The sequence below is a fragment of the Felis catus genome, chromosome C2, assembly GCF_018350175.1.
Source record: "Felis catus isolate Fca126 chromosome C2, F.catus_Fca126_mat1.0, whole genome shotgun sequence".
Lineage (NCBI taxonomy): Eukaryota > Metazoa > Chordata > Mammalia > Carnivora > Felidae > Felis > Felis catus.
This window is the reverse complement of record NC_058376.1, coordinates 41402180-41978895: the sequence shown is the minus strand read 5'-3', so window position 1 is coordinate 41978895 and position 576716 is coordinate 41402180. Positions and strand designations below refer to the sequence as shown.

The following is a 576716-nucleotide window of genomic DNA, read 5'->3' as shown; positions in this document are numbered from 1 at the left end:
TCCTTATAAACAGTGTATATTTCTACACATGTCTCCAATATATTTTTTCTTATATATACACCAGTCAGATGGGGTAAAGATCATGCTTTTTCTTACTTTAATTTGCATTATCCTGATGACTAGCAAGATTGGATCTCTTCCATTTATTGATTGAATTTTTTTCCCACAAAATGCTTTTAGCCTTGTTTATGTTATCTTTTGCCATAAATATATTTTATATTAGATAGACACAGATTTTTAATTTATTGCTTTTGCTTTTGTCTTGTTTAAGAGGATGACTTAAATACCAAAGTTATTAACATATTCCATATTTTCTAAAAACAATATATTTAGGAACTTATTTAGAGTTTCTCTAACTTTGGGAAGTAGGGATTAATTTTTTTTCCCCAAATGAAAAAGTTTTCTGGGGAAGTTTATTAAATAGTCCATTCTTCCAACATTTGTTTGAAATATACCTACTCCATTTATGTTTCATCAGTGTGTTCTCCTCTTCTGGAACCAGAGCTATGCTTTTAAATCTCCACTGTTTTGAATTTTGGTCACTGCTGTAACCTGTTGGCTATGTTTCTCTGGAGAAGCCTGAAAAATATAATTACATTTATAGGTCTTTTCTTTAAATATATATTTTTCCTGTTTGTTGCAAGTTTGTCTTGGCAAACAGCATATTATGAATTATTTTTCAGCTTATTCTTGACTGTCTTTTCATAGAGAAATTTCAAGTAAATTTTTATTTACATCAATTACAGTTATTGACTTGTATTAACCTATAGTCCCTCTGTTATTTTTTCTATTATTATATTTATTTTTAAATTTTTTTTTAAATGTTTACTTGTTTTTGACAGAGAGAGAGAGACAGAGCATGAACAGGGGAGGGGCAGAGAGAGAGGGAGACACAGAATCCGAAACAGGCTCCAGGCTCTGAGCTGTCAGCACAGAGCCCGACGCGGGGCTCGAACTCATAGACCGCGAGATCATGACCTGAGCCGAAGTCAGACACCCAACTGACTGAGCCATCCAGGCGCCCCTCTATTATTATGTTTCAAGTTCCCTACCTTTCTTACCCTTTGTTATTGTCATAAATGTTTTTTGCTTCGTTTATTTTATTCTACTGTTGTAAAGTTATGCCTCTACTTCTATACTAATTGTTCCTCTTATACTTTAATCTTCCCCATTTAAAGCTGCTTTTGGAACAGATTACAGAGTTATTACCACCTGTTATCCTCCCAATGAATAAGAAATAAAGCCTGTTTTAACTTATATCTCTTCTCTGCCAACCATGCCAGCTTAACTTGTTGACGTCAGTGGAATTTGTGTATTAGACAATGTACTACATGCATTCACACCACTTTCTATTCCCTAAAATTATTTTCTGGCTTATTTTTACTTTACGTATAAAAAATGAGCCCCAAAAGCTCCTAATGAGAAATTATACCTACTGTATGTTGAAAAATGATAGAGTGAGAAACACATTTTTGGATTTCTCACACATATGCACACACACACACACACACACACTTAATCTTGATTTCTTAGAAAACAGAGTCAGAGGCAAAAACTAACAGATTAATGTTGCATTGGGGATATAATGCTTACAAGTATGAGTCAAAGATAAAGAAAAGTGAAGCAAGGAAGGTAGAAGAACAAACACAAGATGGTGCATTTCAGAGCTGGCCACAGCTTTGCTTTAAAATACATTTTGTTGCTCAGTTACATGGGACATCTCCAAGAAGGCCACATGGAAACCCTTATATCTGGAAACAGTCAACTAGGGGAGGAGAGGGAGCAATTTATTTGCTGAATCTTTCCTGCCTTCCTTATGTCCTTGGTCAAAACCTCCCCCTTAGGGCATCAATACCCCATATGCCTGTTTGGTTTAACCTGGCCAATTCTCTAGGAAATCACCAGTGAAATCCAAGCTTCCTTGGGCATAATCCAACCACTGTGCAAGCACGGGGATCTCTTCTTGTCAGTTGGCACCAAACAAAGGGTCCTTCAGTCTGTGGTGTTGATAACAGTGGTGGGTCTCAGAGCTTCACAGCTCTGGGAACAGCATGGACCTTCTGCTAGAGCTACTCTGGCCAAGAAGCAAGGCAAGTGGCCAGGGTCCTGGGGAGACATGGTTGAATAGATCTAGAGTGGCAGATAAACTAGGTTCAGCATACATTCACAAAAGTTTCTGAACCAGAACAAGAGGAAAATATTAGCAAAGACAGTGAAAAAAGGATGGAACATTTATCCACCTTCATACATAAATCCAGAATAAAGAAACTGAGTTAATCAGAAAGAAAACTTGGTATTTATTGCCGACAATCACTAGAATTTTCCATCTCGTCCAACAGTGACTATCTTTTAAAATTTATTCAAGCAATACAAAATGTAAGAACTAAAATGAAAAGAATAAAGGAATGGGTGAAGGTATTATATACCCTATGATTCTTAACTACCAATGGAAAATAAATTCACAGGAAATAGAAGTAGATTCTGAAAGTAATGGATGCTCTCAGTAAGGGTAAGATGTCTGGAATATTCCAGAAAAAAAAAAAAAAAGAAAGCGAAAACCAGATTGTTTAAGTGGCTATCTATCATGGCTGAAAAGAGAGCAGAAGAATTTTGAATAGACATGCCATAAATGAATGTCAAACTGCCCTCACAAATGGAGTTACTTGTTATGCAGAACAGTAACTTAATATAAGGTGAAGGTCTAAAAGGGAAAAAGCTATAAACATTCACACACACAGTGAAGAGAACTATAGAAATTTCCTACTCCTACCTTTTTTGCAAATAGAAGACTTAATAACTTCCTGTACGACGTTGAGAAAGAGGAGTGGGGGGCGCCTGGGTGGCTCAGTCGGTTAAGCGTCTGACTTCGGCTCTGGTCATGATCTCGCGGTTCGTGAGTTCAAGCCCCGCGTTGGGCTCTGTGCTGACAGCTCAGAGCCTGGAGCCTGTTTCAGATTCTGTGTCTCCTTCTCTCTCTCTGACCCTCCCCTGTTCATGCTCTGTCTCTCTCTGTCTCAAAAATAAATAAACGTTAAAATTTTTTTTTTTTTTAAAAGAGAAAAAGAGGAGGGGAAAATCTACTTTAGAATATTTCAACATAATTGAAAGGGAGCATTACCCTGAAAACCCGTATGAAAATATATTTCAGACGATAGTTTTTAACTAAGAAACTTTATTTTTTAGAGCAGTCTTAGGTTCACAACAATGCTGAGTGAAAAGCACAGAGTTTTCACGTACCCCATGTTCCCACCCATGCACTATGTGTGGACATAAGTTTTCAGGAAATACCAAGGAGTGTGATTGCTGAATCAAATGGAAAAAGGACACTTAATTTTGTAAGAAACTGCCAAACTATCATCCAAAGTGGCTGAACCATTGTGCATTCCCAGCAGCAATGAATGAGAGTTCCTGTTGCTCCACACCCTCATCAGCATTTGACATTGTCTGTGTTCTTGATTTTGGCCATATATATATAATTTTTAATATTTATTTATTTACTTTGAGAGAGAAAGAGAGAGTGTGAGCACACCTGAGAGAGGGGGGAGAGAGAGAGGGGGAGAAAGAATCCCAAGCAGGCCCTATGCTGTCAGCACAGAGCCCAATGCAGGGCTTGAACTTGTGAACCATGAGATCATGACCTGAGCCTAAATCAGGGGTCAGATGCTTAACCAACTGAGCCACTCAGATGCCCCAATTGGCCATTTCTAATAGGCGTGTCATGATATCTCATAGTTGTTTTAATTTTCATTTCTCTAATGTCATGTGATATGGAGTATCTTTGCATATGCTTGCTATCTGTATATCTTATTTAGTGGTGTGTCTATTCATCATTAAGTTATTTTTTAATTGGGTTGTTTGTTATCTTATTGTCGAGTTTAAAGAGTTCTTTACATATATCGGATATAGTCCTTCATCAGATGTACCTTTGCAAATATTGACTCCAAGTCTGTGGCTTGTCTCCCCACATTGTCTTTTGGCCAGCAAAAGTATTTAATTTTAATGAGGTCCTACTAAACAATGCTTTTTATAATAAAAAAAATTTAGAAGACTTGTCACCAAAATAATGAAAAACTACTGTGTTGAAGTAAAACAGAAGCAGTGTTTGACCATAAGAAGAAAGAACAGATTAAAAAATGAATATAATGAGTTGACTGAAAGGAGTCAATTAATCACCAATACCCTCCTTCTGGAGGAAAATACAGAACCAGACTAGTCTTAGACTTCTACACGTCTTTTCTGAATCATTCAATTTTAGAAAACAAGATTTTGAAAGTGAAAAGATTTATAAACATTACCCATTTTAGTTCTATTCCTTGTTTTCGCTGAATACTCCAATTTCTTTCAATTACTGAAGCACACACAAAAGATCAATACACTAAATTCAGACTTGAGTTTTCTTCTCTATGGAGATTAGCCTTACCATTTCTATTTAGTACTTTCATAGGTATATAGATGCTTTTCACACAGAATAAACTGCTCACGAAGTAAGAATTTGCTACAAAGGCACAAAGCTTAACCATGAGCATTTTAGGAACTGTTTTGTATTTAAATTTTTGACTTAGAATAATGTGATTCGCTTGCCTTTTGTACTATTTTGGGAGGTTCACTTTCCATTATAAATTAGAGGACATCAAAAAAGTTTTGTCAACAAACTTCTGGATTGCATAACTACCCCCCTGCCCCCCGCCCAACCTTCAACTTCACTTTGGCTTAAGGCTACTTTAAAGAGAGAAAAGTAAACCATTAGAAAAGCAGGAAATCTCCAAACATTGGTTTTAATTTCTTATAAAAAATATGTTGCTGATTAAAGAATTCAATTCACACTAATGAGAACCTGATCTGTACCAGAACCAATCTCTCCATCTTTACTATGTCAAAAGTACAAAGTGGGCCATAGGCTAAAAATAGTGAAATAGAGCTTTGGGACAGTTCAACAATGTGCACTTTATTTGCAAGTCAGGCTAGCACAGGTAAACAAAGCTGATATGTACCTTAACATGGCAGTAATAAAGATAAAGCCCAGTACAAATGTTGGTTATGTTTGTTACAGTCATTCACTAGAGAATAACTTCCAATATAATATCTGAATATTTTGAATGAAGCTAACAAGCAAAAATGTCGACTTCACTGTTATGTATTTGCCCACTTTGTACGATTATAGAGCAAGCAAAGGAATGTATACTCTGGAAGCTACGAAAGCTTGTATGTGAACTTCCCTCGGAAGAAGACATGCGTTTTCCGTAAACATCCATCAACCTAACATTTTACCAGCTTAACTCTAGTGCAATACGATTCATACTTCTTCTGTGTATCCCATTAGAATGAGATTGTAAGGCCCGTTTTCCTTTTAATAACATTTTTTTTCTCTCAAATATATTCATATTGTCTTTGGGGATTTCTGGGACAAAGGAAGAATCATATGTTCATCCTGATTTTCTATCTCATTAGATGCATGCTTCATAATGCAGCCCTTTATTTGGGGGGTAAACCATAAGACAGTCAGCCAATTAGATTTGCGTACTAGGAAGTAAAGGAAAGTGGCAAATATGTACGAGTAACCTGGAAATTCATGGCATAGAATGGTGTAAATAGAATCAAATTGTGTATACGTTTGCTTTCCAAGCCAGGAAATTCAGTGTTATGCCAGATGAGAATATGTGTTTATATCCCCAAAGTCCTGTGCTAAGAGAGAAATGGAACCGTGCCTGTTTCATTAAGCTATCAGAAAAGAAATATCTGGGAAGAGTTTCAGTGCCAGTATGGAATTCTTTGGTGATACAGATTTTTTAATCAGGTAAGAAGTAATTCCTCAAACTGCAGCTCACACCTAGAAAAATTAAGGACAAGTTCCTTTTTATTCCTTAGCAGGTTTCTCTGTAAAAGAAAAGGAAGAATGGCTCTTGTCATTCAATAAAGTAGTAATTCTCATGATATATGATCCTTTTCGTTATCACCATTCCCCTGAGGCTAAATCTGCATAGGTTCATTAACTAAAAAGTCTTTGTTTAATGTTCTTTATTTTAGGTCTCACAGTCAAATCATTATTTCCCGTATTGTAATGTGTTTGAAAGTCACAGCTATCCATGAAACGTACAACAGTTCCGGTATAAAATTAAAAGTACAGTATAGGATAATCCCATATTGTTAGAATCAATTATAAGATGTGTTAAATTTGATGCCTGACTTGTGAGTTTCTTAATTCTTCCCCTCCTTTTCACGTTGAAGCAATTGCAGCCATTGGGGCTCCCCTCTGGCTCAGTCTGTTAAGCGTGGACTTCGGCTCAGGCCCTAATCTCGCAGTTTGCAGGCTGCGTGGGGCTCTGTGCTGAGAGCTCAGAGCCTGGAGCCTGCTTTGGATTCTGTGTCTCCCTCTCTCTCTGCCCCTCCCCTGCTCACGCTCTGTCTCTCTCAATAAATAAATAAACATTAATTTTTTTTTTAATTGAAATAACTGCAGCCCATTTTATTGTTTTAGTAATTCATGACAGAGGGGAGCCATGGTAGCACAAAGGGAGATATTCCTTCACCTCTACCTCCGCCAGCCTAACCACGGAACTGTGTTTGCTCAAGCCGTTGCAAATAGAAAAGCTTTATCTCACAATGATGGGGTTACTGTATTACCACCCTGTCAACACACGTCTTTGTCTTCCCTACCAAACAGATAATCAAGTCGTAGGACTTTCCTATACAGAAATTTCTGTAGCCACCGGTGGAAGAGTCTAAGGCTTTCTAATTACAATCAGCTAGAAATGGTTAATACATACTTTATAAGTAGATATCCATTTGAAAACTAACGCTATACATTACAGTGTGAAACTCGTAAATAGTTTTTATTAAAAAATAACTAGAGACACCTGGGTGGCTCAGTTGGTTAAGTGTCCAACTTTTGATTTTGGCTCAGGTCACAATTTCACTGTTCATGAATTTGAGCCCTGCATTGGGCTCCATGGTGACAGCATGGACCCTGCTTGGGATTCTCTCTTTCCCTCTCTCTCTGCCTCTGTCCCCCGCCCCCCCCAATAAATAAATAAACTTTAAAACATTATTTTAAAAAACCACTAAATATTCAAGTTTTAATTTTGTCACCTATACTTTCACAGTATTAGCTTTTTTTTGTGATATCGACTTCTCATTTTGTGCTTTTCTGGAACAAATACACACTAATAGCAAATATATTTAGAATTTTATGACAAATTCTTGTGAAAAAATTGGTTCAAGGTAAAAAGAAAGAAGGAAGCATTCCATTAACTTATATTGTATGTTCCTTTAACCAAATGTCTGTGTTCTGTAAAGTCTACTTTTAATTTAATATTGAGCAATGGGCCAGTGATAACTTGCAAAGCTATTTTAGTATTAGATATAGACAGAGGTCAGATAGGTTAATTCTGTTTTAATCCTCAAAAAATGAAGTCAGATAATTATACTGATGATACTATTTTCATTTTTACACCCAATAAGTTATTGGATAAATTATTTTATTTCTTATTTAAAAAATTCTCAAGTATTTTATATTAGTAACTATGCATTTGCATAGCATAAATGTACATACTTTTTATTTAAAATTATTCCCTATATTGATTTGCATAAGGTTTCTTTAGAAAGAACTTTGTTATTATCATTATTTATTGGAGAATAACGTAAGTGTTATGTTACAGAAAGTACTTTTGATCACAGAATGTGTCAAATAATTTTATTTGCCTATAGTAAATTCTTCAGGATGAGAATCTCAGAAAAAGTCAGTAAACGCTTGATATCTTCCAACTGAAGCAGAAATAGCTTCAGCTATACTCTTCCCAACATATTTCGTGAATATAAACATGATTGATATTTAAACCAGAAGAGGGTGATCATTTTGTAATTTAGATAAGAACACGTCTCTTTATGATGACTGGAGACAATTGTGAAAATTCCTTTTCCACCACCCCTCCAAAAGAGAAAAAAATTGATGATGCCTCTTGCATAATGACCATTGAAAGAAAATGCTTATTGGTACGCCATAATAATTTTTATTATAGAACTTACCCAGGGAGAAGTTCTACCTAACATGGACAACTTTCTATATTTATCCGTCATAATGATAATAATATCAATAATAATTATATAAATAATAGTCATTATTTCTTGAATTCTTACAGCGTGCTAAGTATTTAAGTGCTTAATGTGCATTGTCTCAACTAATACTGAGAATAACCCTATAAACTAGGTACTGCTAACATTTCTTCACCAGTGAGGGGAAACTGGACCTTAGAAATTAAACATTTTATCTAGACCACCCTGATGGGATGCCTCATTGCCAGGACTCGGATCCAAATGGCTCTGTCTCAACATCTGCTTGCCCTTTACCAGTATCATTTTTTTCTTTTTCCCAAAGATAACTTCATATTTCCAGAAGTGAAGATTAGCCAAATCTAAAGATAGTTTTGTTAGATTAATATTCTAATATGCATATTTATCTCTACTAATGTTCTTTCCCACAGAAATTTTATGAGTGACTGTAATTTAGCTGAGTTGAAGATGACATTCCGTTTCCTGGGTTTTAGACACCATCCCGGTCTGGAGTCTCTGTGGCATGCACACCAGATTTGGTAGTTTTAGTAAATAGTGAAAGAATCTTGTAGCTGTTGTGGAATGTTGGTCCTAGCCCAGGGACATAAAAATGGAAACTTCAAGTTGGAATTTTATAGAGTCCTGTGAGAATGAACTCAAACTTACTCATGGTGAGGGTTTGGGATTATTCAAACTCTCACGATAAACTGAAAATACTCCTAGGAGGTCAGGGAATGGAAAAGAAAATTGGGGTCTTGAAAGAAGCAAACAAGCCAAAACCAAACACAAAAACGAGTTTGCTAGAGTGAGTGGAACTGAACAACGGGGTTCAGCTTTGAAGGGATTCGTGGAACCAGGTGAACTAGGAGGCTGGGTTTCACACTCCATCAGAATCATCTGAGATGTTTAAGAATGTAGATTATTGGGCTTTGCTGCCAGTTACTCTAATTCAGTAAAAATGAAGAGAAACAGAAAATCTATATCTTTTAAACATCTCGTGAAGTCATTCTGATTCACAACCACGTTTAGGAACCACTGGCATAAATGAAATAAGTGTGTCATAAAGTGTGCAGGAACTCTGTTATGATAAATCCCTTTGAAAGATCTTCTCCTGGGAGACATACGAAGTTTCACCTAGATGAACAGTCTAGAAGAGGTCTGCAGCTACAGAGAGGTAGCCGATGGCCCCAAGGACTTTGCAGCAGTGGGGCTGGAAAAATCAACAGTATCAGTGGCCCAGAAAAACCATGAAGGCAATGCCAGAAAGCTGTCTCCATCCAGGCGATGAGGGACCCTTACCATCTTGTTTATTAATTATGCTTAATATCTAGAATCACATTTTACTTATAGGAGATGCTCAATCAGTAATTGTTACATAAATGGGTAAATAACACTGGGGCCAAGGACTCAGAATGTTGCAAGCATCACAAAGTATCAAGTGATAACCAAACAACCTTTATTAATCTACACATACCTGTTTCTCCAGATACCTAGATGATTGATGAAGGAGACACCAAGGAAGAAAATTGGATTTTTTTGTTTGTTAATCATGCAAAAGAAAACTTAGCGCTTTGAGATTTGTAACACAATGCATTTAAAATATCATACATTTATATTCACAGATGTGACAAGGGGACAGCTAGAGTTCAAATACAACTTTTTGATATGTATTTCTTTCTCTCTTTGAGATCTGGTCTAAACCACCTGGCAGATGGGAACTCTAGACAATTGTAGTTAATGGCTAGACCTGTCTTCACCTACTTGGTTAATTCAGCTTAAACCTGAGATTATTAAAATTCATATGTTTCTGAAATATGGCCTCAATCGAATGGTTCCTTGGAGAAATATATTTTGCCAGTGTAACCACAGAGGCCAAAATTCCTGGTAGGCACTTCATATTACCTGCTACAACAAGGATGGAACAGCTGCTCTATCTCCATTCGTCTTTAGGAACTCAAACTAACGGGAAATAAACTAAAAGAAGCTCCAATCTAACTCATACTTGCATATATAAGAATTAAGTATAATCCACTACCTTAGGCAACACAAGGACATTCTCACTCCTACTCTGTGGAAAAGTACATCATTTCATTCATTTCAAACCAAGTTAAGATCTGGTTATTGTTTCCCCACTAGTCTGTAATTGAATTTTTGTAGTAGAAGTGTGCAAATTATTCACTTTGATATTGAACTTCCTACTACTTTTAAACATATGCCTTAGGCATAGACATTTTAAAGTTCCTCTAATCACCAGAGCACATAGAACTTAAATTACTTATTAATTAATGCAAAGATATAGACCTCATAGGTTTTTTTTTCTTCACTTTTCATCTGTAAAATTAGATGTGACTGCTCTTACAATACCTTGTTGTAATTAGCACCAAACATCACACTGTCTAAACGTAACAGATCTGCAATTGACAGATTTTCTGATCTGAGTAAAAAAAAAAAAAAAAAAAAAATGTTTTGTTGCAAATGTAAAAATAAAATATAAATTTCTTCTATAAAATTTAAAAATATTTGTGTATATCAATCACTGTCTTTAATTCTCATCTTCCAGATATTAGTCATATTGTACAAGATATTTTTACCCAGTGAAACTCAGTAATACCAGACAGAAACTCCATGAGGCTAGTCCCATTTTTTCAACATATCACAGAGGTGAAGAAATTTTTAGCTCTACCTAAAAAGATTTAACTGTCATATTTCTGAAAGTGAGACAGGTATTGGATTCAGATATTCAAAGTACGAAATCCATTGCCAAGCACTTAAACTTACCATCTAAAAGAAAATTTTTAACTTTTCTCTTGAGTTAATGCACTGATTACTTTAACAAAAATAACTTAGTCCAAAAGATGATGATCCTTTGTTGATTTGGGTGATGTTCCTCATTTGTTTTAATATCTAGAATTTAATCATTCAGATTTAAAAGTTTTGAGTGTAATATTTTCCTTATAACACCAATTGTTAGGATTAATTCATAGATTTAACATGAAAATAGCTATAAATATAAAATCACACTTTCAGAATGTTATAAAAGTTTGTATGAAAGGAATAGTTTTTTTCAATTAATAATGTGGGATTGTCTCATATGGAAAAAAAAAAAAGTGAAATTAGATCTCTCCCTCACATTAGTCATGAAACTGCAAAAATAAATTCCAGAATGATGAAAGCCTTCAATGTAAAAGCCGAAACTATTAGAATGAAATATTTAATATACCTATGGATACTCTAAAATGTTACTAAAATACCATTAGCCCAGCAAGTTCATAAGCTTCTCTGTGTGGCATGATTTGATTAATTCTGATTAAATTTAGTGAAATCTTTAACAACATTGCAATTTAAAAAAATTAATTTAGAGGAACTCGTAAAGTCAGGGAGGGAGAAGAGTACTGAGCAAGAGGTAGTCTTCTTTTAAATTATCTGCTATGGTCAAAGGAAGGCATCGTCAGGTGTGAACAAGGAAAATAAAGCAAAAAAAAAAAAAAAAGACACACTTCAAACTGATTCTTTCCTTAATGTCACGTGCAGAACTGACAGACATGATTCCAAGCGGCTGTTAACCTGCAAGTCAAAAGGATATTCTACTATTTTGAGGGGATCTGTTTCATGATAATGTGAGATATTAAAACGATATAATCTTAACCAGTGGAATTTGAAGGTAGAAATCACGTTTGGGAGTCTAGACACAAAATATTCACAGGCTAGATGCCGGAAACAAAGCCAGTGTGGACACGGGTTCCCTTGTGGTGTGAGTTGACAGGTACTACCCAGCTCTCCTTGCTCAACGTTGATTCCCCATTGACATGACCGTCAGTTGAGAGAAAATGTTATTGGCATGAAAGTTGGAGCTGTGGGAAAAGAAGCATCAAAATACAGAGACAAAAGCCATGAGTGGCTGAAAGATTGGTGTTAAGACAGGTTCTGAAACCATATTTTGTTTTTTCACCTTTTATTTTAAAGTCACCTAGGAAAAGAAGAAAAACAATTAATATACTGAAGAGAAAGTAAGCCCACAATATCAATCATGAAATTTATGGAGAATGCTGAAATCTATGGGAATCTTCCTTCACTTTACTACCAAATACATTGAGTTTTCCTTTCCAGGCAAGTAAGCAAGTGAAACTTGGACTTTTCCCCCCTGAGGACTGAGCAGCCTGAACAGGAGTTTCAGGGATCTCTGCAGGGACCTAAGGACCATTGGAGGTAAGGTCAACATCAGTGCCTTGTAAGTGTGTCGGGTTTCTTTGACCTGTAAGTGGCGAAGCAGGACCTAAAGGAGCAAATCTTCTCTCACCCTGAAACTGGGCAAGTACAAGCAATGAGGCTTCCTCAAGGCCCCTTATTAGTGATGTGGCAACCTACCTTTTTCTGGGTCACCGCACACACCCACCATTTGTAACATGGCACATACTTGTTGGAGTACCAACAGCCAGGTTTAGTGACATGACAAGGAAAATTGACATCCCTTCGGAAGAGTTCAGACCCTGAAGAAAAATGTTCAGTCCAAACAAACAGAATACATGTTCAGCAAATAGAGATGGGGTTGGGGTGAGGGGTGAGAGATAAAAATCTCAGTAAGGAAAATATATGAGTTCTTAGGAAACTGAGGTGAAGTCTGAAGAGGACATTTAAAAAAATATTTATTCATTTTAGAGAGAGAGAGAGAGAACAGGGGTGGGGAGTACAGGGAGAGAAGGGGACAGAGGATTCAAAGCGGGTTCTGCACGCACAACAGCAAGCCCCATGTGGGGCTCGAACTCACAAACCATGAGATCATGACCTGAGACAAAGTTGGACGCTCAACTGATTGAGACACCCAGGTGCCCCCGAAGAGGACTTCTTAAGCTAAACAAACAACAAAGCAGTTTCCTAACAATAAACCATTAACTCTATTGAAGAAAAGAATAGTAAATATTCAAACCCAAATTAGTGGTTGGAAAATGAAATGTAAGAAATAATTCAGGTCCAAGAACAAACGTGCAAAATCATGAGCAAAAGATCAGAGGCTGGAGAATACATTCAAGTGGAATTGTGTGAAAATAGAAACTTTATAAAGTAAATAGCAAACTGATGATGGAAAGACAAGAATTTAGCAATTAGAAGAAAATTTTCCTGAACTGAAGAATAACTAAACACATGCCACAGAAAAAATTCACCAACTGAAGGTCACACTGATAAGCAAAAACACACAAAACCAGGCATTTCCTAATAAAACCTCTGAACTCTAAAAACCAAGAAAAAAAAAATCTTGTAAATTCAAGGAGGAAGAACAAGGCGCCTGCAAAGAAAAAAGGATTATGTTACCATTACACTTATCTGCACCCTTGAATCTAGAAGAAAGTAGAATAGCATCTACACAATGCTGAGCTAAGAAGACATGAACACAAAAATAGTGTGCACAACTAAATTATCATTTGGCAAGTTTATTTCATGATAATCAGAAATTCAGAGTTTGTTACCCATGGTCATCTTCTGAGGAAAAGAGTCAAGAAAAGCCTGTGTCATTGAGAGTTCTTATTGCCAATAAAAGAATATATTCTGAATTCATAAGCAGAAAAATAACTTGCTAAAGGGCTTTAGATGGGTCCCAGAATTTCCAGAAAGTCCAGATTGTCAGGATTAAATACTGACTGTATCTCAGAATACCCTAGAAGAAGATAACAGGATAAGTCCCATTCACCATCCTGTAAATTGTATCTAGAAATGAATAGAAACACTTCAATGAAAAGATACAATAGCTAGTGAGAAAGGTTGCCCCTGAGAAGAAAAGAGAGAATGGGAATAAAATGTGAAAGTGAATGGGTGTATTTTACTCTATAAACTGGATATTGTTGGAATATTTTATAATCAAAATATTATCACATATTGTATTATAACAATGTAGAATAGATTAGAATTTTCTATTCATGATTTCAAAAAGAAAAAAGAAAAAAAGAAAAACCACTGCAAAATACTTGTTTTGCCTTTTGGGAGATTAACAGCGTTTAGCTCAATCAAAGAATGGAATTCTAAGCAAGGCAACTTGCTCTAATAAAGCACGATGCCACCATGTAGATTTGATTAGTGCGAATTAACAGAATGTCCATTTAGAGACAAGAAATTAAATGTGATGTGGGCCTAACTTGACTCTTTTCTACTCAGTCAGACCTAAGTAAGGGACTGACATTGTCTTAATGAAAAATGCATCCACTAGTATGCCAAGGTCATCACAACTTAATTGCCTCAGATTTCAATCAGTGATTTATCAAATATGAATATCCTTTGGGTATAGGTGTATAAAAACCTGAGCTCTATGCATAAACTGTACTTATGATTTGTATAGCAAAATATATCACCAGTAACCTTTTAAACACACGTATACCTGTGAAGGCAGGAACCAAAATGCATGCTCATTTGCAGAACTGATAGAGATAGTAAATAAAAAAATAGCAGAGAAGTGAACACGTTATATTTTAGAATTAATCCAATGATTTGTCAGTTCTTAGTTTTGCTAATCATTCAGTTAGGATGTTCTTAAATGTATAAAGTGATTTTTTTAAAGCAATTTTTAAAAAAGCCTTTACAATTCTATAAAATGACAATATCAGCTTTCTTGATTGGTGGAGAGAGTAAGTACCCTTAGAAGAGAACTGTTTTATCCAGGAAAGAGTTGTTGGAATGACCCCTACATATTTACAGATATAAATATAAACAAAATAGGAAAAAATTATATCTGGGGAATTATGAAATAAGTTGTCTGTGCCTTCAAATCTCTCCCAAAGCTGCTTGAAATACAGAGCTTATATGTAGGCAGAAAGTGGACATATTTGAATTGGAACAAAAACATCTGAACAGAAAGGAACTGAGGCCATAACCATTTTTTTTTTGAAGTTTAATATTTTTAACACTTCTCTGACGGAATGCTGCTGACCTAACTAATGTTGATTAGAAGAAAATTTATTTAAAAATTCACCAGGAGATTGTTTTGTTGCTAATTCAGCCTCAGCATTGGGGCTGATGTTTAAATTTTTTTTCTAATGTTTATTTATTTATGAGAGACAGACACAGAGCATGAGTAGGGGAGGGGCAGAGAGAGAGTGAGACACAGAATCCGAAGCAGGCTCGAGGCTCTGAGCTGTCAGCACAGAGCATGACATGGTGCTCGAACCCACAAAGAGTGAGATTGTGGCCTGAGCCAAGTCAGAGACTTAACTGACTGAGCCACCCAGGCACCCTAAAATGGAAGGTTTAGTTCCAGAAAATACATGGCTAGAGCTGGCAATCTTTTCTAGAATTAATGTCATTGGTATATGAGTATGAGCTGTGTCTTTGAGAGTGATCTGACTAAGCTCTAACATTGAAACCCAATACCATGATTGATGGAGGGAACTGGTTCACCAAGATGGGACTCTTGCTATGAATAGATATTCATTAGAATATGCGGGAATAATGTCTAATAGCAACCACATATAATAAGACCAAAGCACAAGTACCAGTTTCTGGTCAGCTTGGGTTGCCATAACAAAATACCATAGATGGACTGGCTTAAACAACAGAAATTTATTTTCTCACAGTTCTAGTGGCTGGAAATATGAGGTCAAGGTGACAGTATGGTTGGATTTTGGTGGGAGCCCTCTTCCTGGCTTGCAGCTGGCTACTTTCTTGCAGATGGCTGCCTTCTTTCTGTGTCCTCACATGGCAGAGAAAGAGAGACTACAGGGTACTAATTCCATTAGGAAGGCTCCACCCTCATCTAAACCTTTATCTCCCAAAGGTTCCATCTCCAAATACCATCATATTGAGAGTTGTTACCTCAACATATGAATTTGGGACATAATTCAGTCCCAGGAACTTGGCAAATTTTGCTTGTTTTTCAATAAGAATGTCCCCTATATTGAGTAGTGGTTTAATGGAATGATGGGTTACTAGAGAGATTTTAATCTTTCAGCTAATCACAAGAGTGAGTTTTCTAGAAATTAATTGGAATTAGAAGAAGTATAAACAACCCTGTGGCATTTCTAGAATGGCTGTATGATGAGTTCCATGGACCCCATCCCAGCAAAACAACAATAAACGGACATAAATTATAAAACAACCAACCGTTAAAGTCTTTGGAGTTTTTCCCAAGAGCAAACGGTGCATGAAGAGACTTTATGCAAGAAAACGAATGCATTAAATAGTATGTCTGTAGCATTTTAGAAAGGACTTGCTCCCTCCCTCCCATTCCTCAGCTCAGCATGACAAAAGCTCTATTCCAGGTGTGTGTTGCCAAGAAGTTGGGGCTCCCTTTCCTCTTAGCTCCTAGGCAAGGGCTAAGGCCTTGCCACAGAAGGGGCAGGCTCTCAGAATTTCTCATCCCCCCACCAGCTCCACGTTGCAGAAGCTACTTTCAGGAGAGTACAGCCAAGAGGTTAGGTCTCCTTTCCTACCCCAGCCACAAATTTGTAGTACAGAATCTGTAACCTGGGCATACCAGGCCACGATTGATGGGAGCCGCATTACTTTCACCCCAGTTCCCTCCTAGGATAAAGTTTCCACGTGACAGAAAGCAAGCCAATTTTTTGTCGATGGACAATTTGGGTATGGGAACAAATGAAACTTCTATTGTGTTTAACCACTGAGATTTTATAAATTGTTATAACAACATACCTTATCCTAGCCTGACAGCTACAGCCAGTGTTACACGAATTGTCAATACAAGAAAGTGGATTTTTAAAATTTAGTTGTAGTCCGTTGGGGATGTAGTCTAAGCATGTTTAAGTAATTGTATATTTCAAATTTAATACGGGGCGTTTTATTTATTTTTAAAAGTTCTTTATTAAAATTTTCATTTTTGCTTGTATAAAAAATGGCAAGACACACGGAAATCCTCTTCTAACCAGTGACTTCGGTATCTATGTGGCTCCCATGTCAAGGAGAGAGATGATAGACTTACACTGCCTCATAAATGCTTTGGTTAAGAAGTAACAAACAGGGGTGGGAGGGAGGGAAGGGTGGGTGATGGGTATTGAAGAGGGCACCTTTTGGGATGAGCACTGGGTGTTGTATGGAAACCAATTTGACAATAAATTTCATATATTGAAGAAAATTTAAAAAAAAGTAACAAACAAATTTTGCTAATGGCCATTTTAACAATAAATAACTTGCAACACCATTTGTTGCTTTAAATTATGATACTGGAGGTAAACTAGTCAGTAAACCTGTAGGCAACATGTGGCACACTTTTACTGGGAAACTTGAAAAGAATATAATAAAAAGTTGTGGTTAAGATACAAGAAAAACACCAGGCTTCATTTCTACCTCTAATAACAAAGGTGCAGGGGGATAAGACAGTTTCTTTTCTTTTTAATTTTTTAACGTTTGTTTATTTTTGAGAGGGACAGAGATAGAGTGTCAGCTGAGGAGGGGCAGAGAAAGAGGGAGACATAGAATCCGAGGCAGGCTCCAGGCTCTGAGTTGTCAGCACAGGGCGCGAGGAAGGACTCAAACTCATGAACCGTGAGATCATGATCTGAGCTGAAGTCAGCCACTTAACCAACTGAGCCACCCAGGCGCCCCAAGGGATGAGACAGTTTCTATAAACTAGGGAGAAAACTCCCGGGAGTGTCGTTAAAAAGGTGCTCTTAAGATTAATTGTGAATTGAAGCCAGGCCACAGCAACATGACAGGGAAAGAACTGGGGTAATAAACACGCTGAAAGCCCTCTCTTCCCTTTTTCAAATGTCCCACCATTGTCATCCATTGACAGAATCCAAATAGAAGGCCAAGGTTAAGGGAAATTTTTGTGATGGTCTATATGGGTCACCCTCTCAGGATGAAGAGTTGAGTACAGAAGGACGGGCATGGATCTGGAGAAGCACAGAGAAAAATTATAGTTAATGAAGCTCTTGTTACTCAAATTTCACTGTCACAGTGGTTGTAGGAGAGGGAGAAGAAGAAATCGACTCTGATGGTGACTCTCAATCTTTAGCTTGAGTCAGAATCAGCTAGAGGATTAAAACCAGATTGCTGGTTTTAATAGCTTCTTCCAGAGCTCATATCTTCAATCCGGCCCAAGATTGTGTATTTCTGTGCTATTGGGACCACACTATGAGAAACACTAAACTATAGAATCACAGTAGCCAACTTTTGAACCCTTGCTGCTTTTTAGTAGCTTGGAACCATGACTAATCTCCCAACTGTCCTGATGTTCAGAAACTTACCTATTCATATATTAAAACTCCTCAATTATTGAATAATGTATCATTTTTTAAGAATAGAATCTCTGTGTTTATCTTGAATGACTTTGAAATTGCATGAGAAAATCCCCAATATGTTGTTTAGTACTTGGTAAATATGAATAGACAGTGCTTGCTTTTATTCTAATGTATTTTAAGTAATTTATTACAGTAATTAAACCATAAATAATTAAAGGCCAATGGATATGTATAGAGAGCTATAATATGTAATATTCTAAAGTAATGATAAGTATATAATTTTATTAATCTTGATTAAATGATTTGCATATATAATTCTTATATAAGGCAGCAAATGAGTACATAATAGCTATATGATATTTTGTGCTTATTGACTCTGTATGAATATGCTGCAGCCTTATTTTAATCATCTCTTAATAAATGACTCATGCTTTACTGGAAGGCAAATGTTAAATGAAATTAATAGAAGTTTGCTCTATGTAATAGGCAATAATGGATCACCTTTTGTAATAAGCTAGTGAGGTTTCATTTATACTGTACCCTCTGGGAAATTAGATGTTCAGGATAAGTAAAACTTTCCAGATAATTAATGCTTAATCTCTGAAAGAAAATATTTACTCATCATTGCCTTGTAAAACACTCCGAGACAAATAGTTTTGTACCTTTTAATTTTTGTATTTCGATTTTTCAAAATGATTAAGTCGCATCGCACACACTGGTGCCGTACCATGCTCTAATACCATGATACATGCAGGAGCCTTTGAGACAAAGTAAGCAGCCTTCCCCTGATTCATTTCCCATAGCTTATTTTGCAATTCTACCTCCTTTGTGCAGTAACAGAGCAGAGTCTGGAATATGCAATGCTGTTTTAACTCAGAGTGGCCCCAGCTTCTTTGTGTCTTCATGTTTGCAGTTCTTCTTGTCTGCAATCCTTTTTAAAGTCCTGAGGTTGCTTTTTGCAGTAGTTAATAGGTGCCCATTCACCCATCACTTACTCCTCTCCATAGGTTCTAGTATGTACTCTCCAACCAGAGAATACCTGGAAACCAAGAGCTTGTTTTATTTTATTTATTTTTAAGTTTATTTATTTTGAGAGAGAGGGAGAGACAGTGTGAGCAGGGAGAGGTCGAGAGAGAGGGAGACAGAGAATCCCAAGCAGGCTCCGCGCTGTCAGCGCAAAGCCCGATGTGGGGCTTGAACCCACAAACTGTGAGATCATGACCTGAGCCGAAATCAAGAGTCAGATGCTTAACTGATGGAGTCACCCCGGCACCTCAATGTTTTTTAGAATTCTTTAAGGTATGTGAGCTTCTCTCCATCTTACCCATGATGACAAAGTTAAGAACTGAAGACACCCTGAGATTCAAGCTTGGACATGTTGACTTTAGAGCCTACACTTTTACAATTAAAACATGCTGCTTCATAAGATAATTTTAATGTGATTATTAGGACAAAGGACCTAGATGGAATCTCGCTGCCTCTTTCTATCTATCCGACATAAGAAACCTACCTGGTTTAAGCTGATGAACGTTAGGGAGTTGGATTTAAAACTGGCTGCTGGTGGAAAATATGGCCATTGTGAGGCAAGTAGAAGTCTGATACACCTTATAAACTTTCAATATTATGAACAAGGCCAAACCTTATGATTTTTTGACTATTCTGTTCTTATCCCCAGAGATCAAGAAGAAGCTGAAGGCTTAAGCAAATATTTTGGTTACAAGCTTAGGGACAAATACTTGGGTTTAATACCGCTGTAATGAATGTAACTCGGGCTTCCTCTATAGACATTTCTTTATTATAAATAAAGATAATTCAGTGTTCATAGTAAAGGTAAGTAGACAGTATCCGCTACTTTGTGGAAAAGGAACAAATTCCAGTTTAGTTTGGTTTCCTGGAAAAATCTTTATTGGTTTATTTATTTTGAGAGAGACAGACAGTGCAAGTAGGGCAGGGGCAAAGAGAGAGAAAGACAGAGAATCCCAAGCAGGCTCTGCACGGTCAGTACGAAGCCCAGTGTCGGACTTGAACTCACAAACCATGAGATCATGACCTGAGCTGAAATCAAGAGGTGGAGGCTTGCTTAATTGACAGAGCCACCCACACGTCCCAGAAAAATATTTAATTTTAAGTCATTGCCATAAATTAATTTCAATAGGACAGTATTATGGGTTGAGTTGTGCCCCCCACAAGAAGACAGGTTGAAGTCTTAACTGCCAATACCTCAGAATGTGACGTTATTTGTAAATAAGGTTGTTGTGATTATAATGAGCTGTAATTAGTTAAGAGGAGGTCATAACGAACTCTGGTGGGCCCCTGTCAAATATGACTGGTGTCCTTATAAGGAGATTGGCATGTGAAGACAGACACACAGGGAGAATGCCATGTGAAGATGGAGACAGAGACCGGATGATGAATCGATAAGCCAAGGAATGCCAAAGATTCCCGGTTCTCAAGAGAGGACTGGAGAGAGGCGTGGCACGGACTTTTCCAGAAACTTCAGAAGGAACTGACCATGCTGACCATTGATTTTGGACTTCTAGCCTCCAGGGCCACGAGAGAGTACATTTTTGTTTTTTCAAGCCACGTAGTGGTGCCTTGTTATGGTAGCCCTAGGAAACTAATAAAGGGAGATTTTCTGCATTTTATTAACTTCTCTTTAAAATTTTACAACTATTAAGTACAACCGTGCTCCAAGAGGGTGCTAGAATTTATGTAATCCTCAGGTATGCACACTTGGCCAGGCCTGAACGTCTCCGTAAGTTATCAAAATGTAATCTTTAGCTAATACACCAGGCTGTTTAGTAGCTGAAATACAATAGTCATCAGTAAAGAAAATGTGCTAGTTTAGACATTTTTCAAGTACTTTCCCTAAGTCAAATTATGAGTATTACCCTACAATACCAAAATTAGCTTAGTCCCATTTTACCAAGGTAAAAATGAGAGCATCGCTGAGTTTTCTAATATTACAAAACCAGTAACTGCAGGGTTTGATTTAAATTCCTTCTTCTTACCACAGTATATTTGTTAACATCACCTTGCTCACTAAATTTGAAACAGAACGTCTGAGTACTAAATGTAACTTCATGTATTACTGGCAGAATGCGGAAATAGCGTGTTATAAAGTAATAGAGCATCGCTTCTCAACCATGAAAAGGAAAACCAGATTAAAATAATAGAACATGAGACTTGGGAAATTAGGTTGAAGTTGGACACTTGTTAGTTTGTTTACAATGTTTACTCTAAAAATAGGTCTTTACTTGAAATTCTAAACTGTTTGAAAACAAACAGTAAATGAAAACAAAAAGGCAGCATACAGATTGAGAGAAAATATTTTCAAACCATATATCTGATGAGGTTAATATCCAAAATATAGAAGGAGCTGAAACAACTCAACATAAAAAAAAAAAAAAAAAAAGACCCTGATTAAATAATGGACAAAGGGCCTGAAAACAGATTTTCGAAAGAAGACAAACAAGGAGCGTCTGGATGGCTCAGTCAGTTGCGCGTCCGACTTTGATTTAGGTCATAATCTTGCGGTTCATGGGTTCAAGCCCTGCGTTGGACTCTGTACTGACAGCTCAGAGCCTGGAGCCTGCTTCGGATTCTGTGTCTCCCTCTCTCTCTCCGCCCCTCCACCACTCTCACTCTGTCACTCTCTCAAAAATAAATAAATAAACATTAAGCAAATTAAATAAAAAAGAAGACAAACAAATGGTGAACAGGTATAAAAATAAGTACTCAATATCCTAAATTATCACAGAAATGCCACAGTGAAATATCACATCATGCCTGTTAGAATGTTATTTAAAAAAAAAAAAAAGTAAAAAAGATAACAAGTGTTGGCAAGGTTGTGGAGAAAAGAAAACACTTGTACAAAGTTGGTGGGAATGTAAACTGGTACAGCCATGGTGGAAAGGGTATAGAGGTTACTCAAAAAACTAAAAATAAAATCGCCATATGATTCAGCAATCCCTCTTCTGGTACATACCAAAAGGAAGTGAAATTAGTAGCTCAAAGAGATATGTGTGTTCTTATGTTCATTGCAGTATTGTTCATAACAGTCTATATATTGAAACAACCAAGTGCCTGTTGACAGATGAATGGATAAAGAAAATGTGATACATATAATGTAATATTATTGAGCCTTAAAAAAGGAGATCTTGTCGTTTGCAGCAACATGAATGAACCTGGAAGACATTATGCTAAGTGAAATAAACCAGACAAGAAGGAAAAAAGAAAAACAACCACATGCTCTCGCTTATATGTGGAATTTAAAAAAGTTGAATACATAGAAGCAGAGGGTAGAATGGTGTTTACCAGGGATGTGGAAATGGAGCTAAGGGGAGATATAATTTGAAGGGTGAAAAGTTGCAGTTACATAGAACAAATAAATCTAGGGAGATAGTTTCCAGCAAGGTGACTGTAATTAATAATACTGTACTGAAATCTGCTAAGAGAGTAGATTTTGGGTGCTCTCATTACGCACACAAAAATCGTAACTATGTGAGAGGAAGATGTTAATTGGCTTGACTGTAGAAAATTGTTTCACAAGTGTATGTATATACCAAATCATCATGGTATACACCCTAAATTTACATAATTTGTATCTAAAAATAAAATTTAAAGGACGCAAATTAGCTCATAAAGTCCACAATCAAAATATTGCTACGTAAGCCAGCTATAGAAGAATTAACTTGAAGGGGATATTGATATTTGGAGCCTCTGTAACAAATCTTTAACACCATTTCTGAACATTGAAACCTGGGACATTCCCTCTACTTTTGTGCTCTCAAAGGCAGACGGCATGCTGTCACACCCCAACATGAGGTACGAAGATATACCACCTCCTACTTGCCTTTCCTGGCTGTCCATATCTTGTTTATATGATAGGGTCTCCGTTTCAAGCCATCTCTTGCCAACCTCTTCCACTTGACCTATCATCGTACTGTCCCATTTCCTTGTACCCATATCTGAGTTACTCCTCATTGCTGGAGGTAACTCATAAAACTTTATAGTTCTGGAGTATAAAACAGCAGTTAAAATCTACACTAGGATCAAATAACAGCTCTGCCACTTATTAGCTTATAATGTTGGCCCATTCACTTCTTTATTTTTGAATTCTTCTTCCATGAAATGAGGACAGTAACAATGCTAACTCCATGGAGTTGCAGTGACAATTAAAGGAATTAATATAGCAAAGTGCCTAAACAATGCTCAGTCCATATTAATGACCTATGAATGTTATCTATTACTATTACTATCGATACAATAAAAATGTATTGTTTTAATTGGTCTGTTTTCAGTGCAAACTGTCAATCCCATTATAATTCATAAGTCAGCCTTCTCTATTCTTAGAAAGACTAAATACATATGTCTAGCATTCCACAAAGTCTTTGACCTCATCATTTCCCTTTTGTCCTTCTCTTCAACAGATGGTCTTGCCTCCTATTATTATAATTGATCTGAAAGGCTGTACCTCAAATTCCTGCCACCAAATTTATGAATAGACCTGTGTTTCCATCCATTTTTATATATTCCTTCTCTTACAATACCAAAAGTGTCCAGCATATTATTTGAAGTTTATTGTTCAAATTTTTCAACCTGTGATGTGGATTCTATCCTCTCTTGTCTCTTTATAGATTTCACTGTATGACTCAGTTTCTCTGTCTCTCTCTTTTACTTATATTTTCAATGTATCCTTCACTAGTGACTCTTGCCCATCAGTATTTAAACATATGAAAACCAAATCAAACAAAAGCAATTAAAAACAGTCAAAAATCTCTTCTCATTACCATCTTCTTTAATGATCAAACTTTTCTTTCCATCACAGGAAATTTCTTGAAAAAGTTGTCTACTCTCCCTCCTATGATTCTTGTCTTCTACTCACTCAAAATCTATGGAAGTCTCACTTCTAGAAGGGAGTTTAATGCAGTAGTAAAAGTTGAATATTCTGTAGCAGAAAGCCTGGTTCAAAATCTCTCTTTGTTCTCAGTATCTGTGACATATTTACTTATTTCTTTGTGCCTCAATTGTTTTATCTATTAAATGAAAATATAATAGTGCCTATTTCATATGCTTGTTTGAGAGTCAAATGAAAGTCAAATGAAATAATATATATAAAGTTTCATACAGATTCCTGAAATATATTGTTTTTCATAAAAGTCAATTATTATTGCTCATATGCCCTCACCTTCCAAACAGTGGGTATTGTCAAAGTAACTAAACAGCTTTTTTTGTTTGTTTTTTGTTTTTGGCTGAATGTAATAGAAACTTCCCAGCCCTTAGCATCTGAACAGGATTGTTCTTTGCAGCATTCTTGCCCTTGACAACAGTGATTTCAACACTACTTTAAGGATATTTTTCCCAAAAATTCTCATGTTTACTCCTTCTAAGTGAATTTTTGAGATTTTTTTTTCATCTGCCTATAACTTAACTTTCAGAATTGATCAGGTTTTGCCCAAGATCACTGTTCCTTCTATGCTATACACAGAGAATTTGTTGGTAATTTTTGGTGAGTAGTTTAACTAAACCCTCCTGTTTGACTATTTCATACCTTCTTTTCTACCCTCAAGTCTCCAAAACTTTCCCCATTCTCATGAATAAATGATGATCTGACTTTTATTTTACTAAGAAAGTACAAGCAATCTGGAAAGAGATTTCACCGGCTCCCATGACCACACCCACCCTCATTATAGTCCATATCCCCTTGTATTACAACAAATGAACTGTGTACTCTTAGGCAAGTCCAACCTGTTAATCTGTGCTCTGAATGCCATCTCCTATCACTTATTTCAAGACATTGCCCCATCATTTCTTCTCCTTCTTTCCTGCACTAATTATTATTTTTTCTTTCTTTAAACTTTAATCAACATACAAAAGTGCTGAGTTTTTATCTTAAACCAAAAAGTTTTCTTTACTCCACTTCACTACCATTTTCCACTTCTACCATATTTCCAGGCTTCTTTCTATAGCAAATCTGTTAAAATGAGCATTTTCCAACTTGTTTCTCCTCAGTTTGTCTTGAATCCACTCTTACCACATTTTTACCTCCACAACCACTCTTAAATTACGGTGATCTTCCCTTAACCATGGTTTCACTTTCTGTGGTTCCACTTTCTGTGGTTTCTCCTGACATAATAGTAGAAGGTCACTAGTAGCCTTAACACCACATCACAATGTCTGTGTCATTCACCTCATTTCATCTCATCACTCAGGACTTTTATCATCTCATATCATCACAAGAAGAAGGGTGAATATAGCTTGATAAAATATTTTGAGAGAGAAAGACCACATTTACATAACTTATATTACAGCATATTCTTATAATTGTACTATTTTATTACTAGCTATGGTTGTTAAAATCTTACTGTGCCTTATTCATAAGTTAAACTTTATCACAGGCATGTATGTATAGGAAAAAATAGAGTACATATGGGGTTCTGTACTATCTGAGATTTCAGGAATTTACTGGCAGTCTTAGAACACACCCCGTGTAGGTAAGGGAGGACCTTACCTACACCATGTTTTACCACCATGTTTTAAAGCTTATGGTCAACACTCCTTCTTCCTATTGACTCCTCAGGCAGCATTTTTTCCCAATTAATCACTTTCTTCCCAAATCTGTTTTTCTATTGGCTTAGTTTCCTGGTGTTTCTACAAAATCTGATCTTGCCTTCCCAGTGTCATTTGTTGATTTTTCTCATCTCTGTTCTCTCTAAACCTCAGAGTATTCTGAGATCAGTCTTTGCATAGACATCTACTCTTTTACATCTATAGTCACTCTGTGAGTGATGTCATCTGATTGTGGTGCTTTAAGCCTCAAATCAATGCTGACAATGCCTGTGTCTATATAGTAATATGTCTTCAGTCCAGAATTCTCTTCCCATCTTTTTGGGGGAAGGCTCTTGACTGTGTTCAAAAAAAAAGAAGAAGAATGGAATATTAAGTTGTTTTAGGCTACATGTATTGATATGTGTAAAAGTACTTGGAATTCAGGATATAAAACGTTAGCTCCAGCCCCTAGGATGGGCCTCAATGGTTTGATTTTTTTGGATAAGGAAATTCTGGACTCAATAATGGCCTAGAGTCAATGAGGTTAAGATGTCAGAACTTCCCTGGCATATAATACAGAGAAAGGGGTACAAAAGCTTAGGAAATGGGAATATTGGAGTAAATGTATTGTGTTTGTCTTAGTCACCCATCCCTAACAATATGAACATTTTATTAACTGACCTGGTGAAGAGGAATTAGACAGCTCCCTATATGCTTAAATGAGATAGGTGTACACCCGAGTGCAGGCAGTAAGCCCTGTGAAGTTTCAGAGGCTCCCACAATAATGATTTCCTTTAGTGTTTGCGGAATGTTGGGGCCATTACTTTAAAGTGAGAGACAACTTAGTACATCTTATATTGCCATTTAGGAAGAAAGAAGCCAAATTTGAATGTTTTGCAGTTTCATTAAATTTTAGATGATCTGCTCTGTCTCATTTACTGGGAAATCCATAATGCTATCAGTTCTGAGTGGAACCTGGAGAAAGAGAAGACTCGTTAGCATACCCAGTCAGAAATGTAAGCTGCTCTGCCACCTGGTCCTAATGACACAGCATAAATAATCATGAAGGAAATCCATGTGGCAGACGGAGATGGTAGATGGAGCCTCTGGCAAGCCCCAAGTTTCTAACAAGAGCAGAGCCCCTACCTCTCCCTTCAACTATAGTCTGTGCCTATCTTAGCCATGAAATCATCATGTTGGATATTAACAAAGGCATTTCGTTGTGGAATGAATGGAAATGGTACATGTGACTCCACACTGTCAAAGGTCTAGATTGCACGAGTAATTAGCATAAACACATGGCTCAAATTCACAAATACCTACTCTTATAGCTTCGCCACTTCTTACTTAATCCACACTCAGAAGCTCATGGGAGGTTCCTTATAACCAGTTTGCTGGAAGGGAAAGAGGAATAGACATGCTTTACACATGGTTATGCACAGTAGCATGTACCATTAGAAAGTACAGTTGTTTGCATTACAGCCTCGCTTGGGGAGCTGTAGAAGACAACAGTGAAGAGAAATCTTTTCTTAATAAAATGCCAAGCAGTTATTAATGCATGTATAAATAAAACAAATATGTATATATTTTTAAAGGAAGATTATGTATGGATCTATATTGGTTCTAAGATAGTGGTTAACTCTTGTCTTGCTGGAATCAAAGAAGAAATTGGAATATTTATGACAAGAAGGATCAGGAAAGCTATGGATGGACATCACAGAATGAGCAAAAAGGGAAAGAAATCATGTACCAAATAGATACCTTCTAGAAGTACCTACTTCAGAGACTCCATAATCAGGTGGACAAGATGGGTCATCCTACGGATATCAATCAAACTTGTTGTCCAAATATTCCACTGTATCCTCAATGGGCCATACACAAAGAAGATACGTAGGGATATGGGCTAGGCCTGGGCTCAAAACACATAGACTCTCCCTCATTAAGGCTGGTCTGCCTACCACCTGCCCAACCTTTCAATAGATATTATACTTAGATTATTTTTGACCCCTTCCTTCAGATGCAAGGCAGTGATTTGTCTTCATGAGAATATATGTACATATTCCAAATATGAACTTGCCTTCCCTGTCTGAAATACTTCTGCCAGAACATCCATTAGTGGACTTTACATAATGTTTTATTTATGGCCTTGTTATCATACACATCATTGCCTATATACAAAGAACTCATTTTATGGTGAAAGAAATGTAACGGTGGACCCATGTGGGAGGGATTCATTGGTTTATCGTGAACTCTTCACCCAGACAAGAAAAATTTGATAGAATAGTGTTATGGCCTATTGAATACACAGTTCCACCCCACAGTTACAATGTAATATCAATGATTTCAATTGATACTCATACATACTCTGTATGTATGAGTAGTGTATGATTTTAACTCTCTTCAGTTAGAATGTATAAATCTGGCAACCAAGCTGAAGGTAAGTCTCTTTTATTGATATATTTAGTAATCCATTTTTGAACATTTGCTACTTACCCCTGCAGTCTGGTGCTGGGTGAGTTTGAAGGTACTAGTGGCCAAAGGAGGTGTGCTTTTACTAAGGGACATGATCATGACTCTGTTAATTAGGTAGCTGAGACTACACCCTGGCCTTTTGGGGCTCCTGGTGATGGTGAAACAAATATAAAGAATAAGTAAGGTCAGTCCAATGGTCACAGTGATTATCTCCAAGTATGATGGGAACCATGGTCTGCTAGTCCACCACAGGGGCAAAGGAAGACTCGTCCAAAAGAGTCACTGAAGTACCTCTTATTAATCCTGTATCCAGTTATAATCATCAATGGAACACTGACTGCTTCAACCCAATAAAGACAGGTCCAGTGAGGGCTTGGATCCTATAATAATAAATATTTGGATTATTCTGCCAAGTAGAGCTGCTGTCAAAGGGCAGGAAGAGATGGTCTCAGAGAGTAAGAACATAGAATGGCTGGAGAAAGAAGAAAGGTCTAATGATCAGTTTTCAGCCTAGTGACCAGGCACACAACTGGGCACTGTGATGGTTCCAACTTAAGTTAACCATGCGCTGCTACCTTTTCTGAAAAGTAAAGGTGATGGCTAATGTTATAATAATGGTTCCATGGGGATCAAAAGTGAATTGAAATTATCTTTTAATGAGATAATTGAGGTCTTTCTGGGCTGAGAATTTTTTCCTTCCAGCAAATATCTGGAATAAATAAAAATTGGCAAGGGGAGTAGAATATGGTTTACAGTTTCCACTTGCTCTCCTCCACTTTCAGGTCCAGTTTCTACAAGTTTGCTACCTACTGTGTATTGTTAAAGTCGAGTCCTTTCAGGTCGGCCATCTCCCCCCCCCCCCCCCATTTGTGGCTTTTAGCTGGATTTGGCCAATGCAGACACCAATAGCTAATACTGGAAGGTTGGTGGAGAGAGAAGTTAGGTTGCATTTCTGATAAATGCAACATGATGGTTGATTCTGTTTACACGTAGAGTTCCTACTGTGTGATTCTAGGTCTGACTGGGACCTCATTTTTTCCTCTTCCTTTTTTAGGTATGTGGCTGCTAAAGATAAGCACAGTTTTAAGTACCTGGGTACCCCAACGTCCCCCTTTTTTTCCCCTTAACACTGAGAGTATATTTTAGAAGCTTAATCATTGGATTAACTTCAAAATCCTAGATGACTATGTCTTCTGTTTTCAGTAGACTGTGACTAACATAGCTAGTTTCCTCAGAGAAGGAAGAACAAAGTTCTTTGGCTTACAAAGGAGTTCAGGGAAATTTGGGGCTTAATGGTCCTGAGGCTTACTTGGGTACATACACTGAGATAAACCCACCCCAATTATTATAGCCCAACTCCTTCTCCACTAATACCCTTACTTTTATATAACAGATTTGGTACAATTATGTGTTCATCTTAGATTTCAGGCCTGATGAACACCAATGTTTTCCCCAAAGCTTCAAGAGGTGGAAGATTCTCTTAAATTCCAGATTTGAAGCTCTCTCCTTGCTCCTGTGCTTTGAGTAGAGGCTTCAAAGCTCTGACATTTTTTTTTTTCTTATAAGCTTTCTTGGGTCAGCAGAAGTGATGACTCTACCTTGCAGTCTGAGTGATGCAAGCATCATTATTGCCGTGGAGGATGGTCAAGTGAAGCAACTCATTGATTTCCTAAAGCCTTGTTTTTGACTAGCACTTCATTCTAAGCAACCACAGGCAATAATTTACATAATCATAATCCTCTTATATATCACTGATTCACAATATCCCGCTTAATCAGGTGAGCCTTTCATCTCAGAAACTCATCTTGAGGATTTCAATCTTGGGACTATCTCTGGTCTCAAGAAGTATATTGGTTAATTCAAACAAGTTATGAAAATGCTAATGTGGATATTTAAGTCAATATAGTCAATTCAGGAAACCAGTCACAGAGACAATAAAAGAGCCAGTAAACCAGTAGGGATCCATGAAAGAGAACCCAAGGTGAGAAACAACAGGAATCTTCTACCGCTGCTAGGCTGGAAGGACAAGCAAAGAAAGTATAGTTTCCAGAGCCAACGAATCTAGATCGTCACTGGAACATGGAACCAAATGAGGCCAGTCTTGCAGAAGCAGCTGTGTTAGAGATGCTGTCTGGCCCTGCTTGTCCTTTTCTTTGGCCAAATTCAGCCAAAGGTCACTTCACACAGGAGCCAAGAAAATGTAGCCTAGATAGGTCAGTGTTTTTTGATACTAAGCAGAGCAGGGAGAAAGAGAGGAATGTATTTGAAGTCAAATAAGCCAAGAGGGGGCAGAATGTTCATAAGCTATACTGAATTCAAGTTCACTTGAGAATGACTTAAGGGTTCACTTCCTAACATTTGTCCGACTACTATCGGCCTAGGTCTTAGCTTAAATATTTGACTCGCTTTTTCCTTCGTGATGTAATGTCACTTTTATTCCGTATGGGTTTGTAGAAAGTAAAGACAGTAATCTTAGCCAACTCATGTGAATATAAGATTTGTTACTTTTAATCAGGCAGAAAAACTGTTGAAACAGGAAAATATATGCCACTCAACCAAAGAAAAATTCCTACCAAAGTGTATACACTAAGGTTCTCCACAAATATTTCCACTTCTGTTTCAATCCTTGAGAGTCCAAATTCCAACCTTAAATTTTCAGTCAAAAGTGAGAATTTAGGGGCGCCTGGGTGGCTCAGTTGGTTGAGCGTCCGACTTCAGGCTCAGGTCATGATCTTGGGGTTTGTGAGTTCGAGCCCTGCGTCAGGCTCTGTGCTGACAGCTCAGAGCCTGTATCCTGCTTTGCATTCTGTGTTTCCCTCTCTCTCTCTGCCTCTCCCCTATTCATGCTCTGTCTCTCAATAATAAATAAACGTTAAAAAGAATAAAAAAAGAGAGAGAGAATTTAGAGCTCATCCTCTGTTGGGTGCATGACATGTGGTCATAAATGACTGTGGGTCATTTTTTAGGTACCTATAAAACATCCAGAAGCCTAACACTCAAAGTGGCCACAACTCAGTCCAAATATGCAATGTTCTTTCAATCACTATCTAACAAAGAATAGATCACTTGAGTAATCTATTTAGATGAAAACCTCAGAGTTCCTGTCATAGTGGCCTTTGTTTGGCAGGGGGGTGGGTGGGGGGGGGGGGGAGGTAAGCACCACCAGAAACTGAGAATGAAATTACTCTTGTCATCAAAAGGGCGAGGTATCTGTCTTTTATCTGTTGTTAAAACAACTTCCTGTTATCTTTGTTGACTAATAATCAAGGTCTGTTTTTCTGATCAACAAGACATCCTTATGTCAGAACTCTGAATGTGATCTTGCTACCTATGAATCAAAATGTCAGATGTCAAAGTTGGGGTATGTTTTTCTTTAAGCTGATAGACTGTTATATGTGGCCATTGATAAGAACGGAATTTGAGTGTTTCTGCTCAGCCTTGGCGACATCCTGCTGATGGTTATCTGAAGCTGCAAATTGAACTTACTTTGTGTGAATGTATATGACATTTGCCTTCTCTTTCCAAGAAAAAACAACAGCAACAACCCTATATTGTAACTGATGAATATTCACAAGTAGCAATTCCACAGCCTTCCTGAAATACATCCCAGTGATATGAGGGAATTCTTATTCTAAGGCTGGATTTCTCCTGCATTGTCTTCCATAAGATGAAAGTTACCACTCACTGTTTTCTCATGACATTCTTTTACAAGCCAAAAGTCAGTTTTTGTTATCATTTTCTTCTTTTATCTCTGTAATTTCAATTCTACTTTTAGTTAAATATATCTTCTATTGCTTATATGTTAAGTAATACATTACTTGTATATTATTTATGTATTAAGTATTATATTACTTGCAATTACTAAATTACTATAACTATTACTTATATACCAAGAACTATAATGTTCTTATATAGATTCTTCATATTTATAACTTCTGTTTTTTATACGTCTATCTGCATTTGTAAATTTAAAATCTAACATGTTCCTTCTTTTTGCTTACTTCTCTTTTGTTCACGGTACTTTGCTCACACCTTTAACTATAAATAACCTCACATTCCGCTTACATATACCTACTTTCCCACCACTCTCAGTGGGCGAGGATAAGAATTTCCTATCAGCATTTTGGTTCAGAGTGCCTCCCACAGTCCAGCACAGAGAAGGACTCAACAACTATTTAATTCAACGGATGAATGACCATAAAAATAAATGTGTTTTCATATATGGCAGCATTTAGTTGCTAGAAAGAAAATGCCAACATCTCTATCTAATCCATATTTAGATCCATATTTAGTAATTAGTCTGCAGCTGGACTAATTTTCAACTAAAAATAGGATGGCAATCTTCTTATAATAAATTAGAAAATCCCCTCTTGCATTTATGTAAGTCTAACTTTAATGTGTTATGAGATTCACATAAACAGAGAACACGTTTATTTTGTAACCATTATTTCATCAGTGCTCGAAACGTAGATGTTTTGTAAGTATTTGTGGAATTATTTAATATATGGATTAATAAATATGTTTAAAAATGATGCCTATACCTTTTGTACAGATGCAATGACAGACAGAGGAAATAGAACAACAGATATGGTAGGCAAAAAAAAAAAATAACTAAAATGCATTTAAAATTTTTTCTTAAAGATTATAATAATGAAGATAATAGTTAATTCTTTTTAAGCATTTGTTGTGGGTCAGAGACAATAATAAAAACTTCATATGGATTATATATTTACCTCTCCGCCCCCCCCTCCCCAAATCTCTAGGGTAGAGAATCTCTATTTTTTAGATAAGTACTATAAAACAGAAAGAGAGAGGAACCACCCAAAATCTTAGATCTCATAACTAGCCTTGTCTGTCAGTGTTTCAATCTACTTAATTTGACTGCACTGACCATAATCTTCTACCGTTATGCTATGTTAACTCCCAAAGCACAAAATGAACTTAATATTTTGAGTGTTTGCTAACGTACTATAGGTAAAACACAGACACGTGTACTTGTGTTAATGACGCGAGTCAAGTTAAAGACATCCTTTCCTTTTATTTGATATACATCTATTGTGATCTGAAATAAGGTGTGTATTCCACTCTTCAGGAACACCTTCTGCACGAAAGCAGTATGCACTTCCAACAGACCTGCTACAGGTATGGTACACATTTTATAGATTCAGCCAAAACTGGGGTACAAAATGGATCCTCTCTTCGAAACTGGCCCGTAGTTTTAAAGATTTGTTTTTGTACTTTCTTTCCTGAGGAAAGCTATGGAGTTGTTTTGTGACTTTCATTTTCCATAAAGAGTCACAGTTCCATTTCAGCTCACAGGTATACTTTATAATGTAAAATTATTAAAAATCATTAATACACATAATAGGTACAGATTTTAAGGGGATTTGACTTCAATAGGTTATTAACTTGACAAGTGTCATTTACTATTTCCTCCAAAAATACTGTTAGTGTAAGAGTTACGGTATTTTTGAAATTATATGTAGCTATATTGATAGCATCAATCTATAACAGACTATAGATCATAGTTTGAAACTGCCTCAATGAGAACAATAAATTTACCAACTGTCCCAGATGTTTAATCTAATGTTTATTTGTTCGTTCAGTTGTGGATGTTAAGTTATATATTTGATCCTTTTTTCTTCTGTTTTCCGTTTATTGGAGAAAACGACAGAATGTTCTAAAATGCTTAATTGGCAGATTTTAACCTGAACCTGTTTGTTGCCTTAGGAAAAGTACATGTCTTCTCCTAAATTACAGGAAGAAACCATGCTTCCTATTAACCCAGAAAAGTATTACAGCACCAAGTATATGGGGAAAGGGGTAAAATTTAGGAATATTTCTTAAAATGCACAGAAATCATAGCAGAAGAAAGTAGGTCTCCACATTCTTAGCAGAATTTTTGCTTGTAAATCCAAAAGAGGTGCGCTGTGTTTTGAAAGACAGGTTCGCCACATTTACTGTAGCATTTATAGAAGGAGCTCCTCCAAAGCTTCCCCTTCTGGCTTACTGATGAGTGGAATTGTTTGTGTCTCAACTGGGACTATAATTGGCACTTACTCTCCTGTCAGCCTTTCAGAGTATTGGCGTGTCTTTTCAGGAAGTTCTTAAGCACAGGAAGAGCTAAATGAGGGCAGGAGGATCTTCCGAATAGGGGAGATCGCCCATCAGGTACCAACTCATTCACATTCCCAACACTTATTTGAATAGCATTTGTACCTCCTGCACAATAGAATTGTAGAAGTTTTAACGATGTTTTTGCATATTTGCTTCCTGTTTCACCTCTAGCTGTTGGAGTCAACTTGCAACATTTTTTTTAAAGCAACTTTTTCTGCCTAGAAATCCACCTAAATGTAAAAACGAGTAAGTTTTCTTACCCACGCATAAACTACAGTTATGAATCATGTTAGTGATATAATAACCTAGGGTTGTAATCTAACTGTAATTTCTTGGGTAGTAATACCATTTTAGAGAAAAAATATTTTTTTTCCTCAAAACAAACTCTAACAATGTATAATAATACCCAAATTGCTTACTGAACATAATTCTAATATTCATTTCATATGTTAATATTATTCCCATTTTATTGATAGGGAAATTGAAACTCAAGTGAACTGAACAATATTTTCTTTTTCTTTTTTTTGAAATTTTTTGGGGGCCCCTGGGTGGCGCAGTCGGTTAAGCATCCGACTTCAGCCAGGTCACGATCTCACGGTCCGTGAGTTCGAGCCCCACGTCAGGCTCTGGGCTGGGCTGATGGCTCAGAGCCTGGAGCCTGTTTCCGATGCTGTGTCTCCCTCTCTCTCTGCCCCTCCCCCGTTCATGCTCTGTTTCTCTCTGTCCCAAAAATAAATAAAAAACGTTGAAAAAAAAAAAAGAAATTTTTTGAATGTTTATTCATTTTTGTGGGAGTCAGAGAGAAAGAACGTGAGCAGGGGGGAAAGGCAGAGAGAGAGGGAGACAGAATCTGAAGGAGGCTCCAGGATCTGAGCTGTCATCACAGAGCCTGATGCGGGGTTCTGACCCACGAACCTCAAGATCATGACCTAGGCTGACGTTGGATGCTTAACTGACTCAGCCACCCAGGCGCCCCATTGAATAATATTTTCAATAACTTGTATCTAGAAAGGGATTAGGTAGGGTTTAAATCTAGGTCACTTTGGCTCAAAAATGTAATGTTACAGCTCGCATCCTGTTTTATGAGTGAGAATATATTTCCCCGATGTTGGTGTTGGTCAACTGAAATGAAATATATTCCAAAAAGAAATTTTTGAATTTTTAAAAAGATATTCTGGTACACAGGACTTTTTAGAGCAGTGAGAATATTCTATACGATATTATAATGATGGGTAGACGGCATTACTCATCTGTCCAAACCCATAGAACGTACAACACTAAGAGTGAACCGTAAGGAAAAACTATGGATTTGGGATGATTATGAATGTCAGTGTAGGTACATCCTTCGTAAAAATGTATCATTCTGGTGAATAATGTTGATAATAGGGAGGTTATGCATGTGTGGAGGCAGAAAGCATATAGGACATCTCTGTACCTTCTCAATTTTGTTGTAAACCTACAGCTACAAAAACAAAAAACAAACAAACAAAAAAACTTCTCTCCCTCCCTCTCTCTGTATGTGTGTGTGTGTGTATACACACATATATACACATATATATACATATATATATAGTTGTTACATATATATGTGTGTGTGTAAATATATATACATAGTTGTTCTGAGTATTCCATTTTAATCCATTAATTACATAAAGCAATTACATCCCCTCTTTCTTGATTTTACTTATTTGAGTTTTCTCTCTTTTTTATTTTTCATCAGTCAAGTTTTGACATCGTGTTGATGTATTTCAAAGAAGCAACATTCGGCTCATTGATTTATTTTTCTTTTCTGTTTTCTATTTCATTGGTTTCTACTCTGAAATTTATTATTTCCTTCCTTTCCTTAATTTTCTGGTTTTCTAAGGTAGAAGTTTACATTAGGATTTAAAATCTTTTTTGTTGGTGGTTTTTAATCTAATTCTGTTGTGATCAAAACATACTTTGTATGATTTTGATTCTTTCCACATTATTGAGAATTGTTCTATGGCCTAGCATATATTCTATCCTGAAGAATATCCCATGTACACTTGAGAAGAATGAATGCTTTCTGAAAGCATTAAAGATTATAGACTGAGGAGGTTGGAGGTAGATTACAGAAAGTCTTTGTGGTTTATTTAATTTTTTGCAGAGGTGATATTAATTGAATTATATTTTAGGATAATAATTATTGGTGTAGAATGGTGAAGGAGATTAGGGGCTCATATATGTAATGGTTTTAAGAAGGTGTCCTTGTCATGGTTGATCTGTTTTCAACTCAACATAACTGCCACCTCTTAAAGAATACATTGCATGGAGAAGCTAGCACATGCATTTACCAGAATCATCTTTTATATGTAGTTCCAGATTTTGGTGATGAGAGGACCCTGCACATGATTTGAATGGCAGAAGAAAAGGGGATGCTATTTTCCTCAAGAATAGGAAGATGTGAAATTCACAGCAAGTTACTAAGAAGCTCCTGATAACCTTTTTCAGTTCTCTGCTGTGTAATGAAATAGTATGAGCTCTTTAGACATTCTTGAGAATGTGGCAGCTTTCTTTCAAGCTTTTGAGACTTGCTTTTGTGCGGTAGGCTGCAATATACAGTATTTTCTTCCCTAACCTTCAGTGGCCGGAACCCTGCTTTTGGCATTGGCTTCCTGTATCTTTATTCCACAAACATTTCCCGTAATCATGTATGGCCCTAGTAATGCATTAAACCTTTGTACTCAAAATATACTGAGTTGCTTCTCTTTTTCCTAACTTAATGCTGATTGATGCAGTTTGGTGCAGTAAGTCTAAGGTAATAGAATCTATAGGATGAGACTCTGAAACTTGCCTATAAACTTATTGGATTTTAATTTGGTAATAGCTTCACTGCCAGTGAAAAACGGAAATTGAAACACTACTAGTCCTTAGAATACCATTGTGAAACAATGAATTAAGTCATCACAGGTAATCAAATACCTGAAGAAGGTAGACTTTGGGAAACTATGGAATGAACAACATGAAGAAAGAAATGTATTGAACAACATGAAGAAAGAAAATAGACTTCTTGTTTTTAATTTCCAATTCAAGGCCAAACCTCTGAAATAATTTCTTATTTGTTATAATCTCAGGGCCAGTATTTGTGAAACTCAAACTCAAAAGTCTGACCTTCTTGAGGATAGCTAAATTATTTTAAAAATAAACCAATTTACAGTCTCATCAGTTCTTTATTGTTAAAAATGACAACATTGAGGGGAACCTGGGTGGTTTAGTCGGTTAAGCATACGACTTGGGCTCAGGTCATGATCTCACAGTTTCACAAGTTTGAGCCCCGTGTCGAACTCTGTGCTGACAGCTCAGTGTCTGGAGCCTTCTTCGGATTCTGTCTCCCTCTCTCTCTGTCCCTCCCCAGCTCACACTCTGTCTGTCTCTCCCTATCAAAAATTAATTAAAAAAATTAGAACATTGATTTAGAATAAGTAGAACCTCGAGAATAGGAATGGGATGTTTGTGTATATGTTGATAAATATGAGTACCTTCCAGGCTGTTACGGTTGATTGTGTCTACCCTGGATTCATGTGGAAGCTCTAATTCCCAGTAATTAAGAATGTGACTTTCTTTGGAAATAGGTTTTTTGCAGGTGTAATTCATTAAAATTAGTTCATTATGATGGCGTTATCCAACCTGACTGGTGTCTGTATAAATAAGGAACCTTTAGACAGATGCAGACTTGCACATACAGAGAAGGACGTATGAGCATGAAGCAGAAATTAGAGTGATGCATCTACAGGCCAAGAAATGCCAAAGATTTTCAGGAAACCACCATAAACCAAAATACAGGCATGGAACAGATTCACCCTCACAGCCTTTGGAAGGGACCAACACTGTTGACACCTTGATCTTGACTTCCTACCTTCCAAAACTGGGAGACAATAAATTTATGTGTTTTAACTCACCCAGTTTATAGTAATTTGTTACAGCAACTCTCACAAACTAATAAAAATGCTATGCTCCAGTAAGCTTACTTTGGCTGAAGTAGCAGTCTTGCTTCTCTGGTTGAGGATTTTTTAGCTTTCTATTTGTTTTTTAAATGTTGGGGCGCCTGGGTGGCGCAGTCGGTTAAGCGTCCGACTTCAGCCAGGTCACGATCTTGCAGTCTGTGAGTTCAAGCCCTGCGTCAGGCTCTGGGCTGATGGCTCAGAGCCTGGAGCCTGTTTCCGATTCTGTGTCTCCCTCTCTCTCTCTGCCCCTCCCCCGTTCATGCTCTGTCTCTCTCTGTCCCAAAAATAAATAAACGTTGAAAAAAAAATGTTTATTTATTATTTATTTTGAGAGAGAGAGAGAGAGTGAGAGAGAGAAAGAGAGAGAGAGAGATGGAATGGAGGAGGGGCAGAGAGAGAAGGAGAGAAAGAATCCCAGGCAGGCCCTGTGCTGCCAGCACAGAGCTTGATCCCATGAACCATGAGATCATGACCTGAGATGAAATCAAGAGTTGGACGCTTAACTGACTGAGCCACCCAGGCAACCCAATTTTAGCTTTCTCCTCATAGAATTGAGGGAAATACCTTCATTCAAAAATATCTTTTTAGGCCAAGAATTACAGTAGAAGATACCACCATTGAAATTAGCATCCTGAATCCAATGGGGATAATAACAGCTCAGAGAAAGAAAGAACAAGCTTCTGTAATTCCCCCATCAGAAACAAGATCAGAATTGTTATTGTAAGGAGTAGCAAGAATGCAATAATAGTGAAAATGGTTTTCCTCATGGAAACATTTGTGGTAATTTGTTGATTATTGTGACTAGGACTGATATATGTGAATCTACTAAAGTCTTGCCTTACTGACTCAACAATGATCCTGAAAGGCAATTGTAGAAGTGATCTTCTCAGCAAAATTTCAAACATTACATTTATGTGTTCAACATTTGCATGTTCACTTTGCCTAGAAGGAGAAATGGCCAGAGATGCAGATCTATGTTATTTCATGGAAACTGGCTAGTAGTTTGGCTAGATGGTAAGAGATTTGAAAGAAAAAAACACTGGGAGACAAGAAGTCCTAGGGAAGAAATATTTGGATGGAAGTTTCATAAGAGCACAAATTGACTGGATACTTACCAAAGCATACTTTGATGCTTTAAACCAAGCTTTCTAATGTACACTTTCCCAACATTTAGCAACAATTTACCTGTCTTTAACGCACATTTCACTGACTTCCACTCTACCAGTTTTTGCAGCAATGATCTAAATCCGTACTAAACAATTTACATTTTGATTGCATAGAGTGGCTTCTTTTTTCCTGACCATGTTCTGAACGATACAATGATTATGGCCTGAATCAGAGAAATAGGTATGAAAAAATATGGATTTTTACTTTACGTAAACTCTATAGTCTGTTTCATTAGCGGCTTAGAATATGGATAGTATCTGATGAATTGCAAATTAATTATGTTGTCCATTTGAGAAGTATACTTTCATTGTTTGAATGACATTCATAGGACTTATGAAAAAAATCTCTGAAGTTTTCCAAGAAGAGAATGCCATCACCCACATAATTGTTTTTGGAGAAGGTATTTCTGTGTATCAATCTGAAGTCTTTCTTTCTATTAGCAAGATCAATGTTAGATTTTCCTTTGCTTTTTAAAGTTGGTGCCATAACATTTTTTTTCCAAAATTGTTACTAAAGTTGTATTTTATTTTAATAATTTATTTTTTGCACAGCCCCTCATCAACTACTGTAAACTTAAACTTAGGAGATTTAGGCATAAAATTAATTCAATTTTTAGCATATTCCGGGAATCAGCAACGTGAAGTAGGAAAATATCTGCATTTTCTCAATTACCATCACTGTTGCTTGCTATTAAAATATGCTTTTTATTAAATGTATTATAATGTAATTGTTACTATGCAATGCAAACTAATACTTTTAACTGTGTTTAGCATCAATACGAATTTCGAAATCAGATCACAGCTTTGAAAGTTAATCACAACTTAAGTTGCTTAGGTGTAATATCCAACAAATATTCAAAACAAATATAAAAGAAGGGAATAAAGACCTCAGGATAAAAAAAGCATTCGACATTAATATACTTCAAGTAGACTGCTTTGCAGGACTGCATGACCAAACTCATTTACAATTTGTTTTAGAATAGTGAGTCATAAAATGAAATAGAGCAGAAAAAATTGCAGAATATGAGAGAAAGAGAATGAAGGTAGCAGGGGAAAAACTTAACCTTGGAATTGTCTCAGCATTAGTTTTAAAAGTCTATTTCATTTTCAAAAATATTGTATTATAATATCAATAAAATTTTTATTGGTTGGTTTTTGTCAGTATGTCATAGATTATAGACAGAATCTTGTCCAGGGGATGGGACCATTAGTTTATTTACATATCATAAGCCATAAGAAAGAAATTTAATGTACTAAACTTGTTATATAAATCAGTAAATCACTAACAATTTTTAGAGGAAAATGGAAGATTATAGTAACGATCATTTCAACAAGTTCATTAGAAACCCTCCACAACACAAGAAACATCAAGAGACATGGTCTTATTAATGACTATGACACAATAATCTAATTTAAAATAATTGAATTATTAGGGTCAATTGACGACTGTGTGATTTTGTGTGATAAACTATACTCCATACATCAAAGTCAATTAGTCACTAAGTCATTCATAACGCCTTTCAAACAAATGACTATATTGATTCACATTAAAAGAATTTAACTGGAAATCAAAGATACCAGATGCAGTAAAGCTTAGTGATGATTTACAACTTCTAATGTAATCAGAAACTAGCTTTTTTAAGACATAATTGTTGCTACTAAATATAAGCTGTTTAGAGAGAAATGAGTAATAAATAATAGATATAGATACAGATGATACAGATACAGATACAGATATAGATACGGATATGGATACAGATACAGATATAGATACGGATATGGATACAGATACATAGATATAGATATAGATATAGATATAGATATAGATATAGATATAGATATAGATACAGATCTATCTTCTGGGTGTTGTACAAGATGCTAATCACTGCCATGTTTAAAAACAATTGTAAATAAACCTTGAAGACATTCTGCCTAGTGAAATAAGCTAGTCACAAAAGGAAAATACTGTATGATTGCACTTCTTTGAGGTACCTACAGTAGTCTAAGTAACAGAGACAGAAAATAGAGTGGTGGGTGCCAGGGGCCAGAGGATGGAGGGATGAGGGAGTTATTACTTAATGGAGACACAGCTTCACTTTTGAAACATGAGGAAAGTTCTGGAGGTGGAGGGAGGTGAGGATGGCACAGAATGTCAATGTACTTAATGCCGTTGAACTATACACTTCAACTGTCCAAAACAGTAAATTTTATGTTGTATATATCTTATCACAATTTTAAATAAATACGATCCCTACTTTCAAAAACATGTGTGATTTGTTCAGGAAACATAGTAAGAAGAGTGCAACAATGAATTGTGATGTCAGTCATGATATAAGACGGTGCCTGTCATAGTTCAAAAAATTGATACTGGGTGGCTCAGTTGGTTAAGCGCCCAACTGGCTCAAGTCATGATCTCTTGATTCCTGAGTTTGAGCCCTGAGTCAGGCTCTGCGCTGACAGTGTGGTGCCTGCTTCAGATTCTGTCTCCCTCTCTGCCCCTCCCCTGCTCATGTTTTCTCTCGCCTGCTCTCTCTCTTTCTCAAATAGTAAACATTAAAAAAAAAGAAACAGAATCTTGAGATCCAGAGATTATTCTGGATCATCTGCTGAGCCACATTCTGAATGTCGGCCTGCCCTGTTGGATCTGGGGCATTTGAAAGCTCTATTTAGTTAGTTTCCAATATGGTGAAAAGGCATGGCGATCTACGGTAGTGTGTAGTTCCTTTGGTCATGTTATCATGGTATGAAAAGTTTAGGAAGCATTGTTGCTAAGTTCTTGGAGTTTAGAGAAAGAGAGATCACTATGGATTGTAATAGATTTGTGAAAGTAAATAAGTAAAAAGAGAAAAGAGGTCACGGATTCTGAGTATAGTTTTCATAGGCATTGTAGTCGTACAAATTTCGGGGGGAAACACGTCAGAAAATATAAGGTATGTGCAGGAAATAATGAGTAACTCAGCTTGGTTTTAGCAAAAAATGTTACTATAAGGGAATAGTGGAAGATTTATAAAGTGAGTTGAGAAAAGCTTTGGGAATGACAGGTGGGAGAATAGATAAAAGAGAGGCATTGGAGATTTAATCTCTAGCTTTTGAGTTTTATTTCCTTTATAAATAATCAGATAATGCGTAAAATCGTATTTACCAATTAATGCTGCTTCTCTTAGCTTTATTATTAACAGGAATGAAAAATATTTTGATTTTTTAAATGACATCTTTCACTAAAAATTATAAGAATATAAGCAAAACACAGGAATGATTTTTTTAATGTATGCGTATAGCTTCAACATGTGTAAATCTTTGACAGTTGAAGGAAATATTCCATCTCTGACACCTAAATAAGGAAAGAAAACTGTGTGTATATTTGAGCTATTACTTTGTAATATAACCAGGTCCTCTATAATAATGTGTATCTCTATAATATAATTGCAGATAGTGGAGAGAAAAAAAATCTTAGAGCAGAGACCTGGCACAGTATGTGTTTTTTCTTCATTGAACAGTTTTTGTGATTTCTTCTGTAATTGTTACACTTTGCTGGAATCTCAACTTAACAAAATGGATGGTGACTAAGATGAGACAGCTTCTTTGCTAACCTGACTCAGTTTTAATCACAATTTGTTAGCAATATATTGCAATTTTGAAAATCTCTACCTTCTTCCGAGACCACCCTGATTTGATAATTGGAGGTCCGTGTACCTTATTATTGTATGTCATTCAAGTGTCATGATTGGAGTAGCCTCTGAGTTATATGAAAAATGTTAAGTCTCAAGACATCGTGTATGATTTATGGTGATTGTTTTCTTCTCAATTTAACTAGATTCTCTCGGGAACTGAAAAAGGATCAGTCATCAAATTACCCTCAGGCCTCTGAAACAGAAGCAGGAGAATTGCGAGTCCCTTGTAACTGGCAAAGGCTACTTCCTCCCTCGTGAAGATATTTCAAAACTGGTCCTGGCAAAGTAAATATTTCTAAATGTCCTTGAATTTTGTAGGGTTCACCTACTTCAGTCATGAATCTAAATAATAAAATTAGTAATGTAGGAGGCTTAGGCAAGTGGATTCACAGTGCAATTATCTCTTTCATGGTTGCTATCATGTTTATTTTCTCTGAAAATGGTATTGATCATTTGAAAACATATTCGTACCTGTTAAGAATTTTTTCTTTTTTCTTTTTTGTCTTTGTTAGCTCTCAATAATCTCTCCTTTGCCCTAGAAATGTGCTGAACTTAATTAGGTACTAACCAATTTAGTCACAATGAATTGAGAATTCACAGAAGGTACAATAACACAAGGCACTGCTGTAAGAAATGTAAAAAGAAGTTATACTGTCCCTGGTATTTTGAAATGAATAGTTTGAAAAAGGTGTGTGAGTGAATACACACACATGCACACACACACGTATGTATATATATAATATTTTCAATGACCTTTGGGTAATTGTTTTTACAGTGACACTAACTGACCTTGGAATATTACTATACTTACTCATTTAGTCATTGCTAAATTTCAGTATTAAATCTGACATACTTTGATAGGTTTTTCCACATGACATTATTTTTACCTTCCACATAGGAGTCTCATATTGCATAATTATCTATTAATATGTCTTCCTATATAAAATGAATTCGCCGAAGCCTTATTCCTCTGCCTTATTCACCTTTTAATCTGTAAGACATAATACAATATCCTTTTTATGTTGAATATTAAGTGGATATTAAATGAGTGAGTGAATGAATGAATGAATGAATGAGCAAGGAACTGTAGACTACCAATTCATGCATACTTATGGAAATTTGGACTTTGAAAGCACCATAAATATATGCTAAGTCAAATACAAAATTATTATTTCTTAAAAAATTATTGTGTACTTAGGAAATCCAAGGGATTTTCATAGGTCACTAGGAACAATAATAGTCTTCAATAATATGGCTAGGAATAAAAAGTAATACATAAAAAACAATAGTTTTCAATTTGTTTTTTTTAATTTTTTTAAAAAAAATTTAACACTTATTTATTATTGAGAGACAGAGAGACAGAGCATGAACAGGGGAGGGGCAGAGAGAGAGGGAGATACAGAATCTGAGGCAGGCTCCAGGCTCTGAGCTGTCCGCACAGAGACCCATGCGGGGCTCAAACCCACAAACCGCGAGATCATGACCTGAGCCGAAGTCGGATGCTTAACCGACTGAGCCACACATGCGCCCTAACAGTTTTCAATTTGTAAAGCAACAATTAGAAATCCCAGTTATATTAGTAACAGAAATGATAGTACTGAGTAGTAAATGTATCAAAAATTGTTCAAGAGTTTGTTGAAGGAAATAAATGAGTATACAATGAAAAGATCTAGTATAACATTTTAATGATTTTCCAAGCATAAAACATGCTTGAGTGGGATGCTTCAATATTCAAGAAATAGCAGCTCTCTACATTAATGATGACAATCATTAACACTGTACGCCAAAATATCTTTGTTTCTTTTTTCTCCTGGACGTATAATAGAACTGACTTTCTACTTTCTTGAAGTTGAAGATGATCATGTGACTTGCTTTGGCCAATAAAAAATGACAAGTCACATAAGTCACTTTCAGGAAGGAGCTAAGTGCCAGTGCATGATTTAACATGTTTCTGTTACCATATTTTTCCATCAGATTTATGGTAGCAAATTTTTAGATGAAGCTTCTGTTAACCTGGGTTGCTGAGTAGCTGTTATGAGAACTACCTGCTGCCCTGCTGAATTGTTACGAACGAATGGTAGGTCCAAGAGATACAAATTTATTGTGTTTCTCCAGTGAAATTCGGTGATTGCCTCAGAAATTTGGAAATATATTAAACTATGGGATATCAATCTACAACAGAGATCAAGCCTTCTTCTGTATAAGTCCAGATATTTAATACTTTTGGTTTTGTGGTTTATATAATTTTTTAAGTTTATTTATTTATTTAGAGAGAAAGAGAGAGAGAGAGAGCAGATGAGCAAGGGAGGGACAGAGAGAGAGAAAGAGAGAGAATCCCAAGCAGATTCTGCACTGTCAATACAGAGCCCCATGCGGGGCTGGATCTCATGAACTGAGAGATCACTACCTGAGCCGAAACCAAGAGTCAGACTCTTAACTGACTGAGCCACCCAGGTGCCCCGATGGCTTATACAGTTTTAATCACACCTACTTACCTCTTCTGCTATAGTACAACTGCAACTGTGGATAGCACCTACATGAATAACAATGTCTGTATCCCAATCAAATTTTCTTAAAAAAAAAACAAGGGAAGGGCCAGATTTGTCCTATTGGTTGGAATTTACTGAAACCTAGTCTAAAACTTCAATATAATGCAAAGAATTCACAATTAGATTTATTATTAATCCAAGTTGATCCTAGAGTCATATGGAAAAAGAAAATGCAATCACAGCTATAAGAATCTGAAAATTAAAAGTAATTGGGCAAAGCTAGCTCAAACAATTATTAAATATATCTGAAATGCCATGATAGATACTCACCCATGAATGGATACACCAACATAAATAAGAGAATATGTTGGGGAATAAGTGTCACTGCATATCAATGAAGAAAAGAAAGATGGATTAACTGAAATTATAACAATGGAGCACCAATCTAAGAAATATTTAGATCTGACTCCTTATAACACAAAAAAAAATTCTTATGTACTAATGTTTAAATCCTCTGAAAAATGAACCCAAATGCACTCAAAGAAAACATAGGAGGATGTTTTATACAATTACGATGTGGAAGTAGAATTCTTATTACGATATCAATTCCAGATATCATGAAAAATAATCGATAAATTTAACTTAATAAAAATCTAAATAAATGGTGTAAACAGAATCAAAAGACAGGGAAATTTTGGAAACATTTTTTGCAACAATTATCATAGCTCTATTCTTATTTACTTAACATATTAAATGCTCCTATGAATTAATATGGAAAAGATCAAGAACTCATTAACAAAATGGTATAGATCTTGAAAACAGAAGTGACTGGAAAAAAATACAAATGGATTTTTGAGATGTCCAACTTCATGTATGTTAAGAGAAATGAAACAAAAAATACCGTTTTTAAAAAATTTTTAATGTTTATTTATTTTTGAGAGAGACAGAGACAGAATGCGAGGGGGTTGGGGCAGAGACAAAGGGAGGCACAGAATCTGAAGCAAGCTTCAGGCTCTGAGCTGTCAGCACAGAGCCTGACATGGGCTCGAACTCACGAGCTGTGAGATCATGACCTGAGCCGAAGTTTGGACGCTCAGCTGACTGAGCCACCCAGGCGCCCCAAGAAATACTGTTTTGTGAAAGTTTAAATTGTACAGTTTTGTGTGGGGGACAATGTAAATATCTGTGTGAGACAAATTCTGTCGTAATTTAAAATGCAATTTCTTTTGTACTTGGAAATTTTATGTTCAGGAATTTTTCCTATAGATTTTCTAATATATTTAGATATAAGTAAAAGATCTTTATTTTTACATTTATCACAGAGCAAGAATGAAGACGCCCATATGATTATAATAGGTTACTAGTCCAACACATCAGTGTTCATGTATTAAAGGAAACTCTATGTAGCTATTATGAGGACCAAGTGTCTTAAGCACTAATATGGAATTGTCTGTAAGGGGAAAGAGAATTTTCGAAAAGTCTGTAGAGCATACTACCAATTATGTAAAATACTTGCATACAGATAGAATATCTCTGGTGCAATAGTGGTTCTTTTGGTGGACTTTATAAACTAAAGATGTGTTTAGGGTCTAGAACAAGACAAATCAAAATGAAATCTTTGCTAGATGAATAAAGAGACCATGTAATCCAGGTATGGCAGTGATCATTTCCATACTTCTACTTCCATAAGTTAAACCTCCTATCCTATAAAGTGAATATCAACAAGTTTGATCTTCTTTCTTCAAGATCTTGGATATTCTTAGGCATTTTGTAGAATTTTGGATCTCTTTATTACTTTTACATCAAGATGATTCTGTATAGGAGTCTATCCAAGATGTACTTGATTCCTCTCTCATCTACTTTAGTTGAACTGTCCAGGAAACTACTAGGTAAACCAGACTGTCATTCTCCCCTGAGCCATTCTTACTATATTAATGTCTATCAATATAATCATGCCAGGTTACCATGTAAACGTATGTTTTACTTTTTTTTTTTTTTAAATGCAATTCTAAGAAAGACATTTTATGGTAGTTTCAATAAAGGTTGAAATGGTAGCTAAGTCAGTCATTCCCCTACATTAATTAGAAAGGAGAGAGTGTTCAAGACTTAATCTTTCACAGGATGGGGTGCCCAATGGGCACCAACTCTGCACTTGGAAAATGATTTTCCTCTCTCGAAAGGAAAATAGTGACCTATTGTGCCTCTAACTCAAGCAATGTCTCAAGCTTTAGTTAACACTTATAGACATGTTCTTTTGTTCAGTTTTTACAGGTTTCTAATTGGAGATGTTGCTAGAAAAGATCTATCTATCTGTATATATGCATCTATGGGTGGGTATATATATATATATATATATATATATATATATATATATATCTCCTCATATCATTTGGAAACATTGCCCCAAATAATAATAGTCTTACATGAAACATTATTTAAAAAGATTTTTTTTTTCAACGTTTATTTATTTTTCGGACAGAGAGAGACAGAGCATGAACGGGGGAGGGGCAGAGAGAGAGGGAGACACAGAATCGGAAACAGGCTCCAGGCTCTGAGCCATCAGCCCAGAGCCCGACGCGAGGCTCGAACTCCCGGACCGCGAGATCGTGACCTGGCTGAAGTCGGACGCTTAACCGACTGCGCCACCCAGGCGCCCCTAAAAAGATTTTTTTAATGTTTACTTATTTTTGAAGGAGAGAGAGACAGAGCATGAATGGGGGAAGAGCAGAGAGAGAGGGAGACACAGAATCCAAAGCAGGCTCCAGGCTCTGAGCTGTCAGCACAGAGCCTGAGGTGGGGCTCGAACTCATGAACCATGAAATCATGACTTGAGCTGAAATCAGACACTCAACCGACTGAGCCACCCAGGCGTCCCCCCCCTTTTTAAATTTTTTTCTTTTAATGTGAAATATTATTTCTTAACCTGGCTGCATTATGAGAAAATCCAGGTAGGCTTTCAGTGTTTTCGTTTAGTTTTTTTGTTTGTTTGTTTGTTTCTACCCAAAGAGACTGGAACCAATTTCTATAGTGCAGTTTCAATTAAATTATTGTAACATTGAGTTTCACGCAGAACGGAGATAGATTGGGTTACTGATGTCATATTTTGTAGAATAGATGGAATGAGTTCATAATGATTCTAGTTGCTGATTTTTCCCTCCCTCTTTCCTGTTTTCTTTTATTTTTTTAATTCTAGGGAGTCTCTGATGAATTTTTACAGAAAGAGTGGAAGTGGACTTACCGAGCACATACACAGCTCAATAGGTTCACCAGATAGATTATAACAGGAGAAATGTGAGATATTTCAGTCAATATGTAATATTGAGGTAGGAATGTTTTAAATGACTGCTTTTGGGGTTTGGTAATGAGAGAAATATATGAAGTCAAAATGTAAGTTGTGACAAGGAAGACTGGAAGGGCTTTAATCAATGAAGAAGGATATTCTTACTGCCGACTCTGATGACTAAGCGATGTCATGCTATAAAAAAATGTGAAAATGTCACAAAAGTTGTTAAAACGACAGAAGCATTGCCAGAGCTTTGAGCCATCCATAGTGAACAGGAATAAATAGGGAGCAACCCTATATCTTAGGTATTTGGGGATTGAACACAAAAAGCAGCAATAACTGTTGCCTTTATGGATGAGATGAATTAAAAAGAAATCTATTTTTATTTTAAGGTGTGTATGTGGACTGAATAATGAACCCAAACCCAAGGTTTAGACAAGTTGTTCTTGAGAGCGGGAATTCTAAAAAATACTGTTAAGTGGCTGAGGTGACACATAGAGATGTAGAGAGGGTTTGAGGGGGAGGGAAACAATTAAAGATTAGCATGGAAGACTGGTGGGTGAACCATTTGTGACAATTGTTACTCACAAACTTAAGTGTACGGCCGTCTAGAGCCATTTGCCGGGAAATCAGCCATAAGACATAGCCATAGTTAGCTTTCGTGACAGCTACACTGAGCAACATTCCCATCTAAATTTAGTCCTGGAATTTTGATGCAACTTCCCCTTCTCCAGGTGGTAATCTCTGGAAGCTGATTGTAACTCTCATTCCTTTCTTATTAGGAAGGGGCATTTCCTATCATCTGTACACTTTATGCCTCAAAGTTCTGGATGCCTTATTTTTGCTACTTGGTCCGCCATTGCCACTGAGTTCACTTGACTCTTGATTATCAGCATCTGTGTGCTAAAAGGAAACTTTTTTTTTTTTTTTTTTATGTGCAAACAAGTTATGGTCCTTAAGTGACTTTACCTAGGTTGACTTTTTCTATGTAGTCTCCTCCTGGAGAATTATACTTCCCTGTCTAGGAGGTTAGACCAAGTCCCTCAAGGGCAATGCTATATGCTAGTAGTGAAGCTGTCTTAGCCTTTGCTATCAAAATAGAGCAAGGTTTCTTCATCTCTAACCCAGAAGGAGATGTATGGCATATGAAAATTCCTTTCCAAGAACTTAATGAATCTTTAAATCTGAGCCTGTTTTACTACTACTACTTTTCCTTGAAAGATTTCTTCCAAAAAACCTTCATCAGAGAGCCTAGAGACTAGCATATAAATAGAATCAATATACAGATAGTCTCAGATTCCTGGCAAGGGACATAAGTGAAGCGTCTATGTGATTTTAGTGCATTTAATAGAGGGATCAGGGTAAAATAGTAGTATTAATTTTTTTTGGATGCTAGATATCCATGCTTAATATTGACTTTGAAGATGACATTACAATTTAGAAATGGTCTGTCACGGAATTCTGCTTCTCTCAAATAGACATGGAAATAATGAGTAAATGTTTATTATAATATTTGTAGCTATGTGGTACCTGTTATTGCCATCTAAAACACTCTGTGATAATAGGCAAAGCCATGGATTTAGAAATTTGACATATTTTCCATTATGTCCCGATGCCTGTAATTAACTAGTCGTCTTGCTGTTGATCCTATTTCAATAGACTTCAAGTCACATAAAATATTCAAAAGAGTTGGATTAAGCACTTACTATCAATTAAAAAATATTATCTGTGCATGTTTAATATGGAAGAGAAAACAAATAATATATCTTGATATTCATTTCAGTTTTAGCTTTATATTTCTTATCAGACTTTGAAAACTGCTGAGAGGCATGCAGCACTTGTATTTTTCCATTTCCCCAAAACAGGCCTTTATCATTTCTCTAAGTGAATGCTATCTTGACTTTAGCCACTAAATCTTTGCTCCACTGAAACAAAAACAAAACGGCAGAGCTTGATATAACATGCCTCTCCTGCTGAGTCCCCATCGGTCCAGGTGTTAAAAATTGGACACTTTTTTTTTTAATGCCCTTGATATATGAAAACAAAACCAGAAGGAAGCTTGTTGAGGAAACTGTGTTTTAAACAGTAGTAGCTCAATCTGTTGATTTACAGGCTACTGATTTACAAGCTGTGAATGAATTGAAGCCTTCAGCAACAGGAAGCTGTGCCATTGGGAAACCCTAGAGCTCCAGCTGGAGCCGGGGGACCTGCTTGACTGCGAAGAGGAAAACTCACTCCAGGAGCCCCCTGTAATCAGAGTTGTTAACCAGAAGGAAATGTCTTCAGTGCTCTTACATGGCTTTTAATCAGATACTGACAGAGTGCCTTTGATCAACACATTTGCACCATGAGGTTAACTAGAGGGTTCAGTGTGTCCACATAGATTTCACAGTCAGCTCCAAATGTACACAACCAACAGAGAGACTATTCAAACCTGATCTTGTTGCTGGCTCCCTCTCTGTCCTCTCAACCTCCAGGGTCGGCTGTGAGGATTAATGAAACTGCATTTTTCAAGCATCTTGCCATCTCTGAACTAGAACCAAGGGTGAAGCATGAGGCATTGTTGCAGAGGCCGGCGTGTTACTTCTTTGATATCTCCACACGTCTTAATTGAAACCTTAGACAGTGGCACCAGCCTGCTGCCCTGTGTTAGGCCTTTAAGAACACAGTAGTGGAGAGAAAGGAACCTCAGGGAGGAATTATCTCAAAGACAGAGATCACTGGTGAGTGAAATGGCCCCGGCTGAGTTATTTTTCATTTGCCAGCTTGGTTGGTATCCAGAATCCGTGACTTGAAATGAAACGACTCTGTAGTCACAGAGCAGAGAAACAAAGTTGGCACAGAGGTACCAGAGAAAACAGCTTACAAGGTGCATCCCAAAGATGCTGAAGAGGGAATTAGATATTTCTCTGTCACTTTAATTGCCTGTGAAGGATTCCATGTATTTTGTGTTAGCAGACAAGATGGATTAACCCCTTCTCATTGTAGGGAAAAAGAAACTGCTGGGTCTGCACTGATCTTGATGTGGGGAGCAATGGATAAGGTGATATTATCTTTGAGTATGGATTCTAGCAGCAGTCACAGGGTGAAAGTTTATTTCTGCATTTTTACATATTCATTATAGATAAAACATGAACGTAAATAATCATGCAATTGTGCAAAACTAAAGGCTGCAGTTAGGTTTAAAATAGTCAGAAATAAGAGTCATGAAAAACAACAACAACAGAGTTTTCTTTCATTTAGCTGTTGACATAGGATTGGCAATATGTATCCAAGCACTACCAAGAAAAAGGTAATTGTTAGAAAGACATCAGGGTTTTTTTTTTTATGTTTTTATTTTATTTTTGAGAATGAGACAGAGTGCGAGGAGGGGCGGGGGTGAAGAGGGAGAGGGAGACACAGGATCTGAAGCAGGCTCCAGGCTCTGAGCTGTTGGCACAGAGCCTGCTGCAGGGTTTGAACTCACAGACCATGAGATCATGACCTGAGCTGAAGTGGGACGCTTAACCAACTGAGCCACCCAGGCATCCCAGACATCAGTATTTTTTAATATTAGGTATTCATATCTATAATTTTAAATAGTAAATATAAATTTCAAAATCCAACTGCATTTATGGTGCTTAAATCACTTGGTTTTTATTTTTTAAACAGCCAGGAAATTGAAGACTCATCCCTTTCATGCTCTAGTTACTGACCTGTAAAAGAAAATATGGAAAAAATCATTGAGGCAAAATAAGAGATAAGTGGTTATGGTTAGTTTTTGGTATATTACCTTGAAACTTACAAAGTCATTAAACTTTAGTGGAGAATTTTTCTTACCTTCTTTCAGATTAGCTAATACTATTCCAATTTGGGGGAGCAATTAATATCTTTACCTCCCATGTATCAATCTTTACTTTCAGGTGGAGTCACAGTCCATTTATTTTTTGTAAATCTATATGGTATAATTTTCACAAGTTAAATATAATTTTAGTAAATAAATGTTAAAGCTTTTTGTCTGTAGAATTCACTTATTTTTCACTTAGGCCCAATTTAATGAGGAATCAATTTAAAAAATAATATGCAAATTTTTTTTCTAATTTTTCAATTGTGATGTTTTAATGAATTTTAGCAAAGTTGTTACAGCACTAGTATAATTGCAAATAGGCACATTTCAAAGTCTTGCACAAAGAGATCACTGGGTGCCCTTTGAATGAAATACTGGGAATTTCCTAACTGACCTTATGGAATTATTTGAGTCTACAGGGGTATCCACCTGTAATAGATAGAAGTTAACTCGAAGAAAACTGAAGTAATGTGTTTCCTGGGATTATGTTACATAGCCGTGTAAATGATTTTTGCTCTTGGCAATGCAAATGAATTTGTATGGAAATCTCTAGAATTCTTATTTTGGATTGATTTTAATAGTTTGCTGTTTCTCTGACTACTTTGTGGATTAAATAAAATCTTTGAAGACTCTTCATTTCTTATTAATATGATAGTCACAATTTAACCTGCCTGAAAATTATACTTTGTTAGAGACATGAGGCAGAAAAAGGAGCTCTTTTCATTAAAGTAAACGCTAGCTTATTTTAGTTTTCCATTAGAATAACATTATTGCAAAAATTCGTGTTAGATCTGCTTGCTAAAAATATCATTTTAGTGTGTGAAATGCTAGAATATACATTAGGGAGGAAGGCTTTTGTTTCATTTGTTAGTCTTTCTGGAGAACCTATAGCAGCATCGTGTGCATTCAGTATTTCTTGTTCCACATGGAGCAGAATGGGAAGAATGGAAACAAAGACTGAAAACAAATCTCTCAGAAAGGACAATATGTAAATGCCAAAGGAAAAATGGAAGTCTTATTCTTCCCTCCTCACATAAAAATTGATTTTAAATAATGCCAAATTCCATATTATAGGGTATCCCCAAAAGGGTGGGAATAGAACTTTTAAAGTTATTATCTGACATCACAAGGGAGAGTTGGTATTTGTTTTTGTTTTCTTTTTTCTAGTTTTTAAGAAACCAACATGAAAAACTGACTAATTGGGAAATACAACTGCATTGAGGTCTGTCAGTAGAATTGGGACCAATGAGTGTGATGTCTTTCTTGGTCTTATGGTTGGGCTTTTATTCTAACATAAAAATTTATCAGAATAAAAGGTTCTCCGTAATTAATGTTTTGCAACAGAATTATATAATTTTTCCCTTTCGTGCAACCTGTGGAAAATAAGTGTGAATAAGAAGGTTATTTTATGCTGCTCCATTTTGCAAATGTTAGGTCAATTCTTGACTGGTTTTAAGGAATTCTATCATGATATGCCTTGTGTAGTTTTTTTTTTCTTTTTTTTTCTTTCTTTTTTTTCGGTTTATTTATTTTTGAGATAGATGGAGAGACAGAGACAGAGCATAAGCAGGGGAGGGGCCAAGAGAGAGGGAGACACAATCCAAAGCTGGCTCCAGGCTCTGAGTTGTCAGCACAGAGACTGATGCAGGGCTTGAATTCACAAACCATGTGATCATGACCTGACCCTAAGTCACACACTTAACTGACTGAGCCACCCAGGTACCCCTGACTCGTGTCATTTTTAATGTTTCTTCTGTTTGGGTTTTATGAAATTCCTGGAATTGTAGGTTTAAAGTCTTACCAAATTTGGAAAAGTTTTAGCCATTTTTTTCAAATATTTCTCCTCCTTATAGGACTTTAAATCCAATGTAATAGGCTTCTTTAATTTGTCCCCATAGCTCATTGATATTTTTTACATTATTCTTCAGTCTTTTTATGTTTTATTAAGTAGGTTTTATCACTATGTCTTTAATTTCACTAATATTTTGCTCTGTAGCATTTAATCTGTTCTTGATATCATTCAGTGCATTTTTCATCTGAGACATTATATTTTTTATCTCCAGCAGTTTGATTTGGCTCATTTTAAATATTAACATGATCATGTTTTCTTTAATTTCTTGACCATATGCTATATATTTACAGTAGCTATTTTAATGTCTGTCTGATAGTTCTAGCATCTCTATAATCCTAAGTTTATTCCTTTTTTTTTTTTAGTTTTTTTTTTCAACGTTTATTTATTTTTGGGACAGAGAGAGACAGAGCATGAACGGGGGAGGGGCAGAGAGAGAGAGGGAGACACAGAATCGGAAACAGGCTCCAGGCTCTGAGCCATCAGCCCAGAGCCTGACACGGGGCTCGAACTCACGGACCGCGAGATCGTGACCTGGCTGAAGTCGGACGCTTAACCGACTGCACCACCCAGGCGCCCCTATTCCTTTTTTTAAGACTATTTATTTATTTTGAGAGAGACAGAGACAGTGCAAGTGGCAGAGGGTCAGAGAGAGAGGGAGAGAGAGAATCCCGAGCAGGCTCCACACTACCAGCATAGAGCCTAAAACAGGTCTCACACCCACGAACCGGGAGGTCATGACTTGAGCCAAAACCAAGAGTCAGATGCTTAACCAACTGAACCCTCAGGTGCCCCTTAAGTTCATTTCTATTGACTGAATTTGTGGTATGAGTTGAACTCTTCTTTTTGTGTAATTTTTAAAAATTTTATTTATTTATTTTTGAGAGAGAAGGAGAGGGAGAGAGAGAGTGCGCACGAGAGGGGGAGGGGCAGAGAGAGAGGTGAGAGAGAATCCTAAACAGCTCTGCACTGTCAGAGCAGAGCCTGATGCCAGGCTCAAACTCACACACCATGAGATCATGACCTGAGCCAAAATCAAGACTTGGCACTTAACTGACTGAGCCACACTTGTGCCCCTGAGTTGTACCCCTCTGATTCTCTGCATCACTGGTAATTTTTTATTGGATTCCAGATGTCGTCAAATTTCATTTGTACATACTAGATTTTTTATCTTTGTTTTAAGACATTTTTTAAACATTGTTTTAAACATTTTTTTTATCTTTGTTTTAAGACGTACTTAATTTACCCAGCTACATAAAGCTGGTTATGTAAGCTGTTTTAGGCAAGATCAGTAGGATCTTTAGTCTGGGCTATTTTGGCTCTAGTACAAAGGCAATGAGCTTCTGAGTATTCAACTTGATGTCCCTCTTCTTGAAAACATGATCTATTACCAGCTCTGTGTGACCTCAGTAGTTATTGTCTCCTTCTTTCTGCAGTCTTATGTAGTTTTCTCACATGTTGGCCAGTTGATTCAAGAAAAATCGGTTCCATATCTCCAGCGTTCTCTGTGTGCAACTCTCTTTCTACTCTACTCCACTTGTTGGAATGTTTTGTCTCCTCAAATGTCAACTCCGTTTCTGCTAGTTGAGCAAACATAGGGCATATTTGTCTTCCTTCGAAGCGGCTTCCCTGTGCTGCCCTGTTGTCTAATATTTGAAAACCATTGCTTCATATATATTGTCCAGGTGTTTAATTATATAAAACTGGAGAATAAGTTTGACTCCTCTTACTCTATTATGGCTGGAAGCACAAGTCTATTCTGTGGTTCAATAAATGATTAAAAACATAGCTCAGGCTTAGGGCTATTTTTTAACATCTTGAAATTTTCATGATTATCAATTATATAATTATCAGGACTATGATACTAAAAATTCCACTCTATGCCAGGCAAGAATGAAGAAGTAAACAGGTAGCCCCCAGGGACCTGAAGCAGGCTGTAATATATATGTAACCCCATGTCATGAACTGAGCTGTTTGCTCTCTGAGAAGAGAACACAGTAATCCTCGGGATATGTGTGCTGGAAAGAGGCTGTAAATAAAATCTCACTTCTATAATGCAGCTATCGTTGGACTCTGAGATCTTAGTTTTAGGAAAGAAGTCTCATTCTTATTGCCCATTGAGAGCAGAGTGGAAAACACTGGACAATCTTCATAATAATAGAGTATTCAGAATAAAGGCATCTAACACTATTCTAGTAATGGTAAGTACATAGTCCTTTTGAGGAAACATATTGTTAAGTCATTGGTAGATTTGAACTCTAAGAAAATGGTTTTCCAATGGATATAATTCAAAAGAAAGAAAGAAGAAGGAAAGAAAGAAAGAAAGAAAGAGAAAAGAAGAGAAAGGAAGAAAGAACAAAAGAAGGAAAGGAAAGGAGAAAGGAAAAAGGGAAAGGAAAAGGAACAGGAAAAGGAAAGAAAAGAAAAGAAAAAGCAATACCAAAACAAAACAAAACAAAACCCACAAAACTCCCTGATTTCTCCATTAAGAGTAGTAAATTAGGGCAGAAAGGAGCTGGTTTTTAGAAGAGCGCTAGGGAAAATATGGTCGGTGAATGGGAGGAATTGGTGTTTTGTTTTTCCTTTTATGTTTAAAAGAAGTTTATGAAAAAGCGATAGGTAACAGAGTTTGCACTATTTCAAGTGCTGATGAAATGGAGCACTGTGAACATTTGTGCAGGTTGTACAGTGCACAATTTTAGTTGTGCCTTTCCCTTATAGCCCACAACCTTGACCAGCAGCAGTGACGTCACTTCAGGGAGTGTGTTAGAAATATGGAATTTGAGATCCCACTGCAGACCTACAGGCTCAGAATCTGCATTTTAATAAGATCCCAGGTGGTTTGTACACTCATTAAATTTGAGAAGTGTATACGTGCATAATGTCTTGGAGTTGGGAAGTACACAGCTTGCCGAGCAGGATAGATCCGTCTGTGGGAACCAAGGTTGTTAAAGGGTCTTCTCCTGACAAGCAAGGTGACTTGAAGAACTGGGTTGAGGCCTCTGGGTCACCAGCAATAGGTTTTTTTTATATAATATACAGAAACCCTGAAGAATGTACTATTCTCCCTTATTTCTTTCCCTGTCTTTCCCCCAATATTCTTGCACAGAACTCTCCACTTCTGACACTCCTGGCCACCAAACGAGTGGGGTTTTTCTCCCACACCAAGCAATTCTCCATGATACCTGTTCAGGGTCTCCCACTTTAACTCAATTCTGACACTACCTGGAGATAATGTCAGGTCCCTCAGGTTAAAGGCTCAGTGCCACAAGGCTGCTTTACCCCACTTCAGATGCCAATCATGAGTAAAAGTTCCCCAGGTACCCACAAGTTCTGTCTGACGGCCTACAGATCAGAGGTTCCCACAATCCCCTCTACAGGTGTGATTAATTTGTTAGAGTAGCTCACAGAACTCAGGAAAACACTTAATTTACATTTACCAGTTTATTACTGGATATGGTAAAAGTTACAGGTGAATAGCCAGATGAAGAGATAACAGGTCTGGGAGGGCCCTGAAATGCAGAAGCTTCTGTCCCCATGGAGTTGGGGTGTGTCTTCCTCTTTGTACATGGATGTGCCCACCCACCTGAAAGCTCTCTGAACTATTGGGATTTTTTATGTAGGCTTCATCACATAGGCATGATAGGTCATTAACTCCATTTACAGCCCTTCTTTCTTCTCAAGGAACGGTGCTGGGGTGGGGGGGAGGGGAACTAGGGCTGGGAATTCTAAGCTTCTAAACATAGCTTGATCTTTCCCGTAAACGGCCATCATCCAGGAGCCATCCAGAGTCATGTAACCAGAGTGAAAAACACTCTGTTCACCTAAGAAATGACAAGGGTTTCAGAACCCCTGTGGCAGAAACCAAGGGCAGTGTATATGTTTTCTGTCATCCTACTGCTCTCCTCTGCATTCCATCAGCCAACCTGGGCTTCAAGGCATCAGCCACAGCACTGAGGGAAAAATTGCTGTAGCTTTCTCACGTTAATCAGAGGATATGATGTGTACTCACTCCCTCCCAACTATTTGTACCCTATAAGCCACAGTATGGAGCCCTGGCTTAGCTTCATCAGAGCACTCAGTGAGAGTGTCCTGATAATTCTCAAGAAAGAATATCTGTCAAAGGAATATGCAAGTGGTGTTTGTATACACAGATGCTCTTCATATCTTTTCTTTTTTAAGTCTCATGTTCTGAAATAATTATATTGTGGGCAGTTGGCCAATTTCAGCATAGATAAAAACTAGATTACATACATTAATCGCTAGCTGCACTGAGAGGGGGGAGCATTCCCTCTTAACACATTTTCCCCATCTATCTTGTTAACCCCCAGCAGTTCCTGGGGAAGAGTCCTGTGTGCCTCACACCCCTTCCAAGCTGCCAGGTTGCTAAGGGGTCAGTTAGGACAACAAGCCAAGACGAAGGCAATAACCAAGATTTCGTTAATTTACTAAGACAGTGTTAGTGCTAGGCAACATATGTACCAGCTCTGTAATGCTCCATTTTTTTCCCCCCACAGAACGAGCGCCAGACCTGGGTCAAGCGCATCAGCACAGAGACGGAGAGTCTTCTCACTGCTGACATCTCTGGACAAAATGACCCTGTCATTCTGTGAGCCAACGGGGCTAGAGAGAGGAAGAGGAGAAGATACCAGCAGTAGAGAGAAGTTGTGAGCAAAGTGTCTTAGGTCCTCCCAAGAAGGAGGTCTCCAAAGGGAGGCACTGGGGGTAGAGGGGTCCAGTGTGCATGTAAGCATGAGTCCCTGACTGCAACTGACTCCAGAAAACTGCAGTCCACCGGTCATGCACCAGGCCTTGTGTGGGGAGGGTGGCTTCCCCCCCACCCTGAGGCCCGCCAGACAAAGCCTTGTAATTGCCTACGGTCAGGAGCAAAAGATCACAAGGAGGATTTGGGCCGGGAGCTGGACTCCTCACATGCAGCCTGAAGACATCTGATGCAAAGATACATACTTGAGACAGAGAGTTCTGGCATACCTACCTAAGGCTGAATGCATAGGGGTTCACCCGTGGGGTTTCGTAAGGACGGAGGGTGCTGCTACAGACATCTCCAGACTAGACAGGATCCTAAGAAGCAAGAGTTAAATGTATTAACTGAAGAGTTTTCAGCCTAAAAAAGAATATAAAGCATTCGTTTCTCAGTGGACACGGAGACCTTGAGCAATGCCACTCACCATTTTCAAGTGTCTGCTGACCTGAGGCTATTAGTTTTGTTTTTGTTTTATTTTGTTAATTTTGTTCTTTGTTTGAAGCACCATCGATAAAGTTCTGATAATACAGATATTGAGGTCAGTCTATCAGCTCGTTTGGAGGAGACATTTTTCCACGTCTTTAAGTGGCAGTTTGGGATAAGGGTGATCTCCTTCAAAGTAATATTTTTTGTGCTATTAGTTTTAGCCGTTTTAGATTATATTTTGCTGATTCTATTACAGAAATGCCTGTAGCAAGACCCCAGGACTCGATTTCTTTTCTACACTTACAGGATAGACATTCTCTCTTCCTATTGGATACTGTTTCCCTAAATTGCAGTATGTATTCCCAATACCAGGTGCTCTTTCCCTTCACTCTAACTCTGCCTTGGGCCATAGCTGCCTTTGCCAGCAGGCAGGTCCCACCTTGAAATCCTGAGCCCAGCTTCTCACTAGGCTATCATCTTCTGCCTGAGTCCCAGGCAAGAGGAAACAGCAGTGTGGACTTTCTGGTCCAGGGAGCACCTCTGAGTCCCCAGGACTCTTCTTGGAGATATTAAGTGAAAATAACTGGTGTTGTGAGTTCTTTTAGTCAGGAAGTGGGGCCTTAGGGATATTTACTCTGACTTTAAAGCTCTCTCCTTACCTTGAGTCATGTGTTTTTTTATATCCTCGTGTCATGGAACAGTTTATTCTGGTTATATTTGGAAACATTCAAAACTGATTAGATTTTCCTGAAGCGGTGGCTAAGAATTCATATGGTGCATATGAATACCAAACAAATTATAATTTTTAAAAATGGAATCAAACAATTGTGAAACAATGGGCAAGACTCTCAGCAATCTGATGAATATAATATGGACTTTCAAGAATCAGCACTGGTTTGCAAATATCATTATACCAGGATGAGAATAAGCCTTTAAGTTTTCATTAGAATGTTATAAAGCCCTGGAACATACAGCAAGGTCAGTAAATAGCTGAACATACTAATTATCTGCAGTATTTAGATGACTAAAGAGAAAAGGATGAATGTCTTTTAAGAGCCATTTCAAATCTCATTATGTAAAACTAGAGAAACTTTTCCTAGAGAATTAAAGACATGATGGTATCATTCTCTAGGTTCCCATGTCATCAGTTTATCCCCAGGGCACCAGGTCTGAGAACTGAGTTACAAACTTGGGAAAAACTATGAAAGTCTCTCTACCCGTGATTAAGAAGATGATTTATAAGAAATTGGGAATATTTTCTAAGGAAGATATATCTACACTTGGGAAATTTTTTTTTTAAAAAAAGGAAAGTTTGGCTATAGGCTAAGGAAAATTTCTCAAATTTTATCACAGTGACAGCTATCAAAGGCCAAGATGTGCCAATGGCTGACAAAATCTATTAAAGTTTATTCGTGTTTTCAAAGTAAAAAATTGTTTAGCACAGTATCCCACATATCCAGACAGAGCTAATAATGTTTGTCTGCTAGCATGGCTAATCACTGACAGTTGTTATGATAGTTAAGACTACAGATTTTGCTCTGGGTACTTAGCAGGTAAGAATTTAGATTCCAGAAATGTGAATCAAGCACATTTTTGAGGAGCAAAATGTAGTTGCTACTCCTTAGATTGAAACTGATATAAGAAATAAGTGAAATTTGTGTATAAAGATATATAAAGTAGTTTAAATTAATATATTCATGCCAGTTGCATTATATATCTCATATCAGGGAGAGGAAAGTATGCAAGAAGACAAATATTCATATGGGGATCTCCTCATGGAAGCACCCCTAATTTCTAACATGATTCTTTTCTGTTTGCATTTATGCCATGAGGACACTTATCCAAATCTAAGTCAGTTGGTCTCAAGTAACACCCAGAAAGTCTTCAGTAGAACAGTTAGGACTGGTTGCTGATTCAGGCCCTATGGAATAGTACAGGGAGAGCAAATTAAGAGGCCTAAGACCAGTAGAGCCTAGGCTCTCTAAATCATGTCTCTACTGCAATAAACCCACTGGGGTGAGTTTTAAAGTGCATCTATTTGCTTTCTTTCTAATGGATGGAAATATAGATTTCTTGAAACAGAACAATCTAAACCCATAATAAAAATGAAATGTTTGTCTCTGATTGTCTGAATATAGGCACACTTGTGGTGCCTCCACACTCTTTCCTGGTGCTGAACTGACCCAGTCATAAATGAAGCCAAGATTCTGGTTTCATAAAAGGGGCTTTGAGATGACTGTGGTTAGTGTGATGAGAAATTAGGATAGTGATGAAGACTTTTTCTAGTTTTAAGTTGCAGGGAAAAAGGCAAGGAGGTGACTTATATTTTTTATTCCAAATATAAATTCTACATATCCAATTTATGTTAAGACAGGAACTCATTTGCTACCTGAATAGTGGTAAATCCTAAGTGTGTCAGGCTTTGGGCTAGGAAATTTAGAAGAAACAGAAATTGATTTCTCCTTCATGAACTTTCAATTTGATAAGGGAAGTAAGACATATATGTATATATAGGAAAGATGATAGTGATAGATGAAAGTATTATAAACACAGAAAATTGTCAAAGTTGAATTCCAACAGAGGAACCAACAAAACTCTAAAACTAATAAAATATGTTGTGTGGATGGAAAAAAAACAATCTAGTTTCCTACATAATTGGGAAAACTTTAGGTGCAGATTTTATATGTGTGTGTAGGACTTTTTTGAGCCATTAATATGGTAATGTATGTGGCAAATTTACAAAAAGTATACAAAGTTCAATTTTGTATACCTTGAATTTGTTCTCCTACATAGACTCTGAGGGAATATGTCTAGAATACCGATGAAAATATGAGACCAGGGCTCACTGAGATTTGAACTGCATACACAGATTATGGTTCAACCCCAAAGAGGTGTTAGTTGTCACCATGAATGTGGAAAGGAGAACATGAAAGAGCCAGGTAAGATAGAGATCAAGTGTATTTGGAGAGTAAGGCAAGGAGCATAAACCTAAGAAGTCAGATACAGGGAGAGAACTCACGAAGCCAAAGAGAATAAATCTGTAATGGGTGGCATCCATGTTTGGATGACACAAAAATCAAGGGGAGGAAGGACTCAGACAAGGTTGCTGAACTTGGAAATTGGGTGACACTGATTTAAAAGAAGTTTTGGCTAACTGTTGAAGACAACACACAGTGATAAATCACATAATGACTAGGGAGAAATAAAAACTAAGCATAAACTAGTTTTCAAGTTATTAATACTTGAAGAAGGACAGGTTATTTGATGGCACCTTGAAGATAGCAAACAAGATGTGCAGAAAATAGGTTTAACTGTGGAAAGGTTAACTTTTGTCTCTAAGGAAGAAAGGTTTAATGAAGAGGGAAAATACCAAGGCAAATAATTAATCGTGAAGGATGATCCTGAAGGAGTGGGTAATGGTAAAAAATGAACTGGTTTCCTTTGAAGAAGATAATGTAAACTTCTTTTTAAATTTTTTTTTTTTTATTTTTCCACAGGGGAGGAAACCTGATAGAACATATCTTGCCTGACAGTTTCTCTTCTTCTGAATGGTGTGTTCTCATCTCACTGGCATCTGGTTTTATAGGTTTTGTAGCATTTATGCTTACCTTTGAAGCACAGATATGCTTTTATCCTATCTACAGAAGTAATTTCCTTTAGAATACTACAAAATCATTCTGAGCACTTTGATTTGGCTGATTGTGGCACTCCTTTCTTTAAGAGGTAATTCAATTCTGGAATTTAGCCTTCTGGAAAAATAGTTCCACTTGTACTTACTTTCTGATGAAGACATTAATCCAGACAGCATGTCATTTACCTTAAATGAATAACATCCCTTCATAAATGGAATTTTCCCTCAAATTCATTAAAAGTGGATAATTGCTTTGTCTTCGTTCCTTTTTCATGTATATATTGAAAAGTAATAAAGGGGTGGGGAATGCATGGACTGACAAATGATATAGATTAACAAGAAATCAGTAAGAACCAAACTTTATGTGTATTTTTAAAATCCACCTTACTTTGAATAAAAAAATTCTTAAAATAGATGTATAGAATATAATACCAAACAGCATGCTAACTAACGACCAGTCATCAATAATCATCTCAAATTGATTATGCATGCACATGCAAGGCCATAGGAATTTTTAAAATTTAATATGCCTGCTATTATTGTTGAAGATATCTGGAAGCCCTATTTGATAGTTAAATTATAAAAACAGTGTTGTAATAATTGAGTTAAAAAGTTTCAGAGTATGTTCTCCTAAGTCAATTAAGGAAAATCATTGCTTTGTCTTTATTCCAAGTTGTTGGCCTAATATTCCCAGTATGAGCTTGGTTCTAGATATTTCATTTCCTACAAGAATTGGAACATAGTCTACTCTTGTGCCCTGACACATCAGAAGACAATGGTGTCTTAGTTTACCATTGTTTGCCTATCCACTGAAAAATTGCATTACTCTATACTGTACCATTTGTCTGAATAGATTCCTAAAGTTGACGAGGGCCAATTCTTATAATCCTTTTCCATTACTTATGCTAATGAAAATATACTACCAGGTGGCTCCATCTCCTAACATTTATCCAGCTTTAATTGCATGCACTGGAGTAATCCCCAACATCCTCCAACTGCTAGAAATTCTGTAACGACTAAACAACTAATCCCCCAAAGAGGCCTACTGTTCAAATTTTAATACTTAAAAAAAATCCATGTAATTTGAAAGAAGAAAAAAAAACTAAAACAGCTTATGATTGAGAAATATTTTAAGCTAATTTTTATAACAAACTGCTTCAAAAGTACTGATACACAGTGCAGCTTTGCTGGAAGAACTTTAGTACTAAAAGTGCCTCATATAAATTGGTTAGTCCAGGGTTAGAAGGAGGCAGAGAGTGGAGAGGAGATGCTTCAGAGCAGCAGCCCCAAGAAATTAAAGATGCTAATGTAGAAAGAAGGGAAAAATACCCCCAAAACCACCAAAACAGAAACACACACACACACACACACACACACACACACACACCATGTATTACATAAAGAAAATGATATGAACAATTAGGCAAACGTACTTAATGCATACTTGACCCAGTATCCTGAAAGCATAGACTACAGACCACTGATATTTAAAAATTCAGATTTCTGGGGCGCCTGGGTGGCGCAGTCGGTTGAGCGTCCGACTTCAGCCAGGTCACGATCTTGCTGTCCGGGAGTTTGAGCCCCGCATCAGGCTCTGGGCTGATGGCTCAGAGCCTGGAGCCTGTTTCCGATTCTGTGTCTCCCTCTCTCTCTCTCTGCCCCTCGCCCATTCATGCTCTGTCTCTCTCTGTCCCAAAAATAAATAAACGTTGAAAAAAAAATTTAAAAATTCAGATTTCTTAGCAGACAGGCCAGGAATCTGTATTTTTACAAGATCTGTATGTGATCATCTGCGTGTGATTATTCTGTACACTAAAGTTACAGGACCAAATGTTAGAGTATAGAAGAGGAATAAAAATAAATCCAATGATACAGATTACAAAATACATATTTTCTTTGTGATACACTAATGTCAAAAAAAGGATGAGTGAAATAATAAACAAAGACCAACATTCCAAGGTCATAGCTTCCTATAATTAAGCAAGGTCATTATGGTAAAAATGGTGATCTAAGAGACAATGTTTCTCTTTCTAAATAAATGTTTCTTAAATGTTTTTCTTTTCAAATAAAAGGATTACAATATACAAAATTTGAGTATTGAAATACTGCCTAAAGTAAAGCGGATTCATGATTATTGAGTAAAGTCCAAATGTACACACATAGATGCATAGGAAGGTACGTTGATAGGTACACACAGAGAAAAGAAAGAAAAAAGTCCCGTTTTTTTCAAATACAATAATAAAGGGAAAAAACACAAAACTGTACAGGACAAGAAAAGGAACTCATTAAAAAAGCCAATTGGGTTTAAAAGGTTTCTATTTTTAAGAAGTTTTCTATTTTTTAGGAACCCCAGAACTTTTCTGGTGAAGGTTAAATATGTATTCTTCATAAAGACCAAATCTCTTCCTGTGTACTAACCTCATCATCTGACAGATGTCTGATATTATAACATTGTTGTCATTGTGCATGTTTACATATAATTCAAGAACCAAAACATAAATAAACAAATGGGACCACTGTGTAAGCCTTGGTACAAGAGTGATTCTGTGCTCTGGCCTAGAGATTGGAAACAGATGTAAACATTTGTAATTATGCATGTTTCAAGCTGCCTTTCATGCACAAAAACAGTTGTAGAAATTGTGGGTGGAGCTGGCTGAACACAAACATTACTTGTCTTTCTGAAGTGTCGAAGGAGAGATTAGAATAAATGTAAGCACATTAATCATGAAATGAAATTGTTAGAAAGGCCACTTACTTGTGAACTTCTGATGTCACTCAAAAATCAAAGTTTTGAAAGTTGCTTCAGTTATTTTTGTACGTTTATGAACTAATATAACATAAGATGGGAAGGAACATTACGGAGGGCATTTGCTCTTTCCCACTGCCACTTTTCAGCCATTCCAGGCAAATGATACTCGGGCTTTCTTTCCTGACATATAGGTATAGCACTGGAACAAAATACTAACCCACGCCCCATAATAACAGTCATTAACATGCATGTTAAATGCCAACATCCATTTTCCCTTTTTACCTCTGCAATTAGACTCCAGTTTTTAGCTGATTGTAGTACTCCTTACTACACAACCACGTTTCCCATCCTCTCTTGTAGCTAAATGTGACAAAAACCTCTGGACAATTTCATGTAAGTGAACATACGTCAGACTTCCCGGAAGTCTCCTTAAATGACCTTCCTCCCTTCTTCACGCATGCACAAAAGTGCCTTCGAAAACGGGACACACAGGTTGAAGATGATGGAGTCTATACAAAAAATGGGAACCAGTGAGTCAAAGCACTGAGTGAGAACAGTGAAGCTGCCATACCAACTTTGATTGCCTACCACCAGAAAACCCTTAAGTGATAGAGCAATACGCTTCTATCTTATTTAAACCACTGATTACTTATTGTTTACGTGCTTGTTTATTCTCAGCTGAACCAAATTCCATACCCAGTCCAGATTAAATTCAACCAATCTGTATAATATGTTTACCATTGGCCAGGGGCTGCTCTATTTGAGGCTATGATGATGAATACGAATGGACATGTTTAGCTAACAGTCTGGTGCAAGGGTCAGCAAACTAAAACCCATGGGGCAAATCTCCCCAATGGGTAAATAAAATTTTATTGAAATAGTCATTTTTATTCTCTATTGCTGCTTTCACACTACAATTACAGAATTGAGTAACTGCAACGGAAACCTCATGACACAAAACCTGCAATAATTACTGTCTGGTACTTTACGGAAAAAATTTGACAACTCTAATCTAAGGGGAATCTAAGACAAACAAACGGATGCTTAGAATAATGTGTGGTATATATGATAGGAAGGGTCCTGGGCACAATATAAAGGGCAGTGAATAATATGGACATGAGAGACCAGAACATATTTCCCAGAGATGGTGGTGTTGAAGATGAACTCAGGAGGATAAGTAGATGTGGACCAGGTAAGTGACTCAGTGAGAGCATTCTAAGTTGAGGGAACTGTACAAGTTCAAAACCCAAAAGTGACAAATGCTGTCAGGTAAAATAAATATTGTGGGGTGCCTGGTGGCTAAGTTGGTTAAGCATCGGACTCTCGGTTTCAGCGTAAGTCATGATCTTACAGTTCTTGGAACGGAGCCCTGCGTCGGGCTTTGTGCTGACAGCACAGAACCTGCTTCGGATTTTCTCTCTCCCTCTCTCTCTGCCCTTCCCCCATTCTCCCCCCCAGTAATAAATAAATTTTTAAAAAGATGAATATTGAAAAGCACCCCATGAGGAATGGAAGAACAACACCAAACTTAGAAGTGGCTACAGAGAAAGCTAAGAAGGATCCAGGATTCAGCTCCGTAGAGCTCAGAAAAATCATCATGATTTACTTCTTAGTGAACTTTGCCAGGTATTTGCTTCTTAAACTTCATTGTCTCTAATTTTAATTCAAACCAGAGATAGAATTTATTTTAGGAATGCAGTTAAATTAGATGCAAAGTGTATGAGAGTGTGTCAGGGAGAGAGCTAGCAGGTGCAGAGCTTGCCCTTGAACCAACCTTGCCCACTAGGCCTGGGTGCCAAAAGTAAGGATGAATAAGAAGCCTTTGAGTTACTTGGTGAATTGCACATCCTGAGATCCACCATTTAGAGACTCTAATTCAATGATCTGGGGTTGGGCTCCGAAATTGGGAATTTACACAAGTGAAAAAGGAAATTTCAATGAAATTGATCCAGAAGCAGTTCTGCAAAATTCTGCTTTAGGGCAGACCTCTACATCAGAACATTCTGGAACACTTGAAAAAGTTAGAGACCTGGGTGTATCTTGATCTAGCGAATATAAATCTGAGGGTGGTGCACTTAAACCAATGTATTAACAAGCTTTCCAGTGGATTCTGTTATGCAATAAAGTTTCTAAAAAACGTTTCTCTATTCCTGGTCCTGTTGCACAAATCCATTGGCACGTATGACAGTCACTGCCCACAGGAAGAGAAGCAAGGAGGAGTGTCTCTAAACCAGCGGAGCAATGATGTGAACATGTAGCAACTGCCAGCTCATGACTCTTGACTCCGTTTCCTGCTTTTTCCCGTTGTATGTTTCTTGGATCTCTCACCCTGCTCCCCAGCCATTTCTTGACTTCACAGCTTCACATACAGAGAAAAATAGTCAATATGTTCATAGAGGCTGTGAACAGAGTCACTGTTTTATTCAGGAGCAACTTTCTTTGCTGCAATTTCTGGAGTCACAGACATGCCTATAGTCGGTCAGAAGAAATTCCCAGGCTTAAACCAAAATATTCTGGCTCTAAGTCTACAGTTTAAGTATCGATGCATATTTAACACAGTAAACAAGATAACCTGTTAAGAAGTGACTCAGAGTAGCTGTAGAACACACACACACACACACACACACACACACACACGCATGCATGGACACACACACATTTTTAAGACAGCTATTTTGAAATAAAAGTCTCTTTTTAAAAATTTATTCCCAATACTGCAGTCTCCCTAGTTATCTATGAAGAATAGATGAGGTTCTAGCAAATCTCAGCTAATCCTCTTCACAAATGAGACTTGCTCTAAATTACATCCTGAAAACGAACAGGCTATTGTCAAGTCACATCGGACATGGTGTGAGGTCTGTATACACTCACTAGTCTTGTCTTCTAATCGTCCCAATGAATAAGCCAAGTTTTTCTCGCGGTTAGCTCATTTTTCAATCCAGAAAAGAGAAACTGTCTTAGATATTTCAAGCAGAGAGAAGAGCTCATAAAAAGAGGTGATTTTAAAGGTATTGGAAGGGCTGGAAGAGCACACGTGAGAAATGAGCTTTTACCAAAGCAGCTATGAGGCCCCTAGCCGCCAAAATGCAGGGGCCAACACCGGCTGCTACTGGCAGTTTCCTTGCAGCCACGGCAAGAACCAGAAACAAACTACTTTTCACCTTCATCTTGCCTTCTAATCTCTAGCCAGTTCATCCCTTTGGCAGAACCTGAATGGAAACCAGCTGACAAGCGAGTCTGGGAGAGAAATTTTCCAGTTCTAGTGTCTTGTGCTAGAAAGACGAGTAAGGAAGGGCAGATACGAAGCTTGGCGCCAACAGAAAATTGATGGCAGAACCCCGTGCATCAAAAAGTTTAAAACAACCTTATACCTCATCTACTGACGAGAATAAAGATGTAAGAGAACATATAGCATTTGTAGGAAATAGGAATGCATCTAAAGAGCTTTAAATCTTCTGTTCTTGCACAGAATAGCTAAATACTCTACATTATTATACGTTCCATCAAAATATGGTTAAAGGATTCCATGAACACAATTAAGGCAATCATGACCTAAAATTTTTAAAGAAGTAATAAAAATCAGGGGCGCCTGAGGCGCTCAGTCAGTTAAGAGTCCAACTCTTGATTTCACTCACGTGAGACTTGGTGTTGGGTGTGGTGCCTACTTGGGATTCTCTCTCTCCCTCCCTCCCTCTCTGCCCCTCCCCCACTTTTGCACACACTTTCTCTCTATCAAAATAAATAAACATTTAAAAACTAGTAAAAATCAATATTAATTTTAAAAATTCCCTAATTGTTTTTAGTTAAATAAAAAATTTACAAAGAATGAATATATATAGTGTGGATATATGTATATATAACATGTAACATATGTATAAATGTGTATATATGTAAATAAAATATGAATATATACTTATCATTATGACTACATTCAAATATCTTCCTGTATGGATATCATATCTTATATATGATACATATAATACTTATACTATAATACTTCTATATAATAATATACTTATATATAATAAAAAGTACATCTGCAGAAAGAGATATGAATTTAGTAATAATTTGAAATTGCGGCTTCAGCTAAATACTTTTGCATTTACTGGCACAAAGGCAGACATATTTTTAGAATATAGAAGTATAGAATTCTGGGTATCCATTTCCTAAGTTGATTTGCACAATGTACAAAATTTGAAAGTACTTAAAATCAAGCTTACATGAACATGAAGGAGACATTTTGCAGTCACGTTTTGAAATGAGAAATCTCCTTCAAAGAGAGTATACATTTCTTAATCTCCAGTTACACTGACCTACGAGATTTCCTATTCCTATTTACTATGCAGCTTCGATTTGCAGTTTAGCAGTAACTTTGAATGACTTACTTGGACTCTGTTTGGTACATGAGGAAACACTCGGTCAGGAGGTAATTTTTGAGTCATCATTTTATACAGTTCCTGTCACATCTTAAAGTAGCACATAGCTGACTCTTATCAGCCATTTTCAAAAATAGCCATAAGTAGAAGTACAGCCTACTAAATATTATGTACATCTCAGTTAAATCTGGCTAATGCTCCCTTTTTTGTATCAGGTAATGCAGGTATTAGGTCCTATAAGTGAAAATGTCCTAAGAAACTTTTCTTTCCAATATACCACATACTTACACACTCAAAATAAATAAAAACAGGAAGATTGTGGGCAAATGCTTGACAAACATACATTCAGATAATTTCCCCTTCTAGATTACAGAAATAGGAGAAACTGTGTATTGAACTCTACCCATAGCCTTTGATAAAATAAACAAGGAAAAATAACAAGGAAAAATATACTAGAGATATCTAACTCTCATGATAACATAGATGATGTTTATTATGCATTTGTTTCAGACCCCAAACCTACTTTAGCAAACATTTTGGTTCTTTCAAAAGACTAATCATAGAGGGTTAAGAAGGTATGTGGGAACTTTCTATACTTTCTTATCAATTTTCCTGTAAACCAAATATATATGGTAGAGTTTGGGTGTGAACAAAGAGAAAGAGAAAACACATATATTACTGGTGACAGAAGGTACCATAAATTAGTGATTTTCAAATATGAAGCATTATCAGAATTACTTGGAGGGCATATGGAATAAATCACTGGGTCCAGCTTCCATAGTTTCTGGACACTATTTTATAAAGTTATATCGATACAACAAGAAGTTCAGACTCTTTCAATAATTATCAATGCTTTATTTAATTTTTAAATATTATTTGCTGTACTATAGGGAAGGTTACATAAAGCCATTATTTTGTAAACATATTTAGGATTTTACATATTTAGGATTTTACACATTTAGGATTGTAGTCAATTTAAATATCTAAGAAATGTGGTTTATTTCCTCTGGGACTTTTTATTTGCTAATTGGGAAAGTAGTATTGAAACGTTTCAAGAGGATACCCTAGTAGTGTTTAATAAGTTAATTATTATATGGGGTATAATACAAGTGATAGCTCCATGCCCAAACACACAAGCATTCAGTCATCTAAAACATTCAGAATTTTCACAATCATTTTGGAAAACACTCACAGTTCTATTCTTTTTCTCACTTCATACATTGACCCAACAAAAGAAAACCGAGTATAAATTCCAGCTTCATGCAAAAGAGATATCAGGCTGATCAAAACCTCTATTAGTTTGGCACACTGTCATCTACATAGAATTACCCGATTCTGCCAATCCTCTTGCCCCAATTTCTCAGGTTCACAAGAATGGATGACTCCTGTGTTATGTCCTCTTATTTCCCAGGGCAACTGATCTCTTCTCTATCTGCGCAGTCATCTTAAAGCCAAGGTTTATATTCTTTTTGAGGCAGCAATGAGACAATCTAGAGTTTTAGTGCATATTAACGACCAAATGTGCCCTGCTATGTGGCTTAATACAACAAACTTTTATATTTTTCTAGCTTTATTAAAGAATAATAAACAAACAAAATTGTGTATATTTATGTTGTACATTGTGATTTGAGTGTGTGTGTGTGTGTGTGTGATGCTTTGATATGCATTGCATTGAGAAATGATTACCACACCAAGCTAATGAACATATCCACGATCTCACATATTTTGTGTACGGGTCTGGTGAGAACATTTAAGATCTACTCTTAGCAGATTTCAAGTATACAACATAGTAATATTAACTATAGACAGCATACTGTATATTAGAGCGCCAGATATTATTCATCCTGCTTATCTTAAACTTTGTATCCTTTACCAACATCTCCCTGTTTCCACCACCCTCCAGCCCAAGGCAACCACCATTCTACTCTGTGCTTCTATGAGTTTGACTTTTTTAGATTTCACATATAAGTGAGATAATGCTGCATTTGCCTTTCTGTTTCTAGCTTATTTCGTTTAGCTCAATGTCCTCCAGTTCATCTATGACAGTTTTCCTTCTTTTTGTTTGTTTGTGTGTTTGTTTGTTTTATAAATTTTCTGTTAATCCATTGATGGACACTGAGGTTGACTATATATCTTAACTATTGTGAATAATGCTGCAAGGAACAATGGAGTCCAGATATCCTTTGAGATACTGATTTCATTTCCTTTTAGGTATATAACCAGAAATGGAATTGCTGAATCACACAGTAGATCTGTTTTTAGTTTTTTGAGGAAGCTCCACACTCTTTTCCACCATGGCTGTACCGATTTACATATCCACCAACAGTGTACAAGTGTTTTCTTTTTCCACATCTTTCCGAACATTTACCTTTTATCTTTTTGACAATAGCCATTCTAACAGGTGTGACGTAATATTTTATAATGCTTTTTATTTGCATTGCCCTGATGATTAGTCATGTTGAGCATTCTTTCATGTACCTGTTACCCCTTTGTATGTCCTTTTTTTTTTTTTTTGAAATGTCTATTCAGGTCCCGTACCAATTGTTTAATGAGTTATTTATTTTCTTGTTACTATGTTTGAGTTTCTTATATATTTTGGATATTAACTCCTTATCAGATGTATTGTTTGCAAGTATTTTCTCCCATTTTGCAGATTGTCTCTTCATTCTGTTGATTGTTTCCTTTGCTGGGCAGAAGCTTTTTAGTTTGATGCAATGCTTTTGCTTTGTTGATGCTTTACTTTTGCTTTTATTGCTTATACTTTGGGGACCACATCCAAAAATTTATTGCCCAGACCCATGTCAAGAAGCTTTTTCCCTATGTTTAATTCTAGTAGTTTTACAGTTTCAGGTCTTATGTTTAAGTTGTTAATCCATTTTGAGTTGATTTTTGTATAAGGTGTGAGAAAAGGGTCCAATTTCATTCCTTTGCATATGGATATCAAGTTTTCTTATCACCATTTCTCGAAGAAATTGTATTTTCTCATTGTACATACTGGCCACCTTTGTCAAAGATTAATTGACTGTAAGCGCATAGATTTATTTCTGGACTCTCTATTTTGTTCCATTGGTTTATATGCCTGTTTTGGTGCCGGCACCACTGTTATTTTGATTACTACAGCTTTGTAGTGTATTTTGAAATCAGATAGTGTGATGCCTCCAGCAGTCTTCTTTTTGCTTAAGATTGCTTTACCTACTTGGGGTCTTTTGTGGTTCAATTTGAATTTTAAGATTTTAAAAATATTTTTATGAAAAACACAATTGGATATTTGATAGGGTTTGCACTGAATCTATAGACTGCTTTGGTTAACATATATTACTTTTCATGAGTCCATGGGAAGTGGCTAATGTGGTCCAGACTCTGATTTTCTTTGGGGTGACTCACCTGTCTGTGTTCAGCTAGTTGGTCTCTGCTGAGCACCTCTGTCGTCCTCCATTTGGTCTTCGTCAACTTATAAATAGTTATTCTGGATGTGTTGTCGTGATGGTGCATATTTTCCTGAAACAGTGGAAATGCTTCAATCTTCTTGAACTCTAGGCGTGTGTCTGTCATATCGATACTTCCATCATACTCTATTGGCCAAAGAGAGTCACAGGGTTAGCCCAGATTCAGGGAGGGCGAAACAGAGTCCACTTCTCGACTGAAGAAGTAGTAAAGTTACAATGCAAAAGTATGCCTTGAGGGAGAAGTGGTGAATTCAGCCATCTCTTGCAGTCAGTTTATTACAGTATTTTCCTCCAATCCAGACAATTCTGACAATTCCAGAATAAGTCATTAAGTGAATCCTGAAATAGATGAGACATATCTGAATTTCAAGATGACATTAAACTAGATAATTTCTGTGATATGTGTGGAGAAGACAACAGTATGTAGCTGTGGGTAGAAGCAATGGTTAGACAGATTTGTAATAAAATAAATGGCCTTATCCAAACATATTGCCAACTGAAGAGACCTTTCCAGTGGTATAACATAAGGCTTTCTTCTCGATCAGGTTACATGCAACACATCACCATTTATAAATGACTTGTATAAAAGCATGGTTATCCAAATAGAAAATGACATGAATCTGGAAGGAATAGATAATATTCTGGATGACAGTATTTGTGTCCAAAAAGACCTTGACAGGGTGAAATAAGGATCAAATTTAATGTGTAAATTTTAATGTAGATAAATTTAAGGCACAGCAATAAAATTGAACTCTCAAAATGTCCAATTACACACTGGTTTAGCTGGATAAGCATCTTAAGGGCTTTAGGTAACAGCTGCTTCAATAATAATCAACAGTGTATGCAATTTACATAAAACATCTGTGAATATAGGTCACATTAGTATATGAACTCTGTACGTTCTAGAATAGAGTATTAATCTTCTTTTCCCCCAAACCTCAATACTTACTGTGACTTCACTCTACAACTAAGCTTTTGAATACAATAGTGATAATTAGTTTTAGCACTATTTTTGAACCTGAGTTTCAGTTAACTTTTCAGGGCCATTTGAAAATCAAGTCCTTTGGGCATCTAAATTCTCATTAATTAGTAAAAGAGCACTAAAACTTGGTAATATTCCAAGTCAAATAGCAGATATTGTGAGTATCACAGCTTCTGATTATAATATAATAAAGTTATAAATGAATAGCAGAATTTAGTCATACTCTGAGAAATGAAAAAAAAGAAAAACATGATATCTAGGTTTTGTGCTATTAACAGAAATTAAATTTTAAAATGTACAATGACTCATGAACTTAAAAATGATTGCAATTATATTTTACATAAAAATTGATGATATATGGTCAAGCATAGACTCAGAGGGAAATATATAAAAGTATTATTTTTAATTTAAAAGAAAGGGATAGACGTCTGGCTTCAGCTTAAGATATGGAAAGCTGGAAATAATGTAACTCCCACCCTAAAAAAGGGAAGACAGTTATTATAATTTATAAAATCATTACTTTTCCTGAATTCATAGGATCAATGAAATTTTAAGGCAAACCGCTTTACAGACTTACAAAAACTGGCGAAGCAATAGGGTCATCGAGAAATTATCCTCAACCCTTTAGTGAGAAACATTTCATACCCTGATACACAAGGACACAAGGCACACCTAACATTGAGGCTGGGGGGCAACGAAAAGCCCCTGGCCATCTTCAAAATGTAGCAAGCACCAAGTGGCACGCGATAGCAGTCAATTGCTTAAGGAAGGACAGGAATATAGGCAAATCTGCTGTGATGCACACTAACAAAGAGAAAACCTAAAGCTGAGAGTGAAGGCAGCTTTGAGGAAAACTTTCTGGCCAAGCACACAAGTAAGAGAAATTCTAGAGGATTCCGAAGCCAATGGTAACCTGAAAGTAACCATACAACAAGAAAACTCAAACCCAGCTCAACTCTAAATCAGATTGACTCAACTCTAAAACTGACAGCCGAGATGAGGTCCAGTATGTTTTACCATAGTGAATGTTCCATATGCATTGAAAATTAACATGTGTTCTGGATATGAAACGTTGACTAGGGCAAGTCTTATTCTAGGCTTAAAATAACTAAACCTCTACAAAGTAAAACAATATAAATCAAACCAAATAAGCTCACTAGCTAAAGTGGAATTAAATTATACATCAATAATCATGATATCTGAAGCATCCTCAAATATTTGTAAATAAAAGAGCACACTCCTATTTATTCCATGGGCTAATGAACAAGTATGAAGAGAAAACTGAACATCATTTGTACTGAATGACAATAAAACACTATATATCAAAATTGTGATGTTCTAGTAAAGAAATACATAAAGGAAAATTTATGGCAATGACACATATTAGGAAAGAAAAAGTGTCTTAAGTCAATGATTTATAATCTGATTTTAAGAAACAAATATAAGAGTCAATTAATGCAAAATGAGCAGAGGAAATGAGATGATTATCATAAGAGCAGAAATAAATCAATTTTAAAATAAACAATAAGACATGAATGAACTCAAAAGATGGTTCTTTGAAAAGATCAATAAAATCGATAAACATTTAGCCTGACTATCTCTCTGAGAAAAAAGGAGAGAAGAAACAAATTACCAACATCAGTAATGAAAGAGGAGACAACATTATAAGACCTAAGAATATTAAAACTGTAAGAAACTATTATAAAATGATTTTATGGTTTTAAACACAACTTAAGTGAAAATAAATTTTAGTTCTTCAAAAAACAAATGTCCAAAATTCATTCATTATGAAGTAACCTGAATGATCCTGTAACTGTTTGTAAATTATCTTTAGTTTAAAAACCTTTCCACACTTTTATCCTGGTTTGATGTGAGTTTGGTGTAAGAAGTTAGGGTAATTACATCCTAACAAGTAGTAGAAAGCTAAACCAACTGGGAAATTGACAACTTTTCTTGGGTCCATAAGATAAGAAGGACACTGGGTGAATAAACCACTGCCCCAAGATTGGAGAGACAGACAGGCACATACAGGGATTCAAAAGTGGAAGCTACCTTGGGAACGAGTCCTGAAGTAGGAAAACTTGAAATTGATGAATTGCTAATGTATTTGTATAGATAACTCTGACAGGAGGCCCAGTCATGAGGGACCCCATAATCCTCGTGATATTGACCTCCAGGAGCCTAACCACATTTCCACAGTAAGTACCAGAGAAAAATCTCCTCCTTCATCTGGCAGAATGGAGAAAAAAAATACCCTTTTGAAATACATCAGAGCACTCAGTTCTTCTTAACAAGGCCTGTTCTCAGAAGAAACCAGTTAGTCAGAGCTTAATCTGCTGAGATATTATCCGAGTCTAACTAACCTGGTATAAGGGAAATATCAAACTCCAGTTAGTTCTAGCTTTCCATATGGGAGAGGGGAAATGCCCAACTCCAGCCTATTGTAGCCATCTTGTTCCACCTAGGGGGAGGAAAAAAAAAAAGTCTTGAGAAACACTTGTGATGCTCACAGTTTGGAGACAGAGGCTCACTAAAAGACTGAGACATAATCATAGGACTATAGAGCAGTCACCCCTCCCCTCCCCCCCCCCATATCTCACCACCACATGACTAAAGACCTATTTACAGCAGTTTCTTTTATCGTGTACATCATATACAGCTATCAAGAAAAAAATTACAAGGCATACTAAAGGGCAAAAACCAGACATGGGAGGGATGTTGGAATTATCAAACCAGGAATTTAAAACAACTATGATTAATATGGTAAGGACTGTAATGGATAAAGTAGACAGCATGCAAGAACAGATGGGCAGTGTAGGCACAGAGAGGGATACCCTAAGAAAGAACAGCAACAACAACAACAATACTAGAGATCAAAAACACTATAACAGAAATGACAAATGTCTTTGATGGCTTATTAGTAGACTGGACAAGACTGAGGAAAGAATCTCTGAGCTAGAAAATAGATCAAGAGAATCTGCACAAAAACCTTTACATGTATGTTTATAACAGCTTTATTCATAATTGCCATTGTCTTGGACGTAACTAAAATGTCCTTTAGTAGTTGGCTGGATTAATATACTATGAAATATTATTCAGGGCTAAAAAGAAATGAGCTCTCAGATCATGAAAAAAATATGAGGGAATCTTAAGCGCATGTTACTAAATGAAAGAAGGCAATTTGAAAAGATTACATGGTGTATGATTCCAACTAGGTGAAATTCTGAAAAAGGCAAAACTATGGAGACAATAAAAAGGTGAGTGCTTACCAGGGAATCAGGAGGGGGAAGGGATAAATAGACAGAGCTTAGAGTATGTTTAGGGCAATAACGCTACTCTGTATGATACTGTAATGGTGGATATGTGTCATTATACATTTGTCCAAGCCCATAGGATGTATAGCACTAAGAGTGAACCCTAATATAAACTATGGATGGCTACAATGTATCGATGTAAGTTCTTTAATTCTAACAAATGTACCACTCTCAGGGGGATGTTGATAATGAGAGAGACTATACATGTGGGTGGTAAGAGTCTGTATTGGCAATCTCTGTACCTTCTTATGAATTTTATTGTCAACATAAAACTTCTCTTAAAAAAAGTTTGTTTTTCTTTTTCTTTTACAACAGGTGTTGGTGAGGATGTGGAAAAAAGAAGAAAGGGGAACACTCTTACACTGTTGGTGGGAATGCACACTGGTGCAGCCACTCTGGAAAATAGTACAGAGGTTCTTCAAGAAGTTAAAAATAGAACTACCCTAGGATCCAGAAATTGCACTGCTAGATATTTACCCAAAGGATACGAAAATACTGATTCGAAGGGATACAAGCAACCTGATGTTTATAGCCACATTATCAACAATAGCCAAATTATGGAAAGATCCCAAATGTCCATCAACCAATGAACAAAGAAGAGGTGGTTTATATATACAATGGAATATAACTCAGTCATTAAAAAAAAAATAATGAAATCTTGCCATTTGCAACAACATGGATGGAGCTAGTCCAGTCAGAAAAAGACAAATACCATATGATTTCATTCATATGTGGAATTTCATAAACAAAACAAGTGAACTTAGGGGGAAAAGAGAGGCAAAAAGGAAACAGACTCTTGACTGTAGAGAAAAAACTGAGGGTTACTGGAGGGGAGGTGGGCAGATGGATGGGTTAAATGGGTGCTGAGGATTAAGGAGGGCACTTGTGATGAGTACTGGATATTGTAAGTAATGAATCACTAACTGCTACACCTGAAACTAATATTACACCATATGTTAATTAACTGGAATTTAAATAAAACTTAAAGGAAAAAAAGTTGTTTTTTTTTTTTAATATTCCCCAAAGAAAATTTTAAGATCAAATGTCTTTACAGGTAAATTTTATCAAATATTTAAGAGGGAAATAAAATTCTGGAAAAAATTTATCGAAAGCAGAGGAAGAGATTTTTCCCAACTTATTTTATTTTTTTTAAATTTTTAATTAAAAATATTTTTTTCATGTTTATTTGTGAGAGAGACAGAGCACAAGCGGGGGAGAGGCAGAGAGAGAGAGGGAGACAGGGAATCCGAAGCAGACTCCAGGATCTGAGCCGGAACTCGAGAATCCATGAACTGTGAGATCATAACCTGAGCTTAAGTCAGAAGCTTTACCACCCAGGCACCCCTCCTGACCCATTTTATAAGGGTAGTGTCATCCTGATAACAAAAGCAGGCAAAGACACTGCAAAACAAAGCAAGACAAAACAAAACAAAGCAAAACAAACTATAGAACACAATTTCTCATTAATATTGATATAAACCTCCTCAATTAAATACCAACGAATAGAATCTAGCAATATGTCAAAAGTATAATAGACTATAACCAATTGGAGTTCATTCTAGACATGCAAATCTAGTTTAATATTCAATTCTCCATTAGTGTAGTTCACCACATCAACAGACTAAAGAAGAAAAAACAATCATCTCAAAAGATACAGAAAAACATTTGGCAAAGTTCAATAGCCATAAATGATGAAATAATTTAGCAAACTAGGAATAGAGGTGTGCTTTTATAAACTGGTAAGTGCTTAAAGCAAATGGTTAAATACTTTCCTTTAATATCAGGAACAAGGCAAAGATATTCACTCTCACTGCTTCTATTCAATACCATACTCAATATCCTACTCAGTGCAATAAGGTAAGAAAGTCAGAAGTCATTCCATTTAGAATGAACTACAACTGTCTCTATTCACAGAGTCGATTATTGCCTATATAGAAAATCCCAAAGCATATATAAAGCAGAAAGACATAGAAACAAGGAGCAAGAAACAAAAAGAGAAGGAAAATATGTAATTATTTAATGCATTATTTCATTAAGAAAAAAATCTAAGAATACCAGTTGTAGACACATAAAACAAATTTGAAATATATATTAGAAAATTTATAGACAATAATTTATTTATAATTTGACAGCTAGTTTAGTATATAGATTAATATGTATTTTTAAGGGGCGCCTGGGTGGCGCAGTCGGTTAAGCGTCCGACTTCAGCCAGGTCACGATCTCGCGGTCCGTGGGTTCGAGCCCCGCGTCAGGCTCTGGGCTGATGGCTCAGAGCCTGGAGCCTGTTTCCGATTCTGTGTCTCCCTCTCTCTCTGCCCCTCCCCCGTTCATGCTCTGTCTCTCTCTGTCCCAAAAATAAATAAAAACGTTGGAAAAAAAATTAAAAAAAATATGTATTTTTAAAAGTAGACATAGCATAGGCAAATCAAAAAACTAAAGCAAACAAATACATTTTGGAAAAGGTTGTACGAAAATGAAACAAATTTATTCAATAAAAATTAAACAGAAAATACCAACAAAGTTAATGATTTCTTTGTCAAGTAAAACTCTCAAAATTAGATGTGCAAAAATTTAAAATAATGAGAGATAGTGTGTCAAGAAAAATCAGAGATCTACTAAATACATCTTGAGCCCAGGTAGTTTACTAGTAATTAACCCCTGGCTTCCAAATGAGAGAAAAATCGTTCTTCAATATTCATTGTTTTTCAACACAGAAAGTAGAAATAGTAAACTAAAAGAAAAATCCAAAACTTACCTCTTTTTATAGAAGTCTAAAATCTAGGGGCGCCTGGGTGGCTCAGTCGGTTGAGCGTCAGGCTTCAGCTCAGGTCACGATCTCGCGGTCCGTGAGTTCCAGCCCCGCGTCAGGCTCTGGGCTGATGGCTCAGAGCCTGGAGCCTGTTTCCGATTCTGTGTCTCCCTCTCTCTCTGCCCCTCCCCCGTTCATGCTCTGTCTCTCTCTGTCTCAAAAATAAATAAATGTTAAAAAAAATTTAAAAAAAAAAGAAGTCTAAAATCTAAACATTTTAAATATTAAGCTAGAATTAAGAGTAATTAAATAATTGGAAACCACCTACTTTGGAGGGCAGTCCTTTTTTATCTTCCTGATCTTATTATTTTGTATTCATTCTATTTCTTCAAAAATATGCTACACCCACACACACACACACACACACACACACACACACACACACACAATTACAGACTATAACCCAGGACTGATCATTCTTATTAGTCCAGTTCACGAGATACAGTGATGGGTGGGATTTAAGCAAGAACTATATGAGTTCTTTCCCTATCTGTTATAAAGGCTTTGGATAGAGAAGTCCTGTTTCCACTGGGTTGCTTGGATGGGAAGATGTAATGCTCATCATGTCCATAGCCATCATGGAGTAAGTGATTATTGACAACTGAATGAAACCAGCACACATAGAGAAGTAAAGCCAAATGGTAGAAAGAGAGAGACTTGATGAGCTTCTACAACCAGCTTCATGCAACTCTAGGCAAGTAATGGGTTCCAACTGGTTCTTGGTTTTGCTCAAGCTAGTATAAGATTTACTTTGGTGATTTTTCATTTGTAAATGTAACTTTACAACCTACATATCAGCAATAAGGAAATATTTATAAACCCCTGAATGTAACTTGACATTTATATTAAAATTTACATTTAATATGCATTTATGTTTTTATTAAATTAAAACATTAAAATATGAATAGAGCTTGTGTGGTGTCATCATGGGATTTTTTTTACATATTTCTCTACTTTTCTGTTGTTTTAAATTTGAATGTGTTTGTTTATATGTTAAAATTTAAGAAGACATAAAATCATGCATAGAATACACATCCCATAACTTTTGGAACAACACATTGAATTTACTTTTTTTAAATGTTTATTCATTTCTGAGAGAGAGACCATGAGCGGGTGAGAGGCAAAGAGATGGGGAAGGGTAAATGGAGAAATCAAGGCAGGCTCCACACCATCAGTAGTGAACCTAATAGACCAAGACCTGAGCTGAAGTCTGACACCTAACCAACTCACCCAGGCAGCCCCATTTAATTTAATTTTTAAATGCATCAACATCTACATGAATTCAGAGGGCACTTTATGTTTTTTTTTTTTTAAAGGCTAGTCAAGGCAGTAGGGAGAAGAGTGGAAAGAGTAGAACAAAAAATTCAATCTGTAACTGACTGAAAAATCAATCGAGATAACACAGTACCTTTGAACCAGCCCAGACTGTACTTTATCATATTTTGTGTGTGTGTAAAATTGCTGTTCAGTTACAACTTAAAAAAAAAAAAACATTATACTAACTCCTTTCCTAATGCACTCTGGGTTTCACTCTCTCGTATATGATAACTCAGTGGGTCGTGGTTTAAGCTCCCCCACCATTAATTATTGACATATTTTCTTTCATCTCATTTACTCTATTATCAGGAATATGGCTGCTAGGTTTATATGATCTATCATGATTTTCGATTCTTAGTTTAAAGCACATATAATTCAAAGTTTTCAGTTAATTTATTTCTAAAAACTGTCCTCCAGTGTGGTACTAAATGGCCAAGTGGGACAAATATCTTTGTAAAAAAATGGTTTTTTTTTTTTTTTTTTTTTTTTTTTTTTTTGCTGAAGTTCATTTTGACATGAGCATCTTAGCTACTAAATATCCTTCCAAACGTTAGAAAGTTGCTGCCGTTCTAAATTCTCTCAGTATTTCCAATCTGCTGTCAGGCAGGGAAGCCATGCTTTTTTTTTTTTTTTCTGTCATGATCTTATTTAATTTTAAACATCTTCAAAGTGCTCAAATATGAACTCATGAGCATCTTCTCACTATGTGTATAATTTAATTTATAAATCTTTTAGTCATCAGTTTAGTTTACTTAGGGTCTTAAGTATTTTCTAAAATTTCCTAAATGAAAGATTAAAAAATATATTGTAATATTGATAAATTGTTCCCAGTAGAGAGTCATACAAAATGGAGATGAACTAAAAGTTACCAATCTTATCCTCAAAAAATGGCCGCTTTCATGCTGTTTCTAAATAATCTTTCTGCGGTATATCTTCATTTGTACTTGTAATAGATACATACAATTAAATTTTTATGCTTTTTGAGTCATTTGTATACCCTTTTAATCCATCTTAACTATCATACCAGTTTTTAATTATAAATAAGATTTTTGTTTTTTCTGAGGGGGGGGCAAGTGAGCGAGGGGCAGAGAGAGCGAGAGAAGAGAGGTTCACCCAAAGTGGAGCGGTGCTCACCTGAAGCGGGAGTCATAATTAAGACATTTTATTTTTTATTTATTTATTTATTTTTTGGGGGGGTTTTCAACAATTTAATTCAATTCTGACACTATTGAGAGTTAGCACAGACCGTACAGATTACAGGCTCAGTTCCACAAGACCACTTCTCACTTTAGAGGGGAGTCTAAGTCCCAGGCCTCCTGTACTCTTTTTTTTTTTTTTTTTTTTTAGCATTTAAAATTTTTTAAAGTTTGTTTTGTTTTTTTTGTTTTTTTTTATATGAAATTTATTGACAAATTAGTTTCCATACAACACCCAGTGCTCATCCCAAAAGGTGCCCTCCTCAATACCCATCACCCACCCTCTCCTCCCTCCCACCCCCCATCGACCCTCAGTTTGTTCTCAGTTTTTAAGAGTCTCTTATGCTTTGGCTCTCTCCCACTCTAACCTGTTTTTTTTTTTTTTTCCTTCCCCTCCCCCATGCGTTCCTGTTAATTTCTCAGGGTCCACATAAGAGTGAAACCATATGGTATCTGTCTTTCCCTGTATGGCTTATTTCACTTAGCATCACACTCTCCAGTTCCATCCACGTTGCTACAAAAGGCCATATTTCATTTTTTCTCATTGCCACGTAATATTCCATTGTGTATATAAACCACAATTTCTTTATTCATTCATCAGTTGATGGACATTTAGGCTCTTTCCATAATTTGGCTATTGTTGAGAGTGCTGCTACGAACATTGGGGTACAAGTGGCCCTATGCATCAGTACTCCTGTATCCCTTGGATAAATTCCTAGCAGTGCTATTGCTGGGTCATAGGGTAGGTCTATTTTTAATTTTCTGAGGAACCTCCACACTGCTTTCCAGAGCGGCTGCACCAATTTGCATTCCCACCAACAGTGCAAGAGGGTTCCCAGTTCTCCACATCCTCGCCAGCATCTAGAGTCTCCTGATTTGTTCATTTTGGCCACTCTGACTGGCGTGAGGTGATACCTGAGTGTGGTTTTGATTTGTATTTCCCTGATGAGGAGCGACGCTGAACATCTTTTCATGTGCCTGTTGGCCATCCGGATGTCTTCTTTAGAGAAGTGTCTATTCATGTTTTCTGCCCATTTCTTCACTGGGTTATTTGTTTTTCGGGTGTGGAGTTTGGTGAGCTCTTTATAGATTTTGGATACTAGCCCTTTGTCCGATATGTCATTTGCGAATATCGTTTCCCATTCCGTTGGTTGCCTTTTAGTTTTGTTGGTTGTTTCCTTTGCTGTGCAGAAGCTTTTTATCTTCATAAGGTCCCAGTAATTCACTTTTGCTTTTAATTCCCTTGCCTTTGGGGCATAATTAAGACATTTTAAAACAACTTTTTTTGTGGGTCGCTTGGGTGGTTCAGTCTGTTACGCATCTGGCTCTTGATTTTGGCTCAGGTTATGATCTCACAGTTGGTGGAAATCCAGCCCCAGTCCAGCTCTGTGCAGGCAGCACGGAGCCTGCTTGGGATTCTTTCTCTCTTCCTCTCTTTCTGCCCCTCCCCAGCTCATGCTTGCTTTCTCTCTCTCTCTCTCTCTCTCTCTCTCTCTCTCTCTCACAAACTTAAAAATATAAAAATAAAAATAAATTAAACAATCCCTTTGTATAATGCCTTAACTTCATTTTAAGCAATATGGAATACAAGCCAATTTATTCAAATAGAGAAAAACTTCTGTTTAATGCACTTTTCATGCATAACAGTTGGTATCAAAAGATCAATTTGCTATGGAAACTTTCAACGTATTGTAAGTTACACCATTATTTCTGTCAAGCCAGATTAATGTCTTAGCTATAAATTTAGCACCTTTATCAGCCTATAATTATTTCAGAAAAAAAATAGACCTATTTAGTCAAATCCACATGAGGAATTTTATGGATTTGAATTTTTTTCTCTAAAGCCACCAGTTTCAAGTGCACCCACAGTTCCGCCCCTCCATGGTTCAGGGAAGAATTGGTGCCATCGTGAAAACAAACTGCTTTCAATATCCTCGTTCAAAGATGTTAAGAATTCTATCCTATAATCCTTCTATCCCTGCCCTTCTCCTTACATAACTTTTACATAAGCTAATATTTGGCACCTCGATTTCTCAGAAGAGAGTTTTAAACATGTCTGCCCTCCTAATTAGTGCACGACCAGCCTCCTGTTCTCCTGCCCAGTGTGCAGCTGACAAGAAGCAGAACAATTTGACAGCAATGTGTGTGGTGGTCAATGGTTCCATGGAAAATGAGAGGAGAGGGGAGCTGAGCCTGTGCTGTCTAGTGTGTGATTTTACATCAGCCAGTTCTTCTTAATAAAGGGAAACGTAAACCACAAATTGGAGGCAGCAAACATAGTGACCAAGAATGTGATTTTTTATAAAAAGCGCTATTGTCATTATCTCGCTGTTTGGCTTCTTCAGAAGGACCACACAAGTTTCACAGAAAGACTATTGTGAGAATCAATCGCCAATTGTGTGCAGTGCAGTGCATATATCATGCAAGGGTTTGGGTTAGACCACTTTTCGTTTTTTCCCTAGTTGAAAAAGTGTGCTAAATTGGTCTGATGAAGATTAAGTCTCATTCAACTTGATGCTGCTTTTCTCATGTCTTCTTGTAAATGCCCGGACGGCTCTAAATTTATAGTAAAATGGGAAGGAGAACATTTTCACTGTTAATTCAAATGAAAATTTCTGCAAGAAATTATGGGTATGAAAATGGTTAATAAAATTTAAACAGGTATATTCAATATTATTAGGCGGTTATAGGTAGTCAACACCTTATCTTATTGGATATTATTGGATGGCACCATGTTTACTGATTCTGTATTATTTTAATCTTTTTTCCCTTCTGTGCTCAAATATACAGACATACAGTTGCGTCTTTTAGGTGTTTGTGGCAGGGGTGGGGGGAGGCTTTTAGTGTTTTCCAAGAAAAGCAATGATACTTAGGAATTTAAGCACAATTAAAATATTTTTTTGTACCTAAGGAAATATTTCCTCATTGGTACTAGTTATTATTTAGAATTGCACCTTAATGTTACACTGTAGAAACTTTCAATAAAATATTTTATTTCTTAAGGATACTTATGGTTAATATTTGGTTGTTACTTTCATAGGTATACTTCTACATAGGTTATAGGATGAATTTTTGTGTCTATAAAACATGTCTTACTTTCTATTAGTGTTTAATCAGGAACTATATACATATATAATGTTCACATTGTGCTTAATAAAATCTAAATTTATTCTTAATGTCTTGCTGGACTGGTCCAATGTCTACAGAGTCGTTTCATACTTATGGATAAGGTCCTATAATCAAAACTTGAACTTCATCCCCTACAACTTATACTTGGAAATTATTAATTTAGGTTAAGTATCTTCTAGAAGAAGGAACATTATAAGTCATTACTAAATTCTTAGATTTATTCTGAGAGCAGATTTTGATGGTGGTAAAAATGGAGAGTATAAAGATACTGACCCCTACCCCCATTGATGGGGCAAGTAAATGGTACACCCAAATGGACTGTAACACACTCAAGTTTAAAGAAATAGAACTAAATTAGAATCTGTTTGCAGTCATCAATAGAGGTAATGATGCTTTTTTATGGAATATGAATTAGAGAGGGAGAAAAGAAGCAGGAAATCAAGGACATCAAAACCCATAGTAAAATAACTGTTTCAAATTTAACTTTTTTGTCTTTCAACATAGGCAGTTTTAAATAATAGCCTTGCTGATTTTCATGGCAAAAAATTACAAAACAGATGATAATGCCAGTCTGATAAAAATATTCTCTTGTAACATTTCTGCTCTTAAGATCAAGTTTTCTTTTTGTTGTTAACTCCAATCAAATACAGCCAGACTTTTTGTTTTTACTGAATATTTTAGTCTTCTAAATAGCATTAAAAATCCAATCTTTCTCTAAGTTACTTAGTGAGTTAAAATGCAGATCTGTTAGTCTTATTTAAAATGGAATTTAACGTAACATGAATATATTTTCACCATGTCAAATCAACTCAGTCTGTAAGAGCAAACTAAATCAACTGAAAGGAAGGTTCTTTTGAATCTTGTTTATACTTCCAATTGAGTGATAAAGCTCTCAGATTAAACAAAAATGTTTGCAAACATTTCCAAGATAGAAAAGAGATTTTAAACTTAATTGTAGTACTGTAAATCCCCAATAGAAGAGGATATGTTGAAAAGAGCTCTTAAATCTAATTAAGCTAGTTAAATGTTCATACAGTTTTATTAACCATTAACTTAAAAAAAATGACTGCCTAAACACAATAAACTAGGAAAGTGGGCTTCAAGTCTTCTCTCTTAAAATGCTTGATAGTCACTCATGTGTAGTGTGTAATCACATTGTTTCTTCCTTCACTATAATTTTTTCAGAAATATTTAAAGTCTGCTTGTTATATGATTTAACATAGCATGATCTTCCCCTGACCACTCCAGCACTCAATGTTATCACCATGTTATTATTCCTTTCACATGTATCATAAACTTCCTTATTTTGTTAATTATATTCTAGTAGATTATGCTTTAACTATTGAATTGTACTGAGGGTCCGTTAAGGCTAGAAATAATGCTGTGCTCTCTCTCTCCATAACACATGCACGTTTTCACCGGTATGGTTGATATTGAAAAACGCTTGTTATTGAAGATACTGGAGAGGATAATTAGCAAAGTTGAGAGTTTAAGGAGGTTTACACGTAGAACAAATCATCACCAATGGGTCTGTTGAAAAGCCGGGTGTAACCTTGATAGAAAAATGTCTAGAACTAAATACAGAACACTTACCAAGTTGTTTACTATTAGATGTGAATGAGTTATCTGTTCCAAAGACTTATATTTTCGTGATGATAAAAATATTTAATGATACATGTTTTCTTTAAACATTATCTTAATAAGTACATTCTGCAATAAACTGGAAGAGTATGTACTCTAAGTAACTTTATAGAGTACAGTGGATGTCATAAGCCAAACTATAAAAGAAGAAATCAAGTGTAGATGGGTGCCTATAAAATGGGACCAGTTGTATATACAAATAAATTAATTTCTAAACAAAATCTGACTCTGCATAAATCTTGCAAATCAAGGAAATCACTTCTCTCTGAACTGAAGAAAGGATACTTGTTTTAGAAAAGTGATCATACTGGCACATTTATGATAAACAAGAGATGTACTCTGTGTTATTGTAGTTGTGGTAGAGAAAAAAATGTAGGGGTGTGCTGCAGACAAAGAATCGGTGGGAAAGTATAGTGAAATTAAGCAAACACCTTCTTGAAAATTATAAGGATAATCGTCTCATTAGAAAAGTTAAAGCCAATAGTGGTTTGGTTTTGTCTGTGATGTTTGATAAAATGCTGCTCAATGGCTACAAGTTCTGGAAGCATTGAAACTCTAAGAAAAACCTATGGTGAGTTCAAATAAAATGCGTTACCACAGAATTCTCATCTCATGAGATGTTCCCTGAAAGAGGGATTTCTCTGTCCAGTTCACTGAGGAAAGCTTATTATATTTGCCCATCATGGAAAGAACAGTACATTAGCATGTAAAAATCTGTGGATTATAGCAGAAAAATACAAATCCATGCATTCATGCATGCATACAAACACAGCCATGGTTAACTTTATTCAACTCCAAATGAAACCTTTTTGCATCCTAACACCCGTGAGAGTGTCAGGACTGGTGTTCCATTAGGAACCTTGGAAGAGTTTTCTTCTGAAATGGGGGAAACATCCTGATTAATTGTAGTAGTATTTGATGGCAATGCAAGATTACCAGGTGCATATTTATTGTAGTGAAATGTTTATGATTTTCAAACCTCTTTCCTTGGACCGGTGTTATCTTTGAAATTATAATGGCATGGCAATGTAAACTAATATTTATGTTTAATAGATTTAACAGAAGGCAATTAGTGATTTCAAAAACTTTCTATTTTACATGGGGATATATGGCAATTCTTTGGAATACCACAGATATTCAATTTGAGGAATAGAAATTGCAAGTATCACTTGCCACAGGATAGGAATAGTCATGATAAAAGGTATATGGAGGGATTAGGATATCCTAGGCAGTGAGAAGTTCCTCTTAACCAACAACTGAGATTCCAATTTTTTTCTGTTAGTGGCAGAATTACTATAGATTTAAGTTGATAGATGTCAGACTCCAAAAGATATGTAAATTTTAAGCTTATTACCCTATATGGAAAACAGTAATCTCTAGGACAGAAGCCTTTTAAATGTCAGTGTAAAAAGTGTCATGAAATGTAGTAGAATTTCCATAAACAGAGGAGAGAGAAAAGAGGTAATTTCGAAGAATAATACTGGGTAATGCTCAGAATGTGATTGCCATAAATTAGCTAACAAAGAATCTAAACTTTTTTAAAAAATCTGTGAACTGATAGAAGATGTGCTTTCTTTCCTTTCACTCATAGAAGAAATAGAGCTTAAATCTGTACAGTGTAGTCAACAGAACATCTTTGTAGCATTTTTTAGATGTTCACTAATCCCCTTCCTCCTTTCCTGCTATTGCTATAGCTCTGACTTAAAGATGGGAAGGTGGAAGTAGAAAGAAATCAACTCTTTCATGGACACTTATTGCCAAAGCATCACTGTTGTTCTGAAAATCTGTTTCTGTCCCATTGGAAGCTACGGACTGGCAGGCTAGGAAGGTGATCAGATCACCATTAGCCATGGAAGGAGTGATCTGTGATAGGGATAAGGAAGAGACACAGACACTGGGGACTGAAATGCAGAGCACTTATATCATAGGACTCTAAAGCTGAAAATAGAAGTCTGTGCAAAACTTAGGGAAAGAATAGTCTTCAGAGAGTCAGAGAACCATCAGTGAAAGCAGCCTGTTGATAGGTGAACAAAGGAAGCCTTTGTGCGAACACTGGCTAATTAAGTCTTGCAATTACCGAAACAGCTTTCTTTTGTGCGAAGGAGAGAGACATATAAGAGTGATGTACAAGTTCAGATTGAAAATACTTATTCATATTCTTTGCAAGGAGGGCCATTTGCCTATTAAACAAAGCCAATGTCACCCATTTCCCGCTTTGAGTAGACATGGGGAGAGCGGGAAGAGACGGGCTTCTAAAGTAGGTGAAATTGTTGGCCATGAAAAGTGCCTTTGACTCACAGTTTCAATAGAGTTAACCTTTATTAAATATAGAACCCCTATCAAAATAGCTATAAGCTGAGAGAATTGCTTCCAATACATACTCTTTTTCTTAGTAGTCATAGAAAAAACAAAGCTTGATAAGCTCTTGCGGCTGAAGTATTCTTCTCCCATATGGGAGTTATTATTTCCAGTTCAGTGTGTCTCAAAGTGGGGGTCAGGTCTCCCAGAGGCCATAGGGGTCTGAGAGGGTTAACACAGAACAGAACTGCAGAACTCTGAAGTGATCACTGTTGATGATGGTGGTGAACTCTGAGCTATGTAAACCAGATGAAAAGGCCTCTACTGACTAGCCCTAGCCTTCACTTGTCTCCCAGCAAATGTTCAAATATACTCCGTCTCCAAGAGGGGGCTCCAGACTGCTATTTGAGGGCAGTAGCAACAGGGGAAAAACTCACAAAAATCAGGATATGCTTGTTTTTCTGCGTGGGAAGCATGGAGACAGCATGAGAACCCGAAGCAAGTAGAGCAAAGAGGAAAGACAGAAACTGAGAGCAGTTTCACATTCGTGAAGGAAGTTTGCAAATCTCTTTGGCGACAAACCAAAACTTGAGGTGCTTCGAATATTCTGGCCCCAGAAAATGTGGACTACTATTCCTTTATTTTCTTGAGAAGTTTTTATCCAACTATTTTCTAATGATTCCTCTTGTCCATAATCCTTTCTGTTGGTTCTAGAAATCTACCCAGGAACATTATATTTCAGAAGTGTAACTTCATCTGAGGAATGTCTCAGGAATCCACGGATTAAGTAATGGGGGGTTGGTTCTTAACCACCTAATTACTGTCTGTTTTCTGAGCTCTTTCTCATGCTTTTTTTAAAATTTTTTTTAACGTTTATTTATTTTTGAGACAGAGAGAGACAGAGCATGAACGGGGGAGGGGCAGAGAGAGAGGGAGACACAGAATCTGAAGCAGGCTCCAGGCTCTGAGCCATCAGCCCAGAGCCCGACGCGGGGCTCGAACTCACGGACCGTGAGATCGTGACCTGAGCTGAAGTCGGACGCTTAACCGACTGAGCCACCCAGGCGCCCCTCTCATGCTCTTATAATCAGTGACAAATGAGTAAACTGAGAGGTGGGATAGAAATGTTTATGATCACCAGAATCAGCCCTTTCATCGTTTACCATCTTTCGTCATAAAACAGCAAAGAGACCCCTTCTTTTTCCAGCCTGTTGACACCTACAGTGATTACTCCCAGGAAGGTAACTCTCTGAGGCAATATTTCATTTCTCCTTAATTGCACAAGTACCAGCTTACACGGTGTCAGAACTGATGAGCAGTGACACCCTCCTGTCAGCCGGGTAATTTGTTGGCAGAAAAATACCAGTCACTTTAGTTCTCATCCTTCAAAATTTCTCATGCAAATGAGGCACAGTAATTAGTGCTGACCCTCTACTATCACTAGTTGTCAATCAGCTGTGAAACCTACTCCAGGACTATCCACCTATCCTGTGCCAAAATGGGCATATGAAGCAGCCTGGAAGCAGTGGGTGGTGTAAGGGGGGATTACTCTAAAAATTAGCCTCCTGATAGAATACAGTGATGGACACATCCAGGACAACGAGCTATAAATGTTAAAAAGCCTTCCTCTCAATATATGTTCCAGGACACACCCATGTCGGTATCATTATGATGCCTGATCCAAATTCAGATTCTGAAGCCACATTCAGTCCTGTGAAACAAAAATGCCTACGTAGGAACTCCCTGAAAATAAATTTTCCACAGGCTCCCTCCCCAATTTCAACACCAAAGTTTGGGATGACTGGTTTCAAGTTAGCATGCACACATTCACAACCATAGGCTAGAGCACACACTTTCCCACCATTAAATTCAAGAAACGTTGTTACATCTTATTTGTGTGAGATGTTATTCTACTTATAAACATGTGAACAAGATATGGCATCTGCCCTCAAAGTTTTGAAGTCTATCAACCTAAAGACGTATTCAACGGAGAACGATAGAATGGCAACTATAAATAAGTCTTTTTAAGAGTGAAATACCTGTCAGGCACTGAGAAAATGCCATAAATCTGAATGTGTCTGTTGCTTTGCCCCATCTGTGCCATGATGTACTCTTAAGGCTATGTATCTTTAATATTTAGCAGTTGTTTACAAGCAAAACTGTAGCACAGATTTTATAGGATACGGCTTTAAGTTTAGAATCAGCTAATAAAATGCTTAATCTCTGGCAATCTGGAAAAAGCATGTACTTAGAAAGCATGTACGTTGTTGTTTTCAGATATATAAAAATATATATGAACTATCTGGAACTTAGCTTATCTAGAAATCTGTAACTTCTAAAATCTTTGTGTTTCTTTAGCAATATATAATAGGTGATTTATCATGATCTTTTATTTCTGTATGAAGTCAAAGATCATATTAAAGACTATTGAGATTTCCTTATCCAGGAAAAAAAAGATTATCAGTAGATAAGAAATTGTTAGTCAAAGATAGACTAAGTATTCCCAAATATTCAAAAAGTGAATGAATTAAGCCTACCTGAAATTCAGAGGTGCTTATATAGTTTATGGGAGAGTTTATTTTACAAGAAGATAACACATGGACACCTTCATTTATTGTATTTCTTTTTTGTATTTCTTTTTTGAGGAATTAAAATTTTAATTTTGTTGGATAAATACTCCTCACTTTCAAGGTCATCTAGGTCATAATAAATATTCAAAGAAGTCTACTTATTTTGACAAAAAAATGTTACTTAATGTCTTTTGAACCGTAAAAGTATAAGGTCTGGACATTTCCCACTGTGCTGGCTATTCCTCTTGGATAAGGTCTGACAACTAAAGAGCCATTTGCTTGGTGTGGAGACAAAGTTCCAAATCTGGAAATGCTGACTCAGCTGGGCAGGAGGTGGTAAGATTAATGGACACCAACCTGTAGGGAAAAGCAGTCTGATTGCTAAAGGCCTTGGTGGGAGAAATATTCCCCCAGTGAAAGTGAGAACACACACTCCGCCCTTCCATTCACCCCATGGTCGGACATCCTGTTGCATATGTGTGAGTCCCAAGCAGTAGGACTATTGGAAATTTATATCTCTATTCAATATTGGTGGAATAAAACCAACTCATCACACATTTTATCATAAACTTAAACTTCTGAAATACTTTTTCAGGAAGCCAATTTTACTTTCATCAATTACATATGCATTCTAATCGAAATAACAAGCATAATTGAAACAATCTATCAAACTGCACATGAAATCAAGATATACTCGATAGCATTAAGTACAGTTTATACGCTGCAAGATACTAAGGAAAGTGTGAATAGATACGCGATGGAAACAGATAGCAATAGATTAAAAGAAAATAAATGATATACCACCCAACTATTGTTGGATTCTTTAGTGTTTACGTATAGTTGCACAGTGTGAGAGAACGGTAAAATGTTTTCTGTGTCAGTCAAAATATGTTCCATTTTTAACACAAGTGTTTTTATTGCAGCCAGAAAAAAACCCCAAGTTTTGCAACTTGATATTTACTGTTTGTCCGGGATGTTTGACACTCTAACATATCCCGTTAATAGACTCCCAAAGAGTGACAGTAATAGAACAGCACTAAAGTGATCCAAACCGTGTTTAGCCAACAGACAATTTGTCAGTATGGGTTGTTCAATTTCAAGGCTTGCTTTAATTCACTTGGTGAGTCAAAAATACTAGAGTTTTTTCAGATACCAAATACAATTTATTTATTCTGTAAATATTTATTGAGTATTTGCTATGCACCAGGTGCTATTTCTAGCCACCCGGATATAGTAATAAATAAATGACTCATCAAGTATGGAATAGTGCTAATGTCAAGTGGAAAAAAATGGAGAGTTACACAATTCAAGGTCAACTTAGATGCAATCTAGACTGAATATCATCATTCTCTATTCTTTTGGAAGAAGATTACATTTTTTTTCTTTTACCTGGCTGCGTTTTTGCTTTTGTTCATTTCATTTGTAAATTCAATGTTCCATGGATAATATAATGGAGAATAGAGAGGAATAAACCAGAAGATCTAGAAATTTGGTTTCATCTTTCACACTAATTAACCTTCTGACCTTAAATAAATTAGATAAATTTTTCTGAGCCTCAGTTTCCTGAGATAATTTATAAAATTTTGCACAAGAGATAAAATGAAGCTTCACTTATGGAGGATGTACTGTAAACTGTATGAAGATAAAACAGTTACAGACTGTTCTGTAAGTTTGCATATTAACTTTATCAGTGTTACATTAAGGAGAAATGCTTCAGTTACAATTTACAGACAGCAATCATCACTGTGTGTACATCAGACAATTTCTCTGCACTTGACTTTTCATTTCTTATTTGTTCTGATCTACTTTTCTAAGTAGGGGGTAAATATTGGTTGTAAAGGAAAAAGGAAACCAATAAATACATTTTTTCAGCTAAAAAGTTATACTGAAAATACGTACATATGTATAGTAACTTAAAATACCTAAAGGGCCTCATGTTTTACAATCCTGTTGTAAAGTCTCCCTTTTATGCTGTCTCAAAGGAGCAAGTCAAGAATGCAGCGGTAGGGTTCCCGTGGTGAAATTTAGTAGAGTTATGGCTAATGGTGAAATGAACAATTTATGTCTTGAAGAGTAAGAAAACTGAGATTTTCTCCATTTCCATTAAATAGCTTTATTTTTAATCCTCCTGTTTGATACACACGCGTGCGCGCACATACACACACTTACACACACAATATCTGCTCCATCTACCTGAATCAATTTGAGAAAGAGTTGAGTAACCCGATGATTTCCTTTTTAATTCTTGCGTTGTGGGAGTGGTTATCATCTCACCAAAAAAGAGAGAAAGGATCAATTTATTCCACCTGGAAAAATGTTAAAAAGCTCCTGTTTAGTAAATAATTAAATGGAGCTATAAATAGCATTGTTGCTTTCTATACCTTTAAACTAACACTAAGCATGTCCTTCCTCTAAAAAAAATTGTTAGCTGTTTGAAATACATCTCCTGGTTAACACTTTACACTTTAATCTCTAAACCATTATTTTCTTCCTGGCTCAGCAGGAAATTCTGCATGTCATTAAATCAGTAACCCCTTATGTTTATGACTAGCAATAACTCCAAAAGCCAGACTTATGTGTGGAGTAAAACTTGTCTAATTAGCATCAGTCTACACATTAGCATATGTTGATAACAGCCTTTCATAGGTTATATTATTTCGGCATTTGTGATGGATAACAGAATCTAGAATAATTCTTCATTATTATTTTGTCTTCTTGCTATAACTTCGTAAGCTTTTGTCTTATCTTTTTTTTCTCTTTTAATATCTTTCCTGAATTACTCTCAGCATCATGACCTTTAGGTGCCTCGTTCTTGCTTCCTGAAGAGGGATCACAGTCAGTAATCAGTTTGAATATGTTAACAGCTTTATATCATCAGACCTCTTATCTCTCTACTTTACAATTCTGTCTGTTGCTTTAGATCTGCTTCAAGATCCATAATTCATTGTTCAAGATACCAGAAACTGAGTGAGAATTGTATGAAATCCAACTATTGTAGGTACAGGCAAATAGGTAAAAGAAAAAAAAATGGAAAAAGGAAAGAAAGATTGCAGAAGAAATGAACTATTCCTATTAAAATGATCTAACAGATAAATAAGGTCAACTCAACTTAAATTTTACAAGGATATTTCCTGGAATTAAATTCTGAAAAATTCTATTCTGCTATTTTGGTAACAAAAATTAAATATTGGGCTTTTATTACCACAATAAGGTGGTAAGTGTGTGGAAAAGTATCTCTTTTTGTGCAATTGAAAGTAACTTTCACTTATTTTTTCCAAATACCAAGCTGTGTAAATATTTTTCAGTAGCTCTCTCAGATGATAAGATAATGTAGCATGCAGGTGAATTTATTTGTAATCTCTTGATTAAGAAAATAATTTTAAACTAATATACAAATAAAATATTTGTACTTTATTGTTAGTTGCATGGGTAATTTTGAATTTGATTTGAAAAATGATAATTGGCATGGGAAATCTGTCATATCCAGAATTCTCTTACATATTTTTGATTATGTATTCCATAACAATTTTCATCATAACTTAAAATGTTTTTGATTTTAACTCATTTACAACATATATTTTATTCCCCTTTGTATTTACACACTTTAATATTTTTCATGACTTTTTTTCACATTGCATGAAGTTTAGTCGAGTATCTAAAATGGAGTTAATAAAATAGTTCGGTCACTGATTCGCTTTGTGACTTTCACCATCACTATTGTGCGATATACCATACAATAGTTATTCATTCCCTTGAAACTTCTGGCTGGAGAAGACGAAAACTAATATTGTTTAACGAGACAAAAATATACATACATTTTCCTAAATAATGGTAAGTGACAGTGTTAAAATTCATAATACATCATTCAAAAGTTTAATTTTAAATAATCGCCCAAGTGAATTTTGATTAGAAACATTAGTATGGTTTGAAAACAAATCTAATATCCTAAATTATATATTCATCAAATATCAGGGTAAAAAAGGACAGAAAACCTTCAATTTACTATTTACCACTTTCTGTGTTGGACAAGGTTCTGATTCCAGTAGGTTTGCCCCTTCGTGATGCTTAGAAGCTCCTTCCTGAAGCCTCCAAATCCCTCCAACAATATATATTTTCCCTAGATGTATTCTCTTCCTTGGGTACGCTTCCTTAGCTGTTAAGTGAAAATTACAACATACTTTTAAATCAGTTGTTTTGCTTGCCTATTCTTTAAGTTTCAGGAAGTCGTGACCTTACATAGGTGAGCGGTTACAGTGCAAAGAATAATCGCACAGCCTAGATATGTCAATAAGTCCAACTTAGGTAATGAGTTGCATAGATAATGTGTGGTTCTGAATTGTTTTGTTTTGTTCAGTGTCTATTTCTGTTTGTTTCTGAACCAAATGTTTTTCTGAAATAATGAGAAATTTATTTTAGTTCTGTGCTGTTTCTACTCTGAAAGCTAAGTAGGGACCCATATGAATTTCTCTTCTATCACACAACTCTCAAAAACACCCCATTCTTGGTATACTTCCATGTAATAACTTCATGACTTAATTCTATTATGTTGTTTCAGACTTCTCCCAAGTGCCTTAGTTGAAATTAACCAGTGATCTTCTCATGTAAATTGCAAAGCTATTTTTTTATCATTACCCCTATTTTTTCCAAACTATGTGACACTTTGAACATCTTCTCGTTGAAATTATTTTCTTGATTTCACGGTCACTGGAAGGTTCTACTTCTATTCTTACTCTCTATGTATTGCTTCTGTTTCCTTAGTTCTTCTTCAGTGATTGTGGAAATTGTTCCACATAACTCATATTTTTTATCTCTGCTCTTCATTATTTTTTTTCCCTGGGAGGTTTCATATCTTCTGATGACTTCAACTATAGACTCCAGTAAAATGATTTCTAAGTTTACCAAACTCCTCTGGTTCAGCCCTATAATAATGTTGTTTTCAATGGAATGTGTGATCATTGTCTCAAACTCCCATTGTTGGTTAAAAACATCAAAATTCTCATAGACTTGGTTCTCCCCCAAACAACTTTATTTTCTCCTAGATGAGCTTTCATTTTCCAAGTTTTCACACTTGCATTCTTGCAATCCTTCCTGACACTTCTTTTCCAATCTACTTAATTATTGCATTCAGTAAATTCTTCCACTTCATGTTGCTTTCATTTTCCCTTCCTTTCCATTCCCATTGATATTAACACCTTCCAGTCATTCTTATATGGCTAGTTTAACAATCCCCTCAGATATCTTTTTGCCCCCTTAAATCCACCCGGCACACACTACTGCTAGAAGAAACCTCCTGAAGCATGCGTTTTGCTCGAGTCACTTTTCGCAAAAAGTTTGTCAAAGGTTTCACCATTCCTGTAGGTAAAATAAAACTAAATGTATTCATCTTTGTAAATTTGTTTCTCTTCAACCTCATTTCTTTCTACTAAAATTATGTACAACTGTAGTCAAGAAAATTGTTCTAACTCTATTTTTTAGCCTAAATATATATTATTTCAAAAATCTATACTTTTTTACTTACAGAAAAGATCTAAGATTCACTCATTTGTATCTGACCATGATATTTGCATATTCATATTTATGCTCTTTGCCACAGGAGTAATACGTATGTTCCCTTTTCATTTTTTTGCATATTCTAGCCTCAAGGGCCAATTTGATTTTTTTTTTTACTTCCTGTAAAATCCAGCAAAAATGTCTAGTCTTCATTCATCTTAATTCCCTGGATGTATAAGAAGAAAGATATTTTTGTAATTAACTACTAATTAATATTGATCATTGTCTCCCTCTCTCCTCCTCCTCCCCACCACCTTTCCCTCCTCTTCCTTCTCTTCCTTCTTCCTCTTCTTCTTCTTCTTCTTCTTCTTCTTCTTCTTCTTCTTCTTCCTCCTTCTCTCCTTCGTCTTCTTCCTCCTCCCCTCCTCCTCTTCCTGCTTTTTCTGCCTCTTCTACTTCTCCTTTTTCTTCTTGTAAGCATTGAGTTTCCAAGTGGACCTTAAGCATCTTGGAGGCAGAAAATCAGTCATATATGCTTTGTCACATCAACTACTTAAAATACTCTACGTTGTTAAAGAAAAAAAAAATAAAAAAGAAATGCTCATACCAGTTCATTCAATAAATATTTTTAACAAATTCCTCTTTAAATACCATAATCTAAATCAAAGTAAAACTCAAAAAAACTGGTAATATTTGTATTTTTTTGTTTTTAATGTTTGCCTGTTAAGTTTATTAGTTGCTTATAACGTCTCATTTTTTTGAACTTCGCTATACCTTATACTGAATGTGTCTGACCTAGGCCTTGGAACCAAGACTTTAAGCAATTTTGTTCTGAATTCTACACCTTAGAACGATGCTTTTAAGTAGTTATAGGATATGCTCCTTTTTTTGTAAATTTGACTAAGGCTAGGTATGAGATATAAATAATTTGTACACAACATCTACAGAAATATAAGGAAAGGAAAAAGTAACTTAAAATACATGTTAATGGGAAGCTTATCACCACAATGCAGATTAACAAAATATATAATCTACAATTAAAATAAATCTAATTTTTATCAGTGAACCTTGCATTTATAATGATTTCCATCATAATTTTAAAGAAAATTTATTTTAGATTATGTTTTTATCCAGTCATAATTAAAGCAAACCAAAATTTAAAACTTAGTTTTAAATCATTTAAAATGTTTAATGATGCATTGTGATCAATATTAAAAAGCATATATTTGTGATAAATTAAAGTTTGAAGTTTTACTTACACTGTATTACAACTATTAGTTGAAACTCTGTGTAAAGGCTCTTTGGAATAAAGCAAGTAAGCAAACAAACAAACAAACCCATGTTTTGTAAGGATTTTATTTGAATTTCAGGCTAATTAAGAATAAAATTGCAATATAAGCTGCTTTTAAAAAAACTGGACCTAACAGTAATTCTCTCTTCAGACTGTCACTTTATGTTTAACTTTTGTTTAAAGCACATCATGATGTTCTGAATCTATGCATTAGATCAAAGCTGAGCTCTTTCAAAATAAATCAGCTAATTTCAACATCAAATGTGTTTCTAGGATGAAAGTTAAACTCCCAGTTTTAAGCTATCAAGGAACACTTAAATACTATGTTTCTAATCAGCATAATATCATAGAATTCTTGCTATGGAGTGGACCTTAGAGATATCTATTTCAACCCCCTCACTTTACATGGAAGTAGTATTCACAGAGATTATAATGCAGCTTACCTAAATTCTCACAGCATTTATGGTAAAAGATAAGAGGCTGATAATCAGGTGTTTTGGTTCCTAGTTTAATTCCTTTTCCATCATAATTTTTTTGGGGGTGGACAGCAAGAATACCTTCTATACCCCAACTGGAGTAAAATGGAAGCCTCTTTGAGAGTTCCTTGCACTAAACATTTTACTAAGTTTGTGATTTTTTTTAGGAGGTAAGTATTAAAGCATGAAAAAGTTTCCTTTTTCAGAAGAGAAGAAAATAATCCGAATAGTTAGTAATTCCCTGCTGTGAATCTCATTTCTGTTTGTCTTCTCTTTTAAAGAATGTACTTTATATATATAAACCAGCGATCCAATTCACATATCTTAAGTGTACGTGAGCTCGTCAATGCAATGGAAACTAAACACATGCATAGGAATGAAATTTATCTCAACATTTTTTTTTAAAAGCACAGAAGGATAAGCTAGTCATCTCTTTTTCATTTCCTGTGTGATATTATGCAAACTGAGATAAAGTTAGGATTTTATGATATAAAGAGGAGGTCTCAACTGATGTCACGATATAAAGAGGAGGTCTCAATTATCTCAATTAATGTCACATGGTACATTTATGAAAGGTCACTATAGTGTAAAAGTGCAAAGAAATCCAACGGCTGAATATATATCAGAACAGTAGACGTGGAGCTCTAAGTGAAGGTAAATGATACTAACTTCAAAATTAATGATTCAAAATTAATCTGTAAATACAGACAAGTATCTTTAAAAAGCACAATTTAGGTCTCTTAGTTTAATATTATGGCATTTTCTGAGACCAGCATATAGAAGAAGTCGAGTGAAGATTTGAAAAATTAGGACTATGATGTTAATCAACACGAATAGAAGAAAAATACAGTGCAAAACACTGACATTGCTGACCAAGCTAATTTTAGATATAAAAATGAAAAATTAAAAAAAAAATACTAATGTCTCATTTCCAGCAGTGTATTTAAAGAAAACTACCGTTACTTTATGCTTTACTTCTCTAGGGTTACAGAGAGATCTACATGAATCCTGAGAAGGAATACAAGGAGATTACAGGCCAAGTTGATTTCAGTGGCTCCTTTTTCAAAGAAGATATTAACTTTATAAAGACTGTTTTAAATTTTATATTAAAAAGAGTATTCTTTGCTAGGCTTTTAATTGAAATGAATTTTTTAAAAAATTTTTTAACGTTTATTTATTTTTGAGACAGAGAGAGACAGAGCATGAATGGGGGAGGGTCAGAGAGAGGGAGACACAGAATCTGAAACAGGCTCCAGGCTCTGAGCTGTCAGCGCAGAGCCCGACGCGGGGCTCAAATTCACGGACTGTGAGATCATGACCTGAGCAGAAGTCGGCCGCTTAACCAACTGAGCCACCCAGGCGCCCCTGAAATGAATTTTTTAAAAAAACAAAGATTCTGAAGTGACTAGCGTGATTTAGCTTGGGTAGCTCAAAGCTAAATAAGACATTAAAAATTATGTTTAAAGCTATCAATATTTATAAAAGTATGGGTAAATAATTCCCTATTATCCCTCAGCTTATGTCTCAAGGATATGCAGTCATTAAAGATTATCATGTACTTCACGATGGTCAAATGATAAAATAAATTGCTTGTGAAAACTGGAATCTCTTCTGTAGAGGTCCCAACGTTCTTGTAAGTCTGGGATAAAACCAGTGTGAGGACTGACTGATTGTGGAACAGTGTATGCTATAAATTCATGGACATCTCTAACCATTTTTCATACACTCTTTCATTTTAAAAAATCAACTGGAAAACACACCCTGAACCGCTGTGAAGGTCCTGTCACACAGCCTCTCCAAGCAATTTTATGTGACCCTCCTTCTATGGTTGGTGGGGATGAACCAGATATCCAATTCCATACCCTTTTAAAAAGGGAGACATGTGCTTTAGGTCTAAGGAGGATTAAAGTTAAATGCTCCGGTCATCACCTAGGAGACATTATTTGTACAACCATTTTATGTTTTCCAAAGATAACCTGATCATTGTTTTACTTGGCTAATTCTTCTATTACATTCTTCAAATCTCAACATAAATCCCTTACTATGTTAAAATACAATAAAATGCATGTTTGTTCGCGAAGAGCGTAAAGCTGAAGTCAATTGCAAAATGGCAACATGATAATTAAACCAACTTTCAGTGAAGAAATAGGCAAAGCAAACTTAATGTTAACACTATTTTTAAGTTGAAGATTAAAAGCCCATCCAAGCTGGTCATCCTTTCCCAAATGGGATTTTGATCAAGCCCAGTGATATTTCCCTTTCTACTTGAGTGCAGCTGTAAACAGGTCTCCAAATCTAGGGAAAAGCCTGATTCCATGTACCCACCCACACAGTTTTGTAAACATTCAGGATTCTACATGTGGTATCACTCAGTTATTAAATGGAAGCCTGTTCTTTCATTGTACCCCTGTCACTGTGTGGATTTCTCCAGTTCAATGTAATGCATCATCCTGGATTAGACAACAGCAAACTCTTCTGTTTTGAACTGCAAAAATATAACAGATGAAAGAATTTACTAAAATAAGAATTTGAGGGCTTGAAAAGCCTCTTTCACAACATCCTCTGGGATACATCAACAAATGGCAGCATGTAGCACAGCTTTTGGTAGACATCCACATTTCCTTTTCAGAGGCAGTCTTGCACTAGGAACAGCTGTGGGGTGGAAGAAACAAGCACACACACACACACACACACACACACGCATGCACACACACAAACTGACCCTTACATAATTTTACTTAGCCAATGATCTTACAGGAGAAAATAAATTTTGTTGGTGTATGACTTCCACTAAACTCTACAAGATTGCCTGTGCCTCTTTTAAGTGATAGAAGCTTGTGATGTTATGAAAGCATATTTCTAAACTTGGGGCGTTTTAATCAAATATCATTTCACCCTCAAACACACATGGCAATATTATGTATTGCTCTCGGTATTCACTCTTCATCTTACATTTTGGCAAAACAAAACTCTGCTACTGAGAACTTACTTCATATGCCTCTGAGGTAATTCCCTAGATAACGAGAATGTCACTTGAGTTTCAGCGCTCAAATCTGACATTTATTTTATTTATTTTTTTTTTTAATTTTTTTTTTCAACGTTTATTTATTTTTGGGACAGAGAGAGACAGAGCATGAACGGGGGAGGGGCAGAGAGAGAGGGAGACACAGAATCAGAAACAGGCTCCAGGCTCTGAGCCATCAGCCCAGAGCCCGACGCGGGGCTCGAACTCACGGACCGCGAGATCATGACCTGGCTGAAGTCGGACGCTTAACCGACTGCGCCACCCAGGCGCCCCGCAAATCTGACATTTAAAACTCCCCAAAGACAGGTCTGAATAGTTTTATCCAGTGCTTCTCGGACCTGATGTTCTAGCACTAGAGACTCAGGAAATATTTATTTCTGATAGGAATGGGTGAAGGTGGTATCCTATAAGATGTTTAGAGAACGCTGTAACTGATACTGTTTTCACACTTTCGTGCCTGAGAAATGTTCTTTCTTCTACATGTGCACCGGGGAAAATTTATATTTAACAGAGTGTAAAGATTTTTGAAAGGTTAATTTTGTTTTGAAACAAAGTGATAAATATCTCATCCTGCACAGTTGTATTCAAAGATGACTGGAATCACTTAATGTCTCCTGATGTAAGATAAAAATGATATGTGGAAGCATCCTATTATCCATGAACGGCTTCGAGTCCATACATCAACAGGTTCTGATGTGACTGATTTGTGTCCAGCTTGATGCTACTTGAAAATAAACTTTCAGCTCCTGCCTGCACACACCTATTCCCTGTTAGAACCATCAATCAGGCCTTTGCTAGCAGAAGTTCAGGAAGTTGCTGAATGTATATTGTTGATTTCCACAATAAGGTACCAAAAAGAGTGGATGCAGACAAAACTGAGATAATTGTTATATAGGGAAGAAGTACTAAATATTTTTGAAAGATTCTACATATGGTACCACTCAGTTATTAGATGCTTTATCTTTTCCTGTCATGATGATAAATTTTCCTTAGTCCTGAGTAATACACTATCTCTTCTATTAGATAAATGAAAGACTCTGCTCAGTATTTCTCTAAGAGGTCACTAGCCAGCTGTCCCCCCGTTGCCTGAAGATATACATTAAAAAATGAGATATATGTGGCCTCACTGAAAAACAAACACCGGCCTTTTCTTTGTGCCGTGTGTGATTCTCGATAAAATACCCTCTAGGAAAACATCTTCACCACCAGCTCTGATAATGTAGATATAAATTAGCATTCTCCCAACTTTCCTTCTTTTAAGTAGTTTTATGTCTGTCACTGACCATGCTCTTGGTGGAGACTGTTTGAAGACGTTCACATGTAATTTTGCCAAACGCGGTGACAAAATTAGACATAGTTCAATTTTATAAGTACCACCTGTCATTAATATTTATTTATTGATTGATTGCCACAAGGAGACTTAATATGGCATTTACACTGCAGGCCTCAAGATGACTGGCTGGTCTGGCTGCAACAACCTAGAGAAACATGCAGAAATATTTAAGAATCTATTAGCAGGAAGCTGTCAAGAAAGAGTCGGGCAACCTCATTGCTTCAGTTCGTGGTAACAAGATTTTAAAGAGAGGTCAGGCTAGGGTCAAAAGTCATAGGGGAAGGTAGAGTCTTTAGAAAAGAATTTGTGTTTATGAAGACGCTTTTCCCTCACATTGATTCTGATATATGCCACTGTTTTCAATTTTATATGTCATATCTTGCATTTCCATTTCTTGTCAAAAATCATGATTCTAAACATACGAGTGTGTGTTGGCAATCAGTGAACCAGCACTGAGCGGCTGTACTTAAACATCGGTCAGAAACCCTCTGATTCCTTTCCTCCTTGTCTCACACCCCGCGATCCAACACCGTTCCTCCAGGAGACCCAGGTGGCCGCAACAGCTGCAGGTCTAATCAAGGAGCAGGAAAAGACACCACTACCTGCTGATGGCTCCAGAGGAGACATTGCTAATCCCCTTTCTGCCATCCTGGAAGTGAAAGTGAGGTCAGTTTTGACCCAAACAGTCTTGCCCCCTACTTCTCCTTTTTCCTTTCCTCCAGGCCTTTGGGATGCCAGAGTATTTACCATTCACATATTTAGTGATTTCAAACTACGTAAGTCAGCAAACAGACATTGGATCGATACGGGAGCTATGTAGAGAAAGGTAAGCAAGTCAAAATTTCACTGACATAGGAATATCCTATTTCATAGTTTATAACAGTGCATGTAACACTTCAAACTCACAAAGAAACTTCATCCTGGCATAGTTACTATGTCAGTTCTGCCGAATGACGATTTCTATCCCAAAGCCTTTGCAAGCACTTCTGTTTTGGGGCTAGTTTACCCTAAGTGGCCTTGGGCATTACTGCAGGATAAAGCGACTCACTCCAAAGAAACTGAGTATCTCTCTATTTGAAGACAGTTCTTTTCAATTATTTTAAATAATTTTGCCTTTTCATCAAATGAAAACTTAATGTTTGATTTTGGTTGTATGCAAACAACAAAGTTTTATACTTTCCTAGTATGAACTTATGAAGTGTCTCATTAGAGCAACCAAGTCTGAGATAATCCATATTTTCCCCAGACAAGTTCATTTTGTATTATATAAAGAATATAAAGGGGCACATTTAACACTGAATTGATTTAGGTATGATGAAATAAAAAATGTGTTGTATACCAATTGAATCCTAGAAATATTAAGCATTTAATTCTCTCCTCATTGATTAAGCTACTTCTAAGAAATCTTAACTTCCTTTCTACTTGGATGTAATTAAAGGAAAAATAGTCAAAAATTTGCTACTGAATCAATAGCTCTCCTGAAAAGGCATATACAGCAGCTTAGAAAAGGAGACAACAGTTTGCACACACAGTAATAGGTAACAAGCCTCTTGATAATCAGAGAGCCTTATGTATTTTGCTGCAAAATTTCCAAACTTAAAAAGTTGCAAAGAACAAGGGCGCGTGGGTGGCTCAGTCTGTTAAGCGTCCAACATCAGCTCAGGTCATGATCTTGCAGTTCGTGGGTTCGAGCCCTGCGTTGGGGTCTGTGCTGACAGCTCTGGGCCTGGAGCCTGCTTCAGGATTCTGTGTCTCCCTCTCTCTCTGCCCCTGCCCTGCTTACCCTTTCTCTCTCTCTCTCTCTCTCTCTCTCTCTCTCTCTCAAAAATAAACAATTTTTTAATTGCAAAGAACAAATTTAAAAACCCATTTCAGCCTTTGACCATCATGTCAGTACAAAATGTTGTGTTGTGATTCAGTGGAATACAGGCTAGCATTTCCCAACATGTGTTCTGCAAAACAGATACCTAGTTAAAAGCATTCTGTGGTCAGATGAACTTGAATGATGTAGAACAAGCCCGGTTAAACAGATGTTTTGGTGCTGTACTTTCTAGAGGCTTTAACAGAGAAAAGCATGGGGATTCACCAATAGGAGGCATAGAGCATAAACATTATCCATACTTAATTAGTCACAATACCGCTACGGCTTTTTCCAAAGCAGACCACTTTGTGTAAACCTGAATGTCCCCCCAACCCAGGAATGCTTTGTGTTTTCCTTTAAATGCACATAATTTGTAGGAATGAATTTTAGCAATATGTATGCATCGTGATCCTCAGAAATATATCAGTTGTAACTCAAATTGGTGTGGTAACTGCCATCTTTTTTTTTTTTTTTTTTTGCCCTAAGAAAAAATAGTGAAACCACAAACTGGCATCATAAAACCACCTACTTACAATCAGCAGAGCTATATCACAAGGAGAGTTCAATTTTTCTTTTTTACATAGAGACTTTCCACCTAATAATCTTGATTTCATTTCTAACACACGTAGATTCCAAAATTTTCTAGATGTCACAGAAAAATATTAGACAAAACATATAATCTGTAGAACTCTTATCACAAACAGTGTTTGTGGTCAGTTCTGTTTTTAATTCAACAGGAAATTGTGCCATATATTTGCTGTGTTGTAGAAATAGTGGGCACAAAGACGTTTGCAGATTTATGTGTAATTTGAAATTTTTTTCATCAGTTACATTTCTAAACTCCCCTTATTTGTTCATGCCAAATAAAAGCAGCCAACAATCCCTTTTGATGCTTTGCAACAAAAAAAATGTTTATAAATACACACATAATTCATTGTGACATCAATTTTAGTAATTGTTAATTCTAGACAATGATGTTCTTTTTCAGGGAGGACAATGAAGCCATCTAAAAAATGTTTCATTTTGAAACCAGTGAATGTAATTTAAAAGGGGCACGTTTTAGATTCCATAACTGTTACGCAATTAAAGAAACAATGGAAGAAGACAGTGATTCAATGGGTAGCTTTGGAACTCCTTCTCATTATTTAAAAAAAAAATTTAAGATAGCAAAAGACATCCATTTATTCCTGAAGAATTCTGAAAATGGACAAAGGTCAGACAAGGATTCCGGAACTAAAGAGCCCTTATAAAAATCCAAAATTATGAGCAGCTGGTTCTATCCAACTCCTGTGAAGTAGAGTGCTCTGGTTCAAGAGTTTTCTTGTCATGCAATCATACGACGGAAACATTAAGATTGCAGATGGAAAGTGGTGACACACTGTAATTTCATACAGATCATGATGGTTTGGTGACATAAGAATTACTAGACCATGAGGCCTGGGGTCCATGAAATGGATTAAAGCTTTATTGCTCTTTGGAGTTCTGACAATGACAAATGCTCTCTCTGATGTTGGGATTATCTTGTCTAAACTTTTGTTTCCTTAGTTTCAAGTTTCACTTTTTCCTTAACCATCTTTTAAGATCGCAAATAACTTCCGTTTTTTCATTGTTACTGGAAGGCGTTTAGAAACACCCTCTAGTTTTATGCCTCCTTCTCTGGCATCACATCCAGGCATATGGCCATTTTTCAATTTCCAATATCCTGATAAGGGTTTTGATTGATACACTTAATGATACGGTCACATGATCTAACTCCAAATTCCTATTAAAAAAAGAAAAGAATGAAGATAATAAGAAACTTTGACAAGAAAATTCAGATACAAAGTATTATGAATATTATTTATTAATACACTTATCCTACTTCTAGCATCAATTAACCAACAGATTTTTGACAACAGACTTAAATAAGACAAGTAAATATATCATATATGTCTTTTTTACCATGACACACACACACACACACACACACAGAGTTTCACAAGTAGGGTTTCTGATTTAAGTTGGAAATAAAGACTAAGTAAATTTTGGAAAACATTTTGCAAAGGCATTCATTTTTCTTTATTAAAGCAGAAAATATAACTGATAGAAAAAAAGCGGTGTTTCTTTTTACTACAAACCTGATGGCACTTTTCTCTCCTGTTGCCATTCTGTCTTTGTCATTATCATGCATTGTGAAAACACTACTTCTGGTGAAGTTAAGTGGGTGAAATCTCTAATATGAAAGGAGTTATATACTACACCAATTCAGCAAAATCTGATAGCATTAACATTCAGTGTTTCTCTAGTACCTGATAAAAAGTGTGTGAAAGTCTTACAGATGGAACAGCATTAGGATTTTACATATTGCTAAAATTTCCAGTAAACCAGATTGGAAATTTTGTTCTAAAAGCATTACTTCCCAACAGAGTTTCAGACTGCATTTAAATGTATTGTAATTGCAGTTACTTTTTAAAAAAAAATTGAATAAGTAAATAGCGGAGGAGTGATCTAGTTAAACTAACTTTATTAATTTTTCTGTCTTACACACACACACACACACACACACACACACACACCAAGAGGACATTCTAGGTACCAAATAGAAGTGTATCATTTGGCACAGCAAAGCAGCATGCACTTTGCTTTCGGGAAGACAGAGAAAGAAGTCAGCAAAAACGGCTCCTTTTTCAGATGTAATGTAAATTTCAAAAGTTTTAAACTAGAAATTTCCTGTGATTTAAGATATATCATGATGGAAGATTTATAAGAACAAGTGAAACCTTTATGGAAATTTTTTTTTATCATTTCTTATTCTTTCATTTAATCCCAGGCAATTAGCATGGTTTTTGGTTCATGATCTTTAATAAACCATTTCAATTATTGGCCAGCTGATTACAAACAACTGGAACTTTGTGTGCTGAGCATTGTTTTAAATCTTTTTTTTTTTTTTTGCAGTTTTTAATTAAACTCCTGTTACTTAACATACAGTATAATATTAGTTTCAGGTGACAATACAGTGATTCACACTTCCATACAACACCCAGTGCTCATCACAAGTGCCCTGCTCAATCCCCATCACCTATTTCACCCCTCCCCCCACCCACCTCGCCTCTGGTAACCGTCAGCTTGTTGTCTATAGGTAAGAGTCTGTTTCTCAGTTTGCCTCCCTCTCTCCTTTTTCCTCTTTGCTCATTTGTTTTGTTTCTTAAGTTCCACATATGAGTGAACTCATACAGCATTTGTCTTTCTCTGACTCGTTTTACTTTGCATGATACCTTCTAGCTCCATCCATGCCCTTGCAAATGGCAAGATTTCATTCTTTTTGATGGCTAAGCAATATTCCGTTCTCTCTATATACTATTTCTTTATCCATTCATCAGTCCATGGACACTTGGCTTGCTTCCATAGTTTGGCTATTGTAGTTAATCTTCCTATAAACACCAGAGTACATATATCCATTTGAATTAGTATTTTTGTATTATTTGAGTAAATACCCAGTAGTGCAATTGCTAGGTCATAGGGTAGTTCTACTCTTAATTTTTTGAGGAACCTCCCTACTGTTTTCCAGAGTGGCTGTACAAATCTGCATTCCCACTAAGGGTGCACAAGGGTTTCCCTTTCTTCACATCCTTGCCAACACCTCTTGTTTCTTGTGTTGTTGATTAGTAACCATTCTGACAGGTGTGATATCTCATTATAGCTCATTATAGTTTTATATATCTCAGTATATCTCATCATAGTTTTGATTTGTATTTCCCTGATGACCAGTGAAATTGAATGGTAACCATTAAACAATAACAGAAAGAACATCCAACAAATGAATGAATTTATAATATCAAAATATTTTAATTTTTATCTAAGAAACTAAAATAGTAAATTTAGAATTAGACAGACATGCTTTTAAATATCAGTTGTCACTAGCTGTACCCTGAGGCAAATGCCTGATCTTTTATAAGGTCTAGTATCCACATCTATAAGATGAGGAAAATAATATCTACATCATAATTATGGTAAAAGATTAAAAGAAATATTTTCTATGGAGTGCTCCTCCTCATAATCAATCAATAAAACATTAGTCCCTTTCCCTTGTATCAGAAGACTTAAAATCAAAATTGATAAAATATTCATTCTTTAAAATTTGAGAACTTCAATATTGGCAATCACATTGCATGGCATTGTTTCTGCAGTGTAATATTAGGAAAATGGGACCTCCAGAGGTTTAAAAAAGAAAGTAAAAATGTCCCTCACGCCGACACCTCCAAGTGTTTCTTCTCTAAAGATTGCTAATGGCTTTTTTGGGCAAGCTGACAGAGTTGGGGTTGGTACCCTGAAAGTTCTTAGTCAAAAGGCATCTTCCACATTTCAAAATGCCACCTGAAATATACTTTTCATACTAAAAAGGAAGCTGAGACTTGTGAAAAAATTTTTGACAAAACTATATATATTTTAGACTATATTAGTTATCGCTAATTTTTTGACATTTCTACAAAAGGAAAATGCACAGAGATAGAAAGCAGATCACTGCTTGTCTGGGGCTGGGATTGGGAGTGAGGAAATGCAAAAGGGGGCAAGGGAAATTTCTGGGGTGTTCTAAAACTGGATAGTGGTTATGGTAGCACAATTGTAAACACTGTAAAAAAGCTATTTATTTTAATAGATGAATTTATGTAACTTATATTTCAATAATATGTTTTAAAAAAGTTACAATACAGCATTATATTTGCATTGTGGGAACATCAATTTCTTCACACCATTGACTGGCACAAAAATGTACCAATGTTTGCACATACCCTATTTAAGAAATTATACCCTTGAAAACAAAATGCATTTTTATTGTCCTTATATCTTCCTCTCAAACTCTCAGTAATAAAAAATAGACTCCTCCCCCCAGGGTAGAGACTACATCTTGTTTATCTCAGTATCTTTCATCTATCACACAGTTTTTGGTATATCTATTGATATTCAATAATATTTCTGTTGAATAAATATCATGCATGGTCAGGAGTAAATACAGGCACTAAGAACTTAAATAAATATCAATATTTCCATTTCACTAGTCAATATGCTTTCACCGAGACTGCTTAAAAAAATTTATCTCTGTGATTTAAATTATTTGGAAACATATTTGAATACTGCATTTAGCAACAAATGAGACTAGTGTGAATTTACCCATAAGAAAAAAAAATACTAAAATTTACAATGTAATTTACATTAGTCTAGTTTTTTCTTTTTCATTGTTCGGAAGTTTTCATTAAGTTTATCTTTCATCAAACAAGAAAATGAGTGTTTGACAAATAACAAAGTTAAAATCAGCAGCTATATAAAAAGTAATTGCTTTAAAACTTATGCATATTTTGTATCTGTTTCCTAGTGCTTATGAGAGTTTCAATGCCATATCACTGTGCTTCCTATCTATTTAGTGTTACTCTACTCATTTAAAAGTGATTAAAAAATAATCTTAGTTAAACACTTATCACATATGCTTGCTTATAACTAAATTATGATGAACATTCTTAAGTAGGAAGAATTAGAATTTCAGTATGGAATTATCTAGTAACATTTTGTGTTGTTAACTTATGAGGCCTGTGGACATTTCAGATAGGTTCATTAAGAATACTTCTCTGCACAGCACCTGAGTAGCTCAGTTGGTTAGGCGTCTGACTCCTGATTTCTGCTCGGGTCAGGATCTCATGGTTCGTGAGTTCAAGCCCCACATCAGGCTCTGCACTGACAGTGTTGAGTCTGCTTGGAATTCTTGTTCTCCCTCTCTCTCTGCCCCTCCCCTGCTCTCTCTCTCTTTCTCTCTCAGAAAATAAAATAAAATAATAATATTTCTCAGGGGGCACCTGGGGATTCAGTCACTTAAGCATCTTACTCCTGGTTTCAGCTCAGGTCATGATCTCATCCACTGGTGAGTTCAGCCCCACATCAAGCCCTGCATTTACAATGTAGAACCTGCTTGGGATTCTCTGTCTCCCTCTATCTCTGTCCCTCCTCCACTCACACAGTCTCTGTCTCACTCTAAATAAATAAATAAATTTAAAAAAAAAAGAATATTTCTCAGAAAAATCTAGAAGAATTTAATCTGAATCATATTACTTAAAATATATGGAAGCATAGCACATATAGTTTGAGGCATCTAAACTATACTCAAAACAAGTAATTGAATGGAAAAATACATTTCATTTAGAAATTGTAGACTATCTTTATAGTATTGGAAACCTGCAACTTGGGATATTGTAGGTCCTGTCTAGCACATGGCTGACACTCAGTAAATATTAAATAAAGAAGAAAGGAAGAAAGAGGAGAGGAGAAGAAAAGCAAGACAGAAGAAAAGAGAGAAAGATAAAATATAGCCTTTTCCATGTGGCTTTTTAGTAATGAAAACCGTGGAATCCCCAGTAAAGCTGTGTATGGCCAACTTCATGATAAAAAACATGCTGTTAGCTGTATCATTAAAAGATGCAAAGATCCCCTGAAGGCAAATGTAGGGGCTGAGACAGATGTCCTCAATCATAAGAGTTCATACAAAAACATGCTCCATATGGTTTAGAACACAAGATGTATGGCTCAACTGACCCAAGAACAAGAAGAATACACAGCAAGCCGTGGAGAAGAGGAAACAATACAAGATCAGCACCATGTTAATTATAGTGTTGAGAGTATAACAGCTAATACGAGAATACCAATTAACAATGGCTCATCTGCACGTACAGGACTGAGTTTTTTTATTTTTAAGTAGTGTTTTATTGTCATGTAGGTTTCAATTGCTGCATACACATAAAACTAAAGTGAAGAGGAGACTTTATCAAACCATATCTTTTGATGTATATGCCCATATCCTTACTAAGGGTAGAAAACACTGTTAAAATTGGTTTTAAAACTAAAAGAAGAAATTGCATCCAGACTTTTAGGAAATTGTCTGTCTCCTGCACATGTATAAGTATCAGGTCAATGTGCTTTAGCTTTGTTACAAGATCAACTCCAGAGATCTGCATCTAGTACTTTAATCTAATGCTTCCTGAAATAAGCAGTTACTGTTAGGAAACCCAATAAAAGTGCTTGTTGCCCACAATTTAATAAAGAGATTTCCACCGTGGGTAAACAAATACAATCAAAAAGCTACACAGGCTAAAATCACTCATAAGAGCCATATTTTCTTCTTTAACAACCACATTGAATCAAATAGTGGGCCAACGTTTTTCCACGCATTTACTATGTAGGATCAAATAGTTCTTTTAATCAAAATACAAATTTGCTGAGTGAATCAGATCTTCTAAGAGCTTCACATTTTTCTTTTAATTGTTAAAAGGCTTTGGAAACATCTTCAATCATTTCAGACTAAATGTAATAATTTACGTGTCCTACATAGCAGGAAACTATGCTCACAAGGTAGCCAATTACCACACTTAATATCTACTCACTTGAAACAACATTCCCAGCCCTCTAAATATATGTAGTCTTCTGTAAACTAGGAATATATGGCTTATAATTTAAAACCAGGAAATAGAAATTAAGTTTTTTTTTTATTATTTAAGTTGGACTGAAAAATAGCTTCCATAGAAAGTCAAAATATTCTGTTTCACTAATCTTTCTATGTTATGTAAACTTTATTATTACTTATTTCAAATGTCAAAAACGAAGTCATTTTATTAACAATGAGAAATAGGAGGTTTGTTTTATATTTTGAAAGAAATTGTTGATTAGTTTTAACATAAAAAATTATCATTGGAGTTGGCCAAATGTCTGACAATGGGTCCCAAAGGGTTTTTCAAAATTTACCTTTTAAGCTCACTTCTTTGACATCTCAATTTTGATGAACATCAATCCTCAAACCAGACCTTTCACTGGACCTTGATAATTAAGTAAAGAGAGAAGAACTTACCTATTTGAGTGGGGTAAGTTTACTTGAGGAAAACATTTTACCTATAATATTCCACTTTATCCTTCCAACTCTATTAGCTTGATATAATTATTTTAATACACATGGTAAAAAAAAAAAAACAACCCTTAGTCTCTAGAATTCAGTCAGCATTGAATTCAACTCATAAAAAGAGCTAAAGGTCTTGAACTCAGGTCTGTTTAACAGTAAATCCTGATTTCTTTCCACTGCAGTACATTGTAACAAGCATAACAGGAAGCACTCATAGTGATATATAATATCTGATGATATTCATGTTTATTCACTTATCCATTCAAAATGGTCACTTTTTAAAAGCCCTTCAGTGTTCAAAACACCTGAGGCATACAAATAAAAAATTGTTAGAGCCAATTCTCCAGAAGTATACAGTATCATGGCTAAGGGTGTTTCAGAAAGTAGAAAACTAAGAAAAATGCAGTTCACTCAGTGAATGTGAGTTTAATGACCAAAGCATGGAACGTAGGAGGAGCAACTTACAGCATCTGAACTCTTGTGGGAGTCAGAAAGGACTAACATTTTTTCCAGCTTCAACATGAATTTCAACTTACATCTTCACTATATTCCTCACTTCTCTACTTCACCAACATATCCAAGGCCCAAATAAATGCCCGACACCGAGTAGGTATCCCAAAACAAGCACACAAACAAAAATCCTGTTATTTGTTGTGATTGCAATAATGCGTGGGCTTTTGGCTTATTGTAGTAGTACCAGAAAACTCATTCAATTTCATGCTTTTGTTTCTATTGCCCCATTCGTTCAGTGATCCGCAACCAAATAAACAAACCATAAATGTGTGCCTATAAATTCAGTGGTGGCTTTAACAAAATTTAAAGCCACTGGGGCCCAGTGGCTCAGTCGGGTAACTGTCCAACTCTTGATTTCAGCTCAGGGCACAAACTCACAGTCCTGGCATCAAGCCTTGCATTGGGCTCCATGCTGAGCATGGAGAGAGCTTGAGATTCTCTTCCTTTGTCCCTCTCCCCAGCTCGCACTCTCTCTCTCTCTCTCTCTCTCTAATATATATATATATAAATATATATATATTATTTAAGTGTTTAAATGAGAAAAAAAAGCCACTGATGCTTTTATCAGTATGAAAAGTATGGGGGCACTTGGGTGACTTGGTTAACCATCCAACTTCGGCTCAGGTCATGAGCTCACGGTTCATGAGTTTAAGCCCCATGTGGGGCTTTGTGCTGACAGCTCAGAGGCTGGAGCCCGCTTCGGATTCTGTGTCTCCACGGATTCTGTCTCTCTGCCCCTCCCCCGCTCGTACTCTGTTTCTCTCTCAAAAATAAATAAAACATCAAAAAATTTAATTTAAAAAAAGGTGTAAAAAGTACAAACATCAAGTGAAGATGCTGTTTTTTGGAAAAAGGAAGAATAAACAGAATTTCTCCCACATGTCAAATAATCCAGAATATTACAACCAGCCAAAGGATTCTATGCCATTTTCAATTAACTCCTTAAATCCTGGAGACCAGTTCAAAAACCTCTGCTCAGTGGCATAGGCAATAATCTTAATTCCTATAGAAAAATATGACAATTTAAAAATTATTATAAGTGGTAAAAGTATACATATATATATACAGGTGTATGCATTTTTTCTCACCTAAAATCAATGTATGTAACAAAGCCATGTTTTATTTTTCCATGTATAGCACTATAAGTTTATATATAATAATTTTTTAAATTTTACTGTTGAAATACAGTTGACATACAACATTATATTAGCTTCAAGCGTACAACATTGTGATTCAACAACTCAATACATCATATAATGTTCACCATAAGTGTTATTACCATTTGTCACCATACAAAGTTATTACAATATTATTGACTATATTCCCTATACTTAATTTTTCATCCTAGTGATTTATTTATTCTATAACTTGAAGTCTGTACCACTAAATCCCTTCACCCATCTCCACACTCCTACTTTATGGCAACCACCAATTTGTTATGAGTCTGTTTGTGTTTTTTGTTTGTTCATTTGTTTTATTTCTTAGATTCCACATACACATGAAATCCTATGGTATTTGTCTCTCTCTGTTTGACTTACTTCACTTGGCAAAATGCCCTCTGGTTCCATTCATGCTGTCACAAATGGTAAGATCTTTGTCTTTTTTATGGCTGAGTAATATTCCATTGTGAATATATACCACATCTTCTTTATCCACTTGTCTATTGATAGACAACTTGAGCTGCTTTCATATCTTGGATAAAAAAAATAATGGTACAATAAAAATAGTGTATATATCTTTTTATATTAGCATTTTAATTTGGGGGGGGGGGAAATGCCCACTAGTGGAATTACTGGATCATATGGTATTTCTATGCTTAATTTTTGGGGAAACTTCATGCTGTTTTGGACAGTGGCTGTACCAATTTACTTTCCTACAACAATGCATGAGGCTTTCCTTTTCTCTACATTCTCACCAAAGCTTGTTATTTCTTGTCTTTTTAATATTAGTCATTCTGACTGGTGTGAGGTAATATCTCATTGTGGTTTTGATTTCCATTTCCCTGATGATTAGTAATGAATAACTTTTCATGTGTCTATTGGCCATCTGTATGTCTTTCTCAGAAAAATGTCTATTCAGGTCCTCTGAATATTTTTAATAAGATTATTGTTTGTTTTTTGTTTTGTTTGTTTGTTTGGTTTTTTTGGTTTTTAACTGTATGAGTTCTTTACAGAATTTGGTTATTAACCCCTTATTAGATATATTATTTACAAATGTCCCTTCCATTCAGTAAGTTACCTTTTTATTTGTTAATGTTTCCTTTTACTGTGCAAAAGCTTTTTATCTCAGTGTCATCCTCATAGTTTATTTTTGCTTTTGTTTCCCCTTCCTGAAGAGACATCAAATATAAGAAATTTATAATCCTCAAGGTTAGTCACATATCACAGAATGTTAGAACAGGAGAGACCTATAAAAAATATCTAGACCGGGGGCGCCTGGGTGGCGCAGTCGGTTAAGCGTTCGACTTCAGCCAGGTCACAATCTCGCGGTCCGTGAGTTCGAGCCCCGCGTCAGGCTCTGGGCTGATGGCTCAGAGCCTGGAGCCTGTTTCCGATTCTGTGTCTCCCTCTCTCTCTGCCCCTCCCCCGTTCATGCTCTGTCTCTCTCTGTCCCAAAAATAAACAAACGTTGAAAAAAAAATTAAAAAAAATATCTAGACCAGTTCTCATTTGGTACAGGTGGAAAAAGCCAACTCATTTGTTCATCTATACATTGTCAAAATGTATATGTATGTTCAGAATTACACTTGTTTATTATAATAATTTGAGCAACTACTAAGAAAATTATATAAAATGTTATACTCAAAGACATTAAAAATAAATCAAAAGGTTATACTAAAGAAAATGTTAAGTTACTCACAGGAAAGCAAGAAAAGAGAAAGAAAGGAATGAGAAATGGAGGGAGAAAGCACAGAAAACAAATAGTAAGTTGACATATCTAAGCCACAGTGTAATTACTTTACAATAAGTCATCTAAGTACACAAGAAAAAAGATAGCGATTGGCAAAATAGTTGCAAAATCAAGACCAAACTATAGTCTATAAAAATTTCACTTCAAACAAAATGATATAGGTATGTTAATAATAAAATGATGAAAGAAAATATATCATGAAAACATTAATTTTTAAAAGCAAGATTAGCTATTTTTATATCTGATTAAATAGACTTCAGAGCAAAAAAAAAAAAAAAAAAAGAGAAGGGTTAAAGAAAAGTAACGCATAACAAAAGGATCAGTCCACCAGGAGAGTGATCCTCAATGTGTATGCAGCAATAACTGAGTTTCCCGATTACAAAGACTAAAAATGAATAGAGTTCAGAGAAGAAATAGGCAAATCCACAATTAAAGTTGGGGACTTCAACCCCCCCTCCCCCGAGTGTGTTTAAAAGTAATAGGGAAAAAGTGAGCAAAACTATAGAATAATTAAAAAATACTATTAGGGTGCCTTAGTGGCTCAGTCCGTTGAGCATCAGACTCCTGATTTTGGCTCAGATCATGATCCCAAGGTTGAGGAATCAAGCCCTGTGTGGGGCTCCATGCTGAGCATGGAGCCTGCTTAAGATTCTCTCTCTTTCTCCCTCTGCTCCTCTCTCCCACTTGAGTGCTATCTTTAAAATAAAAAAAATAATAATAAAATAAATAAATAAATAAATGCTATTAACCAACAAGATCTAATAAATATTGATAAAAATCTTCCAACAAATGACAACATTAAAATGCATTCTATTAAAGTGCCCATGGAACATTCACCAAGAGAGACCTTATCTTCTGTCATGAAACAAACCCAGACAAATTGAAAGCATACAGTGGATGTTCTTCAATCATTCTAGAACCAAACTAGAAATCAATGACAGAAAGACCACAGGAAAATCTATAAACATTTGAATATTAAACAACACACTTTTAAGTAATACATGGTTGGGGCGCCTGGGTGGCTCGGTTGGTTGGGTGGCTGACTTTGGCTCAGGTCATGATCTTGCAGCTTGTGAGTTTGAGTCCCGTGTCAGGCTCTGTGCTGACAGCTCAGAGCCTGGAGCCTGCTTCAGATTCTGTGTTTCCCTCTCTCTCTGCCCCTCCCCCACTCACACTCTCTGTCTCTCTCTCTCTCTCTCTCTCTCAAAAGTAAATAAACTTTAAAAAATATTTAAGTAATCCATGGTTAAAAAGAATAAGTCTAAAAGGAAATAAAACGTTCATAGAACTAAATGAAAATTAATACAAAAAATATCAGTATTAATGAAATGTGCCTGAAGTAGTGATAAGAGAAAAATAATATAATACTGTATTTTTATTTTCAAAGAGAGAAAAGACTTAAAAATCAATAATCTGCCAAGAAACTAGAAAAAGAAGAACAGCAACAACAAAACCCTAAGCAGTGGAGAAGAAAAGAAATAATAAAGATAAGAGAAAATACCGATGAAAATCAGAACAGGACAACAATAAAATCAGTGAAGCATAAAAATGGTTCTTCAAAACAAAAACAAAAACACGTTAAACTTCTTGAAAGACTAATAAAACTGAAAATAGCAAAGATGTAAATCACAAATATTAGTAAGACCCCAAAGACAACAAGCAAATACTAAAACTACACTTGTAAATTTGACAACTGATTAGAACATACATTTCTCAAAGACTACAAATTACCGAAATGCAACCAAAATGAAATAAATAAACCAAATAGTCCCAAACTCACTAAATACATTGAATTCATAATTTAAAATCCCCTGAGAAATAAATCTCCAGGCCTAGATATTTTCACTGGCATATTCTATAATTACTTAAAGAATTTTATACAATCTCTTCTAGAAAATAAAAGAGAAAGGGATAATCTTCAACATTTTTTATGAAACCTGATACCAAAAGAGAAAAAAATAAAAAAGTAATGAAATAAAAGAAAGATTAAAAACTACATCTACATATCTCTCATGAACTTAGATGCAAAATTCTGAACAATTATTAAGTTGAATCCAGCATCGCATTAAATATTTATACACCATGAGCAAGAGAGATTTGTTTCAGGTAAACCAAGGCTGGTTTAATATTCCAAATCAATCAGTATAATCACCGTATCTTCAAGCTAAAGAAGAAAATCATGATCATTCCAATTGAGACAGAAAAAAAAAAAAAACATTTGAAAAATTCTAACCCCTGTTCATTAAAAAACTCAGAAAACTAAAAAGAGTTCCTCAACTTCATAAAAAGATTCTACCAAAAACTAATAGCAAACATCTACTTAATGGTAAAAGACTGAATGCTTGCTTTCTAAGACTGAAACCCAGGCAAAGATGCTTGCTTACCACTCTCATTCAACACAGTACTGGAAGTTGTTGCCAGAGCAATGAAAAAAGAAAAATTAAAAACATACATATTGGAGAGGAAGATATAAAATTGTTATAGTTTTTGGATGGCATGATTGTCTACATAGAAAAATCCTAAACAATCTACAAAAACCTAAAACGTAAAACTAGTGAGTGAGTTCGGTGGGGAAGCAGGATATAAAATAAACACAAAAAAAATAATCATTTTCTAGGAACCAACAATGAGTATGTGGCAACTGGAATCAAGACTGCAATATCATTTACAATGTGCCCAAGAAAATGAAGTACTTAGGTATAGGTGAAACAAAGCTTGTACAGGATCTCTACGATGAAATTACAAAATGCTGATGAAGGACATCGAAGAAAACTTAGATAAATGCATTGCTCTGTAGAAATCAGGGCTTGGGGGAACCAGCATGTGAAACTAATGACACTCTGGCTTCAGCTATTGCTATGGGGGGCCAAACCACCCACTGTGTCTCATCCAGAAACCTCCTGCCTTCCACCAGCATTCACGAAAGTGTGATAGGCTAACTTGTTGGCTTATAAATAGGATAAAATCTCAGACTTTTCACAATTCTTGATATCTATCTTCTCCCTGTCCCCTGGGATGCCTGTACTTGGAAGTAGCCACCATAGTATGAGGAAGCCCAAGCCACAAATACAAGCCATATGTGAGTGCCTCAGCCAATAGCCCAGTTATGTCCTTAATGACAGCCAAGATTAATAATGGCATGAGAATGAATGAAACTTCAGATGATTCCAAACCATAGGATTTTTTTGAATGTTTATTTATTTTTGAAGGAGAGAGAGACTTACCATAAGCGGGGAGGGGCATAGAGAGAGGGGGGAGACACAGAATTCGAAGCAGGCTCCAGGTTCTGAGCTGTCAGCACAGAGCCCGACATGGGGCTGAAATGCATGAACTGCAAGATCATGACCTGAGCTGAAGTCGGAGGCTTAATCGACTGAGCCACCCAGGCACCCCCTAAACCATAGGTTTTGAGTTTGCCATCTGAACCGTAGAAAACATGGAGTAGAGATAAGCTCTCTATACTATGTCATGTCTGAACTTCTGACCCACAGAAAATATGAGATTAGTGACTTTAGGTGATAATGTTTTAAGCCACTAAGTGATGTTACATAATAATAGTCACTAGAACACTCATTAAAAAGAAACACTTTTAAAAAAGTATTTCTTGACCTCTTTCATGTGCATGTTTTAGAAGGAAAGCATTTCTCAAAAAAATTTTAGTTTTAATCTTGGCCTTGCCATTTACTAATTCTTTAAATTTTAGTAAGTCATTTACTATACATGCATTCCCTTCCTTCAGCAGGAAAAGATACTAAGAATTTCTTTTGTTACCTGTAGTGATACTGAATTAAAATTATTTATCTTTTAATAAATAATTATAAGTGTATTCTATGGACCAGTCATGAACCACGTTATGTGTTAGATTAGACTTGCATTTACCAAATTCTCTCTCTCTCAATTTTTAAGAGAAACATGAATCTAAGTGGAATTAGATTGTATATTATTCACTGGATTCATAGCATATTGGTTGAAAAGGTAATATTATTTGTTTTCTAACAACACATTTAAAATTCATTCAACAAATACTTATTGTGTGTCTACTTACCTACTGTGTGCCAGGCATTGTGTTAGGCATTTGATAATTGATCCATTCCTATTAGACTAAAATTTATAGCAGTGTCATGCTAGAAACTTCCATGATGAAATGATGCTTCCAATGAAACTGTAGCCAATCAAACACAGAAAAAAATCCTGTTTGCAAAAGTCTTTGAAAATTTAAATATTGAATAATTTAATCTATTTGATTCTGCAAGCACATACTGACCATTCATGTATTGAAAGGATTTTATTACCCTGAGATATTGTAACACGATTTCAATATTCCATGGGGTATGAAATTTATATATGCACATACACACACACACACACACACATATATACAGAAATCTCTAGAGTCAGAAACATAAAGCAATTGAGTATTAGGGGATCTTCAGCCCAAGATAAATAATAATATTGGCAAATTGAGCATTGTCTAAAGGAGAGTATCCAAATTGGTTTTGACTAGAGTCTTTTTCCATTTTTGTGCTGCTGAGTTGCTGATATGAAATATGTATTTATTATATGAAGCATACCTATGGCAGTTAAATTCAGATAGTGTTATCTATAACAATTTGTATTGGCTTCCTCCCAAGGCTTTTGATTTGCCATGTATGAGAATAAATGAGAACCATATGAAAGTCAATAAGTTCTTGATAGTACATGACATTCTGTGTTCTCTCATCCTTGATTTTAGCAAACATTCCAAGGTTTTGGCTTCCATCATTGAGGGTGATAGGCTTTAAAAATATAAGGGCTTTTTTCTTGGCTTCAGATAAGAATCCCAAACTTAACACACTTCCATAAATCATTGGTGTGGAAATCTGTCAAAAAATAGCACAACAGTACTACTTTTTCCTTGTGGTATTTGGTGTTTCCAAATTAGATTATTTGTTGAATGTTCAAGGGAGTATGTTTGCTTGAAGGGTTCACCATATGTCAGACAAATCTCATGCTCTTGAAATGGAGTTCACAGAAATGAAATCAAGGGTTACTGTTTGTTCCTTCCTCGGCCATGGTAGTAAGAATCAAAGGTTTCTGTAAAAAAGTGTCTCTACTAGCAGGGTTACTGAATAACATGCACATTGAAAAGCAACAAAATGGAGACTATCTGAGATCTTAGATCAGAATGCTTTTTATCATCATTCTTCAGATTTTATCCTCATTAGTACTATAATTCTCACAGAGTGTGGTCATTCAGTGCACAGGTCCTGGAGTTGATTTTGACTTAAAGTTCTTCCACTAGCTAGCTATATGATGTAATGTGATTATTAACCCCCTGTAAGCTTCAAACTATAAAATGGATAACAGGGGCCCCTGGGTGGCTCAGTCGGTTAAGCGTCTGACTCTTGGTTTTGGCTCAGGTCATGATCTCACGGTTCGTGGGTTTCAGCCCCACACTGGGCTCCACACTGACATGGTACCTGCTTGGGATTCTCTCTTTCTGCTCCTCCCCAGTTCGCACTCATGCTCTCTCTCTCTCTCAAAATAAATAAATAAATAAAATTAAAAAAATAGATATTCTCATTTCATAAATCTCAATGTTCATAAGGAAAATTAAATTAAATGATTCATAGTAAGCACTTGGCACATAGTAAACGTTCAATTGAAAGTACTTATGATTTGGAACAGGTGAATATAATACATACATGTATATGCACATATATGTAATAGAAATTATCCAGCAATTTTTAGATTTGTATTAGGTTTTAGATTATTAGGTATTTAGGATTTGTATTTTGTATTTTATTTAGTATTTGTAATACTTTTACTATTTCTAAGCCAACTGGAAACTTATCTTTCTTCAAAGAAGGACGATGATAGCCCACCTAGTGGGAAAATCTGATTTAATTAAGACTACTCTCCATCAGCTTGTAACTGGGTTTCCCAAAGAATTTCAGGGTGAGGACTTCTGTAAACCACCAAAATCTTTATTTTATGGTGTATTTAATTCTACCACTTATTTTCCCAAATTGTGTCTAGATCCCTTGGGTCCATAGAATGTGTATCCCAGTTGCCCCATAAGAAAGTGGTTTTTAGTAGGCATGTTGACGTTATTTGTACATAGTAAGAGAGTATAAAGGATCAGAAACGCTTTGGCATTTACCTTGTTAAATTTTTATAGCTAAGCTCTGGTTCAAGGGTCTCCTTAAAAGACTTAACTGCACTAAGAAAAATGAGAGCTTTGAGACCAATGAAAGGAGTCCACAAAATTCTATGAAAATGAACCAGTCTTAGCAGAAATCAGTATGTTCAATGATCCAAGATACACAACCAGGACATTAACCAGTTTCATTGATCTGAAGGAAATTTACACTTTTATCTACAAGGACAAAGAAGTCAGGGACATGACCCTTTATATTATTATTGAAAATTGTTTTAATATATTAAGTCAACTCAGATAATTTTGAATGCTTATTATATAACAGGCATTGCAATAGAAGAGGTTTAAATCACGATTTACAAGGCACAGTTCCTGGAAAAGTGTCCTCAGCCACAAGTAGGGATGGGACCTAAAGGAAAGGCAATTTATTTATTTATTTTTAATGTTTATTTATTTATTTTTTTGACAGAGAGAGAGACAGAACATGAGCAGGGGAGGGGCAGAGAGAGAGGGAGACACAGAATCGGAAGCAGGCTCCAGGCTCTGAGCTGTCAGCACAGAGCCCTACACGGGCTCGAACTCTCGCACCACAAGATCATGACGAGAGCCGAAGTCGGACGCTCAACTGACTGACCCTTCAGGTACCCCAAGAAGAGGCAATTTCAATAAAAGTTGATGTGTTATGTAGGATCAATCACAGGGTTCCTTTGCTACACACACAGAAAAGAAATTTAACACAGTGCTGGGGACATAAGGAGAGGAATAAAAAGAAAATTGGCTAAGTGATTCTAAACAAAAGAACAGAAGTTTAAAAGCCCTGATGCTTAAAAAGGAAAAAAAGTGGCATATTCAGAGAACTATGAGTGGTTCAGTGCAGCTGTGTATGGTGTGGACAGATGAGAATGTGGAGAGAAGCAGGGTTTTATTCAAGGCAGATCTTATGTACCAATATTAGAGTCTATATCTTAGAAATGATAAGGAGGCAGCTGCGAGCTAAGTTCAGCCCTTGGGTATATCTTCTTCATTATGAGATGGGATATCATACTGGAAATACATAAGAGTTTCTCACAAAAACTCAGATTAGGCATTCTTTTAAAAGATCAGACATTTACATTGGATCCATGTTGTCTTGTCCCTGAGAAATTGTTTTTGGACGAACAGAGGGTGCTTTTATCGAGTCATCATACTCTTCACTTGTTTCGCATATTTATATGAACTGCCCAGCCCCTGAAGCATTTGTTTTGCAAGCGGAACTGCATAATTAAATTTGTGCTAATGTATCAGTCTGACTGATATTGGAGATATCAGTATCACAGACAGGTGCATTATGCAGGAGATTTCTTTGGTAATCAAAACAAGTAAGGAGGTTACCAACAGAAGGTGTGGTGGGACCTAGAGGAAAGAATAGAAGTTAACATTCCTAACATGACTGCTTAGGGGATCCAAGATGGGATAAAGGGAAGGGTGAAGGGTGACATCTTAATTTTCAGGTTAACCAACTTGAGCATCATTGTCTCAGTTGAGACTCGTCAAGAAACAGACACCAAGAGGAAATTAGACCTTCCAGAAATCTTTCGGTGGGGGCGCCAGAGAAAAGATCCCAGAAGAGAGCAAGAGAAGGCATAGGGAGCGTTCAGACTGGAATTCATGTCTGAGGCCTATGGAAAGAGAGAGCTGAGGAAAAGAGCCATAGGGAGCTCAGACCATGGTGTAGCCATGAGAAAACCTCTTCCAGGATGAGATGAGCTTGAGATGGTTACAGGAGGCCATCCCTAGGGAAGAAATAGCCTTGCTCTAGTATTTCTGCCATGCCCCGTGGCTTGGTGCTGTGCTGGGGTTTTTGAAATAAAATAGCTCCAGGCTATCAGCTAATTGTTCTCTTTCTAATAAGTTCTGTCTTGTAAGAAGATCTGAATAGTGCAGGCCCAGAGCGGACACACGGACCATTAATAGAAGTATTGGGTTTAAGCAGAGAGAGAAGAGTTAAACATGGTTGCCTGTAGAGAATACGAAATGGGTGAAGTTAGCAAGAAACCGATGTTTTTTTAACAGCCTTTTAGAACTGCCTGCCTCTCACATATTATACATGTAAGTAAAAAGGACTTGTGGCAGCAACTGTTCTATAGACTCTAAAACCTTTTACTTTTCTTTTTTTTTTTTAATTTTTTTTCAACATTTATTTATTTTTTGGGACGGAGAGAGACAGAGCATGAACGGGGGGAGGGGCAGAGAGAGAGGGAGACACAGAATCAGAAACAGGCTCCAGGCTCTGAGCCATCAGCCCAGAGCCCGATGCGGGGCTCGAACTCCCGGACCGCGAGATCGTGACCTGGCTGAAGTCGGACGCTTAACCGACTGCGCCACCCAGGCGCCTCTAAAACCTTTTACTTTTCTATTTAGGCACACTACTTCCTGCACATTCGCTTGCAGTCAAATACAGCAATACAACTTCTAGTCAATGGAAGGGGAGGAGAAGTGACAGGCGCCCCTGAAAGCTGGGCTTGTAAAATCCACCACAGTCAAGACTCCCTTCCATTTTAGGGGCCATGAGCACAAGATTCTAAGGCCTTACATTGCACAAGATGAAGAGGGCACGGGATCTGAATCACTGCTACCAAGGCCACCCGACAAACAGCTTTCTCGGGTAATTCTGCATTTAAAACATTGTTTTTTTGGGGCGCCTGGGTGGCTCAGTCGGTTAAGCGTCCAACTTCGGCTCAGGTCACGATATCGCGGTCCGTGAGTTTGAGCCCTGCTTCAGGCTCTGTGCTGACAGCTCAGAGCCTGGAGCCTGTTTCAGATTCTGTGTCTCCCTCTCTCTCTGACCCTCCCCCGTTCATGCTCTCTCTCTGTCTCAAAAATAAATAAACGTTAAAAAAAAAAACATTGTTATTTTGCTATTTTGAGCTGATGGGATGTGGAGATTTACCTACTTTAGCAGTTGGCATGAACTTAAGAAAGGTGGCCCAAGACAAAGTTATATGTATGTACACCATACATAAAGATCTATAGATCTTGGCATCGTCTCAGAGACACATTTTACCTTTGAATTCTTTTTTCTAAAGCTTCAGACTCACATTTTCAGGACCTATTAACTTATTAAGGTTTGGCTAACACCATAAATTTAGCAAACTCATAAAGTTAAACTAACTTTTCCTTACTCCCTACTTCTAATGGTGCCATCATTTCCATAGCCACTTAGGACCTAACGTTTTATGGTTCACTTTGATTCTTAACCTTTTGAATAATTCTTATATCAAACTGATAAATTCTGCTAATTCTCCTTTATGTCTTTGTACGCATTTCATTCTTCATATTCTATTGCCACCATTGCAGAGTAGCTTCATGCCTACAGAACCAAAGTAGATTTCTAATATCATACAGTCTACTATAGCTTCACCCCAAATCATTTTTGTAAATTGCCACTGTCACTCCCCCCCCCCCCCCGGGAGCATTCTTGGGCTGACAATAGCAATTATATTAGGGAAAGAACACAAAATAGGAAGGTTCCAGCTTTGAAATATCTATTAGTCTACTCACTAGAATTATCTTGGGAAGGTGACTTGTACATTCTGAGTCTTTATTCCCTCATATATTAAAAGTGAGCAATCTGTAGCCCCAGGATTGTTGCAAAGATTGAATGAGTTAGCTTGTAAATAGTGGTAATAACAAAATACCTATTTCATGGTACTGCTTAGTACATGTTTATTGAATGAATAAATATATTCCTCTTTACCTCTTCCCCTTTACTTAGCTAATATGCTGCTACAAGTTACTCTCTACTCAACATGATCAAATGCTTTTTCTCCTTCAAGGTAAGCTTCCATCTGAGCTGTTTTGTGACCTCTCCCTATTGACTTTACTTACCTCTATGGAATTCCTGATGGCTGATCGTGCCTTATATTGTTAGTTAGCTTTCTTGGTTTTCATGTACAATCATTTTCTTTAGGTAGATTGCACATGACTAGGGACCTACTTTATAAAAAGTATCAGGTGTTTCTTAGAGTGCTATTTGTAGTTGTGTGCGTTTGCTTGCTTTTCATTTTTGTTTTGGCTTGTGCAGAATTCTTTCCTTCTTTTTCTCATTAACGATATTCTGACTTTCTTTTAGACATAAACCATTTTGACACCTCTAATCCTGTAGATCATCAGTTCCACTTGACCCCACCCACTGTCTCCAAGGGCACGCACATGACTAAGTAAGTACTTGCCAATTTCAGTAATTCACTCTCCTGCCCAAAGTGACTCACATAGGGCTTGTGAGCCAAGCAAAGCATGAGGGGCAATTATTATCCCAAAGTAATTACAATGTAGAATTATATGAACTAGAGCAGTATTTTAAACGATACAGTTTGCAAACTAACCCAGTTGGGAGAAAAATAGGGTCAAGTGAAGAAGACAAAGAATAAAAGACTTACTCCTGGATCCTACTGTATAGAAATTTATCTCCAGTCTTTTCAGCCACATGGGCTCAAAGTTCTTTTTTTTTTTTCTTAAGCTAATTTGTATTTTGTCACTTATAATCAAAAGAGAACTGTCTCATACAGTTGTGCTTTTTAACTATGAAGATAATATTTACTGCTCATTTTTGTAGCTTGTAAATAAGGAGATTTAGACAAAAAAGTGGACTATACAACACGAACACTCCTCACTAATGGAGAAAAAAGAAACAGAAGCACATTCTTTGTGACTATATAAATTTCATTATGTTGCTGTTTAAAGAAGCACGTATTTTATAATATTTAAAAAAGCTTCAAAGACCACTTCTGTATTCCAATCTGTAAAAAATATTTTCATTATGTTTATTATAAAAATATAAATGTTTCCACTACAAATCATTTTACATTAGTAAGAGGCCATCTACATTGTACGATATAAACTAAAGGAGTAATTTGTGAAAACACAAATTTAAAGTAAATACATATTGCCAATCATATCATATTTATACATGGCTTAATTGATACTTAGCACAGCATAAACTGGGCAAGTTACTAGAAATAAATAATAAATGTAAATCAAATTTAAGATACAGAACAGATAATATGGTACATAACATTGTGAAGGGATGTGGTTTCATGTTTATTGAAAGACAACGCAGTTCCTGTACAAAGAGATGGCCATCAACATTCTAGTACCTCTACTCCACAGTTAAGAATCGTACACTGTTATGTTTACATATGTACAGGGTAAAAATTATGTAAAGTAAATTTATAAGAGGTAAGATAGAAAAATCATGGAAAAAACGAAGAGCGATATACTGTGGGTATAACCTCTACTTTCAAATGGAAACCACAGCCAAAATAAGTGAAATAGATTCAACAATTCTCAACTTCTATTAATTCATGAAATGCACAGATTTTGAGGATGCTCAGAATGGTACCTAAGAAAGTAAATTCTAGTATGGGAAAAGATGATATTGAAGCCAGATTTAGGTCTTAATGAATATTCCACGACACAAACAAAACGTTTGATTAAAGAAGAATGTTTTTTAGCTGCTTCTAGCGGGCTTAAGTGAAATTTGTAATTAATTTCATAATCGCATATATCTTTTTAAAAAGTTCATGCTCTTATATATCCAATACAGAATCCTAGTAGGGTGATTTGACTATAAGGGATATTGCAGAAATCTAAGAAATAATTTCATACATGAAGGAACACAACCTAAGCCTTATTACACTAAATTTACAACAGATTAGCACTTGTGGATTTTGATCTGTGACTGTAAGCTATATAGTGTTCCATTTTGCATAAGAACATACGGGTTGCAGCTTTGATTTATTCATTCTATTCTTGTGACATATACACTTCTTATTTCTTATTCCCATTACATGAGCATATCAGCATTAGAAAGAATATAGATACAGCTAAAATGCTGCTTCACAATATATTAGTGGCTAGATCTCCACCAGGTACATCGTTTCAAATATTACCGAGTACACTTATATTTGGCCCGTGTGGAGTAGTAAATCTAAGTTCTTCCAAGGAGAGATCTCTCTCCTGCCGACAGATTTTGAGTCATCTGCTAGATAACCAGCTATTTTTGAAAATTTTATGCTCAATAAAGGCAAAGGAGTTCAATGCTTCTAAGTTAGACATCAAAATTACAACAGGTGCATATCAGTGGAAGACTTTTAAAGATACTAATACCTGCTATTGATGATCTCCATGTTTAATTAAATTAACTAAACCCCAGTGATGCAGATGAGTAGTTTCGTTTTCATTATTCCCTACAAATAGCTCAACAAGTTTAAGCAAAGATATTAAGTGACATTTCAAAGCCAGTCAGTAAGTGATTTTTTGACTCATGCATTGGCCTGTAGGCTTTGTTGCCAATTAATGCAGCAATCTACATAGGATTCGAATTCTCTCCAGTGTAGCTATTCTCTATGCAGGAGCTCTAGCGTAGCCTGTTTACTAATGGAGGGAGTTGATGGTCTGTCCTCTAAGCACCAGAGCAGGGCAGGTGTGTCATTGAGAATCCATTACATATAAGCCAGTATATCACACTAAATTAGGAGCATACAGTTTGTAATCAATGGAGAGACAACAATGGATAAGATAATTCAAGCTGAGAGATTTGGGTAGTGTATGAAGGGGTTTGGTTTCTTTCATCAATCAATACAGAGATATAGGTACATATGAGCAGATGGTTCAGAAAATCTAGAAAGAAACCCATCATTCCCCATGTCTAGTTTACCATGTTTCCTACTGCTGACAACTTGAGACAACATTTGGCACTTGGCTGTAACAAATCCAAATCAAATCATCAAAGCATAAATAGAAAACAATAAAAACAATTCAAAAGAAAATAAATACGTACTTTTCTTAAAAATTAAGACACATTTTTACATGATAATACTTAAGGAAGCTAACAATTAAAAATATGTAGTACTTAAAACAACTACAAACTTCACTTCTATATGCTCTTAACAGATAAAAGAGAATAATACAGTGAAAAAGGTAGTATATATGGCCAGATAGTTTGAGGTATAAATTCCTCTATTTTGCTTGTTTTTAAAGAAACAAAATACCTGTTACAGACTTCTTCTGTGTATAAAAATATCACAAGTCTTTTCTTTTGTGGCTATTAGTAAACAGAGCCACTGTGTTCATTTTGTTATTACACTTGTTTTGCTTTTATGATAATCAGTTTATGGTCAATGGCTCTATGCTAGTTCTTCATCATTCCACGCTGAAGAATTTTAATTTAACCCACCAACTAATATAAAAAAGCAATTACAAAACAAAGTACACCCCCCCCTCCCATCCACTAAATGACAGGGGAAAATAAAGAGTTTTTCGATTCTGTTTTAAGGCATTTGTATTCATATCTGAGTGTCTTATTGGGCTTGGAACAGCATCTCCAGCATGATCATCTGTCTGTAGAACGATGCTACATCTTCCACAGCCACCACTTCCTTCCAGAAATAACACTTTACACTGGAACTGGACCACTTTTTGATTGTGTTTCTAGAGCTTTAATGCTACTGATGATTTTCTTCTGTGGACCAACCACAGTGACACCAACTTTTTTCATATCACTGTAAAAAAAAAAGAAGAACATGCCTGGTGAGAATCCTGGTTTCCTGGATAATATATGAGCAGAGGATTTTTAGTCAGCAAAGCTTGCACAATAATGTAGCTCAGTGCTTTGAACCTAATTTTCTGATTTTTGCATCATCCACGTATTGTATCCTGACCAGTCCACCTATGTTCTTATGGAAGAATAGATGGTGTGGTGGGTTGACTAGTGTCCCTTCAAAATTTCTGTCCATCTGGAACCTTACCATGTGACCTTACTTGGAAATGGGAAACTTTGCAGATATAATCAAGACAACGGATCAAGATGAGATCATTCTAGATTATAATGAGCTTTAAATCCAATGAGACTACCTTGGAATTTCACTTAGGGGGAAAAAAGACCTAGCTAAGCATGTGGAAATGATTAATTAAATAACCTTGATTCAAATAATTTGTCTACATATTCACCTCTTTCAGGTCTTGACTCAAGCACACCCCTCTCAGAAGACCCTCTCTGACCTTCTTGTTTAGTATTATAAAACCTCTTGAACCCATATCTGCATTTCCTATTTTCTTTTCTTGTTTTATTTTCTTCCAAAGCATTTATCACCATGCAGCATAATACCTTTCTTTCTGACTTATTTATATTCTCTATCTTGTCCCACAAGTAGGTGAATTCCATATGAACGGGGATTCTTACTCATTTTGTACTCTGCTTATTAACCACACCCTGAACAATGGCTATTAATAGTAGGGGCTCAATATGTACTTAATAAAGAATGAACCAATACTCTAGAATATGTTTATCCAGGGAAGATGACAGAGGAGTAAAGTATCACTTAGCAAGAAGCACCGAGAATGGCATGAAGAAAAAGTATGCGGGCAAATATGTGCACGCACGTGTACACACACACACACACACACACACACACACACAGAAGGGGCTCCTTTATACTGAACATAAAGGAAAGAATGAAAAATTGGGAGTTCAATCCTACAAAAATGGACCAATTGATTTCTTAAGAAATGAGTTCCCAAGCAACAAAGGTGTGCAAGCAGACACTAGGTACCATTTTAGAAGCAATTTACATGCTCTTAACACATCTGTTACATAAAATTCACCAAGACTGTGTTGCATTCCTATCACCTTGGCTGGGAATGAAATCCTGGTGGCCTGCTGGTTACCTCCCTGCTGCCATTCAAGGGGCTGGTAAATTCTCAATGTACAACTTGTATCTTGCCTGAGTCCTCTTTGATTTTACTCCAGCAGCCTTACTTCATGAGGAAGGCTAGTGGGGCGATATGGCTGCTCCTCTGTGTAACTGTGGATAATGAATCTCTCACTTAGAGTAACGTAGGTTATTTACATACATTGATCCCTGCTTCTGAGGTGTATTGTACAAGATTTATCCCCACTTATCCTTTAGAGCCAGAAAACAGGGCAGATATAAATATATGTGTACAAATCAATAGATCCTCACTCTGGATTTCTTCTCTCATTCTTCTTCTAATTCTATATTATACTTTTTATAACTTACCAGTTTTTTTCTCTGACTTCCTTTTCTCTTCCTTAAAAAAAACTTAGAAACACAAAATGATAATCATGGAAAGCAAGAAAACAATGTTTCCAGTGAGAGAGTAAAACATGCTATGATGTCTGGTCCAGACCTTTTTTATAGAACTGAAGCACCCATACCCCAGTAAGCTAGAAAAAATAAGATGAAGAGTGTTCACAGATCGCTTTGGGACAGCTCTGAAGGGCCAGCCCAGCTCTGGGAGACTCTTGTTCCAATAAAAAGGGCCAAGTTTTCTCCTATAGCTCAATGCCCCCCTCATCACTTTTTAAAATACATATATATCCCAAATGCACTCCTCAAGAAATCTTGTGCATAAAACTGTTTCAGATTCTGTGCCTGAAACCCGACATAAGTAAACAGATACATAATTTTGTATATATTCATTGCAAAGGATTACATTAGAAAAGATAAAGTACAGGCGCCTGAGTGGCTCAGTCCGTTAAGTGTCCAGCTCTTGATTTTGGCTCAGGTCATAATCTCATGGTTCCTGAGTTTGAGCCCCACGTTGGGTTCTGCGCTGACAGTGCACAGCATGCTTGGGATGCTCTCTCTCTGCCCCTCCCTGCCCCCAGGCATACTCTCTCACTCTCTCTCAAAAAAAAAAAAAAAAAAGATAATTATCTCTTTAGGTTATGCCTTAGCTGGGGTTTTATGTCCCCTCCATCCTCTCTACCCCTTCCAAAATGTCTTCTACCCAGCACCCTGCCATGTCCAAAATAGTTGTAAACATCCAGCTGCTGTAATCTAAATAACATTCCATGTGCTTATCTCATTTTGACTATCCTATTCAGAAGAGCAATGGAAAAGTTCAAGTCTAAAGAGCAGCTCAAGATTGAGAACAGAAGTTAATAAGTGATCTAGCACTTCAAAGGCAAAGGCTAGGTGATGGCACTGTGAAAATGGCATCCAAGGGTGCAGGGCAATGGCATGTAGCAATTAATCTGCCTAATATTCATTCTCCATACTCAATTCTCTCTCAGTTTCTACAGTCCCTCTTGCCCTCTTTCATCCCCTTTTCACATTAACCTTCCTAAATCCAACTTAGGCTATGAAATAGTATGTTTTTAAAAAATGTGATTTGTACTGAACAAAACAGCACATTTTCTGGATTTCACTTGAAAATTAGATGACTTGATTAGTAAATGAAGTCCCTACACTAACTGAAATAGATGATTATTTATTTGGATATGAAGCTTTATTGACTTTTGTCCTATGAGTTGAGAGTCTGGATAGAAGAACAAAAAGTGAAAATCTTTTTTTAGGTATTTTGTCTTATTTCAGGAGAGCCTCTAGAGTTGTTTGGGCAAGAGAATAATTTCTGAATTGAGTCTGGATGGCACACACACACACACAAAAGATTGAAAGGAAGAAAATTTAAACAAAAAAGCCCAAGGCTACAAAAGGTAGGATGAATTATTGAGTTATTTTACAGCACTTCAGTAAGAATGTTGCCTCATTAGATTTCCCCAAATTGTGTATTATATATACATTATATATGCATTATCTATACATTATATATGTATATATGTATATATATTATATATACATTATATATGTATTATATATACATATATAGTGTATTATATATACATTATATATGTATTATATATACATATATAGTGTATTATATATACATTATATATGTATTATATATACATATATATGTGTATTATATATACATTATATATGTGTGTGTGTATATATATATATATATATATATATATATATATGTTAATTTTATGTTGTCCCTGAACTGAGGATAAAGGACAGGAGAAAGAACATTGTGGGGACTGAAATACAGAAAGATGTGAAACCGTCTGGCTCAGTGTGAAGGACACACCTAAAAGAGTCGAGTCTCCCAGGAAAAGTCAGCTTTCAACTTCAATGTACGTTCATGGGTTGTTGACATAATAATAATAACAATAATAATTAAGTGAAAATATTCTCACCGAACAAAAAGAGCTTACCGTCCAACAATGCAGTGTTGAGACAAATACATTCTTAAGTCGGAAGTGTAACAAATGCTCCCACTTCATACTCTTAAGCAAATAGCCTTCTTACCACATTCACAGCTTATGACATCTGACTATATTTAAACTGTGAGCTAGCAGTTGATCATATTGACAACATTCTGCTAATCCACTTCTGTAGAGGTTTCATTATCTAGAAGCTCTGGGTGTTGATGTTTGATGGAGAATAAACATTTGTGGACCTTTGCCTTTGAAAATCTGGCAGTGGTCCAAAATGGTCAACTTTGTGTTTGTTCTTTGTTAGGCTTCTGTGCTCTAAAGCAGGTGTCTTGTACAGTGTAACCTGAATTGTTTATATTATTAAAATTAGAATTTATAAAAATATTGAAAGACATGAATATATCCTGGGACTGTGTCTGATCAAAATAACTACCACAGAACCTCAAAGAATATTGCTGATCGGGTCCGAAGTCCATTTAATAAACATTGCATTCCACTTCATACAGAAGTACCAACACATGTCAGGTACACGAGAGTGACTTTATTTTCCAGGAACAAATTCTCTTCTTAATAGTAACGTACCCTTCCTAAAAGTACTTTTGTGAACTTTTGGGTTTCTGATTGGGATCTATGTCATAAATGCTAAGCTTTACCTATTTGTTAGGCACTTGTATCTCGATTAATTATACTGCATGCTCCTTTTTTTTTTAATTTTTTTTAACGTTTATTTATTTTTGAGATAGGGAGAGACAGAGCATGAACGGGGGAGGGTCAGAGAGAGGGAGACACAGAATCTGAAACAGGCTTCATGCTCTGAGCTGTCAGCACAGAGCCCGACGCGGGGCTCGAACTCACGGACCGCGAGATCATGACCTGAGCCAAAGTCGGCCGCTTAACCGACTGAGCCACCCAGGCGCCCCTGCATGCTCCTTTTTGACATCTAATCTGTTCCTCTCCACAGTGACTTTGTTTAGATGACTGACAGGATGACAATGAAAGTCTTTAAATATTCAACATCTAAATATTAAAATATTGGATGGAGAGGATAAGACTTTAAAGAAACTTGAGGGCACTACAGAGTTTATTTAATGTAACAAAGATTAAGGTAGGAGACTCTAACACAAAGATGGGCCTGGTCTCCAAACAGACCCTGCACACTACACAATTATGGATAATTAAAAAAAAAATTAACGTTTATTCATTTTTTGATAGACAGAGCATGAGTGGGGGAGGGGCAGACAGAGAGGGAGACACAGAATCCGAAGCAGGCTCCAGGCTCTGAACTGACAGCACAGAGCCTGACGCGGGGCTTGAACTCACGGACCGTGAGATCATGACCTGAGCTGAAGTCGGACACTTAACCGACTGAGCCACCCAGGCGCCCCCAATTATGGATAATTTTAATGTATATGCCTGACAGGAAACCTCTTTCTTTGGAACAGTCCTCTATCTTATCCTCAGAAACGGGTCCCTAGAGCTAAGTTCATGTTACCTTGTCCCGGGTCTTTTGATCATGGCACATGGCATATGATTTTTGAAGAGCCAATCTACAAGCAAGTGGGACTAGCTCACCAGAATTTCTCGCCTGAGGACTGAGTCAAAAGACAGTTGGACCTTGGTCAGTTGAGGGACACACCAAGATTGTATGACCTAGGTCTGAGAAAACCATGTCTGGCCATGTGCGTAGACATGCAAAACAAAAAAAAAAGTCACTGGGCATAAAAAAGAAAAGTATGATGTGGTTACATTAGGAAGTATATTAAATCGGCTCTCATTCACAGAGAGATGGAGAATATGGCTTCTCGTTCTTCATTTTCCAGTTCCCAATTACTATACCCTGGGAATGGGGACTAATTTCATTGATTATTCACTGGATTCACCTGATTCTTTATAAACTTCCTTTATCGTTATGGCCATGTGTTCATATCAAAGGATTCCTATTAGCAAAAATCCCTGTCGAGGAAATACAGCACATTATACTTGGTTATTTTTGACATTTACACACAAAACCATAAATTAACACTCATTAATGCATGCTAATTATGCATATCCTGTGTTTCCAAACTTCCTATAAGCCTTTTAAGGAAAACAATAATATTATGTCTTAAACTTATTTATAACTTCATTTTCTAGCATGATATCCTTCACAGGGTAGACAATAATAGATGATGATATACAATTATTTAGTAGATGTGAAAACTACCTTTAGATTGTAGTGTGTTTTCCTGTATACCAGCTTATCCACTTAGTTCCTAATTTTCCATTTCCATAGAGGTTACGCTTTGTTATCAATAATAGAAAATCACAAATGCAGGAATGCAGTTAACCAGAATGCTATGTTTACTTATGTCCTAAATTAGGAACTTGGGTCATTGGGCTGGGAGTAGGGAACAGGTCTATATCTGTTGGTCTATCTGAAGGAGGTCATAGTTCAATGGAAATACCTATTGTGGGGAGCTACGGTGAGGAAAGAAGACAGATCAAGATACATAATTCTAGAAGTTGGCATTGACAAAGAGACCCGGGACTCAGCTTAGTGGTTATAGAAGACAGTAAGAACCTCAGAGTTTCAGCTAATATTTATAATTCATTAATCCGAAACACGTATGTCCACTAGAAAGTTCAGAATCATTCGGTCTTAAAAACTTTCTCTTACTCTGTGGAAATCTTGGCTATGGTGTCACAAGAACTGTACTCCACGCCTGTGAAGATTTCCTTGCACTGTGCTGTCCGGACACCATTAAGCCAGTCACCTGTTGTGCGGAAGGTAGTGATGTCGACATTGCTTTGGTCCAGAAGAAGGTTTGATGGCCTGCAAGAAAAGAAAACACCAAAGGAAGAGAGATCAGGAATCAGCAGAGTTGCTGCGTGTCAAAATTTGACACCAACATCAGCAGGAACTTCCAGACTTCATGTGGTGTTCCTGTTTATTTGTGGAATTTATCTGCCATGAAGGCTTCATCTGTTCAAGCTGGCAGCTTGCAAGAATACTGTGTAATCATCTTGTCTCAGTGCTTCCCTTTTCCACTCATGCCTGCTTTGCAAATCATTGAAACTATGCCAGTGGAATGCATAAATATATCCATACATACTTGGATAATTTATTTTCTTTAGCTATTAGCAAAGATGGTGGTAATTCAGGATACAGTTATAGGAGACCTGACACACTGAATACTTTGCTTTATAGATGTTCATTTGTAGACATTGTATTGGTTGCTTTCTAAAGGACAGTTGAGCAACCTAGATTACACTTACAGCAGGACATGAAGTCAGCACAGATGAAAATAATGTCATACATGTCATTAACAATAAAAATCACAAAAAGAATAGAAAAAATAGCTGAGTAACAATAAATGAAATTCTCACATCTATTGACAATATTAAATGGACTTCATGACATATAGAGAAAGATGAAAGAGAGAAAAATATCGGTACTGGTACTGTGACTGTGATTTATACTGCACAATACAGTCATCATTAAGGGGAAACGTTCAGAATTGTTTTATATAATGACAGGTCTGACCATACATCTGTGACCAAATGCAAGATCTGGTGAATCTAAGGAACAGCAGGGACATAAAAGAAACAGAGGAGACCATATTTTCATTCTGGGAGAGCCAAAAGCAGCAGCCTATTGGTAAAATGCCCTTTGGGTGTTTTTTTTCAGATCACAATGACCTGTTAATTGTCCTTTGACTCATAAGACCGGGACCAGATAGACAATTGACTTTCTTTATTTTCTTCTCTTAAGGGAAGGAGCTTGAGCAAAAAGCACTAATGAAGGCCTTTGTTTTGAGATGAATAATAACAACAACAGCAGCAATGATTACATTGAACATTTATGAACACTTCTAATGTACTGGGGTCTATGCTCCGCGTAGTACACAGATAGGAAGGACTGTGATTCTTACAACAGGTACCAATGCTATGTCCCTATAATAGAAGTGGAAACTGAAACCAGAAGAGATTAATTCACACATCTGAGTTTCCTCAGGCAGAAGAGCCAGAGCTGGGATTTAGACACCAATTATTTTATTCCAAAGCCCACACTCTTGGCCACTATGCTATACCATTTAGGTGGAACTTAGTTCATATTGTTTTCTTTTAAGTTATTTATTTAAATTTACATTTATTTATTTAAATTTATGTGTATCTGAATTTATTTAAGTTCCATGATGTGGGCTCTTTAACTTTTATATTCCATAAAGTGTAGTGGTCCAGTGCACAGACACTGGAACCATAAGGCTTGGGTTGAATCCTGGTTATAGCACATACTATCTGTGTGATCTTCAGTGATTTCTTATCTTGTCTGCTTTCTCACCTGTAAAATGGGAATGATGATCACAAGAGATTTCACACAACTGAAGATTAATGAATTTTAAAAAAGATTGCTTATGCAAGGAATACTCAGAGATGTGGACATATAATATGCTATCGGTTAGCTATTTGTTACTCTGACATAAGGTAACACATCTTGTCAAATGGTTGAAGGTTTTAAAACTTCAAAAGAAAATAACACAATAAGTCCCAGTTTATAAAAGCTGCTGGAAGTGTGGTATTCTTGTTAATGATCTTTCTGAGCAATTAAAAGTTTAGTCATGTATAATCTTATGAGCATAAGAGGGCAACAACCTTGTAAAGCAGGTATAATTGGGGGCCTCATTTGAATAGCCAATAACTTTTACAACCTCACAATCATTCTATAACCAATGCTTGCAAATGGATATGCTATTCTGATTTCTGTAGTTTCTGTTTTCATTACTGCAGTAAAATATATTATTAACATTGAAACCGTGTGTCGTAACCTAATCTTTAACTTATAATTGAGAAGGTGCATTTAGATTTGTACTTTTTTAGAGTTACCATGCAGAATCTTTCATGTTTTATGATACTGCAGTTGAATTTGATCAGCATTGAGCTCCTAAAACTTTTTAAAATTATTATTTAAAAAATCTCCAATATTAGGATTTGTTAACTAAACTTTGCATTTTCTTAAATGTTAAAAATTAATGCTTTGCCTGAATGAAATCTGTTTTTTGAAGTTCTTAAATTCAATATTTAGAATTATCAGAGGACATCAAAACAAATGAAAACTATACTACCATGGATTTGTCCTTGTTTTAGAAACAAATTTAGCTGTCTAAAGTACCAATTCAATAATATTTTTAGAATTAGCATGAAATAACAAAGTGAACCATCTTGATGAAATTAAACTGCATAGTGTTTTATCAATGAATACTAACCATTGATTATCATCTAGGAAATGTGGTAAAGCTCATATTCTCCTGAGAAAATCTTTCTGTAGAGCAAATCTACAATATGCCAACTCTACCCACATTTAAAAGCAATTTTTAATTAGGAGATTTCTATTACTATTGATAATATTTCTCCAACTCACTCCCTGATACATAGGAAACAAGTTAACATTCTCAAATCTGAACAAATTTGTACCATGTCCTAACCCTGCATGCTGTTGGTGGAGACACATGAAAAAATGTAAATGGACTATCCATCTGGATTTTGATGGGGATATATGGAATGTGTTTGATAAAAATAAGTTTTTAACTAATTTTTTTATTTGATAAAAGTGAAATATTAAGGAAATTTTAATACTGAGTTGAAGAAAAAGCTGGCAACATGACAGTTTCGTTCTGTCTATATTTTCATCTTGTGTGGAAAATATAGATCGATAGCTACTTTCCTTTTTCTCATGATCATTTGTAGAGAGGGAGATAGCTGAAAATGGAGGACTTTTGCGACCTTCTTTCCATGAGACTAAACTCAACTATTTCAATCGTCTTTACCTCAAGTATTTAATTTATAAATTAAAAATTAAACTTAAAGAGAATGTAACATATTTATACATTACGGTTTAATTTTAACTAATAATCAGAGGTTATCTTAAAAAAAGGAAAAAAAGATGGGGTGCCTGGGTGGCTCAGTCGGTTAAGCGGCTGACTTCGGCTCAGGTCATGATCTCATGGTCCGTGAGTTCGAGCTCCGTGTCAGGCTCTGTGCTGACAGCTCAGAGCCTGGAGCCTGCTTCTGTTTCTGTGTCTCCCTCTTTCTCTGCCCCTCCCCCATCTGCGCTCTGTCTCTCTCTGCCTTTCAAAAATGAATAAATGTTAAAAAAAAATAAAAAAAATAAAAAAAGGAAAAAAAGAAACAAAAATTAGAAATGATTTTTAAAAATCATTGATTTCTTCAAGGAATACCTAGAAAACTACAAAATGTAACATTTTATAAATTATTCTCTCCTGGGGCATATGTATAAATAGTTCTCTATGATTCTTTAAATTATTCAACAGAAAAAAAGGTTTATTTTAATAATTATAAATTTCTTGCCTTTGTTTTTTTTTCCCTAGGATTTTGAGGAATCACAGATACATATATACAGGCTAGATTCCAAAATTTACACGATATTTTTGGGTTGTTTTAGCATGACGCTCATGGGTAAAATAGCCCTTGTCACTAGCCAGCATTAGATGTAACATTGGACCCTCTGGGTAAGCCACTGAATTAGTAAACAAAATTGATAGGAATAACATTAAATCAGGTGTAAGAAATTTTGATAAGAAAAATGAAGTCATACGCAGAAGACAATGATATATTAAACCATCTATAGGCATATGTGCACATGCACACAGGCACACACCACAGCTTGGATTTCTACAGTAGCTGTAGCATAGACTCTAATGTCGACTCTTGTCGACTCTTGGTCCCATGAACAGCAATACTCCTTTATTTATGGGTTTGTGGGTATGAAGAATCAAACCCCAGGACATTTATTCAGAATATTTATGAACTGTGCCTAATAGCAAAATGCATAGTTTTTTTCTTCTTAGTTCAAAATGGTTTGTATTTTTAAACTCAACACTATAGCCAGACTCAACAAGAGTTTAGAGAAAATTAGTATAAACAAATTGAAATAGAACAGGACGTGCAGATTAGGGATTAGAGTGACCCCAACTGAGTTTTTCTGTTTATTACTTGGATCAAAGTACAATGAAGACAAAGAATGGCCTAATTTTAATGCCAGTGACCTCAGAATAACCAGCCCTGCAAAGTATCATTTTTCCACTTCCAGGATTTCTCTTGGGAATTCAAATAAAAATTGGTTCCTTTCCTCCTCTGAGAGGACATCTGGAGAGTTTATCAATGGATAGGAATTTGTCTCTCACTGTGAAGAGCCTGTGATGTCTCTTCATGCGCACCAAGGGAATGTGGGCTTTTTGAGCAGCTGCAGGCATTGGGTTTTTTTTTTTTTTTTTTTAGACCCAGCCCCAGACTTGGGTCTGAAGGGGAAATTTATAGGCTGGGTGATGTGCACCGTGAGCTCACACTTTTACTAGACAAATTAGATAGGTTTCAATCCATGCAGCTGTAAACGATGTCCTGCAGAGTTCCACCTGATCTTTTACAGCTTTTCATAAATCAGTACCTACTGGCCGCAGACCGCAGTCATTAAAAAGAAATCATGGAAATTACATGTTTGCTCAGGGGAAGCAAAAAATAACTTTCCTCCCCTTCTCTCTCCCTCCTTGTATTTAGGTTTGTGAATTATTCTTTTATGGGTTTTCATACTGTTGCATTAAAGACGTATACATATATTTTCTTCTGATTAACTCCTATTTTACCTGCAAAAGGTTTCATACCAATTAGCACCTGATATTGGGTATCCAATGTCAATAAACAACTGTCACTCCCAAGAATATATTCTCATAATGATGTTACTTCAATATTGCTTTAGAATTCCAAACCACTAGGATTGAACGTTATGTTTTTATAACATGAAAAGACTCCTTTTGGTATACAAAGGACTTTATCTTTCATGAATAAAAACAGTAATGAATACACATTCCCTGAATAAGTAAGTGGATGCCAACTGAGTTTAGAAGTAAATATCAATAACACTGGAGATGTATGTTATACCACTGTAATTATCTACTTATTGTCTGTTGTTCTGAACAGTTTCAGGAAATATATTTACTCAAGAATAGTTTCTTAAAGGCAGAATATTAATTATTTCTATCTTTATTATTGTCTGAAATTAGTAATCTAATTTTCCAATATCTTTTATAATTTATTGTTAATTTTTTAAATTTGAAATGGTGCCTTCTCATCATATTTCAGGGGGAAAATCTTTTATTTACCAATTTTTAAAAATGTGGATTTATTACAATCTTGATCTTTTTATATCTAACATTAAAAATTCCAGATAAAGTTTAAGCAAATTTAATTTGTCATCAGTAACTAAGAATCCTTTTTGAGTATATAGAGTTCCCAACAGGGGAGTAGGATATACACGACACATTAAGGTGAAGTACAGTTGCTGTGTTTATTTTAATTATCTTTAGGCCTTAAGGATAAGAATCTTAGCAGTTATAGCTATTACAGCTGGTTTAATTCCTCCCAGTGGCAAAATTACCTACTTTGATTTTTAAGATTAAAAAAAAATCACCTGGGTATTTGGCATATTTGCTTCCCTCTAAAAAGTTCTGTATAATATTTGATTAGTGAGGAAAGTCACCCTGTCAGTTTCAGAATTGGAGGTCAAAGTCACATTGAGAAATAGACTGTTTTTTTGGTTGTTAGACTTCTTTTACAGGATGCAGTAGTTGTCAAAATACTTACTCTCAAAAAGAATTATATTTTGTTCTCTTAGAGATTCATACTAATTTAGTGCCATTAACAGGGAAAAATTACTAGTATTGCTCCATTTATCTTGCAAGTTAATAAATATGAGTCCCTTTAAAGATAGTGATCGATGCAATGGAACAATATAGTTAAATCATTTCAATAAGTTAACTAAGTACAGCTGGATCTCCAGAACTTCATTGTGCGATCTGAAGAGAAACCAGAGTATCCAGAACTTCATTGTAAATTACTATTAAATATATTGTTTAAGATCTTATGCCATGAGGGGTGCCTGGGTGGCTCAGTCGGTTAAGCGTCCGACTTAGGCTCGGGTCATGGTCTCACAGTTTGTGAGTTCGAGCCCCGCACTGGGCTCTGTGCTGACAGCTCAGAGCCTGGAGCCTGCTTCAGATTCTGTGTCTCATTCTCTCTCTGTCCCTCCCCCATGTGTGCTCTATCTCTGTCTCTCAAAAATAAATAAAAATGTAAACAAACAAACAAAAAGATCTTATGCCATGAATTTGGTTACCTTCACTTTAGACCTCCATTCTAAAAATATGGAATGTATTTAATTCTTTATAACAAAAATGTGTTTTCCATAAATTTATAATACTATTAAATAATATAACTGCCTGGAGTATGAAAATTCTGTGAATTTAAAAATAATTGATCTATTTCATTTTATATACAAAAATATCCAAAAATTAAAGAGGCCATCTTATTGCCTGAATGGAAGTGAATTAATTCATCTCTCATTTCTCTCTATTGTTAATCTTCTTTATTTTTAATTTAGCTATATTCATAGAAATAATTTATTTAAATTCAGGAGCTATATCTTATATACAATGTAAAGGCAATTGAATATTTGTATAATATAAAAATGTGTATCATGAAATTAATTTAAATAGTATAAAACTAATCCTTCAAAATAGTCTCTTTTAAAAAATGAATTTTGTATATTTCTCCTATCTGTATAACTAAATTACATGTTAGGAAGTAAGAGAAAATTTATCACTGTAAGACCATTTTCAATTTATTTTTATAGAACTGTTTTCTATCAAGAACTTTTTAACAAAATTATTTAAATCCAAGTTAGTTAACATATAGTATAATAATGGTTTCAGGAGTAGAATTTAGCGATTCATCACTTACGTGTAACACCTAGATCTTATCCCAACAAGTATCCTTCTTAATGCCCATCACCCATTTAGCCTGTTCCCCCACCCAACACCCTTCCAGCAACCCTCGGTTTGTTCTCTGTATTTAAGATTCTCTTATAGTTCGCATCCCTCTTTGTTTTTATCTTATTTTTCCTTCCATTCCCCTATGTTCATCTGTTTTGTTTCTTAAATTCCACATGTGAGTGAAATCATATGATATTTTTCTGACTTATTTTGCTTAGCATTATACATCCTAGTTCCATCCACATTGTTGCAAATGGGAAGATTTCATTCTTTTTTATTGCTGAGTAATATTCCATCGTATATATATACCACATCTCCTTTATCTATTTGTCAGTCAGTGGACATTTGGGCTCTTTCCATAATTTGGCTATTGTTGATAGCACTGCTATAAACATTGGGGTGCATGTGCCACTTCAAATCAGGATTTTTGTATCCTTTGGATAAATACCTAGTAGCACAATTGCTGGGTCATAGGGTATCTCCATTTTAAACTTTTTGAGGAACCTCCATACTGTTTTCCAGAGTGGCTGCACCAGTTTTCATTCCCACCAGCAGTGCAAAAGGGTTCCTCTTGCTCTGCATCCTCGCCCACATCTGTCGTTGCCTAAGTTGTTGATTTTAGCCATTCTGACAGGTGTGAGGTGGTATCTCATTGTGGTTTTGATTTGTATTTCTCTCATGATGAGTCATGGTGAACACCTTTTTATCTGTCTGTTAGCCATCTGGATGTCTTCTTTAGAAAAGTGTCTGTTCATGTCTTCTGCCCATTTCTTCACTGGATTATTTGTTTTTGGGTGTTGAGTTTGATGAGTTCTTTATAGATTTTGAATAGTAACCCCTTATTTAATATGCCATTTGCAAATATTTTCTTTCATTCCATCTGTTGTCTTTTGGTTTTGTTGATTGTTTCCTTTGGTGTGCAGAAACTTTTTATCTTGATGAAGTCCCAGTAGTTCATTTTTGCTGTTGTTTTCCTTGCCTCCATAGACATGTCTAGTAAGAAGTTGCTGTGGGTCAGGTCAAAGAGATTGTTGCCTGTTTTCTCCTCTAGGCTTTTGATGGTTTTCTATCTTGCATTTAGGTTTTTCATTCATTTTGAGTTCATTTTTGTGGATGGTTGTAAGAAAGTGGTCCATGTTCATTCTTCTGCATGTCGCTGTCCAGTTTTCCCAACACCATTTGCTGCCTTTATTCCATTGGATATTCTTTCCCGCTTTGTCAAAGATGAGTTGGCCATACGTTTATGGGTCCATTTCTGGGTTCTCTATTCTGTTCCATTGATCTGAGTGTCTTTTTTGTGCCAGTACCATACTGTCTTGATGATTACAGCTTTCTAATACAGCTTGTCAAAAACTTATTTAAGAAAGATTTCTTCAATTCTTAAAATGGGAGGGAGTTTTATTTTTACCATTTTCTACATGTGCATTACATTTATATTTTTTTCTAAATTTCTCAAAAACACTGTCTTCACCCTGCTTATTCATTATTTAATTATAACTAAACCTCTTAAAATTTTGTATCTCATTTGTCACTCTAAAATAATCAAAATATTCCTCTAAAAAGAAACCAATGTTATGCTCACTGCTTAACTGAATGGCTTTTTTTCTTCAGTTTTATTTTTGTTTGCTCACTCTTCAGCAGCTTTTGACAACACACTTCATTCTATCCACTTTTGGAAAATTCCTTGAGCTGTGGATTCCATAATGGTCTAAGTCACATTTGTAATTCTATTCCTTGTTTCTACTAACCATTTCATATTCTTCTGCTCTGTGATTGGTACTGTTCCCCATAGCTTAAAGAGACCATTTTCTTTCTCTCTGGGTAGAAGTTTATGCAGTGACTTACTGTTTTGAGATAGTTTTGAATGTTTCATACTGTTTTTCTTTTAGGATTGCCATCCAATGGCATTAATTGGCTCCACAATCCCCTCATAAGGTGCCTGAAATCCCCATGAGCTACCATCGCATCCTATTACATAGGATGGAAGCATATACCCATTTCAATTATCTTCTTGGTTCTTGCACACATTTTAGTTAGTAACTTCTGGACTAAATGACTGAGGCATTTTAGAAGTTTCAGAAAGATTCCTAGATAATAGGGCACCCCAGAGGCAGAAAGGAGAAGCTCAAAAGTTCAATCTGGAAGATTGGGAGGAGGGATGACTCATTGGCGACCTGTATGAACCAACATTCCTGGAGTGTTCAGAGATTAAAATCTCTATTTGGAGGTTAAAATCTCTTGATAATCCAAGGGCACCTGGGTGGCTCAGTTGGTTAAGTGTCTGGCTCTTGATTTCGGCTCAGGTCCTGATCTCATGGTGTGTCAGTTCGAGTCCTGCAACCGGCTCCGTATTGATGGTGCAGAGACTGCTTGGGGTTCTTTCTCTCCACCCCTCCTCTCTTCCTTGCGTTCTCTTTCTCTCTCTCTCAAAATAAATAAACTTAAAAAATATAAAAAAATCTCTTCAAAATCCATGAGATATGAGAACTTTAACTAGAAATTAAAATTTTAGAAAAAAATAAGTATATTTATGGTAAAACCCAGCATTCCTAGATTGACATTTGTACTATTAAGCAAGTTTCTATGAGTTTTTTTTTTCTTTATAGAGAGAAGGTTCTAAATTGATTATCCAGTTTTAATGGCTCCCCAGTTTGAGATATAAACTTCTAGTTTCTTGCAGGACTTGGTCTCATTGTTCCAAAATGCTCATCTGCCTTGCAGACCTGTTCTTCCTAATGCCCTTCCTATGCTGTCAGCGAAAGCACTGTTCTTATCATCCTCCATGTTCAAAACCTAGAAGTATTTTCCGATACTTTCCCTGTCACTCTGCACATCTCATTGGCCACCATGTCCTATAATACTTCAGGAAATTTTTTTGAATTCACATCTTTTCTTTTTATTTCCTCTGCTCTACTCTAGAGGAAGTCCTTTCTTAGACTACTGAAATCAATCACCTTCAAAATCCTTATTATGAACCTCTTCACCTCCAGTTCTTAGGTATAGCTGCCAGAGAATTATTCCATAGGCACAGAACTACATATCCTTTAAGTATCTTCAATGGCTCGTCTTTTCCTCAAAGACAAAAGTCCAGTTTTTTTTTTTTTTTTGAGACAGACACACAGACAGACAATTTCAATTCCAAGCGGGCTCCACGCTCAGTGTGGAGCCTGATTAGAGTTTGATCTCACGGACCATGAGATCATGACCTGAGCTGAAATCAAGTCACCCGACTAAGCCACTGAGGCGCCCCCAAAGCCCAGATTTCTAATGACATTAAATCTTCCATTATATGATGAAATAATCGATCAGGCTCTTTCTTCATACTATATTCCAGCAGAATTGTATTATGCAATAAAATTTGGAAGGATCCTAAGTTTTTGTGTGTCTTTCTTTTTTGCACAGTGTTCCCCTAGTATTAACGCTGTTATGTGCTCACAGAAATTTCATCCACCATTCAGAAGGTACTTCTTCTCTGCAACTGATCACCACAGGGCATAGTACAATGCCTTGCACAAAGTAACTGCTAAAGAAACATCTGTGGTTTCATAGTGATGTACTGTCTAAACTTCAAATTCATGTATGTCTCCTCCAATTATACTACTTTTAGGAAAAGAAATCAATTACTAGAAGACAAACATGGCATAAAATTTAATATAACTTCCCTTCTCTCCTTACCACCGTTTCCAACATCCAAGTAAGTTTTTAGTAGGCACACCTTGTCCATGGGCTCATATACCTTTCCACTTCCAGCAGTGATAGTCACCAAGAAACTCTTAGACTCTCTGGGAATGATTCTGTTATGAATCATCAACTCTACTGAAGGCTCAGAAGTGAAATGATGCATTATAGAAGGATTTCTCTAATAATATATGAAATAAAGTTTGCCACAAAACTAACTCGACTCAGGATGACTCTGGAAAACATCATCTCTATAGGAATGATAGAATAATGTTATTTTCCCATAGGACTTTCTAGGCATAACTCTGTACATTGATCTAGAGAAGTCATTCAGAAACCTGAAGTCTTGGTGTCATTCACAAACTCAGATTGTGATGGGCTCCTAGTGTGTTTGGAGGAGGATGTTTTTGAGGTTGAGGTGGCAGAAAGACATGATATTTTGCTGAGAAGAAAATTTTAAGCTTTTAGTATTATGACTAACAACTGCAGAAACCTACATAATGAATAGAAAAAAAAACCCTAGAATATTCTCTAAAAATCGTGTATCTATTGAAATGGACATTTATTATTTTAGAAAATGTATACTCATGTACTTAATAGATATTATTGAATTCCCAGTACCAACCCGCTACTGGTAATACAAGAGAAGCATGGCATCGAATCTCACAGGGCTTAGGATTATCGGAGAAATAGATACTTAAAAGGAGAAAACACACAACTGAGTTAAAACTGTGATGGCACTCTGTATAAAAAATAATGGTGTGGGCCTTTACAGGATGTTGCCAGAGAATGCCTCAATCAATACAAGTTGCAGAAGAGGGAGGAAGGGACGAAACTGAGAATCTAACATAAGGAGAACAGCATGTGCTACTGTCTTCATACCTGAAATGCCTTGGCCTTCTGAAGGAACTTGACGCTGGCCACTGAGGCTAGAGTGCTGTTTAAGTGGAAGTGGCACAGAGATTGGAAGCTTGCAATGCCCCTCTCTTCACACTTTTCGCCCTCCCTCCACAAAGCAGCCATATAAATCAAATCACGCTGCTTCTCTGCTTTAAATGCCTTAATGGATTCCTCATGTTTTTCAAAAAAATTCCAAAGTCCTCATATGGCCTGGGTAGCCTCAAGTGCTCTGGCTTCTGTTTGCTTTCTCAGACTCATGACAGACTCTTCCTTCCCCTACTGCTCTTCAGTTATGTTGTCCTTCTGCCACTTTCTAGAACCCTCCAAACTCATTTGCAGTTGCTTTTTCCTATGCCAAGAATACTTTTTTTTAAGAATGTGTGTGTGTGTGTGTGTGTGTGTGTGCGCGCGGAGGGGGGGTAGGGCTCTTTAGACAGCCGGCTCTTTTTCTTTCTTTAGGTCTTAGCTCAAATGTCTCTCCACAGAGGGTTCTTGCCCAATCACCCTTTTACTATCTATCACAACTATCTATTTATTTCCTTCCTATAATCTGTGCTTGTCTGTTGTCTATTGTACATCCTCTGTAATTTAAGCTCTGGCAAGGTAGGGACCATTTTTGCCTTCTCCAGCATTCTCCAGAGTCTACACGTCTAGCACATAGTATACTAGCATACAATAAACAGTTGTTGAAATATGAAGAAAGTAACCTTTGAATAAAAGAAATGACATCGGAAAAGCAGGGCTATTTACGTTGTCAACAAGAGTCTAGATTTTTATCCAGTTCAAAATTGGTTATAAAAAGGTGACTGAAATTAAATCACGTATTTTTTTAAGTTTATTGATTAATTTTGAGAGAGAGATAGAGAGACAGAGAGAGAGAGAGAGAGAGACAGCACGAGCAGGAGAGAGATAGAGAGAGACAGGAGACACAGAATTCCAAGCAGACTCCACAGTGTCAGTGCAGAGCCCAATGTGGGGCTCAAACTCACAAACCATGAGATCATGACCTGAGCCAAAAGCAAGAGTCACCTACTGAGCCATGCAGGCACCCCAAATTCCATGTATTTTGATAAGAAAATTCAGAAGGCTATGTGCAAAGATGAATGAAAGATGAATGAATGAAAGAATGAAAGTAAGAATGAATGAAAGAATGAAAACAGGGCGACAAGTCAGGAGACCACTGCAGTGTCTCAGCCAGAGGGGTAAACAGTCATAGCAGACGGGGTTTGCAGTGGAAAGGGAGAGGGATGGATCATGCTGATCCAGTGACCTTCTAGATCAAAGTGTGGAGGGCAAGAAAGAGGTGCGAAGAATTAGTCTAATCCTGACTGGGCAAATGAATAGGTGCTGGTATATTAAACTAAATTAGGAAAGTGGTGGAAGGACGAGGCTACCAGGAGAAAATAAAAACATAAAATTTCAGAATATTAAGTTTGAGATGACTGCGAAACTTATTTGAGAAGTTTGGCCATGAAGGCTCGCAGACAAATAAGGAAGGAGTTGGCAGAGATGTGAGGCCGGCAGAGGTAATGTTGGCAAACAGCATTTCCTAAGTTGCCTTTATGACAACAATCACCTGAAGTTTTTATCAAGCATCCAAATTCCATTCCCCATTCCTAGACATTCTGGATCAGTAGTTGGGCGAGACCTAGAAAGCTGAATGTTTAATTAGCTCCTCCCAGTGATTCTTCTTGCCAGGGAAATTTGAGAAACAATGTAATAGAACATATTTCTATAACAATGGTTCTGCCAACAAAAGGACCTGGGTATGCAAGGGAGAAGGAGAGGGAGAAAGAGGGGAGAGCAAGGGACAGAAAGGAAGGATTTGCCTCTGACAAATAGAGGGACACTTCCTCTCTTCCTCTCTTGTAATTAGAGAAAGAGAGGGGGAGAAAAAGATAAGACGCATGGGTGCGGGCACCAGTAATTTTTTGTTTTGCTGCTGGAATTTCCCAGTTGATGGCTTGCATTTTCTTGATGAAGTATGTAGCAAGGGCATCACCGAAAAATTATAGGGGGAAGGGAATGAGTTTAATCAGTTATGATAAAGGATGAAATAATCACTGTCAAAGTGGGAAAGCAAGTTTTCTGAAGGAAAAATAAATATTTTCTTGACATTGTTGCATGGCAACTTGTTTGTTACTAATAAATTTACAATGATGTAATCCACCCACTTGTGTGTTTTAATGGCAATAAGTAAACCTATAAACATAATTTCTAAGACTTTTATATTTAAGTGAATCGAGATGTATGACACTTACTAGAAAAATATTTTCACGAAAATTACATGTTTTCTGACAAAATACACAGAATTTATTCAAGTATTAAAGAATATATATTAGGAGAGGGGCACCTGAGTGGCTAAGTTAGTTAAGCAAAGCCTGATTGGGATTCTCTCTCCTTCTTTCTCTCTGCCCTGCTCACGCTTGCTCTTTCTCAAAATACATAAACATTTAAAAAATAATATATATTAGAAGAAATAATATTAGGAGAAATAATATTAAATTTCAATAAGAATGGAAAAATGCACTTAAGAAGTATGCTAAAATTTGGATACCCTGGCATACTACAATATGATATTAACACCATTTTTCCATGCAGAAGTGGAGTTAAATATCCCTTGATCCTATTAGATGGGTCGGTTTTTATATTGATAATACCATCCTATGGAAATGGTCTGAATGTTTTCTTTATGATATGGAAATAATTGAAAAATGTGGAGTTTTTTTTTCTCTCTAGGATTGATATTGAGTAAGGATAAAAAGAAATGGCTTCGGGGTACAAAACAAGGACCCTATGGCTCAGGGAAGGATGGGTTTGTTATACTGTTGGTTGTCAAACTGTCAGTTGGATATCCAAAAGAGTCTGTACAGTTTCTCTCTGTGAAAATTGGGATAGAGATTCATTCTTACAGGATAAATTATGAGTAGTTTTTCCTACAAGAATATGTCATCAAGTTCAATCTAGTGACCCCTAAATGCTATTTTCAACAAATAATCTATAAATTTTAGATACTGATATTAAGACTTTGGTTCAGATTCCCCTTATTCATTTTATCCAAATATAGTGCAAAAGCTGGATCATGTATGTTCAAAAGAATGGTTCCTTTTAATGTCAAAAAAATCATATACGCAATTATAAAGTGCAACAGCAAATGCTCTATCAGTTTGAAAGTCATAATTCTTGGTGGTTATCAATAAAGACAGCAAAAAAGAAAGAAATTCTTACCAGTAAGGCAGTATTTTATATCTTTTATACATGAGTCACAGTAAATCATCACTATGTAGCATTTATACGTGTCACTTAATACTGTGGATTTCTAGGCACACGAAGTGTAGTTCTTTTACTAAAACCATATAACCGTCCTATAAGAGCACATATCATTAGAATGTAAAAGAATTGTTCTTCTCTTATATGTACAATGAGAATATAAATCATTAAACATGACAGTTAGCTTTGCCTTTAGTTTCACTAGGAAGTACTAAATATATTAACACTTCTTTGTTCTCGTGGCCCCTGGAAAAATTCATCTCTTCTTCCCTATTTCTTTAATTGCACTTTTTAAGATACATTTTCACTTCCATTTCCCAACATCATGAGGAGAACTGAGTGATTCTTAACTAGGCGGGAGATGCATAAAACCTAATGGATGTCATGCATTCTGGGTTGCATTATGGCTATCACGTACTGACATTTGTGTTGAAGTCTGGGGACACCAACACTTTCGTTCTCAGTTTTCTTCTCTACGATGTCTAACAAAGCTGTTGGCACATGGTATGGGTTAAACAAACTTTGTTTAATTACACGGTGGGGGAAACTGCATTCTGCTCGCCGGTGCAATATTTTAGAAGCATTTTTATATTTGAGGCTTTATTTTAAATGAGGAATGAATCAGGACTTCACTAGGATTTACCACCACTCAAGATTTCATTTTTTTTTCCTTTAAAATAATTTTGTTTAAACAGTAGAGAGTGAAAAGGAGCTATGTGTCTGGGGTTCCTATTTTCCAAAGACTTAAACATAAGCCTGAATGTAGACTAATTCCTAGTCAAGATGGACGTTAGAAATATCTCTGAATCTTATCATCATGGATAATTCCTCTTGGAAGATTTTTTTTTTTAAGAAAGAAAAAAAAAGGCACTTTTCTCCATTACTCGGGAATACAAGTTTCAAAGAATGCAATGAGGGAGGTGGGAGGAAAAAAACATTAATACACTGGAGATAGAAAATACATCAATTTCAGAGTGAGTGCAGAATGTAAAATCTAAGTGTCACCTTGCTGCTGCACTGGTGATGATCTTCAGGCTGCCCGGGTTCCGGATAAGCTTGTCCAGAATGCTGACAATCTGCTCAAACTTGGGTCTGTTGTTTCTGTCTTTCTGCCAGCAGTCCAGCATCAGCTGGTACAATGCAGCTGGGCAGTCCATGGGGGGCGGCAGCCGATAGCCTTCATCCACAGCTTTGATCACCTGTGTGAGAAGCAGTTTCCAGGGACTTAAGAGCTGAGACTCCTTTCATTTTCCATGGGCAGGGCACACCAAGATGAATATTTTAAAGTTAAGTGAGAAAGTTCTGATCTTAAGTTGCTGGAAAGGATAACAGCTTATCAAATAAGTAAGAGATTATTCATAACTGGAAATGTTATACACAGGAAGATCGACAGAGAAAGCGAATTTAGGAAAGAAGCATTTGTAAAGATACTTTGCAGAATAAAATCAAAAGAAACATTCTATGATATAGGAAACTCAGAGTTACAAAGAAACTATTACTTGGTAATACAGATGTACGTGGAATATTGTTCATATATGAATGAGTGCAGAGAAAGTCTACAGATTTCAGTTGGACTTAATTCAAACGGTACCTTTCAAGTCATAGTAAATTCCTTACATAAAATCCTATGTGCTGAACCATGAAGTAACTATTAATTCATTTGTACTTTTAAATCACCCAAAACAGTGATTTTTCAAACTTACTGTGTATCAGAATAATCTGGAGGACTTATTAATACAAAGATGGCTCTCCTCTGATTCGTCAGTCTCGAGGAAGGCCTGAGAATTTGCATTACTGCAAATTCCCAGGCCATGCTAGAGGTGGTAGTCCAGAGACCTCACTTTGAGATCCTCTAATATAGAGAAGATTGGGAAAATAGAGATGTGGAAGAGCCCGATTTTCCCAGCACTGTCACAGAAAACAGCTTGACTAGAGAAGTACAGAAAGGTTTTTATATCCAAATACAGTAAAAGCAGTTTTGTATGTAGTGAGTAGGAAATGACTAAAAGCATCTCAGCTTTCCATCTTAGGAATCTGTAAGATCCAGCTCATAGTCTCCGGCTAAGCATAAAGAAAAATCTCTGAGTGCTGATCCCATGTCAATAGCATCCTTTTACGAAGCATTTGCAAAGCATCACTTACAAAAACACAAATCCTTTTGAAAAATCACATCACAGTTACCACAGAAAGTTAAAGATCATTTTTCCATCCAGACACTTCAGGGTGTGTAACTAAATTCGTGTGCAAGTTTAATACATGAAGAGAAACAACATACTGCAGATTGGCTGTTTTGTCTGACTTTGGGAAATACTGTGTTTAAGGAAACAAAATGTTGGCACAGATCATTAATTAAACCTACGAAGGGTGGCAGTAATGTGGTTTATTAATATTACATAGAAGCACTTTTGTAGCAAAAATACTTCAAACAGTCCCTTATACGTATTGGTTATCTTTGCGGTCACTTATTTCCTTACATTCTTGCGACAAATGTCTTCATTTTCTCTCATTTCTAAACCCCTGCTTAAGGGAAACATGTAAAGTTGTAAAAGCAACTCAATTAATATCCTTGCAAGACCTGGAAACTATTTCATTTCTTCTAAGTATTCTGTTTCAATGTCACAAACTGGGAGCCACCTGGTTTCATTATGCTCCACTTCCTTGCACAGCTTGATCTCTTAATCTGAACCCATAATTCATTGACTACAAATACTTACATCCTGATTGGACATCTCCCAGTATGGTCTCTCTCCATAGGACATCACCTCCCAGAGAACAATCCCGTAACTCCACACATCGCTGGCTGACGTGAACTTGCGGTAAGCTATAGCTTCTGGTGATGTCCATCGGATCGGGATCTTGCCTCCCTTTTAATATAAAATCATGTACAGGCACGATCAATGCATAAACTAGCTAACATATAATATAAAACCCGACTGCAGTTGAGTGCTTCTCTTCTGAAGTGGAATATGGGTTTCTGCTGAGATACCTTGATATTCTATTTAAAAATTTTTTTTAATGTTTATTTATTTTGGGGAAAGAGAGACAGAGCATGAGCAGAGGAGGGGCAGAGAGAGAGAGAGAGAGAGAGAGAGAGACAGACAGAATCTGAAACAGGCTCCAGGTTCTGAGCTGTCAGCACAGAACCAGATGTGGGCTCGAACTCGGGAACAGCAAGATCACGACCTAGGCCAAAGACTGACATTCAACCAAGTGAGCCGCCCAGCTGCCCCTTGATATTCTATTTTAATATTAAGCAGAAATGAGTGGCATACCATGTACTGAACTGTTTACTTCCAATCATCAAGGAAAGGCAAACATTTAAAAACTGCTCAACTACTGCTGGTTTATATCAACTATGGCACATTAACTACTCATGTGCAACACAGTGACCCAAAGTAGATGTGCTAAAGACTATCTTAGAATTGAATGAGGTATCCTGAGTCAACCTTTATTGATTTAGCATAGATTTATGCTTGACCAAGCAATCTTAGTTCAGAATACAAGTTAATACTTGTAAAGAACTTATACCATTCCTCGACACAAAAGTTCTCGTTGACATTTGTTTACTAAATAAATTCAAAATAAAATTATACTTCTAAAAAACTCTCTTCGGTACCCAGTGCTTCACTGCATCATTAATGGCTGAAGTACCTTCCATGTCCTAGGTAGACACCATATGAACCAGATAGATATAATGACTATATTCCCAGAACTTATAGTCTGGAGGAGAATATTGCTTCTCTGAGTTATGGGAGGTATGAAGGTATGACTCCCATGGAATTTGCTCTCAGTTTAATAAATACGTTTAATAAAAATGTGTTGAGTAGCAACCATATGGGAAGTATTATGCTAGTCACTCCGGGTGAGACAAAAATAAATAACACACTAGCCCTTCTGTTGGGAAAATATCAGGCAAATAGGAATGATAATTAGTTGTTTTGAATAACGAAATGCAGAAAGAAATAAGTATCTAGTACTTTGTTTTCCAACTTTACTATGTATATGAATCATCTGGAGCTTGTGCCCATGGAAATTCTGATTCAGTAGCTGCAGAGTGTAGCCATGGTCTGCGTGTCTAAAAAGCTCCAGGTGATGCTGACCACGCCGGTCATGGACCTCGCAGTGAGTTAGGAACAGTAGCAGAGACAGCTGTGATGCAGAACAAGGGCCTGAGATGCTCACTAGAGAGACTGAGGAGGTCACATATGGATTGAGCCTTACAGGATGTACAAGTTTTTCATACAAGTAGTAGCTTTGTCCTATATGTTACCATACATAAAATTCTTGTACCCAAACTATAATTTGAAATCCTTTGCCTATGAACAGCTAAATAGATCATAAAGCTGAAGATAATGAGCATGAGCCCCATGAGCCTGTACTCAGTGCAGAGAGCAATGGTCTTGCTTAGACATTATCTTGGCAAATGTGCCGGGTAGACATTCAACAAGTGCTCACTGACTTGAATTGAATTACCTTTCTCCTAAATACGTGCCATTCTGTTTTTTCTTGGGAAGCTTTTTTCCCTGTCTGCCTTCTGCACCTAGTAAACTTAGTTGAACATCCTGGTCAAATGTAAACTCATTGGTGGAACATTTGGAAATGTTCCAGGCCAAGTTGGTCACTCCATGTTCTGTGATCCTTCTACCTTTTAATTATCTCGTGTAGACTGGGATGTTCAGAGGAGTTATAGGCTTGCTTCCTTTATCTCTGCATTCCCGTAGTTTAAAACAGGAGTCCGACTTTCAAGCTCTCCTGTTTACAACCTTGTTTCCTGGAGGTGTGTGTGTATTTGTTGAGAGAGAGGACTATGTTATGGGCTTAGAGTGGTAGATTTTACTGAAGATATTTAATGATTTTGAGCATTTACAGCCTATTTTTAGAAAATACATTGAGCCTAGTTTTTCAGAAAATGTATAAATACTAAGAATGAACCTGTGAATAGCATAATAACAGCTTTAAAAAATCATACTATTTATTTATGTCTTCCTTCCAAGCATGCTATTTAACAATGCTGTTATTTCCATAATAATAGTAAATATAAGAATTACTGAACAACAAGTTTTTACAGTCTCTACAAAATTATGAAAATATCTCCCAGGGTATTGCATGGATTAAAAATTTTAGAGTCTGAAGAATGCTTTAAAGATTTTCATTTGGCTCCATAGATAATATGCATCTTCTACCAACTGTTTCAATATTAGTATTGCAGGTACTCTACCAGCCTAAAACCTAAATTTATCACTGATAACTTAATAACCATTATTGTTTCTTAATATGAATATTACACTATTCCTTTGTAGGATGAATAAATACAATTTTTAAACATAAAAATTAATGCATGGCTGAGACTCATTCGCTGACTGAAAGTAAATGACCTATTTAACTGCGAGGTATGTCTATTTATGAGCTTACTCCAAAGACATCTTAGCAAAACAAAATTAAGAAATCAAAAATAAAATAGCCATGCATGTCTAAAATTTAGAGCACTGGGAGAAAAGAAAATTTCAAGTGTTAGATCGACAGCAAATGAGAATAACATTTTAACAGGAATAAAAGTCATACCATTCATTGCATTCTGTTTGTGATATCTCAAAGTTCAACATTCTAGGTCTTGTGGCAGATGGCTAGTCTGTTGCATATTGCATATTTTTTTTTCACAAATGGCAATGTGTTCTACATTGCCCCATGCAACTTGCAGTCCAGTATGGATAGGAGAGATTATCAAGTACTTGAGAGGGATATTTGATCTTCGTTCCCATTTTTTACACATTCTTTACACATGTTAGGTAATTTCACAACAAGCTCTCTCTACAGTAGCACTACTGATACTGCAGACCAAATTATTTGTTGTGGGGGCTGTCTTGTGCATTGAAAGATGTTTAGTAGCATCCCTGGCCTTTACCCACTAGATAACATTAGCATCCCTCCAATTGTTACAGCCAAAAATGCCTCAAGACAATGCCAAATATCCCCTAGGAGGAAAATTATCCTCACTTGAAAACTACTGGTTTAGATGGTATGTGACAAGCTTTAATTAGCAAGGGAAAATCATTCAGATGAGGTCCAGGATTTATCTGGGATTTTATATAGACTAAATGGAATTATCTTTTTCTTTTTTTAACACCGTTCCTGTACTTTCCATGGATATTTTTATTTATGTTCTTGTCAAATAAGGGTCAAGTTCAACAGAGCTAATCTTCTTATACTTGGGTTTTGGTAAATATAACAGTATCTCTTTGAGATATTTCCCTCTGTTTTTAATTATTTTTATGTTTTTAATATTTTTGTTACTTCATTTTCTCCTTTCTTTTTACCTTTCTTCCATTCTTTTATTCAAAAATAGGATAACTTCCTATTGATAGTGAAACTTTTCTTTATTAAATGGAGGTATGTATGACCAAAGAGTTTAGTAAAAAATAAGTTTTTACTTCAAGAGCAAACACTATCTGTGGCTACAAAAGCATAAATGTCATTGACATAGACACTGGATGCCAGTCTTTGAGGGCCCAATTCGGTTCTGAAACATGGATGAAAGAAGAACCCATACATTTTAATACAGTCGAACTTCCCGATAAGGCTGTCTGCCTTCAAGTTAAATATCTGTAGATCTGAGACTATCAAAATAAAATAAAATGAATCTATAAGAATTGAGTAAATTTTTTACAAGTCGCCCATCGTAGAGTTTATTCATACTTTTTCTCTTGACTGATCACAAAAGTTCCTCTCCACACCCACCTACTCCCCACCTCAACAAATTCAAGCTCATATTGTTTGACATTTTTTTTTTCTTTTTCAGGTCCAGAAATTGCTTTCTCCATTACATATGTTGGGGTGTATTTTGAAATTTTAGATGCATTTCGAATAACTGCCAAACACATCCTGCAGTGGGCTATCCAAAAATATGGATTCAGTGAGACAAAAAGTCCTCTTTGCCATACTTCTTTCCTGCCACAGTAAAACTATTCCAGTACAACTGTCCTTAATGAGCTAAAACTGTGAAATCAGTTGACAATTTCAAGTTTGGTTGGTAAAAAGCTACTGGGCATTCAGAGTACTGTAAAGCACAGCTTATTACCATAAAGATAATTTATGACGATGTGTTCTTTTACAATATATAAATACGTTGTAAAATGATCACATTTACTTAAGGTGCTGTCTATGTCTACATGTAAGCTTCCCAGATTTTTATGTATTTGAGAAAGGCCTGCAATTGCCTGGGGCAAGCTCAGAATCACAGTGCGTGGAGTGTGTCTAAAGCCTCAATTGCAGAGGGAACTCTATAAAAGAATTAGAAGCTAATGCTTGTTTCCCATATTTAGAAGCCCACACCTAGGGCCAGTTTCTCCCAGTGAGATGTCTCATCCTGTATAACTCAGTAATTGGGGGTGCAGGGGAATTTATAGTCATTGTTCCATTTGCATTTTTAAGTTGAGCAGAAATCAAGAGTCTTAGTTTCCAGCTTAATTTTAGCATACTGTTTAATTTTAGCCAAGTTTCTTAACTTCTCTGTTCAGCTATCTTGTCATTCATATCTTGTCATAGGATCGTGGGGGATATCTCTAACAGCTGTGCTGACCTATGAACAACTTTCTTAGATCTACTCCTTCAACTTTCAAATTTCTGTCTTAAACCTACATGTGTATCAAGGATGCTGACATTTGCAATGTTAATTATTTTGGACTCTTAAAGATGAACCTAAGCTTTGGCTACTACATACTTATTGGGTGTCATATCTGGATTGAATTCTATAGAATTCTTACAGAAAATTTAAAAGAGAAGAATAAAATGGTGCAAGTGAAGACACTAGGAATTTTCTGGAAAGAGGAATTACATAATTGCTACACTCAAATCCAGGATTAGTTGAAGGAGTCTGAAACCTTGTTCACTTTGTCCAGAAATAGCAGTTAGAGTAAACCTAGTCTCAAAAGATCCTGCAATTCAGTTCTCTAAGCTTAATGAATTTAGACAGTTCAAATGAGACATTTGGCTAAGAGCCTGAATTTTTCAGGCGCTCAACTAAAGTCAGCTCTTTCACTATGGGTTAGGGGGCTTCAAGTCTTGATTTCTAAGAAAAGGAGTATAATTGCTGAACTCTCTGGACATTAAGGCATAATATCTCATATCTGCCCCAATTTTTCTTTAATTATATACACAAATCTCTCCCTGCTGATTTAGTAAATGCTTTGCGGATCCACAGTTCACATTGCCTGCTGGTGAGCTCTGTCAGGTCATACTTAGAGTGACAAAGGACTTTGGAGAGTTTATCTTAGTAAACCCTAAGTAATTGAGTGTTTAACCTGGAGGCAAATATTGGCTTCTCAGGTTAAAAGTGGAACCATAGAGATAAATCATTTGACTCTAGGATTTAGCATCTATGTATTGTCAGGGCCTAAACTTCACTCACTGTAGACAACACTAGACAACAAGGTGAAGGGCAAGCTGGGAAGACTCCCAGGGGAAGCATCTGTTCTAATCCCCAGTAGTTCAAATCTAAAAGCCATTGAGAGAATTGTTTCAGCAGATGTTGATTGCCACAAGAGATCAGAGACAGATGATCTCTTAGGTAGCAAAGCCTATCCCTTGAACTTTTGAAATGTTTCAACATTATGTGAAATGTTTAAGAATTTCTTAAAAAATTGGAAAATCTTCACCTTGAAATCTAAGTTACTCTATGGCTACCCAGGTAATGCAATACAAATAAGTAATTTTTCTGTTATTTTCAAATTAGTTCCTCTGATATATAATGTCTGTCTTCAACAAAAACAATGCCAAAATTTATGGATAAGGTTAAAAATGTTTCAGAGTTCAGTGAGGTTTTAAATGCTAAACTTTGTGGTTTATACATACTTAACCTTAATTTTGTTTAAAGAAATTCATTTAAAAGTGTGTGTTTTTAGCACTCAGAATGCAATTTTCCAAAGAGGCAATGCTATAAGTAAATAAGTCAGAAAGATCTATTCAGTGTACAAGAATATTATATAATTGCAATAAAAATAATAGAAATATTAGATTCATTCTAGTAATTAACCAAAAAAGTGCAAAATTGAGTAAGTTTAATACTGATGATTGAAAAATAAGGAAAGATGAAATGATAGGTTGAGAACCTCATAATATCCAGAGAACCTCATAATATCCAAAAGACAATTCTGACTAGACATCAAGGCAATGATTCCCTTAAAGGTCTATGTTTAGTAAATACCTGCCTGAAATATAGGGGGATTCCAGAGCAGTGGTCAGCAAATGAAAAAGAAAAACAAAATCACAGGAGTGTATTTTAACCCTGACATATAGAATTATCATTGAAAAGGGGTGATAGGGCAGAAATGAATTGAATTATTAGTCATTCCAGACATCAAGAAGTAAGACTGACTTAGGACATCAAGACTGCTGTACTTCCTGTCCCCCCGACTCCCCCCCCCCAAAAAAAAAGAAGAAAAAAAAAAGAAAAGAAAAAGAAAATAAAAAAAAAGACCGCTGTATTTTCCAATACCAAAGGAATCTGGGGCTGGTCAATGGCTTTGGGGAACCTGGGAAAAGCTTCAGGCAATGTGTCATCACATATTTTAAAATGTGGAATATTCACAGTGAACTGGAAATAATTTCAGAAAGCGAGTTTTGCTAAGCTTCCAGGGCTCACCAACATTACGAACTAGACCAGTCACTATTAGCCTGATGTTTAGTCTGAGTTAAATCATTAATCTGACTACTTAATTTGTCTTCTTGCAAAGTGAGCCTGTTGGACTTAGAACAATGATTAAAATTAATTTATTAAATTGAAAACATAGTTAAAACAAAGTAAATCTGGTTAATTAACCTTGATATTTATATTATTTGTTCCTTCACTCTCTCCAATTCACTGCTCTAATGTCATTTTCTCAGGGAAACTCTCTTGATCTTTCTTTTTTTGTTGTTGGTTTTTTGTTGTTGTTGTTGTTGTTGTTGTTGTTGTTGTTGTTTTTCTTTTTTTTTTGATCTTTCTAACTAAAATAACACACTCGGCCACTACCCACATTCTCCATGTTACTTCTATGCCTTGCTGTAACTTTATTTGTTTGTTTATTACCTGAATTCCCACACTAGAATGTAAACTCATGAGGTCATAGCTTTGTTTTATTTACTGCTGGGTCCTTTTGCCCTAGAACAGTATCTGGTATATGGTAGGTACTCAAATATGGAATGAATGAATGAATGAATGAATGATGCATTTTAGAGAAAATTGTTAGTGCTAGAGATGGTGTGTAATATATTACATACAACCTTCTCACTACTATGTTCCACTCCAAAATTATAGCTATGATTTTTCTCCACATAAATCTAGATAAATTGTTTTCATGTGTTAAAATATTTGTGGTATCTAACTCTCTGAATTGGGTGACTAGAAAGTACCAGATCTCTCATTAAATTTTGATACAACATTGACAATTGAGATTACTAAATTTTCTAGCCTTTCTTGATTTTTGAATATGTGGCTTTATTTTGTGAAGCTACACGAGGCATGCTCATACTGATTCTCAGAGAGTAGGGAATAAAGTCATGACTGACATTATTTATTTTGGTTCAAAGCTTAAAACACATTATTATATGAAGGCCACTGATTAGATATTTATGTATTTTTTTTCATTCTTAGCTGAATGACATATGACATATACTGCTTATCAAAAGAATATAATTTTATTTCTGCATCACACTGGTTTTTGGTATGCATAGTTTTTAGTCCTTGACTACAGAATCAAGGTTCATATTTTCTATTATTTATGTCCTTAGAATGGAGGTATCCTGAACAGGAGCATTTAACTACTTAGCTTTTAACTACTTGCATTAGCCACTTAAAAAAAAAAATTCTTATCTTACAAATGAAATTAGGTAAAATAAAGCTATCATAGAATACATTGGATATCAAGTAGGCAAAATTACACAGGAAAAAAATCAAATAGGTTATTATGTAAAATAAGATTTCTGTCTTTTATTTGCTTAACACACAATGCCTGTGACAACTTTTTATTTGGTTTTATCTTCCAGAAATTAAATAGTTGCTAATGGGCTATAGGGCAATGTAACAAAAGGCAGAAGCTTATTATCCAATATAAAAATCTAACTGCTTAGGACTCAGTATGCATTTTCAGGACAGAAATAAAAAGAAAAAAAAATGAAAAATAAAGGTTATAACCAAAACCAAATCATCTGGCTTTCTCAAATTTCTCAAATCTGTTTAGGTAATTATATCCTTAAAATGAAATTGGGGGCTCAAGAATTGGAATTCACGTTATATAATATACCATATAAATTAGATAAAAGCCTATAATTTCTCTAACTTGATCCTGTTAAACAGCAAATTGAGCACCATTATGGCAGAATTTTGGACCCCATCTATTTGAACGTATGAATACAGGAATATTCATATACACAGATGCGTGCATGCACATAAAAAATGGTAACCATTCAAAATGAAATTTCATAAGGAAAAAGACTAGAAAATTATTTAGTGGTAAACAGTTCTCACCCATAATTCCATGGTTCTGTTAAAATGAAATAAAGTAAGCTGGTAATTCAGTGCAAAAAAATATAGGAAATGTGCCATAATTGTGCTTTGAATTCATATGATGGGAAACCAAAGAGAGGAATTCATTTCTTGTATGTTTTTCTCAACAACGAAAACTCTCTAACAGTATAAATCTGCAGAGCTAAATGCTCCATCCCAAATGAAATACAAGGCCTTTCAAGATGATTTGCAGCCCTTGGTATGCAGCTGCTTTTATGCTTTCAAGGCCTTTCTTCAAAACATGCTATAATATAATATAATACAATATGCCAAGGTGTTATATCATTTAATAAATACTAAGACATTTAGTTTTTAGAGTGTTTTTTCCTGACATGGTATCTATAACGTGGTTCTCAAAGTGTCATCCAAGCATTTCTAGGTGCCCCCCAAGAGCTTTTCAAAGGGTCTGCAAGACTGAACTATTTTCATAATAACACTAAAATACTATACATTTTTCACTCTCAAATCTCATGTGTATGGTGGAATTTTACAAAGGTTACAAAATGCATAATAACGTTGTATGACAGAAATTGTTAATGTTTGGAGTTTTTGCATAACTTAGTAGTGAGAAATGAGGAGAAATAGCCATAAGCGAGCATTGAAAAAACTTCTGCTTTCCTACTCAATACCCTTATAAAAAAGAGAAGACATAAAAAAAGTGTGTATTATGATCTTATCTGACCCTCTCCTCCCAAGGAATTCTGTTGGGACATAAGGAAGGAAAACTTGTGATAGACTTAAGATAGTATCAGAAGCAGCACGGGAAAATGTCTGATAAATTGTTTCAAGGTTTAAGGCTAAGCATTTCCTCAAGTCCTAGGTGGTTCCCTCCAGTTAAAAAAAAATAAATGCATAATTAGTGGACATAAATTCTGTTCCACTCTTCTACTTTGCCTGTGGACCACAAAGATGCTTTTAAAATGAGAGCAGCAGACATCTTATATTCATTCAGTGGCACTGAATCAAATGCCAGTGCAATTACCCTCTACCTAAAGGCAGTAACTTTTAGAAGAGCAATCTGGGAAAAGGCTTCGTGCACTGAGGCATTGAATACTAATTTTTGAATCCAAGCGACACTAGATGAAATGTGTTACGTGTGACTAAAGTAATGTGACTGGCTTTTTAAACCAGATTCACCAGAATGTGTTTGCCCAAAAAGAACGCCTTGACACACTGTTTTCAATGATGAGCTTGTTTTTCTGAAGGAACCATAATCACGGGACGCTTAATCAAATAAAGAAAGTGGATGTCTACGCTGAAAAATACTGTTTTTGGTTAAAAAAAGAACCAGACTTTATTGTACAACAAATGTGCTGCTTTTCTTATTTACTAACTCTAAGCTTATTGAGACCAGAGATTTTTATCTCAGGCAAGTATGTTTCCTCAAATACTACATGCTTAAATAATTTGGAATGATGCTATTGTTCACAATCTAATTTTAAAGATAATTTCAAAGGAGGAATTCCCAAAACATTTTGTGTAATAGCAGTGTTCCCACAGTAATACAAATTCCCAAGAATGAGTATGGCAGCACTTATTTAATTGTTTCAGTGTTTGTTTAAAAAACAAAATAGTAGTCCTATTACTTTAAACCATACCTCATATTTGGGGGTAAATTATAAAATCATTGTGCCAAACAAGGATTATTACAAGAGATTAAATTAAAGATTTCTAAATTATTCTAGAAATGTAGATGCAAATTATAGTTTTCTCAGAAGAAGTCAGGACCATCATAGATATTTTGAGTTCTGGGAAAATATAAGGATGAATATTAAATAAATTAAATGAATATTAAATTCTAAACAGCTATTTATTGGTAGTTAATGAGCCCATTTAGTTGATTTTTAAGAATCTTCTGAGAATAAAAAATGCAAAGGTCCTTTTGCACTTTTATTTCACAAGTGATAACGAAGAATTTTGACACAGTAATACCTTTTTTTCTATTAGTGTCAAGAAATGATCTTCTGTACCCCTTAGTCCTGACAAAGTAACAATCAGTACAAATGAAGCTCTGAAAGTTAACCCAATATATTCTCTAGACAGCAGATGATCCAGATTTGGAAGAATCTTCCAAGTTCCTACAAGAACAAACATTCCTTAGAGTGTCCTAGAAATCACGACTAATACTGAAAACAAGAATGTTCTAGTTTAAAAATGGGATATGGCACTGAGATTAAAACCTGACTGAATGTCAGGTTTGAATATTTCAAATTTTTTTTTCAACGTTTATTTATTTTTGGGACAGAGAGAGACAGAGCATGAACGGGCGAGGGGCAGAGAGAGAGGGAGACACAGAATCGGAAACAGGCTCCAGGCTCTGAGCCATCAGCCCAGAGCCCGACAAGGGGCTCGAACTCACGGACCGCGAGATCGTGTCCTGGCTGAAGTCAGACGCTTAACCGACTGCGCCACCCAGGCGCCCCCAGAAATCTAATATTTCAAATAAAGGCTTTTTAATCAAATATTTTTACTAAAACTGGAAATATTTCTTGTATTGGGTGATTGTTGTAACAACAAGGACAATACCAGCAAGAAGGATACCTTCCACGGAACGTGTTAAAAGCTCATATAGTAGCAGAAGGTTACGAAGGATATCTTTAGTAGCAGTGAGTAGAATAAAAAAAATCCTCAAAATTATAAATATATTATCATATATTGCATATGCTGTCTCCTGAGAACTTATAATCATAATTTATTGTCATAAAAATGATGCTTTGTTGTAGAATGCTGGGTGACTAATTTTTCTTGAAATCAGAGAAGGAACAAAGGAAAACTAAAAAAAAGCACTCGATAGTGCTGATGCATATTTACCCATGTTTTGTAATTTTTTCTTTTTTCAGACTTTTGTTTTCAGAGTCACTGTCATAAATTTAACTAGCTGCTAGATATACAATTTTATTTTATTTCTCTTGCTTTTAACCTAGTGAACTGTATGCCTAAGAACAGCAACATTTTTGTGCAGGACACATTTTAACAAATACTTAGATGTATGAACAGAGTGAATCCGCTAGAGGGTAGTTGAAAATGGGAAATGCTAACAAAAGTGTAGTGGAGAAAGCCATCGGGGGAGTTTCAACTCTTATATCAACTCATCGAGGAGTATCTCTGGGACACCGTGCTTCTGAATTTCTGGTTCTCCCACTGTGGCTTTATCACTTTGTAGATGAAACTCAGTCTGGCAAATCGGGCTCTTTCTTAGAATGTGAGACAGATGCCACGTGACACACTTGGTGGTTGATAATGGAATCATTAAAATTGATGATTTCAGAAACACATGAGTTTCTTTTTTTAAAAATTAGTAATGATTAGAAACCGGAAGAAAATAACAGAAGTTGACTTTTTAAAAACTGCCCATTTTCTTGGCTGGTGAGAGTACAGGGAAAGAGCCTCCTTTATATGTTGCTGCTAGGAGTGAAATTCCATAACAAACTATTTGGAAAACAATTGTGCAATTCATACATGAAAATCCACACATATTTGTACACATTTTGACTCGACAATTGTAATTCTGAAATTTTATCCTGAGGAAATAATCATGACCAGACATGAACCATTTATCAGGATTACATCAAAGTATTAAGAATAGCAAAACTTTGGAATGCTGCTCAATTAATAGTGCATTGGATAAATAAATAATGTACATGATTAAAATGGAGTACAATACATTATTTAATGATATTATAAAAAGTTAATCATCTAGAAAAATCCACATTTTATATTTTAAGTTAAAACAGGCAGATTACATAACAACATTGAGTGTGTGTATAAAGAAAATACTGGGTTGACAAATGGAAATCACTTTATATATAAGTATATATATATATATATATATATACATATATATAAATATAATATGATCCCATTTTTGTAACTATATACATAATTGGTAATTATTTACATATGAAAATGTGTAGAAAATATTTTGAAAGGAAAAAAATAAAATGTTAAAATTGGTTACCTCTGGTAATATCATTAGTGATCATTATATCTTTATTTTCTAAAATTGTCTGTCATGAAAAAAACTCTATAAAGGAATGTCTTTTCAAAGAAATCTGCCAATAAATATATGAAAAAATAATCAGATGCATTTGAATCAAGTTAAATACGAATTAAAACAATTAGGTATAATTTTTTCAAAATTAATAAATACCAAAAATGATGATATATAGTTTTATCAGGATATAGTTAAGTATGCTTTTAAAACAGGCACAAAATTTTGACACAGAAAATCCACTTTTAGGAGTATATCATAGGAAAATTATCAGACTCATACAATTATGAATACAGATGGATCAGTTATACATTTGTATAAAATATTGAAAGGCTACCCTTTGGTAAAGTACAAAATCCATTCATGATAAAAACCCTCTGCAAAGTAGGTCTAGAGAGAACATACCTCAACATAATAAAGGCCATATATGAAAAACCAACAGGGAGCATCATATTCAATGTTGAAAAACTGAGAGCTATTCCCTTAAGGTCAGGATGAAGACAAGGATATCCACTCTCACCACTTTTACTCAACATAGTACTGGTAGTTCTAGTCACGGCAATTAGACACAATAAAGAAATAAAAGGAATCTAAATAAGGAAGAAGTAAAACTCTCACTATTTGCAGATGACATGATACTATATACCGAAAACCCTAGATACTTCACAAATAACTACTAGAACTGGCATCTGAATTCAGGAAAGTTACAGTATGCAAAATCAGTAACAGAAATCTGTTGTATTCCTATGCACCAGTAATGAACCAGCAGAAAGAGAAATTAAGAAAACAATCCTCTTTACAATAACACCAAGACCCATAAAATATGTAGGAAAATAAGCTTAACCAGAGAGGGGAAAGACCTGTCCTCTGAAAACTATAAAACACTGATGAAAGAAATTCAAGATGATGCAAAGAAACGGAAAGACATTCCATGCTCATGGGTTGGAAGAACAAATACTGTTAAAATGTCTGTACTACCCAAAGCAATCTATACATTCAATGCAATCTCTATCAAAATACCAACAACACTTTTCACAGAACTAGAACAAACAATCCTAAAATTTATATGGAACCTGAAAGACCCCGAATGGCCAAAGCAATCTTGAAAAAAACAAAACATTTGGAGGCATCACAAAAATGGTATGGTACTGGTATAAAGATAGACACACAGATCAATGGAATAGAACAGAAAACCCAGAAATAAACCCACAATCATATGGTCAATTAAATTTTGACAAAGGAGTCATGAATGAATATACAATAGGAAATGACAGTCTCTTCAACAAATGGTGCTGGGAAAACTGGGCAGCAACATGCAAAAGAATGAAACTGGACAATTTTGTTTCACCATACACAAAAACAAACTCAAAATGGATTAAAGACCTAAATGTGAGACCTGCAACCATAAAAATCCTTGAAGAGAGCACAGGCAGTAATCTCTCTGACATCGGCATTAGCAACTTTTTTCCTTTGATCTATCTCCTGAGACAAGAGAAATAAAAGCAAAAATGAACTGTTGGGACTTCATGAAAATGAAAAGCATCTTCACAGTGAAGGAAACAATAAAAAAATAAACTAAAAGTCAACCTACTGAATAGGAGAGGATATTTGCAAAGGACATATCCCATAAGGGTTTAGTGTTCAAAATATATAACGAACTTATATAAGTTAACACAAAATAACAAATAATCCAATTAAAATGGGCAGAAGACATGAACAGACATTTCTTCAAAAAACACATCCAGATGGCCAACAGACACATGGAAAGATGCTCAACATCACTCATCACAGGGAAATGCAAATCAAAACTACAGTGAGATATCACCCCACACCTGTCAGAATGGCTAAAATCAAAAACACAAGAAACAACAGGTGTTGGCGAGAATGTGGAGAAAAAGGAACACTCATGCACTACTGGTGGGAATGCAAAAATAGTATGGAGTTTCCTCAAAAAACAAAAATAGAACTACCCTATGATCCAGTAATCACATCACTGTGTATAACCCAAAAAATACAAAACACTAATTCAAAGGGATACATGCACCCCTATATTTATTGCAGCATTATTTATAATAGTCAAACCATGGAAGCAGCCCAAATGTCCATAGATAGATAGGGAATGGATAAAGATGCGGTGTGTGTGTGTGTGTGTGTGTGTGTGTGTGTATACACACACACACACACACACACACACACACAATGGAATATTATTTAGCCATAAAATAAATGAAAGCTTGTCATTTGCACCAACAGGGATAGAATTAGAGAGTATAATGTTAAGTGAAATCAGTCAGAGAAGGATAAATACCATATGATCTCACTCATATGTGAAATTTAAGGAACAAAACCAACAAGCAAAGAAAAAAAAAAAAAGAGAGAGAGAGACAAACCAAGAAACAGACTCTTAACTTCGAGAACAAATTGATGGTTTCCCAGAGGGGAGGTGGGTAGGGGGATGGGGATTAAAGAGTACACTTATCATGATAAAATAGTAATAGTAATAGTAATAATAATAATAATAATAATAATAATAACAATAATAATAATTAACAAAGAAAGAAAAGATAGATATAATACCAATTTGCTCAATAATTAGGGGTTGATTTTTTAAATGGCAAACCAGGTAATAGAATATATCAAACTTACTGACAATGAAATACATTCAAGAGATATACTGCTAAGAGAAAAAAAGGCTATACAGTGATGTTATAAATAATCCTATACATAATCCTAATCTAATTACATATTCATTCATAGGTATGTATAATAGGTATGTAGAAAAAAATCTGGAAGAATTAACTGACAAAGTTACAAGTGTTCTCTATGGGTGGCAGAATTATGGATGACTTTATTCCTTTTTATTGCTTTGTTTTGAAATTTTTATAGTGTGAGCATGTGTTACTTATATAAACATGAATTTTAGAATGCTTTAAAATTGTATCAAATTGGACAGAGGTATGCCACCTTATAAACAGTGGCCATCTATTTTCTCAGAATAAGTAAGAGTATTTTAATGTTAAAGGATATGTTTCCTTTGGGGGAAGATATAATTGACAGCATGGAGAGAGGTGATTTCTATTTATTTGCAAATCAACATAGCACAAGGTGGGAAACAAAGATAAAAAGGAAAAAAGAAAAGAAAAAAAGTTACTCACTCGTGTTGTATAAGCAGCTTCTGGGTCATCTTCTAGAACACGTGAAAGTCCAAAATCAGAAACCTTACACACCAAATTACTGTTGATCAAAATGTTACGAGCAGCAAGGTCTCGGTGAACATAACCCATATCTGAGAGGTACTTCATGCCAGATGCTATCCCTCGAAGCATCCCCACTAGCTGGATGACCGTAAACTGGGCATCGTGTTTCTGAGAAGTATTTCAAATATACAATTAAGATGTGTTGCTCTTTCTTAAAGATAAATCTTGGTTACAATCTCACACACTGAATTGTAAGAAGACTGATTATATACATTTTAGTTCCAAGCACCCCAGCCTCACAAGCTATGTGAATAAACAGAAATAAGGCTAAAACAAAATAGCATAGTAGCTGCATCACTGAATAGTTCATAACAAGAAGGACCCTAAATATTCTTTGACTTCAGGTTCAAAACCATAGCTTTCATGGTCTTTATGTGACATACAAACTCCTCAGAAATTTTAACCTCAGGAACAACAAAATGAAATGAGTCTTGGGGCTATTTTAGTTTTACATATTTGTTTGATTGAGTGTTCATTCTTCCTTCTAGTTTTCCAGATATTTTATTAATTGCTTCAAATAAGGTAGATGTTAAATTTTTAAATCATCATAATTCTTTCAGAATTGGTCAAAGATATTTACTGAGTATTTGTTTTTCTACTCAATCTTCAGTTATAGTTCATAAAATGGAAAACAACAAAACACAAGTCAGAGTCCTGTATTTAGAAAAACTTCCAATTTACTTTGATTAAAATAGAAATACAAGGGGAACTGGGCTTAAGCATCCTACTCTTGATTTCATCTCAGGTCATGATCTCACAGTTGGTAGGGTCGGGCTCTGCACCGACAGCATGGAGCCTCTTCGAGATTCTTTGTCTACCTTTCTCTCTGCCCCTCCCCAGCTCGCTCACTCTCTCTCTCTCTCTCTCTCTCAAAAATGAATAAATAAACTTAAAAAAACAGAAATACATGATTTATATGATAGATAAGTAAACAAATACACATACATACATATGTAAATATGTGCATAAATGCATGTATAGATAAGTAGCTATAAAATTCCATGTTTAGTTATATATACACAATAACATTTTAAAAGAATATGTATTATAATGGTTTCTATGACCTGATTTGAAGAATATTTGTTTTTGAAATGCTTGTGAAAATAATCGCTGATAAAACTGTGTTTGCCTTGGAGTGCCTGGGTAGCTCAGTAGTTTAAACGGCCAACTCTTGATTTTGGCTGAGGTCATGATCTCACCGTTAGTGAGTTTGAGCCCCACATTGGGCACTGTACTGACAGTGTGGAGTCCGTTTAGGATTCTCTCCCCACCTCCCCGCTTTTACCCCATGTGCACACGCATTCTCTCTTTCTCTCTCTCTCAAAAATAAATAAACATTAAAAAATTGTTTGCCTCGTGAATATTAAAATAAGGAATGCAATTTCTCATTTATAGAAAATTTAGAATTCTCTTCTATGATAATGAATCATCCTATTCTATCTATCTAATATCTATCTATCTATCTATCTATCTATCTATCGTCTATCTCTCTCTCTCCCCATCTCTATTCTATAGAGCTGAATTCCTTTTTTAATTTTATTTAAAAACACTTTTTAAGTTTATTTATTTCTTTTTGAGAAATAGCATGGGCAGGGGAGGGGCAGAGAGAGAGAGAGAGAGGGAGGGAGAGAGAGAGAGAATGAGAGAGGATCCCAAGCAGGCTCTGCACTATCAACACAGAGCCTGATGAGGGGATCAAACTCACTAACTGAGACATCATGACCTCAGCCAAAACCAAGAGTCAGACGCTTAACCGACTGAGCCACTCAGGCACCCTACTATAGTGCTGAAAGCATATTGAGGACAGAGTATATGTCTTTTTTAATCCCTGCAGTCACTGGTGATTGGCAGTGCCTTGTTTTCCATAATTTTTTTGCATTTCTTTGAACAAATTTTTACTGAAGTAACTTAAAAAAAAGTTTCTAAGTTTAAATATTTAAAAAATAGATATGGATGCACATCTATTACCAAAATGTGCCTCTGGTGCTTGCTTCAGCAGCACATATACCAAAATGGTATCTCTGAATTAAGACTGCTTTGGCATTGTAACACTTGCTCATTTTCTGAGACCAAAGCTCTATGTGAGCGAGACATGTTCTTCCGATAGCAGTCTGAGGTTATTTTAAGTGAAGACAAGAGAATATTTGTCTTATATCAGGGTTATTTGTGTCTTACTAAAAAGTCTTTTTTTAATTTTTATTTTAGCCAGTGTGAATCTTGGCAGTACAAAAAGCTGAAGCAGATTGCATAGATTTGTTTTACAAATATAAGCCATTAACCTTGGACACTGCAAGATAAAGATGCAATTTTAGTCTTCCTCTTACTATTTAGACCCCCCAAATTTCAGTTCCACTTTAAACTTTGCTATCTAATTGCTGGCAAGATATGAGAGGTTGCCTCTAACATCTTTAGCATTCATTCCACATTTATGCATATGTGTATATAGATAGATAGGGATAAGAGATATATGAATATATATAAAATCTTCTACTTACACGTAAGAAACTGTCCAAGGAACCATTCTCCATGTATTCTGTGACAATCATAACTGGTTTACCTGGATATATGATAAATAACAAACAAATATCATGTGATGAATATATATAGAATACACTATGATACACCTGATGAATTAAAAAATGTAAACTATCTCCCCAGTTTTAACAAAGAAACATTTTTCAATAGAAAATAAAACTAAAAAAAAAAAAGGAAGAAGATTGGTTTTCAGAACAAGGGCCTATAACCTATGATATCTAAATTGGCTTATTTGGCATGGCTCTTTGTGAACCTAATATATACCCCTTTTATTCCCTTTAACTGCATCTCAGCTGATCTACAAAATCAAGTATTTCTGCTTTCCAGCCCAAGATAGAGCCAGGATTTCCACAATCATTTGTATTTTCTACAGATATTTATAGAACTATGGACTAGGTGCTCCTTTTTATGCTGGTTAGAGCAAGTAAATCAAAGTCCCCATCTTCATGGATCCTACATATGATTTTCATAAAACAATTAAGACTAATAATTATAACTTTTAAAATCTGTATAATTAACGTATTAAAAATTATAAAATCCATGTTTAAACGGAAAATAAAATTAAAATTGTTGTTGGCAGTAACTTATAATAACCATTTTAGAAATATGTGGACTTAAATGCCATTATACCTTTTAATGAGCATTTAAATGTATTTATATGGTCTTATTGTATGCACTTTGCTGGTTTAATTGTTTTATATATGATAACTTATTATCATTTCCATTTTACACATGAGAAAACTGAGATAGAGGGTAATTAACTTACCCAATGTCATACAACTAATAAGTAATAAAATCAAAAGTAGTGACCTGAACAGAGTATGCTGTTACTTTTGGAAATTTATGCTGTGGGAAACATTTAAAATATACAGAAGTGTTAGATACAAAAGTGCTAAGTATATTTATATAGAGATTCACAAATAGAATATATGTTAAGCCATGGGTAATAATTTAATACGATCGCTGTGTGTTAATTCTATGGATTATTTTGAATTAAAATGAGAACTCTGAAGCCTAGCATTTTACATTATTGTTACACTTTAATATCATGTGAACAAAGCTGAAAATATACTCTATATACGTTATGATAACAACTTGGAAAATAAGTAACGTAAAATGAACTTTTCAAAAAAAAAAGAAATATGGAAGATGGATATTTTTTTATATATGGGAAACACTAGTAAATTTTTTGCATAGTTAGCATTACATATATACATATATATATTACATACATACATTATATCACGTCATCTTCACATCATCCTATGCTTTAGTAACATATATTATTCCCATTTTATGATGCCCTCAACCAAAAGCATAGTGGATTTAAGAAACTAGCTGAGGTTACATAATTAGCTAGTTCTCTAGCAAATCCTTAACATGGCTGTCTCTGATTTCAAAGCCTACACTGTTACTACAATATAATTCTCTTCCTTTATTTTTGCTGTAATATTGTTTTAAATATAATTCCATTCTATTACAAAAAGAAGGCAAATTACTTGTCTTCCATGTCAGGAGAACCTGAATCAAGTCTTGAGTGAGCACTGCTGAAAGACTTTGAGCAAATTGCTCTTTAACAAATATCGATGCATCCCTAATACAGAGTACACTTTTAAGCTTTCCTCATATGTTCTTTCTATATCATGAAAGTTAGTTTGCCATTCTGGTGATAGAAAATAACATTCTTTGCTTGCTTTCTCCTTTCATAGGTAAAAACTCTTAACTCACACTAGTTATGAATTATGGCTTGGTATCATGCAGGTTATACTTGTTATATTTAGCATTTGAATGCATCCCAAGCTATATGTCTTATTTAATGAGAGGTAAAATATATTTAAATTCTATAATTTTCAGATAATTTTTATATATGTAACAATCAATTGATATACCAATCTATCCTCCATTAAGATACTGATTTAGTTATATATTTTGGGTAACACATCATATATATCTTGTTAATCTGGTAAATGTCTGAAAAGCCATTTATCCGAAGGCTTAAGCCTCCATAACTTGCTTCTTCAAAATTCTAATTAAGCACGGATTTGACAATATTCAAGACAAAAAGGAAGATTCAACATTTCCTTGGAAACTTCTATCTCTCTTGAACTGATAAATCCACTGCCTGAAGACTGATCCCAGAGACTGACCCGAAATTAAAAGAATGGATGAACAAACAAATAAATGAACGAAGGAATGAATGAAATCTTTCATAGGCATGTTCTCCATAAATCACTATAATCACTATAATTTTCTATGTTCTTGCCTTAATACAATTCTGTGAAGAATAATATGCCTGCAAAATTCAATGCATACATTAAGTGTAGTCATAGATAGTTTGCCTCATACAGCCAACTGTCAATTACAGTGGCCAGTTACTGTGTTTTTGTACTACCTAGACCTTTGCTTATCACTCGTTTCCTTCTGGCTCCCAGCCCTATGACCATTTCATTTCTTGTTAGCATGTCTAGTGGAATGTTTGGCAAGGGAAATAAAAGTAGCTGAAAAATCAAACCAGTCAATTAAGCCAAAGCCCCATGACCATTCAGAAATCAGATCAGGCTGCATTTAGCTCTAAACTTTAGGTATTTGTAAACACATCAGTTAAGATGGGCAAGTCTGAAAATGTGCTTTACATTAAGTTCAAAGATGCAGCAAACCCAAACGTACAGACAAAGAATAAACAAAATCACAAATATTCTACCTTGGAAAGCCTTAATTTTTAACTTTTTTTTTCTTTTTTTTTAAGTGTCTAAGTGTCTATTCTGCCTTAGTTTCACTTGTGCTTTTGATTATATAAATAGGGTTAAAGGAAAAGAAACTCTCCATTACAGTGGTGAGAACTAGTTCTAACATGTATTAAATACAGCTGGAAATCATAAAATATCAGCTCGTCTGTACATGGATGCAATGTATTTCTATCCAAGTTTGCATGCTCTTCCATATGTATTTTCAAGAGCTTGTATCATTCGCTGCCCTCCGAGATCCTAAAATGCATCTGAGTATCCATACTAAACTCACCAAAATTATTGCGGGATAACTGGCTGAAGTGAAACTCCAATAAAAATGAGCAAAGCAAATTGTGCAGAGGAATTTTGCTTTTGTTCCTCAATTGATTCTTGAGTGTAGATAAAATTATGACCTTTTATAATTAAAGGGTTACAGGAAACAAATCAGTCTGTTACAGTCAGTTGGTTCATTTCCTCAACTATCCCCAGTGGCTCAGATATATTACTAATCATGAACCACTGTTTGATGACAGAAGAAATGTGATTTTGAAAACTAAGATTTCCATGTTCAGCACCATGTATTCCAACCACAACTTACTAATCACATTTTCTATAAAAAGAAGAGCCGGAAAATGTAATAAATATACAGCCATACATGAGATTTTTATTTCAACTATCAAATAAATATTGGCTTTAGATTAAAATGTTTTCATTAAAACATAAAAAGTATTTATCAATGATTGAAATATTAAAAATTACTGGAGTGCCTGACTGGCTCAGTGAGTAGAGCATGCGACTCTTGACCTTGAGGTTGTAAATTCAAGATCCACATTGGATGTAGAGATTACTTAAAAAAATAAAATTAAAAATAATTATTGAAATTTAATTCATTTTCAAAAGAAATATTAATTCCTATTACCGGTAATTGTATCTCACATACTCTATGTCTCATTTTCAAAAGACTTAAACATACTCTAAACACAGGAGTATGGTTTATAAAATCAAAACTTTGACCTTAGCAGCCTGCACTCATTGTTAGTATCATGGAGCTAGAATGAAGGAGGAAGCCAGAAAGCATACACAGGAGAAGGAAAAATAAAAAAAAATTAAAAAACTGACAAATACACCTCATTATTCCCAGGAAAAAAGACTAGAATCACTTTTGATTAGAAAGAAAATGTTTCGGTTTTAGATTTTCACGTACTATGTCTGACTGAGAGAGATATTGAGATGACCTAGAGTGTTTTTCTGTGGTTTCCCATTATCACATAAAACTACAGGGTAATCTTTTCCAAATTCAATTTTAATCAAGACATTATTCATTTCCAAAATGACCCCTATTACATCCACTGGTCTAGGAGGTAATGAGGGCAGGAACCAACTCCATGTTGGTTATGTTCTAAAACTAGCACCTAGCAGAGTGCCAGTTAAAATTGATAATCTCGGGGCACCTGAGTGGCTCAGTTGGTTAAGCGATTGACTTCGGCTCAGGTCATGATCTCACGGTTTGTGAGTTCTAGCCCCACGTGGGGCTCTGTGCTGACAGCTAAGAGCCTGGAGCCTGCTTCAGATTCTGTGTCTCCCTCTCTCTCTGCCTCTTCCCCCACTTGCACTCTGTCTCTCTCTTTCTCAAAAATAAATAAACATTTTAAAAAATTGATCATCTCATGTCTATCATTTCAGGGTGTCTAAGGACAATCTCTTTGTGAAAAATTAGGCTAAGAAACACTTTCTCCCAAGTCTTCCTAAACAACCATGCTCCATCAATCTCAGTATGCTGAATGCTTTACATTCAACTGACTTTATGTTTTTAAAATTTATTTTTGCTTAATTTGAAACAAAATTTAATACTTTCAAAGACAGGAACAGATAAAAGTACAGCATAGGTAACGTGGTCAATAATATGCCGTACATTTAAAACAAATATATCATTGTACATCAACTGTACTTAAATTAAAAAAGACAAGAGCAATATTTCTACTCTCCCTTTGAATACAAAGCTTATTTGCATAAGTACAACAATAATTAATAAATATAGTACTCTGTGCTCAGTCTGATTTTATAAGGGCAGCTTAGCATTTCCCTTTTCAGGCTTTCTACCTTTTATTTATTTTCTTGTTTAACTACAGAAATTAAGGCCTTAGGTATATTAATGAATTAAAGTGGTAATAGTAGCATTCTCACTTCTACTTTAAAATAAATGTGTTTATGTTTTACTACTAAATATGATGTTTGTAGGCTTGTTTGTTTTTGTTTTGGGGTTTTTACATTTATGAAACATACATATTTTCTATGTAGGATGTGCTAAGAAAACTTTTTAAACTAAGGTGTTTATTTTCTGCATCCATTGAGATTGGCTTTTTCTTTTTTTTATTTTTATTTTTTTATTTATTTTTAAATTTTTTTTTCAACGTTTATTTATTTTTGGGACAGAGAGAGACAGAGCATGAACGGGGGAGGGGCAGAGAGAGAGGGAGACACAGAATCGGAAACAGGCTCCAGGCTCCGAGCCATCAGCCCAGAGCCTGACGCGGGGGCTCGAACTCCCGGACCGCGAGATCGTGACCTGGCTGAAGTCGGACGCTTAACCGACTGCGCCACCCAGGCGCCCCAAGAGATTGGCTTTTTCTTTTCTATTAATGTGAATTTCCAGAATGATTAAATAGTAAACCAACTTTGCCTTCTTGGAATAAACTAAACTTGAGAATTATATAGTATCTTTTATGATACATTGTTAGCTATGGCTTTACAATTACTCGAATGTTACTGATTTTTTGTTCATGAATTACAGTTGTTTTCCTCTCTGAAAATATTATTCTATGCTTTGGTATCAAGATATCATTAACCTCATGAAATAAGGGTGTTTTTTTTTCTCACTTTCTGCAAGAATTTGTGTATGGCTAGAATTACTCAGACAGTTATTAAGTAAGTATATAATTATAGCTCTTCTTTAGGAGAGTTATTGTAGATTTAAACTAGTGCTCTTTAAAAGTCAGTCTTTGGGAACATGTGTCATGCTCTAACAAATGTCGTTAAGTTGCATTTAACCTTTCAAAAATATCATAAGTTCATACTATTTAAATGGGGAAAATAGACAACAACATATTTTTTTGTAATTCAAATGTGGCCAATATAACCAAAAGATATAAATGGGCAATGTTGGAAAAATAAAGAAAGTTCTTAAGCATGTAAAAATAGCATTCCCTGTCTTATGTTTTTCTCCAATATATTCAGCAAAGATTTTCCTAATTTTGTTGCTGTGGACACTAAGACAGAGAGGCTGCCAACTCCTTTCTCAGATTAGTCATGAACGCATGAGAACTTGGGTTACCAGAGTTTGTTTTAACAAACTACTTCTACAAATTATTAATAAAATAAATATAACACATATATGGACTATATTAAATACTACAGGGAGTTAGTACCCTTAAGGTAAGTACAGAAGAAAACCCTTAGAGAGAAGCAAACAGGACAAAGCAAGAATTTGGCATTGTCACCACAGAATGATGTCTTATTTCAGCGATATTTTTTTTTATCATATATGCAGGAGATAGAAAAGAACAAACAAATGACTAAGCTTTTGGTGGAAGGTTGATGCTCATACCAGCATAGAAATGTTTTAATTATGAGAAATTGTCCTAATGTTCTGCTCACTGTATTCCTTAATGATGCAAAGTTATAGTTAAATTGAATTATTATTTTTTTTAATTTTCAGAAAATAATCCCTCTCCAAATACAAAAACACATCAACCTTATCTAGTATAATTCCTTTTATTTCACTGGATGAATAGTGGCCGATGGAGGTCTTCTTGGAGTATCAACATCATTTGACTAATGGTGTGATGGCAGAAATATCAAACATTTGCTAAAAACAAGTTCCATCTTTTTGAACTCCAGCTAAAATTGATAACACATGTTAGTACCAAGTTCTGAGCAGAGACTGTGCCCCCAGCTTTCTGCTACTTTGAAGATCAGAGACTCTCTCACCTTCTCTTGTTTAAGACCATCAGGCTCAAAACGTATCATTAAAATTGTTTATGGCTCAATTCAAATAAATGAAAATATAATGATTGAATAAAAGGCTTTCTCTAAAAGACTTGAAAATGATACATTATAACAGACCTAGTGTTTCAAGCATATAATTAATAGCAGTAGTTTAAAAAATTATCATTGAGCAAAAAAGGGAATTGTTTCAAGAATTTTTTTTTCTACACAGCCAAGATTAACTGATAAAATCTCAAGCTTACCAGAAGTGGTAATTTAGATTTTCATGGCTCTATTTCACTTAACAATGTATTCCTACATAATCTTATTTGATCTTTAAAGTATCTGGAAATAGTGAAGTAGAACTGCTCTTCCAAATTACAGGTGAAGAAAATGAGTCCCTGTGACTGGTTTGATTTGCCAACGGTCTCACAACCAGTTGGGTTGAGTCAAAACTAAAACTCTGAACCTCTGATTCTTTTTTTAAAGTTTGTTTGTTTGTTTGTTTGTTTGTTTAGAGAGCACACACACAATCAGGGGAGGGGGAGAGAAAGAATCCCAAGCAGGCTCCATGCTGTCAGCACAGACTGTTGGTTGAGTATCTGAATCTTGGTTTCAGCTCAGGTCAGGCCCGAAACCAAGAGTCAGATGCTCAACCAACTGAGATACCCAGGTGCCCCTGATCCTCTGATTCTTAATCCAGATACTGATATAATTGTTTTTTTTTCCTTAAAACACAGGTTTGTTTATTAAATTATAAGCTTTACATCACTCTTGGGGTGTGTGTGTGTGTGTGTGTGTGTGTGTGTGTATGTGTCTAAACTTTGCAATTGGATTGTTTTAATAGTCATATATTCTCAGGGAACAAAGAAAATAACAGGAGTGGATGAATAACTTCTGGTGATAAAATTGCCTTATTTATATGTTAAATGCAACATATTAACTTTATTCTAAGGCACTGCTGTTTCCTCTCCGATGTTATAGGGTACCAGACTTAGAGGTTTTAAATATGCCACTAAAAGAGTTCAAAATCTAATTCTAGGTCTGCTACCCTATTATGTTCACACTATATGAGATGACTGGGATCTGTATAGTCAGATTTGGCAGCCTCTTACATGCTTATATGACCAGGGAGATATATCAAATTTAGAACTTTCACCCTAAGAATAGGCAGTTGTAATCCATATTAGAATGTTACAGAATCAGACTTGAATAAGGTATTTAATGGATAATACCCGTGGTTTTTAAAGTCTTTTTTTCCTCAATGCAACTTTTTTTTTTTTTTTTGCATTTTGGTCTTGGGGATTGTTTTATGATTCTCTTTGTCAGCTGACCATAGTTCATATTTGATTATTTCATTTTTATATTTCAAGAAATCCTGCCATAATAATTATGGTTTAATATTGCTCATCATTCAGTAAATGAATTGATAGGTAACATCTAGTCAAATGTAACAAATTAGTTTCAATAATACATAACACTGGAAATCAAAAAATCAATTTACATTTGATAAAATATAAGACCCTATCAATGAATGTAAATTTAAACCTAATATTTAGTTTGTCATTTTTATCTCATTTTTTTCTTAGGTGTAGGTGTTGAAGTTAGGTGATAATTCTGCCCATGCTAAAATATAACGATTTTTTCCATCACTCTCTGAGCGTACATGCAATTACACAACTGCACTTCATGCATTCAATTTAAAGAACAAACACTGAAGAAAGACCTATAGGAAGAAGATGTTGCTCTGTTCCTCATTCAATCAATCAATCAATCAATCAATCAATCAGTGTCTTTATTCCTTGACATTGGTAAATTAAGTATCCAGCATGATCCAGGTTCTATTTTAGTCACTGATTATAAGTAACGTAGATTCTTGCCCTTTATGAGTGTTTACATTTTGTTTTAGATGTTAAGGGTTATTAATGATCTACAGAAAAATGTTGAAGCTTGAGGGAGTCTTTGGTATGATCAAATTATTAGGGAAAATAAAAAAAAATCAAGATATAAAAGAATAAGTAGAAGACAAGATGAAAATTAGAAACCCATTTTTGTTCACGGTTGGGAACAGGTGAAACCAACAGACCAAGTTTCCAATGCCATCTCTAGCACTTTCTAATTAGACAAGCGACTTGCTCTTTGTAGTTACTGTTTGTTCAAATGTAAAATGGAATTATTGTATCTAACTCACAGGGTAGTAGTGAGAATGAAATGATGTCCATAGTACACTTTCGGGCACATAATAGTGAATGCATAAAGAAAACCTTATGAAAACTGGGTTAAAAGAAAAATGGTTACATAAGTACAAATGCATTTTCTCCTTAGTGGGGCTCAAGATCTGGACAACCAGTCGGTGAGGATGCTATAAAGGAGACTAAATGGCTAATTGACTATTAAAACATTAAGTTGTATGGTCTGGCCCTAGAGGAACAAAGGATCCCAATCCTTACGACTACGTGTTTTTATCATTACTTAAAAAAAATTAAAACAAGGTCTTCATCAGAAAATATTTCAGTGTTATTACTAGTATGGCCTAATTTTTAGGAGCATGAAGGGAAAAAATGCTTCTTACAACACTTAATGTGGGCTTACAGTTTATGGTTAAATTCTACATTGCTCAGTTCTTAATCCCATTTATTATATTACAAACTCTAAAGGAAACCAAAGTACATTTCAATTATGCCATGCTCTTGTGAGAAAGGAACTGCCTTTTTAGTCACACTAAGATGAGAATAGGTATTAGTCCCATTTGGAAAGTGCTCCATGTAATGTTAAAGAAAAATATCATTGTGAAAAATTTAATGTGTAATGTCTGTTGGTAACCATAGAATATGTAAATGTGGTGCCAATGAATTATCCCCTAAAGGATGCCAAATTTCCTGCCATATGTTGTCTTTCGCTCTAAGTAGTTTGCTGCCAATTTAGCTTATTCTTCATCCTGTGCTCCAAAATCTCGAGGAAAAAAAAATCCTAGAGCATTCTCAAGAGGTTTTCATTGGTATTGGAGCCAAAAATCACATATCTGCCTCACGGGATTCCTTTTGAGTCTGGCTGGAGAAACTATCATGGAAATAAGTTCAGATCTCTATCATGGGCTGTGAGCCAGAGTTTCCCCAGACCAGTCAAAAATCCATCTGGGACTCTAGATTAGAATTATTTGAAATCCACAGAGAACCAGGAAAAGGCCTTGGGTCTAATGTGATCCCACTCTTTACAGCTCAAAAGTATTCCCCAAACCCCCATAATTTCCCTAAAGCCAGGGGGGTAAAGATTTGGAAGTTTAACTAAAACTGGTGAACAGTAAAAGAAAAAGCAGCTAGCTGGGAGTTCCACAATTCCTGTCAAAACTGAGTCATCGTTTTGCCTTGCTAGTCCACGTAACAGAGACTTCTCCACAATTCACTTAACTGCCTTTTCATCAATGTGTCTTAATGTGGTCCTTTCTTTTTAGCTCTTAATTTTTTTTTCAATTTTTAAGGATGTAGAGTAGTACTTTCAATATAATACTAAAGGCCTTTGCTTTCTTGTTGAAGAAAGACATGGCAACCCCAAATAGTCTCTGTGAGGACTGACATAGCTATGAGAAAAATGTCAAAATTCTGAAATGATTGAGTTAGAGTTTAAATAACCTCTGCTCAACATAGGCAGAAGTCAATCTTTTGGCTTGACTTACTTTTAGTAACAACTCCCTCCAATCGAATGATGTTGGGATGGTCAAATTGTCCCATAATGCTTGCTTCTCCCAGGAAGTCTCTCCTCTGCTTTTCTGTGTAGCCCACTTTCAGGGTCTTGATGGCTACTGAAATTTCTTTTTTTGAAGGGAGTTTTAAGCGACCGCTGCACACCTCTCCAAATTCACCTGTTAGTATAACAAAACGACAACAAAAGGTAAGGAGTTATATAATAAAAATATTATCAACAGATAATAATAGATTTTCAGATATTATTAGCAGATAATAAGAGATAATAAACTGTTCCCTGTCAGTAATTCCATTCAAAGTATTTACACCTTTGACCTGCAAGATATACACTTAGATCTCCAAGTTAATTTAGAACATGGTAATTGGAGACTCCCTAAGAAACCCCAGAACATCCAGAACCTAGTAGGAAATGGACCTTGTGAGTAGCCTCATACATTTTGAAGTACCACACTGTGAACAATATAATATGAAAAAGCAGGAGGAAAGTAGGAAGGCTATATCTAACAGGGTTTTAGCTCCTTGTTCTCATAGCCACCATCTCCTCAGGTTAATCAACAGACCAACATAGATATTATTGGTTGAGCAATGGATTAAATTTCAGATGTTTCTAGTCATTCTGTTATTAATAAGAGGACCAATTTAGTTATATACTCAGACTCTCTGAAAATGAGAACAGAAGCATCTGCTACCAATTCATTTTATTGGAGTATTGGCATGTTGCATTATTGACATACGAGTTGTAAAGTTCTCTGAGCTTCTGGAAGGAAGAAGATGAATATACTATTTTCAAAAAAAAGGTAGCATATTTTTTCTACAGAATCACTGTAAATATTTTCAAAGTCTTCAATGAAAAATCTTGTTTTAAATGTACAATTAATCCAGAATCTACTGAATTTGGAATGTTGGTGACATTTAAATAGTCTAATCCTACCAGTATAAAATTGCCTAGAACTAGTTTGGGCACTATCTTCATATATATTGTTATTGAGAAGATTTACCCATAACTCTTTCATCCTATTTTGAACTTCCTGAGAGCAGAGGCCCTTTACATTCATTTCTCTGTCCCACTGCTTGTCATGGTAATTGCCACAAAGTAGTACCACGCATAGAATGCTCCTTGTTCAGAGAGGAATTCCTAATATTGTGCAGATTACTAGATCTGATTTGTACAACACTTTAAAAAATGTTTTTTAATACCAAATGAGAGATTTTTCTGAAAAGGATTAATTGCATAACTCATTGTTAGGCTGTCTGTGGAATGGCAGAGGATTCTTGGTCCAACCTTCTCACTGTGAGTTTTTGTACAAGCTCCATGCCCCATGGCTCAGCCAGAGAGAAGCTGTCAAGAAGTGAGATGCTTCTTCTCTATATTTTGTTCAAGCAAGTGGTTCAACCCACAAAAGCAGCAGGTTGTCCTATTGATTTACCAGCTGCATTACTACAAATGACTTGCTTCTCTCCAGGAAGCTCTAAACTTCCCCAGACTTGACCCCTTTCTCAGGAATCCACTTTTGTCACTGTTTCAAAACCATGACTTATGCTGTAACTTGTCAAAGTCACATAAGGTCCAAAAGCAGTTATTTATACATTTTAAAAATAAATACCCATCAGTTGGCAACACTATGACCGATACTGAAAAACACAGAGTTATAATGCTAAACAAGGCAGGTCTAATTTCTTCCCTTTGAAGGAATACAGAGAAGATAGCAATATCTGTGGCTAGAGTGTTCTTTAGGATTATAGGGAGAATCAGGGGTAGAGCTTGAGAACATTGATTGATCTTTTGAAATCCAAGGAAGAATATGTCATTATAGAGTGTGACTATTAGGAGAATTGTAATGCAAAGTAAATCATTGTTAGAATCTATAAGCAATACTAAGACTTCCTTTCCTTATACTGGGCTATTGGAACATTGCCAGAGAGCTCCAGTTCATGCTGCATAAACATTAACTTTGAGCAAACCATAAGAAAGCATCCATAAATACATTTCTATTTTCTGAAAGAAAGTTCTGCCGTTATCATGAGTCAATATGCTGCAATGGACCATGTATTAAATTTTGATGTTATCACCACTTATTCAATGTGACAAGTCACTTGTCAGTAGATTGCAGGACAGATAATACAGTGCTGTAGGACACAGAATGGATTCTAGGGCCTAATTGCCTCTGTCACTTACTGTGATTTTGAACTGGCATCTTTTTAAAAAATATTTATTTATTTATTTTGAGAGAGAGAGCGTGCATATGTGGGGGGGAGGGGCAGAGAGAGGGAGGGAGAGAGAGAATCCCAAGCAGGCTCCAGGCTCATGAACCTTCACATCATGACCTGAACTGAAATCAACAGTTGGATGCTCAACTGACTGAGCCAATCAGGTGCCCCTTGAACCAATGTCTTAACCTCTCTGTACCTTTCTCTCCTTATCTATAACATGGGAACACCAATTGCATCTAACTCATGAGGGTTTTTTTGTAATTAAATGAATTAATGTACGTAAAGATGCATAGTGTAATCTATGTGTTAGCCACTATTTTCTTCTTTGAGTTCAGACCCACCTTAAGAAGGATAAACTATCTATCTACTGCTAAAGAGTTAGATCACATTGAAGAGTGAATACAAAAATGCTTTTTAAAATGTCAAGTTCTGTATTAATGTTAAGAAGAGATGGTTGTGATGATGATGGTGATAACAAGGTTAATGTCATGCTGGACAAGTATTTGTAAAGGGCAGCATTTTGTAAAAGTCCTTCACTGGAGAGATCAGAGGAAGAGTTCAAATTTCAAGTGGGTCAATTAGCGTTCCTTTCCTTCTCAAGGAAATATCTGACATATGTAAATGTATATCTACCTTCAAAATTCAGAAAATGTTTCAGTAATGCTAATTTTTAAACCCCCCCAAACTCTGAAATGTGATTATTTCATCCAATAAATACTAGAAATGGTCACCAAGATGTTATACTAAACATAGAAATGTTAAACATTAATTCATTTATCTTCCTAATCAACAACTGTGTTGGAAAAATTAACAAATTTGGGCAAATGCAATGCCCGATCTTTCCACCTAGCCAAATTTTACATGGTCTTATTCAATTTGCTCTGAACCTATAAGAAAACACACACACACACACACACACAAACACAAAAAACAAAAACCTTAGATCCTGTCATTTCTAAGTAAAAGCATAACTATAAGATCACTTGGAAAGCACTGCTTGATTGTTCAATCCAATAACTGCAGTAGTTTTCATTTGTCCTTTGAAATAAAGTATGTTTTATGGGACTGGGTACACTATATTCTGATTTAAGATGCACAACACAAAATTGTTCAAAATAAAATTTCCTACACTCATTTCATCTAAAATAGAAGAAAAAATCTACTTGTGTTTAAGTAGAATGATACTCTTCCCTCGCTTCACATTCCATTCTCCTACTCTTTTAATAAAAGAAGCATAATGAAAATACATATTGAACAATTTTGATGTGTCAACTAAGCACTGGTCATAAATTATCCCAATTAATCCTCACAAAAATGTTAGAAGAAGGCACTAGTGTAATTATCAGTGTCTAATATGGAGTTTGAAATTGGAAAAAAAAAAAGATTCAAATTTTGGTTTCCCAACGAATAACCATGTGCCTATAGGCCATTCAGATTTTTAGATCTTGTTTTCTCATCTAGAGAAATGGAGACAATAACTATCTAAAGTTAAATACCATGTGAATGCCTAGCATAGAAAAGGAGTTAAGTATATTCTACTTTCAGAAATTTTCAGTATTTAATCCTGAAATACTGGTTGGATTGAAGAATAAAACTGGGAATTTTAGTCATTGTGCATTCCATTATTAAAAAATTTACTACTTTGAGAAAGTTAATTTGTGGCTTAATTTTAATTTTGTTATTTAAATTTGTTATTTGTTATTTGGTATCATTCTTCTGATTATCCAATGTATAAATGAGAGTTTCTGTTATTCCTGTTTTCCTGTATGAAACCTCTGACAGAAAATTAGAGAATTAGCCCACACAAATAGGGTCTTTCTTCATATTTGACTGTGAAAGTTCTGTCATTGACCACAAGATTCAGCCTTTTAACAATGGAATATAACTGCTAATCAATGTAGTATAATTATTAATTTTTTATGCACATTACTTTAAAAATTTTTAAAGGATATAGGAAATGAGTAAGTGTATAAATGCAAGAAGTCTTGCTATGAATAGGTTGTTATTGGAGTAGTTGTGGAAATGGGTAGTATTATACTATACTATCCATTATACTATTAGACAATTTCAGCTACTTTTGTAGATATTTTATATTTTGCAAAAGAAAATGTTAAGAAAAATTGATAGCTTTCAAAATCTTGATTTCATATTCTACCCTTGAAAGGCTAATCAAGACAGACTAGAATTGGATGCATACAATATTATACTGAAATCTTCCAGGAGAAGAATAATCGACCTTGAAGATATACTTGTTTGCAAACAAAACAGGCATAGTTTTATTGTCCTTAGGAAAAGGAAAATAAGGAAAATGAGGATATTGGCTGCAAAATCCTGAAAATGGAGCACATTTTTTACAAATATGTTTGAAGAAAGAAATGAACAAAGTTGATCTGTCCTGATCTTTCATGAGCATCAGGGACTGATTGTTCAATGATTCAGTGTAAGTAGCCTTTCCTTTTGTTTTATTTATCAGATACCATTTTGTAAGGTTTATTTGAGAGAGAGAGAGAGAGAGAGAGAGAGAGAGAGCGAGCAGGGGAGGGGCAGAGAAAGAGGGAGGCACAGAATCTGAAGCAGGCTCCAGTCTCTGAGCTGTCAGCACAGAGCTCAACGCAGGGCTTGAACTCACAAACTGTGAGATCATGATCTGAGCCAAAGTAGGACACTCGACCTACTGAGCCACGCAGACGGCCCTCAGATACCATTTTTAATGAGTGCATCTTGTCTCACACCACTGTGTTCTAGCGTTATCAGTAACATCTCTCTAGATAAGCTTTTACTAGTGGAAAGGGTCCCAAAGTTCAAGGTCCCCATGTGTCTGTCTGGCCTCTAGACACTGGCTGAGCATAAATGAGTTTCTCCTTCTCATATCGTTTGATTGTGCAAAGTCTTTGTGCTACGTATGCTCCTGAGGTTTCCATGCTGGAGAACAGTGCACTCTTGTGGGACAATAGTAACACCAGAGCTACAAGAACCATGTGCACTACAGAGCAGTTTACAAAGCAGAAGTGTACAAATGAAAGACAGTAATCGATATTTATTTGTGTTCACTGGATTAGCACAGATATATGATGAATGTGTGTATTCTTAAGTCTTAATTGTGGAAAAAGAAGCGCATGCTTTATTTTCCTTTTATGAATTACTAGTTTCATATTAGAATATCACCTGCACAGGTGAGTTTTAGCAGGCTGAAATACTAATAAAGTTAGAGGAGAAGATTTACTAAATTATCATTTCATTTAGATAATATGAATTACTCAGATTTTCCTGCTTGAATAATAAATACTGCTACCTTTCTAAATACTGCTTTGATGTATAGAAAGACAGAGAAAATTATATGCACATTTGTGTAAAGAAGCATCCGTCATAAATATAGTACTTGAAGGAAACATGATCTGATGCTACTCACTATTCAATGAGCTGGTTTCTCAGTCTTTCTATTTCCCACATCAACATAACTACTTTGCATTTGTTTTTAAAATAATATTGAAGAACGAGATGGTGGAGCAGAACTATTGTACAAGATTGTTTATTTTCACTTTTGAGTAGTAGTTTTAATCAAATGCACACTGAATGGCAGTGGATGTCCCTGTGTTTATGTGTAAATGTAAAAATAGTGTTATTTTATAAGTATCTGTAACTTTTATTGGAAAAAGGCAACTGCTATTCACAGTCACTCCAGAGCTGTTTGTTAATGGGATTATAATTGAGTCCGTTAATGATTAGATTGAAGATATATCTATATGAAAACAAACTTCGACAAAAATTTAAACTATATAAAGTTATAGGCAAGTATTAAAATGGAGCACTTCATGTTATTTAAACTATCCACTCAAAATAGTTTTGAGGAAGTTTGTGTAAAATGCGTCATTGATGATTTTACTTTGTGTCGCCTTTTTACTGTAATTCCAAAGAGGATTCTAAAATGGCCTGTTTTACAAACTCAAAATTTTCACTTAGTGAGCTTGTTTAAAGTAAGATGCACTTTTATCCTGTTATCCCTGTTTAGTCAAATAGGCTTTGTGACACATGATCGGCATAGTCAGGGGAAGACTGAGCTATTGAGGCTGCCGCCTCTGAAATTCAATAAATAAAAAGCTGGCCATGGTCTGTGAGTCTGCAAGTCTGGCACCTTTGAAATCATTACATTCCATTAAATACTCCTTCATTTATTTATTGCCTGCCTTTGATGTTGAAATCAGAAAAATGTCCCTTTTCACAGCAGTATAACTTAGGCTTGAGAAATTGCACATTCTTAGGCAGCATTCTTATTCATAGTTGCAAACTTGTAATTAACATGTAGATAGAGAGTGGGGTTACTGTGGTGGTTACCTGCTCCAACAACTTTGTCAATGGATATGTTGGTGGCATCCAGTTCCTTAGCAAACTCATGAACCGCTTGGGTAGGGTCTTCGTATGTGTGTGGGTCAACATAAGTCCTGAGACCTGGAAGTTTTACTGTTTAAGGGAAGGAAGAAAGGCATTATTGTAAAAACTGATTTATAAAAACTTTACTGAGAAAATTTTATAACCATATTATTAGTGAAAAAATATCCCTATTACCATAAAGTGAACCAACTATTAGTTTATTCTGCAATTGGCAGAGAGGTTGGACTATGCATTGAACAATTTAAGAAACACAATTCCCCATAATGAAACAAAGAGGAACCACAATGAACTTTCTCAGCAAAAACACTACAAGGAAAATGAACATTCAAAAAGGAGAATCTCAAGGAGAAGATCGAGTAGATCCAGTAATTATACCATCAGCCGTAGTAAGTGCACACTATGACACATTTATGATTCTACAAATAGTGCCGTAAACAAGTATTTATGAAAATGCCACATCTGACAATAAATCAAAGTTTGGGAAATATTTTCAAAAGGCAGTACGGTGACTAAAATTATAGATAAATTAATTAAAGGATATAAAACGGCATGCCTTTTGTCTGACACTATTCTGCTCTTAGTAACATTCACAATCAAACTCATCCCTTGTAATTATAGATATACTTAAACCTGTGAGGATATGCATATATGATATGGGTATTATATGAATATACTAACATAATATAAAATTACTGAAATCTTACTGTGTAGCTTTTCAGCATAAAGGCAATATAAATTCTCTATATTTTAATAATGGTGCCAAAAAGCTAAATCCCAAACATAAATTACACTTGTAGCCTATTAAATATAAACCTCCTTCGTAATATGTATATTTATTTAATAATTCTGAAGGTGAAAAATTTTTGTGATGTTCTATAATTAAAATAGCATGGATAAAAGATACAGGAGAATCATTTTGGATTTGATTTAATATTAATGAGATTTCCATTATTTGGAAAATAAGTCATATTAGAAATAATTTGCAATGTTTAATAAGCTAAATTTCTCTACAGTAAAACTAATTTTTTAAGTAAGCTTTATGCCCAATGTGGGGCTTAAACTCATGACCCGGAGAGATCAAGGGTCATGTATTCTACCAACTGAGTCAACCAGTCACCCTTAAAACTAAATTTTTATGAAAGGGAACTTAGGATCTATGAAAGTACATAAACATGATCTAACACTAAAAGATACAGTATATGTATTTATATGATAGATTTTTGTTTTTAATTTTGGTAATTTTTTAAAAATTGGTAAAAAAAATTTTTTTAGCAAGGGGCAGGAATGCTTAATAGTGATTGTTTTTTCCTTTATGACCCTATATTATTGAAGGATATTTTTTATCCTAAAGTAACAAGTAAAATCAGATGTTATCTTTTACAGTATCCCTTTATAATGAAAGCATCTTAATGGCAAATTGCAACTGAATATTCAGTGATGACCAAAGAGGTCTCTGACTCATTTTGTAGTTTGCATGAAATGGATGTAGAGACTGATGACAGCAATTATTCCAGAGAGCCTTCAGCACGATGGACAGTAGGCCAACGGGTCCAGCATTTCATGGTTTGGGCTGAGAAATGATCAGTTCATTGACATACAGGACATCTTCATGAATTCCCTGGTTACACCACATAATAAGTTATGTTCCTGCAAAGTATCCATAAAGGTTTCAAGAGATGAAATAGAGGCATAAGAATAAATAGATTATAAAAAATAAGTGGTGGTTGGGAAGTAAAAATTCAATTTTCCTCAGTTACTTCTCCAGATGATTTTTGAGACTCTAGAATAGAAATGGGAGGGTCAGGAAGCAAATGGAGAAGAAAGGCTAAAGCTCCTCCTACTTGGCCTGTGTTGACATTGGCACTGCATGCAATACAACAGCCTCTCCATCCTGAGGCCAAGTGCAGATTATCGAGAAGACACCAATTTGAAGGTTACCTCCACAGAACTGGGGAAATGACAAGTCCTTTGCTCTTGCTTTCGGTAAACTGTGAGTAGAGCAGCTTTTGAAGTAAGAACTTTTGAAGCTTTTCTATTCTGAACAGCTCAGCAAAAAGAATTAGCTAGGTGTCAGAGAACGAAAGCTCTTGAATACTTGTTATTCAAGTGCTCGGCACAAGTGCCTGTTATGGTGTTAATGCTCAATAAATGATAGAGATTACGGACATTGTATGTATTTTGATGTTAAGAATGTTTATTCAAATTATTAATATGATTGAGGTTTCTGGAGACAGGATTTGGGCCAGAAATGTCCATTCCTTTTGAGCTCCCAGATCAGTTTGCAAGCTTCTGCCATTATTGTAAACATCATTGCTTCCTATAAAAACACATGGCAGAGTCACTCTTTAGTTCAGTGGTCTATTATAATTTATTATTTCACTAAAACTATTTCTAATATTATCAGTACTAAAACACTTTACCCTTAAAATAAGCAAACAGATTAAGGAAAGCTATGATACTTTTCTTGCTTAAGAGCAAGGAAAACAGCAAAAGTAACTGTAGACTTACTAAAATATGTTAGGGAATAAAGTTCTGCCAGAATCTTTTTGTATAATAAGTTTAGTTACATTTTAATAAAAGCTCACATCAAAGGGAGACTGGGATATATGATCATCCAGTTTTGATTTATCTCTAGTAATTGTACAGTAAAGGACCAGAAGATAAGGAAATTTAGTATTCCTTTTCAAGTAAAAAAAAATAAGGTAAAAATTGGGGCACCTGGGTGGCTCAGTCAGTTCAGTGTCCGACTTTGGCCCAGGTCGTGATCTCATGGCTCCTGAGTTCAAGCCCTGCATCGGGCTCTGTGCTGACAGCTCAGAGCCTGGAGCCTGCTTCAGATTCTGTGTCTCCCTCTCTTTCTGCCCTCCCCCCACTCTCTCAAAAATAAATAAACATTAACAAAATTTTTAAGTAAGGTAAAAATTATTTTTAAAAAAATGAAAATTTTTCTTGTAAACAATTACAAATGTGTTAACCTTGCTGAACTTAAGGAAATCAATTTGGAAGCAATTGACTAGTATCAGAATTTACAAAGACCATTATAAAGTGAGTTGTCAGAAACAATGTCTAACATTTTAAATAAATACTAGCTTTAAACAGCCTTGAATTGTGCTTTAGAGTGGCCCTTCTATACCTGTCAGCCCTAGAGAGTATATGTATCACTAAATAATCTGAAAATTCAGTCGCCTTTCCCTACTAAAATCGAATTCATTGCAATTAAATAAAATCATATAAATTGCTTTTCTATCCACATGAAATTTGGGAAACAATACAAATATAAACACACACATCCCCAAGTTAAATGGCCTGTTCACTGTGGGAGCTTTGGCTGCTGACTTTTAACTGCTGACCCCAGAAGTGCCAGGAATCAGGTGATGCAGGATACAAGGCACATAATCCCTTCACACCAATAATTAAGGGCAACATACAGAGTAACTGGGCTGTGTCAAGAAAACCAGATAATAAACACATGCACACGTGTTAAGCTGTACTACTTTACAGCTCGTTCTGTGCAAACACAATAATTTACATTTCCATTTTACCAGCATGAGTTGCCCTACGGATAGCAAAAAATAAAAAGGCCTAGCCAGAGAGGGCAAGGGGACAGGATCTTAGGAGGTGAAACACATTTCTTTCCTTTTGAAGCAATATTATAGGATTTGTAACAAGACTGGAGGGAATAGTTCATAGCTAGAGCTTTTTAAAGTAATACCAAATAAATGGTCTGAAATAAACCAGCTGTAGCACTAAGACGCAGAAAGTTTATGACATGCATATAAGTTATTTTATGCCCTTACAGCTAGGATAAAATGCATTTCTTTTTTGTTTGTCTATCATAAAGACATTGTACATTTGAAGAAAATTAAAGTTTCAACCAACTCCACTAGAAAAACCAAGAGCTAAAACAGATCGGAGTGATAGAGAAATGTGCTTACCATCGAGACACGGAAATTTATCATTGTTCCAAATTCATGAGATTTACAATTCCGATATTAAAAGACCCAAATCAGTACTGTTTTACTCTAAAGACAATATTTACATTGACTATCCAACTCAAATTAGGAACAGTTTAATCCACAGGAATGTGACTGCTCTAATTTATGCACGGCAGCTGTGACTCAGTGTTTCTGGGGGGGGCCATGAAAAAAGCTACATAAGCCTCCTGCAATTTGTTCATTCATTCTCTTAAAGTAATCTAAAATGATGAGGTGTTGCCATGAGGAAGGTAGCGCTTTGGCTTTTGTGAATTATTCTGTGATGACTACAATGAGAAGGATAGAACAAACCATGCCCTTTGTAAACTCTGTCACTGTGTCCAGCTCACATCAGTTTACATTGTGGAACACATTCTCTTTTTCTTTTTTTGCAAGCTACTGTGTGCCTCCTGCATGTTAGCAACAGGTAATCAAGCTGTGACTTGAGTTATAAGGGGAGCTATAGTTTTTAGATGCAAAGCCAATGACGGATATGAAGTACCATGCTGAACTGAAAATAATTTTACAAGGCAATAGCGAATCAAAGAAAGTGATGCTTACAAGACTACGTCAGTCATATTGAGACGATCTGAGAGCACGAAAGTATGAGTTTAGTCTGCACTAATTTCCATAAGAACATGCTATTCCCTTTGAGTCCACTGATTAGTAATTGCCACATCGTTTGGAAAATCAAAATGCCTGGGATGATTTGTTTTGCCAGAAGAAGAAAAAAAAAGTCAGTCCTCTTATTAGATATAAACACTTTGCTTCCCAAAAGAGTATTTCCTTTAGAAAATATTAAAAGGAGACGAAATTGCTTGGTATTAACATACGAGGGAAAAGTGCTGGCTTTCCGACCAGTTAGGTATCGTGTAACTCCAAAATAAACAGTTTATTTTAAAGGCTCTCTCCTGGTTGGTTGACAAAATAGTCTACGGCGTTTCACATAAACAGAGGTTGTTTATATTTATTTGGGAGTTCGGAAAGGGACAAGGTTCCTATTTAGATTTTAGCGAAGGACGAGAAATAAGGAAATGGAAGATACGCTTTGCCTTTCAGCTACGCAGAGCTGACTAGAGTACATACTCCCCATCATGTACATTATTTGGCTATAAACCATAGGTTATCCTTCACTTTAGCTGAAGGATGCTGAAATGTGACCATGCAAAAATTACTTCATGCAGAGCCATGAATTTCCTTCCCCATTTTAAATTAATTTAATCTGCTCAATTCTTCCCTAAAACTCCTTTTGCATTCTCTGCTTTGTGGGGAAGTTATCCAATTATGTATCAATAAGGCTAAAACTAGAACGGCAAAACCAAAGCACCAAAACAGCTTAGGAACTTACAATGTCCATTCCCAAAATGAAGTCTTTTTTCATCAGCACCATGTTTTGACTTGTTATAGCCACAGAACCTGGAGGGAAGTCAGGGGAAGAGAACATGGAAAGAAAATATATGAAAGCAATTATCTATGCTCAGAATGTGCAAAGCACACACACACAAAAAAAATAAGGCATTTTCCTCAAACAATTAAATGCTTTAGTGAAAGTTTAATGACTTCATATTTTCTAAATCCTTTATAGAAAGCCTCTTTCTCTGGGGACTCTGGAAAGCTGCCTAATGAGGAGATATGCAGAGTTGCTTCCCCACTGTGCAGACCCCTTCAGTTCAGTTTTTATAATGGCCTTAGAAAGTGTTTATAGTATTTTTTTTTTAACAACTGCTGTTAGAATGAATGAAGGGTAAAGTCTCCATTGTCGGCGATTAGTGCTGTGCTGCCTTACCAGTGTTCTGGGTGAGAAAGTGGCAGGGAAATCTGGGGTGTATTTCAAGAGTGAGAGAACAATTGGAAAAAGAGAGTAAAAACCGCAAACGAGGTCAAAAGGGAGAAGCGGTATGAGGTTGAAAAGTGGGGCAGGAATTTCATGGAAAAAAAAAAAGAAAATCAAAACTAAAGATGGAGAAACAAAAGAAAGGGAAGGGAAGAAAGAATAGATACAAGCAGAGACATTCTTAGTTGTTAAAATACTTCATTGACCACAGTCTTCAGATTGTAGCCGCAATTCAGGGGAGCGAGCAGAGCAATAATGAGTGGCTGTAAAAGAGACCACAAACTCACCTCCCTATCAAAACGTAGGTGACCACTGTGAGGAGAATAATGGCCACTGCCGCTGAAATGGCAATCATTACCACTTGGCTGTTTTCACCGGAGATGGAGAAAGCTGGGGGGTGGAAGAGAAAAAGAAGAAAAGGCCAGGCATTAACACACCATAACTAACATCGGCATGGAAAAGCTGATAAACTCAGTCACAGTTACTCTGCTTTAACCTAAAATGTGGCTTCCTGCTTCATACAGTGTAAACAGAATTCCCCACGTTAGTGTAAAAACAGAGAGTGCCTATAAGGGTGCTTGAAATTTCCAATTAATAAGATAAGATACTCCCTTTCAATGGCATCAATCAAAGGCTACTTGAGTGCAGGACTTTGAGAAACACCGTGGACTGGTTTTCTGTAGGCTTACTGCAAAGAAACTCATTGGATACACCAGAAGTTATCAGAGGAACATAGTGAACAGGTCAGATTTCCCTGAATGAAATTATAAAAGATTCCTAATTTTTTTTTAATGTTGATTTATTTCTGAGAGAGAGAAGACAGAGCACACGCGGGGGAGGGGCAGAGAGAGAGGGAGATACAGAATCCGAAGCAGGCTCCAGGCTCCGAGCTGTCAGCACAAAGCCCAGCATAGGGCTCAAAGTGACAAAAGTTGAGATCAGACCTGAGCTGAAGTCGGATGCTTAACCCACTAGGCCACCCAGGTGCCCTAAAAGCTTTCTAAACAAGCTTAATTATCTTGCAATATCTAGAGTTATTCAAATGGGTTTTTTTTGTTTTTTCGTTTTTTTTTTTTTTTTTTTTTTTAACACATACCACCAAAAAATTGCTCTCCTACCTTTGTGAATGTCTCATCACTCACTCACCTAAAAATAGTCCGGGAGTCAAACCTGGCCTGCTACCAGTTTTTGTCTACCTCAGGAGATTAGAATGGTTTCACATTCGCTTCATGGTTGTAAAAAGTCAAAAGAAGATTTTTGACACGTAGAAATTACGTACAATTCAAAATTTGGTGTCCATAAGTAAAGCCGTATTGGAGCACAGCCATATTCATTTGCGTATTATCCATGGCTGCTTTTGTGCTACAATAGCCAAGTTGAGTAGGAGCACAGAGGCTGTCTACACACACAGCCTAAAATATTTATTATCTAGCCCTTTACAGAAAAAGTCTACTGACCCTTGAGCTAGACCAGTGCTTGTCTAACTTCAATGTTCATTCAAACCACTTGGGAATCTTTTGGAAAAGAAGTTTCTGATTCAGTCAGAATCAGAGTGGGGACTGAAACTGTGCTTTTCTTTTTTTAAATTTATTTTATTTTATGTTAGAGGGGTGTAGGGGAGAGGGCGGAGAGACAGAGAGAGAGAGACAGAGAGAGAGAACCTTAAGCAGGCTCTAGACTCAACACGGAACTTGGTGCGGGGCTCGACATGGGGTTCAATCCCATGGCGCTGGGATCATGATCTGAGCCAAAATCAAGAGTTGGACACTGAGCCACCCAGGTGCCCTGAGACTGTGCTTTCCTTATGAGCTTCCAGTGATGCTGATGCTGGCTGATTCCAGACCATGTTTCGAGTAGCAAGGATAGAGAACACAAATACGAAATCATCTTGTCTTCTCCCTCACCTCATCATTCACTATCCAATTAATCACCAAACTGTTTTAAGTGTTTTTTAGTTCATGTCTTCATTTCTCTTCTGGATTACAATTAGAAAATCCTAATTGGTCTTTATTTGCATGTCTTCCCTATCTTTTATCTGGCCAGTAGAATATTCCTTCTAAACCATCAATTTGATCATGCTGTTGTCATGCATAAAAGTTTTGCAGGGCTCTCCATCACTTTTTTTTTTAATTTTTTTAACGTTTATTTATTTTTGAGACAGAGAGAGACAGAGCATGAACAGGGGAGGGGCAGAGAGAGAGGGAGACACAGAATCTGAAACAGGCTCCAGGCTCTGAGCTGTCAGCACAGAGCCCGACGCGGGGCTCGAACTCACGGACCGTGAGATTATGACCTGAGCCAAAGTCAGACGCTTAACCGACCAAGCCACCCAGGCACCCCTCTCCGTCACTTTTAAGGTAAAATGCAAATTCTGTAGCAGAGCAGGTAAAGCCATTGAAGATCCTGTTCCTTGCCTACACCTCCAGCCTCATCTGCTAACAAACGCCATAAGCATCCTAATCCCTAGACTCTAAAATACACACAGCTTCCGGAACAAGGCCTTTCACATGCTCGTATTTTAACATATATTGCCCTTGTAGTAAATGCTGATTGAACAAATGAATGAGCGATATATCTAAAGAGCTTAGAAGAGAGAGTGTGATTATTTGAATACTATCACCTCTCCAGACGCCATTATCAAATGTTCAGCCTGATCAAAATCTAAGTTTGGAAGGATTTCTTGAAAATAATGCAGTTTTAGGGAGAGCTAAATGATGCAAATAAAGAGACATGGCAGATGGGCTGTAAGAAGTTTTCTAAGCATCTGAAAATAAGAGCTCCAAGTGTGGTAGGATGGCATCCTCATAATATAAACTGCTGCAAGCTCTTTATTCTTTACTACCAGCAAACTGTTTACACCACTGTGGCAGGCACGGGAGTGCCTGCTCGCATATTCCCGCTGCCAAATTTGCAGCGGGCAGACAGCCTCCAGCTGCTGCACCTTCAGGACCCACCGCAGCCTTCATGCACGGGCCACCCTCCCCTCCATGACTAAACACTACAAGGGGACTGGAGCCAGGCCCTCCCTGCTCAGTGCAGGACTCCTCTAAGGCAGTCTTCACTCTGGGGCTCCCCACCCCTTGCGGGACCCCCAGGGGAGACCCGCAGAGCTGCGCTGCTGGCTGAAGCTCCTCCTCCTCCTCCACTCTTCTCTTTCCCTCCACCTCTTCACAGACGGTGACAGACATCCCAGCAAGAAGTGCAGCCTGACAGCTTCTGTTCTTCCCGCCTCTTTCCTCTCTCTGCATTTTCCCCTATAAAGCTCATAGAAGTCCATCTTGACATCTCTCTCCCAGAACCCTTGGACGGATACATACCTATCCATTGGATACAGATCTGTGATTAGTTTGTAAAGTAACTTAACCTAGTGATTCAATAATGCTCTGTAAACCTATAATAATAACTCTATCTCATGCTTTCTATGTTGTACGTACATCGTAGTAACTTCTAAAGGGCAGCAAGGTTTGCATTCTCTGTGAAGTTTAGCCAGGAGATGAGATAAATGTCAATGAAACTGGGAGAGGAAGCATGATAGAAGGAAGAGGAATTCTCTGTTTCTTTTTCTGTCACAGACAGAATTAAATTAGGACATCTCTGCAATGTCCTCTAGCTCTAAATATCTATGAATCCTGGGGACTACCTAAGGCACATAATCAAAATGGGTCATTTTTGTTAGTGAAATTAGCAAACATTTATAATGAGGGATTTTGAATAAATGCATTATAGAGTTGTCTAAAAATGTTACGTGGAACACTTTTAAAAATTGCTATCTATTACATGTCTTAGAAACTCATTTTGAATATGTTTTCCCACAAGCAAACTGCTTCCCCTATTTCTGGCCACTTCCCATTTAGAACATCCTGCACATACAGCCGACCTTCTCTCCCTAAAGCAGACTGGTTAGGAGCTCAGTCTCGTGAAACAGAATGCTTGGATTTGCACTTACTTTGCTGTGTGACACAAGATCACTGTTGCAAGGATTAAATGGGTTAATACAAGCAAAACACTTAAAATAGTTCCAAGCACTGAGTAAGTGCTTAATAAATGTTATATATTTTTATTATTTCATTTCTCCGGTAAAAAACTGGCAAAAAGTGCTGTGGATTCAGTTTCTGCCCAGTGAGGGTTTCCAGACAGTTGACTTGTCTGCTTTCCCAAGCACGTCAGTTTCATTCTGTTTGTACTTCGTGCTTTGGAGATGCCACCTTGACTCTAGGGAAGCCCCTTTACTCCTATGAACTCTACAATTTCAGCATAATATCTTTTTTTTTTTAATGTACAACTGCAGCACTAGATTAGTACTCCAAAATTTGGAGATTCTAGGTTCACTGACTCTACTTCCTAGTTATGCAACCCGAGAAAAAACACACATAAACTCTGTCCTAAACTATGTATAAAGGAAATAATAGTACCGGAATAACTTATGGAACAGGATCAAATAAAATGCTTATGAAAGTGCTTAATGGGTCCCTGGATGGGTCAGTGGGTTAATCGTCCAAGACTTGATTTTGGCTCAGGTCATGATTTCAGGGTTCCTGTCAGTGCAAGCCTGCTTGGGATTCTCTCTCTCTCTCTCTCTCTCTCTCTCTCTCTCTCTCTCTCTCTCCCCCTCCCCTGCTCACTCTTTCTCTCTCTCAAAAAGACAAAAACAAAAAAAAAACTTAACAAAAAAGAAAGAAAATGCTTAATATATTATCACATAAATACATAGGTTCTCGAATCAGACCTGTCATTTACCAATTGTGTGATTTTGGAAAGCTTACTTAAACCTCTCTATGCCTCAGTCTCTCTGTCTGTGAAATGAAGATGATAATAACTATAAAAAATAAGACATTTGGGGGCCCCTGGGTGACTTAGTTGGTTAAGCATCCGACTTCTGCTCAGGTCATGATCTCGTCGTTTGTGAGTTTGAGCCCCGTGTCGGGCCCTGTGCTGATAGCTCAGAGCCTGGAGCCTGCTTGGGATTCTGTGTCTCTGTCTCTCTCTCTCTTCCCCTCCCCACTAACACTCTGTCTCAAAAATAAACATTAAAAAAATTAAAAAAAAAGATAATTACAAAAAATATTATCTAAACCCCAGGTAAAAACCCACTTTGTTCTACTAAGAAATATCTATATGTGTTATGAAAGATAACTTCTATTATAATTTTTAAAAATAAAAACTAGAAAAAAATTAGAATAAACAGCAAAATGTTAAAGAAATACAAACATCAGTCATATATATATATATATTAAATATCAATATATAACAAATAAGACTCTTAAGTTCTTAGAACGAATTTTTATGGATACATCATTCTGATTAAAAAAACAGAGAGTTGATTTTGTCTTTTTTTCCCCCTAAGACAAAAGATACTTTTTTTTCTCATCCATATTTAAAGTCTGGAAGAATTCTATGGTGAAAAAGAGTAAACTGAGTTTTCAAAATATCAAACCGTACCACTCAAAGATTTTTATAATGAGGAACATGATGTTAAAAAGCTCATCTTTTCCTTCTTATTCTCTTTTCATCTGCTGTATCCATCAGTGGAAGTATTGCAAATATAAAACTTATTTGGCAAAACCCCCAAACCCTGTAGTTTTCAAATGGAATATTTCTTAAACCTCAGACACGGAAGCCTCATTAGGGGTTCGTGCAGAATGCCGTCACGGCAGTATCTGTAGTAAATCTGGAATCACATTAGTATATTGGGATTTGTTGTTCCCTTTGAAAATTTACATATCACCTAGAGTTAAGTGCTGATTAAAAACAGAAAATATGTTTATCTAATGGTGATCTGACCCTCCTGCCCCTCGAGATACCTAATTTCTACCACAGGATATAATGAACATGTGTTTTTTCGCTTTCTGGGATTTGTGATCTTTCTTGGTAAAGCAAATGTAGGTTTTGTTGTTCTTAACTTAAATAACCATTTAAAAGTTTGAAAAAAAATTCAATTTGTAATCATTTCAGAACAAGAAACTTGTTTGCGGGGCGCCTCACTGGCTCAGCCGGTGGAGCCCACGACTCTTGATCTCGGGGTTGTGATTTCCAGCCCCACTTTGGGTGTAGAGATTACTTACAAATAAAATCTTTAAAAAAAGGCAACTTTTTTGCATTACTTAAATGTTACAAAAAGATTGAGAACTACCAATGTTAAATTGCAATTAAACTCTGTTATGATGTCATCTAAAATTTTAAATTTGTTTTAAACCTGTTCAGGATGCACTTTCATGATATTTTATAACGTTCTGGTTTCTAATGTTCTCGGAGAGCCATTTCTCTTTGGAGTCCCAGAGGGAAGGCTACCCGTGGACGAGTCCTGCCTTAGGCAGAAGAGGCTGACTCCTGTGCCCTTGCGGTGTTTAGTCATGGAGGAGAGCGTGGCCCCTGCAGGAGGCCTGCGGTGGGTCCTGGCAGGTGCAGCAGAGGAAGGCTGTCTGCAGCTGCTGACTTGGTGGCAGGGACATCCGAGCAGGCACTCCCAAGACCGCCCCACAGGTGAAAACACGTGTATCCATCGCAGGAGAATTAGCAGAGGTTTTGAAGTATATATAGATTAGTGTTTTGGGGGATGGCAGCTCGCCTTCGAGTTAGAAGAATTACCGCGTTTTAGCGTGAGCTGATAATTTCTAAGAACACTAGATTCTCAACACCTTGCGGAAGGTACAGCTGGTTACGGTAAGTGGCGTTTCCAATCAGCTGACAAAAGGTGTGCCATAAAATAGCATAACTGTTTGATACAGTAACTATTATTTAACTTAAACTGTTTTTTATAATTTGTGTTTATCTTTTAATGTTTCTATTAGGTATGGATTGTGGGCATAATAAAAATATTACCGTACCAAAACCAATGTGCTTTTAGATCGCAGACAAAATATTTAGACAGGAAATACACATGCCAGGAGAAATGCCAAATCAGAACAGTCAAAAGAGATTACTGGGTTTCTCTCCGGTACTGTGCTGGCCATTGTCAGACCCTCCCTGGATGATTTTTTCTAAAAGGAGTTCATCTTTGATTGTCTTTCTAGGCTAGTTTACAACTGTGAATTTAAGTTGCAGGAAACTGAGTGATGTATACAATTTTTCCCATTACAATTAAAATAAAACGTTCACTAGAGATAGAACTGGTTTATGTACAGTAGAAAAGATGACTCCAATCATTACATTTATTGTCCTATAGGATATTAATCAGTCTGGGACAAATTAATAAATTTAAGTATTCCTGATTGCCTGTAATATATACGCACACAAATATGTATTTATATATGCATATTTATCTGTTCTTCAAATTTTCCTTTAAACAAGTTTAATCTAAAAAACAAATAAACCAGTTTAATCTTTTTTAGAATATAATAAACAGAAATAAATATATAATAGTCTCCTCATTAACTAATACACTAAATAAAATCCTTAGCTTGAAGTTGAACTTGTGTTCACTCCATATTAGTACTATGGCCATGATATTTATTAGCTTTTTGAAAATCATATTTTAGCAGAGGGTTTTTCTAATATGAAGCAAATGCATTTGAAGAAAAGAGAAATGCTACTGGGAAAATGTTTGCCAATTTTAGACCAGTCTATGCCAAATTTGGTGTCAGACACACAAGATTATCCAAATTGTTTGTGAATGTGAATGAGGTGATAAATCAGGTTTTAGAAAATCCTTAATCTCCAAGTGATACAAGATTGAATATGTTAAGGATTAAAACAATATTAAAATCCTCATGGATCAGCAAGTTTCTTTTCCTAGTTCACTGAATCATGCAATGAACCTGGAACATCTGGATGAACAGGTACTGGGAGTATGTTACCATATTAAATGGCGTTCCTCAAAGCAATTTATGGCCAACAGAAGACCAGTAGCATTCCAGGCCTTAGAATATGTTTGATTTGTAAAAAAGAAAAAAAAAAACCCACACAGATGCACACCCACACTACAGACCCAACGCTATATAAATGGCTAAATATTTCAAGCAGCACACTTTCAATGTGTCTAAATGTCAACATATTATCTAAATTTAGATAGGGAGAAAAAGAGTGAATTATCAGACAACTTTGCAACAGCCCTCCCCCCTACACCCTATACTGAAATAATACATACAGTCCGGGCTAGTTTCAAATTCAAACTTGCGACTGTTGGTCCCATAGCCAGCTGCAGTTCGGGCTCGGATTTGGAATACGTAAGTAGTGTCAGGCTTGAGGCTACTGATGGTAACATTCGTGCCTCTTGCCCTCAGAATGGTATAACTTGTCTCTTGCTCCTGCTTTGAGGTAAGAAAAATCATGTTACAATCAAATCTTCATAAGTCTATTGGATGGTAAAAAGGTGAGCCACCCAAAACCAGTTCTTTCAGATTTTAACATAGGACATATAAAAGAGGTGACAATTATTTCACTCTCTGAATACAATAGAGGCATTTTGAAGCTAACAATATATACAGAATTTCCTAATTTGGATAAAATGATTTGCGCCTTGCACACAAAGCAGGAAAAGTTAGTTTTCATTCTTACTGGTTAGTGAACATGCAAAGTGATATGCTTTCTTCACAGCCAAGCCTGAATGAAAGCTTCAATCTGATTTCAAAAATAAACTTACAAAGAGGAACATATCCTTTTGAATTAAACCTAATAGGGATGCCCTACTGATTCTCAGAAAGATATCAATTATAAAATATTAAACTTTAAAAAGGCCCAGGTTTTACATATGGCGCTACATTAAATTTCTCAGCATCACTTATATGTGCACTGTATTTAATCTAAGTCACTGTGGTTTAGCAGAGACAAATATCTTCAGATCAAAGCCTAGAGACATTTCCCCAAAGGATCTTCTCCAGGAGACTTACATTGTATGTTAGGAAATTCACAGTGCAAAGTAACAGTAAAGTCTTTGTGTCAAGCCTTGTGTACAAAACTCGGATTTTCAGAGAATTGTGTTTTTCCCCTAAGGCACATTAACGTATACTGAGCACTTTATGGGTAACCTGATTTTGAACAATGATGGAATGCCCTGCACCTGTGCCGGGGCCCGGAGTGGATATCCTCAACCAAAATAACAGAATTTACCGGAAAAAAAGTTGTACATTATGCACATTTTTTAGTTAATGATGCTGGTTATGTATTGAATCACATTTGAGTTGGTATATTAAATAATAAAGAGGATCAAATATATTTATTTTACAGAAAGAATTAATTCATTTTTTAAAAAATTGAGCTTATGCCTGGAACTTGAATCTGTTCATCATCATTAGTGAAGTAAACAGTCAGGAAAACTAGACCTTAAAAAAAAAAAAAAAGAAAAAGTAAAAGAAAGCTAGACCTTACAGAATTTAAATCTAGTGAAACATTCAAAACATTTCTAAGCATCATTATATATATGTATATGCATATGTATATGTGTGTATATATACATATGTATATATATGTATACGTATATGTGTATATACATGTGTCCGTATATGTGTATATGTATTTGAGGATAATTTTTAAATTTATGATTTAAGATAAAAGATATTTAAGATAAAAATAAGTATTTATATAAATGTATATATTAAAGATAATATTGCAAGTAAGTTTGCATCAAATGTTTAAATGTTTAAGGATTAAAAAGTAGATTCAGCCATTTTTTCCTGCGCTGGTTAATATTGTTTTAATATAAGGATGTGCATTGTGCTTTGTTGTAGAATCTGACAATTTCAGAATTTTGTGTATGTTTGTCAAGATATGAACATAGATTAACTGTATTTTTGAATTAGCTCTAAATGTCTAAGGTTGGGTGTTTTCTGGTTTTGCTATCTAATCTGAACTGAGGCATATCATTAATTTTTTTTTATTTTGTTGCATTGTCTATAAAACATGGATTCTTATATTTGCCCAATCTATCTTGTCACACTTTTAAAAACAGAAGATCTCGATCAGATGAGTATTTCACAGCGTCACAGCGGAGCACCAAAAGCTAGGATGTAAGTTATTTACACTATGACTTTAGCACAGTGAAGTTTATTAGGCCTCTTGTTTTCTTTTAATGAGAGAGACATTCCTTTCCCTGCATGTGGCCGTATGGAAAAAAATGGCATCGTACTTGTTTGTGAAATACATTACCCTCAATAAAGAGAATAACTACACAATGTAGATAAATGTTTATGCATTACTTTTTTTTGCACAACTGTTTATACCACTAATTCTCTAATGATCCATACTCAGGTAGAGCAAGGTTTCTAATAGAGGGAAACATACTAACGGAGGAGTCATGGCTGCCTGGAATCAAAACAGATACCTGTTTATTAGCAGTGAGCTTGTGAGGAATTCAAATAATGCCATGGACTCTGTTTTCTTATTTGTGGATGAACCTATTTGCCCACTTTCGTAGGATTATCAGACAGGTCAAAATTAAATAATGTATGCAGAATTGTTCTATGAAGTGCTCTACGAATGCACAATTTGTTTTTAATTCACCTTGAAATACTTTGTAAACTGCACACAAATATGTTTCGTTCACATTGGTAGCTATAAAGCCACCCACCTCTGATAAGATTTGAATACATCTTGCTTTTAAACCTCACCATAATTTATAACCAAAGAAAAATAAGTGCCATTTAGAGTGATGAAATACTATATCCTAAATTCTACTTATAAATAATCATGTACCTATTTTTATAATTGTATTACTGAATCACAATTTTATGATGTGGACCAGACTCATCCATCTATGCCCACCTTCTAAATTACCTAGTACGACATCAAGACAGCTTTTCATTGTCAGTTCAATTATACAATGGTTTTGTTATTAGTTCAATGTTCAACAGTTCAGTATCTGTACTGAATGAAATTCATGTGAATGTGAAGGTCAGGAAACGATGCCTAGGCAATAAACTAAGGAACAGTCCATCAAGAGATGAAGGAATCACTGTGAAATAGCTGATAGAACAGGGTCTCTCAATGTAGAAGGAAAAATGTCATTTCGAATGCCATAACTAGATGGCTTCAGTTTGGTACTGACATCTTTGCTGTGGCTTATTGCTATAGAATGGGGGATATTTGGCACAGTGATTTCAAAACCCCACTCTACTTATAAATCAAAGGTATCAGAGGACCCAAGTTCCAAACAGAGCTCTACCATTTCTTAGCAATGCCACTGGTTTCTTTGCAAGTGCACAACTCATAAGAAGGTAACCTCTTTCCCTACACAGCCCAACCCTTTGACGTCATCTCCCCACCTTTTCATAGTATTTGACCTCGTAGTCCAATATGATCCCATTAGGGTGTTCAGGCTCCTGCCAGGATAAAGAGATGCTGTTTCTGGATGTTCGATCCTTCTTAATCGTCATGACAGGTGATGGAGCTGTAAAGAAAATGGGAGGGGATGGGGGAGGACACAAATCAATCCAATTGGGAAGGGCGGTAAGGAAGAGCAGAACGAGAAGGGAACAAGCAAATGCAAGCTATCATTGCTCTAATCTTTGGCAAGAAAGCACTATCTCCATTTCAAAGGCTCTGGAGTATTAATCTGGCCCCATATCAAGCCTCAGCAGCTGGATTATAGCCTTGGTACATACAGGCCTATGGAAAATGAGCTGAGATTTTCAGCTGCTGGTGGACTAGTGGCAAGTGAGCAGATGTTTTCAATCTGCTACTATAATGTAAGCAATGAAATATATTTGATATATTAAAAAAGAACAAAAAAATCAGGGCTACCTATTTGTTATAATGTTGCAAAGTTATTAATGCCAGATTCTTCAGCTCATTGATAACATTTTCATATGCAACTCTTTAAGAGGACTGGAATCCATTACGCACCAGGAGTCCCTTGGTATCTATAGATAATAATAATATTTACTGTATTGTAAAATACACAGGGTTTAGAACATATTATAGTAGGTCTTGACTTCTAACCAAATCTCTCATGAATAAAAATATCAGGAAACAACAATCTTCTGCTGTTACATTTTTATTTCTTAAAATATATATATTTAATAAAAATACCAAAGAACTGAATACACTTCGTGTCACAAATCTTGGGACATATTTTGAGGTGTCTTATTGGGTGTTGACTCTGTATTTGTTATGTTTTGCTATGCATTATCTAAAGTACAGAATATGAGTAAAAATCATCTGTTTGGATCAGATACCATACGGTTACCTTCATTTCTAACGAAAGATTAAATATATTTTAAGTGATATCCTCCTTAAGTCCTTCCATTAAAAAAAATGCGTACTATCCCTCAGTGCACTTCTGGTTTCAGATCTCAACCTTGGTACACTGGCCAACTGAAATATCTCACTGTGGGGTTCAGCAGCATTCTGCCCTAATAGAATGCGGCAAAAGAAATTGCAAACATGAAACAATACAAAAATCAAGAATTATCAAGTACATTAACTGTTGAATTGTTTTCACTGCTAAAGGACCTATTTTCTTACAGATTTTTCTCAATCAAGAAGCATTAGAACGCTGTGTATTTGTATTCCCCAAAATAGCCAGCATTGGAAGATTCCTATTTGTGGATTTGATGTTTCTGTGATTGTCCCATGCTGATGTTTGCATCTAACCTCTTAAATTGTTCCTGTCTGTAAATGCCTTTCATTTGTATTCCTTACTTAAAATAGAGCTTTTGCTAAGCTTGCCTCGTGACACTGTATTAGAAAGGGTAAATCTAAATGAAAAATCCGCTTCAATAAATTCCCCATTCTCCTATTTCTATTATTTGTAAGATCTTCTGAACTCTTTTGTAATTAAAGCTTCATTCATTTAATGGCCTGGGAATGATAATTTAATCTTTTGCCAAGGAAAAATGTAGCTGTTGCTTTTCTGATGGGAAAGTAAATATATTTTCTTATCCATATTTTGTTCCCATTAGCAATTAACATCCTTTCATGTAACTTAACATCATTTACCTTTCATATTCAATTTTTGTCTATTCAATATTATTGTTTTATTTCTTGGATTGGCCTCACAGCACCCTCACCCCTCCAACCTGTACTGGTTTGCTGCTCTTGAATTGATTCTTAGCAAAGGGTAATTTATTTTGGTTATATTTCATTAAAATTTTATAAATGTATTCAATGTTTCTAAATACATCATTCAGTTATAAATAAACAAAAATATGTTAATTTTTGAGAATTATTTTCTTTTACTTTAACCTTTATATTTAAAACAAAACAAAACAACAATTCATTAATTGTTAATAGAAAAGTTGTAGCCCTAATGTCCTGGGAAATAAATATTGTTTTGTACAAAATGAAGAAATTCCACTCATTTTTGTTCTGAAATAAATCCATTAATGGAATAACTTTTAATATATACTTACAGAGCATTTCAAAGATTCTTGATGTTGGAACACTTTCTTAGTAAACCCATGGAGACCCTACATTCATTCATTCCATATCACCATGAAACTGGTTTATTTTTCCTAACAATTAAAATACAGTTTTCAGAGAAGTTTTGAAAATTACCATGCATGGCATCTCTCCTTAAAAAAACAAAAACAAAACAACACAAAACGAAAACAAAACAAAAACAAAAAATGAGAGAGAAAATAATTCATTTCAAAGAACAATCGTGAGGAAGGCTGTATTAACTTTTTAATGAAAGCTTTGCAGGCTGCTTGGGATCTGCCCAACGCTTACTGCTTCTGCACTGAGCAAGACTTTGTAACTGCTGAAATTCTTCAAAGATCTTTGAGCAAGCTGCAGGGCCCTGTTCGACTGTAATAAATAGTCTTTTGTAATTCCACACTTACTTAAGTAGAGGCAATTGCTCGGAGCTTGTGCCTTCTCTAAGTTAAATGAACCTCTTCTGATTGCTGCTTTTAGGCCCCTGTTAAGTCATTTGTTCTGCTCTTTTAGTGCACGCCTCTTGTGTTGGCTACATTTCAGCAGTGTCAGCCCTGTGCACCAGCTGGGATCCTGTCACATTTAGGTAATGCTCATCAATATTTTAATATTCATAAATTATTAACAGAAATTGTTTTTCTCTCTCCTAATAAATAATTTTAAGACATAATAAAACATACTGCAGGAAGAGATGAATTCCGTGGGCATTACACTGTATCAGTGCTCTTTAAAAGATTTTCTAGAACACTCCGAATTCATGTCTTGAAGTATAATTTATCCACACTTCCTTAAGTGCTCACAGAATTTGTAATATTAATGAGAAACAGTGATATGGATTACATCTCTTTAAGTTAGTTTCCAGGTATTAAAGGGTGATTTGTTCAAAGTGCTAGTTTCCAAAATCCATACAAATCCTTTACATTTATTATTATATTTTGTATTTAAGAGAACACGGTATTGCATATGTATCATAAAATAGATTTGATTTTTTGGTCTTCATTTCCTTTTTTTTTTAACTTTGATTTGAAAGAATGGCAGGAAATAGTTACATGGAATGAAAAAAAAAATCTAGGGGAGCCTGGGTGACTCAATCCGTTGTCTTAGTCTTGATTTCAGCTCAGGACATGATCTCACAGTTCCTGAGACTGAGCTCCACATCAGGTTCTGTGCTGACAGCACAGAGCCTGCTAGAAATTCTCTCTCTCCCTCCTTCTCTGCCCTTTGCGTGCTGGTGCACGTTTGAGAGTTTACTCTCTCTCCCTTTCTCTCTCAAAATAAATAAATAAATTAAAAAAAATATATATATATATGTATGTATATCTATCTATCTATCTATCTATCTATCTATCTATCTATCTATGTATATATATATATATAGATATATATATCCTAAAACTAGAAAAATGCTCTCACCTAGAGTGAGAAGTTACATAGGAGAAGGAGACACAGCTTTTTCCCAGCAAAATGTGGGTCCTATAAGCTAAAACAGCAATTACTGGTCAACACCCCAATAGCCCAAGATTAAGAGTTTTAATCTGGTGCCTCTTTTATATATACTAAATGACACATTACTAAAATGACTATCTTATTAAGAGAAAGAAGTTGATGACAAAATAGGCTGCTATGAAACTGGTCCAGGCTTTTATGCAGATTAGTAAATGCAGAGTTATACAGGGAAAAAAATATGAAAAAGGGGTAACAGGAAAAATTAAAACAGTAAGAAGAAAATAATTTTTAGTAAGTTAATGACCCTCTTTCAAATAATGTCTTGGTGTATAAAATACATTTTGGTTATACTGGTATTTGAGAGGGAACAATTATTTGATCTTCGCTTTTGCTGTTCTGGGTATAACCGGATATACATGCCCTCTGCAAAATGAAGAATGGAGACATGATACACTTATACAGTGAAATGTATTATATTTTAACTGAAATGTTTCCTAAAAGAATACACATACAAGAAAAAAGGGTTGGGAGGGAAAGAGAGGCTCAGGAATCACACAGTTAATCATCTTCCACGAAGCCTTCCTATACTTACATTACACCACTGAAAAATTATGACCCTTCAAGGTACTACAAAATTCTGTGGTGTCACAGCTGACTTGCTCAAGGCTCTTTCAATTAATTCCTCTTTAAAAATTGTCTTTGGTTGGGGCATCTGGGTGGCTCAGTCGGTTAAAGGGCTGACTTCGCTTAGGTCATGATCTCGCGGTTCGTGGGTTCGAGCCCCGTGTTGGGCTGTGTGCTGACAGATCAGAGCCTGGAGCCTGCTTCGGATTCTGTGTCTCCCTCTCTCTCTCTGCCCCTCCCCCGCTCACACTCATGCTCTGTCTCTTTCTCTCTCAAAAATAAGTAAACACTGAAAAAAAAATTAAAAATTTTCTTTGGTCATTACATAGACCTATACCGATATTTTCACCTTATGTTATCTTGTAATATGTGTTTTGTAAAATCTGCTATCAAATGGTTTCAATTTCTATTCTGGGGAGACATCACTTCCTGGGAACCAAGGATTGAATGTACACTGGGTGTTTACTTGACTAGTTCCAGACCACTGCAATTGGTAGCCTCTTGAATCAGAAACATGTAATGGGTAGTCCAGAGGACAGTGACATAAGAGAAGTATAACCCTCAATAGTTGATAATTGAACCCGTTATTTATTTATAAAGGAAAGGCAATATTTTCTCTCATTGCCAGTGTAACCTGAGCCCCTGACTGCATCTAATGAAATAATCAAAAAAACAAATTTCAATGAAGAAGCAGAAAATGTGGGCTAAAGAGGTTTCCAGGTAAAGAGATTGGCTTAGAGATGGGGCTTGTATGGTTTACAATTTGTATTTGAATTACACATGATATACTTATACGCCAAATCTACTGACAGACATGGAAGAGATTCATTATTTTAGCTGTGGTATATTCAAGCTACGTTTACTCTTATTCTGCAGCTAAAATATGACCCATCCTTAGAATCAGGAAGTCAAAACTTCAAAATTCAACTCCTAAAGGATCTGGTTTGGTGTGTTTGTTTTTATTGGGACTTTCCTCCTTCTGGGTTTGGGAATTTCTAATGAACCTCTGAGGTATCTGTGGTTTAGAGATTGGACCAGTTAAAGTAATAACAAAGAGGGCTCAGTATTTCTTTTCTAAGTGAGCCAAAGCTTTTTAAAATTATCTCCATGGGAAAATATTATGCAGTAAATGGTTGAAAGATTTTTACTTTGAATCAGACATGCCTTTCAAAGCATTACTCCCTTATATTTTTGTACCATTCATTACAATGCCCACTTAAGAACATTTCCTTCTTGGTTTTGAGGAAGTGAACCCTTCTATTAAATCCAGAAACACTCTTGGGTTTGAATTAGCATAATCATTCATAGTTTAATGTTCTCCATCTCACCACCCCAATCCTGATTTCCTCAACCTGTTGCTGTCCGGAATTTCCTGTTTGGGTCTCAGGACTCACTATCTTTACAGACTAACCAGTTTGAATTTCAGAGTTAAACTTCTTTATATATTCTCCCTCACCAACAACCCTGCAAGCCAACAGCTTCAAAATCTGAAAGCTGACGGCTTTTCTTTATTCAATTCTACTTTTCCATCCCTGTTTCAGTTCAAACTCTTGTCATTTTTCACCTGCATTGGATTCTATAGTTTTCATCTCAATTTTTCCAGAAATGCAACTTTCTCACCTTTTGATGACTTATCATTTTATAAAGTAAATGAAACATTAACCCTGCCCTCTTTCAAAATTTCATAATTTCAAATCAGTCTTTTCTAAGCTTATTAACTAAATATAAGAAATGAAATAAAGGCCTAAGAATCTAGTTTTAAGAAGTTTGTATTAGAAAACTCTTAAGATCTCACATTTGGGAAATTCTGAACTACAATGAGAGATATCAATTGAAATTCATTACATAATTATTTAAGATTCTTCATAAGACGGCAACACCCATACCAGCTTTATTATTATTGCTCTCCTTTCAAACTAAAACTCTGAAGATGATTCCTTCGGTCATCTGTCCACAGTGTGCTGCTACATTAGCTGTCTGGAACACTCAATCTTTTCCTTTTCCATGTGAAAACGCTCTTGTATTTATAATCCTTAGAAATCCATGGCTAATAGAATTCTCCCATGAAGCCCTTCCTGAGTCCCTTAGGCGATATTAAGCAGCTTCTTCCTCTGTTCTGATGTACAGAATAGTTGTTCATTCTCATATTGTTCAGCATTGTTCAGCCTACTGCATTAGGTTGTAATTGCATAATTTGCTTACCAATGTGTCTTCGCACTACATTATAAGCCCCTCAGCGTCTTCAGTGCCTAATGTCATGACAACCTTGTATAAAACTAGCTATGCAGTTTGGTTAGTTTTGCAGTAAACTATACAATATATTTTGTGGTTATTTCCTTTCAAAGATAAATTCCATTTAGCTCTTGATGTTAAAATTCAAACCAAAATAAAAACCATAATATGTTTAGCAGAGATACCCTTATCTATAAAATTATGTCATTAATTGTCTATAGTAAAGAGAAAAAGTAATTTCTTCGGTTTAAATTCTGACATCATCTACTAGGGATAGCATCAGAATCCATTGGTTAAGGGCTCAGTCCCACAAGATTGTCACCCATTTAGATACCAATTGCAAGTAGTAGGTTCCCAGATTACGCAAAATTTCGGTTTGACTTGGCTACAAATCAAAGGTTCCCATGACCTCCTCCTACCCTTTGATTTATTTGCTAAAATGGCTCACAGCCCTCAGGAAAATACTTACATTTATCAATCCATTAAATAATACAAAGAGATATCCAAGACAAGGTCAGGGAGGGTCCCAAGCACAGGAACTTCTCTCCTGGTGGGGTTCGGGTGTGTCACCTCCTGGTGCATGGATGCGCTTATAGACCTGGAAGCTCTCCACACCCCATACTATTGGGATTTTTACAGAGGCTTTGTCATGTAGACATGATCAAGCTTAACTCCATGTTTAGCCCTTCTCCCTTCTCAAGAGCAAGGGTGGCAGGGCTCAAGATTCCAGGCTTCTAATCATGGCTTGGTCTTTCCACTGACCAGTCCTCATCCAGGAGCCATCCAGAAAACTCACCCAGAGTCACCTCATTAGAACAACAGACGTGCCTCTGACCCGGGAAATTACAAGAGATTAAGGAGTCCTGTGTCGGCAACTGATGTCAAAGACCAAGTACTAGAACAAAAAATGCTCCTATTGCTCTATCACTTAGAAAATTACAAGAGTTTGGGGAACCTGGGTGGCTCAGTTGGTTGAGTGTCTGACTCTTTGTTTTGGCTCAGGTCATGATCTCACTGTTCATGAGATTGAGCCCCATATCTGATTCTGTGCTAACAGTGGGGAGCCTGCTTGGGATTCTCTTTTTCTCTCCCTCTCTCTCTGCTCCTCCCCTGTTTGTAGTCTCTCTTTCTCTCTCTCTCTCAAAATAAAGAAATATTACATTAAAAAAAAAGAAATTAGAAGAGTTTTAGGAGCTCTGTGCCAGGAACTGGGGACAGAGACCAATATATATTTTCTGTTATCTCACATATGTGATATGGCTTTGAAAATATATGGAAGGTAGACCACGGGTTTCTAAAAATAATGTTGCAATATGAAAGAGGTTAATATTGATAAGTAGCTCTTTTAAAAACTCTTATTGTTCACTTGGAGTTGATTAACGTCTAAAATAAAGAATCATGTAGGTAGGAAATAACAGAAATTAGAGCGAATAAAAGTTTTTTCTTAACTATTTGTCTTTGAAAAGTGCAGCATACTAGCAAACTTATCATAAAAATACTGAGATTCCTGAAGAGGTTCTATATATCTACAACATCATTACATTTTAGACAAAAATAAAATATGTTCCTTAGATTTGCTGAGATTTTCTACAATATTCTTTTCTCTTTAGGTCTTTTGGAGGGCCATGCATACTTTCAAAGTTTCTACAGTTTCAAATTCTAGTGAGCCCTATCCAAAGACATCATGCTTTGATATACAAGGCAATGATACTGATAGTTGGTTCTTCATCTAAACATTTGTGTGTGTGTATATGTGTGTGTATTTGTTTGTGTGCGTTTTAACCTAATGTTCTTTCTTACACAGATGATATAGTGTTCCTGGAAGGTCTAGTTGTGTTTCACTCTTTATGTGAGACAAATGAAATTCACCTAAATCTGGGTGTTCTTCTTTTTCTTCATAAATTACATGAAACATAAAGTACTTTCAAAATCCTAGATAGGCATTTGGCTATGCACACATTATTTTGAAATACACAATGTTCTTTATTTCTGAAAATATTTGTTTTACAATTTTAGCTATTTTCCTAGGCCTAAACTTAGAAAAATGTATTACAGAGATAATATAAGCAATCTACATGGAAGGGATAGAATATTCCCTCCCAGACAGCCAAAAGTTGTTTGAGGAATTCCTCATTTCATATCTCAATATCTTAAAGTTTCTCAATATCTAAAATTTCCAGAAGCTATATCTTGATTTTGTGAGTCTTAATATCTAAATCCTGATTATTTGTTAAAAGTTGTCCTTTAGGTGTTTTCCTAGTTATATATTTACAAAAGTTGCTTTGATGGGATTTTAATATCCCAAGTTCCCAACCAATGTAGATTACTTTCAACAATATCCCCTGCATGTTGTCCTAATTGAGTGGTGTCCACAAAATAAAGACAATAGAGTACAAGCTTCAAAATTCAAGTCAGTAATCAAAGTAAATAACTAAATATGAACTCTTGGGCAAAATCAGATAATATCTCATACAACTTTTTAGTTCAGGCAAGGCCATTTTAGTATAGACTGATTAGAGCAAATAGACTGGCTAATGGAAATATGGTGGTGGGAAAAGGATTATGGTGCAAAGTCAAGCCCAGGTGAATGAAGAACCAAGTTTAGATTATAACTAAGCTAACCACATTGTGGGTTTTTGCTTGTTTGTTTCTTTTAAAGGGCTGCTGAGGTAATAGGTCTGTTCTGACTCACAGTCACTCAGGGGTACAGCTGCTATATTGCAGCACAGGACAGATGGAACTGCTCTGGACCTTGGTGGCACCCTCTGTCGAGCCTGTGACACAGAGCTTGCTGCTTTCTAATTTACTGCAGGAGTGGAGAGGTAACAACTTAAATACACTGTGAGTACAGGAGGGGACTGACATTTATGCTGGTTCCACTTTACACATAATGGTAAGAAATATAATCAAAAAGATTACCCTCTTGAGCTATTTGGTTTATGTGCTCAATCAAGACAGAAACGGGGAGAAAAATTTATGTTATATAATTTTCATATATCATATAGTTTTATAGTTTATAGTTTTATATTTATTTATAGTTTTTATATTTATTTATAATTTTATATGTATCATCATAATACACTAAATATATACTAGAGGTATAGTAAACAAGACAAAATATATACTGGCCTTAAATAAATTAAACTTTTTTGTTGGCAAACTAACTGTAGACAGACAGAAAAGTCACTGATAGAAATACACTATATTTTGAGTGAGGTAGAAATCTTTGTCAAAAGTCATTGAATTTTACACTTATAATTAATATGATTCGCTATATATAAATGTTGCTTCAATTTAAAAAGAGGCAAAAATAGAATTTTTTACTCAGATCTTACGATGTCACTGTATTAACCATCTCTTCTTATTTTCTGTGTTCCTGATGCTCTGGCATCTGAAGCCTTGCTGACTGGGATAGACTGCCTCTCCCAAGGCCAGCCAATTCCGAGGAATAGCAAAGACTAACCAAGGAGGGTGTTTTTCATATGCAAACTAATAAATCCAGAGCCTTCTCTATCTAGATTTATACCCCAGGAGGCAATATGTCTCTGCCATAATCATCCCAGGGCCAGGTACCAGACAGCTAGGGAGTCCCTATACCTCAAAGTCCACTGAAATTGTTCAAACTAGCCAATCCTGGGTCTACTTATCTTGCCTCGCCTTTCCCACAGAAACCACAATAAAGGCTCTTGCCCATGCTTTCCGCCTGCTCCTTCCCCCTCCTGACCGACCCAGCCATTTCTCTGTGTGACCCTCTATGGTGTGGCATTCTCTCCTTCCCCTGAGAAGTGTGAGGAACAAACTATCTACTTCATAACAATCATCTCCTACCTGATCTGTCGGTCTCACTATACCTGAATAATAATAAACACGATATTTTCAGAAAATTATAGTAGTGGAATATTGTCTAGAAGTTATTTGAAGCAAGTAAAAGACCTCTTCTTGACAGCACTATGAGCTATCTAAGGAAATACCTGGCACGCACACCGTCTTGTTGTAATTTTGTTTTTGTGTCACTCCAACAAATCCAGAGATTTCCATGATGCACTGTCTTTGATGTCCAACCAACTAAGGTTTAAAACCAGCCTACAGTAGTTTAAATAGTACAGAGTTTTAACATTTTATGCTATTTAAGGAAGAGATCCTTCTGTACTTAGAGGCTTGCTATCTGCTGGGCTCCTGGGTCTCTGCTTATCAGCTCCATGGTTTTAGCCACATCACATCGTTAGACACTAGACACTAAATCATAAGCTAATGCTCTTACCTGGACCTACTCCTACGTGGCATACTTGAGGCCCAAGGTAAACCCTTTTATTCTGTTTACTGGATCCCTCATTTATACAAGTAAGAAAAGAAAAGAAAAAGGAGAACATGATCCCTAGTTGTGTCAGTCCAGAATTCTTCAAGGGTTCACTTTTAAACCCTTGTTGTGTAGGGTCAGTTGGGGTCTCTGTCACAAGTAATAAATAGCTAACTTTAATTGAGGCACCAATATTTGAAACACACACATACACACACACACACACACACACACACACACACGCATGCATTCATGAATTTGCTGAATTCAAGCATGGCCCTATAATAACTTACTTTCACTCACAAACATTCTTGGGTGAGTGAGAAATTGATTTACTCCTGAAGGAATGACAACTGTCCTTATAAGTATCACATGCATGAGTGAGCAACCATTATTTCTCACTGTTGTATGAATCATGAATTTTTATAGTGCATTATCCCTCCATAAATGTACACCATAGAAGTATATGTTATATCTAGATATTATCGATTCTGTGTGTGGAAGCAGAAAAAAATGTTGAGAAATTCTGCTTGGTGTATGGCTTATGAAGGCCGGGCCCCTATGGCTTGTATATGTCCAGCGATTCTACCCTGAGTGCAGCAGAGACTAACTGAAGCAGGGAGGGAAGTCCTCTTTAGGAATTATGGAGCTTGATCTCTTCCTTTAGGGAGGTAAAAGCCCAAACCTCCCATACCAGAAAATCTGCAAAGGCTGGTCCAACATTCAAAATCAGATTTTCAAAATTAATTCAGACCTATCCAATTTACTTACATACAGAAATACTCATTGGATTGAAAAAAAAAGGGGGGGAGGGACCAAGGGAGTATTCCAGGAAGGAAGATTTTTGGTGAGTAACTATATAGAATATTTGATTACCATAAAATCATCTTCCTGAGCAGCCCTACTATTTTTTTAATGTTTATTTTTGAGAGAGAGGAAGAGAGTGCAGGTGGAGAGGGACAGAGAGAGATCTGAAGCAGAGGATCTGAAGTAGGCTCAGGGCTGACAGCAGAGAGCCAGATGAGGGGTTCCATCTCACCAACCATGAGATCATGACCTGAATCAAAGTTGGATGCTTGCTTAACTGACTGAGCTACCCAGGTGCCCCTGAGCAGACCTACTTCTATATTACCTTGATGCTAGTGACTTATTTATGATATATTTATACTGTTGAAGAAAAAACAGTCTTTATTTGTTAATTTGAAAGAAATCACCTGAAAATTTTTAAGTAAAATAGGAAAGAGTCAAATGCATTTGACAATTACATGAATCCTCATATGCACTCCACATCTCTTCAAATTATGCATCCCAAACCCATTATCTAATTTCAATTAAAATTTAACAAATTAAGTAGTAAAAAAGAGGTTGTGTTTATTAATTTTTTGTAGTCTAGCTGTCTGAAGGATGCAGGTGGGAAGTATGCTAATTCGGGTACGTTTGCATATTTATACAAACAAAATCCACACCAGCAGAGACTTACAGATTTCTAAAAGCAATCATGCCTGAAAAATTTCTATTTGGCTGTAACATTTGCATTGTTCATGCTTGCATTTAGTAATACTTCCCAAACTCTTTTTGTCCTAAATTCCCTTTCTCTACCTCATATCACTTGATTAAGAAATGCAAACATTTAATTGCAATAAATAACATTTTATTCCCCACAAACAGATTCTAAAAAAATATAAGCAGAAAACAAAGGGGAAATTGCAGAGGCAGACTACCTGCTGCTTAATTTCCATGATGCCTGTGGTTTGACCTCTTTAGCTCCAGGAACAAGACTAATTTATCTAAAGAATTTTTGTCAAATACCTTTTGAGCTAGCATGAGTTTTGGAAGAATTCTAATTCTCAAGTCCATCCAAATAAGGAAAATGCATCAATACATATTTTTGCAATTATGTAAACTCCACATGAATGACCTTAGAATTTTAAGGACTACAGCAAATTAATTTTCACATGCAACATAAAAATTGTAGCTTATTCGAAAAAAAAGAGATTTAAGTTGTTCCATTTTTGGATTGCATAAGTAAAGCTAAAAAGAAAATTATGTGGATACCAAAATAGTAATACTTGTTAAGTATTTGGCTTTCGTTTTAATGTGTGTAGTTAGTTTCCTGCATTTCCAATTCCCAATAGCTAACAGTCTTTAGTCTACACAGAGCAAGAGTTCTTAGACAGAGCTGTGTAAACTTCAGTTTGCACAGGAAGACAGTATATTTTACCTAAAGTGTGGAAAAATTCTAAACATTCATTCCCAAGCTTGTGAACTAAACTCAAGTCACTTTGTGTTGTTTTATTTGTGAAAAACTAAATTCAACATAAAGACTCTTAAATTAGAATTTCTATTAAAAAAAAAGCTTCAAAGGCAGTGATAATTTCATCATTTACTTATTAGGGGGTTAAAAGTATCCTAAAACTGATGTATGGCAATGGTTGCATCAGTCAGAAGAGTTTCTAAATATTATTGAATTGTACACTTGAATTATTGAATTGTACACTTGGGCAAATTTCATGAGACATAAAACACACTCCAATAAAGTTACATATATATAAAAGAATAGGCATATATATATATGTATATATATGTACATATATACATATATATGAATAATAGTAGTATACATCGTTACTGATATTGAGAAGTGGTTACACTAATTGTATGGCTTTGGATAATTTTAAACATTTTTCTACTGTGTTCCAAATATTATTTTTTTCTAATTTTCAGGCTTGTTTGTTGAAAAAAAAAAAAGGACACATCTGTGTGAAACCATTATATAGGCATTATTACTTGTTACAGACTTGGTCTGTCAGATTCCTTCTGGAATTGAAAAAACAATAAGCCAAGAATCATTACTATTCACATTGCTCAGTCTGTGGTTTAACTTTAGAAACATGCTTTTCAAGTTAAATTTCCTTCAAAATGCACCTAGCTAGAAAAAAATAAGGGAAAAATGCTAGAGGCAAAGCAAACTTGAGGTTTGGGATGTCTGGCAGTCCATTCTCCAAACACAACTGGGTTTTTCTATCCCAGTTACAATCTAGGGGGCTCACAGTTGGTTTTCATACATGCATTTATGGATCTATGTATCTATCTTACTTTCCTGGATGGTTAACGTGTGGTACTTTCATTTTTTTGTTAACCTTGGGAATAAATGACTGTCAATTTGATTTGAGGCTATAATGGTTTGGTTTAATACTCTGAAAGGGGGTCCTGAAACAAGAGTTCTGTAGGACCAGATATTGGGTCCTACACAATGTATAAAATTTGCAAATGAGTACATGTGGAATGAATATTCCACTACGTTTGTGTTCCATGCTAAGCATCCAAATGCATAGCCAATTACACATAATCAATATAATGCCCGTGTTCTTCTCATTTATGAATTAGAAAAAAAATGTATACAAACACATCGGCAAGTTTTTTTGGTAATTCACCACGAGCTTCTGGTGAAATGGTGGATCATGAAATCAGACCAGACCAGAAAAAAATCAACCCAAAGAAAACAAGCTTGAACAACAGCAAACCTATGTCTTTGTTCTAAAACCTGTATCAATTAAGCTTTGTAATAAGAGATGTGACAAAAACTACAGACGCAAAAGGCAAATTTAGAGAAAAATTTTCCAACACATTCCATGAAGTCAGCAGGGTTTCACAAGAAAACAATCAAGCGATTGTAGGAAGAAAACATGCAACCAAAGAATTTATTCAGTTAACATCTATAATTCAACAAAATAACATATGTTCAAAGTCACTTTTTGAAGATAAATTAAAAGGTCCTTATGGACTACAAATTGCTAACTACCAATGTTCATTTAAGGAAAACACAAGTAATATTGATGACTAACTATCCCAAGAGTGCCAGCTGCAAAACTAGCTTCTGAATACTTAGTGTTGACTTTGCTGGTATCTTTGAAACCTTAAATCAACACATGTTTAATCCAAATGTAGGTGCAAGATACGTAATATAGAGGAAACTTTATATTTTTAATTATCAAAATGAATATAAAATTATAAAAAACTATGATGAGTCCAAATATTTTATGAGATTTGAACACAAATTCTTTAAACTATATGAATCATCAGAAATCCAACGCCAGTGAAAAATTATGGACCCATAGTTGATATTTACAAAAAGAACACTGATGAAATATAAAATCTGAATGCAATAATCTTTTTTTAAAATTTTTTTTAACATTTATTTACTTTTGAGGGACAGAGAGAGACAGAGCACAAGTCGGGGGCAGGGGGGCAGAGATAGAGAGGGAGACACAGAATCCAAAGACGGTCCCAGGCTCTGAGCTGTCAGCATAGAGCTTGATGCGGGATTTGAACCCACAAACCGTGAGATCATGACCTGAGCTGATATCAGACACTTAACCAACTGAGCCACCTAGGCACCCCATTGAACGCAATAATCTTAAAAGTTCTACACAGAAACACATATTTATACACTACGTAATATATTTAAAATATATAACATATCAACTATCACAAATATATACGTACCATTTATATAGGTATCTTATCTGCAGTTTTGCTTTCCATGGTTTCAGTTACCTGTGGTCACCCAGTCCAGTGACAGATGATCCTCCTGACTTATCATTAGAACGTCAGTAATATCCTAATGCTATGTCACAACACCTATGTCATTTACCTCACTTCCTCTCATGACATAGGCATTTTATCATCTCACATCATCATCATAAGAAGGGTGAGTACAGGAGCTCCTGGGTGTCTCAGTCAGTAGGTCATGATTTCCTGGTTTGCAAGTGTGAGCCCCATGTCAGGCTCTGAGCTGACAGCATGGAGCCTGCTTGGGATTTTCTCTATCTGCCCCAGCCTTGATATCAATCTCTCTCTCTTTCAAAATAAATAAACTTAAAAACAAACAAAAAGAGTGGGGAGTATAGTACAAAAAGGAATTTTGAGGGAGAGAAAGATAGGAAAAGACACATTCACATATTTTTTATTATGTTATAATTGTTCAATTTTATTTTTAGTTATTGTTAATCTCTTACTGTGCCTAATAATAAATTAAACTTTAGCACAGGTATGTATGCATTGGAAAAAATAGTATACATAGGGTTTGTTATTGTCTGTGGCTTCAGGCATCCCCTGGGGGTTTGGAATGTATCTCCCACAGATAAAGGGGCATTATTGTATACATTTACATGTATATCAACATATATATGTATATCATGTATATATACATATACATTTATATGTATATGTGGATATACATGTATATCATGTATATATACATTTCCTATGTAATGCTTAATTGCTGATTAATTTTTTATGTTAAACTCACACATTCTTTTATTTAATTCTAAAAGCTATTAAAAAAATGAGAATTATTTTTTCTGATTCCACAAAAAGGAAACCTTAAATTAAAAATATTAAGAAACAAGGGGCGCCTAGGTGGCTCAGTCAGTTAAGCATCTGGCTTTGGTTCAGGTCATGAGCTTGTGGTTTGTGACTTCAAGCCCCACATTAGGCTCTGTGCTGACAGCTCAGACATTAGGAATTTTTAGCTTGCTTCAGATTCTGTGTCTCCCTCTCTCTCTGCCCCTCCTCCATTCACGCTCTTTCTCTCTCTCTAAAATAAATAAACAACAACAAAAAACTATTAAGAAACTCAGCTAAAACAACAGTTAGCAAATGGTGGTACTCCCCTTATTTTCACATACTTCTCTAATTTGAATCCCTCCATTCATACCTACCAATATCCTTTGCAATATAAATAATGAGATAATTTCTGTTTCTATTTTACAGAAGAGAAAAAAAATGGTCATTTTTTTAAAGAAAAACAGTTAATAACTACCATTAACCCCATATTCTTCTTTCCTACTACTCTGAATAATACTAAAGAAGTATTGTAGTCCTCTGGAAAGACACTTAAGACAATATAATTTGTATTTCATTTAATAAAGCAATAATCCTAACTAGTCTTAAAGCTCTCCTTATTATTGTTCTGAGGCACTTCCTAAATTAATAATGTAAAGAATATCTCTTTAAATGTTCCCTTTTGTGTATCTTTGATTAATTCCTTAGTAAAAAATATCAAGTAAATACCATAAAATTATTTCTTTCCCAGAGAATTTGTGTATCTGTTACATGCCAGGCACTGTGGAAGGTACAATGGTTTAAACAATGTAAAAAGCAGATGGAGCCTGCCTTTATAGAGATTGAAAACACTCTCATCACTAGAGTTGGATTTCTTTACAAATTACTGATACCCCATGTTCCCTTAAATGCATATGGAACTTATTTACCTCAGTTAAACACTAGCTGGTTTGAAGTACTCCAACCCAACCGGGATACCTAATGTGTATTTTGTTGGTGTCCGAATAATATCCCTTTGGAATTTACAAACGTAGGGTAACTTTTCTATTTCAAGCTGCCAGCACTTACTCTACTTGGGAGGGCTTCCTCTGAGCATCAGAGTCAGTTCTGCCAAACACTTCAGGCTGGAAGTTCTAAGAATTAGTACTCCTTCAATTACATCTCATCCTTGGAACAGCTTTCAGTCAAGGACTGACAGGGAGTTAATGTGTAAATACCCAAGCTTTCTCTTCATTTGGAAGGGATAACTCTAAAGCAAATGTGCTACACCAGCTCTTAAGGCTCAGCAGTAGACTTAATTTCTGGTTTCCTAAAGGGTAACCTGACCAATACCTCACCTTCTGGTGGTTTCCTTCATTCCCTGTTTCATTTTAATACTCCCCTGTGTCTCCTGGGATAATCTCCCCAATAAAAAACTTGAATTCAAATTCTATCTCAACATCAACTGGAAAAATACAAACTAAGACACCTTGAGTCTATGAAGATTATCTGGGATACTGATGACAGCCAAGTCTGTCTAGAGCTCTATTTAGATTTTCAAGACACTTAAGCAATTTATGTCTGCTCTAGTTAATAGCCAACTCTGTCATTAGGAATTTTTAGTCTCCACTGGGTCTGAGCTTAGGAAAACCAAACACAAAAAAACATAGCAAGTTTACAATTACACAGAGCTAACACGCACGTGCATATATTCCTACTACAGCATTATCAATGTCTCCAACTCACTCTTGATGTTGTAAATCGTAATACAGATGATAATATTAGGAATTGAGTAACATGACTAGGGTTGTTATAGTGGGATGAGACTGTTTGTGATACTATATGGAAGATTAGTAGCATCACTTGTGTTCAGTGAGGTCTCTCTGTCTACTCTAAGTAGGGGTGACTCTTCTGACACAAATGGTTACTTTTTAATAATTTTTATCTGGTTCTCCTATGCTCAGAATGCAGCATCCTCAGGTTAGAGAAGCAGAGGTGTTTCATTACTTGGCCATTCTTGGGGATTCCCAAGCAAATACCAAAATGTATCATGACAATGGGCCCTCAACAAGAAGCAGACATCCCAATGCATACCAGACCCATAGAATTTTTTTAAGTGGAAAACAGAGAACAGAGTTCCACTGATCTGTTGAAACTTGCCTTCCTATTCTCTGATGACATTGCTGGAATATCTCATACTTTTCTGTTATTTTCAACTATTACTACCCAATATATCCCAGTATACCATGGCAATTTTCTGGGTTTGAGAGATAATGGTTGGCACTTTTATTCCTTCTTCCTCTCTTCTGGTCTTGTGGTGCTGTGAAGAGGTTATGCATAAATGAAAAAGCTCACACTTACTGTGCACCCAACTGCACTGTATTTGTTGAGTTCCACTGTTTTCTTGGCTGATATCTGCTTTTAGAATTGTGTGCTGGCTATCTGTAGCTACTCATGACCTTTTTCAGAAGATTTTGTAGGTCTCCATACTGTGTGGGCCCATTTTGAGCCATTTAAAACATCTCCAAGATATATTTGGCCCCGACTTTTAAATTTTTCTTTTCAATGTGGTATACTTACTGCATTTTTGTACTATTTTGTGATCTTAGTTGCCAATTCCCAAGCAATAAAAAAATAACTACACATTTTAGCTTTTAGTTTGGAAACTCATTTTTAACAGATTCTTCTATTATCTTAATAACCTCTTGATATTTATTATATATAGTACTATATATAGTACCTATATCATAATAATTGGACCAAATGACTCCATCTTATCTTAGAGTAAAACTCTTGTACCTAGGATGAATAAAGCCGTGTAATTACACCTTCATCATACTACAGCTCTCAACGTTTTACAGAGTGAAATTTAATTCTGTTTTGGGGTCACATGTTATAGAAGCTCACAAATAAAAGGCTGGAATTGGATTGAAAGTGAGCTAAAATAGATCTCTGAATAAATCCTTCTTGTCAATTCACATGGTGAGTGAAAATTAGAGTCCAGTAAGAATCAGAAAAGAAGGCAGATAAGCAAGTCGCTTCTGGGAGAGATTCCTTCATAGCAAGGTGATGACATCTTGGTATCCTACTGTCTAACAGACTTCACCGAAAGAGACACCTGTCATGTAGGAATTGAAATGAGTGGGCTTACCCAGAGATCTTCTGTTTCTTGCTTCCTCCATTCCCACATTGCCATTTCATAACAATTACTCCCAAAGTATTGTTTTACGAGGGAAGGCAGATGTTAGAAAGAGATGTGAAATACATATAGGCTTATGTAGACAGCCTACATGAAATGAGGAAGAAACTATATGCTTGTAGTAAGTTTTTATCTTGCCTAAGAATCAGTTTAAAAAGTAGTTTTGAAGAAGTTATAAATGAACACTACAATTTCTTTAAAAGCAAACATCAAAGGAGATGAGAAAAAAGCCCAATTTATGTCTTAGAAGGTCAATATTTACATAGTACTCGTCTGTAAGTCTTTATTCTTGCAAAGATTTGAAATTAATAAAAATTCATTTCAAGAAAAAATATGAATATTATACAGCATGGATTCTACTTGTGCCAAACTAATCAAATTAGAAAGATACAAGAATAAAAACAAGACAAACAAGTAAAATAAAACAGGAACCGACTCATAAATACAGAGAAATACTGATACTTGCCAGAGAGGAGGGGGGTGGGGAGATGGGTGAAAAGGTGAGGGGGATTAAGAGTTACAAACTTATAGTGAGAAAATAAATAAGACGCGGGGACACAGAACACAGCACAGGGAATACAGTCAATAATATTAATATAATAATAATAACTTTGTGTGGTGACAGATGGTAACTAGACTTACCAAAGTGAGTATTTCATAATGTACATAAATGTCAATCACTACGTCGTACACCTGAAACTAATATAACATTGTATGTTAACTATACTTCAATGAAAAAAAAAAAAGAATTGAAACCACCTTGATGGAGTAAAAGGACTACAAAAACAAAGTGATAAAATATTTGGGAGGACCACATATTTTCTTAATCAAGATACATCTGTTTGATCAAATCACTTTTTTCATGCAGCAGTTCTATACAGATACACCCTGGGTTCTTTTTGTGGTTTAAACTGATTTTCTGAATACTTCCCTTTAAAATATATTGCCAGTGCAAAGTGAGATAACATACCTTTTGGTAAGAGTCAGATGTTAAGTTTTTCTATTTGTTTTATTTATGATTTAAGGTAACTGTCTCATTCATCAAGAATAATGCAAACCACAGTCTTCAGGAGACAGAGACTAAGCCGTTCAAATGAATGACTATAAAGTGAATAGCTTGTGTGCCAAAGGATGATTCATTTGATTTAAAACACATTTGTAGAACACATTTTGGAACTGCGCACACTTGCTAATTTTTTCTTTCATGATCTCCCTTCTCTTCCGTAGGTTGGCAACCAAACCCAACATTTAGACGGTGCCAGCTTTGAAGAAGTGGCTAGGAGCACACCTAGAAATGGCACACAGGCCAATGAAGCAGCTTTTTGCATTAGAAGAAAATAAGAAGTCTGCGCTCGGTATTCACAAAAGCCACTCCATGGTTTGGGTTTTTTCTTATTTTAAAAATATGTTTGGGAATACAGAAGCCTGAGCTGAAGCATGGGGGCGACCAGGAACTGCCAGAAATAGTTGATGTGCTCCATCATACTATAGAGCCATTCAAGTCCAAAACTATACCTGAGGCCTCTTCAAGCTTTAGGTCATAACCTGTGAAACTGAGAGTTGTCTTAGGGTCTTCTCCTGATATATCCTGTTATCTTATCTGCAGAGTCCACAGGGGTTGACTGATTCTAAACACTTCACATGGATCAGTCTTTCATTCCAAGGCAGTCAAATGTCAATCCCAATTTGATTTGAATTTCTCAAGCCAGGTTGATCATTAGTTATGAAGAAATTTGCAGTAACATTTTCTTCTCTGCTTCTCTGTGCCGTAAGGTTCTAAATTTTTGGAACTGAGCAAAGCTTTCAGATAATTTCCTAAGCTAAAAGTGAATCACAGAGAATTGCCTTGTAGAAACAATGGACTTGATACTATAAAGCCCAGTAACTCTTTAAATGCTGATTTTTTAGAAACTATGTTTCTTTTCAGCATGAGTGATCAAAGTTGACCAGGATACAGAAAATTTCTATGAAAGAAATTATTTCCAGTCTTAAAATTTGCCACTTGTTTTTCTCATCTTTTCATCTTTTTTCATATTACTGTGTTTTAGGTATTCTTAAAACAACTTTTTTAACATTTATTCATTTTTGAGAGACGGAGAGAGACAGAGCATGAGCGGGGGAGGGGCAGAGAGAAGAGACACGGAATCTGAAGCAGGCCCTAGGCTCTGAGCTGTCAGTACAGAGCCTGACATGGGTCTCGAACTCGCTGCTCAAACTCACCACTCGAACTCACAAATGGTGAGATCATGACCTGAGCCGAAGTCAGACGCTTAACCCCCTGAGCCACCCAAGCGCCTCATGCTTTATGTATTAAGTAGAGGGACATAAAAGATAGCAAAGTTCCCCATCAACAAGTTTCCCCTAGTAATTCTGAATGTGTGGCTGCATAATACTAAACTAGAGAAGACAATGACTAACAGTACTAAGGAAACTCCATACACCTTGATAAGGAATACTACGATATTAGCCCATTCTTCCTTAGTAGATATAGTAGCAGTGGACCTAGAACAAAGTTTCCTGTATAATGAATACAAGAAAAAGAAAGATAGTTAAGTTTATGTTCATTAAATGACTAGAGAAGCTAATCTTCCAGGGAAATTTAAGATATGAGAGCAAAGAGAAGGCCGTTCTATTTAAATGTGCGTAAGGAAGTGTCACCTGGGTGGCTCAGTCTGTTAAGCGTCTCTTGATTTCACCTCAGGTCATGATCTCACGGTTTGTGAGTTCGAGCCTCGCATCAGGCTCCGTGCCGACAACTTCCTTTGAAATACTGGGGAAATGATAGTTTCTACTTTATAGGAAATTCTTTCAATAAAAATGGTATTAACTGATATGAAGAACAGGATTAGCAGAGAGCCTGCCACACAGCATGTCTTTTAACATTTGCAATCCAGCTTCTGTCCCCAAATTTCATTCTAAATTGTCACAGATGATGTTATACTTCCCCAACTACCTACCAACTGTAGTAGCTTTTGTATTCTGATCTAATTCTGTGAAACCTCTAGTACTTAAATCCTGTGTGCATCCCTTCCTCCATCTTAGATCTCTTTCACTTAAAAAGTATCAAGAAGTGCCTATTTGGATAAGGACCAAGGGAGCCTCTGAAGAAGACAAATGTGGGCCATGCCTGGATCATGCCCTCAGGATCTTAGAGTACAGTAGGGAAGATTAAATGCATATAAAATATCATTCTAATGAAAATTAGAATAGAAGAACACCAGAAGAGATACTGCTAACTCCTAATGTAGTGCTCTCGAAGGTCAGATGAAAGCACAATGACTTCCAGCTGAGAAAAAATTAGAGAAAAAAAATAATGGAGGTGCTGGCATTTAATCTGGGCATGTCAGAATGGAAGACATTTGGACACATAAATATTTAAAAAGTGTATCTCAGGTGAAGGTCACCAAATTTGCCAAACTTCCTGGAGAACAAGAAAGTTTTAATTTCACTTTATAATAAGGAGATGATGGTCGGAGATTTGCATAAATTTCCCCACTTGTGAAATGTCTTCATTTCAGGCTAAGAGGTTTCGTTCTGTTTCTGTTTTTGTTTTCTGTGAATGATAGGGAGCTATGAGAGCTTTTCGAGAAGGTAAGTTTTGACATGATCAAAACGTTACTCATTAAGATTAGTCTTGTCATGATTTCATCATAGTTCAATAGATATGGACAAGATGAGGTACCTGCCTTTGAGGACTCACAGCACTGGGCATAAGCAGGTGACAGAGCTGTGAACAGATTCCTGTGGGAGAATGGGAGGAGCTTGCTAACTACCATTGGGAAGTACTACCCATTACTTCTGGTGGAAGGTGACTCATGGACTAATTTTTGAGAGATGAGAAATGAACAGGTATGGAAGGAAATAGCAGAATTTCCTGTAAGTGAAAATAGCTCAAATGGTTTGAATGGCATGACACAGTAGAGAGTTTATGAAGAGTGCAAGAAATTGTATTCATAGAGCATAAAGTGGAAAGGCATTAAAAGTCAAGTAAGCAAGGAGCGGGTCACGGAGAGCTTTGCAAGCCCTACTAAAGCACTCAGATTTAAAGTATTCTGCAAAACAAATGAAACGGAGGAGCGACTCCAAACCAGTGGTTATTGTCATAGGCCGGATGAGAGATCATGATGACAACTTGAATTAAGAGACACCCGTGAAGACAGAAAGGATGTCACAGAAACAGGAGAGAGCTTGTGCTGGTCGATCAACGGGCGTGACTATATATCCATTTGATAGACATTTAATATCCACTCTGCTTCAGGCATTGAGGAAATATATCAGCAATACATCCATGTACAAAAGTGCACAAAAATCCCCTGCCCTCGTAAAACTTAGATTTCTTGAGGAGGACTAAGAAAGGGACAAAAAAAATATGAATTCATAAATAACTTTGCATATGATTATTTCCTAGATGAAATCTGACCTTTGATTCTAAAGTCAGCTATTTCTCCTATGCTTAGTAACTACTGGTTGCTGTTCCCAAGATCTTATTTCGGGCCTACCTATATAGTTTTTAATTCTACACTCTATATACTCTTTTTTTCTCTTCAACTCTCATGACTCCCAACTGCACAACTCATATTTAAGTTCTTCCCCAAGAATCAGACTGTCAGCTGCTTGCTTGTATGACCATTTGGACGAACCACCTGCATTTTGCCTTGTTGTCAATTTTAAAATGTTCCATTGGGCATCTGGGTTACTCAGTTGGTTGAACATCCTATTCTTGATTTCCACTCAGGTCATGATCCCTGGGTTGTGGGATCGAGCCCCAAGTCGGGTCCTGCGCTGAGCATGGAGCCTGTTGAAGATTCTTTCTCTCTTGGGGCACCTGGTGATTCAGTCAGTTAAGTGCCTGACTCTTGATTTTGGCTCAGGTCATGATCTCACGGTTTGTGCAGAGCCTGCTTGGGATACTGTCTCTCTCCCTCTCTCTCTGCCCCCCACCCACCAGCTTGCATGGTTTCTCTTTCCCAAAATAAACAAATAAACTTAAAAAAAAATAAAAGATTCTCTCTCTCTCTCTCTCTCTCTCTGCCCCTCTCCTCCACTCACGCTATCTCTCAAATTTAAAAAAAAAGTAATAATAAAATGCTCTAATTATCTTATGCAATCTTCCTCTTTCCTTATCTTAATCAATGGCTTCATCATGCTTTATTTCATACTTGTTTCTATTATTTTCATGTTGGAGTACCTGCAACTCCCCCATGCTCCTTAATTCACATCTAGTTAATTGGTACATTCTGATTTTTACCTCTGAAAGGTCATCTCTCTACTTTCTTCAGGTTTAGTTCAGACCTTACTGTCCCCCATTTCGGTTGCTGTTAGTTTATTAACTGGTCTCCCTTGCCACTTTATTTATATCCCTAAATCACAGGTCAGATCATATCACTCTTCTACAGAAAAACCTTCATTCCTTTCCGTTAATCCTTTCCCAAATCATCTATAACATACACAGCATCACTAGATATTAAAAAAAAAATTCCTGTGCATGCTTGACATGCAAGAAATATATATCAAATACATATACAAATATATTTGTAAATATTCCCCTAAAGTGAAGAGCACAAATTCTTGTTTTTTTTTTTCTTTTTTTCTTCCGAATGCATTATACAGAACAGAGAATTAAAGAGCAGTGGTGCAGCAAGACTAGCATGCACTTCCAAGTCTGGCAGGACCCTAGTGGCACAGAAAGTCACCTAAGGCTATCGCCCTGTAGGAATTCAGGAAGTCAGAGTACAAAGGAAAGCCAAGATATACTGTATCTGCTCTTGTGTCCATAGCCCCTTTACTTCACTTAAATTCTATATCCTTGACTACGTCTGTTTGGAAATACTGGTGAATTAGTGTATGTCTGCTTCAGTCCAACTGAATACCCCTGGAAGAGTGTAGACCTCAAACCACCTTTCCAGTCCACATCCCCCACTCAGGGTTCCCCTTTCCTGTGCTTCACTTGAATGGATTTGCCGGAAGAGACAATTACCTCCCTGGCCTCTCATCTTTAATGCTCTTGTTCCCTTTCGCACCTATTAAATCCTTGTTTATCTTTCACTGTCCACTTCAAAACCCCCCTCTTCGATAAAATCTCTCTCAATTTCCAAACTGGAAATAATCAACCCTTTTCTCTATTCTGATATATTCCAAACGCACAAACTATATTTAGTTGGTTAAATGTTTAAGTAATTATATATTCTGGGAAGGGAGCAAGCATGTATCAATTATCATTATATTCCCCACAATACATAGCACAATGTTGATTGCACAGCAATATTCAATAAACACCTCTGGAATTCAACTGAATAATAAAACATTTCATTGCTATAACAGTGCAATCACTTCACAAACCAAATGTTAAGAAAAACTTTAAAAACAGCAAAGACTGACCAAAATGCAGAAGAAAAAAATAACACAACCCTAGTTAATGCATACTTTGGGGGAGGGTCTGTATATTACACTGATTGACTCAGCATTACTCTACAAGAATTTGGAAGGAAACCAAATACAAGTGGATGTTAAAATCCTTCAGAATTAAGTGGATTCAGAAAATATCAATAAAATAATGGCAATCTTTAAAATCTGCATGAATTTTAGAAAAATAAGCATTGTCTTTTGAAGCCAGTATAATATTAATATACATAAATCTAGTTTTTAATGGAGGTTTCCCATCTTCCATTTCTACAAATTCAATATGCATGGCCTCAGGCCAGGCAGTTCATCTAAACTCAAACAGTGTAAAGACATCAAATGTGAGAGGGCTGCAGATTTTCTGCCTGTCTTGAAACCCTGCAACTGGGAAAGACTCTTCTCCCAACAACTTCCAAGCGCTCGCTGACAGGTTTGGTGATAGAGTGTTTTATTTTTTTTTTAATTTTTTTTCAACGTTTATTTATTTTTGGGACAGAGAGAGACAGAGCATGAACGGGGGAGGGGCAGAGAGAGAGGGAGACACAGAATCGGAAACAGGCTCCAGGCTCTGAGCCATCAGCCCAGAGCCTGACGCGGGGCTCGAACTCACAGACTGCGAGATTGTGACCTGGCTGAAGTCGGACGCTTAACCGACTGCGCCACCCAGGCGCCCCTAGAGTGTTTTAAATGTACACAAACTGTATGTTTTAACTATATGTGTTAGGGATCCTTACTTTTATTTTCAGAGACTTTAAACCTGTAGGATTGGCTTGAAGTGGGTATCTATTGGTGTGTGGAAAAGCTTCTGAGTGATTTGTTAAAGCGATTCCATGTTTAAGAGTCACTGAGCTGAGGGCTGTCATAGCACCACCCAAAGATGATGCACAGACTCTCTGAGTGGTGCTATTGGCAGTTCCAACACTGCCCTAGATTTAGGTACACCCCTCAAAAGCAGAAGAGGGGACAAAGTGTGGTAAAGACAGTCTCATCAAATCTCATGCTGTTTCCAAAATTCTATCCAAAGAGGTACATTTGAAAGTGACCTCCAAAAGTATGTTGGCATGAAAATGTTTACCAGCAAAAAACATTTATAAATAATGTGCTTTCCACCAATGACATTGCTATTGATAAGTGGTCACTGAAAGGAGCTCTTGAAACTCAATATATTTGTGATAGGATGAGGTGAGAGGATATTTTCTGACGCAGTAGACACTGTATTCCAAGGAAAGCCCAAGAAAAGCCTCCCAAAGAAGAATCAAGACTCACAGAAAGAGAACATCAACATGGTCAGTGGGTGAAATCCAAAGATTATTATTGTTTGTGGAACAAATCCTGGCCTTTCCCATAAGCATATGGTCTAGAAATTCATTCAAAAGAGAGACTGCAATCACATACATACACAGACACACAGACACAGACACAGACACGGACACACACACACACACACACACACACTATTGCCATAGAAATTATAATGGTTAATGTTATATGTCAACTTGGTTAAGCCATAAGTCAAAGACAAGTCTAGATGTCACCGTGAAGGTGTTAATCTCAGATGAGATTAACATTTAAATCACTTTGAGTGAAGCAGACTGCACTCCTTTATGTGGCTGGGTCTCGTGTATTCACTTGAAGGCCTTAAGAGGAAAAGACTGAAGTATTTCCCATGAAAAAGGGAATTCTGCCTCCAGAATGCCTTCAAACTCAGCTGCAATACCAACTCTTCCCTGAGTCTCCAGCCTGCCTGGCTGCCCTGTAGATTTTGGAACTGCCATCCTCCACAGTCACATGAACCAGTTCCTTAAAATAAGTCTCTCTCTTTCTTACACACACACACACACACACACACACACTAATATGATTCAATAAATGCTCTCCTAAAAATACTTATAAAATCAAAATCTATGTCAAAAAAAGGAAAGACAGGTACACAGCTTTAAGATAAATTGATAGAATTATTTTCTTTGGTGCCTTAGGCAACCATCTTATAAATCTCTTCACAATTTGGGCTGGTACAAATCCTCTTTATTAAAATTCTAGGAGGAAAATGGAGATAGAATGGGCCAGGCTAAAATCTTAACTTGAGTCAACAAATATAACCCTGACTAATAGGAACATTTCCTTTTAACTGTGAACAGATACAAAACTTCATTCATCTGGTGTATTTTTGGTTCTCATTGTGTCGGTGATTCCTCTTTACAGGACTAGGGCTGATGACTCAAGCTGCTCTGACATTTCTCCCACGTTGCGTGCATCCTGCCACCTGTCAGTCTGGTGCTTTTCACTGACACTCAATCACATATGTTATGCGCTTTCCCCTTGGCCCCGCTTCCCAACACCCCAACACAAGAACATGCTCTTTATACAATGTACAAGGAAAATGTCTTTCCACTCTGCTTTCTGCATTGCTCATTATAGTGGTCTTATGAAGCTTTCTGGCTGTAGCCTTTGAGAAATACATACATACATACATACATACATACATACGAAAAACAAAAACAAAAAAATAAAAAAAAACATGTATTCTGGGGGCGCCTGGGTGGCTCAGTCAGTTAAGCATCTGATTCTTGGTTTCGGCTCAGGTCTTGATCTCACAGTTCGTGGGTTCCAGCCCTGCATCGGGCCCTGTGCTGACAGTGCTGAGCCTGCTTGGGATTCTCTCTCTCCCTCTCTCTCTGCCCCTCCCTTACACACTCTCTCTCTCTCAAAATAAATACATAAACATTAAAAAAAAACCCACTGTAGTCTCTGTGCAGGTGACTTCAGCTGGGCTGAGAGGCCCTAGAAAGAAATATCAACAATAAAAGCAGCTGCCTGGCACCAACTGCAGGAGAAAGGCAGCTGCTTTCTGTACGTCTAGTAGAGCAAAGCTTACTCCTGGGCAGCAGTTGCCACCCTTTCAATAACTATGCAGGCTAATCTCCCACCATCCCAATGGTTATTTGGAGAACAAAAGGAAAATGATTGAGTTTCTCCCCGAGTCACAGACATGCATAATGAATTTCCTTCGTTAGATGGTTCCTTCCTTAAGACGGGAGACATATACGTCCCAGAAAGAAACGAACGCACGCTTGGTTAATAGCAGCTAGTTCCACTTTGAAAAGATGAGATGGACCATGATACTTATTTTTGCAAGAAATAATGGTGGTTATTATTTCTGGTGTGGGGTCATCTCACATAGCTGTTGATGAGGTTTCAAACTTCAGTATTATATTTTCATTGCACAAGTCTTTTTTAGTTCCTTCATATTGTGATCAGGTCCTTGGGGAGGGAAGGGGTGGTCCTCACTCTTCCATGCTTTCATTTGGAATATATTTAAGACATAATGCTAGCTGTTGCTAACTACATATGTACCATGTGTTAAATATGTATAGAAATCTTACTTTGCCTACAGCACTGGTGTAGGTCATCATTCTATGATAGACTAAGTTACCTCCCGCTGGAAGAAGTAACAAAGAGAGAATTATTAAGCCATGATCACAGGCAACTCTCATATGGTCCCCACACTGCTGGTTTTGTGAAATTCAAGTTATTATCACCTCTGCAGGCTAAAGGAATAGCAAGGAATGGGCAGAGAGGAGAGTGACACAGACTCTGTGGAGTTAAGCGCTCAAAAAATGCTCATCTTACCTCTAGGAATCTTTAAAGGGGGAATTTCATTAAAGTAAAAGCAACCTTTGAGTGTTCCCTAGACTAAACTGTGAAACATTTTTGAAAAGCAGAAAATCCTTATTTATGGCAGGAATGTTTGAAATTCAAAAGATAAATGCCATTCGGAATGCAAGCATGTTCTAGGTATCCAATATGTAATGGGACACAGCTGTAATAACAGCCACTGAACCAGGGGCCTCTCTATATCATGTCATTAGTTGACTTGTTATAAGCCGGTCTTCTGGCCCTTTTTATAAGGGCCACTGGGGTAAAAAATAAATATATCATGTACTGAACATCTGTGGTTCTGTCACAAAGCACCACTCATATCAACTTTCAAGCTCATATCTTGGGCTACACATGACACCCTTCTAAAAATGGATCTCAACAAAATGTAGAGATAGGAACTTACAGGTCTCTATTTCCAAAGGACAAAGGAAACAAGAAGGCCTGAGCTATGCCTTGGGCAAAACTAATGCATCTTTTTTTCTTATTATTTTAGTGTATTCTTTGGGGTTCAAAACCATATGTGCACTTTAGGTAAGATTCTGAAGATGAATATTTTATATGTGAGATGTTAAGTGAGGAAAGAAATGCCAGGTATCCAATCTCTTGACTTAGTAAGTCATCAAAATCATGAGTCAGCACTTAAGAACATGCAATTATTAGTAGCAATTCCCATCTGAGCCTTTTTTTTTTTCTTTTTAAATAAACCTATCTGGTCATATGAGAAATTCTCTCATCTTTTTATGATGAAATAAAAAATAATGCCTGTCCCCTTTAAAAGGAAACAGGGAAATACTTGAAATAAAATAAATAAATAAATTTATTTCAAGTAAATAAAATACTTGAAATAACCAGGAAATTATATCAGCAATAAAATATTTCAGAAAAAATGTAAACACCATTAATCTATATAATAAAATAATTAATGATATTAAACATTAGTATAGTTTTCAGGCCTATTTTTGTAGAGAAGTTATAGGTGGAAGGAAGAAATCCAGTCTGAAAGCATTTTAAACGATCTGAAATTATTATGGATATGATGGAACTACCATGGTAGCAATGAACATGGTAAGAAGTGGTCAGATTCTCGACATATTTTGAAGGCATATGTTTTTTTTGAAAATGCTGATGGATCAGATATAAGCTGTGAGAGGAAGAAAGGAGTCAAGGATGACTCCAATAGCTCTGATCTAAATAACCTGGAGGGAAAGAGTTGGCCTTACCTGAAATGGGGAGGCCTGAGGGTTACCAATTCCATATTAGCAACTGGAGCAAGGTTGTATCGGTGGGAAGCAGAGTGTTATTCAAAGTGTTGCAACTTTACCCGTAGTAGTTTGTGAAAGGATCTTAGGAGTTATATGGACAGACTTTTATCTAATTAGTAATACATTTTTGGCAAGTGATATTAGTTTTCTGTTTACAGAAGTGAAGTTCTCTTTCAAAGACGTTTTCAGGACACAAAAACCGAGCCTTGATTTAAGTACACTGTTAAGTTGTAAGAGTCCTGGTGACATGTGGTTGAACCAAATTCCTGAAAGTAGTAGCTTGTTTACTAAAAACTGGGAAAACCACTGCATTGGAAAGACTTGGGTTCAAATTCTTCTCAGCTTGGAAAGACTTGGGTTCAAATTCTCCTCAGCTACTTAAATTAGATAGATGGGGCTAGTTAACTAAAGTCGTGGAACAGTTTTTTTTTTTCTTCTACCGATAAAAGTAACGATGCTCAAATTATAGAGTTGTGTTAAGGCTTCAGTGAAAAATATCTAGTAGAGTGTTTAGCAAATTTCTAGCACTACACACTTGGTTGTGTCTTTACATAACACATATTCTGCTTTTTGTGTCCATTCAACTGTTCCTTAGGCTACTACAACTTGAAGATACACACAAATTTGTACAAAATATCTAATGCCCATCAGTCCATCTAAATAAGAAATAGCTACTAATAGCAGACAAATGTTTATTATCTGAATATAATAAATTTTAAAAGTTCATCCAGTATTCTAAAAATTATAGCAAATGGTGATATAAATACCAATGTTACATGTGAAATTGCATAGATCTTAGAATCTTTTTAAGCACTTCCCAAGAAGACAAACTCTTATCTCCCAACAAAGTGTATATGCAGGTTGACCTGGATAAAGAATGATGGGTAACTCTTTTATCTAATTCCTTTGATAGATTTCTCTTTTTGAAACCCATTTCAATAGGTTTTTACTTGTAATAGAGAGAGTGGGAAATATCTTTTAACTTTCGCGAATAGGCAATATTTGTAAACATGGACATCATAATAAATATTAGAAGACAGAGTAGAAAACCTGGCATGTTATTATGTCATCAGTGCTAAATTATGGCTGTGTATCTTTAGAAAAATTACAATTCATGTCTATAATATTATTAACATTTCTAAAATTGGGGCATTTTCTTAATTGCTGAGATAAAGAGTGTCTTCCATAATAATTACTATCCATGATTTTAGTACATTCTAGTTTCATCTACTTTATGTGGCAACTCTTTAAAAATTTGTATATTTAACAAAATAGAATGCTTCATTCCATATTAATAATAGAAAGTTTGGCTGATCAGAAGAGTGAACAGACAGACTGATAAACAAAGAAATACTGATGTGGAGAGTTTCACCAGATAGATCTAAGTATCTGGTCTCATCCCACTTATAAGTTCACATGTTTTTACTAAGTGCTTTATACAACCCAGACACATTCAACTGGGGTACCATTAAATTTCACAGGTAACTATTATTTAATTTGCACATAATTTTCCTTTTTGTGAAAATCTTTGGGATAGTTTTTAGCATTATATCACAAAACACATCATAAAAAGGAAGTTTTTAAAGTATCTCCTTTAATAATAATAAAGAAAAGATGAAGGGATATACATCGTTCGGCATTATCTGTGAGTGCAAGAGATAAATCTGTTTCATTGGGTTGCTTCACTGGGCTGCTGATGCTTGTTGAAGTCTCCTGGCAGCTGGCCTTGCCTGAATTTTCTTGGCCAAAGCAATCAATTTCATGCTGGTTTCTTAAAACCTTTAAGATCTCCTACTAAACTGAGAGCTCCTTGAAAATAGTAGCCACATCTTAATCATCATTTTATCCACAGTGCACCCAGCATAGTACCTGGCTCATACTAAGTGCTCAGTCATTGGTTAGGCGATAGAAAAAAGCAATTAATCAAGCATGTTATTTACTGGCAAAGAAAACCAGGAGTTAAAAGTTATTTTGATCTTCAAGAGTGCATTTGTTACTCATGCTCCAAAAATTCATTCAAGATATTAACTACCACGTATTGGTCACTTATAAGTAGCAAGAACTATACATGGTATTACAGCCATTGGTTCTCATCTTTGCCACATCTCAATGTAGAGATAATCCTTATTTAATAGATAGGAGAGTTAAGAACAAAACTATCCAAGTTCAAGTAATTTAGTAGAAAAGAGACTTTCTCTTTTAAAATCCATTAGACTTTATAAACTTTTTATAATTGCACTCTTTCTGAACTTCATAGTCTTCTTGAGATATGTATATAAACACACATACATACACATACAAATAGTAAGTTGTAAACCTAGCTTTTAATCTAGCTGTTTCATATTGGAACTTTAATAAGGACATCTATCTTCTATCTGCAATAATAAGAATTTATGAAAATATCTTAGAATGGAAGAATATCTCAAGGAATACTGATGAGATTCATTTTTTAAACTATTCAGAAATAAAAATTTCAAACTAAATCAAGTTCTTTTACCATATCAATTCATATCAACAAAGAACTATGTTATGTTCTAAAATTTAGTTTTTTACTGGGAGTTAATGCTATATGAGGCAATGTATTTCAGATGTCAACTATGAAAGACCTTTTTGAAAGCATTTTAAATAGAGGGGAAAAAAGTAAGCCTTACTAAATGACACAGAAATAGAGAATCTCTTTCCCTGGCATGTTGGAAATCTGCATGAATAGCCATAATATGCATTCCTTATACACACAATTATCCTCCATAGATGGAAAAAGATGGATAAACACTGCTCAAAATCTAAATTCAAATGACAAGATGAAACAAGCACATAAAAGAAAATGTGCTGAAACACTTTTCTTTAATATCTATAGTGAGCACAATTTTTTGGCATTTAAAATTTTCTCTTGGAAATATAATAAACTTACTGAAATGTCCCTTAAGGAAACAGCTAATATTCTAATGATTATAAGTAAAAGATGAGCATTTCCTAAGTAATTTACTTTTTTTCCCTTTAATGGATTTGCCATTACTATCAGCAAAACAGATGAATAAGTAATAGATCTGGAGAAGCCACAAAGGTTGTAGAAGTCACATAACTTCTCAAGGTCAAAGTTCCTGATGTATACTTCATTTTTCTTGCTAGCTGGTATTGATGAACCATGGAGAACTGCCTTCGGATTTTATTCTTTTTTTTTTAAGTTTATTTATTTATTTGTTGTGAGAAAGAGAAAGAGAGTATGAGCAGGGGAGGGATAAGAAGAGAGGAGGAGAGAGAGGATCCCAAGCAGGCTCCACACTGTCAGTGTGGAACCTGATGCGGGGCTTGATCCCATGAATGCAAGACCATGACCTGAGCCAAAATCAACAGTCAAATGCTTAACTGACTGAGCCAACAGGTGCCCCTGCCTTCAAATTTTATTCCTTGAAGACAGTTTCTCAAGCCTCCCTATGGCCTTTTTTTTTCCTTTTTTGAGTATGGGTGACCCAATGCTACAGTAGTTTCAGGTGTACAACATAGTGATTCAACTTCTCTGTATGTTATAGTATGCTCACCACAAATATAGCTACCTTCTGCCACCATACAGTGCTATTCAAATATCATTGACCATATTCCTTATGCTGTGCCTTTTACTCCATGACTTATTCATTCCATAACTGGGAAGGTGAATTGACCATTTCCCCTCAACTATTTTGTTCATCCTCCCATACTCTTCCCTCTGGAAACCATTGTTTGTTTTTTGTATTTATGGCTCTGATTTTCTTTTTGTTTATTTGTTTATTGATCTGCTTTTCACATTCCACATACCAGTGAGATCATATGGAATTTGTCCATCTCAGTCTTACTTATGGTATGCTAATTAATTATAAAATGTTTGTTTTGCATCACAACATTGTCCTTGGTTGCAAGTTTATGATTTTAACTATACAGAATTATTGTTAAAATATTCTTTTGTCAGTAAAAGGACTCAAATGAAATCACAAATGAGAGGGGAGAAACAACAACCAACACCACAGAAATATAAGCAATTATGAGACTATTATGAAAAACTATATGCCAACAAATTGGACAACCTAGAAGAAATAGATAAATTCCTAGAATCATATAAACTACCAAAACTGAAACAAGAAGAAATACAAAATTTAAATAGACTGATTACCAACAAATAAATTGACTCAGTAATCAAAAAACTCTCAACAAACTAAAGCCCAGGGCCAGATGGCTTCACGGGTGAATTCTAACAAACATTTGAAGAAGAGTTAATGCTTATTCTCAAAGTATTCCAAAGAAAACTTCCAAATTCATTCTCTGAGGCCAGCATTACCCTGATACCAAATCCAGATAAAGACACAACAAAAAAAGAGAACAGGCCGGTATCTCTGAAAAACACACATGCAGAAATCCTCAGCAATACATTAGCAAAACAAATCCAACAATACATTGAAAAAATAGTTCACCATGAGAAAATGGGATTTACTCCTGGGTTGCAAAGGTGGTTCCATATTCGCAAATCAAGCAACATGATACATCACATCAATAAGGGAAAGGATAAGAACCATATGAGCATTTCAATAAATGCAGAAAAAGCATTAGACAAGGTACAACATTCTTTCATGATAAAATCCCTCAACAAAGTATGTTTAAAGGGAATATACCTCCACATAATAAGGCTATATATGAAAATCTCATAGCTAACATCATTCTTAATGGGGAAAAACGGAGAGCTTTTTCCCGAAGGTCAGGAACAAGACAAAGATGTTCACTCTCACCACTTTTATTCAACACAGTACTGGAAGTCTGAGCCACAGAAATCAGACAACAAAAGAAAATAAAAGGTGTCCAAATCAGTAAGGAAGAAGTAAAAGCAGATAGCATGATATTATATACAGAAAACACAAAAGACTCCATCAAAATCTGTTGGAACTTGGGTGCCTGAGTGGCTCTGGGGGTTGAGCATTTGACTTCATCTCAGGTCATGATCTCGCAGCTCGTGGGTTTGAACCCTGAATTGGGCTCTGTGCTAACAACTCAGAGCCTGAAGACTGCTTCAGATTCTGGGTCTCCCTGTCTCTCTCTGTCCCTTCCCTGCTCACGCTCTGTCTCTCTCTCTCAAAAAATAAATAAGCACTTAAAAAAATTGCTAGAACTGCTAATGAGTTTAGTAAATTGGCAGAATACAAAATTAGTGTACAGAAATCTTTTGCATTATTATGCACCAGTCATGAAGCAGCAGAAAGAGAAATTAAGATCATAGTCCCATTTACAATTCCACCAAAAATAATAAGATACCTAGGAATGAACCGAACCAAAGAAGGGAAAGACCTGTACTGTGAAAACTATAAAATTATAGTTTTATAAAACTATAAAACTATAAAACAAGATGATGCAAAGAAATTCAAAGACATTCCATGCTCATGGATTGGAAGAACAAATATTGTTAAAATGTCTACACTACCCAAAGCAATCTACACATTTAATGAAATCCCTATCAAAATATCAACAGCATTTTTCACAGAACTAGAGCAAACAATCCTAAAATTTGTAGGGAACCACAAAAGACCCTTAGCCAAAGTGATCTTGAAAAAGAAAAGTGAAGTTGGAGGCATCACAACTCTGGTCTTTAAGTTATATTACAAAGCTATAGTGACCAAAATAGTATGGTACTGGCATAAAAATAGACACACAGATCAATAGAACAGAATGGAAAACCCAGAAATAAATCCACACCTATATGGTCAATTAACCTTCGACAAAGCGAGAAAGAGTATTCAATGAGAAATGAGAATATTCAACGAGAAAAAGCCTCTTCGACAAATGGTGTTGTGAAAACTGGACAGCAACATGCAAAAGAATGTAACCAGACTTCTTTTTTACATCATACACAAAAATAAATTCTAAATGGATTAAAGACCTAAATGTGAGACCTGAAACCATAAAAATCTTAGAAGAGAGCACATGCAGTAATCTCTCTGACACTGGCCCCAGCAACATTTTTTTCTACTTATGTCTCCTAAGGCAAAGGAAACAAAAGCAAAAATAAACTATTGGGACTATATTAAAATAGAAAGCTTCTGCACAGCAGAAGGAAACTAAAAGGGAACCTACTGAATGGGAGGAGATATTTTTGCCAATGACATATCTGATAAAGGGTTAGTATCCAAAATATATATAGAAATTATAAAACTCAACACCCAAAAACCAAATAATCCAATTAAAAAAACGGGCAGAACACGAACAGACATTTCTCCAAGGAAGACATCCAGATGGTCAATAAACACATGGAAAGATGCTCATCATCACTTACCATCAGGGAAATGCAAATAAAAACTACAATGTGATATCACCTCACAACTGTCAGAATGGTTAAAATCAAAAACACCAGAAAAAACAGGTGTTGGCAAGGATGTGGAAAAAAAAGAAAGCCTCTTGCACTGTTGGTGGGAATGCACAGTGGTGCAGTCACTCTGGAAAACAGTATGAAGACACCTCAAAAAGTTAAAAATAGAACTACCTTATGGTCCAGTAATTGCACTACTGGGTATTTACCCAAAGAACAGAAAAACACCAATTCAAAGGGATATATGCACCCCTAGGTTTATTGTAGGATTATCTATAATAGCCAAACTATGGAAGCAGTCCAAGTGTCCACTGGCTGATGGATGGATAGAGAATCCATTCATCATATGCAATGGAATATTAGTCAACCATAGAAAATAATGAAATCTTGCCATTTGCAAGGAAATGGATAGAGCTAGACAGTATTATGCTAAGTGAAGTAAGTCAGTCAGAGAAAGACAAATAGCATATGATGTCACTCATGTGGAATTTAGAAAACAAAAGAAATGAGCAAAGGGAAAAAGAGAGAAAAAAACAAACAAACAAGAAACAGACTCTTAACTATAGAGCATAAGTCAATGGTTGCCGAAAGGGTGGTGGATGGGGGATGGGTTAAATAGGTGATGGGGATTAATGAGAGCACTTGTGATGAGGACCTGGTGATGTATTGAAGTGTTGAATCACTATATTGTACACCCGAAACTAATGTAACACTGAATATTAACTATATGGAATTAAAATAATTAAAATAATTCTTATATCTCTGTCCATTTCTATAATACTTACAGACACCCTTTGCTTGACTCTCATTTTATTATTATTATCTATCCCTTTATCCTAACCGAAGTCTCAGCAGAATAGACAAATATACCCAAATGCCTTTTTGATATTTCCATTAGATCTTCTCATGGGCACACCTCAGTGTTGACTCAAAGCCAATATATACACGTGTGTGTGCGTGTGTGTGTGTGTGTGAGAGAGAGAGAGAGAGATGAATGAAGCAAGAATGGCTATTTATATTGAGAATTGTTACACATCACACATATGAATTATAATTTTGAAAGAATCGGGACCTAAACCAATCACATCAAAGTAGAGTATTTCAGAGCTTAACCTCATGTTAAATGTTTAGATCTAGTTCCTCGACAAAATTGTGACCAGAGACAGATCATCTTTCTCTTGATTTGTTATAATTATTTTTTTGTAATGAAATAAAAATAAGTACCAGTAAGGATACAAATTGTCAAGATGTTTTTTTAATCTTGCTTTTAAAGTTTATTTCTTCATTTTGAGAAAGAGAAAGAGAGAAAGAGCACAAGCAGGGGAGGGGAAGAGAGAGAGAGGGAGAGAGAGAATCCTAAGTAGGCTCCCCAGTATCAGCACAGAGCTCAACATGGAACTTGAGCTCATGAACTGTGAGATCATGACCTGAGCTGAAATCAAGAGTTGGATGCTTGACCGACGGAGCCACCCAAGTGCCCCAAATAAAGGTGTTTAAATTGGTATCGGTTAATAGTAAGTATAATATTTCAAAGCTACTTTAGAAATGTAGCGGTTTTTTATTGTTTGGTTTTAACAAGAAAGATTTGGATAAATAGCTTTCTAATAAGGCAATTCAGATTTTTAGTTCTTATCAGTATTGCTCATCATATGAAATTTTGATTTCAAAAGAAAAAAATCATATGATATTTATGCAAGCCCATCAGTCAAGATTTTATAATAATATAATAGTCTTTATACAGTTTCTTCAGTATTACTTATATTTTGGGCAAAGCGATAGAAAAAATAATATCCTAACTGTTAAGGGCAGGAACTGTGGAACTATGTAAGCACAAAGAAGACATTTAACTTTGAGTTATAGATAAATGAGATAATTACGTAATAGACTATAGTGCAGTGTTAATCATAGTAAGAGGATTTAGATCAGCAATTACTCATGAAACAGGGTAGAAAATTGAGCTTCTCATGTTTTGGCCTTGGCATTCTTTGTCCCACTATGAATGTTATAGAATTCAAGGCCCCGGCACATGGGATGCCATAGTTCATAGTTCTTTTTTTTTTTTTAATGTTTATTTTACTTTTGACAGAGAAAGAGAGACAGAGGGGGGAGGGACAGAGAGAGAGGGAGACAGATCTGAAGCAGGCTCCAGGCTCTAAGCTGTCAGCACAGAGCCCCACGCGGGGCTCGAACTCGAGAGCTGTGAGATCATGACATGAGCCGAAGTCGGACACCCAACCGACGGAGCCACCCAGGTGTCCCCATAGTCCTTTTAATTTGGATATTTACCCTGACAATTTTATGTCAGATGGCAGTAAGGTCCCTTTAGCAAGGGGTGCCTTTTTTTCTATTTGGATGATGGTGCTATATTAGGATTATAAAGTCAAAAGTATGGACCATGTCAGTAATTCACACTGAGAAATATTTTTATAGATACTGAAATATAATTAAAGGTTTATTATGGAAAAAACGGTATATTATGAAAAAGTCTGGGCAGTGTTTGTAAAATTTTTGCTTCAGAGAACAAAGCATCTTTTCCTTTTAGATGTGTGTATCTATTCAATTTCTCAATGATTTTACACATACTGCAATTATTCCCTAAGGGCCTTCTATATCTAATTTAACCCTTAAAGGGCAGAGAATGTTTAAAAATTAAATTATTGTGTATACTGTGGTTTGAGATGAAACATATTCTTACTTTGTTTGGGCAAAATAATAATAAAGATTTCTGTTGAATAGGCATTTTTTTTGTTTTTGTTTTTGCTCTTAAAAGATGCAGTGAAGACGGCACAAGTTAGCATTAAATGGCTATTTCTTTCTTAGAATTCACATGCTTTAGTTAACACCATATTTCCTGCTCCAGCTGCTTGATGATATCCCTGTTCTTGAGAACACCCATTGGGAGAAGCCAGCAAGAAAGAAGTAACTATAATCTTCCAGGCACTTGTCTGCTCTATTAATTGTAGTCGTGTTAAGGATCAGAAATGAAGATGGGACGTAATTTAATTTAGATCCTGGAAGCCCCCAAACTGTCTTCATCCACAGTTTCTCCACACAGTTGTGGCTGTAAGCTCACATCAAAGTTCTAAATAACAATGTATGGTGATGCTTTTGTTCGGTTTATTGCTCAGGCTGCAGATATGTAATCTGCCTCTGTACCAGGATGTGATGGCTGAAAGGCATCATTAATGTGGTAAACGATGTGGAATGCTTCAGGCACAGTATGACACATCACTGCAGAGTGATAGTCCCAGATGCACAGGTATCTGCCTCCATTTCAAATCAGAAAGAAAGAAGCTAAATTACCACACAGGCAAAATGCACCAGGAAAATTATAATGTGTATATTCACTCATAATCTCTGAGCCTGACTCAGACCTCACTTGTTTGTTGAGAGGAATAAAAGGTTAAGATTTCCATTCTCAGGGTTTATTAATCATACAGGTGAAATAAGGAAGGGAGGACTCATCATAGTGCATTCCTAGAATTGTATCCCCACTCTTTTTGTGGTTGATTTTCAATATGTTTTATGATTCCAATTCATGACACCGATGCTACAAAACATCTTCTTCCATGTTCTGGAAGAACTAATGTAGACTCTTCTGGTACCTAGTTTACTTCGATGGTACGTAATTACACAACAGCATACATCTCTTCAGAGACTGCAGCAATATGTGTCCATATTTTAATAGCAGGTGCAGCTCTGTACTTTTCTACCTTTACACTGAAACATTCATTTCTTCAGATATGCTAAAGTCTGACCGGCTATCTTTGACATGAGGTGTTCCACTATCATATCCATATATGCTGTTTTTAGATTCAAACAGAACAACAAGGTGTATAGAGTAAATGTATTTCAAAATCAGGAATATAGAAGATTTAGAAATTCCTGTTTTATCAATGTAAAAATTTAGAGAGAGACAGAGAGAGAGACAGAGAGAGAGCCAGCAGAGAGAAAAAGAAGACACAGAATCCGAAGCAGGCTTCAGGTTCTGAGCTGTCAGCACAGAGTACAACACGGAGTTCGAACCCATAAACGAGATCATGACCTGAGCTGAAGTTGGATGCTCAATTGACTGAGCCACCCAGGCATCCCTACAATTCATTTTTCAAAAGGATGTATTTTGAGGGCACCTGGGTGGCTCAGTCTATTAAGCGTCTGACTTCGGCTCGGGTTCTGATCTCACGGTTCGTGAGTTCAAGTCCCGAATCTGGTTCTGTGCTGATGGCTCAGAGCCTGGAGCCTGCTTTGGATTCTGTGTCTCCCTCTCTTTCTGCCCCTCTCCCACTCCCACTCTTGTCTCACTCTCTCTCAAAAATAAATAAACGTTAAAATTAAAAAAAAACATTTAAAAAAGAATGTATTTTTTATTTAAGCTATATTAAAGATATCTATTTCTACTAATGGACATCATTACTTCATTCTGTGAAATAGCAGGCCACTAAACCATTGGCCATAAAGCTTCTAAAATCTTTATAGGACATGAGTTGATAGTGTATACTTAAAGGTACATTTAATGATTTATTAATATTATACTAGTAATGAAGTTCTGAATTGTGGTACACGCATTGCAAAAGAGAAGTAAAACAAGACAGATTATACTTGGATTTCTAGGCCAATCCCTTCATATGATGGACAGCGATTTTTGACCAGAAGAAATGAAGGAATTTGTCTGTGATCACCAGAGTAAGTGGATGACAGAAGTGATTCTGTCCCAGGCTGAGGACAGAAATCTTTTCATTACATTGGATAGTCTCTAAGGTGTCATCCTTCTCTGCAGAAATGAGTGGTCCTTCAATGGGACATCTATATAAAACTAAGTTCTTCTTCTTTTCAATAATGTTATTTAGTTGTCATTTTTTTTTAATGGGACAGCAACTGTGAAACTGTCAGACTAATATCAAACACCTAGAAAGTCCTACAGATGAGGATTGGCTTCCCCTCCCTTTGTATTTTTTTATCAGACTTAATTCACAGAAAAATATTAATTTATTCATTATTATAAATATGAGCTATTTTATAAATAGAAACTTAAAAAGAACATGAGTTTGTTTTTGCTATAGGGGTTTTAGTGCGACAACTGACAAAAGTTGACTAGTATCTGAGATAACAGTAGGTAGTAATGTGAATGTCTACATTTTGAAAAATGTGTTGAGGTTATGTAAGAAGATGCAGTGCTTTTAGGAAATCATACGCTAAAGTAGGTAGGAGCAAAGGGGCACATCCTATGCAATTCACTTCCAAGAAGTTCAGAAGTAGGGGCACCTGGGTGGCTCAGTCGATTGAGCATCCAACTTCGCCTCAGGTTATGACCCTGTGGCTCGTGGGTTCGAGCCCCATGTCAGGCTCTGTGCTGACAGCTCAGAGCCTCGAGCCTGCTTCAGGTTCTGTGTCTCCCTGTCTCTCTGTCCCTCGCCCATGTATAACTCTCTCTCTCTTTCTCTCAAAATAAATAAACATTAAAAAATTAAAAAAAAGAGAAGAAATAAATAGAAATAAATAATAGAAATACAGAGAAATAAATAATAGAAATAAGTAATATCTATACAGAAAAGGAGATGGGGGAGAGAACGATAAAACAAACATGGCAAAATGTTAACTTTTAAGGAATCTGGATAAAGGTGTACACACATAATGTATACTACAATACTATTTTGTGACATCTGTAATATTTTCATACACATGAACAAATCATATCTTATGATAGAAACTGTACACATACATGTACATATGTGTACACACACATACACATACATGCAGAATTTTAGCAGGGTAAACTGAAAGAGGAGGGAATCTGCTGTTCACTCTAGGTAAAGTACTGGGTCGGGATAATGTTCATAGGAAAAAAGAAGTTTAGATGGAACTAGAAAAAAATATTTAGACTGTGCAGGCCTGTATAAAAGAAAAAATCAAGATTGAGGAGATACTGAAAAGGAAATAACTAGAGCAATACCCAGAGAATGGAGGGGCACCTCTTTCAACTGACACAAATTGAGAGAAACATGACGGCATTTACCTAAGTGTCAAACTAAAATTGTTCTGGGACTGATGATACTTCAATGCCAACAATCTGGCAATCAGGAATCCAAGTAGAAAGAGGCCAAAACCCCTGAATCTTAATTTTTTTTGGGGGGAGGGTAAATTTATGGCTCAAAAGTTTAAAAATAATAATTGCAGATAACATTAATACTCATATAAATCCAATGATGCTACTTATTTTACTCTTTTGTTATAATTAAGTCATTCATATGCTAAAAATTTTATTTATTTAAAAAATTGTTTTAACATTTTTTATTTTTTTTAAACATTTTTTAATGCTTATTTATTTTTGAGAGAGAGAAACATAGAGTGAGTGGGGGAGGAACAGAGAGAGAGAGAGAGAGAGAGAGAGAGAATCCGAAGTAGGTTCCAGGCTCTGAGCTGTCAGCACAGAGCCTGACACAGGGCTCAAACTCACAAACCGTGACATCATGACTGGAGCAGAAGTTGGACACTTAACCAAATGAGCCACTCAGGCGCCCCTAACATTTATTTTTTAGAGACAGAGAGAGACAGAGTGTGAGCAGGGGAGGAGGAGAGAGAGGGAGACACAGAATCTGAAGCAGCCTCCAGGCTCTAAGCTGTTTGTTAGCACAGTTTGATGCGGGGCTCCAACTCTGAACTGTGAGACCATGACCTGAGCTGAAGTTGGATGCTCGACCGACTGAGTCACTCAGGTGCCTCTAAGAATTGCTTTATTAACTTATTCCCTGCTCTTTTTTTTTAAGCTTGGTCATTTATTTTGAGAGGGTGAGGGGGGAGAGAATCCTAAGCAGGCTCTGTGCTGTCAACATGGAGCCCAATGCGAGGCTTGAACTCATGAATGGTAGGATTATGACCTGAGCTGAAATCAAGAGTCTGATGCTTAACTGACTGAGCCACCCAGGTGCCACCCACCCCACCATCCTTTTCAATATTACCTCTTAAAACACAAATCTAGTGAAGTTACTCTGCCACTCAAAATGGGTATCTTTCTCCAACATCCTATTATCTAACACTCAGGTTGGTTGGCTTTCCTTTACTATCCAACCCGATTTCTTGTTACCCCTGAACAAGATCAATTTCCTCCTCTCAACCTAGCCTTGTTGTTCCTCAGGGAGCTCAGCTCCAATACTATGCTATAAGTATTTCTTTTTCTTTATATCTATCTGGTTTATTTCTATTTTTCATCTATTTGTATCTATTTGTATCTATTATCCATCTGACTCTTCTCCAAAGGTTTCCCTAAAATCCTTAACTGTGACATCTTAACTCATTTCATTGTTTAGTGTCTTAAGTAAATTTTTTTATTTCATATATATTGTTTTTTAATTCTATACTTAGATGGTAAATTCCTGCATGGCTCGGGCATATATGACATGCACATAAAAGAGACATTCAAATGTATTTGTTGATCCATTAACACTTTTTATATACATCTCAGTGGATTTTACTTCCTACTCTTTTTTATCTTAGAATCTCAACATAATTAAAAGATGACTATTAAAATTAATCACATCACTTATTTATAAATGTTATAACCAGGAATGTAAAAAATTAACACTGAGTATAGAGAAAAAGGCATGAGGATTCAAAACAATTGAAAGGAAAAATCAAGAGTACGTGACAACTTCTTAAATGTAGAAAATGAAGCAAAGATGTTTCTAAATGTTAGATTAGAATCTGGCAAACTGGGGAAATGATGGTTGTCTTAGTAGAGAGGGGGAAAAAATAAGGAAAGAAAGCTATTTGAGAGAGAATGTGTTTTAATTTTTGAATTATGGAAATTTCCATTAAAAATCACTTATTCATTCAGTAGACACTTGAGTGATTACAAGGTGTTAGAAGGCCTTGCTGTCTTTGTTCTATGTCCAAAAAAATATAAATGTGAACATGAGACAAGGTCTATGGTCTTGTGAAGTTTATATTCTTCCTAACAATTTAACATAGAGACACAAAGAGGAAATTATTCCTGATTTCCAGGAAGTGACTTGCTATCGAATGAGGGCAGATATCAAACCATGAATGAAAGAACAAAAGGAGAGGTATGGATTACTCTGTGAAAAAAAGTCGAATCTTAGATTGAAAATCAGGAAAAAAATAGGATGAAACCTTGATGAGTCAAACCATTCATAATGCACACACACACACTTTTGTGTGTGTTGTTATTGCTGCTGCTGTTATTTGATTATTTGTAACTTCCTCTAAGATGAAGGAACACCTATACAACACAAAAGGCAAGGGAAAAAAGCCAGGAGAGGGAATGCTGAAGATGCTAGAAGGGGAGGACATTTGCTTGAGAGCACATTCTATTAAGACTCGGGAATCAGTGGGAGTTAGCAAGTACAGAGGGGGAGGCAGGAATTAGATTTAAAGAAACTGTGGAGGGGGTGGGTAGAGAGTAGCATTTTTCTTTTCCCTCTCAACCTTGAAGGTCTTGATAAGTGAGGACAGTGTAAGAGGAAAAACACACTCTGATATGCCTCCTCTAATCTCAATACTTAACTCACAGAACACTTTGCTTCTGGTTACCAAATGTGTGGGGATTTCCCCACACCAAGCAATTCTGACCCATAAGCTGGGTATCCTACAAGGAATTCAGTTCTGATACTATCTACCTGGAATTAGCATTGAGCCCAGAGTTAGGGGCCCAGCCCCACAAGGCCCCCCTGCCCTCTTTTTAGCTGCTGATCACAAGTTCAAGTTGTTATCTATAATGCTGTCCCACCAGCTGAAATCAGAGATTCCCACTACCTCCTTCTTGGGTCCAATTAGTTTGCTACAGTAGCCCATAGAACTCAGGAAAACATTTTGCTTACTAGATGACCAGCTTATTATAAAAAGATACAACCCGAGGGCGCCTGGGTGGCTCAGTTGGTTGAGCGGCTGACTTCGGCTCAGGTGATGATCTTGCGACTGGTGAGTTCGAGCCCCGCATCGGGCTCTGTGCTGACAGCTCAGAGCCTGGACCCTGCTTCAGATTCTGGGTCTCCCTCTCTCTCTCTCTCTCTCTCTGCCCTCTCCCGCTCAAGCTGCCTCTCTCTGTCTCTCAAAAATAAATAAACATTAAAAAAAAATTAAAAAAAAAGATACAACCCGAGAACAGCCAGATGGAAGAGATGTACAGGGCAAGGTATCCGGGAAGAGGCACAGAGCTCCCACCCTCTCTTCAGGCACGCAACGTACCAGCACCTCTCTGTGTTCACAAACCCCAAAGCTTTCTGAACCCCATCCTTTGGGCTTTTAAGGAGACTTCATTATGTAGGCAAGATTGATTAAATCATCACCAGCCTCCTCTCCCTACTCCTGGGCTTGGGGCTGGGGGATAAGGGAGCTGAAAGTTTCAACTTTCTAATCACGGGGTTTGGTTCCCCCAGCAACCAGCCCCCATCCTTAGGGTTTTCCAAAAGTTGATTCATTAACATAAACACAGGTGTGGTTGAGTGGGGGTTGTTATGAATTACAAAATAGACCTTTATTACTCTTATCACTTAGGAAATTCCAAGGGTTTTAGGAGACATGCACCCTGAACTGGAACCAAAACCAAATATATTATTTCTTATTATAAATCACAATATCACAGAGGGAAAATCATCTGTGGAGAATGAGGGCATGAAGGATGAAGCTAGGTCTGCGGAAGAGTAGAGACGATAAGGAAGATCTCTTGCAGAACGCCCCTAAGTAACCCCGTGATAGATGGCGGAGAAGCAAGAACCAAGTTTACTAGGGATGGCATAAGTTAGAGTCAATGTTCCAGCAAAGCCCCTCTCTGTCTCCAAGGCAGCATTTATTTTTGTAGCTACATGGCATGAATCATAGGATGACAGAAAGAATATGAGGATAGAAGTTGGAAATGGCATTGGAGTTGGGAGACATAAATGAAAGTTTGATCTCTTTGATGAAATGTTAGAAAAGCCTCTGGGATCTCAGTTTCTCCAGCTATAAAATGGGGGTGGGGTGGACCTCAAAACTGAAAGCCCCTAAGGTCTCTATTAGTGCTCCCTATTTTAGTCTGGGATCATTACATGCTATAGAATAGTGAAAAGGGGGCAGATTCTATGATGGAGGTTGAGAATAAGCAGACTGATGTTTCACTAGTGGAATGATTGTTTCCAGAAGTGAAAGGTAAATACACTCATGCAAGTACAAAAACAGGAAGTAACAATTTACACTAAGTTACAACTTTACAGATTTTTGCTTTGCAATTTGCAGTTCTTTCTGGATATGTTTGACTGATAGATTCACAGATAGATACAATCTTTATGGAGAGACCATGATTTTGATCGCACTGGCATACCTTGGGAAAGTATTGAACTAACATCCGAATTTACAACATAATCCCCTACAATTTAGAAGGTGCCTTATCACGTGGTCATCACACGGCTTTCACAATGCAATCAAGAGAAAAATCAACAAACTCAATCTCACAAACGAAATTCAAAGGGACACGTTTCACCTTCTCCCTTTATATCCTTGTCAAAGATAGAGAGACTAGGAGGAATTTAAACACCATGGCATCATATCTGTCACAGCCATATCTTTTTAGTAGGTAGAGAGCTCATTTTTCAAGGCTACCAGTCCATTAACCTTCACAAGAACAAAAATAAAGCAAAACAAAGAAACACTCCCTGGAGAAATGGCATCGCTCCTAATCTTGCTTATATATCTTACTGTGGGGATTTGAAGATGGAACAAAGACCTCTAGCACCCCAGGCACACAAAACGATACAGATGCCCTGAAATAAATATATAAATGCCTGTGGTGCATCGTGTAGACAAATTTGTGATTATTTTTTTAAATGATAGTGGGGTTAGAGAGAGTAACTGATATCATCCCTGCTGAATCTGTCTTACCCTGTGATTTGTAACTGGGAGGGCCGAAGCGTCAACCCCATTTATTTTTTAATGTCTTGGCCTGTTCTTGTTTGCCCTTACCTAGATTCATTCAGTGTGTATATCTGGAACTATTAGTTTCCTGATAAATGCATTGTCAGAAAGCCAGAGGCCAATGATAACATAGGAAAGAAGGCGCTCTTGCTTGTTTTTATACATTTTTGTTTGACTTGGGAGATAATTATAACCCAGATTGATGCTCCTATTTTAAACAAGGTAGTAAATCAGCATGAAATATAGGATTGGGGAAAGCCATTTGCCACATAATTATAATTTCTTAAAATTCCCGTGTTCACTGAATATGAGAAGCTATAATCATGCAATATATAGCAATGGCATTACTCATCTTTTTCTCTCATGGAAGACAGTTACATAAACTGAAGTTACGAATTTTTAAATATTATTAGTTACGAAGTTTAAATACCATTAACTGAAGCAAAGCAAAAGCATATGTTGTTTGGTCTGAGACCTAGCTTCCAGTGGGGGAAAAAACACAGATTCAGTAAGCAAGATTTAAAAAATGATTCAGCACACTTCCCTTAAAAGTCCTGTCTTTTCCACAGATAAAGTTTATATATCACCATGAGACAATGTAAAAGTGTAAGACTTTCATCAATATAGGAGACCAGAAGCAAAGTAGGACCAAAAGAGGGATTTGGAATCAGAAAGAGACAGGTGAACGTGGACTCCGGCAGGGGTTATACACAAAATACCTATCAATGACATAATAGGGATAAGGACCCCTCAAGAAGGAGGCGTTCCAGTGCAAAGCCCTGAAGACCCCCCTCTTACGCCAGCATTTATCTTTCGGCTGCTAGATTATGGGCAAGGATTATGGAGCTAAGATACTGGGTTTTGGGGGCTACCCAGGATACCTGAGAAATGAACCGATACAGATGTATCTGCCTAACTCCCTTGCAGAAGTAGTTGGAACTACTCTGAACTAGTATAACCAGCAAAGTCATACTGGTGCATACTTACTGAACATTAGCCCTGGGTAACATCTCTTAACTGTGTGCCTTTAGTAGTTTAAGGATCTTCCTGAGCCAACCACGTGAGAGAAACAAAAGTGGTGTTTTTAGCTGTTTTTTTTTTTTTTTTTTTTTTTTTTTTTTTTTTTTTTTTTTTTTTGGCTGCTGTTCTAAGACCGCTTTCAGCTAAAGAGAGAATTCAGACCTCTCTCTTTCTTTCCCTTTCCCTATGGCATCCAGTACACCTTCCACTCAGGGCGAAGGGCGAGTCCCAGAAGACAGCAGAGGGGCTTCGGCAGTTTAAGCCAAATGCGGCTAAGAGGCAGAGTCGCCTCTCAATCCTGACTTCTGGCTCAGGGGTGAGCCCATCTGGGAGCTGACAAGAGAAACTGGTCCTTGTTGAAGCATTCTCAGGGCGCATCATGTCTCTTCCTTTTCTCCCGTTTTGGCTCCGTTATTTATTTGTGCATAAAGGATGCAATGATATTTCTGTCTTGAACTGCTTGGAATGTAGTATCCCTAATTATGATACCCCACAGCAACAATTATATACAATAAACACCTATCAGCTTAACTTCGCACAGCCTTTGTTGGCTACAAAAGAAAACTCTTATTCATTCATCACAGTTATCAATAATGGAAACATTGTGATCACCTTATTTCAAAGGGGCATCACTGATATGTCCTTTGCGTATACTGTGTAGAGTAACCCTTCCACATGTTTCAGAGAATCACAACTAAAGTCTCATCAGTAATTCTGGACACTACACTGTTGAAAAAAAAAAAAGCCATACTAAAAAAATCGTAAGAATTATCAGAGAATGAGAAAACACATAGAAGATTTAAGGGGTGATTAAAATAACAAGATTTACTAACAGTGAAGAAAAGAGAAATATTGTGGATGTAAGATCAAGAAAGGTGAGAAGTTTGCTTGTTGTTTCATTTTTCCATTCCATATTAAAGGGCCTTTGCTTACAACCTGCCAATATAGTGTTTTGTTTTAACTGGGGAAAGACTGTCAGCAGGAAATATAGAAGATATAAAAGTAATTTATATTTGCAAACATTTTTAGGTCAGTGATTCCAACTGTTCTCTACTAAGACCTCTTTTCACCATGCTTCTCCACAAATTCCCTACTTTGAATTTTTAAATACAAATTATATCTATCAAATAAAATGGATTTATTTTCTTATTTTTAATTAATCAGAATTATCTGTATCTGAGCTATAATACTTAGAGCTTCAGAGGAACATAAAGCAACAGAATAACTATATAAAAATATGATATAATTATAACTAAGGTAAAGATATTTTGTAGTTTTAGGTATCCTATATAACCTTCTGCAAACTAAGGTTCAGTGTCTGTTAAGTTCTTTGGAATATCAAAGTGTTTCAAGGAGCCCCACAAGAACCATATGCAGAGCCGCGGTTATTTAAATATTCCAAATTGAAAAACAAGGGATTAAACTAGTTTAAAATCATCTAATAAATATGACTTATTCCTACTTGAAGAATTAAATTGAGGTATTGAACGTAGCATAACTGCTTAAACGTGACAGAAGAGAACATTCTGGGACTCTTTCAAACCTTTGCCTTCCCCACTCTTTTTTGCACACTCTGTCAAAATCATGACTTGGCTCTGAGATGGTGGGAGCAGAAAGCATCGAGCACGTACTCACCAGCCTGGTTGGTTGTGATGCTGACTGCAGCGAACTGTCTTGGTGGTGAGCTCAGCTCTGACACCCCGTTAATGGCATCGATCTCAAAGGTGTAGTTAGTATGTGCCAGGAGGTCTGTCACTGTCACTGTGGTGTTGGTGAGTCCGAACTGTCGAGGGAGGAAGCGGACATTTGGGCTGCATGGCTCACACTGTTTTACATTCCACCCACATTTTTTACATATGATGTTGAAGGTAACATCTTTCCGGCCTCCTGTGTCCAGGGGCCAACTCCAGTCCAGGATGACCGAGGTCTCGTTTATGTTAGAGATAACATTTCTTGGTGCAGATGGAGGTCCTGCAAAGTAGTTCAACAAAGATTAATGAGCCTCACTTCTGTTTTCTACTACAAGGGAAATAGATAATTTACAATGGAACCGAAAGAGGTAAATAACCATCTTGTCTCTATTATATACTTTTAATTCGTCCTTAGAGGATCCATGAGATTATAGACACATGGCTTCAAGAGCACTATCGTCCCCAAGCCATGGGCGGGGGAGTTTTGACTCAAAGTTGAAGATACATTCACAAAGTCCAATGAGGGAATTTACTACTAAATTCAATGCCCTTGTGAATAGTTATGAAAACTTTACTATTAGTTTTATAAATCTTAGTCCTTTTTCCCTATGACCTATGACCTACAAGTAACGTGAGGGAATAGAAATGTAAAAACACAAATCCCATGACTATAACCTCCCCTATTCTGTCAAATGTAATACAGGATCTAAACCAAAATACAGAAAACTTTCTTTCTTTCTGGGGGTCCTGTTGCAGGAAGTGCTTTAAAAACTAATTCATTTTGCATGATAAATGTTGCATTTGTGGTGAGCCAGCATGGAGAGTGAAGCAGAGAAAGCTTTCAATTTGCACACGGATAACGGATAACGGAAGGAAATGGGCCAAATGCGTTAAAAAAAGAAGAAAGAAGCACAATAACCAGAAGGAAAAAAAAAAACACAAAATAAAAGAAACATGGAGGCATGGGTTGCAGCAAAACTACTCACGGGTACAAGCCATGGATGGAGGGTCTTTGTCTGCTCGGAAGTACTTATTCTCACACCTGCAGTTCACCGAACCATCTTCGTGGGTAGAACTGTGCGGTGGGCACTTGGCACATTTCACATTACCATCCGAAGCCTTGTAGAAACCTGGTCGGCAAGCTACAAACAAAATCACTCTTTTAAGATTCGGTGATAATTTTGAAAGCGTATTTTTCAAAACACGTAAAACAGATTTCAGAATGTTAGGGGAAGAATTCATTAGGAATAAAAAAAAAATCCATCTTTTTTTTCCTTCCAGAATTTACAGAAGCAAATAATGTGACCCAGTGTAGTTTCTCCACATATATACATTTGAATTCGCACCAAATGTTAAAGGGAAAAAAAAAAAAACCCTGAAGATTTAGATTATTTTGGCACTAGAGTGTGATGAAATTTCCAGCTCATGTTTTCACAGCTTTGCTTGGCATTGAACTATTTGTGGAGAAAAATACAGCAAAGCCATGTCATCATGTAGCCATTCCCTTTTAAAACATGATGCAATGTGTACATTATCTGCGTGCAGTTAGCACTACATTACACACTCACTCCCTCTAATTGATTTCTGTGTGTACGGCTCCCTCCCCACAAATTGTAAGCAACTGAAAGGAAGAAATCATGGCTTCCTTGTTTTAAGATTCTTGATGCATCGGTTCTCATGAGCTATTTTTTTTTTCCTGCCTTGACAGTGTCGTTCCAGTGCTGTAACTTCTACAGCCGTGGCCTACGCTGAAGGTTTTTAAAAATTTCCTTGTCTGTCTTTCAGAAACATAGTGACGTATAATTTCTATTTAAACTGATCTACTTGTAAATAATTACTAGATTAAAGCTTTCTAAATAACTGTTTTCCTCTTCTTTCTTTCCGGCCATCTCTGAATGACATGTTTTGTTGGGCTCCATGAACCGGTCATGAAATATTGATTTCAGATGCCCATTTAGTATTCTTTATATATTTATTGCTTTTACAGAAATATGCCTCTACTGTATTGCTTTTGTTTAATCTGATGTAAAATTCAAAATGCTGTAATGGTTTATGTGATCTATTTTCAGAATTACATGGAGAACTGAAATCATAGTGAAAATCTTAGCAAGAAGTCTCTTGACATTGCTTTGAGGATTAAAATCAGAGTCCAGGGGTACTTGGGTGGCTCAGTAGGTTAAGTGGCCGACTTTGGCTCAGGCCATGATCTCATGGTTTGTGAGTTTGAGCCCCGGTTGGGCCCTGTGCTGACAGCTCAGAGCCTGGAGCCTGCTTTGGATTCTGTGTTTCCCTCTCTCTCCGCCCCTCCCCTGCTTGCACTCTTTCTCTCTCTCAAAAATAAATAAAAATTAAAAAAAAAAATTAAAAATAAATAAATAAATAAAATCAGGGTCCACATTTTTTAGGTTTCCTACAGAGTATCTCCGGAAGTCAATGATTTCTTAAATCTCTAAAACTCAATTTCAATGCTACGTTGAGATGTGATGGTTTAAAGCACTTATGTGTAAAATATGCCCTGTAGGTGATCTGAATCCCAGAATTTTCCTATGTCAGCTTCATATTGTGAATAACAGGTTATTTGCATTCAAGTAAAGCCTGTGTGAACAAATCTTAACTTTTATAATCATTAAATGCATTTTGAAAGGTAACACTTTATATCCATAACAGTGTATCTTCCTACTGAATGTTTCTTAAGAAATACACTGTCAAGGGAAATATACTATCAAGATAAACAATTAAAATAACTTAAAATGATAGCAATCATTAATCTCGTCTTGCTGTTTTATAGTTTCTATCAAGAATGGCCACTCTAGGACTATCTTACATTAAATGGAACAACTTTTGGTGCCACATTGAGAGCCACTCAGATAAATTCTATTGCCCTGACCAAACATGGAGTAGGCTCATAAACTTTTGATCATTCTACCTAAGCATTGGTTAGAAACTTCCACTCATATCTCATGTCATATCGCCTCTAGGGGAAATGATATAAAGTATAAACAAACTAAGCACTTAACTTCTGGTTTCAATTTAGCTCACTGAGTGCCTTTAAGTTTGCAAGATGGCAATGCTCAAGTGTTTAAAAGATTGAGTTGCACTGTTCCAGTGTATTTTGTGTTTTGGTTGTTTGTAAGGTTTACCCCAAATATAGGATTGGGGAAACCATATGGTAAACCATACGGTTTTTATGGTTTTTACAACATTTAGCATAAAGGTATTCACTAAACAATCACTTTTTGTCAATATTATAAATGGCTATACTCTGTGATATTTAAAGAAAAGGCAAGTCATATAATCATTTCTTAGCTACAGCACAGGACTTCTAATAATAACTTGAAAGTAGCTACAGTCAATAAACCTTTAAGTTAAGAATGTGACACAAACTAGTAACTAGACTTTATCTAAATGATTAAATAACCTTAGATATAATAATAGTAAAAGATAGGTAGACACACATACATTCTGCTTAATAAATATCTGTTAATCATTTACTCTACTTCAGGCTTTTTGTTAGCCTTGAAGATACAAATGTCCCTAGTTCTGTCCACCTTAAAAGGGCCCTTGCAATTGAAATTGAAAGTGGGCACCAGACATTTGACACAGGCCCCAAGGAGCAAACATTCCATTTTGATTGAGCTGTTGGAGGAAATACAGAGAAGGAATTTCACTTGAGAAAGATCATGAAAAGATAGCAAAAGGCCTGTAAACACACAAATAGATCAACAGGAAAAGCAAGCGGTTAAGTAGAGGAACTTGATGGGTACTGTTGGTTGCATACTAAACACCTAAATCTGCTTTCTGCTTGCTCACAGAATTTTGATTTTGTTCACAATCACACTCTGCCAAGTCCTCCCTTACACAGACGTAATTGCAAATAGTTATGGATAACCAGAGTGATAGCCCAAAGATGGGCACACAGAAAAAGTAGCATCTCCAAGATAACAAAGAATTCGTGGTATAATCTGAAAGAGAAGGGGCACGTGGGTGGCTCAGTGGGTTAAGCATCTGACTCTTGGTTTTGGCTCAGTTTATAATCTCACTGTTGGGAGACTGAGCCCTGTGTTGGGTTCCATGCTGAGTGTGGAGCCTGATTGGGATTCGCCCTCTCTCTCCCTATCTCTCTGCCCCCTCCTGCTCACCCCCCCCCAAAATAAATAAACATTTAATAACATGTAAGAGATTTTTTGGCTTTTAATTTTATATAGATTGCTTATTGAAAGCAAATTATTCTCTAGAACCATGAATGATTTTTCTAAAATTCTAAGCTGCTGCTATGACACTGAAGAATTGTCATCTAAAACTTATTTAATTAAATGAATGCCAAGTCTTTTGTCATCTACTCCTAGTAAGAAACTATTTCAGAAAGGGTAATGTTTTCTCGCCTTTCTCTAGGATTTTCTATTTGACGTCTAACATTATTACGGGAAGATGGGTAAGTGTGTTTTTGCTTGAAGAACCGAGTCTGCCAACCTCAGGAACAGCACGGCCCGCTACCTATAGGAGACATACAAGGACATTTTTCCTTCTTGCTACAAGCAGGATCTTTAAATCTTTTACCAAAATTGTTCAAAAAATTTGAGAGTATGACTGAATAATTTATATCCACTAGTAAAATTACACTGTTAGGGAACACTCTCTTTAAATGCATATGGAGAAATTCTTTACATAAAGTACTTACTTTTGAATTTTTCCCAGTAAATAATCTCCTTTCCTTGAAGTTGATTTGTGCTTAAATACCTATCTATCTATTGTACTTTGTTCGTCTTTCAAAAAAATCCTCCTGAATGAATGTGAAATTTTACCTCTAAGGGGCATAAATACTTGTATTTTAGTATCTTGCTTTGAGTGGTAAAAGCAATGACTGAAATTTCAAAGAACTTCCTTTATCCTTGAATGTAAAACTAGTGATAAAGCAATCTGCACATTTCTTTCACTTAAGTATTATTTCAGAGACTGAAAGGTTCAGCATATAAAAAATCAGGTAAAGGAATAGAAAGTAATGTTTCTCTCTTACTCATGGGAAATCTTAGTCAACTTACTATAGAATATCAAGGAAAAACAAAACAGGCAAAAAGAGTAGTGATTCAGATATATACAGTTTTAAGGTTTTTTTTTTAAATGTTTATTCATTTTTGAGAGAGAGAGAGAGGGACAGAGTGTGAGTGGGGTGGTGATGGGGGGGGGGTGGACAGAGAGAGGGAGACAGAGAATCCAAAGCAGGCTCAGGCTCTGAGCTGTCAGCACAGAGCCTGAGACGGGCTGGAACTCACAAGCCGTGAGATCATGACCTGAGCTGAAGTCAGATGCTTAACTGACTGAACCACCCAGGTGCTCTTCAGTTTTAAAATAATAATAATAATAATAATAATAATAATAATAATATGCTAAATAGTTAAGATCTTCCCTGGTGCAAGCCAGCTACTAAAGCAATACTTAAGTAAGATAGGTATACACATATTCAAAACCTGCTGCCAAAATGACAGAATTCTGATTTACAGATTTCTTCAGGTAACCTCGGTTATAATTTTATCAGTGTTTGACTGATAAGAACACTGGTAAAATTATTTACAGATTTCAGTCTCGGGGTGGGCAAACCAAGGAGTACCTCAACAGTTTAACACTGTTTGAGGCAAACTGCCGCCCTTGTTCTTGTGTTCCCATAAATGTTTTATTCCCTTCCTGTAATGAAGATTTTCGAAGTAGTTAAGTGTGGCAGGAACTCTCGTCTTTGACTTTGTGTTGGTAAATAAAAGGAGGATGATCCATGAATATAAATTAATAGCCATTAAAAGCCAGAGGTATCACTTCCTCAAACCTGACTGGATATCACCATGGATTTACTAAATAATGAGACTTGTTCAGATAGTGTTTGGGTTTTGTGTATCGATCGATATTCCTCTAACACACATGTGCTAATCTCCAAAATGACCAAGACACTTGATTGTGTCTGCTCCTACAGTGATAGAAGTTATAATCTTAGCTTTAAAAAGCTCAATTCTATATGGCACGGTTATTTTAGAAATGGATCTCCTCCCTTGAAAGTGTAATTGCTAAGACAATTTTCAATACACTTTAGTGTTATCTTCACCAAGAAATTCTTTAGTTTCTCTTCTTTTTAACCCAACACATTAAGTTGTTTTCAGCATCTTATAGGAAGAGCTCTGGACTAGGTAGTAGGAAATGCAAGTTTTGATGTAATCTTTTCTCCTAAATAGGTGTTATCTCAAAGTCACTGTCCAGGTGTATTCAAATTTTAATGAGGTCTTTGGGAAAGTGACTTCCTGTTCTAGAAATAAGTCTGAAGTTCCATTTTTGTAGTTACTATGTGTTCCTAGGTTAGACTCTGAGCAATCCAGAGACAGTTACTTCCTATTCATTTTTTTTTTAATTTTTTTTCAACGTTTTTATTTATTTTTGGGACGGAGAGAGACAGTACTTCCTATTCATTTTGTATGCCCAGCGTCCAGCTCAATGTCTAGCACCTAGCAGTTGATAAGATGCGTTTTTGAAGTGAATGAGACCTTGCAATCAGTGATCCTCTCTATGCTTCTAATTTTTCATTTATTGGATGCTGGACATTGGCTAGCTTACCTCTAACAACTCTTCAGGTTGACACTCTGAACGGTTAATACTTTGTGTCCCAAAATTAGTAGGATTCTTACAACTTTCTAAGTAGAAAGACAAAATAAATACTGTATATCAAAGTATCTTCACTTTCATCACTGCTTTAAGGATTAAAATTAGCCACTGAAATTATAAAACCACATAGGGTAACAAGACAAAGGAGGTTCTCTTCTAACTTCGAAGAAATATACTTGAAAAAGAAATGACAGGTTTTTGCTCTTTTCAGTGTTTTTTCTGTGTCAGAGCAGAATGTATTCAAAGGATGTACTGATTTCATGATTGAATGCATTGAAAAATAAATTGACCACCAGATAATTCCCTGTTTTATAGTTTCAGCTTCACCAATAGCACAGTAAGTCTATATTTGATTTTATGTACATTTCAGATAGAGTAGGATGTTTAGAAGTTGGGGAATCTTATGGCAATGCATACAAATATTGATATTAATTATTCTCTTTAATTTTGTAAGATGATGAGTTTTCTTTTTCTTTTTTAATGACAAGGGAAATGAGCACACTATTGAAAACACAATTCAAGAGAATACATTTCTCTTCTGTTAATCTGCAGTGAGGTTTTACTTGTCTTTTCCTTGCTAGTCTAGATTTTAGTTCCCTTATTTTAAGTGCTGAGTTACTGAGAATAAACCCCAAAACTTTTTGAAAAACCCCAAGATAGGCCACAGTGGAACAAAAATGAGAAAGCCCCTGCCAAATGTTAATTTGCTATTGAGAAACACTAAAAATGTGAATAATATAATAGAAGGAAGCCAAAATAATACCAACTTGTAGTGAATGAGTTAAAAATATTTTGGGAATCTGCTGATTCCATATTTATGAAGAAGTAACAATAAAAGAGGAACTAAATATTGCAGGTCAATAGGGGGGTAAAATAACAAACTATCAGCTTTGGAAAATAACAAAGAAAAAGTATGAAATAGAGAGTATTATGTGCACTGTGTATACAATAAATAATAATTACAAAAAAAGCTTCGAGAAAGAATCTTGGCCTTATTCCCAAATTACATAGCACACTTTCCTCTAAGTCCTAATTGATGGGTTTGAGCCAGGCTGATACTGAGAATGGGTCAAGTTACCATAGTGAAAGGAAAACCAATGCACTTAGTAAACCATGGTGGCTACTGTTGAAAGAAAGTAGACAGCCTTTCAATTGCAAAGTGAATTTTGTCTCCAGTTGACTAATGTGGTTGACTTTTAAGAGAAAACATGGTCCTAATTAAGGGTTAAAAGGCTCATTTCAATTTGAATTAACTTTAAATTAAAAAATAAAGCTGTTGGTAAATAGGTCCCTTTTAGTATTCAGACTTTAGCTCCATATACACAGGGCTATATTATCAATTCCCAGCCATAAACACAAACTAATGACCAGAACCAGCACTGACTAAACAGATGATTTCCTGGCCTTGCAATTCCAGGCCTGACAGGGTCTATTTGCCGGTACAAGGTCAAAGCAACTGTTTATTCCCAAAATGAGCTGCACTCCACAATCTTACAGGAACTCTATTCTTTGCCATTTGAATAGAGGTACAATGCTTTGAGGCAAGGCCCAGGCATTTCAATACACTGGAAGTGGCAACGTTCAGTCATTAAACCCTGCCTGCAATGTGCAGCATTTACAAAGTGATCAAGTGTTTCCTTCTTCTGTTCCTTCCACTGTTCAATAAAAAAGGCCTAAGGCAAAATGCCACCATACCATTAAACACAACAGAATCAATCACAATCTAGTGTGGCTCAAAGATAGCCGAGTAACAAGACTTTATTGTGTTTGTTGTTGTTCCATCAGATTTAGCAAGACAGGTGCCAGTAAAACTGAAATATGTCCAATAATACGCTCACCACAAAGAGAATACTAAAACAGCCCCAGATCCTAAGGATGTTGTTGTGTTCTGCCGGCTTTTCAGTTGCCCTCCACCTTCAAGGAAGAGCTGTGTTTCCTAAGAGTTGCACTAGCTAAGTTTTCTATCCTTAATTATCAAAGGCCAGAGAACAAGTCCCATTAACTAAGTTTACAAATTCACAGGAAGATGTATGTAACGAATAGGTAAATACTAAAAAAGGGGGAGAAGGGGGGATATGAAAGACAAAATCATGTTTATGGCCCTAAAATGAATAGGGCCCAAATCTATACTCAGGTATACTGAGAGACAGCCTGTTCTTTCGGAACAGTGCCAGAAGTGTTCTTCAGACCTGAAGAGCAGTGGGATGTCTAAGAAAACTATTTCTAGGAAGGGGTTTTGGAGGAGGTAAGTCACCTGTATGTTTCAGTAGGCCCTACAACAGATTAGGATCTTCCAGGCTGCACTGGAACCGTAGCTAGAGCATGGAGAAGTCACCACTCCAATATTTACCATTATATACAAATTTTAGGAAAAATAAATACATGAAATAATTTTAGGAAAATAGAATTTCCAAAATAGATTTGAAATCACCCAGAGTAGGAGTTTGAGACACAAGTCATGAGCTTTAGGCTCACGTCAGGAAAGTAAGAAACTATGCATACTACATGTGTGGCTTGGATTTATACATCAAAAGCACACTCTCACTCAAAAATGCACACACACATGTACACACACACACTCTCACCACGGTTTTTACTAGTTCTTGTTTCTATTCTACCGCTCAGTTCCCTTTTTATTCTCTTTTCTTTAAAAAAATGCAACATGGGAGAAATTATTGTCGACTATGAATGTTGGTAGCTTCACTAATGTGAATTTCACATTTCAAAAAAAAATTTTAATGGTTACTTTTTGAGAGAGACAGAGAGAGAGAGAGAGAGTACAAGCTGGGGAGGGGCAGAGAGAGAGAGGGAGACTCAGAATCTGAAGCAGGCTTCAGTCTCTGCGCTGTCAGCTCAGAGTCCTACGCAGGACTCGAAGTCACTAACCATGAGATCATGACCTGAGCTGAAGTCGGACGCTTAACTGACTGAGCCACCCAGGCACCCCAGTGAATTTCACATTTTTTATCTCAAGTAACTATATCTCATTTAGGAACATTTATACAGAAAACAATACAATTTTTTTAAATCCTGAATTTATTTTTTTTTCAACGTTTATTTATTTTTGGGACAGAGAGAGACAGAGCATGAACAGGGGAGGGGCAGAGAGAGAGGGAGACACAGAATCGGAAACAGGCTCCAGGCTCTGAGCCATCAGCCCAGAGCCTGACGCGGGGCTCGAACTCACGGACCGCGAGATCGTGACCTGGCTGAAGTCGGACGCTTAACCGACTGCGCCACCCAGGCGCCCCTAAATCCTGAATTTAAAGGGAACCTATAAAAAGTAGAAAACTCAGAGGAAAAACAAAACAAAATAAAATTCTGTGAATGCTGTAAGACATGATGCAAAAATATTTGCCCTCTTAGTTATATCATTAACTATATACTCTCCAAAAGAGATCACCATATAGAATTTTGAGAAATGGTGACATCATTATATTGTATCAGAGGTCCTTTAGACTTGCTTTACTTTTTAGGTTATTTTAAAATAATGTCCTTTTTTTTTCCTGAGGAAACACCTCTGCAACTTTCAAATTTATACTTCAACACATCTTATAATCTATCAGCTTTCCATTCCATTTTTATTTTGTGAAATTTATTAAAATGACTGACAATATTGTGGTCAAGTAATGGATTTATGGGGCGCCTGGATGGCTCAGTTGGTTAAGCCTCTGACTCTTGATTTTGGCTCAGATCATGATCTCATGGTTAATGAGATCGAATCCCGCATTGAGCACTGCACTGACAGAGTGGAGCTTGTTTGGGATTCTATCTCTGCTTCTCTCTCTGCCCCTCCCTTGCTCACTCTCTGTCTCTCAAAATAAATAAATAAACTTTAAAAACAAGTGAGGGATTTAAAATAAACCAGTAATGTGTCATTTATATGTTAAGTATTCAGTTTATGATCACAAAATATTATCAACTAGAAGTGTGCAATTTAAAAGTATTCAATATTTGCTTTGAATTCAATATTTACAAATGGCTAATATTTGTAAGGTAACATAGAAGAAAAAATGAATTCGTGTAATTCTAGGGTTCTTCATTTCATTTTTATGTTTAAAGTAAATATTTGTTCCAAGATAAAAACAGATTTCTACTGAGCATATTCTGAAATTTCATTCCCTAGCTGGGTAAGAATGGATTTCTCAAGAAAACATGAAAAGTAAATAGATGACCATAAACAGATGCCCATGGGATCAACAACACTATTAGACAAGTAAGTGTTTCATAAAAATTTCAACCAATCATCTATTTTGAAACTGTTTAGGAAAGACATGAATGTACATAACTGTATAGGACAGCATGTCTATATATTTGAATTTTGCATAAAATTAATTCCATCCTATTCAAGAAAAAAATACTTTTTGCATAAGAATACGAAGTTTTCAAAGAAAAAAAGGGCACTATAAGGTTTGACATATGTACATCTATTCTAATATGTATGTCAAAAATACAAAATCTCTCTCCCTACTCCCTAATTAAGGTAGAAATAAACTTCTCAAAATATAGGGAAGAATCTCATAGGCAGGAGACAGAGCAATAGATAACAGCATTTAATGGCATTATGAAAATAAAAAGAATAGGCTTGAATTCCTTAAAGTGGTTACTTTTGGGGGCACCTGGGTGGCTCAGCCAGTTAAGTGTCTGAAATTGGCTCAGGTCATGATCTCACGCTCTGTGAGCTGGAGCCCCATATGGAGCTCTGTGCTGATGGCTCAGAGCCTGGAGCCTGCTTCAGATTCTGTGTCTCCCTCTCTCTCTGCCCTCCCCTGCTCATGCTCTGTCTGTCTCTCTCTCAAAAGTGAACAAAAATTAAAAAAAAAAATGAAAGTGGTTAATTTCTAAATATAGGCACAACCCTTTTTTTTCAGCTTTGTTAACACTATATTATCCTAGAACTTTACATGCAACTTGGGAGATAGATGCATTGAATAAAAAGGATAAGAAGATTAAATTAACTTACATTCATCTAAGAGGAAGAGAGAATAAAAGGGCAGAGAGAATGGGAGAAAGAAAAGAAAATATTACAGAGGAAATATTAAACCACATTACTTATAGCTGGCAAACATGTATCACCTTTCTAGTACAAATAACTCAGACATATTAGAAGTCTGGGACATAAGGATGAATGAAGAACAAAAGTGGGAGGATGTCTGCCATTTTCATTCACTCTATTTGATCATTTTACATAGTTTCAGATTTGGTCACCTATGCTTAGAGTTGCCACCCTTGAAGTGAGTGGGTAGCGGGGAGATAAAGAGAGAAAGAGAAGGCGGGGGGAGAGGAGGAAGGAGAAAGGGGTCCGCATGCAGGAGTGTGTATGTGTGTGTGTGCTTGTAATTAAAACCACTGACAAGATTTTGCAAGTATTTCTTCAATCCAGAGATCAATATATTCCACCTACTCTTTGGAGTTACCATTTAAAAGTGTGTTGATTGACTTGAGAATTCATTTAGGATAATTGTCTTCTTATATTGTGCAAATTTAGGGGTTTTGGTTTCGGACATGAGGATAGAGAGGTGAAGGATTGGACAAGGGATGGGACATTAAGTCACATCTTAACCCAGCAGGCTTTGAAAACTCAGGCGTACATTACATTGTATGTAAATGATGAATCACTAAACTACGTCTGAAACTAACTTTACACTGTATGTTAACTAACTGGAATTTAAATAAAGATTGGGGAAAAAAGAAAAAGACAAAAGAAAGAAAATCGATGCAGATTGCATTATCAGTTTGCAGCACCTACCCCAGATCTATCTACTTGAAGAGTTCGCACCTCTGAGTAATATAACAAATGCCTTACCGAAAATCTCCATGTCTAGCACTGCACTTGTATTTCACCTCTGTGCTTACAGTGATCATGTGAGACACTATTATCTATTTTTCCTGAGGAGATGACTGAGGCTTAATGATATTAGTGCACTGACTGTTCATCCCATTAAGTGTTGTAAGCAGAAACGAAATCTAAGGCTGAGGATTTCCTAGACACAGATACTTAGGTGTTTTGTATCCGCTGACTTCTCGTTCTGTAAAATGGAAAAGTGGTATCTGATGGAGGATTGGCAGTAAATCCAGCACTCTAAAATTAACAAAAAAAAAGTTACATAGTTTGACTATAAAGATAGTAGACAGATTTTACTGGGCACGCAGTGAATTGCTTACTTCATTTTACTGCAGTAATTGTCGATAGTAGTTTCCTTCAACAATAATCTCAAGCCTATGTCTAGCCAGGTGAATGGCTCTGATGGAAGACAGTTCTGGTCACCGGGACGAGGAAATGCTTCACTGTTGTAGGTCTATTAGAAAGCTATTTGTGAGTGGGATGCCTTTGCAGAGGAGTCTGCCTGCTCACCATAGAATAAATTTTCTACTTTCTCTATGTTACCAGCTGAAACAAGGAGCTTTATTGTGTAGGGGGAAAAAGGCAAACCCTTAAATAGTTTCCAATAAAAAATTAAAAGGGCTAATGCAATTCCACTTTATTGCTTTAGTCTCCTGGACATTAAGAACTCTCAAGCAGCCGAGGAAAGTAAAATATTCAACCTTGTCTATTACACAGTGGAGAGGTAATTTTCACTAAAATATAACCTAGTATTTGGAATTCTGCACAGTGTATACTGAAGAGCAAATGCTCAGAATACCAACAAGAGTGGAAAAGTGAGCACTTTTCCCAAGACTTTGGGGTAGATTTGATGCACTTTGGATGCCTAGCAAAGTCTTCTGCACTGCCCCCAATCTGTACTTGTCACTCTGATTACACATTAAGCCCAACTAACTAACAACAGATTTAGAAACCAATAAAATTTTCATTAATTAGGACTAGAAAACAGTACACTGAAAATGCCTGCACATAATTTGTAACAGCTGGATCCATACCATTTTCCTTCTAAGGAAATCTTAGTTTCATAATACTTTCAGTTTGATATATAGTAGGGAGCTACACCTAGAACAAAAAATAAATTTTTGTGACTAAAAGAAATTCAGTTCATGTTCAGTAATGTCTGAAGTCACCCAAGGTCATCCAGTCACCAAGTCACCAAGTCATCCAGCACCCATTCTGACCTGCCTTCACATTTCACAATCTGCATTCTTACTGGCCAGAGAAATTCCTACTATCTGAAATCCTTCTTCCCAAACTGTGTTCAACTCAGTTGATAATTGATATGCCTTGTAACAGCAATGTAGTACCAGAACCACATACAAACTAAATACTGAAGATATAATCATGCTTTCATAAAACGTATGTATCAATAACATTCTGCTCTTTAAAACTCAATTCCTATGATATTATTACTGTGGTGAGATAAGATAATAAACACTTCATGGATCCCCCCCTCCACTTTTATCCCTTACGACCTACTAGAATGCTTGGCTCACAAAAAGCAGCCAATACATTTTGAGAGAAGAATGAAAGCTGTATTCATCTCTCCATAGTAATGTCCCATTATAGTATTTCCCATGCACAATTACTAGGTTTAACAAATCATAAACATCTTAGTGGAATAAATTTCCCTCTAAAGAATCACTCTCATGCTATGAACAAATTATAAAGCTTTATGATGAAAATAAATGGAAGAAGGACAATTTTTTAAAAAAAATTATGTGTTCCATTAGGTATTAAATGCAGAACTATATAATATATGTAATATACACTTAACTTATAATTATGTATATGATTAATAGTAATTGTAAGTTGTATTTAACTTTATTTTTTTTAAATTTTTTTTTCTCTTTTTTTTTTTTCAACGTTTATTTATTTTTGGGACAGAGAGAGACAGAGCATGAACGGGGGAGGGGCAGAGAGAGAGGGAGACACAGAATCGGAAACAGGCTCCAGGCTCTGAGCCATCAGCCTAGAGCCTGACGTGGGGCTCAAACTCCCGGACCACGAGATCGTGACCTGGCTGAAGTCGGACGCTTAACCGACTGTGCCACCCAGGCGCCCCTTTTTTAATTTTTTTAACGTTTATTTATTTTTGAGACAGAGAGAGACAGAGCATGAATGGGGGAGGGTCAGAGAGAGGGAGACACAGAATCCGAAACAGGCTCCAGGCTCTGAGCTGTCAGCACAGAGCCCAACGCGGGGCTCGAACCCACGGACTGAGAGATCATGACCTGAGCCGAAGTCGGCCGCTTAACCGACTGAGCCACCCAGGCGCCCCTGTAAGTTGTATTTTAAAGCTAGAAATAAAGGAAACTCTCAATTTCTTCCTCTTTTAATTTTTTGTTTTTGGGAGAGAGAGAGAAAGTGGGGGACAAGGGCAGAGAGAGAGGGAAGGAAGCCCAACCAGGCTTCACTCCCAGCCCAGAGCCCAACATGGGGCTTGATCTCACCACTGTGAGGTCATGACCTGAGCCCAAATCAAGATGCTCAACTGACTGAGCCACCCAAGTACCCCTGTCTCGGTTTCTTCTAAACACATCTTTTAAAAAAATTCTTGAATTATGTTTAAACAAATATCCCTAGGATAAGAGAAAACATGAGGTATATTTCCTAAAGAAACTTTTTTTTCCCTAAATGAACATATTTAGTTTAGAACAAAAAGGAGTAAGAGGACTTCCAATTGAATAATAATTATTATTATGATATGGATACCATCTGACCTTAAAAGTAAGGACTATCGTTTTCCATGATACATACAAAACATTACAAGATTTATATGATATATAAAAGACAGAAGCAAAAAATGGACGACAGATCATTTTGGGGTGAAATCCTTGAGGCAAGAGTTTTGAGAGTTTCAACGTGAAAGAAAAAAAGTAAAGCTGAAACAGAGTCTCAAATTAGTCTGGGGAGGCATGCAGACAAATTAGGCCATGCAGTGCTGTGAAGGTTATATTAAGGGCTTGTTTTTATATAGTAAGTTTTGTGGGAAGTCATTGAAAGGTTTCATGCATGAGGTATACCATAATCAGATTTACATTTCAAAGAGATCATTCTTGTTCCTAGGGGCAAATGCATTGAACTGAGTCAAAAATGGAGTACACAGGGGATCACTAAAATAGCCCAAATTAGAGATGTTATGACATAGATAGAGAAATAGTTATCATCATAGAAAGAACTGTATTCATTTGAGATATATTATCTAGAAAATATTGATAGATCTTGGAGATAGAATTGATGAAGATTATAAGGTAGAAGAAACCTTAAGAACTGGCATCTGAGTTTCTTGTTCAAGTTGTTGGGTGTTCTTCCTATTTTCTGAGTTAGGGAATGAATGAATTTTTGGGTAAGTACACACAATTTAAGTTTGCATATGTTACAATGAGTTAGCCAAGTAAGCATTTGCTGTACTAAACTGTGTAGCATTTACCATATTTGTACTGTAAAGAAACTGATTCCAGGGCACCTGGGTGGCTCAGTCAGTTGAACATCTGACTTTTGATTTCAGCTCAGGTCATGATCCCAGGGTTGTGGGATTGAGCTCCATGTTGGACTCTACACTGCACGTGAAGTATGCTTAAGATTATCTCTCTCTCTCTTTCAAAAAAAAATTAAAAAAAGAAGAAAGTGAAGATGGAATAAAAAATTTAAAAAATAAACTGACTCCAATATTCTCATGTTAAGCAAAATGCCAAATTAAGTTTTCTCTGTTACAGGCTAAACAAAAGCCTGTCAACAGATGAAATTAGTTATCAAAAATATGGGTTTCCAAAAAAATATATATATGGGCTTCCAGAGAAGACAACATGATCAAGCAATGTATATAGTTTTTTTTTCTTTTAATGTAAAAAGATTACAATAAAATACTGGTAAAGAAAGGTTCCATGTCAGAGACACATTAGAAAAACTGTCTTTACTGAGTTGGGTGTTTCTTCTCGGAATAGAATATTGATTTTGATTTGTACATGAACCAGATACTTGGACTCCAAAATAGAAAACCTGTGTTCTGTGGACTCCAACATTTGCCTGATTTTACCATTATACACTATTTATCCCAAAGCAAAAATGGAGAAAAATTATGAGCATATCAACAAAAATATATCATGACCAAGGAACCAACAGTTTAAATTGCAACATCCATTGCTGGAAAATGAATAGGAGATATTTAAAAAAAACATTTGTTTAATGTTCATTTATTTTGAGAGACAGAGACAGAGTGCAAGTGGGGGAGGGGAAGAGAGAGGGAGACACAGAATCCTAAGCAGGCTCCAGGCTCTGAGCTGTCAGCATGAGCTGGACGCGGGGCTCAAACTCAGGAGATCATGAGATCACGAGCTGAGTCAAAGCGGGACGCTTACCTGACTGAGCCACCTAGGCACCCCTAATAGGAGATACGTTTTTGATGTGCATATTGTAATTGTGAGGAACATAGTTTCAGGCAGCTCAGGTTCAAATCTTGACTCTATCACTTGCTACCTATATAACTGAACAAGTTACAAAGCCTCTTCATATCAGTTTCTCTGTATCTATAAAATGGGGACAGTAAAAGTATCCTACCAGGATTTTATAAGAATTAAACGAGAGTATAGCAAGTTTCAAGTACATATTAGACATTAGTAAATATTAATATATATTTATATACATATTTAAACATTCATGATGTACCCAAACATTTCTAAAATCTATGACATAAATCAACAGATTTCTCAGTGTATTTGAACAACATTAAACCACACTTGCCTTTTCCTAATTTTCTACTTTTGAGATATATTAGGCATCTGTTTCTCCTTAAAATATTATTGCAATATCCTTCTCCATTAAAACTGTATTTTTTAAGAGGGTTCACAAAAATAGTTCACAAAAGAGCATCCTCTTGTCCAAGTACATTACTGATAGTTATTCAGCTAGCCCTTTGCTCTACCCAATATTTCCAACTACCACTTTGTGACACTGGAGATTTCCACAGATATCTTGTATCTATGCAACTTATATTTAACATAGACAAACCAGAGCAATGTTTTGCCCTTGGTTCTTTGTGGATATGTCAGTCCATCTCATTACATGCTACTAATAACTTTATCCTCCTTTGAAATCTTTGTATTTACTGGTGGAAGGACCAACACAGAATGGGTCCCCCCAGAGGAAACTGAGATGATTACCTCCAATTTGTAGCTCAAAGCCTTTTTGCTTCTTTATTCAGATGCATTTTTCCCACCCCCAATACTGGCAGTTTTATTTTTATTTTTATTTTTTTGGCTGCCATATGCACTAGCAAACACACACTTGGCTGACTTCCCTCCACATCTTGTCCTCACTTCTTGAAGGATCTTTCTTTTACTGAGCTCCAAAATTAATCTGACTTTGAAATTCATTCGTTTTCCTGAGTCTTATTTCTCCATAAGTACAGGCTCTTGCTAAGGTGATACTGAGCTTTGTAACTTTCAGCCACTTGTCCAAATCTGTATCATGTTGGCACTGACCAATGTCTCCCCTGTCCGATAGCTTTTCTGACAGTTAATGAGAAGTAAAAGGCTAGAGCTATTAGTCCAAATCCTAGGGGACAGGTGTCCAGATTACAAAAACCACATTCACATATGGCAATAATTGGCAGCTCTTTTAGGTGATCACAGACTTATTTCTAAAGACCCAATGGATACTTGAATAATTCCTTGGTGCCAAATAGGAAACTCTCCTGAATAAGATAAGTATGTACTGTTTTTTTTTTTTTGTACAGTTATTGCTTGTTTTCTTTTTTTTTCCCAATAGACTTTTCCAGTAAAGGAGATTCATTTAAATAGTTCATGCCAAAATTTATATAATTCTACCAAAATTATAGACTTAAGTCTATGGCAATTGAAACCTTAGAGATAGAATACTTCAGTCTCACATTGGATAAGGTATTATAGATTTAAGAAGCCGATATGTTTATACATCTAAATAGAAGCAGCAGCTCAGCTTTGTAAACGATATCCTTTCAAGAATCTTACTACCGTTTACAGAATGGTCTTTTAACTCATCTTTCTCATTCTTTTGATTTTTAAAAAGTAGCGCAACATGAAGTCTACTTATGTAAAAACATTTATTAATTCAATATTTAAAGATTCCATTTTATATACAGTAATTTATTTATACTTCAAAGCCTGCTCCTTTGTCCAAACTGGTTTTCAAGGCTCTATTGTACTCCCTTCTGTTTATCTCTAACCTTTCTGTTTAATCACACTTGGTAATAAATTAAACATTTCACAGACTCACAAGCAATCAACAAATAAGTAGGATATTCTGGCACTTCTAAAGGAAGAGCAGACATTGAAAGGAACCGCTGAATTAATAAAGTGGTTTCAGAACACTCCTCAGAGCAGAAACCATTTTCACTTATTTTAATATTTAAATATTTTAACGTACCATCATTTTAGTTTGAAGTATAAGTGCAGCTTCCATGTTCAAATCTATCCTTTGATGCAGGAGGAACAGCAGCCTCTGAATGAGAGGCAATAGACCTGTGTTCTAGTCCTGACTGGACCTATCCAGCTAGGTGCTATCTTATGTTGAGCGAACTTGTCCCAGAGCCCAGCCTCAGAAGGTTGTAGACAAGACCTTGATACCAAGTCTTCCTTGAGCTTACCTGTTGCTTCCATTATGCTCACAGCCTAGAACTTTGAGCAACTAGCAAATTTTTCCTAAGTCAGTTTAACCTGGGATGCATATGGTTTTGATAACATTTTACTCTACATGCATGTTACCATTCTGAACTCTGGGAACAGTCTAACATGACAAACTACTGGTAGGAATTTCCTCATGGAGAAACAGAAAAAAAACAAAACAAAACAAAAAAAAACCCAGCTCTCCCGAATTTATATTATCCATCATTCTTTCCTCTAACAATTACTATGGGTACAGGATTGACTTTTTAATAGCTAGTAGGACGGTGATTCTATTTTAGGAATTCCTTTTTAATTTTACTTTACAGAGAAATTTATAGCATTTATTCATAGAGATTCATCATCACATGAATAAAGTATCTTTTTAGTCAATAGTAACATGTTTACACATTCCATTGATGATTTTTCAGAAGTTGTAAAAGACTTGAAGATACTTTTTGTGATGTTGTATCTCTATATTCATTGTTGGTAACCTAAAACTAATTTTTGGTAATTTAGATCTTAAATAAACATATAATTAAGTTTAAACAAGGATTAAAAACCCTTGCCATGTAGCTCCATGGCTTAAAAGAAATCACAGGATTCTTTTATTTAAAATCCCATATCCCAGAATAAATAGAGTTCCTCATCTATTTAGCATTGGTCTCCCAGGATTAGAAGATGACACAAGATGGTTCCATGATTACATCGGAAAATATGTTTCCCCTAAAGCAAAGATAATATCCCTGTAGTCACCTTTAGTTTCTTATCTCAAGTTACTCTTTCATTTGCTGAATTTCTATTCCTCTGTGTCAACGATAACTTGAAAATTAAACACCTTTGGGACACTAGGGAATAGCATGAGATGAACACTATTCTGACCACAGCTGGAGGCCACAGAAATGCTGCTGCACCAGATGAAGTGAAAGGCTAGGGCGTCGTGGGAGGATAACAGCAGGGAGTTGGCACTTGCATCTGGTTTCCCCCCTTATTTTCTATTTGAATTCTAGGTACGTGCACGTATGCCTGTCATTCTTCTAGGTACAGTACTACTAATAAGACATGTAGTATAGCAATGCAAATAAAACAATACGTTACCCTTCTTAGAATTATGCAAAATTTTCAATGTTAGAAATTTCTAGTGATTAGAATTCTGAATATTTGGAACATAGCCATTGCTTAAGTACATACATTTTTTTATATTAACAAAAATCTTATTTATAAATATTTTATATGCATATCATGTACACCATTATTTTAGAAATAAACCTAAGAGTATTTTATTTTTCATATTTTATTTTGAGAGCGAGTGAGAGAGAGAGAGAGAGAGAGAGAGAGAGAAAGAGAGAGCACAAGCAGAGGAGGAACAGAGAGACAGAATCCCAAGCAGGCTCTGCACTGACAGAAACCCTGAGATCATGACCTGAGCTGAAATGAAGACTCGGACACTTAACTGACTGAGCCACCCAAGCGTCCAAACGCGATTTCAAGTTTGTTTCTACAGATATTTATAGGCAGCATATTAAGAGCAATCTGTTACCCCATGAGCCTCTACTGACAACCTGCTTATCTTTATAGGGAATTCACATGGTTGTTTAGCATTAAAAGAGAGAGAAGCTATTTCAACATTTCATGGCATCATTTTGTGCAATCTGAGGCCTCCATTTTCACAAAGGATCAGCCTGTCTCCTGACAGGACAAGTCTGGGGGCAAGGCCTCTCCTCTGGCCAGAGTTCTGATGGGCGGCACCACTGTGCTTAGCCTCTTCCAGTTTTACTTTTTTCATGATCCTGACTGGTTTACTAACTATGTGGTTTTTTTTCTGCTGGCAATTTTAACACCTGAGTATGCTTCAATCTCAGTATGTTATGTTCTCATTATCTCTCTGTGGGGCTCTCAGCCCTATTACATTGGAAATTCATTGAGAGGAGGAATTATGTCCCATATAGCTTTGTGTATTAGATATCCTAACACTGCTTGATACAAAGTTGGTAGTTCATACATATTGAGACAAATTAACTCTAATACAGACACACATATGTGTACGCGTATGTGTGTGTGTGCATTTTGGGTGGCCAGCACACATATCATGTCACAGTATGGGCTCCCCTCCTGATCCCTCTCCTGCCCCCACTTCCACTCTCAGTCTCTCTAACCAAAGCTCTTAGAGTCTACAGGGAAAAAAATAATTGAAGAAAGAGAGAAATTACACTTAGGAATAGAAATTTATAAAACTGCCAACATTTTGTTTTTTGCTTGTTTTTATTTTATTTTATTTTATTTTATTTTATTTTATTTTATTTTATTATTTTATATTTTATTTTATTTTAATTCCAGTAGAGTTAACACATAGTGTAATACATAAGTTTCAGGTCTAAATTACAGGGATTCAACATTTCCATACATCACCTGGTGTTCATCATGACAACACTCCTCAATCCCCATAACCAATTTCCCCTATCCCCCCACCCCCACCCCCTACACCTCCCCTCTGGTAACCATCAGTTTGTTCTCTATTGTTGAGTCTGTTCCTTGGCTTCTCTCTCTCTCTCTCTCTCTCATTTTCCCTTTGCTTGCTTGGAAAACTGCCTACTTTTTGGAACCTGGAAAGAGGAAATGATACTGGGAAGGAAACATAGGGAGCGATGAATGGGATACATGAGTATTAGGGTCAATAATTTCAACAAAAGCATGGGCAGGAATAAAATATTCTGAATGAAATATGAAAAGTGTGAGAACTGAGGAAGAATGGATTGAGCTATCAGACCTTTAACCTGAGGAACAGTGACATTTGTTATTTCCTTGTGGAGGGGTGTGTGTGTGTGTGTGTGTGTGTGTGTGTGTAATTCTGATTCCACAAAACTGTTTAAATTAACTTGTGCTTCATAACTCTGTCATTCTCCAGTTGTGTCATTTTTGCATCTTCACACATTGTAAGTACATACAGCTTGGCATCTCCATAACTAAAAGTTCTACAATTAGGTTTTTGATGCATGTAAGCTCTTGTTTGGAGATACAATGCAATTAACCATAGGAACGAACAACATATCCTTTCTTTATCAAGCTAGCCTGCCATTTCATCATGTATGTGCAAAGTCAGAGATTTTATCTGATCATTTTGTGCAAAGGAATGAGGGCCTGGATGCATGGAGGGATTTTTAGTAAAAGTCAAATTACTCAACTGAAATAGTCTGAAACAGAAGGGGTTTGAAAAGAAGCCAAGATAACCAAGTTATACAAACTGTCATCATATCCCAGCCCTCCCCCATAACAAAAACATCCAATCAAAGGATGGGGAAATTGCTTAGAAAAGAAATATTTTTAATAGATGTTAATAATGTACAATATTATACCTTAACATCTCATTTCAAGGAGAGAAGAGTAAGTTTCCATTTCACTCCAGAAAACATGGTTTCCATTCATCAACAGTATAGCTTTCTAAAATATCTCCTCAAGTTATTATGGTGTTCTATAACCAAGCCTGATTGTAAAATATGATGTTACAAAAAATCAATAATAAAATATTCATATGATCCAAGATTTTCCCAAATTGAATCTGACTGGGTCATGGCAGTATGCTGATGTCTGGAATGCAAGTAATATACTATATTATTGATGCCTGTCAAATAACGGAAATTGTTACAAATTAATTCATCCCTAACCTAATTAACCCCGTGTGCAATATTATATGCATTCCAGACAAGTACTGTTTTGCTCTGGCCATAAAACTAGGAAGGACAATATTTCAACCTATAAAATCGCCTTTTAAGCCACTTAGAAACCTCAAAGAGTATTGCTTATGTAGAAGTGATGCAAAAGAATGCATTACCTCATCTGTTTGAATTATTTTTGGTCTGATACAAAATGTTCTTTTTTTAACTGTAAAAATAATCTAAGGAAAATGTCTAGTCTGTCTTACATATTGAGTAGATAGAATACATTCATATTAATAGTTTGCACTATTAGAAATAAAAGCTGTGTCATTTTTGTAGGGGAAATGTGGAAGCCTTAACATTCTCTTGATATTCTAATGCAAAAATTGTTTTCTATCCAGAATATCTCATAGTTCTGACCTTACAGGTCAATGTATATCAAGATATATTTTATCATGATATATACTTAGGACTGGTTTTTTTGAAACTAGTAGGCAAGTTGTTACTTTTTAAGAAAATTTTGTTATTTTTCTTCAACTATCTCTTTACACACATCCTTTCCCACCCTCATTTGTCAGTAACGCCCTGCTCTTCGGCAAAACAGAGCCTGATTCAAATATACCTAGATGTGAAATTTTCCTGTGCTCCAAATCTGTCGTGGCTCTACAACGCATTAATATTTATCAGTTCTTTCTTTTCTTCTCTGCTAGTTGAAAACACTGTATGCTATACCTCCTAGCTTTCCTAACTGATTATTAAACAGTAAACAAAGAAAAAAAAGGCAACCCCAAAGAAAAAAATCTAATTGTGGTGATGTTTTAAATTATTTCAATCTTTCTGTTCCCATAGTTTTGTATCACATTGCAAAATTTTCTTATAATTACTGCCCCCAATTTTTAGTTTTATAATTTTCCTAATTTAGGAATAATGTCATATTTGGATAAGTTGATTTTAAAAAGGGAGAGAGGGTGGCCTTGAATAGCAGTAGAAAGTGCATGCAGATGGTGGAGAATTTCTGAGAGAATCAGGGCTTGGCTGCCTTCTGAGTGATCGCTTCGAAGTTATCCCTCCACAGGTGCATACTGAATACAGATTGTCTGCCTCAGAGAGTTGTGAACACTGGAAAGACCATTCGTGAAGTGTTAACATAGAGCAGGAGCTCCTAGAAAGGAACTTTTATTATTATTTTACCGTTATACTTCACAACCGGTACTTACAGACAATGTTAGCGTTTTTCAATTCTTAGCATTTCAGTCAGGGCATTGTTTTAACATATGTAACTATAAAGTGTGCCCCAAATCTATGGATGTGGTTCATTTTCTGTAAGAGCACATTAGGCACTCTTAAGGTGAAAGCTGTAGCATATTTTTAAAGAGACTATTTCTGCCTGCAAACCCTAAAACGGTGAGAAAAAAAGTGCTTTGCGGTTAATCTCTATTTTAAGATTTTATATATATCATATATATATATATATATGATATATATGATATATGTATATCATATGTATATATATGTATATATGTATATATATCTGTGTATGTATCTACACGCATATGTCTATACCGAGAGAGAGACCCATGTATTGTGGCCACATGTTGTCAAAATGCATTAGTGAAATATCATATCTGATCACAAGTAATGTGAAATGATGCCCCACTGATTAGAACGTCATTGATGCTGTGGCCTGTTGTTCTTGACACCACAGAAGAGGATCAAAGCATCTTTCACGGTGATAAAGTTGGCAATATGGACGGGAAATAATGCCAGAGAGACTGATTAAGTGTTAACACTCCCACCTGGTGCCATGAAAATAGGACAAAACATCCATAATTCAGGATGATTTTCTCCTCCTGTGTTTATTTTTGTGCCAAGCTATAGGGTTTGAAAGAGTTAATACTGACAAACACTTTCTTCCTCACAATGCTCTCCAGTAAGGAGTAGGTTATAAGAGGGCTTCTCTTTCAGTGTGCATCCTTTCAAGGAATACTTTTTATATTTATATTAAGAATCAGAAAGGTATTTCCAGTGGGTGCAGAAATATGACTCATCCATTTTCCCTGCTTCTATATCTGGGTTGACAGATACCCAACTCAAGCTGTCTTTTGACTGACAAACACCTCAGTGGGCACGTTTTTCTTACGATAATGTTTACAGATAATTCAGGGAACCTGTATCCCAGATTTGTATTCTTAAGGAATAATGTCAACTAGAATATGAAGTTCTAAAATGAGAATAAATCTTTATCTGAGACCATGCTTCATCCACCATAATTAAATGTGCTAGCACCGGCCATCTTAGTTTGAGTCTCACTCGCTTCTTTCCGTGAAGCTATCTGTGAGGCAAAGCCAGTGCAAGGCCTGAAGAGAAGGACCTCGGCCTGAACTGCTAAAGCTTACATGGTTAAGAAGATAACACTGCCTCCTGTTTTGTTTGTTTGTTTGTTTGTTTAGAAAATTCTCTTCCCAGGTTTTAAGCATCCTGAATCAAAAGATAGCAATATTCATCCAACCTTAGGGAAGCGTCTCCTAAAACAAGATTTAATGTCACTGCCAAAACAGATCAATGGTAACACATTTGTGTGAGTGACTATTATCCACAAGACAAAAAAGCTTTTATTAATTCCTGGAGGTCCACTGAATTGTTCTTGTTCACTGGATTCTCAACTATGGTTCTTGTTCCAAATGTCTCATTACATAGTATGAGTGACATAATCAAAGCATGCTCCCCAACACTGTCCTTCTCAAGTCCATTTTCCTGTTGGCATACATGCCTATGATAAGATGGTACATTTTAACAAACATAAAATAAAATAAGTTTTGTACACACGTTCACATGTTTCACACACACACACACACACACACACACACACACACACACAATTTTTTGTTCAAATATAAACATCAGGGAGTAATTTGCTAGATGGACCCAAATGATGTGATGATGTAACAGGTATTTCTATTACTAATTTGTAGATTTTAGTCAGGCTTTATGGTCCATTTGAAGGCACTGTGTTTATAGTTTGCAGGCTGCCATCTAGGTGCCAGATAGCTGAATGCATCTTACATTACCGATGAGGTCATCGTTGAGTAGCATGCTGAGAACAGCAAGACTATCACCGGGCTCTGGAAATGAGGCACAGTCATGAAAATGTGTGTCTTTATTTGTATCCTTTCATAATTTATTTCCACGAGCTTTCACCCTATAGTCAGTGTGCTTTGGATCTTTGATAAGCACATTATAAACTGCTTTGCATTGCATCACATTGATCCACGCTATATTAGAGTTCTCCTATTGTTTGAACCAAGTATCTTATTCATCCCCATGTAATGCTCATGGCCCGTTAGTTTATAGAAAAATTTAGTCCTATGCTTTAAGTGTCACAAAACAAAACAAAACAACACACAAAATGTAGGTTAGAAACAACTTTAAAAATTAGAAAAGAAGCTTTTTATGGAGGATCAAAAAATTGATTTGACCTTGTGCTGATAATCTCATGGTGAAATTAGTGACATAATTTGACCAAATTTGAAATTTGACTACATAATCTGTGGCAAAAAAAAATTGACCTCTCAGGACATATTTAACTCATATGTAATAATTCTGTAACAGTAGATCCCTCAAACATAACCAAATGGAGAAAGGCAGGTTGAAGGGCTTAGTAAAATGTAAAGCAATATAAAATGCTAATGCTAATGCTTAGAGTATGTGTTTGTCTCTCTCTGTGTGTACAATATCAAATTAATATTATAATTATTTCAATTCTAAGTTTGCACCATAGAATCACAAAAATTGTGGAATTCTTACAAGAATAGTTTGCTTTACAAAAATTATATACTTCCCATGATAAGACATGTTATTTTATCTTACTGATGGCAACTCTGAACAAAAACATGTGGTATTTAGAAGCTGGAATAACAAAGATAACAGAGTGCAAGTCTCGTAACTTTTACTTTTTTTCCCTTCTGGTACTAATCACTAATATACTGTCTCTTTTCTTAAGTTATTTAGAAGTCACATCAGTGGTTAAACATTCGTCTTATATTTGATTATAAGACGTATATAATACATATGATGACAACAGCAGGAGGAGGGGAAAGCTATGCTCATAAAAATTTCCTATATTTTACCAGAGGCAATTTACTATCAACTTGAAGTAGATTTTGATAAGTTAGAGATGTAGAAATCATTAAAAACCACCAAAAAAAGTAACACAAAGAAGTGTGATTTAAAAGTGAAGAGAGGAATCAAAATGATGCGTAAATGAATTGTTGTATCAAAATCATGGTATACCAGAACCAGAAAAGATTAAAGGAGAAACAGAAGGGGAAAGAAAAAGCACTCAGAGAAACAGAAAAGAAGTAGCAAACGGCACACCTAGAGCCAAACATATTAACTTTTACACTAAACATGAAAGAATGAAACACTCCACACATATGGCAGAGTCAGTGAAACTGGGTCAAAGAAGCAAGATTCGATTATATACTATCTATAAAACATACACTTTAAATTCAAAATCAAAAATAAGTTAGAAGTGAAAAGATAGAAGAAGATACAGCATGCAAATAATAGCATGAGAGAACTGGAGTAGCTATATGAACATCAGACAAAACAAACTTAAAGGAAATCAATGTTATTAGAAATAAGGAGAGACATAAAACAACATCAACACGGTGGGAAGAAAATACACTTATAAATGTACCTGGATCTAAAAATATAACAGAGAAACAAAACACATATAGGTAAAATTTAAAGGAGAAACGTAAATTTAGAAATGAATACTTAAAACTGTTTTTATTCACAGACCACATGATTGTTTATACAGAAAACCCTAAGGACTCTATAAAAACAAGTTATTGTGGGGGCACCTGGGTGGCTCAGTCAGTTAAGCGTCCAGCTTCAGCTCAGGTCGTGATCTCACGGTTCATGAGTTCGAGCTCTGCCTAGGGCTCTGCATTGACAGCTCAGAGACTGAAGCCTGCTTCGGATTCTGTGTCTCCCTCTCCCTCTAACCCTCCGTCTCTCTCTGCCCCTCCCCTGCTCCCGCTCTTTCTCTCAAAAATAAATAAAACATTAAAAAAATTTAAAAACAAGTTATTGTGTAACTGTGAATGAACTTTCACATTTTAGGTTGTCTCTAAAATACACCATCTCCAATTTCTTAGTTTTCTTAGGATTTGTGAGACTTATTAATAAATAGACACATTGAGCATTATTATAAGCCTTATTGTAAGTCCTTCAGCAAAGAGTTTACATGGTGATTTTTTCTTAGAGTCTCAATTTAGATACTTTAATAGGTTCAAAATACAGAGCCATATGGTGTATTTGTTTATTGCGGGCTTGACTGAGAAGTAAAGAAATTCAGACAATTACTTTTAACGCCCATATATGATTATTAAGTCTGGTAAAGTACAGAGGTGATTGAAAGAGATATTTTTAACTGAGTCTGAGTTTTATAAAATCATACATATCTTCTAAGTGGTCATAAATCAGTTCTCATTACAGGTACCTAAAGCAATTAAAAAGTCACAAAAATTACACTTTTAGGGTTACAGTGTTTAATGTTTTTCAAGTTAAATTTCTACAACTAGCAAGATAACATATGAGTTACCAGGACTCAGATGATGTTCTAGGGAATACAGGGAATATTTACTTGGAGATCCCAACTGCACTGCAAGCTAAACGATGGTCAGCGTTTCCTGTTTGTGTACTTTCTTCACTTCCACCTTTGCCCAAGCCATCTGGTTTTTCATGGACCTCCACTGGTGTGGCCAGTGACGGAATGGTCTCCTGACAGTGCAATCAGAGAAACTTCCATAGACACACTGGCCCCGCCATCTTTGCCAGAAATCACATTACCCAGGTCCCTAACACTTCTCTCCTGATCCTTTGGTTCACCATGTTTTTTTTTAACAGAGGATCAAAGTGAGGACCTGCACTGGTGTAGCCTTGTGTGTTACCTGCAGGTTGATGGACGTGGAATCTATACTCGCCTTTGGTCAGTTTTTTTTCTGCACGAAATGGACAACAGGCCCATTTTTTTTCTGCACGAAATGGACAGTGTCCTCCACACAGCCCTGGCCTTTCAGCACGCACACAGCCTTCATCTCTATGACTTGGCAGGGCAGCGGAGCACGCCACATAAGATGCTGACACCACATTACATGTTGATTTTGTTGTTACCACAGGTCAGAAATATATGTGACCAAAGGCCTGAAACAAGTAAACCAAAAAAACCTTTGTGGAGGAATTGGCTGACCACAGGAAGTGAGGTGCCAAGACTGTGAAAAGCCACACAGATTTCACACCTCCACTTCTATAACTTTAATTGTCCTTTAATTTACTTTAAGGATTTTCTTTTCATTTTTCGTGTCTCTTTGTCCCTCTTTTTCTCCACAAAATTATGCCTAAGTTGTACCATCCCCAAAGCCACTCTTCACTATTCTTGCCAATTCCACATCTGACAACAAGTCCCAGAATATTTTCAGACATTACATGGAAAATGTTCTAAGTTGCACTGCCAGCGATGAAGTGTTGAAAATACAAGCGCCTGTGCCAAGGAAGAATACTCTGAGGTCAAAGAACCTTTTGGAAGTATTAATAAAGTAGATAATAAACAATTCCAGAGTTGGCATTTGGTGAAGAAAGACAATCCATATTCACTAAATCAGAACAATAAACATGAATTTTAAGAGACACTTAATGGCTTGGACCATGATTCTCCTAAATCCATCGGGTCTTTTGGCTAGCACTAAAGAGAACATTGAACTTGAGCACATCTGAAAATTCTGAAAATGCCTTGACTCAATTATGATTATGATTTGTTTCTTTCCAGCCTAAGTGAATGATACACATGGAAACAAAATGCAGAATTTTAAAATCTGTCTCTGTTACTCAAATCCCAATATCACCTTTTGTTCCATTTTGGACACCAATGTTTGCATGGTTTCACTTAGATTGTTGGTTGACACAGTAAAATGTCAAAAGTAAGAACAAAGAAAAGGTAATATTCACCATAAAGTCCATTTCTCCAAAATGTCAGCACTCCTTTGTCAAGGTTAATAGTTAGGGGAACAAAGGAAAATGTGTTGAAGTTAAATTCTTTCATTTTATATTTTTTTCTCTTTGCAATCCCGAATCTGAAATACATTTTCTTTTTCCTTTTCTTTCTTTCCTTTTTTTTTCTATATCGGGAGGATCATTATGTATTTTCTCATTAAAAGAAAAAAAAAGCGAGAAACTATTAAATAACAGGAATGATCATTCATAGAATACTTACTATTTGTCAGGTATCTTCCTGACATTTTATTTAATTTTCACTATAATCCTTTATATCAGTATCATTATGAGCTCCATGATAAAGGGGATAAAACCAAGTATAGATAAGTGAAATAACTAGCCAGGAAATGGATAAGAATCCAGGCGTTTTGTTTTAAAGACTGTGCTGCTAATCTCTATGCTTATAAAACAAAACAAACAAAACAATTACAGGCTAAGATATCTCCAAAACACTAAAATTTGCTTTTTTACTATGTTGATACTTAATATATTTATTAACACATCAGCAGTCCAACTAGATTATCTAGGTCTTATATTCAAACAGCTAACAAGTCTTAACAGTGATGCATTGCTGGGAGATTTATTTTATTTACTGATTTCCAGGAGTTCATTATTAATTAATAGGTGTTTTACTTAGCAGAATGTGTTCCTGCCTTTTGGAGAGGTGAATAAGTAAGGTTTTTGGATATTGCAGTAAGATCCAGAATATGAAAAAAATGCAAAAAAAAAAAAAGGTAGTTTATATCAAGAAATGGAGGAACTAAAATAATTTAAGCTAAACTACATCTCCCCAAAGTGTTTTTAAGTTAAATTATTTATCAATAAAATTATACAGCTTAGAAACACTATTGAACACTAAGACTTTTTTATGAAAGCATTTCATAATTTTCCCAAAGCAGTCTGACATTATTCTGTGCATTTATAGAGATAATTGTGAGAGTCTCTTCAATTTTTACTTTTTCTTTAAAGTTATTATATTCTATATTTTTCCTACCCCTTAAAATTAGTGCCCTCATGATCTAATATGCTTTTCTACTTACTTGTCCTTTACTTTTATAGATCTGCTATATATATAAAGAACCCTGGTTTGAACTGCTCAACGGGTTGTACAGATATCAGCTCATTAAAAACTCTACTGTGAGACAGTCTGTGGACATTTTAGAAATTGTGCCACTTTCTACTTAGAACAGAGAATTTAAGGCTTGTGAAGATCACCCTGTGGGTTTTCCATCAGAGATGTGACTTGCTATAAGAATCTTCATTCTGAAGTAATGAGTCCAGTTTTGCTGAGCTTTATTTAATACACAAGATGTGGAACTTATAGTGACAAAAACCACGGGATTTGAGAGTGATATGAAACAGAATATTTGTGTGTATGGAGGTATTTTACTGTGTAGAAAGAAGACAGGAAGGATGGACCCAAATATCTCTCAAGGCCTGTAAGTTTGTATTCAGTTACTTACTAAAAACATTTAGAAGTTTGACTTAAATTCCTGTTGACACGGGAAACCCAGGCTTGGCACTAAAACTGAAAGTGTTCTTATTTGAAGGCTATCAAATAAATGAATTAAAATAACACTAACAGTAAAGACTAAGCTACAGGATTAGTGCTCTGAATATGAGCAATAGGTTATTAAAGGCCCAGACAGATGTGGGGCTCTGTGTGTGTGCATGTGTGTGTGTGTGTGTGTGTGTGTGTGTGTGTGTGTGTACACGTGCAGGGCAGGAGGCCGGAAATGTGTGGCGCTCTTCACCAAAAAACCTCATGACTTTGAGAGTCTAACACTAACAATTAATACTTCTCTCTCTCATACTCCCTCCACCTGCATGTGATTCTCACAACGTCACCCATGTTAGATATTACCAATTATGATTGCTCATATTCATTAGCCTCTCCTCCAATGGTTTATAGATGAGCTCAAGACGCTCCTTTTCTGACCAAAACAAACAAAAGAATATCCTCTCATAGTCCCCTTCTCCATGCTGAAGTAACTATTAATTTTGTTTCCAAAACAATTATGGAAAGAGTATCCTCTCCTGTTTCTACTTTCTTATGCCCATTAACTCTCCAACTTTTACCAATTTAATGGGAACAATTGGGATAAAAGGCAAGACCAATCCTTCAATTGTTAAACCTCAAGGGGCTTCTTCTTTACTTTCTTGCAGTCTACAATGTTGAGACATCTTTTTTTTTACTAATGTCTCAAAAATTTCTAAGAATTTTCTCAAATATTTTACTGTCTTTTTACTCTTCAACTTCTCAAATATTTCTAAGAATTTTTCTGTTTGCCTCCTAAATATAGTGATTAGGGACCGGTGATCATTCATATGAAAAGGTATTCAAAAAAAGATTGAATATCTTCCTTACCCCATTGCCTTTGCCACTTAATCTGTTTTACATATGCATTCAACATTAACCTTCTTTGTTTAAAAGTGTTTATTTATTTTGAGGTATATAGAGAGAACGCATATGCACAGGGGAGGGGCGGAGACAGAGGGAGACAGAGAATCCTAAGCAGGCTCCACACTCTCAGCACAGAACCTAATGCGGGGCTCGATGCCACAAACCATGAGATCATGACCTGAGCTGAAATCAAGAATCAGATACTTAACTGACTGAGCCATCCAGGCACCCCACAATATTAAACTTCTTAATTAACTATTATTATTGACACAGAATTACTGAGTTGCATTCAGATCATTATGCCCAGCTCCTTTTACACAAACCTCTTCACCTCTCTGCAAATCTCAATACCTCACTCTCACCACCTGCAGCCAACTATGACCAAGGTGTGCTTCATAATGTTTGCTGAGTTGAACGTCACTTCTCAGCTCAAAATCTATAGTTGCAAATTACTGGCAAAGTTCAAACATCACTCCTTAACTACAGTCGATAAATAACTGGTTCCCTTCTCACTTATTCCTACCTGTTTTCTACTATTTCAGTTAGGACTTTTAGTTTAACCTTCACTTAAACATTCTCAGTTGCTTCCTGCATCAGGGCTCCACATTTTCTCCATTGCGTGTCCCTCCCTCTACTCCAGGTCATAGCAAGCTTCCTCTATTAAGCTTCTGTTTACTTCTCATGTTTGATGACCCTAGTTAGCACTGATGCCCTTACTCAAACTTCTTTTGCTCTTTCTTTTTTTGTAGTATATATCCATCACTAAGTCTCTCTCTATATATGTATATACACACGTACACATATACAGTGTATGTGTGTATATATATTTATGTATATGTATATACATATACATATGGAATGTTGTATTTACAAACTGTACCATGTACTTTACCTTTACTTATATGTAGTTTTGTTATCTAATACTTTTCACGTGTAGGTCTTTTTCTTTACCGTTGTGCAGTTAGATCTTGGATAAAAATGATTTAACGCTATATTATCCTTCTTAATACATTTCACACAGTTTAACTCAAGACCAAACATATAATGCATACTCAAAAAATACTTGATGGTTGCTTAATTGGGGCTAATAATATTTAAGAATTACCAAGACTTCATTGGATGATTCAGGCAATCGATGTTTTTAATGATTACATTCTATGGAGTCACTCTTAAATTCCAATAACTGCTAGATGCTATAGTCCATCACAATATTTAAATTTCTAATACTTTATTTGGTGGTTTTGTTTTCTTTGGTCATCATTAGTTTGTTTTGTTTTGTTTTGTTTTGTTTTGTTTTGTGTGTGTGTGCTAAGACTCTGCACTTGAAAACCCCAAGGCTACCCCAAAACTGGTCAAGAATGTTCCCCTTCTAGAAACATTCAAGATAATTTTAGGATTTTTTTTTGTTTTTCCATGATTATGCTAGATGATGATGATTATGATGATGATGATGATGGAGATGATGATGGTGATTTTAGTGTCTCTAGGTTTAAACAATCTCAGGTACAATGTAAATGTAAAGAAGACACTTTAAAAATCTATGCATCAGGAAAACTGAAATTCATCAAACTTCCTGACACCTACGAAAATGTAGTCACTTACACTAGTGCACAGACGTTAACACAAAATATAATGTCAAACTACTGTTCTTTAAATTTGAAGTTACAAATATAGGTCTAATGTTTTGAAATGTGAGAGGAACAAACAAATACCTTAATATGAGAATTTTTCAAATTTGAAGTTTTCTTTATTCCTAACCAAAGAGGCCCTTGAAAGTGCTTCATCGAGAAAGGATTGGATCGAATTGAAGAGGACAAATTTCCCAGTTGGCAAGTATCACCTGACAAGTATGGACAACACAGATCTCTACTCTCGGCTTTCAGCCTAGCCAAACCACAGCATAGTCAGGACCAAACAGACGCAAACCCACGGGGCTTTTCTGAGGATTACTCACAATTTGCTATGAATGAATGGCTAGACTGAGCTTAGGTGAACCAACCTGGAAAAGCCAGTCTGATAATCTATCAGACCTGAATTTTATAACATTAATTTTACTGCCATTATACAGCCCATATCTTTGTTTCCCAGAGGTCTAACCCAAAATTCCACTATAATTTGTCATTTAGAACTTTAATATGGTCACTTAAGTACTTTCTGGAATACTTTGTTAAGATGGTTGAAGTAGGAAAATTAAATTTTCTGAAAGCCAGCGCTAACATGAAGACTATGGTAACCACAAATATTCATGGTGTCATCTAACAACCTCAACTTCTGCTTTCATGATAATTTCAGTAGAGTTAATTGTCAGGAGGTGACTTAAATACTCTGCCTAGAGTCCAATGGATATGATAAAATAAAATAAAATAAAAATAATACAGTAATTGAGAAAAACGTGTTTGAACACTTCAGTTAGAATTTTGGCTTCGCCGTTTATAAATTCTGTCACCTTAAACAGATGACGTAACCTCTTTGTGCCTCCAGTTTTCACCTGTATAATGGGGACCAAACCACTACCTCTCTCATACTATGATTATTGAGATTAATCACTATTAACTGTAGAATGCTTAGAATATCTCCTAAAACAGAGTAAGTACATAAAGAATACTGGTGACGATGAGGGTGATGGTGAGGACAATGACAAGGACTATTGTACAGCTACATCTGCCAAGGTACCAAATGACTGTGGCAGTAATAACTCCACATCATAGTAGTCTCTTATTTTTGCATCCATGGTTCCCCTTTTAGGAAATATAGCTTTCCATGAAAAATTACCTTTGTTCTACATGGTATTTAACTTGGTACTTTACTGCTAATTTGTTAGAATAACAAAAGCAAGTTGTTTTCACAAAGGTTTATTCTCTGCACTGTAAAATAGAGTGAACCAATCTGATTGAACATACATTGTGAGGAGAAAGGAGGCAAATCCAGGAAAGCACAGATATGAAGGTGGGAGCAGCCAAAGAGTTGATATGATCAGGATGGAAAACGGTGCAAACACTAAGGTCAGTAAAGACACATTACAGTTTCCCATCTAACAGTTAAGAATCCCAAATATATAGTAGAATGAGTGAATTTCAAAAGTAAACAGATATTAAAGAGTAGGTTTCAGAAATGTGAAGTGGCCTATTCATGTTACACAATGAGAAAGTAGTAACACTGGGAAATATTTATTTATGATTTGCTAAATATCAATCTAATATTCTTTCCTCTGCCTTATATGATGGGTTCAAAAAGGAATGGCCTGTACTTACAAACTTTAAAATTATTTACAAATTTTCACAGAATAAAACTAGAATTACAACATGTCAACTTTATCCTCTATTAATAGGTGGTATAATCTGTCATTCAAAGTAATACTTTTCTTAGCCTTTACTTCTTCTTTTAAACTATAGCAATGTTCATGTGCTGTGCTAAACAGCTCATTATGTTGAAAATTATAAAATCACAGAGAGGACTAAAATAGATATTCAGAATGGGAAGATGATTAACACAGTAAGAAAAAAAGATAATAAAACAAAAAAAAGGTGTGAGAAAATGGGAAGTATTGCAAGTATATATGGGATATGGAATAGTTCTTAAACTAAAAATGATTCCTGGGGCACGTGGGTGGCTCCTTCGGTTAAGCATCTGACTTCAGCTCAGATCATGATCTCACAAGAGTTTGAGCCTCCTGTCCCACTCTGCTGACAGCTCAGAGGCTGGAACCTGTTGCAGATTCTGTGTCTCCCTCTCACTCTGTGCCTCTCCTGCTCACGTTCTTTCTCTCCCTCAAAAAAATTGAACATTAAAAAAAACTTAAATACAAAAAGTAAAATAAATAAAAATGATTCCTGATGCAAAAGAGAGGGATGCTCCATATTAAACTTGTTAAGCAATGCAGTTTTAAATAGTCAGAAATGAAATTTTCATTTTTTAAATTTCCTTTAAAAATTTTTAATGTTTGTTTATTTTTGAGAGACACAGAGAGACAGAGTGTGAGAGGACGAGGGGCAGAGAGAAAAGGAGACACGGAATCCAGAGCAGGCTCCAGGCTCTGAGCTGTCAGCACAGCACAGAGCCTGATGCAGGGCTCAAACACACTAACTGTGACCTGAGCCGAAGTCAGACACTGAACTGACTGAGACAGCCAGGCACCCTGAGAAATGAAATTTTCAAAAAGTTTTAAACATGCGACTAGAGAAGATCAACCTCAAAGTAGGATGTTCATTAACCTAATGACACTTTTGGAAACACTTACAGTTATAAATTCATCAAATATTTATTGAGTGGTAACAGTGTTCCATGAACTTTTCAAGGTGCTTAAGATTCATCAGGAAACAAAACAAATAACCCTGCCCTCTCGGAGTTGACATTGTATTGTGCACTGAACAGCAGGGAAGGAAAGGGGAGAGAGAGAAAGGAAACAGACAATAAGTCAGGAATATAATGAATATGTATATTATGCTTTCTGTTAGATACAACAGTAATTAAAATGAAAAAAAATAATATGGGAAGTTAAGAAAGTTAAGAAGCGTGTGAGAGGAATATTTTAAATAGAGCAGTCAGCTTGTCATGGATGTGAGCAAATACTTCATGGAGGTAAGGACGTTTCTACGTTTCTCATGCAGATACCTAGAAAAACTTTTCCTGGACTAAAACCAGCCAGGACAAGGGCCTTAGGATGAGGATATAGTTCAGGAACTTTAAGGAGTCCAATGTGTGCAGTGTGGTGGAACTGATGGGGGAGATGAGTCCCAAAAGTCAAATTATGTGTGGAATTCAAAGCCAGTGTAAGAATTCTGGTTTCTATCTTAAATAAATGGGGAATCCATGGACGGTACGGGGCAGAGGGGAAAATGAACTGGCCAATTTGAAAACATCCTCGTGTCTGTCTTAAGAATAGATGGTAGAAGGGTAACAGGGGCTAAAATCAGACCTCAAAAATACAGCCCACACTGGACTAGACAGGAAGTGGGGAGTTTGTCACTAACAGGCTAAGTCTGGTGAAGTGCTGGTGATGAAAATTTTATCAAAAGCCACGGCTTGATCCAAAGATCCAACCACCTTTACATTTACATCCAAGTGAGTAGCAAAGCAGGGTGTATGGTTACTACAGGAACTGGAAGTTGTCTTAGTTGTGAGTTTCAACAGATTGTCAGTGTAAAAGAAAATAAAGGTGTTCAACGGTTTGAAACTAGGCACAGAGAAGAAAAGCAGTTCTGCGTCAGCTCTCATTTAGTGAAATACATAAAGAGACAGCAAGTTCGAACTCCCCTTGGTGACTTTAGACAAAAAAGCACAGAGTTACACAAAGGCCTATCTGAACTATTTGCGAGTGGCAAAAGTTTTCTGCACTAAACTTTTTGTTTTTCTTCCTGGTGTAAGAAGTCTATTTTTTTTTCAGACCATAAAAAAATAGTTGGCTTTATTTTTAGTCTCCTGAATATATTACAGAGACTAATAAAAACAACACGAGATGGTTATCTGTTTGAAATGTTCCCAAATAATCAAAATATCTCTCACGTATCATTTTTTTTCAACGTTTATTTATTTTTGGGACAGAGAGAGACAGAGCATGAACGGGCGAGGGGCAGAGAGAGAGGGAGACACAGAATCGGAAACAGGCTCCAGGCTCCGAGCCATCAGCCCAGAGCCTGACGCGGGGCTCGAACTCACGGACCGCGAGATCGTGACCTGGCTGAAGTCGGACGCTTAACTGACTGCGCCACCCAGGCGCCCCACAAGTATCATTTTTAATGTGGACTAACTTGCTCCTTCACATTTTTGTAAAGGAACTGATATTTATAGACATATGTATACGAGTAATAAGAATGCATGACAACCAGTTCCAATGTAATAAATTATCCCCTCCTTATCTCTCTCCTGCCCTGGCTTTCTTCCTTCCTTTCACCTTTCCTTTCTTCCTTTTCCTTTCCTTGCTTTCTTTCTTCCCCTTTTCCAGATATTAAGGTTTATTTTAAGATCATCCTTTTGAATTAAAGAGAAAATATTTTTAAAAACTGGCACGGGAAAGAAGCTTTTGAAGACAACAGTGAACAGAGACAGAAAAGAGCAACAATAGGTATCACGAATGGAAAAAACAGAGATAAAACATGTGCAGGGTAAACACCATCAGTCAACATTATTTTAAAAGTCAAGATACAGTTTGAAAAAAAGGAAGGGGAAAAGAATAAGTTCAAATGCTACTTTACATAATCCTGTCATAAACACTGTTATTGGACCATACGATATTGTTTTTGAAACTCTAATGTCCTTTAGAACGAGAGACCTATATAGAAGAGCAATAATAAGGAGCTATACTTTAGGAGAGGATTAAGCAAGTAGGGAACCACTATGGCTCTAAATTCAGAGAACATAAAGACATTCTGAAGATTTGCAGATATCTTAAAACATGTGGGGAGAAGGATATTAGAAAAATAAGCAGCCATGATATACACATGAAATGAATCCCATATGGTATTCTTCATTCCCACACAACGTCTTTCACCACTTTGCTTCTGACTGCAATTCTCTAATCATTCCCACCTACTCAGTGCCTTATTCTCAACTTGTACTGAGTTAGCATAGAGTCAAACTCCTCAAATGGATATGGAATAAAAGGCTTTTGTACCTCCCACAAAGCAAGCTAAACGTTAGGATCCCTTTTGTTCCATTATATCAACTAGAATAAAGAGAGGCTTTTATAAAGTAGATAAAAAGATGATCAATAGCAGGCAAAGGAATTAGAAGGAGGAAAAATCATGTCATCGTATAGAAGGATTTTATTCAGCACTACAATTTAAAATTATGTGACAGCATGAATATGATTGACTTTAGAGTAAGGACTAAATAGATTGCTCTTTTAATTACAGATGACGCAACTTTGGGGATTTTATAGGTTGGAAAATAAAATGAAAAAGCTGAGGCAATGGCATTCCCTAACATGACATGTGTTTTATGTATTTATTTGTTTGTTTGTTTGTTTGTTTAAATCGTCCAGACAAGATTCTTTCATTGGTGTAAGTAAAGTTTTTCTAAAGTGGCAAAGTAGTCAGAGTTTTGAATACACCCAAAGTTAAAAAGATCAATGTTCACAAAACAGCCACATCACATTTTGTTTCAGTTCCTTACACGCCCGATGTGTTCTAATACATCATACACTTACTCTTACAGAGCTTATCAACACCAATATAGTATCCTAGATTAACAATCCAGGGTATGTTCTGTTATGTTGAGCTTCTTAGGAAAAAAAAATATATCCTCATTCATGGAAATTTGTGGAAAAGATTATAATTTCAACTCTAAATAAGTATCCTGTGGTATTTTACACTTAACTCTCAATTTACATAATTTATATTTACTGAAATGCATTAGGATTTACATGACTGTAACTATTCCTTGAATATAGTTGCTGAATCCATAACAAACACCCACAAGCATGGGGAGATGAAAATATTTAAATATGTAAATCATATTTAACCGAGTATCCCATGACTCGGTTTAATTAATATGAAACCCAATTTTATTACTGAGAGTGACATTTATTAATCCCTTGTGTGTGGTAATGTGCTAGTCTTTGTTCAAAGTAAGCTCAATAAAATCTCTTTTAAGACTGAAGATATGTTTTATTACTAAAAGTGACATTATCAAATGTTTCTATCAAAAATATCTCACAATATATCACTCCAAATAATCGTGGCAGCTTAAAAGTGGAAAATTGAGAAGACTGAACATTTACCCTACAATGCAGCTGAAACTCAAAACATTTTTGAAAACTCTTTTTTGACATTGCCACAAGAGACATTTTATGAGCCACATGAGAAATTTTTCCTAAGTGTTTTAAATCCGTGATTCATTTTCTTCTCTTTTCTTTTTATCCCTAAATGGCCTTTCTTATTTGGTAATTCATTTTACCCACCAGGTTTGACTCTGGATAATTCTTAACAACTATGAAAATTCAGCTTAGACAAGAAGTTCAATTTATCTGGGGGTGGGGGGGAGGAATCAAAATGTGTTGCTATTGCATTTATTTAAAGAATGGGTCATAGGTTCTGAAGGTATGACTTGGTACCTTCACAGAAGGATCAGACACACTACTTTATAAACAGGTCTCACATATAACTTACAAGTGAAGGAGCAGAAAGATACTCAGAAGTCTCTGGAGAACAGGTATGGCAGTGTGGTAAGAAGACTTAGGCTCTACGTTTTGAGACATTTCACTTTTAAGGAATTGGCTTTGCCACACAGGATTTCCTTTATTAAAATAAATGGCAGACGCTATATTGACTCAGTATATCTTAGGACAGAGCAGTGCGACATTGCGGCTAAAAACCTGAGCTCTGAAGTCAGACAGGGAAGGTTGAAATCTGGCTCCAAATCTTATTACCTGAGTGACACAGGGCAAACTTCAGACAACGGAGATAATTGTTGAAAGTATTAAATGAGATCATCTAAACAGAACTGTTTAGCATGGTGTCTGGACACACAGTATGTATTAAGTATTTCAGTCCTACCATTTTCTCTTTGCTTCTTAGCTTGTATCCCTGAGTATGCAGTTTTGTCAGTACATCTAACTTTACATATATTGATAACATAAAATGAGTTCCAAGAATAGTTTATATTGATGTTCCTTTTACCGCTTCTATTACAGAAAAATAAGTGAGTTGGAATAAATACTACCTTCCTGATAGAAAGAATATCATCCAATGGGGGAAAGACAAGACATCTTGGTCTTGAGACTTTAATAGTTCTTGTCAATTAGAAGATTTACCGAGTAGCTACACAATAAACAAAATGAAGTAATCACAATTATCCAAGGCATAAATCTATTGTGGTTCAAGTCCTGGTAAATACTAGCACTACTGTTTTAAATTCTTTCTTTGTTGGGCTTAGGGGAAAACATAATGTGACAACAAAAATAAAATAATCTTATGTCCAAAAGAAAAACTGATGTAAGTGATACAGAAACCTGTAGTTATTTCGGTTGTCATACCTTCTCAGAATGTCGGTAGGCAAAACTAGGAGAGTAGTTGCTACATAGTGCTATCAGAATTGTTATTTAAGGCTAGATATTTCGCAAATCAATTATATTTTACCGTTTGGCATACAGTGTTAGCCAGACTCCTGCACAAAATATTTTCTTTAAAGCTATGCCTACACCATTTTAATGGTTATTACTGATAATAAGAAACCAGGTTCTAGAGCTGGATATATTGAGATTCAAATCCTGACCCTGCCACTTCTTGCTATCACCTTGAGCATAAGTCTCAGATCAATATCCTCATTTGTAAATTGCAGACACTCATAAAGCTTATAACAATGCTGTGATGATTGAATGAGATGGTCCAGGTACAGAATTTTGCATAGTGCCTGCACATATTGTACATTTAATAAGTATTTCTATTTATTATTATTTTATTCAACTATGATTACTTTTCTTTGGTTCATTTTAGTTTTAGCTTTCCACACTAAGCTCTGCTGATGTTTCACTTTCTGTTGATAGTTTCATTATGCTCTTTTATCTAAATGTCAGTTATCTTAGAAATTTTCCTCTTTTTCTTTCCTGCATACAATCATCAATCACCAACTACTGCCAATTTATATGTAATCCTTTTCCTGTTGTTTCTTTTCATCCATACAACCAACCTATTAATTTTGTTTAGATAAGTATAAGTTTCTTACTATTTTCTCTAATATTTGTTTCCCTGTCACTTCATCCTGATTATTCTTGTTCAAAATGTGAGCATCCTATTATAATCTTGTTCCACAATTTTAATTGTTTATTGCTGCCTTTATACAAAATAACAAACTCAAAGTTTCTAAAAACTAGAATTTATATACTTTTTCAAACATATTATCATCTTTTACTACCCTCTTACTTAAAATTATCTCTTCTTTAATCATTTATCACAACACACTTCTATAGGCGGTGTTTACCTACATGGAAAGACTTTCTCCAAATGAATATACCAGCCTCAGAAAATTTACCAACACTATACTTTGTCTATGTAGGAGTCTCTAAATGCATAATCTTCAGCAAATTCTTACAATGTTGAACTCTTGTGTTTACAAACCAGTTAGTGGCTAATTATATATTGTTTAAATTTGTTCTATAATATTTAACTGACCTACACCCCATACTTTTTATTCATTTTAAGCATCTGTAGCAGACATTATTTTATAAGCTTTTATGCCTTTCTCAATACCTCTGATACTTAATTTTAAAATACAAATAACTATTTTAAGAGACTAATACCTAACAAAACTCAATCCTTAACTCCTGACCAAGATAGAATACCAGGGACTGGATTTACCATATTAGAAGAAAAAACAAAACAAGGAACAAAAAAAAATATGAAAGAGTAGTTTTTAAATCACTGAATATCAGGGAACAAAAACAGTGATCCTCAAGAAAAGGCAAATAGATCGGATGAACACTACAATGTAACATCTTACTGCCTTCAGATTTCCCAGGCTACAACACAAGGAGGAGGAAGCAGGACAGAACAGCTCAGGAAACTCCCTGATTTCAGGAGGTGAAGCTGAAATTCCAGGGAAACCAGACAGACCAGAGTTCTCAGGAAAGAATACCAGAGAGGAGACAACTGCATAGACAGAGATGAAGGGCATCTGTGAAAGATGCTTCTTCAGCTTCCAGCAGAGTACTGAGCAGCCCATGTGTGAGAAAACCCTCTTGAGGCCAGGGACAGAACTACGCAAAAGGATTGGAGGCTTCGTGGTTGGTGCTCCCACAAGACTCGGAGAAATGCTTGCTCCCACCAGCCAAATTGAAAAACCTCAAGATTCATGGAACATTAGGTACAGTACATAGAAGTGTCTTGCGTCAATCGGGAGGAATACTCAACTGCTGGTGTAATACTGCTCTGATTCCACATAACAAATCTTAAAAGCAAAATTTACAAGGATCATACTATTTCTCAATAACTTAACTGTGTCCCGTAAAAAAAGTTCAAGAATAACTACAGGGATACAAAAATACTTCCCACTCAAGAAGGTGAAAATCACAATGATTGGCACCTCCCTCCAAAAAAAATTACAAGCGTGTAGAAAAATACAACTCATATTGAAGAGGAAAATCGATCAACCAAAATCAACCCAGAATTTTAACATAGATGTTAAAATTAGTAGGTATGGACATCAGCAGTGTTATTAAAACTATATTCCATATATTCAAAAAGTTAAATACACAAGGAAGGATATAAAAAGGATCCAAATAAATTTCTAAAGATAAATATTACAGCAGCCCAGCCGGCTCAGTCTATAGAGGATGTGAGATTTTTTCTCAGGGTTGTGCTCGAGCCCTATGTTGGGTGTCGAAATTACATTAAAAAATTATAACATCTTATATAAAAACTACACTAAACTGGATTGGTAGCAGCACAAATGTTACAATGAAAAAGATTCATGAGCTTGAAGGCATGGCAATAGAAACTACCTAAAAATGAAGAATACAAAGAAAAACAATTTAAAAAGTGAAGAGCATCCATGAACTTAAGGCCTACTTTAATTGGCCTGATATATGTGTAACTGGAGCTCCCAATGGGGGAATATTGAAAAAAATAATCATTGAATTTTTTCCAAACTTTGATGAAAACTAAAAACCCACAGATCTAAGATTAATAAATCCCACTCCCAAGACAAAGAAAACTTCACCAAGGCACTTCATAAACAAATTGTTCCAAACCATAATGGAGCCAATCTGAAAAGCAATCACAGATGTGACACCTCACATAAAAGGAAATAACTATCACAATATATTTCTCATCATAGAATAAGAATGGTGGAAAAACATCTTTAAAATATTGAAAGAAAAAAATAGAATATTAAAATTCTATTCTCAGCAAAGTATCTTTCAAAACAGAAGGGTAGATAAACTTTTTCAGTCAACCAAAGGTGAAGGATTTATCACCAGCAAACTTAAACAACAGGAAATGTTGACGGGAATCATTCAGGAAGAAAATGATACTAGATAGGAATATAGATTTACATAAAGAACTAAAGATAACAGCATTAGTAACTACACTGGTAATTATACAAGAGTTGTAAATATTTTAATTTTTCGAAAATACAATTGGATTTTTTAAGTTTATTTATTTAATTTTGAGAGAGTGTGTGTGCATGCACATGCATGCAAACAAATGAAAGGGGCAGAGTGAGAGGGAGAGAGAGAGAATTCCAGGCAGGATCTGCACTTATAGTGCAGACACGTTACTCAAATTCACAAACCATGAGATCATGACCTGAGCCAAAATCAAGAGTTGGATGCTTAACCAACTGAGCCTCCCGGGTGCCCCTATAACTGGATTTTTAAACTAAAATATGAACAATGTATTATTAGATTTACAGTCTATGTATAAAGGTAAAATAATGCTTAAAGCCTAGGGGGGTAGAAAAGGAAGTATACTACTACAAGATTGTCATACTATACACGAAATTGCATAATATCATTTAAAGGTAGGCTATGATAAGCTAAAAATATACATAATAACCCTCCCAAAACACTAAAAAAGAACCAAAAATAAAAGAGTGAGAATTTGATTAACTAACAAAGGAAATAAAATAGAATCATAAAAATATACTTGTTTAACCCAAAGGAACAAAAACAAGAAAACAAAGAAAAAAGGAACAGAGAACAAAGCAAGGTAATGACTTAAACCTATCAATAATCACAGTAAGAATAGTCTAAACAGCCCAATAAAAGGCAGAAATTGTTAAGTTAGATTTAAAAGCAAGACAAAACTGTATGCTCAATATAGACACATATAGGTTAAAAGTAAAAGGATGGAAGAGATATAATATTCTAACACTGGAAAAAAGAAAGCTGAATGATTATATTAAGTCAGACAGATGGGATTTCAGAATAAAGAATATTGATAGGATAAAATTCATCTCAAAGTGATAAAGCTGTGAATTAATCAGGAAGACACAATCACATACATGCTTATTTATACACATGAAGACAGAGTTGCATGAAGAAAAAAAATAAAGAACTGCAAGGAAAAACAGACAAATACATATTAGTGGGTGGAGATTTCAATACCTATCTCTCAATAACTGGCAGAACAAGTTTGGAGAAAATCAGTAAAGGTAGAAAAGACTTGGCCAACACAGTCAACCAACTTGAACTAATTGACAATAGAACACTCCACTCATATTACATACCTTCCTTATGGTCACACAAAACATTTATAAGATAGATCATGTTTGGGGGCATAAAACAAGCCTAAATAAGTTTTAAAAGATTTAAGTGACACAAATTTTTTTGAGACCAAAACTGAATTAAGTTCATAATCAGTAACAGAAAGACTTCTGAACAAAATACCCAAATACTGGAAATTAAATAATAGCACTGTAATAAAACTTAGTTCAAAGAGGAAATACAAATGTTAATTAGAAAGCATTTTAAACTGAATGAAAATGAAAATATAACATATTAGGATTTAGACAGTGCCAATAAAGCAGTACTTAGAGATAATTTATAACACAAAGTATCGATATTAAAAAAGAAAAGTCTTAAATCAATGACCTCAGCCTACCCATGGAAATACAACAAAATACGAATAAGAATGGGAAGAAGAAGAAAAGGAAGAAGAAGAAGAAGAAGAAGAAGAAGAAGAAGAAGAAGAAGAAGAAGAAGGGCAGATTAAATTAGAAATAAGCTGAGGAAAGAAAATAAGATCACAACATAATTTGATAAAATAGAAAACAAAGGGATGGAGAATATCAATGGAATCAAAAGATAGATCTTTGAGAAGATCGTTGAAATTGAAAATGGAAGAATAAAGGAAAAATCACAAATTACAGATATCAGGAATAAGAGAAATGACATTACTACAGATTATATAGTATAGAAATATAACGGTAAGTGGCTATTGTGAAAAATTTTATTCCAATAAATTTGACAATTTAGATGACATTGAAAATTTCCCTGAGAGATAAAGTTCACTCAAAAAAGAAGAGATAACCTAAATAGTCATATATCTATTAAATAATTCAGATCTGAAAAGAACAAAGTTAGAGAACTAACACTTGTGATTTCAAGACTTAATTCAAGATGTTGTGTTGTTGGTGTTAAGATAGGCAAATAGGTCAAAAGAACAGAAAGGAATTCAGCAGTACACTCGCAAATACAGTGACAAATGATTCTCTAGAAAGGTAAAAGGCAATTTAGTGGAGAAAGTATAGATGTTTTGAGACAATCAGACAGCCATTTGCAAAAAAAAAAAAGAACTTCAATCCAAAATTTGTATCACATTCAAAAATAAATTCAAATGAATCATAGACCTACTGAAAAAAATATACATAAAACTTCTAGAAGTAAGCACAAAAGAAAATCATTGTGACCTTGTGTTAGGAACAAGTTGGCAATCTACGGTCAGTCCATAGGCCAAATTTGACCCCCTACCTATGTTTCTATGTCGTGTGATCTAAGAATATTTTTTAACGAATTTAAATGATTGAATACACTTTAAAAAGAAGAATAGTATTTCATAACACATAAAATATGTAAAATTCAAATACAACCACATCCATTCATTTATACTTTTTTTGTGGCAGCTTTCACACCACAAGCACAGAAATGGTTAGTGAGGCAGAAGCTGTGTGGATAAAAAGCCCAAACCATTTACATCTGGCCCTTTAAGGAAAAAAAAAAATGCCAACTCCTATGATAGGCAAAGATTTCTTAGCTGTGACAGCAAAAGCACAATTGATAAAATAATAAATTGATAAATGGGACTTAATCAAAATTTAAAACTCATCTCTTCAAAAGACACTATGAAGAGAATGAGAAGCATTAAACCACAGACTGAGAGAAAATATCTGTAAGTCAAATACCTGATGAAAGAATTGTGTTGAGTATATACAAAGAACTCAGGTCCTCTATGGTGTAATCCCCAATCCCCCCAAAAGGATAAAATATTTAAACACACACTTCACAGAAGAATATATATAGATGGGAAATAAGCACATGAAAAGATGCTCAACATCTTTACCTTAATGGAAATGCAAATCAAAACTACAACAAGATAACAAATATGCACCTATGACAAAAGACTGACCATACCAAGGGTTGACAAGGATGTGAACTGGAATTCTCATCTACTCCTACCAGAAACAGAATACGTTTCAAGCACTTTGGAAAACATTCTGGCACCTTCTTAAAAGCTTAAATACCACATGATGCAGCCAGTCCCCTTTTTGGTATTCATCCAAAAGAAACAAGTCCTTAAAAAAGTCTCGTGCACAAATCTGTAGTCAGTTCAGAGATTTTTGAAATTTGGAATAAATTTCAGCAACCATGTGTAAAAGGGAGAGAGCAAGATTAGAAAGAATTAAGCTAAATATGGAGACTTTGTAGAAACTTCGGTAATACATTTGAAAAACGAAATATTGTGTTCATAAATAGCTTCTGAAAGCAGGGCATTTTAGGGAATGTGGCAATATGTGTTAGAATTCTAAGTTTCATGTAAAGCTAAAGTAAATTAATTCTTGTAAGTGCCTTCCTGAACCTCCTCTACCTTCCCAATAAAATAATCCTTTATTCATTATTAAAGGGATTTCTGAAAATAATTGTTTTTCTACTGCCTTTTTTCAAACCATAGAAATAATTAGGCTTAGTAGCCCATTGAGTCCAAAATCTTATTGGCACTAGAACGTGAGAGTTTGTTAACTCAATATTAATTTGATTGCCAGATAATTTACATTCATCTCTGTTCCCCAGGCATTGGGGGTACCATACATTCAGATTAATCCTCTTTTAAAAGTAGATTGAGGATCATACTTTATCAGAAGTTCATTGAGGAAGCAGATCTTTTCATTTATCCTGGCCAGCTGGCACATGTCCCATAAACCAGGCCAAACTTCTAGCCTCACAGGGTGGAAAGTTCTGATCTTTTAAGTGACAGAGTCATAAAATGGAGCAAATGATCCTTACACGTAATCTCATGCAACATCACACTTGAAGGTCCTCAGCGATTTGGTAATAATTCTTCAGTCTTAAGTACCTACAATTGACCATAAGTTATCTTATATCTGCCTTCTTCTATTGATTTTATTACTCAAGACTCTTGTAAATAACTATCATCTCTTCTCATCTTTTTATTATTGTGGAAGATTGGCCTAAATCAAGTGTTAATTTATAAAACTGATGCAAATGTTCACTCTCTCATGTGCATGCTCTCTCTCTCTCTGACATGATTTTTAGAGAATATTGTTAAATAAAAAACTGAAACTTTTTTGCAAACTTCTTTTCCTCCATAATGCAAACTAAGAATGAAAATATGCACAGTTGAATTGTGCGTCACTTATAGTTATTTCTTAGATATATAATCTTACCTATAAAATCCTGAAATCAAAGTACACAAGGACGGGGAGGTAAGTCCAGGCCAGCTCTCACATTATATAAATGATGGTACGAGGGATGGAAGAGGTTCAGTGACTCACTCATGACCATAGCATGCGAAAATGCTTAAGCGGGATATGGATCTGTCTTCACTCATTAATTAATTAGACAGTGCTAGTGATGAGCCCTACATTATGCTAACCACAAATCAGGTTTAGAGAAAAAGACACAGGGGCGCCTGGGTGGCTCAGTTGGTTAAGTGTCCGACTCTTGATTTTGGCTCAGGTCATTATCTCCTGGTTTGTGGGTTCGAGCCTTCCATCAGGCTCTGCACTGGCAGTGTGGAGCTTGCTTGGGATTCTCTCTCTGTCCCTCTCTCTGCCCCTCCCCTGCTCTTACATGCTCTCTCTCTCTCAAAATATATAAATAAACTTAAAAAAAAAAAGAAAAAGAAAAAGGCACAAAGCCAGCCATCCTAGCAAGGAGAGTATGGTAGGGAAGAAACCTAGTCACACACCATTCAACTCAGTGGAATCTTGTTATCCATAGGTCTTTCCTCAAATCTGCCGTTAAAGATACATTACAAACAAAATACCCATAACATTACATCAACATATAGGGATCTGAATTTAACTTATTTCAGTTATAAAATACACCTAATAACTCTAAAAAAAAAGAATAGAAGTTACTTGCAAATCCTTTTATCAAGGAATGACTGCTACTAGTTTTCCCTTGACCTCTACATCTAACAGTAACAGTGAAAACAAATTCATCATGCCGTGTTAAAACTAAAATGGACAGGTAGATGTGTGTCTCCGTGTCATCCCCTTGCATGAATACATGCACAAAAACTCCCATTGTTAAACTCTCACTGGGAAGAATTCAGAAAATTAGATAAAGTTGTAACTTCTGACATGAGGTTCTATAAATAAAACATTTAAATATATATTAATATATGTCTATATACTATATATCTACATATCTATATACCTATGCATACTATATATTTATACACCATATATATCTCAGACAAATTCAACAAACTAAAAATTGGTTCAGATTCTCAAATAAACTTGCCTGGCACAGTCCGTCTGCTCTAGGATCCCACTATAAAGGATGGATAACTTTAACATACAACATATAATATTTCTCCTTTATCATAGAACACCCTCAGGAGTAAATTGTGAAATCATTAATTTTTAGTACCAACTTTAATCCCAAATTTAGCCATCTATAAGGCAACTTGATTAGCAGTCTCAGCTGTCACTGGGAACAAAGAATAGAAGGCAGAACCAAGCATCAGTTTCTCTCTACCAACCCACACCCCACACTAAAGAAGTTCCGATACACAAAAGTTAAGGTCTATACACCTCTGTGCCCCCTGATGATAGGCGGCTAGATACCACGTACTAGCTCTGTGACAAGGAGCATGTCAACTCACTTTTCTGTTTCAGTTCCTTAGCAGGTAATACAGAGGTAATAATACGAGTTACCTCATGGAGTTATTCTGATGACTACAGAGGCTAATATATGCAAAAGCCTTGTCCTTCACATAGTAGGTGGTATATTACTATTTCCTGTTACTCTAACGACTGTCATCTCGTAATTAATACATTCATTCGTAAAACTTTGCCATCAACTAAGGTGAATATATCTTCAGAACATTTAAGAGAAAGAAGTATTCCCATCAATTTTAGATTAAATAAAAATGCTTTACATTTGAGGTTTAAAATTTAATTATTCTGAAAATTTTCTAAGCCACGTCTCGCTTTTCTGTAACACTGAGGAAAGGCAATATCATTTATGTAATGATTATGATGCTTTTGAGTTTAATATAACTAGTAATGTCCAAGGTTTACATAAACAATATTTATTATCATACTAATTATATGGACCCTTGGTTGGGTTTGTCACCTGAGAACATTGCTAGGTTATAGTCACCATTTGCCATTAGCACAGAAGGATTGACTCAAGTCTGTATTCACAATGGTTCTAAAATAACCCACAGTAATGGGACAGTGAAGTCTATAACACTTTTCATCACATAATAGTTACTGTGCTTGTCCACACACAGGCACTTTAAAATAGATATGCCATATACTCTGTATCCACTCAAGGATTCGAGATAAAGTCTATGAAAGTGGCTATAAATGTCAACATTATACAGCATCATAGTCCTATATTTGTGTCAGGAAGGCGTATTGCCAGTTTAAGGCTGTAATCATTCATGTCTTACCAAGTAATGGTATGACACATCCATTTAGAAAGATGTTCTGCTCTCAGAGAGTATTATATTAAAAAGACAAATGCATATATACCCTAGCCTGAATATACAACTTTGACTATGTATGTAAGAAATTGCTTTTTACCACGGTAACTATTATAGATAAACATTGAACAAATTTTTTATAAAAAATGGTATTCTTTTGTAGCCCTTGGTAAGTCATCTTTTGTTAGGAAGCATGCACATCTTAGGTTATTTTTTCCTTTAAAAAATAAATTCTGGTGTGTTTTCTTATCAGGTAGTCATATCTCTATGGAACTGGAATAGTAATCTGAGTTATATTACCATATTTAGATATATATTTAGTTGTCAGAAAAAAAAGGGAAAATAAACGATTTGGTGTATTTTTCTTCAATTTTTAAGAAAAAATCAAAGTCAATGTTCTACCTAGGGAGAACCTTGAGTGAGGAGAAGAAATGGCTGAGGCAGGATTCAAGATAATTGATTCCAATTTGGGTCAGAATCAACCTTGTAATCTTTGGAATCTCCTATTTCTCTATCCGTAAATAAGGGTGTTGACCTCAGTGGTCTTTATGAAAATGTTCTATTTCTAAAAAACTTTTAATGCTGAACTAAATACGTTTGTTCGCTTTTCTTTAACTCCTTTCTTTTGTCCTTAGGGTTTTGGCAGGGATGTTTAATAAACTTGTTTATCTATAAAGTATATATTCCCAGAATGTTATAGTTATTCCAGATAGTTACAGTTCTCTCTTCTATTTAGCTGACATCACACCCTCCTTTAATTGGGTCAGCCCTCAAGCAGCAACCAACCTTATAAATGTCACTCTTACTGACCTTACTATTATCACTCCCTTCTATTGCAAAGCATCAATATAATGATAAAAGGGCTTTTTTTTTTTTTTTTTTTTTTTTTTTTTTTTTTTACCGTTGAGAGCCTGGTTTCCTTGGTTTAGAATTTTAATTTTCTTACCACACTTCATATAACCTTTGGCTAGGTATTTACGACGGTCACGCCTCAGTTTTCTTATCAGTAAAATGAGGATAACAATAGCCCTTGCCCTCCAGGACTGTTCTGCACTTTAAAAGGCTTTATTACATATAAAGAGTGGGAACTGTGCCTGGAACTCAATAAATGTTAGTTACTGTTTTTCTGTTAATTGTTCTGCAACTATGTTTTCTTTTTTCCTGTTAAAAACCAAGCATAAATTAAAAAGTTCTTCCTTTCAAAAAATAAATATTTTTTAGAGGGTTCCCCATGAATCAGGTTTGCTCAATAAAGTAGATCATCTGCCTGCTCTTACAGAGCTTACACTCCAGTGTGCGCAACAAGATGTTATCAAGTAAAATTCATTTTTATTCAGTTTTAATAAGAGAGTGCCTGGGTGGCTCAGTAGGTGGAGCGTCCGGCTCTTGATTTCGGCTCTGGTTATGATCTCACAGTTTATGAGATCCAGCCCCATGTCAGGCTCTGTACTGACAACACAGATCCTGCTTGGGACTCTCGAATGTGCGCTCATGCTCTCGATCTCTCTCTGTTTCTCCCTCTCTGTCTCTGTCTCTGTCTCTGTCTCTCTCTCTCTCTCTCTCAAAATATACAAATAAAAAAAAAACCCAAATATGACATTTTCAGGTATAGATAAGAGTCACTAAGAAAACAAGAACATGTGACAGAGATTAAGAGGGTCAGCAGAGTGGAGTGAGAAAAAAGGAACTTTTACTTGCTCATATGCATAATCTCTTAATATTGGACTGAATCAAGGCTCAGTTCTTGCACATTACCTCTGCTTTGTTCAGACACCCTTCCTTCAATTACCTCACTGAAGCCCAGGGCTTAAATATGACCCCCCAAAATACCATATAATTTGATGAGCTTCCTCAAACCTGCTACACTGGCAGTCACCTGTTTGAGTAAATGACATTTTCCCTTGCTAAGACCAGACACCCTGGAGACATCCTGACAACTTGTTTTTCTGTCATCTTAGTTCCAAAGCAGCAGCAAATTCTTTCAACTCAAAAATATAGCCCGTACTGTACCAGTTCTCACCACCTACACTGCTGCCACCATGTTCCAAGACTCCGTGATCGCTTGATCGTATTATTAGAAACCTAACTGGTCGCTCTGTGTTTACTTCTGCCCACACACAGCTAAATTCCAACACAACAGCCAGAGTGAACATAAATTGGATGATGTGCCTCTTCTGTTCAAAGGCTTCAATGGCTCTGATTCACTCAGAATAAAAGCAGAAGTAGACCATGGATACAAGGCTTTACTCATACTTACCTAGGTTACTTTTCTTACAGCCCTCCACACCCTCCCTACTCTGCACCTGGTGAACTGGCCTCCTGTTTCCTCCCTTACGGCCTTTGCCCTTCTGTGAATGTCTGGCATGTTCTTCCGCTATCAACATGGTTGCTTCCTCAGTTCCTTCAGGGCTTCATCTAAATGTCACCTTCCGGGTGAGACCCTCCTTAATGTTTCTTGCATTTTGGAGAGAGAGAGAGAACGAGCAGGGGAGACACAGACAGAATCTGAAGCAGGCTCCAGGCTCCGAGCTGCCAGCACAGACCCCAACACGGGGCTCGAACCCACGAACTGTGAGATCATGATCTGAGCTAAAGTCAGACAGTCAACTGACTGAGCCACCCGGGCGCCCCACCTTCAAACACATTTATTTATTTTATTGTACTATTTCTTCTCCCTTAGGGTATGTAGTTCATAAAGGCAGAGATTTATTTCTATGTCATTCCATTGGTGTATTGGAATTGCAGGGGCAATGGTCTAACATATCAATGTTCTTCCAAAATTTATGGAATGAATGAATGAATGATTTAAAGAAAGAATAAATGAATGTAGTGTCCAGGAAGGCTTCTCTGAGGAGCAACATTTGTTCTGAGCCTTAAGTATCAAGAGTCAGACAACTAGCAGACAGTCTGGAGGCAGATAATATTCTAAGCAGATGAAACAACCTTAACAATTGTCAATGATTGACTGAACAGAGAGAGAAGAGACAGGAAATGACCTACAGTTTTAAATGATTATTCTACTTCTCTGTTAAAAATAAATAAATAAAACACGAAAAGCAATGTTTAAAGTAAAGTGAGGGAGGAAAAGAGAGGTAGGAGCTAAGTTCTGAGAAAGAGGGAGTGGACAGTTCATTTCAGGCATTCTGAACCATGGTGAGAAGTTGAATTTCACTTTAGATGCAGAAGGAAGCAGTGTTAAAGATGACCAAAGGTTTGGGTTGAGGGAGTGACAATCCAGCGTCACTGTTGTTTCTAAAAGATCATCTGGCTAGCAAGGAATAAGAAACTATTTTTTTACTTGAAGAAAGTAATCAGGGGAAATCACATTATCAAGATTTTTACATCAATAACATGAAAATTATCTGTAAGATTAAGCCCCTAAGTTTTCATATTTGAGAAGAAGTGGATGCTGGGAAAAAATTTCACTGAAATCACATTTTTTCAATATAATATAAATATTCCTTTAGATTCAGTTTATCAGTGGTCTCATTACTGTTACTAGGAATGGTTAATTTTTTGGAAGGTTTCACATTGTTAACAGTTCCATTCACTTTCCCTGAATCTTAAAAAAAAAACTCACCAAAATATGTAGTTTATTACAGATAATGACTATGGATTTTTAAAAGCGAAAATAGGTATTATATAATTCGAATTATAACCCTGTAACAACAACACTTGGGCTTTGGATACAAATTGACTTAATTTATTTTTAGAATTATTTTGATATCTAGCATTATTCATTGTTACATATGTGGGTATGAAATTCTTCATATATATTATTTAAATCAATATGTTAATAAAATAACTGTAACAAAAATTATCATAAATTTAATATGAATACATTAAACTAATAATAAATTAAATGGTAATAACATTTGTTAATAAAATTTTAGCATTTTATACTTTGTCAGTACAAACGCATACATTTGTGTTTACAAATGTCTTGTATTTATGTTATCATATCACTAAGATACATGACAAAAAAGCTTAAGTCAACAATGATATATGGATAGAAAAGTCCAATGAAGTTCCTAGGATTTTTCTCAATGCAAATCTTACCATTGTGGAGCTGCCATTTTAATTAAAAAAATAACTAAAAATAAACATATTCCATTTGTTCCATTATGATTATTTTCTTTGTTCAATTCTAGTTCTTATTTATGTAAAGGGAAGGAAGAATTTTCAAGTTTGCAGGAGCAGTTAAGTGTCAAATATGTGTGTATAGAATATAAATTGTCTTTTTGTTTCACCATGCTGTACAAGACTTATATGTAAAGTGTCAGAATACAGAAAAAAAGGATAGAAATGTGTGCTATTTTTGAGCTCTTTTGTCACTCAGTTATCTTGCTTCCGCTCTGCTCTTATTAAGCTCTTATTTCTGCATATGCAAAATGTCTTCACTGACAAACACCCGTTGGGGCACTGGAGCCACTCACTGACATCATCAATGATTTTTAAGTCATTGGTAGAGTTAAGAGTAGAAATTATACATTCTCCTAACAATGCCAGTTTACATGTTGCCAGACCCTCATTTCTACTTATATGTAAGAATTAATTTAAACTGATTCCAAATTTCAGAAACACTTTTCTTAATTTTAGTGTGTTGTGAAGTGTATATTTACATAAAAAGGCCCTGATATTTTCGGACTCCTTGTGTATTCTTCTATCTGAAAAAAAGCACAGACGTTGCCTGCAAAGTAAAAATAAAATGGTCCCCCCCCCACCCACCCCCCCCCCCACTCCAGTATTATTACTGGTATGCACCTGGAGAAGATGAGTGGAAACATAGAAGCACATATGGACCATTTTGTTACTCTGTCATATTTAGACAACCATCCCCCATTGAATAAATTTCAGTAACAATGCAAAATAATGCTTTCCCTCTGCTTTAGGAAGCTGCCTACATAGAATTTCATGAAGATTCAGGTAAACAAGGGCTTGAACCTTCAGAAATGCTGATAACTACTCACCAGTTTAAACATTTTTTTTTTGCTATTGATTTTACTTTGCTACAATAAATTCTATTACCCATAATGACTAGTTAAGACTTGTTCATGCCTTGTTACTGCATCTGAAAGCAAACTCCATACACTTGCATTCCAAACATAGTTATTTGTATTGATTGGATCTACAATTCTTTTGCATGCTATTCCTGTATCAAGTACAGAAACAGCCAACTGTTAAACCAATATTATACAAAGATAATACAACTTAAATTCCAAGAAATAAAGGTAAAATTTTTCAATGGCTTCTAGAATTTATGTGTAAGTTAACATGATAAAAAGAATCAGCATGGCTCATAGTAATTTATATTGCTGTCTTTAAAAAGTCATGACAGATTCAGCTGGGTCTAGAGAATTGTTTTTCTCTATAGAGAAAAGACAATATATTGGCTGCCCATGGTGGGTATTGTAATAACACACTTCATTTTCCAGCTGTATTCACTTGTTACATTTAAATCCTAGTATTAGCACTTATAATTGATATGGTTCTTTCAAAAATTCAATAGAGTAAATAAAAACATGGGAGAAAGCATGGTATTTATTAAATAAAATTATGATGTTCCATAAAGGTAATGATCTATCAATTCCCATGAGTATGGATAAATGGAGCATCGCTTTCCCATTGTATAGGAAGGGAACGGGGTAGGAAAGACAAACAAGAAAGAAGGCAGAAGAAACCCTGGCATGAAAGGTACACTGCAGATGACCTATGCTTTTTACAAATCAACTCCCAAGAAAATGTGCTTATGACTTATGATTAACCAATAAGAATAGTAGATAATTTCCATACTAGAGGATAAATATCAATGTTCACTGCTATTTCCTCAACACTTATTAGAGTGTCTGGCATGTAGTAGGTGTTCAGTAAATTTTTATAGGGTATCAGCTTAAACTTCACTTCTCATTGAACTTTGAAAAGACGTTATTATAACAATCATCACAATTCTGATTAAATCATTATTTGGATTACATATATGTTTTTTTCTCAAAGATTTAAAATGCCAGAGAAGCCAATATAATGTGTATATTTACTCACCATTATGTGTTGCCCCAGATGTATGTCTAGTCTACAGTAAATATTCACTAAACCTGTGTTGAGTGAAAGACTGTGTAAGTGGACCTTCACAGGCATGTGAACGCCATGGTGGATATTTAGTAAATAGCATCTATTATTTATCTATTTTCATGAACTAATCTTATAAATAAAATATACAAGTCTAAACACAAGGATATGGGTGTTCCCACTTCTGGGAAAATAATTCAAAATCCACCTTTTTCATAGTTTGATAGCAATACTGAGGACAGTAGTCATATGCTTTATATGGTACATATGATTGTGTCATACTTATCACTAAGCAGCATGCCCTTCATATATTTCATAGCTGTATACAAAGGCAAGACATGCACAAATACAATGCAGATGCCTTCATGCACCAAAGTCATGTCTTACAACTGTGCTGATGTTTTGCTTGATTCCACTGAAATCCAATTACACCATGCTTGGCCCTCTGAAACACAAGCATCCCCTGCAGAATAGTTCACTCGGTACTGGGAGATGAGAATTTTAACACTGCTACTCAGCTTTGATTTGTGTATGCTGCACAACAGAATAAACATGGTGACAGTGCCTCCCCTTTTCCATCTCCACTCTGGTTTTTCTTTTTAGTCCTCTAGAGTCATTTTATTGATTGCCATTAACTCAGAGATACTGTCTTTATACCAGAATCACAGAATTGTAGGAAGACCCATCTTTAACCATTCATTCTTTAAGTCCTTGTTTAAAAAGCCATCTAGTTTCCTACCTGAAGTAGCAGTATTTCCTATAAAACAGTATTCAAAAGTCATTGTGAAACTAGAGCATTGCTAAATAAATCCATTCATATTTTCAGGAAGTAAATGCCATTACATCAATTCTATATCTAGCAGTTTTGATGTAATATTGTATTCTGTGCTTCCCTACACACGCGTGCATAGACACACACACACACACACACACACACACACACGGGGCACATAACAAGGGATGTTGAAACACTGTAGTCATTAATTATATATATATTTTCTCAATTTATGAGTTTATGTAATGAATAAAAGACAGTTCACATCTTAGTATGATAAAAGAACATTGTCAGATACTAATGGTTTAACAATGTTTAAAAAGATCATTTCTTCTTATTGAAGTAACTACCTCTTTTTGTATCATATTTAGTCTAAGATGGGCTTTTCCCAATGCAGTCCATGATAATATTGGGTTCAAATATTATTTATTCTTATTTTTCTTTTCTTTGATGATCATTGGCTACTGAGCAAAGAGGACTATAACCAAGAATTAATGAGAAGACACAGTAGTCAAATGTAAAACATAGCTGCCCTACCCTCTTTAGGACTGTACTATTATATTATAAGTATTATAAGATTCATTATTGTGACAGATGGTCTATGAAAGAAGATTTAGTTGTTGAAAAAAAAAAGGAAAGGAAAGGAAAAAAGTCAATTAATAAAAATCTAAAAATCAGCTTACACACTAGTTCACTTCATTGGCTTTAAAAAAAAGTAATTTCTTTGAAATTTTAGTAGCATTGATTTTGAACATTTATTAATACACATCTAAGTCAGTAACCAAAGACAGTTACACATTAAAAAAAGAAAATATAAAAATTAATTAGCCATGGGCAGCATGAGGTATATGAATATAACATTCAATAACTATAAATATTTAAGTGTAGAGTAAGTGCTTGTTACTGACAGTTTCTCCAACTCTTTCTAGAATGGTAAACAGAGTGTGTAAATTTCATTAATAAGAAAAGACTCTTTCTTTAAAACTCATATATTTTCTCCTACCTGAATGAGGTTTTGTGAGTGTGTGCACATGCTAATAAAAAAAGAAAAGAAAAAAAAAACTCTAAGAAAACAGAGTGTAGTTTCTTTGCCATAGCTATTTACTTGTGAAAACAATTTTAAATTTAAAATAAAAGACTACTCCCAGAACTTAAATGCTACATAGTCTGCTATTTAAAAACCTAGGAAAAACCCCACCATGTACACATTTGGTTCAAATTTTCCACAGTTTAAACTACCACCAAGCAAGTCAAATGCATATTTAAGAATCCTCAAGTTAAGGACGCAGTGGTAAACACACTTAAATATGAGCTCTGTTGCACCCCTCCCCCAGCATTAGGCACTTAAAGTAATGAAATCTATCCTCTTTTTAGAAGCTAATTTGCACTCATTTTAGAGCATTTCTTCTGGGAAATTAAGGCAAATCTCTGGGGCAACAGGCCTACTCATCAGGAATGCTCTACCCAAGAAGCTGGTAATTCATACATACAAATCTTTAATAAGATTTATCAAAATCTGAAAATAGAGCTATCCCTTTCACTTTATTCTTAATTTGTGTACTCGTGGCTGTGGGTTATCGAGAAAGGGAGGGGAGAAGGAATCACAAAAATAGGGCTTTGCACATGAAGTCCACAAGATCACAAAGTAGAGGAAGCCCACAAGCCTTCTGGAATGTCCTCCTGCTGGGCGTACACATGGCATTCCACTCAGCCCATGAAACACGGGATTGTTTAGCAATGGCAGATACTGAGAGCAAAGGGAGGGCTGTGTTGCAAACGTTTTCATTCAATGAAGTTGGTAAACTAATCATGTTTCCATGACTCTTCCTGACGGGTTGATTTCCCACCTGATAGAGCCAAGCTTCTTGGGCTCTAACCACCTACAGGGCAGAGGCCTGCTTCTAGCTACGCTAGTGGCAAGATGCAGGCCGCCAGCATGCCACTGAGGCTGAGCAAACTTGATACCCTGTCTGAATAACGTCCCAATATGCCTGGGATTAAGCATAAATCTTTTAAAATGAAAAGTAAAGCAGGAAATATATATAACATACTAGCCTTTGGGGTAAAACTCCTCCAACAGAAAAGTATTTTGACTCTATTTTAAAGGACTGCTGGGGAATTATACATGTTTTAGAAAGGCATCTTGTAAAAAAAAAAAGTATAAACCCATCATAAAGCTTGTAAAAGCAAAGATCTTTGTCAAAAAAATAAAATCTATTTGAGACAACCTCATGAACCTTTTTGGAAAGGCAGCTGTAGCTAACCTCTTGATTGCAGTGTGAGAAGTAAGAGTGTTAAACACCCCACTGAAACTATATTCGCCATTCAAGGAGAGTCTTATGGAGAATCATTGTGTAAAAGATTTTTTTTTAAAAAGTGACAAAAGAATAAATGGTTTAAATTGCATTAGCTAACACATAGGGAATTTTCATAAGTGAGAAAATGAGTAGTTTCTGAAAAATAAAATTTCAGTAAATGTTTGGAGAGAATGTGACAAAACTCTAGAGCATCATATTATGACAACAAATAGAATACATCGAAATCACTTTCCCATTAAATCGGTAGCTTAGAGTTTGAACTAAAAACCTATGAAATAAAAGTTCTCCAGAGTGCCATTCCTATAGGAACATCCTCCAGCAACATATCTTGAAATGCGTAACCCACAATACTTTATTTAAAGGCATCCTGTTTTCACAAGCCTAGAACAACTTTACTACTGTCACCTAGTTCTCAACTAATGTGCCGATTTATTTTTGTCTTGTCCTTTAGAGTTCTATGCCCGTTGAGATTTAAAATGTTTTCAAATGTCAATCTAGTCATCTACTATGACCACATAAAAAAGAACTGTCAATATATGAAATATCCATCATAGTGTTGGCTAGAAATATATTCAAAAGTTAGCTTTTGTACAGTTACGTTATGCATGGATTTTAGATACCATTACTTCATGAAATGTGCCTATAATCACACTTTAAATTTAGAATCAGATTATGTACTTACTATTACTTTTGTTATTATTATTATTATTATTACCACCACATCAATCATTATTTGCATGAAGGCAAGAGAGTCATCCATTTGGAGAAAAAAAAAATGGCACTTTTCAGAGAAAATGTAAGCCTTGATATGAGACTATTCCCTCGACCTGAAAATCAGTGATACAGCGGCAAACAGAGAGATCGCCTGGCTTCTGAAGTTCTGATACTCCACATGCATTTAGCTTGTTTCTTGGGGAGGCGGGGAATAGAATAGGTAATGCTATTTCATATGGATATCCATGCAATTAATCATGAGCTTTACAAGATGACATCTTAAAAGGGATCTACGTGTTGAAAACAGTTAACCTGATCCTTAATATCGCTTTGGAAAGTATGAAAGTTGCTATGATCTACTTAAGTTAAGACTGCAGCTGGATAGCTTCAAAACAGACTAACTTTCAGATATCCTTTTTAATACATAATGTGTCCTTTAGTGCTATAGAAAAATACATCATTTCCTGTGTTCTGTGGGAATCTAGACTTCCTGAGAGGCCTATTCAGATTAGAATCATAAATCTTTCCCCTGAATATAGAAAGTCTGGTAAAACTTTCTCTCTCAGTCAAACCTATTTCATATTCTCTTCCCCAAATAACATCTAAGAAGTAAGAGAGGGACTGTTATCAATCTCTGCTGCTTTTGACTCCCGTGTTTTTAATTTATATGCACATTTTAAATCGCCATATTAAAAATAAAAGAGAACAAGTTATCTCACAATACTGTATTATCAGAACTTTAATTAGGAGCACTGTGGAGAAATTTGCAAAACCATTCTCTTCACAGCCAGGCATCCATTTAAACATTCCTTCCTACTCAATCAAAACGTATTCAGTTTAAAGAATTTGCTAGTGACAGGTTCAATCAATAATTTAAGCAACTTGGCAGAAGCATCCTCACTCTGTACAGCACATTGCTCTATAGACATCCTATCTGAGACGGAGGGGATTAAGAGAAGGTGTTAGGAGCCTTTTCATACTATCACTCATTCTGTACAAGATTGACCTACTTTTATGTATGGCATTCTGTGACATTGATAAATCAATCAGAATATGTTCTGGAGTATAAATTGCCTATGTACAATCTGTGAGCAGGGACACTTATAGAAGATGCATATCCTTGAGAGCATCTATTTTAAAAATGCAGGCTTCCATTTTTGTGATTTCCTGAGAGTGCACTCTTGCCTTGCGGCCTCTTGGAGGGTTTTTCTGTCTGTTTTTGCTCCCCAGTCCTATGCTCACTGACTGCTACTCATCCCATGGGTTCCAACCCAGACATCACCTTCTGCAGCCTTCCAAAACTTGGTCAAGTCTATCTGCTGAATAGGTAATGCATTGCATTACACTGTATTCCTTTTAACTGAAGGAAATGTTTGCTTTACTCATTATTAATAGTACAAGTTCTCAGCAAAGTTTATTGCTGTCTGTACCCCCACAATATTTATTTAATGAATAAAAGAAACTGAGACTTTTTCCATGATACACAGAATAGTTAAACCAAATAGTAAGAGCTCCACATAAAATCACACAAAGTATAAATTACACCCTGCCAGCTATCAATTGTGGAACAGACTAAAGGATTTTAACATATTCTGAGAAAATTCAAGATGGAGGAGCATGATGAGAATGAGTATATCTGTCAATGAGTTACATGCATTTGAAAAGCATTTTTGATTGTAATATCTCATTTGAACTTCTCAGCATCCAAGAGATACAAGAATTCAACTCTTGCTTTTTTTTTAAATAATGATAATGATGGGTTTTTTAAAGTTTATTTATTTTTGAGAGGTGGGGAGGGCAGAGAGAGAGTGGGAGAGAGAGAATCCCAAGCAGGCTCCGTGCTGTCAGCACAGAGCCTAACACAGGGCTCAATCCCACAAACCCTGAGATTGTGACCTGAGATGAAATCAAATCAGACACTTAACCAACTGAGCCACCCAGGCTCAACACTCACTCTTTACACATGAGGGCTTGGTCCACTCATACGTTAAGAACTTTATTAGTACAGGGATGTCTGGGTGGCTCAGTCAGTTAAACGTCTATCTGACTCCCGACTTTGGCTCAGGTCATGATCTCAGGGTTTGTGAGATCAAGCCCTGCGTATGACAGCACAGAGCTTGCTTGGGATTCTCTTTCTCTCCTCCTCTCTCTGCCCCTCCCCCGCCTGCACACGCACACATTCTCTCTCTCTCAAAAGAAATTAACTTAAATAAATAACTTTATTAGTACAACTACAAATTCACATCTTCCTAATTGTAGACTGTGACAATTTAGGAAAAGAATAGTTGCAGGTAGAAATCTAGTTTCCTCTATCATTAGGATGCTTCACCTTAGAAAATCACAGTTCCTGCCAATGGGTCTTTCTTTTTTCTGTCATGTCTTCTTGAATTTAAGAACTATCAGTGGTTTTGAAGAAAACAAATCTCCAGGGAAAGGAGCCTATAGAATTGGCATTGTTCCCTCAAGGACTGTCTCATTCATAGCTTATGCAATAGTTGGAGTTTGGGGTTGATATGTATGTGAAACCAGGTATGGTGGAAAACATATGGACTTCGGAGTTGCTCAGACTTGATCTTCAATGTTAATGAAAGTACCTACTAGCTGTTCCATCCTGAACCAGTCACAGCCACTACAAACTTTAGTTTTATCATTGGTAAAATTCTGAAAGTATTGCTGTCTACCAAACATAATGTTAGGAGAATTGGAAAAATATACATGTGAAGTGCCTGACATACATATCAAGTTATGGAATGGGAGCATGAAATCCAATTGATACATGTGTACAGGAAAGATGAATACCCTCATTTCATGATTATATTGGAAGAAGTAGCTAGGCACAGATTAAATATTAGTTTCAGTTTTTAAATTTTCCTGTTAATAGGGTTTTTCCCCTTCCCTGGTTACTATCCTAAATCAATGTTAGTCTTCAAAAGTCCAAAAAACCAAGAAGTACAAGGCAGGCATTCAATTCACTATATCAAAATGATACTCTATCAACCATACTGATTTTTACCTCTAGATAAGTCATTTTAATTCTGACACAAGTGACATCTCTTTCAGAAATGTGTTTCTGTCCTCTATTAATTCACAGAAATCTATGGCACTCAGATTAAGATATCATTCCTTAATCATTAGAAAATGTTACAATTTAATACAGATCATTAGACAAAGATTCTGATGATTTTACCTAAATGGTGTGCCTAACTTTTCTCCTCTCTAAATACCTAAATATTGAGTATCTGCAATATTTATAAAGCACTAAAGAATGCTAAAATAAAAAAAAATGGTTGAGCACTAGAGTGACAAAAATGGAATGATTTATTTTCTTAAGCTTTCAAAAGATAAATAATTTTAAAGCATGTCATAAAGGGCAGAAAACCAACTATTTTGAGGCTTGGACAAAGTGGGAACGAACAAATGGGAAATAACAAACAAAGTTGATCCTCATTATTGGTGAATTCTGTATTTGTGAATTCGCCTATTCACTAAAATTTATCTGTGACTCCAAAGTCAATACCATGGCTCTTTCTTGGTCACTTGAAGATATGCACAGAATAGTAGAAAATTTTTGGCCCAATATGCACATTTAAAAACAAGGAGAAATTTTGCGTTTTTGATTCAGATCTCATTCTGTAAACAAAAGGCCTTTTTGCAGCCTATTTAGTGCCACATTTTTCACACTTTTTATATATTTTGTTAATGACGTCAATGTTTAAAATGGCCCCAAAGCATAGTGTTAAATGTTGTCTAGTGTTCCCAAATGCAAGTAGGCTCCAATGCACCTTACAGAAAAATACACGTGTTAGAAAATCTTCCCTCAGGTACGAGTTAAAGTACTGTTAGCTTGAAGTTTACTGTTAATGAATCAACAGTATACATTGAACAACGTATCATTAAACAGAAACACACATAAAACAAGGTTATGTATTGACCAGTTGCTGAACATGTGACCAGCTGCTCTCGGGAAGTACACTTGCATTTCCCTAGGAGGAACAATTCAGTATTCTGGTGACTATAGAATATAACTTCCCAAAAAATGAGAAGCAACTATGTCTGCTACAATTATTTTACTCTTAGCATATATTTGCCATTCTAATTTCCACTTGAATAGCATTCACTCACATGTATTATATTAAAAGCCCTCTTCTAAAGTTAGATTAAAAAAAAAGCTGATGGAAGTGAAAAAAAAGAAGTTGGCTACTATTCTATGAATATAAAATTTTATCTAAGATATTTGCAGTGAAAGATATAAAATGAACAGAAGAAATGTAGAAATGAACAGCAAAGAGAAAACTACATTCCCACAGCCTTCTAAGGTTCCTTTATGACTTGATCTCACTTGGACCTCCCTGTTAACTATTTACAAACATTTCTATTTTCAGTTAACACATCAGCAAAGTGAGACTTGGAAAGACAAAGCAAAATCTTTAAGAGAACATGGGTAGAGCTAAGAGTGGAGTAAGAAAATCTTTTGGCTCATAGCACTTACAGAAATTACTTGAATAAGCTGAAAATATATCTTCCAATGATAAATCTATTTCTGGCCTAATAAACCCCTTCCATAGATAAAAACATTCATTTCCATTAATAAACACATACCAAATTGATGAAGATTATTATTTTGTAAAGAATATTAAAGCCAGAATTTATTTTAAGCAAGAGATGTGTGATTTATTAAGCCTTTTATATTGACTGTCAGAGAATATTAATTCATTAAATATGTCCCAGATTTACAGGTTTACTTTAAAAACTCTATTACCAGGGTGTGAAAAGTAATTCCTTTCATTCACCTGATAATATTCCAACATCCCATGTGCTCCATGGTTATTTTTAAACATGATGGATTATGAATATAAACAAAGAGAAAAAGAGTAAATATAAATATGGATCAAGTACCAGGATCAGCTACACTAAGTAGGAATGATTTTAAGGTATTTAACAAGCAATTCTGACATACATCTAGAAGACTGAGAAATATGATTCCATTTATTTCAAGTACACATGGATACTTAAAAATCCGGCACAGAATAAGCCTATTTTCTACTTCCTAACAAGTATCAGTGGATTAAAATTCTTTGACACTTGTAAAAGTTCAAAGACACTGCATTATTTGTAAAATATAGTGTTTTAGTTTAAATGCTGGTATAATTTTATGGCAGTCTGTCAATATAACCACAGATGTGTGGCATAGGACTAAATTCTATGACGTATTAAGAAATTTTTATTTAAATCTAAGTAAAAATTATAATTAGAAATTTTATTTTTATTTTTTAAGATTATGGCCAAAAATTGGTAATGGTACTGATGTAATAGTAAATAGAAACTGACTTGTTTGACAGCATTTTCTTTCCTTATATTTCTGGTCGTTTCTTCTTCCTTCTTTTCTTTTCTTTTCTTTTTTTTTTTTCTTGATCCTCTTCCTCCTCTTCCTTGAATATAAATCAAGATCTAAAGTATCTTAGAGGTGGGCCAATTGGGTTGCTCAGTCATTTAAGCATCTGATCCTTGATCTCAGCTCAGGTCCTGATCTCAAGTTCATGGGATCAAGTCCCGCGTAGGGCTCAGCACTGACAGTGCGGAGCCAGTTTGGGATCCTCTTTCTCTGCCCCTTCCCTGTTCATGCTTTCTCTCTCTCTCTCTCTCTCTCAAACTAAATAAATAATCCTTAAAAATAATAATAATAAAATATCTTAGAGGTGATCAGGTCCAACGACACTGAAGACCAAAGAAACCCAAGTGACCAAAGAATGTCACTTAGCTTCCCCATGAAAAATCTGAACTTTTGGAATTTTAACCCTAGAAAAGTAAAATTTTACTATGCACATTATTCAAAAATATATCCAACTTCACTGTATCCTTCAGAAAAATAAACTTATTTTGGATTTTTAAAAACAGTATCCTAGATTGCTATTTCTAAGGGCTCTCCTTATTGTTGTTTGTTTCTTTTCTTAACTTGTGTCTTGCAGGAGATACAAAAGGTGATAGAGTGACTTTGGAAAATGCTCCTTCCTCAATATTATTGGGTTTCATGGTCCCTGGCCAATAAAAAACAAACAGATTTTTCTTGTCTCAGTGCTGAAGCGGAGAATATAATAATGTCAATATGGAGATAATATGTGGTGAGAAAAATCTATATTTTGTGTACACAAAAGTTACAACTTTGTAAAAGGGAGGGCATTAATCTTTTCATATTAATTTTCCTTCTTGTTTTTTTAAAGCATTATTGCTGCAACTTGAGAAATATTTGGTGAAGGAGCATAGTTTTTTGTTTGCTTGTTTTTTTCTTAAATCTAAGCACATTTTTTTTATCAGAAAGAAATGGGAGAAGAACAATGACATACAAGGGAAATTTTGTAGGGAATAATGTTTGAAAGTTGACATTGAATTTATTCAGAAAGTTATAACCGTGAGGCACAGACAAAATCTGATAAAGTACAAATCCATAAGTATAACTTTTATTAACTTCCACTAAAAGGAAAGACATTGAAAAGAGGGGCACACATTTAAAATGGTTACGGTAGACTGAATTCATACTCGAGCTACAAAATTCAACACACTATCGTGTCTCTTATAGAAATAAGACAGTAGTGAAGGTCAGGTTCGCTGTACATCAGGAGAAGCTGTCCACATGGCTAACACTGTTAGTCATAAAGAACAGGTGGACCAACAGCTGGCCAAAGACAGACAGGCACAAACGAGAAGGCAGTGGACAGGAGTCCTGTCAAAAGGACGGTGGAAAAGGATTCCAGAGTCTAAGGTCAAAGGCAAACCAATAACTCTGTCTTCTCCAAGTCAAATAATGACTAGCAAGGATAATGATTAATAATAGTACTAACAGCAACAATAATAATGACAATATGAGATCTCACATTAATAACCGTTTACTGTTGAATACTATGAAGAATGATTTAATATACAATATTAATGGATCCTTATATAATATTTAATTCCAGTCCCATGGATAATAAAACTGAGTTGCAATCGGCACTCACAGAAGATATGCTGGCTGTCTGAGGTCTTCTCTATACACACTTTTAGTGCTCCTGACACCCTCGTCAAAGAGGTACCATTATTATCACTCACAATCTAAAGCTGCCTCAACTCAGGCACTGAGAAACCAGTGATGTGAAATCCCATAGCTCATAACTGAGAATCTTGTCATTCAAAGCCAGGCAGTTTATCTCTAGAATCTATGTTCTAAACCAGTGGTTCTCAGACTACAGCACGCATCATATTCACCTGTTTAACACATATTGCTGGGCCCTATACACAGTTTCTAATTCAGATGGTCTTTAAAAAATTTTTTTAATGTTTATTTATTTTTGAGAGACAGAGACAGAGTGTGAGTGGGGGAGGGGCAGAGAGAGAGAGAGAAAGACACAGACTGAAGAGGCTCCAGGCTCTGAGCTGTCAGCACAGAGCCCGACGCGGGGCTCGAACTCACAAGCCATGAGATCATAACCCGAGCCGAAGTTGGATGCTCAACCAACTGAGCCACCCAGGCGCCCCTCTAATTCAGTTGGTCTTGAGTGGGACCAGAGAATTTACATTTCTTTCTTTTTTAATTTTTTAAAAAATTTTATTTGAAGTATACTTGACTTACAGTATCATATTTACACTTATGCTCCCCAGTGGTGCTGATGCTGCTGGTCTGGGGTCCACATTTTTAGAACTACTTCTCTAAACTCCTTCTTGGTTGTGGGAAGGTCATTTAAATTCTCTGTACCTCATTCTCTGTAAAATATATAAAATAAATCTTCCTCATGGGATTGTTGTGAATATTAAATAGTTATCACATTAAACTGCATCTCGCATACAATAAACGCTAAATACATAAAAAAGACATTATTGGACAGTAGTGTTACAAAATAATATTTGAATTAGATTGTGACGTTTTAAAGAGTTGGACACTAGAAACAGTCATGCCATGAAACTATCATTTTTTCAATTCTAAGTAATATAGGTTTATCCTGCGTCCCTGTATACAAGATACAAAAAACCTTGCTTTGACCTCAAGTTTTTCTTTTTTTTTCCCTAACTTGTAAATAAGAAAAATTATATCATTTACCACAACACAGGAAGGTTGAAAAGAATAACTTGTAAAATTATTTTATAGCACTTTGTGAAAATAATGGAGTATATAAAAGCTAATAATAAATTTCACCTTCCTCAAAGAACACTGTAAATTTTCAATCTCAGCTGATTTACTGCTATAGCTAAAGTGCTAAAGTTATAGACGAAAATTTTTTTCTTGAAAAGTCAGCACAGTTAGGCCTTCTCTTTTAATGTGTCATCAATATAATTTATAATTGTCTAATTGTCTGCTATCTTGAAAATACATTCAATTTCCTCACTTTCAAGCATATAGATTATGTAATAAGATTTGGCGGCTTAAAAATAATAAAAAAAAACAGAGACATGCTAAACCACACATGTTAAAAAATCAAATTTGGAGATTTTAGAAAGTCGAAATATCCCTTTAAAGTTTTGAGAATGCAGTGAACTTGGAGATGGGTGATCCTTTCTTATTATTTCTTCCTAAGCAGTGAAGATTAGCCACATGAACAGACATATCTTTCAGCAGCAACAGCATTAGGAAACATGTGTTTTCAGAAAGAAGAAAGTTAATCTAATGGGGGCAGTTTTAAATTGGTGTGGCCTCATAGACTAGGTGTCAGAAGTTGTGAATTTTAATCCCTCTTGAGAGGGTGTTTGAACACCACCCCATGTTACTGACTTGTGTGGCCTTGGGCAAGTGACTTGTTTCTTTTGGCATTTAAGTGCATCCTAGGAAAAATGGACAAGGTTACATTAGCCTACCACAAATAATTAACTTCATAATTTTTCTGAACTACATCAGCAAGCACATCCTAGCTATTAGGAACTTCATTATCATAAACATTTGGCAGAAACTTTGTTGGAGGCCGATGCGAAATGAGACCAGTAACAGAGAGAGCTTCCAACCAGTTAAAATTACCAACAAAATATACTTGTAGCCTAATGGAATCACACTGTTTTAAAATAAAATCCTATCAGTTTGTCTGTTGTCCTTTTCTCAAACTTAAACTCAGGATCATCTCAGAAACTGTTAGCATTGTAGCCATTATAGTATAAAATTTTAAGTCTGTGCTTGGTTCCCATTTACTCTCAGCTTTTAATTATTATTATTTATTTTGACGTTTTCAAAAACATTAATTAAAATGTAAGTCAAAGCTCAAGTAGAAATCAAACAATGATTGATTCTGTGTTGTGTGAACATACCAGGACAGCCTTCATGAACTTATTTTTAAAAACTTTATTGACTAAAAAGCAGTATCTCCTTATGAAGTCTTTTCTTTTAATATACCTTCCTCCAACATGAAGGACTTTTAATGCTTCATTTAGAAACATCCTTTCTTTGCTCGTCTGCTTCCTGGCTAGCAGGGAGAACAGCAGGGCTGTGACTTGCATGTGTCAGTCAGTGGTGCCCAAGCCTTTCCTTTGAAATGAGAACAGGATTCCAGACTGAATAAATCAACTTTCTCCCTCTCTGCCCGAGAGAGTAACATCTGAATTAGCCACAGTGTAAAATAACCAAGGATAATTAATTATATGCTTTGAGTCAACCCTCATTCACTTCCAATTCAAGTACACAGACATCTTCTTTTAATGGAGTTACAAAGAAAATTACAATGATGCTCATCGTCTTAAATTGCTTGAAGGTTTTGCCATTATCTACTATAACTTTTACAAAAATAACATTTCGTAAAATAAGCTAACTTCATGCACTGCCCTGTTTAGTTACCACTCACCTTCTGCTCCGTGTGTTATTCCATTTGATTCCTACCTATGTCTTAGAAAGAATCTGATTTCTCTTCATCCTGTTTGCTTATACACTGCAAATATCCTTACATTCTCTGACAAAAAAACAAACCCAGGCAGAAGATGAGAAGAAATGGTAGGAGACATTACAGAGTTTCATTTTTTTAATGAAATGCTGTTTTGAAGCATTTAAAACGGTTTAAAATGCCTTCCAAAGGTCTTAGCCCTTTCAAGGCTACGTAAGTAAACCTCTCTTTCTGAAGAAAAATGTGTTAGAACATATTAAAGCAAGTTTTGAAAATATGATTTATATTTGGTAAATATATATTTGAAATATTATTTCATATGTGGTAAATGACCAAATTTTTTCATTGTTAAATTTTCTTCTAGTCTACTCCTGTTTTTGAGTTTATTTATTTTTAATGATGTACCTTTTAATAAAACCAATTTCTTTTACAAGTATAACAGTGATAGAACAATAATTATAGCAATCAGGAGAGAACACATAAAATATAAAGAAATCTAAAGTGTAAAAAAACATAAAGAGAACATTTGAGTCACTCATAATGACTGAATATGTTAATTGCTTAAGAAAAGTTATATCCTCATGATTGGAAGAAAATTAAGAGAATTTTATAAATATTTACATGTAAAAATTGAGAGTCTTTTATCAAAATCTATAAAAGTAATTGAAGTTCATTGATTTATACGTTATGCTACAATTGAATTTAAATCCTCAACTGAATATCAGCACACCTAAAACATGAAACAAAAATCTTTAACATTGTGCTAATATGGAGATATATTCAGATTATACTAGATGTGAACTAAGCTGGCTTCAACAAAGCAACATTTTCCAATGAACATTAGGATTATATGATGCAGCAATTAGGAGTAGCTCCAAGGAGCCAGTTGACCTGGGTTCAAATCCCATCTGTTTCACTTCGTAACTGTGACCTAGGACCAGTGATTTAAACTCTAGGTTTAGTTGACTCTTCTGTAAAGTGGTATTACTAATAAAGTCGATTTCATAGTTTTTTGGATATTAAATGAGTCCACACTTTATATTGTTTTCAGTGTTGTTAAATGACCTTAGAGTGCCTTTCTTTGTAGCACTGTGCACGTCTGGAGAATGTACCTTTAATACATTGGGATTAAAGGTATCCAAGAGATGGGGCCGAGGGCGAACCTAGGAATTTAAGTGTGTTTAGGTATCTTCTGCCAGTGTTCATCATATTAGAAAATTCTGAATCAAACCATAAAAGACTCTTAAATACAGAGAACAAACTGAGGGTTGATAGGGGTGGGGTGGGGGTGACGAGGTAGGCTAAATGGATGACGGGTACTGGGGAGGGCACTTGTTGAGATGAGTACTGTGTGTCATATGTAAGAAATGAATCACTGGGTTCCACTCCTGAAGCTAAGACTACACTGTATGTTAACTAACTTGGGGAAAAAATGATAATAATAATAATAAAATAAAGAAGATGTGACACAGAGAGAAATATTACTCAGCCACTAAAAAGAATGAGCTCTTGCCAACTGCCACAACATGGATGACCTAGAGAGTAGTATGCTGAGTGAAGTAAGTCAGCCATAGAAGACAAATACCATATGATTCACTTATAGGTAGAATCTAAAAACAAAACAAACAAGCAAACAAAAAAATGAGAAACAGAATCATACAGAGAACAAACTGGTGGTTGCCAGAGCAGTGGAAGACGACCAAAATAGGTGAAAGGGAGTAAGAGGTACAAACTTCCAGCTATGAAGTAAATAATTCACAGGGATGAAAAGCATAGCATAGGGAATATAGTAATACTGGAATAATGTTTTCTGGTGACATCTGAGGACTATACTTACTGTGGTGAGCACAGAGTAATGTATGGAATTACTGAATCACTGTGTTATACACCTGAAACTAATATAATATTGTATGTCAACGATGCTTCAATAAAATAATAAATGAGAAGAAATAATAAAACATATGCCACAGGGAAAAAAAGAAAAAAGAAAATTCCTGAGTCACAACAACTTCCCAAACTTCCATCTCAAATCCTGAATCCTGAGGTAGACACAAGAAACAAAACTGCCTGGTATATATCCTGGTACGTATCCTTACAGTAATTTCTTCCTGCTACCACATTCACCTCAGGCAGAAGAACTCTGACATGGAGAAGAGGGGTGCAAGAAACAGGTTACCCAGTTGTCCAATGAGTCCTCACTCTTAGGACCTGACTTTTAGAGTGTGGTAGGTCTCATAACGTCCACATGACCAAAGCAGCAAATATTACTTAATTCCTGACCTCTGCAGTTCTTTCTACTATACTTTCCCCTAAATAATAATTTCAGCAAATGAAGGGATATATCAAGAAACCAGATGCTATTTCTTGAAAAGCAAGGGCACCATTTTACCTAACTGACCCTAAATGAGAACAGGAATTGATTATATAATAAAAGCCATATCACATTTTACTTGATACATTCCCCAAAATGTATTTTATGAGATAATGGTGCATCAAGGATGCTTACAAAAATTACTAAAATAAAAGTCTTCAGAGGGGTATTTTCTTCAGAAAATAAAATATCTTTTCTGTAGAACACTCAGAGTTGTTACCTGAGTAACATTGATGTGCTTAATGAAAGTGAACGTGTGAGGGAGAATACTGAATGCAGTATTTCCCAAAAGTATTTGGCCTGGGATTCCCCATTTTTTTCCAACTGTAACTCTGAAGGATTAATGTTCTCTACAATACCTGTTTTGGGAAATTTAGCCTTAGATAAAAAGTTACTTAAAAACAAAGAGAATTTTGTTACACTTTTTCATTTATGACAATTATAATTTTGGAGATGCACCTACTCTAAGAATATTATAATACTAACAAAAATTAAGATAAAGCAAAGAACAGTCTCCTTATTAATGCTGAAAAAAATTTAAATTTTAATCAATTTCTAAAAGATATTTTAATAATTTAGAATTCCTCAGTTCCATCCAAATCTTGAAATTATCAAAAGCCTAAGAGTTGGTTTCCATTCAATCAGTATTCTTAATGACTCTTTGGAATTTTAACATGGAATGAGGCAGTTTGTTCATGACATTATCTTAACTCCCAAGGTGGGAAAGTCATGTTGTCTTCTTTGAAGATAGAATTCCAATTCTGCTTTTTTTTTTTTAACATTTTATTTATTTTTGAGAGAGACAGAGTGTGAGCAGGGGAGGGCTAGACAGAGAGGGAGACACAGAATCTGAAGCAGGCTCCAGGCTCTGCGCTGTCAGCACAGAGCCCGACGTGGGGCTCGAACCCACAAACCAAGAGATCATGACCTGAGCCGAAGTCACACGCTTAACCGATGGAGCCACCCAGGCGCCCCCCAATTCTGCTTTTATTCATTAATTCAATAAGTATTTCTTGAGATCTTAGTATGCCACAAATGGATATATGCATTAGGGATCTAACAGCAAAAAGACTTATATTGGTTTTGCTCTCATCATTTTTATCCGACTTGGAGACACAAACATTAATAAATTTTTTCAGAAATCACTTAATTGTAATAAGTACTGGTAAGCAAAGGTGCATGTGACGATGAATTTTATGTGTCAACTTGAATGGACCAAGGGATGTCAGACATCTGGTTAAACATCGTTTCTGGGGGTGTTTGTGGGGGTATTTCCAGAAGAGATAAATGAACCTTTGGATTGGGGGACTAAGTAAGGCAGAGAGCCCTCCCCAGTGTGGGTGGGCATCATCCAACCCGCTGAGGGCCCCATAAGAGCCAAATGAATTCCCTCTATCTTCCTGGATGCTTGAACTGAGAGATGGATCTTCTCTTGTTCTTGGACTAGATCTTACACAGCTGGCTCACCTGGTTTTCAGGCCTCTGGACTCAGACTGGAATTTATCCCACCAGCTTTCCTGGGTCTCCAGTTTATAAATGACAGATTGTGGGACTTCTCAGCTCAAGTCATGATCTCACAGTCCGTGAGTTCGAGCCCCATGTCGAGCTCTGTGCTGACAGCTCGGAGCCTGGAGCCTGCTTCAGATTCTGTGTCTCCCTCTCTCTGACCCTCCCCTGTTCATGCTCTGTCTCTCTCTGTCTCAAAAATAAATAAACATTAAAATAAATAAATAAATAAATAAATAAATAAATAAATAAATACAGGCATAAACTAGAAGATTTAAGCAATGAATATGTCTCTTAAATTGGTTTTGCTTCTCCAGAGAACCCTCACTAATACAGTGCAGATAAGTGTTAATATGGACATTTATGAGAAGGAGATCTCATCTACTTAAGAAATTTAAGTGGGGCGCCTGGGTGGCACAGTCGGTTAAGCGTCCGACTTCAGCCAGGTCACGATCTCGCGGTCCGTGAGTTCGAGCCCCGCATCGGGCTCTGGGCTGATGGCTCAGAGCCTGGAGCATGTTTCCAATTCTGTGTCTCCCTCTCTCTCTGCCCCTCGCCCGTTCATGCTCTGTCTCTCTCTGTCCCAAAAATAAATAAACGTTGAAAAAAAAATTAAAAAAAAATAAATTAATTAAAAAAAAGAAATTTAAGTAATAAATAAACCACGACTAAAAGATAAGTAGGATTTCATTGAGAAAGGGATAGGGTTGATGTGGAATTGATGAGGAAGGGAACATAAAACAGGGCTGACATCTGTGGGCATAGAGAATGGTGTATCAAGCCACAAAGGTGTATTTTCAGGCCTTGAAACATAATGGAATTTTCTCTGCTGGGATTCAAACTTGCTTGGGACAGATGACCCCTTTATTCCTTCCATCTTCTCCCTATGAGAATGAGAATGTCTATTCTATGCCAGTCCCACCATTGTATTTTGGAAACAGATGACTTATTTTTTAGTTTCACAGGTACACAGATGAAGAAGATTTTGCTTCTAGATACATCATATCCAGAATCTCACTCATATTTGGTTTAAATGAAATGTTAAATTTCTGGAGTCTATGATATTTAAATGAGGTTTCAACTTAGAACGGATGCTAGAATGAACTAAGATTTTTGAGAACACTGGAATGGGGTGAATGTATTTTGCATGTGGGATGGATGTAAATTTGGGGGCCACAGGAAAGACCATTGAGTCCCCCAAAATTAGTAGCATCCCCTTCCATTAGTATTAATACATACTGGAACTTCAGAATGTAACCTTCTTTGGAAATAGGGTCTAGGCAGATGTAATTAGTTAAGATGAGGGATTGTCTTAATATTGGATAAGGTGGGCCCAATCTAATGAGTGATGTCCTTAAAACCTGCCTACGAGAAGAAACACTCACAGGGAAGAAGGCCAGGTGAAGACCAAGGCAGAAATTGGCAGTGACACAGCTATAAGCTAAGGAATGCGAAAAATTGCAAGCAAATGCCTGAAGCTAGGAAGAGGCAATTAAAGAGTCTTCCCTAGAATTTTCAGAGGGAGCAGGGCCCTGCCAATACATTGATTTCACACTGCTAGTCTCAAGAACTGGTGAGAGAATATTTTCTGTTGTTTTAAGTTGCCCAATTTGTAGTTACAGCAGCTCTAGGAATTAATTCAGCTTCTCACCAGGTAAATACCCAGAGATATTTTTGTTTGTATCAGTCACTATACATACTGATCACAGAGGTCTGAGAAGAGTCAGAGTTGATCTTACTAGTTAGGTAGGCTAAGTAGATATAAATATGACAATTTCTTCTGAGGCTAGTTATAATACTACTTGAGTTCTTTCCAGTGGAAAACTAAAATTGTAACTTTGTAACACTGCATATTTTATGTTTTACCTCTGGATAAAGGTATTCAATAAGGTAAACAAATAATATCAATAGTGATATTAAAGACAATACTATAATATATCTATTATACTATAGCTAAAATAATGCTATCTATAATATTAAATATTATAGACAATGTTATAATAAATGTGTGTCTATGTATATGTCAGTGTCTGTATGTTTGAAAGTTAGAGGTCATACAACTCTCTAAATAACAACTTAAAAATATAAAATGACTGAAAATGATTTTCAAGGAACAATGTAAATATAATATACCAGAGTTATGAATAAATCAATACCTTATGCCTGTAGGTTAAATAATTATTTCCTGGGTGTATAAATTTTCTCAAATAGCATGTGTAAATTAATTTTGTCAAACATCCATTTATTTAAAAAAATATTTATTTTTATCATTATCATATACAAATCCTGGGCTACGCACATGCAGGTTAGTGGGAAAGAAATGATCCACACAATTTAAAACTACATATAAAATAATAATTCTATGTAGGCAGTGGTCATGCAGCAGAACAAATAGCTGTATTTTCAATCCAGTGGTCAGGACACAGCTCTCTGTGCAGATTACTTTTAACTGAATGTTGAAGTATTAAAAGGAGCAGCACATACAAAAAAAAACAAAGCAAGAGGCAGCATTATGATAGAAAACACTGCACGTGTAAACATAGCCTAAGCGATGAATTACATTTCTAAACACATCAAGGGGAAAGAGGATGCAAATGCTAAAATAATAAAATCAAATAATTCTAAAATGATGAAATGTAAAGCCATCATTAGCAGAGTTTCACACAGGAGTGTCCTTATAGCCTTTTGAAGACTGAGTCTGAAAACAAACACCATAACTGGCTTCATGTGCTAGCTCATCATCCACTAGCAAACCTTACTGGAAATTAAATGGCATGTTGAGAAGAAGAGCACACTCAACCAGCAAGCCGATGTCCTTTGTTGGAGTAAAACTCCACAGAAAGAAATGTGTAAAGAATGGATGACAGCAGGACACGTAAGCAGCTGCTATGTACTCAGCAACAGAAGGACAGCCTCAAAGATTTCAGTGGAATTGCTGTGGAGGCCCATAGAGTCCTAACAGGGAACAATGGGAAACAGCAGCCCTTCCTAAATCAGCCCGGTGTGGAAGTCAGCACAGAGGGAGATTTTGACTGCGTGCAAAACAAAAGGGCAAAGAAAAAAGTAATATTATATTCTGTCAATAGTGCCTGCAGCAGCAATCTGAAAGATGTTATTTCCTTGTTTCTTGGAGCTTTAAGTCAATCTTATACATACAAAGTGATCAGAAACAGTATTTTCTAAGTCCACATAGAAAACAGAATTTTATTAATTCCAGTACAGAACTTCCTCAACTTATGATTGAGTTACATCCCAATTAACCCATTATCAGTTGAAAATATCATATAAGTCTAAATGCATTTAATACACCTAAACTACAAACCATCGTAGTACCATGCCTCAAACATGCTCAGAACACTTACACTAGCCTCTAACTGGGCAAGAATTATCTAACACAAAGCCTACTTTATAATGAAGTGTTGAACATGTTATACAATTCATTGAATACTGTACTGAAAATGAAAAGCACAGTGGTTGTATGGGCACAGAATTCCTGTCAGTGTATCAGAGGTTCACCCTCATGAACCAGTTAACCGAGAGCTGGCTTTACTGCTACCACTGTCCAACATCATGAAAGAGTATCGTACTATATCGCTACCCTAGAAATAGATAAAAATTCAAACCTTGAAGTACAGTTTCTACTAAATGTATATCAGTGTAACCATCATGAAGCTAAAGAATTGTAAGTTGAATCATCGTAAGTCAGGGACCTTCTGCACTTGAAATCCAAGATTTGCTTAAGTACCTATTATGCCCCAAGAATTTTTCTAGCTACTTGGCATCATTGATAAAACAAATATATCTGTTTCAACTTTCATTCTAGTCAGACAGACAGACAATAAACCTAATGGTTAAAATTATTACGTTGACATAAAGTGATAATTACCCTGGAAAAAATAAGTGGAATAAAGGGGATTAGGAAGTTCTTTGCAGCAGTTGCATATAGTAGTATTAAAGGCCACTATACTTGATATTTATTCAACATTTGGAGGTTAGCCAAGGTAGTATGTGAAGCAACTGCTAGGGCAAAAGCCAGGGACAGACAGGCCTACAAGCAACAAAAAGGTGGCCATGGCAGCAGAAGAGTCGGTGACCTTGAGAAGAGGAAGGGAGAAAGGTGAAAGTGGTAACTGGTACCAGTTATGGATATTTTCAGACTTCCTCCCATAGGATAGATTGATTTGCTCTGGATATCCCTACTATTTTACCAATGAATTTCTATAAAAGCAGAAAAATAGTAGAACAACAAAATCATGGGTCAACATTTGCTATTAGATTTTTGTTTGGGTGCTCAGCAAGACTCTGGGCTTGAATGTCATGCATTGACAAGAAGCTCACATTGAATATATCTAAGAATATACTTAGAGGATTAGATCATGAGTTTTATTTATGGTAGCGATGGATAAAGTTTTTCTGTAAAGAGTCAGATAGTAAATATCTTAGGCTTTATTAGCCACATTGTAGTATGAAAGCAGCCATGAAAAATATGAAAATAAATTGATGGGTCTCTGTGCTTCAATGAAATTGTATTTATAAAAACAGGTGGCAGCCAGAATTGAGCCTGCTGACCATAGTTTGCCATGCCGTAATGTAAGCAAAGTCTCAATAAAACAGAACAACTAAGGGCAGACATCTCACTTTTGTGGCTCTAGTATAAAAGACATGGGTGAAGCAAGAATATCAAAATGTCAAATGTTAAAAAAAATATTGTTGATAATGAAATCTATAATCATATATGTGATGATATGCTACCATATATTTCTTTCTTAATATAAAGTATACCCAAACCTAATTTAAAAGGCATAGGCTATATATAAGAATTTCCTAATATCTGAATATTTCATAAAAGTTCTTTTAGATAAACATTTGCTATGTAATGGAATTCTTTGTTAAATTTATGATCTAGACATTCTTTTATAGCTTAATTGTTTGAATCATTTGAATCACAGAAAGCATTTCTTCCCCATAATAATGACATTAGAAGATTATAAGGCAAGTTCACGATTATGTTTCTCTAATTATGTATTTGAACTACTAAACAACTCTACTGGGTTTGAAGAACTGGTTTAAGTAAATTTCTCTGGGAAAATGTCTTGTAAATATAAATTATAAAAATAAAATAGTGACAACTCTCCCCTTTCCTATCATCATCTTGGTACCCCATGCCGTATTAATAGTTCAGGCAATAAAACAATCCAGTTCAACTCAAGTTACTGACTGAAGTTTAAAAACATGCTTTCCCTTGGGGTGCCTGGGTAGCTCAGTCAGTTAAGCATCTGACTTTTGATTTCAGGTCAGGTCATGATCTCACAGGTGGGACTGAGCCCCACATTGAGCTCTGAGCAGACAGCATGGAACCTGCTTGGGATTCCCTCTCTCCCTCTCTCTCTCTCTGTCCCTGCCCCCCCCCCAAATAAATAAACGTAAAAAAATGCTTTCCCTACAGTAAAACCTCAATTTTAGTGCAGAATTGAGATCTCTTATCAGTTCTGCTGGGTTTTGAAACCTCCAGCTCTACTGGCCGTTAACAAGTAAGGGACATTTTAAAACGGATATTCACACTTTGAAAGATGGTCTAAGAATATTAAATGCTGACAATACATTAGTCTTTCAAAAAGTTTTGCTTTACTTAAACAGAGTTGATGCTATTTAAACAGGAAATTTTAAACTGAGCAAAAAATTTCAGGATTCACTATACATACAATTGTAAATAAATTTATCAATTATATAGCCTCTCTTATTATTTAGAGTGAATGTAGCAAGGAAATAATATTAACCACAAAAATAAATACATAAAATTATTCTCTATTTGATCAGTGCAGAGAAGAGTGATTTCAGCAAATATTATCTGGTGACACTGACTTTTTAATAAGCAAAACAAATTCCAAGGTATGTTTCCAAAACTTTTGAGTAAGAGCTTAAAGGACTTCACACTGTTATTAAGTCCAGGGTCTAAATGTGAATTAAAGAGATTACTTTTGTGTGGAGAGACATGAATTCAAAAGATTAAAAGAAAAGTTGAAAATATTGTTTGTCATTTTCTAGTGTCATTCTCCATCAAATTGTAAGGATCAACTTGCAAAGCAAATGGCTATAATTCATATTATTTATAAGCACTCTAATTAAGAAGGTTGAACATTCTTTTGTTTTATGGGATATTTCCCCCACTCAAATTTCTAGTATATTTAGAATATGGAAAAGAAACAGGTATTTCAACTCTACAGTGTAAGACCATGAGTTGCCCATATCATGTGCTTTTGCTACTGCAAAAAGAAAAAGAAAAAAAAAAGAAAGAAAGAAGTTCATCCTATTTTCGTCTACTTCAAATAAACTCACTACAAACTATAATTTCAAATCTGGTTTTCTTGAACATTTTATAAGTTACTTTATTTGAATTTATTGATCAACATACAAGGTTTTGTAAGAATTAGAATTTTGGAGAAGTTAGTAGTCTTTTAGCTACGAAATACCATCAAGCAAACAGAAGGAAAACAAATAGAATTATACCTTTTAAAAATAATTTTCCAAAAGAAACATATTTAGCAATAGCAACTGAATTATTGTCAAATCTTATTTTCTTAGTATTGAGTATATTTTTACCCACAAACTTCCCTATTAATTGACTAAATTTGGTGTTTAAACCAAATTCATGAAATGAAGTTGGTGTCTTAGAGTATTTAGACACCTACGCAACTCCCTAAATTGTTCCTATTTATCTAAAATAATAATTTAAAGTTTACATTTTTGCAAGAAATTGACAATTGATATCCAACTTCCTTTGTGAGTATAGCTTTCTAATAAACACATGCATACACTTCACAGTTTAAGCTATAATTCTTATCTACACAGAAACTAAGAGAAGAGAGGAGTGTTCTAACAATTAAAGGCTGCCCTAAGCCAGGCATACTTTTGAGAACTTTTATTTTAAAAGAAAGTGTAAATTTGAGTTGGGGAGAAGGGCATGGTATGGGTGTGAATTGTATGTAGCTTTCAATTTTGTAAATCCTTTCTTTTCAAAGAAAACCTCCAGAGTCTCTCAAATATTAAGTGTATTATATCTGTCTCAGTCATGTACTTGAGGGATTTAATCCCTAAAGTGAGGTATAGTTAGTCAGTGGAAAAAAGAAAAAAGGAATAAAACACTATAGCATATAATTTACAGTTATTAACAGGGAAAACTTTGCTTTTTTTTTTTTTAATGTAAACCTATAACTCCTGCTGGGATCAGAAGTATCATTTGCAGGACTCTTTTAACCAGTGTTTCATCTCTCCACTTGTCAATGCATAAATCTTTTTCTATTGCTTGGGATAACTAAATGACATCTGGCAATGGGGAATGACTAAGTTGGGGGTGGGGAGAAGTCAACTAAGTTTAAATGTCTTCTGTAAACTATTTTGATGTTTTATATTATCACCTTAACTGAATAGATAGATAGATAGATAGATATAGATATAGATATTTATGTATATGGATATATATATATATATATATATCCATAAGTATATCCTACAAACTACATTGTACCTGCTATTGACATCTATTAAGGTAAAAGCATGGCAAACGAACAATATTTGTAAAATATGAGTAGACCAAAAGTTCAATGTTACCTAGTTATGAGGGACTATGAAAAAATATCCATTTGTTTTTAATACTGAAGGAGCAGCTGGCAAACATGATGTGAATTTTTTTTAATCAAATATATTTTGCATCTCTATTCCACTTGAGGGTTTTCTTTTTTAACACAAATAACCAAAAATATAAAATGTTCTCTCTTGCTCTGGAATTTAGTCTAGCATATATATGTTTAAATATGGTCCAAACCAGTCCTGGAATTCAACATTTCTAAAAGAATTCAATGAAACATTAATTATCATTGTTCTTGGCAAGCATATGTGGAAATTTGGAAATGGTGTACTATATGAGAAATATATGGGATTGCATTTACTCTGCAAATATTTCATATTTCTTTTTAAAAGAACTGTTCCTCTAGCTATGGCATATTTTTGCTCTATAATTTATTATTCCTGAATAGAAGGTCTATAGAAACTAAGACTCAAAGTATAATCTCTGATTTTCTTTCCCCTAGGTTGCCTATACCATAATTATTTTTATACATATCCATATACTCCATTTCAGAAGACAAAACAAAACGCTGTCATTAATAATGAACATAGGTAATATATTTAAATGGAGATAACCTAAGATACTTGGACTGACACAATGTCCCAATATATTTTTCTATTAAATAGAAAAAATGGCTAAAATGTTAATCAATTTGAATTTTTTTCATCCACATACAACAATATGATGGAATAAAGCAAGGCGTGTCAATGGACTAATTTACTCTGTATAAGACAAATTGACAAAAAGGTAAATTGTTATTAAAATAAAAATGGTATTTGAGTATTATTGTGAATTATATTTGATTGTTTAATATATTTATCTTTATAATTACGGGAGAGTTGAAAGAGCATGGGCTCAGTAATCAGATTGATTTGTGTTTAAATCAGAGTTGTACCCTTTGCTGATTATATTACCTTGGAGAAATTATTTAATGTCTCTGAATTATGGTTCTAACTCTATTAATTAGATTTATATCACCTACCTTCAGGGCTGAGATATTATGAAAAACATATCTAACACATAATCTGCCTTCATAAATTTCAGTCACCTTTCTCATATATCATTTTTAATGTTTATATATGATAAACTAATTTGGCCTAGAATTGTTACTGTGATTGAAACATTTATCACTTTCTATAGGTTATTAGTCTCCCTCTTTGAAAAAATAACCATAATCTATTTGGAAAGTAAAAACAACATGCTGAAAAGAAGTGCATTCCTACAAGTTCTGATTCAACAGGGTTTGTTTTTATCTTTTCTTGTTTTTCCTGTTTGTGAAAAATAAAAACAAACAAACAAAAAAACCCCAATAGTTTGACAAGACTATGCAAGGGAAATTCAGTATGCCCCAGCAGTTTGACAGTCAAGTTTATTTTTAAAACTAAGAAAGTTGATTGATTTATCCCAAACCAAAGTTATGGATATTGAACTTCTGAAGACCTTGAAGTTTTCAAGAGCAAAATCATTATACATGACTATTTATATCTAACTGCTTAGAGCTAAGGCTGAGCTTTTTGTTTCATTGTCCCAAACAACTAATTTTACATCCAATGTTTCTCATAATTCCATGAAAGATTGTTGCTAATATTTGCTAACTGCAGCCTCATGAGAAGGGCTGTCGAGCTTACTTGGAGGAACATGAGTCATCCTTGTTGTCAAATTTGTAGTCTCATAGAAAGATATCACTAAGCATTCACCGGGAAAATTTTTACCATTATATTCAGTTGAGGCTTCACATAGAAGTGGTAATAGAGACAAACACTGCGGGGGAAAATGGTAGTATTTTTATACCCAGAAGTCATCCTAAGAAAGAAGGTAACAGAAAAAAAGCCTGAGAAACAGGCAATGATGAGATGGTTTTGCACCTTTTAAGCAAATTCTGATGTAGTTAGTACATCCAGCTTGTTGAACTCACGGGAACCTCCAGCTTCATTTAAGTATTAGGTCAGTACTGGGGCACCTGGGTGGCTCAGTCAGGCATCTGACTCTTAATTTCGGGTCAGGTCATGATCTCACTGTTCCTGAGATCAAGTCCTGCGTTGGGCTATGAACTGACAACAGCGGGTCTGCTTGAGATTCTCTCTCTCCTTCTCTCTCTCTGCCCCTTCCCTGCTTGCTCGCACTCTCTCTCAAAATAAATGAATAAACTTAAAAAAAAAGTATTAGGTCAATTAGGTCAGTACAGGATATTTGTAGCAGCAATACGAACAGAAGGTAACTGAGACTAGAGTTTTGAATACCTGCTTGAGGAATTTGGTATTCTCTGAAAAACTCTGAGGACTTAAGGAAGCAGACTAGAAGAACACATTAGGGAAATTAATTTTGCAGTTCTTCATAGGGTAAGGGTGGGTAGACATGAGGCACAAAAACAAAACAGAACAAAACAACCAAGACCAATGAAAACCAAACAAAAACCAAAACAACAATTAGTAATACCTTGGTAATACACGTGAGAATTACTGGAGCCCTAAAACAGTGTGGAAAATATGCATATTGACCAATAAATACAAAGGGAAGAATCAACAGAGCAAATGTGAGGGTGGTTAAGTCAGGAAAGTTTCTATGGTTCTAGGCAAGGAAGAAAGGAGCATTTGTTAATGGAGAATAGTAGCTCAGGGGAGCTGATTTTGTAGGGAAGATGATGGCTTCGGTTTTGGATAATAGTAATCAACTTTCTTAGTTTTGAAATGAAATTGACTGTATTCAGAAATATAATACTAGAAATATGGAGCTTCAACTAAAAGACATTAAAAACTGGAAATTGTTGGTAATATTGGACAGTTAAGAATGGACTATAATGAACAATGTTGATTGCAATACCAGCACTCATCCTCATCTTTTCTGAAACAACCTTAAGTATCCATAATCCATCCTCCAACCCCCCCCCCCCCTTGTGAACACAGCCTTTAGAGGAAGCTGACTGCACCACAGTTTCAGGGATGGAGGAGTGATTGTTTCAGGACGGTCAATGGCTAAGCAATGAGCACGTGACTTGATTCTACTCAGTAAGACACGATATAACGTCTGCTGAGAGAAGTCTGGAAAAGAAAAAAATATATCCCCTCTTTTAAGAGAAAACCTAGGAATAAAATCTCTTTTCTGGATATAATGCCTGGAATTGCCACAACCAAATTACTACCAGCCCCCAGTGATGAAACTGCAGGGATTATGGCAGACCAAAGAAAGACGCCGAGTTCATTATGATATTTTTGATTTCTAATAACAATACATCCTGAAACACATCCTACCTCTGCACTTCCTACCAAGTAAAGTTAGATACATTTTCCTGATTTGTTTCTGCTGGTTCAACTAGGGGTATCTATTATTCTACCAAAATGCAATTCCCACTACTGAAGATACTTTAAAGATTTTCCATGTCAAAGGGCCGAAGGGAAATAAAAATGGGAAAAAATAGTGACAATGGAAGTTCATGTTTTAAATGGGGAAAAACAGTCATGTAGATCCTTATTGTGGAGATTAGAATACGACCAAGGGTGATAAATAATAGAACTGTAGAAAGGCAGACTTTCTAGAATGAGTCTGGTGAACAACAGAGCATTTGCTTCAGAGAGATCAGGGAAGATGAGGATTGAGAATGAAGGTCATTAATTTGGAGCCTGGAAATTTCACGTTGTGAACTCCACGAACATCATTTCCACACAGTACCCACACACACAAAACCGGGGCAAGGATTTTATGATGAAAAAGTACAGACAATATATGTTGCAATTAATTCTGGAAATGATTAGATTTCCTTATTAGTTTAGATTAAGGAAAGGAAATAAATAGGGTAAAACTTGAGAAGATATATTGAGGAAGTATTTTTGTTTCTGTTTTGTTTTAATTAGGAAGGCATAGGTGTGCTCAAGTAAAAAGGTGTGATTTAAAGCCAGGCACCATAAACAATTGGCACCTGACATAAAAGAACTGAAAATTACTTCAAGCATCTATGTTCCCCAAGGCTCCTTACATTAGCACAGTCTTTACTTTCAGTCTCTGTGGGCAACCTCATCCACTCTCTTGGTTTTTAGCTGTACCTGTTATTGATGAATTTCACAAATCATGTCTTTAGCAATGACACTTAGACTCAAATTTCAAGTTGGCTTAATAGTTATACCTGGATGTCCCACAATGCCTCTGAGTACAAACTGCCCCAAACTGAACTCATTACTTTTTTCACAGCCCTGTGTTTTCCCCACATGTCTTATTTCCTATCAGAAAATTGGGTCACCTCGATTTCTCTCTCCCTTAGGTAACCTATTTCCATGAATTTCATATCCTATGTACTTTTGGGGTCTGTTACTTTCTTCAGCTTTACAAAACTGGTCCAGGAAGAGGCCATCACTACTTCTTGAATTGACAACTATAATAGCCTCTACGTTTATATCTCAAACGCCATCACCAAGATCTATCTATGTCAATTGTTTGTTTTAAGACATTCAAAACTAAACCTTCACACACATACCAAAGAGCACCTCCCTAGACACACACTGACAAAAAGTTTCTAGGATGATATGTTAGATACTATATTACCTGTCTCCTACCTGATCTCAGATAATTCAGATAATACTTTCCATCTCTGCCGGCACCCTTGTGTTTCAGCAATACCAAAATGTTTGCCACCTTGCTTATATCTGACTTATCTCTTACCCTCAGAACTTTGTCATGATATTTTGTCTGATTTCAGATTCATTTACCCATTTCACCTTTACTGTGTCTAATGATCTCGTAATAATTCTTCAAATTCCACCTTAAATTTATTTGCTCTTTAAAGTTATCTTCTATCCCCACAGGTTGGGGTGAATCTGTAGCAATTTTAGAGTAGGATGTCTGTTCATCTCTATAGCCTTGAAAAAATTTTCTTGACTTCTTCCTATTGTTTATCTCCTAAACAGGGAGCAGTTTGGGCAAAATAACCAGACTTGGTTACATCTGCAATTATCCTCAGTATCTAGAAAAGTACTGGTGCAGATGTTCAACAGATACTATTGAATGGCGCTGAATATTTTTATTGTACACATATATAAAGAGTCATGTAGATCCATATTGTGGAGATTAGAAAAGGACCAAGGGTAATAAATCACAGAGCTGTAGAAAGGCAGACTTTCTAGAATGAGTCTGGTGAATAATTGAGCACTTGCTTCAGAGAGATCAGGAAAGATGAGAATTGAGAAAGAAGGTCATTAATTTGGAGCCTGGAAGTTTCATGTTGTGAAATCTAAGAACATCATTTCCACACGGTACCACAAACAAAAAAATGGGGCAAGGGTTTTATGAAAAAGTACAGACTATACATACATATATATATATATATATATATATATATATATATATACACATATACATATGCAAATATAACAAATATATAGTATTTGTTGACTTGGTATATATTTGGTAATGTGTGTGTGTGTGTGTGTGTGTGTGTGTGTGTGTGTGTGTGTGTATAAACAAAACTAACATTACTTTCTGATGATTTCAAAGGTAATAAGGGGCAAAATGAATAAATCATTAAAACGTTAGCAGTGAATTTTGAAAAAGCCCAGAATGCTTCTTACTACAACTCATATTTAGCTTTCTTAGATGTTATTCAAATTTCTGTCATAGAAAAGTGATTGAAAGTATGTCCACTGTGTCATAGAAAGTGCAGGATGGCAACTGTCATGCCGTATATTCACACATAAAATAATTGAGCTGCCATAGCCCATGGAAATGATGGCAACTTTATTGTGTCCCTTGCAAGCTCTTTGATGCAACCTAGCAGGAGAGTCAAAGAATTCAGCCAGCAGGGGGCCCGATCTATTCAATAGAGGATCATGGTATAGACAGCTATGTCCTATATCACATTAAAGCAATGTGGGAGCCATCAAAATGTTACTCCATCTTCTAAAAAAAAAAAAAGTTTCATTAGAAAATATAAAATTTCAACTTCATACCTTATTTTTTTTCTAAACATTAAAACATAATTACTTCATAATAGGAGCTGAGATGTAAAAGTTTATTTTATAGTTTGCTGAGAAGACTTCTGTAAGCTTTTGAGTATCTAAAACACTATTTATCTCATTATAAAATAAAATATAAACTTCAAAAGTTTGCATTGAAAGTTTTTACTGGGGCTTTTAGCTCAGTTTGATGTTTCTCAGCCATGTTAAAATATTCAGAATAACGTGGTCTAAAACACAGAAGATGACTTAAGTGTAACAACCCACATGATGTGTGAACATTATGTCAGTGTCTTAGAGGGTGTCCATTTAAAGAGTCAGTATTTCTATAGTTTAAATTGAGCATTCCAGTCACCCAACATGAGAGAAAAGTAGAGAGGGGCTGGGATTCTAGCCTACTCTTTCAGTAAAAGCCCTTTTCCAGTATCCAACTGTGGGTCTAATTTATTCTCCTGAGATTCCCCATTCTAGTATTTCTAAATGATCTTGCATATTGCAGGGTTTTAGGTAACCTTATTATACTCTTACTTTTACATCACAGGCAAGGAATTAGAAAAGCTGTCCTTGTACAATTTGACCCACTTCCCTAAAGACTTTTTAACCTTAAGCAAAATCCACTTAACCAGCCAAAGCTAGTACTCTGCTAACAGTAGCTGCCAGCTGGACAGCCAGTTCCAAGATGTACGCAGGCATCCACATTGACTCCAGCCGATCCTGAGACATCAGATTTAATTCACACTTCAGCAAAGGTGTTATAGATTAGTCTTGTCCATTATGGTAGGATTTTTCACAATTGTGAGAGTCAGCTAGATTTTTATATTTGTTCTATCTCACCAGAACAATCAACATAAAGAACCTTACATTTTTTTTCTTTCCCATTTCATTTCACTATTCTTCAAGATAAAAATAACCTTTTGACAATGTATAAACATTATTCTTTAATATTTATAATAGCAAGCACTTTATTTACAAGATACATAAAGCCCTTTTATAAGTTTTTATTATATAATGGATATGAAAATAGCACAATGCTATTTTTAAGATTATTAACTATGAAATTCTTTAAAATATAAACAAAACACTGATATATATAATGCTTTTCTACTGTGTTTCCTTCAAATACTGTTCAGTTAATTATATGCCTAGATACTCTAGAATGCATTAATATAACAGTTTTGAATTCATCTCCTAAGATAAGGACATAAAGGATGTATGAATTTTTAATGTAACTTCAAGCTAAAAAAAAAAAAAAGACCAAACGTGTACTAATTATTACCAAGTTTGGCATTATCTCTGCTATTTATCTTTAAAAAACAATGAAATGAAGGTGAATTAAGACCATTACAGACACTGCTTTTCTGGTTTGGTTATTATTTTTTTTAATGTTTCTTCAAATATCCAACCATGTTTACCCTTCTGCAATTCTCTTTAATAATTCAGACTGACCTGAATGACAGCCAGTGATGGGAGCATAACAGTTCATCTGGAGGGTTAACTACAATTGAACTTTGCCCAAAACAATCTGCTCACTGCATTTGCAGAAGAACAAGTGTCACTTCATTTCCAAAACAAATGCTTAGCACAATAGCAAGAGTTTGGAAAAATTAAAAAGCCAATACCTCCAACAGGATCATTCAACTGTGCACTATGCAGTCGATGAAATGTTCTCATGATACGACAGCCACTAATGAAGCTGCATATCAACATCACTATTACGGGTATTGGCACCATGGTGAATAAAATCATATGTCAACATAAGAAATAAATAAGAAGAAAGAAAACATCAAAAATTTGTCTTTATATTTTCTATTCTACTGCTTTTCTCATATTCATATTTGTGGAAACACTACTATACAAACTTTACAGTCACGAAATTATTACCTTTGTAAATAGAAAGAATGAAAAAAATAATATAAACATATTTGTTTCAAGAATTAAAGGATGGTGTAAAATATTTTGAAAGTTCTCATCTTCCTTTTACTAGAAAAAAATAATTCAAATATATTGGATATATAGAAACAGATGATTCATGTTATAAATTAACCCATACCATTTTTAAAATCACTCTATTTAAACTTTAAAATATTAGCATGTATTCCATTTTGATTAAAGTTTTAACACATAAGCAAAGTAAACACAAAATTATCAAAGTTATATTCTTTCAGATTTCCTTAAAGAGGACTTTCCAGTCCTGTTCAATTGACTTAACTGAACCATTTTAATTTTGGTTAAAATCTCTCATTATGGGAAAACTTCTCCCATTTTTTTTCAGAATTATTGTGTGTCAATAATGCAGCATATATTTGCAATAAGTCTTGTATTGCAAAAATATAAAAGGAGATGTGATGGGAAATTTCTATGTTTTCAAATGTAAAATAATTCCTAAGACCCAAATCCCAGCACTGTTGGTGAAATGTAAGTACAAGCACTGTTAGAGGTAGTATGAAAGAAAATATTAAAGGGAGAGGCTTTGTACTCTCATACTTTACTAAATAAAATGGATAAAAGGAAATGAAAACACAAATAATGAGATAAATGAACCTGGGGATTGAGATAATATCACCTAATATCTGTCCAATGACTTGGAGAAACTCACCTAATCCAAGTGTTTTAAATTATTTTACATTATGGAAAATATGAATTATAAGGGAAATACATATTTTATTGCAGTGACAATTGAAATGGTTCTCACGTTGAACTTTATAGTAATCCTTGTTATTTTATTGAAAACATTAATATCAATGTGTGATCCTAACAAAGTTATTATTATTTTTAACAGGAATAGTCCATGGATTTTAGCCTGTGGCGGGAATGGCTGTCTCAGTAGAATTACAGTTCTTGACTTGAAACTGCTTTAAAAATCATCAGCTCATATTGCAGCATTTGTAGCAATTAGATAAATACATTCCTCTTTAGACTTTGAGTAGGATTCCCAACTCTGCCAACTGTGCATTTCCTTTCATATCTTCATTGATTAGAAAGCACCTTAAAAGAATCAACCTAGGTTTGAAATCATCATTTTATTGCTCTAAAGGACAATTTAATCTTGTTTTCTGATAGTGAAGTATAATTTTATTTACCGCCCCATCAATATGATCCTGAGACTTGAGATTTATAATTCTGTTTGATGGTCCATTAGTTTATCTCGGGATGGGGTGGGGGGAGGAAACCTACTCAATAATTATAGGACATACTTAGTTTTTGTTGTTGAGATATATTTTCTCTTACACTTCTGTTTAAAAAAAACTCAAAATAAAATATATTATTATATTCTATAGTTACTTATATTCCAAGAAATAATGAACTATTTAGATGAGAAATAAAGAATATGCATTACATTCTTTTAAAACAATGTAGAGGGTGTTAAAAAGTGACTGATAAGCCACCTAAGTTTCTTCATTTTTATGTTTTTTTTTAAAGTTTAGTTATTTATTTTGATGGGGGTGGGGGAAGGACAGAGGGAAGGAGAGAGAGAATCCTATGCAGGCTCTGTGCTGTCAGCACAGAGCCTAATACAGGGCTCAATCTCAGGAACTGTGAGATCATGACCTGAGCTGAGATCAAAGGTCAGATGCTTAACCAAATGAGCCACCCAGGTACGCTGTTTCTTCATTTTCAAAATGAAGAAAATGATAATACTTGGCAAAAGAGGGTCATTATTAGGATTAAATGTATTAATATATATAAAAATGGTGGAATAAATCCCTGGCACAAAGTAAGAACTCAATAAATACTAGATAATAATAATGGTAGTGGTGTTAATTAGCTGGCAGTAATAGTTAGTAGTAGAGATATCCTAGTAATTGGTGGATATAATAAAAATAGTTGTGACAGTATTGCTAAAATACATGAAAATCACCACCACCATAGTACATTTTAGCTGAATGCACTGGGTTAGTGGCAAATGGCAATCAATTTTCAATTAGCTAACGTTTAACTACAGGAGGTCAATAGTGACTGGCTGATTCACTGATTAGTATGTGGTATGAAAATTCCCACCAGATACATGGAGGTAATTGGGTTTGAGTGAAATAGTTAATCGCCTTTTTCTAATTCTCCCTGAGGAAAAACATGAAGAAATCAAGTAAGACAAACATTAAAAATCACATTATTATCCAGGGACTACTTTTGTTTGCTTTTGTTTTTTAATGTTCAGACTAGATACTGGACAGCTCCAAATTAACAAAATAGTGATCCTGTAGCCAGGAAGATATGAGGTACATAATATATTCTTCAAGAAAATAAAGATTTTTTAAAGGAAAAAAATACGTTTTTTTTGGAAGAGAAATTTTTTTGTTTGATTTTGCTTGTTATCTGCATGTTTAGTTTTCCACTGTGCTGCTTTAATCACTTTTTATTCAGCATTTCAATTTTAAAGTTCTGCTCTTAAAACCTGCTCCATCGCGATTATTGAAACTAATTGCCTCAAATCAGCTTGTCAATCTTTATAACTTAAATTAGTGCTCCTTTGTGTTGGTTTTATTTTCAACCAATTGCCATTAATTACTATTGCTTTGCTATTATTTTTCTACCATTTATCATATACATAATTATATAATTATCCATTTATTATACCATTTATCAGATATATAATTACATAGGTGAAATGTGAATATTTTATTTATTTCCTTACTCTATTCTCAATTTAAACAAAACTGTCTCATAAATGAGCATGTTCTATTCTTATAATTAGGAAAAACAATTCCTAATACGTTTGTTTTATAGTAGAAATAAAAATATTTTATGCTAGGTACTTTACAAAACAGAGTCACATAAAAAGAGATCATTTTATTAATGTGTTGTAAAATGTTTCTTATTCAGTAGCGAATTTCACTCTTTAAAAGGATACAAATATATTACATTTCCAACATGCATGAATAGTTGTATGATAGTAGATATATTTCAAAAAAATGGAAGTTATGGGTTTTTTTTTTCTAGAAATCTTAATTGCATTAATTATGCATTCTCCCAATAAAACAGTCAATGAAGCAAACATTGTAGTTACTGGAAGCCTTACAGAAATCTGCTCAGGAAGTTGTTTCCCACAAAAAAAAAAAAAAAAAAAGAAAAAAGAAAAAAAAAAGAAAAGAAAAACAGAAAATCACAGCCTGAGATCATCTCACTGCTTCTACTCAGAGATTCTCTAGTAATGCCATCCAAATATGTATTATTTCAACCATCTGACCTGCTTTCATCCCAGAAGTAGAATCTTGGGAAGAGCAGCCTCTGCTTTGGCCCCACCGGGGTTAGATGCCAAACTCTTGACCCTTCCTCTTGAATGTGCTCAGTTGTCAGTTTTGCCTACCACAGCTGTTGGATATTCCAGAGGATCAGATGGCCAGAATAGGTCTGGAAGAGACCTATTAGCATCTCAATACAGCCGCTCCAGTCCCCTTTATTACCAATTCACTCAAATTAATTAATTTTTAATTTTGCACTACCTCAACTATTATAAATCAAGTCAGCCAGTGAGACAGAAAAGCACACTGAAACATGAAACTGTCTGTGATTTAAGTCACAGAGGCTCAACCTATGCAATCTGTCACTTTGAAGATCAGAAAAAAAGGAAAATTATCCAGTGCAGAGATTATTGAAAAATATTTTTTGATGAATTACACTCCTTTCAAAAGGTCACAAAAGAGAGAAGTGTGATAAATGTCTGTGATGTATTTAGATCCTAAAACCCAAGTTATAGATTCAGAAAGACTAGTTGATTTTAAAAAAATATTCCTGTGAATTCCCATTTCTTTTATTTGAACCTAACATTTTATTATCAGATTAAAATGTATACTGTACAAATAATGACTTTGTGTTTTAAAATTGACAGTGCCTGTAACTATAATAATCCTAAATTGCAATAATTAATATTATTGTTGTTATTGTTATTGTTATTTTGTTGGCTTGGCTTTAATTTTCTTAAAGTAGCATCCTCTAAAAGAGTGAATGGTTTGGACTGGATAATCATCTGAATTATAAACTGATATTTTGAAATGCAGAAAGCAATGAAATCATTGGCAAAATATCCCTCTGTGTTCCTTTATCTTCAATTTACTTGAATTGGTCTCAGGAATAAAACTCATAGTAAGAAAGCATTTACTTTGAACAGTACAATCCTCTTTGAGTGAGGACTGATTGCTTTTGATATTCCATAGTGCAATGTACACAGTTATAGATATATCATATGGAGCTTTCTTTTTGACTTTGAGCTACAAAGCAGAAAGACCAAAGATTAAAGGTGTTCAATCATTCCACCATACTGTGTAACTTCTTACATCATATTCCTGAGCAAGGAAATGTGGCCAAATCTAAAATGTATTTATACCATGCTGGGTAGGATTTTTTTTAACCTAATATAAACCTAGCTGTTTGAAACAGAATACAATTGGTTTCTGTTTCTGAGAATAATAAAGGGTAGATTCATGGCTACCAAATAACTCCTAGAAAGTTTTCTTTCCCTCTCAAATATAATCAAGTCCATGGTGTGGTTTTTACAAACATTTATGAAGTCATTTAATTTTAAATATTTGCAACTATTTTACAAGTACTTGGCATTTAAAGTTGTGGAAATGAAATAAGTAATTTGTTGAGGTTAACAATGCAGTAAAGGAAGAAAGATCAACTCATATTTTAGACCACCATTTCACAAAATTTCCTGGGCAATTTTTTGGGTCTGCTTCCCCAAACCTATACTGGTTATAGATAAATTGCCACAAATAACAACTACCCACATTTAAACAAACAGTTAAAATGAAATACTTCCCCAAACTGAGGGTTGTTAAATTCAAGAATGGATTTCTTATATTAGAATTGTGGTCAAAGAATACTTTCATGATTCTGGGACTGGCTTAATTTTGGTTCTGACTGAAGGCAGAAGATATTAAATATAATATTGAGATCTTTAAAATGCAATTATCAATTCAAAATTGGGTTCACACATACTTCAACAAGATTCATACTACTAGCATAACGAAAAATTTTCTAGTTTCCCAATTCTCTATTGTTTTTATTGAGATTGTAACACAAATTCTGAGTGTTGGTTCTTTGGCAGAGAATGTTGGACCAACTGCCAAATTAAATAGAAACTGACCCACATTTCCACCTGGCTACCCCATGTTGTGTAATTATCTCCCTTTAAAAATATAATTTTCTTCTTAATACTTAAGAAAATCCTTGAAGGGCAAACACCAGTTATTTAAAGAATATACTGAATGTTATCATTGTCATTCCCTCAGGTATCTCTGAAGAACCCTATGCTGACTGTGTGATGTTAGTATGCTAAGAGATAGTTGGTCTTTTCTCCTAATGAAGGGTTTTAAATCCAAAAATTAACATCTTTATTCTAACATAATCTTAGAACCTACAAAATTCATCATGATTTACTACAACAGGTCAAAATTATTCTTGTGTGCAAGCACTAACCATCCATCACCAAATAATTTTCCATACAAGTTCACTGTATTCATAGGCAAAAAAAGCTTAGGGAAAAAAAGGTCAACAAAAAATGAGATTTTTGTGACAATTATGGATATCATCTTGCTTATTTATTTTGATTTTAACTGAGTTCTTGGAACTAAATTAATAAATCTTGGTTTATGAAAACCTTTTTAATTGGCTTATATACGGCCATTATTTATGTATTTGTTTCCTTACTTGTTAACTCATTTGTCCACGCATTCATTCATTTATTCATTTTATGATTTGAATGTAGTACTATAATAAGTATAGGTCAATCATCCAGAATAGGAATTTGATGATAATTACACACCTCTCACCATATTATTTCCCCAGTTCTCTTGTCTCCCTTCACTTTGTGCAATCATTACCATGAGTTGCACTTTCACGATCATCTTGATTCCATACGTATATCTTAATTTCATAAATATTTGTAACACTTTAAAAAATCCAGTTCTCTTTAACTTTCCAAAAAAGAGTACCATGCTAGATACAACTACAAGAACTTACCTGTCACCTAATATTATATTGCTAAGATTCATACACAGTTTCGTATCATTATTTTTCCTTAATTTGATGTATAATATTCCATCGTGCACATGTACTACAGTTCATTCATCCACTTTCTTTTTAGTGATATTTAGACTATTTCCAAGCCTGATACAGTTTGAACAGTGCTTTATGAATATATATCTTGCTGAACATAAGAGTTTTTTCTTGAGTACATATCTAGGAAAATGGCTTTGTTTGTTTCTTGTGATAATACTTAAACTGTTTTCCGAAGTGGTTAAAACATTTGAATTCCCATAAGTTATATTAACTTTACACTAGAAGCTGTGAAAGCACATCTTCTCTAACACTAGAAATATCTAATTTAAATATATATATTTATTTATATTTTCAACTAAATGGTTAAAAAATGGTAATACACTGCTTTCTTGATTTGTGTTTTTTTCATCATTAATGATATCGAACATTTCTTCCAATGTTTATTGAACATATATGCTTCCTTTTGGGGGGAAATTTCAGTTTATGACTTTCACTAATTTTTTATTGTTTATTTATTATTAATACACAGAAATTCTTTACTTATTACTAATACATATATTTTTCACCTCTGTGATGAGAATTAATCCTCTCAGTTTGAAACTTGTTTTACTTTCTTAAAATGTATTTTGAAAAACTGAATTTCTTAATTTTAATATAAATGAAAATTTAATGTTAAGAATTTAGGAAGATTTCAAAAAGAAAAAATGATAAATTATAAAAATATATTCAAGAAATTTCAATAAATGTACAAATATACCATGTTCATGAATAGAATAATATATTGAAAATATACCAATTTTCCCTAAATTGGTATTTTAGAAATTCCAATAAAAAAACCTCAACAGGAATTTTCATAGCATTTAACACATTAAATGTGTATAAAAGAATAAAGGACAAGAATTGTGAGTAATAAATATGAAGGGCAAAAATAAGAGATTTGCCTTTTCAGGTATCAGGACTTAACACAAAACTCTAGTAATTAAGAAACAAATACTGACACAGGGGTAAATATATTTGTGTAAAATATATTGGATTTGAGGCTTAAATCTCCATATTGCCATTGAAAGTCATTTTGAGTGTCAAATGTTGTCCAAGAAAAAAAAGAGTGCACTTTTCATGAATATTTTTCCATTCTACAAAGGTATCATTGAGTGCTAGGAAAACATTTATCTTGAAAACAACTCAGCCAAGGCACACCCAAACACTACAGATTGCTGAAAAGCCTCATCATCTTCTAACTCAAGTATACTACTGAAATTCATCTCTTGAAGTAACTAATAGTCTCTTACAAAGAAAGAAAGTGTCAAGTTTTATTGGTCCATATGTGTCAAATCATAACCAACCAAAATTACCTTACTTAGTTACAAAGATGACAGAAAATAAACAATTAAATATAAATGAAATCCAGTCATACAGACTGAACTGTGGCCTATTACTGTGTAGTTTAAATAGTTACTTTTTTCTACATGTTTTTGTAGAGCTCTAAAGATTTTGATTAGAATACATGAAAATAGCTGTCACATGGAAAATTGATGACATCAAAATTTAATGTAAGTTTTGGTAGAAATCAAATTCTCTTTTCTACTGATGCTAAGATTTTATAAAATTACCTCATTAATGTTACTTTTATTCTATTTTTATTCCTGTTTATATAGCAGCATCATTACTCTGAAACTATATTTAAATTGATCTTTCACTTCATACCAATTTCAAGTTGCATTTTTTCTTTTTTGGCATAATTTATTGAATTCTTACCCCGTACTCTTTGCCTTTTATTTATCTAAGACGTGAAACTCTTAAAACCACAACCATGGAGCGAATCACTCAGATTTGTGCCATCTTCTCAGAAGCTTCCTTCCACTGTTCTATCTTCCAACTAAACCTCACTTCAATTGCAAGCCCCCATGTGTCATACTTTTTCTGCCTGTGCAAAAGATAAGTGAATAGAAAAATCTCTGTCTCTTTAATCCCAGCAACAGTAACTTATATAATTCATAAGCATTAGCTGCATGGGCTTGGGAAAAAACAGATACGTCTACCTAAAAAGAAAATAAAGTGAAATATAAGTTCCTCTCATTGACCATGTTTAAAACTGGTAAATCATCATTATAAAGAACTACAAAAATGTCAACATTCCCCAGAGTTTCTCCATAAAAAAAAAATGTATAAAAACAAAAATGATTTCACTAATAAAGTCTTAAAGATTAACGGGACATTGAAACCCTGGCACAAATTACCAACTATTTTTCCATGCTTGTCTATTTTAACTCATAAATCATGTATCGCACAGAGGGGCAAGCTAGGCTCGGACTAGCTAACTCCATGGCCCACTTATTCTATAGGCACCTCCTGAAGGATTGGGAAACATTCCTCTCAAGGTTCTCTCCACCAGGGCATTTCTTTGGACCAGAGAATGGGTATCTCACATTCCAGTCATGATTTTAAATAAACATGAATCTCAAATGCAGTCCAGTCCTCACCACTTTATTTTGTTTTATGGCATATTCATGTGATTACATATGACTTCAGGCTGAAAGGAAGGTACCTGATACAATGCCTCAGCGATACGTGCATCCTTTTTAAATATCAGTGACAAAATGAGCATTGGAAAACTAAAAATAAATGAATTATTATTCTTATTATTCCTACCCGAAGCAACCTCAGGCAATGTTAACATCTTTGCAGGATGGAGAATGTAATTCAAAGTCTATAAGAGAAAAATTCCCTGTAGTTAACTCTTTGCCTTTTCCAGCTGACAAACTCTAAAATGCATTCATTTATCTTAGTTATGCCTTCCACTGTTTCCCTCAGACAGAGGTAGCACTACACTCTAATCTCTGGTTAGAAACAGCACAAGACCTGTAGCCAACTCTAATTGAGGAACCAGTATAATTTTCACTCTCCCCTTGCAGTCTTCAAACCAAGTGCAATTCAGCACATGAGAAAAAATAACAGCCGGTACAAAGTTCTTAGGGTCTGGCCCAGCAGGGGAAGTTGAAGCAAAAAGTCATGTCAACAACAATAACAATGAAAACATTTTTAAAAGCTTTGATCTTATGAATAGCCTCAGTACCAAAGGCAAGGCCTGCTGTTCATGCCTTAACAACAGGGCCAAAAGAGCAGACAACCTCATTTACACATGCTAGTTCAATGCCAAAGGCAGAAAAGTGGGGAAGACAATGGAGGTCTTTGGGCAAGCATTGCAGTTAAGTGGATAGCATTGTTATTGCATCTATTACACTAAAAAAAAAAAAAAAATGCTACCACTAAAGAACTTCCACTGTCTTATTTTAGTATTTTCTGTTTTCTAAGTAGTTCATCTTCCTACTTGATAAAGTGAACAATGCATGATGAATATCCAGGGCATTTGTTTTTCTGCTTTTAGATCTTAATCTTTTTAAGTGTCACTGTATTTATATAAGGTAAATATTTAGATATGAGATACCTGTGGTCTTTCATACATATATTTTACTAATATTTAACTATATTTTACTAAACTTGAAACTTGACCGTCTTTAAATATAAAATGGGGATTCATTTGCCCCCACCCTGAAAATGCCAGTTTCCTTATACATACTGACTTCAGGTACAGGGATAAAAAAGAACTGACAGCTATGATTCAGTCACATTGAAAGTTCATTCCGTCTACTATTTGTGTACTTTTAATACTAAAAATGACCTGAGTCAATGATAGGCAAACAGCTAAGTCTCTTCCAGCCTGGAGTATAGGACTTAAAAAAATCACATTCATTTTGAGACTGTGTTTAGAATTAATTACAGATCACTTCAATTTCTTCTTGGTTACTTGAATATTTTCAAGCTGAAGAGACCATTTTGTGTAATACACTGTAATATTAATTGTCTTTCATTCTGTAATCTGGCATAAAACTGCGAAACGACTTGTGTGACTAAATTACATTATTAAAAATGTTATCTCTCCTCACTAATACTTAAAATTTCCCCTTAACATAAAATTTAAATGTACCTCCAAAAGAAGGTACATTTGTATTTTTTTTAATTAAACTTGTCAATATCAAGCATTCCGTTCTGCTCTTTAGAATTATTTGAAGGCTCAGACACCTTTCCGTTTCCAACATAAATTTGTATTTCAAGCCTTTCACCAATCTGGTGTGCTGCACCCAATCTGGCCCATCTGCCCAGACACACTTGTCAAACTAGCACTTTTACCAGGATGGCCCCCTGATTGTCCCAGCAGCCAAGCTTTCTCAAATCTATCAACATGGCCAGAAATGGGTCTTCCTTGCGTGACCACCAAACTTGTGCTTTCTATTTTATAATTATTTTTTTTCAACGTTTTTTATTTATTTTTGGGACAGAGAGAGACAGAGCATGAATGGGGGATGGGCAGAGAGAGGGAGACACAGAATCCGAAACAGGCTCCAGGCTCCGAGCCATCAACCCAGAGCCCGACGCGGGGCTCGAACTCACGGACCGCGAGATCGTGACCTGGCTGAAGTCGGACGCTTAACCGACTGCGCCACCCAGGCGCCCCAAATTTGTGCTTTCTATTTTAAAAACACGTATGTTTGAGTTAAACTTCATTAAGGAAGTAGTTTTATAAGTAGAAGTAGATATTTATCATTCTAGTCTCTAAAGTCTTACTACACTGTGGTCCATGAAGCAGTGTTGTCCAAATCATCTGAAACCTGGTTAGAAATGCAGAATCTCAGCCCCACACTAGACCTACAGACTCAGAGTCTGCATTTTAAACGTCTCCAGGTAGTCCATATGCAAATTAACATTTAAGAAGCCCTATTCTGTACTGCCAAAAATAGAAACAAACAGGAGCAACTCCAACACAAGCAAGCAAGCAAACAATTAGTAGCTAGAAATGAGGGAAGGGAAAGGAAGAAAAAAGTAAATGTCAAACCAACTGCATTCCTTCTAAGTTAGGGGTTTAATAGAAAACACAGGGAGAGCCTGTGTGGCTCAGGCAGTTGAGCATTCAACTTTGGCTCAGGTCATGATCTTTCAGTCTGTGGGTTCGAGCCCCGTGTCGGGCTCTGTGCTGACAGTTCAGAGCCCAGAGTCTGCTTTGGGTTCTGTGTTTCCCTCTCTGCCCCTCCCCTTCTTGTACTCTGTCTGTCTCTCTAAAATAAATAAACATTAGGAAAGTTTTTTTTAATAATAAAAAAAAAGAAAACACATTGGTTTTACCTAAAGTCTGGGCTGTATTCATTTAAGTACATATATACTTGAGAGGTATTCATACAATATAGAAAGTATTTCAACATATGATGATATGCTCCAAATATTATAATTTGTTAAGAGTTTGTTCTGATAGACGTTGTTAGTCTTTTGTACCATAAATAATTTACTAATGTCACAAAATGCAAGAAATGGCAGGTAAATATTTTGTACAATAAAATGACACTAAAATAGTTATTCTTTAGGGGACACCTGTGTCAATAAACTTAACCTATTCATCTTAGTGCAAGTCATTAAGAAACAGCTTCTTAAGGTTGTTCTAAGGGAACTGACTATCCAGATAAATCCTGGAAAGGCATGCTGCGGGGGGGGGGGGGATACCTGAGTTCAGATACAAAGGTAAACAAGACCTTGCCCTAACTCAAGGGGCACACAAAAAAAGTGCTCAGTATCACTTGTTAGGAGGATCACTAGAGCACAGAGGAGGCAGCATTTGCCTAGGGAGTTCAGGGGGTAGGAAAAAAGTTAAAGAACCAAATGAAGAACCTGCTAGAAAGGCTTGGAGGAGCTTCCAAGGCAGACAGAGGGGTTCTAGTGTTGACTACAGTCAATCTAAAGGGGCTATCTAATTTAAAGAGAAACTGAGACAAGGAAGACTGTGGCCCTGCAGAGCACACCAAAGCCTAGGTGACTTTGATGATCACCTCTTTCCACATGGGCATTTCTGCCTACTATTGGTTATAAAGGTAAAGTCCATAGATATGGACTACCCTACCCTCAAAAGCGTAGTCCATCCTGCCCTCAAAGGGCTGGCCCTTTAAGAATAAATTAGCCTATACACACTGTGTGTTAGCCAATTTGACAATAAATTCTATTAAAAAAATAAATAAATTAGCAATTCCAGTGGAATCTGAAAGAACTTTGCATGAAGTCCCATGGGGGAAGAGTGAGTCTTTGCTAGACCTTGGAGGACTCGAGGGAACCCAGAAGGAAGTGAGCTTAGAGGTGAAAGCAGAATGTTGAGGACACCCCGTGGTTGAAAAGAGAGAGAAAGAGAGAGATGTTTGGGGCAGGTTCTAATTAAGACAGCAGAAAGAAGTGGTCACTTATTGGTTAATGTCATCAAGAGGATGTGGTCCCCAAACCCCAGATCCAGAAAGTGCCAGTTCTGTAATAATTTTTACATTCAGAGAAAGTATATTTACCTTCAGGTAAATTGCCTTTAAAATAAGTGCAGGCATGCCAAATATGTGTTCCATATTTAAAACTTTTGTCTCATGATATTTCCTTTTTTTCCTCGAGTTTACTTTTAATTCTCAGATGCCACGTTCCCAAATGTTTTCCCAGATAGCACCATGTTTGTTTTTTAAATATTTTTAATGTTTGTTTATTTTTCAGAGAGACAAAGACAGAGAGTGAGTGGGGGAAGGGCAGAAGAGAGGGAGACACAGAATCTGAAGCAGGCTCAGGCTCTGAGCTGTCAGCACAGAGCCTGACACAGGGCATGAACCTATGAAACATGAGATCATGACCTGAGTTCAAGTCAGACACTTAACTGGCTGAACCACCCAGGCACCCCTGCAGATTATTTTTCTTAATTTTTTGTTTCCTCCTTGAAAAAAAAAAAGAAAGAAAGAAAAGAAAAGAAAAGAAAAGAAAAGAAAAGAAAAGAAAAGAAAAGAAAAGAAAAGAAAAGAAAAAGGGAAAAGAAAAAGGGAAAGGAAAGGAAAGGAAAGGAAAGGAAAGGAAAGGAAAGGAAAGGAAAGAAGGAATTACATGATTATGTGTTCTCATATATTTCTTTTCTTAGGTAAATTCAATCGTTAGAAATATGATTGGGGGATGGTGCCTGGGTGGTTCAGTCGGTTAAGTGTCCGACTTCAGCTCAGGTCATGATCTCGTGGTTCATGAGTTCGAGCACCACATCCGGCTCTGAGCCTGGAACCTGCTTTGGATTCTGTGTCTCCCTCTCTCTTTGCCTCTCCCCCGCTTGCACTCTGTCTCTCTATGTCTCTCAAAAATAAATAAACATTATTTTTTTTTAAAAAAAGAAAGAAATATGGGGGGGGGGGGGAAGATGTGTACCAAATAAGATTTCTTTTAGTGTTTAATGAATTGTTTTCATTTAGAATCAACCTAATATGATAGAAAGGATATTACAGAAGCATAGATACTTAGCCATGGAGAAAGCCAGTGATGAGGGCCACTGTGCTTGTGCTTTAAAACAAAGTCCAGAGCCTGGAACATAAACCTTTTGTAGGAACAAATTTAGATTCAGTGGTATGTATGTGGGGGTGGCTGTATATGTGTGTGCGTCCATGTTAGGGCAGTGGAACCCCACCAGTGGAATCTAGCCATATTGTAATATCTGAAGAAAGATAAAACCAGATGAAAAGATGATTGGTATACCTAAAATAGTGTCTTGATCAAATAACCTCCCTTGAGGTGATCAAAATCATCTAGTGTAATGCTTAAATTCAGTGTTAGCTTCATTCTACTTTTCTCTTTCATTCTACTAAAACGTCTTCAACACCTAACCCCACATACAAAACTTGAAGAAATTTAAAAATCTTTGGCCTAAGCCATCCAGCCCTAACATCCAGCCCTCTGTATATACCTATAACATTCCAACAAAACTATAAAATTCAGGCAAAGTGAAATGTTCTGTTGTTCAGGGATGGAAATGATAATTCTAGGTGAAAACTTTTCCTATCTTCAAACCTTACACTGCCTTAAGAGGCCATTTTCACTCATTAAAATTTTAGCTTCAATGTTACATCCTTTACAAAACCTTTCTCTTCTCTAAAGACACTACTAGTCCACTGCTGTTAACTGGATGAGTGACCTTGGTAATAGACTTAATTCCTCTGGATTTCCATCTCTTCATTACAAATGTAAAAGTGGTTGGCCTAGATCTATGAATTTCTAACTTTAATTACTCACATGCTCCCTAAAATAATATTTTAAAACCTATATACTGACTCATATATTTTCAGTTGGCATTATAATGTTTCCTCGTGAATGTAAATAATTGGAAATGATGTAATTTCCAGCATATTGTAAATACTGACATTTGAAAATAAAGCTGTTATACCACTCTTTTAAATACACCCAATGGAAAAAATTTAAAAAAGGGCAGGGGGCACCTGGGTGGTTCAGTCGGTTAAGCATCTGACTTCAGCTCAGGTCATGATCTCATAGTCCATGAGTTCGAGTCCCATGTTAGGCTCTGTGCTGACAGCTCGGAGCCTGAAGCCTGCTTTGGATTCTGTGTCTCCCTCTCTCTGACCCTTCCCCAGCTCTCTCTCTCTCTCTCTCTCTCTCTCTCTCTCTCTCTCAAAAATAAATAAACATTAAAATAATTTTTTAAATACACCCAATGGAACCTAAATACTATAGTGATTTGATACTCACTATCATGTAAAGTAAACAATTGACAATTTATTAGGTCTTCCTTAATTGTGAATGACAACGGAGAACTGAAAGCCACTCGATCTGAAATAGAATTCGATACACACACATTTTCACATTTTCAACACGAAGTCTTGAATTCCCATTTAACACTTACATCCAAAGAACAATGTGCCTTAATAAGATTCCAGAATCAACACGAGAAGAATACTTTTCTTTAGAAAAGAATTCAAAGAGCAACTGTGAAAAGGTAGTGTGAAGAGAACTTGAGAATTTGGGCTTAAACACAAATTCTCACACAGGTCAATATCAGTACGTATGACTGAGTATGTGAAAACTAATTTCCTTAAAACCATATGCACATGACCCTCTTGGCTATTCTCCGTGAATACTCATGTACCTCAGCTTGGAAATTAATGTAAGTACTTACATCCTTCCTTGTGTGTATTTATAGAGTGCTCAGGTGTTGCATCCTACACAGTACTTTGCCTAACACCTTGAATTTAGTACTCAACTAATATATATTTATCTAAAATTCATAATTTGTAACACCAAATTTAGGCTATATGATAGTGTATCTAATTATACATTCACAAAATCTGTATTTAAATGAACATGGCTTTGTTATTATGTTTTTCAATATTTATTCCCAAACATGTTAAACTGTCTGATAAGAGTACTATAGTACAATGAGCTCATGGATATACTATATTTATTAACACCAGGAAGGAAATTAATCTACCAAAACTACATTCGCAGGCTTACCATTTGCACTTTCTACAACTTTCTTCCAATGAACACTATATCTCAGTCATGTTTTCATCTTCCATATTTTTATTTCTTTATAGATTTCTGTGTACCACTTAACCACACATTACCAATTATACTTACCCTGTCCATGAATATGCACCAAAGGGTGAAAACTGTTTCCAGCAGAAACTTTTTTTTTAAGTGAATCTAAGCAGGCATTTTATCTGGGGACCATGTGTCTAACAAAGCAGGCATTTCTAACTAAGTATACCAAAGTCGGTGTTACAGCAAATTTACTTTGCAATGTTATCACATATGCCAAACATAATATTGAACTACCAACAAAATGACTGTTATGCACAATACACTATAATTAACCTTGTAAATTCACTGTATTTACAGCCTTAACATGTATGTACTTTGGTGAAAGGAACCACAGTGCTGAAAGCAAATGTGAAATTTGCTAAATAAATTTTTAGAAGCTTAAGTCATTTGACCTTTCCAGTTTAAACAATCTAATATAGGAGTTAGTCATTCTTGGATATGGGACATTACAAACAAACTGCCCAAAATAATAGTCATCATGTTCTGGGATATCCTTACTCTGAATTATTACAATAAATTTCCCTGAAGAGTTTAAATGAATAAAATAATAATACTCAGTCTCCTGAAATCACAGGTAAAGCTATGAATCAATCATCCCTCCAGTATCTGAGAACACACAAATAGGACTTACAAGTTGTTCCTGGAAGGGTACATAGCACTTGAGGAATTTTGCTCCAAGTTCCAGGGTTTAAATTTATATCATGACTTATAAGATGTTTTCCTTAGCATACTGAATACTGACTTAAATATTCAATCTTCAGTGATATGTAAGTTCCTTACTTCAATTTAATATTTATTCAAGAAACACACAGGAAATAAATTATGATTGATAAATGAGAAATCAGACCTGGAAGTGATCCCTTGGGCTTCTATCTTCAATATCTAAGCAAGACTACCTCCGAAGTCTGAGGTGAATTTCCAGAATTTCCAAGAGAGCAACTATTACTTATTTATCAAAGGGAATTTGAAACAATTCACTCAGAAAATGATTGAGCATTTAGTAGCCACGATTAGGATCTCAACGTGAGAACTTCTATTTAAAAAAATAGTAGAACTGAAAACACTTAGGAATAGTAATAATTTAGAAGTACTACATATATGAATACACATACTATTTATAACAGATACCAATTACATATTTGACTATTTGACTGAAGATTTACATATAAAATGCAATGAGTACCGAGTATCAGGTCTTCATGGAATTCTCTTTTTAAACATTTTCATGTCTTTCTCTCTTTCTCTCTGCCTTATCATTTGTCCTCTGCTTTCTTACTGTTAAAAAAAGAGACAAATGGAGTCCCAAATGAGTCCCAAAATGAGCCCCAAATGGAGTCACTCATGCTAAACCCCATGTCAGCACACCAAGACTTAATATCTAATCTAATCGAAATTTCAAATGTCTCCCAGGAATGTAATCTTAAACCAGTAAATCTAGAATTTTCTGGTCAGCAGTAGGGAGGTAATCTGCCTACAGACCCCTTCTGTCCCCCAAAGGAAGGTGACCTTGCTTGAAACAATACACTCTTTTCCTTGTCTCACCCCCTTTCTGCCTATAAAAGTCTTCCATTTTGCACAGCTCTTTGGAGCACCTCTCTAGTTGCCAGAGGAGATGCTGCTCAATGCACGAATCATTGGATAAAGCCAATTTGATCTTCAAATTGCTCAGGTAAATTTTGTTTTTTAACACTACCTATACATACACACATTACCACATTTATTCCCACACCTCCCTTTCTTACAAGCTTACACAATGGAATGCATCTGAGGGATTTAAGTGTGATTAAAGTCTCAGTAATCATGCTTGAGCTTCAAACTTTACGATATTTGCAAAGTAGCTAATTATTTGGCACTGAATAAGAACTGGTGTTCTACACGATAAAGAAAAAAACACTGTCACAGGAATGTAATTCAGAATGTATAAATAATTCAGATGGTATAACATGCCTTGTTTTAAAAGAAACAACCCTGAACCATGTTAGACAGACCATCAAAACCAATTACAGAACCAAGTAAAGTTATTTGATTCTGAAAAACTATCCAATCATGGATTGGTCTAAGTTCTAAATATATAAGAAGTGAAGATCTCTATTTTGAGCACAGAAATATTGTAGGAGACAAACTGTGTACTGTTCAGTTAAATTTTATTTTGTTTGTTTTGGCCTTTTCTTTAATATATAGCAAACTCTGGCTCTCTGGATTCCTGGAACTTGGAGAAAAGCAAACAAACAAACAAACAAAAATCTTTCTGGATAGCTGACTTTTCCCTGTAACTAAGGCTTTATCCTTGTTATAAAAGCTAACACTTACTAAGTACTTACTCTGTGCCAGAGTCTGTGTTGAATACTTCATATCATCCTCCTAACAACACTACCAAGGAAATACTTTTGTTATCTCTTGTCATCTCCAATTTACATGTGAGGAAATGGACCCAGATTAGCTAAATCCTTTGCCCATAGTCACATAATGAATACGAGGTAGAACCAAGATAAAATCCAGACCTTCTGATTTATACCATTTATACCAATAAAAGCATTGATACTCCTAATCATTGTCTTCTGTGAAAGAGACACTGTAAAATGTGTAACCAATTAATTCGTTACCAGAGTGAAGAGAATACAATTTAAACATTTATTGATACTTCAAGGTCACAACCATGAATATTTCTACTTGCTCTATAGACTTTGCACTCCTGAGATCCACTCAGATTTACTCAGCCATGGAAGGCTGTGGCCTGCTGTGATCCCAGGAAGAAGTAACTTGACCACGTGTGTATATTATCATAGCCCTTCCGGCTCTGGTCCTATTCCCAGGCTGTCAGTTGTGATGTTTACTATATTTATGATCTTTTCCCCTTTTTCAACATTTGGATTTTCATCTGCTATCGGCTTTGAAACTGAATTACTCAGCAAGTTATAACTATGTGTCTAAAGTAAGGTAGATTCTGATTGGGGCCTCAGTGTTGTAAGAATAAAGAACAGCACTACACAAAATTGTGTCAAACCTACAAGACCTATTTTGCCATCCTGTTTAACAGTGAGCAAGGGTATTTTCTTTAAAATTATTTGGGGAAAAATGTATCTTAGAAAATATCCTAGGCTGTCATGGTCTAATTTTATGAACTTCCATCTGTTTAAAGAAGATGATATATTGGGGCACCTGGGTGGCTCAGTTGGTTGAGCATCCGACTTCGGCTCAGGTCATGATCTCATGGTTTGTGGGTCCGATACCCTCACTGGGCTCTGTGCTGGCAGTTCAGAGCCTGGAGCCTGCTTCGGATTCTGTGTCTCCCTCTCTTTCTGTCCCTCCCTCGCTTATGATCTGTTTCTCTCGCGCGCTCTCTCTCTCTCTCTCTCAATAAAGAAAAAAATTTAAAAACATTTTAAAAACAACAAAAAAAATAAAGATGATAATATTAAACTAAAAGAAATATAGAAATAAGTGAGTGATTGAGATGTATAAAATCTTACAGTTGGTAGAACATGTAAAAGTTCCATCTAGTTTGCTTTCAAATCCAGTGTAGTTTGAGAAAACTGTTTGAATATACCAAAAGCTTCAGAGGAAGTATAAAGGGCACTCAGAGATTCATAGGATATATTTCCTGAGTTTCTCAGGCATAGAATCTACTAGATTATAAAGACATTTTTTTCTTATCATTACAATCATCTAAGCAGCAACATATAATCATGTCCCCATAACTGAGTAGCAAATGAGTAACAGCAAATAAAATGTAATTACTAAGTTACAACCCTTCAAATCTTTACATCTTAAGATAGTTATTCCACAGGATGGATCATTTCAGCTGTGGATAATTTAACAATTTTCAAATGCCTTTTCATCCTTTACTTGTATTTTTAAAAAGGAATCCATTGCCTTTTCAATTTATTTATTTATTTTTATTTTGCTTTAAATTGGGAAAGTAATGCCACAAATCACAGAAATCTTTTTATTGTGCATGAGAAATTGGATTTCATTTTCATTGTCTACTTTCAATATTTTAAAGAGTATTTAGACTGTCTGGATTTTATAAGTGTGGCTGTATCCTTAATATAAACTAATGGCTATTTCTAGTACACTTCCTTCTTCAGAAATTAAGGCAATTACTTCCCTGTCACTTCTCCTCTGGAGACTTTCTTCCAAAAAAAAAAACTGAAAAAACAAAAAGGAAGTTAAAAAATATTTAACGATAAACTGGTGTGAGGCAAACAAAGTGTTAACTAATATAGCAGAATTCGTGTTATCATTTTATTGTTAAATTACCTATTTCAAGTCATCCGCCTTGAAAGTGACAAAACTTTGTCCAGTCAGCCAATATGGTTGACCAGCCAAATATTTACATTATGTCTGTTTTATAAAGCTTATTTACGGAAAACGATTTGTGCAGGAAGAGGGAGTGATTTATTTTCTAAAATAAAAAAGGTGAGGGTATAACAAATACCTAGGTATGTGTGTTCCTATATCTGTCATACGTGCCTTCATTCAAGAAAGTTACCCACGTTTTACTACTGCTTCATTTTTTCCTGTTATATAATGATATAGTACATAATTTAATAAAGAAGCAAAAATATTAGTAAGAAAAGGAGCCGTGAATATTCACACAAAAATATGTATTTATTAAACACAGATTTTGAACTAGGCTCAGAAAAGATTCATATAAGAGCAAAAAGCACAGCTGCTAATTTTAGAAAGGTTACAATCTACAACAATAACAAAGTTTTTTATTCACCTAAAAAATTAGTATCCATATTTTAGTATCAGATTTGTTATCAACATTTTATTGCTATATTTTTTTATTGCTACATTTTTTATTCTCTCATAACTCTCTTAAAAATATTCTAGATCTAGGTCTATACACACAAATGTATACACATACATATAGTATTATATGAAATAAATGATTTAATGATTTTAACAAGATTCAAGTGTATAAAATCAAGCAAGCCCATCATCTTATGCTAAGGAATCTTACTGGATTTAGATGTGTATCAAGTCATGTAAAACAAATATAATCCCACAACTGTGCCGAGTAAATCTCAGGTTTACAACTGGACTAAGCTAGTACAGAAACTATCCTCTATGAATAGAGCTGACAATTCCTCTGCAGTGCTGACCCTTGTCTGGAGTTTACAGCATGAGCTTGGCTACTCGCCAATATGAACAATGTTTAAATTTTTTTATGGCAGCTCAATGAGCTTTCAAACGTTCATCTGCTTTCCTTACTGTGCTTAATAAAAGGCAAGCCAATGTATTTTCTCATTTCCTTTTCATCACTAATAAGAGCAACCATCAACGTTATGAAGGATATAGTCTGCTTTTACTTCTAGCTTTCTTTCCCCGGTAGCTTTGCACTGAAGCATTAATGGAACGCCATTATCCTACCCATCACCATTACAACAGATCTGGATATAAAGCAGCATATATCGTGTCACTAAACCATAACAACTAGGTACAGTAAAAGCCCTTGGGAATTATTTATGTACTTGAACATCAACATTTTAAAGGAGTTTTACTGTATTAATGAAATAGTTACTTTATGTAAGCCTTTATAGTCTAGAAAGTTTAAAAGATTAAGACATTCCTGAGAGCAACACAAAACTTTGTAATCAATGACACCAATAACATTTTCAAAGAAAGTTTCACATATGATCCTTATATAAAACAACCTGATTAATAGTAGGAATACTATTAATATTAATAGTAGGAATACTATAGGAATAGTAGGAATACTATTAATATTAATAGTAGGAATCAATCAATAGTAGGAATCATGTACATTTTAAGCCATATCTATTTACCTAAAAGATTTATTATTTAAATTTTTAAAGTTAGACATTCTATATTTATTAACTTATTTTGTGTGCTGCTTCATTCTAAAAGCAATTAAAAAGAAATATAAGAATGTATGCAGCAGCCCAACATCATCTACAGTTCAGTATGATATTCTAATCCATACTTCACTCATTTTAATTTCTTTTAGAAAGATGTTTAAGTACATTTATAAGGACACATATTATAGTGACTAAACATGTATATATGCTAAGTATACAGTGCTAACGTATGTGTATACATGGATATATATATATGTGTGTATATATATATATATTATATATATACTATGTATCCATATATGCATCTCTATATGTGCCTATAATATATGTACATGTCACATATGTCTATAGGCACAAACACCACATATATAACACATATATATACCTGCATATATATTTACATGTATGCGTGTACACACACATACACACACACACGCACACACACACACACACGTATCTCCGTGTTTATGAGATTTGAAAACATCCAGTATGTGTAGTAGATATGTCAGCCATCTCCAAAATTCATTTCCAATCTGCCACTTGGAGATCTGTCAAACTAATAATGAAGCATATTGTGCAAACATACACACTGGGCACATAGCGAGTGTTTTCTGAGTCCTGGTTCCCCACTCGCCATCATCTCCCATCAATCATGTCCTAAGAAACAGCAGGGGCAATGGAAATAGAAGCAGAGGTAATTAGAGGTGTGACTCAGTTCCACATGCACGGAAAATAAAGGCCACAGATACCCTGTTAAAACATTTTTACATTATAGTCTTAATTCTATATTGAGAAAAAGAGGAAAGGATTATGTTAATGAATGTGAAGTTCTTGCCTCTTTAAGTAACTAATGACAACCTTTTTCCCAACTCTAAAAACCAAATTCTCTAGGGGTGCCTGGACGGCGCGGTTGGTTAAGGGTCCAACTCTTGATCTCAGTGTAGGCTGTGAGTTCCTGAGATTAAGACCCACATCAGGCTCTGTCCTGACCTAAGCCTGCTTGGGATTCTCCCTCTCTCTCTCTCTCTCTCTCTCTCTCTGCCCCCCCCCCCGTCTCTCACACACTCTCTCTCTCCCTCTCTCTCTCTCTCAAAATAAATAAAATGAAAAAAATAAAATAAAATAAAAAACAAATTCTCTAGCCACATCCTTGGCTGCAAGAATTTGCTTATTTACACATTATTGTGACTTGTAAAAGTATCGGCAAAAGAAAAATGTTAGCTTATTATATTATGAGAAGGACTGGGTTTCAGAATTAGATCTCAGTTTATAACCTGGCATTGTGACACAGGGCAAATTAGTAAATTATCTTAGCCCTACCCTGGTAAATATGGCTAATAATATTTACCCTGTAAGGCTTTTGTTGAGGACCAAATGGTATATTAATCACTGAGTACATACTTGGCAATCAATAAATGGCAATTCAAACGTATTTACCTCTTATCCTTGAGACAGGATATGTACAATTCAGGATGCAGCAGATTACTATTAAATATTTTTTAAAAGATGAAGAACAGAACACAAAGGGAATATACAGGGAAAAAATAAAATTGTGAAACAAGTGTTGGTGAGGATGTGGAGAAAAAGGAACCCTTTTGCCCTAGTGGTGGAAATGCAAACCGGTGCAGCCACCATGGAAAAGACTATGGAGGTTCCTCAAAAAGCTAAAAATAGAACTACCCTATGATACCAAATACCCTTTGGGTATTCACCCAAAGAATGTGAAAACACGAATTCAAAAAATATATGCAGCCCTGTGTTTATTGCAGCATTATTTACAAGGGCCAAACTGAGGAAGCAGCCCAAGTGTCCATCGACAGATGAATGAAGAAGTGATATACATATTGTATATACGATATGGAATATTATTCAACCATAAAAAATAATGAAAGCTTGCCATTTGCAACAACATGGACGAAGCTAGGTATATTATGCTAAGTGAAATAAGTTAGAGAAAGACACATACAATATGATTTCATTCACATGGGGAACTCAAGAAACAAAACGAGCAAAGGGGAAAAAAGAGAGGCAAACCAAGAGACACACTCTTGACTATAGAGAACTGATGTTTACCAGAGGAGAGATGCTTGGGAGACTGGGTGAAATAGGTGATGGGGATTAAGGAGTGCACCTGTCATGATGAGCACTGGGTGTTGTATAGGAAGTGTTGAATCACTATATTGTACACCTGAAACTAATATTACACTGTATGTCAAATATACTGGAATTTAAAATTAAAACAAAACAAAACAAAACAAACCTGCCCTCTGTTCCGCAGTCAAATTCCTAAACATCCTTTTTTTATTTTATTCTTGCCTAAACAGATTTCTCCTTTCACATGAAACAAAATGTGAGTTTAGTATCAAAAAAGAATGTTGCCGGGGCATAACTATTTGTAGGATGTAGGAAGACATAACTCTGTGCTCTCTTATAGAGAATGCACACAAGATACCATGACCGTGGCATGAATCAATTTCCAAAAGTGAAAACAAGGCAGTAGCCTGAGGAACACAGCACTTCTGGCATGGGAGCCAGAAAGAAATGTTTGTGATGGGTTTCAGATATTTCTGAGGAAACAGAATGGAAAGTATTGCATAGCATCCTCAAAAGCATCCTTACAGTAACTACAACCCTGAGTCTCACAGGTTATTTCTACAAACACAGGCTAGGCTGGTGAGCCTCTGGTTCCTTACTCCCCCTGGCCCTCTTCGCTAGGAAGGCCCAGGGAACACTGGTCACACGCAAGTGCTCTCCACTCAAATTCCGTTCTCATTTCTTACCAGCTACAACCTCTAATCTCCTCCCATGGGAAATGAGGGCAAGACAGCACCTTCCTCAGAGGCAGTTGAGAGGATTAAATAAAGCACTAGGCTCAGATATTCGCCAGAGGACAGGAACGGCTGATATTGAGGTGCTGCTCTCGTATCAAAGAGGAACAGTCCTAGAACTAGAACCAAGGAACTTTTTATACCAAGACTATTAATACAATATGTGCACTAAATAACCGCACCTACCTGTCATCTTTGCATTAGTAACACATTACAGAAAAAAGAGAACCAAATGTCAGATTTGATGTCATGTCAGCACATCAGAGTAGCCTAAAAGGGGACTAACTCCATAGCAGCTGTCTGAACCCTTTGCTCAAGGAAACACCCTCAATCTCTTTGTCTTTGATATCTCTTTTACTACTCTGTTCACATTCTCAGTTCGTGCACTACCAAATTCCAGCCACTGAACGTCAGTCACTTTTTCCAGCTCTGTGCAAGTAACATTCTTCCACTGGTTTTAAATGTCCACCTTCATGTGAATATTCCTGAAGTCGTTATTCTTTCTCTCACATAAAGGATCTAAGCTTTGTTTTTCTTTGCAGAAGTATCACTTTCTAATGATCTAAGTAGTTAGTAGGATTTCATATGCCTTTAGTAGGATTTCATATGCCTTTAACAGTTTTATAAATTTCTAAATAAATTCCAAGTGAATCCCAGAAAGGATAAGGCCCGAGGTACCATCATGAGATGCTTGGGCCTGGGTTTCAATTTAGGCTCTACTAATATGTAATTTGACCTTTTTCCTATTTAGGCTCTGCTAACATGTAATTTGACCTTTTAGCCTTAACTTATATTTATGTAAAAGAGGGGTTATTCTAGACCAGGGTCTCTCAACCTTGACATGGTTTGCTTGGATAATTTATTGTTATAGAGGCTTCCCTGTGCATTATACGATATTTAGCAGAAACTCTGGCCTCTAAACACTAGATGCCAGTAGCAATCCCCTCCCCAAGCTGTGACAACCAAAAATACCTTCTTCAGACATTTTCAAATGTTCCTTAGAGGCAAAATCACCTGGGGGAAGAAATCAGTCTACACTTTGAAACTCTATGGGTGGCACACAGAAAGAATCTGTATTAGCATTTGATTCCTTGATGTCTCCACTAAAATCTAACTTTCTTGAGGGCAGGGACATTTTCTGTTGCGTTTTGTGTGATATTTCCAGTGGATACTTGGTATCGTAGGTATTCTTTAAGCTTTGTTTGATGAAAATGGATAATGATGGAATATTTAACTCCATAGAGATTGAATCCTCTCCATTTATTACCTCTTAGCACCACATTGTTATGAATCTCTAAGCAATATTCATCTTTCATCCTTACTCCATTTCTTTTCCCTTATGAACTTATGGATATTGTGCTTGCTTCCTTTTAGCATAAATTCAGTTCAGGTACTCTTTAGAATCCAAGATGTTTGGGAGCAAGAAATGTAGTGTCCTTCCCCCCAAGTTCAGCACATTAATCAATCCAATTCTGGATGCCATAAAACCTTTACACATGTTGACTGATAGACTGAAATATTCCACCTTCAATATAGCAGCATGAGATAGACAGCAAATGGATCCAAATCTCTGAAATATACATTTTCTTCTCTAATAACTACCAGAGAAGTAAAAAGGTTCCTTTCCAACCATTTATATATACAGATTCTATTCTGAGTTTCACAAAACTTTACATGCTCTTTATGCATTAATTCAAGAATGGTATTCTCTCATCCCATAGCATATGCTTTCTCTTTTCTTGTTGAAAGTGAGTCTTCATGTCAAAAAGCAGCAGCCGTTCTCAATTACAGCATCCACTTTTAACCTTTTGTGGCTTTGTAGCTGACCACTGAACAGAGAATTCAGAAATATTTTACATGGAGGGTCTTTCACTATTAGAAGCCATCCTTACTTCTTATTTTAATTGTGTTTTTTATAATACAAAAAGTCTGCGACCGCTCATACAGTGGGTATGATTTTCACGATCTCGACTCACCCTTGGAATCTCCGGGTCTCCTCTCACAGAACAAATTTTTGGCTAGAAGTCCACACTGTGGTAGTGTTTCTAAAGGACAATCAAACACATCTCAGAGGACTATCGGGATAATGGTAAATAACATGACCAAAGTTTACATTACTTTTTTTCTCCTATCCTGGATTCTGATCCCTAAAAGAGACATCCATAAGTGATTACAGTTATCTGCCAACAGGATGTTTTGTCCGCTTTCTGGACGATGAGAAGCTACAAGAACGGAGCATACATGCAGTCTCTCTAGTCATATGATTCTTTCCAAATGGCTCTTCTTACTTTAGGAGCACTTTCATCAAATATCATCAAAACTTAAACTTCTCTCCCCAATTGCTTTCTATTAAAGTTTACTGCCAGCTGTCAGAGCTGTAATGTAAACCCTTATTAGCTCTTATAAGTTCTACTCTGGAACTAATAAGGGATTGTCAAAACTCCAAACAGACAGAAGTGGGGGGAGAAATCACAGGAAAGAAGGTGGAAAGTGCACAACGAATCTGTACTTGCAAACCAAACGCTGTGAAACTATTACCGAAGCCTTTCACAGAATCTACGTATCTCAAGAGGGAGAAAAAGATCTACTTCTCAGTTTATTTCGCATAAGGTTGGATTTCCCTTCCTTTGATAGGAGCTGACTAAAAATAATGAAACAATATGGAAAAGTTAATGAAATATCAATTATCTCTCTTTAGAATCATAACATGTATTCTGAAAAACAATTATATCGCATTCTTCAAATTTTACAATCTAGAAGCTTTGATAATATCTGAATAGCTGGAAAGAAAAGCACGTTGAAAAATTAAAGATGGATATTCTTGACAAAAGCTATAGATTATGTATCAGCTTTAAAATATTTGTTTTATATAAGGGCATGCAGGAAATCAGAACTGAGGAAGACTGTCTATATAAATCCCAAAGTAGTCTAAGTTAAAGAACTGAAATTTCAAGACTTCCTTCAAACTTAACTACTTGATTGTAAATTATGATGCCAGATCCATGAGCTATTTGACAAGGTGACATTTATTAAGCTGCCAAGTAACTATAATTTTCATATGTTCAAAATATCTAATATCCCATCTCTCACAGAGAAATGGACTTAGATGTGTATTTTCCTTTGAAAATTCTAATCACTTTTCAGAGGGGTTTACATTTACTAGATACTTAGTGTTACACAAAACAATGTTCTGATCTTCCTTTGAAAATGAGACTGAAAGTGCAATGACAGAAACAACTTCTTTCAAGTAAAATTAGAGCTATTTTATTCTCTGCAACTTAAATTATTTTTCCCCATGTCTTAAGTTCCCATAGTAAATATTGTATTGGGAAGCTCAATCCATATTTTTCCACAGATAGGCTCCCAAACAATTTCAGTGGGAAAATTATTTGTGTGGCCCAAAGAGTATCTATTTGGCATATAGGTGTTGCCTAAATTATTATTTCCACCTTTGAGACACTGGACCAGGCAAAGTATCTGAAAGTTCACAGATTTTAGCATACTTTAAAAAAAATCGTAAAAGCTAATACCCTACAGCTATTTGACAAGGGATGATGTGAACTAGGTTAAAACCTTGGGAAAATATCTTCATACTGACCCGCAAAATGGCCTTCCAGGTCAAGACAAAAAGTAGTAAAAGACCTACTTACAAAAGAAATGTCTTACTATTTTTTCCTCTTTGAATAATGGGATTGGCAAGATTATACAACTCAATTTAACCCATACAAGGTAAAGTAATTCATATTTTACTAACACACTGTAATTCTCATTTAGTTATAAACCTGTGTTATAATGTTACCAACATTTATAAAACCGCCCATGTTTTTTGTCTTTTATGGTGATTCATTGCTGATCATCTAACTTGTACTTATTAATTAGGAGGTATTTCAATAGTTACACATGAATTCATTCTGCTCCTTAAGTTTAACAACAGTCATATCTCTCCTAAATATGTTTGCAATTAAATTGTCTCTGACTGCTCAAAATAATCTGATTTGTAGTTTGTACAGAACAAAGAACTCACATTTCTTTTTAGTATCTTAAATATGCAAATCCAGGGTTTAAATTTATACTGTTTGTTTTTATACAGATTCAAAAATGAACTACAATACTTAAATAACTCACAAGCCAAATACACTCCCTTAGTTCTCCTCTCTTTTTCGTATTTTAAAAAACTTTTTACTTAATTACTGTTTAGATGGTACATTGACATAATTTGATTGAAGGTTTCCAGTAATATCATATAGTAATTCATGTAAGCATATTTGGCATTTACTTCATACAATTTATGCTGTTTTCTTCACTGCCTTTTTTACTATTTGGGTGATTCTTAAATGTACATAATAAATATTTAAAATAAATCAAAGAGATATAGTTAGTTGTATACAGAGTCAAGTAAAATGGTTGGACAAATATTTTTGCTCAGTTGATTATTTTTTTTGACTTGTGATTTCTTCAAGGCAAGAGTATTATTTATTGTTATAACCTCCCCAATTACCTAAGCTAGTCTTTTATATGGTGAATATTAGGGTGTAACACAGTGAAAAACTTCTGGGCTTAACATTTTTAAAATGTAGAATTTTTATTTTATTTTGCTATTGTTGTTTGTTTCCTAAACTATATTATCTTAAATCAGTTAAAATCTAAAAGCCTTTCTGGGTCCACAATTAATAAAAATGTCCATCTCTAATTTTAAGGCTGCTTTTGAATAATCAGCAAAAAAAAAACATGCTAGAAAGAATAAGAGAGTGAGTCAAACACTAGATGGGAAAAATCAAGAGTGACTGATGTTCAGAAGAAGAGAAATAAAAGCTAACAATATGAGACTAGAGGAAATAACACCTGTGAGTAAATAGGCTAGAAACTTAATGAAACTTAAAATGAAGTCTCCTTGGAAAAGGAAAACCCTATTTGGAAGAAGGTAGACAACCAATGAATAAATAATGAATAGGCAGATATATAAATTCATTAAAGACTTTTTCTCTCCCGCCAGATGTCTCTAAGGTCTAAGGTTTAAGGTAAGAGAGAGGCTGTTTGAACGGATGGGTTCGTCACATCTGTTTTAACACAGATGAAACAAGAAAGTAAGAAAGATCACACATTCCAATGACGTCGATGACTAATCATAGCAAGGATGTTCATATACCTTTAACCCACCGCTAGGCACTCTACAATGGGCCAAGTATATATTCATTGGTAATTCTAAAGAGTAGGTATTATCATTCCCCTTTTATGGATGAAGAAACTGAGGCTCAAATCGTTTAGCTGCACACTTGATAAGCAGCATTCTGGGGCTCTTGATCCAAGCACTCAGACATTTGTCAGTGACAAGAGTATTTTGCTAAATAAAACAATTAAGTTCAAACTGAAGTTTGAGGGCAAACTTGGAGGGTTTTTCTGCATCGTGTTAATGCTACCATAACTTACTATATAAATTGGTGAGAAGACACAGAAACTTGTATAAATCAAGGGTTTTATAGCCATTATAAAACTGTCACAATGTATCTGTCTTTCACTTGAAAGTTATTTACATTATTACTTATTAGTGGCATATTTCTTTTATTAAAATAAATTCATTGGTTTGAAGAGTCATGGGTATGCAACTGCTAAGAGCAAAGTGGTGATAGAGGGTTGTCATTTTAAACTCAGGGAAAACAAGTAAATTTTTCATAATTCAAGGTAAGAAACCTGGTAATTTCAGTGCAGTAATTAAAGGAGGAGGCATCTAAGTACTAGGTGTGTAAAACAAAAACCATTTCAGCATTTTCCTAAATGCTGAAAATTTTCCTAAATGCAAAAAAAATTGCTTTATTATAGGTATGTGAGGCAATTGATTTTCAAAAGTCAGAAAAACAATATTCATCATAAATTCATAAAAGAGAAAGGTATTCTCTCAACTACCATATAAAATATTACCTTATCTCATCTGTTCATTAATTAGTTTAATGATAGTCAGGTGGATCTAGTCTTAGCTTGTTGCAACTGTGTGCGACCTAAATGTCAAATGTGCTCATTTCGAATTAGATGAAAGTTGTGTCTGAAAGACCTAATAGATTCAAAGACAGCATAAAGTACGTTCTCTCCAGAGCTTACTTTCTAAGCATGCACAGTTGGAATGGTTCATTCAGTAAGTATTCTTTCAATAAGTATCTCATGGAGAATTATACTCTGCTAGTTCAAGGCATGATACTCCTCAAAAAAGAACAAGACGTGGCCCCTTCCCTCAAAGAACTTTCAGTCTAAAAACAACTGGAAAGAAATGCTTCTGAATTCATTAAAATGTATGCACTCATTGCAGTTCCAGGAGGTGCAAACAGACTCAGTAGTAAGTGCTAAGAAACTTCAACAGAGATTTTCAATTTTCTCTACCTCCTCTGTCAGAGTAAGCAGAATCTCCAAACCATTTTGTTATTGAAACCCTGACAGGTTCTTTAAAACTTTCTGAATTGACAGAGAAATGAATGGAGAGTAAGAACTGATATCGTAAGTCCTAAGTGAAACAAACATAATTATGGACAATCATCAAAAAGTCTAGATGTCTTCATACATCATATCAAACACACTTTTCTATTAAGCTGCTAATGTACAAAAACAAGGAATAAAGTTTGCATTCCACAATGAATGCACAGAGATAAAACACAGAGCAACAGATTCTTTGGTGACATTAATAAGGTATTTGGTACATTAAATCTAAACAAAGTTTGTAGGAGCAGGAATATTTATAGTAACCTCCTGGTATCTGCCTCAAATGTAATTAATTGACTATATAAAAAGCCATTAGCATTCTCATTTTTTTTCTCTCCAAACTAAATCAAAGCAGATAGCATAATTTATTATCCAGTATTAAAAGAAATAATAATAAAGTTCACAAGGTTTCTTGGCATTCATGCAAAATTTCTTCACATCTCCAATCCTTTTTTTTTTTTTAACATTTATTCATTTTTGAGAGACAGAGAGAGAAACAATGTGAGCGGGGGAGGGGCAGAGGGAGCAGGAGGCACAGAATTTGAAGCAAGCTCCAGGCTCTGAGCTATCAGCACAGAGCCCGATGCAGGGCTGGAACCCACGAACCATGAGATCCTGACCTGAGCCGAAGTTGGATGCTTAACCGACTGAGCCACGCCAGTGCCCCTTTCCCATCTCCAATCTTAAAAAGTTAAAAGAATTATGGTGGGATGTAAGAAGTAAAAGTGATTTCTCCAGTGAAAGAAATCAAGTTTATTTTGATTGTCAGTGATTGAAAGCCCAAAGAGCAGATGATTTAGGTTTGTAATTTTAATTTTTAATGTTATCATCTTAAAAGAGCTTTATTGACATCCTGTAAAAACAACTCAACCTGCAATTTGACCACATCCAGCAAGTTTACCCAGGTAGCAGAAACATGGCCCAAATGCTTAAGCCACAAACAGTAAATTAAAAGAGATACCAGGATTTCCTCCTCTATCATTAAATTGAGAGAGAACTTATTTAAACTAAAGCCATATTTTAAAATTATGTATTAGAAAAACTAACAGAAAACCAAGTCTAATACATGATTTCTTACTTTTCTTATTAATCAGTACATTACTTTTTATCAGATGAAGCATGTGTGGGTTGTTTTTTTTGTTTTTTTTTAATGTGCATTTCTATTTTACCAAATTTATCACAAGCACTCTCTACCCTCCTGAAACTGCCTTTTTCTGTATTTCCAGTTTGCATGGCATGCAATTCCTGAATGACTCTTTAGTTACCAATATCTCTTTCATCCCTCTCTTATTTTCTTCCTCTAACCAGTCCTTGAAAGAGAACGGTGTACCACTTTCTATTCTTAGCTTTCCCGTGTTCATTTTTGGCACAGAAAAGGAAGAGCAGCAACATGAAGCATCTAATTGTAGAACATTTTAATTTCCTATCACTTATATCCTCCCACACCAATACCCCCTTCCTCATTAACACTAATAACTTATTTTTAGTTTAAACTATTATTAACTTAGCTCTGTTTAATAATTCAGTTAAAAAATCTATGTTTTTTAAGAGCAAAGACCTAATATTTTAAACACATTCTCTCTCCCTCTCTCTCTCTCTCTCTCACACACACACACACACACACACACACACACACACACACACACAATACACATAGATTTTTGACCTATGAATCAAACTAATTTAGCAGAGATAATGTTTATCTTTGTTTTCCTAGTGTCTGGCATAGACTTTTGTACATACTACAAAACTCGGTCATTGTTGAATAATTGTATAAATGGTGAAAAGATATTTTCCACTACTTTTTCTCATTTCAGGAAAAATATACTGTTGTGAAAAGTATATACAAGAAAAGTGTAATGCAATGGTTAGGGTTCTTGTCCTGTACAAAGATAACTCTGGTTTTAATTATAGTTCTGAAACTGATGGATGAGCTTTTTGACAATAAAATGTTTTTATCAATACATTTTTCCTATTTTCAAATGGACATTGCCCTATTTTCAGTATGCTTAACCAAACTTTAACTGTTCCAATTATCCATTTATACTGGAATAAATGGTTCAGAATATTTCATTACTAAGGTCAGAAAATGATCTGGTTATGAAATTTAGATCTTCTATAAAGCCTTCCTGTGGAACAAACACAGAACACAAAACTCTAATGGGAGAGATTTCTACATATTTTGAGATTTTGAGATAATGATTCAATAAACAAATTATAAACTTTACCTTCTAGAATATGTAAGCTCCGTAAGGTAGTTAGCCTCTTCTTCTTACTCCAAAAGTTTCCAATCCCAACAGTGACGATCCAAATCTCTCAATAAAGACTTCTCATTATTAATGAATAAATTCCACTATTAATATTGAAATACTCAAAATTAATCTCTCCTTCCCCTACATGGCCAAAGTTCCTTGTACTCCTGGTAGAAGACTGATTGGTCTGTCTTGCATTAAAATTATTCATTTATGTATTTGTCTTTCATAGTAGATGGTGAGCTCCTGCAAGGTACATACAATTCATCTATGTTTCCCCGTGTCTGGCACATTATTACTTTGTACTAATGGACGGTCAAAAACACGTATTGAATTAAATTTGGCAGACTTTTTTTGTATATCTAAGATGCTTGGTGATCCATATATCCAGATTTTATTAGATATCACCCAGGCTAAGCTTAGTCCTCCCAAAATATGACAGTTTGGCTATTTGGCTAGTAACTCTTCCAAACAATCTAGAAACAGAAAGATGTGGGAAATGAACTGAAATAGATCAACCATAAATTAACAGATTCTTAGTTACTTCATGCCAACTCACTGCGGTCCTCCTCCTCCTTCCATTTACAGTACTCTTAACTCCTGTAGAATCTGTGTCTTCATGGGGTTTCTTGGTCTCTGTCACCACTGGACTAAACCACAGGGAAGCTGTGTGGATTGAGTTTGAAACTGCAACCTTGAATGAGACGGCCTGGTTTCAGATCTCATCCAGCACTTATTAAATACACGAAGGCAAGATATTTAACCTGTGAATGCTTTGTTCTCATTTTTTTGAATGGAGATAATAATAATATGTACCTATAGGTTATTTGGGGGATAAATAAAGACAGCTCATGGATATGAGTTGGCATATAAGCACACTGTCTAGCATCTGGTAAATAATGAATGAATGTTGAAAAAATGTTTTTGAGTTCTGATACAGTGCTTTGAATGAATTTGGCATCCATTAAATATTCCTTTAAATAAAGTGAAGGACTCTTGTTTTCTTTTGTGTTAGGCAATTGAAATTCCATGGTCGCTGATCGCTGTGTTAGAAAATTATCCTGAGATTTTTAAAATCTAGCTGTATATGTATTCCAAGTAGTGGGTATGTCAAGCTATTGTCCCATCCTTTTTTTTTTTTTAAAGAGTGACACAATATTTTTTTTGGAAAAAAACAAAATGAAAGTGATCACATGAAATGTACGAAGTTTGTCTAGCTATCTTTTTATCTGTTTCCTTTCTGGGGATTACCATTCTTCTGTGTGCCTGAATATAAGCAGTGCTGATAGAATGTTGACCTGTGAGAGTCACAGCAAGCTATTTGGATCAGTCCTCAAGCTTTACTACAAAGTCAACCAAAAAAAAATTAAAAATTAAAAGAAAGGAAACCGTAACAGGCACAGGAAACACCAGCACCGTCACTGACAACAGCAGCAAAATTACAGGCTTTGCACCAGATACGGAACCAATATGGTGGAGTACTGGATTTTTTTAAGATGTAGTACAGTAATGCCCAAACTAATATATTTAAATAAACATTTGCTAAATATGTAAATCAGAACAAAGTAGATTACCTCGATGCATTGTTTAATAACCTGAATACACAAAAATGTTGCGATTAAAAAAGAAAGGAAGCCAAAACTCACCTGTAAACATTAGCAAAAGTCAAGATATGACCCTAGGACCACACTCCACCTGTAAACTGCATCACTAAAAAACCATCCCCCCTTTTAAATTACAATCACATCTCACTTCATGGGCCATCTCTAATTCTATTATAATTATTTTTACTGATTTATCTTCATGATCTTTGTCTTGAAATAATGTGCTATTAATGCATATGTATCTCATTCCGAAACTAGTATTTTCAAATGCTGAGAAAGTCTGATGACATAGCATTACTATATCGAAAAGATGCTGTTGATATCCTTCAACATAATAAACTACAAGAATCAAAGATATAGAACTTTGACATAAATGTTACCTCTAGGCGTAATCTTGACATAGAATGCAATTTAATAGCATAGTAGTTACTTTAAAAAAGTAGTTCAGTAAATTAAAATGAGGTTAAAATAGCAATTTTGAATTCATTGTGAAATTTTTTTTAAATTTTTTTAATGTTTATTTTTGAGAGAGACAGAGACAGAATGCAAGTCGGTTAGGGGCAGAGAGAGAGGGAGACACAGAATCCGAAGCAGGCTCCAGGCTCTGAGCTGTCAGCACAGAGCCCGACGTGGGACTCGAACTCACGAGCTGTGAGATGGTGACCTGAGCTGAAGTCGGACACTCAACCGACTGAGCCACCCAGACACCCCTCATTGTAGATTTTCTAAATACAAGTTAATTTGACTTTTTTTATGTGCTACTAGTTTGTCCTCAAGACAGCATGTAACGTAAGTTAATTATTTGTATGCTTTATTTATTTGTATTAATACTTTTATATGATTCTATTTACCTCATTGATACTTATTTTTCAATTCCTTGTAACTTTCAATATGATTACAAAAACACGAAAATTATTTTAAATCCAAAGATCTAATGATTAGGTTTCTTCCTCAATGTCATATTTTATGACATAGTTCTGCATAAATTGATGCATATTGATTTCTCTGAGAAGGCGACACACCTATTCCTGTGCTGGTGTGGATATCAGAGACTGGTTCAGTAGAGACCAAATTAGAAACAATGGACAATTTTTTTTAATTCCTCCTGAGCTAGGCCTTTATTATTTTATTTAAAATAATTCTCACCAATATCATATATCACAAAGAATACCACAGTGACAAAATATGATTCAAAGTGGATTATAAAGGCTGTTGAGACTTCTCTCCACTCATGTATATAAGCAGGTAGTAACTACTATGTTGTGTCAATTTTAGAACTTTCAAAACCATGCTTGGTAACAATATTTCTGTTGGTGCCTGTCAAGGATCTAAACAACATGGAAAAGTATGAGACTACAGTATAGCCTTTGCTCTCACTACTTTTTTTTTTCTTCTATAGACCTAGTCTATAGTCAAAAGCAAAGTGATATGTTCTGTTCACATTGTTAGAAAGGTTAATTTATGTATAAAGTATATTCATTTCTTCCGCATGTTTGAGATTTAGAATGGCTACAAATTCAATTCATGTGCAGAGTATAACAGCAAACAAAGGTATTAAAAGACTAGGTTCCAAAGACTAAGTAAGTATTTAAGTTCTCCTATGTATTTATACATGTTTTAATAATAATGTCACTGTGTTCCTAAACACTAAACTTTGCCTAACGCTAAATTAACAAATCTTTGGATTAAATGGAAATTTTCATCTGATATGTCATATCTTATGTGAAAAAAAGGCTATCTTTTAATTTTACTTCTATGAAAATAGAGTTTTAATAAAAATCAATTTGATGGCAGAGCTCAGGTTCTCTGCTACTATATGAAGACTCGAATATGCATTGCAATTGCACATTACATTGCAGGTACATTGCATTGCACCTAAGCATTGGTACAGATATTTTCCTGGGCAGTCTAAAGGGCCAAATCATGAAGCAGAGATTTCTTTTAAAATTACCCCTCAATACATCAAACACTATGGTATCCACCCTGGATTTTTAAATAAAATAATCTCTATTAAAGCACTAACACATTGTAAGTGAACGTGTATTTGATGAACAGATACCACTGGAGAATACATTTTATAACAATGAAGTATGTACCACTGTGAGGCAGAAAACTAACAATGTAGTATCTTATTCTGTTAGAATTAGATTACCTGACTGCCCATGATGTTTCTTCCCTCTACATAAAAGAGACAGTTTTGGGTTTCTTTGTTTGTTTGTTTGTTTTTCCAGTTGATCTGGAGTTATACTACCATGGTCATTAAACAGCAGAGAACACTTAAAAATAGCATATGTAACATCTCCAGTGTGGTTCAGGCCAGCACCACATAGTCAAACACGTGAATATCTCTATAACAAACTGTGGATCAACACATCAAGTGAGATAAATTTGGTCTATAAATAGACTCTGTTCAGTTTGAGGCGTGTTGTTTGAGGCATGTTTTACTGCCAAGTGAGTTCAGGCTGCGTTCATTTCTTTCTATGACTCAATGACAATAAACCCACAGGTGAGTAATACAACTCAAAGGAAAATAGAAAGACTCTTACCTTGGCACATAAAACCTCTTTCTTCATAGCCAGCATTGCACGAGCACTTGCCAATGGGTACAAGCCATTCACCTTCTGTACTGCAGTACATCCTGGGAGGATCTTCCTCCTTAGAATTGTTAACACAAGAACCTCTAACCTCCACCAGGGATTGGGAATCCATGGGTACCGTGTCTGGAAACATGGCCAGATTCTTCACCGTGAATGGGCACTTTTTGAAGTACACTCTCACAGACACCAAGGCGACACAAGCACCGACATCTTGAAATGCCAAATAAAATCCCTTTTTGTTGACGGGACCTACTTCTCTAATTTCAGTGTTGAGTTTAAGAATACGGTCTCCAAGATCCATTTGGGTGAAACTTTCATCAGCTGCAATAGTGTCAATCTTTGTAAACTGGTGTTCTCGAAATTTGACCCCATGATCATCATCAGACTCCATGTAGTACAAGTTGAAAGTCTCTTTGCAAGTTCCCAAAACCAGTGGAATGCTATTGCAATCCCGTAGAGTGAACTTGAGCTCCACATAGATCTTCTGAGCTGAGTTCCTGGGGACCCAGTTTGTCCTCAGCCAATTATTTTGACTGTGATCCATGACATTGCACACCTGGTAAGTCCTGATGGGTGTGTAATGTTCATCAACACCACTGATCTCTTCCCACTGAAGAATCAAAGGAGAAAAAAATGAGAAATAATGAAATAAGCATAATGAATAATAATGCATACAAGATCAGGGTGTTAATGGCATCTCAGAAAATACAAAATATTTAAAGAGAAACTTCAGTGTTACTCATTAAAGATCATGTTATGGAACAACTCCATAACTTTCTTATTTGTAAGTTTATTATTTGCAAGTTTCTATATTCATCGACACTAAGTAATTTAAAATTTTGACTAACACATTTGGATTGTATTGTGGTTTGTCAAATAGTCAGGAAAAAAATGCCTGGCAATTGATTAAAACCAGTCAAAGATTCCAGTATCAAAAACCTCAAATCAACTATGTCAAATAACACTATGAAATGGTTTTATTGTACCTATATTTTTATTGTGTTTTTTTTTTTGGTTTGTTATTTAAAAAGAGAATGAAAAATACCACGGCCTACAACAAATTTTTATTCATCTTTTTCCAATTTGGTCCAGAATTTTGTAAAATCAGTATCTAGGCATAACAAGGTGAATCTGGATGATGTCATGACCACTTATCTCCATACATGACATTTTTTTAATATAACCATTTCAAGGAATAGATGTTGGGTGAACCATGAAAGAAAATCTGAAGTAAAAATACAAACACGCCTCCCCCTGCCAACAAAATAAAAAACTAATAGTTATACACGGAAAGCAGAAGACGTAAATGTAGCCAACATTTCAATTCTTAATATGTTTTACTCCCACTGAATTTTACACAAGCAAGAAATAGGTGGCTATTTGGGTTTTCACTGTTATAGCAGTTAAGGTTATCCTAACATAACATGTATTCCCTGTAAAAACACTTAAATAGTTTCAGGACTTTGTAGGACAGTGAAGCACTGCTTTCTGTTATCCTTGCGACAGATTTGGGGAAGCTTTTAAGTTAGCATCACGTTGTGGTACTTACGGTTCTGCAACTATTATACCATCTGTTTCTAACTATTACACCTGTGTCTACACTTTCTTTTTGCCATGCCCAATTTTGTCTCGTGCTACAGGAAAATACATCTTTTGCCATGTCATACTTGAATTCAAAGCCTTCTCTGGCTGACCATTATTTATACAAATAACTTCACACTCTTTAGTTTGATACTGGCATTCTTCCAAAAACTGATCCCAAAATACATTGATATTTTTCTAAAAGTTTGAATTGAGACTAGTGAATTACATGTTTCACTTATGCACATACTATGCTCTCGTCACTGTAAACCTTTTTACTGTTGTCAAAAGCCATGTTAGATTTTCTCTTGTTTATGGTATAACCCCAACCTGACTGTGCTGTTTTCTCCTTGATGCCTTCCATAATCCTGTCATTCTTAAGAAACATTCTGTGCTATATAATCTTTATTAAATACCTAATGCATTTACAAATTTAATCCAGGAGGCATGCTAAGATTAGTTTTGGTTTCCTATGCATTCGCTACGCTTTGGACCTCTTCATATACTCCGTAATATGCGGGACACAACTTCATATTTTGAGAGATGTATAAAAATTATTATTTTCTTATAATATATGAAGGAAATCACTCAAAGGAGTGCAAACATAAAGTCCTTATTAGAAAATATATTTTAATTTTATAAATAAACAAAATTCTCATGAAACTCGTTATAAATGCGTTCCACTTTTTTTCCTCCACTGAGGGAGTTAATTGTTTTCATCACAAATGACAAGTTTTCAATACTTAGACGGACAGCATTTAAGATGTACGAACACTTTTGTAATTATACATCTTAAAAACACGTAAGAGGGGCGCCTGGGTGGCGCAGTCGGTTAAGCGTCCGACTTCAGCCAGGTCACGATCTCGCGGTCCGTGAGTTCGAGCCCCGCGTCGGGCTCTGGGCTGATGGCTCAGAGCCTGGAGCCTGTTTAGGATTCTGTGTCTCCCTCTCTCTCTGCCCCTCCCCTGTTCATGCTCTGTCTCTCTCTGTCCCAAAAATAAATAAACGTTGAAAAAAAAAATTAAAAAAAAAACACGTAAGAGTTCCAATCCACAAATTCCAGTCACAAAATTAGATACAATATTAATTTATTGAATTGATGGTAACCACAAGCAAGAAATACAACATTTATTTGGTCTTTGAAACACGTTAAGAAAAAAAATAAATTATTTACATTAGGATGTTTGAATTATCAAATCCAATATGTAGACCTCACTAATGTAATAAACAGGTTAAAAACTTCTTACTCTCCCCTGCTCTTCTACCAACCTAAAAACAAAATAAAAGCAAATAGCAAAAAGCACTCTTCACGTTAATAACTTTGATTCCAGAGTTTGGAATACAAGAGAAGTGCTCCTTTTCCAGAAGCAAAATGGGCTTGACCCCACTGTCACACCAAAGTCCATGAAAGGAAGAAATTTAGAATGTTTTAGAAAACCCTATAACGAACATACAAGCTATAGTTACATATTAATATAAGAAAAGAAACACCCTCACTGTACTTTTTTTTTTTAACGTTTATTTATTTTTGAGACAGAGAGAGACAGAGCATGAACGGGGGAGGGTCAGAGAGAGGGAGACACAGAATCTGAAACAGGCTCCAGGCTCTGAGCTGTCAGCACAGAGCCCGACGCGGGGCTCGAACTCACGGACCACGAGATCATGACCTGAGCCGAAGTCGGCCGCTTAACCGACTGAGCCACCCAGGCGCCCCTCATTGTACTTTAAATAATCATCAATATACCATTTTCAAACATCCACTCTATGACTGTATTATACAGGAACTGTTTAAGAAAAAAGGTGTACCTAAGCATCTAAGTTCTGAGGATTGTACTCTGAATTGCCTGTAAGAGTAAAGTCACAGTTAAAGCAAAATTCATATATATGTTTAATATCAGAAAAATAAAAAAGTGAACAGAGTTGGAACTCCAAAAAACCCTGATGTGAAAGGTCAGCACTATGTGTAATCTTGTCTATTATTGTTACCGTGGTTCTACGATGACACTGTAAAGAACTATGACATTGTACAGAACTAGCAAAAACTCCAGAGAGTAAGGCCTTTATTTGCACACTTGAGAGAAAATTAGATCATGGATATCATTATTTAAAAATAAATCAAGTGACTTAAAATTTTTAGATCAAGGGTTTTTTTTGTTTTGTTTTGTTTTTGTTTTGTTTTGTTTTTTTTCTTATCAGAATAGATAGGAGTGTGTACTTCAACCGATGAATCAGTTGCAAATTAATCCTGCTATGGACAGTATTTTACTAAACATCAAACAGAGGTTAAGATTAGAGATTTTCATAATTTGAAGTAAAATATGATTTTAATTATAGAGATATCCCCGTAGTTTAACATTTTTCCTCTCAATGCTAATTTGGCAGGCTATCACAAGTCCTTGAATGCTGAGGTATAAATTGCAAGAAGATAATACAAACAGCACCAGCATGCTTTGCACATAAAAGGCTGCATAGAGCAATTATCACTTCATTAATTTGTAATCAAGACCAAATTGCCTGTAAGTGATGGTGGCTTGCCCTCTCAGTCCACTGGCAAAAAGAGCAAGTCCCAAACCCTGGCATTTGCTGAGGACTAAAGACAGTAGAAATAAAATCCCTAAATGAGCATTTTTCTCAACAGCAGCAGCAACAACAGAAATCACTAATTAAAGCTGTGGTTGTAATGTTTACACTTCATAAACTTAAAGAATGCTCATGTTTAACCTTTCTTCCTATTCCAAGAACTAAAGTACAATGTTCATAATTTATTAGAAATACTATATTGCCATAGTCATTGTCGCAAGGAAAACCTGGGAAAATAAAATGGGTGCCATATAGAACTAACTGGTGACATACAGAATTGTGCAGTACAAAGAAAAGATCTTTCCCTTCATTTTCCTGATTAAAACAAACAAAAAACTCTGCAAGGGGTTTTCAGCAGTAACGTCTTCAGCAGAAGGGAATACAGAACTAGAAAGAATTCCATTTTTTTTCTAATGGTCAAATTCTCCAAAATCAACAATTTTGATATTTAGCCTCTTTCCCAGATTGTTACTCTGAGATTTTATTATTAGACCACAAAGGCCAGAGCTGAGTTCCTTGTGGTTTTATTTTTATTTTTCCAAATTATTTTCACTATTAGAAAATCATGTATCCAGACATCATCTCCCTAAAAAAGTCATTCTGAAACCTATTCCCAGGGTATAAACACGGTGAACCTCCCCATTATAAAAACATAGAGTAGGATACAAAGGAGACTATTTATATTTTTCTGGATATAACAGTTCCTTGTCACTGAGTGAAACATGTATTTTGGGAGGAAAACATATATTTTTAATAATTTATCAGTATTTAACCTAATAACTATCATTCTGATAAGTCTCAATGATAGTAATTAAGGATTTATACTCATTGATATTAATTACTCTCTTGGACACATTTTTAACTACTTGCTAATAGGAAGTAAGGAGGAAAATGTTTACATTTTCTAATAGAGGAGAACTTGCAATATGTTTAGTGCATAGGCTGACATAATTTGGGAAACATTTAAAAAGTAAGAAAAAGAACTTTCATGATTTACCTTATAAGATTTAAAACCAGTTTCTTAGAAATTTGCAGATGACAATAAAAAAAATGATCACCGATAGTCTTAGTTTACAATATTACATTTGCATTTCAATGGTTAATAAGAAACACATAATTCTGCACTTTACTAAATGCTAATGATGACTAATCTTGCACTCAAAAATTGCATTAGATATTAAGTTGATTCATGCTATTCTTTCTCCACTCCTATTTCTTGATCCCATGTTTTATTCCCCTCTGTACACATGCACAGCCATTTCAAAATTCAGTGTTCATCCTAGAAATACTTGAACATTTACCACGCATCAGCATTTTACACATGGAAATGCATAATCACTTACAGTAAGAACGTCACTGTCAATTGTCAGGCACAGCTATATCTATAAAAATCATATCTCCATTTATTAATAAATAGTTTTTAGCCCATTCTGGTCTGAAGAGCATGCACACAGATGCCTATTTCTAATACCATTCTGTAACAAGATAGAGTAACATAAAAGAGTTGAAACAAGTAAGGAATAGAATTGTTTGGTTTTTAATTTGTCTCACTGTTGATGTTGATTTTTGGTCAAATCAGAGAATTACCTTTGTAACCAGGGAATGAAAAGAGAGATGGGAACTTGATGTTGAAAACAAACATCAGATAACAAGGTATGGGTTAGAGTCTAAGAATAGAAATGCCCCAAAAGGGCAGGCCTGGGATGGTATGACTGGTAATCTTAATAATAATGACTACTATCCACTCCCCTACCCACCCTTAACTCCTAAGTATTCTACAAAAATTTGATAATCATCAAATTAGAATTGCCTTACTTAAGGGGGGAACAACATCCTAGTTAGGGTAAAGCACACCAAAAAGAGGTAAAAACTAGGAAAGGAGTGAAAGGCCAGACAATATTAATAAGGAAAGCCAACAAAAGATTTCAGAGAGTGAGACAAAGAGTGAGGATGACCTGAGAGCCCTGTTTAGAATTCTCAGGAATACTGAACGTGCCATGGTACTTTCTGTAGCTACAATAAGCCGCAGGCTGCTAAAGACGGTGTCTTCGGGAGTGGGGCTCCTGGGGTCTGCTATCCGTACCTACCTTGGAGCCTCTGTCTTTACTTTAGCCACTCCCTCACACACAAATGGTTCCATCTTCATGCTCAGTGTTTCTCCGTTCCTTAAACCTCTAGACTGAGACAAGAACTAGAGTGGCCACGGATTCACCATCTTGATTTGAGTCGTTTTCCTCCCTGGTGGGGTTCAGTGGTACACTGTGCTGAGACCTCAGGGCTGTTGCCACAGCTTTGCACCTGTGGACAAGTGTGCCATATTTCTGACCACACAGTCTGTCTAATTCCCTACATCGATGGTTCTTATTTCTGGTAACGTTAGCCAGGGAGCCTTTTAAAAATACTGCTTCAGGGTTTCTGTCCAAACTAATTATTTGTTTTTAAATTGTCCAGGCAATTCTAATGTATCCCTAAGGTTGAGAACCAATGTTATACATCCTTTGCCAACAGGATTATTAACCTCGGATGTCTACTTGACTTGGCTGCATACTCCAATACCAGCTTCCAAGATTTATGAATCTCCTCAGAAACTCTGTCTAAAGTTTCTAGATAGCACTGCCCCGTCTCTGTAGAATGGACTTTTGCTCAGCCCTCATCCCATCTGTTTTACGATTTTAGATTTGCCAAGTCCCAGACATGCCTTAAAGAAGCTCACCTGAATAACCTCATCTTCTACCTCCCACAAAGACTGGTAAGATTCTATTCTAACGAGCAAAGTAAATCTAATCATAGTGTTCTATTTCACATCTGGTGGTAAATGCAAAGCGTGTGCATTACAAAAAGATGTAAACAGTGTGTGTGGGAGGGTTACCTTCAAGCACATAGTTCTCCTGGTATGAATGCAAGAGAACGGTTTTAGACATCTTACTCTTTCTACAGTTTGCTATAGTTTGGTAGTTTCCTACTGTGATTTTCTGTGGTGATTTGTGATGTCTTAAGATGCCTCTCTAACAGTAGTTTTATTAAATTCTAGATGCATTTGTTAAATATTTCTATGTAAAGCTTAGATTAGAAGCCATGAATAGTAAAAAAATAAGTGACATGTGACTTTTGGTCTCCAGAAATTGATGCCAGAGTGAGAGGCATGTGTGTCACATAAGGCAGATGACAATACACTTGCTCTTCGAGGTACTTCAAGGACTGCGGAAAGAAAGGATTTCTGCTGGAAGGAAAGTTGTGGGAAAACATTAAGGAAGAAGAGACAGAAGGGTAATAAAGATAGCGCTTCTACAGGTGGAAATATGGGGCATACACATACTAAGTGTGAGCAAAGACAAAGATATGTGGGGACAGAACCTGTTCAAGGAATTGGAATCCAGTTTGGCTAGAACACAGGGCGCTGAGCAGTAGGTCTGGGGGCAGTCACTTAGAACAGAAAGGCCTGGGTGCTTGGGTGGTTCAGTCAGTTAAGCGTCTGAGTTCAGTCCAGGTCAGGACCTCAGGGTTGGCGAACTGGAGCCCCACATTTGGCTCTCTGCTGTCAGGGCAGAGCCTGCTTTGGATCCTCTGTCCCCTTGCTCTCTGCCCACTCCCCACTCACGCTCATTTTCTCTCTCTCTCTCTCTCATAAATAAACATTAAAAAAATGAGCTTGGATGGCTCAGTCGGTTAAGTGTCTGACATCAGCTCATGAACTCAGGTCATGATCTCGCAGTCCATGAATTTGAGCCCTGAGTCCAGCACTGTGCTGACAGCTAGGAACCTGGAGCCTACTTCGGATTCTGTGTCTCCCTCTCTCTCTGCTCCTCCGCCGCTCACACTCTGTCTCTCAAAAACGAATAAATGTTAATTTTTTTTTTAAAGAAAGGAAATGAACAGAAAGACCTGGGCCAATTTGGAAATATCAATTGGCATGCCTCGACTTCATTTGTTACAGTGGGAAACCACTGAAAATAGGCACAGGGTTAGCTCGGGACTGGGAGTCGATTCTCCGAAGAAAAGAAGAGGGCTTTGGAAAAACCGCTGCAAAGATCCAGAAGAGATGTTGTAAGAAGATAACCTCTGTTGAATGAACGTACACTGAATAGTTCCCAAAAGATTATAGAAGGATGTACGTTTTTCTTATGAATGTAACCAGGATACACCCACAAGTGCAGAGAGTAACAGAGCTCATTATACTAGAACTTTTTGACTACTAAAATATATTTCAGAAAGACTCCTGTTTGTACTGAAAGACTGAAAGCATCAACAGAAAAAATATCAAAGTACATGCACATATATAAATGCATTTTGTTTAAGTTTTCTTTTAATGAAACAGTGCTCTGATTAAATTCGACATATGTCCTTTTAAGAACATTTCATTTATATTTATTGAGTAACTACTGTGTGCCAAGCTCTAGTTCAATAATGTAGTAACAAAAGAGATAAACAGGGTACCTGAACTTAAGGAACATATTGTCCTTGTGTTATATCCATCGTTATATCAACTTTTATTTTATAAAGACATATTCACTTATTTTTTTATTCATTATTCGTTCTCCTCTACGTAGTCTCTGGTTCGGCTCATCTTCCCCTCCCAAACATCTAGCACGGTGCCTAAAATCAAGTAGCCAATTTACTAAATTTACTAAAATTCAATATCATGCAATGTGCCAAATATTAAAGTTACATAACTAACAACACACAGAAGTATGCTTTCGGGTGAATAATGAATTGAATTTTAAAAATCAATATTTTGTATAATTATGTCTCAAAGAGTGGCCCTACTGAGTAAATATAAAACCGATTCTATGTTTCTAAGCATTTTTGTAATAAAAAAAAATTCACAGGAAGTAAATTGCTAGGAACTATGTGTCAATAAATTTATGATAAAGATTTTTAGAATAGATGGTGGCAGAAATTTGGAAGATGAAGAAAAAGAATCTTGAAGTCTGGGAGATGGTGGAAAAACTTTCAAAAATGAATCAAAATGCTTGAAGATCTACCAGAAAAGTGAATTTCTAGTCAGAGGGACCGATTTGCAACAGATGTGATCAATGTACCAAAATATAAAAAATACCATGTGGAAATTTATACAAATTCCCATTTTCAAACGTTTTCAATTTGAATTTATTTTTTCTGCAAGGGAATGAATATCAATATCAAAGGAAATATAGGAAAAGTCCAATTTGCATTATGGCGTTTTGATTTTTAATGGTGAAATATTTCTATTTAAAATGGAAAACACATAATTGCAAATACGGTATTCTTAGAACTATAACCATATAGTATACACCATTATCTAAAAATTATCTCAGCAAAAAGGAGGTTGATATGGTTAAAAAACAATTTAAGAAACCATTTATCTGTCCTTAAAAGTTGGAAAAATTGTTTATATTTATTTTCTCATTCTGTGTTCTTATTCACATATAGCCAAATGACTTTACTTTTTATAGAATAAATTTCCTTGAAAATTAGGGAGTAGGACATTGAAACTATCATGTTTCCAATTCTTGGGAAAATGTTCAATATGAAATTGTCCAATAAAAAGGTAATTTTAGAATTCAGAATAACTGCTTGGAAATAATGGGGGGAAATTCCATGCACATTGGTTTCACTTGTCTAGACTGAAAACTGTGCTAAGATGGACATTTACAGAATTATTACAAATGGCCAACTACTTAGAAATTAATGCATAGCAGTGACAGCAGTACATTTCATATCAGTTGTGAGATTCATGTAATTTCCTGCTATGATAATGGGTCACAGCCACAGTAATTCATAGCAATTTACGATATACCTGTGGAGCACTCACAGTGACGGAAATGAAATTAACTCATGTCACTGTGGAACATATGCGAAGTTTTATAGATCTTCAGATAACTAAGTTTATTTTTAACACAATAAGTGTGATTCTTGAGAGCAATTCCCTGAAATGTAAGCTGCTTTACAGCAAGCATTTTAAAGCTGCAGATTTCTTCTGCAGTTCTTTTCACAAGGGTGGCAAACTTATTTCACAGGAATATTTTTAATCCTTTATCCATTGATATCCTGGGGAGCCCAGATTAAGGGTCTAAGCTCTAGAGACAAAGGGACCCTGGATTTGAAACCTAGCTCTGCTACTTAATAGGAAAATCAACCGATTTCCTTTTTTTCCTTAAGTTTATTTATTTGAGAGAGGAGAGAGGCAGAGGGAGAGAAAGAGGCAGAGGGAGAGATAATCCCAAGCAGCCTCCATGCTCTCAGTGCAGAGCCCCACTCCTGGGGCTCGATCCCACAACCTGTGAGATCATGACCTGAGCCAAGATCAAGAGTTGGATGTTCAACTGACTGAGCCACCCAGGTGCCCCTACTGACCCTGAATTAATTCACACATATGTAAAATGGGAAAAAAATAATAGTAAACTCTGGAGATGTGACCAACAGTAGATTATCCATTTAAAATAGGTGTAATCTTGGGTCGCCTGGCTGTCGCAGTCGGTTAAGCATCCGACTTCAGCCAGGTCACGATCTCGCGGTCCGTGAGTTCGAGTCCCGCGTCAGGCTCTGGGCTGATGGCTCGGAGCCTGGAGCCTGTTTCCGATTCTGTGTCTCCCTCTCTCTCTGCCCCTACCCCATTCATGCTCTGTCTCTCTCTCTGTCCCAAAAATAAATAAAAACGTTGAAAAAAAATAAAAAAATATAAAATAAAATAGGTGTAATCTTGTGCCACACCTGGGAAGCAGTAAACAAATATTATTTATTACTTTGCTAAAGCTGAGTTAACTGCAAATGTCATCAGAATACACAGATTTTTTTCCGTATAAAATAATAGGAATATGTTTCAAATTCAATCTTTCCTTGTTTCCTATTTTTTTTAACTCATCCAGGATTTATTTATTTACTTAAGGTCACCACAACTTGTGACAAGTGTATTTTGTTTTACTGTCCTGAAATTCAATAAATATAATAAATAAAAAAACTTAACAATACTGAACCAATTCATGTTTTATTATAAATGAGTCTGCTGTCTTTTATCTTTGAGAAGTTTGCTATTCTAGGTGGAGTACATTTCTGCCAATAATATTCCACAATGTGCCAGGTACCATATATAGTTCTTTAATTTTATTAGACATTCCACTTCAATTCCTTTCACTATTCTTTTTTTTTAAATAAAAGGTATATAATCTATCTGTATAACATGCTAACAGTCATATTCTATAATTTAATAAAATGAAAATATATATTGTTCTTACTATGGTTTTACTCCATACTGGTCAATGTGTGGTGTCGATTATCTCATATCAGCATGGAAATAATAATATTTTCTTTCATATAGGATTATTCAGTTGCTTAATAGATGATATTGATAGTTAATAAGTGCTTACATAGTTCTTACCATTAACTAGGTAAAAAAAATATTTATCAAGCCCTTACATACTATAAAATTATTTTCTGGTACTCTCATTATGATAAAGATGCAGAAGTGAGGGTTTCCTGCCCTTGAAAACCTTACATTATAAAAGCAGATATATGTGTCTACAAGTCTTAACATTAGACAGTCATTCATTTGTTCAACAGAAATCCATTGTAGGCCATGTGCTCTTCTACTCCCTAGGGACCTCCTCCCCTTCATGAAAAAAATAATAAGAAAGTCACCAGTGTTTTCATAGAGCTTATGTTGTACTGAGAGAAAACAAAAAGCACACACACACACACACACACAGAGGCATACACACAATAGGTATGATGGTGATAATCATTACAAAGAAAAACAAAGATAAAAACAGGTTAAGAGGAGTGAATACCACAAATGGGTTGATTAAAATGGTATTTTAGATAGGGTAACCGGGCATAAGGTCTCATTTTTGCAGCCACCTGAATGGAGTGAGAAGCCAGGCCAAGAGAATATCCACTGATAAAACAGCTCAGGCTGAGGGTACAGAAAGTCCATTGGCTAGGAGACTGAGGATGGTGTTATAATCCAGGCATAGCACAGAAGCCACTGAGTCTGAAACAGAGTGATCCAGGCATTAAGTGGTAAAATACTAAATCAGAGAGATTGTTGAATATAAAAGCATTTAGGTCATTGTTGACCACGTGATGGAATTTGGATTTTATTCTCAGAAAAAATCAGAAGTCAGTAAAGGGTGTGGCCAGAAGAGTGAAATGATCTTATTCATGTATTAAAAAGGTTAAGAGCTGCTGTGTAGGAAATAAACTTTAAGGAATAGTGGTCTAAGTGGTGAAATCATTAGGAGGTTATTATAATATCTTAGGTGACAGAGGACAGAATGTTATCAATGAGACAGAGAAAGAATAGATCAAGTTCTGGAAATATTTTGGTAGTAGAGCCAAAGGATTTGATGATACATTGGGTGTGAGACATTAGAGAAGGGTGGAGAATGTCATATATCCATCAAAGAATGGCAATGACCAGTGTGAGGCCAGAGAAAGAGAAGAACAGCTAAGAGATGGCATTTAGCAAGAAATTTAAACATAAGTGGAATTTTTGGTGAGTAAAAATAGGTAAAGATGGAGAAAAGAGGAAAAGGAACACAATCCAGGCACAGGAAGAAATATGGAAAAATGCATAAAAACACAAAAGTACTAACTCAGTTTGGTTATTGTGAGCTGATAAAATGAAAGAGGAAGCTTCCTTGATTAATTCAACATGTTTTTACTAAACACCTGTTATACACTAGGGATTCTATTAGGTGCTGGAATTATATCAACAACCAAAATGTCTGAAATATCTCTCCGTGGGGAGCTTACATTCTAGTGGAAAAGACAGACCAAAAAAAAAAAAAAAAGATAAGTTAAATTTACATTTTCTTGTATACTGGTATGTTTTAAGAAGAAGCAATAAAAGACAAGGAGAGGAGACAGTTGTGTATGTTGGGAGGAAGAGGATTTTAAAACAAATGACCCAGGGGCACCTGGGTGGCTCAGTTGGTTAAGCATCCAGCTCTGGGTTTCAGCTCAAGTCATGATCTCATGGTTTCATGACTTTGAGCCCCGTGTTGGGTTCTGAGCTGACAGTGTGGAGCCCGCTTGGTATTCTCTCTCTCTCCCTCTCTCTCTGCCCCCTCTCACTCATGGGTGGGCTCACAAGCATGCTCTCTCGCTCTCTCAAAATAGATAAACTTTAAAAAAAATATTAAAAAAAAACCCAAAGGACCCAGAAAGACCTCACCAAAAATGTTAATTAAACACCTGAAAGGATGGGCTCCTGGCAAAGGAAGACCTCCCTGAGTAGGTGATATTTTAGTAAAGAAGTATGGATGCATCAGGAAAGAGTATTCAAGGCAAAGGAAAAAGAAGTAGAAGGCCCCGAGGAGTGTATCTGGAATAAAAAGCCACAAGGAGTAAGGTGTATGTGGTTCCTCAGAAGAGGGAGGAAAAGAGTATAGCAGGGGAAGACTGGGGAAGTTGGAAGAGTTAGGGTCCAATCCAGGATCTGAGTAAAGGATCAACAAGACTCGTATTTCATAGCCTCAATCTGGCAGCTCTACAGAGAATACTAGAAAACTGGAGAAGTGGGAGATGATCATCATGGTTTGGAATGTAACTAACTCATCATTCAAGAGATTCCAATAAAGATCAGATTTAGGGACATAACTTTGACAAGAGTACAGTAAAACCTTGGTTTGAGAGCATAATTCGTTCCGGAAACATGCTTGTAATCCAAAGCACTTGTATATCAAAAAGAATTTCCCCATAAGAAATAATGAAAACTCAGATGATTCATTCCACACCCCAAAAATATTCATATAAAAATGATTACAACACTGTAACATAATACAAAACAACCAAGAAAATACAAAATACAAATACAAGGAAAAATAAATAAAGTAACCTGCACTTACCTTTGAAAATCTTATAGCTGGTGTGAGGGTGACAAGAAAGAGGAGGGTTGTTTTGTAGGACGACTTTCATTATCACTAACGGATGTTGACTACAGTACAGTATTAATAAAGTCTTGTCATATATTGCATTTAATGTAACTGGCAATAAGGTACCAGAGGAGAGGGTTTATTATCTCCAGGCATTCTGACCTAGAATGAAGCAAAGCATTTCTAACCTCACTCTTATAAGGAAAAGCAAAGAACCATCTATAGGTGCCCTGAAGTGACAAAAAAATACACTAGTGCCCGTTGTGGGCATCTTCCAATGTTCTGAAAAATCAGGGACTTCAGTCAAACACTGTGGCCTGAGACCGAGCATCTGAGCATGGGAGACAGATGATCACCCACAATTCCGCAGAGAGAGAGGAGAGACAGAGAAGGACCATTGGCTCAGTTGTGATCATGTGATGCTCGGCATCATGTACTACTCATATTGCAAGACACTGCTCCTTTATGTTTGCTTGTCTTGCGGAACACTTGCAGAACAAGTTACTCACAATCCAAGGTTTTACTGAATTTGGGACTGATTGGAGGAATGGAGGGCGATGAATTCCAAAGTTACTGTGGTTAGTTAAGAGAGGGTGGTTTGGCCGTTTTGCTCATTATTGATTCCCAGCACCTAACATAGCTCCACATAATCCATTCACTAAATGAGCAAATGAATAGGTTAATTTTTTGAAAGAGAGTAATATTTCAGTAGTAGTACCATGACTTGGCAATTGATGGATTTTTGGCTTGAGAAAATTAAAGCCCTGAAAATGACTCTGAGGTTTTCAAGCTAACATTTGATAATCATATTGACCATTTTATGACGATGTTACTAGTAATGGGCTTTCTCAGAAACGCATTATTTTATCCCTTCAAAAGCCCTGCACTTCAAGTGCTATTATCAAGTAATTCTAGAGGTAAGACAAAGAAAAGGTCAGTAAGAGATTCAGCCACTTGCCCCAAATTGGACAGCTGGTAAATGGTGGAGCCTAGACTCAAACTCAGAACACTTCCATTACAAAGCCTTTCCTATTTTCCACTAATCTGTTGATGACTTGGAAATAATGCCATTAGCAGAGAGAGGCAGCAATACAGGTAGGAAAAGTTATAGGAAGAAGGGGAGAAGTTTTGTTTAATATAAGCTAAGTCTGACATGTCAACATGGAACACAAAGATTTTTTTTCAAAAGTTAGAAAGGTCATCTAGAAGTCATGGGAGAAAAAAGGGCGGAAGAGTAGAAATTCAGATTTTGAAGTTTCATAATTAAAGCTTTGGAAATGGTTATGATGATTAAAAAAGAAAAAAGGAATTTTAGAAACCGTATGAAATGCTTATGTTTAGAGGTTAGGAAGAGAAAGATGAGCTGATGAAAGAGATGAAACTTTTACAAAAATTGCTCTTTCAAAGCATCTATATTAAAATCATCTCCACATCAGAAAAGGTCTTCAAGTATGGTAAATACTGCTGGAAAAGGAGCATTTATAGAGATAGGATTAGAATAGGGAGAAAACAAGGCAGAGATAGCTAACTGACTAACAAGCCAGGAGGGAATTTTAAGAATTTTTTAATTTAATATGAAGAATAGAGTAAAAAGTATAAGGTCTGAGAAGAATAAACCAGTAAACAGAAGGATATTGCTGACTTGGTGACTTATAAAAATGTTTTTGTTCGTTTGTTTTTAGGTAGCAGAGGTGTTTCCAAAACTTTATGGAATGAAGGAGGTTACAGCAGAGAAGTTGCTGAGGCAGCAACTGTAACTTTTGAAAAAGCATTTTATTGTAGAACAGAAAAGATCAGTGCATTCCATGGATACAGGGCTTGGAATAGTGCATTTACCACATAAAGAGACCTTGAGGCTTTCTTTACAAGAAAAGAAATTGATATCTGGAGACAAAAATGTCTAATGTCACAATGCTAATAAGGGCCCAACCTAGGCCAACCAAGATTCAGGTCTTATGCTCAGTCCTATACACCAGACTACCTCTACAAGATAGAAAGGACTGATTTTAACGTCAGTTTTGGAGAACTCTGATCCACTAGTAATCTATAGAAATTTTGACTGTAAATTCCCCCTGGTTACTGGCAAAGATTAATGGGTTTGAAACAAATGCAGGAACATGGTATTACTATATGTTTAGATGAAGTCTGGTTGCGTTATTTTATAGTACGTTTTAACATGTTTTGAAATATTAGTATTTTTTAAAGAAAAACTAATTTCTGGAAGAATACTTGAGAATAGACTTACCTCTATTTCAATTGTGACTTAAAGGTAATTGTAAACAGAATAATTGTGGTAAATATTCCACTATCAAAACTATCATATGATCATAGATGTTCTACAATATATAGTGTATAGTGTTTCACAGCCCAAAGTGGATGTTATTAGGAGTAAAAACAATGAAATAACATGGGATGTTAAATAGACACATGCTCAGGATTAAAAAAAAGTGTAATACATGAGATGTTCATAAAATTTTAGGGATGAATGAAAATCTTAACACTTTGAGCACGGAGAAATGGTCCAGTATTATTTGTCTAATGTTTATATAGTACGTAAATATACTGGAAGAAACTTACAAAACTAAATGGTGTATATTCAGAACATTCTCTTGTGTAATAAAAATTTTCAAAGAAAAAGGAATTGATCTAAATAAAAATGATTGAGAATTTTTTTTCTAATGACAAATTAAATTGTGTAAAATAGGTTTACCAAATTGTAACAACTATCCCCACAGTGATGCCAAGACCATTACCAGTTGGGGAAATAGTTAATAATTATCAACAGAGCAATTTTGAACTTAAAAAAAAATTAAATCCAAAAATCATAGCCAACTACTTAAGTTACAGAGTTCTTGTTTGCTCTGTGTACAGTTTGACCAATTGTTTGTGGTATCTCAAATGTTCCCATATCTTATAAATGGCCCACATAAAGAAAAGGTATTCAACAGAATTTATTCTGTGGTTTCAATATTCTATTTACATAAACTACAATGTTATACCATTATACCTCTATTTGCTATCCAAACTAATTTTTGTTCAACTTTCTACAAAATATTTCAGAGAATATCCACAGATCAATTCAAAGTTCAGGTAGAAATGATAGATGTGCCAAGATATACTTATTTGAAAATGCTCTTCTAAATTCTGCTTCTAATGTTACAACTGACGATCAGCTCTGATATCCTGGTCAAATTAGGCTAAAGCTGATATATTTTAAAACAATTGTTTGTGCTGGATTAGCAGCAGGATGGCTCCCAATATTATTTTCCTAATATTATATGCCTCCAGAAGACTTTAACATCCAGAGCTATTTGGCACCTAAAATGGTAACATGTTTCAATTTGTTTGCATTATGACCCCCTTCAAAATATAGAACCCAAGTCAATTCTTTGTAATGAAATCGGATTATGGCACTATACTGAAGAAAGCTAGTACACCTGATATACGTACACCTGAAAGAAAATGTTCTGGTGTGATGCCCTAGTCAACTTTGTATTCTTGTTACTGGAGAGCTAATTCCTAAATCCCACAATGATTTAGGTTGTTATAAATACCATTTAGTATTTATTTTACTAAGTTTTACACATATATTATTATATGTGATATATACTATTTTACAATATATGTTGTTGATTTTATACAGTGTATTTTACCCTTGTTCATATTCATTATCATAGTTTACTACTTTAAAGCTTTAGCCTTGTTATTTTGAAGAGAATGAACTCTTTATTCCTATAAATCTGAATCCAAGAAGGCCAAGAGTACAATATTTTTAATATCAACGGTCATCCAACAGCATTATAGGTGTCAAATGTAAGTTAATGAACACTGTACGGTGTATTGTTGTTTCTAGAACAGACGTCTAGGAATTCCTTTTTTTTTTTTTTAATTTTTTTTTTCAACGTTTATTTATTTTTGGGACAGAGAGAGACAGACCATGAACGGGGGAGGGGCAGAGAGAGAGGGAGACACAGAATCGGAAACAGGCTCCAGGCTCTGAGCCATCAGCCCAGAGCCTGACGCGGGGCTCGAACTCCCGGACTGCGAGATCGTGACCTGGCTGAAGTCGGACGCTTAACCGACTGCGCCACCCAGGTGCCCCTAGGAATTCCTTTTTGGATTGTGATGTTCTTTCCCCACGCTTGACTAGTCCCCAACACAATCATGCCCTGAATACTTTTTATTGAGCAGATATATTTTGTGAGTTCTTGATATTTGTAATTTAATATTATCCCCCTAACTAATCTCAGGGGTAAAGAGTATTAACATCTTCTTCCCATCGATGAGGACACTAAGCTTCCAAAAGATTACAGATCTTGCTGACACACTTTAGGAAGGACAGAGAGGAGGTGTGAACTCGCAATCGAGCTCAGATTGCACTCTTAATCACACTTCTCTGTTGATTGGGTTTTGCTTATCCTACTTTTTTTTTCTGGTTTTTATTATTATTATTTGAGGGGGAGTGCAGTTACAAAAGACACTCTATGCCACAGTTCCATAAATAGGAAATCAAAATTCCTGTTTTCCTTGCTCTGCTGCTTCCTAGTGCCTACTCGCTACTCTTTGATCTTCAAGCCCCAGTTCATATGGCACCTTGTCAGTGAAGAATTTTCCCTCTCTAAGACGGAGTCACTTGTTCCTTAGCTACGCACTTGCATTACCTCCTGAATAGTTCTACTCTTGCATATATTACCTCCTACTGCACTGATTTGCTTCAACATTTTTCTCCAAAGAGGTTACATTTTCCCTGAAGGTAAATTTATATGATCTTTAAGAGCACAAATTCTCTGTGTAGCTGAGAGAATCCAGCAGAGTGTTTGAAAATTCATGTATTTGCAAGTGCAGATCATATGAAAGTATAAAGCTAGCTAAGCATAACCAGGACTCAGAACTGTGGTAAGCGAGAAAGTACATTGGTGGCCTGAAGAAATTCCACCTTAATTTTTCATAAACACTCCTGTCTCCTAATCTATAATAATACCTAGCAGGGTTCATCCAATAATATTGGATGAGCAAATAATACTTGCTCAACTAATGAAAGAACATTATATTTTAAATTGTTCCAATAAAAAGAACAAAATGAAATGGGTAAGCATTTAACCATATGCTATAGGCTGAATTGTGTCCCACCCACCACCAAATCCATAGTGTTGAAATTCTAACCCTAGGACCTTCAGATGTAACCATATTTGGAGATAGGTCCTATAAACAGATGATAACATTAAGATCATTAGGGCAGTCCCTAATCCAACATGACTGGGGTCTTTATAAGAAAAGGAAATTTGGACACAGACACATACAGAGGAAAGACTATGGGAACACAGAGCAAGAAGACAGCTATCTATAAGCCAAGGAGAGAGGCCTGGTACAGATTCTTCCCTTGTGTCCCTTGAAGGCACCAACTCTGCCAACACCTTGATCTTGGACTTCTAGCCAGTAAGAAAATAAATTTCTATTGTTTATGCCACCCAGTCTGTGATACTTTGTTATGGAAGCCCTAGTAAAGAACATACCATGTAGTCACATTTCTGAAAAATTGAAAAGTATAATTTTTCAAGTAAAAGTTGTTTTGGGTACCCAGTTAATTGGTTGATTTATTATATTGTTCTCCAAAATTTCTTGGTTAATGTTTTCATTAGATATGTCTCTTTCATTGAAGAGAGTTAGAAAAAGAATTGAAACCTCTTTTATTATAATCATGTCAGTCCAAAGAAAATTTAACATTTTTATTTATCAGCTTCTTCTAGAAGGGGCCAAAGTTAAGGTAAATGTGACCTGATTTCAATGAGATATATAAAATATAAAAAAAGGAGCAGATACACCCTTTAGGTTAAGGAGTCATGAAACAGTTAAGTAGTAAAACCCTGAGCTGTACAGATGGAGGATGTTTAATAGTTTGCACAGGAAGTAGTTTAGAGTCCAAGTTTCTGCACAATGAGAGACCTGTTTTCAGCTAAGACCTAATGTTGAAATTATGCTTCCAAATAAAAGTAGCCGAGTTGAAAATTTGTTTTCCATTATTACATTTGGGTGGAAAATAGCCGGGCTACCGCACAATGGAAGGCATATATAAATAATAAATTACAGAACACACTAGGCAAAATTAATGTCTTCTTATGAATTCCATTATTATAAATAGAGTACCTAAAGTGATTTATTTTTAAGAGTAGCTGGTATAAAAAAATATTGCAAATGAAAGCAAGTGTTCTTTTTAGAAATAAAAGTAACTGAGTCAGGTCAATGAACAACTCACAATAACATCATCTGAAACCAGGACTTTGCAAGAAGAGAAAAGTCAAAAGAGAGCTAGGTCTTTTAGTATAGTTTTCTTTTTTTCAACTTTTTTTTATTTATTTTTGGGACAGAGAGAGACAGAGCATGAACGGGGGAGGGGCAGAGAGAGAGGGAGACACAGAATCGGAAACAGGCTCCAGGCTCCAGGCTCTGAGCCATCAGCCCAGAGCCTGACGCGGGGCTCGAACTCACGGACCGCGAGATCGTGACCTGGCTGAAGTCGGACGCTTAACCGACTGCGCCACCCAGGCGCCCCTAGTTTTCAATACTATACTTGGAATTAAGGATTGGACATTATACCAATGCAATGAAAGTCTGGACATTAATATCAGAATCCCACTTTGTATCAGATAAACTTATGGTATACTTCCAACTTCATGATGTAAGAAGCCTTCTTGTTTGGTCATATCTATACTCAAGACATACTCAAATTTATTCCCTTCAGAAATTTTTAACATCTTCTAAACAGATTGTAATCTACTGAACTACTACACTCCAGGCAACACCAAATGGAGAAAAGGTTTCTAGACGAGGAAGACAAATTAATGATAAGCTTTGTCAAATACTCCTAGTAGATAAGAAAGATGAGGGTTGAAAACTGAGCCACTGCATTTGGCAACATGGATATCACTGGTGTGCCTATTATAGAATGAGACTTCAACTGGCTTATGCCTATCTAAATTGTTTCCTCAACGACATTTATTAAAGAAATATTATGTGTTGGCACTAAAGCAGTAACCAAAAAATAATGAAATCCATTTATCTTCATAATACAAATCATTAAATCAGAAAATAAATAAAAACAAAATACCCATTAAAACCTTATATGTTTTCAGATTGCTTGTTTTCATTTAGTATATAATAATTACATAATTTAAAACATTTAAAATTGTCAAACAAAACAGAATGAGGTGCTTAGAATTTTTTTGTGTGTGTTAATTAATATATATTAGATTTGTTTTCCAACAACTCAAGAGAGTTGCTATACTGCATTCCTCAACCCAATTCTTTAAGTGATGCCACAGAGCTATGTCATGGTCAATTATCTCAGATAAGTGCCTATAGTGACAAGACATTTGCTTAATTTAGACTTTTCATACACAGGCAAATGCACACAAACAAGATACATCAATAAATATTTTCTTTGATATTTACCAATTAATTCTAGGAATACATAATCAAAACAAGGTGATATCTTTTAGAATTATAGTGATATTACAAATCTAAATTCATCATTTAATTTAAAATTAATGAATATTTACTTCTTATTTACTTTATTCATAAATGTTCACGTCACTTTACCAACATCTATCTTCATATCTTATTTGATGTAATAATATTTTGCATATACATTTCTAAAACACTAATTTGATATAATAACATGGTAGAGGACTTTTAAAAAGTAATTCAAAAATGGTAAGGTATGCACATGAAAATAAAAATTAAAGTCTGTAGTACCCCAAAAGAATACATTCACCATATGAAGTGAGAATTTAAACAGTACACTGTTGTTAAGTTCAATATAATTTTACGATTAATATAAATCTGAATAAAGAATTTTAATTTCATTAGAAAAGGAAAATAAAGCAGCATTTTGTATGGCATAACTCAGAGCTCTACAAAAATGGACACATAGAAAATTAAAGATTAAAAACATAGCTCAGGAAACAAAAAATTCAATAAATTCAACAAACAGGTGCATACCGTATCATTTCCTTGGTTTAATAAGTCTTTGAAATGTTATCTTTCTACACAATGGAATTTTCTATAGAATTCCCCATACACAACATGTTTTTCTATTGTCATTTACCTAAACACTGAACATACTGTGGAATCAGTACTGCTGGGCTGAATGAAACTGTAAAAAGCACCAGCTGGCTGTATTCAGAATGGCACTTGTCCAGGTCTCAAATGTCTTATTTATATACAGTGGAATTCTGCCAGCTGTTTAATATTTAGGGCTAATAAATGTAATTGGCAGTACTACACAAGCACAACTAACAAAATATCAGAAAATACTTCTCAATGTGAAGTTTGACTTGTTCTCATTTCACATAATTCAATTTGTGACAGTGGAAAATAAGTTTAAGCAATTTTTCTTTTGAAATAATAAAAAAACTTTTAAAGAAAAAAATGTAAACGAAGCTGTAGGTGAGTTGTAAGCTTACCATCTGGTCTACATTTTATTAAACCAGGGGCATATATTGATAGGCAAAGTTTACACCATTATACGGATGAACAGAGGTATTTAGACAGGTCCCTATGCCTCTTAGACAAGGTAAAGGTTATTAAGTCCTTGAGGAAGTCCCAATCTAGTGTCAAAATAAATTAATATTGCATGAAAATACAGTGAGATTTTACCAAGAGAGGTTTATAGATGGAACCTCTAACTGTGCTAGTCAAAAATATAACATTGTGAACAGATTTTCATTTCTAGTAACAAACAGTAAATATGTATCTCCTGATAAGGAAGGAAGGAAGGAAGGAAGGAAGAAAACAAAAGGAAAGAAAGGAAAAGAAAGAAAAGAAAGAAAAGAAAGAAAGAAAGAGAAAGAAAGAAAGAAAGAAAGAAAGAAAGAAAGAAAGAAAGAAAGAAAGAAAGAAAGAAAGAAAGAAAGAAAGAGAAGCCTTTCTTGCAAACAAATTAAGTAGTGTTTTTCTATGCTTTAAATTTGACAATAGGGTGATCTTCCTCTCCAAATACTAAGACAACAAATTCCACCAGTAAGTCATTATTTCATCTAAATTAGCCTAAAAATGACTGTACCCTGAAAGTGATATTATATTAATCCTAAACCATCATTTGCATAATCACATGACTATGTGAACCCAGAATGCTCTGATAGCATAAGAAGTGGAAGGGCAGGGCTGTGTAGAGACTGTTAGCACCAACATGAAGTGAAAAATGGAACTGAAGACCAAACACATTCTTCAACCCCCCCTACTCCACACTTCGCCCTAAAGAAGACATAAAAAAAAAAAGTTCTTTAGCTAATAGTGACATATTAGGAGGAGAGATGGTGAGAAACTAAGAGATCTGAATTCTAATTCTGTTCCCAGCACTTTCTATGTGACATTTGGTAATTACTAACTACCCCTAAATCTCTAATTTCTCACTTACTAAATATATACCAAACATAAGTTCCCTTCTGCATAACTAGTCACTTAAATGCCCAAATAATCCATAGTTAATGCTGGATTAGCCATCTCACAGATTAACATGTACCTTGGGGGCAGCAAAGTCACCAAAAGTCAGTTTTTTTAGTTTAGTTTTTTTTTTTTTTTAGTTTCCAATATTTATAAAGATGTTTGATGTATTTAAAACTTAAAAAAAAATAAAAATAAGCATACAGAAGGTTTTGTCTGGGGAAAAGTCAGAATTTCTCTGAACTTTCTTATATGCCTGATGCTGTTTTTACTTTGAATTATGTATCAAGAGAAAGCATAATGATTCAAGATTTGGGTTCTTAAATAGTCCCTGACTACAAATGCACGTACATAGACACAGGTTGTCTTCATAGTACAGTCATGCAGATAAAGTACAGAGCTAATCAAGAGAGTAATCTGGAAATAGGAAGAAAACAGACAATAAAGTTGGCTCTTCTATTTCAGACACACAGAAATCAAGAACATACTTTCCGAACTGGAGATACCAAACTCTCTGATGGTAATGGCCACAAGATTTGGATGGGTTTGGATCTTTTAATCCCAGGACCAGTAGTTCCTCATGTGACATCCGAATATCACTGCTACTTTTCTTTCCCTGTCTTCTCACCTGATTTCCCATCATGATCTTGCTACAAAACACTCAGCCTTACTAGAAAATGGTAAACATGGTGAGATATGGACTAGGGTAAAACTATTCAATTTTTGATTTTTGTTTCATTTTGTTTTAGCAATCACAAGGGATACCAAGGATTCTGGCATGGAAAAATTTGAGTGTCACGAGTACAATATCTATCACTGATTTTTTAAAGAGCATGTGTTTATATTTTGGATTATACTCCTGGAAAATAGGAGTTTGGTTGTTCAATGCTTGTTTCTTTTTAAGGCCTCTACTGACTGCTACTTTGCAATTCCTGCACATGATTATTGAAAGTAGGATCACTTATGGCATATCTAAACTAAATTTGAACTGAATTCAAAAGAACCAGAATGTAATTAGATTAATGCCAATGTAAACCACCAACCCAATGAACGGAGGTCTTTTAAGCACAAATAGAGTGTGATGCTTTTGATACTACAAAATTCCTGTGGCTTGGAACCTACTAAGATACCACTGCTGTGCGGGGGCTTCCATTTTGATGAAGTCACTCAAACTGACAAACCGACCAATCAACTACTTTTACATGGTTATCCTCATGTCTCCTTCTTGAATGCATAAACAAACAAACAAATAAATAAATAAATAAATAAATAAATAAATAAATTTTCCCTTAGGGGAAATAGTTTCTTTCAATTTCCCACGAACTGAGATAAAGTTGACCATCCTTTGCCAGTGATCCCTGTAACTACATGGTCTTTAAAACATTTCAATACTAACAGCCTAAAAATTCCAAATATTGCTCTGAATCAAGTGAATATTTTAAAAGGAAAATATCAAATCTTTAAAAAGGAGCGAGAAAAACGCCACACAAAAGAATTTATAAAAATTATACCCTTAAAACATTTTTATCTTTATTTTTTAACATCGTTTTAGAGTTTATTTATTTATTTTGAGAGAGAGACAGAGAGCATAAGCAGGAGAGAAACAGAGAGAGAGGGAGAGAGAATCCCGAGCAGGCTCCTCACTGTCAGCACAGAACCCAATGTGGGGCCTGAACTCACAGACTGTAAGATCATGACCTGGGCCAAAACGAAGAGTCAGACGTTCAACTGACTGAGACACCCAAGCTCCCCAAAACACTTTTATATTCATAGGATATTCAATTATTTAAATCTCAATAATTCTACTTATTTTCTTTTTAATTTTTTTTTAACTTTTTAATTTATTTTTCAGAGACAGAGACAGAGTATGAATGGGGGAGGAGCAGAGAAAGAGGGAGACATAGAATCCAAAGCAGGCTCCAGGCTCTGACCTGTCAGCACAGAGCCCGATGTGGGGCTCAAACCCATGAACTGTGAGATCATGACCTGAGCCAAAGTCAGACGTTCAACTGACTGAGACACCCAAGCGCCCCAAAACATTTTTATATTCATAGGATATTCAATTATTTAAATCTCAATAATTCTACTTATTTTCTTTTTAATTTTTTTTTAACTTTTTAATTTATTTTTGAGAGACAGAGACAGAGTATGAATGGGGGAGGAGCAGAGAAAGAGGGAGACATAGAATCCAAAGCAGGCTCCAGGCTCTGACCTGTCAGCACAGAGCCCGATGTGGGGCTCAAACCCATGAACTGTGAGATCATGACCTGAGCCAAAGTCAGACGTTCAACTGACTGAGCCACCCAGGTGCCCCTCAATAATTCTATTTAATTGACAGAATCTCATACACTTTTTACAACTGTGATTAGATTCACGCCTTGAATTTTGCAAAGGAATTTCAGATGAGGATGCCAGTGTAAAAATCTGTAGCAACTTCCTAATTCCTGAAAAATGAAAACTATTTACTGAGTCATTCAAAAAATGTGTAAAGAGAATGACAACTCAAGATTTCTGCTTAAGAAAAGACCAAATATTGTAGATCTTACCCAAAGATATCATTCAGGGTTGTCTTAGCTTGAGCTGTTACATCAAATTACCATAGATTATGTGGCTTCAACAACAAATAGTCATTTCTCACATTTCTATTATCTGGAAAGTCTAACTTTATGGCACCAGCAAGACCCAGAGTCTGGTGAGGGTCCACTTCCTGTTTGCAGATGGCCATCTTCATATTGTGTCCTCACATGACAGATGACAGAAAGATTCTCTCTCATGTATCTTCTTTTAAGTGCACTAATTTCATCGAAGAGGACTGCATCATCATGACCTCGTTAGCCCCCAAGGGCCCTCCTCCAAATACCAATCACATTGGGAATTTAGGATTCAACATATAAATTTGGAGGGAACAGAGACATTCAGTCCAAAGCATGGATTATCCAAAATGGGATTAATATATCTCAAGTCCTGGTAAGGCATGTGGGGAAGGAGGAATATATCAGAAATTCAATTCATGTTTATGTGGTCTTACTTCTAATTTTTATTTAATTTCAATTTTTTGTGCAATATATTCAGTAGTATGTGCACACATAAATCTATAGATATTTATAAATATACACATAATGGGAGCTAAATAATGATTTCAATTATCAGGGTACATCACCAAAAAGCACGGATGGTTTAAAATTATACTGGTAATCTGACTTCAAAAATTATATCCCTTAATTTTCAAATTAAAATCACATTTGCAATCAGTTTTCCTTTCAGGTTCAGAAATGTCTGACAGTCTAACAAGTTTTAGTGCTTGCTCTGCATATTCCAATCCAAAGACCAAGCTATTTATCACAGATAATTTTCATTCAAAACATTTTAAATCAAAGTAATATATACCATGTGATTCTGGAAAGCATAATGCATGGAGTTTTGCATCACATATAGATGGTTTTGATCTTTCTATGTTTCCTCCTTAAAAAATGAGTAGGGAACATCTTACTTCCCTGACATTGTTACAGAAGTAGAAAAATATGCTAAGTTTGTGTTGGTTGTATCTCAATTTTTACATATGTATTATTTCCAGATAAAGCAAAAAAAAAAAAATGCACACACACGCACACACAAAGCTCATACCTATGCTTTAAAAAACCCATTTAATTTAAGCCATACTTTTTCTATTAAAATTTTGTATATGCATTGACTTTGCCTTTTATTATTCAGCAGACTTCACCTTATTTCTCTTTATGCCATAATGTATAATATATCTTTTGAAATTACTGAAATGAGTAGATATCTATATGGACTATCTGGAGAGTCAACTGGACATTTATTCAAACTATAAAATTGCCTACGGCAAACTATCAATGCACTCCTACCTCTTATTTTTAAAGAACGTCCTGAGATGTTTAAACTCTCCATGAGGAATAGCCATATTTTCTGGACTGCAAACTACACCACTAGCAATTATACATTCCCGGACTGATCTTTTGCAGATGTCAAAGAAATTTAATGAAAGAATGTTCTCAGAATGGAGGCACGGTTGGGATAGTAAAGTGCCACCACTGAGTATGATATGCCCTTGCTATAGGAAATAAAGGATGGTATGAGACCCATATTTATTTTTCATTGAAAGGGGAGTGGAGATGTGGGAGGGTGGTAGGGAGCCGATCAAAGTCATGAAGAATAGTAGAGGACAAAGGAGAAAATAAATTTGTGATATTATGGCCAGTAAATGAAGGTAAGATTGTAGTGAAATAAAGCTAACATAAGAATGGAAATAATAATTATCATTTGTCAAAAGGTCCATAAGTGCCCACGGCTGGCTAAATAGCTTTTACTCAGTATTTCATTACTCTAAAAGACAACCTTTTTAAAAGGTGCTAGTACTGTGCCAAGGGACAATGACGTGAAGAACTAGAAACGGGGTCTTACGTGAATACGTTCACCCCACCATGCTTTGCAGCGTTGGCTCGGGAGCGTGCAATCCGCGCAGTCGCACAGCACTCCGTGCTTCGGGGCACGCACTTGCTCAATGTTCTGCTGTTACCATCATCAGATTGTTTATAATTTTCAAACAAGGAATTATGACTATGTCCTGTGCCCCTCAAATTATGTAACTACTATTGATACCTTATAATTCTAGAGGCATTTAAGACACACTTATTGACCGTGGCACTAAAAATTCAAAACTTAAGCAGATTTAAAACACCACAGTATTAAATGCTTTAACATTTCTCTCCACTACCATTTCCATCGTGCCGTATTTTTTTTTTCATGTGATCTGGTTGCACCCTCCTCTGAGCTGGTTATTGGTTACCTACCACATCTATTTGAATGCCTAGCTCTATCCTCAAAAGTTTCCATCAGTGTACAAAACTGAACTATATGACACAGTATGTAAATGCTACCTTGTGTTCTAAAAAAAAAATTCTTCAGTAGAAATTAGAAGAGTCAGACAGTATGGCATTATTTGCTTATTCAATGTATCTTTGTTATGTTTACTCGGCTAGATTGTAAATTCCGCAGGAATGCTTCTGTGTTCTTCAGCACTCCTACCACAACTTGAGAATGAGGCAGACATCTAATAAACACATGTAAATTCACTGAAAGTCTAAAAAAGAACAAACTGTCGTATAAAGAGAAGCAAGTAGAATAAGGGAGTAGTTTGAACAATAAAACTAGAAGATCACTTTGAGTCTGTCAAACACAAATTGCTTGATTGTAACAGCACTTGTATTTAAATAAAAATAAGCATTGTAAAATTATGAAAGCAAATTTTAATTACTCTATGTTAAAGAATATGGAAAATTTTCTGTTAAAAATGGTTAACCATTCATTTGGGTTGTCCACATCTTGGTCAAAAGACTGTGACAAAACCTCTTTTCTGTTTTGTTTTGTTTTCTTTTCTTTTCTTTTCTTTTCTTTTTAACTCTCTGAAAATTATTTTAGCTCCTCCTATATGAGTAAGTCTTAACAAATTACACTAACTGAACTTGCTGGAGTATTTCCATATGCATTTCACTTACCAAAAAAAAAATGTTTTTTTTTTCATTTAAAGTACAGGTTTACCACTCAGAGTTTCGTGGAAATAAGTCTTTTTTTTTCCTTAAAAAATAATGACAGAAAAAATAAATGACAAAGCTGGAGTCAAGGAATCTTGGAAACAGTCCAATTGTTTTATCAGCTGCACCATAAGGCAAGCAAACCTTCACCTTGTTTGGCCTTATACTTGCTACCACACCACTGCTTTTCATACTCTGCATTTTGCATATACGAGCAAACCCTCCTCCTTGGTTTAATATCCTGATTACTGTAAAATAAGCATAATGTCAAAACAACGTTTGACCCAAAGCATCATAAAGCTGTGGCTTTTCAACCAGTGCTCCTGTCACATACCAGTCGGTAAATATACACACCATAAATTTAAGGGTATGGTCTCATCTTTCTCTTTGGGGAATTGAGCATTACAGCCTTGAAAAATCAAGAGAAACTAACTCCTGATTCAGTTTACAGTAGAGTGGAAACTTTACAGAAGAAAGAAACACCAGGTTTGGAATTGTATAAATGCCAATGTCTAAACATTTCACATTCAAGTCTGGTCTATCTACGATATTTTAGATATATGGGAGGAAAGGGAGAACCTTAATGGAGATCATTTTTTGAACATATAGCCGTTTTGACATCTTATAGTTGGTGTAGTATGCACTTATGAATTTTTAGGGAAGAAAATTACCCACTGTGTTCTAGAAAAACATCGAAACAAAAGAAAAGGTTTTCCAAACATTCTCAACTACACATAACATTGTCTTACTGTAACTTTTCTATTCTTTGATAACAAGAATAGATAGGAATAAATAAATACCACTTGAGCTACATTTCTGCATATTCAGACATTTAAATTATTTAGCCTCTAACTCTCAGGGTATTAAAAAAAACCCTGCTCTTAGTGAGACACTGATTTCATGCTGTGACAAGCTCAAAAATGAAAACAACTACACAGATGAGAGGGTTTTTCACTAAACCGCAGCACTAAGCACAAATGAAATCCTGCTGGGAACATGTATCTACAAGTGTGAGTGTGTTTGACTTGGTAACACACATTTGTGACTCTATGTGTTAATAGGAAAAGTAAAAAAGGAGCTAGACAAGGATTTCATTGTCCACATTTCTTGAAGATCTTTTTTTTTGTAGCCAGTTTAAAAATATTGGCAACATTTAAACATAACACTTAGCATCGGTTCAAAGGCTGTCTTCACTACAGTTAACCATACAGTTCCCTGCTCTGCCCCATCAGTGACCTCAACCCAAACAAAAAAGATGAGAGAAGATTTGAACTTTATACTTTTACATTCCCCTTGGACTAGTCTGGACCAAAGATCATAAAGAGACTCAGTACGGATCGTATGATTTCTTTCTTCTTAGATGATGCAGTATGTGTTCTATTATTTAAGAAATAAAGTCAGACGGTAACTCCTTCTTAAACCTCTCCTCCTTTTTCTTTAATTAGACTTCCTTAAAACGCTTTCTATGATAACCCTGTCTATACCCCATTCCTTGTGAGAACTGAGGAAAGGATAAGAGACACAGAGGTCAGTATTACCCTAGGAGAAATACTAGAAAGAAATATAGCAATTAGTCTTCCAAATCATTTCTGTTTCCAATATTGTTTCACAATTTTTTGTTTAGATCTTTGGAAAATATGAAAATGCACATGAAATAATTCAACACTGCAAGAAACCAAAATATTTTTTAAATGGTTCGTTAAAAAAAAAGAGAACACAAGTCAAATTTATAATAAAATGTAAGTGACATATCTTGGATCCTTTGCTTTTACAAAAAAGATCACACATTAATAACATATTACACCTATAGTTTTTATACCACAACTGTTTCTTTTACTATTTTCTTATGGTATGATATACTATGGCCAAAATCAATAAAATTATGAACTGAAACACACAGAAATGGTTTGTTTCAAGATTCAGATGCTACTCATAAGTAGCAATTGATATAAAAGATCCTTTATTTTCCTTTACTTATCCCAAACATCTGATATGAAATTGTTATTTATCTCAGCAAATGGAAGATAAAATATTCAAGATGTTTTCCAAAATATGGATCCTTTAACATATAACAGTCTTGAAAATGTTAATATTTTAAACATTAAATTATATCATTCAGAAATAATAAATAAATATTAATCCCTAAGGTATATATTTTAAGGCACCTAAAATAACTAATGCAAGATGTCTTAACCCACAAAGTTCATAGATAGTGTACCATCTACAATAATAAATGCATTCACGGAGGCCATATTTCCCAAGGTCTAAAAGTTCAGAACAAGAATTCCTTTCAAGACAGTTGGTGCATCTTTGCAATGATACCTGGCTTCACAGACAGATTTTGTTTCTAATTCCTAAAATCACTATAATATGTGTAAAATTCTAAGTTCTTTAGTAAAATTCCTTTATACATCAGTCTTATCTTTCTACAAATGAAAAGGAACATCCAATAGAAATCAAAGATACCAATAAGTTGTAATAAATAACCTAAAAAAATGAACCAAAGTGTTCACAGATGCAAAAGGCTCTTAATTATAAGCTTTCAAAATATTGTTGACTCCTAATTAACAGTAATGTTTGCATCATAAGGCTAGAGGAACTGTACCTTTAAGTGGTTTAATAGAATAATTGTTCTCAATATCTCAGGACTATCCATCTATAAGCAGAGGAAGTTTCCATATTGGTAAAATACTGGTTTTAATATTTTGATAAAATCCAAAATAGAAATAAATTCCAGTAAACAGATAACACTATAGCCCACCTCTTGGGATTTTCCTCCAATAGTTTGGTTCCTTTTAGGGGACACTGTTTTCATTATCTTTAGACATTGTATTTTTGCTTTGTGCCTCCAGCTGCTTTGGAAAATTCTGGGAAGAAGAAATTAATCAAGCAATAACATTTGCTCGAATAGCACACTATCTAAATAGGAGAGAAATAAAATGAATACAGGAAAGAGAGGTAGAAAAGAGGAAGCACAGTAGGCAGCAAAGCACAGTGAATACAAATATAAAACACATGGAAGATTGTCGACAAGACCCCACTTTACCCAGAGGGAGATGTACAGAGTGCATTGAGTTTGCAATCACTAATTTGAATTAACTAACTTGAATATTTGCTCTTTTTTTTTCACATTTTCTGGCATTTTCAGTGGCTTTTCAAAACCCTTTGTAACAAACTAAACCTTAAACTTCGTTGACAATTTCAAAAAATGTCGATAAAAATGAAATCTAAAGGAGAAATGGAGAAAGGTAACGCTTCACATGTGCAGTGTGCTGTCTGTCAGGCTGTGTCAGTCTTTACGTTGTTGACTGAAACCCTACCAATGGGAGAGAGAACATCAAACCGGAAGAGAGAAGGCAGATGTATAAGAGATAAATATGGTTTTTTTTATTGTTAGAGTTCTAAATGTGGACAGGCAATCCAAGGCATCAGACTTGCAGTCATTCCTGGGAATCCCCCCAGAGATTTCAAAACTTGGTTGTCAGTGCAACACCAAGGCATATACAATACCCAGACAAGTGTCTTTTGCAGATCCGCTGCATAGAATTGCTGGCAGGTAGCTGGCTAGCATTCTGCACATGCTTAGATGGAAAAATGGTAAGATTTTGAATCAGATATAAGAAACACTATTTTCACAATCTTTAGGACAATTCCAAATGATTATGAGAAGTGATAAACTTACACACACACACACACACACACACACACAGGAGCCCTTTAATGCTATGCTACATGTAGGCAAGTGTTTTGGTTTTGCAAATTAGTTATTCATCAGTCATTCATAGAAAAATGGTGTGTGTGTATGTGTGATATGTTTTATATCTGTGTCTTGCATGTATTTGTTGTTGCATGAGTGTCTGAAGCACTAAAAAATCTGTATGTCTTTACTTCAATTAACATAGAAAATTGAAATTTTAAATCTGGAAAGTCATTTTTGGATTTTATTTATTCTTCTCATTGCATTTTCCTCTAGGTACATTTCATGTCAATTCCAAGTGATTTATACAACAAATTCTGACAGTGACAATTATTTTGTTATGTATTTATTTACATACTTACAGTTAAGTACATTTATAACACTCCTTGTTGTGAGCAATATTTAAGGCATCTAACATTTGTTAAGTGCTTTATAAAGTATTGTTACATGTACCTCTGTTGAGACATGTATTACTTTCATTCTACAGGTAAGTCTAAGAGACTCCTATACAGAACAAAGTGAGGGTTGCTGGAGGAGTGCTGGGTGGTGGATTGGGCTAAATGGGTGATAGGCATTAAGGAGGGCACTTGTTGGGATGAGCACTGGGTGTTATATGTAAGTGATGAATCACTAAATTCCCCTGAAACCACTGTTACACTATATGTTAACTAACTTGGATTTAAATAAAAATAAAAAATAAAAAACAAAAAAAGAGGATTCAATGACTAGGACAAGAATAAAGAGTAAATGGGAAAAAAAAATCTCTCCAAGACAATTTTTTTGAACTTTGGACATCCATCATCTTCCTATTGTGCTATGTTACTGATATCCTCAAATTTAAATGTTTTGAGATCTGTATCACAAACACAGAAATGGAATGGAAAATGCTAGAAGATTCTGGCTCTGTATTAGAATATGGAAAACTAAATCTCTTAAACTAATATGGAACTTATATCTAAAATCAGAAGCTACACTCAAGATAGCATCAGCCAGAGGCAGTGGTGGCCAAACAAAACAACAAGAAAACAAACAGATAAAACCTAATCAGAAGGAGAAACTAAGTCCTGGAGAATAGAACTATATGGGCCTCTTACTCCTTCCTCATTTCCCTCTCCTCTTCTCTCTCCTACTCCACCCCTCTTTTTTTTTTTTTTTTAATACTAGGAGTATCAGAACATAAGAGACTCAGAATAGAATTACAGGCATGGATCAAAAACTAAAAGTGAATTCTTAGAAGCAACCTTTCCTTTAAGGAAAATATTTTAGCTAATTTATAGAAATAAAATCTTAAAATGGAATAATTTTGTGAATATTTAGGAATAGTGATCTTAAAGGCCTGTTAGAAGGAAACAAAACTTTACAAATGTATTCAAAAAACTGAAAAAGTTAATATTTTAGCATGGCTCAAAATAAACCTCCACATACTAAAGTATACATATTTGACCATTCATGTGTTTTAGTATTTAAAAAATGATGTGCTTTAATAAATGATCGGTAACTATACTGCACCTGTAAATCACAACTTTAAATGAATAGTTTAAAGTTGTCTAGAGCTTGTACTTGGAACGGATCTTGGAATCTGAGCATAGCTGGTATAAAATATATCATAAAGTATTGACACTTTTCCAACTTAAAAGGGTGCCAAATTTTCCTGGAGCAAATTGTACTTGTAAACACCAATCATTTTTACAACACTTTAAATTATCAAGTGCTGGCACTTGTGACCCAATTTGTTTAAGCGTTATTTTGGATCACATCGAATAAAAAGGGCATATTTTCAAAGACAACATTCTACTGCCAAATACAACCTACTCATGTTTATTTCTTCAGGTGAAAGGTTCAGGGTCAAATTTTAAAAAGGCTATCACTTTTTTCCCCTTACGGAACCCTTATAAAACCTATTGTCATATTTTCAAAGCTTGGTTTAATTGAAAAAGAATTAGGCAGGACCAGAGAATGTTACTATTATATGTCTCTAATAAAACTGAGACAAAACAAGCACCACAAAATGCTCTCATGTTTTTTTTTCCTTTGCTATTGTTGCTCATGTTTTTTTCCCTTTGTTATTGTTGTCATATTTAAAAGCTTGATTTTTTTTAACATAGGACCAGAAACTTATCATTATTAGCATTTGATTAAATGGCTAGTAAAAGTTCTTTCCAGATTTCCTACCTTTGTGATGTATCATCACTTCTATAAATATTATACTGTGATATTTATTTCATAATTTTACCTGATGCTTAAGAAAACAAAAAAAAAGGAAAGAACTTTCCATCAAGACGTATGCTTCCAAGACTATCAGCTCTAGCTTATAACTTGAAAATTAAGGGTAATAATGAATTCGGACTTACATTCAAGATAGGAATTCTTAGGGGAAAAAATGACAGACTTCTAGAATATAGTGCAAATATACTCTCTCCAAATCAATCTTTCCATAATTTCACTTCGTGAAGTGATATGCAAATTGCATAAGTGCACACACTATTCAGAAATGGATTAAAAAACAAACCCAAACAGACTCTGTCTATCCACAGATAATAAGTTCATTGCATGTAGCTGAAAATAATCTATAGTCATGCTTCACACGATACAGCACTTGGCTATGAAGTATAAAGTAGTAAAAGCCACACACACACAAATTCCATCACTTTTTGTCAGTGAATATATTTATGTGTATATCTGCATCTACCTAAATATATATGAAACATTTTTTATAGATTCAAAATGCTCAGTATGTTTTATGATTTTAAAAACATTTTATAAGTGCTTTCCTTCATTAAGACTCTTTTAACTTGTGAAAATTACTCAAAACCGTTAATCGATTTATAATCCCAAAGTCAGGTCACTTTGGTTGTTAAGATAATCTAAAATACCTCAAAATATTGTTTTATAGCATTTTTCTTTTGTTTCCAGTACAAAGAAGAAAGCGAGACAATTTTATACATATCACAGCACATAATTACATAGCCACTGATGTCCTATTTTTATTAACAATATGGATTAGGTCACCTTTCTGAAGGAAATATTAATGGTCACTTGTTCTCTTTTTATCATTGTTTTTTCATATATAATCAGTGCAATGATGGGAAATATTTTCTTCCCCTTATAGTTTTTTTCTCCCCAGTAGTTCTGCATACATATTATTCTAATAGCTTCCAATGGAACCACTTGAGTGACCAATGGAAAGGTTAAGTTAGAGTAAGAGAAAGCATTGCAACTAATTAATATGTCAGAGGAGTACAGCTCTAGCCAAAAGAGTTAATGAAGCTTGCTAAGGACACATGTGGGCCTTTTGTAACACAGGCCTGACTGTACAGCCTAGTTAGGTTAAATTGTCTGTCAGTTACTGGCCAGTTGGCCACCACCTGGCTGCCTAGCCAAGGCTCTCCCCCATCCCCAACAGCCCTCTTCCCAGCTCTCAATGGCAAGCTGCTGCCACTAAACATGTAGCAGCCTCTGACAAGGTTTGGGCACACAATGGGCTCCTGACAAGTGAATGAAGGGCCAGGGTGACACTCTGAATGGGGAAGATTTTCCCCATTTAGACTCGTAATGTTCACAACAACACCCATAAAAAAAAAAATCCCATCCTTGGTGTCAGGCCATTAACATTTATAACAATATGCTAATAACCTTCTAGATTACTTTCAGTTTCCAAGGACATTTAAATCCATGAATTGATGGCTTCAAAACTTAAAGGCGGTGATGGGGGAGGAAGGAGGAAGGGGCAGTTGGTTAGGGAGGAGGAAGAAACAAAAAGCAAATGGGAGAAATTGCAACCCATCTCACAGAAAACTACTTTAAAAGGCCTCCACCCAAACAGAAGGCTTCTGTCTATGGAAAGATTATAGTTCAGGTTCACACAATGCCCCCAGGGAAATGTAATCAATGACAGGCACATCTCCATGAGCCTGGAATTTAAACATGACTTGTGATCAGAAGGTAACTCCTAATTCAAACTATTTTTAAGTCAAACCATGGATCTTTGGATTCCTGGTTGTGTGTTACCCTTCTTTCAGCTACCGCCAGGAGCATTTCCAGAGTACTCCAGGTAGAGCCTTGAACATCTGCCCAAATAGCGGATTTTTTTAAGTATTGTAAAATATCATACATATCATAGGAAAAAATCATGACATTTTGGAAACAGGCCCTGCCTAAGGTTGTACTCTGAAGCCATTAGGAAATTAATGAACAATCCTGAATAAATTATAAAGGATGTTTTCTTTGACATTATTTTATCATTTGCCATTTTCTTAGAATAAAACAGATGTGAGATGGAGTTTGTAATATTATGTCCCACCACATTCACTCAACATAAGCTTCAAAATTAAGTATCAATTTATGTTATCATAAGAAAAACACCTATCATGTACACCACCTGCTATATTATATGTCAGAATTCATTGCTTCTGCCTTAAAGAAAGACGGCGACTCTTTCTTTAGTGCCGATTAGTGATATTCAATCAATGTGAAAAATTGCTGTTCCCATAGATTTCAATATTGGGCTGTAGCCACGAAATTGAATCTGCCTGGCTTTCAATGAGAAAAGGCTTTTGAAAAATATGATGTGCTGGGGCGCCTGGGTGGCGCAGTCGGTTAAGCGTCCGACTTCAGCCAGGTCACGATCTCGCGGTCCGTGAGTTCGAGCCCCGCGTCAGGCTCTGGGCTGATGGCTCGGAGCCTGGAGCCTGTTTCTGATTCTGTGTCTCCCTCTCTCTCTGCCCCTCCCCCGTTCATGCTCTGTCTCTCTCTGTCCCAAAAATAAATAAAAACGTTGAAAAAAAAATTAAAAAAAAAAGAAAAATATGATGTGCTTATTTTAAATCCTGTCACAAGGGACTTAAAAGAAGTAGGTAAGCCTCCCATGTAACATTTCACTTTAATTTAGTGGGTAAAATGCTTCCTTTTTTATAGAGTTTTGAGACAACTCTCATAAATTTGGAGCATCAAAATCTGCATGTAATACTCAAGCAAATTTGTACCAATCTGCAAATACATGCCCATGAGGTGATGCTAAACAGAACCCCTTTTTGTAGGATTAAATCTGTTAAAAGTTGTGCTTCCCTAGCCAGCTGAGCAGAAGTACCAGGCTGTAATTCTTGAAATGTGGCTATAAAAAAGTAAACATTTGCTTTTCATGCTGTAAACATCTTTTATTTTTAATGACTCCTTAGACAAGGAAACTACTGAAATTAACTCCAGGTAGTATTAACAAAAATAACAACAGTAATGTGCATTCACATATTATTTTGCAATATTCAGATTTGGGATTCAGTATTTCTATTTGGGCTTGGGCTCTCACTGTCTACCCTCTTGCTTTATCTTCAGTAGAGAGAGTTTTTTCACAGGGAACACAGAAGAAAACTATAGAAGATACTAGCTCATAGGCCATTAGCCCCTTGGCCGCACTTTCCCCCCAAAGTGTGTATATTCGAAGGATCAGTGGATATCTCTATTGCCAGAGTATTGCCTTTCTATGTCTCTTCAGACAGAGAGCTAGAGTAGGACGATGTCCTTGAAGGTCTGGATCAGTGAAATCGACATAGTAAACTACTTATGAGGAAAAGAGAAGAGAATAAGCCAAGTATCCCCACATTTATTTTTATTTTTTTTTCAACGTTTATTTATTTTTGGGACAGAGAGAGACAGAGCATGAATGGGGGAGGGGCAGAGAGAGAGGGAGACACAGAATCGGAAACAGGCTCCAGGCTCCAAGCCATCAGCCCAGAGCCTGACGCGGGGCTCGAACTCACGGACCGCGAGATCGTGACCTGGCTGAAGTCGGACGCTTAACCGACTGCGCCACCCAGGCGCCCCAAGTATCCCCACATTTAAACTTAAGTAATTCTATTTCTGTGATTAAATCTTCCTTTTATAAGGAATAATTTTATTTTGTTTTCAGGAACAATTTTAATATATTATTAATTAATATTAATTTACATGTTAATAATATTAATGTTGATATTAGAATTTATTGACTTCCAAAATCACTCATTTGGCTCTTTCCATCACCACCAGCAACCTTACGGGATATCCTTATTAACAAATTCTTTCAGGAAAAGTAGACCCAATGCTACAATTTCTATCAAAAAATGTGACTCAAAAACCAAAGCTAAGGTTATAAAGTGGCATTTACATACCAGTAAAAGTGAAGTTGTGTTACATTTGGGTTTTAAACCAAAGAATAAAATGGCAAGAGGAATGACTTGAGAGAAACCTCTTTTTATATAATCATGTGATCTTGCAAAAACAGATTTTTCAAGTTCAGGGACATAGGATTCTGACATATATGATAAAATCTGATAATATACAGGAAAACTATGGTAATATATGTGCTTTGTTTCTCTCCATTTAGGTTATAAGTTACATAAAAGAATTGTTGTACATATAATAATCATCCAATGAGTAGATATATTTCCTGTGCAGACTATTTAAGATTGCAGTTCATTCTATACATAAAAGGCAAAATGATTTAAATAATTTTGTCATGGTTAAAAGTAATAAAGAAAAATACAATTGAATCAGATGTAGCATTTAGGAAGCATAGCTAAGATGAAATAAAAATGATATATGATATAAAATATATGAAATCTGTATGAAAAATTACAGTGTTTTCACCACAAGTTTGGATATCTTTAAAAATTATTTTAAAATAGAGAAAATAACACATACAATTAACAAAGTGATAAAATTCAACTAGTATATTTTTCAAAGTTTGTCTGAAAATTCCATCTTTTTATACTTTTAAATTACTGTATGTTTTTAGAAAAAGGAAGTCTAATTTTGCATTCAGATGACTTAAATGGGCTGAAGCTTTTTCACTAAAACAAAGATTGTCTGGCTGTTTGTCCAAACCAGCAGCCAAGAGGCAATTGTTGTCTCCAGACAGAGACAATTGTTGGTGTTTATTCTACTGAAAAATGTGAATACATTGTGTTTCTCAGTATTTGCTTAATTAAAAAGAGCTTTCTGAGGGATGAATTAAAAAATAGATCCGTGAAACTCCTTTCTTTAAATTTTCTGCTAGTTTTATCTTCTAATGGCATACCAGAATTACTCCACATTTTCTATTTCAACATATTTATAATCACTGAAATATGTCACAATCACTGAAGATTATTTTACATATTACAATATGTAAAGATGAAGTTTCTTTACCCAGCAATAGGAATTCAGCATGTAGCTAAATATCCATTTTGTTCTTACTTTCTAAAACAGATGTGTAGGAAGAAATTACTAAGTATCCTTATGTATTAATTATTTAAAATCTCTGCACTTCAAAAAACATTGCATTTAGTTCATTATCAGTACATTTTTTCTTCCTTAACCACAGTTTTGATCTAATATACTAAATTCTGAACAAGTTTCCAAGAAATTAAAATTTAAAGGAGGTTTGTTAATTACTGTGAAATTACGTTTAGTTTATATCTACCATGGTCTAATTCTCAACATTAAGCATGCAAAAATTAGGTATAGTCAATTAAGAATTGAGAAGTTCTATAACAAATGTTCTTTTTTTCATGTTGTTCTTCTGGTTTGTTTTTAAATCATTGTCTCTCTAATGGTTGAGGTCTTTAGAGTAGGACTTAAAAAACAACCTATAAAAATCACATGTGTGTGCACACATGTGCACACACACACACACACACACACACCACAAACTTTCCACTTTGAGAGATCCAATAACAAAATACCACAGTTGCCAAAGTTATCTGCTTCCTATCAAGACCCATGTTTGGCACAAGAAGTATTCAATTCATTCATCATTGTCAATGCACTAGTACACTAATTATTTCAAATTGTTTCCTCAGCCAGAGGTCTAGGACAAATCAGGCAAGCCAAAAATAGCAGTTATGAATAATTATGCATAATTTACCTCAAGGCCTGGGCCAGTCTATCATTAAAACTTTTACTTGCCACACTGTGATCTCTGCTAATTGCAAACTTTAAAATTAGTTCAAGGTTGTCTTTTTATCCGGCGCCAACCTCAAACCCTCTTCCTCGCGACTTTCTGGTATTCTGAACACTTCAAATAAAATGTCATCAGAATTTAGTAAAGAATATATACATATATATTAAATGAAAGATGGAAATTAGTGGAGAAGGTATTGCTCCCACCTTTTGCAATGCTCAAATATGTTCACAAATGGTATAAAGATGAGGGGTTAGAAGTCAAAATATGGTAATGACCTAGGGGTGAGAATTCCATCCTGCTTGAAAGAGAAGAAAGGGCTTTTAGCAACGTGCAAACGGTTGTCTTCAGAGGAAAGTTAGTTCTCAGACAATCACTAAACTTTCTTAAGGAAGGGAATCTTGACATTGTGCTGTTCATTAGAAAGTTCCCAGTACACTCTGATTCTGACCTTCATTTAAGACAAAAACTGAGACACCAGAGTCTTTTACCACTGATACGTGGATTTCTAACAGTTACTTTCAACCATGCAGCAAATGTAACACACAACTGAAGACGATGCACTTTAATTTCAATTTATTCTTTGAAATGTGACTTTTCCCACATAGGGAGAATGTTACGGACACACTGCATTACTCTCCATTTCTCCCCATTTCCCTACCCCTGTTGTACTTTGTAGTTATACCTTATCTTATTGAAAAACATTAAAGAACACAAAATATTATATTTAAAATTATCTGTCCTTCACTTTTCCAATTTTACTTCATTTTTTTTATTCCAGGCCTTTGATTTTAGGCCATGAAGACAAATATCACTAAGCTGTCATCCTCCTGAATTATTTTCTTTGTGTAAAATAAAGGATGCTCCATTTCACCCCAGACACATTTTGAGGAGAAATGGGCCAATTTGCAGGAATGTTTTTCCTGGCTATGACCTATCAGATAAATGCTCACTCCACCCCTTTTTAGTAACACATACTCTCTGGGTTTCTGTACTTGTGTTTTTGCACTGTTTGTTAACTGATGCTCTCAGAGAATCATCCACGCAAGACACCCCTTCGATGTTGCCAGGTCAATTCACTCAAAGCATGAGTGCTATCTGAGGCCTCCTTAAACATTATTCCAAAGTATTTTGAGAGTCTGAAGTTTCTGCTAAAACAGTGGTTTGGAAACTGGTTGTAAGGAGACGGTTCCAAGAAGCATAAGAAATATGGAGAGCAAATCAGAGGAAACTGGGGAATCTGGAGAAGAAAAGGAAAAAACCCAGAGACAGAAGCTAATGCATTTGTCTTGAACATTACAGAGAATTCTGCTGTTTTTATTGTTGGTGTTTTTAGTCTTTCCGTACAAAAGAGAACCTTGTAATATGGCTATTAAGATGGTACCAGAGTGAAAATCAGAAAACAGCCATTATCATACCCTAAACGACTCTGTGTCATCTTAAGAGTTACAGACAGCCAATACCTGCCTGGCCTCCGAATATGCATCAGTTACTTCAAGCAAAATGGACTGGGGCAGTGCATTTGTGGAAAGGAGATTACATGAGATTATATTTTGTTCTCGCTCTTAGAAATCTTACATTTTTTTTTAATGTTTTTTATTTATTTTTGAGAGAGCGCAAACCGGGGAGGGGCAGAGAGAGGGGGGCAGAGAATCTGAAGCAGGTGCTGTGCTGACAGCAGCGAGCCTGATGTAGGGCTTGAACTCATGAACCACAAGATCATGACCTGAGCCGAAGTAGGACACCCAACCGACTGTGCCACCCAGCTGCCCCAGAAATCTTAACAATTCATTGAACAATTAAAAAAAAAAGCTGAACAATAAGTAAATAAATAGTAGGAGGTAGAAGATAGGGAAGAAATAGAAGATAAACAAGGGTAGATTCCTAAGCCTCATCTAGATAGTGGATTAGGGGGCTCCTGACATTTAAGCTGAACACCAGGACCACAGGGTGATAACATGGAGGTCTTAATGACGGCAAAGAACTGAAGATTCAAATTTTGATCACGGAGGTTTAAATTCTGCCACTTATTAGCTGTTCATTAGCCTTTTGGCAAGTTACTTTCCTTGGCTCTGTGTCATCATCTGTAAAAGGAAAATGATGACAGCACCTAAAAACATAAGGTGAACGGCATTTGAAGAGCCAGGGGCAAGTGTTCTGGGAAAATGAAAACACAGGAATGAGAGCACTAAAGGGTGAAAACATTTGGTGCTTCTGAGAAACTGCAAATTGGCCAGGGTGACCACAGTGCAATCTGGCGGGGATGAAGTTTGAGAGCAGCAAAAGCCTTATTATCCAAACGCCTGGTCAGCCTTGGAAAGGGGTCTGGATATTGCTTGTTGTACAAAAGCTGATGTTTGTTCTTCCCTCAGAAGACGTCTATGTAAGTGTTCAAGACAATGGAGAGTAGAAAGGGATGATGTGAAATGGGGCCTTCTTTTTTGCTTCTGAAAGTAAACACATTAAAAATGAAACACAGGATTAACATAAGATTTGCATTTTAAATACATTGCTTTGACTGCAGTATGAAGGTTTTAAAGGGGAAGGCCACAGGAAGAGTAGTGACATTTTTATTACATGTGTGAGAACAGTTAAGAGATGGCGGTCTGGGCTATGATGGCAGCACTGGGGATGGAAAGAATTTGACCAATTCAGAACGTGTTTGCACTACACTGCATCGATTAAAAGTCATTTCTATTAAAACTGTTACTTCCTTGGAGAAGGTTTTATATGCTGATAATACATACTGGGTGGGTTGCACAGTATGATGTTTCATTTTAATGCTGAAGATGATCAGTTTTTGCAGAGTAGCTAAGGCATTGGCAAATTGTCTTATTCTTAAATGAAGGTTCTTTGTTTTCTTCTCGAGCTTTCCCAGTTTTTCCGTTGTAGCTAGAAAGGACACTAAGTAGGCTGGCTTTTCCCATGGATCCCAGTGGGATTGTTCGGATTGTTGAGTCAGAATCACTTACAGAATGTCTCCTGTATCAATCTGTTTTATGTTCCTAATCACTCAGCTATTAGAAATAGAAGTGACAGAAGACATTAAGGAGCCCCTGCAATCCTTAAAAGCCAAGTTCCTAAAGTATGAGTATATGAAAACCTCAAATCAGCAACATTGCACTCAAAGACATCTCATTTTAGTACTACCGACGGTTTCTACATAATTGTGTAAATTAAGTTTCATTTAATGTACCTTGATTGTCATCAGTTTGTTTCTTCTATTACATATGTTCATAGTCCCTGAGGTATACCCTGTGGCTGTTCTGCTGGGTGTTCTGAGGCATTTGCATACCACCACACAGTATATTAATTTGATGATCTCAGGAGAGCAAATGGGAAAAAAATTGTATGTTTCATTAAGTAATCTGAAGATTATTTCCATTGCCCTATTATTTTTTCTCCATGAAAGAAAAGAAATACAAAGGCATATACAATTTTGTGTTGGAAAATTTCTGGTACATCAGAGAAAGTCAAGAAAAACTCATGGGATTCACACCCAAGAGAAAATATGGGTAGGAGTAGATCTAATGGGCAGGAGAAGTTATGATGTCAAGAATCAGGAGGGGTCAGGTATGGGAATGAGTTCTGGAAAACATCTCCTAACAAAGTTTTCCTAGTTGATTCAAGCAATGACATACGCTATACAAAAGCTCCTCAATTTTTTTTTTGGGGGGGGAGGCAGGTTGTCATTTGATTTTGTCTAGGCTGTCTGGAAGGTCCATGTATCTCTAGATCAGTTATTTCTCTGTGCTCCTTTCTGTCTGAAATGCTACTTCTGTCTGCACAATTATGTATTATGACCAGATTAATCTGAGTTGGTTCTTTTCCCTTGATATTATTTGATACCACTTTCCATCCTGATTTGGTGTTTTTAACTACTTTCCATCCCAAACTACACACAATCAAATGCTAAAAGATCCCCTTCTGTAATCTGCCCCTAAACAACCTGGATAAAGCCACCAGACTCAAATTATTGACCTCAAACAGGGATCTTTGATTTTAGAATATTTTTTGTATATGTCTCTCTCTTCCCCAATCTATCAATCTTCTAAGGAATTCTTGTCCTCTCCATGGCTTCCGATTGGTCTAGGAGTGGTACATTTTCTGTGCCACTCAGCTGTAGCAGAGACAAGCAGTCCATGCTAGAAACCAAGAAACCTGAGGGTCTCCCAACTTCCAGGAAGGGAGTTCAGATACCTATAACTTGTATCCATTTGGGGTATTTAGAGTGTTTCATTCCTATTTTTCCATAGAAGTATACATTAGACAGTAAAGACATTCACAAAAATTCCACATTTCATTTTTATGTCATAAAAACATAACACACATTTGACATTATAAAACAAGGATAGAATAGAATAGAATAGAATAGAATAGAATAGAATAGAATAGAATAGAATAGAATAGAATAGAATAGAACAGGTTAGCTTAGTAAGTTAGGAGTCATATAAATGAGATGCTCTGGGAAAGCTTTCCTATTCCATCTCTGCATCTTCCCTACCCGCCCCACCCCCCAAATAAAAATGTTATACTTGAAACAAAAAGCTAGGGGCACCTGGGTGGCACATTTAGTTAAGTGTAAGACCCTTGGTTTCAGCTCAGGCCATGATCTCACAGTTTGTGAGATCGAGCCCCACGTAGGGCTCTGAGCTGACAGCACAAAGTCTGTTTGGGATTCTCTTTCCCACCCTCTTTCTCTCTGCCCCTCCCCTGCCTGAGCTCTCTCTCCCTCTCTCTCAAAATAAATAAACAAACATTTAAAAAATGTTTTTAAAAAGTTAATCAAGGGGTGCCTGGGTGGCTCAGTTGGTTAAGTGTCCGACTTTGGCTCGGGTCATGATCTCGCCATTCATGGATTCTAGCTCCGTGTTGGGTTCTGTGCTGACAGCTCAGAGCCTGGAGCCTGCTTCAGATTGTGTCTCCCTCTCTCTCCGCCCCTTCCCCACTCATGCTCTGTCTCTCTCTCTCTCTCTCTCTCAAAAATAAACAAACATTATAATTTTTTTAAGTTAATCAAGTTATCATTTTTTAAAACTGCAAGTAATCATTGTTGAAAGTTCATTATGCACCAGGCACTGAGCTTAACTTTTCATATAAAAGGTAACATTTAATTTGTACAGTAATCTCATGAAATGGGCATCAGCTTCCTCACATCACAGATGGAGAAACTGAATCTTACTGTGAATAAAAGACAGAGGCAAAGTCAAGTTTAGGTCATCGGCCTGATTCCAAAGCTATAACCACTCTAATTTCATTCATTTATCGTTCTCATCATAAAATTAAACATCCCTGGTAAACCTAAGCTTTAATTACTTATAGCTTAGTGTGAATAACCTTTGTTGAGTGATCATGCTGATACAGGGGCTGACACTGACACTCGCTACCCAGGCACCTCTTCATTGAAGGACGTGGTGCTCTGGCCGCTGGGCATGCTGTCCCTGGGCAGTCTGCCATCTCTGACCCCTTCAAAGGTGGCCTCTGTTGCAGAAAGCCCCCAGCCCAGAGCTCATGTCCTTCCCTGGGTGCTGTATCCAGCGACTGATCATGTAGGAATGAAAAGGCCTGGACAACTCAGCCCAATTCAAGATAATTCTAGGGGCACCTGGGTGGCTCAAATGGTTAAGCATCTGACTTCAGTTCAGGTCATGATCTCATGGTTCATGAGTTTGAGACTCGTATCAGGCTCTACACTGACAGTGCGGAACCTGCTTGGGATTCTCTCTCTCTGCTCCTCCCCAATTGTGTGTACACTCTCTCTCTCAAACGTAAATAAATAAAAGATCATTCTAAGGGACCACTTCAGGTATGTCAGCTCCACTTCTCATTCTGCTCACCCCTGCTTCCTCCTCTCCTTTCCACAGGTATGGATCCCCACGGCACCAGCACACTAAATTTCTTATAGTCTGCTTGCTGGGAAAGCCAACTCCCAATAGTGCAGAAAGGAGAGGCTGGGCATGTGGTTTCTGGGCAAGAGTAGTAAGGAGAATACTGAAGAAAGCAACACTGCATGGAACGAGCAGAAATCAAACCACACACACACACACACACACACACACAAACACACACACACACACCCCAACCTCCCCAGTTTGTTGTATTTGGGTCTGCATAAAATTAACATTACTGCTCCCTGGACCTAAAAATATGTTATAGATACATTATTTATTAATTCAGTGGTTTATTCTTTCTGATCTAATCTCCTGTATATGGCACGTTCATTTATTTACTCCTGCCTTTCCCGTTTCTATAACGCATGACTCCTAGGATACCACATTTCCTGGTTTGCTTAGAACAGTCTTACTTTATACCAGTTGTCCCCCATTTTAATTATAAGTAGTGCCCCCTTTTAGTCTCAAACATCCTTGTAAGGATGATAATTCTGTGTTCAACCAATTCCCAAAACTTTTATAAATCTTTTTTTGTTGTGATTGCACTTCCTATTTTCCCATATTGTTTATCAAACATTAACATATTATACAATTGGTTTATTTATTATATTTATTGTCTATCTCCCCTTGAATCCACTCAGATTTCTCCATAATATTATCAACTTCTATCATATATATCATACTCATCTGTTGTATTTACAAACTGCCTTCTCCTGATAGGATGAAAGAAAATTGATTACCAACATTTTTTTATTCAAACTCTTGGAGTATATATAATTTTAGGATAAAGATATTAAGGTGTTAGTGTAATTGCAATATTTGTTTATATATATCCAAATGTAGTTTAACCTTTCTAATTTTGGAGAAAGCACCCTCCCTCCCCCGCAAAAAAGAGGAAACAAAGGGAAGTGTAAGAAAAAGGGAGGAAGGAGAAGAAAGAGACTGACAAAGACAGAGCGAGAGCGAGAGAGAGAGACGGGGGGATGGGGGAAGAAAAGAAAGAAAAATATCCAAAACCTATATAAAGGCTAGTCAGTGTTTGGTTTCTTAACAAATGACACTTACACTCCAACACCAAATCTCACAAATCACCAGATGAAACTAAAGTTTTGTTACACTGATACTTGGGTATACTCTAAGATAGCAATTAGGGCTATAAAATAATAAAAGTAATAGTATTAGGGACAAAAAGATAGTTATCCACTCTGGATTCCCAGAAATTGAGCCATTTTCCTACATTTGGACACACAACCATCAAATGCTCTTCATTATCTTCTGTGGCTCCAACAGGCAGTTGGTGGTTGGCTCATCAAATATTCCTGGCTAGGACTATGAAACAAGAGTAAGACCCAGTGGCAAATTTATTCTTGTGGCAATGGCCTCAGCAATGCTACCTAAGTTCCACTGGCGGTGCTGTCAGCTGGTACCAGCAGCCATACAGCCAGGGCCTAAATAAAGGTAGCGACTGTAGGAAGCTCACCATGGATTTTGCTGGCGTTGGCTGTGGTCCTCACTGTACCCTCTCAACTTGGATTCTGTTGCTTTTGAACTGGATTTTCAGGTCTTGCTGATGTTCCTTTCAGTAAGTTCCTCCTCGGGCTAAATACACCCGAATGGGTTTCTGGTGCTTACAACTAAGAACTCTGATGCATAACATGAGTATCTACTTGATAAAAGAGATTCTAGCTTGGTACAAAATTATCAGGACTATAGAAATGACATTAAAGCTAAACCTTAGTATATCAAAGTGCATAGTAGACATTTGATAAATATTGACTTAATGAATCAGTGAAATCTCATTAGAAATATCTAATCGATATGCCAGCCATTAGCACGAAATGAACTAATAAGAAGTCACTGAATAAGTAATGCACATACTCTTAAAAAGATATGGGCAAAGTTATTTATAGTATCTTGTCCTTGCCCTATAATAATGTATCATTTGGGCAAATAGTAAAGAAAAATATAGCCATTTCCTTTCTTCTCTCTACATATTATGTTTCAGAGATTTTTTTTTATTTATGTGAGGAAATTAAGGACAAGTACATTTATATTTTTCCTGTGCAATGGCTGATGAAATTTTCATTCTTTCCAGGTAGAACTGATTTTAAATTTGAAAAATAGCTCTATCCAGTCATCTTTTGGTACTATTTACTAAACAGTGCTCCTTGGGATATTAGCATCCTTTGTAATATCAAGTTATTGCTAAGAAGAAAGGCCCATTGTAAAATACGTTTGAGAAACAATAGTTTATTAAAAAAGCAAATCATATCTACTTAAAATAGGACTTCTCAAAATCTTTAAAGCATTAATGTTTTGATATGAATCTGGAAGGACATATGATAAGTAGCATTCTGTAAACTTTTTTATCTTGTTTAAAATTTTAACCTTAACATTCTTTGGAGTAATACATCTTATGATGGACAAACTTAGGAATTCTTGACCAAATAAAATAGCCAACCAATAAATTGCAATTTTTTTTATCTCCTTTCACTAGCTAGTAAAAATTAAAACCCCATCTACCTATAATTGTACCCTAATTGAGAACTAAGGGACAAGGTCTTATAATTAGAAATTATATACCCTTTACCATTAGCATTAAAGGTAACACTCAATGGAGTGATAAAATCTATAATGACATATCCATTTTTTGGAAAAATGTTTAGAATGTTCTGGAGTCAAGCTGCTTAGGTTTAAATCATTTCTCCACCATTTACTAGCTGTATGACCTTGAATGATTTTCCTACCTTCATTGTACTTTAGTTTTCTCATCTACAAAATAATAGAATGTGTTTCATAGGGTTTCCATGTGGTTTAAATAAATTAATGTTATAACGATTTGGTATATACTGAAACACATAGTGTGAGCTAAGCAAACAAATAAATACGTAAATAAATAAATGCAGAGCCTTCAACTTGAGAGAGGTAGAAAGGCCTCACAACAATTAAGCTTTTATATTACTTTCTGAGGCTTTTCTCTGTCAACCCTAGTTAAAATTTCAATGCTACCCATGGACTCTCCCTATTTCTCTGCCCTGCTTTAATTTTTATATTTTTATTTTTCTCCATAGCATATGTCACCATCTAAACACCGCTTATATTATTAAGGTTCTTTATTGTCAATCTTCTCCACTTTCCAGGACAAGTTCTTTTCTTTGTTTACCACTGTATCTCCAGAGATACATAGAGACAACTTCCTGGTATTAGTCACCTGTAGGATAATTGTGAAATTAATATATGTACATCATCAGCCCCCAGAGGATTTCATTGCTGCTTCTGGGTCCCCCTAGCCTGGTCTTCATTCCCCCAACATTATCCTTTTACAACAGCCATCTGCTGGGAGCAGCATGGTTATTCAGATAACCATGAACATAAGTACATATTCCAGAACCCAAAGGAAATCAGGAAAAAACACCTAAAAGAAATGTGATATTTTATGCAACTTGTTCCTCTTCCTTTTCCATCAACTTTGCAAGAGATCTGGTTTTGTGAAAGAACACCATAGGAATGTACTACAGGTGTTATGGATAACAGCTGAAGTATGAGAAAGTGTGCCTGTTAATAAAGGTCAAATAGAACTTGTTTGAATTTAGCAAACTTAGAAAATTATTTGAAAGCTGAAGTAGGGAATAACTGGAGATTGTCTTTAACAAAGGAATCTTCTTGAATCTTAATTTTTCAAAAGTAAAATGTGGATGTAGGCGATTCAGTCAGAAAAGTTGGAATTCTGTTGGCCAAGACTGGGACACTGGATCACAGTACCTCAGTATCCTGGCTTCTATCCCAGTAGAAACCTTCACTTCATCACATTTTCAATCTTATATATCTGTAAACCAGAACTGTCCATGAAAGTTTATTCTATTCCTTCAGCTTTTGCACTCCACACATTAGGAGTCAGACACCTTGTTTCAGTCACATTATCTGGCTTCATTTGTGCACTGATGCTGTGTCAATTTTGAAACCTGTCCAGGCAATGAGAGGTGTCCTGTTTTCTGTCCTAGGCCATCTGGCTGCCCTTAGTTACAATTTGTTCAGGACAAAGAAAAAATGTGTAGTGGACAAGAGAATACAAAGAAAAAAGGAAAGTGATGTTTCAAAACTAATCAGAAAAATATATATTTAGCACTTTCATAGTCTACCTGTTTTTTTTTGATAACATGTCACTGCTCTGTCTGGCATTATAATATTGTCTTTCAGCTTTTGCATGCTATGTTGTTTTGATAATTTGCTAAGCTCAGTCTTATTTTTACCTAAGGAACAAAAATTTTCATGAAGAGGAAGAAAACAGCACGTGCTAGAAAAACAGACCTTGAAGTTTACTTCACAGTGGAATAAAAAGCAAAAACGAGAATATCCCTTCTGCCAGGGTCCTAGACATCTAAGACTGGCACTTTGGCCTACTTTTGCCACAAGCACACAAAATCACCCCTACACACACACACACACACACACACACACACACACACACACACAGAATAAAAGGACAATCACTCCACGCTAAACAAATTGCTTAAAAAATAAACTTCATTTATTGAAGATCAGCTAAAAATAAGAGTGCCTGATCCTTATTTTGTAACATGTTTTCAACTTTTTTCAGTTTCATCTACTTTCTTCTTGATTAGTTAAAGGAAGTCCTTGATTTCTAATATCCAAATAAACCTGATGTGAGGAACACCCAGACACAAAGAAGTGCTTTTATAAAAAACAAAAGTCACATGAAAGCAGTTAAGACAAGTTTCTTTAGACATAACTTTTCTACCCTGAGAAGTCTACCAATCTTGTCTTTGTCCTAATGTCCAAGTCATTAGTCTTGTCCTGATAAGATATTTAGTACTCATGTTTTTGTTTGTTCATTCATAAAATACTCTGGGACTTGCATATAAACTGTATCTTCTTCCCAGCGGCCTCCAGTAAATATATCCCTCCAAGTGACCAAGTTGACTACTTTAACAATCACCACACTGTTCATCACATAAAGATTGTTATTTCTTTTCCTTTAGATACTTACAATCTGTTTCTTGTAAAGTTGAAAGGAGGTTGTTTTCTCATGTTGAAAGAACTGACAGCTGTAATTACTCCTACCACTGCAGCAGGACTTGGTTCCCAACATTCAACTACATACTGTAGAAATCATGAATCTGTTCAATGTTTTCAAAGATGAGAAAAGGGTAATCCAGAAAAGAAATCACTAGCACCATATTTTCACTCTCTCAAGAAAACCCAACCCTCAACAATGGGTATATAAGATTTTTTTTATTTAAACTTGTTAAAATATAACTGTAAAACTGTGCCTATTTTGCTGTATTTTTTTTCTTTTACAAATTATATCTATGAGGTCTAGCGTTGTGAAAACGTATTGATCCTTTCCTTTCCAGAATCTCCGTTGACAGTGCAAAAGCCACTCTTAAAATCAAAAAGGACTGCTATCATAGGTCATCTAATCTGAAATCTTATTTAAAATTTTTGTTTACTCTCTCATCTGTAGTAGTTAGCATCCTTCTCATTAATAGCTTGCTCGAAATCTATGCACTGCTGGAAAGACTCAATGAAGTAATACACATAACATACGCTGTCAGTGTCCAGCACAATGTTAGCACTCACTAAACGTGACTTGATAATCTTATTACATAACTAAAAAAAGTTAATTGATATGTTTCCTGGACTTTGAGAAATTTGTTTTAAATAAATGACACAGATTGGGTGAAGCCACAATTACAATTTAATAGTTTCTAAACTATTAAAGATGAAGAATATATAGGATCATTATTGATATTTTAGAACACTTTTCATTACTTATTAATTTTATAGATATTTCTGTGCCTACTACTCCAAAACTCGTCACCCTGGGGATCATGCCATATAGTCATCTTTTCATGTTTAATGTACCATACTATCAGACACACTCACAGTAAGTGCTTAATAGATGCTTCTCTGAATGGACTTCAAGAATTCTTTAATGCAATTTTATCTTTACAAACAAAAATCTTCCCAACCTCTTAACACAATTATCTTCCTATTGATCAGTTCTCTTTTCTACACTACACAGATGAAAGCACCAAAAAGTAATGATTAAAATCATATGTAGCTTTCTGGGTAAAGGTATTACTAAAAAGCTGAGAAGACTATAATTTATGAAGGACTTTATGTGATGGTTGGTCCTCTTAGTTCAATAAAGTGAAGCTGAAAATATAATACAATTATTCTGTAGTTATCTAGGATTTAAAGATTATATATCAACTCTTGTCAATGGATTGTGGATAAACAAATTGATCACATTTTATATTTATGATTGTTCCACTTTAACAATGATTTTATAAATGCTCCTAGACACTTTAGTGTGGCTTAAAGAAGTTGGCCTACTGAGTATGTCATTTATCTTTGGATGAAATATATGGATAACTGCCTAATGTCTCAAATAAAATATTGATTTTTTTAAAGCTCCATTCTTTTTAAAGCATCATCTATTTGATTCTGAAAACTTTGTATTACATTCTTCAGTCATTTGACCAATCAACCAATTACAGACAAGTGTTTACAAAATGGCCAACAAATGATTGATTTTTTTTTTTTGGCAGGATTTATAAAATTAACCCTTGCTTGGTCAGGGATTTAAAATATTTCTCATTATAGCCATCCATTATACAAAGCAATTTCAGAAACTAGGGCCCAAATCCGTATTTCCAAAATTAAAAAGATTATGATTTTATATACTCTATTTACACATCTCTGTTAGCATTACATAAGCACACATAGTCTATTGATACTAATAATTTTCTGCAGAAGATATTATTTTCTACATTTGTTAATTTATTGAGGCATTCAACAAATACTTGTTGAGTGCTCATCTTGTACCAGGGCTTGTCCAGCTGCTTGAAATAAACTGAAAGACAAAAGGGCCATAAAATGCCTGCCCTCCTGTCTAAGGGAAGGAGAAATAATAATAATAATAATAAATAATAATAATAATAATAATAAAATATCCTATAAAAATGTTAGAAGATGATATGTGTTATAGAGATGATAAAAGTAGGAAGTGCCCCAGGGAGTTTTGGGGGAGGGAAGAAATGAAATTTAAAATAGAGTGATCAAGGAAGCCTTACTGAGAGATTGGCATTTGAAGGGAGAAGAAATGAAGAATATGAGAGGGGGAGCCTCCTGGATGGGCTTCGTTTGCAGGTATAGAGATGAGTAAGTGCTGATACTTCAGAGATAAAAGCAGACCTGACTTGCTCAAGGTCACCACAGGGACCAGCCAGGATGGAGCAGCATGAGGAAGGGGAGAAGATAAGATCATTGATACCACTGGAGGGAGAATCATCTGGGCCCTGTAAATAATTTTTTTTAATTTTATTTTTTGTTTTTTTTAATTTGCATCTAAATTAGTTAGCATATAGTGCAACAATGATGTCAGGAGTAGATTCCTTAGTGCCCCTTACCCATTTAGCCCATCCCCCCTCCCACAACCCCTCCAGTAACCCTCAGTTTGTTCTCCATATTTATGAGTCTCTTCTGTTTTGTTCCCCTCCCTGCTTTTATATTATTTCTGTTTCCCTTCCCTTATGTTCATCTGTTTTGTCTCTTAAGGTCCTCATATGAGCAAAGTCATAGGATTTTTGTCTTTCTCTGACTGACTAATTTCACTTAGCATAATACCCTCCAGTTCCATCCACAATAGCCAAAGTTTGGAAAGAACCCAAATGTCCATCGATGGATGAATGGATACAGAAGATGTAGTATATATATATATGTATATATATATATATATATATATATATATATATAATATATGTATATGTATATATATACATATACAATGGGTCTTGTAAATAATTTTGAGGGCTTTGGCTTTCTGAGTGGGTTGGAAAACCATTGCCGAGTTAGGAGAAACCAGTGACATGGTAGACTTGACATTTTAGTAGGATTACTCTTTGTCAGAAATTGACCCTCAACTGTAATGGGACAAAGGCAGAAGCAGGAAGTCCAACTTATACATCATCCAAGCAAAAAAAAAAAAAAAAAAAAAAAAAAGATGGTGGTGTCCTGGCTAGGGTGGTAGCAGCAAAGGAGGCAAGAAATTATTATACTCTTAATATATTTTGAAAGGAAAGCCAATAAGATTTACCACCATTACAAGTGAAATGTAAGAAAAAGAAGAGTCAGGGGCGCCTGGGTGGCGCAGTCGGTTAAGCGTCCGACTTCGGCCAGGTCACGATCTCGTGGTCCGTGAGTTCGAGCCCCACGTCGGGCTCTGGGCTGATGGCTCAGAGCCTGGAGCCTGTTTCCGATTCTGTGTCTCCCTCTCTCTCTGCCCCTCCCCCGTTCATGCTCTGTCTCTCTCTGTCGCAAAAATAAATAAACGTTGAAAAAAAAATTAAAAAAAAAAAAAGAAAAAGAAGAGTCAGCATTGACTCCACATTTTTTCGCCTGACCACCCAGAACAATAAAGTGGCCATGAACTAACAGGAGGAAGACTACAGGAGAAGTACATTTTGTGAGTCAAATACATAGGAAAAGAGGAAATCTGTTTTTAATAAGTTTAATTTGAGATGATGTTAAGAAGAAAGTTGAATATATAAATCTGTATGTTGGAGAAGTCTGGAAAAAAAAGGCAACAGCAAAGTAAATGGAGACACTGATGGGGGGTGCGGGGGTGCGGAAAGAAAAGGCAGAACAGGCAACTCATGAGTTCAGTGAAGTGAATTTGCAACACATCATCTCACGGACTTACACACACCCTTCAAGGAAAAGCTGAACTTTAGGCTGAGGCTCTCTTCCCCTAACCACCCCAGTTCATATAGCGCTTTTCAGTTTCTAAACATCTATGGCTTTGATTATTGACATAGGCCAATTAGCAATCAACATACAGTATGGTGCTTATTACAATTATGCTTATTTAAATACACATTATTGTAATCATTTATAGTAGAATTTTTCTCCACTCAACTATGATAATTTATAAACATACACATAATATTTGTAAAAACAGACAATATCATAATTAGATAAATTTACAGATAGGTACAAAAAACTTAATTTTGAGAGACTTGTTCTAAACTTACCCAGCAAATTGGTAATCAAAAATGTTGGAATTTATTACTAGCTCCTAATGAATCTTTTCAAACTACTGTCAGCATATATAGGCTTACATTTCCTCTTTCATCTAGAAATATACTAGCAATTGCTTTGTGATTTTTCACATCCACTTTTGTAGAAATGTATTCCTATAATCATAAAAATGGTTTCATTCTGCACTATACTATTTTTTCATTCTGCAAAAAAAAAAATTTTTTTTGACTAGATAGGAAATGTAAGCACATTCTTTTAGAAAATTAAGTTTCTGAGGTTGGAGCAATAAATGAAAAAATAATACCGTGAATTCTAGCATTTTTTAATATGTAATAGTATGTATTCCATTAGTCCTCCCTAAAATGTTTAACAGTATGAACACTTTAGGTCCTGAGAATTATTCATAGAAACAGATGAGTAAAATCACCTAGACATCTTGAATGGTCCTGACCCTAAGTTAAAACTTCCATATGTGAAAGGAGGTTGGGGGTGGAGGAGAAGGATCTGTGCAGTCTCTGAGAGCCTTTAATCATAATAAGAAACAGCATGAGGAGGCTGTTTTAGGTTTACTGGAAGTAGACAACTAGAGTATTTTGTTAATTCTAACGTATAGGTGACTTATGTACGTTGTGTTGCCTCTGATTATTCATTGATCTAGAGATAGGATTGAGAACTGTAATCAGATAAACAGAGAACACATGGATACAAGTTAATTGGACACCGTAATGATGATGGTTACTTTTGTGATCCAAAAAATATGAATTAAAATACCCAGGAATGTATACGAAATAATGTAAACAAATCCACTTTACAATCTCAAGGTGGGCTAGAAGTCTTCTTCAAATGAAAAATTCCCTTTAAATAAGATGAAATTTTTAACATCTTTAACATGGGATAGCTTTGATATTAAGAGCAAAAACATAACTGTCAGCATCTTATTATTTTTAAAAGTAAATGTGGATGGATCACTACAAAGAGAATTTGGAAGAAGGGTTTTTTTCTTGGGCTTCAGGGTATATCAGACTGTAAAATAGATTTGTATATTTCATGAATATTTAATTTCTATGTTTTCTTTAACTTCTATAATTTATAATATCATGTTTATATACAGAATGCAGAATTTACATATTGATATATATATATATATATATATATATATATATATATATATATACTAGTGCTCAACTTATATTAGGTTTTACTAAAATATGATTTTTATATTAGTTAGGAATTCTATTCTACCGGTAGTGATAGAAACTGGAAAATCTTCACTAGTAAACAAGGTCTAATTTTTTCAAAGGAAGAGTTTAGAAGTAGGCAGCTTATATCTGCTAGGGCAGTGCCCTGAAACCAGCGATCCAGCTCCTCCTAGCTCCTCACTACACTGCCCCCAGTATGTGGCTCTCATCCTAATGTCACAAGATGCATGTTTAGTGCCAGTCATTGCCCCAATGCATACATCACATGGGTTGACACTGTGTCATACAGACACACTTTGATTTTATAGAAGCCAGAAGATGTATTCCGTTAGCAGGACACAGCGTCAGCCTGAATAAAATAGGGATTCTTATCATTAGCAGAAAGGACTCGGAGTAGGCGATTAGACACAAAGGGTTTTCAGTGTCACGCAATCCAGCCATGATGACTATCTCTCTGCTCATTTTATGAATCATCAATCACCCCATTCCTCTTACAGTACTTAATTTGTTCATAAAATTTCCTTCATTAACAAAGTTAAAAGAGGGGCGCCTGTGTGGCTCAGTCAGTTGAGTGTCTGACTTCAGCTCAGGTCATGATCTCGTGGTCTGTGAGTTCGAGCCCGCATAGGGCTCTGTGCTGATGGCTCAGAGCCTGCAGCCTACTTTGGATTCTGTGTCTCCTCCTCTCTCTGTCCCTTCCCGACTTGTGTTCTGTCTCTCTCTCTCTCAAAAATAAATAAACATTCAAAAAAATTTTAAAACAAAGTTAAAGCATTGAGCATGTCTTTGGCCACAGGGTTTACTGCTTAGCATAATACAGGAAAAAGGTGGTAGACCTTTTTTATTTAAGATGGTAGAATTTGTACAAATTTATAAATCAACTCTCAGATTCAAAATGTCAAACTTATGAGTGTCCAGTGGATATATGCATTATCAATCTGTCACTTTTTTATGGGGTAAGTAATGAATCATATAAAAAAACTAATACATATTAACTTCAAGTTGATATCTAGCCAACATTTCAGTCACATAGAATTTTGTTGATCTGTTATCAGTATTTTGAAGTTTTCCTAAAGGTGTGTATTTGCATTTGGGGAAGTTACGTGGATTTTCAAAATGTGGAAATGACCACTGGTCAGAAAATGAAGGAAGACATCTATTGTCTACACTATGAGATTTCCAAAATGAGACACAAAGGCCCCTGCTATTCATATATGTTTTAGCCTTTTTTTAAAGTTTCCTTTTTTCAGTATTTAACGTACATGTTATCTATCTATACATATAAAATATAAACAAGTGACATATATACTAAAAATATATGTCAAATTTTACCATCAAAATTTCTTGAAGACCAGAGATGATTTCAATCTTGTTCAAAATTCAAAGGATTTGAATTCAACTATACCCCATGGAAGTCTAGTTACTTGTTACTACTTTGACTTTTGTATCTGCACTGTACTTTGTGTAATTAGACATAATTTGACATAACATGTGCTTAATTAATCATGAGGACATTGCTTTGCAACCAATATCTTCTAAGAATCATATCCTTTTCTGTGCCAACAGTGTCATTGAGCAGAGAGTCAGAGATACAAGAAAATGGTTATACAGCAACAGAACCTTTGAAAGATCTATTGCCTATGGTAAGTTGTAGTAAAACCTAAGAACAAGCTGCTACTTGTAGACAGGAATATATTTTGGTGCCTTGTGAATTCTATTACAAATTTTATCCCTTTGTTATAAGGGCTGAGAGGAGGACAGAAAAATCCACCTAAAAATCTCCTATTAACTAATAGCAATCACCCTTCCTTTTTCTATCACGTATGGACATCCCAGTAAACTCTTTTGCATTTAAAGTGTATTAACTTGGTTCTTTTTTTTGATTTCAAAAATAGTATCACTGCTTATTATGTATTACAAAATCCTGCCTTTAACATCACAGATTACATCAGAATCCTACATTATTATTTTATATTTTTATAATATGTCATATCGAATGGTAAAATTGTGAATCACTGAATGAATTGTTTGTTAAAGATTTACTGATAGTTTTAAAAAGTATTTCTTCATTTTGAGAGCAGTCAGGCTTTGCAGAATATTAAGCAGATAGTACAGATTTCCCATAAAACTTTTCCATTACAGTATTACCTATTATTTTTTATTGTATTAGAGTGACACATTTGTTAAAAATTGATTAAAGTGTCTAATAATTAAAGTGCATTGGGGCGCCTGGGTGACTCAGTTAAGTGTCCGACTTTGGCTCAGTTCATGGCCTGTGTTGAGCTCTGTGCTGACAGGTCAGAGCCTGGAGCCTGCTTTGGATTGTGTCTCCCTCTCTCTGCCCCTCCCCCACTCATGCTCTGTCACTCTCTCTCTCTCTCAAAAATAAACTTTAAAAATGTTTTAAATGTCTAGCACTGCATCAGTAAATACAGTGGTTTTGGTAAATATTTACTGAATAAATAAATAATTTTCAAAGGCAAAACCTAATACAAGCTTTAGTCTATATCTGTAAAATCAAGTCAGACACACCTGGTTTCAGGAAGAAACAATACTCCACAAAGTCCACCGAATTATAGAAGATTTTACGATTATTTTGACATGGTATTATTGTCTATTTCAACAGACTCCTGAGGTACTATGGACTTTACTGCAATTTCTGTATCCCTTTTAAAGGCCTAGGATCCCTTGACCATTATGTGCTGGTATCGAATTTTGCATTATGTCATTGCGGCCCCTTGGGCCTCAGTACTTTTAGGTCCTATTTTTGATGTGCACTTTCACAATTATTTCATAATGTGACTTCAACTAAACTTTAGTTTCTATTTGCAAATACCTAATTTAGGTAGTGTCTGTGAAAAACAGTAATTTCTTCTCTTCCTTTCCCGATTGAAGCGCAAGTGACATGAATTGAAAATTGAAAATAACTCAGATGTATCCACAAACTGACTATTTCTATAAGTGAAATGACAAACAGAACTTTCCTGAAATCGCTAGGTTAAAAAATCAATATCAGAGTAAAGTAATCCCTAATGATGTTCTAAGAGAGTCATTTTGTTTTACTGTCCTAAAAGTTACATGTATTTTTTTAAAACACAGGTTGTCCCCAACTTAAAAAGCATTAATTTTTTTCTGACCTTTTTTCAACCTTTAAAAATAAGAAAGAGAAAACTAAATTTAAATTCAGTTTGGGCTTCTGTTCCATGAAAGATGAAAACATTCTGTGTAACTTCTGATGGTCATACCATCTCATTTATTCATAAGTCCTTTTCATGTGCTCTTAAATAAAATTTACTTAGCACTTCCTGTCTTCTCTGCTTATCAATAAAAATTTCAAACGAAGCAAAAAAAGAGGGGGGGAGAGACAGAAAGGGAGGGAGAGAAAGAAGTTTTTCCTGTAAAACAGTAAATCCATAGCTACTAATCCTATCGTTTTTAGACACAGAAAAAAACCAAATATACTTGAATACACTTATTCTTTATTGTAATATTTTAATCAACTTTATTATATAACCATATTTTCATTTTAACATATATTTTAGTTTTCCAATAATTAATACACATACACCCAAACGAGTACACACACACACACTTTTCTATTTTGGTTTCCTCCTTTTTTTTTTTTTTTTTTTTTTTTTTTTTTTTTACCAACCACCGCATGGTATTGTCAAATGAGCTGACTGATTTTTTTTAATGTTTATTTATTTTTGAGAGAGAGAGCATGAGCAGGGAGGGGCAGACAGAGAGGGAGACAGAGGATCCAAGCAGGCTATGCCCTGATAACTACCCGATGCAGCGTTCAAACTCAGGAACCATGAGATCATCACCTGAGCCCAAGTCAGACGTTCAACCCGTTGAGCCACCCAGGCGCCCCAAGCTGACTGATTTTTATTAAATTTCTTCTTTGCTAATATGTGAGTCATTTCACAATTTCAACTATTAGTCAGTAGTCATTATCTTTATGTTTATACCAGCATCCTTTTCTGCCCCATGTTACACTTCTTAGGAAAAGGTCCTCACGGGTGAGGATCAATCATAAGGTTAGGCTCAATAGAAGTATTCAATTTTCAGAAATAGCATCTGTTTCATTTTTGACACTGCATCTTTTTTGTTTTATTATTTTGATTATTCTTCTTCATTTAGTGATTTCTTTAATTTAATTTATTTATTATTTAAGCCAAAGTTCTTTTTACACACAGGTGCCTTCTTCAGTTATGGTTGCTGGCCTGAAACCTAGCAACAGTTAAGATGGAGAAAAAAATTGATTCTACACATATTAAAGAAAGAATCCTTAGGAAGTAGTGAATAATTGAATATGGATAAAAAGAAACAACAAATCAGAATTGATTCAAAAGTCTTTTACATCAAGTGACTAAGTGGATATTTAATGCATTATCTAAGATAGATAATACAGGAGGAAGAGTAGACTTTTAAAATTTGAGGTACTTAGATCAACTTATTCAGTGAAGAGGATGTAAAGTATTGAATATCATACATTCAGACTAGTTCATAAAGAAAAAGTCACAGTATCTTCTGAACCTTTATACAAAAAAAGATCATTCTACATCACCTTATTTTTTTAAGTTTATTTATTTTGAGAGAGACAGAGACAGCCATGTGCAGGAGAGGGGCAGAGACAGAGGGAGATAGAGAATCCCAAACAGACTTCGCACTGTCAGCGCAGAGATTAACATGGAGCTCGAACTCAGGAAACCGTGAGATCATGACCTGGGCCAAAACCTGAGTCAGATGCTTAACCACCCGCTGCCCCCATTCTACATTATTTTAAATAATCTGGATAAGAATTGGCTTAACTCACAGAACATATCCACCTGAAAATTGACTATGTCCACATAAGAGAATGATTTTATTAAGAATGTTTATATAATAGGTATTATTATAAAAAATAAACAAAGCTTTTATATGTTTAGTGGAAGAATCTATGTAAGAAAAAGACGTTTCATGGGTCTCTGTGTGTGTGTTTCCCCCTGCATGTGTGTATACACAGAATTGACTAAAATAAAGCACTTCTAACACATTTGATTTAAAGAAAATAAAGCAAATTCATTTAGAGCAAAAATTTAAGAACACTGATTGTAAGCAAAAAATACCAATTTTCTAGTCCTCTCCCTATCCCTCCTCCTCTCTCTCCTTCTCAAATAAATCATCAGGAAGAAAAAGTTCTTTATAAGAATCTTTATTTTTCTTTAGCGAAGGAAAAGAAATGTCTATATGAAGGTAGATTTAATTTTGTGTTTGTCTTCTTAGATGTTCTATCAAATCCTGTGGCATTATCAAATACTTGCTATTGACAGTACAAAAATGATATGATGGCTACTCCCTAACTTGTTTTAAATCATACAAAATAAATTATAAAATCTGCCAACCAACGGTTATACTTCAGTTGGTAGATTGTGCCTATTCTGACTTTTTTTCCTCACCTCTCATTAAATTGCCTAATAATTAGCCTTAGAAATTGAGAAGTATAAATAATTACAATTCATGTCACTACAGACACAAAGTGTTTGGAAAATGAGGAAATAACAATATCTGAGAGCCCATATGACCAAAAACAAATGATGAATGGTATTGTAAAAGTAACAATAAATGTAAGAGAAATAATTGTGTTATCTTACAAGTGATAATATGCAAAGAAATGAATATCTTGATAGGTTCAGATATTTCCTAAGTAAATTGCATTTAAAGGTTTTTTATTACTTCAGATCAAGAATTATAAAAGAAAACCAGAGTCAAAAATACAGTCCTCAATAAGCATAAAATGGAAATAGAACACGAACAAAGACTTGTTTGGTAAATTCAGAATGCAAAAGGGCCATGTTTAAAACTAGAAGTTTTAAACGCAAATGCAAAATAGCATCATAACCAGAGGAACCTTAAATGCATATTGCTAAGTGAATGACACCAGTCTGAAAAGATAGATAAAATATGATTCCAGCTATATGACTTTCTGGAAAAGGTGAAACCACAGAGATAGCAAAAAAAAAAAAAAAATGCCCCAAGAGGAGGCAAGGGATGAACAGATGGAGCATGGGATTTTTAGGGCGGTGAAACTGTTCTGTATGATACTGAAATGGTAGACACATACATTATGTATTTGGTAAAACCTAGAGAATTGTAGAATACAAAGAGTACAATCTAATATAAACTATGGTTTTTAGTTAAAATAATGTTTCAATATTGTTTCATCATTTTTAACCAACATACTACAGTAATAGAAGACATTAGTTATAGAGGAAACTGGGCAGGGGGAGAGTATATGTAGACTCTGAACTCTCAGGTACAACTTTCATGTAAACCTAAAACTTCTCTAAGAAATAAAGTCTAGGGGCGCCTGGGTGGCTCAGTCGGTTAAGCGGCCGACTTGGGCTCAGGTCACGATCTCGCGGTCCGTGAGTTCAAGCCCCGCGTCGGGCTCTGTGCTGACGGCTCAGAGCCTGGAGCCTGTTTCAGAGTCTGTGTCTCCCTCTCTCTCTGACCCTCCCCCATTCATGCTCTGTCTCTCTCTGTCTCAAAAATAAATAAACGTTAAAAAATTAAAAAAAAAGAAATAAAGTCTATTAATCTTAAGTTGATGACAATTATATTGTATGTGGTATAAAATGTATTACTGAATAGAAATTGATGGGGAAAAATTTCTTACTTCTTGAAACAGAAGAAGAACATTAGTGGAAAAACTAGTGAAATCTGAATAAAATCTGTAGTTTAGTTAATAGTAATATACCAATGTGAATGACTTCGTTTTAACAAGTATACCATGCTTATATAAGATCTTAGCATTAGGGGAAACTGGTTTGATTATATGGGAACCATCTGTATTCTCTTTGCCACTTTTCTATAAATCCAAAATCGTTTCTTCAAAATAAACTTTTTAAAACCAGCATCACACATAATCATGAAATAATCAACAGCCAGAACTAAATGTCCAACTACTATAGAACACATTCATCTTTGGCTCTGAAAGCTGGATGTACAAGAATGAGACAATCACGTGACTATACCAAAAACTCCTTGTGAGCAGAGATGGTTTCTGACTCTCTTTTAACTCTAAACTGTCTAGAGGAAGAGGTGCTTATACATATTCAATGAGTGATTCTCAATTACCTAGAATCAAATGACAACAGATCTTCTGAAGCCACTTAGTAGTACAGCTTGTGTTGTATTAATTAAAATGACAGCTTTTTATTTAACTTTGTCTTCCTCATAGAGAGGCTACAGTACATATTTCAAAACAAAGACGAAAAGCAAACTAGAAAAAGCAAAGAGGATCTGGTCTCATTAAACACAATGATATTTTTCTCTTCCAAACTATGTAGATATCCTATGGAATTCAGTATTTAAATATTTTGCTAAATATGTTATGGCTCCTTTTGTAAGCCAAGTTTTTTTTTAATTAGTTATATTTTATGAAATACTCTCTAAGTAACATTTAGAATTTTTTTTCATATAAAAACATCTACTAATTTGCTCAAAGGTCAAAGAGATTTCCCCATCCTATTCTTAAACATGTTACAGATGGTTAACCATTCAATCAATTAATTACATTTTTGAATATAATCTTTATTTAGCACTGTTAGGTCTATGTCCTTTTTTGAAAAGGCATACAATGAATCTCTACCAGGTGAAGTTATTGAAAGGTTTGATGGATCAGTGGTTTGAATCACTACACTAAACCCCAACTGATTTACAGTTATGTAAATACAGTTATATAAAATTTAGACATCATTGTCCTTACATTAAAAGAAAATCCTTCTTTGGTACATGTTGGTCATGGTATTTCATGAGAGATGTACATCCTAATCTTCCAAGGTGACAATTCAGACCTATGTATGTTTACTGAGTACTTATTCCAAACAACACATACAATTAACATTAATTTAAATTTTTAATCAAAATGTAATAATCAAAAAATTAAAACATCTCTTTATTTTATGCAAAAAAAAATTTGGATAAAATGAATGAAAATACTCATGAGACTTAAAAAAAAATTAGCCCAAGGTCACAAGAAGTAGTTCATTTGAGGGGCGCCTGGGTGGCTCAGTCGGTTAAGCATCTGACTTTGGCTCAGGTCATGCATGATCTTGTGGTGTGTGGGTTATAGCCCCGCGTCGAGCTCTGTGCTGACAGCTCAGAGCCTGGAGCCTGCTTTGGATTCTGCGTCCCCCTCTCTGACCTTCCCTTGCTCACAATATTCCTCTTTCTTTCTCCATCTCTCTCTCTCTCTCTCTCTCTCTCTCTCTCTCTCTCTCTCTCTCTCTCATAAATAAACACTAAATTTTTTTAATTAAAAAAAAAGAATTAGTTCATTTGCAGGGTGCCTGGGTAGCTCAGTCTGTTAAGTGTCTGACTCTTGGTTTCTGGGCTCAGATCATGATCTCACGGTTGGTATCAAGCCTTGTGCTGTGCTCCATGCTCAGAGTGCAGAGCCTGCTTGGGATTCTCTTTCTCTTCCTCTCTCTCTGCCCCTTGCCAGCTTACACATGCACATCTCTCTCTCCTTCCTTCCCCCCCCCCCTCAAAATAAATGAATAAACTTAAAAACAAAGAATTAGTTCATCTGCTTATAAGGGCTTCGAGATATTTCATTTTCTTTTTGTTTATACTCATTTCCTATGAAATGACTGCCTGCTTCTATAACAGGTTAAGGAATTACTCCTGTCCTGTTTAAATATTGCTGTATAACACCTACCTATGTCTCTGTTGAGAATCATACATTCTACAAATATTACATCTAATCAGATGTTAAAGGAATTGTTTTTCAAAGGGAAATTAAATACTAAGAGAAAAGTTAACCAGTGAACATTTCCTAAGGTTGTCAATTGTTTAAAATTCTATTTAAAATTTCATCTTTTATTTTCTAATTATTCTTTATCACATATCATGAGTCTATTTTACAACATTTCTTCAGAAATTAGCTATTTTGTATTATAAATACTACATAATATAAAATTAATATTGGGATAAAATTTTTACTTTTTGTTTCTAAGTACCTTCTACTACCAAAATACCCATAGGGGGATTTGTCAAAAATTTAAAAGTATATTATATTACCTCCTGCAACTGCCCATGGCCATCTATTTGAAAAATTAGTCTTTATAGCTTCTATGTTTCTCTGTAATTCAGGAAATATTGAGGCAATGATATAGAATTTCAAATGCTAGAATATCATATAGATACCCTTGGTTATGTAATGATACTACTATAAATACAGACAGGTATGTGCGTGCATATACACACATGAAAATAAATATACATGTTTATACCTGTATATATGTGCCAATAACAAGGTATTTAAAAAATGATTCTCAATCTTAATTGATCATTTGGGGCACCTGGGTGGCTCAGTTGGTTAGTGTCAGATTTCAGCTCAGGTCATGATCTCACGGCTGTGGGTTCAAGCCCTGCACTGGGCTCTGTGCTGACAGCTCAGAGCCTGGAGCCTGCTTCAGACTGTGCCCTCTCTCTCTGCCCCTCCCCTGCTTGCGCTCTGTCTTTGTCTCTCAAAAATAAATTTTAAAATGTTAAAAAGAAACTATTAAAAAGAACAGATCACCTCTCTCCTTTTAAATTCATTTAATTTCTATCCTTTAAGTTTCATAAAACCAAACTACTCTATTTTCAGGGAAATCCTTTAACATTGATCTAGGATACTGATTCTCAAAGTGTGGTCCTTGGACTGGCATCATGAGCAATGCAGTCTGTAACTATAGAGGTGGTCCCTGTAGTTGATCCAGAGGCACTTGAAAATCCAAGAAATTTTCACCTAAGGGAAACTAAGATACACATAAGTCATCATTAATCACCCATAATATCAGAAATTATCTTTGAATCCTTCATCTTCTTTCTGCCTATGTCCAGGTGGCATCTTTTCTTATAAAACAGACATTGAGCCAGTATCCATCACCTCCTTTCTGTGCCCTGCTAGGTATCTTTCTCAGATGACCCTAGAAACCAACTCTTCTTTGTACCTCTAGTGCCCCGAGTAAACTTCCTCATTCTAAGACTGCCTAACAATTTTCTATTAAGAGAATCTAAACCCTTTGGCATGCTATATGAGCTCTTCATAATACATAATACATAATACATAATATTTTTCCTTTACACATTATCACCTTACTCTCTCTATAGCTTACTTCCAGATGACATGGGCTGTTTTTTTGATCAACATACAATGCTGTTTTATAGTCTGTGCTTCACGTGTGTGTGTTGCCCAGTCACATATACCTGGTAAATTCTTGTTGATCTTTAAAGCTTAAAAACACCTTCAAAATAATTTTCCTTGACTCATGCCAAGCAGAACTGATGACACATACGGTGTGATATTGTACCTACTATGTATCTCATTGATGATTTTCTTTGTATTGTAATTGCCAGTTCATGGACTGGTGTCTTGCACCAAACTTTAAGCTTTGCCAAGAAATATCTTCCTTACTTCTCTTAAAACAGGCAGTAGAGAGGTGGGGTGATATATGCAGTGTAAGGAGTCTGACCAATTTCCATTTCTGACACAATTATTGGGTGTCTGATCTTGTTTGAGTTATTTAAATTCTTTGGGACTTCTTTATTCTTCTATAAAGTGAAAGTAAAATTTCATATGATTGTTGTAACAATTAAATGAGTTGATATATGGAAAGCAGGCTAACAGAATATAGAACATTGTAGAAATATTAGCTATTGGTAATGATTTCATCCCCATTCCATATGATAGTGCTTAGCAGACAGTAGCGATCAAGCAGTTATTAAACAACATGATGAATAAATGTCAATATACTAAAGATTTTACAAACTCCTTTTATACTGTATAAACTATTGAGAATTCAAAAATTCTGGAAACTGAGAACATCCCATATATTTTCCTTTCTGAAACAATGCTACCACCTTTAGTTTTCCCCCCAAAATGTTTACCACTACTGGGATTTTTTTTTAATTGGGGTAATTTATTTCGGAAGAGAAAAAGTAGTTATTTTAGTAGTTTAATAACCAATTTATGGTAAATTTCACTACAAAATATTTCTTGGATTATAAAACTCCTGGGTCAATTTTTATATTTTAGATTCCAAATTTTGTTCAAGAACTAACTTGTTGATCTAATTTTTACTCATCAAACCATTTGGAAAGCTACATGAGAGTGCCATATATTTTTATAAAAAGTATACAATAAAAATTGTATACAACTAAATTGTATACAACTAAAAATTACTATTTTAGTAATGCAGAATACAAAAAAAATAAAGTTAACCATTTAGAAACATTTTAAAGCTTGAAGATGATTTACTGGCTAGAAGATAACATATCTACCCTTTGTTTTAAAACTAGTCACATTAAGATTATGTACTAACTTTTTTTAATATCTCAAAACATTCATTGGTTCTTATGAAAACTGAAATTATAGGAGATTTGCTTTGGTTATAAGCTAACAATTAAAAACACCCTTTCAATGCAAGTAAATTCAGATTCATATTTGAATCAAAACTAAAATCAATTTCTAGTTGTCAGAGAATAGGTTAAAAATCCTTAGTCATTCATTGGCATCTCAGTTCCTGGATCATATATCCAGCTATGATTTGGGGAGGGGGGGACATGTATACAGGAACAGAGAGCTAATAATAGTCCTATGCAACCCAATTTTCCTCTTGGTCTTATGAAAGATCAGCATTTTTCAGCTGCTGAGAAAAGTAGCTCTATGTTGAGTGACGTATCCCAAGATGTGGTGATTATTTAGGGTGCTGTAAGACACTCAGACAAAATAGTTCTGAAATTTTATGGTTTCCAATCTGCTAAGTAGTAAACCATGGAATTCGAAATCTTCATTGGTACTATCCAGAGTAAGACAGAGGAGAATAATGAAAAAAGCATGAATTCAGACCCAGAAAGCAATGAGATGACCTTGGTCAAGTCACTAACACTCCCAGAGGTGGAGCTGCTTGTCAACATTCACTGGAGAATTGTACTAGATGGTTTCTAAAGCCATTACTACCTCTAAAATTGATTAGCAACTTGAATATATTCTACTGCTCCAAATAAGATTAAATTTTGCTACCCTTAATAATAAGTGCAGCAGCCCTATTAATAAACATTTTCACAAAATTCCACAGAGTTCTTTTCTTGTGGCTTATGATGACGTTGTTTATTGCCTTTCCAACACTCATGAAGACAGCGAAATTGAAGTCAAAGCAATATCATTAATTCTACATAAAAAATGGCCACCTATCACATGCATCCAACATTAAGGGTACAAATGACAAATGGATCTAGGGAAATTCTGAGCAAGAAGAGTTTACAAGACTGATTCATACCACTCAGAAGCTTTAATCCCTACTGAAGACTTTGAGTAAATCCATAAAGTTTATGACTACCAGCTTTCTTGGGATTTCATGGCATGGAATAAACATCCAAGTGCAGGCTGGGAGTTAAAGTTCTTTAAAACCACCACATTGCATCTCTTCCCTCTTCCTGCACTGGCTGAATCTCTCTAGTTACTGAGTCTATAGTTTTGTGACTTCACATTGAGAAGGGAAGTCACCATTTACATTTTTCTAAAGTTTAACTTATCGTTAACCTCAGGTGCCCCCAAAATACATAGACTGATATCGTCACAGGGAAGAGAAATTTAATTACTCTTACCATTAGCGTATCTTATGCTCTCCCTTTTTCTTCCTTTGCTTTGTCTTCCTTAGTTTACTAGATAATGTTCATTTCTACTGAGTCCTCCAAAGGTTTTACAACTCGATTCTCCAAATTTGGCTTCTCTTTGTTTTATGCTTTTATTATAAAAATAATTCACTAATAAAAATTTATTTCTTATAATATCCTTTCTTGGAGTGTTAGTACAATAGTAAAAATTCAACCTTATGCCAAATCACTAAGCTATATAACCAAACACATATAAGCAGATACTAGGTTCCTAATCAACCTACCATGGGAACTTTCACAGTGCTTTTCTGGGTTTTTTTTGACTCTTCTATGTTCTTCAATTAAAACATCCTCCATAATCATGTGATTAAAATGTTGCCTTTGAATGCTGTATAATGTCTTTAGTGTGGCACATAAAATCCACTATAAGCTGATCCCTGTCACTTTCTAGGAACATCCCACAGTCGTTCCCTAGACAACCTTAAATTCTAGTAACTCTTCGAGGGGATTTTCATATTCCTTATTGCAATTTCCCTATCACTTAATTCATGACTTTTTCTAGTCTTTAGGTTTTAATGTCATCTCTTTTATCATGAGCAATGGATGCCAGATGTATAAACACTATATATATGCAATTCAAAAAATGAATCCCATGATTATATGAGAGAAATATGATGATTCTAAAATGAATCCTTGTTACAAACTGCAAAGAATAAATTCACCGAGTTGCTGGTAAAATACCTGTATTCTCTTGCTATATGGTTTTTGTCAAATCCTAAATTAAAAACATCCAGAGCTATATTAATCTTGAATCCTGAACAGTGCTGTATTAATTAAGAGGCTGGAATGAACTACAGCAAAGCATCAAGCAGCAACTAAATATCTTCATAAGTAATGCTGGCCTCATTATAGCAGATAATGATTTTCTAGTACAGTGATTCCCAAACTTGAGTAGCATCACAATCACACAGAGGGTCTGTGAAAAGCAGATTCCTGGGTCCCAACACTCAGGATTTCTAATGAAATAGGTCTTGTTCTGTACCAAGGATTTTCCATTTCTAACAACTACTGTATATAAATTTTACACTAAGGATTTCAATCTATATATTTTTAATTATTATATTATGTAGTTTTATATATAACATATATATACATATATATACATATATACACACACACACACACACACACACACACACACACACACATACATCTCTCAAACTACATTGTTAACAGATGAATGAAAATAACTTGTAAATGTAGGCTACTCAGAAAACTCAATACACTAGCCCCCTTGATATTTCTCTTCATACGTTTCATGGAAAGGGAATAAATGATTTAAGCAACCTCTAAGAAACTAGTATGGTTTTTATTCATTAACATTGGCATTATTATCAGGAAAAAATGGTAATCAATGGTCTACTTAGGTTGCAGAAATAGTTAAGTGTCTTGTATTGTAAATAGTATAACCTTTAAATGTGCTCAGGTCCAATAGCTATCATTTGCAATACAAGACGTATTTAAAAAGTGTTTCATGCTATATTTCTTTCCAGAGCAAACATTTCTTTTTTTTAATCTTTCAAAAATAATTAACTACGAGGCAGTAATAAACCTAAGTATCAACATCATTAACCCATGGGATTTAAAAAGAAGGATAGAAATAAGTAAGTATAACTTTGGGCAAATTACTAATTTTTATAAATTTCTATCAAAATTCTTGACTTATGCTTAATGGAACAACAGAACTGAAACTCTTCCATTGAGGTACATATGTTGTTTTTATATCTTATATTCAAATGAAAATTTAGAAGCTTGAAAGCAGTGTTTAAGTATACTCTTTAAAATAGTATAGGAACTGGATATTTCTTAGCAATAAAAATACTGATATTCAGTCTGCTGTATACTATTTACATATTTCAGCAAATTTAATACACAATAAGTTGAATGAACATAGAAAATAACTTGAATGAACATAGAAATACATAATATTAGCGATGGAAAATTGGTTTCTATTTTCTTAAAGCACTGATAAAAATTCCATTAAAACAAATAGAAGGTAACATAATTATTATAAATTGAATGGTGCTAGAATAAGTTCTATCTTTGCTGATTTCTACCACTTACCCATATTTTCCCTTCTACTTTGGTGCATTTTGTTTCAAGAAAAGGTTAGAAAAAAAAAAACTGTAAAACTTTGCCATGTTTTTCTAATTTAATCAGACATCCTTCCTCGAAGGGTCAGCACAATAGGTGAGAGTGACATATTTAAAGTATGTAGTATTGTTCATTGTAGGCAACAAAAATTCAAATGACCCAGAATCACATATCACATGTGTCAAAAATTTGATTTTCCTGGATTGACTACTCAGCATATGAAGCAGAATTTAGACTGTGATTCACAAAGGTGGAATCCCAGGTGGTTATTGTTGACACCTAGTTGTCAAAATAGTCTTCCTGCATTTTAGATACCATTCACAAAGTGAAAGCTAGAAATCCAGTAGGTAAGACTTAGAATCCAGACTTCACACACAGCAATAATTCCACTACGGAAGGCAAATTACACTAAACTGGAAAACAGAAAAGCAATGAATCGTTCAGAGAGTATTTTTATAATTTCCACTCCTCTGTATGATTCATTCAATTCTAAACATGTCTATGTTTAGTTAAATGGAATTCATCTGCAGGATTCTGGATTTTTACCCTTAAACAACAATCAAGATAAATTTCAATATAGAGCTGTCTTTGGCTAGTTTTCTTTTCAGTTAACTTCCAACTCAAAGGCTGACAGTATTTTCTAAATATAGTTAACTAAATAGACCTGCTAGTACAAAAAACAGCATAATATTGTATGCAATATAAACATATATATATCTATATATATTTATAGTACATAAGGTGTGTTCATATAGGTATAATTTTACTTACATTTATGCCATTAAAAAGGAAGTGGAAGCATTAATAGATACCATTTAAAATAACCGATTGGAAATAACCTTTTTTTTTTAACAAATACATAATCAATGTTAACTTAGTTATCCTTCCTTGTTTTGGAAAGCTTTCATTATTCATTTGTTCAGGCAATTTTAATTTATAGACAACTAACCCAGGAACTCAAAATGTGAAGAAAAGGGGAAATTTCATGATGGAAATCAGTTTCAGAGTTTTCACCTTCATGGCTGAAACAAGTATCAATGAAATATTTGCATTAATGTAGAATTGCAAGCTGTGGACAAACAACATAGAAAAAACCAGATTAACTTAACAGTCTGATATGCTAGTCTGGGGGTATCTGGCAGGTAGGGGGAGGGGTGTCAGGAGAGTGACATGTAAAACAGTCAGAAGTACTCCCTGAAGGAGAAATAATAAAATTTTGAGGAAATTCTAATCACTTAAAAATTTAAAATAATTGGACCCATTCACCCACATTTTGACTCTTTCAATTCAAAATATAGTGTCAAGATTGTATCCAAACTTTAGACTGCACAAGCTTCAATGGTATAACAATCATGTAATATCAAAGGCAATATTTGGGGCTCTTAACTGAATAGAAATGTCAGGAAATACTATCAATTTTCCTTCTCCCAAATCCAAATCCAAGATATCACATATAGTCTGAGATTTAAGATTAGAAGGTGAAATCATAAAACTTACTTAGGAATAAGAAGTGATACTTGTATAGTTCTTTCACATGCATTATCATATGTATTTTTTCATAGATGGATACACAGAAATACCTTATTTGCTCAACTATCATTTACTCCAAAGTGCTGTGACATAGAAATTATTGTTATTCTTTTTTTAAGAGTGAGGACAAATGTTAATGGAGGTTAATTGTCCTACATTAGATCACACAGCAATAAATGGCAAGGCCAGATTTCAAATACAAGTGTCTGATTCTAAACAATGTGCTCATTCTATTTGACCACTCTGCATATTTTCTTTGACATCATACTGAAACACTAAAAAAAGACAACCTGGGGAAGTCCAAATAACAAGATACAATTAACAAAATAACATAATTATAATTATGCATTGCCTAGTCTTCATTTAGAAATTAAGATATTTAAACTTTTATTTATTTACGAGAGAGAGAGAGAGAGAGAGAGAGAGAGAGAGAGAGAGAGAGAGAGCAGGCATGCAAGCAGGGGAGAGGGACAAAGGGAGGGAGAGAAAGAATCTCAAGCAGGCTCCACACTCGGCACAGAGCCCAATGTGGAGCTCAATCCTAGGACCCTGGGATCATGACCTGAGCCAAAATCAAGAGTTAGATGCTCATGCAACTGAGCCACCAGGTGCCCCTAGATATTAAGATATTTAATCGGGAAATTAAACATTGTATTCTATCAGAATGCCTTTACTTTGAAAGTATGAGAAGTACTAACAAAAGTGACTTAAACAAAGAAAATTCTTTCACACAAACCAGGGTTGTGTCAGGGCTCCTGGCCAATTTCTCTAGGGTTCACTGGGTTCCACTTTTCTGGTCATAAGGAAAGCACAACTGCTCTACACAGGGACACTGCGCCTTCACAGGGCAAGCCTAGGGGCACAAAGTACTTAGCCTCTCCTCATTTCTTTTCATCAGGAGGAAAACTTCCCCAGAAGTCAGTAGAATTCTGCTCCAGCCTCATTGGCTTTACTTACTCTTGCCTAAACCAATCACTGACAAAATTACTGTAATTATCATGATTAGCTCTCAGATGTTCTTTCCACAAAGTGGCAGAGAGGCCATTTTCCAAGAACACATCAGAAGGTGAAAAACTAAACAATATGGGTGTTCCATTCTCAAGAAAAAGCCGGGAAACAGATGGCAGGTGGGCAACCAACAGGGTTTCTTTGCCAAAAGACCATTTTGTTTTTGCTTTGTTGTTGTTGTTTAATTTACGTCCATTACCACAGGTAAGGCACCAACAAATGGCTAAGGAAATCTTTAAGGAAAAAAAAAATCTAAAGAAGTTGAGAAAAGGGGGAAGGTAGAAAATAAAAATTCACATTTGCTAATTTTGAGACTTCTTTCTATCATCGACAAATATACATGGATCACTCATTTCAGACTCTGCTTTTTCTATACTTCCCCTTATTTGAGTCTGTAATTAAGTGAATTGAGGCTCTAAATTCCTTTGTACTACTTAGTAAGCACATCAATACCATCATAATTGTAACTGAAAATTATACAGCTTTAACTCCCTCTGATCCCTCTTCTATAATGATATATATACTAAGGAAAGCTTATACGATAGATTGGCATTATCAATCAATCAAACAATTTAAATAACGGTCATATTTAAGCAAAATACTTTTTCAAAGTTGTAATCCAAAAATATACATGGGTTTTACATGTGTTGATTGTCCTCTAATCAAAGAATATTTTTTTAAGTATGGTTATTTTTGAGAGACAGAGAGAGAGAGAGAGAGAGAGAGAGAGAGAGAGAGAGAGAGAGAGAGAGGGAGCAGGGGAGGGGCAGAGAGAGAGGAAGAGAATCCTAAGCAGGCTCCAAGCCCAGCACAGAGCCTGATGTGGAGATTGATCTCAGGAACCACAAGATCATGACCTGGGCTGATATAAGAGTCAAAGGCTTAATCAACTGAGCCACCCAGGCACCCCTCTAAATCAAAGAATATTTAAACTACTGATTATTTAATAAAATTTCAGAATATAATTATACCCAAGATTCATATATTATAACTCACAGTTTATAAGGAAGAGAAGGTAATTGTTATATCTGCTTTACTAAGGTGAACAAACTTAGTGCCAAAAATTAAACTCTTATTAAAAAATAAATTTTGAGCAATGGGTGTTGTATGTAAGCGATGAATCATGGGAATCTACCCCCAAAACCAAGAGCACACTATACACACTGTATGTTAGCCAATTTGACAATAAATTATATTTTGAAAAATTAAAAAAAATATGTTAATAACACCCTGATAATTTCAGTTTACAAATTTTAAGTATTATTTTCAAGAATTTAATATAGAGAAAACCAAAGTCTCATTAAATTTTCTCCCAGACACTCATTTAGAGAATTTTTTCTAGGCCTAATGGTATAGTACCATACTTTCTTACCTCTAAGATTTGAAGCACCATTTAAAAATAGAGGAAATACTCCTCCCAAGAAAATTATATAGGTTAATTGTAAGTTTTTATGCATGAATATATCTCTGGGGAAAAGGGAGAACAGAAATAGGAAAGAAGATACATCAATGAATAAGCCACCCTTGGGCCTTTCCCTCAAATATATTAATTTTATATAGCTCTGGTAACATAATCATTTTTTTTTTAATTTGTACTTTAAAAGATTTTGAATTTAGGTGAGAACAGGGCTGAGATTTAGAGAAGTTGCCAGCAGTGTCCTAGCATCTTTTTGGTGACCACAGCTCCTGATGGAGCACCATTATTCATCCCTTAAGAAAGGGTTTCTCAACAAGGGAACACCAGATCATTCTTTGCTGTGAGAGACCTCCCTGCTCATTTTAGTTTAGAAAGCACCCTTGACCTTCCACACTAGATGCCAGCAGTGTCCTGCCTTCCCAGTTGTGACAACAACATCTCCAGATATTTCCAAATATCTCCATGGGGCAAAATAAACACTGCCTCCTTTCCAACCCACCTCCCCCATTACACTGAAAACCATTGCCCTAAATCAAAAAAGTAGGATTTTCTCGGGTATTTCCAAAAACATGGATGGACCTTGAGTGCATTATGCTAAGTGAAATAAGCCAGACAGAGAAAGACAAATATTGCATGATATCACTATTTTGTGGAATTAAAAAAAATACACATAGAAACAGAAGAAAAGTGGGTGCCAGGGGCTAGAGGTAGGAGATATAGGGAGAAGCAGGTAAAAGAGTACAAACTTTCACTGTAAGATAAGTTCTGGGGATCTCACGTAAAACATGATGAAAATAGTTGAGAACACTTATTGAATAATTGAAATATACTAAGAGAGTAGAATTTAAGTGTTCTCTCTCTCTCTTACACACACACAAAGCAGGATTTTCAGTGATTCAACATGTTATGACGTTACAAATTTTTTCTCTGAAGTTTACATTCATATTTTAGCTAACCTAAAAACATATGTACTGCTTTTATTAGGGTTAATCAATCAAAACAATAACAAGTTCAATTTTTTTCCAGTTATTACATGTCACTTTATATGGAAAATCTGGAGCAAAGAAATCACAATACTTTTAACTATCTACTTTCCTTTAAAAACAAATACAGAATTAATATATTTTTGTCATATTGATAATGGCAATGATTAGGCAATAAAAATAATTAATTTAGTCTAAAAGCACAAACAACTGTAAAAGCAAGGATGTTAACTCCCAAATCTTAATTTACTATGCAGCACTTTTACTCAAGAAATTCATCAGTTTCCCAGAAAGAAATGAATATTAATCTAACATTTTCCAAATTAGTGCTACTTATTTTTTCATGGACATTATGGTTAACATAATACAGGGATACAGTTTAAAGGAAAAACACACTACACAGCACCACGTCACATCTCTCCCTCTTTTTATTTTTTTGCTTTGAGGTCTTGGGGTATTATAAATACCATGACCTGTTGCAGAGATATTTTTTTTCCCTCCCTGCAAGTTTTAATGATAAATGTGGAAAGCTTGGCCAGCTGTTTTAGGCTAGTCAGTGCATCAGAAAAGGGGAAGGCAAGGCTGTAAGAAGATGCACCAGGAAAACAAAGAGGAGAAAGGCCCAGCTCCTGAGGGTGGCTCTCGGAGGCAATTGTAAGCCAAAGGAGAAACTGATAAAACCATAAGTGTTTGTAGACAAAAATGAGGTAGGAAATTGGGCAAGACGTGGGAAAGGCCAAGAGGTCTGTTATCCTAAGTAGTGATTTATTTTCCTTTTTCTTTTTTCTTTTCTTTTCTCTTTTCTTTTCTTCTCTTTTCTTTTCTTTCTTTTCTTTTTTCTTTTCCTTTTTTCTTTTTTCTTTTTTTCTTTTTTTCTTGTAAGTTTATTTAATCTTAAAAAACCATGAGATCATGACCTGAGCCAAAATCAAGACTCAGTCGCTTAACCGACTGAACCACCCAAGCGCCCCCCAAGTAGTACTTCTTAAATTTATTGTGCTCAACAACTACCTGGGGACCACATTAAGATGCAGACTCTGATTCAGAAAGTCTGGAGCAGGACCTGAGGGTCTGCATATCTAAGAATCTCTGGGGGATTGATATTGCTGGGTGGTGCATGTCCCACACCTTATGTAGTAGAGTTCTAGAACATTCCTCCCCACCCCCAACATATCTCTGGAAGTAGAAGTGCCAATTTTGTTTCATCGCAAAATCTGTAAGATTCACATGGTAAAATGAATTCATTTATACAGTATTCTCCCTAAATTCTTAATATATAGAAATATGTTTTCTTTACACCTTCTTTAAAGGAAAACATGAGATTGTTGCTTTGAAATATGAGTTAATTTCTTATTGACTTTTTTAGAGCATATATAAGTAGCTATTAGTAAAATGTCACTGTGATTTTTGCTTTTCATATATCCTTGGGTAGCATGTTTTTGTGGTAGATGCTCTGATGAAGTAATGAAAAAGTCAAATTTATAAAATCAGAATTAAAATTAGGCTTGATTTTAGGATGATTAATTTTAAATGAGTTTTCCAGCTCAATCCAGAATTTTGATTCACTCTTCAGAACTACCCAGGATGTTCTTTTATCCTAATCATTTGATTCCGTTTACACCTATGGGAAAACCAAATCCTGGCTTACTTCATACTCTCCCCTCCAAAGCAACTAACCAAGTCCTGATTATGTGATAGGTTTTGGCATTGTGTCAATGTCAAGGTGTACCAGGAAGAGAAGCAGATTCAAAGATGACAGATAGATGAAGTATCCCTGATGTAAAACATCCGCTGGTGAAGAAGAAGCTGGTAGTACCGTAAAAATCAGTATGTTTAGGCACAAAAATCTAAAGACTGAATACCAATACAAAGTGGAAGTAATTATAATCTCTTTGAAAAGAGGATGAGAGTAGGAGAAGAAATACACAAATTTGTTCCTCTCACAAGTATTTCAAAATAGCATTTTGCATTTTCCACAGTCTATACTTGGAAACAAGGCATATTTAGGTACTTATTACACAATTTTCTAAGAACAAGAATTTTCTAAATGTGTGTGATCTTTTTTTCTGAAAAACAAAAAGAAAGAAAAGAAAAGAAAAGAAAAGAAAAGAAAAGAAAAGAAAAGAAAAGAAAAGAAAAGAAAAGAAAGAGAAGGGAAGGGAAGGGAAGGGAAGGGAAGGGAAGAGAAGAGAAGAGAAGAGAAGAGAAAAGAAAAGAAAAGAAAAGAAAAGAAAAGAAAAGAAAAGAAAAGAAAAGAAAAGAAAAGAAAAGAAAAGAAAAGAAAAGAAAAGCAGTATCCTCACACAAAGTCTTATCAGAAACATTTGGGTCACAAACATACCGTACACTTGAACGATCTTTGTCTCACTGGCAAAATACTAAAGGTATGTGAAGAGTTTAAAATTTAAAAGTAGCCAAATTTTTTTTCTAAAAAAATTCCCCAGTCTTAAGCTGATGCAAACATGATGCAGACATTTTAAGCAAAGACATTAAGGCAATGTGAAGAAATTAAGAAATAAGGACAAATAAACAGACAAATCAAAGGTTCATATAGTTGACAAACAGATCCTCCTTGGAACAGTCACCAAGGTGGCTTTTAAGGCTACACCTCTGCAGTTCTCCAAATACACGCTTTATACATTACTTGAAATTTGAAATGTCTTCTCAATTCACCTATTCTGATCACATCACACAAAAAAATTTTAGATGATCACCTTTAGATCTTCTACATAATGCCAGTCATAATTAGAAGGCTTAATTAGCACCATCAAGCAATTGGTAAATTCAGAAGAAACAAATAAAACTTCAAAATTTTCAGTAGTTCCATTGTACACGAATATCAGGCTGTCTTAGTCCATGTATTGAATCTACTGATAAAATTAACTTGTCACCAGAAGTACAGGAGTTCCTTTCAGAGAACATACCAATAATTCCTTCTATTCTTTAAGAGACAACGCACAGAATGATATTCCCTTTCAATAGTTTACCAAACTCACCCCATGTGATGGATAAGAGATCCAGCCCAGCTCCCCTTGAATTGTTTTTGAATCCAGTAGATTGACTAAAAAAACACAAAAAACACAAATATACAAATATAGTTAAGAGAAATAAGTTATTTCTATTTGCCTCTGTCAAGTTAAAGTTGTCTGTTGTTATTGATAATAACAATATTAACATGTTCAAAACACATGACTTTCTTTCTGATATAGGAATATGAGAGAAAAAGAAGAAAATGGCAAAATAAAAGCAATCATAGGGAAAGTCAAGGAATCAGATTTCTCTGGCTTTTTTTAACTGTCTTGTTTATAAAGGTAGATCAATGTTCAAAATATTGATAATAATTTTTGACAAAATAATTACAGGTTTAAAGGAGAAATAGCAAAAATGCAAAGCAGGAACATTAATGCTAACATGGTATCAAAATAACTTCAAAGACCATTAATTTTGACAAATTTACATATGACTTCACTATGAACAAATTTCTTAAATATGCTCCCATGATGAATCAATACCAGTTTGTGTCTGATACGACATCTTTATATTGCCTCCGTCCAATATGAAGCAGAGGATTCTATCATGTGTATTTTCTAATACCATACAAATTGTCTACCTCTGTGTAACAAACAAAATGCTTAACTAATAATTTCAGGAGAAGCCAAAACAATACTATGTTTTATAACACTGCCTGGAATAAGCTCTAGTTATTTAGACAAAGTACTGTTACCCAAAGGCTTTAATGATTTTATTCAGAACTTTGCACTAGTTATTAAAAAGTCTGATGAATAATAAGATTAATAATAACATTAATGCGGTTGCATTTTGAATATATTATTAAAAGAAAGGCAAATCTTTTCTTTCTAACACAGAGGGCATTAATTTGTAATGGACTAGAAATTAAAATATAAAAAGATACTTCAAGTCTAATTAATAACGAAAGGCTCACTTTGTTGATCTATTAAACAATGGAAACTAATGCTTTCACCTCATCCTTCTTCTAAATCAGAAAGCAATCCCACAAGTGACTAAGGGAAGATGTGGAGGAAATTTACACAAAATAGCCATGTATTATTAGAGCCACTGAATCACTAAATACAATCAGAAATCATTTTTAGGTTCCATATACACATGAATCAAAACATGAAAGTAGTACATGGCACTGCACGACAGGTCCACGTGTTGTCAATAAAGTATTTCCTTATACACAAAAAATACTACCATTTAATCACTCCAGATAGGAAACATTTAATCTTATAAAACGTTAAAGAAATAATATATTTGACAGATATTATAATTCTGAATTTTCAAGCCCTGCTTTTTTAAAGGAGGATATTTGGTTATCTAGATGAGTATTAAAAAATCGTCCTGATTATTAAGTTAGAAGACATAAAATTCTCAAAGTTAGAATCTCTAAGTTTTGCGCAAGTGCAAGAAAAACGCATAAACTTAATTACACTAGAAATCCTTAAAGATTTTTTTCTCTCAATAAATTAATCCCAATGAGAAGTAATTATATTTAGATAAGAGAAGACAGTTGCTGCATGGATTACATAGTGCAACTTCCATAATGGTATTATTTCCCAGGATATCAGTTTGGAAATGAACAGTATGCTTAATTATACTGAAATTATCTGTCAAAAATGATTTTTAAAAATGCTTTACTGATTAATCAGTGTTATACGCAATATTTCAGATTAATCAATGTTAGAAAATGTTTGAAAATATAAGAATACATTTTCACCTTCAGATTAAAGTATTTTACCAACGTTCATTCTGATAAAGATATGTTCTACTCACAAAGTCTAGTTGGACAGCTCTATCAGACATCAGTTCATTTCTCTGAGTTTTACATATGATTTGCATAGAGTTTACAATACCAGCATTCATAAATCATTAGATCATATTTGCAATGCCTTGAGGGGTTTAAATGGTTCAATGTATTTGTGTGTGTGTGTGTGTGTAATAATTGAATATGTACTAACTGATGAATATGTGTCACTCAATATGTTAAGATAAATGGCTGACTTAATTTCAATATTAGTAACCAGAGGGAAGAAGTGTTTGAGGCAAAGAAAATATGATTGTTGTCTCCATTTAGTAAAATACTCATTGGAATGTAGGCTGTTAACTAAAGAACTAAATACCCTTAAGTTTTCTCTGATGATAATAAGGGAAGAATGGCTGGACCAGTCACATCAGCATTTGGTGTCTACTCAAAAGAGAATAGCAAAACCAAAGAGAATTGGATCACATTGCTGATTAAAATAAGTGTAATGGATTAATTAAATTTGTTGCATTTACCCAGAAATGGAATTTTTAGTGCACTCCATTTAGCATGAATGAGGAAAACACAATAGCATCATTACTCATGATTCTGATTCTGTTGTCTATCAAACATAATTGCATCTGCCCTGGTTATCTCACAATGTTTCTGTGATGATCAAATAATATAAATGTATTTAAAATCACCATGAGATTATAACGTGCTATACAGATTCAATGTTCGTGTAAAATTAATACCTTAACTAACAACCATACCATTTTGGCTTCTGAATTGTATTTATAACCGATCATGGATATATAACCTAATAGAAAAGAATAGTGACCTCAAAACACTTTTTAAAAGCATTTATTTTTGAGTTTATATGGTGTCTTTTGTTTATAGCCAAATCAGAAAAGCAGAATCTAAGAATACAGTCACTCTGTATTCTTAGTGAATAATTGCTAAACTGGGACTTCCCAGGATATAAGCTCAAGTCTCCTGTGATCTGTTGTGCAGCAATCTCAGTGCAGCATAATTGAAATAAGAAAAAGAGAAAGTTAATGGAATTTGAAAGTCAACGTGCTGTGAGTGATTTCTCTGGATCCATTGACTAAATCCAACATTGCAATATAGTATATAGAGCCTGACGCTGAATCGGGCAAGAACTTCCATTACTAACGTTTTTCTCTCCTAAAATAAAAGTAGATTTGGTCATAGCCTTTCAGGTGGTGCCACTATACAAATGTCAGAGCACATGGAAGAAGCAGAGAAAATTGTGATGTACGATTATATTCTAGTCTTTTGAGTTTTGATGATGATTTGCAACATGGAAGGTTTATTTCAACTGCTGAAAAAAATCCTGAGTCCATAATTATGAATTTTAACAACAACAAAAAAAGTTAGGAAGTTATTCTTAAACTCAGATGGGGAAGTGGCTTAATTCTTTAATAACTGCCTCATGCCAGATTATTTTTCAAAGATATAAACTGTTCCTTACCAGTTTTTATATTCTAAATGGTACGATCACCAAATATTTTTGTTTGGTAACAAGAAACACGTCCTTTCATTAATTTCAGAATATTTTCTATGCAAAGGTCCATATGGTATATGGACATATTTCTTAAATTAAAGCGATTTGAACTGGACACATTTTTTAAATCTTCTGACTCTGAGCTGAGATATAAATCGGTGCTTTTTGGAAAAACTGTATTTGGAAATAACTGACCAAAGTCTGGATGGATATGGTTCTGGGTTTCCTTCACATGCTTTACTCTATTCTTGCTCTTAATCAGACAATATTTTTTTGTAAATCTTATTTTAAATGTGAACGCGTTTCCATTCATGAAAACCATAAGGGAGTCCTTGCTCAAACTCATCGAGTTGGCTTTCGGGTGGTCACTAATTTGAGATTTGCTGAACAAAAAAGGAAGCATGGTCTCTGATGGGAATTAGAAGGGGTGGAATGGAGTACAGGAATGAGAACAACGTAAGAATAGAGAAAGTTGGCTCGAATTGGTGTCACTACTTCTATCAAGGAGGAACCCTTGCTGTCATCTGCCACTGATCTTTACTGTCACTTTTCCCACTCAGCTGGACTGTAGATTTAAGATGCACAGGAGTCTTGTTCTCTCTCCCTTTCCTATCCTTCATCATAACAGAGAGACAACCAAATGTTCGCTCCTTTTTCATTCGAATTAACAACGCTATAAAGAATCTTCTGTACCAGGAACTTATTCCTCCTTCCTTTCTTAATAATAATGCGGTAAGATGATTTTAAGGACTCAATTATTGAAATAAGTATTTTCAGTAAATATTACTTGTTAGGACGGATTAATTTTTTTAGCTATAAATTTCTGGAGTTTTCACTCTTAGAGAATCTTTAAAGAAGACTTTTTTCAAGGGCATTTCAAAGTTCTGATTCATGTGCCTATGTGTCCGCTTGGAAAGACTGAGAATTAAACATTCACATCTTGTAGATTAAGTGCTGCAAATATGTAGACAGTGCTAAAATAATATTTAAAATTAAATGACAATTTCTTACTGAAGTGGAAGACGTTTTCAATTATCTAATAACACATCACTATGCTTTGTAGTAACGCTATTTGCATTTTATGAAATGTTAGTTGCATTTTATGAAAATATTGAGCTATAAAAATTATCAAATAATTATTTCTGAGGGAACAGAGGACTTTAATGGCTAAAGAATTTCAGACTCTGACAATAATAAACATGTTTTCTTCTAAAACCTTCAGTTAAAGTGCCTTTAAAGCCATTTGCAAATAACTATAAAACCACTACAACAGAAAACAAACCCATCTCTTGACTATGTCTTGCATTTACTGAAGAAAAATGGCATTTCCTTTTCTGTTCACACCATCACTTTCATCGTCCCCAGCCACGTTTCTTGCGCACTACTTATCATTTTCATCACTTTCTGTTAGGATAGAAGGGGTTGCTTTGCTCTAGCTTACAGATAGCAGAGGGGTCCTTTAATCTGCTTACAGGTTGCACCTAAATGTTCACAAAGAGAAGAAGATGATAGAGAAAGTGATAAATTTTATTCTGGGTGTTGTCAATCTCGGCTGTAGGACTCTGGTCAACCATAACATGGAGTGAAGAAACCAAGATGTATGTTCTCACAGAAGCTCACCAAACCTCAGCTTTTCATTTTATTGGACATACCAGGATATGCCATTGAGAAGAAACTTAGAGAAGTCAAAGTTGGATTAATGTACTTATGTATTTCAACACTGACTTTATCTACTGTGATTATATACTCTTAAGAGCTCCCACAGGCTTCCTGTTTATATTTATTTCTACCTAAATATAATGAAAACAGTTGCAATAGATCGAGTTACTACTGTATTTCATTGACTAAAAATTGTAAGTTTTTTTAGATTACAAATGAAGTCACCTATAATTTATTATGTGCAGATAAATCTTCCTGTAAATTCTGTTAAGTTTAACAGGCATCTTGTGTCACAGAAATACTCATTTATGATCATTTCTCCATCAAGTTACCAGCTAAAATCATTATGTAAAAATTAAACAAAAAATTGTTGTGCGAGCAGTTCTGTGAAAAAAAATCTCTTTTGTCACATGGTATTTTAATGGCTTATTTATGTGATATAAGCAGATTTCTGGACAAGGTGGTGTACTATCAACTTACTCTTTCTTAATAGCTTTTCCTCCTGAGCAATAATCTTGGACTTACTTCTATACAGGTCCTAATTATACAAGAAACTGTAATGAGCTGCCTCATCTCAATCTTTGCCAGGGCCAGGGAGACCTCCTTGGATTCCAAACACACAGGCTTCCAGTAAGGTGTCTGTGTTTTAATGACTAGAGCTGTTCAAGGAACTAACAGAAACATAGACCAAAATTCTGCTTGAAACCTGGACACTTCAGTAATTGGAAATGCTGTGCTTTTTCTAGTGTGTTAAAACTTTCCTTTTTTTTTTCCTTCTTAATCTGAGAAGTTTGAAGGCCACTCTAATGTCATACTATCATGAAGGAAACAGCTATCAAACTATCATGAAGGAATGTAATCTTTTTTTTTTAAGTTTATTTATCTATTTTGAGAGAGACAGAGAGCATGTACCAGTGGGGAAGGGATAGAGAGAGAGGGAGGGAGAATCCCAAGTAGGCTCCACACTGTTACCATAGAGCCCCACACGGGATGCAAACCCACAAACCATGAAGCTGTGAGATCATGACCTGAGCTGAAGTTGGACACCCAACCCAACTGAGCCACCCAGGTGCCGCACGAGGGAATGTATTCTTACAACAAAATAATCCTTTCATATAAATGAGTGGTGATGTTCTACTCAGTGAAGTTTTAGTGAATTAACTACCTCAGATTTAATAACAGTGCCTCGAATAGCAGATCTCATTTGTTTCTGTGCATTGTCAACTAATATTATGAATCACTTAGACAAGGAAAATGTGTTTCCCAAAATGTGGAAGTTACTGTAAGTAAAACATTAATGATTACATTAACACTGTATTTTTTTCAACATATTTTGCTTTTTTAAAATATTCTGGAGATAGCATAACTTGTTGATTTCTAATTCAGAAAGACTTTTTCTGACAGATTAAAATGTGAAAAATGAAAATATAGTATGCAATTATAATATTATAAAAATAATCACTAAGGCAAATAGGTGCTCAAACTTTAGCATATACATTTTGCCTTCACACCATCAACTGAGGATGCCTTGGAATACATTTTTTTATTTTGTCATAAAATCTTGATTATCAGCACCTTCAACTACTAAAGGAAAGCTCTCTGTTCAGTCAGCATTTGACTGATGGCAATGAAAATGAAAGAGAATAAGCACGTTTGCCTATATCACAATTTCACTACAGCATTTCTTTCATTTTTATTTTTTTAATTTTTTTTTTTTGAGAGACAGAAAGACACAGAGAGATTGCAAGTGAGGGAGGAGCAGAGGGTGAGGGAAAGAGAGAATCCCAAGCACATTCCATGCCCAGAACGGAGCCCGACAGGCAGCTTAATCTCACGACCATGAGATCATGACCTGAGCCAAAATCAAGAGTCGGATGCTTAACCTACTGAGCCACCCAGGCGCCCCACTACAGCATTTATTTTAGAAATAAAGTATTCCTAGAATCCTTAGACAGAAGGATTCAAAATTTTAGCATAGAGAACAAAAAGTGCAGTGATGAAATTTAATTTCAATTTAAAAACATTCTCTGGACATCTTTATGCCACGAAACATTTTTTTTTTAATTTCAAAAGAAATCCATTGTAGAATAAATTGGTTTGAATTTCTGGAAAAGGAGAATCAGGATATAGCTTTGGCTTCATCGTATTCTAGAGGACAACCACATCTGGACTTTATGTAATACATCATGACTGATGTCTACAGATAAAGAGACACGTGCACACATAAACAAACTCTTCACCATATAAATATGGGTCTTTATAAAGGCCCACAGAGGGTCCAATGAGGCGTCACATGCTTATCAGTTTAATTCAAAACTTTCTATATAAGAAGCATGGCATCAAAGGAAAAAATCAAAGTATTAGTGCTGGCGACAGAAAACTTCTAAAGTATCACTGCAAAAGAAGGAAGAATTCAGAAAATCCTCAATGTGACTTTTCTTGGTAGTGTAGTCAATATGAATAGTATAAAAAGCTTCTATTTTGGAATGGTTCTTTTTTGATATGCAATCATGTTTGTTTCCATATACTCACACACAGGAGTATGCATGTAGTCATACAGAATTTACACTGAGCTCAGATGCATGCTTACTAAGAACAGCTATTTCTGAATGTTCAGTACTTTCAAAAGTGGTTTTTACTTTTATATATACTAGGCAAATTATTTTTAACGTATTCTAGATATAAGCAGTAAAAAATTGGGATTATAATCATGCTACCACATGACATGAGAAAAATCATTTATCCTCCTCCTCCTTGTTTTTAACTTACTATTAACTTTTATATTAAAAAAAATCTCCTCTATATCTCAGGTGCTCTTTTCTGGGAAGCTAACTGCACCCTCCTCTGAAGATTCATATTGCATTTTTTTTGTTATTTTTATATCTATGTTAAAACACAAAATTTTTAAATTTTTTTTATGTTTATTTATTTTTGAGAGAGAGAGAGAGAGAGAGAGAGAGAGAGAGACAGAGCATGAGTGGGGGAGGGGGAGACAGAGAGGGAGACGCAGAATCTGAAGCAGGCTCCAGGCTCTGCGCTGTCAGCCCAGAGCCTAACGCGAGGCTCAAACTCACAGACCGCGAGATCATGACCTGAGCTGAAGTCGGACGCTCAACCAACTGAGCCACCCAGGTGCCCAAAACACACAATTTTTATATGAGTATTTATTCTGTGGTCATCTGTCCCACCTTAGTTATTTTCAAGGGCAGAAAATATACCTTCCCTATGACCTTCTTTCCCAGAATCCAGTGAGAAACTAATACTCAGGAGTGAACTGTTTTGTAAATAAATAAATACAAACAACAAATTATAGTATAGAACATGAGTTGTTTTTTTTTTTTTTCTTAACATTTTTCTTGATTCATTTTAATGGTTTTTACATTTATGGCTTTAAAATTAGATTTGAGTTTGGGCGCATGGGTGGCTCAGTCGGTTGAGTGTCCCACTTCAGCTCAGGTCATGACCTCACAGTTCGTGGGTTCGAGCCCCACATCAGGCTCTGTGCTGAAAGCTTGCTCAGAGCCCGGAGTCGGCTTCAGATTCTGTGTCTCCTCTTTCTGCCTCTCCCCCACTCATGCACTGTCTCACTCTGTCTCTCAAAAATAAATAAATGTAAAAAAAATTATAAAAATAAATTCAGATCAGAAATGTCAAGAACACCGTGATAAAATCAGAGTTTAGCTTTTTTGAGTTATCTAATGTACACAAGTCTTAACTTATGTATGGTAACCCAGACAGTAAAAGTAAACCAAGAGAAAAATACTATTCCCTTCTATTCTGCTTCTGTAACAACAGTTTCAATATTTGGGAATAGCTCTATTTGATGGAGTTTATATAACTAATAAAAGAATAACAAGCCAATTTAATTTTATTTATAATTTCTGTGATTATGCCAGTTCTTGACATTCAGTTAAAATGAAAAACCAACCATAAACAGCTTTGGCATATGAAAGGGAAAAAAAAATCACAATTTGGACACAGCTCTAGTTTTATGCCATCTTTGAATATTACAGGTAGATTAGGGGGTCCAGTTGGAGAAAATTTACACAGTTAGATAGTGATAAATAACTTAGACATGATTGTTTTTATTTTTCCTCATCACCAATTTGTAATTCAGAGAAACAGAATTTTATATCATCTTGAATCTAAAAGACATAGATTCATTCATAAAATTTTGCTCACAGTGTGGGGATAGTTCTGTTTTGCATAGGGATTATACTATTGGTGACACAGACAGGCACACCCATAGTGTTGCCAAGTGGCTTCCCAGTCTAACTTCTCCTTACTGTGAAGATTACCATTACATGCAATAAATAAATGTCTTTCTAAAACCTATAGATTTGTATTAATTGCTAAATTAGATTTGAAAATCAGGAAATAAATATATGTTAAGTACTAACGAGCTGTTCTCTGTTGCCCTTCGTCACCCTAAGGTAGAGAATGTCTAAATTTCATACTGATGGGAAACCAACCAACTTTATCACTGCAAAAGGCTAATTTTAAAGCTTTGTATTTTTGTCAAAGGAGGGAGGGGGTGGGGATGAAGGGCAGGTATTACTTTTACTGGACCTATAGAATTTATTTATTTATCTTTCTTTATTATTTCAAAGAAGATAAATTAACCTCACCTTAATGAACATATAGAAAATTCAAGATGAGGGGTACTTGGGTGGCTCAGTCAGTTAAGCGTCTGACTTCAGCTCTGGTCATGACCTCCCAGTTCACGGGTTCCAGCCCTGCATCCCACTCTGCATTGCCTGTGCAGAGCCTGCTTGGCATTCTCTCTCTCTCTTTCTCTCTCTGCCCCTCCCCAACTTGTGCACGTGATCTCTCTCACTCTCTCAAAATAAATAAATAAACATTAAAAAAAAAAAAGAAATTCAAGGTGAAACCATTTTGATACTGATTAATCAGCAATGACATTAACTCAGGCTTAACCCTTTGTTCCTACACCTTTTGAGACCCTGTCCTGTAATTAAAATAAGAGGCAACTCAGTTTGGAGACTATAAAGTCAAGTTTACATTTTCTTGAATGAGAGTTCCAGAACTCAAATATAAATAAAATGATTGAAAAACAGGGCAAGTAACTGTGGACTCTAATTCTCCAAAAGCGAGACAAAAAAAGTTTGTTGCTAAGCCCTTACTTTTGCTTATGGCAAAATGTGCCAATAGCTTGAATGGTTGAAACATTCACTGAAAACATAAAGGGTAACACATTAGAATTATGTATTTATTTATTTGGTACAGTACGGTGAAGAAAGCAAGATACTAAAAGCAGCTTTCTGATTTGGAAGACTGATATCATCAATATGCTGTTTTTGCTCTTTGCCAGGTTAACAGAATTTATTGCAGCAATTAATGCAAAACATATGTGCTGAAGTACCCACGTGAAAAGTATAATTGCCCCCAACTTAATTTGCTACCTTTCAAAACCCTGTTTTAGCTACCTTTTCTCAAGATCTCCACTTAAATAGAGTACAAGTGTTTTTATGAAAGTGGAGATAAATCATTATAATTTATTTTCTCATCTTAAGTAATTTATAAATTATCTTTCAAATAGAAGTTTCCTCAGGGAATAAAGTCTACTTTTTAGACCACGTTCTATTTCCCCCATTACTGACGTCTATGACAATTTCAATACGGATTCACAGTTTTTACTATATAAAACTCTAAATAATAACATTCACAGTATAGCGACAATTGCCTTACAATCTGTGTATGGATTTCCTGACAAAATCCTTACAGCATGAGGAAAGGAGTGTTTGAGAGTCCGGAAGGAAAGACAGAGGTAAGAATGTGTTAAGAAAAGGCAACACAGACATTGTTTTTTTTTTTCCTATTCCTCTATCCACATCAAATTTTCTTTAAATTATTTTCCTAGTGTGTCCCCCACCCATGTAGAGAATCATAACTTCTGAGTGTAAAAACTATGCAGTTTCTAAGTACTCTCTGAAGTACTTTTTTGAAAGTACTTCTTAGCACAATTTTTCACTCCCTTACTCTGGGTATTTCTTAATTATTCTTGCAAAGTCACAAGACGAATTAGCTAGTCACTAGGATTACCGTTGAAAAGCCAGTGCTTTTCCTGAATGGAAGGATGCCTCCCTAATTCATAGGCATCTGTGTACATGAGGAAACATATGAGGTTAAAATCAAAAGACAAAGACAAAAGCGGGTCTGGCTCAGTTACTACGTTATTATGATTCAATTCCTCAATTTCCTCAATTGTAACAATGGAAGATGTCATAATACCTATTTTAGGGCTGTCTTAATGATCAAATGAGGTCCAGCAAACAGTGAATGATAATGTAGGGGAAAATTCTAACTAGCACAACTCTGTACAATTATTATTACAATGTTGGGCATGGCACTGAGGACATATTTAGTTTCGGAATCCCCTGGATTCAACAATTCTTTTATGAAAAATACTGAAGTTCCAACACAACCACAGAAACATCAGCATCATCCTACTACTAACCTACCTTGATAGCAGTGATCCCAGACACCCTCTCTGGCCCATTCCAGTTTTACTCTTAAAACCGGAAGAGGGAAAATCTCGTTTTAATAAAGTGGTGCCAATCAAATATGAGGCGGTAGGAGAAAACAGACAACTTTTAATTGTGCACCGGGAAGTTTATGGAACACGCCCACTTAAGCGCTCTCACAAAGCGCCTAACAGGTGGCATAAGTAGCTTTAAAGAAAATGGGGGGGGGGGGAGACTCCTCATTTTAGTTTTATCAACCGAAGAATTGAAGGAAAGAAGGTCGTCTAAAGGACCAACAAATAGCCCAGAGGTCGGATCAAACAACAGCAAGCAGGACGACCCGACGTCTCAGGCGCTCCCGCGTGTCCCAACAGAGCAGCAGGTGGGTACCAAGAGCTTTCCAGCAGGGAGTCCGTTCTAGAAGCCTGCAGAACTGTATCCCCCTCCTCCACTTGCCACCTGGTGGGTCCCTGAACTCGTAAGGAAAGGAGACCGCGCCACTTCCGGACGCCAAGCTGAAAAGACTGGGCTGGTAGCGATGGGCGGGGGGGGGGGGGACGAAGATCTCCGGTCAAAGTCTATGGTGCGAGTCTGGACGTACCTGGCGGGTCCAGGGCGCCCGCGCTCTCTGGGCGGGCCCGAGCCCCAGGTGAGGAGAATCCGGGCGGTGAGGAGGTCGCCGCCTCTGCGAGCGCCAGCAGCTCCGCGGCAGCAGGCAGAGGGCGCACGTTTACCTCTCGCCCGCCGGGGTCTCCTGCCCGCGCTCGTTGCGCGTAACTTGGCGCCCTGGCGCTGCTCGCGTCCACCCGCAGCCTGTCCGAGCGCGCGCGGTCCTGCCGCCGGGCGGAAGTCCGCAGCCGCAGGGGCCCTGCGTGCGCCCGCCGCTGGCCGGGCCCGCGGGAGGTCCGCGCCGCCTCGCAGCGTTCGGGAAACGGGCTGCGGCCGCCGGGAGCCGAGACGCTCGCGCACAAAGAACCACCGCCCCCCTCCCGCAGAGGGCTGGGGCTGGGGGACGCAGACCCAGAGTTGAGTTTTTATGATTTGATCTTGAAATCCGTGCAGAGAGAAAAAGTGATGAATTGTCGGGAGCCCTCGTTTTCCCTCCGCACCCCCGAGCCTGGTCCCGCGGGCGAAATAGTTTGCGGTTTCGAAGCCCTGGCGGTGGGTGTGGTGGCAGCGAGGAGCGCTTGCTCTTCTCTCGGTTGCCACATTGCTGTCACTACCCCCGAAGCCCTGCTGCGTCCTAAAATTTCTCAGAGCACACTTCTGACATGTAATCGGTCCTGTATTATCAAATGTAGGAGGTGTAATGCGAAGGAAAAGAAACGCCGTCATCCCCTCCTGTGGCCACCCCAGTCCCTGGCTAAGATAATGCACAACAGTTTGTTTGTACAGTGCTGCCACTTGTTTCCCCCCTCCTTCCTCGCCTATTATTCTGACTTCACCATGTTGGTTTGGATTATGTGGATTTTCACCCTTTGCTTTGACTGGAACAGCAGGACGTGGTTTAGAAAATGAAGGGAGGGAGGGGGCTGCACACTCAGGGCTTCCAGTTTAATAACATCACTCCAAGTTGGAGGCTTTATTTGTTGAACTGGTTTTGATTCCACCCACCCTCCACATGCATTTGCCCAGGCATCCAAAGGGGGAAGCATTCTTTGGCATACAGTCTTAAAACTTTCCTGGATAAAGTAGTTTCTTCTGGGGGAAAATCAAAAGTTGTGTAAACTTTAGAGGAGAAACAAACAACGCAACCTCCCGCTGCCACCCCCCCCCCACGCTTTTTCAGTCTGCAGGTTTTTAGGATTTTAATAAAAATTGATTAGCCAGATGTTTTAAGTGATAAATATTTTCTTTTTAAGCAAAATATTTATATATCAACATTGGTTTTAGAACCTTTGCACGTCTCTACCTCTCCCCATCTTTCTAATCAACTTTTTCGCCTGCAAAGACTTTTTTTTTTCTTTGTAATCCACCACACTTTTTACTTCAAAGAAAGCTGATAGGAGGCAAACTAATACTTGCTGACTTTCAGACTTTTCCAAGAGAAAACCTCCTGCCAGATTCCAAGAACTACCTGATACTAGGCGGCTTGTAACAGACCCAAAGAGTAAAATTAAGGGGAGCACATGGTCCCACATCCTGATTCCCACCAGGAGTATCTTCCTAGTTTGATTTGTGGCTTCGAATCCTTTGAATTTTTTAAAAGTCACAACATTACTTTTACTTCTAAAGTTGTTAGGAAAGAATTATCAAAGGTTTCCAAATTTTTGAGAAGCAAATTTCAAGTCCTGGTTTTTGGTATACCTGGATGAATACTATAATGAATGTTTCACACCACCAGTCATCCCTTTATTTGAACAATCTGTGGAAAGCTACTTGTCCACTTTGTAAAAGCCCTGCATTGACCCTCCCTGGTGATAAAATCCAGATCTCTGCAAACAACCCAGAAGGGGACACCTGCATCTGTTTTTCTAAATCTTTTATCAAGCAGGAATTAAAAGAAGAGGTTTATTAAATGTTGTAAAGGAAAAGTGTGTATATTAGAAAATAAAGTGGAGGATCTTGACAGAAAATGATTTGTAAAACTTAGTGTTCTTCCAAGATACATATATTTCCTCTTACGTCTAGTATTTATGCCAAACAAAATCTTTGGAAATGACTAAAATCAAAGGTAACCCACATCACAGATTTCTTAGTAAGTAAATGTAAAAACTTATCGAGTTTTGATGATTTGTAGAAAGTTTTATTAATATTTTCTTGAAGATTTTATGACTTGGAAAAAGTAACTCTCAAGAACAGTCCTTTTTCCATTTGCGTTGAAGTTAGTAAATCAAATATACTGTGGAAATGTGTTTTGCCTTTAAAAATCCTTTGCATACGTAACTGATTATTTGATATTTAAAAATTGCATGTATTTTATTTCAGAAAAATTCCAAAGTTTCAGAAACAATTTTAACATTTAGCGATCTTTATAAAGAAAGTTATAGTGAAGTGAAGGTGGTGAAGAACAAATCGGAATTTGAATATTAACATGCGGATAATATATAAACACGATGAAGAATTTTACCAAACCTTTTCTTTAAAGATACCGTTTCTTTGGAGTCAAGGTGAAACTACTAAATTGTTTACATGAGCAAGTCACAAACCATTATTGTATTCAATTAATTTTAAAAGATCACATGACCCTTCCCAACCTCACTAAACCACGTTTAAAAAAAATGCCCTTAAGTTTTGATTGTGTACAACATTTTGTTTAAAATTTTTATATTAATTTTCAGTGCTTTTCATTTTTGCTCCCAGTTGTTAGCCTTACAACTTTATATAAATATAACCATGATGTAACACGTGGCAATAGTGTTTTATGTATGTAGTTTCCCTTTTATAGTTCCAGTTGTTTCTGAGTTATAAATATATCCAATTGACCTTAAATCTTAAAACAGGCAGAAAAGCAATATCAACTAGAGTACCAATAATAAAAAAGTATAAAACTGAAATTTTGATAGCTGGTTTGTATTTATGCATCTATTGTTATTGCCAGAATATGTATCATTTAAAAGAAGTGTTAATTGCTCATTTATGACAAGTTTTAGAATGGTGTGATATATGTAACACAAGAGTGAGGAGAATGGGATATTGAAGTGGACATTTTTCTCACTTGGATTATTATTATCAATATTAGTCTTTGGAAAGATAAAGATTCAGAATGAATTAATTTCATGATAGATTTTGAGAGGTTACAAGAAGTTTCTTTCCGGCACAATCAAAATATTATCGTAGCAATTCGGGTTGTCAGTAAAAGCTTAAACAAATTTGCTGATAATCCTGTTAATGACCTAGGTCAAGTGTTAACTGTTGTGGGTTATAAAATAGTGAAATTAAGGTTTCTCCTACCTCCAGGCAAATAGCATAGTTATAACTGTTGGGGGTGGGGGGGTTAGCTATTAGGGGAGCTATTAAATTACAAAAATGTATAATGCATTCAATTATTTAGTCTAGTGTGATGAAATGCTATTAAAAGCAAATGTAAACCCTCTTTAAAAAAAAACCTATAAAGATATGACAGCTTAGTTCTCTATAAAGATTTCAATCACAATGTATTATTGTTTAAGGATAAGTGTTTATATATGAAAAGTGATGCCAATTTATAGTAATTTTTAAAAAGGTAATAATCCATTATTTAAATGGCTGTCTCAAACATTTGCTTAATATTCAAAAGGAGGCATACAGTGTACATATGCAAATTTTAATTTTAAGCTTTGAACAATCGCATAGTCACCTCTAGTACTTGGGAGATTTACGTTCAGTGAAATACATTTCATACATATAGTGTCCCAGACACTCCAATAAAAGTCTCCCAAAATAAGTAGCATATAAATATGCAGATTTAATTTTATCCACTCTTACTTTGAAAACTCTGACTTCCAGTGTAAAGAGCTCTATAGATAAACATTAATCTAATTTACAAATGCTTTTGGACAGAAAAATGACTTAATGCATTATGTACTGATGAATAAGCAGTTCATTCTGCCTCAGACTCTTCAAATGTAGAAAAGTGTTTAAAGAGAGTACTTTATCCAATGCTAAAGAGATCGATACTTCACTTTATATCAAATTTTAACCATTTTCCAAAGTTATTTTATTTACCATTATTATCATCCATTTGGGATTACAATAGGGAGCAAACATGAACTTTTAAAATAATGCGTAGCATAGCAATCCAATTTTGCCATGAGTAGTTGATTTCCCATTGGAAGTCTTCTGTTGGCGTGTCATGTAAACAGAGATCTGATAAGATTTTAATAAAGTTCTGTGCAGCGTTAATAAAGTTTCTGTTTAAGTATAGGCCAACTGTTAAAGTGATCATTGAAATTATGAATAATCTATTATCATTGAGGAGGCCAGTGATAGAAAGTATCACCTGGAGTCATTTTCTTGAAAGCATATTAGAAAGTTACTTGTAACTGGATTAATAAAAGGCAAGTTCAGATTAAACTTTTTCTAAGTTTTTAAAAAATTGCTTTATCAGAGACCCATGGCATTTTAATATTGCTATTTAATTATCAAATCTCAAATTAAAAAAAATCACACAGGGGCAAGCAATTAACTCAATGGCTTCTGTTTGTTCCCTTTTAGTTCTATCATGCCTAACTCCATAGAAGACTGTGAAATAAATTCTAGTAAATTTTACTAGTAAATTTCTAGTGAAAGTACAGTAAGTAGACTTTTTAGCATAGTATTTTAAATGCAACCTAGTATTTTATATGTCCATTCTCAAAACTTGTATCAGAAAGCTATATTAGTGAGATTCATTTTATCATTATTATGATATATGAATTTTCAGAAGCATGACTTTCTATTCAAATGACATTGTTAGAAGAATTGCATGGAAATCTTGGCACATACTTGGGTTTTTCACTTTTCATGTTGTTCATCTCAACTATTAAGACCTAAGCTATTACATTAATATTTAAAACTACACTCAAATATTTCTCAAGGTAAATCATTCATTTTAAATTTTGTTCCAGAGCTTCCCTTCATGACCTCAGGAGGGAAAGGAGACACTATCCATAGGACATGATCTGGAAAGAATAATCCCATGAACAATGGATAAACTTTTATCCAAACAAATTAAATGTAATTGTGTCAGCTTTCTGCATCTATTTCCCTTTCTACATACATCCCTGCCAGCATAATATTATATACATTATATATTGAAACATATACAAGGTGTGGCTTAAAGACAATTTACATTTGATTATTCCTGTTTCATTAAATTAATATTCATTAATTTTATATAAGCATGAATAAGTTTAAATAAAGGGTCTTTTTTTCCTCTTGCAATTTACTGAAAGGTTATGTTTTCAACAAAAATACTGACTCTCAGCTCTATCCCTGTGCATTATTAATTCAGCAAAATCCATTATCTAAATAGTTTATAAATATTCCATCTAGAGAAATACAATTATCATAGCAATACGGGAATAATATTACTATACTTCTAGTTATTGTCAATTCTTTAATATCTTCAAAAATTAAGGAAATTAAACAAACACTAATTTTAACTTACTGTATGTTACTCATTATACAAATGATTACTCCTGCCTTTCATTCAATGAAAAATTATTGACCATTACTTTCCAATAAAGATTTTAATTTGATTTGTAAAAAAAAAAAAGTCACTTCTAGGTTATCAGATGATTTTCTTGATCCTTATATTTTAGAATTTTCACTTTCCCAGTTAAAAAAAGACACAGAAAAATTTAATGAAATCTGCCAAATTGATAAAGACAGTCACTAAGGAAAGACAAAATTAAACTGCTCTATTAGCAATGAAAGTAGGTCAGTAAATATGAGAGGCAGTGTTTAGATTCAATGAAAAGTTTCTAAACATTTTGAATATTTACTTGTCCTTTTAAAATAATGCATACAACATACAACAGCATTGGCTTGCCAATATATTTTTAGTGGCATAGTATATAGTGAAGCATTTCACATCAATTTCTCAGTATTACTAAACTGCAAAACAGGTTGCTAAACGTTACTGTTATAAGTTCAAAATGATTAAGAGGCAAAGTTGTAAGTGTTGCTTTAAAGCAATCAATTATTTAGAGAACTTTGTCTTAAGAGTCAGTGATTGTATTCACAAATCATTAGGAATAGATCACAAAAGGTATACATGAAAAAAGCAATGTATCTATCAAATACACAATCTTATAGGAAACATTGGTGTCCTCAATGTTACATGTGCACTTTAGTCCATTGGAAAGGGATGAATGCCCATTAGGAAGAAAATAAATAACCCAACATCAGGAAATGCCATTTGCTGCATAAGGACATTATTTCTCTAATTTTCTATTCAGTTATTTACTATACCTACCCAAGAGCTTTTCACTATTCATCAAGTACATTCCCTTATTCGTATATAAACCCTTAAACAAAGAGAATCCAATCTAAGCTTATTGTAATTCCTGCAAATATTACTTATGTTAATGTGGCATATGCTGCTCATTAGAACCTGTACCATAGAGCAAACCATTGCCTGGCGGGATACACATCACTTCAATAAGGCTATTGCAATATAAACACACACACACACACACACACACACACACACACACACACACCATCAGCTTCAACAAACTCTGATTTCCCTTTATTCCATTCATAAATGCCATGATCCTAAGTAGAAACAACCTGTCATTACCTTTGAACATACTAAAGAATCTAGCGAGGAGGGTTGGGTTTTCTTTTAAACTTCTCAGAGTACTACATGGTCATAATTAGAAAATAAAATACTGCCACGGCTATTTGGCAATTAGCATCGTGGGTTGTAAAACTGGAGGATATTTCTTTCTTTCTGCTTAAAATTAGCCAACAAGGTAATTGCTTGAATTGGTATCAGATTAAAAACACATTTTAGGTTTAGGCAATCCAAAATTCTCTCTTAAAGTCTTTTAGAAGACACCGGAAAATAAAAGCACATCTTTAGTTTACTCTCAGAGCAAACTGCTTTATTCTGAGGCACCTTAACGACCTAAAAAGGTTTCAGGGAGAACGTGCTTTGAAGAGCGTTAGCTCTGCGGGGCAGGGCAGTTTGCTCTACCTGGCTTACCTTCATTGGAAGGTTGGAGAATCAGTTCCCCAAAGCAATGGAGAGCGGAGCAGCTGAGAAGGAGGAGGATGGAGAGGTGACAATCCATGTTGCTGGTGCAGAGGGCAGTGAGAGGAGCATATCTCCATGAAGCATGCCACTGATGTGAGGGGGAGCGCTCTGATTGCTGGAGAAGTTACCATGCTCCGCTCGCAGGCTGATGTCAAGTTTGACACTGGAGATAAGGAGGAGTCTGGCTGCCTTTCCTCGAACCTCGCTCAGGGACTTCCCTGGGTCCTAGTGCCGTCGGAAGTGAGCGCTGTAGAGGAAGGAACAGCCCGCCGAGGCTCGCAAACTGCTCTGAAGCACAGAACTGGGGAGCTAGGGGTGGGGCTGGGGGGCGCCGCCAATAGGCAGGAAATCCAGAAGTTGTGATGGGGCAGTGGCAGAAAGCAGTGGAAGGGAGGGAAAAACACCCGCTCCTTATTCTCATTGAAAAGCAGCTATTTTATTGTTTGCTATACATGCTCTGTAGGTTAATTCCCTGAAGAAACCAGAAACCCTGATAGGAATGTCATATGGCAGTGTGAGTGAAAAAGAAACTGAAATGTCAGAAGATGTTTGTAGTAAAAGAGCAGAAGCCTTTCATTAAAAGAAAAAAAAAATTAAAGATGGTTGTGTAATTCAAAGGAAAATTAGGATTATTTCTTTACTATGTTCAATGTAATCATAACTCTTATGAGTCCTTTGTGGTCCAGAAAGACACTTAGACACACCTCAGATCAGAAAGTCTTTTCAGTTCTACACCAAATGGTATCAGGGCTTTCAATAGATTTGGCACAGGGATTTCAGTGTACATTTGTTGTACTTTAGTTTTCCAAACTGGGGCGTAACCTTCACCATGCTAAGGAAGTGAGCAGACCCAGCCCTAGGAGTGGCTGCTGGGCAGCATTTATTCTCTCTGTGCCGTGGGTGTAAGTAAGAGTAATACAAATCAAATCTGAAGTCCTTGGCAACACATCACCCCCCCCTCCCTTCACCATCTATGTTAGGATCTCTGGGATCTGTGAGATAAACATGGCATATTTCACAGTCCCCCATTCAGCTTTTCAGCCACTTGCAATCTGATAATAGCTGGATGTTCTTTTACATTCCAACTCCAATGGCTAAATCATAGTGTCCTTGCACTTGCTCACTTCACACCACGCTTGCCCATGTTGGGCAATACAATCGCAACCGACTTCAGCTGAATAATTTTGTGACTTATATTTGGAGAGCTCTCTTCACTTATCTTTAAAACATCCCCCGGAAAACGATTACTCAAATATCCTCCTCCTCATCTGTCTTTTGCTACTCCAAACAGAACCCGAGACTTCCATTCTTTGCACAACTCCAGAAAGTAAAGATAGGTGGACAATTTTAAGATCAGTGATGAATTTTAGAGCCCTAGGCTGGGGAATCTAAATCTAAATAAGGGTTTGAAAAGACCTCACCAAAACATAGTCCTTCCACAAAAGCTATGTTTTTGATGAGGGAACCCCATTTTCACATGAATTGAAATTCAGGGCCTCTGAAGAGAGCTAGTTGGCTGGGATGGGGGGTTGGGAGGTGGGTAGAGGAAGTGACTGGGAGAGTGGCCCTGCTCGCTTTCTATGTATGCCTTGTTACTTTGTATCTCTAACTTCTTCCCACGTTATGTCACCGGAGGCTGTGGAACCCTCTTCAAGTGCCAAGTCTGTCAGAATTGAAAATACTGACAGATACTGAACAGAGGGCTCAGATAATGGTGACTCTGGCATTTTTTTAAAAGTTGCAGCACAACTCGAGTCTTTCCATAAGGCACTGTTCTATTGTTCTAGGGCTAGATAAAATTTTCCTGAAACTTGAAAGAAAATAAAGTGTGATTTGGAATGACGACTTATAAATATTTTAGAAAAATACGCCCATGTGCTGATAGCCACATACATTGGCTTCCCCTCACACTGCTTCTCTCTTCACAATTGACTACTGTCACTGTGGAAAGAGGCCTTCATGTTTGAGGGAAGCTACGATAGTGTGAAAATACGTAAAAAGCAATTATAATGTAATTGCAGGAATATAATATAAACAATGTAAGATCTCTCAATTATAGACTCTCTAAGTCAAGAGACACCAAAGAGTTTCCACAGTCTGAGTGGCATTCTGGATAGATGTATAAAAGAGTGGCATCAGCAAACAGAGGGAACATTAAATTTGGCCAAAGATAAGAGCAAAGGCTAGAGGAGAAGGCAGCTATTTCAAGGAAGCCCGCATGGAGAAAGTAATACTTGAGGTAGATCTTGTAGGATGATTAGGAGCTCAGTAATTGGAACAGTGGATCAGAAGGCAGTGCAGACAGGCAGGTATAACATAAACAAACAATAATAGTTTCCAAGTAAGGGCAAGAGAATGCAGCTGGCACATAGAGAACACAGAACATGCATAGAACATAGAGAATGTGCAATACAAAAAGGGTTAGGATACAAGGAAGTAAAGGGTGGGGACAGAGTGCTGGGAGATGTTCTCCAAAAGGCAGACTGGAAACTGTAGAAACTCCTATGCCACATGTCAGTGATTTTACAATGTATTCTAGACAAAGAAGAGCCACCAAAAGTATTTCAGCAAGTAATAACTTATCCTATCTGGGTTTCAGGAAGAAATGCTCTTGATAGCACAGAGCAGAGTGTCTCCACCTGTGGTATATGGACCACCTGCTATGGAAGTATCTGTAATGCTTTTTAAAACTGCATAACCCAGGGTGCCTGGGTGGCTCAGTCGGTTAAGCATCCGATTTCAGCTCAGGTCACCATCTCCCAGTGTGCGTGAGTTTGAGCCCCTTGTTGGGCTCTGTGCTGACAGCTCAGAGCTTCGATTCTGTGCTTCCCTCTTTCTTTGCCCCTCCTCTGCTCACTCCCTCTCGCTCACTCCCTCTCTCTCTCTCTCTCTTTCTCAAAAATAAATAAACATTAAAAATTTTTTTAAATAATAAAAAGTGCATATCCCTTCTGCCCACCACAGACTTACTGAACTGAACCTCTGAGGTTGGGACCCAAGAACTGCAACTTGACAAGCTCTTCAGTTGATCCTTGTGGTGATCCTGACATTTGAGAACCACTGCTGAACGTGAAAGAGGGAAAATCAGAGTCCAAATGGTGAGATCTGAGGCAATTTTAGAATAAAACTAGGTGTACCTGGGTGGCTCAGTTGGTTGAGCCTCTGACTTCGGCTCAGGTCATGATCAGGTCATGAGAGTTAAAGCCCCACATCGGGCTCTCTGCTGTCAGCACAAAGCCTGCTTTGGATTCTCTCTCTCTCTCTCTCTCTCTCCCCCCCCTCTCTCTCTCAATCTCTCTCTCCCAATCTCTCTCTCCCTTAAAAACAAATAAACATTTAAAAACATAATAATAAAGGTAAAACTAAAGTAACATGGAACCGAAGTACAATCTAACAAAAAGAACGAAAATACAAGATGAAATTAAGATACATGTCTGAGGTAAAACAAACACTATTCCCCAAGGAAAAGCTGAATTTCGGATTTGAGGAAGAGGGAGATGACAGATATCTACAATATTTAGTTCACCTGAATACTGAAACTAGTATTTCAGTTCAACAGAATGTGAATGCCGACCACGTACCTGATTGTGTGTTAGACACTGAGGGTAAAAACATGAAAAAGACCTTGTCCCTGCCCTTTAAATAATTTAGAATCACATGATAGCAAGTGTTACATACAAGTAGAATATTTTCACAGTGTGGGGGAGAAGAGTCCTGAGAAGATGAGAAGAGAGAATAAGCGTAAAAAGCATGCTTTGGGGAGGAAACGACACATACCTCTAATACTGGAGCATAGATTTTGAGGTGGGGTGAGGGGATATGAAGGGAGGAGACAGGAAGAATAGGAAAGCGTAAGGTTATAAAGAATTTTGTGAACTCTTCGAAGGAGCTTGGACTTGAAGGTGATGTAGAGACCTATTCATTTTGCATTTTAAGAAGATCATTTGGACATACTTAAATCCGGAGAGTAGAATGGAAGCGAAAACACCAATTAGGAGCCAAGAGACCAATTAAGATCCCTCTGCAACAGCATAGCCAATATCATGTGGAGATAGCAGTGGGGCTCTTGAATCAGACTAACCCTAACAGGGCCCTTGCTCTGTCACCCTTAGTAAAACTCTAATAATAACAGATCCTATTTGATAGGGATGTTGTAGGATTAGATAAGCTTTAGGGTGGTACAGAGAAAGTCTAAGCCTAGTGCCTGACATATTAAAAGCATTCCATACATTTTTTATCTATATCTAGCAGAGAGATCTAGAAGGTCCGATCCTGAGCAGGCACACAAATATAAGTAGGGGAAATTGGCATAACTTCATAATTATTGATTATGAGAAATGAAGTGGATACAAGCATCTGGGAGGCCTCTCAATCTGTGGCTTGAGTGAAGAGGCAGTCAGCAATACAAAATCAAAGAAGATTGGCGTGGGTACAACAATTTGTATTTTGGGTGTATTTGACATCAAGTGGCTCGCGGGAAAACCAGGAATAGATGAAAAATTAGGAGACAAAGACCTTCACTGGTGCTGTTCCTTTGGGAATAATTTCATTTACAAATAATAACTATTTAAAAAAAAATTAAGTAGGTTCCTCCATATAAGCAAAGTGTTGACAGAAGGATCAGTTGGCCAAGGATGAAACCCTAGCATATACCAATATTTAAAAGACAGGCAGAAATAGAGCAGAACAAAGAACCGGAAGAGATTAGCATATTATTAAAACTTTTTAAGAGTTTCACAAAGAATTCATGGTCAACGGTGCCTGCAAGGAACATATTCAATAAGATACTGACTGAAGAATAACAGTTGGATTTGACAGCTGAAGGTTTTGATGACTTGGATGATAGCAGTTCTAGAGGAGTAATGAGTCTGCTGCACGTAGATTGAGCTAAAGGAGTACATGGAAAGAGAGGAAGTAGAAATAGTAAATGTACTACTCTTTCAAGAAAGTAAACTTAGAGGAGAAGGCATGCCTAAATGAGGAAAAAGCAAAGGGTAATGAGAATATTAAAAAATGGGACGGGCTTGGGGCCCCTGGGTGGCTCAGGGCAGCTCGGTTAAGGGTTCCACATTTTTTTAATGTTTACTTATGTTTGACACAGATAGAGACAGAGCATGAATGGGGGAGGGGAAGAGAGAGAGGGAGACACAGAATCCAAAGCAGGCTTCAGGCTCTGAGCTGTCAGCACAGAGCCAGACGCTGGGCTTGAACTCACAAACTGAGAGATCGTGACCTGGGCCGAAATCCCACGCTCAACCGACTGAGCCACCCAAGCACCCCAAGGGTCCCACTCTTGATTTCAGCTCAGGTCATGATCTCACGGTTTGTGAGTTCCAGCCCCACATCCCTTGGGCTCTGCGCTGACAACGCGGAGCCTGCCTGAGACTATCTTTCTCCTTCTCTCTGCCCTTCCCTCACTCACACTCTTTCTCCTTCTCTCAAATTAAATAAATAAACATTTTTTTTAAATGTTAAAAAATGCAAGAGGCTTGTAAGATGTCTCTCTTATGTGCTTAGTTGACGAGTGATACAATTATTGATGAGGAATTTCGTGGCTCAAATTGGGGATATGGAGTAAAGGTGAGAAAATAACAGCCTCTGTTTAGGACATGGCAAGATGCAAGGGTAGGTATTCAAGCCAGGAGTTAGATAGAAAATAAGAAGCCCAGAAGGGAGGGGAGGTCAGACACTGTAAGTTAAACAATGATTAGTGAATTGGTAGTAGCTTAATCCACTGGAATAGATGAAATTGTCCAGAAAGGTCATAAACAGCAGGGGAGAATCAATTCCGTCAAATAAAATATTCAAAAGGCAGACGGAGGGTGTATAATTATCAGAATTAATTGAGTAGGAGTAAATGTTATAAAAGAAAGGTAAGGAAAGAATGGGTTGGAGATGACATTAATGGAAAGACCAAAGGACTGGGAATCCCTACCCAAAAAAGTTCACACTTGGAGCTGCAAAATTCTTTAGAGCTTATCATTTTACAGTTAGAGAAAGACTAAAACATTACTGACTTCATTATGTTCCTGCAGTCAAAGGCAACAATAAGGAAAGTGTCTGAGAGCCCTTGCCAGGATGCAAAGAAAACATTAGAAAAAATACTTATGAGGAACTTTATGGGAAAACTTCCATTACCTAAGTGTTTGAGGGTTATTGGAACAGAATAATCCAAGAAAACTTCACGAAGGGTTGTGATTTTTTGGGACAGTTACTAAATTTTGGACTTGAAAATAGTCGCAGTGGGCTGCACAAATCAATTTGCTGTATTTTAACCGATATCCACCGAATTAACATATCTCAAATTTAAACATACAGGTTTATGCAATCAATATAAAAATTAGCATGCCTGAATTCATTGAAAAATGCTAATTGTAAATTAGAAGGATTTCATTCAATTGTTATAAAGCGTCAAAAGAAAAATAAAGAAAAAAGAAAAAAAGATCACATATGTGGCTTGCTAGGATTGACCAATGCTGTTTAAAACATACGCTTACACTCACTTTTATAACTACCTCTGAAACATTTCTCTACTTTAAAAAACAGACTTTAGTACTACCATTACTTCCTAGTCTTCCATTTCCCTTGCCAAAAACCAGTCAAAACAAGCCAAGAGTTCATCTTAAAATCTAAGGAAAACATCCCAAAGCTCTGAGAAAACTCTGAGCGAGAGCACAGGGGGCTTGAGGTGGTTGAGGGACAAGGGAGCATTTGGCTGAAGCAGAACCTACATCATCGTCCTTGTAAGCCCATTTTGGGACTTAACCATATATATTTACACACACTTTTACGTTCATAAACATATATACACTCACATTCACACATGCACACGCATGAAGGAAATGGTGTATTGATGCTCTATCCAGCCAAGTTTTCTAGAGCAGGAGGTCTCGATCTTTAACATACAGAAGACTGGGAAGCTTGCACAAATGCAGACTCTGATTTTGGAAATCAAAAGATTTGCATCTGAGATTATGCATTCCCTCAAGTTCCTACACCCTGTCTTCTGCAGGTCTGACAACACTTTGTACGGCAGAGTTCTAGAATACGTAGATCTTGTTTGGAAAATTAGTATAAATATGTGTATACGTATATTTAAATATAAGCATGAACATATCAAAAAGTCAGATGGTTGGGGCGCCTGGGTGGCTCAGTCGGTTAAACATCCGACTTCGGCTCAGGTCATGATCTCGCGGTCCATGAGTTTGAGCCCCGCGTCGGGCTCTGTGCTGACAGCTCAGAGCCTGGAGCCTGTTTCAGATTCTGTGTCTCCCTCTTTCTGACCCTCTCTCTTTCATGCGCTGTCTCTCTCTGTCTCAAAAATAAGTAAACGTTAAAAAAAAATTTTTAAGTCAGATGGTAAAAATACAGGAATACGTGGCCCAATAGGTTCAACTTCATCTCCCAATAAATTTCAAGATAAACCTAATGCTCCCACAAAGTAGTTAGATAATACTCTAGTATCCTAAATCCCTCTCTTCTTGAAGGTAAGTAGTCAAGACTAATTCACCATTATTGTTAACTCTTTTAGTTCACTTTTATCTAGATCACTCTTGTAATCATTTTATAATATACCGATCTTCATTGTTACTGAACTGTTTCAAGGGTATGAATTGTCTGCCCAATATTTTAAGTTCTTAAATGACAAAGTAAATATCAAACATTATCTAGAAGAGAGAAGACACTGTTCAACACAATAGTGTATAATAGTCTCTTTCATTTTACTTCAGATATGTTGAATATGTGATAATTACAGTTTGATAATAATTTCTCAACATATGTATTGATGCCAAATTTAAACTATCCGAGGGATTTGCAAAGCTTAACAAGCATAAGAAAACCATTGTAAAAATAAACCCATGACTTAATACGAAATGAATTTGTGTTTACAAGTATTAGGACATTTATCTAAAGATGAAAAAGCAATGTCCCTCATTTTTAATGGATTAATTTTAATTACAAACGAGCATTTTAATTTTCTTGATATACTGATATGTAGTTTGGTAAAACAAGTAATAGAAATATAGTTTATCAATTGAAGAGAATTTTTTAATGATGTCATGTATGTGTACATATGTGTGTGTGTGTCTATATGTGTGTGTGTGTGTGTGTGTGTGTGTGTGTGTAAGTTATAATTATGGCTCAGGTAAAAATGTAAGTGCAACCAAAGCATTTTTTTAACCAAAAGCAAAATTTGATAAAGGGTTATTGACTATTCTATATAGAAGTATTTTGAGAACACATGGCTTCAATTTTGTTTCTCAAGTATCTTGTAAGCCTGAACATAAAATAGAATTACTCAATACAGAAAAATTAACTGATTATGTGCTTGTCTAACCATAGTCGTCAATTCAGCTGGGAACCGGAAAAATAATCCATATTAAGTCATAGGGATCTTATATTCAACAGTGTCAAACATTTGCGATTTTTCACGGATGCTCTGGTTTCCACAAGTGCCCAAATAACCTCACCTGCTATTCCAATTTGTCTCCTCGACTGTGCTATGGGTCAGTGATCCCTATTATGTCACATCAATACAGTGGTTAAATAATGATAAATAATTTAAAATGTGACAGGTAATCCACATCTTAATGTCAGTCATCTTTACCCATGCAGTATTTCCCAAATTAAAATGGAAGCTACTTCTGTTTTAAACTCTAGGTTTTTAGATATCCAAGCATATTTCTTTAAATTAAAAAATACATATTTTACATATTTATTTGAAGCTCCAAAGAACTTAATTTTAAAACTGAATCAAAGTAAAAGGGATGGCTTCTAAAACATTTAATTACAAATATACTAATGACATACGTTTTCTTCTAGAAAAATAAGAGACCCTCCTCCAGTTCTTAATTATGGCAATGAAAGTATTCAAAATATGCATGTTGTATTCTCATTATTCCAAGGGTACTCACTTAGCCATTTCTATTACTTAGTTGGGGCTTAAATATTCAAGAGTTATTTTTTGAAGCACTCATACAAGTAAAGCCCCAAGTAAAAACGTGAGTCTTTTTTAAATTCACCTTAGAGTACAATAAATTTACAAGTCAAGTTCACATATAGGAAATCTGCCTGTTGGAGGTACGTCACATCGAAACACACGAAGGAGTGATAATCATCTGCCAGCACTCACTTCGCTCGATTTCATGAAAGATTTTTTAGTCAAGCCTCTGGCTTAGGAAATTGCTATAGGTCATGCACTCCACTAGAGGGCTCTGCAGAAGCAGTGGCCACCGCAGCTGAGGATTCAGGTGTTCAGATCAGCTCCTTGACAAAAAAGCAGAGGTCTTCACAGGAATTAGCACAACTTTATTTTTAGGTTTAGTTTGATTAGTTTCCTGATTGGTAGTAATTACGGAGGGTTATGGAATCTTACGTGTGAATTTTATATGATCATATAACATGCTTTTACTTACTGTATCTGGACCCCATGATGAATTCATCATAACCCTAAAGAATCAAGAAAACAAAGTCTCACATTTAATTTCTGCTCCAGATAAATCTACTCATTTCTACACTAAAAGATGCTGAGACGAGTGACACAATTTCTTCTTCTTTTTTTAATGTTTATTTAATTTTGAGAAAGAGAGACAGAGCGTGAGTGGAGAAGGAGCAGAGAGTGAGGGAGCCCCAGAATCCAAACCGGGCTCCAGGCTCTGAGCTGTCACTACAGAGCCCCATGCGGGGTTCATACTTGTGAACCGTGATATCATGACCTGAGCCAGAGTCGAATGCTTAATCGACTGAGCCATCTATTATTCTTTACCATTCTCTCTTCTATGCAGTTTCCTCATTAAATTTCTCCATTAAAATGGATAATGAGGGGCGCCTGGGTGGCGCAGTCGGTTAAGCGTCCGACTTCAGCCAGGTCACGATCTCGCGGTCTGTGAGTTCGAGCCCCGCGTCGGGCTCTGGGCTGATGGCTCAGAGCCTGGAGCCTGTTTCCGATTCTGTGTCTCCCTCTCTCTCTGCCCCTTCCCTGTTCATGCTCTGTGCCTCTCTGTCCCAAAAATAAATAAACGTTGAAAAAAAAATTTAAATAAAAAAAAATGGATAATGAGAATGCATGTAAGATATACAACATATACAAATTATATGAATTAGTAAAATGTACTGAAAAAACTAAGGGAGTATGATAAAAATGACAATGAAACAGGATCTCCAAAATGGATAGTCATCTGTATGGCGCATATGGCGGACAGAAGATGGGCTCATCTGTAGTATTTATGGAAAAGGTATTGCAGAGAGCAACGACTATAGCAAACGCTGAATAATTTTGTTTTAGCACTTTAAATATAAAGGTTTGCATCTTCAAGAACAGATCAAAATAAAAATGTATAGACCACATGTCCAAATCCTTTTTGGGCAACAATATACCTGATGTTCCTGTGGAATATGTCTAACTCCCAACAGTAAAAGTGGCTCACCCCATCATGATTCTCAAGAGAGACATGATACACTCTTTGAAGGAATGTAGAAAATTATTTATTTGTAATTTTTTGAAGTTTATTTATTTTGAGAGAGAGAGAGAGAGAGAGAAGGAAAGAGTGCATGCCCCTGCACAGGCGTGATTTGGAGAGGGGAAGAGAAAGAGGGAGAGAGAGAATCCCAAGCAGGCTCCACACTGCTAGCATGGAGACCTACTCGGGGCTCAAACTCACGGACTGTGAGACCATGACCTGAACTAAAACCAAGAGTCAGAGGCTTAACTGACTGAGCCACCCAGTCGCACGGGTACAGGTACAGAAAATTCTTGGGGGGATGAGCTTTTTCACTGGAGGAAAACATACCTAACTTAGAAATATGAACTTTTCTATCTTTACTGTAAAAAACATGAATTATCTATTTTTAATACGCTTCAGAGTGAAAGTTGGTACAATCTCCACAATATATAACAATGTCCTTGTTTTACAGTCTTCTAACTTAGAACTATATTGGATGGGGTGGTGGAGACCCTTCATTGATGGACTGATATGCCAAACCTAAGAAACACCGTACTATATTATGACAAGCCTGATGAAGTCCAGAATACTACATTGTTCGAAATAAAATGATGTCTACGAATGCTAAGTAGCCTACAGACCACCTGTAACCAACATTTGAGCCTGCCAAAAGATGAGTTCATCCAAAACACTGTGCAATTAACAAATAAAATATAAATTCCAGGAGAGCAAAGATTTTGGTCTGTTTTGTTCACTGCTGTCTTCCAAGCATCTAGAACAGTACTGGCACATTGTAGGTCTGCAATCAATATTTTTTGAATGAATGAAAATATAATTCACATTCATGCAATATACTTAAAGTTTTGTTTTTTTATTGTTCTGCTTTGTCCTTTTTGTTTGGATTCATTTTATGTCAGACTTCAACATTCTACCTAGTAACTTGATTTGTTAATTTTCCTTTTCAAATTGTTTAACATAGCCCCAGAAATGAAGGCAGAAGTTACTCACATAGCAGTGAATTAGTAAAACTTATTCTATTCTATTTGAATAAATTAATACATTTGCATTTTTAATAGATAATTAGACTGGCAATCATATAATCCCACCCCATTAAAAACATAAACAACTGGATTGACTAGACAATATTAAGGGGTATTTAATTGAACCATTGAACCCAGAGAGAGAGATCCAGAACAACTTTCTTGAGGCAGCCAATAAATGAACAGCAAAAACCTTTTTCTGTATATTGTTTCTATTTATATAACAATATTTATGTTAACTTTATTATCATTTGTAATAAATTGATTTTATGCAAAGAATTCAAAGTATGATAAAAGCAAGATAAACTGTCTTTTAGCAAAACAGTGCAGATATTTCAATCTATAAAATTATTCTCTCTATTTTTAGTTTTTAAAATTTCAAATTCTCAAAATACAATGTTTTACTTTGTGGGTTTCCCCCAAAATAGGAAGAAGGGCATTCTTATAGCTTTAAATTCCCAACAAGTCAAGCCACACAGTCAGAGATCTCTAGGCCTCATGTTTGCATAAACAATAAGAAAATAACTATTAGGTATGAATATTTGAAAAGACTGCTGAAGAAATCAACGATTATTATCCAGTCAAAGTTCAAGCTTTAGACTTCCTCAAAAAAGCCATTTAGTGTCCATAAAGTTTAATTTATATTTTAAATGAATTGTACCACATGAAGTGATCTTCATTTTACAGGCATCACTATTTAGCAAAGAAGCATTTTTTTTTTATTTGCTAAGTAACTCAGTGTGGAATAGAATACTGGTTTCAAAAGAGGGCCTGATAGGCAGCTATGAGATTTAAAATTTTTATTTGTCTTCAGGACAAGCATATTAGAGAAAAAGCTAGTGCCCCTCAAATCCCTCTATGTTGTTCTATACATCGTTCAGCTCATATCTAGTATACAGTATTTTATTTGTTTAGTTTATTTTCCTCATCAATGTACAACTAACTGAATATCCTTAGGTAGCCACTTACATTTTTTATCAGTCTTAAGACTGTAAGGCAAAGAACCTAGAGGAAAATGTTAATGCATTATTCATGAGATTAAAAAATAAAAACACTAGACTCTTCCTTTTTGTTTGTACATTTAGTTATCCAAGAATTTAAGAATAAACAGGGTTAGCTTTGGGTGAAGAAAATCTTCCTAGTAGGGTGAAAAACAGAAGTGAGCCTGTTTAACACAGTTTCTGAGAGAGGTTATTATAGAGGGGTTTTCCAACTTGGAAAAAATGAGTATTTCCTTGGATGCTTCTTTGCTTTATGGAGCATTGAAGCCCTAGAATTAAGACAGTGAATAATGTTTCAGTACGACTTCCTACACTGAGAAATTCTTCAAAGCAATCTTAGGCCGTGGAAATCTTGAAACATATATATTGCAGGTTATATTGCAGGTTATATTGCAATAGAATAAATAGAAAAATTATGAAGGGAAAAGAAAAAGGTATAGAAAATTCATAATATCCCCTAAATTATTTTAACATCCGAAATAGGTTCTAGTACCTATTTTTGCTCAATAATACTCTAGAAAGCTGCAAGTTCTTGGAGAAATAGGATAAATGTAATTTTAAGTGACAGAAACCATGATTCAATCTACTTGATCAAGACACCACTTTCTTATGCTGTGTGTGTGAGCACTTAATACATATTTGGAAATGCCTACATGATCTCATCTTGAGACTTTTTCAGAAGGTTTTCCTAAGAACAAATTTTTCATCTGCACTTTTTTACTGATCAATTGGCAAATCAGCTTGCATACTTGGGAAAGAAGGCTAATAATGTTGTAGAACTTTGTCTCACTGCTTGCTAATGAATGGTTTCCAGGGGAAGGCCGGACTGGGTAATTAAGCGATGATGGGCAGCAACTAGAACAAGAAGTGAAGATGAGAGTAAGTGTTCAAGCTCAGGACATACAGAAGGCATGAACTCTAAAGCTAATTCGATAATAGGCCACAATTAAAGATCAATAGACATAGTTTATTTGTAATTTATATGGAGTCATTTTTTTTCTAGTGCTTAGTGATCCTGTATTTTTCTTCCATGCAAATGAAAATGGCAAGTGAAGTAAAGTGAAAGTAAAACGCAATGAAATATTATAAAGGTGAAAGAATACAGACACAGGCACATCCCCCCTTTGATGGTTATAACCACCTATTTTAGTGGCTTTAACTAAAGCTATTTTCCTAATAACAGTAATGTGATTAAGAAGAACTACATTTTTCTTCATGGGTTTTAGAATTCCAGAAATTAAGTCCTTTAAAATGTAAATTTAAAAAGCACAAACTGAAGATAAATATTAAGAAAATATGATGATTAGTTAAATATGCATATTTGCCATTTGAAATTATATTATTAATTTACATTTCTTACTGAGCTTTTTAAAACAGCTAAATTGGATCAAAATATATAATATGAAATATATTAATTTAGAAAATTGACAGTGTATCCATGGTTTGGGGAAGAGAGCCAGCATGTCAGCTACACTCCTCCAAAGATATTTCTACCAGAAAATAGAGAGCTAGCATTTTCACAAGCAAAAATGTCCCCAGGAAAACTGTGTAATTGAAATACACTACTTAACAATTTCCATGAAAGGACCCATAAGTGGCAATTTCAATATTTGAGCTAAGTCTCGCTTCAACTAGAGAAAAAAATTTATAACAAAAAAAATGTTAGAACATGTATCATGGAATGAAATATCCAGGACCACCTACTATATAAATTCATATATGTAGTAACTATAACCACTAGCTAAAATGATTTGTCTCCTACCAATAGCAACATTTAATTTCAGACTCTTGGCTATAATCAAAAATTCACTGCAATGTCATGAATGGAGTTCATCAGCTATCACTTGTCTGCAGAGTTTCACTGTTTACAAAAGATATCTAAAATATTGTGAAAACATTGACACTGTATTTAGTAAGAGAAAGAGAAAATTCTTGTCGTTAATCAGAACCTACAAGTTCCCTCTAACCAGGGTAAACAGGTTAATTTCGTACAGTGACATGAACTCCAAGGAGATTTAAGAGCAACATGTTTATCTAAGGGAAAGATGACAACCGCTTGAATGTAGTGATTAAAATGTGGACTCCAAGATTACTTAAAGCGCATGTGAACATACACAAAACCCTTTAGATTATTTTTTAATAGTGGTATCAAGGAGAAATAATTATTTTTGTCATATTATGACTGTTATACCACTAGAAAGAAAAGATTGAGAATACTACAGGCTAAAGCTGAAAAGGATTTTTTCTCCCTCCATTACATTTTACAGACCCAATTTATTTGAGTATATTATTGTGGTTGTGAGAATCAGGTTATATACTTTAGATAGGATTTTACAATGGTACCAAGTTATTTAATTTGAATGAAGACTTTAGAAACAGGATTTCTTTTTGAATGTGAATATAAACCCCTAGTAATCACATGAAAGTATTTTTTTGAAAATATTTTGATATCAATAACTAATTTGGTTTATTGTCTTTAATCCAGGAATTAATACGTGAATAATGGTCAAAATATTTACACTCTCCCAAATTTTTGAGTGAAGGAAAACATAAAAGTTTACTTAAAGTTAATATTGCAAAGGCCACCTGGGTGGATCAGTCAGGTAAACTTCTGACTCTTGGTTTTGGCTCAGGGCATGATCTCAGGGTTCATGGGTTCAAACCCTGCATAGGGCTCTGCACTGACAGTTCAGAACCTGATTGGGATTCTCTCTCTCTCTCCTTCTCTTTCTGCCCCTCCCCCTACTTTCTCTCTTAAATTAAATTAAAATACTGTAACTTTCCAGAGATGAATAAAACCTATGATTTAATAGAAAGAGCCTGGGGCGCCTGGGTGGCTCAGTCGGTTAAGCGTCCGACTTCAACTCAGGTCACGATTTCGCAGTCTGTGAGTTCGAGCCCCACGTCGGGCCCTGGGCTGATGGCTCAGAGCCTGGAGCCTGCTTCGGATTCTGTGTCTCCCTCTCTCTCTGACCCTCCCCGTTCATGCTCTGTCTCTCTCTGTCTCAAAAATAAATAAACGTTAAAAAAAAAATTTAATAGAAAGAGCCTGATTCTGAGAAGTATTTGTCTCACTTCTGGCCAAACCGGGTGCATAATCCTAAACAAGGGTCTCTGTTTTTTTACTGCTTAATCTGCAAAATACATTTTTTTTTTGGCCGATGATTTGTAAGGTCTTCTATAGCTTTAACATTATAAAGAAAATCAAAGTAAAATTACCTTTTAATGTACTACACCATTTTATTTTACAATGTCTATTTCACCTAGACATTGTACTATTGGCAATACTAACTGACATGCTGAAATAAGTAATCTCAATAGTAATATATTTGCCTGGATTGCCAGAGTATATTGATATTAATGTGTATTTTATCATTTTGTTTTTCTTTAAAACTACAGCTTCAAATACTACTAGATTAACAAGAAATGCCTAAGTTATTGGTTATCTTCTCCCATCTGATCCCAAGAAGCCAGGCAAGCAGCTCATTAGATGAGTCTCTTCAGAAAAAACATGACAAGGGTAAGGGACATATTGAAAGGGACATAGAAATTCCTTGGATCTTCGCCCACCCTACTACCTCTCTCATATCAACATGACTTAAAAGTAGTATTTGAACAAAGGAATATTTCTCTTCTATATACAATGTTTGGTTTTTACAGAATGTAAGGGGAAAAGACCCTAAAAGATGCCTTAACTTACATCTACCCGTTTTGTTTGTTCTTTTGTATGTATACATTTATATCGTTTTGATCTTTTAAATAAATCAAAATCCATCAGGCTATTAATCTTACAGTGATTTTTGAACATGTTATTACCAACATTATAAAATCATTTTCATAGTTACATCAACATGGAGTCCTGTGAACATATACTTTGATGATTTATATTTTTCCATTTAAAAAATTGCTTTTATTTAGTTATAATTTTCATTATGTATAATCATTATGCATTTATATTTTCATTATGTAAATGCATTTGAATCTTGGCCAGTATATATACCTGTGAAACATCCCTACAAACACGATGTAGAATATTTCTATAATCCCCAAAACTGTTCTGTCTGTTCACATTCCATGCTGTTTCTCAGCCCCAGACAAACCATTGATCTACTCTTAATTATAATCCATTAGTTTGTATTTTCCAAAATTTTAATTGAATGAAGTCTTACAGTATGTACTGTTTTGTGTCTGACTTTCTTCATGTAACGAAATAAGTTTCAGATCATCTACGTTGTATACATCAGTAGTCTGTTTCTTTCTGTTGCTGAGAATTATTCCATTACACAGATGTAACTTTTTTTAACTCATTTACCTCTGAATAGACATTTGTTTTTTTCTCCCCACTTTTTAGCTATTGTGAATAAATTTGCTATAGAAATTCACATATCAACATTTTTTGTGGATATTTATTTTTATTTCTAATGGGTAAATACCTAGAAATGAAATGACTAGATCATAAGGTTGGTTGTATTTTAAACAAATTAACTTTCTGATTTCGCAACAACAGTGTATGTGAGCTCCAGTTGTTCAAAACCCTTGTTCATACTTTACATTTTAATTTAGCCATTCTAATGGTGAGTAGTGATTTCTCCCTGTGGTTTTTGTTTGCACTTAACCTGATGATTAAGGCATCTTCTTGATATTATGCATCTTTTCATGTGATTGTTGACCATTTTGTATATCTTCTTTTGTAACATACATTCAACTCTTTAACCTATTTTTTAATTAATTGTCTGCGTATTATTGTGTTATAAAGATTAAGTATATTTTCTGAATAGAAATTCTTCATAAGATAAATGTATTATGAATATTGTCTCATCCTTTGGTTTACCTTTTTGTTGTCTTAGTATTGTGCTTTAAAATATAAAAGTTTTTAGTTTCTATAAAGTCCAGTTTATAATATTTTTTCCTTTAGATATTATATTTTTGTGTCCTATCTAAGCAGATTTTTGTCTCCTTCAAAGTGGCAAACTTTACTTCTATGTTTTTTTCTAGATGTTTTGTAATTCTAGCTTTTCTATTTAAGTATTTGACTGATTTGGAGCTAATTTAGGTATGCGGTGTGAGGCACAGTTAAATGTTCACTTTTTTCCTGTATGTATAGCCAATCATATTAGCACTATTTGTTCAAAGACTTTCTTTACTCATTGAATTGTTTTGACATGTTTGTCAAAAACAATATAGCTTATATGTGTAGATCTATTTCTAGATTCTGTATTCTGTTTCATTGATCTATCTATATGTCTATCATTTCACCAATACCACACTATCTTGATTAGTAGAGATATAGATAAAGTCTTAAGATTAGATTGACCTATAATTTAGTTCTCCCTTCTAAACATCGCTTTGGCTTTTCTAGGTCATTTGCACTTACATATATAATTTTGCATTAGATTTACAATTTCTGTGAAAAAATGTTCTAAGAATATGTTTGAGATTGCAATTAGTGAAGAATTGCTATTTTGAAAATATTGAGTCTTTTATATAAAATGAACATTATATATTTTCATTTACTGATATCTTCTGTAATCTCTACTAGCAATGTTTTATAATTTTCGGTGCAGATACTTTGCACATCTTCTGTTATATTTGTTCCTGTGTTTTATGTGTTTTGATGCTATTTCAGATTCCATTTTCCTATTTTTTTGCTGCCAGTGTGTAAATATATAATTAATCAATTGTGTTGACCTTTATCTTTCAATGTTAATAAATCCACTTATTAGTTCTAGCGGTACTGTATATTCCTTAAGATTTTCTATGAAACAATCTGAGCATGTCTGAACAGAGACAGTTTACCTTTTTCTCTTTAATCTTTATGTATTTATTTTTATTTTATTGCAATGACTGGGACCTTCAGTACAATGTTGAAAAAAAAAGTGATGAGAGCATCCATTCTTGTCTTCCTTATCTTGTAGGGGAAGCATTTAGTATATCACTATATTGGTCAGAATAGTTCAGAGAAACATAACTAATAGAGTGTGTATGTGTATACACACACACACACACACACACACACACACCAGAACTATATATATATATATATATATATATATATATATATATATATATGTGGAACAAGAAGAGCCAATGTTGCAGATAAGGTCTGAAGGCAGTCTACTGGAGAATTGTCTCTTAATTAGAGGAGGCTGGTCTTTTTTGTTCTATTCAGGCCTTCAACTGTTTGGATGAGGCCCATCGTGTCATGGAGAGCAGTGTTTTACTCAAAATCCTCGAATTTAAATGTTCATCTCATCCAAAAACATCCACCTAAACACCCAGAATAATATTTGACCAAATGTCTGGGTATCCTGTGGCTCAGCCAAGTTGACACATACATTAGCCATTATAATCACATTAATTACGGTGTTGGCTGAAGACTTTTTGGGAAGAGCTTTTTCATGAATGAATGCTGAATGTTGTAGAGTCCTTTTTCTGCTTCCTTTCAAAGAATCATATGGTCTTCATCCTTCATTCTGATATGATGAATTACAGTGACTGTTTTTGAATGTTAAATTTGTATTCCTAGGATATACCCTACATAGTTGTAGTCCATTATCTTTTAATATATATTGTATTCAATTGTTAATATTTTGTTAATTATTTTTCCATATATGTTCACAAAAGATATGAATCTGTAATTTTTAAGCTTTGGCATTAGGACAATGCTAGCCTGATAAAATGAGTCAGAAATTCTTTCCTCCTTCTCTTTTTGACAGTGTTTATGTGCAATTTTTTGAATGTTTAATAGAAATTGCCAATAAATTCATCTGGGCCTAGAGATATCTTCTCAGAAAAGCTTCAAAGAATAAATTCTATTTCTGTAATTTACTTAGGTTTTACTTAATTTATCTCAACAATGTTTTTATTTTTTATTTTTTTCTTACTTTGAAAAATTTTTTTAGAGAGTAAGAGAGAGAATAAATGGGGAAGAGGGGCAGAGAGAAAGAGAGAGATAATCTTAAGCAGGCTTCATGCTCATTGCATAGTCCAATGTGAGGCTCAATCCCATGACCTTGGGATCATGACCTGAGCTGAAATCAAGCCACTGAGCCACCCAATCACCCCTCAACAATGTTTTTAAATGTTCGTTGTAGTTGTCTTATATACCTTTTGTTGATTATTTTATTAATTGTCAATTCAGATTTCCTAATTCATTTTGTTGTTATATCTCTTCAAGTAATTTGTCATTTAATTTAAGTTTTTTTTATTTTCTTAGATTACGTTTATATATACAAATTATATATTTTATATGTATATATTAGTTTATACATTATTACCCTTCAAACCTATATTGATTTTCCCTGAATTCTTTCTTTTCATCCTTGGGAGAGTTGTCACTATCCAACTTACATGCTTATCTGGGAAATGCCTAATGGCTGTTATTGGACATAGAAATCTCAGAAAGTTTTTCCTGGTGATACTTAGCAATATTTTTATCATTCTTTTATATCCATTTCTAAGATTCTATAACTATTTGGAATCATAGAATCACAGAGATACAGACAATTTAATCTATCTTATAGTTAAGATCACCACAAGACATAGATAATTTATTTATTTTTTATTTTTTTTCAACATTTATTTATTTTTGGGACAGAGAGAGACAGAGCATGAACGGGGGAGGGGCAGAGAGAGAGGGAGACACAGAATCGGAAACAAGCTCCAGGCCCTGAGCCATCAGCCCAGAGCCTGACGCGGGGCTCGAACTCACGGACCACGAGATCGTGACCTGGCTGAAGTTGGAGGCTTAACCGACTGCGCCACCCAGGCGCCCCGAGACATAGATAATTTAATATAAACTTGCTCTTTTGTTTTTCTAACCATGATAAAATTCTGTTTTTACAGACATACATATTGTACAAACATATTGTTGTGCTTAATTAATATGCCAATTTAATAGGCTTAAAAATATATTTGTCCATGTTTGCTTAAAAGTAAATGACAGAGGTAGGGATAGGCAAAGGGTACATTACAATTCATAGCAAAAGCATAGTTTAATTAATTTTAATATAAATGATAAACTAACACTGAAATATAAGAATTCCTTTGCATGTGTCTACTTCCAGTTTTTGTTGAAGTAAAATACACAAGAATGACAATAGCTATAATTATTTTTAGTCTGTCACTGTACACTATGTTGGGGTTGAAGAAAGTTTAACCATTTTGTTTCAAATCTGTCCAACTAAAACATTATATTGGATTGTATACTTGAGTGTTTCTCAAAGTTTCATTTCTAAGAGGATAATATCATTTTTGAGAGAATATTACCCACACACACCTATATGTATATATGCAAAGACATTCATGTATATTTAGGAAAGATTTCAAGTAAAGTTTCTACAAACATCCTACACTTTGCAAAATAAATAAATTCCTCAGGTGGATATTCTGCCATTTGCAGAATCACATCAACACTGATGCTACTATGATAATTTTAAACATATAAAGCAAGCTCCCAGCTACAGATATTTTAATTTTCCTTCTCCTTGTCAAAACCAGCAAACACATGAAATCACTGATGGTTGTATCCCACTCTTCAAAAAAGTGTTTGTTCAGGAGACACTGAGATCCCTGAGGATTGTTCTACTGTCCCAAGAAAAATGTCTATAGCAAGAGCTATGACTCCTGACAACCTCAAAGAATCTAATCCTAGTGTATGACAAGATAGGGGTTTCTATTTCCAATTCATCAGGGTGTTTGCTTATAGTCAAGTGAACAAAGTGGGAACTTAACTCCATCTGTGACTCATTAGGTCCCATGGGATCCAAAGTAGATTTTTTTGCGTGTGTCTTCAATCTAGAAATCTCTTAAAAGGGTTGCATCAGTTCCTGCCCTGTCCTTTAATCAAAAATTTTATATGAATTTTCTCTTAAAAACCTTATTTTGAGATTCTGACACTTATTTTAAAAAATACCTGTATTGAGACATATAATTCCCATATTATAAAATTTACCAATTTAAAGCATGCAATTCAATTTTTGTACACTCATAGAATTGTGTAACCATTACCACAATCTAAATTTAGGACATTTTGATCACCACAAAAGAAAACCCATACCTATTAGCAATCACTCCTTAATTAACACTACTCCTCCCTCCCCTCCCCTCCCCTCTCCCAATGCCCAGCTCTAGGCAACCACTAATCTACTTTTCTGCCTCGATAGATGTGCCTATTCTGGAAATGGCATAAAATAAAATTATACAATGGATGGTCTTTGATGAGTGGCTTCTTTCACTTAGCATAATAATTTCAATGTTCATCTATGTTGTAGTGTGAATTAGTACTTCATTCCTTTTTTTAATTCATAAAATGATACTCCATTGCATGGATATATCACATTTTATTTGTCCAGTCTTCTGTTGGTAAGCATTAGGTTTTATTCCACCTTTTGGCTATCATGAATGATGCTGCTAGAAGCATGCATAAGTTTTTGGTGACCATTTGTTCTTATTTTCCTTGGGCACATACCTAGGACACAAATTGCTGAGTCATGCAGTAACTCTAAGCTTAACTTTCTGAGGAACTGAAAACTGTTTGCCGAAGAGGCTACACCTTTTTACATTCTCATCAGCAATTAACAAGAGGTCCAATTTTTCTCCATCCTCCCTAGGACTTGTTATTATCTGTCTTTTTTAATTATAGCCATCCTAGTGGGTGTGAAGTGGTTTCTCACTGCGGTTTTAATTTACATTTATCTAATGGTTAATGATGTTGAGCATCATTTTATGTGCTCATCAGCCTTTTGTATATCTTCTTTGATGAAATATCTATTCAAATCTCTTGTCAATATTTTAATTATTTTTCTTTTTATTGTTAAGTTGTAATTGTTCTTTATATACTTGGAATACCAGTCCCTTAGCAATAGCAATATTTTCTTCCATTCTGAGAGCTTTTTAGTTTCTTGATGTTTCTTAAAATTTTTGTTGCTTGTCTATTGACATGATTCTCGTATATAAGAAGTTCTAGAAACTATTGCCTAATTCAAGGACGTAAAGGCTTACTCTTGTGTTTTACTGAAGTCTTGTGGTTTTAGCCCTTATATTTAGGTTTATGATTATTTTATAATTAATTTTTTTGTGTATGGTGTAAGAAAGGGATCTAACTTCAGTTTTTTGCCTATGGATGTTCAGTTGCCCTAACATTATTTTGAAAAGACTGTTTGTCCCCCCAGTGTATTGTCTTAGCACTCATTTTGGTATCATTTTGCTTCTTCTTCTTTTAAAATCATTTGATACCAGTCAAGGGGTTGGCTACCATGACATCTCCTCTATTATCTTTCTTTTCCTCAGGTCAAAGCCAAAAAATAACTTTACTCTTTTACAGAAAACCAGGTCTTTAAGGTCATAGAAGGCACAGCATCTACCATAGTTAAATATTTCCTGTAAATAAAAATGACTTCTTAGAAGGTTAAAACAAACAAACAAGCAAATATCCTATAAGTCCAACTCAATTTTCTGGTTTTTACAAAGTTAACAAATACGCAATTTTAATTTAGTTCTAAGCTGCACACAGTGCACATCACGGTACTTTAGATTACATTCTTCTTGAAACACTACTCAAGTGACTTTCTACTTCTTCTCTCTTCACCTTCTACCCCTCAGATCTCTGCAAAAATCAGGTTAGTATTATATCACTGAAATGCTTTGTGCCTATGGGAGGTTTGGGCTTGATAGAGAGATAGATTCCCTAGAAGAAAATTATAGGATTTAGAAAACTTTGTAAACTTCATGGGCCGTTAGCTAGAAGGTAAGTGATCCACGTGGAAGGATCATATTTTTTAAAGGCTTTTTTGCCTTCACACTACAATGCTCTACAAAGAGCTTTTTAAGTTCCAATAAGAAATGCACATGTACCAAATGAAACTAAACACTACCTGTATGCTAGCAAATGTCCTATAATTTGGCAACAGAAGTGATCAAAACGGTGGTCAGTCTTCCTTTCTTTTCTTACTATTATATCCAAAAAAGAGTCCATTTTATTTTAAATAGATCTTCATCATAGAAATACAGTTGCCATGTTAGTTGAAATGGTCTGTCCCTAAAAGCCTGCCATTTATCACCTAAGGAATGTTAGAAGATTTACAGTAAAGTCAGCCTTTTAAGTATGAAAGATGTGTGATATCGATTGTGGTGGGAACAGCAAAAAGTTTGCATTTTAAGCAACTTTGTCTGCCTTGAACATCAGCAGATGCCATTGATGAATTCCAAATAGAAACATTTAGGATTCTATTTGAGATTTATCCTCCTTTATGCTTTTTTTCTCAACCAGCATTATCCATTCACTCAGGAGCACTTATGTTTCTGGAACAAGAACAACAAAAAGAAATAGCTATTGAAATGCAACAGGGCAGGATAGTTCTACCCAGGGAAAAGAAATCTTTCACATAAATGTATTTCATTTATAAGGTATATTCTGAAAGACTTATAATGTCTGCTTTAATACTATCAAGGAATATTTTGATGTAAAAAAATCCACTTACATTTAAATAAAACTAGTGTCCAAATATTGATCTTGATGACAATATTATCCACTATTTGCAACAAAATTTATGATATAGTTCTCCATGATGATTATAAAATATATGATCCAAATACAGAATTTAGTGCTATTTCTAACTTAGTGTAACCAGAACACATATGGCACAACATTTATTTATTTTAGCTTTACTAAGTTTAACAGATGCATAATACAAAACAGGACACAAGTTCATGAAAACTCACAACTACAAATACTTGGGTAAGATAATGTAACATCCCCAAATGTAACATCTTAGACACTATCAGCATCAGTATATAAATGTGAAAGTCTGTATTATTATCCCATGTTCTGCTTGATATATTGGTTTAAAAACAAAACTCGAGTAGCAGTTATAATGATAATCTTTCACAGAAACAATGATAATGTTTCAAAAAATTTTTAAAACTCATGCCCTTAAATAAAGAAATTATGTGGAAAAAAATTGTAATAATACTATAACAAAAAGAAAAAAAACAAAGGGTGCTGAGCCTGGGTGGCTCAGTCAGTTAAGGATCCAACTTCGGCTGAGATCATGACCTTACGATTTGTGGGTTTGAGCCCTGTGTCGGGCTCTGTGCTGACAGGTCAGAGCCTGCAGCCTGCTTTGGATTCTGTGTCTCCCTCCCTCTCTACCTCTCCCCTGCTCATGCTCTATCTCTCTCTCTCTCTCCCTCAGAAATAAAATATACATTAAAAAAAGAAAAAAAAACAAATAGAACAGTTAAATAAATGCCATATGATAGAATATTATGCAGCTATAAAAAACTACTCTTTCCAAGAATGTTGAATTACCTGACAAAATGCTAATGACAGAAAATATGAAAAATAATCAGACTGTAGAAAGGTGTACATTATTAGTTGGAACATTTAAAAATTGTACATATATACAGAGAAATAGTTTAGAAAGAAAACACCATTACAAATTATCAAACAATAATACTGGGTAGTCAAATCAGGGATAATTTTGATATTCTTCGTTGTATTCTCCCTTTTCTTTAATGTGCATATACTACTTTGTAGATAGAAAAAAAAGCATTGTTGACAATTGCTTTCTAATGCCAGAACAGTTAAAAAACTGACAACATCTAGTAAAGCAGCAGGATCATCAGAGGGGGATAAATATTCTGTGGTCTCTTCCATAAAAGCTTAAACAACAGCTATCGTTCCAAACAGATGATGATGGCTGCTGCCAGGAATCAACTGGAAAATTCAGTTTCAAGATAGAAAGATACTAAATTCTTGCAAGTCGACTAGATGAATCTAAAAAAACCAAAACCAGTTAACTTGACCTACTATACTAAAGACATACACACACATATACACACACATACACACATATATTTACCAATATGCATGCATGCATTTGATTTACACATATATACATATCCAAAAATATATACAGGGGCGCCTGGGTGGCGCAGTCGGTTAAGCGTCCGACTTCAGCCAGGTCACGATCTCGCGGTCCGGGAGTTCGAGCCCCGCGTCAGGCTCTGGGCTGATGGCTCGGAGCCTGGAGCCTGTTTCCGATTCTGTGTCTCCCTCTGTCTCTGCCCCTCCCCCGTTCATGCTCTGTCTCTCTCTGTCCCAAAAATAAATAAAAACGTTGAAAAAAATAAAAAAATATATATATACAATGTATAGCTATATACATATATGTATACATACATACATGTATACATATAAGATATATGCAAAAATCAAGTTATATATATCATATGCATATATTTATTTCAATGAGTAAAATATACTGACATCCTATACTAGCCTATCTCAAAAAATAATAGACTATATCGGAAGAACTTAGTAGAATAAAAATTTTAAAGTAGAAGCAAAGGGAAGAATTCTACCCTGGACTGACCTCCAGGAAATCTACATGTCTTCTATTTTCACTCAAAGCAGCATGGCCAAACTTCTCTTCCCCTGGCTCTCCTCAAGCTTCTCCCTTCCCTCTAGCCTGTCTAAGAATTCTTGAATTCTTCACAGTTTAAGAAACAGCGATTCCAATTTCCTTTCTCAGATTTTATTTTCATTACTATCCATCCTTTCCTTTCCCTTAAATTTCAGTAGGAATTCTCCCCTTCCTTTCTGAGATGTATCCCTGACCTGTTGCCTTGATACAATCCTCTTCTGCACACCCCCTTATAGATTATCACTCCATTGCTTGTTTCTACCCTATGCCCTTTCAAGGTGTCATCCATTTCTTCCTCCGGATTGATACAAATTGTCCCCTACACAAATAGTCTCAATATTGCCTCCTGCTGAAGAAATTCTTCACTTAACCCAATTCCTCCTTCTAGGTAGAGCCCTACACCGTCACACTTTTATTCATGCACTTAACCAATATGTACTGAACACCTAATTTGTGCCAAGTGCTATGCTAGGTACTAAGAATATAGCACTGGACAAAACAGAGGAAGTTCCTGCTGTACTGTAGCTTATATTCTGGGGGTGGTGGGAGGGAGGGCTTTTTTTTATATGTCAGGTTGTAATATGTACCCAAAAGAAAGAGCAGGGTGGGATAGTAAGTCATGGAAGAGAGAGTAGGCTCTTTTAAATCAGGTGGCCACGGAAAGTCTACTTGTGAAGGTGATGTTTATAAGAAAGATCATGAAGAAAGTGGGGAAGATGAGTTCAGAAAATTGGCAGAAGAGCAAATGAGGTAGAGGCATCTAGTCTATGTTACGAACTTGGTATTTCATTTGGAGTGAAATGGAAGTAACTGGAGGGCCTAGAGTAGTGGAGAAATGTGATAACTTCTCGTTCTGCCAGACTTCTTGAATTCATAATCCACTTTCATCATCCTTAATTTATCTCATGTTTTCACTGTAAGTGGCTTCTACTGTCACTATTCAACTAAGACTAAACTAAAACATGACCAATAATTTTCTGTCATTTGCCTAGAGTTTCATAAACTTATCTTGCACATGACATAGCTGCAGGTTTTGACCTAATTTTCATCCATTTTCCAAACATATACAATCTCTCTTGGCTTGCCTTTTCTGTTTTTTTTTTTTTCATTCTTCTGTAGTGTTTGTGTGTGTGTGTGTGTGTGTGTGTGTGTGTGTGGTCTTTTTATGTGAGGACCACTAGATAATGTAGAAAAACCTCCATGTAAAATTCCTACAAGCACCTCTAATTCATATTTTTCAAGGTGAACCCATTTCTTCATTACAATTTCCTTCTTTCAAGTGACTCTCAATTAATGGTACCACCAGTTACCTCTTCTGTATGAAGACTCCTACTGCCATATCTGATTTGTTTACTTCTTCTCAACAATTACACTCAACTGGTCACCACTAGTATGGGCTCTACTATACTGACTTTTTTACATTTTTTGAAATATTTTCCATTTCTAATATGTTTCTTATATTTTTGGAGAAAATTCATGTCTGTGTTCCTGCATCCAGAAACTTAACATGGTATCCATAGTTCTCAACAAGGCCCAGCTCCATTTTCCAAAGCTTCTGCACTCTGACATGTGCTGGTCTATGGTCATGAGGCACTTTCACACTTCTCTATCTTTGTTCTTTTTATCTCGTTACCCTGGTGAGCATTCCCCATTTTCTCTGCCTTTTTCTAATGGATGGTAGTCTTCTGTTATAATTTACTTAGGCTGTCATTTGTGTAGACTTTTTTGGTTTGTTTGCTTTTCAGTTAGAATTTATTAGTGCATTTTCTGTGACCCAAGTTTATTTTATTTCTAAAAGCATCCCAATTTATGTTGTACCACCAATATTAAATCTATCTATTTATCATCTATGTATTATCTATCTATCTATCTATCTATCTATCTATCATCTATCATCTATCTATGTATATCAGTCTCCATCATTACAATATAAGCTTGTACATGGGAATGATTCAAAACCTATTTTCTAAATTTAACTGAAATAGGTATACTTTCCCAACAAATGCAGTTATATAGGAACTTTTTATTTTTTTTTTAAGCTTGTTTTTTTTTTCATTTATTTTGAGAGAGGGTGGGAGAGGTAGAGGGCAGTGCAGAGCCCGATGCAGGGCTCAATCTCATGAACCACAAGATCATGAACTGAGCCAAAATCACCTGTCAGACCCTCACCTGACTGAGCCACTCAGGTGCCCCAAGACATTTTTAAATAATAGTCATGTCAACAATAAAAATGAGAAATTTACACTGATTACTGAGATAAATATTACAACAGTTCACTAATATTTCTTATTTTCATCTTTCAAGCACATGTAGGATTGAAACTTACCCAACCGCTTCATGATAGTTGAAGCTACATGATGAACTTTAACTCACATATGTAAATATGGTGATGTATTCCCAGGGAGTAAACACTTAAAAACTGGTTCATAGTTCCTTCTCTTCTCTTTTTCCTCTCTTGATGACTTATCCATTCCAGTTTGTAGATCCCTTATCTGCCTGGCTCCCATGATGGACACGGACCATGAGCAGGAAATAAACTTTTTAGTTTAAGCAACCGAGATATTAGTGGTTTTGATTGATACAGAATAGGCAAGCTTATACAAAATAATGTAGCATATTTATTATAGCTCTGTTAACCACCTACTACGTGCCACTGAGTCTGCTGTGATACAGCTTCGTGTAAGTTATGTCATTTAATCCCCAAAACAGGATATACTATTTATCTACAATAAGCAATGAAGACAAAGAGTCCCAGAAAAGTGAGGCAATTTATTCATGTCTATACAGCTAGTCTTAGGTTGGAAAGCCAAAGTCTGTCTATATTATAGTCAGTTCTAACCATTGGCTAATTTGGCCTAGCAAGGAAGTGTCACGAGGTTGCAAATCGGCTAAACGTATGAATTTCTTGTAAGAATGAGCATGAGAAATAGAAAATCATCCCAAGCAAATTAAAGAAGCAATTAGATTGAATGACGCACTACCACAAAGGAATAAAACTAGGACTTCTTAATGACATTAGGATATCTATATTGTGTCTGTAATGCTCCTGTAGCATTTTTTTCTTGTTGGAACAAGAAGGAATTTCAGAAGTTGTCCAGAAAAAGTTCGATATTTTATAGACTCAGATGGTTTGGGGACAGAACGTAGGTAAAAAAGTGAGGTTTCCTGATTTCCTGCTATGTGTCCACTCTATACCAATATATATACATATAATAACAAAAATATAAACTATAAATACTTGTAAAAATAGTTTGTAAGGTATTTCCATTGTTACTGCAGCAGTGGGAAGATCCATGATAAAAGCAGGTGAGAACAGGAGAAGCATTCTCTCTGGAGAGCGCTGGTCTAGCCCCAGAGTAGCGAACTTTTCTCAACAGTGAGCAGAGAAAGGTGAGAATGAAGGTTACAAACAATGAGACATATAACTGTTTTGAAAAGCTGTTATTTGCTCCATGATGATAAATATAAGAAGATAATTAAGTGTAAAGAATTCCTCAATGAACAAATATTTAGCAAGCATTTACTCTGTGCACTCCTCCAGGTGCTGCAAAGTGATGATCAGGAGATTAGATTTCAACTCTCATGGAGCTCTGATTCTAGTGGGAGAAAAAGACGTCACAAGGAAATAAAGAAAATCAAGTCAATAATGTTTTGTAGTGTTTCAAGTGCCATGGAGACAAAACGGTATTTTCTAAGAGAGTGGCTGGTGGACTGTTTTGATGAATGAACCTGCCTTAAGAAGTTAAAATTAACCAGGGTGCCTGGGATGGCTCAGTTGGTTAAGCGTCAGACTTCGGTTCAGGTTATGATCTCACGGTTTGTAAGTTTGGGCTCCACGTTGGGCTCTGTGCTGACAGCTCAGAGCCTGGACCCTGCTTCGGATTCTGTGTCTCCCTCTCTCTCTGGCCCTCCCCAACTCATGCTCTGTCTCTCTGTCTCTCTCTTAAAAATGAATAAACATTAAAAAATTAAAAAAAAAACGAAGTTAAAATTAACCTGAGACCTGAAGGGCTAGGAGGATGTAAACACCTTGAAACCTGGGGGAAGGGTCTCTCAGGTGTAGGTAAAGGTGTGATGTGAATATTATAAGAGGACAAACTCAGACTATGAGAAGCACTGAAGAAGGCCAACATGGGTAAAGAAAGTGGACCTTTGGGAGAGTTGCAAGAGGTAAGATCAGGATGGTGTACAAGGTTGTGGCCTCACAAGGAGGGATTCCTAGGGTTTTAATAATGGATTAACATGGGGGTGCCTGGGTGGCTGAGTTGGTTGAACGTCTGACTCTAGGTTTTGGGTCAGGTCAAGATCTTGCAGATTCATGAGTTGGAGCACCACATCAGACTGTGTTGATTGTGTGGACCCTGCTTGGGATCCTCTCTCTCCCCCTCTCTCTCTCTCTCTCTCTCTCTCTGCCCCTCCCCCACTCACTCTGTCTCTGTCTCCCTCAAAATAAATAAATAAACTTAAAAAAAAATGGATTAACATGATCTGATTGGAATTTTTAAAACAGCTTTACCAAGATATAATTTACATACTGGACAGTTCCCCCATTTAAAATGTATACTTCAATGGTTTCCAGTATATTTACTGACTTTTGAAACCATCACTCTAATCTAATTTTAGAACATTTTCATCATGCCCAAAAGAAACCTTATACTCATCAGCATTTTTTGCCTCTTCTCACTTAACACCCACCCATCCTCTTCCACCACACACACACACACACACACACACACACACACACACATCACAACTTGCCTTATGAAGCCATTAGTCTACATTCTGTCTTTATAGCTCTGCTTATTCTGGACATTCCGTAGAAATGAGGTCATACAATATGTGGTCTTTCATGGCTGGATTCTTTCATTTAGCATAAAATGTTCAAGTTTCATCCGTATTATATTATGTCTCAGTACTCTGTTCATTTTTATTGCTGAATAATATCCCATTGTGTATGTATGGATATATCATATTATGTTTATCCATCCCTTAGTCATGAACATTTGTATTTATTTTCCATTTTTGCCTATTATAAATAATGCTACTGTAAATAGTCATGTACAAGTTTTTGTGTGGATTTTTTTTTTTCATTTCTCTTGGGTAGATATCTAGAAGTGGAATTGCTGAGTTCCAGAGTAACTGAATTCATAGCATTCTGAGAAAATTATTTGGGCAACTAGGGCTTCAAGATAAGATACAATAAGTGCAAGATAAGTCCTTCACTCATACATAGGGCACCAGAAGTGTTTCTTCGCCTCTTTCTCTTCACAGGTGGTCTCATTCTGCAGGATCTCTACACGTGGTGTAGGCATCTCAAAGCTTTGTAGTTTCTGGTAGTTAAATATCTTACATGGCTTCTGGCTTCAAGAGGCAGGCCAATTTTGAAAGATACAATCTATCATAGTGGGACGATTAGGAGATGTTGCAGAAATTCAAGGTAAATATAATAGTGATTTACACTAGAGTGTTAGCTGTGGAAATGAAGAGAAGTAGACAGACCCAGAATGTTTCAGAGATAGGACTTGCATATGAAATGAATAGAGTCAGGAGAAAATGAGAAAAGCATGATTGATACACCCCATGACTGATGATACACCCTGCATGATTGATGTTGTGGTGATCAAAGTTTGATGTTTTTCATATTTATTATAATGTGTCTTTCACATATCCAAGGGAAACCTCGTAGAGACATTTGAACACAAGTCTGAGAAAAATAACAACAGAAGATGTAAGTTCATTAGATGTGCCTGCCTCGTCCTGTTTGTTCTCAGGGACACCCGTCATCTCTCCTTTATTCCACTCTGCATCCCAAGTGGGCTAATCACTGCTGGCTGTGTCCAACACTGGGTTTGGCTGATCCAGACACTGACAAGAAACAGGAAGGTGAGAGAGTGTTGAGAAGCAAGGGTGTTTCTTTCCCCCTCCTTTTGCCTTGAAGAACGTCTCTAACAGTGGCTGAATATCCCTTAGAGCTCATGCTTCGACCCCGCAGGCTGGTGTGATTCCAGCTTCCATCTGGTGAGTCCCCCTGTCTGATACCTGGTGATTCTTTCTCTATTCTCTGATCCTCTAATCTAAGAGTGTAGCTGTTGGTAACACGCTGGTTACCCCATTGATCCTTCCTTTTCTTTTCAGCTCTTTTATCACCTATGTACCAACTGACTTTATTAAAGTCCTTTCTAAAAATCCTTACAGTGGTTTCTGTTTTCTGGATTAGACTCTCACTGGTAGTAGTTATCAGCATATAGATGATCCTGAAAGCCATGGGAAAGAATAAGATTAACAGCTGTGCTGTTCACAAGAAAATAGCTCAAATAGGGCATGAGTTTTGTCTGTTTTATTCAGCTGACGTATTTTCAGGGTATAGAACACTATCCAGAATATATGAAGACTCAGTAAAATGTTGGATAAACAAATCCATTAATTAAAGGAACCATTATTAACATTCAAGTATATTTTAATTAGTTTTTTAACCCAAATTTTCTTCACTTCAAAAAAAGGTTTTGAAAATATATTAAGTGTGTTATTTCCCTTCTGTACTCTGATCGATATCACCTTGTTTCTTACTATTCTTAAGGTGGTAGATTTGGTGAAGGATGATTAAAGTGACTGCAAAATGTACGTAGAACAAGAATTAAATTGTATTCAGCAGTGGCATCCAAAATACGATTTTGCGAATTCAGGCTTTGAGAAAACAGAAATTTTAAACTTTCTTTGACAGATTAAGAAACAAATCTGGAGGAATCAGATTAAAGGGCTTCTTCCACAGTGTAAAGAAAAAACCATTTCCTCTATGATTGCTTGGTCACGAGCCTTTGTACCTGTGGTTGATAATTGCATATGATGTGAAAGAAAGATCCCTCTGGGTAAGTTTGACCAGGTGGGCCGCTGTAGCCACTCAAAGAAAAGACCAGGAGGACCCAGAGGATGCTACATTCAAGGGCCACTGCTGTCTTGTTGCTTACCACCTTCTCCTTTCCCAAGCACACCCACATCATGTTGAGTGTAGGACAGGAAAGAGAATAAAATCTGAAAGAGTGTTTATCTGAAGAAAGTTAGCAAAATCAACTCTATAGAAAAGGAACTTTGACTAAGTTCAGTTTTTATTTTTTTATTTTTTTAACGTTTATTCATTTTTGAGAGGCAGAGAGAGACAGAGCATGAGCGGGGAAGGGGCGGAGAGAGAGGGAGACACAGAATCCCAAGCAGGCTCCAGGCCCCGAGGTGTCAGCACAGAGCCCTCCGCGGGGCTCAAACTCAGGAACCATGAGATCATGACCTGCACCGAAGTCGGACGCTCAACCAACTAAGCCACCCAGGCGCCCCAACTAAGATTGGTTTTGAACCAAAGAGACTTAAACTAGCAAATATTTTTAATTGCTAAGTCACCCCTCTTGTTTAGTGGAGTCTGGCTTTATGAAAAATGAGAGCGAATAAGCTACCTTTTTTTTTTTCACCTACATGTTAACAGGAGTAAATCTGATACCTTGCTGCATTTTGGATATAGACTATTTCATATTGTATTAATCCTACTCTATTGTTCCTATCTTTTTATGTTTATCTATTTATTTTAAGAGAAAGAGAGTGAGCAGAGGAGTGGCAGAGAGAGAAAGACAGAGAATCCCAAGCAGGCCCCATGCTGTCAGCACAGAGCCCAACACAGGGCTCAGACTCACAAACTATGAGATCATGACTGAGCCCAAATCAAGAATCCAACACTTAAACACCAAGGCACCCCATACTCTTTAATGCTATATCACACTTACCCTACGTTGTCTCTATGACAAAGTGAATGACTATTCTCCTACAAAGATTATTTTACTTTTTAAAATTATTATTTTTTTAATTTTAGAGAGAGTGAGAGAGAGCATGTGAAGGGGGGGAGAGGGGCAGAGGGAGAAAGAGAGAGAATCTGAAGCAGATTCCATGCTGAGCATGAAGCCCAAAGTGGGGCTTGATCACCCAACCCCCTCAGATCATGACCTGAGCTGAAATCAAGAGTTGCACACTCAACCGAATGAGCCACCCAAGTGACCCCAAAGATTATTGTAAAGGGAAGCTTGTGAACATTATCCGGCAACTAGCATCCTCCCCAAAATATGCATGTTTAGGAAAACAAAATAATTGAACTCTGGGACAGAATATTGGCAAGGCAATGTTGACATTTTGATGTGCAAAATGATTTAAAAATGATATAACTTCACCTATAAACGTGTCTTTGGACAGTTATACTCAATATAAACTTTTCTCAAGTTCTTACTTTTATTCAAAATGAAAATAATTGTTATTGCTGATATCACAGTCATGGCAGACAGAACAAAATATTATAAATACCTTTATAAGGATACAGCTAGGGGGCTTCTGGGTGGCTCATCTCGGGCTCTTGATTTCACTCAGGTGATGATCTTACAGTTTGTGAGTTCGAGCCCCGCATTGGGCTCCCCACTGACTGTGAGAAACTTGTTTGGGATTCTCTTTATCCCTCTCTCTCTGCCCCTCTTCTCTCTCTCTCTCTCTGGCTCTGTTCTCTCTCTCTCTTTCTCTCAAAACCAATAAAAACTTTAAAAAATATGTTTAAAGAATTTGGCTATGTATTTCAATAAAAATTTCATTTAATTAACAACGAGCTATTGTAAGGTAAAATTTAACTCTGTTAAGATCTGGAGACATCTTTAGCATGAAAGACCTGTAATATCCAAGTCACACGCTAGTACATTTTGAGACATTAATGGAAATTTAGAAACACAGGATCTAGCTATTCCGGAGCTAAAAGAAGTGTTCGTGCAGGGGTAAACTTCCACACTTGTACTTGATAATGCTGTTCTTCCTTCTTATCCAGAGAAATAATACGGCCTTTACCTTTTTCCCTGATCAAAATACACCCTTGTTTCATGATACAGTGCAATCATAGTTGTGTTGCAGAAAAAACCTAATTATATCAAGTTTTCTTAAGAACCTTTTGCTTAAATCATAGGACACATGAATATGTCCTGTTAAAACTTTATTCTCAAAACTCATGGTTTTCTACAGCCTATTTTCATACTTGAAACATTATATTTTTAAATGTTTATCTATTTAGAAAGAGAGAGAGAGAGCACAAGCAGGGGAGGGGCAGAGAGAGAGAGGGAGAGAGAAGCCCAAGCAGGCTTGAGCTCATGAACTCACAAATGGTGAGATCACGATCGGAGCAGAAATCAAGAGCTGGATGCTTAACCAACTGAGCCACCCAGGCCCCTCTGAAACATTATTTTTTGTATAAAGAGAAGGGTTGCACGGATTCTAAGAGCCATTTGAAAGAGAGAATGTACAATCTGGCTTAAGATATTATTTTCAGAGCAATTCCTACCTTATAAATGCACATTAAAAAGGGAGGAGTTAAATGGATTGTGTATTGCAGGGGCTTTAACTGTAGATTTTTCCCACAACAAGTGGGTACAAAGAGCCTCTTAAGTGTTTAGGCTTTGAATAAAATAACAGAATTCCATTAACATGTTTCTTTCGTTAGCAAGTTTTCACTTAAGAGGAGTTTTCATTGAATCGCCATAAATTAGTGCATCACAGACTTTAGTTTAATACCTCTCTATACTTACTATGGCTAATCATGTGTTTCACAGATTTTTATTCACTTTTCTATTCTCTTCAAATATTAATTTAAATAGTATTTACTATTCTGATGGATACTAATTTTTTTCTATTTTCTTCTTATATACAGCTGCTCAGGAAACCAGAACCATAATGAAAATAAAAAGAGTAAAATAAGAAATTTATCACATACTAAGTTTCGGTAATCCTGTGGGCACAGAACATCGTACACCAAATATGTCTGTATTATAGTATTGAGGCAGTTTGAGTATGCAACTAAAAGTATTTCTAAAGTTCTTCATGCCATTGTACCTAAAAATTAAAATCAATTCTAATAGAAGGGGTGTTTGAATAAAAAGTAAGTTTAGCTACAGTGTTCATTTGTGCCACTATATTTGGAGAGATCACTATTAATGTTGAAAGGATATAAGCCATGTGTCTGTAGTTTAATATATTTTTGTTTATTCTTAATCAAAGGAAAAATAGGAAAAAATAATGAATGCTAACATACACATATTCTAAAAAGGCCAATTTTTATAGATGAATTCAAGGCTCTTAACTATGAATATGGCATCAACACCAGAAAAGACTTAATTTCAATCACTATCAATTATATAAGACAAAAAAAATTGTATTATCAATGTAATCTATTTTGGTTACTCAGAGTGGGATTCCTTTCAGAGAGTAAACTTTATGAAAACAACATGTCACTATTAGCAGAGGGGGGAAGTTATTAATATTCTGACAAACATTTTCTAATTTTTATATAGACTTTTCTTTTTTGAAAGGTTTTATAAAATTATACAGTTCATATTTTAAGCACATATTTTTTATTATTACCCAGGTAACATGCTCATGTGAGAAAAAGTTTAAACTATTGAAAATATGTGCTTTTCCTCCAAAAGAGGAGTTTGGGTTGCGGAAAATTTGTGAGAATAATCTGGAAAGTAATTGGTCTTGGATTAATTCCAAGTGGTAAAACATAGAACAGATTGACTCTTCATTCATTATGGAAAACATCAAACCTTTTTTAAACTAAATATGGACGGTAAAGAACGTATGTACATATCATATGGTACCCTTAGATTTTTTGCAGAGTGATATTTTATTATTTTATGTCTGAAGATTTAAAAAACTGGGAAACAAACTGTTTCTTTTTATTTTCCACAAACTTCTGCAAAGTCCATATCTTTAATTCCTTATTCACACATTGTCGGAGCAGTTGACCCCTGAGTTTGGTAGATTAATGGCACAGCACCAAGTGGATATGGGACAAAGGTGGCACTTCTAAGCTGCAGCACCAAACTGCAAATTGGAAATACACCCCGGTTATACTATCAACAAAGGAGACCCTTGATGTGTGATTCCACTCATCATTCCTCTTAAGCCATTATCAGACAGCTGAGATCAGACAACAATAAAAAAACATGTGCTCGATTGTTAGCATGTCAGACGTACATTATTAAAAACAGTAGGGACATGGGGAGAGATGAGAGGAAAGGCATTGGCTTCTTTGTTCCACGCATGAGGGTTTGTTTGAGAAGAAAAGAATTTTAAGAAGCACTGCCCTGTAACTCCCTATCGGGAAGCCCTTGCTTTCCCCTCTGATCATTTGATGATGATGTTTATGTCTTTCTTTCTTATTATTATTTTGTAATGAAAAGGATTAAGAGCTTGTTTTAATTGCATACCTATTCTTATCGATTTCAACTGAAAACCCATTTGTATCTGATTGAATTTCTGATCTTGAAAGATCTGCATGCAAATTACCTGGTTTGGGTAAGATCTTTGTCCAATCCACCCCCTCTGAAGTATATTAGACGATAAGCAGAGTTAGGAATCCTTGGGTCATTCAGCTCTTGCAACTAAAAGTCAAAATCACCGATGGTCAATTTTATTCCATATCATATTAAACGTGGTTTGACTAAAGTAAGGGCTTAAAGTTCAGAAGAAATAAGTGAGAATCAGCCAATATTTTATAGTTCCACGTGAGACATTTCCTACAGAGAATTTAGAATTTTCCCACCTAAAAATTTACCACCATAGTATCAAAGACAACCAAGTTATAGCCACAAAATAGAATTTATAAAATAAATTTATAAAACATAATAGAATTTATTTAAAAAGATTTTCTTCGCAGTCTGACTGTAGCTGCAGGGAAAAATCAGAATTATATATATTATAATTAATATACAGATCTGCTCTTTCCCCATTTCTCCAAATTTATTATTTTGGGCTATGCTTTACCTTAGTATTCTTTCTTCTTTCTTTCTTTTTTCTTTCTTTCTTTCTTTCTTTCTTTCTTTCTTTCTTTCTTTCTTTCTTTCTTTCTTCTTTCTTTCTTTCCTTTTTAAGTAGACTTCATGCCCAGTGCAGAGCCCAAAGCGGGGTTCACAATCACACACCCTGAGATCAAGACTTGAGCTGAAATCACTAGACTGAGTCACCCAGGCATCCCTTAAGTACTCTTAATCCTTCTTTGAAGTAATTTATTCTTCACAATGACAATATAAATCTATTCCATAATGCATATAATAGTTACTTTTTAAATTTATACAAATACTTGTCTCATCTTTTTTTGAAGAAACAAATTCATAGTTTCATTTTCTTGCTTTTTTTAAATTTCTTAATGTTTACTTATTTTTGAGACAGAGAGAGAGAAAGACAGAGCATGAGTGGGGGAGGGGGACAGAGAGAGGGAGACGCAGAATCTGAAGCAGGCTTCAGGCTCTGAGCTGTCAGCACAGAGCCCGAAGTGGGGCTGGAACTCACAGACTGCGAGATCATGACCTGAGCTGAAGTCAGACGCTTAACTGACTGAGCCACCCAGGCACCCCTACTTTCATTTTCTTTAAGAGTTATCATACTACTCAACCACTGTTAAAAAAAATAGTGGTCTGTGAAAACCAGAGATCATTACCTTTAACTTATTTCTTTTGCTTCTACTTGCCCAAAAAATGAATAATTGAGGCTTGAATGTCACAATATTTGTATTAAAATTTATAAAATTGTTACACTTCAGAGTTCTTATAACTTTATAGGAATGGAATTTATTTACATTATAAAAGCTTAAAATAAACATTTCTGTGTCATATTCAAATAGATGTACAAACTAACAAGGATAAAACTTATGAATTTTTATAATGATGTTACTTCATTTAAATGGGAAATATAGGGGCCCCGGGGTGGCTTGGTCAGTTGAGTATCTGACTCTTGATCTTGGATCAGGTAATGATCTCACTGTTTGTGAGTCCCAGCCTTGCATCAGGCTCTGTGGTGACAGCACAGAGCCTGCTTGCGATTCTGTCTCTACCTCTCTCTGCCCCTCTACCACTTGCTTCTCTCTGTCTCTCTGTCTCTCAAAACAGATTAATAAACTTAAAAAAAGCAAAATATAACTTCCTTAAAATATTTCTAGCCAAATTTCAGAGTAATGACCAACTGAAAACTCTAACTTTTCTCATTAACTACAATCTCAAATATTTATCTGAAAAGACTAGATTCAGAATACATGGATTGAAATTTTGATAAATCCTAAATCCCATATTTCCAAAGTCATTTTCATAATAAAAATTTCTTTTCCAAAATCTAAAAATTAATCAGGTGAATTGTGTCTACAGTCACTTAAATATCATAATATCAACTGTATTCTAGTGTGCATTGGGAATAAATATAAATGTGTGCAGATATTTATATATAAATGTGGAAATGTTTGCTTTTGTTGGGGGATAAGGGACAAATACAAATATTTCCACATTTTTTCAGCATCTGTTGTAAAGACATACTGAAATATGAACATATTATTTACTTTTTGAGTAGTAATGACTTTTTATATGTTGTTGACTTGGAAATCTTTCTCTCAGTATGAAAACCATTTATAGTTGTTGAAAGGACATTAATTGTTTTCAATAAGTCAGTAACATTTTCACCAATCATAATAATTTCAAATATTTTTCATCTAGAAACATTATCTAATGAAGGATATATTCCTGAACATGTTCTGTTTGTCTTTCAATATTTTTTATGTAACCAAGTGATTGCTACGTATAAATATAGAACATTTGCAATTATTCAAATAAATACCTCAGAAGTTTAAAGTGTACCTGGTAAAAAATAAACAGGAGAAGCACATGATCTCATCTTTTAAAATACTTTCATATCATTAAGAAATTGTAAGATAACCTTTGAAAGGTGGAAAAATAAATGGCACTTGCTTTCCTGATTTAAGATTATTGATAGATTGACATGTGGGTCACACATCCTCTCCCTGTTACTGACAGGTAGGTACTTTGAAAACTCATTTGGGAATCACCACTGAGCAATGTATCCAGCCGCAAGTAACTGAACATGTATGTAAAGTATCTTCAATCATAAAGACATTCATCATTTTCCTAACCAGGAGTCTAAGAAATAAGTAGTTCAAAACCTTTATATTATCATCAAAACTCTTTCTTCATTCTGTGCTTTGCAGAGCTTTTTTCCTTATACATTTTTGCCTCATGGTCAAAAGATGGCTGCTTCAACTCTAGGTATGATATCCATGTTTAAGGCAAAAGGCATGAGAAAGAGGCAATGGTAACTCTTGAGAAAATCTCAGAGTGATTTTCTTGTATCTCAGTGTAGCCACTCCTGGCTACAAAGAAGCCTAGAAAAGTAAATATCTGGCAGAAAAGAAATACACATGTTTAGACATGTTGTTTTCCCCCAAAAAATTATGACTCAGTTCATAAAAAAATAAATAAATAAATAAACAGTAAATAGGGAAAAGACTATTGTTACCGAGCATTATTTTTATTTAATTTTAAAATATATTTTCATTTTATTAGATTGAGAAGCTAGAATGTAAGATGTTTAAATATTTTTCTGTGATCTTTTTATCCTATTAATAGTAATCTTCTCTATCATCTCTACTGACAGAGAAAAACAGGCTACTGAAGAGTATTTTTGAACAAAATTAAATTTTAAAAAGATAAGTTGCAAGATATTATATCAATGAAAAGTTAATTATTATCTTTTACATACAATAACTATTTCAGACAGGGAAAAGTTATTCTAATAACTAGCTAATGTCGAAGATGCCTTTAAGTTTTTAATAGCACCTTTTCTTTGTACCTTACATTGTGTTGTACAGAACACAGCAATTAAAGAATACAGTCTGGCATTCCTTAAATCAATCAAGTTATGCTTCTTTTTGAAATGAACAATTTATAATCTCCCATTATAATTAAAGTGCATTTTAAATTAATAAGCTAACTTTTTAGTATTTCTTCTGCTATTGATTTTTTTTTCTTCAGGAAACTAATCTCAATAAGGTTTCTATTTAAGATCTCAGAAAATTGTAGCATAAACTTTTCCAAATGCTGCTTTTTTAACTCAGGCAGGAAGGATTACTTCTAAAACATTCTTCGCGTGTCCCACCCTTTTAAACTTCCACTATCATGAGAAAGAAAATAATTGGGAATGAATGAGATGAAGAGGAAAAGAGGATCATGGGAAAGATCTCTATGTTTAATTCAGGGAAAACTCCCTAATGACATCTCATCAGTTAGTTTAAAACTATCTGAAGAAAAGAAAATATCCATTTGGATTTTTGATTTAAGGAATGACAGGTATAGGACGCATTCTAAGAGGCCACTTGCACTACTCTTTCTCTATTCAGGAACATAAATAAGCCAACTTAGACCAAGCAGTTCCAACTGGAAAATCTTACTGTAATACGGTTATAAAGTGCCTTTAAATCATAAACACAGTCATACACACAACAAAAACAAAATTACGATGGTTGTTGGTCTGCAGTATTGGGAATTTGTTTCTTATTTCAAAGTAAATAATCCATCTTCAACCATTTCCTCTCATTCTGCCCTTAACGGAGATAAAGAACACCTGGACAAGTGCTCTGTGTAATTACCCTTGATATTGCTCAAAGAGCTGTAGTACCTTTTACTCATGTCTTCCAAAGCAAAAGTAACTTCTTTTTTTCTATTACCATTCTGCATACATCCTAATTCCTAAGGCTTTACTATTTATTTTCAACTTTGGAGTTACTCAACTCTATCCTGTTGAGTAATGACTCTCAGAACCCCAGAGAATAGCCAAGAAAATACCCAGAAGAAAATAAAATCCCGTCAAATGTTTCTGAGCCTTTTAAAATTTAGAAAGAGAAAAGGAAGTTCTTGACATGTCTCAGACAATTGGAAGCCTTAATCAAAACCATTCTTTTCGTCTCCTCCCTTATATTAGTAATTTTAAAAGAAATATGCTTTCCCATGCTTCCTTTGAATTATCCATCCTCCAAAGAAACAATAGCATGTTTAAAATAAAACAAAACAAAATGCAAAACCTAATCAGATTATTTTATTATCTTGTGGTATTAAATACGTGTATGTTCTGCATGCAAGTGTGTGTGTGCGTGTGCACACATGCGCACACACACACATTTTCTTTCCCCCCTCCTTCCTTCTTATACACAAGAATTCAAACACACAGACCTTTTACTGGGAGTTCCTAAGTCACAATACACTCTTCCAAGATCTTGAGCTTGCTTTATTCAGTATAGTTTTCCTTGTTTCTTCTCATAATAATATTTATTTCACTTTTTTCCTTTCCCTTTGTTTCTCTCCAAGATTTCTATTCTGACAAACATTCTTTAGGTTGTTGTAGGAAACATGTTCTATTTTTAGGTAAAAGCCAAAAAAAATGACTATTTCTCCTTACTTTTCTGCTTTCTTTAGATAGTGAGAAAAAACTCAAGCAGAACACAAAGAATGAACTGGGGTAGAAAAACCACATACTTAAAATGGTACCTGAGCAGCATTTACATAGGTCTTGTTTCCTATCACAACTAGGGGTTTATAATATATTTTACAAAAATACCTAAATCATGATTTTATATAGAAAATTATTTGCACACTTTAAAAATGAGATTATTTCCAGGGTTGTCCATTATCCTTAGAGTAATTTTTTTTTTCCTCAAAGTGTATTATAAAGGTCAACCGAGTTAAAATAGTGAGGTAGGTAGGTACTATTTAATATGCAGATTCTGGGACACATGCCAAATTCACTCAGTCAGAATATTTGTGCCAGGGCCCAGGGACGCCAATGTTCCAAGATCAACATTTGACTTTAAACTCAAGTTAATATGAAAACCACCAATGTAGAAGGGTAGACCCAAGAAAAAATACTCCCTACAGTCCTCATTCTAACTCCAGACCCAACGCCAAAATTTTTAAAGCAGATGCAGTCAATTTAAAATGAACATCAAGAGAAAATTTTACTAAACAGTAAAAATGAATGTAAATTGTAAAAGTGGAGCCATCCCTCTCCTTTAGCTTGTTGGGAAGTCATCAGGGATTTTTTAGCACAGGTGAGGAATGTGATCTCTTTATCCCAAAGACAGTTCGTCAAATCCATATTGCATTACCACTTGCCATGTAGCAAAATGGTACCTTTATTTATTTATTTTTAAACGTTTATTTATTTTTGGGACAGAGAGAGACAGAGCATGAACGGGGGAGGGGCAGAGAGAGAGGGAGACACAGAATCGGAAACAGGCTCCAGGCTCCGAGCCATCAGCCCAGAGCCTGGCAAAATGGTACCTTTAAAACGTTAAACCGGGTGAGTGGGGAGGCCCCAGTAAATTACATTCTAGAGGTGGATCTGACAGGGTAGGACTTAGTATGGACACATCCTAAATTTTCACAATCTTCATCTTGCAATTCATACAAAGTTGTGTCAATTTGCTAGCCAATTGCTAGCATTTGCTAAGATCTAGCAATACCCATGGATTTTGTCTGCTACATTTTAGTTTACTTCCTTCCTCACACCAAAGTACCCAAATAATGACACTGCTTTATATTTATATCATGCTTCATACCATTTTACGAAATGCTACAATATTCTTTGATCACTTATGAGATTCAGAAAAATATTGTGAGAAATAGTGGGTGAATTTTCAGTTTTTTTAACTGAAGGATAAACTGAAGATCAAAAAGGTAAATAACCTGGGTGCCTGGGTGGCTCAGTCAACCGCTTAAGCCTCCCCCTTGCCTCAGGTTATGATCTCGCAGTTCATGAGTTCAAGACCTGTATCTGGCTCTGCACTGACAGTGCAGAGCCTGCTTGGATTTTCTCTCTCCCTCTCTCTGCCCCTTCCCTGCTGGCCCTCTCTCTCTCTCTCTCAAAACATAAATAAACTAAAAAACAAAAGAAAAAAACCCATAACCTATGAAGGTGTCTTGTGTATTCCAGACTCCAGATTAATGCTCAGGGCTTTTGGTTCTAACTGGGATGCTTTCTTTATCACTCTATATAGAGAACATACTAGCTTAACCTGATATTTGCCTATAGTTTATATATTTTTACACAAAAGAGACATAATTTTGTTCTTTTACTTCACTTCTTTCGCTAAAATATGAGCTCCAAGGTAACAGATTTCCCCCCTGCTTTATTAGTCTCTGTTTACTAACTAGACTAGTGAATGGCAAATAGCGGATATACAATAAATAAAGTTGGGATATTGGTGGCTTCCCCAAATAATCGTCTGTATCTTTAATTTGTCTTAATCTAAGAAACTTTGATATTTTTTTCCTAAAACATACCTAAATTAATTTGAAAACAACTGGAATAGCTCCATTATTTTTTTGTTTTGTTTTGTTTTGTTTTGTTTTGTTTTTGAGAGATGGAGGGGGAGGGGCAGAAGGAGAGGAGAGAGAGAGCCTTAAGCAGGCTCCCACACAACCAGCACGGGGCTCAATTGCAGGACCATGAGATCACGACCTGAGCCGAAATCAAGAGTCAGGTGCTTCACTCACTAAGCCACCCAGGTGCCCCAGAAAACTTCCTAATGTAAGTTCATAAAATACTATTTATTTAGAGGTTTCAGTTCAATTGTTTTTAAAAAAAAAAAATTTTTAACGTTTATTTATTTTTGAGACAGAGAGAGACAGAGCATGAGCGGGAGAGGGTCTGAGAGAGAGGGAGACACAGAATCTGAAACAGGCTCCAGGCTCTGAGCTGTCAGCCCAGAGCCCGATGCGGGACTCAAACTCACGGACTGCGAGATCATGACCTGAACCGAAGTCGTATGCCCAACCGACTGAGCCACCTAGGCGCCCCTCAGTTCAATTGTTTTATTGCTGTTTTTCTCCTCAGCTTCAACATGAGTTGTCTATGGAAAATGAGACAGATCATCTTCTAGGTATGTCGCAAGCACTAACATTCTAAATCTTTGTGATTTAAGGATTAACTGGTGTCATAAAATTAAGATATAAAAGATGACTTTCAACAGAATTTCCAAATACCACAGTTACAGAAGCCAGAGAAATGCATGCCTCAGTGCAGAACATCTAATGTAAGGTTGATATGCAAGAGAAATGGTTTCGTTTATTGGAAGATATTTTATTTTTCTCATGCCAAAGTAAAGCCCAATGATCTCTAATGACTCTCCATGTTTTCCTGTTATTGTTGTTGTTTTTGGTCTCTTGCATTTCATACTATGTTTGCAAACAATTACATCAGCCCATGGGGAAATAGTTTAGAGACCTAACGGCCTTCTCTGAGCCAAAACCATTTGTGCACAGAACAAGTAAACAACAATCAAATGAATATCAACGTGTAGGAATATCGTATATAGGGCAGATAAATCTAAAATCGCCAGTGCACACTGCCACCCCGGTCAATACATATCTCAAGCATATACATCAAACATGCTATCTATCATGCACATGCATTGCGTTTGCAATTTTTATTTCCACTTGTACTGTGAAAAGTATATATTTTTGTGACTAAAAACTCCAGCTTGGGGAACACAATGGTTTCCAAGTCAATGAAAATGTGATTTGGAATTATTAATCCACGAATTAAGGGTGGAATAATTTACCCCTTGTTTGACCTTTATCAGTTCAAGTGAATTGATATATTAAAACTGTATATGGCGGGGAGAGGGGGACATAGTAGTGAAAAAAGTACATCCGTGTAACACTGTGGTCAGTTAACAACAGCATTTCTAAGATGTTCATTTGACATGGTGTGTACATTGTGTTTACGTATGTGTGGTATGGTCTTTCAAGAAATGGTTTGCTTTTTCTACCAAAGCGCCAGTCTCCATTTACATAACACAGAGAAAAAAAACTTCAAGCTTAAATACATTGAGGAACAGTGTCATTAAAGCCAAAAAGAAGGTTTCTAAAGATTCACTTATAGGTTTCTGTTCATAAATTGTAACAGAACACCGTTTTAAATAAGATTTTCAGAAAACGACAAAGGCTCAATCCACTGTTGAGTATTTCCTATGTTTCCTTGACTCCATGCTTCAGTTAGAGCTGAATGTGTGTATGTGAAAAAAGTCTTCAGCTTACCCCAAGCATGTAAAGACCTTTAGCTGCGAAACAAGAGCTTTCAACCACGATGCATTTCTCTGGATAAAGGATGGAAACTCATATACCTACAGGAACCAGGCATTTTTCATAAATATATGAGGTAATATAGGATAGCATGAAGAATGGGGTTTTGTGCTAGGATGTTTGTATCTATGCATCTATATATCTCTATACCGAGTCCATATCTATGTCTACACCTACATCTATATCTACAACTACATGTATATCTATACCTATACAAACATTTCTAGCTCTATATATGTCTACTTATTTGTCTATCTATCATCTATCTATCTATCTATCTATCATCAAGACTCTTCAGCCTGTGGATCAGACACAAGCCACTCAGACCTAGAGTCACTATTTTGCTGTAGAGTTGGCTAGAGAATTATTCTCTACTTCTTGGGGGGTACTTTTTCCGATGTGACACAGTATACCAGGAAAGATGTAAATTAGGCTTTTAAAACACTTGAAGTAGACTCAGTTCCACTGTATTGAAGAACACTGAAGCAAAACTTTTGCTGATTTTTATTGTTGCTAATTCTCATACTGGATTACTAAATAATTGTTGTGCAATTTATTTGATATTAGTAATGTGTCAATCTACATTACACAGTACTGTAAATTAAATAATTTTGCTGACAACGCAGAGAGCAAAGAGTAGTATAAGCAACACTTGATTGAACAACTTCAAGATAATCAACCATTTTAACTAAGTTTTCTGTTAAATGATTGTTTCTTCTAAATAGAACAGCACTGTTGAACGAGGAATTGGAGGCCATGTGCTACCAAGGGGAGGTGCTTTGGGGAAATATGGCATGCTTCCTAAGGAGGAACCAATTTATATCCAGTCACTGGGCCCCGCCAGTGGTTTACAGAGGTACAGTACACATATATTTCAGGCAGTAAAATTTGACATTTTAAAGAGGAAAGATGCTTTTACAGAAATCCCTAAAATAACGTGAAAGAAATAGTATTGCGGGACAAAGAGAGTGTTGATGGAGTATTTTGACTGAAGTTCCTTCAAAGTATAAGAGGAAGCTGCCATATTGTAGATAAAGAAGAGAAGATTACAGTGTGTCTGACTATGACAGAACAGTGCATTTCGATGGAAAGGTCTTCAGTGTTTAAAATGGATGTGTGCCACTGACGTAGTTGATGGATTCTCTTCTGATTTCCCTCAATGTGATCTTAAGCCAAAGTTTTCAAGCGAACACGAGGAAATTAGTTTGGGGAACAAGCGAGGCACAATATTAATCTTTTTCAAATTTTCTCTTCCGACGGCAAAAATTAAATATTTTCCTATAGAGTTTGAATGCCTGATTTAAAAAATCAATTATTCACTACATGTTTTATTTGTAGAGTTATTTAAACAACAAAATAGTTAAAGTCAAAGTAAGTTTGTTCTGATAATCTATCCAACCTAATTCAGATACCGATATAACCACTGGAAACTTGCAACCATGTTATGCAGACAGAGAAGAATTCAGTGCGAAATGGACGCCATCAAAGGGATTTAGACCCTAAAATGCCTAAGGACTTGCTTTTAGTACACCCGGAGAATGACATACTGAGACAGTACCTTGGATATTTTTATCATATGTGGTATTTTAAAATTCTTGGCTTTTGGGGAGACAAAATGATGGAATTTGAGAATTTCAAGTATATAAACATTCCATTCAGTGTCCCCAGTATTTTCACAATTTATTTTTTTCTTTCAATAGTCTAATCCACACAGCTAGAAATGATCCATGGTTTATTCATGTATATGATAAAGTCATATATTTCCCCACCCAAAATTATTCATTGTTATTGGTAGAATGTAGGGTAATGCATTTAAATACTATAAAGTACTATATAAATAAAGATGTGGTAAATTTCAGGGGAACCAAAGAAAGGGGAAATAAATTCCAGAGTGAATTCATAAAGATGATATATGATTTGAATTAATACCTTTTATAAAGAATTTGAATACATTTTTTCAATCCTGTGCGTCTATATTCAGACAATATATTCTCTCTTCTGATCCACTGATTTTTCAATAAGAAGGCATTTCCCCTCAGGGGACAATATAGACATTTATCCTCTGAATAAAACTATTAGGAATTAATATAATACAGAGGGAGAGACCAGCCACTTGTGGAAACCTTCCAGAAATTAGCCTAGCATTTAAAGTGATTGATAAATATTTCGGCAAAAACCTCATGTGAAACATTCCGATATATGAGCAACTAAAGTGAGATCATTTCATCATCTATAAAGTGAGGGAGGCGGTGGGATTAGAAGGGTGATCCCTAAGAATTAAATCACACTTAGGCCAAGTACAAAGAGAAAGGTAGACGCAAGACGGGGTTCAGAAATGATCTGCAGGAGTCCGAGGCACATCAGAGGTAAACGCTAAAGGGCAATCTGGTTGCAGTGTGCCTACTTTTCAACCCAATTTGTATCGCGTCAGCTGTGTGGTGAAGAGTGTGTGCACCGGGGCTTAACAGGAACTGCATGAAGTGAACAGGCCAGCATGAAGCAAGACAAACGAGCGATGACTGAGTGGTCCCAAAGAGGAAGGAGCAAGATTACTAGAGCTACAAAGCAAGTTATGTAATTGTTGGCACACACATTGTTTGTGACTTGTGTAAGAGTGCATGGAAGTGGGGAAGCCCTGGATTTATCCAACAGGGCATACTTTGTGGCTTCTGGGTTGGGGTTTGGCTGAGAGAAGTGTTACAGGCGCCTGTGGTACAGGGTTACACATACTTATCCTTTTTCATTTCCAATTATAACAAAGTATACTAGAATAACAGGAGGTATTGAACCATGTGTTCTGTGTCTGATATGTTTTAGCTATTAAATTCTGTAACTATTTTTCCTCCAATTTAAACTTTTGTAAGCTACTTAACCTTGTTTTGCGACTACATTAACTCTTTCAATCCACCATGGCATGTGCAAATACTTTATAGAAAGATAATGCATTATTTCTTGCTTATAAATGTGTGCGGATTTTCTTTAAAAATAAGCCACAGATCCATCTCTGAAAACTTCTTTGAAAATTTGTTGACACTCTTTAGGAAGCCACAGTCAGATTTTGATGTGGTGACCAGATTTCAGGGTTTTTGTTTTTTTGTTTGTTTTGTTTTGTTTTGTTTTTGAGAGAGAGAAAGAGGCAGAGCACAAGTTGGGGAGAGGCAGGGAGAGAGGGAGACACAGAATCCAAAGCAGGCTCCAGGCTCTGAGCTGTCAGCACAGAGCCCAACACGGGGCTCGAACTCACAAACCATGAGATCATGACCTGAGCCGAAGTCAGACACTTAACTGACTGAGTCACGCAGGTGTCCCCAGATTTCAGTTTTGATAAGAATGTTACAACTTGTAAACATTATGACTATCTCCCAATTGCAAAACTCTTTGTAAATACCTTAATCATAGCCAAAGAAGCCCAGTGAATTGATTTTATATGTGTGTTCTATTGGATACTGCCACCTTCCAAGCATCTGTGATAATAATATGAACCTAAGGTTTATAACTACTTGTATTGGATGATAATATGTGCCAGGCTCCCTCCATGTACTTAATGTTCATTACTTCATTCAATCACCTGAATATTTTGCATGAGGACTATAACATTATAAATCCCATTTTATAGAAATGGAAACTGAGTCTTTAAGATGTTATGTAACTTGTCCAAGCCCACATAGCTAAGAAGTTTCACCTGTGGGACCGAAGACTTAAGAGTTTGAATTCAGAGACTGATATTTTGGCTTCTACAAATGCCGTATTTCCATGGATTCTCTTGTTTGCTGAACTCTACAGCTGAAATAGAAAAAAAAATGCTTAAAGCAGTCAAATGTTTGACTGCAATGATGTATATGGGTATCTCAACAGAGGGCTTTACCTGATACAGTAGAATCTTCTGAATAGCAGAGAAGGGGCTGCTAACTTTAGTTAAGCTATTCTGAGGCAGTGGCCCTGCCACCTTAGTTAGATATTTGAGGAGGGGAGTGGAGTAGGAAGAATAGCAAATGAAAACCCTGAGAGAGTAGCTTATATTATTGGAGCAGCATAGAGTACAAGGGCAATTAACATTTGTTAAATACACATTAAATGGCCTCAAGACCCCTCATAATCGGGTGATCACTGTTTTGCTAACCTCACTTTAACAATTTCTTACCTGGGGGCCCCTGCATGCTTCAGTCTGTTAAGCGTCTGACTTTGGCTCAGGTCATGACCTCATGGTTCGTGAGTTTGAGCCCTGCTTCAGGCTCTGCGCTGACAGTATGGAGCCTGCTTGGGATTCTCTTTCCCCTCCTGCTGTGTCCCTCCCCCACCTTCCCTCTCCGTCTCTCTAAATAAATAAATAAACATAAACAAAAAGAACTTCTTACCTTCACTCATGCTTCATACAGCCCTACTGCCCATCACTGGACACACCATGATGCTTCCACGTCTCAATGCCTTTCATCGGTAGTGTCCCCTCTATTTGTGACCCATCTTCTCTTCCACTGTAAAGTTCATCCTTTGTTACGATAGCTCAAATGGCATTTTCTTGTGAGAATTGAGAAATCTCCCCGAATCTAAATTGCTGGTTTTTACATGATTCTGTTATTCTTTTTTTATACTTCTTTTCTTGGGATTACTCTATTGCAATCTCTCCACTGACCACTAGTGCCCTCAAGTTAGGGAAAGTCTTACAGCATCTAGCACTTGGTGTTCCGATGTGAGCTAGGCCAGAGTATAATGACATGCCCTGTGTTAGAAGTGAAAATGACATCCCAGGCCTCTCTTCAGTTTACTGGTCAATGGCCATACAAGAAGTAAGAGAATATAAACCAGGATGCTGTTGGGAGAGGAGATTTGCCATGGGCTGTATGTCCAGTGGGTCCTTACTGGGTATACCAAGAGTATAAGACTATGACCTCTCTTTGCTAGGGACATTTTCAAGAATGCATTTGCAGTGAGGGAGAAGGAATAAAAACAGGTGCCCCTGCCACTCATGATAAAATAATGAAGTCCCCAAGTTTACTAACCTCAATCATGACACAATCTGTTATATACCCAGCATTCATACGGGTGCCTCTGCATCACATTTCTGTAGCCTGGGGGAGGGGGTGGTAAAGAGAACTGACATGAACGCGAAGCCCACGTGGCACGTTGCACTACGAGCAATGATGTTCTTTGTGTCTGACCTAGGAGTCTCATGTCTTGTGTCAATAACCATGACACAGAAATAGTTTAACTTATTAGATCACAAGCGAGTAAAATCCAAGAATTTTCATAGCTCTTGATAGATGCAAGTTACTGTACATAATGCTTTGATTCTTTCCTAATTCCTCCACAAAATAAACCTAACCTATCTTAATTTGGCTTCCCCTGAAAGCAGACCCTAAATCAAAGATGTGAGTGCCAATAGCTTATTTGCAATGAGCAGAAAAGACTATTAAGTGAATAAGAAATGAGACAAAGAAGAGACACTCAACAGAGGGTAGTTGTATAAAGCCAGTGGTCACTGTGGATGATGGTGCCTAATCCCCCACTGGAAAAACTCTGGAAGTCAATGTAAATCACATGCTTCAGGGTTTTCCCATCTAGGATACAGGATGATGGGCTATTTATATACCATTTCCCAACAGTCCCTGCTTGGGAGCTACTCTGAAGGGGCATTAAGTACTTAGCCCTTCCATGATGTTAGGAATGTGGGTAGAGTGGTCTCTGAATTTGGAGAAAGGCATCAGGCACAGAAAAATGCAGATACTGGAGTTGGAATCAACTTGTGTCCACTGAAATGGTACGGCTAAAGGGATGTGGTTGGGGCAGCAAAATATCAATCAAGTGCTAAAAATGGCCCTCATGGCATGAAGAAACCGCAAGTCTGAGAAGCTCCTGGTCATGAGTTTTTGGCCATCAGGTAAAAGGACAGGGCATGGCAGCACATGTTCTGTCTACTAACAAACAGCATATGCTGCTTTGCTTCATATATGTATTCTGAATTCTTTGCATTTTTCTTACTGTCCTCTTATCCTTACATAATATCCTAATAATGAGGTCTACTGTGTCATTGTACCCACCACAATATGTTCAATACATGTTTATTGAAAGAAAAAATAGAGTGGTAAATGTGTACATGGTAAGCATCCTGAAATGCAGAGCTAGAAAGATCGTTGATTTGCAAAGATTAAATAGAAAGCTTCAAATATACTTTTTATGGGGTAAAGGTACATAATGGAGAGAACAACCTTGCATAATCCAATTTAATATGCAGTTAAATTAGCTGGTTTGGCTAATACCTTTCCCCACGATGAAAAATGCTGGCGAGCTGAAATGGATGCTGGGAAACTCCTGCGGCATCACGTTATTCCCCAAGGAGGACAACTCACTTGTGAATAATCGGGAATTGGCTGTACAGGAAAACCTTACTGCTTCCAGGGTTTCCATTCAGAAATAAACAGAAGTTACTGAGTGTCTGAAGGAAAAGAGGTAAAACCAGCATGAACAATACCTACCATATGCCAAGAACCATGCCACACAACTCACATGAATTTGCACATTGACCTCTTCCCCTCAACAGTTCCTTGAGGTTTCTATTTTTTGAAGTCTAAGTATACCTACTCAAAGCATAGAGTAAATAGTAGCAGATTAGTGGTGTAAATTCAGGACTGTCTGACTATAACATTCATACTGTCTTGACAGTAGCATCCGTACTATTTTTATGGCACCCTTGATTCCCTGTGAATCACCATGTCATGCTGAGTAGAGGCGAAAATGTAGTAATATTCCAAATCATATCTTTTCTTCTAATATGTGTATAACACACACACATACACATACATACATGTGCAATAAAATATCAGCCTCCATTGTTTTTGATGTTTGACTGCTGACAACTTTCAAGGCTCAGCATTTCCTTTTCTGCTGATCCACATATGGGCAAACTGTAAGCGAGCCTAAGTGCTCCCCCCTTTGGTATAGGTAGAAAGTTCAAACCTTGCAAATTCCAGCCTTCATGGAATGACTCTCATTCTGGCTCCACTCCAAACTCCCTTAAAAATTTCTAAGCTAGTCTCTCCTCTTCCCACTCCCCTGACCTGTTTGGACTTGTTAGGTCCAATCCTGCTCTCTCTGGAAAGTTCTATTGTATAGCAGCAAATCTTTTCAAACCCTCTTGGTACATGAGTGGCATCCTCAGTCTTGACATCCCAACCAAATGTTGGGGCAAAGGCCCATTTCTTTATTATGAGTGATGATAACATTTGGCATAGGAAACAGAGTGGCTAGATAATGGCCACCACCACCAGGGAGCCTTCTTCTCTTACATTGTCTTGATAACCAGATGTGCTTGCTGACAATCTTGTGCTTTGACTGTGTTGCTTTGTGCTGCAATTGCTCAGTCCTACTGAGACACAGATTTAACCAACCTTAGTTTCAGGTTTCAGTAATCAGTATTTAGGGACAGAAGTATGTGACTGGGACCCTCTTCATACAATAAAAAAAAAAAAAGAGGGCTGATTGGCTTTTGTGCCTCTACAACATAGGTCCCGAAATAACTTAAATAATCTGCTGAAATGCACCAACTGGCAAACCTTCATGACCATAATCAATACTGGAGTTCAAATTACAATTCAACCTGGAATCCCACTACATTTAATCGTGGTGGTCTCCATAACCTTAAAGAACTTCCTGAATATAAAATAGAGGCCAAAAAGACATGTCTTAACCATTGCCAAAATTCCCCCATAGCAATAGTGACCATTGCCCCAAAATAGCCCATAGAGGGTATAAAGGATCTTTCTCGATGAATACTAAATTAAAATTATTTTTTGACATTTATATATGGCTTAAAAAAATTGGACTCCATGGTCCTTTTCCTCCCTAGTTAAAATAGTTAATACAGACCAATGAAATTAAAACAGGGCCTTCAAAGACTGAAAACCATAATGGAAGACCTGTTAGGGAAGAGATGATTATTACCACTCCTTCACCATTTAACAGCCCAATTTAACCTATTCTTAAACTTGGAAAGAATGAATGGCACCTAATGGTGCGTTCCCCCAATCTTAACGTCCCGGTCCCACATACTAAGACCCATACTCAATATTATAAAATATTATTAAAATTAATGTCTCCATCCAAGCAGCATCTGGTAAATACTTAGTCATAGGTTTGGCTAATATTTTCTGGTCAGTACCTATTGCAACAGCCCCTCAACTGCAGTTGGCCTTTACCTCTGAAGAAACCAATACACCTTTTTCTGGCTGCATACAGAGTACTGCAACAGCCTCATCATTACACACAATCCTTGCAGGCAAGTTCTTAAGCACATCCAGCTCTCTCCAGGAACACAGATATGATATTATTTTGATGACATCACCTTCCAAGGAGGTTTGCTTGACATACTCATTCAGGCCATACACATACTTAACAAAAGAGCTCACAAAAAAAGAGCTTTTTGTGGGCTATTGTATCACAAATAGTATAAGGCCCCACAACCTCAGTTAAATTCCTGAAAATGATTGGGTAAACTAAGACCACTCTGGCACCATTGAGAAGCAATTATTGGTCTACTCATCACCCATAATTTTAAAACAAGCGTAACATCCTTTAGGCCTTTTTGGGTTCTGAAGGCAACATAGTCTTAAGTTACAATTTTACTTAAGCCCCTTATACTGTTACTTGGAAATTAGCCCACTTTTAAGTTTCCCATGGACTTCTGGTATAAGAAATTGCCCCCTTGACTCCACAGTTCATACAATTAGGGTGGCTAATGCTGGCTACATACTGGTTGTCCCCCAAACAGAGGTTCTCACAGGCCCTAAGCCCACAACTCTCCATACCCAACTGCCCTTATGTCTTGGGTTATATGAGGAGCACTCCACATGTTCAGCACAACCATGGAGACCTCCTTCCAGAGAACAGAGTCAAATGTGGGTGCTAGCATATCTCATCAATAGGAAGAGTGCCCCCTCCATCCTCAATGTGTTGCCAAGTTCCTTGGTTCTAGAGGACGACTCCTCTGTTTTGAATGCCATGGTCACCTGGGTAATCCCTTGGGTACATATATGTAAAGGTAGTTCATGTAGTTTTTGGACAACAGCACCACTGTTATATATGATGGAGCTCACTGACAGAATGTACTTTTTTCCTTCCTTTACCAGGATGTCCCTGATCAAAGATTAGCATAATTGGCTGTATGTTAGGCAGCCATCTTAGCATTGGATACCTTGGCTGACAATTGGCCCCATCTGCTATTTATAAGCTCTTGGTCATTGCCAATGGTTTGACCATTTGGTCTGGCAATGGCAACAATAGCAATTGTTTAGTCAAAGTTGCCTCCTTTGATGTAAAGAAATCTGGTGATCTTGCTTCATAGATATGCAAAACTTAGATCAAGATCACACAAGCTCCTGCACATACTAAAGCTGTAATACAAGACACCACCAAAATACTCCTAGAGCTCCAGACTCTATTACTGATAGTGACCAAGGCACTTATTTCACGTCCAAAAGCTGCAGAATCCTGCAACATTCACTTCCCTTGCAAGTCTTATGCTAAAAGAGCCTCAGACCTTGTAGAGCATGGTGATGGTTTATTTAAACAAATTCAAACTCTGTTAACTGAAATATTGTACCCTTCAACCATCAGTCAAATATCAGAGGTGAATTCTAATAAAGACAGGTGCAGTTTTCAATGTTTGTTTGACTGCTGACAGATTTCAATCCCCACCGCTCTCTTTCTCCCTCTGTTCTATATCTGGGCAAGCTGATTTAAGGCCACTTTCTTTGGTGTTTGTGGGAATTCCAAACCACAAAAGCCACATTTCATGTGAAAGAATGCTCACCCTACCCCCACCTCTCTTATCGACCATAAAACCCTGAAGACAATCTCTGTTCTATGCTTTTTCAAGCTATTCTTGGACCTGCTAGGGAGCTCATTCTGTTTTGCCCCAAGAAAGCTTCATTATGGCGGTAATGAAACTTTTCAGACTCTCCTGGTGAATTTGTGGCATCGTCAATCTTGATATCTAAACCAAACTTTGAGTTTGGGGGGATTTATTTCACCTCTTTGGCGTGACCACTGCAAAATGCATTTTAGGTATCTTAGTGTAGGAAACCTGTAGAATAGTGACTCTTGGCATTATGATGTAGTTGAATTGTATTATCATTACTAAAGAACTTTAAATCTTTTCTGAAAGTGTACCTTTCCATATAGAGTATTGAAACTGTAAAACTCTAACTAAAACGCTTAGAGTAAACTTTTCTTGCAACTAATATATGATCTCTCTGATACGTCTGGCTAAGTCTTATAAAAAAAGAAAAACAAAGTTTTTCTTTTTTTTTTCAATTCTTTTCTGTATGTATTATACAAAATTTAACTCCCCAAACACTTAAAAAAATGTCCGAGTCAAAACAGCAATGTTCTAAATGGTTCTGCATTTAGTTTAAAACAGAAATCTTCAATGGTTTATTTTGCCAAGGTTAAATTGCAAATCCATGCTATATTTAGTATGCATTTCATGGAAAATTTATTTTCCAGGACTTTTACCTCCTGAGTATTTACATTTAACTAACTTGAATATACTTTAGAAAAGTTATCCAGTACTCAAAAAATTTAAATTTTCTCTTCATTTTTTTTGGTTAACCTTTGTAGATTTTGTTGAGCAACGAACCCTATTCTATTGACATTGTGAACAGTGACATTTGTGAAGAGCTCTGAGACATCACCATTTTGGCCAAGGAGTGTCTGATAATGGTAAGATGCCTATAGGGGTGATATTCGGGTTGTGAGTATTAAAGGGTTAATAGAATCTGGAGCTATCTAATAGGAGCTATGTTTAGACACAATTGCCCTAAGTCAGAGTAGCCTATGTTTTTTGTTTTTGTTTTAAATACAGTTTGAGAGGGGTTGGGATTGTTTTTCAGAAAAGAGTTTCAAACATCAAAAAGAAACTTGAAGTTAAGGAGAAATTACAATGGGAGGAAGAGGAGTAGGGTTAGCAGGTGAGATCATCCTTGGATTCTATGTCCAGGGAAACTCTTACAGACCACTAGCCCTGCGCCAGCCAAGTGTATGCTGATGGTTTTCTTTCAGACAGTGCCTCGGGGTTGTTTTGTTGTGTCACGCTTGGGACCCACGAAGCCCGCTTTGTGTGGCCATTGAGGACAGGCAGAGTGAGAAGAAACCCTTCAAGATAAATCGATCTCCTTGGTTTCCTGAGACCGACTTTTGGGTTTAGATTCCCTTTGGTTTTGGGTAAAAAGAAGTTCGTACCATAGCAGGTTGTCTGCTTTTCTAAAATCATTATTGATTTTCTCTTTTTGCATCTCCTGACTTCCCTCAACAGAGTTGGGCACTTTCTACGAACCTCAATTTCGGAAACGTGCGCATACACACATGCATACGCACATTCAGACACGCTCCATTAGAATAATTTCCAGAAACATCTATTGCTTCCATTGAGTCATAACCCTTTTGAGGTTAGGAAATAGATTATATTCATCTTGGGATTCTTTATGTCTGGCATATAATTTGATATATGAGGGTCTCAATGTGGTGTTATTTTATTCAAAAGGCAAGCAGATTTATATGAGACGATTCAACAGTTGTTACTAAGACCTCACTTATAACCCATTCCAGAACTTCTGCCTCTGAGGGTGGCACTGTCTCACTGGAACTGAACATTCATAGCTTTCATTTGTCACATTTGACTTCCTATGATGCTATAGCATAATTAATCACTGAACAATGAGCTCCTCTTATTCTGGAAAAGATTACATAGATTTCCTGCTTGTGTCTCATACAGTGTATTACACAGAGATACATTCAATAAATGTTTCACTAGGTATTTCTTTAGAATATATTTTTAATGCTATGAACTTCCCAGTGACTATCTGAGATAAAATTACTAAACACTGTTCACTCGAGGGATGCAATATTCTCTTGCACATAATAGACATTCCACGAGTATTTGCTGAATGACAGAATAAATAAATTTGTTGATCTAACAGAGCATTAGGGTGCTTATAGTTTAAAGTACAGCATGTTGACCATGAAAGCATATGTTAATTACACAGCTCACACCCTATAAGCTTTCTCCTTGTATAGTCAGGAAGGGTCAGTTCTAGGCACACTCCCTGACTTTAAACTGGTCTTGTCAAGAGTCACACACTAACTCCCCAAGCTCCGGGGAAAATATAGAAAGCTTTCTCAAGGATTGCCTTAGACGCCTCCTTCCCTGTTCACAAGGAGGCGGAAGGAAGCTGCTCCCCGCTGTGTGCACCCCCTTCACTCTTGAGAAGAATCCTCTTACCTGTTCAACTTCATTCTGGATGTGAAGCGGCTCTAGTGTAGTTGTTACAGTGCCCTGCAAAGGTGGGCTTGTACCTCATTCTACACTACTTTTCATAATTTTGGCATTTTGGGAAGCCTGTGAAACTGGAAATTGAAGAAAACATGAACCATAGTGAACACCGTTTAACCCCCTTGTATAAGGCTCGATGGCACTTAATGGCTCTTCTCTTGGCCTAGTTTACATAGGCCCATGAGCTACTAATGTCTTTATTTCTACCTTCTCATAAACTCTGATATGAATCTTACCACTAATCAAACAAGGCCTGCCTTTGAAATGTGACAGGTGACTCCAGGGCGGACAAATGTCTTGTACACGTAGTACTTTGTACTGAAGTCAGTCTGGCAGAGAGTTTCTCCTTTCCTCCCAGACCAAAGTGTTTCCTCATGGAGATTAAAAATCCCTCTCATTATACATTTGAAGATAAAGATTTAATAACTGTAATATATAAACCAAAGGACAGGCAGATGGGAAGTCTTACTGCACTGGGTGGTCTGAGATCTTATTTATTTATTTATTTTTAAATAGGAACGTGTGTCAACACAATCTCCCATTCAAGCTTATAAGGAAGGCATTTAGGACACATGGAATAGCAAAGAAAATGATATAAAAGGAAATATAAACTGAGATGGTTTCCAGAAACGTGTGAACAGCCAAGAGAGGACACAACCGCAGCAGGAAAAAAAACAAAAAAAACAAAAAAAAAAAACAAAAAACAAAAAAAAACCCCTAATGTAATAGTTAAAACCCAATGTAAACCACAATAAATACACTGCTATCCAGATTTCAGTTAAGCAACACTGCCCTTTGATATTTATATAAAATTAGCTCAAGCCTTTATCCCAAATCCTGTGGGAAGTCCTGTCCCAGGACATCCAGAGATTAAAATTCCCGTGGTCATTTTTGACAGACGTTTTTACATCTGTGAAACTCAGCTTCTCCCACAAGGTTTTGTTTTTGAAGCAATATTTATTAAAAATTTAAGAAAATCAAGAGAGTTTTATCTCAGCAAGACATACCACTTAAAATCAATCTTAGATATTCCCACTATAGCCAATGGCTGTTCAATGATCACTTTCTGTACCTGCTTCAGCCTATAAGTTCTCTTTTTCCTTTAAAGCTTAAAAATGACTCCCACCTCCAAGATGTCCACATTTTAATCCCTGGAACCTGGGAATGGTACCTTACATATGGTCAAAAAAGGACAGATGTGATTAAGTTAAGGGTCTCGAAGAAAGGAGAGCATTCTGTCTGGTGAGTCACATGTATCCTTGAAAGAGGGAGGCAGAGAGATTCTACAGACACACAGAGGAGAAGGAGATGCGTGGATGGAGGAGAGAGAGAGATTTGAAGATGCTGAACTCAAAGATGGCAGTGATGCGGCCACAAGCCAAGGGATGCTGGAAGCCATCAGAAGCTGGAAGAGGCAAGGCATGGATTCACCTCTATGGCAAGGAGTGCAGCACTGCCCACGCTGTGATTTCAGCACAGTGACAACCAATTTTGGATTTCTGGCTTCTAGAATTGTGAGGGACTCAGTTTCTGTTGCTTTAGGCCACCAAATTTGTAGTAATTTGTTGCAGCTGCTACAGGAAACACCAACTGCTCACACTTCTCTTCCCTCTGTCACACTTCTGTTCTTCTCTTCTCTTTTACTTGTAGTGTCTTTACCCCCACAGAGTGGTCAGCTGTGCCCTGGAAAACCCTGGTTTTCATGATATCCACCTTGGCCAAACTAGCAACGCAGGACTGACCAAACGCAACAAGCAGGGGGCAACGCAGGATGGTCTGCCCACTGACAGTTGTATAAGGGGCACCTGGGTGGCTCAGTCAGTTGAGCATCCGACTTCAGCTCAGATCATGATCTCACAGCTCATGGGTTCAAGCCCCACGTCAGGCTCTGTGCTGACAGCTCTGAGCCTGGAGCCTGCTTCAGATTCTGTGTGTGTGTCTCTCTCTGCCCCTTCCCCACTCATGCTCTCTCTCTCTGTCTCTCAAGAAATAAATAAATGTTAAAAAAATTTTTAAACGTGGCCAGTGCTCCCAGTAACCATTTTCTGGATCTTCAGCTAGCTTATACTCCTAAATTAGAGTTTTCCTGCATAATCAGCCTCACCCTCACCTTGAATCATGGTAAAGTGGTAGTGGAGGGAGCCTGAGGAAAATGCAGTTTTACTTTTAGCTACAGCATATATAGGGATTGGAATCGGGGTAACGACTCCCCACAAACATGTAAATAAACTTTGAAAAACACTTCGAAGGAATGGGCGAGACAACTATACATAAGACATTGAAAGCAAAAGTCAGAAGCAGAGGAGACAAACATTCAAGACGTTTAACAGAGACACAAAGCTGATTCTGTGAACTTCACAATCCCTCCATCAGAGGAGAGATCAGTTGAAAACTATACTAATGCCATATCAGAGCTTGAGATTCGGTATAATGTCCAGTAATTGGTTGAATTCTTTGTACATTTTGGCAATATTTAACATACAGGGGTATTTCTCAGAGCTTGATTATCAGAGGCGTCAGAGACACTTGGTCCACATTCAGAGAGATTCCTGGCCATCACCTCAACCTGAGTCAGACTCTGACAGAGAGAACTGACAATTTGTATTTTTAACAAACTAAATTTGAGAAATGCTAATCTTCAGAGGGTTGCTAAAATATTCCCATTTTGTTCCATATCTCAGTTTAATTTTCCGAATGTCTACCCCAGGGTAGACCTAATTGAAATGGACTGATGTTTCTCTCTCTGTGGAACATATACCCAGTTAAAGATAGATATCTCTGATTCCTATCTGGATTCCTACCCATATAGTAGAGAAAAGTAAGTTTGAGATTATTTTTAAGCCATCATAAGAGACAACAAAAATCATTTTTCTAGAGCTGAAAGGTCTAAGCTGCTGAGTGTACAAGTAGGGTCAGATCTACAAGAATTGAGAAGGTATAGATTCCAGAAGGCTTCTGCTCTTGATTTGTTTTTTTCCTTTCAAAAGGCTCAGACTGAAGGCCATTGCTTTTAGCTCCCTGGATGATTCTGAAACTCCCGAGGTCTAAAGTAAAACAGATAACTAGATTTGGAACCTCACAGGGGCAAAGGAGCACAGGCTTTTACTTCTGAGTTGGTAGATTATTTTGCAGGCCAAAACTGCAGAACATAACCCAATATTTCCAACTCAAGAATTTAAAAAAAGGTATTTTGTATCATTCGCCATAATTATTTTTCTCTGACTCAAGAAAGTTTAAAAGGACAAATTGTCAGGGGCACCCGGGTGACTCAGTCTGACTCCTGACTCTTGGTTTCAGCTCAGGTCATGATCTCAGTGTTTCCTGGGTTGAAGCCCCTTGTAGGGCTCTGCAATGACAGAGAGTGCAGAACCTGCTTGGGATTCTCTCTCTCCCTCTCTCTCTGCCCCTCCCCCACTCGCACTGTCTCTGTCTCTCTCAAAATAGATAAGTAAACTTAAAAAAAAGACAAATTGTCAGTTCATTTCATTTTCCCAAATAGAGTATTTGCTTTAAAGATAATCTGTTAAATGCTGGTAAAAACAAAAGTACCAAGGGTTTATTGTCAGGCTCATCATATTAAAACAGATTTGTTTTTATTTTAAGTCCAAAAATTATTACGTGGCATATGTACTTGGAATTTTAATGTGTTTACTACTTTTCACTGTTATCTGAAACCAATGCACAAGCAAATAATATTTATTATCTGGTAAATGCTACTTCTGTAACTGTGGGTATTTTATAAACTGCTCTATTTGCAGGAGAATGGACTTTCACATCACCGGGAATCATCATGAAAATCACCTTTTTCATCGCTACTCCCATGAGGTAAGAAATATTTTAAGTTGAGGGGATTCATTAACTTTCAAAATATAAACAAACTGTCTTTTTCCCTCCGTGGTAGGAGGACACCAATACTTTGTAAAAGCTTGAGCGCTTCCTTACCTAAGAGAACGAACTCTTATTTCACTGGGGTTTTTATTACACTGGAGAATAATTCATGCACCAATGGCATGTTTTTATGGCAACCTTCTTGTCAGAGAAGGCTTGTTTCGCTTATCATGAGATGTTCAGGAAATTAACACTCCGCCGCTCTGAAAAGATCCTCAGACAGCCCAGATTGAAGAACAGATTGCTTCTGCAATTCCTTCATTCATTTGTCACACCTTAATAATTATGCACAATAAGTACCAAAATGCCTCCTATTGTGCACTGCTTATGATCACAGCCCCACAGAAGAAGCCGATGCGAACACAATGGATCAGGAGTATTAACTAGATCCCATCTTTTATCAGGTCCCGTGTGTGAGTAGATGAATTGAAACGAAAGAGCGGCACTTGAAAGGAGTACTTGAAAAAAAACGTTCCCAACTTGATTATTGGAAAGAAGAAAACTGTGATGCATCATAACTGGAGACATTTATATGCATTTCCGTAGTATAAATATAAACAAATGACCTGCAATAATATCTAAGTTGAAGGCACCGAAAATGCGTTTTCCTCCTTTACCTTAAAAATCATAACAAAGCATTTAAAAAAAAAAATTTACTGGCACCAAAATAAAAAAAAAATAAGGAAAAATTAAGACTCAAAGGTAGTAAGTTGATACTTCAGTAAGAGTTTCCTGTGAATAAATTCGTGTGAACCCATCCAGAAACAATAAGATAAATTAATTGGTTTAAAAATATCAGAATTTTTTCATACAATGTATGCTTAATGTTAGAAAAGCAAAGTAAATAATCTTGGATTTTATTAATAATTATTCGGATAGCATTTATCTATCAAAGTGTCCCATGGCATTTATATGCCCATTTTGTAGCCATTTCTTGCTGGCTATACCTTGGGTTCCAGCAGGAAATACTGATTCAAATAGTGTGTATGATACTGGGTTTCTCACCATCATAGTAGGAACGCAAAACTGCACACTGCTGAGATCATTATGCAGAGTATTTGGTATGCCAAGTCTCCCTTTTAAAAAACTAAAATCATTTTGAGTTTGACAATGTATTCGTTTAGCACTTTTTTTTTTTTTTTTTTTTTTTTTTGCTTCAAATGAATTCAGTGCCTCATAAAAGTGCTGGATTGACAGACTTTTGGAGAGGAGGCTTTTGTTTATCCCTCAAATGAGGACAGCATGGGCAGCAGCAGGGGAAGCTTCCACTTTTAGGCAGGTGGAACTCTCAAAAAAGAAAATTCACACTCCTGTCAATACCATTTAAAGTTCTCACTTACACCAGGTTTCACATGAGATAAAGCATTTTGTGGTTGTGACTCACACTGCACTCCCCTTCCCATGCTTAACGGAAGTTTTCCAGCCAATTCTGGAATTAATATAAATCTGCCCATGTCATTGGCTCAGGGTGAGTGCCTGCGAAACTAATACCACCATTTCTAAACTCCAAGAACCCATCAGTTTTGGGTTTTTTTTTTTTTTTTGTGGCATTCATCCTTGGCCTGACTAGAAGTGGATTAAAATAAACTGGACCGAGAAGGTGGTCAATAGGAATCTGGCTTATTTCACATGTATGGAAATAATAAATATTTGTGTAATTCAATGACAGTATTCAGCTTTAAACTTAAAGACTCTTTTCAGTTGAATTTCCCCTGTTTGAGGCGGGGAACACTTCCTTCAAACATTAGTTTTGACCTTGCTAGGGCAAAACCGCAGGGCTACATCTCCCTGGGACTCAGATGTTGAGAGTTTTTTTAAATCAAAATACTAATCAGTGCTAAGTGTTTTGTCATAGCATCTGCCTATGAATTATTCCTGGTAAAAATTCTGGGGTATATTAATTAAATGATTATTTGGTAACAGATTTTGGGGTATTTCAGATGCTTAAGCTCTGAAAATATGCCATGTCACCATCAGGGGTCCTGGGTGGCTGGGTGCATTGTCATTAAGCAGTAATATTTTAAAAGGAATCCTTTTTTTCTGAGCAGTAGATCTCAAGAGTGGGCTTAAAATATTCAGTTAACCACACTCTAGGAAGAAGTGCCATCGTCCAGGCTTTATTGTTTCATTTACAGAGCACAGGCAAAGTAGACATAGCATAATTTGGGGAGGCCTTAAAACTTGGGGAATGCTGAATGAACATTGGCTTCAGTTGAAAGTCACCAGCTGCATTAGCCCCTACCAAGAGAGTCAGCCTGTCTTTTGAAGCTTAAAGCCAGGCATTGACTTCTCTCTAGCTATGAAAGTCCTACATGGTATCTTCTTTCAGTAGAAGGCAGTGTCATGTGCACTGAAAATCTGTTGTTTAGTGTAACCACCTTCATTAATTATCTTAGCTAGATCTTCTGGAAAGCTTGCTGCAGCTAATAGGTCAGCATTTTCTGCTCCACCTTGTACCTTTATGTTATAGAGATGTCTTATTTCCTTAAACCTCATGAACCAACCTCTGCTGGCTTTAAACTTTTCTTCTGCAGCCTCCTTGCCTCTCTCAGCCTTCCCAGAATTACAGAGAGTTAGGGCCTTGCTCTGGATTAGGCTTTAGCTTAAGGGAATGTTGTGGCTGGTTTGATCTTCAATCCAGACCACTAAAACTTTCTCCATCTCAGCAATAAGGCTGTTTCACTTTCTTATCATTTGTGTGTGTTCACTGGAGTAGCACTTTTAATTTCCTTCAAAACCTTTTTCTTTTGAATTCACAACTTCACTAAATGTTTGGCACAAAAGGCCTAGTTTTTGGCCTATTGCAGCTTTCAACATGCCTTCCTCACTAGGCTTAACCATCTCTAGCTTTTGATTTAAAAGCGAGAGATGTGAGATTCTTCCTTTTACTTCAACACTCAGAGGTCATCGTTAAGTCACCTAATTTTCGTAGAGTTGTGACCCAAGGAATAGGGAGGCCTTGGGAGAGGGGAAGAGATAAGGGAATAGCCAGTTAGTAGAACAGTCAGAACATACTCAGCATCTATCAGTTAAGTTCGCTGTCTTATATGGACTCAGTTCGGGATGACCCAAAACAATTACAATGGTAACATCAGAGATCACTAATCACAGATCACCATAACAGATATAATAATAATACAGAAACTTGAAATATTGCTAGAATTACCAGAATGTGATACAGAGTGAGCAAATGTGTTGGAAAAAAAAAATGGCTCCAGTAGACTTGTTTGGTTAAGGGTTGCCACAAACCTTTAATTTGTAAAAAAAAAAAACATGAAACCAGCAAAGTACAATAAAGTAAAGTGCAATTAAACAATGAAAGCCTGTACTGTTCAGAATTTGAGAGTAATCAGCCATAACCTCTCTAATTATATAGGTCATAGATATTGATTTGGATGGCCTAATTTATTATTATTGAGCCATTCTTTCTTCCATCATTGATATGTATTGCCTACTTAAATAGTATAGACTTACAGGTGAATGAGGCCCTTTTTCTGACTCTAACCATTATAATAACCATGCACACTAAGTCTGCAACAAGAAGTATTCACTAAATGAAGAACCTTGGGCTTGAAAGTTGACTTGTTATTCTATATGCATACAAATGTAAGAAGCATTACTTTGGTTTATTTAAGTGGCCCATCAAGACCATGATTATTTATGAAAATGGTACCAAGACATATTTTATAAAAAAAAAAATTCTTTGTTTCCTAAGGGTGACAGGTGCCTGCCATTTTTTTAAAATGTTTATTCAGTTTTGGGAGAGAGGGAGACAGAGAGACAGAGTGCGAGCAGGGGAGAGGCAGAGAGAGAGGGAAATACAGAATCCAAAGCAGGATCCAGGCTTGGAGCTTTCAGCACAGAACGAGACGCAGATCTGGAATCTGTGAACCACAAGATCATGACCTGAGCCAAAGTTGGACGCTTAACTGACTGAGCCACCCAGACACCCCCCATTTTTAATTTTCAATCACAACACCAAGTATTATATCTATGCCTGAGGAATTCTTCCTTAAGGAGACCTCACTTATCTCCCATTTGAGATACTGAAAGTGACTTGTGTGCACTCTCCAATCCTCACTTGGAGCTACAGCACTGGCAGACTTTCTCACTTACACTTAGGCTCTGTCAATATGAAGCTGCCACAACTTTGGAAGTTAGTGGAACATAGAAGCAGGAACCAAAGTAAGCTTTTTTTTTTTTTTTTTTTTCTGGCGAGACTAGTATCAGAAGTGGCACGTATGGCAAGGTTTCAGAATCAGCACCGTCAGTGGTTATAGTATTGCTATTCAGTGACCAGCAGAGGTGGAAACAGTGGTCCGTGCTGTGGTGTCTGTGCCTAGAGACAGCAGCATGATGAAACGTATTTTTACATTTTACATGGTGAAATGCATATAGACTGATTTAAAGGGATTCACTGTTGTAAGTAGCACTTCTTTCTTAAAGAAAAAAAAGAAACACATCTTTTACTATGTGAAAGATTCCCTGTCACCAAAAAGAATAATTAGCAAAGGGAAAGGGTGATCTATCGGAGAGAAAATATATGTAAATCGCATATCTACTAAGGGATTAATATCAAGAATATATAAGGAACTTCTGTAACCACCAACAACAAAAGAGATAAGCCAATTTTTTCACGGGGCAAATAACTTGAATAGACAGTTCTCTGAAGAAGATATACAAATGGCCAAGAAGCATGTGAAAAGATGCTCTCCATCACTAATCATTAGGGAAAGGCGACGCGAACCCATAGCGAGATACCACCTCATGTTCATTGGGATGGCCACTACCAAAAGAACATAAAACAAGTCCTGGCAAAGATGTGGAGAAACTGGACTACTTGGGCTCTGTAAAGTGGTACAGTTGCTATGGAAAAAAGTATGCATTTTTTTTCTTTTAATCAAAAGTAGAATTACCATATGATCTAGCAACCCCCCTTCTGGGTATGTATCCAAAATAATTCAAAGAAGGAACTTGAAGAGATTCCTGTATAACCCTGTTCATTGGAGCATTTTCCACAATAGCCAAGGGGTGGAAGTAACCCACATATCCATCAATGATGAAAAGATAATGAAAACATAACATCTTCATACAACAGATATTATTCAGCCTTTAAAAAAAGGAGATTCTGTGGCATACTACAATGTGAATAAATCTCAAAGACATTATGCAAAGTAAAATAAGCCAGTCACAAAAGGACAATGTGTCTAATGAGTATAAAGTTTCGGCTCTGCAGGATGAAAAGAATTTCAGAGGTCTGTTACACACAATGTGAGTATACTTAGTGATACTGAACTGTGCACTTAAAAATTCTTAAAATGGCCAATTTAAGGTTAGGGGTTTGTAGTCAAAATTTAAATTTAAATTTAAATAATTTTTAAAAGTTTGTACGTCCCAGGATTCATCCTCAGATGTAGATCTTGATCCTTCATCTCATCTAGTTTATCTGCTCAACTCTGATTATGACTGGTTGTCCGCCCTTGAAACTCTTCTCTCTTCCTAGATGTGGCCACTTCATAAACACTAGCATGCTCATTCTTTTCTAGATCTTGAAAAATCAAATTTTTGCAGGAAAACTTCTGTAATAATTTCCACTACTTATTCCTCTTGAATATTAAAATTTTTAGAAGGCTAGCCTCTGAATTTTGTCTGCTCCTAGACTCCTGGGCACAACTCTACTCACATGACAATACATGTTATCTCTTTCTTCAGTGTTATTTCTTTATTTCAGTGATATCCATATGCTGTCTGAATTTTTCCCCACCTAAATTCCTACTAAGTGTGGCTGCGTTTCCTGTGTACAGTTCTGAATGGCTTTATTGAGATATAATTCATAAATTATTCAATTCACCTGCTTAAATTATATAATCTAATGGCTTGCTTTCAGTTTACTCATAGAAGTGTGTCGTCATTGTCACAATTTAATTTTGGAACGTTGTCATTTTCCTGCAAAGAAATCTGGTGCATATTAGCAGTTACCCCCAACCCGGGCCCTACCACTCACACCCCCGCCGCAGGTACCACCAACACCACTAACTGACTCTCCATCTCCACAGGTTTGCCTATTCTAGACATTTCATGTAAATAGCATCATATTTAGGATTGTTTGTGACAGACTTATTTTAGTTAGCAAAACATGTGTAAGTTTCGTGGACGTGTTTTAGCTAAGAGTGGAATTGCTGAGTCATGTGATGACTCCATGTTTAACATTTCAGAAACTCTCACATTGTTTTTCATCATAGCTGCACCACTTTACATTCTCACCAGCGATGTATGAGGGTTCCAGTTTCTCCACTTCCTTGCCAACACTGATGATTTATATATTTTCTTTAGAGAAATGTCTACTCAGATTCTTTGCCCATTTTTAAATTTATCTTTTTTAAGTTGTAAGAGTCTTTGTATATTCTGGACACAAAGCCCCTTAACCAGCTTTATGATTCGCAAATATATTTCCCATTCTGTGGACTTGTGGGAAAAAAGTTTTTAATTTTGATGAAGTCCATTATTTATTTTTTTCTTTCATTGTGCTTTTGTTAGCTTATCTAAAATGGCTTTCCCTAATCCAAGGTAACGAAGACTTACTCTGTATTTTGTTTTAAGGCTTATAGTTCTAGCTAATATATTTTGGTCTTGAATTAATTCTTTGTTATGGTATAAGGAAGGAATTCAACTGCATTCTTTTGCATGTGGACATCCAGCTTTCACTGCACAATTATTTGAAAAGATTATTCTTTCTCCATTGAATTTTCTTAGCAAGTCTATCAACAATCAGTTAACCATAAATGTAAAGGGTTATTTTGGAATTCACAATACTATTCCATTTATCTTTGAGTCTATCTTAAGGCCAGTATCAATCTGTTTTGTTCACAGTAGCTTTGAAGTAAGTTTAGAAATCAGAAACTGTGAGTCCTCCAAACTTGTTATTTTTTTATTTTTTTCAAGATTATATTGAATGTCTTGTGTCTCTTGAATTTCCATATGTGTTTTAGGATGAACTTGTCAACTTCCCTTTTAAAAATGTAGTTGGAATTTTGACAAGCTTGCTTTGAATCTAGATCAGTTTGGGAGCATTGAAATTTTAACTATAAGTGTTCCAATCTATGAATGTGGAAAGACATTACAAAAGAATGTCTTCCTAGTTATTAGGTCTTCTTTAGCATCTTTGAAATGTTTTGTATTTTCCTGAGTGCCAGTATTAGATTTATTTTGTTAAAATAATTCCTTTTTATTTTATTCTTTTTTAACACTATTGTAAGTAGAATTGTTTTTAAAATTTTATTTGATGATTGTTTATTTCTTATCTATAGAAATGCAATTGACTTTTGAATATTGATATTGAATCCTGCAACTTTGCCAAAGTGGTCTATTATTTGTAATATTTTTTTGTCAGATTCCTTCAGATTTTCTACATACAAGATTATATCATTTTCAAAAAGAGGTATTTTAAAATTTCTTCTTTCCAAAATTCTTCTTTCCTCTATGTATGTCTTTCTTTCTTCTTCTATGTATTTAGTGCCTGACTGTCCTTTCCATTGAAAAGCAGTGCTCAGAGTGGACTTACTTGTCTCGTTCCTTGTCTTAGAGGGAAATCTTTCAGTCTTTCCCTACTAATATGTTGTTACCTGGGTGTTCTTTATAGATTCTCTTTCTCAGATTGATTAATTTCCCTTTTATTTCTAGTTTTTCAAGTAATTTTATCATGAAAGAGTGCTGGATTTTAAAAATAATTTGTGTCAATTGAGATGATTGCATTTTTTTTATCCTTTAGTTTATTAATTGGTTAATTGCATTAAGTGACTATTGTATGTCTAAAGCAACCTTGCATTTTTGGATGAATCCCATCTGGTCCTGGGATTTATAATTTATGTATAATTTTTATATGTTCCTAGATATGGTTTATTGGTATTTTGTTGAAGATTTTTGCATCTATAGTCATAAGAGATATTGCTTTGTTCTTTTTTTTAACTTTATTTATGTATTTTTGAGAGAGAAAGGGAGAGAGAGAGAGAGAAAGAATGAGTGGAGGAGGGACAGAAAGAGAGGGAAAGAGAGAGTTCTGTACTTTTCTATTTTCTTTTTTGTGATAATTTTGTTTGGCATTGGTTTCAGGGTGATACTGACCTCATAGTATGAATTGGGAAAGAAAAATAATATGCAATTATACTGTATTTTGTGATTGCCTACATAATTATCTTTACCAGGACTCTCTTTTAAGTGTGTGTGGTTTCAAATTACTACTGATGTTACTTGTTTTTAGCCTGAAATACTTCATTGGTATTTCTTGTGTGGGGTGTCTGCTAGTAAGAAATTTTTATTTGTTAAATTATTTTTAATGTGCTTTAATTATTTTAGGGAGAGAGAGAGTGAGCACGGGAGAGGAGCAGAGGGAAAGAGAGAATCTTAAGGGAACTCCACACTCAGCAGGGATCCCGATGCAGGGCTTGATCTCGTAACCCTGGGATCATGACCTGAGCTGAAATCAAGAGTCAGATGCTCAACTGACTGAGCCACCCAGGCACCTCAGAAATTCTCATTTAAAAAAACAATGGGAAAAGTATTTTCTCCTCCGTTTTTAAGTGATTTCTTGGGGGAAAGTTTTCTGGTTATAAGATTCTAGGTTGACAATTTTATTTTTTTCTTTCAGGAATTTAAATATGTCAAACCACTGTCTACTGACATCCATTGATTCTGATGAGAAGTCAAATTTATTCTTATTGAAACTCCCTTTATGACAAGTTAGTTCTGTTTGCTACTTTAAGGATTTTTGTCTTTGTCCTTGACTTTCATCACTTTGATCATGTGTCTGGTGTTGATCTATTCATGCTTATCCTACTAGATTTCATTAAGCTTCTTGGATGTGTACAAACCGTATTTGATGAAATCTGGGGAGTTTTTTAGCCATTATTTTTTACAGTATTTTTTGTCTTATTCTTTCTTCATTTTCATGTCCTTCCATTATGTATTTGCTGCTTCACTTAATGGTATCCCACGTTTCTCTAAAGCTATGTTTATTTTTGTTTATTCTTCTTTCTCTCTGTTCTTCACATTACGTTATAATTCTCAATCCATATTCATATTTACTAGTTTTTATTTCTACCAGTTCAAAACTCCTGCTGATCCTCTTTATTTCTTCATTTTGGTTACAGAAGTTTTAAACCCCAGAATTTTATTTGAGTCTTTTTTTTAACATGATTTCCATCTCTTTATTGATATTCACTATTGGATGAGATATTGTTATCATGCCTTCTTTAATTCACTAATCGTGGTTATTTGTATTTCTTTGAAAATACTTCTAAGAGCTGCTTTGAAGTTTTTGTCTTCTATGTGCATCATTTGTGCATTCTCAGAGAAATCTCTATTGCCCTTTTTTTTTAATTTGTACATACCACATTTTTCTGTTTCTTTGCATGACTCAACTTCTTTGCTGAACATTTTAGATAATATATTGTGGCACTACTAGATCCTGACCCCTCATCTCCCATGGTTGTTGTTTACTTGTTTATTTGTTTAATAAGTTGGCTAGACTAGTTCCATAAAATCTATTTCTCTTCCAGTGTGCAGCCTCTGATGTTGCTCTTCAGAGGGTAGAGTCTTTTTTTTTTTTTTTCAGAAGATAGAGTCTTAAGTCTCCCCCTTACCTACACAGAAATGACTGTGGTTTTACTTGCACTCTTTGACTGTCTCTTTACCTGATTTCTCTACTGAGCTTTGGATGGTCTGTCTCTAGTGGTATCATATTCAGTTAACCTCCAGTAATTGCAAGCTGATTATTGTTTTCCACCACTCTCTGGGGCATAGATGTTCCCACAGTCTTATCCAAATAAAGCGTGGCCACCCCATTTGCAGGGGTACATTCAAAACTTCTTTCAAGTCAGTCTTTGAAACTCACTTTAACCCCAGAATGTCTCCTTTATTTAATTATTTCCATGGCTCTTTCTGTTAAACTTCTATCTGGTCTACTTGTTGCTACTGTGAAGTTCATTACTATCATGGCAATCTCCCCTTAGTTGCTCGGCACCAAGATCTTAATTGGTTTTGACTCTGCCCATGGGCATGAATGTTCCTCCTGTATTTCAAATAAAAGCAATCCTTTTATGGAGAGCCATAGCACCTTGTATTCTTGTAGACTGTATCTCCCCCTGTGCAGAAGCTCTGTGCCACTGTTCCAGAGCTGAAGGCAGGGACAGTGGTCTGCTTCTCTGGGAGTGAAACTCTACCCTAGGACTGGGCACTGAGGTGATGGCAGTGCATGGTAAACTTGTCATCTTGTTTGCTTCTACTGGCACATAACTTCCACCCTCTGAGCAAGCTGAAGTTAGGAGGGAAATGGGTCCCAATATTCTTGGCCAGACACCTCTGAGTTAGAGTTTCCATTACACAGCAGGAGCTGGATAGAGATAGGGAACTCCAGACCTGTTGGCTATGTTTTCCTGGAATATAACTTCTGCCACATGGAGGTGGAGGAAAGAGATAAGTAATGGGCACAGCCTGTCTTAAGGAGACGTCATCACCTTAGAATGGAAGCTGGCAGAAGAGTGAGTTTCATCTCCTCTGTGGCACCTGCCGAGAGTAGAGCTTTTGCCACACTGAGCTAAGGGAAGAAGAGGAGCAGGGTATGGATGCAATGGTGCAGACTAAGATTGCACAGATATTCTTGAATAAATATTTCTCCATTTGCTGCTTGCAAATTCCTGAAGTACAATTTCCAGAGATGTAAAAGATTTTTTTTTATTACTTTCATGAATTATGGTTGTTTTGCTGGGAAGAAGTTCCAAAGAGACCCTCACAGCACCATTTCACAAGTGTTTCTTTCCTTTTGTACATTTTTACAGCCTGGTAAGTATATCTAAAAGTATTTATGTTTGTCAGTTCCACCACTTGCACCTTTGTTTGGGGAAGGCAGATCCTACAGTTATGAGCTTTTCACACAGTTCTTAGTGGTTGTTTGTTAAATAAGCATGTCATACCCTCCACATCCAATAGTCTGGCTAACCTTCCTTCCATTCAGTACATGGTATTTGTCTCCAACCATCATCTTTCCTGCCTATAAACTGTGTCTACTCTGCACATTTCTTTCTTATCTCTTCTACCTCATTTCAAAATCCATGTTGCTCCATGAATCAAGGCAATTCTTAAAATCACTCTGTCTCCTCAATTTGTTCTGTTGCCCTATCTTGTATTATCTACAAGTTGTTTCATTATGTGGATGTATAGTGACGTGAACTTCCAAATTACAGGTCTAAATCACATCATTGTATAAGGACAAGAATAGACCTATTGGATGTTTCCAACAGTATTCCCAATGATAAATATAGCTATCTTTTATTGAGCACATACTATGTGTTAAGCACTCTGCTAAATTTTTCACACCCATTTTTTTCCACTTAATTCACAAAAATCTTTGCCAGTTAGATATTGGGAACACAGTTTTACAAATAAGAAAAAAGAAGGTAAGTAACTTTCCCAGTATCACACAGCTGGATTATATACTCCCAAACAAGAACTTTTATTTCAAAACCCATGAGATTTTGTTCCACATTTAGTTGACACGTTTAGTGTCAGCAGCATATTAGTCTATTTTTAGGGGCCAGGTAACAACAAAGCTGATGCAATTAAGCTAGGCAACTCAAGCTTTTGCCAATGTCCTGATTAAGTGACTTAGCCTGAATGCTTAACTTTCTGTGAGCTCACAGAAGTAAATGTAAAATTGTTTACTTGGAAAAAATCAAAATTAACAGATAATAGGTCTTTCTTTATTCATGGTATTCTGCATTAAATATGGTAAAAGGTAAAGCTGCCTTTTTTTTAGTCTATTTTTCCCCCAAATCTGCCATGTTCATGGTCTCAACTGATATTTTCTCTTTCATTATGTACACAGGGACCATTCTACATGGTTTACAGTAAAGAAACATTTTGATCTGAAATGCCAAACCCAACATCATATTTCTTGCTTCTAATATCATTAGACAGTCATATTTTATGGCTGTGACAGCAAGGCTATGACAGATGACACTTTGAGAGTGTTGGAGGAGAAAGCTCATATAGCACTTAATCAAATGGTTGCAATGTCTAAAAGGATTAAAGTCAAGCAGGCTATGACTCATAAAATTATGTTTCCTATTATTATCTTAAAACTGACAATGAAATACTGTCTATCTTAAGTGTGCATATATTTCCTATTCCGTTTTGAAAAAATGATTCCACAGGACAAAACCAACATATTTTCCCAAAGAGCTTTACATATCTAATTTTTTAAAATATATGTGTGTGAACTTTTGTACTTTTTGTTCTTTATGAACACTTTAAATAGTGACATTGGTGAAATAGATAACACCGTTTCCTAACTAATAAGTATTAGACTGTTGCATGACTTTACAAACACCACAAACACAAGAATTAGAACAAGAAAAAAATTTTTATTAGTGTTAAGATTCAAAGATATTTATGAATAAATGTTGAGTGTTGTCTTTTTCAAAGCAGATATGAGCAGTTACAGTCCTAATTCATTGCCTATGGTAAGAAGAGTGTTACCTCTTTTTTGTCATTAAAAAATATGATGTCCGCTTTCCGTGACTTACAATAGCAAACTTAGTGGAAGGAGTATATGACAATTGAGAAGTCTTCCAACAATGGAGCTTAAAGTGTATTTTCCTTTCAAAATAAAATTTCCAAAACTCTGGGTTGCCAGGATGGCTCAGTCAGTTAAGCGTCTGACTATTGATTTCATCTTAGGTCATGATCTTGCTGTACATGAGATCGACCCCCATGTTGGGCTCTGCACTGTCAGCTTGGGATTTTCTCTCTCTCACTCTCTCCCTCTCCCCTCCCCTAATTCCAGTCCTTCTTTCAAAATAAATAAAATAAACATTTAAATAATTTCCCAGACCTTACATGGCTACTCTATAGGTGTTTTCTCCCCAGATGTTTTCCCAAAATATATGTTACCAGATTTTGGCTTCGTGTAACCCTGAATTTTCCGGTATAAAACTAGATGCATAAAAAATAAATAAATAAACTATAGGCATGATTGAGTACAGTAGGTCCAAAATCTCTCTTTTATTGTCCCTTTGTCTTTTACGATCCTCATAGTTTGTTGCAGTGAAGACCCATATATCACCTCTGATGAATTTAACTATCCGGCAATTTCATCTATTAGAAACAAGTTACTGAAACAAACAAAAAATCATTTATAAACAGTGAAAATATATGTCAGAAACCTTGCATAATGATTCATACAACTGTTGAGACATCTTGGGTCTTATGATTTCTCATATTTCCGATGAGATTACATGGGCTCCAGGTCAGCGCATTCATGAAGGATGTCTGATTTTCAGGAAGAGCTTCTGACTTTGAGTAAAAAATATTGGAATTCTGTACAACCATCACTAAAATTTCAGTGTATCTTGCTAGCCTTTGACCCTGTATGTATTCAACTATTTCATATATTTTCTCTTCACAGTATTTTTGGAGAGCTGATAGTGTATATATCAAAAAAGACAAGAAGTCTTTAAGTTGGTCCAAAATCTGGTTTAAACTCAAATGCTTATAGGTCTCAAATAAATGTCAAGGAGTACAAAAAAAGAAGCTTATTTCCAGCTCCATATCACTTGGCTTTCAAAAAGAGGGTAACACCTGCATTGTTACATGAAAATTTATGATTTTTAGTATTGGTTCAAAAATTTAAAACTCTGGTTTTAGAAAACATACACACACATCATCATCATCATCATCATCATCCAGGTCCTACCCAGACCTGCTCTCAAGTCTATAGAACTTTAGTTACTTGATCAATCCTCAAACATTTCCATCTATATACCGGGAAACTTAATTTTCAAGAGTGAACGTCTGTATTTTGACATCTGTATTTCATTACACCACCATTGACTATCCTTGATTTAGCTGTCCTTCATACATTCTTATTCAAAGCAATGACAATTAGAATGCTTGATTGGAAAGATAGAGGAAATATTTATTAAAGTGGGGAAACCTTGGTGAGCACAGTGTATTTTAAAAAATGGTATACAAAGCCAAAATGCTCATATTTTGTGATAAGACATGACCTTTTCCGAAACATATTTATATTTTTCAAATCCACATTAATCCTTGGCTCTAGGGATCACAAGAAATGTTTAATTTATCTTAGCTGTGATCCTAGCCGTCATGGACTCTCAAAGGCTTTATTCCAGTGATAGTGAAACATGCAAATTGCTCAGCTACTGGGAATACTCTTATATACTAGACAGAATCTATGCATACAGCTTGAAATGACATGGGATATAAGTAGAATAAATTTAATATAAAACTCTGATATTTTACAAGCCTGTGGCTACTAGCGAGTCTTATGGCATTTTTCCTTACTAAATAGTATATATATTTTTAAATGTATACGTGATTAAAATCCAAAAACTCATTGTACTCTATAACTGAAAATAATTTTAAGTGTCATCTAGTTTATCCTATCTGAAGTCCCCCCAAACTGAGCATATTATGGTAAGCTATCAGCAAAATAAACTAGAATTCCAACCCACATATTTTGATTTTAAGTCTACGCTCTTTTATTATTTAATATGGCCCACCGATAATATAAAATTTAAAATCATTGATTTTAGTATAAGACAGACTCACAGAAGGCAGAATTTCAGTTACTCTCCAGGAGTAACATTTTGCTTTCTTATTAACACCATGCTAGATTTTTGTTCCTTTTGATGGTCTATAAATGTCCATTTCAATGCCTTTTTTCATTTCTTAAAATGACTTTATTTCTGTATATAAAGGTTCTACTGCAGAAAGTCTATTAAAGGTAGATGTAGAAACAACAAAAGTTGAGCTTTTTAGTAATATACTATTTTTGTATAAGTGGTCAAATCACCCACACAATTGAAAAGCAATCCACAAAAGCACGAGTCCTTCCCTATGCTTGGTAAGTAAGCACCGGTTTAGAGGGAAAATTTCTTACAAAAATCTCACTTTGAAATTAATTCCAAAAAGGTTTTTTTAGAATATGACACTCCTTTTTTTGAGTTGCCTGTTTACTCAATATATAAACCTATTTTGTGAAGATAACTTCTCTTGATTAAGGTTATCCATATCTGACAGAGTCCGTTACAGACTTTGTCCAGAAATCGTGAGTTAATTTAAAGCAAAAAAGGAGAAATCACATTAAGTTTAAAAGGGAACAGTCAAGCTTATAAGGTAACGAGCATGATATTTAAACAAACATGAGAAATTATGGAATTAAATATAATCTACATGATCTCCACTTTAAAAAGATGTAAATCCTTGCCGTTTCTCCTGAACACAACACCTGTCCAGCTGGTTTCCCTGCCTCTGATCTTGCTCTTCTCCAGCAATTTTCTTCACTCTGCCCCCAGAACAATCTTCTTAAAAGGCACATCTGAAGGTGTTCCCTCTCTACTTGAAACACTTGAATGGCTCTCTATTAGCTAGAGGATAATCTTCAAGTTTATGTTGAGGACCTGAAGTACCCCCTGGGGTCTGACGGTTGCAGCTCTCTTGCACACTCCGATTCCAAGATCTCAGACCCCCCACTTTTGATGTTTAAGGCCTTGCAGGTTCTGCTTTCTGGAGCATTCTGGTCTCTCTTCATCTTACTGTTCCTTGTCTTTCATTACTTCTGCAGAGCCCCTGCTTCATGAAATCTCATTGATCCCCTTAGTCTAGGTTACATGGACCTTCCTTATTTTCCCAAAGCCCTTCATGGTGTACTGTTCAGGCACCCATTTCTCTATTTAGGTAGAATCTAACATCCTCTTAGGTAGCAAGATTCACATCTTTGCAATATGTGACATGTGACAATCACCCAGTAATTAAGTTTAGGGCAGATGCATGAAGGAACGGATATATGAACCTGAAAATCATCCCCCTTAAAAGAGTCACATGAGGGGCGCCTGGGTGGCGCAGTCGGTTAAGCGTCCGACTTCAGCCAGGTCACGATCTCATGGTCCGTGAGTTCGAGCCCCGCGTCAGGCTCTGGGCTGATGGCTCAGAGCCTGGAGCCTGTTTCCGATTCTGTGTCTCCCTCTCTCTCTGCCCCTCCCCCGTTCATGCTCTGTCTCTCTCTGTCCCAAAAATAAATAAAAAACGTTGAAAAAAAAATTAAAAAAAAAAAAAGAGTCACATGAGAGACTGTGCACCAAATCTCAGTGGTGTTTCCACTGGAGGCCAAGGAAGACGTACGCTGAAAGAATGCAGAGGTTGGGGCCACCGGGCAGAATGACTGTGCTCTGATGTTGCCCTTGCTGTCTTCTTCTGCCCTCAGCTTTTTGACCAAACCTCAGCCCGCAAGCCTGGACATCCTGCGGATCGCTTTTCATGACCACTCCTTGCAACCGTCCCATCCCATTCTTCAACTGATACTTTGGAAATGTTTTTGAGCAACAAAACCAATCAGTTCCACTCTGCCAATGCTTTATCCAATGCAGATTTTAGTTTTTAATCCCTGTTCTCTTTTACAACCCACTTGTGTCACTCTCTAACTTGATCATGGGATAGTTAATTATATCTTCCACTTTATTCTTCAGTGACTCAGATTACTCCAGCCTTATTTAAACCAAATTAGATGATGGTCTGAGTAATATCAACCCTGAAGCCAGATGTTGCCTTTCCCTTGCTTTAGATCAAGTAAGTGGCTCATATGTGCAAAAGGAAAAATCTGTGTCCAAACATTCTCCAACAAGAACACTCAAAGCCTGAAAGGTCTCACATTTTTGAGAGCTCTCTACGTTATAAGGCAGAATGCCGTTCTTCTGATCCGTCAAGAGGCAATTTACTAATCTACAGGTATTCACCAATGCATTAACAGATAAATCCCATGGAGGCAATATGGATAGCAAAACACTGAGCAATTTACTATGAAGAAATAGTATCATTCAAGGAAGAGCAAACAGGACTTTAATGTCCTAAGGAAAAAACTAAGGATGATACATCCAGTGAGAGGTAGATCCAGTACGATCATAGTAATTTGAAAACAAAAAGTTCAAAACCAAACCGTGCTTACAGTGCTTCCTTATTTCTCCCCTTTTCTTCTAGCAGCCTCGTGGGTATCTGCTCCCTATACCAGATTCAAATTTTATAAAATGCTTTAGTGGTTATAAGAGTAACTCAAGTAACCACACTCCATTGCTATCAACCAGAAAATACTTAGGATCTTCCATCAAAGGGAAAACAAATGCCTACTCAAAAATTATATCAGAAATACTAATTATAGCATACTTCCAGAATTCTCTAGATATTTATACGTTTATATATCTGATTTGGGGCAAGTTTATATGTGCTAGTTATTATAATGAAGACTTGGCAGGAAAAATATCAAAGGAGAATTTCTGGGTAACTTACAAACAATAAGGCTATAGTATACTTGTCTTATTTACATAAAAGCCTTGAGACACTATGTCAATATCAACAAGTGCAGTCACTGAAATATCCAATATTATCACAACTTTATGGCACCTATTTAGATTTGTGATTCTACATTTTACTTTTTTATCTGAGTTTATAGGTGCTCCAACTGGAACCTATTAATGTGAAATAATCAATAATGTGATCAGAAGGCAAGGGATAATTAGAAATATATATTTTTAAGTTTATTTTGAAAAAGAGAGAGAGCATGAGAGTGAAGGGCAGAGAGAAAAGGAGAGGGAGAGAACCCTGATGCGGACTCGAACCCATGAACTTCGAGACATGACCTGAGCTGAAATCAAGAGCCTGACGTTAAACCAACTGAGCCACCCAGCCACCCAGAAACTGACCTTGTATTGCTTCCTTTTCAATATTTTTACTCCCATATCTTACTTTGAAAAATAAAAGTTTCAAAACCAAACCATATCTACTAATAGTTACCTTGTTCCTTCCAGGACATTTCCAGCGACTTACTGGCTCTCCATTATATTCTTTAAATCTAGATATGTGTCTGATCATCAACTTGAAATTGAATTTTACATCATAAGTTAGAACAGTTCTAGAATATTCCTAAATAAATCATTACTAAGTAAAATTAATATTGTTAAACAATTGAAAGTATTACTTATAATTTAAAGAAATATTAAGCTATATTTAATTATTGCATATTATATTTTGTTGCACTTATTACATTATGCATTATATTAAAATAACAGAATATTATTAAATTATTCTGCGTTTTATAAATGTAGATTTTATGTTCTAGGGCTTTTTTCCCAGGGTTTGAAAAAAAATCTCTAAATTATTGTATCTTGTCAGCAATATTTTGAAGTGAAACAATGAAAAAAACTGCACAAAAACGAATATAGAAGAAGCAAGAATATCATCTGACATAAATTCTTTTCAGTGTTGGAAGGAGAAATTATTTTGAATTTTTGTCGTGACACCAAAAATGCAGGCAGATCCCTTCAATCCTACAATTTAGGAAAGTCTTATTGGAATGAGTGCTGTTTGGTTATGCTGTTCATTCCTTCAGTGCTGGAATCTGAAGCCAGTGGTTTAATTGTGTCGATGACTAACTTCCATTGTGCAAAGAACTTAATTACATACTGTGGTTCAGTTTCTATTTTGCCAGGCAGTCGTTCATCCATAAAAGAATGCTGTAGAAAGTAAGTGGTAAAATGCAAAAGAAATTGAAAGCACATGATTGTAGTCAAGAAGCAAATAAGTAGTCTTCAAAGAAAAGCCAGCACACTTTAACGGGGAACTGGATTGTACTCCTGAAATGAAGAAAAAGTTGGCAGCCAAAGAGAACTATTTTGTAATGTCACATGTTGTTCAACATTATAAAATTATTTGAACCTACTTTGCACTTTCATTTACTGGTCAGCTAGTAAAATTCATCAAATGAAACTAAACTATTTTTTAAAGCCATACCATTTTTAGAAGAATAATACTTCCCTTCAGCAATATAGCAATTATTCTCCATCTCCTCTCTTGTAAGATGGTTCTTTTGATTTTAAATTTCTGATAGTGGCTCCTTTGAAATTAACAGTACAGCTTTGCAGTAGCCTTGGGGGCATTGAGTCAGGCAGGGTGGAGAGATCAGGAGAGTTGCTACAATTCATATTGCTTTACTGCTGCTTTGGGTCTAGTTTATTATATCAAGATACAATCTTGAACATATTAGAGGTTTTGTCTATGACAGTATTGGCTTCAAATCATTAACCTTGAAATAGATTTCTAAGTAAAAATGTTTACTTAAAGCCGAATATTTTAATCTGAGCATGATCTACTTTTCCTAGTTAAAGTAGACCTCCTGAGGGCAGGAGATACAATGTATCCTCCAATTGATAATTACTTTGTGTTTCTCATTATTTGTTGTTCTAGTAAAGAGACTACAGCTTAGCATAATTGCATTTCAGGTGTTTGATTTCAGTACTTGATATTTGCCATTGAAATTTGTGTTCATTTATAGTTTGGGGGATTTAAAAAAATCATTTAGTTCATTTTTACACAAAGTCCTCTGCCTTCAGTTTAAAACACATTGAACTTTAGAAAATAGACAGGCTTAATAATAAATTCCCAGGAATTGTCACTTGGTCTGAGTGGGAGGAGGACATCATTAAAGGCACAAATTTGGCATGACACTGGAATTGTGCATAAAGCACTGACAGTAGAGCAGAAAAGGTAAAGGCATTGGCTTTGCAGTCAAACAGGCTTGAGTTTGAATTCTGACTCTGCCATGAGCTTGCCGTGTGACTTTGAATAATGCAATGCCTCTAAACTTTTATTTCCAAATGTGCGAATTTAGGATTACCAGGATACGTTGTTCAGGGCTAATGTGGGATTGATGTGAGATGAGATTTACAAATGTTCGACACGTAGGAAAAACTCAATAAGCATGGGCTAACTTGGTTCCAGCAATGGGCCTGAGTAAGAAGGGGTCAATTCTAGAAGCTTCCTCTTGCTGCAGTGTTACCAGTGACCTTCCTCATGAAGGTTCTTGGGAAGGAAAACCTTGCTAAGGACTATGGAAACATGGCAACAGCACCCTGCATTCAGACAACTTCCAGCATCAAGGAACTGCCTACATCTGAACTCACTTCTTCTGTTATCAAGGATCCACACATTTACTTGTTGAGTACAAGATTTTTGTGAGAACATAGCCTTGATATATAATCTCGAGGATCAATTTTACTGTATGTTTTCTCCATAATATTAAGAAAGCTTTATAAGTGAGCAAAATATTGCTTGTTCTTTTGGTAGATTTTCCCTGGAGGTGAAATGGCAGGGGAAGATAATATTTAAAAACTAGTGAACTAAAGGTCATGTAGAAGAGACTAACATGCATAAATTGGAGTGTTAGAACACTGCAGCCAAGTACTTACTGGGACATCATCTCTTTTATCCTAGCATTCACATAGGACTGAAACCCACAAGTTAAGGAGAAATCAGAAAAATGGAAAATGACACAAAAAAGCATTTTGTTGACTATCTAAATAATGAAAATTAAAAAATTATAATTTTTGTGCTTAGAGATGAGAAAAAAGTTTTAATCTAATATGGAGGCGAAGGATTCTAAAATGTATTTATTAGTATTTGGTCAATTGGTGCAAAAATAATGGTGTATTGGAATTTAAGAAATTTAGATCATTAATGATCTACAGCCAAGAAAGTTCCCTAAGGATGATAAAAGAATTATCCTAAACAGTTTTAAAAATCACAGAATATAAAATGTAAGAGTCTGGGGACAGGAACAGTAATTTCAACTAAACCCTTGATTTTATCTATGAAATATTATATTTTAAGAAATTAACACATCTCTCCACTATACCTAAATTATAATCCAGCCTAGAGATAAATAGATGAATTTCACATTTACTAGATATAAAAAAAACAAACAGATCCAAATTTCACAATAAGCTTAAGGAGATTTAAAAGAACACATTGATTTATTTAAAAATCTTAGACATACATATGACAGGGTAACCTTAGAAAATGGCTCATTATATATTGATTTAACCTCTAGAAGATTTTATTGAAGAATGTGAAACTTGCCTCTGAAATAAAAAAGAACAGAAATGGACCAGGTTTGTTTGCTCTAATACAGACCTAAATTGCTATGAAAGACGCAGATCAGAAGGAAACTCTCCAGGGAAAATTTGCTGAAGTCATCATCGAATCATGTAATCAGTATAAGTAGGTCATGACAATACTCAAGATACTTGCCCTCTAGAAAGTCTGACCTAGAAGAATCTCTTTCTTTCTTTTCTTTTTTTTTTTCCTTGGGTGATAATTACTTAGAGCTGGAAACATACTATCACTGATCATATTAAAAGGAATTTTGGGAATGAATGAATAAATTAATGTTGTAGACCTAATATCACCAGATGAAAGGCCTTCAAGATACACCAGTGTGATTTGTTTAACTCACTATGAATAATTCCAGTTGAGATCTTAGTTTTGCCCTTAAAGATTTTGTAGCATTGACAAAAAATGAATATAAAATAAGCTTGATAATAACAAAAAGTTTCAGGTATTTTTATCTACTGTGCTTCAAAAATCCTCTTTAAGTTCCTACTTAATCAATCTTAAACTGTCAAAAAAAAAAAAAAACCCACAATAAGTCATTGAAGAAGTGCTTTAAGTGCTTATAGCATAGGAAAAAATTGGTCTCCCATTCTCCCCAAGAATGCATTATTAAAAAATCTGTAAGATGTGTTTTAAATGTACACCCACACAGCCAGACAACCACTGCCACCACAAAGAAGGAAAATGGTCCAAAAGTGACTTGAACAGAGATCTTTGTACATCCTGCAGAAAGCGAAGGCCTTTCAACATATTTGTGGCTTCATTGCAGGAAGCAGACTCTTATTTGTTGATGAAGCTATTATGCAGTTATGAAGCATTGCTCTTTCACCAAGGCTATGCAATATTTTTTAACTGTTAGTTAAAATATAGGAAATTTAAATTCTTCATAAAAAAAATGGAAAACCAAAGAATGAGCTCAATCTCCTACCCAGTTAGGTAGCAAAAGTTGCCACCTCCAAGATCAGAGGACACAATATGTTTTCATTTAACAATTTCCTCATCCTAAAACTTGGCTGTGAAAAGCCAAGTCCCTTTAAACTGATGGAATTTGGCATAGAAACCAATAAATTGTTTATATTTAAATATATATACATATCTACTAATTTAAATACTTCACTTGCTTCTGTAGAAGAGGAATGCCAAAATTCCAAGCTTTCTTACAATCATATTTCCTCTATTCTAACTTAACTTCTAGACTCCAAAAAATATGATTATAATCTGGAAGATGATTATGTTTTTACATAATGCCAAATAGACTAGAGAGGAATATTTTTATCAGCTTTCTATTAAAAGATTTGATATGTTACATGAAAACATGATTTTCAAATAAAAAGAAATATAAGCTAGCGTGAATATAGGATACTCTAAGTTATAGGCTATAACTTTATAATATGGTATATTAATTAAAATATTGGCACACTAATTTTCACTGTAATATAAATGTGTATTTCTATGATCAGCATTGATAAATGCGTGCATGTATGTGTACTTTTCTTACACTCCAAACTATTGTCTGTCTGTCCTTGATTGCCTGTACCACACTTTGGTAATCACTGATCCAGAATTTAGTGAGACCAATGAAACTGATATAAAGATAATCATGAAAAAAAGTAACTACCAAACATAAACAGACACTATAATTTTAGGTTCTAATCATTGTCTCTCTCTATAGAACAATGTGTCTATATTATGGCTCAGAATCATTAGTGCCTTCCTCTGCACTAGAGATCACAGTCTTTGGAAACCAAAGAATCTGTATTATACTAGGTCCACTACATGATTCCTATATGTTTTCAGGTGTGAAAAATTTTGCCTTAAACTGTTGTTAAATAAAGCATTCAGGTTTTTACTTTCTGTGACAAGTACCTGAAGATAATACAATTACCATCAGGAATTTTGTGTGTTCAATCTCCACACTTGTCAGTAGCTAATTCAAAGCTGAAGTTCAAAGGGGCGCCTGCGTGGCGCAGTCGGTTAAGCGTCCGACTTCAGCCAGGTCACAATCTCGCGGTCCGGGAGTTCGAGCTCCGCGTCAGGCTCTGGGCTGATGGCTCAGAGCCTGGAGCCTGTTTCCGATTCTGTGTCTCCCTCTCTCTCTGCCCCTCCCCGTTCATGCTCTGTCTCTCTCTGTCCCAAAAATAAATAAACGTTGAAAAAAAAAAAAAAAACTGAAGTTCAAAGACAGCATTCATGTAACCATACATTCGTTCAGAAACAATCTTAATTAAAATATCATTGAGAGAGGAAGACGAAAGACATCTGAAATCCAAGCTAATGGAATCCTTTTATAAAGCGACAATGTAACATAAAGCTCTATGAAATTTGAAACATAGAAATATTTGTCACCTATGCAGTAAATGAGGAAGAACAAAGAAAGTCACTATCAGAATACATAGGTTTAAAAAGTTGTAATTGATCATTTCAAAAAGACTTAATTGCTAACCATTCTTCACTGATCCCATATTTTATTGGCTTGAAGAAATGGCATCATAAATATTGTGGCCACCATATTTTTGGTTATCCGACAGAGTTCAGATGGAATGAAAAGTCCACTGTCTTGTAAGATGATTTGTCAACACTCAAATGTTTCAGACTATTCAACAGTTTATACACTCAATACAATTACTTTTTCACCTTATATCTACTCATTTCATAACTCACATCATGTCACTCACATGTGTGATGATTTTCAAACACTCAGATCTCATTTAGTAAGCTACACAAAGTAGACTAATGGCTCCCCAAATCTGTGATAATATTAATTAACCTCTTGTAATTGTGATGTTAAGTTTAGGGGATATTTTTACAGATGCTGAATAAAATGTTGGCAATAAGAAGAAGAAGAAACAATTTCTCCCATTTTCAGAGTGCATTATCTCAGGTGACAAACAAGATACATTACGGGGAATTACATATTAGTATAATGAATTACTCCTTCTAATGATGAGCCAACAGCTCAGAATTCAAGTAGAAGGACAATCCACTTTAGCATTCAATGAAGAAGCTTGTTATTAAATATGATAACAAAACTTACATGCATGGATGGTAACTTAACTAGATTCTCATCATTAAGATTTTTTTCAGCTTTTAAAACTTTGCCAAGAAACTTTTCAGTCAAATGGGGATCAATTCCTTATGAACTTTCTGTGTGTAGGCTGTAATTGGAGAGAGTGTGACCCAAGGAAAGGCTCTCAATAAGTGATCTTTCCCCAGAAACGGCTTGAGATAAATTCTGATTTTTAAAAAACGTCAGAAACATCACATTGTCCTTTCATTTATTCAACAATCCTTACAAAGATTATTGCTCTCATCTTTAACAGATGAAGAAGATATGCCGGAGGAAGACCACAGCCTAAGTCCGGTTCATTTATTATTCAACTTGTTTAAGCTTGTAACTGTGTATCATTCGTGCTATTCTTTGACAATTATCTCCATCTTCAGTGACTGGTATAATATATGGCACAGTGTAAGCACACAGAAAAAATATTTACCACTTGAATGAATGAATACTTACTTAAAAGCATATTCTGGTTTGATTTAAATGTAAGTCTGGGCAGAATTAGCTGCTTATTATTCTATGTTCCCATAATGATTCATGTTTCATACTATTATAGAATTTACCACGGTAACTTTTATTCATTTGTCTTATGTGTGCATCTCACAAACCTTGATTTCCTTAAGAGTAGGGGTCTCGAATTACTTGAGCCTCATGTTCACAAACCTTGCATTATTTCTGGAACCTAGTAGCCACTCAATAAAAATTTGTTTAACTGAATTATACAGAAATCGTAGGAGTCTTCATCCATCACCCGGCATGGCTTAGGACTGACCTAGGAGTCAGGAGTGACCACATCAGTCAGAGATAAGAAAGGATATCATTCTCAATGGCCCACTGGCGTGATGGTGCAATAGGTGGCTTTCTGTGAAGGACTTCTGACCCATGGCACAAAATGAGTGCAGGAGATGGGCAAACATCTTCGGATTTAAGCTGTGAACACTATACAGGGTGCCTCCCACCAACCCTGCCACACTCAGGTGCTTCAGAGCAGAGGGGGCACTACTGTGGAGATCAGAACATAGACAAGCAAGAGCCAATGGAAGGGCAAGAGCTGACACACAGGTCTGTGCGTGGTTTAAGTCCAAGTGCCATTGCTGTAGGCAGCTTGGAGGTCTGACCTTGGTAGTGTGTCCAATGCCAAGAGGCATCTTAAGTCAGCGTGCCAGCTCTCTGGTAGCAACCCAATCTGAAGTGATTGCATGGAAGAAATACTGAGACCATAAGACAACCCCATAGGTACAAGCCCTTGAACTCCTTGGGGTATGTGTGGAACCCACGACCGTGGTAGGGACTAAAGAGGATCCTGAAAGGGAGAGAGTGGGACCAGAGCCCATGTGGGTCCCAGTGCTGTGCCCTACTGCTAGCCCAGATGAACTCAGGCACTGCAGGGGAGTTCGGAAAGTTTGAGAAAGACACTCCAAGGCTTGAGAGGCCCTTGGGTGAGTCCACAATTGGGACCCCGCTTGACTGGATCTAAATGTATTATTCTGAATCTAAATCTCCTGAGGTGCTTGTTAAAAATGCATAGTTCTTAGTCTATCTCAAACATACTGTATCAAAACCTCCTTGGACAGACATGAAAATCTACATTTAACAAGCTTCCTGGTATTTCTAAGGGACATCAATGTTCAAGGGCCACTGGTCTCAGATATCTGGCTTGTTAGTATGCACATTGATAGCCAGACTCATTTATGACTCAAAATCTTTGAATAATGACTGCTGACCAACCAGACCAGTTGGGCCATTTTCTATTCCCCAAACATTCCATGTGCTTCATTATAGTCACACATTTTTTCACTCTCTTCCCACTGAATGGATTACTTATTTAATTTTATATAATTGTTGTATTCCTGCTCGTGCTTGATGGCATATCCTTTGTAATGTCTGTTTATGTTTGCATATGTGTCTTTTGTATATTGTCTTGTAATTTATCGCTTTTATGTCTATCTTTCCTTTCAGTTGTGAACCTTGAATGCAGGGAAGACATGATTTATTTTGTAGCTCAATCACGTTGTCACTTTGTCAGTGCTCAACTAATGTACTTAATAAAATCCCAAATATAATGTCAAGGCATTATATTATAAAGGCTTAGTTTTGCATTGTCCTTTCAGATCAAGTCTTACAGAAAGAGTTCGGTACTACGTTAGCAGAGTCATTTACTTCCAAGCCCATTCCTAGAACAGTTTAGACAGACAGAGGATCTGCAGGCTAACCATTAAAATTAACATAATGGGTCCAGTTTTAGAGTCAGAGAATATTGACTTTGCAGAGCGATTTAGTTTCAGAAAAAAAGCAGATCTGCATGTCCCATTAGTGTTACTAAATAAACTGTGTTCTGATAGTAGGGATTGATCTAAGACAGGAGAAAGTGGCTAATGTACAGCTAGTCCCAGTCTGGAGTGAAGAAATAGGCGTCTTTTGGTTCTGAATGCATTTTTCGGGTGCATTTATCATACCATATAAATAAAGAGCAAAGCATGGACCTGACACTGTAGTTTCTATTTTCACAACTTGGGGATAAGAAAAGTCAGTTCACATGGGAGAAACCCGGAGCTAAAACACAGATCAAACATCACTTACAAAGTTGGCCAGAATTTTCTAAATCGCACAAAGGGAAAACCGGCTGTTTGGAGTATGATAATTGGTCATAGAAAATTATTTTGAAAACCCTAAATCCCTAAAGAATTGAGAATGTGATGAAAAGCTGCACTAAAAGAACACTGGAAGCGGTTGGCATGCGTTTAAGGAGTGAGAAAACTAAGCCTGATTGGAATACGGGTTTGTATATCATGTAGTTTACAGTCAGGCATGAATTGAGTCAAATGGGTGAGTAGTCATTGACATGTATTCTTGTGATTAGAACTGTATTTTTAAATTGAAAGGAAAAAATCCCTTCAAGACTGCCTCAACTGTATCCATTTATCAGAAGCAGAACATTAAAGCTTCAGAAAAACAAGATTTCTTTTTCTTTGACCCATGAAGGTTATTAGAGTCCTGGACAAATTCGAAAGTAAAATGGAAATTTTTTGTATTCTGTACTTAGAAGGGCAATTCTGAATTAGAAGCTCACATGTATTTTTGTCTTGAGTTTATTATCCTTTTCAGTAAAGAATTTCACCCATAGCTTCTGAAAATTGAGCAGCTGCTTTCGCTTGATTGATGGGTATGTTTTATGAAAACAACGAAGTGCAAATGAGCTAGCTTACTGCACTTGGTTCTGTTTCATTCACTGTCTTACGCAAAGGCTCCATCTGTAACTTTGTCAGTCACTGAAACTGCAACCCTAACTTCAATTTGGAGATATTACACATTTCTAAAAGAACATCCTTTCACCTGAATCTTTCTCCTATTGAATATATATTCACGATGTCCTGTGTTTACAAAAGAAAAGCCCTACTAGTCAGAAATGGCCCCTTCCTTTGAAATATTAACAGCTGGTAGAGAGAGCCTCCTACCACTGAAGTGTATTCTGTAATTCATGCATTTATTTAATAAATCATCATGAGCCCCTGTGCCTCTCTCTGCACGAGATACGGGGACACACGGAGAGTTGTTCCTGCCCTCAAGGTGCTACGAATAGTCTACTTGGGAGATAGATAATAAAGAGTAAACAGATTAATATGTTTTCGCTTAAAATATTTTTAACTAAGAAAAAAAAATCAAGGAGGTTATAGAACTGGTGAACGATCAGGTAGAAGAGAAGTCTTTTTTATAAGTTGGTCAGGAAAGGGCTCTCTGGAGAGATGATCTTTAAGCAGAGATTCATAAAAGGAAGAGTGACCCCGTCCAGATCTAAGGGTAGGATGTTCTAGGCAGAAGAAAAGCAAGATTAATAGCCCAGCAGTAACCACACAACACTGTTTTTTGTTTGTTTCTTTGCTTCCTTGTTTTCAAGAAATCTAAAATCACCAGTGTGGCTGGAATGGGATGAACACAGGAAACCTGACTTCTTAGCCAGTTAGGCAAGGGGTGAATTTGCAACATTCACGATACATTTATCGTTGTTAAAATCTGTAAAATCTTTTTAAAATAAATGGAAATAAGATGTATTAAGGGTATTAACTGAGATAATATATGTACACAGAACCTGAACGTATTACATAAATGTTGGTGTTATTCATTTATTATACAAGTTCCCCTTATCTTTGCCACTTGTCTTTTGATTTTTTTTACTATAGATGAGGTATCTAATGTTATTACACAATAATCACATATGCAACTCAGATGTCTGATTCCAGTATTAAGTTACATATAACTCCTGAGGCAACTTCAATGAAAAACCTTGAGAAAATGTTCTGTTTATATTAATATGTTAGTGATATTTGAAGTATAGAGGGATGTAGGGCATATTTGATACAAAAATATCATACAAACAGTGTAACAGCACCTCAAGCTTATGTGAAACATCAACATAAGTATCCCAAGGACATTAATGTAAAACTTTTGATCACACCTTAGAACATAAGGAGGTAAAAGTGATATTTGTTTTCCTCTGGTACTTCTTTTTTTTTCCATTTTTTATTGTGATAAGAGTCTCATTACATAAAATTTATCATATTAAGTATTTTCAATCTACTATTCAGTGTTATTAAGTACCTTTATATTATTGTGAAACCGCCACCACCATCCATCTCCAAAACGCTTGCCATCTCGTAAAACTGAAACTCTATCCCCAGTAAACAGTAACTCCCCAAATCCTCCTTTCCCCAGTCCCTGACAGCCACCATTCTTCTTTCTGCCTCTATGATTTTGACCAGTCTAAATACTTCTTACAAGTGGAACCATACAGTATTTGTCTTCTTGTGACTGGTTTAGTTCACTTTGCATAATGCCCTCAAGGTTCATTCATGTTGTAAGCATAGGTAAGAATTTCCTCCCTTTTTAAGGACCGAATAATATTCCATTGTCCATTCATCTGCTGATGTACACAGTGTTGCTTCCACATTTTAGCTATTGTAAATAATGCCGCCATGAACACGGTGGTACAAATATCTCCTCAAGACCCCACTTTAAATTCTTGTAGTTATATACCCAGAAGTAGAATTACTGTATCATATGGTAGTTCTATTTTTAACTTTTTGAGGACTCACTATACTGTTTTCAACAGTGGTTGCACCGTGTTACACACCAATGGTGCACAAGGATTCCATCCTTGCCAACACTTATAATTTTCTGTTTTTGAAGAGTAAGCTATCCTAACAGGTATGGAATGATATCTCTATTAATAGTGTCTTCTGATGCATAACTTTTTTTCAATGTTTGTGAAATCCAAACTGTTTATTCTTGTGATACCTGTGTTTTCTGGGTCATATCTAAGAAATCATTACCAGATCCAATGTTGTAAAGGTTTTTCACTATATTTTCTTCTAAGAGTTTTAGAGTTTTAGGTCTTACAGTTAGGTCTTTGATCCATTTTAAGTTAATTTTTGTATATGGTGTTAGGTCTAATGTCATTCTTTTATATGTGGCTATCTAGTTTCCTTAACACCAATTGTTGAAGAGAAAGCCCTTTCCTCAGTGATTAGTTTGGGCCCCTTATCAAAAATCATTTGACCCTATATGCAAGGGTTTATTTATGGGCTATTCTATTCTATTCTATTCATTTATCTATTCCATTCCATTCCATTCCATTCCATCCCATCCCATCACATTTTTCAATATGTCTGCATTTATTCCAGTACCACACTGTCTTGATTACTGTAGCTTTGTAGTAAATTTTGGCATAAGGAAGTATGATGCCTCCTGCTCTGTTTTTCCTTTTCGAAATTGTTTCCTAGTTTGTTGGGTATTTTTATCATGAAAGAGTTTTGAATTTTGTCAAGTACTAAAAGTGCTGACATGATTCATTAGAGATCTTCTCCCTTCACTGTGTTAATGTGATGTATTGCATTGATCAATGTTTGTACATTTAACCATCCTTGCATTCCAGGAATAAATTCCACTTGGATGCAGTATATTATCTATCAATATGCTGATGAATTCCATTTGCTAGTGTTCCATTGAGCATTTTTACATCAATGTTCATAAGGGTATTGGTCTGTAAGTTTCTTATAGTGTCTCTGACTTTGATTATTAAAATGGTGCATTCCTCATAGAATGAGTTAAGATATATTTCC

At 35.7% G+C, this 576716-nt stretch overlaps 1 protein-coding gene, 1 long non-coding RNA gene and 1 pseudogene across 4 annotated transcripts; 1 reads left to right on the top strand and 2 right to left on the bottom strand.

The window, feature by feature from the left end:
* Nucleotides 1-128991: 128991 nt before the first annotated feature.
* EPHA3 (EPH receptor A3) lies at nt 128992-484668 on the bottom strand. 3 transcript variants are annotated; one of them, XM_023238873.2, is made up of 17 exons: nt 484378-484668; nt 465325-465389; nt 385765-386425; nt 259764-259919; nt 258722-259057; nt 208286-208410; nt 205174-205333; nt 197378-197480; nt 196605-196672; nt 191226-191351; nt 184655-184840; nt 174232-174293; nt 171635-171844; nt 155664-155813; nt 153955-154148; nt 137937-138092; nt 128992-131753 (listed from the first exon to the last, which is right to left on the bottom strand). In XM_023238873.2, the coding sequence occupies exons 1-17, from the start codon at nt 484463-484465 to the stop codon at nt 131648-131650; spliced, it is 2952 nt and encodes a 983-aa protein (XP_023094641.1). In that variant the 5' UTR covers nt 484466-484668; the 3' UTR covers nt 128992-131647. The 3 variants fall into 3 exon arrangements, with proteins under 3 accessions (XP_023094641.1, XP_011284290.2, XP_044892714.1); XM_011285988.4 differs by having other exon boundaries at nt 205174-205336; nt 484378-484667; XM_045036779.1 differs by lacking the exon at nt 484378-484668 and adding an exon at nt 477364-477524 and having other exon boundaries at nt 205174-205336.
* On the bottom strand, nt 286641-290240 carry LOC123379922 (annotated as a pseudogene).
* LOC111556368 lies at nt 476553-495615 on the top strand. Its single transcript, XR_002735848.2, has 3 exons — nt 476553-477144; nt 487393-487526; nt 495343-495615. It is a non-coding gene; the product is annotated as an uncharacterized LOC111556368 (long non-coding RNA).
* The last annotated feature ends 81101 nt before the right edge of the window (nt 495616-576716 follow it).

Excerpts from the sequence above, each read along its gene's own strand:
- EPHA3 (XM_011285988.4), bottom strand. The coding sequence starts at position 484,465 with ATGGATTGTCACCTCTCCATCCTCCTCCTTCTCAGCTGCTCCGCTCTC. Across the intron at positions 259,058-259,763 it reads TCCATCCATGGCTTGTACCC|GACCTCCATCTGCACCAAGA; the intron begins GTGAGTAGTTTT and ends ACTACTTTGCAG. Across the intron at positions 154,149-155,663 it reads GGGAGATGTCCAATCAGGAT|GTGATCAAAGCTGTGGATGA; the intron begins GTAAGTATTTGT and ends CTTCTCACACAG.